Source organism: Cyprinodon tularosa, unplaced genomic scaffold, assembly GCF_016077235.1.
Source record: "Cyprinodon tularosa strain WSP-4 unplaced genomic scaffold, ASM1607723v1 ctg71, whole genome shotgun sequence".
Taxonomy (NCBI): domain Eukaryota; kingdom Metazoa; phylum Chordata; class Actinopteri; order Cyprinodontiformes; family Cyprinodontidae; genus Cyprinodon; species Cyprinodon tularosa.
Window position 1 is genome coordinate 1 of NW_024039463.1, and position 497500 is coordinate 497500.

Sequence of the window (497500 nt, forward strand, 5' to 3'; positions counted from 1 at the left end):
GAATTTCCCCATTAAAATGCGTTCAAAGTGGCATCAGAATCGTTAATATACTTAATAAGAAACTTTCGAAATACAATAGGCCTTCGCAGCGCTTTGCTGCTCGGGCCTAATAACAAACGATACAGGAACAATAGGCTCTCGCAGCGGTGAGCTGCTCGGGCCTAATAAGAAACTTTCGAAATACAATAGGCCTTCGCAGCGCTTTGCTGCTCGGGCCTAATAATAATAATAATAAGAAACTTTCGAAATACAATAGGCCTTCGCAGCGCTATGCTGCTCGGGCCTAATAATAATAAGAAACTTTCGAAATACAATAGGCCTTCGCAGCGCTATGCTCGGGCCTAATTAGAATACTTATTTCTAGGACCCAGCCAGGAGCAGCCTGAAGAAGTGAGGCAAGGCCATCCCCCAGTGAATACTTAAACTGGTTCTGGGGACATGGAATGTCGCCTCACTAGCAGGGATGAAGCCTGAGCTTGTGCAGGAGCTAGAGCGGTACCGGCTAAAAATAGTCGAGCTCACCTCAACATATAGCCGGGGGTCTGGAACCAAGCTCGTTGAGGGAGGCTTAACTCTCTTCTACTTTAAAGTGGCATGCGGGTAGAGACGTAGGGCAGGAGTGGATCTGCTTGTCTTCCCCACTGATCTCTATTTATTCACTAGATTGCTCATTGCCCGTTGGTAGTACGGGGTTAAAGTGAAGCCTATGGCCGCCATATTGGTACTCCCTAGTTATGTGCGATTCTAACAGCAATGATGTTTTCATTTTCAGGGGGACTTAAGACCTTTAAAATAAAGATAAATTAATCACTTGGACACACACTTGCTGTTTCATTGCATAAGTAAATTGCTTTAACTTATAATACAAAAAAATAGGCACTTCACATTATGAAGTCAAGGAAAGTTTCTAAATCATCTAATATAACATATTATACAAACCCATCACTAGAAAATGAATGTGTTAATGAAGCATAATAATACAGATGTGCCAAAAGTGTTGTTAATTGGTAATTACATCTGATAATATGAAAAAACTACATGCATTTTACCCATATATATTTATATATCTGTCAAATGTTTGAGTTGTTTTTTTTCTCCTCCAAATAACATCCAATATATTTATTTTTCAGCACATACATTTTTCAAATGAGAAATAAAACAAACACTACAGGAACAATGGCATCATCTACTTAATGTGGATGAGTATGTTGACATTTCATGTGAATTACTTTCTATTTTCTAACATTAGACACAATGTCAATGGATAACTCAGTCAATGTCTTTGAGTCAGTCCGAAATAATCAGACTAATGTTACACTACATACTATACTATAGGATACATCGGCATATATGTGGATTTTCTATGTTAGAACATTCGCTGACAGTAAAATTACCTGTCAAATGACTTCCCACAGGCAGTAAACTGCTTGTTTTTGCAGCTAAATGATATACACATAGGCATACACACTGCTACACACTGCGCGTCTCCATGGGAGTGGGGAGTATCAGCATGGCGGACGGTGGCTTTACTTTTTTCAGGCAATCAGCAATCCATAAATAGAGATCAGTGGTCTTCCACCAGCTTAGCCATCCTGTGTTGGAGTTTATCTAGGTAAACAAGAGGGACGCATCCCTTCATCTTCAGTTAGGGGGCGGATGTCTCTGACTGTTGTTTCGACCTATGGGCTAAACTACAATATCGATTACAAGGCCTACTTAGCGTCCCTGGGTGGGGGCTGTTGGATAGAGCCCCTCCCAAAGATGTCATCATTCTGCTTGGGGACTTCAACGCCCATGTGGGAAACGATAGTGACAATTCCAGGTACATGATTGGAAGGAACGGACACCCACCACTGAAACCCAGCGTTTCATAATTGCTCTGTAAGCTAAAGGCATGCTTATACCCCATTTAACGATTTAACGATTACTGAATTAGTTGATGATTATTTCAGAAATCGATTAATCACGATTAATCCAATTAATCGTTTCAGCCCTATAGTTCCTACCCTCGCCTATCATCATGAATTCTTGATCATGACTGAAAGAACGAGATCCTGGGTACAAGTGGCAGAAATTAGCTTTCTCCACAGGGTGGCAGGACACTCCCTTACAGATAGGGTGCAGAGAACAGTCACTTATGAGAGGCGTGGAGTAGAGACATTTCTCCTCCACATCAAGTGGAGTCAGCTGAGGTGGCTTGGATATCTTTTTCAGATGCCCCCTGGACGCCTTCTTCAGGAAATATTCCTGACATGTTAAACTGGTAGGAAGACCACGGGACTACCCCCCACGTTGGAGGGACTGTGTCTCTGACCTGGGAGGGCCTCAGGCTTTCCACAGAAGAGCTGCAGGAGGTGTCTGCAGAGAGGGAAGTCTGGGAGTCTCTGCTGAGACTGTGGAAGATGACGAGTATGAGCATTTCTAATGGCTCACTAGCATTAAAGAATTACTAAGTGCAGTTTCCCCATTTGATGTAATTTATTCTATATCTTAGTTTAAGCATATTTGATTTTGTCTACTTTTATTGTCAAACAATTTCACTCTAATTCTGAAAGATAGAAAGGACACAAACTTTAATATCCCCCTCTTGTGCAGTGTCACTTGGGATCTTTAGATTGTATTGATTTCTTCCTTCACTTCCCCTTGGGACATCTGTTACACATAATCACTGTAGATCTCCTTTCAAAGAGGACCGGAGACCAACAAAGCAAGGCCTCCGCTAGTTCCCAAACAAAAACAACATCCCTGCTGTCTAATAATATGGCAGAGTGACCCATAACTGTTGGGTAGTGTTTCTGTAGATCTTAGACACATGCATGAAAAGACAAAGAACATAAACAGACAAAAACAACACACACAGCTTGTTTAAATCTAGTGATGCTGAGTGAATGTGTGTGATAACACCTACCTCAACAAAAGCCAAACTATAGCATATTTTAATCAAATCATTTTATCAAATTTGTATTATATTATGCAGTAGGACATCATGTGTGATGCAAATAAGTTTATTTTTAGTTTTTGTCTTATGTGCCTGTACATTTCTAAAAATATGGTATAAAGCATAAATTTAAAGATAATGTAGATGGTTAAAATAAATTTAATATTTTTATTTATTTATTTTTTTTGCTTGTTAATACTTGCTGTCTTCTGTTTAAGATGTTTATTAATGTAAATAATTATTTTCTTGAGGACTCTAAAGCCCAAAGATAAAAGGGCTCCACAGCTGCAAATAATTTCCTCTTTTTCTTACCTCTTAGATGCCGGGACGTATCGTGAGCATGAGTGCCCATCCCATGCACAATAGGGGTCTCGTGCAAGACAGCATTCAGCACAAGCCTGGCCATACAGGTGACATCTGCTGAGGGAAACTTGAGCAAGCCCTTCTCTGGAGCCCACATAAAGTTGTTGCTGAAATCAAAAGCATTATTTTAATTTGTGTCAAGAACAACACACTGAACTTATGGTCACTTATCTTAAAACGTAAGATTAATTTGAGGTTTCCATTTTTTTTTTATTGTTGTCTTTCAGGTTTTATGACAACAGAAACTGTTATACATACTAATATTTAAAGATCTTAGATCTTAGCATAGATCTTTTCACATTTGATAGATTTCAGAGCTATAGCTAGACAGACAGACGGACAGACAGACAGACGGACAGACAGACAGAATATAATTATTTTCTGTACATGTAAAGCATTTTGTAATGTTTGATGGAGTTGATTTGGGAGCTGGGAATCACTCTAATGTCTGCAGAGGTAAACTCAGCTTACTTTTAACAAGGATACTGGTATTTAGTATTTTCCAGTTTATGATTTTATGATTTATGACTTTTTTTTTTGTTTTTTGTTCTGGGTTGTTACAAAACAGTGAAACTAATCAGTTTTTTTCTGATGACAGAAAATTTAGTCAGATGACAATTGTAGATATTTGGACTCTTCATTAAAATAACAGCCTACAAGACCTATTCAAACTCGTTTTGTTACACAAAACATACAAATATGCAGCGTCTAAAATAAATCTTAACCCTGTCATAAAAAAAAAAAAAATCACTACCAGCTGGGAATTTTAATGTATTCATACAGAAATGTGATAAAAAAGAAATGGCAAAGGGGTACGTATGACATGCAAATGTATGAATGTAAAGCAAGTTCAAAAAGTCATGCAAAACACAAAAATGAGAATGGAAAACACAAAAGTTAGACTAGCACATGCAAATGATTAACACTGTAATCCCAGAAATTAGTGAGCAGGAAAGTGGACAGACCTTGAAAATACAAAACCCGCTGCAAATACATAAAGGATGCTAATACAAATCCACAAAAGACATGGAAATGGAAAATCCTGCAAGTTGCAAAAACAACTGTGAGTTAAAGGTATAGAGGAGCATGTTCTTTTCCGGCTGTGTCGTCAAATAAGTGGTCCTTCTAATAGTCAATCATTCGGTGATATGTTTACGTAAGACCGTTCGACATGCTCATCCACAGTTTCACTTAACGGTGGTGAGTCTGACATAGTGGAACAATCACAAATCTTCTTTTGGAAAGTAAGCATGTATGAGCAATGCAAATAGCAACTTTTTAACTGAGCCTGCACAAAGAGAAATTGGCTTGTGCATGCTATCGCACACGTTATTTACGAAAATCCAAACAACATCTCTGCATAATGTAAGTGCTCCAGGCAACTAGAGGGAGACAATCCTCAAGACATATGAGACCAGACCATAGACATCACTAGGAATTACTTATAGAGCGGAAAATACCCAAATACAAACAGGAGGTCATTCAAAGGAAATTTGGAGGAGCAAAAGAAAAAGAATCCCTTTATTTTTATTTTTTTAACACAATCTGGCTGAGATTTCATTTATGCCGTTTTTTAGGGTCTGGCCCTCATAGCACAAGGGAGAGAAAAGCTTGTTTTCAGCTTTTATTAACACTCAGTTGTTTTTGCTACTAGCATAATTTTTCCTTTGCATGCGTTCTGTGTGTTAGTATAATTATGAAGTGTTTGTAGCGTTTTTTTCAATTTCCATCTCTATATTTTCTGTTACAACAGCATTTCTCCATCGCAGTGGTTTTCCTCTGTATATATTTCATGTGGAAATCTAATATTTTAGATTTTAAGTCTAATTTTTGTTTTTACAGGCCTTTTTTCAATTGTATGTGAATTCATGCATTTAAAAAGCATTTGGGCAGCTGCCCAACAGTAAAAAGTAAAGCACTGTCAAATAGCAATTTATGTGTTTGTTAGTGATAAGAAATCCTATTTATTCAAAGCTTTTAATTTTAATAAATAAAAAGAAGTGGTCTGAGTTGTGCGACAACACTAAAATGTAGGCAAGCTGTGCAAAGAGATCAAACAGTGCTCACGATTAATAAAGATTGTGATTGGGGTTGAAGTGTCTGCTGACACTTCTGACCCCAAAGTAATGAGACGGAAGAGTGAAAGGGCTGCAGAAGGAGAACTGTCTAACACAGGGAGTCAACCTGAATGCATGTATAAACAAAGGGCAAATAAAAATACGTCTTGTGACATATCAGGCATGCATCATGAGACATACTGAAAGCATGAGGTGTGAATTAAACCAGAGAACATAGACGTTTTGTGGACATGTAATGTAAGACTCTAAGAGCAAACTGGAAAAGAGACCTTTTTAGACGAAAGCTCCAATGTTAAGATAGGAGATGACGCCTGTAGAAACAAAAAAGATAAATAAATCAAATTTTTACATTAATATAACACTGGCAGGTTTGACATTAATACAAATAATATATGATGTTGTTGGTAAACAGATTAATAAATCTGCCAGCTTGCAAAATTTCAATTACAAGGCCATGCCAACCCTTTTGTGGTTTTATGAGCTTCACTATTAACAGAGACAGGAATATAGAGGTCTGCAGCAATGGATACTGCAATGTATTGTTTCAATAATTAAGCTGTCAGACGTACTTGAAAGACCTGAAGCTCCTCAAGAATTACTTCCTCTGTCAACCAGTTCTCTTGGGTAATGCTCACAACCTTCAGTACTGAACCAGCATCTATAGAAGCAAAGTGAAAAAGGATAAATTCAACCAAATCATCAAACCAAAAAAATTTTCCGTATCTATTATGTAAAACAGACTTGTTATGTGAAGGATCTTTTTTATACTCAGTAAAAATAGTTGATAGTTTAACATCAATGAATCTCAAACTACAACATATGTTTTCTGTCAGTAACATACATGTGCAATTGTGCAATTCAGTAGTTGTTGCTGCACCGAAATCTGTGGTAGAGAATTACTCTGCCCTCTGGTGTTTCTAAAAAGAAAAGTGTCTTACCTGTTCCCAAGAACATGACCTCATATTGCCCATCATCTGCCAAAACCCTGTCCACCACAATGTTAGTTAAGGAGTAATCCACTCGGACACGTGTGAAGACCGGCCGCCCAGTCAAAGGGTAAACTGAGCGGTGCATCAGAGGATGGAGTCGAATGAAACTGATCACCTCATCTGGAAAGTCTTTGGTGGTCTTGATTCTCGGATCATATGTTTTGCTGGGACACTAAAAGAAAAAAAAGAAAGCTGTAATGTTCTTTTGTTCATAAATAGAGGTCAAATTTTGCTGTATAGTTTTTAAACTATTAACAATTTCTCAACTGTGAGTTTAACAACATAAATCTTATCCTAACTCTCTCAGTATTTCTTAATGTGGGTCTCCATCTAGTGGTGAAAATTCTAACTGCATGACAGAGCATAAATGTGAAACATCTGTGCCTCTCCATCCCCAGCCCCCTCCCTTGCTTCATTATGTGCATTATTTTAGACTGAGCCCTCACTCAGTATTGCATCTGAGTTTTATAAAGCACAGAATCCCCCATGCATCCTGTTCATTGCCTTGATTAGAATTCTTAAACAAATTAAGCGAGTTCCTGATTAACATGTCATGTCACCTCATGAAAGCCAAGGCTGGGTCACTTATAATAAGGCTGGGTGAGCAGATGCTGCTGCATACCCTGCAGGGTCTTCTGTATTATTCCTGAATGTGTAGATTAGATCATGTTTATTATTTTGTGATTTAAAAGAAAGCTGGGGATTCTTTTTTACAAACATGTCCAAATAAAATCTGGAGCTTAAAAGGACCAAATTTTTCTCTATATATTCATCCATGTGTTGGACAGCATACCATTCCAGGACGGGGATATGGTATTCTCCCCTCGTATTCCACCCATCTGTGGTCTGGCCCTTCTTTGTGGGAGTATGGTCCATTGAACACCGCCCTTATGTCTGCCATGCTGTATACACATACAGCTGAGCCCCGGAAAATGGAACTTAAAGAAAACATAAAACACAGAGCGATGTAAGCAAAGGGTGAAAGATCATGTTTTTAAAAATTGCAGTAAAAAAAAAAGATCAAAGAAAGCTGTCTCACCTGGAAGTCGAAAAGACTGCATACACTATGGGGTTTTTGTCATCTCTGGTATGGAGTAGAAAGATGTCCTCTTCAATAAAGTAAAGAAACACAACGGTTATTTTGAAAGATGCTGTACAGTCCTCATCACCAGACTATAATATTAACACTTTAACCACAGCACCTATGATTATCCAGTTATTACTTCACTTAACTCCTCACAGATGGACTCTTTTAGAAGATAAATGCTGTTCTATTGTCATGATCACTTTTAAATCAGATAGTCACTTACGGAGCTCATCAAAATGTGTGTCCACACCATCTGGTCCTGGAATAGAACACACAAGCCTGGCTTTGAGGAAGGTGGTCCACTTACTGGTTAGACTCCTCAGCCCACCGACATCATTCTGAGTAAATAAGTAGATGCATAATTTCATATTATTGTCTAGATTTGAAAAACACATACTTGGTATTTATATTCAATTAAATGTCATTATGGTAACAGTTATATGCTAAATAATCAAAACAGAAAATTATTGCAGAAAATAATAACATTTTTGTAAGGTCACAAATATATAATTAAGTTATAGTTGCTGTATAGCAGAACATCATTTGTTATGATCATCAGATAGACTCTAACTTCTGATGTGTTTACCTGTACAGCATATCGATCACAGAACAAACAAAGAATTAGCTCCACCTTTTCACTATAGTACTATTACATCTATTTAACATGGGTGGTCAGTGATGATCTGAAACTGATAAGCACTGAAGGTTAATCAATATTTGTCTCTAAATAACTAGGCAAGATTTGTTTCATGGCACAAAGTGAAGCAAGAACCATGAGATTATTAATACAAAGATGATGAATCATATAGTGGATAGAAAATGGACAATTGTAAAAATATATTGTAAACAGTTATCATTATCAATCAATCCTATGCTTTATTAACTATTTTGCAGTTTGAGACTATTTTAAACACAAATATTTTTCTCTAAGTCCAGAACTTGAGTGCTACAATCCTTCCCTCTCATTCACACAGACTTCTTTGTCTGTGCATCCTTCATTCCATCATATATAGAAACCTTCTTAGTGACATAATTCCTTCCTACTCTGTTCCATTGCAGCATGACGAACAGCTCCTTTAAATTGGGCATCAGATTTACCGAAAAAGTATATTTACACTTGATGATGAAGCGACATGATACAATTTCTAACAAGCAGATGAGCCGGATGGGAAGTCAGAAATGGGTGGAGTAAAGCAGATCTGGTCATTTCAAGGTAAGGCAGATGGATCCTGAATGTGTTGAGTGATGAGTGCCACATGGCAACAAGTTGCAGTGGATGATGGAGAATACATGAAATGCATCCCTTCACCAACACCCCTGAATTAAAGGGATATCCTTTGTCAGCATGTCATGCAGCCTTACAGAGGCCTAGAAGGCAGCCGTTCATTTGAATGGACTGAACACACCTGCTGTAAAAACATATGATCAAATTATTTGATAATGAATGGATAAAAGACCTTAGATATAGAAATGCTAGTTTATGCTGTTTTAAGAGATTATTTATTAATTTAAAAAGCCAATTCAAATTCTAGACTGCTGAATGTTGTATAAATGGGGTTTAAAGAAAAAAAACACGGAGTGATTGGAATCTGTAGATCATATACATTGTTTTATGTTTAAATTTGATCACTGCTGCTTATACACTATATTGCCAAAAGTATTTGCTCACCTGCCTTGACTCACATATGAGCTTAAGTGACATCCCGTTCCTAATCCATAGGGTTCAATATGACGTCGGTCCACCCTTTGCAGCTAGAACAGCTTCAACTCTTCTGGGAAGGCTGTCCACAAGGTTTAGGAGTGTGTTTATGGGAATTTTTGACCATTCTTCCAGAAGCGCATTTGTGAGGTCGCACACTGATGTTGGACGAGAAGGCCTGGCTCTCAGTCTCCGCTCTAATTCATCCCAAAGGTGTTCTATCGGGTTGAGGTCAGGACTCTGTGCAGGCCAGTCAAGTTCATCCACACCAGACTCTGTCATCCATGTCTTTATGGACCTTGCTTTGTGCACTGGTGCACAGTCATGTTGGAAGAGGAAGGGGCCAGCTCCAAACTGTTCCCACAAAGTTGGGAGCATGGAATTGTCCAAAATGTCTTGGTATGCTGAAGCATTCAGAGTTCCTTTCACTGGAACTAAGGGGCCAAGCCCAGCTCCTGAAAAACAACCCCACACCATAATCCCCCCTCCACCAAACTTTACACTTGGCACAATGCAGTCAGACAAGTACCGTTCTCCTGGCAACCGCCAAACCCAGACCCGTCCATCAGATTGCCAGATGGAGAAGCGCGATTCGTCACTCCAGAGAACGCGTCTCCACTGCTCTAGAGTCCAGTGGCGGCGTGCTTTACACCACCGCATCCGACGCTTTGCATTGCACTTGGTGATGTATGGCTTGGATGCAGCTGCTCAACCATGGAAACCCATTCCATGAAGCTCTCTGCGCACTGTTCTTGAGCTAATCTGAAGGCCACATGAAGTTTGGAGGTCTGTAGTGATTGACTCTGCAGAAAGTTGGCGACCTCTTCGCACTATGCGCGTCAGCATCCGCTGACCCCGCTCCGTCAGTTTACGTGGCCTACCACTTCGTGGCTGAGTTGCTGTCGTTCCCAAACACTTCCATTTTCTTATAATACAGCTGACAGTTGACTGTGGAATATTTAGGAGCGAGGAAATTTCACGACTGGATTTGTTGCACAGGTGGCATCCTATCACAGTTCCACGCTGGAATTCACTGAGCTCCTGAGAGCGACCCATTCTTTCACAAATGTTTGTAAAAACAGTCTGCATGCCTAGGTGCTTGAATTTATACACCTGTGGCCATGGAAGTGATTGGAACACCTGATTCCAATAATTTGGATGGGTGAGCAAATACTTTTGGCAATATAGTGTATGTTATCACTGCTGCACTTTAAAAATCGAAATGTCTTGAGAGCTGTACTGAACAAAATTTCTTTTTATATACACTGTGTGTACAAAATGACAATAAAGTCTGTCTATGTCATATAATACAACTACTATATTCATAATTCAAGAAATATTGTCTGGTGAAATATCTTGCTGCATGTACAAATGATTCACTTATTTTAAGTACCTTTGCCTGACGTTTTGTGTTTTTATCTGTGTTTTTCACATACACTTATTTTAGCAGTTTTGCATTTTTTCAATAACATTGATTTATTAGATTTTGGGCCTTACTAGAACCACTACATAGTTAGCAGAAACCCTACCTGTTTTATATAGAAGCAATAAAGAACAAATTTAGGGTAAGAGACACAAAATGTTGTTCTTTAAGGATGGTTCTAAAATTAAGAGGTATTTCTGAAAACAATTCATGTTTCCTCTTAGTATATAAATGACTCTTTAAATTGCAACCTTTGCTACTTTAAAAAGCACTCATAAGTAGCTCATGGTAAAGCACTGAGAGGTAAGTTGACAAGGTACACAAAATGCTAAGAGTTTCGTACATTTAAAAACCAGACAAAGTTTGAGTGCCTCAGTCCAAAAATGCAAACACGTAATGAAGATGTTCCACATAGAGACTCATCAGAAAGAAGTAATCTTAAAAGCCCTCAGCCATATCCTTTCACAAGGAAGGAGAGTCATCCACCAACAGGGAAGGTATAGTTAAAAAAAAGAACTCAATCAGGGCAAAACATGGTAGAGGAAGAAAAACAGGGTTGTAATTCAAATGACTCTCCTTCAAGCCTACCTTATAGATTTTGGCCAAGAGATTAGCATGCTAAAAGGGTTTCCTCTAAAGTCTAAGCAATAGATCTTTAATTGCTGATTGCAAACTGCTATGTCAGTTAATTACAATTGCTGTGGCAAATTAAAATCTAAGCACTTTTACTAAAGTGTGAGGATATGTTTAATTTCTTTTGACAGTTAACCTTTAATTAAAAAGGAAACATGTTAAAACTGTCCTTGCATAACATTATTTTGATCTTCCCCTTTCTTAGTTATAAGCCTGAACCATTAATTGCATTGGTTGTAAAATGTTTTCTCTTAAGGTACAATCTCTGGCATGCATGAGCATAAAAAAAAGTTTGTAGTTTTTTTAAGGAGCTAAGTGGCAAGAAACAAGTGTTTATCATAATATCATAGGAGACTGCATTAAGCTTTTCCTATAGAAGCCATGTAATGAATATGTTCAGATATGATATAAAGTTGACAGCAATAACATTATAAGCGGCATTCTGCCATGTGCTAGCTTTAAGCAAAGCAGATAAAGACAAATGTATTTATAATGCCTTTTTTTTCTCCAGGATACATAAAACACTTCCTTTAAAACAAGCTCAAAGATCTCTATCTGTTTGTGATATTGAGTGAATATGGCTCCTTCATGCAAAATAGAGGACATTTACTCCTCTTACTGTCTGTTTTAAAATACATTTAATCTTACAACCTGATTGTCACTAAATAACAGAATGACATATTATACCCCTAGTTAGTACGACACACATTTGTCTTGCTAAAGCATTTTAAATGCTGTCAAGTTACAGCTGGAAAATCCATTGTATTTTATTTTTTGCAAAAACCAATCTGAGGCATGGGCATATAGAGTTTGTATGGGAAGTGTTACATTGGGTGTGTGTGCAGTGACTGTCTATTTATGTGCATGTGATGGTGGGAACGTGATTGTTACTGTGTGGTTGTTTATCTATTAGGCTGGGTTTTGGCCTGTCCTTCAACTAGATCATCCTTTGTACCCCACCAAACGTGGGGCCTATCTTCTCCCCCATCGCACTCCCTGTAGGTGACAAGTACCATTGCCTCGACACCGGTTCATCAGGTTCACATCTGCGGCCCTGAATTAAACACTCTATTGGAGAAACCTAATAAACAAAAGAGCACTTACACATATACCCACATGTGATGGGATTCAAGTGCGCACTTATACACAAAGCCTAAAGATATACTCTAAAAAAGCTTAAGTTGCCACTAAATATGTCTTGTATGTAGTTACTGATACATTGCTATTTTTTGCTTTTTGTTTCTCTCTCTCTGCTGGTGTAGAAACAGACTTCTTGTGTGTTATTCTGTATTCTCTTTAGCCTTCATTCTCATCCTCTATTGTTTCTATTTTGTTAACCTTTTACCCCATCTTTCTCCATTACTTTCTTGCCTTTTCTCATGTATTTAGATCTCTGTGTCCCCTGAATTTGAATAAACCCTAAGGCAAATTCTAATTCAATTTTTAATATCTTTATAAAGCAGAGCAACAAAGTGAAAGCTGTAAAGCTGCACTTGATTTTGAAAGCAAATCTATATAGCTTCTCCTTGGCTGCCAGACAACAGTTCTGAAGACTATACTACTGGACAGAAAACGAAAAAAAAAAAGAAACAAAAAAATATACAAATCTGAAAAGTATGGTATTTGTATTCATTTTAAAATATTTGAAAGTCATTCATGATTTTATCTCAATTAACAATTACAAGTCAATGACGTACATTGAAATCTAAGGTTTAAAAGAGCACAATAATAAAAAAATTCACAAGCTATAAATTCTTATGAAAGGCACTGTACCGCTTCTTCAAAGAACTTCCCACTGTCCTCACTTTCCTTGAGTAATAGCTCACCTTGCACACACGAGCCACACGGGAGAGGATGCTCTTGTCGTTGCCCTCCCATGACGCTTCACGAAAGAAAAAATATATCTTGTCATCATCAGGATTGTATGTGTCAGCGATGGAGTGAGCAGAGATAAATCTGGCCTCTGCAGAAACAGAAGAAAGAAAAAAGGAAGAGAGAAGATAAGACTCAGATAATGGTTTCTCCATTAAGTTCAATCTCAAGGTGGCTTTAAAACCACAGTATGCCCAATGGTAGCTGTTAACTACTGCTTCTTTTACCTTAAGTTTGCTGTGCTGTCTACTCGCTTTTAAACTGAGTAATTTCTCTGAGTGAGCAAATAACTTTATTTGAAGAATGTGTTGATTTTAAAGTATTTGACTTTATATCAAATGAAAGATAATGATGACATTTTATATTTTGCTTATTGGCAGAGAACACAATTATTGATATGAAAGGAGATGTTTGAAATTTCCTGCTGCCCTGCAACTCACTGATCTGTCCCTGCTTTGCTGTCTCTTGTCTTTTCTGAGCCCTTGGATCTTGCCAGCTGGTCTCTCAATGCAACTGATATATATTTTTTTTCTACTGGAAGACAGTGAAAAGGGGATCCTTCCAGTCCTGCCGGGACATACTTTGTGGCATACACAATGGACTCATTGAAGGCTTGGAGGATGGTGTGTTTTACAATGTTGTCAGTGGAGGATATCGAAGATGTATGCATTTTCAGAAATCGGACACTGAGATTTCTCCTGTTTGGATTCGGAGGATACCTGATGTATCTACAATTACAGAGGATGTCTGCCCTAATTTTGGCATTGGTCAGGCTGCTGGCAGCGGTTCACGCGCTTGAGATGGGATAATATCTTGGATGTACGCGCTCACTTCAAGGCAGAAAAGCCCAACAAATTTGGAATATTGGATTTGCCATGTGGAGCCAGCAAGAAAAGACTCAGGGCTGACAGAACATTCCTGTGCAGCCTGCTCTCAAAACAATGTAGAATGTGTTATTTTGGATTTGGCCTTCTCCTCCTCTGCTGAGATTTTTGTCTCGTGTTTATATAAATTTTCTTGTGTCAAGGATAAAGTGTGAAATATGCTTTTTTTTCTCCCCCCACTTCCTCCCCAATGTGGAGTTAACATGAAGTAAATAGTGGAGTAAATGTGGAGTAAATAGTGGAGTAAATAGTGGAGTAAATAGTTCCCCCTTCCATTCCCAACCCACTTTAGTGGGATCCCTTTAAGCTGACAGCCATCCAACTCGTGTTCTCTCCTCTCGTAGCATTGTCAACACAAAATGGTGACAAAAAACTATTTTTACATGTATATAGGTGTTGCACTTAAGTAGTTGCATTTTTACATGAAAAGCCAGTCCATAGGGCTCATTATGCTCGACACACGTACAATCTGCGACAAGCCACTCATCACAGTGTTTGCAGTATTTATAATCTGTGCAGCTTTTCCTCCATTCTGGCCAGCTTCGGAGGGGCATGTCTAGCACAAAAGGCAAGCTGAAAACACCTTGCTTTATGAGGAAGTAGAAAACACAGTTGTTTACAACTTTTTAAAAGTGTCTCCATGTCGTCCAAAACAGTAATTTTTTTTCCAGGAGTTTTTCACAATCTGTTGATAGTGGTGATGTTTATGGGGGTACATCACAGAATGTCTCCAGATTTTTTCATTTTTAAACCCTCGCTAGTAGACGCTGCAGCTCGCTTGCAATGTTTTTTACACGGATCTGTGCATAGATGCAAATTTTCCTAGGTGTGCAGTGCAGAAATATTGTCTGCATGGATGCCACAAGAAGGGCATGGAAGCCCAAAATTACATAATTTGACAGTGTAGACCTCGCAGACCTCAAAAACGTCAAGCTTAAACCAAGCTTTAGAATATAGATTTTTTGTTTTCCTAATGAAAAGGAAAAGCACTTCATCAGCTCATTAATCCTAAAAACATTTTTTCTTTATGTTGTGGAAAGAGGTCAATAATTTATACAGATTTTAACCTAAAATTTCTGGTGAAACATATTTTACTTTTATATTCTGACACTTGCAGGTTTTACCATCTACCTCATAAATGCTTTATTTACTAAAACCAAATATCAGGTAGCGGAAAATCCCAGAACCCCTTGCAAGGTTTGAAGGCTCTCTTTTGGGAATCTCACTGCTACTAAAAAAGGATTGAAGTTCTACACACTGCAAAAATGATCTAGAAATAAGTGAATTTACTCTTAATTTAAAGCAGGAAAATAAGATCGTTTGCCAATGTAATTAGTATTCTTTACTCTTAGAATAAGTTAATTAGATAATATGCACTTGAAATAAGACCTTGCAGTTCTTTTTTATTATTTTAAGTGTAAATTGTCTCGTTTCAATGTCTCATCCCCTCAATGGAAGAAAAAAAATGCACTTATTTTAAGAAAAAAATTACTTAATTAGATTTACCTTTTTGCAGTGCATAAACCACCCCTCAACAATTTGTAAAGTAAAAGGGAATTTACTGTGGTAAATGTGTATATTATATCCAGGCAGTTAAAAATAGGCTAGAGTTTAGGAATGATGAAAAAACGAGTTTTGTTGATGCATACCTGCCTTCACACGTGAAAATCATAAAAGCATACTATTAGTTACTGAAAGGCATTAATTTTATTGACTGTGTAAGAATATTACATGTAAAAAAAAGACTAGAACCTTCTCTTGCAGATTATTTATAAAGGTGCTGTGAGCTCCAATTTATTGAAGAGAAAGAGAAAAATGTAATTTGAGTTTGTATTTCTTAGATTTTCCTGTCTAACAAATCATTTAATTACTTCAACATATTTTGTATTTTACTAACTACTTTCACAAAGCCATATGTAAGTAATAGAAAAATATTATGGTTTCCACCCATTTTTAAACATTGATCAATAAAGGTAATAAAGCCTTCAAAAAATCAGAGAGAAGAGAAATGAACCAGAGACATATTTCCGTAAATATCCAGATTCAGAGGGACCCATGACGAAAAGTTAAAAAGTTTCAATGACAGTTAATCAACATTAGCTCAGCTTCTCTTAGCCAAGCCAAACACCAGAGGGTGATTCTCCAACTGGGACAGCTTGATAAACTGTTGCTAACACGCTCGACAGAAGGTCATTTTACTTATGCCTCATTGGGAAAAAGATGTTGCACAGGCTTGCAGGAATATGGGGTGCTGTCTGGCTGCCCCTCCACCAGCACATGCTGTTTACACACACCAAGAGACTACGAGCCTGAGACAGACAAAATTAGTCCAAACATCCCTGACCATGTGGTTGTGAAATGTTGAGACCATGTGCAAAGATTTAGTTTCTGGAGACAACTGTTGATACATGACAGCCTGTCAGTGGTTTGAAAACACTTAAGACTGAGGATGTGCACGCAGAGAGGTCGCCCTGCTCCATGATGACTCTGCATGGTTTTGAGTGTGTGTCTGTGCATTCGACTTAGACTGTGAACTTAGTGACACACTGTAAATTCCCCTGTAGGTGTGGCCCCTGTTCAGCTGTGGCATTCATATAAAAGTTCCAGTGCAATGAATAAGTAGACTGTTTCCTTCTCTCTGGAATGCCAATAACCATCCTAATGGTACAGGCAGGCTCTTTGTGACCACAGAAAGGCTAAAACTATTGTAAAAACCCAAAGCAAGTTTTGGGTGTTTTCGTTATGTTATAACGCATAGATGTGCAATTATGTGTACCATTGATCCAGTGGTCTTCAGAGATGTCTGTGCGTATGTAGTGCTGGTCAGGCAGAGGACCCAAGGAGCGTGTGAATGTAGCGTCTTTCCCAAGGAAGTCGGATGATGTCCCCACATACAGGTACTGATCTGGAGAGAGATTTCATTTGTTTAGTTACAATAATAAGGATAATAAAGACAATGATTGTACATATCAGTACAGATGCAGTGTCATGCAAAATAAAATCATAAACCTTAAAGTAAATTTTTTTATGTAGTTCTTAAAACCTTCAATTTCACAATACTTTTTTTTTATTTAATGGAGTGGACTGAAACAAAGAGCGCAGTGCTTTTTTTTAAAGTAGAAGTAAATGTTTTTTCTTTTTTTTTAATACACCAGAATTGTATGTTTTGTAACTAATTGCTTTCAGAAATTACCCAGTCTGTAAATAAGGTAAACAAAAAAAGAGAGAAAATACAGTTTATTAATAAAAGCCTCAGAAATGTAATTAAGAGTGAATGTGTATGGCTGTTAAGAGGTCCTGCTGTTTGAAAGTTGTGGGTTTACTTACAGCTTCCTCCTGCCACACAATAATGAGCCACTGGGCAAGGCACTTAATACAAGGTTGCCTAATTATCTATGTTTTGGTCTATTAATGTGTGCACATTTGGGAGTGTGATTGGGTGATTGGACTATAGCTAAAATATCTTTTAATGCAAAGCAGCATTATATAAAATCAGTCACTTTACCATTTACAAAAATAACACATGCAACCAAATAACACAATGAAGAAACACAAATATATCCAATTAGAATAATAATGTAGTGTTTAAAGCAGTGATATAGTGAAGTTATAAAACAATATTGCAAAATTATAACATTTCGTGGTGCACTGTTGAGTACATCATATAAAACTGAAAAGAGTATAACACAGACCATCAAGATGTTGCTGTTACCCATACAGGCAGGTCAGAGACCATTAATCTCAGAACCAAACTAATTGGAAATAGGAGGAGCTGCATAAATCAATGGTGAAGATAACAGAATCCCTTCACAGCACATTTTATCATTTTTTAACTATAGCACATTTCACAGACATAGGACTCAAAGTGAAAAACAAAATAAAAAATGTAAAAACAAAGAAAGGTCCTGCCTTAAAAAATCTGTAGATGATTCTTAAAATAGTCTGTTGAATCTGCAGCACTGAGATGGTGGGAGAGCATTCCAAAGCCTCTGGGCCACAACCTGAAAAGCTAAGTCTTCATGGGCTTTGAAACAGGTATTTGGTACCACTGCATTTGATTTGACAAATTCAAAATCTTGAGGGGAATAAAGGCTCAAAAAGGTCCAATATGTATTTGAGAGCTTGGTCATGAAGTGTCCTGAAAGTTAAGATCAATTTCTTTTTATTTATTTATTTATGTTTTATTATTTCTCAATTACAGGGGGAGCCGGGGCAGGCTGAATATGGTCTATGTTATGTGTATAAAACATTTCTAAACCCATTACAGTAGTCTTTCCTTTGACAATTAAAAACTGTTTGCATTATTTATATTTGAATATCATACATTCATTCTAGGCAAGTATTCATGATAAAAAGTGGAAAAAATCAAGGTATAAAAATACATTTCATTAGATATTCTAGTGATCTCTCCATGTCCACATTTTTTTACCTGCTTTTCAATACAAGAACACAACCTAGAGGATTATGTACGATTTATATTAACTTGCCTTACTTAATCTCGTTTCTGAACTAATGTGAACCAAAAAATGCCAAAAAGCAAGGTTTCTGTCAGCATGAACAATAAATGACAGAGAGGATGCCGAACATGATTATAATTGTTTATGACTTTAGTCAATATTACTTTCTTATTCCTTGAGAAACGACAACCTGTCTACTTCTAACACAGAGGCATTGTAGGACGAAAGCTTAGAAAACAAATAAAAGAATTAAAATTTGAATCTGCAATGACATGGCTGTCCTGAAATACAAAAGGCTCACTGTTTGAATATGTGAACCGAACATTATTTTACCTGAAAGGACTGAGGCGAATGGCTGCAAAGGATCAAAAGGACACTTCAACCTGCCAGACTCTACTGTATTAGGCAACAGCTGGAAAACACCATCCTGTAGGTGAAAACAGGATAATATTCCTAGACTATTTAATATGATCCACAAAATGCTGCCAAAGAATGTTCATTTGATATTTACTTATTTGCATTTCACCTCTTCGTCCCCAGTGATTTCAATGAAAGCACAGGTTGGGTGGAAGGCGCCTGTCCCACAGGCATAGACATGTGTCCGGTTGTAATTGTGGAGGACTCTGACAAAGTTAGCACATTCCAACTAGAACAAGTAGGGACAGACATAACAGAGGAAAGATGAGCTACAGTATGACAGTACGTGGAATGAAAAGCATTTTAATCTTACAAAACAGCTTGTGGATTGACCAAGTAAAGTAGATTATGTTGAAAGGGTGATATTTTTGAATAAAAATACTCACATTTGCCCTTTTACCAGCAAGTTTGCAGGTTTCCTCTCTGTCCCTTAGAGCAGGCCAGTGGATCTGATGATAGATACATATATGATGGTTTTTAAGCTATTCCATTGTAGCCACAGTATGAAGCTTTAGATGCATTTTATACATGTTTCAACATTCTAATCTACATAAGTCTACATGTCTTCAAAAGATTTAGCACAGTACAAAAAATAGGCAATGGAATCAATGACTCACAACGATGGTGGGCATCATAATTAAAAGTAAAATGCAAACTTTGTAAAGTCAAATATAACATTTTATAGACATTGTTAAAAAGAAGAACCGAGAGCAACCATGACCCCTTAACCCAAGGGCCAGATTTAGCGCAACCCAAGAGTCTTCTGAAGTTGTTTTAGAGGCTTTTTTAGGGCTTAAAACAAGAGCAGCTTGAACTCTAGGATCAGATGGGTTAAAACAGTTTCCTAAAATATATTTAAAAAGTGGTGCTTATAGTAACTTTTGAGATTATGGTACTTATTCAGCTCAGAAGATCAAACAAATTATATTGTGACCTATTATTCAACATTTTAAGTGCTAGAAAGAAAGAGAGCATTTTTATAGTGGTCTTTTAATGTGCTGCACCTTGTTCATACATGTGTTATAACAAGCTTATCTGCTTAGTGTTACCTCCTCTAACCCTGCTAAGGAGGGCTATCGCCAAACTGATTCATAGCTAAGGAATTTGCACAGAAAACACAGTGTTACAATGTAATTTGTACTTGTGTCAAGGCTTAACTGAAGAGTTAAAATGTGCAGCTTATCCCACATCTGGTTTTGCCCCTGCATCCTGACAAGCATAGAAACAGTAGTAAAACCTTCACATCAAATGAGAGATAATGTGAACCTCAGGATAGAGACTGAGAATTAAAGTGTGCTTTGATTCTGTTCTACCTAATTCAAGGTAAGTTTCACAACCTGAGCTGATAATATAAATCTCAGTCTTAAGCTTTTAGTACATATCTCCCTCAGCATCAGCATCAATGGCCCAAGAGGCAACCAGCAAAGCAACACTTTGAGAGCAACACTATCAGTTAGAACAACTTGATAAAGATCAAATAAACAGTCCTCCCACTGATGGATCAACCTCAGCTGCATAAACACACGCTCATATCCACAAACTCTAGCATATGGCACCCATCTGAATGCATGTGTTTGTGTAAACGCATAATAGGAAGTGTGCATATTCTACAATTGTTTATGTATGCAGTTGTCGGGTAGTGTGAGTGTGCATGTGCCCTCGAACATGACAGCCCTGACCTCAGCAGACAGACAGATGCAGACTGTTGCTGACTGAAAGGTGAGCGCTTCTCTAAAACAAAACATGCCTGAGTGCTTTCTAGCCAAATTGAAATGGAAAAAAGTGCCTTACGTCAGCTCACTTAATGGTAGGAGAGGTTTAAGTGTCATGGGATGAGGCTAAATGACTACATGTTCCACTTTTCTGCTCTCAGCAAATAACCAAGGTCAGGGCGTTTTAAATGTCCCACAGCATGGATCTAAACTGAGTAATTTAGTTACTGTTTATGGAGAAACCATATTTGAGTAAATTTTCTAGAAGTATTACTCCATCAAAGGGTGCTTAAAGCCTCTGTAAATACTTATAAAGTCTTCCTAAACAACGTCTGAAGAGCAGGAAATGAATATCTGTTTTTCAGCTTAGATTTGAGTCCTTCCACCATCATCTTTGTTTATTTTCTTCTTTTGAGCTCCATACCTTTCTTGGGGCTTTGGCCAGATTCTCTGGGTCCAGCAGGTAGATGTGATCCTTTGCTCCAAGAAAAAGACGACCCCTCTCCTCATCCAGCAGAATGGAGTGGGAGTGCAGGCCATCAGCGGGACCCAAAAACAAATACGTACTTCCAGCCTGAAGCGATTCTGATCCAAAACAAGAGATACACAAACAGGGATTTTAAAATTCTTTGCAAGCACATAGTTTACATTTAAAAAATACACCACCTTGGGTCAAATTTCAGCACTCATTTCGGTGGAAGCAACTTTTATAAACGTAGTTTTTCGTGACAAGTGCAAAGATGTCTGGTCAGGAGAAAAACAGTATTTGCTTGACTTGGCTTAGTTTAACTTAATCCATTGTGGTTCAACTCCAAAGCTAAACTTGTTAACTTTGAAAATACATTTTAGCACTGGTGATAGGTCACCTATCACATGCTTTTAAAGCCACTTTCTTAACCATAATTTTCTTCTTTCTTACAAAATTTTAGAAAGAAGCACCTAATAATTCAAAGGGATTCCCACTAAGGTTCCCTCCACTTACCCACTGGACACCATCCCTAGATGGTTGAGCATTAGCATCAATATCAACTCTGGCTACAAAGTTGAAGGCACGAGAAACATTTCTTGCTCAGCAACTATATCATAATAGGAGTCAATATTTCCAAATAATATATTTTTCTCATGATTAAATGTATTTTACAAAGTTAATTAACCCAAAATATAACCCCCATGCAATTGATGAAGACATTTCTGTAGTTCACAGCTCACATTGTGTCCCAAGCCTTTCCAGTCTTATCCAAATATATAAAAATGCCAGATTACTTCTGCAAACTGTATTCTGAGTTTTAATTATTTACTGATGTAATGACTTCTTCCTCTCCAAGTGGCATTCAGCGACAGTAAAGGATTCGAATCCTTCCTCCGTTTTAAGCCTGTTTTGTGGTTTAAGCATCATCAATCAAGTAATCACTAAAAATCTACATACAATTGTACTATTGTGACACTCAGCAAAAAGAAATAATTTTCAAAATACTAACTGCACTACTTTCAAAAAATAACTAATGTCTGCCAGTAAAAAAGATAAAATATAAGCACATATCATGGTTCAATCATTTATAGTATGGGTTATTTGGTCTTGGGCTCCCCCTGTCTCAGACTAATCTTAGTGGAGGTTTTCTTGGAGGTGAACAGACCTACAATGGACTCGGCACTGAGTCCTTGATCTCCTTGATCTGAGGAAATCTTTTCCATCACCAGGCTCTTTTCAGTGCACTATTATAGCAACATGCCTTGAGTAAACACTGGGTCAGAGCAAGGGAGTCCTGTGGGAGTCACTCTGAAAGGATTGACATCGTGATTACCCTTATGGTGTGAAGGATTGGAGAGGTTAGGAACCTTCAATATTTGAACTTCTGGGAACCCTCCACACCACACAGTTCTGCCTAATACCTCTTCCTATATAAAGGCTCTTACATACAGAGCCCCCCACATGGTCATATCTCTCACTCCTACACACCTCATGCCCCCAGAAGACTAAACCTCAAAGAGAGATTAGACCCTCCAGCCTTTGGCTAACAATAATCTGTTCTGTAAACACACAGCACTATGAGTCCACTGAAATAGTCTGTGTGGCATTTGCTCCTCAATGTTGTACTCCACAACTAGCCTTCAGCAAGCTGATTAACGTGTTGGGCTCCACACAACTGGTGTTTATGGAGGATGTGAAATGCATTAGATCTTGAATGGCCAAAGGCTAACCTGGAACATTATTTATATTGCTATTGTTTTCTTTTTCCAATAAGTTCTCTATAAACACAGAGATTAATGCCTACTGATAATCACAACCACAGTTTCACTGCAGCCACATTGACAAAACTGATTCTACTTCATCCCTGCACTTATTTGACAGTTTTTTTTTGTTTGTTTAATTAATTCATTAATTAATTAATTTTTTTTTTTGCATAACAATCAGATGATAAGTTTGATTATGACTAATTAGCCTGAGGCTAATTTCCTAACAAGGCTATTAGTTTATCAACACAAATCTTAGAATTTGGTGTTATTTAATCAGCTGCATGAAAGTGCTTCATTAGCGAGACAAATATAAATCCCTCTTGTGTGCAAAGTAGAAAGGTAAATTAAAGCATAATTTGGATTTATAATAGGAGGCTTTCCCTTGCCTAAGATGCATAATTGTTAAATGGGACAAGGTGCTATAGTTTCTTGCCTTATTTTATTAATATAGACTGAGCTATCTGATGCAACATGTTGAAAAAAGAACCTCATCTAACTAATTAAACTATGAAGCACTGGGAAAATGAAAAGAGTATGTTTTTGCCTAAAACGTTTGCTCACACTGTCAAATACCAAATGGAAAGCTTCTGTCCACAAAAAGATTCAGATTTAGATTCAGATGACTATTATTGTTCTTTGAATGTTAAAGTGATTTTCACAGCAGTAAATGCATTAAATTCTAGCAAAAACAGCTATACATTAGAAGTTGATACATTAACAGCAGAGGAGTCAAAAGTATTTATGTTTATTACTTAAGTAGAAGTATAAATCCTGCTGTTTAAAAACACTATTGTAGATGTTAGAGTAACAACTTAAGATTTTTACTCAAGTAAAAGTGTAAAAGTACCATTTTTAAGACTATGTAAAGTATAAAGGTAAAAGTTATGCTAAAATTCTGGATCATAACTTTCTTATACTATGTTTCTTTGTTTTTTAAGTAATGGTAACAGCATCAAATTTGACTTTGCATCTTCTTGAAAAACTATTTATTTTGGTATGTGGTTAACAACAAGTTGGTGCAGTACCGAGTCCAACCAAAAGAAATTAATTGTCTGGATGAAGTAAATTATTTTGATGTTCTTTGTTGTTTTTCTCATATACCAACAGGCCGTCATAAAAAAATTAAATCACACAATACTAACTTTTTATTATTATTTAAGGATTAGAAAGTAGAGATAAATAGAAGACATAAACCAAAATGTAAGTAGAAGTAGAATTAAATAGTTGTCTGAAAAACTATTACTCCAATAAAGTACAGATAGCCAAGATTCTACTTAAGTATGGTAATTTAGTATTTGTACTTTGTTACTTGACACATCTGAATAACACTTATAGAAAATGTATTTAAACCCTTAAATTGTTTTAAACAATGTTTTATAGAAAATTGGAGCTTTGCAAACTAATCGCAGTGATTAAACACAAAAAGTAGGATAATTTCTATCTTTTAACATCTTCACGAAGGAAGAGGAATAGATTCTTTAAAAAGACAATACGGATCAGAAAGTGTCCAGAATGCTTCCTGAAAATAATTCCCTAAAAATTATTTATTGTCATCGAATGTAGCTGTATTTTAGCTACTTTACCAACAACATTAAAATAAAATAAAAAATGGGCTAGGGTTAACATTCTGATACTTGACTCTTTAGTCATTGTTCATGTGTTCGCCAATAACCATAAAAGTCATTAATCTCTACAACTGATTTGTCAATTATGGTTTCTTATGTACCTTGGTTTTTTTCATCACTGCATTAAAATAAGTGACCACTGTACCTTTTGAAAAAATCCATTACAACTGATCTATTGCTCTGTTCCCCATTCTCCCGCAGACTGGTGAACCAGTGGATGACAATTTCGATGAAGACTCAACATTGTTTGGTCTCACCCTCTTAGGTCAATTAACTATACTGATATAAAGATGCATTTCTATTAGAAAAGTTAAAAATTACTTTTTAAAATAACATCTGGGGGGAAGGGGGTAAACATTTAAGGAAAGGCCATCTTAATATATAGCAAGTAAAACCATTAAAGCAATTAAAATACATTAGATGATTTCTCTATTGATAAGCAGAGAGCAATGCAGCCTTAAATGTGCTCTAGATCAAACTGATCTATCAGCACGGGATTTCTAGGGCAAACCTTAAGCAGTTGAAGGCACTTGTTTTGAAGGTGTTCACTCAAACAGGGATGATTTGCCTTTGATCATTTCATCCTTCACTCATAGAGGCTTTGCTTTCACAGGGGGAAGTGAGGAATGATGTGCTGTTTGATGAGTGATCACTGCGGGTCGGTTTTGCTTTTTAACAGTCTGCACTGATGAGATGATGATGATCCGTGCATGCTATGAGTGCTGGGTTAAGTACTCTCTTTTGATGGATTTCTTTAAGCCCTGCTTCTGCTGGCAAAGAGAGCCAAACATGGACATATTCATCCCCAATTATGCCCATGGAAAAGTAGCTGACTTTATAATCAGATGACCAGTAGCATGAAGTCAATCATATTCAAAAAGCTGAGAAGAAAAACATGACACAAACAAGAAAGGTAATGCAATCTATCTGTAATCATACACAGACTAGTCTGGATGAAATATAAATTGAGACAAAGTGCAGACTTAAATCTTTGCCTCAAGTACTGACTAAACACTTGCCATTATTATTCCTGAGTGTATTTATGTTGGATTGTAAAAATGCATGTGTATGTCTCTTCCAGCCTCATTGAGGCTTGGAAGCGTTAACTTAAAGAAAGGCTTCTAAAGGTTGGAGTCAGGGTGAGTTTACTTTTAGGTCACTGTGGGATTAAGTTTTATGGAGCAAGACTGAAGTTCATCTGTGAGTTTTTGTTTTTTGTTTTGCTTTTTTTAAAGCCCATTTGGAGCTACAGTATGTTTGCACTGGGCTTTTAAAAGTGCATTTTTTTTTTCACGAGTGACAAAGCAACCGGTCTAAAATATATGAACACAATTAGATGGCTGTTTCTTTCTCAACAGGACCAACTTGAAATGTAGCAGCTACCTGTAATATAAAAAATAATGTAAAAAATGTTGTTGTTTTTTTTCCTTTATAATACCAGTTATTTTCTTTTGAATGAAAGTAATATATCTCTTTTGGAGTGGCCCACCCAGTGGGTGATGAAAAGATAAGGAGGCATCCAACCTCAAAGATTAATTTAGTATTTTGCTTTCAATATTTTTTAGTACATTTTTTGAGGTAACTATCTCATCTGTTGTCATATCTTCTTTGGGTAATTTAGTTAGTTTTTCTCTGTTCATGTTTCACAATAAGGGAACATTAATTATTTTTTGTGGTCAGTTATGAGATGTGGTTAGAGTTGTGTGGCGTATTTTAGAAGAGCACTGCCAAAATAACTCATTTTTGAAAATGTTCAATAAAAACTTCAATAAAAGCAAAGTATTAATTTTCAGCTGATTCAGTGTCAATAACCCTAGTTTTATTTTGCATTGTGTGACTTGTCTGACAGAGATTTATGTAAAACATTAAGAAATATGCAATAACAATCAAATTAGCATGCCTATAAACAAATTCTGATTCTTACCTCTGTAGCTGAGTTTGACTCTTGGGACACTCTGTTTGATCCCTGCTCCAAAAGGGATCCTGGCCAACAACATCAGTCCCACAAATGGGACCACTGGATGGAATAAAACTGAGGTCCTTGCTCTTTTTCTACCATAATTATACCCAGGCAAACAGAAAGGAACCCAAGTTTTATTCTGACTCTTATTTCCAGAGTCTCCTGTCGTCATGGTGAGAGCAGTAGCCTTGTTCTGTTTCCACTCTTCCCAAATCTGAAGAGAAGAGAACAGAGAAACGAGTCAACAGGGTGGAGCAATCAGAAACTAGTGTGCATGAGGATGTGGGCATTGTCATATGAGTTCACAAAGGATGTATTAGACCATTCAGCTGTTTCACCAAGGAGCCCAGCAGGCATCTCCTCTTCCTTTGCTCACCCTACATCAGCTGTTGTATGTCAACAGCTTTGCTTTTGTGTCCTTTTAAATTTGTTTGCTAAAAACAAAGGTCACACCAAGAAAGCAGTAACATTCTAGTATTTTGCCACAGGCTATTACTCTTTCAGCTTTCATCTCTTCTTCATTTCCTTTCCAAATAGATGTTTTAACTCTTTGCTTCTCGAATTCATGGTAAATACATCCACCATGACCCCAATGACCCTGTCACCTCTTCTTTTACATCAAGTAGAAGATAAGATATGTCGTTGCAGAGGACTTTACAGCAAATTAAAGATGCCAGAGAGGAAAAAAACAAAAATAACTTGTTACCACAAAGTGAAGTCATCTGTGGTGAGTGCACCATCATGAGACATTAACATCTTTGCTTGAAAATTTACCAAGAAAACTTCAGATTTCTGTAATAACTGTGTCTGAATAGCAACAGAACACATTTCTTCTTATGAACAACTGAAAATATAAGGGTTAAAACTGTCCATGTCTTATTTATCTGTTTCTTAAATCAAAACTATAAAAAAATGCAAAAAAAATTTTATTTTCATTCTCAATTTAATACATCTAAAAAAGGAAAATGGAAAGCAGTTCCTTTTTTACCAACTGAATTAAATATGGGGGATATATAACAAATACATGATGTATAGTATGGTAGTTTCTGAGCAATTAATATCTTCTTTATTTGACAGCAATTTTAAGTTGAGTGTCAGTGACGTGACTTTTAATGAAAAAACATGGGCATCATATAAATCCGTCTCAATAAGACCTTTGGAAAAATTTGAAACACCTAATTGCACCAACATACCTGATATTTTAGCAGATCTTTTACCGTTTTTAAATAATCCTATGGCTAAGTCTGCAAAAATTATTAAGCTTACGTTGATTGTTCTTTACTGGAGCGCTTGATGTCATGCTCCTCAGACTTCTCTCATAGAATTACTTCCTGGTTACCCCAGAGCCAAAACCAAAACTTGAAAATGAAATTATGAAATTATATGCTTATAGGTTTTCTCCATAATAAATTAAGTAGGAAATGGGAAACAAAAAAGGAACTGCTTTCCTTTTTTAATATTATTTAAAGAAACAACTTTGAAAAAGAAATCCCAAACTGTTGTTTCTCATTTTTAAAATTGTTTGTTTTGTTTAAAAAAAATAAATAAATAAATTAACAAATCATTTCAAACACTCCTTAAAAGGCACAACTGGTTTAATTGATTTTGCTATTTCCTTTTCAGTCCTATGATAATTATCACAGCATTTATCTAAACTCAATTGTTTGTCAGCAAATGTCTCATTAAACATCATACAGTAAAGTTGCTCTTTTTAGTTCTTTAAACTGATTTTAATGCAAACATTTAGTGAAGACTGTTATGTGCTTCGGGCACATTATGATTTTTGTCTATTTCTTTTCTTTGTTTTCTTACAGACTTTAGTTGAAGGATCTTTTGTTAATATATTTTTGGATTCTTTTAGCGAGTTAATTACGTTAATTTGTGGTGCTGTCGTCCGCCTATAAATAGGCTGGCTTTCAGCATGTTGGGGCGTTCCTTTCCAACTTCGTTTGGACGCCGCTTTCCACCTGCTTCCATTTGTTCCATCGTGCGCGGTGCGCACTTGTCTTGTTGCTGCGGCCTGCAGAGGACGTTTCAGCCTGCCATGCGGTATTTTTGTTAGCCGTTTCTTACTTTTTTCTTGTGGTTTTTGGCCTGGCGGGACCGGTTGTCCTGTTTTCAATTTTTCTTTTGCTTAGGTTATTTTTGGCCTTTAGTCCGGTACCAGTAGGGGCTTCGACGGCCCTGTATAGGGTTGGCCCCCTGCTGTACCATTTTATTCTGTTTGATCGGCCTGCCAGGTCCAACTTTCTGTTGTTACTTTGGGTTTCTATTTTTACTTTTTGGGGCATGGGATTTGAGGGCCTTTAACCTTTTTCTCTTCGCAGAAAATCTGAAGAAGCCGAACCAAGAAAAACTAAATCGGAGAGAATTGATAAATAAAATATCTTTTTTGAACCCTCATCTTTTGTCTCGTGTCCTCAAATATGTTGTGCCCTTGGTGGACGTAACATATTTAAAGCACATAACACCCCCACCCAAAGCTGTTTACCCAAAAGAACTATGAACCATGGGCGTAGGTTTGCATAGGGACCATAGGGACATGTCCCTACCAAAATTTTGAACCGACCTAATTGTCCCTACCAATAATTGGATGTGAGCAACATGTTTATAATTTACAGCAGTAGTTGTTGCAGCAGTGGCTTCTTTTCCTCTCGCAGCTCCTCTGCCTTAGCCTGGGTGCCAGTCCGAAATTAGTCCCGCCCACTAGGTTTGAGTTCGGGGAAGTTCGGTCTGGCTCTGCTCCATAGTAGCGCGAGTATTAAAGCCCACTGTCAGGCGATCCAATCAAATTGTCAGGGCGGGCTTTATACGATGATGGACAGATGATCAAGAGTAACGTTATCAACCACGTGACCAAAGCGCGCTTGGGTGACAACAATAATGGCTGCCGCTGGAGAGTTTGGGTGAGTAGATTCTGCTATTAGGTCTGTTCTAGAAGATATCGACAGCAAATTAATTTTAAAAGAGGAACAGAGAAACGCGATCAAGTCTCATCTTCTTATTCTAGGCGTGAAACTGCACGCTTTGATTTTTGTGGACAACAACTATGCCTCGCTTAAGATACGTCACGCACTCCGTTGCTCTTATTGGTTGTAGGTCTATCCAATTGAGTGCAGAGGCATTTTTTTCCTGGTTCGTTCAAAACACGCCCCATAATCACAGCTCTATGGAGCAGTATCAGACTCATATTCTGACTAGAATTGAGTCGGACTACGTCAGGCTACCTCTGCCTGGTCTCTCCTGTTCCTTTCACGCAGCAGCGCATGGAGCTGTGCTGCGCTGTTTAACTCCACTCTCATTGGTTGTTCTGCCTTAGGTTCCGCCTTCTCTCTCTCTGATTGGCTGTTTTCTAGTCCTGGCGTGCTTGGAGCACAAAATTGAAAATGTATTCACACTAGAATGCTGCTGTTACTACAATAAATATTAGGCTACAAAACTAGTCCCAATTTAAAAAAAAAATGAATATCATGTACACTAAAAAACAAAAACCTTTTTTTTTTTCTTTTATAAAGCGAAATATTCTGAGTCAGCCAGATGTTCTGAAGACACAAAATGGGCAAATAAAGGCTGTAAGCATCAACATTTCTGATTCTTATCCACAGCCAACTAAAAAAGAAAAAGTGAGTGTTTCCTTTTTACCGATATTTAGTTGCTATTACTGTTTTCACTTTTTTATGACTCTTTGAGAAAGTCCAGGTATAATTATTAGCAGGTGTTATTTCTCTTATAGAGTACAACAACAAGAAATGGGGCCTAAACATCTGCTGTTTTTCATTTAAAAAGCATAATTAGGGTTCCACATAATAATAGTTCTATTTTATTGACTATTTATACTTCTAGAAATAGGATAAAGACAAGAACAAACAAAGGAAGAATATAAACATTGATTTTATCTTACATAGATTTCCACACAGTCTATAAGTAAATTAGTACAAACATTAATGTCTGGTAAAAATGCTTGAATCTGGCTGTTTATTTTGGATAATGTTAAATTACAGATAAGATAGTGTTATATTGTCTTTTATAATTGTTAAAAATTATTTTATATTTGAATACACTTAGGCTCATTCTTAGTGTTGTGTTTGTAGATGATTCCACTAAAAAAGAAAATAGACATACAGTAAGGAGCTATTTAAACAGTCAGACAGTAAGCAATATAGGATGGTGATAAAAGGTTGTGTTACATTTAATGCTTTACTATTAAAATTGCACTTATACATTATATGATTATAGGAAACACAGATATCCAGTAATAATGATGCAGGGCAGCTTGTAGGTAAAGCAGCTGCCCTTCAGTGCTTCAGGTGATGTCTAAATAAACCAGGTGAAACTAAAATATTTCCACATGAGGAGTACTGGATGGAGAATATTGACAGACAAAACATTTTTTTTTATCTTATATATTATATATATATATGTATATATATGTATATATATATATATATATATATATATATATATATATATATATATATATATATATATATATATATATATATATATATATATATATATATATATATATTGTATTTTTACAATTTTGGTATAATTATTGATCTAAGTGGGTTGCTCTGTAGGGGAAAGGGACATTTTACATTTATATTATGTTTTATAGACTCCATTCTCCAGTTAATGATTAATCACATACTAAATTAGTTGACGATTATTGAAATAATCAATTAATACGATTCATTTTTTCAGCCCTAGATAAAATACATGAAATGGGCTATACAGAGTAACTACAGCCCAGATGTTCAACTTTTATAGTGAAGTTAATATTTTAATGAATGTGTTATTTTGCTTGATACAGAGAGAGCATAGTAGGTAAAATATAAGATTGGGGTTTAACTCTACACAATTGTATATCTTCAAAAGAAAATACTGTATTTACCTTCTCTATTAGTCATGCAAATGAAACCATGTTCAAAGTGGAAAACAGTCCTAATTCCACATTCATCAGAGCCGGTGATACTTCAAACATTGATAAACAGCATCTAATGAGTGTAGAGCTTATAAGATTTTTATTAATGTAGCAAAATTATGCTTTTCTCTTTTAACAATGAATTGCTCTTATCAGCACAGATGCTCACATCGAGCATAAAAAAGGGCACGCATATTGCAGCACCAATGACACCCGATCAATAGTGTCCACACCAAAGTTCAAATCAAACCTACGTCCTTGCTATGAACTAACTTAATTATTGCCCCAATTATTAACAACTATTATTAATGATAGTAGGTTATTCCCTTCAACTCATTCTTAAGACAAATGTTTGGTTAGAAAATCTTAACCCCTAAATTTTGTCAGATCCATATCCCCACCTTGCCCGCTCAGTTTCTGTCAAGAGGCTAACAATAAAGCAGAAAATTGATGAGGATAATTATCAATGTATCACAAAAAAGCCTCTTCCTTTGAGCTTCTAGCAGACATCATTACCTACCACCCACACCTAACACAGATTGCACACATCACCATGTCACACAAGGGCATAAACAATGTCAAGCTAAATTGATAGATCAGATGTGTAGGAAGTTTACCAAGTTTATTCCAGATAGACAGGGTGCAAAATGAACTAACAAAAAACACTCTCAATTGCTTTCAAAGAAAACACTTTTTTATTTCTATTTTTGTATCTTTTAAATGATGTTGTGTATTATATAAATACAAACACTTAATTACATAAATGATCATGAAAAAGGCAGACATAAGGTAGGAAATTAGATTATTTTAATTATTTTAAGTTCCTTTAAATTTTACTTTGTTTTTTTGTTTTCAATGTTCTTTAAAGTTTAAGTTTAGTGGAGAACAACTATGATCATAAAAGAAGTGCATTGATGCAAGTTTCCTGTTGCTTTGAAAAATAGTATTTCAGGCCTTTATAAAAACAATAGTTTATTCAAGCTGCTAAATTGAGACAATTTTACACCTATCTAATTAGAAATACCGATACAGAGCTAACCATGCTGGATGGAAATGGTGCAGAGGACATAATTTATCCCCTTTTAGGTATTTTGGGGAAAATAGTAAGATTATTTCAAAAGAGTTGAGTGATGGTTCTCTTTTTGAAGGTTCACTGCCAACATCCCACAGCAATACAGACTTATGTATTTGCAAGGAAAAATTTTGACATTATGTCAGGGGCTTTTAAAAACAATACATCCATTAGGAAAGGATTCAGAATTACCAAAACCAGCAGATATTCAAAATATGATTTCAAAAAGAGGAGGAAGGGAGAGGTGAGAACAAGCAGAAATAGACAGCTAAAACCATGTGGGTTAAGCTAACACCACTGTTTCCTGGCAACTTCAGGCCCTGTTGTCTTTGGCAGCATGGCCGACAGGCGGTGCATGGGGTGATGGGACACAATCTTAATGGAGATGTTGACAGATTTGATCCTGGCAGCCAAGTACTCACACAAAACTGTAGTCACCTTAAGAGTAACCACCTGAAATATGTGTATATAAGTTTACAGTTCACAAATCAAACACTCACTCTTTATATCTTATCTTTAATGACCTAATTACAATGATTGAACACTAAGACATAATCTTCTTGCTTGCCTACGAAAAAATTAGGAAAAGTGATCATGTACTAAAAATAGCTGAGTCAAGGATACAATTTTGAGGGCAGACGTTGCTGAGAGTCACGAGAAAGCAGCAGATGGTTCTAGCCACAGGCATTTTTCACACAAAGACCCCCCCTAATGAGGCATTCAGCAACACCCAGGTGCCCTGCTTAATACGTTATTATCAAGACCCTCCATCTCCACAAGACAGAATGCATTAGCTGAGCTATTTGTCTTTACTCCATGACCACAGGCACTGACCTGACAGAACAACATAAGTAACTGTTTCTAACTCTTGAGAAATAAGTTATTTTTCTTGGCAACAGTCAATCATCTTTTTTTAACCTTGCATTTAAGCAAGCATGTAACTCCCCTGTGAGTCTGTGTAAGTTCATGTCTGACCAGAAAAATGTAAGACGGCCATAAGCCACAGCCTTTATGGATATGTACAACTGGCATTAAAAATAATAATTGGGTAATACTGCACAATATGATATTCCACATTCTACCGGAACTTAGTGGTTGCATTCCAGTTTATAGAGGTTAAACTTCACACCGTACCAGATTTTTTCTGGCTCTTACAGGGTACCTTCCTTTAGGTTCTATCTGGGTAGCTGGTTCGGATGTGATCAACCATTAAATAGTTATTAGCAGTTATCAGTCCCATAGAATGGCTTCAGACTGTGCCTCGTCTACCTTCCAGTAGGTTTCTTATCTCTGATAATATGCAACTTATCGTTAATAATAGCCACTTCAGCCACATCTAAAACTCTTTTGAAACTTTTATTTACAGTTGACCTTCCAAAAATAAATGCATTTTAAAGCTTTACTTCGAGTGAATTCCATATAATTCTGTCACACTGATAAAATGTGGTGTTTAAGAACAACTCAGTTGACTGGATATGAGAATTTTTTTGGAGGGGTTGTTCGATATGTGCGAGATGTCGATCAACTTTTTTTTACAGCAGATGTAGAACTACTAACATTATGTTCAGATTACACATAAATAGAATAATTAGTTCTGCAGTTAAAACAGAATCACTTTAGGTGCAGATAATAACTTTATCTGCAGCTATTCTATGTGACTGATAAAAGGTAATATCAACCATTTAATGGGATAATAACATCCAAAGTGGTTGATTTTCGTAACTTACCAGTTTTGCCTCTTTTCCTGCATCTCCATTTGGCCTAGCTCTGCTCCACCCCACCAATTTATGAACATTTACAGTACTGCTTTTTCAGTGCTGGTATAGGTTTTTTGTGGCACTACTCATCTCAGACTGTTACATCTCCTAAATAGGGAAGAAAAAAAATCAAAGACCAATACTGAAAAAACAGTAATGAGAAGGTTCTAGAATTAGTAGGGTGGATAAGAGCCTGGTAAGGTGGAGCCGGAGGAAAAGAGATATTGGTTTTCAAAAGGACAGAGATCATATTTAAAAAACTACAGGTCCTTTCCTGGTGCTTTCATGGAACTTACTGGTTAATTTCCTAAAACTTAGATACCCCTTTAGGGAAGTTGCCAGGTATTTTCTGAAATTTACCAGATACTGTCTCACTTATACATACTCATAACCAACAAGTGACTTTCCCTAAGAAATTTACTGAGTACCTCCTGCACTTCTCTGGACATTTTTATGCAGGTTATTGAAAGCAGGTATGTAAAACTATTTTAGACCAAATATCTTTTGGTTTGTTTAAGAATATACTATATACCTTGTTTGTACTTTGCAAAAATTATCAGAAACTTCTAGAACTTCTAAGTTACTTTCCAGAAACATGTGTATGACTTGCTGGTTATTGCCCCAAAATTACTTTGCACAGTCTTGGATGCTAACATATACTTTGCTGTGAATTGCTGTTCACATTTTTACGGACTTTTTTTGGAACTTGATCTAATTCAAAAATGATCATGTACTTTCTCAACTAAGAGGTTGTTTTTGGAACTTGGCAACTATTTTCTACCTCATGGGTTGTACAAATTAATTTATGTCAAGTTATCTGTTAGTGCTGGAAAATAACCTTTAATCCAGTGAAAGCAGCCTGTAAGTTCAAACAGAGTACAGACTAATAACATATGGTGCCCTAAAACTTTAACTAATTACTTCCACTCACATTACAGAATGCAGTAAAAGTCATTGTTCATACAGATAAGCTATGACTCCTTATTTTGTTATACTTTAAACAAATAGTTTTTTTATCAGACACATTTTTATTAATTTTACTTTCAATAACAAGCTGAAATACAGGAATTTACAAAAATGTGGGGTTTGTTACTATGGTTTGCTCATAATATTTATCTCAAGGGTCCAGAGTTTACAGAAGTTATGTCAAATAAGTGCTAAAAAACACACTATTTGTGTAAAAGTGACCATGTTTAAGTGTGGCCTGATAATTAATTGTCTACAGAAAATAAGACATGGAACATGTGATTTTTGTGGCAAAGTATGACTATTCTCAAAAGAAAGGCACCCACTGACATTGATTATAATAAAACCTTTTAAAAGCTTTTTGATTTGTGATTTACTAGCACCTTTCTATAAACGGTCTAAAGAAGACATAATCTAAGTCCTTAAGGTCACAAACAATGTCATGTCACTGTTTTAACTGAACTCTTTGCTCCACCTAATCTGAGAGAAACAAAGAACTGCCAGCAGAGTGTTTATCTCTTGGGACATTTTGTTTTGGCTCACAAAAAAAAGGCACAATATTTATTTACATATAAACATTAATCACCTAGACATGCAAATTATGATGAAGTCAAGCTTTGAAGTTGAAAATATTGCATCAGATTAAACAAAACACTTTTGAACATGCAAATGCATGAACAGTACCTCTCCAAGGACAACCAGAAATATTCAATTGATTTGCTTCACAAAAAGGAAGCACTTACTAGAGCAATTTGTCTGCATCTTATATGTCTTAAAATATACAATAAATGTGAATCAATTCATACAAAGCTGTACACCAGGATTCTTCAATTACTATCCTAAAGTTCCAATGTCCTGGACCTATTAGATGAGTCTTTATTTTCACACACTCAAATTGAAATGGCTAAAGTACAATCAAGCTCTTGAGAATCCTGAAAATTACCTGACTATTTGACTCAGGCGTTTTAAATCAGAGACGAATCAAAAAGGTGCAGGACCCCTGCCTTAAGAACTAGAATTGAAGGCAAGGCATGTTTATTTGAATTCAGTACAAGGATCATTCAAAATGCTACATGAATCAAGCAATAAAATAGAAGACAAAAATAAAAGCTGAATATAAGCAAATGAAGATAAAGCATGACAAAAGCAAGCAGTAAAAAAAACAAAAACAGTAGGACCAAAACCTTAAACTTATAATACCTCAGTTAACAGTTTACGTTCAATAGTCAAAGGCAGGTATAAATACGTTTTTTTAAGTTTAAATAAAAAAAAAAAAACTCTGGCTTTTAGCACTTTTAGAGTCTTCTGGGAGTTTGTTCCAGATAAGTGGAGCATAGGAACTAATTACTGCTTCTCCATGTTTGGTTCTAGTTTTGGGCGTACAGAGCAGACTTGAACTAGAAGACCTGAGTGGTCTGTGAGGTTGATGCACTGGCAACAAATCTGTTACGTATTGAGGTACTGATCCATTCAGTGATATATAGACTAACAGAATGATTTTCTATTCTCTGAGCTACAAGGAGCCAGTGGAAGGACTTCAGAACCTGGATGTGTCCTACTTTCTTAGTTCTAGTGAAAACCCGGCAGCAGTGTTTTGGCTCAGCTACAGCTGCCTGATGGACTGGTGGAAGACATTGTTGTAGTAATCAATTCTACTAAAGATAATTGCATGAGTTTTTATAGGTGTGTGGACATTAATCCTTTAATCCTGGAAATGTTGTTCAAGTCATAAAATGCTGACTTAGTAACTGCCTTTATGTACCTCTGAAGGTTCAGGTCTGAATACATCATGACACCAAGATTTCGGCCCTAATCAGTGGTCTTAGCTGTTGAAGCTGAAGTTGTGTGTTAACTCTCGATCTCTCCTGCTTTGGACAGAAGATTATTAACTCTTTTTTTTTTATTCAGTTTGAGAAAATCATTGTGCATCCCCTTATTCTGTTGTCTGTATCTATACCTGTTGTCCAAAAGGTGCCGGGCACCCAACTTCAGTGACTAGAACTAAGGAATTCTATTTTATAATGTTGACTCAGAAAATTGTGAGCTCTCACTTTATTTTTGAAAAGCAATACTAGATTTCTAGCATGCAGACACATTTATTGAATTATATGGGAATAAGCAACCATAAAATACTAATTGCATATGTGTCCTTGAAAATCTGTGAACACTAATCCTATACCACAAACGTATTCCAGCTGAAATCCCTTCTTCTCCTCAGAGTTATGGGGATTTCTCAGAAGAAGCACGACCGTATATAAAAAATTCCAATACTCTGGTTTTGTTTCTTAAATGTTTTGGTCGTGTCTAAATATGTTATCTCAAAACATATCTTACATAATGTCACGTGAAACCGCTCCAAATCAACAGTGATGTGTATGCACCCTTTATGTGAGACTCTTTTCAGATGTAGTCCTCCAGTCATTGCTAAATGTGAATGGGCCACAGACAGCTCACGTGTGTTGTTGCACAAAGGGGTTAATGAAATTGTGGGGTGGCGGTGTTTGGGGGTAGGGAGTGATACTTGATCTGTGAGTCAACTCTACAATAGGGAAAATGTAAACAAAAGAAAAACCCTACAAAGTGGAAGAAAGTCAAGGGCTAATCAAAACATAGATGGAACTGTGTAACTGAGCTGACGACATATAGATTAACATGATGGTAGGCTAAGTGACAACACATCAAGTAGATCTGCACAGCCTGACCTAAGCATGCAGGTCTAAATGTGTAGTGACTGTGTGTTTTGACATTTGCTTGCATGTAAGTTAATACCATCCTAAGGCAGGCAGATGGGAGTAATAGGGCACAACAACAGTGACTGACAGGTAGGAGTGCACTTACTTGTCCCCCGATTGCCTGGGGATACAGGCAAACACCCATGCTTGCAATGCAGCGACTAATCTCAAGAGCGCTACTTTCATCTACCACCTTCAGATTCAGCTCTTTGTTATTTCCAAAGCCAAGTAGTGCGGATTATGCTTATCCGAGCTTCTAGAATATTAATCTATAGAAAGAGAATGCAGACACACGTAAGATTTTTTGGAGCAGGCAAACTGTGTGTCTGCAGGTCATACTGTAGACTCATTAGATGAGTCATAGACACTAGATCAGAGATAGTTTCAGTTGTTGTATTTGTCAGCACTGAGGGTAATAGCAGAAAGAGTAGGTCGGGCAAACACACACTGTTAGAAAAAGAAGGCAGTCTTTTTTTTTTCTGTTTTCATCACAGCCCAAAAAATAGCCCATGGTGTATGAAAATACTGAATAAAATATTAAAAACACATCTAAAATGGGATTTTGGGTCTGTCTACATGTGCTGTACAAACCAAAAGTTAGTTCAGGGTTGTAGTTAAGGAAATGGGATTTTCCTCACACAATTTCATCTTTATGTATACTGGTGTATCAGTGCTGAAATCTCTTGTCTTAAACTTGACTTTTTTCCAGCATTAACAGCAGTCTGCGTAATGTACACCTGGCTTCGCCCCACTGACAAAACATTTGGATAGAGAGAACACAAAGGATTACTATAAAACAAGGAGTTGTCTTCCTGTGGTCTGAAGCAGAATTTGCTCACTCTCTCTGTCATGCTGACAAAAAAACCTGAAGCTCAGCCAGTGAAATCAATATTGACTCAGCAGTAAACTATTCCTTTTGCTGCCTCTTTTCATCAGTTCCTTTTCCCAGTGTTCAAAACACTTCCTTTAATAAAAAGCTCCTTCTGTGGAGTTAGATGGAATTTAGAAGCACATTAGAAGCATACACTTTGAGTGACTCACTGAACCCATCAAATACAGATTCCTCTATTTTATGAGCAAACTAGGTATATACATTTCTGCATTTTAATGTAGGCATATCTCAAGCAGCTTGAAAAAAAGGAATGAGTAGGGGGGAGCAGTTAATTGTGCCAATAACAGATATATGTGGACATATATCTCTTAGTAGATAGAAATTATGCTCAAATCTGTTTTGAGTATTTAGGTATACCGTAGTTTAGATCAAAGTTTAGAACAGATCTACAGTTTACATGCCATATTAAAAGATAAAAATTTACTGTACATCTGATTGCACATAAAATAATCACAATAAATTGCCTTAAGCCCCATCCGCCCACACTGGACGAGTGGTCTCAAATGCTGAAGGAGGTAAATTGCATAGAACAAATAACGGCAACCCTTCGACTTCAGACAGACTTAGATCTTGGAAAATAGTCACCTGGAAAATAAGAATACTGTCTCTTTTCAAATGGTCTAGATGTATTTTTAATTCTATTTTTTTTTTAGCTTTCTTTTTATTATTAGACTAAAAATAACTAATTAGGTTTACAAAGAATATTCCTCTCCCTAATTTTCTTAGTATTTAGCATTTTGTCAGTTTTATATATATATATATATATACAGTATATATATATATATGGTGAATCAGTCTGGAGAGGAGCGGGTAGAGGTGGGACCAGGGCAGGACAACAGTTGAAACAGGTTAGAACCAGTCAGATAACTACAGGTATGATGCAAAAATGTTCTTTTGTTTTTTGTTTTTCAAAGAAAGGCTCTTACAGCAGCCTTTTGTCATATTCTGTGGGAAATATATCCAGCTATTTCTGGACATAACAAAGGGTGAATAAGATATCACTCAGCTGTGGTCATAAACTGGAATTTATAGTTACAGAAAAGATAAAATAATTCTATGGTAAGCTTTAATTCCTGTCTCATGTGCAGTAGTTCTAGAAATTTTTCATAGGAATGGGGAGGGAAGGACCATGCACATTGTGGGCTGGCTGAAAACTGATAGGTGCTAAAACCAGTTCAGGGTAAATCTATAATCATTGATTCAAAATGAGGGCAGACCAGTTTTTCATTAGGCCCAAACTGATAAGCTATGCAAATGTTAAACATTGATACAGTTGAAAAAGAATGTATGGTTCTACAAAAGATATACATTAAATGGATTGAGCCATTGTTCTTTATCTTCATTTACATGGAAGACTAGATGACTACAGAGATTAACTGTACCCCATAAAACATAAAAAATAAATCTTAGTCCCCTTAAATTGTAATATATTGTAGTGAATAATTAATTGGTGTATTTTTGTAGTGAGTTATTGGTCACATACTAACTTTTAAATTTCAGAGCAGGACCTTCCATATGATGAGGGTGAGGGATTGCCTTTGAGTCAATGAGTTGATAAGATCAACTGGTTTTCCTTAAATAGAAAACTTTGAATCAATTTGACTGTATGATCTGGTGAACTGTAAAATGCTTTGAAATGACATGTGTTGTGAACTGGCACTATAGAAATAAACTGAATTGAATGATGATATCACTGCTGTCATCCTCTGGTTTAGAAGATAATTGCTTGTTCTCAGGTGGTGAATAACATTACTGCAACATCAACATCAAATCCCCTTATAGTGTTTGCTATAGGGGTGGCCAATTACAGGTGGCTATGGCCCCCCCTGTCCCCAATTCTAGATGTGCCCCTGCTCCTGTGCCTTGATTTGTTCGGTCAGATTTAAACTGGACTGTCAACGCCTACCCAGACTGATGAGCTGTGTTTTGAATATGCATGGCCTAAGTCAGTCTAGCTGGCCAACTACAGTCGTAAAACAGTTAGACCATAACCAAACTCACACATGCACACTCCCTCAACAAAGCCCTTAACTGAGATAAAAAAGTAATCAAAAGCTAGAACTAAATAATAGAATAAAAATAAAGAAGCAACAATTACAACTGCGTTTTAGAGTTCCTAAAAAAATAATTAAATTCAATTCAGTTTATTTAAATAGCGCCAATTCACAACACATGTCTTCTTAAAGCACTTTACAGTTCACCAGATCATACAGTTAAATTGATTCAAAGTTTCTAAGGAAAACCAAATGATTGCATCGACTAATTGACTCGAATGCAATCCCTCACACTAAGCATGCTTGTAGCGACAGTAGAGAGGAAAAACTCCCTTTTAACAGGAAGAAACCTCCAGCAGAACCAGGCTCAGTGTGAGCGGCCATCTGCCGAGGCCGACTGGGGTTCAAGGAGACAGAAGCAGAAATACAAAAAGCAACTGTAGAAGGCGGCCCCATCCAGGAAACACACAGCCAGGCAGACGAGCACCGAGCCAACTCCCATGTCAGAGGATGAAGAGATCACATTCAGCCAGTCACAGTCAGAGAAACAAGACTACACTGGAAAACAGGCCAGTCTTCAAAATCTATAAACAAGGGTGTTGATGGCAGCAGCACAGTCGAAATCCTTTATTTGTTGCTGCAGTTTAGCTTGTACATAGCTTTAAAGTACCCTATTGTTTTCTAAAAATACAGAATAAAATTTGCGTGAAACACATTTACTTTGTACTTCCGTTCTTCTTTTCAGTGTTTATGATCCACTTTATTATATACATATATATATATATATATACATATATATATATATATATATATATATATATATATATATATATATATATATATATATATATATATATATATACATATATATATATATATATATATATATATATATATATATATATATATATATATATATATATATATATATATATATATATACATATATATATATATATATATATATATATATATATATATATATATATATATATATATATATATATATATATATATATATATATATATATAAACCGTAAACAGTTTACAATTGATAAGAAAAACCGCAATAAATATTAAACTTGGCTTTTCATGCGAACCCCAATTTATATTTTAGTGATCAATAAGTCTTTGATAAAATTTATTTATTCGGAAAATAAATATTATCTTTTAAACTTCCTTATAGAAACGTCCAATACAACGCCTTCTAAGCTTTTTATCTGAGTTAAATATATACACACTGTCTTAATACATTTAAATATTAAACATTAACATACAAAGCAGCCCGAAATACGCGCACACTTAGGAATTGATTTAACACTGTAAAGTAGGCTATATCTGAAATGAATAAATATCCTAATATCAGCACATTATATTTAAAATAGCTCTCAGTTTGTTATATACTATAGATTATTATTATGCTGAGGCGGGTTTCTTCTCACCTGCTGTTTCACCAAACTTATGATGCGCAACAAAAGCCCGCAGAAGCGCGTCTCCTCTCTCCAAGTTGGCCAGAGCGCATGAAAATAAAGCACCACCGAAAATATGACACTTTCAAAAGTTTTCTATGAAAGGAGAGGAAAATACTGAGCACTTCCCCGAGACATTTCCACTCCCAGTACTGTTTGTTCAAGCGCTCTTGAACTCCTGATCCACTGTGTGTTTTAGGTGGATGGGTTATTAGATTATAACGCGGCTCGCCCCGGGAAAGAGCGCAGCCTCCCAGTTATGTTGCCGCTGGAGGGGAGGAGCCCTCGGCATCTGTAGCCTACTGTTGCCAGCAAGCTCAGATTGCTGGTATATTTAATTAAACTTAAAATAAAGGGAAATGCATGTAATTCCTTTTGTTTAATAAAAAAAAATATTCTGGATTCCTTTATTTCATAACACTGTAAACGTTATTAAAGTCTTGATTTCTTACCCTGGACAACCCATTTCAATTTATTTAACTTTATAATAAAGCCCAAAAGTCATACAAGAAGAGCTACACAATGCTGTAATTCAATAATAAACACTCAGTGATGTGTAGATATCAGTTAATTAAATCCTAACAAACTATATTCAGGTTTTTATTGCTGTGTATTTTTGTTTAATAGCTACCACAAATTGAGAAAACATAACAAATGGGAAAGGCAGGCATTGAGCTACTATGAGATTTATGAACTGAATACCTAAAGAGAACAAGCAGCAGTATAGATATAGAACATGGTGTGAGTTCATAACTAGTGAGTAGCCTACAAATCAAGCCTACATGTCCTGCTCTCTATCCAAATTTGGGTATCCATGCTGGTGTCACATTTGGTGGCAACAACTGCTACCGAGACAGCAGTCTAACACTGACTGGACAGGGAAGCTATCTTAGCTTCATCAGCTTCCTTTTAAATTCAGAGTAGAATTTAAAATCCTCCTTCTCAGGTATAAAGCCTTAGATAACCAAGGCCATCATATGTCAAAGATCTGATTGTTCCATATATTCCTAACAGAGCACTTCATTATCAATCTGCAGGTTTACTAGTAGTCCCTCGTACTACTAAAAATAGAATTAAATTAAATCTAAACTCAAGAATACTTTATTAATCCTGAAGAGAAATTAAATGTGGCAGTAACTCGTGTTATTTTTTAAACAGGTGTTGTGAGTGTTGATAGGTGCAGGCAGAAAGGATCTTATGTAGCGGCCTGTCTTGCACCTGATCTAAAGATATTAAGACTATATAACAGCCTGAAGTGGAACGTGAGTTGGGAAAAGCTGAGATTGTCTGTTGTGATGTGAAGCGCTGTAATGGTCTACTGAAGACAGCATGTGAATTTGACCTGTCAAAATAAACGCCCTTCCTCCGTCCTGTGGGCAAATGAGATAATCGGCTAAAGGCGTCTTGATTTTTGAGATTCTACCATTTGAACCTCCAACACCTCTTACTGAAGTCATTCTGTTGTTGTTTAAAAATATTCTAAAGTGGATGCTCACAGTTGTGCATAATTTTCTTCAATTTATGAAGAATTCGTCTTTTTGAAATAATCTCCAGATGAGCTTCTAGAACAGAGCTGGCTTTCTTCATTAGCTCATTGAGCTTTTTAAAGCTACAGTGTGTAATTTTCAGCGACATCTAACGTCCAGACTGCAGACCGCAGCAACATGAACATCTCCCCCCCACCGCTTCTCCCCCCCAACAGTATGGCGAGCGTTACGGGACAAAATGTCTTCCACAACGTCCGCATCACCTACCTTCTCAAGTGATGAGGTTTGTTTACATAGATAATTTTAATACTGCCATCTATTGTTCAGTACCGTCTCAGTTCATCTCTCTCAACTTGCCGTAGTTACTTTCGAGCATAATGGGCGATCTCGCAATCGCTAGTTTGTTGGCTCTGCGCTGCCGTAGCGCAAAGATGTCTGCCTCCATGGCTGCGAGACCCGCTCCTATCTAATTATAAATAACGAATTCTAAGGCAACGCAAATATTAAGGTTAAGATGATGATAAATAACATAGTTATGTATAATATATTACATTTCTGACTGTATATCCCTGTAATTATTACACACTGTAGCTTTAAGTCATTAGCTCTAATACTGTTCCCCCAGCAGAGTTTGGAAGAAGAGATCACACTCTCCACAACAGACTTATAGAACATATGCAGCATCTTGCTACCAACTCTGAAGGACCTAAGCTTCCTTAGAAAGTACCATTTGCTCTGTCCCTTCTTGTAGATAGCTTCAGAGTTGTGTCTCCAGTCTAGTTTGTTGTCCATGTGAATACCAAGGTATTTATACTTCTCAACCGGCTCCACTTTTTCTCCCATGATGTTAATCGGTTTCAGCTTGTCCCTGTTTCTTCTGAAATCTACAATCATATCCTTTGTTTTGCTGACATTCAGTTTCAGATGATTGTTTTCACTCAGCTACTTGTTCATCTTTGATTCACCCAATGACTGCAGAGTCATCCCAGTATTTCTGCAGATGAAAGGACTCTGTCTGGTAGTGAAAGTCAGAGGTGTACAGAGTAAAAAGGAATGGAGAGAGTACAATCCCCTGCGGTGCTCCTGTGCTGCTAACTACTTGGTTAGACAGCTGACCCTTCATTCTAACAAACTGTGGTCTATTTGTCAGGTAGTGTATTAAACTAATATAACACCAAATCATAACATGTCAAGGCACTTTACAGAGACAATAGTCAGATTGGTTAAAAGTTTCTCTCAAGAAAGACCATTTGATTGCATCCAGTCATTAACTTGCAAGACATGCTCCTTTAGGATGACGGTTTTCACTTGTATTTTGCCATTGGATGTTTATTATCCTTCAAACCAAGCATGTATGAAGCGACAGTGGAGAGGGAAAACTTCCATTTAATGTGAAGAAACCTCTATCTGAACCAGGCTTAGTGTGAGATGCCTTCTGCTGAGGCCAAACGCCTCTATCTCCTAGAACCTCTGGGGTTCAAGGAGATAAAAGCAGACATTCAGAAAGAAGCAGAGATACAAAAGGTAACTGTTAACCAGCTCGACAGGCAGCCCTGTGCAGGAAGACAGCGGCCAAAAGAGCTCCAAGCCAATTCTGCTAGTCTAAGTAAAAGAAACAGGGCTACTCTGAAAACAGGTCAATCTTGAAACCTCTATAAACAGAGATGTTTATGGCAGCAGCACAGCTGATATTTCAATCTAGGATAGAGTCACAGCTGAAAAGGAAAATACAATTATTATGATAGAAAAAAGCAGATAGAACAATAACTAATAAGTGAAACAGATACAGCATAATGGAAGAATATGGATAAAATAAAGCATGAAGACAAATGGTCTCTATGTCATCCAGCAGCCTAAACACATAGTAGCATAAATATAGAAAATACCTCAGGATAACTGCCTATTTTGGATGAAATATAAGAAAGGTAGAGCCAAAAGAAACGTGTGACTGAAATGATATTCTCCCCTGCTGGATCAGACTGTTAACACTCTACCTCCACATACCTACTTATTGTTTCATTATACTACTGAACCATACATTGTATCCACCGTGTCTTTTATATGCTGCTGGTCGTCCTTCTCTTTCCGTCCATAAATATTCCCACTGGCTGCTGTTTTTGCACAAACTTAAACCTGGTCCCATCTTCGTAACCAACTGTTTTTATAACTAAGGGCATGCTCATGGAGAGCGCAGTCAAGATTTTTATCATCCTGCCCTCACAAGAATCAGAACTGAACTTGGTAAAGTAGCGCTTTTTTGTTAATTATGGTGCTCCGTCTGCCTGGAATGAGGTCCAAAACGATCTGGAACTGACTACATTGGTGACTATAAATTAATTTAATGTACTTTTAAAAGACAGTAGGCCATTATAACTTTCTGTAACTGTATATTGTTTGGCCCCTGATTCTTAACTCTGGTAGAATTTATTGTAAGTGTGTGATTAAAAGCACTTTTACTTATTTTTTTTCTATCCTTCCTTCCCTTAACCGGTCTCTCTTGGTAAATAAATTTCATTTCAAAAAAGCTTTACCTATACAAATAAAAAGCATGATAATAACTTCAAATATTTAAAAGTCACACCAATTGTTTGTAAATAAACCTGTATGTAACTGAATTTTGACAGTAGTTTCTTGTGGTACGCAACACCAAACCTGGCACTTTTGTATGTAGGAAGAAAAAAAAAATGAGGCAAGTAGTAATATGATATCTGGTACTTAAGTTTAGGTGGGCCACAAATTAAATCATTCTTAGGGCCTTATCTAACCTGGCGCCAGGATAAAGTTGTATTTCTATAAAACAAATTTCTAGTGCCAAGGATAAATCTTTACTTACTAAATCATAACTTTAAGTTGTGACATCACCCTAAGACAGAGGTATTAACATGATGGGCTACCCGATTTTAATGTGTGCTTGGCTGTTTCCTATGCCTCCACAGACAAACAAGAACAAGTCCATTCTTTCAAACATCAAGCGGTGGTGAGAGCCAAGTATACACAGGGATCCTTTGTCAGGAAATCAAACCTCTAATGTTTAACCAAGAAAAGAGAGTTAACGCATCCAGCTCACATTAAGTCAGACATACTTCTCACTTACCTCTATGACACTCTGATGATCCAACTTTGCGTGTGTTTTTTGGCAGATGTAAATGTATCCAAGTTACTCGAGAGGATTATAGGTTATAGATTATTAAAACACTATCCTCCCACTCAATTGGGAGGATAGTGTCAGGGTGTGCACTTCCTCAGGATAATCCGTGCACAATAGAAAAAAGATTAGTGATGTGTAGCACTGATGACATATTGTAAAGAGGAGTTAAGTTCTAATTCGTCTTAGCCTAATCAACTGGGAGTTACATTTAAAGCTGGTGGACTAGCTGTGGACTTATTGTCATCTTTTAGCAAAGGGCTGCATAACATTTTGTAGCTCTACCCATTATTGTGGAACAATGTAGGATTTAAATTACATTGATAATCTAAAAGATTGACTTATAGATTCTGAATTTAACTGACGTTGCTGGCTTTAGACAAACATATAATGGTACAAAAAGTGCAAAAGATGTGGAAGATAGAGCTACTTACCCAATGTGTTGTAAATAATTTGTTACATGTTTAAAATTTTACTCCAACTTTTCCTGCAGAAATATTGACTTTAGATTGAAAAAACTGGATGTCTCTCTCACCATAAAGCAGCTATTTAAATGTCAGGGTAGCGATAGAAGTATCCCTAGTCCCACTCGTTGAGTTTAAAAGAGGAAGTTAAGAATTTTAGATTTTGAAAAATGTTGACAGTTTAAAAGTTTTTTATAAAAATAAATAGATATAGAGTGAAATAATGAAACTTGTATGTAAACTAGTTTATTTTTCAAAATTGTATTTAATTATATAATGACCATTTTCCCATCTATTCCTTCCTTCCATTTTAAAACTTGAATGTGAGCTCAGATTGTTTTCTATATTGCACCAAAGTACCCACTCAGGCTGCACATCTGTTACACAAGGCCATCCCTGGAGCTTATCTTACTGATGCCTGAGAAGCTGTTTACAGTGCAAGATGTTTTGGAAAGAGAGCCAGACCTCTTTAGGTTTGAGATTATTTAACATCCCTCTCTCTCTTTCAAACTGTCTGTACCCTGTTTCGTTTAAGTTGCATGTAGATCCCTCCCAGCTGTTTCTTTGAGTGTTATGTCGTTACTGAAATTCGTTGTCTGACCAGAACATACAAAACATTGGCAAAGACTGTGTCTATTCTCCCTTGCAAGTATCAAGAAGTGAAAACTGATCTTGTTTTTGTAGGAAATGGGTAGATTTTTTTTTTCAGACACCAATTTCATTATTTATGTAAGGTAAAATTATTTATATAATTAATGTAATTATTTAATGGAAAAAAAATATTTTATGTGTCATAATTTAATGATAAACATAGTTTTCTAATAATTTATCAAATACATAAATGGCACATTCAGTTATTTAAAGGCACACCTTGTAACTTTTGGCCACTAGGGGCTCTAGACCTATAATTGCCCATATTTTGCTTCTTCTAAATAGCGAAAATAACCACAAAGATATATGATTGTATACTAGGAGAAAAGTGCTAACTGACTAGTCTAATAATAAAGATGAGAAAAGAGAATTGGTATTACACCCGGCTTCTTCTTTAGACAGCGCCAACGAATAAACTTCTTTCCAAGATTGACTCTTGTTTTTCCTCACACTCGCATGATCCGTTTGCTATTTTTAGTCTCATCAGAAGGTTCAAACTTTTTCCTTGCCTCAGCCATGACCAGAAGTAGATTAGACGGAAAAATAGTAGAGCAAAAGCCTTAGCTCCATGCCTATATAACAGCCTGTGGCCATGAAGCGATATGTCCTTCCAGGTCACATGACCTGGCCAACAACGGTGCGTCTTCTCCCATCTTACATAGGTGCTATTTCAAGAGGGGAGCCTCACTTGTAGCATTGAAAGTGTCGAGCGCTGTATGTTGGCCTGAGAAAAAACTCACACAGTATGCATCAACTCTTTAGGTCACAAAGTCTTCTGTGTGCCTTTAATGGAGCATTTATTCATATAATTTCATATTTAATTATTTCATTGTAAATTTAATGATACATTTCATTATTTAATAATGTATTAAATCAATAAATAGCACATCTAAGTATGTAATAGTACCGTTAATAGTACATTTGTTGCGTTTTTGCATTTCACCATTTCTTCGTAAATTTCTTTTATTCCATAATACAATTACCCCTATTTAATTTCATATTATTTTTTATATATATTAAACCTTGTCCCCTTTAACCCACTTTTTATGGAAAAGGTGCAAGTTTTTAAAAGTGGGCTGTGCATTCAGTCCCCTTAGTCAATACTTTCTTAAACAAAATATTTTTAGGTTAATACAAAATAGCACAATAGCTATTAGTGTCAGCCTGAATGAAACCTTGTTGTGATTAAATGGTTTCAAAAAGTACAGTACTTCCCCTGTCCTTTTCTAACTAAATGCAATAGATTCATTTTAGGGGTTAATAGAATACAGAGTAAATATAATAGACAATCTGAAAACGTAATACCCTATCTTTTTTAATTTCAAATTTATGTTTGGCCTTGTGTCAGTCTATCGGATGGAATATCATAAAATACATTCTTTGAGGTTGTAATGTAAAAAAAAAGTATAATCTGCATATTAAGCAGATGTAATCGCTATTTATTCACAAACATAAACCTTTAATATTTATAATCTGTCTGTTAAGAATCTTAAATTGCAATATTTTACCATTTGGTTGGAGCTGTAAACCTTAAACATGATTAAGCAAAAGGATTATTGTATAAATCAAGTAAGGTCAGGTGAAACCTTGATAATTCCATTAAGTTTTCATGATGTTTAAATTGCATAACAGCACCAGAAAATTGTAACAGTAAGTTAGAGTAGTTTTTTGCAACTCCTTGGATCTTTTGATTTCAAGAGGTCATTTTAGTGTGATATACTTTAAATGATGATTTTGATGAAATGATAAAAAAAGAGAAGCAAAGTGTTTCAGGTTTTGGTATTGGCTTTTAAAGAAGTGCTTATTAAGCCACCAAATTCCTAGAGATTAGTTCAGACAGAATAGTGCTAACTTCATAACAACGCCATACTGAAAACATTAAACTTTTGTAACGTTTAACCTTTAAATGGTTTCTACTTGTATAAACTTTTGCTCATGCAGAGGTTTTATCTTTTTCACATTATAGAAAATGTGGATTAACAAAGTAAATCTTTTCATATTGTATAACTCTTGAGATCAAAATTAATCCAATGTGTTGAGTGCTGCAATTCCCACTAAACATTACTACAATGCAACATTTTAAGCATAAAAATATTGTCCTTTTCACAACTTGTTTATTGTGACTTAAAGCTAAATCCGGATTAGGTTGGAAGATGCATGAGTTCATGAGATTATAGATGTCCAGGGAGTAAAATTTTCTCTCCAATGACACTCGTTTTAAGAAAAATCTAACAAACTTTCACTGTTAAGTGTTTGCTCTTGGATAAGTAAGAGCTAGAATAGTGTGCAGTTTATATCATCTACAGTAGTCAACCAGTAAAACACTAAGATTTAATCTCTATTCTTGAGTGGGCTAGAGGGCCTTCTAAAATGAGATGAGTACATGGATTTACATATCATTCGGCATTTAATGGTAATGTTATAATAGCTTTTAGTTCAAAGAAAATATATTTTATTGCATTCTGGTGGTAATAAATCAGCTACATTATGTGCCATTGATTGAAGAGATGGCCTGCCCATGAGTGAGATGACTTTTTTCCATAGGCACACATGCAGTGTATGTTATGGTGCAGAATGCACAACAATCTGCGAGTAATTTCCACACTTAATGGCTCAAGATCTCTGACAAAAGGGCAGTCCACTAGACTTGGTCACCCAGAGTGCTCACTCAACTTAACACTCACATTCAGACATGTGGTACTACACTGCAACTGGAGCAGAGCTAATTGCCAATGATTATTTCTTATCAGTTATTAGGGATAAGGATCATTTGTTACCCCACAAGTAAATATGTCAACAGGCAATGAATGTATGGGCATATGTCCAGAAAATTAAAATACAAAAATGAAGTGCACATACACAGGAATAGATGTCAGAAAATAATGTATATGATTATTTGAAGCTGTTATCATTAATGTAAACGAGCTTCAGGATGGCAGTTTTGTAATTTATTCAATCATTATAAAATACTTTATTTAATGCTTATTATTTATCTGTCCATAAATATATTCAATTGATAGGGTATATATTTCTTTGATCAAAGATCAAAGACCCTGTTTTAAAGGATAAAAAAAAAAAAAAATTAACTAAGAACAGTCCAGTGTTGAATAAAACCAAAAAAAACAAAAGGGGCACGTAGACTGACAAGAGCAACACAACTGTTACTTCACTTTTCTAACTAGGAGGCACACTATCAAAGCTCTGAACATCACATACTTCTATGGGCAATAAACCTGCAGTCTAATTACATGCATTAAACACGCACACTTCAAAAGAAACATTTCAAATACACCAGGCTTTGCTGCCAAAAGTAAACATTAAACTTACTTGCTCATTATCTAAAACTGCCATAAAACATTAACTGGGAAAGTCGGGGAAAAAAAAAAAAAGAAATTTAGTTTGTCTTTGATGTTTTTATTTTAGGAATTTGTAAGTGAGAGATAAGTGTTTGGGCATGATGCTATTTATTTGTCTGCATGCAGGCTAATACGTTGCACAGTGACATTCTTAATAGTTAAGCTGAAAAGATCTTTAGTATAAGCAAGTAGGATATGGGGGCCAGTTAAAGATAATCACAGCCAGATAGTAAATGTCTGCATATAGGTCTGTTACTCCAAATATGACAATTTATTAGTATCTTGTCTGTCTAAGTGTGATTGTTTTGTTTATTGCAGCAAGAAATGGATATGAAAGGCGGGATCACAATAAAAGTCTGAACCAGATAAGATTCTGAAAGACACTGGATAGTATTTTATGAGACAGACATTATTCTTATGAGAAATAATATACCAGTTTAATATTGTGATTCTTCATCTAATTATAGCTTTATTTTTCAGATAGTTTTTAAAAGTGCTGGGGAAAAGTATTAAACATGCTATATTGGATATATTTACAAAGCCTTCCAAAGTCTGCAATAGATTTACATATGGTGAAATATTATCCTTGTCACTATGGAACTTAAATTTGTAATGAAATAGTTGTTTTTTCTTCAACCAAAAGTAGAGCTAAGAAGACTCGCCTTTATTGTTTCACCACCTCTCTCTGTTTTGTTTCTGCCCATTTCATGATATCAGTGCACCATAGGGCCTGATAACACAATGCATACTCATATCTGAATATGTGCTACTATGAAGAAACAACAGGAATGACAACAGGTGGAGCCATGAATGAACGGGACAGAATGAGCCATGGAGCTACAGCAGGAGGGGCAGGAGACAAGCTGTGTAATGGCAATTTGACTTTAAGATGCCAGGCTTTTGAGAAAGAGCTGTTTCAGCTGTGTGGGAGTATTTTTCAAATAAACATCTAGATTTTGGTCTGTAAGCAAAGCTTCACTGTTTTGAAAACTTTGAAAACACTACTCAAAGCAGGGTTGTTCTTGATAACAAAGGACTGCATGTTATGTATAGAAAAGTCGTCAAAAGATTATAAAAATGAATCAAAATTATACAAGATTAGTAGTAAAGTTCCATTGGTGATTGCTTTGCATATCAGAACATATTTTCAAAACTGCTCACAATGATTGAATTTCATCTAGATTTCTATATTACAGTGAATACCAGAATATCAGTACTTGACTTTTGTTTGGGTTGGCAAAATCTGGTAGTGGTGTGTGTTCCTTTTTCAGTATGGTATTACAGCACGTCTGGCAATAAGGGTCTAATTCAGGAATACTGAATAAAGTCAGAGACCTCTCACAGTCAAAAACAGATTCATGACATTTTCAACACCAAAAAAGACTAGTTGCTGTCACTATGCAGATTAAGTGCTAAAAGAGCCACTTCATCTCAACATTCAGCACAAGTGGTCGTTCACTGCTTAACATCTCTGCAAAGTGGGTGTGTTGCTTGCTGTCAATGGCTGCACAGTCAAGGTAGGTACTTTCTGGTACTGACAACTCTATGAAGATCTGTCTTGGCCACTAGATTTTTCAAGGACAGGCAGGGCCTGCTGCTCAGAGAGCAGAATTTGCAAGGATTGCTCAAATACATATGAATTAGGCAAAATACAACTTTGGGTAGAATTCTGATGAAGGAATAGCATGGCAATATAGTTAATAACTCAGAAATGTTCATTTTACATGAAAAAGGCCCTTTCAGCTCCATGCAGATTCCATTGTCAGACATTTTATGCTTTTCAAAGCGTTAAATCAAATTCATATTAGACAAAGACATCCTAAGCATAAAGGAAATGCAGTTTGCAAAATATGATTGCAGTTTTTGAAGTTTAAACAGTCCATAAAACCTGACCCTATTTAAAAAACTAATTGTCCCCAAAACATAATTATCTGGTTGAACCATCCTTGCCAGAAACAATTAATCCAAAGTGGAATATTTTCAAGCATGAACAACCTGTTCAAGGTCACACCACAGCATCTCACTTGGATTTCAGTCCTGACATTGATTATGGCCCTGCAACGGTATACCGTACTTTGTGTTTTTTAGCAATTTGAAAGGAAACTGACTTCAGATTATAGTATAAATAAAAAAAGCAACCACCCCCCAAGCCAGGAAAGTATTTAATACTTTTAATAGCTTTATGTTTGCTCTCAAATTTCCTTTTATTAATAATCCAAACACCTAACACGATCTAAGAAGTAGCTTTTCCACCATTTGAGATATAACAGAGATACCCACAAACTAAATATTTAGGCTATCATTAGACTATTAATAAAGTACAACAAGAAAGAGGAAGAAAGCTTGTTGATTTACATGTCCCACATCCTCTGGTGTTGCCTTTTACAAACATTTCAAATAGTCTGTTCTTAGACACTTAAATATAAGAAAGCATGCAAAATAATTAGAGATCTTAAAGAGGCTAAATAACTTTTAACACCAATTTATCTCTCTGGCTATCTCCACTTTCTAATCATTACTCTCCTAAATAGAAACTCAAGGTTTATCCCTTTGACATTTTACAGCTTGCCTTTCATATTTAGAGTTCATATCAATCTCCAAAAAATTACACTACTTATTGTATCACAAATGATTATATGGTGGGAAATCTTTAGAACGTGGGTCATAAACCAGAGAGCTGCTTCAGGGGCATAGAGAAGATAGAGACATAGAAAAGGGCTACTTAAAAAATGTTGCCATTTGTTTGTTTGATTATATAGCTGCAGCTTACCTTCAATCAAAATTAAAATAAATCTAAAAATGACTGTGAATGGGTTCAGCATTTATTCTTGTAAGAGAGAGATATTTCAAAAAGTAATATTACTAATTTTGCTTCTTATTCTTTGAAACATTTAAAAGGCATTTAACATTAAATCTCTTTTCTGCAACTTCAATTGCATATGTCATTCAAAACTGCACTTAGTAAATGTTTGTACAAATGATTATTTTAGTACCATTCATTAAAAAATACTGAAAATTTTCTAAACTCCCTTTTAAAACAAATTTTGATGGCTGTTTGGTGTATATTGTCACTATTTTTCCATAGCCTATAACCCTAGCATATCAGTGGCCCTTTTTTTAGACTCACTTCCAGACATGGTCCATCCCCTTCACTGGTGAAGTGATTATTTCCTGTGTATTATTATCATTGTCATCCACTTTTAATAATCAGAGGTAAAAGAGCTCAATTCAGTATCACAGAACACAGGCATCTGCATCCAAATTAAAAAGCAGTTAATGCTCCACAAGTTAGTCCACCCAAAGATTGTCAAGACTGCCAAGCCTAGCCACCCAGACTGATAGTGGTAAAGAGCTGGTAAATCAATTTTGAAGGCGGGACTAACAGGGTTTGTGCATCATGTTAGAACCAATCAGATAACTATGACTGCGATGCAAAAACCCAACCGACGTGCTCTGTTTTTGTAATTTTGTAGTCCTTGAAACATGTGTAGCAGTCAAAGAAACTCTCCAGTGCACGATGTCTGCCAGTTTTGCCCAAAAAATCTGAGGATATAACGTGGCAAAAGCCAGATTGATGCCATGTAGAATTCAAAATAAACTGCATGCGTTGCGCTCGGCAGATTGTTATGCTACCAAAAAAGCGGTTCTGCATTATTGGTCATTGTAGTGCTGAGAGTCACATGTCGTAAAATCTTGCTGTGACTGGTCTGGCCAGATTTGGCCGAAGTCAACGGCGGTTAACCAACTAGCTGGCCAGGCTAACTGCAGCCAGCTTGACTGTGTGCTACAAATACATCATATTATAATTATTATTGACACTTTGTATGTTTATTTATTTGAAGTCATTCTGGTCACATTATATTCTATTTGTCAACAGTTAAGTGTAGGAATAAAATAAAATAAAATAAATATATAGAGCAAGAATTAGGGGGCTTCGGAACATTTAAAGAAGGCTCAAAGCCCAATAAAACAGGTATAAAACATACTGAAAATGTTTTTGTCCTGTTTGCAGACATGACTAATTCTAAAAAATATCCTCATAAAAAGACAGCTAAAGGCATTATGTTTAAGTATAATAATGGTAAGTGGGTCTTGGAGATTAATGCATAGATACCTTTAACATATCAGAACATCAGTTTTAGACACACTGTAAAAAAAAAAATTGCATTTGGGTTAAATATCTCTGACATCTGTCTAAAATGTTGAAAGGTCTTCACATTCCTTCTTTCAGAGATAAACATCTGGGGATCTCATCTGGTTTTCCAACAGTTGCTTCCTAGAAGAAAGAGAAGACAGAGAGAAAGACAAAGAAGGATAGAGTGTGAATTAGCCCCATAGGGGGAGGAGGCAGACATGCAACCTCAGTTTGTCGGCAAGTCTTTCAACAAAACAGATCTAACAACATTCTCCCCTGTGTCATCTGTGTGTGGAGCCTGTGTGTATCTGTGTGATATGGTGCAGCTGTGTTTTGTATTAAAGACCTCCTTCCTCCATTATCAGTTTGGACCACATAAATCTAGGGTCTTTAGTAATGATTTAAAAACATTATGTTTTTACATTTGATATTATCATCAGTTTTCATTAAAACAGAACTATGCGGCAAGAAAGAACAATCACAAACATAATAATGGAAGCTTATATGAAATCTGTTTGCAGACATTTCACAACATAACTTTAGCCTCTCCTAGGTTGAGTTTGAAAACAATCACATATAAAAATATGTTTGTAAATGATCTCAGCGTAATTAAAGAAACATTTGTATAAATACACACTATTTTTACAACTCTCCTTTTTGTTTATACTGAAGAGTATTTGAACTTCTTGTTGCAAACATGCGACCAACTGATATACAAGCATACACATAGACATTTTAGTTTTTTGATGTGATTTTATTGCCAATACTATGCCAGCTGTTTTTCATCAAGTATGTTAAGCATAGCAATTACTGTTTTATAACATCTGGAAATTGTGTTGCAGTATTAAGGTTGCCTAAATGCAGCTATCAGCGTTTCACTACTACTTTCACGCAGCAGGTCTTATTGCTTGTTCGGACTAGTACTTAAATGCAGCCACCATGGGACACACTCAGTGAAGTCGGATGAAATGAGACATAGGCGTTCAGACTACAGATGCTTTAAAAAACTAGCAGGTATGTATCCAATTTAGTACCATATATGGATGTGGAACAAATCAGATTTTTTGGTAGGTGAAATTATTGGAATTTTGCCATTAAAAAGTCATGAGTCTTGTATAGACAATGAGATCAAATTCGGGGGGCATTTGCATTAAGCGTGAACATAGACTGACTTAACACTACTATGGTGTCTATAGAGCCTCGGAAATCTAATAAAAGCTCTAACCTTTCTTTAAATACAAATACCCCAAAGGATGATCTGGAACAAATTACCTTTTATTACAGAAATTACATAGATGAGAATAAGTATTTTGTCATAAAAGACAATCAACAGTATATTTGTATTTGATCAGGAGCCAGATGCAAGGCAGGCAGACAAAGTACAATGCCTACTGACACTTATGTTGAATGTTTTGTTTTTTTGTGTTGATTTTTCATTCACCTTCCAGCCCTACCATCACTTGAGGTCCATAGCTATCTTTCACAATAATGACAAAATTGCAGATAGTTTATAACAATGTTCTTATAGCTTATCAAACATCTAAGTTCACTGAGCGAGCGACTTGTCCCCTGAGGTGGGCTCACGTTGATAAAACACTGAGACCAGTTTCTCTTGCAAAAACAGAGCTGAAGTTAGTTATACTGGAGTAAACATCTGTTGACCTTTTTTCAGAAGTAAATAGTGTGTGTGGAAACATTTTGGAATTTGAGAAAACTAAATTTGATTGTTCTTAATTACCATTTGGACACACACTCGTTGCTTGTCAGTACATTTTTAAGTCTTCTCAAATACAGCAGCTTTTGATCATAAACAGACACACAGCTGAAGAAAAAGTAAACAAAGGGAGAAAAAAAGCATGGAACATACATGTAATGAAAACAATGAATTCTTAATTGTTGTATTTCCAATGTTTAGGTTATGGAACAATCTAACTTGCCAATGAGCCTTCTCTGTATATTGAAGAATGACCCTTAATTTTTTTTTTTATTGATGCTTTCGCAAAAAAGAAATGCCTTAAACTATTTTCTTTTAGTTGAATCAAACAACAGCTGCTATTTATTCCAAGCTTCTAACCCCTTACACCAAGTTTCAGGAGGCATGCCAACACCAGCATCAAAGTTGGACTGTGATCAACTTACTGATATAAGCTAGCATTAACTCTGCTGTTACTTTTAATCCTCTTTAACGTTCCACTGATCCCCTACCACTTATTGTGTTTATACTGGGCTAGTATTTCTGCACCTATTCATTTCAACAATAGGATCCATTTACATGACCTTCCTAAAGGTCTCAGAGGAAAATACAGATGATAATGTGCATGTTCACTGAAGCATGATTCCCATATCCCCAAAGTCGGCCTCAGGTGTGTTTCTTATATGCATGCTTCACTTCGGGACGCTCAGTGTAGATGAAAGGGCAGCCTGGCTTGCTGTTAGCAATAAATCATTCTATTAAACTTTTTTTTTAACAATTGGGAACAATTAAGAGTAGTTAAATACCCAATTACCAATGCATTATTATTACTTTGGAACCCCTTCTCTGTAATAGAACATTCTAGTGCTAATATGGTCACAATTCAGGCTTTGGTGACGCTATAAGTTTTTTTAATTCCTCTATAAACTGATAATTTTGCTGGGCAATTTAAGGAAATTGGAAACAATTGACAGCAGTTAGAAGCATTAATAAAAGCAAAGTATTTTATTCAGTAGTTAAGTAGGGGTTCAAGACGTGGACACATGTTGGTTTAAGGGGGTGTGCGGGTGCATGTGTCTGGTTTGGTAAATAGTTGTGTTAAATGTAATAGACGTTTGTTATACAGCTCTTACAGAAATCTGTAGATGGCAAATGACCAGCTCAACAGGCCAGACGTGGCCATTAAAACACCTTTACGTCCATTAGGCAATAATGAGTGCTGTGTTAAGCTGCTGTCTGGTACACTCTGACTGCCACCACACAGCTAAACCCTTTACTATGGAGGAAATTAAGAATGATTGGTACAATGACTCACTGTGAAGTGAAAGAAGCAATTGGGCGAGCTGAAATAATTCAACATGAGTGTTTGCAGGGTTTCCCTCTGCTGTGGCATTCATTAACCTAAAGGGTGTTGGTGCCGAAACAGGAAACGCCTCGAAATGGGAGCATCTCTGGTCTTTGGCTCCAAATGTAGTTTCACTCTTTGTGGCAAAAACCTTCAATAAGCTCCATGTTAGCAAACCTCTGTATTGCACTCTGTCACAGGCCAGTAACAGTAAATTTAGTAATGGAACAACAATCTTGAACAGTTCATTGAATAAATACAGCAGCATTGCTGTGTGGAAAAGGAAGTGAGGAGTGAGCTCTGTAAAAGGCAATGACCTGCAGCAATCAACTGGGTTCCTTATGACAGAAAACCTTTTACCAATCTCTGCGTATAATGCTCTTTGAGATGACTTGTGTTGTAAATCAATGCTTTATAAATAAACTGAAACGTTTAACCAATGTGTTTCGGTAAATTTAACTGCTAAACGCATGCAACTGCCAAGATGCAGCACATGTAATAAAGAAAAATCTTAAAATTTGTACTCTTAAAAGGTTTCAGGTTTATTGCATTATTGTGTGTATTGTACCTGAGGTAGCATAAGTGAGAATACATTTTTAAATGGTAGGTTTAGCTTAGTATGCAGCAGAGATATTTGCAAGATAATTTTCTTACCATTAAGAAGTGCTAGAGGATCGTATTCATCAATGGCTTGACAGGAAGAACGAGGAAAGATAGGAGGAAGACATGAAATAAATGGCTTGGTTCAAAAAATGAATGTGAGAAATCTGTTTTGCAGACTATATAGAATATATGAGGCATAAATGACTATAATGGTATTTTTTTAACCCATTAAGAAAAACAGTAGAGGCCAATTGAGGTAGAAAAAAATAGCTTAAAGGTTTCGTTTGTGTAACGAAAGATACTGAAATCATAAAATATAGAATTCATAAAGTTAAGGGAAAAATCTATTTAAATTATCTTTGTCCCTAAACAAGTAGCTTATGAAGAACACATTAGTAGGCATGAAAGGTGATATAAATTATTAAATTGTTCTCTAGTTCACCTGAGAACAGCCAGTTTTTGTTTTTCCTTTTTTATTTCTTGCAAATCCTCCATACAATCTGATTTTTACACTTTTAACATGAGTACAATTAAAAGTTGGCCCACTTCTGAACTGAGGAAAAGGAAAAGAAGTTATAATTCTTGTAAAATGACACCCTTTATCTGCTTTTCGTCTGCAGTAATGGTCATTAGGTGAGCTGGTGCTCGTTCGTGCTTAATTTTTAACCTTTCAAATCACAGGGTCAATTTCAAGATTCAGTTAAGAAGTGGTTATAAATCTAGAAGGTTTTATATTTTCCTTCCTCAAGGGATAGCTCATTAGATTGGAGCTGTGCCACCAAAACCAATACCACATGGCTCTTAAAAGAAGAAACTCAATTAGCAAGCTAAAAGGGTTATTTGAGGCCGCTAATTTCCAACAGTGACAAATATAAAATAGCAATAAAGAGGTTACACAGTGTAATGTGAAACTGTGTGCTGCATGTGCTGCTAGCTTTGTTATATCAGCACAACCCAGTGTTATGGCATATAGCAACACAATATGAGCATTTGACTGTTTAAAGTACACAGTTTACGAGGATTCCCATTCATGAGGATTCCCAACTCACTCCCCCCCTTTTTATCCCTGAGAAAAGATCCTTTTGCAGCTCTATTAAACAAGTAAATGGTAGGATGCACCTTAAAAAGCTAACCAGTATAACAGGGGCTAAACACAAACAATCAGACTTTTTATTGTTGATCAATAAGGTAATTAATCCATTTTTAATTACCCTTACATATATAATTTGTGATTCAAGAAGACAAACTTAAATACCTAAGAAAAAGATCTAGACTTTTATTGCCAAAACACGGAAACCTAATTAAAACGAAAGACTGCAGAGCCTGAATTAAAACTAAAAACCTATATATTTTTGCAAGTCAATTGTTGTCTTGTCCATTTTAAAACTGCAACAGTTTACTCCTTTCATTTAATTCAAACTCAGTTTATACCTGCTAGCTTCAGGGAGAGCTTTCTGCAATCTACATACCAAAAGCACGAGCTGTGCAGGTGGTTACTTTATGATAAGAGTCCTATGAAGCATATCATAATCTGCCAGACCTCTGGGAGCCAAGAATATGTTTCAGATCATCTGTCTGCTTGAAAGAAAATAAGATTCCAATTCAAAGAATCTATATTTTTTAAATGATAATCAATGGATCAAGACAAAAGGTCTGTTTAGTCAATACCAAATGAAATTTCAGAAATGTGCTTTTGGATCCCATCAATCAGATAAAATCATAGATTACTGACAAACTTTCCAAAGACAGTGCTGATGTACAAGCATAAGCATGCACATAAAGCAACACTTAGAATGAATGCTAGAAAAGAGGGAACAGTAAACCCTTCCCACTGTCATCCTATATTTATTTTCCTCTACGAATACCAAGCCAACTGAAAAACTGTGTCTAGTCTCTTCCACCAGTTGCTGGAAGACCCCTGCATAAATCATGAAGTCACCCTGGTGAGTTAATTACTTTAAAAAAGGCAATGGTCCTTACAGGAAGCTAGAGTTAAAAACCAGGAAATTCAGAGAAAGGGATAGCCTGAGGCCAGTAATCAATCATGAGGTGTCTACCATGGGGTCACCTTAATGCTGAATGCCAGTGACTGTGAGCAAGTTATTCATTGTGTCAAGCTAGCTTGAATCAAGATTCTTTATTTTCCTTTGATTTTGTTTCATATCTGGATCATAAGGAGACCTGCACAGTAATAACGTTTATGCTGCCTCTATAGCCACTGGCTCCAAGATTTGTAAATTCTGATAGACCATTGTTATGAATTTTGAATTAATAATTTAAAAATGCGTTTTTGTCTTTATCTATTTCTATCACTGTTCTCATTAATTAAAGTGTGATGTTACATTTTTTTCTAATTTTATTTACTATGCAATATAATTTGACCTATTATGTCCAAGATTACGACATGTTATTGGCATTCCTCTGAGTGAGAATTTAACATTAGGTGAGATGCTTGGCTCTTGACATCTAGACCCTTTGACCCTCGTGTGATTACCTCTGTGTCCATAGTATTTTTGTTTTTTGTTTGGATAATCTTTTGTTGAATACATCCTCAATTTTGAATGTTTTGCATTAGGTTATTCATTTTGTATTGCAAATATATATATTTTTTTACGTTTATGGTTAGTTTTAAACAGTATTTTGTGAGACAAGATTTGAGCAGTGAATGTTATGTAAAACAGCAGACTTCCTCTGTCCTATAATTACTTAGGGTAAAGCAGGGGACCACAAATAGTAAGCAGTGAGGGAATATCCTAATGCCTGTAACATGTGTCATTAGTTAGAACTGAAGTAGATTAATTCTCTCTGCCGACAGTCTGCAAGATCAGATTTTAGTCATCACAGCAGTAATATATCACGTTAATATGGAATGTTTTTCAGCTGATTAGCTTCCTGTCTCCATGTGCATGCATGCAAACCACACAGATGCATGTTTCCATACACACCAAAAAAATAAAGTACAAGATTCATGTTTTTCTCAGGGAAGAGAGCTATCAAGTGAAATCATATGCAGGTTGATATATCACACCTGCTTAACTGACACATGGCTTGAATGAAAGAAGAAGACAGGTCATTAAATGCACAATCTCCTGCTGTTTATCACAATCTGACTGAAGTTCACCAACAGCCTTGCTTGCAATTCTTTTTTCTCTCCAGACCCTCAAAAGGGACATAGTTGGCAGCAACAGTATATGTACCGTATCATTGATAATGACAGGTCCACCTTTCATTTTACTGTTCTACTCTGCAGCAAATATGTTGACATTATTTTCTTATGGAGGAGATTGTTTTCATAATGCTGTCATTACTGTCAGTTTTCATCCAGGTCTGAGGAAATACGCTGTCATTTTAACAGTCTGGGTTGTAAACAGCATTTCACCAGTGCCTAGTATGTTCATATACTGCTTCCTGACACAACATACCTATAAGGTATGTAGATCATAATCCAGGGGTGTCATGGAACGGTGTATTCTGAAAATAATTTATAAAGTTATTCACCCTCCCAACCCGCACCCCCTTCAATTAAATTCTTTGAAGGCTTTTGGTTTCCTCTTGTTTTATTGGCACGATTAAAAATCTTTATTGTGACACTGAAAGTATGTTGAAGGTCAATGGTGGTTTAAGTGCTCCTTTTAATGTAAAGAGAGGTATTCAACAAAATTGTGCAATGTCAGAAATATTGTGCTCTTTAAGTATTGAACCTTTATAATGTCAAATTAGAAAATGATTACAAAGCGCTAAATTAAATGGAATTTCTTATCTTTTTTAAGTTCCTGCATATGCTGATGGTGTTGTTGTGGCAATTAAAGAAAGTGAGATTTTCTTACTTAATTATTTTTTCTGATGTTTTTTGACTCTAGTATTGCATTCTGTGTCACTGGAAGTATTTTTGCCAATATTTACTGTCGCTTTTTGGACCCTTTTTATGATGTGTAACCATAGCAACAAAGGATGTAGAGCAGCAGCAAGAAGAAGAGAAAGGATTAGTCTCTTCCATCAGTCAATGACGGAAGAGAAGATGTGAGATCTTTGGGTAACAAGTTAGAAGAACTCCTAGCATATATATTGGCAAAGCAGTATTATGTTTTACTGAAACATGGCTGCAGGATCCGGTCCTGCACTTAAGCGTCTCTTTGCCAGGCTTTCTGACTATACAGACAGAGATTGAAAAAAGACTGAATAACTTAAGGAAGGTAGGTTAACAGTATTTGTGGACAACAGATGGCGAGACCCAGGACACTGTGAAGCTTTGTCACTGCAGCCCCAACAGATACTGGAGTGTTGGTGGTTTTGAGCCATATTATTTGCCCAGAAAGTTTATGCAATTCACTTCAAAAATATTTCATTAATCCCAAAGGAAAATTAAATATTATAGCAACTCATCAGCTTTTTTACTCTGAGTTGCAATGCATGTTAATAGCTGATGTTGGGAAGGATTTTGTGTAACAGTCTGTCTTGCATCTGATCAGGAAAAACCATTGACTGTTGGAGTTTAACAGACTTCTGAAGGGGATGTTTACTTTTGTCTGCAATGTTCTTAATTTTATAGAGAAATATTCTTTGGGAAATCATTTCCAGTGGTTTTAGAGGACTTTCTATAACAGCTCTAGTCCTCTTTATCAGCTCATTAAGCTTCTTTAAATCAATTGCTCTGATACTTTTACCCAAGCAGATGATGGCAGAAGAGGTCACACTCTCCACAACAGACCAACGAATCACATGTGGCGCTCCTTTTGACACACACAAACAACACACACCCTCTTACCCTCACCCACACATACTGCTACTGTTAACATAGTGAGACTAACACATTTAAAACTTTCTTGATAATGTCTCAATTAAGCCTACCACATGGAGGCCACTGACTGTGAAATTGAAAACAGTGACATGGACACCTTTGCTATGTGAGCTCTGTAATTTTATGACAGTAGTTCAGCTTTGGTTAAGATCCTAATTATGTGGAAAGTAGGTCCTAAAATAAGATTAGAGTTTTTCCCCTTTTCAAAACAGATCCACACAGATATGTTATAGAGAAATTTCCATTGTATTACACCAGATATGTTGGAGTACACATGATCTAGCTTTAAGTTTAACAGATGCATAGATAAATACTTGATATGTAATTACAGAGAAAACCTTACAAACAAACCTGCTTAAATTAAAATGTTAGCCATAAACAGTGAGAAACAACTGCTGTCACACTAAAACTGAGGTACTAAATTCCACAGTTTGACATAAAATGAGGATAGTTTCTGTCAGGAAACGTTCAGTAAGACACTGTGGTTCACCGTTCATGAGGAAGGTACTTTATTTTGTCTGGGACAGTTTGTTTCTCTTTAAACAAAAAAACAATATATTGTTTTACTCAATTATCATTTAGCAAATTTTCATTTATCAAAAGATGTTTTTGTCTGTTTTGTGTTATTTAATTTACTATTGTGAATTTATTATTTTGTTTAATGGAAGGGTATGTCAACTTTCAAGCACAACTGTAGGTCAGAAAAAATATTTGTAAGTTTAAAATGTGGGTTAAAAAAATAAAATCCCAGGATTTGGACATCTCATGGATATTGTTCAAACCACCATAGAAAGTTAAAGAATGTGACACCTTAAAACATACTAAAATATGGGTTTCCTCCCAAATCTAGCCTATCAGGCAAGATGGTCACTAATTAGAGAAGTCCATAAAAGGCCCACAATTAACCCTGAAGAAGAAGTTATAGAAATACACTACTCAGATCTGATTACCGTCAAATATTAGCAATTTTTTTTTAGGGGCAAAGGTGGTTCATTGGGCAGAGCAGGTGCTTGTCACATGTTGATGTAGCCATGGCCAAGACATTTTCCTTGCATCTACAAATTGATAATTGAATGTGTGAGCGTTACACTAATGTCTGTGACAGGGAATTTGATTGGTAAGACTAGAGTTCTAGAGACTAAACCAGAGTGCTAGATAAACGCAGTTGATTTGCAATTTGTTGAATCCTCAGCACTATTTTTTATGGCCAGAAGCGGGACGTCATTGGAAAAAAGAAGTCTGCTATGGTTAAATGAAATTAGTCACCATACAACATTGCCATACGATGCTAAATGCTTTGTGTCAAAAACTGTCCTTTTGTGCATCCAAAACTTCATGTGTCGTTTAAAAGTGATCACAAACTGACAAAATATTTTAAACTCAATATTTTTTTATAGTTAAATAATATGCACAAGCACTTAACCTATGACACATAGGTGACCTGATCATATCTGATCAAGCTCTTTTATTTGTTATGTTTTGCTTCTCTATCATTTTACAACTCCAGACTCTTGGTTATTTATGTTACAAATCCCTGCAGCCTCAAAGCTCTAAAAACAGAGTAGCAAAAAATGATAATCCTCTTTGCTCTTGACTTACCATTGAAACATGGTGCCCCCGTTAGTCGAAAGGAAGGGTTCAGTTTATCCCTTCTGAATTGGTCTTTAAAGAATACCTCAGAGAACCACAATTTTTATCTTCGTGTTTTGACCCTTCATCCCCTCGTTTTTCACAGAGCCTCACTGATGACAGCAGTCTTGTTGCACTGCTCTCGTTTCAGCATTTATATACCTCACATAAAGTTTACATTTCGCCACTGCTTCCTTGATGCTGTGTTAATGTCTGAGCTGGGTCGTTACTGAGTCTCTCAGGTGTCAAACCTGTTATCTCTTTAGTAATATAGCATGTAGAATTAAACTGAAGGGAGGGACTGGGAGAGACAGGGCTGTCTGCAGGGATTCATAAGAACTCAGAGACCCTGAAACACTGATCTGTCATCCCTCTGTTTTGTTCTGCTCTTTCTTCTCTGCCGGGGTTATGACTCCCCCTCATGTGCATTTAATGTCTTATGCCTTGTCAACATACAGTTAGGGTGAGGTTTTCCATGCCTTTTGATTTGAGAATAGTGGATTGGTGCATGTACATTCCTTAGGCTTTGTGTCTGTCTGCTTGTTTGTCTCCCGCATCCATCCTGTTTCTTCATTCCATCACCCCTCATCTCCTGGGGTTTACTTCGCCTCAACCCCGCTTTTGTCATTGCATGCCTGTCATTTCTCAGGCTGCATTTCCTGAGATACAAGAGCAAAGAAGAGAAAGTATGTGTGTGACCAGTGTCATCTCATTACATCGTAATCAGAACACTAGCACCCAACAGTGAGGAGCAAATCACATTAAGATAATTGGGAAACACTTCATGCCGGAAAACTGGGGCCTGTGTTGAATTGATTAAATAAATGTGATGTCACAGAAAATTACAGCTTCCCTAGACCTGCATGTGTGCGAATATGCTCCTAGGTACATGTGGATACACACAACAGAGAAAGACTGTTTTTTAAAGAAAGGTTATAGGCTTTAAACTTAAACAGATAAATATCAATTAAAACATAACAAAAGGGAAATTTCATGAGCATCCTTTGGGGAGTTTAGTAACAGGTGAACAAGTAGTGATTATTTTTCTCTGCTTAACCTTCAATACTAAAAATGGCCGCTAGATGTCCCTGTTAACTCTGTATATTTTACACCTTATGACAAAGTCTGTGCTTAAAAAATTCCAAGTAGCATCAAAAGTGTAATTCAAACACAGTTAGATGTCAATCTGGAATAAAATAAACCTGCTAAAAAAATCTAAATTTAACTAGTTTAAGAAATCATCCGTAAATTAGAAATAGATCTGTTTTTAGAATGTTGATGAAGTAAGGTAAAACAAAGATGTATAACAGGCAAAGGCTCCCCATGAGTCACCCTATTTCTGTTGAACAAAGGACTTATGGGCTTACACCAAAATTATGCAAATCAGAGCTAAGTAATCAAAGTTCAAGCTAAATTGTTTAAGAGTTCACTGAACTGGAATAAAAAGATGTGGAAGAAATTACTTGAGTTTGTCATCACTGTGGCAAATTAAGCAAGGAGCTAATAAATGGATCACAAGGAACGGGCTTATTATGTAGTTGTGTGTTGGTGAGCAGCATGCTAGTGAGTGCATTTTTGTACATAATTCTCTTTTATTATACAAGTGTGTGATAATGTATCCCTTTCCACATACAGTATGTTTCTGCTTCTGCACAGAAATGAGAGACTTAGATGCACAACATTGCTTCCATCTTTTTAATAGCGTACATTCTACTCCTCCCTGTGTTGTCATGGTGATGTGTCCCTTCCCAACCTTTTTTTAGATAGGTATGTGGGGGGGTTTTCTGCTTCACAATATGACACACATGCAGCAGAATACCATAAAGATATAACTTCAAACAAGCTGAAATAGTGTGAGATCAGGATGGAGAGCTTGGTCAACTACATTAGGTTTCTTTTAATCAGGGTTTTTTAAACTTGCAAACTTTGGCCACTTTATTAGAAACATCTAAATTGTTGAAGCTCAAGCACTTAACATAAAAGTGAATAAAGAAATCATATGGCAGAATCTTTAGGTATTCATATACATATGGTAAGGATGACTTACTGGAGATCAACCAGAGGATCAGCATCAAAAGGCAATCGACAGTATTGGATTTGTAGAACCAAAACCACTTAAAATCAAAACCACCACAAAAATAAAGTAAGTGGCAACTGTGTGAACCAGAATATCTTGTTAATGCAAGAGGTCCCTGATCATAAGAGTTGAAGATAATGAAATACAACAGTAGTGCAAATAATAATGAAGGTATCAGGTAAACCCTATGTCTAATGCATTACAGCTTAAACAATACATTAGTTTGGCTACACTTGCTGATGCCAATATTGCCAACTAAAACCATATACAAGGGCCAGGGCTGGATGATATGGCCAAAACTTATATCATGACATATTTCTTGATTTCAAATGATATTCTACAAGTTTGATATCAATGTAGACAAAATAAAAGCCCCAGAAAGACTGTCATAAATGCTTTGCAAACCTGGTGCATGACTTATGATTCTTCTCTTTAAATTACATGGAAATATTCAGGCTAATTTCTACATTGTATTTTTCTACTTAAACTGACTTCAATTACAAATCCAAATAGGCCAAAATCTACATTGCCACTTAACAGAACAAAAAATATGCGTTGATAATCAATCAGGAGATTGAGGGCTTGTTAACTGCGAGGGCTTTAAACAGCCGGCTGATCTTATTTAGATTTAGTCAAGGAGAAGAGACAAGCTAAAGCAGAAGTGTGGACAGACAAGCTTGGCTGTCTTATCTTGAGCCTGTGGTCACATCGGCTTTTCACACCTCTTGTTCCACCTTGTGCTCACACAAATGTCTGCACATCACACGCACACAACTCGGGACATTGTAAAATAGATGCTGAATGATTAATTATCAAGTGCGTCGACAATAATTCCACTGAATTAATACATGTGCTGGTTGTTCAGGGTCCTTTGCACAAAACTGATGCAGACAATAACAAATTTATTTTGCATGTAAAAAAAATTAAACACACCTGTAACAACTCTATTATCTCCATCTGTAGCCTGTTTCCTGTTTTCAATTCCCTGTTGTGTCTTGTTGCTGAATAAAGGCTTTGTTCCATACAAATACACACAGCCACATTGAGCAAAAAAACCTTTTACACATTGTCTGAATGAGTGGTTTCCAATTACATTTCAACAGGAAGCAAATTAGAGAGAGGAGTCTGCTGCTGATGAGAAGAGTGTGTCTGTATACCAGGTGCAGTTGAGAGCTTGTTTTGCATATCAGAGAAGTGTGATTATCAGTAGAGCCATGCATACTCTGCATTAGTAGACATAATGACCAAATGAGGAATGACTAAATGAGAGGTTAGCACGGAAAGATACTGTAATACACACTTAAAAATAATAGTTGAACTAAATGAACTCACCCCAAAAAAACCTTTACTGTATACTTTGAGTGCAGGGTCATCAGAAATGGAGAAGATCATGTAAGTGAATGTGACAGCAATGGACCTCCATCTCCATAAAACCTGTTCTACCTTTGCAACCACGATGCATATTCAGAATGGCTGACTGAAGTCTTGCCATGTCGTTAGCAAATGAAAAGTAGTTTAGCATGAGAATGAGTCCAGGGGTCAGAGGATGAGAGACTGGAGAGAGAGAAACTGATTCCACTCCAGCCTGTAATTGGAACACAAGAAGAAAGACAGAAGGCAAGGGACGATAAGAGAGACGAAGAACAACATACTTAAATTAAGCATTGCATTTTGCAGTTTATCCAGTAACTTGATCTATTTTTGTAAAGAATACCTGTTTGCATATTAAAGGCATTGTTAATGGGCCCGAGAAATCAGACTTGGATTTGGGAGGCCGGATTTACAGTAACATTCAGATTTGGTAAGATATTTGCAGCTGTGGGTTATAAGTTGTAATTCTACACAATTTCTAACCACATTTTATGATATATAATGTTATTTATTTCTTAATTTATTTATCAGATTTATTAATAAATTTGATTGTGCTTATTTAAGTTAAAACACAGTTGGTTAAAAGATGGTAACTGAGAAAAAACTATACTGTTTCTCATTAATAAACATACATCTCTGATGAGGTTGGTATGTCAATTTAAGTGAAGGAAGTGCAATTTGACTATTTAAGTCATCAATATTGACATTGATAATCATAATTAATACTGAGGTTTTAACTACAAACCGACACTTAATTTAGGGCTGGGACTTTAGCATGTTAATTTCAATTTATTAATTACAGGCCCTTTAATTAACTCAATAAAAAAAAATTTAATCAAGCCCCACCACTAACTTGAATATATGGTTGACTGGTAAACATCATAAAGTTTAGCATGGCGTAACTGAAAACTATCTCATTATTGTTTGGAATTACATTACTTTAGTTTTTATCAAACACATAAGAATTAATTTTATTTCAGACTATAATTTTCCAAGGAATTTACATCAGGATATTATCATTGTTTACTTTTTAGAAGGATATAGACAATGGGTTTGTGTACATACCAAAATACTGTATGCTATAGCATGCAAATGTTGCTTGAAACACTTTGTTGTATTAAATTCATTAACGTATTTATGAATTGAATATGACTATATGACTTTTTATGATGTCATGTCTGCTGTGTATTTAGAGTATATTCTCTGAAGCAATCCTTCGGATATGCATCTGCAATAGGTACATGTCAATCACAGAGTTGACAGAATCTGTTAATGTCATACTTTCTTTGCCACATTCCCATCAGGCCAGTTACTTCTGGCATCATTCTGTTTAAAAAAAAACTTAAACTATCACCTTCACAAGAGCTGTTGAATAATTTGTAATCCAAATTAAGCAACATGCACAAAGGTTCATGAACACACAGTAAACATGGAGGTTGATATTAAAGAATAATAAAATATGCAAGCTGAATAAAGTTTCAACAGCTGAGCTTTGACTGAGATGACCCCTCAGAGAGGCTTTAGGCATTGGGAAAAACAGCAGCAGCGCAAATGACATTGTTCTGCTCACTCATTATAACAAGGCTCTAAACTTACACTGTGTGCACTACAATAGCACTTTTGAATTGTGTTGAAAGTGTGCATCAATGACATTGTCGTCTCTTATTTATTCCTCTATTTTATCTTTACTTAAGCCCAATTGAGAAAATAATCAAAAAATAAACCCTGAATCATAAACATTGTAGAAGAAAAAAAAAAACTTTTATTCATTTTATTCATCATATATTCACAACTTTAAAAGTTGTGGCACCTCAATGTGCTGCACAGAAAAATAGAAAACATGACCTGAGGAAAGAAACTGTTTTTGATGATGGCGGTTTTGAATCTGTTGTTTCAAAACCTTCTGCCAGAGGCCAGCAGACTGAACAATGAATGGCATGGGTGAGTTGGATTCATGGTAAACCTCTGGGTCCAGGGCTTTATAATAGAATATACTAGTCAGAGGAAAGAGAGGTCCCTATGAATTTTTTAGCTTTCCTCACCAGTCGTTGGAGAGCCTTCCACTCTGCAACACTGCAGCAGAAGAACACATATGAATGTAGTTGGTCAGGCACTATCAATACTTTCTTGGTAGAATGTGGAAAGAAGAGGAAGGAGGGATGAGCCCTTCTTAGTAGGCACATAAGATGCAGGTACTGCTGTCTTCTCTTTATCCGAACAGATATGCTCTCAGACTAGGTAAGCATTCAAAAGAACAAAGTTTTGGTAACTATCTTTGCTGCAATTTTAAAATAAATAAAATCTTGATATGAATGTCTAACTGTGCTTATACTGTAGCTGAAGCTGGATGCTCAGAGGTAATAAACCAAAAAAGGAGAAACTCTGTGTAATTTGAAAAGAGACTTTGTGGTCATAGTTCTTTGGGAACTCTAATCCGTTCTGCTAAACATCATTTTTGAATACGTGTACAGATGTGTAAGTTTGAATATGAGCCAGGATAAACACAACCTCTTTTGTTCAGCAAAGCAGATTCACACCTCTGTTACGGTGTACAGTATGAATCAATCCAAGGAGAATTCAAGTGGGAAAATTCACACCTTCAGTTGGCTTGGTTCGCTATTAACAAGATTTTTTTTTTTAGGCAAGAAAATGCCAAGCAGTTGCAAAGAACTGTTTCAGGGCAGTATTGGTCTAGCATTTTATCCATTAAGAAAAATAAATAAGAGCTTAGATGAATGTCTGTCTCATGGTGGTTTATTGAAACTTTAGTATTCACATCCAGTTGAGCTCCAGCACCTCTTCAATCCCTCATGTAGACCCACAAGACATTTCTTGTCATTGGATTAAAGCTCTTTGTTTTTCCTCTTCTTTTACTCGGATAAGCTGCTTTAAAGTTACATCCTTTCCTCCTGCTTTTGATGCAGTGACCCAGCAGGGATTCACACTGAGAGCAAACTGCCTCCCTGACCAGATCAACTGACAATGCAGTTGTAACCGTGCCATGAAAGGGTTCTAGGGTCTGTATCAGGATCCTGGATTTGCTGGTATGATCCACACCAAAAGCTAGACTGTGTTCCAAATGTTTAGTGTGAAAGCAATGTAAGTTTGTGTCAACAGAGTGATTTGTTTTTAACAAAAATCCTGTTTTAAATCGTTGTAGTTCTAACTGTTGTTTGAGCCAAAGCGCAATGTTAGAAATACTTAATTCCAGTTACTTCCTTAAAGGGCTGCAATCGTTTATGTAACAGATTGACCACATGACCTAAGATTATCAGTATCTGTTAGGGTGTACAAATTATTCTGCAGTATGCAAAATAAGTCAGCTTTGCAGGCACAAAAAAAAGTTAAAGAAAAAATTTTATCCAGCAAAGGATCAATTAGCAGTCACAAAAAGAAATAAGTCCTAATTTGCTTTATCCACTTCAGAAATATATCCATTGCACAGTTTAATATGTTTTAGTTATCTGTCTGAAAAGTGGATCACATCTTCAAGTTACTCAGAATCTTTCTTGACATCACCTGCCTTATATGGTCATCTCTACAGCAATTGGCTGTAAATATTGATCATGCTAAGAAGCTTAACAAAACATTGAAAGAAAAAGTTTAACAAGTTTCATCAGATTTATTCAGGTCAAAACAAAAAGAGAATCAAAAACAATCGCCTTCATAGTTCAGGTTGGAAGACTTGTTGGACAGAACAGTTGCAAGAACAATCAGTAATCAAGATCAACACCATTCTGAACCAATTTACACAGCCTTTGTAGACCTGCCATGCTCTGCTGCTCACCTCTCTCCCTTTCTACCCACATTGCTGTTTTGTCTTTTTTCTGTCCTTCTTTCTCTCTCTGCCTTTTTTATATGTAATCTCCCTTGCCTGGGTTCTCATAAAGCAAAAAGTCATTAAGTGAGAGGCGACTTTTCAGTGATGGTTCAGCCTCAGAGAACACCGTCTCACCAAGGCTGCACATGGATTAGCTTATTACAGGTCAAACACTTTCCCTCTCAGCAAAGCTGAGAAAAATCCAAAGGACAGTCGGTTAAAATTCTCAACAAGACAAACAATGTATGTATAACATTATATTAAATAGAAAACTTTATTCAAACCCAAAACCTTCACAAAACGTCCCGGACAAGGCTTATTAAGCATAGCTCAATAAGAGATTACAAGAGATGACTTTACTCCCACTGAACATTCAGCAATAACAGTTGGAATCTTGACATGTGAAGTTATTATGTAGTGTATGTGCTTGTCTCCGTGTATAGAGAGTGGCTTAGGTTTACAATGGGGAGAGGGTCACCTTCCTGATTACTCATAGTTTTCCTTATTTCAATTCCAAAATTTCAAATTCCATCAAACAAAGAACTACAGCACACATCCAGTTGTTGCATGTTGTTATATTTTTTACTCATCATCCCTATGAATTTTCATTCTAGAAATCCAAAATTTGGGGAACTACAGATGGGCAACCTTTTTTAATCAAATTTTTCAATATATCAGAACATATTCCTTAGCCATATATAATGAAGCACTTCCCCTGTGTGATTATCTATCCACTGAAGACATTTTGGATTCTTGGACCGGTGGTTCTGCAGGTATTGCTTTTGTAGTTTGCCTTTATTATGGGTCAGAGCACCTGCAAAACTCTTAAATTTTTGTTGTGTGGTTTTGCAATAGAAAATCGATTCCCAGGACCAGCGTAGCCCAAGTGGAGGTGTTAGTGAATTAATTAGTGAATAGTTAGTGAATTAGTGTATGAATTTTGTCCATACACTAATTCATTAAGACAACATCATCCTACATGGACAATCAAGTCTGATCTCAGGTAATTTGGCACAAACACTTGCTCTTTTTAACCCTTCCTGATTTCCAGGCCTAATTATCTTCTTGTCAGTCAGAAGTTTAAATTCACTAATCGAAGCAAATATATTACATTATTTATTTGAACTGTTTGAAACTTCCTTTTGACTTCAAAGGGGGGAAAAAATCAGGTAATTATGGGCCTAAGCTAGACCAAAATGCAAAGCTCTTGATTTGTCAGTCTACCACTGTCAGGGTTGCAAATAGCCCAAGGCTATTTGCAGTTTAAAATAAAATAAATTGTTGAAGAATAATTTTAATCAGACCTTCCTCCAAATGGAGCTGATAAAGACTTTTGAAAATTTAGTAATTTTTATGTTTTTATCATGACAGCTTTTTAATGTTTTTTATTTTGTTTTTGTATAATAATGATTTTTTATTTGTGAGTTTTAAAAGGTTCAAAAAGAAGGCTATGGAAATAATTTAAGAACAATTTTCTACAACTGAAATAAATAAAAAAAAACATCTAACCCAACAGGTTTGGAGACTACATATTTCCTTTAATAAAAAAAGAAAAAAAAGAAAAACAAATAAAATATTAATAAATTAGTTCTTAAAGAAATTATTTTGGGGTAAAATAAAAAATGTATGGCCCTTGAGCCATTTCAATGTGGTAATTTTAATACACAGCGCAAAAACTCTGGAGACCTCGGACTAAAGGAATAAGATCCCAAATACACCAGACCAAAATGTGCTTGTCCTTTAGGGTGTGTTGGTTCAGCCTTACAGAGAGGGTGAGGGGACCTATAATATAGAAGTTTATAAAGTCAAGGGCTGCACAAATAAAAAAAAAAGTCATTTGAGATGGCTTTAGCCCGCTATCAGGATGCATCCTGTGTACCTTTGGCACGTTTGAATGCCTCCGTCCGGAAGGAAGGAAGGAAGGAAGGAAGGAAGGAAGGAAGGAAGGAAGGAAGGAAGGAAGGAAGGAAGGAAGGAAGGAAGGAAGGAAGGAAGGAAGGAAGGAAGGAAGGAAGGAAGGAAGGAAGGAAGGAAGGAAGGAAGGAAGGAAGGAAGGAAGGATTTTTGCTCATTTATGAACTATACTTAAAAGCCTGATTTGTTGATGAAAACCAACAAATCTAAAAGCGAATTTCCATTTCTAAAAATAACAATTTCTAGACATGGAAAACACATTGAAACAATGATAGTATTATATTAAGGTAGTTAGAAAATAAACTGTAGTACTGAAACATTACAACCCATAGGGACTGCAAATTGAATTAAATGCAATAAAGTTTACCACACAGTCATCCACAAATTCTTCAAACATGTTTCGAAATAAAGAGTTTAGCAACTTTTAAAGAAATGTTAGTCTTCTGCACAGGCAAATTTCTGACTGAGAAAATCTGTCTCACATCTTCTGGGGTTATCAGGAATGACGTGAATATTTATGAGTTGAGAAGAATGAGACACAGTGATATCTAAAATATGAATTTCCTAATCAGAGCTAATAAATATTTGACTTATGCAGGCTTTTCTTGTAGATTAATAGATATTCTGGAATAAATTCTTAATGTGAAACAGCCTTTACAGGACAGTTCCCCTTTTGGGCTCAAGTCATCTTTGTCACTTACTCATGACAATGCCATTTCTGAGTTTTGCTATTTCTATCCATTAAAAAAAAACACAAAATCCACAAACGGAAACTTTCTGACTAAGATGCTAAGGATGTTATCTATGGAATATATTTTTTCAAATGCTAATCAGTATAATGGTCAAACCTAAATGTGTTCATTAAAATGTCCCTCTCCATTGACCATGTCTATCCCTTTATGTATTCATCTTCCTCTGATTTGTGATGTTTGGTATCTGCTTTTGCTTGACTGTCTGATACATTGTTTCTTCAGATTTGTCAGAAATGTAAAATTTTACTGCCCTATAAGTCAAAAGAAAAGAAACAGAAATAATAGATTAACCATTCTTTGCCTAAATGTACTAGTTTTATCTCAAAGGCTTTGGAAGACTGATAAAATAGCAATGGATGAATGTTTCAAGACATAGGATGAGTTTGATTTATTAATTAATATTTTTTTTTTTTTATGAGTAAGCAGAACCACAAGCTTTCAATTAATTCAATTTATTTATATGGTGCCAAATCAAGCCACAAATCATCTTACTTTATTCACAAAGGCAATTAGATCAAATTATAAAGACAGCTGGGTTGAAAGTTTTCCATCCAAGTCCAGGTGATGGTATTGAGTCACTGACTTTGCATAATTCGCTTCTCTTGGATAGCAACAGCAGTGATTTACATGCTTTGTGTCGTTAGCTCTACAGCAGGGGCACAGATAGCATTTTTGAATTGGGTGGAATAGATAGGTCAACCAATCATTTCTAAATGCGACTCATATCCCTCTTTTTCATTGCAATATGAACGGCTCGAATCTGATCTTTTTTTATCTGTCTTTTACGTCACTCTCCAGGCCCAACACAGCAGTAGCAGAAGCCCTCCATAAAAGACTGTTGTGAACAGCTGTGCTGCTTTCTTCTTACCTTATTTTGTCTCACTATGATGTTGTCTTAATATTATTGGCTACAATTGTTTAACAGCTTTCTAATAAAGACAAGGAAAAGCCAGTATCAGTGTTTTTTTTCCCTTAATGTTTTCAAAGGTCTTATTTCAAACCAAACTACAGAAAACTTCTAGAAACAATCACAGTCACCATTACTTCCATAAACAGTCCACTAGTATGTGAGATCTCCCGTTATTTGTGCATGCAGTCACATTTAAGAGCAGAGATGGCAAAAGTACTCACTTTCCGTATTGAGTAAAAGTACAGATACTTGTGTTAAAAAATACTCTGGTAAAAGTGGAAGTACTGATTAAACTTCTTTACTCAAGTAAAAGTAACAAAGTACAGGCTTGTAAATTTACTTAATATAAAAGTATAAAAGTAAAAGTAGAAACCACTTTATTCATGCCGTTGCCTACATTTTAAATGGATGTCTGCCAATAGGACTAGATCTCCGTTGTGGTTATTTTCAATCATCTCGTCGTCCATACTACTATGCTATCGCCACCGCCACCAAGCTGCAATGATTTGCCGCAAATTAATATCGCCGAATCTGTCGATTCATCTTGTAGAGGTGCGTCAAATGCAATGTAGATTCCCATGCAATTAGATTGTATTTGGTATTGATGACGTGAAAAATAATAACGGTAACTCCATTGAAATGATTCAAAACTAAAGTAACCAGCCAATTTTTTAAAATGTAAGGAGTAGAAAGTACAGATATTTGTGTAAAAATGTAAGGAGTAGAAGTAAAAAGTCGCCATAAAAATAAGTAGTAAAGTAAAGTAAAAATATCAGAAAAATCTACTTGAGTACAGTGACGAAGTATTTGTACTTCCCATCTCTGTTTAAGAGTAATACGAAGGGCCACGTAAAAATAGAGAAAATCCGAACAGTTTCTTTTGTCATAGCCTACAGACAAATAGTTTTAAAAAAAAAATTAAAAATCCTGCTGGATCCAATTGGTGCTCAGTATCAGCGACAGTGAATGTCCAACCAAAACATCATGCCCTATTCAAAATACAAACATACAAAGATATTAACAATAAAAATAGGTATGAATACAATAAATTATGCCTTTTAATGACATGTACAATAATCTTCAGAATAACCTATGTAGTGTAGTCTATAAAGTAAATGTACTTTTTATTAGTAGAATAAACGAAGGACCCAAAAACATGTCTCCTGTCACTGACATTAACATACTGGTAAACAATTTCTTGTTTGTCAGGTCTGTCAAAGTGAATATGGCAATGCAATGGCATTGAGTTTTTTTTAAGGTATGGTTGATCGCAACTAAGTTTTCGGTCTGCATTGCCCACTAAAACGACGCTCTTCCATGGCAGAGGATATAGGCACCACCAGCAAGAATCTGAAAAAGAGAAAAAGAGAGCCAGTACCAGCTTCAATAAACACAACAGGCCACAGAAAACAGGCAACAAAGCTTCATAATATGGAAATGGGACTGAAACCACTAAACAAAAGAAAGGCAATAATAATGAGCAAAAGTAATACCATTTAGTGAGCAAACATACAACATGCCAAGTAATCAAAACAGCCCAAAGTCTGAACAGGAAGTAACATCAGTTTTTATTATTATTTTTTTTATAAATATGTGAATAAAATCACACAAAAAAAGGCACTCCTTAAAACAGCAGATTCTTTTAAAATTCATTTTAAATATTTGACAAATCCTAATTTGAAACCATCTGTTGTTCAGGAATGTTCTATGTTTTAGTTGTTTATGGAGTAGATTAACATAATTTAAATTAAATGTAAGCATTACATTCTTATTTTTACCTCTACTATAAAGTAAAAAAAAAAATTGAAATCTTTTCATGAGCAGAAAGTTTGGTAGTTTGGTGAGAAACTCAGAAAAGGTAGTCAGTAGCGTGAAGGGGGAAAAGAAAGAAACTCAATCTTTTTTAGGTCTAACAATAGAAACCTGGAGTCAGAGCCAGAATTGAGTCAATTTGAATCCCCTCACAGGCTGCCTATAAACAGGACCACATGCTGCTAGTGATAAACTGGTTGTATTTATTCATGCACCTCATCCTATCCACTGTAGCTGTCCATATGTCATCATCCAGGCAATTTAAGGAATAAAAAAAAAAGCACTCAGAGAGACAGATAAAGTTGCTCTATTAGTATGTATAAGCAGCTTTCTTTAATGGTGTGTGTGATTATGTGTCAGCGTGTGGGTATGTGCTCATTTTTGACTACCTTCTGGTAAAACCTGAACACAAAAACACCCAGCTAAAAATAGTGCTTATCTAATTTGTTCACGCTAACTTTATTCACATGGATGGTTTCGCTGTTGGGAGGAAGATGCTCTGACTGTAAGGTGTATAAACCAGTTCACTACAGGTCAGAAAAAACACAAAATAAGGAAAGATGGGAAATTACTTAACCCCTTTGCTCTCATTATCATTACAGACATGTAACTATAGTGGCTGTACTTTTATGGTGAGATCGGACTCCTTGCTGCTAAACGTAAATGAAATTTACTGCTGAGGTTGGGATATGTCTCTTGCATTGCAATCAGTCGCAAAAGTTAAGCTGATCAAGGTGAGGTTAGTCCACTGTGAATAACATGAGGTTCAAGTTTAAATAAAAAGTTTGACAGCTGTACAAAGGAGGAAACAGAATGTGAGGTAAAATTAGATGAAGAAAAGGCTGGTGTGACACCTTAAGCTTTGACACAGTAGAGTGACGTAAGCCTTCAGTCATGAATAAAGACTATGCAAAAGAATCCTTCCAGTGCATAAAGGTGGATGGGATTGTGACCGCATGGGAGTAAATCAGTTTAAATGAAAATACACTCATCAGAGAGGATTTTCTATTTGGTAGTTAGAATAATATACCTCATATGAAATATTTGCAGAAAAGACATTGTATTGGTATTATTCATTTTGTGCTTATTAGAAAGAGTTTAGAATTACATTTAAATAGAGACCCTTTAATTCTGATACTCGTGAATGAAATAGTGTAACCACTTGCTTTCAGAAGGAACCTAATTTAAAAACCCAGCAGACCTAGGTGTAAAAGCATTATAATAAACAATATTTTAATCATAATACAAAGTTGGTGAAAACACTATAGCTTGGGGATGCTTTTCCCGTCATTATCTTGGCACTGATGACTGGCGTAATTGCTGACTCCATTCACCTGTTAACTTTGCCTGGTTATTCCTCACTGCTCATCTACTGTAATCCACCTGCTGCTGCTTTATGTATACGGCTCAGTCCAGGCCATTGTGGCCAGATTGATGCTCTTGTTCTAGTGCTCGTTCTCAGGGGCTAGTGGAGAGAGCAGATTTTTCCATAGTGTTTCTGACTTACTGATCCTGATCTGCCTCTTATCAACTGAGTGAGCCCTGTTCCTGTCTTGGCTCAGTGGAGAGAGTTTTTTTTTTTTTTTTTTTTTTTTTTTTTTTTTAGCATTCTGTAGTGTTCCTGATACCCTGACCTGTTCTGCTTCTCAACCGCTGAGCCTGCCTGTTCCTGTTTGAACATTCTGCCTGAACTCTCTGTGGATTCCTGAAACCCTCAACCAGCCTGTCCCTCTTCTCATTGCTATGCCTGACTGGGCCCCTTCTGTTCTGATCTGTTTCCATGATCTGGCTTGGACTCCTTCTTGTTCTCCAGGTCTGCAACATCTGGGAAACTCTGGGGGGCACCCGCTGCATCTTCTTGGCAGCCCACTTGCTGGATCCTACCTTGTTCTATGGAGATGGACTGAACTGTTAAACCAGGTTAGTGGCTCATATGGATAATCATCCTTCATCAGATTATCTTGGTCACTAATCTGTGTTTTTCTCCAACCAGAGTTTCCAGTAAAAGGCTGTACCCCAACCTAACTGCTGATACCGCGGATCTGTATTTTTATAAATGCTTTGAATAATCCCACTGTCTGTCTCGCCTTGAATACTGGGTCCTTCTGTGCTGCTTTTTGACATTTTTTTCACAGAAAGAGGTTGATGGGGATATGTACAAAGCTAAATGCATGTTATCCTGAATAAAAATCTGTTAGCAGTTGCATAAAACTTTAAACCAGGGATTTAGTTTACCTTTTAACAGGATAAAAACAATTAAAATGTTACTCAAGCTACAATAAAGCTACAATAACTGTTAATTGATCAAGGCATGTCCATGTGCCAGAATGAGCCAGTCAAAGCCCTAAGCTAAAAAAAAACTTTGACAAGACAGAAAAAGGAAGAAGACATCATTAGCCAATATGATACAATGATTTGCAACTGTCATTGAGACATTGTGCTATAACCATGCAATGGTAAGAAGAACATTTAATATCACCCTTCAACAGAGGCTTTTGCATCAAACTGTAAAACTACAGATAATAAATTTCACTTATATTCAGACACATCTTCAATATTCAACAAAAGTTCTGCGAATATCATGAAGAAAGTTAACCCTCGGTTAAATTTTTGTTAAATCAAATGTGTGAGACAGTGCAGAAGGGTTACTTAAGTTCAATGCTGTCTCTCAATTCAAGTCTCTGTTTGTCTCCCACTTTCTGTCTGCTTCATCTGACAACACATCCATCCTGCAAAATGCAACCCCTGGCTTGCTGCTTAGTGTGCTTCAATCACACATCACCTACTTCTGTACCATATACACAGGAATACATTATATATAACCGCTGCAAGACACACACAAAAGCCTTAAAGAAATTGACTGACTCGTCTAAAAGGAGCATACATATAGAAATACATATTTCTGTGAGACAGAAAACTTGTTGGTTATCTAACAGCATGTCAAATTGTGTGGGTGGTTAGGTTTTCAGAAAAAAAGATTGTAACAGTTGGAAATAACGAGGTTTGGTCAAATAGTGAGGTCATAGTGCTGAATTCAAAGGAAAACAGATTTGTTTGAACAAGGAAAATTCAAGGGCAAATGTGGGCTTTGATTTATTCTGCTTTTCAGAAAACTAAATAGCTGAAAAATACACATGCCCATTCAGTGGGGAAAAATTTTAAATTATAGAACTACACTCTTCAAGCATGGTCTCTTTCTATTTTGTTTTCCAAGTTGTTAAATATGTTATTTTCTCATTTTCATTCTGCCACCTTAGAACAAAGTACAATTAAAACACCAGTGCAATAAAAGAAGGTAGATATTAGTGAGAAGTGAGGTAAGGACATGTGTTCCATATGACTCATCTTGACAGCAGTTTGAGAGATTTATGAAGGCAAAGCTGCCACTGTCTAGCTCAAAATTGTAAGCCACTCCTGTAGGTTTACTTAGCACAGCTAAACAGAGCCGAGGTACCAGCTTTTATCTTCTACTAGAATCTAATGTAGACACACATGTGGGCGTCTACACAATCACACACAAAAAGCCAGATTCCCTCAAGCAAAGCAAGGTATGCTATCCTGATTCCCTATACTTTTCTAAGATCAAGCTGCTATTCTCTCAAAGAGGAGACAGTTCTCCCTATCCTGCTCGCAACTCAGCAAGGAGGAGAGAGAATGTGGGAGTAAGGGAAGCTGATGTAGAGGCAAAAGAATTGAAAGTAAGGCACAGAAACAAATCACAAATGGAAAAGTAAAAAGACTCTAAAGACTGCATAAAAATATAAAGAAAAGCAAAGTTAACACACAATCAAATCAAAGCAAAGCCAGGCCAATGTTAGTAATACTACATATTGTGTATGTGGTCTTAGTGTTTCCTGAACAAGCCCTGGCTCTTATTCACTGAGCCAGCCCTGTTCCTTTTCTTGCTCATTGGAGGGAGCTAGTTTAAAGTTCCCTAGTTTTCCTGATATCACTTCTTGTTCTGCCTCTCAGCTACTGAGCCTACCTCTTGCCATTTGAACGTTTCTGCCTGAACTCCCTTTTGGACTCATGGAACCCCCAATGTTTGGTGGATTCCTGGAACCCTGGATCTGTCTGTTCCTGTTCTGATCAGAACCCCTGGCTGGGTTACGGACTCCTGGATCACAGAACCGTCTTGTTCTGATTTGATTCCCTGACCTGGCTCGGACTCCTGCCTGTTCACTGGGGCTGCAGCATCTGGTTTACTCTGGGTGGGTCCTGCCGCATCTCATCTGGCAGTCCATCGGCTGGATCTACTGTAGCCTTGCTCTGAGAAGTGTGGACTGAACTGTTAAACCAGGTAATTTACCCGCATGCATATTAATCTTCCGTCAGATTATCATGGTCACTTACCTGTGTTGCTCCCTAACCCAGAGTGGAAGTAATGGACGGTGCCTAGCAGATCCGCAGTTCCACGTATCTCTGTTTCTGTTAATAAACATTTTGAACTTTCCCACTGTGTCTCTCACCTGGGTCCTACATTCTGAGCATCATTATATTAAGAATTAGGTTCATAGTGGCTCAGGTGATAGGGATTTGTCCTGTAACTTGCCTATTGCTGGTATGAAACCCAGCTCCATCTGTCTCTGTTTGTTGTGGCTTTGGACTGATTACCTCACTTGCTTGCTGTTAATAATAGAAATACACAGATCAGCTTACATCTAACAATGCACTCATAACATTTCTTACGTCCCTCTTTAACATACTTATTTCTATCCTCAAATCATCAAAGAAAGCTAAACTTCATGTTACAAATGGATTAAATGTCCCCTGCACTTTTTCAAACTTCCCTTTTGGTCCCCTGTATATTTTACTGTCTGAAAACAATGTTACGCTACAATACACAGACATTTGTCGAGCATTAAGACCAAGTTGAAAACGGCAGCTCAAGCTGAGGCCCGCTTCACTGAACTTAGACCGCCCACAAGCTCCTGATTGGCCCACTGCCTGTTCTTGTGTGATTGGCTGTGTCTGCTATCACTCCTGAGAAGCTCACTTAACAAACATCTGGTGCGCCACTGAATCGGGTCTCTGATTGGAAGGTCAAACATGTTGAATAAAATACTTGCATCCCCCCTACTACTGAAATCTAAATTTCATCCAGGGATCAGGCAGTGACAAGCACAGCAGAAGAAGAGCATTTGGTAGCTCAATGGTGGATTTTGCTGCCCTGCCTATGGAACTCCTGTTTGCAGCTCCACATTTTTATGCAGCTGAGGTGCATCAAAGCAATCCAGACAAGGTAGCAAAGACAGCAATGCCATCAAAACTACGTACATGTGAGATAAATGATTTGTGAAAACCTGTTTATATGTTTTATCTTATCACTGTGCTGTAGCTGTGGTGGGATGCTATTGTTTCAGACATGACCACTAAGATGTTTGTAAGAAGCTTTTGGTGGAGTATTTTAGATAATATTAAAATTCTGAAAAGACAACTTTCACATGTGTACCAGACAAAACAACCCTTGTGGAGAGCTAACATATGCCTTTAATTTCTTTACAGTTTTAGAAATACTGTTTTTATTTAAAAATGTATTCAGAATCAAAGAAACAACCAAGGGCACTACATCACATTATAGTTATCTATCTGTATTTAAACATGAGAAGGATGCACAATCCTCTCATCTCCTTCCTCAGCTTTTTGACCTGCTTCTCTAAAGCAGACTACTGTAACACAGATGTCGTCATTCTTCAGTTTGTCTAAAAGAAAAAACAGATTTTTAGTGTTAAGTATTTTTTTATGATGACCCATCTAATCATTTGAACTGTAAACACCTCCTCTCTTATCACTTCTTAACTTGGAAAGGTGCTCTCCACATTTCAAACAACTTCCTCCTCCGAGGAGTGAGCCCTTGATGGTCCACTGTCTTCTGAAAAAGAGAATAAGAATGTTTTGGTTTTAGCAATGAGACATACAATTTACAGGTATATAGAAAAATACAATTGTCTAAACAAATGGCAAGAGCTTGACGCTTCCTATCAGAAGTTGATTCGAAAAATTGTTGCTCCTCTTTTCTAAGACTACAGTATGCCCTAAAACAGGAGAAGTAGTAAGGTATGTAATACGAAACTAATATAAGTGAGTCACATAAAAAAAAAAAAAAATTCTTCAAGCTGATTGGGCACATGCCCTCATGCTTACAGCAGCAGTTGAGATGTATCACCTTTTTGATTTTTTCACAACTAACAGTTAACTGATAAATAAAAATCTTACCAAATCAAGTTGGCAAAAATCACATCCCTTTGCTTTTTTTTTTTCAAAAAGAAATAGAAGATATTCCAGCTACAACTGGCACAGCCATCTTTGTTCATCTTTGTTCTTTAGCCTTCCCCATCTGGTTGACGCATTGACATCATACAATTCACTGTATTTCACTGATCCAAAAAATTTTTGTATCAAGGCTAATGCATCACATTGGCTTTTAGCCAGATACATTTTGGGAATTCACCAATCTTGCGAAAATTCATCTTACTTGTAAGGTAAGGTGTACCTTATCTGATCAAATGGAAGCTACAGTCACACACCAGTTTTGGCTTTTTATTTTAAAAACGTACATCTGCTTGTAAAAACCACGAAGAAAGCTTAATAAAAGCTAAACATTAGATTGAACACCATTCTAGTCTGAACTATCAATGTACAAATAACAGATGGTAATACAATGATTACAAGGTACCCTTACCTCTCTTCAGCTTCTTCAGGCTTATGTTGATATAATCCTTGATCTGATTAAATTGAATTTTGTTCCGCTGGTTGAGGAGACCTTTACAGTTTGCTTTGGTCTCCTTTTTTTCCCTCTTTGTCCCATACACATGACACACCACTGAAGATTCACTGATTTGCTCTGAAAAACCATCTGTTCTGCGGAGCCCGATGCAAACCAACTTTCCTGCTCCGGAACCTGATTTTTTTGGTTGAAAAATGGCGCAACTTGTCTGACAACATTTTCAGGAACGGTCTCCAAGCCACGTCGGGGGGAAAAGACATTACAGAAGACCAGAGCTGACTAGAGGCTGCGGAAAGGATCAGATGGGGCTTGAGGATCAGATGTGTTTTGAAGCTCCACTAACTGGCAGATGTGACATGAAGCTACAGCATGTAGTTGGAATCAATTAGTCTAAAACAAAATGATAACAAAAACAACTAAACATGACACTAACAAGACTCTGTACAAATTCCTTGAATGCGAGGGAGGTAATTTAGCCATTTGATTAAGGCATATTGGAGCAGGGACTCAACTAAAGGTTGCAGTTAAAGAACAATTACAGAGATGTAATGACTGCGTCTTTGTTGTCTTTTCTTGACACATTCAGCCATTCATTAAAAGAAAAGAGACAGGTATTAGAAGACTTCTGTGCAGCAATATAGTCAATGAATCAAAATCCTTCTAAAAAGCTTTCATGCAAATTGGAATGCAAATCAATATACATACAGCAATCAAAATAATATTTTATAATCCTTTAAAGAAAGTGTCTACAATAGATCTTCATAGGCAATAGTTAGTTCAGGTCAAACATCAATGGTGGCCTCTAATTCAGTTGTAGTAGTGTTGGGAGCTGGAGAAGTACCACCTTCCTCCAGCAGAGTCCGCCGTGGATCCTCCTGAGTCGAGCCTCCTGCACAGCTGGAGCTCATTCCATCATCAGAGGATCCACAGTATTTAAGCTGTCTTCAGACCTTGCCTCAACGCCGCAGTGTTGATCCAGTTGGTTAGCACCTAAGCCTAGTATCTCTGAGAACCTTTGTTGACTTTTGAATCCAGACTGGATTCTAACTTTTGTCTCTGTCTTCCAGGAAACCAGCTTTTCTCCTGTGAAGCTCTGGAAGAGCTTAACCTGCCGAGCCTGCCCTCTGAGCCAAACCTGAATCCTCTCTCTGAACTTCCATGCAGCTCTGGACCAAGAGCTGGAAACTCAAAGTCAAGGTCTGCTCACTCTTAAGAAGTAAGACGCTGAAGCAGCTTACGGACTCTGCTGAACAAACCATCTCCGGACCCAACAGTTTCCCTCTCAAGGCTTTAACCAAGAACCCTCAAGGTACAAATCTGAAACTGTCAAGGATCAAACTCCTATGTGCAACGCTAACTGAACTGTCTCTCACGCAGACTCCAGTGAACCAGTTTCCCAGGCCAGAACCAGAACCAGTCATTCCCTCTGTGCTTGTGAGAATAAACTCTGTTAAACCTTTTACTCCTGTTTCCGTCTCAGTGGTGTTCTGCATAATTGGGTCACACCAGTGAACCCATCATGACAAGTAGGTCTACTGCTCAATCTAAATATGTGTTGGCGAAGGTGTTTAAAGCAAAATATAGTCCAGAAGCAAACAAAATATTTCCTGACAGTTAATCTGTGCAACATTGAAATCTTGCATGGATCAAGTGTATAGAAATATTTTGTTTGCTAAGGAGCTCATCTAAAAGGTCAGAAAAAATCTAAACCCTCACAGATTGATACACAGATAAATAAAAGAAGAAAACAAAATAAATAAACATTTATATTTCTATGAAGACTGCATATTTTTTTCATACTTGCACAGCTAAGAGCTTTTTGTATGTTTTTCCTTCAAGAAGATTAGCTTTAAAAGATGAAAACCTCCTCAGATTAAAGCACATTCAGTTGTGCTTATGCAACATTTATTACATTCTTAGCTGCCTTACATTTTCTGTCATTCCTCCAACGTTTAACAATATCCCTTACGGATAGGTTCTTTTCTTTTGATTATTGAAAATACTTGACTCACAAATGAGAACAGCTTTTAAGCAACATATGAAACATAATATGCAGAATAGCATTTTTCACTGTTCACTCTAAATGATCCTGTAGTATCACTAGGATCACAGTATATGTTTTGTCCCCTTGTGAAAATTATGAAAATTGTGAATCATCCCTAAGCAAAATTTCTGTTTGCTCAGTACAGTAGAAGTAAGATTTTGATCAGTTTCAATTACATCTGACCTAGGTTTTAAACTGACATATAGGTTAGAGAGAATGACTTTTTTTTTTTTTATTAAACTAGTCTTTTTATATTATTTCATTTTAGGTGTTTATTTGAGCTAAAAATAGGAAATTTTCAATTGCTAATAAACTATATTGTTGATTTAATGGTCAGCAATTAAATATGAGTATGTTATAATATGATGCAGTTTTAACATTATCAACCCCACTTACCATGAAATAATGAGCGCAAAAACATCAGAACATTAAGCAACATCAGAAATTACTGCCATTAATTTCATAATGACAATCTTATAGTTTCAATTCTATAATTATTCTACACCTGTGATGCCTGTCAGTTCTTTTTTGTTCCTACTAGCATTGGTGACTTAATTTCTTAGTATCATCAATAGTTTATGACTCACTATGTTGTTTATGTAAATGCTTATATGAGTATCTGTCACTGTCACAATACGGTATGATTAATGTATGCCATCCCACATTCAGCCAAAACATCTTCATGACTTTCTGACAGACGTTGTTAGGGGACTGACAGGCAGATTTGCAAAAATAAGCATGATGGGTTTTTTTTTAATTAGGTTTTATTTTTTTCGCATGGGGATCTTAGTTTTATGTAAACCGCATGGGAAAGGGCCGTGAAGCAGCCAGCAGTAAATCGCATGAGGTGAGCCCAGTAACTGCTGTGCTCTCACTTCACGCTATTACAAAGAACTAAGGTGTTGTCAAACAGCGGCACCACATGGAGAGAGAGTAGAGAGAATGGAACGGTGACTGCTGAAGTTGAAAAATCTGAACTTTTGCATGAAATGCCCCTTTAACACTTCTGGGGCTTTACCAAAAATTGATGCTCCAAGCCGATTCCATCATTCTGTAATGTTAGGTTTTACCTATGCTCCAATCTGGAGTAGTGCATTTGTTGAGGCAGGAAGTCAGTTGCTAAAAATCATAATGGTTCCAGTGAAGCTTAAAGTTAAGCATTGCATGTGCAGACTCTGGATCACATTTTGTTGTGAAACATCATAACAAAATTACCTGTATGTCCAGCACAGACCCACCAGAGAATTTCATTTTATAGGACTAAATCTAGAACGAAATTTTTATTTTGGAGGTGGAGAAACACACCATTTTATATGATACGACTCATCCAATTTATAAAGATAACAGCAGAAAGGAAGAGTCATAGGCTAAATATGCCTTAAATTTTAGTGTTGAATGTGGGTTACATTGTTTACGTCACATACTGAAGCATGCCTGCACTGGCCAAATGACAACTTAATTGTTATATTTAAAGCCTACATGTATACTACTATTATGTGATAATATCTTCACATGATATCATTCAGTCCAACTGCTCGGAGGTGCTTGATTCTAAAACACTCCCTTTGGAATATGGTACTTGGCAGAAAGATGAGTGCTTGCCCATTCCGTGTGACCTTCTGGTCAACAGAAATGTTCCAGACTTGCAGCACATTCTCGATCAAGTTTAAGTCTTGACTTGACTTTTTCTGGGTCATTGTAACTTATCATGTTTTGATTTAAACCCTTCCATTGAAACTGTCATTGCACATTTCAGGCTGCTGTCTTGTGAAAATTCCATGCCTTCCATGCCTTAAACCCAATGAAGTATCTAACAGTTTTTGCCCTGTATTAAACTTCTGTCTTACAATTCACTGCAAATAACCATGCAAATAACAAGTGTTATTTTTCACGTATTCATAGCATGTCCCGTTGTTGGTACAAACTTTGCATTTTAGTGTCTTCTAAGAGGAGTACCTTCTAAAACATACTTGCAGTCTCGTGTATGATTTGTGGTAGATTTCAAACAAATGTTATTACTGCATTTTAGTAATGACTTTAATGCCCTTTAACTTTTATTTTGATAAATTTTTCCATTTGAGATGTGGATCTTTGCAGCTGCTCTAGAATTACATCTGATTATTGCACTCCTTGCTCTCCCTGACATGTTTTATGTGCTTCTTTGTCATTTTGGGACTTTTTTTCCCCCACTGGTTCTTTTTAACACAACGCTGATGCTTTTTAAAAACCAGGTGATCAAAAACTCAAAGGATATTACATGCAGGTGACTCTATTAGGTAAATAGTCATTATAAAGGCAGTAGGTTGTGGTTTTAATTAGACTAAAGTGAAAGCGTGGAACATATCTATTTACATACATATGTATACATTTATATATATATAGAGAGAGAGAGAGAGAGAGAGAGAGAGAGAGAGAGAGAGAGAGAGAGAGAGAGAGAGAGAGAGAGAGAGAGAGAGAGAGAGAGAAATAATAATTTTGATTAATTAAAAAAATTCAGGGGTTCTAGAAAATCTAAGCTAAAATGTTTCAATAATCTTGTCTAGGTGGGGGTGGAGGTTTGACAGGACCCAAATGAAGACACAAAAGCTTGAGGTGGTTACTTGACAGTTTAATAGCAAAGGTTGAACAGAAGCAAAAATCCAAGAACATAAATCCACAAAAATCCAAAAATGCTGAAACCAGAAATACTCACAACAAGAAGGGGACGAAGTCATAATGAAAAACCAAAGAGTGACTGAACAGGAGGAGAATAAGTAGGAGAGAGAAACAAAGATCAGGCTAATTAGCAGATTGGGAGCAGGTGTGAACAGAGGCAAGAAGGGAACTAAGGAAAAGGAGGCTGACAAAAGAGGGCAAAGAATAAATATCTAAGAACAAAAATAAAATCAAAAATAACTAGAACGCAAGAATGGAAATAAGACCAATGAAAACTCAGAGATAAAACTTGAAAACAGAACCAAAACCATGACAAATCTAAGTAAAATAGTTTGATAATAAAAAAAATATATACATATATATATATATATATATATATATATATATATATATATATATATATATATATATATATATATATATATATATATATACAGTGGTGTCAAAAGTACACACATTTGGTACTTACTTTACATTTGGCCCTTGATTTGACGTTATTACATGATGTTCTACTCACCCATATGAGTTTTGTGTCATTTGGAGCAGTTCTGAAGATATACCGTTATATCCAAGTAACGACTTCCTATGGGCAAACGACTTGAAGGTAAAAACTAAACTGTTCATAATTTATAATTTATGGTACACCAGCAGTTATATTATTTATATTTATATCTTTTAAAAACAAAGCGGCGTGTGTATGACATCATCCACGTCATCCGTGATACAAATATATATAAATATATACACTATATTGCCAAAAGTATTTGCTCACCTGCCTTGACTCACATATGAGCTTAAGTGACATCCCGTTCCTAATCCATAGGGTTCAATATGACGTCGGTCCACCCTTTGCAGCTAGAACAGCTTCAACTCTTCTGGGAAGGCTGTCCACAAGGTTTAGGAGTGTGTTTATGGGAATTTTTGACCATTCTTCCAGAAGCGCATTTGTGAGGTTGCACACTGATGTTGGACGAGAAGGCCTGGCTCTCAGTCTCCGCTCTAATTCATCCCAAAGGTGTTCTATCGGGTTGAGGTCAGGACTCTGTGCAGGCCAGTCAAGTTCATCCACACCAGACTCTGTCATCCATGTCTTTATGGACCTTGCTTTGTGCACTGGTGCACAGTCATGTTGGAAGAGGAAGGGGCCAGCTCCAAACTGTTCCCACAAAGTTGGGAGCATGGAATTGTCCAAAATGTCTTGGGATGCTGAAGCATTCAGAGTTCCTTTCACTGGAACTAAGGGGCCAAGCCCAGCTCCTGAAAAACAACCCCACACCATAATCCCCCCTCCACCAAACTTTACACTTGGCACAATGCAGTCAGACAAGTACCGTTCTCCTGGCAACCGCCAAACCCAGACCCGTCCATCAGATTGCCAGATGGAGAAGCGCGATTCGTCACTCCAGAGAACGCGTCTCCACTGCTCTAGAGTCCAGTGGCGGCGTGCTTTACACCACCGCATCCGACGCTTTGCATTGCACTTGGTGATGTATGGCTTGGATGCAGCTGCTCGACCATGGAAACCCATTCCATGAAGCTCTCTGCGCACTGTTCTTGAGCTAATCTGAAGGCCACATGAAGTTTGGAGGTCTGTAGTGATTGACTCTGCAGAAAGTTGGCGACCTCTTCGCACTATGCGCGTCAGCATCCGCTGACCCCGCTCCGTCAGTTTACGTGGCCTACCACTTCGTGGCTGAGTTGCTGTCGTTCCCAAACACTTCCATTTTCTTATAATACAGCTGACAGTTGACTGTGGAATATTTAGGAGCGAGGAAATTTCACGACTGGATTTGTTGCACAGGTGGCATCCTATCACAGTTCCACGCTGGAATTCACTGAGCTCCTGAGAGCGACCCATTCTTTCACAAATGTTTGTAAAAACAGTCTGCATGCCTAGGTGCTTGAATTTATACACCTGTGGCCATGGAAGTGATTGGAACACCTGATTCCAATAATTTGGATGGGTGAGCAAATACTTTTGGCAATATAGTGTATATATATATATATATATATATATATATATATATATATATATATATATATATATATATATATATATATATATATACATACATACATATATATACATATATATTACATAGTGTGTGGGGGGTGTGGGTATGTGTATATGTTTGTGCAGAGAGCTTGCAATTTGAAATAACCTGTGTGTGTGTTTGGCCGGTGGCAGTGTCATCATGACGGTTAGAGGATATTAGCCCCAGCAGGAACAGAAGATATCTCAGCATCGCCATGGGGCTGTCTAATAGTGCAGAAAATAAAGGCTGGGAAACTCATTAAGGCTAATTTACAATGTGTTGCTACTAAGTGATCAAATTTAGACATGAGACTGACTTTGGATCTTATACTTTAGATGTCCGCAGGCATGTCACAGCCATGAACCATGTATTTTTCTCTTTTACTGTCGTGAAAATATTTAACAGTCCTCCATCCAACTAATTCTTTAAGTTCAATAGTAAATACAAAACAAAAAACAACACTCCTTGAATAACACAATTTACACAATCATTCTCTAAAATCAAGGTTTTGTAATGTTGAAAAAATTAAACCAATATTTTGAGTTTATATGTGAATCATACATTTTAGTCATTCTATGAAAACAGATAGCCCCAGTTATAGTAAATTTAGTTCACCTGAAAAACTTAAGCTGTTCTAATATGTTTTTCAGAACATTGCACATTTCAGCTGTAGTTTCTCTTAATAACATCTAAGTTATTCTTTTCAGTTGTTATGTATATTTTTTGTTTTCAGTTTGAATTTCAGGACTCTATTTTCATATTTTTAACATTTGACCTTAAAATGTTTGTATTGCAATATCAGATTCATTATATTATTCATTTATATTGGCGTAGCAGGTGCACTGGAAATTCAGGCCTTCTTAATACAGCAGGTTGACAAGCCTCCTTGGGGCAATGGTTTAAAATTGTGCCTCCAAGATTTAATGCCACAGTTCACACACATCCTGCAGATTTACATGCACACAAAGTAATCAGTCATCACAAATGAAAATAAAAGTCTGTTACTGGGTGAATGCATACTTTCATGAAAAAAAAATACATTATAAGATATGAATAGTATGTCATCTCTGAGAGTAGCAACTTATGTATTACTGATTATTACTAGGAAACTTGTAGAAGCAATCTCTGTATATGCAGGCTACAAATGATTGCAGTGATTTATTTATATGTATGTAGGGGGATTTTTGTTAGCAATTTCTTTTTCCCAATACTGCTTTAAAAAGTTAAGGTAACACTTAAATAACACTACCTAGAATGAGTGAAATATTATCAGTGAATACTTTGTTCTGTGCAAAGTTAAATGTTGCAGAAGGTGTGTGGGGAGTGGTAAGTCTGGGAATTTCAAATGCTGACCCCACAACCCGGTCCCGGGAAAGAGGAAGATGACAAGTATGATTATGAGTACAAGTACACATAAAGACAGGCAGACAGAGAGACAGACAGATATTCGAATCTGTTTGAAAGGGAACATTGTGTACTACAGCTTTCCTCCCCTTTCCTGTAAAGCTTAACCTTCGAGTTTAAGTTTGAGTATTGTTGAACTTTAAATGTGCTTTTGTGTCTGCACATGTGTTTTGTGTTATTTCACTGAGAATTTGAATGTTATCCATAACACTGCAGGGCAATTTGAGTCCTTCGAGGGCATTCTACTTTGTAAAAGAGTGAAAATGCTTTGTGTGCCAAGCTCTCACCTGGACAGCTTTTCAAAGCTATCCTCTCAGAACAGAAATCCTGGAGCGACTGGCATGGGCAGAAATAGCAGCTTGATGACCAGACATGTGCAGCCAGCTCCAACCAAGGCATCCACTAAAAAGAATAGAGGTAAGGGAGGTATGCTAATTGAAGAGATTCAATGTCACTATTTGCTTAGGACTTAAAATTGGTCGATTCAAAAATCTATTTAAAGATTAAAGTTTCTGTACAGCACTAGTCATAGCTTTTTTAATGTTTTTCTTACTGCCGGTCTATGTGACCTCACTGTAAAGCTACAATATAGTAGAAGTTTCCTCCATAATCCAACAATGGGAAAATAAGGTTTACCAGCGGCAAAGCTAAAATCACTTAATCAGTTCAATATGCTTCATTCAACCATGCACCCCCAAGGCTCACTGAGCAGCCCATGAAAACATGAAGCGAGGACTGCAATGTCTTGCTCCAAAGAAGAAAACAGAAAAGTAAAACTTCCTGTTTATTGTTCTTTTTCTAACTTTTCAAAGACCCAGTAGAAAAAAGTTTTTTTTTATTTGATTGTGTTTTGATGATTTAAGTACTGAGGATAAAAGAAACTTAGATATCCATTATTGGATATCATCCAGGTCATGGTCAAGCTAGAAAAAGTTCAATCTAAGTTACTGGACATGAAGTTTTCTAGAAGATGTTTCGCCTCTCATCCAAGAGGCTTCTTCAGTTCTAACTAGTGGTGGGGAGCACTGAGATGAATAAACTGTAGGTCTAACAAAGAATTAGGACAAAACGTGGCTTTGATCTCTCCCACTGGATTGGCTAAGGAGATCAATGGGGGTGTAAAGTGCCGTTAGGGGGTTCAAGTGGTTGTAACTCCCTTGTCAGAGTGGTTTTGGTCACATATAGCTGATTAAAATGTAAGTCAGGTGAGGGTGGGTAAGAGATTACTCCTCTGGATATTGTTCCTAAAAGTGCTTTGTAAGTGGGTAAAGGTTATGTCTAAGACCACCTCCTCAGTTAAGAGATATTTTTTTCAGGTTAACAAAGATGGCGTCCCCTTGCTTAAACCATCTTTTTTTCTTTGCAAGAATATGGATGTGGTTGTCCTCAAACAAGTGTCCTTCAGCCTTCATGTGGGTAAAGAGCTGAGTCCTGTCCTGGCAAACCTTCTTCTAGAAAACGTCATGTCCAGTTGCCTAGACGGAACTTTTTCAAGCTTTTTTTATTTAGGCTTTTCTTTATGTCTCTTGCACTGGGCATCATGACCTACTGGCTTTTAAAATGTACTAAAGGTACACAGCAAAAATGGAAATCTAAATAAGTCTTTTTTGCTCAAATTAAGTGCCTTTTTTCTTGAACTGAGGAGGTAAGTGAGACACATTGCCAATGGAACATGACAATTTACATTTAAAAAAAGAAAAAAACAATTGCTTTGTCTTATTTCAAGTGTATATTATCTAATTATCCTATTTTAGGAGTAAATATACTCATTCCATTGGCAGATCATCTTATTTACCTGCTCAAATTAAGGTTAAATACACAATTTTTAAGACATTTTTACTTATTTCTAGATGTTTTTTGCAGTGTAGCTTAAGCATTAAAGATATAAAATATTTATTTCTTAATTTTCCGAAAGCTCAAAGTACATCATTTTTTTTATCTGAATGATAGTCAAATAGTTTACATGAACTATCTTAGAAAGCGGTCCTAAAGCTATTGAGTAACATGCAGTCAAAAATATCTTTTTTATTGCCTTTTCTGGTTTCCCACATACCTGTTGGTCTGACTTAATCAAGCTGTTGGGAGAAGGCCGGTAAACATGTGACACAAATAGAAATCTGTTTGGATTAAGCCTGATCTAGCCGTCATACAAACCTCAACCATTTCTTTGTTGTACTCAAAGCGAACAGTGAGTCAGAGGAGATTCCGAAGGTTTCCAGCCAATCAATTTGGATGTGTCTCTAGCACCTTATTGTACCATTTTAGCATGTGATATCACTGACTTTGACAAAGCAGATATTCAGGTTTCAGTCAGTACTTATTAACAGAAAACTACTTTTTTAATATAGCAAATACTTTGATCAGGGTAAAATATCAAAGAATCTGTTCCTCTTGGAAGAGATTGTGCTATTCAAAAAATGATATTCCAGCAAATTCACAGCCACAGAGCAGTGAATGATTTTCTGTTTTTGTAAACATCCCAAAAAAAAAAAAAAAATTATTAACAAAGTCTAATTTTGACTCTTTGAAGAGCATTAACCAGGTTTAGCATAATTTTGTCTAAAGTTAACATTATGCAAAGCATAGAGGTAGCTCACTAGCATCAACCACACATCTGAGAAAAATAAAGATGTAACTGTTAAGACAAGTCACATAGCATTAGTGATGTTTCATGCTGTGGAGACATGGAGAAAGATAACCAATTCTAATGCTAAATAGAGGTAGTTGTTTCAAATTTAGCCATTTTCAACAACTTCAAAATTGTTCATGGAAATAAGGCCACAATCAATCATTGGCTTTTTTTGTAGATTGATGTGGCCTTTTCATTCTCAAGTAAAAATAAACAAATTGCAATTTCCCAGTACTGATATAAAGAAAATACATACTCACAGCTTATATTTTGCTTTTCACTTATATATGCTGGTGATGGTCTTTACATTGTTCTTGGAGCTTTGCTCCTGAAAAGCTGATGTACTGTTTAATAAGGTTTCACCTTTCTACGCAATTATCTGGTCTTTCTTCTCATTTTGATGTTTGAGTTCCCTGCCACAATTTAAAACCTTTTATGCCTCACTATAAAACATTGTTAAAAATAGTTACTGGCAAGTCCTGCTGTCCCCTACAAAGGAAATTGAATAAAACGTTCATTTTGACAGGCTAAGTGTTATTGTACACTTCTGAAATTTTACCAACTTAAATTATAGACTGTTAAATAAAACAGGAAACATTATTAGTAGCATCACCTCTGTGTACCCTGGCTGGCCGCGCTTATTTGTCTAGTCCTTTATTCTCCATCCCTTGATGCTCCCCCTCATCTGCTTATCACACAACTGCACCTTAGGGAGTAGAGCATCATTGGGTTGGATTTTCCAATGCTGATGGTGGTCTCTGCCCCAGTTATGATAAACAACTTAGTCATTATCATTGTCATGCCTGGTAGTAACTGTGCTGTTTGATGACATGGTGTGTGCACAACTCAAGTAGGACCAGAGGAAGTGAAGGAAAGATTTGTTACAGGAGATTAGTAAAAAAGGATTGACAAACGTGTTAAAGGTAAAGACCATCCCCAACCAGCTTAATGCTTCCATGTTTCCACAAGTTTTTTCATATAGCACAATTCAGTACAAAGACAATTCAACATGGGGCCATGAAGGGGAGTGGCCGCCGTTTCTTCCAACCTAAAAAGCAGTCTTACAGTAAATATCTTTTCATATCATTTCTTGTACCCCTTTCCATTCAAACAAATGTTGTATTTTATATTTATTATTGTTCTGGTCTTTCCTCTGCTCTGTGCTTTGGCTTATCTTTTGGGCCTTCCTTTAACCCCTGTTGCATTTCATGTTCTGGGCAGACCAGAACACCAGGAGATGTGAAGGTGGCTGTATGAGGGCAACAATCCAGGAGCAGGAGGACTATCTTTGTGCAAGGAGGAACAGGAGGGGCACTGCCAGTGCCATGCAAAATGACCTAAAGCAGACCACAAATAAGCATCGGTCTGCACAAGTGGTTAGAAACAGACTCCATGAAGATAGTAGGAGGGCCTGATGTCCACAGCTGGGGGTTGTGCTCACAGCATTTCAGCACAGAATCTAATCTCGGTAATCTCATCTCGATAACCAGATCTTATCTCGGTAAGAGACCTCAGCTATATCTTCACTCTTCTGAAGATATATGACCGCACCACATGATCATCAGTGCCAAATTCCATCCCACCATAAAGGACATCTCAAACTTCTATAAAGAAATCTATATCTTCCTCTTGATTTCGCCATCAAGTATTTTATACTTCCAGAGATGGCAAAAGTACTCACTTTCCGTACTTGAGTAAAAGTACAGATACTTGTGTTAAAAAATACTCTGGTAAAAGTGGAAGTACTGATTAAACTTCTTTACTCAAGTAAAAGTAACAAAGTACAGGCTTGTAAATTTACTTAAAGTATAAAAGTAAAAGTAGAAACCACTTTTTTCATGCCGTTGCCTACATTTTAAATGGATGTCTGCCAATAGGACTAGATCTCCGTTGTGTTCATTTTCAATCATCTCGTCGTCCATGCTACTATGCTAACGCCACCGCCACCAAGCTGCAATGATTTGCCGCCAATGAATACCGCAGAATCTGTCGATTCATCTTGTAGTGGTGCGTCAAATGCAACGTAGATTCCCATCCAATTAGATTGAATTTGGTATTGATGACGTGAAAAATAATAACGGTAACTCCATTGAAATGATTCAAAACTAAAGTAACGAGACAATTTTTTAAAATGTAAGGAGTAGAAAGTACAGATATTTGTGTAAAAATGTAAGGAGTAGAAGTAAAAAGTCGCCATAAAAATAAGTAGTAAAGTAAAGTAAAAATATCAGAAAAATCTACTTGAGTACAGTAACGAAGTATTTGTACTTTGTTACTTCCCATCTCTGTATACTTCTAGAACTTGCAGACTGCAAGTGTCTGCACTATGAAAGCTACTGTACAGTCCAGGTGAACTCACAAATGTGCTCTTTTAACTTTGATGATCAAATGCCTTTATCCCGTCTGGTCTCTTTTGTTTCTTTTAATTGAAAGCCAAATTCTTTTTTTAACCCTAACCCTTTTTTTTTTTTTTTGTATGAGATCTGCATCTACAGGTGAAGATCAAAGGAAGTTACATTTTCATATGACTGAAAAAAAAACTAGTCTCAAACTAGCTTCAACTTGATTTTCTCTAAAAACAGCAAAATAACACATTTTAGAACCAAGCCCAAAACAAGGAAAAAGCTGTGTTGAGAAAGTTATCTGACCCTAAAGTCCTAGCCGGTAACAGAGAATGGCAAAATCCTTAAGTTTAAAAGGGCACAATTTGGTTCCTTCTTTTCATTTTGCACAGAAACTGGTAGATAGCTGGCAAGGTGCCCAATAATTGCACTTGTAGCTTTTCATTTGCACAAGACATTTAGCACTTTCTCATGTATCATTACTTTCACAAGAGCAGCAAAGAATTCCTTCAAATTTATAATGAAATTAGGTATTAATGTTCATGCATACTGTCCAATGTTTACATTTTTTTATGCTAAAATTAAAACACCCTAGAGTTTGTTTTGACAAAATTGCACAGAATGTGACAAAAAGACTAAGAGCAAACTTTAAAGTCACATGAGATATAAGTTTCAACAAAAATGAAATGTATTTTGACTGACTGACTGACTGACTGACTGACTGACTGACTGACTGACTGACTGACTGACTGACTGACTGACTGACTGACTGACAGTATCACTGCAAGAAAAGTGTTAAGGCCTCCCATTCAGCTCATCAATGCACTCTCATTGTCAGAATGTTTCTGCAGATCGCCTCATATCATTAATCAATTATTCACCAGTAGGCTGTTAATGTTTAATGAGTGAGGCTGCTGCGGTCAATTACTAATGAATTGTGGGCGTGGTGAGAAATCTGAGATAAGGGGCCCTAAAACATAACACACAGAATGGGCACATGTCCACTTATCTGAAAAAGGTCAAAACAAGCTTGTTAACACACATGGTTGATTCGTGCACTTTTTGAGCTACACAGAAATGCTTCAATTTAAACCGAATTTACTGTTTGTAAAAAAATAACACTTGCACATATGACTCTTGTATGATAAAAATATGTTTATTTTTAGGAGACAGATGAAAATAAATCAAGTTTAACTTCTAGAACTTTGTCAAACTTTTTGGTGTAGTCGTAGTAAAAAAATAAATCTCAGTGCTGTGCCCTCATCTAAGGCAGTATTATTTTGTGATATTTTTAAAGAAATTAATCTATGTCTTAAATTAGAATAAGAACATCAAAAATGTCAGTGATTAGCGGCAAAGAAACTTCAATTGTAAAGCACCAGGCTAGAGGGTTTCAACATGACTCATTTACAAACTACTTAATTTTTGTGTTGGTGTGTGTATGTGTAAGTTACATACACAACTAGGGGGGGCTGTTGAACAGATGAACAGTAGACAGGTCAGTGCTTGTCCTGTGAAGTGTGTGTGGCCTGCAGTCTGTTGGACATGCCTCTGTAACCAAGATAATTAGAGACCAGCCCAGTTTTGGGAGACATAAACTGTTTAAACACAATGCACCATTTCAGGCACGAATTTATCTCTTTGACACCTAAACTGCATTAGCGACATTTTTAATTACAAATTGTATTAATATATATTACTTTCAGCTCAAAGCAGAACAATGACAGAGTTTTTCCCAAACTATGGAGGTTATATTTTTTAGTTTAATGTTATCATGTTTTAAATACATACAGTTGTGCTTTAAAGTTTATAGTGCATTCCTCCCCATTAAAAAATAAATAAATTCACACTAGTAATTCAAATAGCATAAAACTGAAAAAAAAACAATCATAAATAAAAAATTACTAGATGATAAGATAGTAAAATAAAATACTGATATTGAATTTTTATTCAAAAAATCAATTCTTAAAAAACAAGCTGTCACAGACAAATTACACATTAACTGTGAACCAACCTACATGTCAGCAGGTTATTCTTTATTTTGTCAATTTCAATTTATTTTACTGGCAGCTGATATTGTTCTGTTTTAATAGAAGGGTATGTCAACTTTTAAGCACAATTGTATGTGAAGACTCAGAAAGAATACACAGATTGGGTAAGTCTATTTGTAAGTCACTGGTACATCGCAAAATAAAAAAAAAAAAAAAATTTTATGTCTAAAGATGATTAGTAGTGGCACACAATATTTTTCAATACAAAATTAATGACTAATCTGAAAACAGTGGTATGGAACAACTGAAAAACTAAAAAAAAAAAAAACTCCTCTCTGGGATTTGCCCATAGGGAGTTCTGCAGTAAGTTTTATAACTGCAGGTGTTTTTTCTTACTTAAAATGTAAATTGTCTTACACCATTTTCAAACTGTCTCACTAACCTGCTCAATTAAAGAAACAAGTTGACTTAATTTAAGAAAAATTGACTTTCTTAGATTTACATTTTTTACAGTGTAAATTTAACAATCATGGAACACGTGAGACACTAAGAACGAAACACTAAGAAAGAAATTTACTATAGAATTAACTAAATTAATTCTCATATGTCATTTGGAATGGAAGTACCATTCCCTATAAAAAAAATCAACAATGCCTTATTTAAGTTTTTTTTTCTTATTAAGCCTAAAGGTATGATGCAGAACTACTTTAGTGCAGTGTGTAGGCCATCTTTACTGCTTGGTTCCGTAGGAAGTTACTGCCTGGTTCCGTAGCAAGTCTGGGTTTCCAAGACAGACTGCATTAATTGATATTTTATGTTGGTAAAAGAGCAGCAGCCTACAACCACTACATAATGTTTCACCTTTTTTGCTTTTAAATTGATCATATGTTTTCATTTTGTTCAGTGAAGTTTAATGTTAACTGTTACTTGGGATATTATGCTTTGCTGTGGATTTTTTCTTTTTTTCCACAGTACGGTAGTTAAAAACTCAAAGGGTTTTCTGTTTATCTCCCACCTAGCTGCTGCTGAGGGATGCCTACAGCTGCTCTGAGTGAGGAGATGGGGCAGAGGATTTTCTCCCAAACTATTTTCCGAAATGCGAGAAACAGAAAAGGGAATAACATTTAAACTGTAACACATACTGTACAAGGTCCAAAATATAAGAAAGCATGTGCTTTAAAGAGGCATAATTAGGAAATGAGGCTCATGAGTGACATGACTTGCACTTTGGGTAACTGCAGGCACCAGACAAGCGGGCAGGGGGGGTGCACAGAAAAGTTTAAAGAACGGGCCAAATTCACAGCACTGCACTGGTGATGCTGTAACAACATGTTTAGTACTGTACTGTACTCTACTGTGGTTTACTACAAGACCACAGTACATATTTTATGACAACAAGCACCATGTCAAGCAGTATAGTAAGTATATAATGTTTATTTTAGTCTTACTTTCATGTAAGCTTCCATCTATGTTTTTATGCAAAACAACCTCAACAAAGCACAAAACCTAATGTTACTACACAAACAAAAACTTCAGGATATAGCTACAGCAAGCTGCTCATGTAATATCCCCACTGACAGGTTGGGCTTATAAGTCTAGCAACCCCTGTATACAAATTTTAAAACCACGTATCATAAAGTAACACAAAATGTCCAATTTTGTTTTGGTCTACCACAGATAAGGTCAAAAAGACTACAGTTCACAGTTGTAACATGACAAAATGTGGGGTGAAAAAAATCTAGCAGTGTAATTACTTTTATAAGGCACTGTACTGTTTTGCTTAGTCTCTGACATAATTATTATCTCATATGCCAGTGAGGAAGTGAGGCAGAGGAATGCCTTAAATATTGTTTTTCAGCAAATTTACCCAGAAATCCTCTTGCCAGGTTTTCTGACACTTGATAGAGCCATGGAACAGATAAAAAGAAAGCCATTTAACTTTGAAACTATCCAGATAACATTCTACCGGTAGTCATTTTTGAGAGAGGACATTGGATTTAAGCGACAGCCCAGAGTCCTGCACTGGGTCGGGCACCTGCAGGTATCTGGTGGGTACCCGTATAAAAAGTACATCTACGGGTAGAGGTATAAATAAACAAAATATGGATAAAATGAAACATTTAAATTTTCTTACTTATTAACTCTACATATTACAAATAAACTGATTCAAGAATATCCAAATAGCAGGATTGTAACAACGCCGACACAGAGTTAAGTGAAATTAGGTTTTTATTCCCAAAAACATGGGCTGCTATTTTCAGAGGCTGCAACTGCTGCCTCTCATAGGGTCTGCAAAATACATTCCTTAAGTTTCCTGCCTCTAACTCCCAGAACCCCTCACTGTCGGTCCTGCACTGCCAGTCTCCCACCAATGTGATCGAGACTAGCACAAATGAGTGGAAGTCAGCAGAGACATATAGAAACAGACTAACCAAACTAATATTTATGGGTCTGTGCCATCCCAGTTGGGTTTTAAATGGGGATAATTGCGGGTAATGGGTCGGGTCTCTGTGCTGAACTCTATGGGTCAGGGCAGATACAGTTTTGAAAAATCAGACCCGTGCAGGACCCTGCTACAGCCTCAGAGTTCACTTTAAGTCTGTTATGATTCTGCCCTTTCTAGACTTTTTGGATCTGTTTAAGATTTCTTTTTGGAATCTCATTTATGCTTTATTTTATGTTATTATGTGTTTGTCAAGATTTATATGATTTTTTTTTATGTCCTTTAGCTTTATTTAAATTCTTTCCAAGTTACAGTTAGATCATGTTCTCCTTTGTTGCCCCCTAGTGTCCCTTTTTTCCCTAAGCTCCTTTTTAGCTGCTACTATCCACACCTGCTCCCTATCAACCAATTAGCCAATCCATTGTTTGTTTCTCCCATATATTCACCTCCTTTGCAGTTCCTCTTTGCTGGATTCTCTTCATTGCTATGTATGTTCCTTCTCAGTGTCTCCTTGTTTTGGTTTCTAAGTTCCCTCCCTATTCAGTCTGCATTTATGCTTCTGTTGCCACTAACCTCATTAAATCTACAATAAACCATCTCTACTTGTGTCTCTGCATTTGGGTCCTCTACAAACATCCACCAAACATGACGTCAACTTTCACAAAACAAGAGGTTTCTCTTTATAAATAACAATGTTGCAGATGTAACATGAAGGAACGCATTTATTTGCTTTATTTTGTACCTTTTTTTCTTTTGTTTGTAAATTTGAGGTGAATCCCTTTTGCAACAAGCTATTAATGAAATTTAACAGCCTTGAGAAGCTAACTTTTTAAAATTACGTAGAGGAGCTTTGCCACCCATTGGAACCAAGCACCTTCTATCAAAATTTTCTCTTGCTTGGCTCAACATGAAATGTTAGGCTGGCTCTTGTATACAGAGATACTGTAGATAAATTAAACATGTTGGGCCTCTGGCCAAAGCTTCTAATTTGAAAAAGGATCAAGTATCTTTAAAATGACATTGTTTGTATTTTCGTAAAATTAGCCTTATAGTTCAAATTGTCGGCTATAGTTGCCCACTCTTTGCATGACAGAACAATAGGCACAGCCTACCTTACATAGTTGAACAAATATATTGCATGACATGTACTCTGTGTGACACATGCAAATATCCTCATTTTCACTTGTTATAAGTTCAGTAACAGAGAACTTTATTCATTAGTTATATTTGCATAACTATTGTTTTGTAGTTCTGTTCCAGAAGGCTGTAATCCCAATTTGATGAGTATTATTTATTTTTGAATGTAAAACGCTGTCTGTGAGACTGAAGGCTGTCTGGACTCAGCACAGCAGTCCTAAGCTCCTTTCCTACCCTGGGTAGAGTTCTTACTGTTTACCCCACAAAAGATAAACAGACAAACTAGAACGGGAGGTAAGAGCTAAAATTTAAAGGGATAGTTCGGGATTTTTGACATGAATCTGTATGGCATCCCCATCACCAGTGTCATGCAATCACACTGACTTACCCCTGGCAGCGTCCTGTGAGCAGAGTTCTCGTCCAGTTTTGGTCAAGCCGAAAGTAGTCCGGCAGGTTTGCTAGACCCAGCGAAATGAAATGTTTCTCTTCCCAAAACATTATGTGTTCAAAAGAGTGATATTTTTGCATCCCAAAAACATTGTAGTGGAAAAAGTCACACGTCGTTATCACTTGGTCCTATTTTCTCTCTGTTCGTATCAGTGCACGCCGTCATTCAGACAGCTAGGGCCTACTAACCTGACAACAGCCAGATGCATGTCTCCCTCCGCCCAGCTAGGAGCTAGGCGCAATTATCCCCATTTAAAACCCAGCTAGGAGCTAGGCGGAGGGAGACATGCATCTGGCTGTTGTCAGGTTAGTAGGCCCTAGCTGTCTGAATGACGGCGCGCACTGATACGAACAGAGAGAAAATAGGACCAAGTGATAACGACGTGTGACTTTTTCCACTACAATGTTTTTGGGATGCAAAAATATCACTCTTTTGAACACATAATGTTTTGGGAAGAGAAACGTTTTATTTCGCTGGGTCTAGCAAACCTGTCGGACTACTTTCGGCTTGACCAAAACTGGACGAGAACTCTGCTCACAGGACGCTGCCAGGGGTAAGTCAGTGTGATTGCATGACACTGGTGATGGGGATGCCATACAGATTCATGTCAAAAATCCCGAACTATCCCTTTAACAAGTTCAGATCCAGCCAATGTCTTCATAGTGTCACGTAATGGCACTATGAACAAACTTTGACTCTATGAACAACCTTTTTTTCTTTAAGGGTTTAAGCAGGTATAATCTGTTTTGGTGCATTTCAACTGTTTATGTACTGTACTGCCGACTGTGATTTTAAAAAAATACTGTTCCAATGTCAGCGTCAAAAATAACAACTACAGCGCTTGTTCAGGCTCGCACACTATCAGGGGAGTTCTGCTGAATATCCTTTGGTGCTTTTCTAAGACTGCTCCTGTGGAAATGAATACTTCCTCTTTAATATAGAAAATAAAAAATAATAATTTATTCTGTTATAGAGAATATGTATTGTCTATGCAATGCAGAAGTAGGTTCTTGATTTTTGATTACATTTTGTTCAAGCTTTGGCACAAAATTTGGATTAAAACTGAAATAAATATTTAATTCAATTCAAATTGAGGACATTTCCATGTCTTTGCTCACAAGAGCCCTGCCAAAATACATGTCACGAAGTGTCAGAGCCCTTCATTTTCAGCTGCTTATCTGTGTTCCTTGCTTAACATGTAACCTCACCAACACCGTAAAGGCTTGTTATTAAAACCATTGTCTGACCAGTTCTCAGCACACGTCTGAGCATGCTCACTCACTCTGTTGCAAGGCTTCATCTGTCATGAGGCCAAGACAGGACAGAGGACCATGTTAAATGAAGCATCACTAATTCTATTAACATCAGGACACAAACAATCTGTGGGGAATCAAAGACAGAGAAAAGAAAATCCCAAAGGACATTCTTCCTGCTGCTTGGGCTGGAGTGGTTCACGATGATGAGGCAAAACGTTACATTTCTTTAGATGAACCAAAATACACAGTCTCATCAGTACAGTTGGATTCATATCATAGGGATGTCACTGAGTAGCAATATCAAACTTATTTTCATCCACTTCCTTCTTTCTTTCTTTTATCTTTCTTTCTATCTTCATCTTTTTTGTGGGGCAAAGCACAGAGCTTGCTAGCTGAGCGACCCTTATGGGACAAAGCTGGCTTTCTGGGCTTTTTGCATATACAGGTGCTGGTCATAAAATTAGAATATCATGAAAAAGTAGATTGATTTCAGTAATTCCATTTAAAAAGTGAAACTTGTATATTATATTCATACATTACATACAAACTCATATATTTCAGATGTTTATTTTGTTTAATTTTGATGATTACAAATGACAACAAATGAAAATCTCAAATTCATCATATCAGAAAATTAGAATATTGTGAAAAGGTTCAAAATTGATGGCCCCTGGTGCCACACTCTAATCAGCTAATTAACTCAAACCACCTGCAAAAGCCTTTAAATGGTCTTTCAGTCTAGTTCTATAGGCTACACAATCATGGGGAAGACTGCTGACTTGACAGTTGTCCAAAAGACGACCATCGACACCTTGCACAAGGAGGGCAAGACACAAAAGGTCATCGCTAAAGAGGCTGGCTGTTCACAGAGCTCAGTGTCCAAGCACATTAATAGAGAGGCGAAGGGAAGGAAAAGATGTGGTCGAAAAAAGTGTACAAGCAAGAGAGATAACCGCACCCTGGAGAGGATTGTGAAACAAAACCCCTTCAAAAATGTGGGGGAGATTCACAAAGAGTGGACTGCAGCTGGAGTGAGTGCTTCAAGAACCACCACACACAGACGTATGAAAGACATGGGTTTCTGCTGTCGCATTCCTTGTGTCAAGCCACTCTTGAACCACAGACAGCGTCAGAAGCGTCTTGCCTGGGCTAAAGAGAAACAGGACTGGACTGCTGGTGAGTGGTCCAAAGTCATGTTCTCTGATGAAAGTAAATTTTGCATTTCCTTTGGAAATCAAGGTCCCAGAGTCTGGAGGAAAAGAAGAGAGGCACTTCATCCACGTTGCTTGAAGTCCAGTGTAAAGTTTCCACAGTCAGTGATGGTTTGGGGTGCCATGTCATCTGCTGGTGTTGGTCCATTGTGTTTTCTGAGGTCCAGGGTCAACGCAGCCACATACCAGGAAGTTTTAGAGCACTTCATGCTTCCTGCAGCTGACCAACTTTTTGGAGATGCAGATTTCATTTTCCAACAGGACTTGGCACCTGCACACAGTGCCAAAGCTACCAGTACCTGGTTCAAGGACCATGGTATCCCTGTTCTTAATTGGCCAGCAAACTCTCCTGACCTTAACCCCATAGAAAATCTATGGGGTATTGTGAAGAAGAAGATGCAATACACCAGACCCAACAATTCAGAAGAGCTAAAAGCCACTATTAGAGCAACCTGGGCTATCATAACACCTGAGCAGTGCCACAGACTGATCGACTCCATGCCACGCCGCATTGCTGCAGTAATACAGGCCAAAGGAGGCCCAACTAAATACTGAGTGCTGTACATGCTCATACTTTTCATGTTCATACTTTTCAGTTGGCCAACATTTCTATAAATCCTTTGTTTTTATTGGTCTTCAGTAATATTCTAATTTTCTGATATGATGAATTTGAGATTTTCATTTGTTGTCATTTGTAATCATCAAAATTAAACAAAATAAACATCTGAAATATATGAGTTTGTATGTAATGTATGAATATAATATACAAGTTTCACTTTTTAAATGGAATTACTGAAATCAATCTACTTTTTCATGATATTCTAATTTTATGACCAGCACCTGTATGCATGCCAAGCAGACAATGAGGCCTTTATTAGAGTGGCCAGCATCCCAGGGATGAGGTCCTAGAAAGCAATGATTGACAGTGGGAACAGTGGGAAGTGTGCATGTTTGATTTCCATATCTATTTTCTCATATGTGTACAAAAAAGTGTGTCACGAAGCTGTGAGGTGGAAGCTCTTACTCCTCTACTCCTTTAGGGAAGTAATAAATATCTTTCCAGTGGTTTTCCATATGGTCCTGCAAGAAATTTGTGAAAAACATTTGAGCCAAAACTTCCTGCCATAAGCTATCTGCATACATAGCAGAGAAAGCAACATGCCAGGTTCTTTTGATGCTATCAAAAAGAGATTCTGTGCAAGTACTCATGTGGTGTACATCTACGAATTTGACTAACCTTTGCAATACATAGGTCATGCTTCTAGTCTTAGTGTGTCAGTCTATGTCTAGAGTGTGTGTGTCTGTGTGATTGTGATTTGCAATGTTGTAGAGCAGAGAGAGAGTGGGAGAGAGGGCGCACTCTTCACGCAGTGATGCGTGAAGAGGATTTTCTGTTCAATAGGAGCTGAAAACTTGCATACTTGCATCCTAATGAATCTGTTTGCATGATCATAAAAACAAGTAGACATTCAAATTTAAATTTACAGACATTTAAATTTGCTTTTAATTTAGCACATACAAAGATCAATTGAGAGTCTTGTTTTGGTCCTGATGGTAGCCAAAAAGTGGATGTGGAGGAGTAGTGAGCCTCTGACCTGTGATGATGCCTTGGACAATTAATCAAATAATCCCCTGAGCCTTTCCACTTTATGAGATCTCATAACCACAGATATGGCTATTTGAAGAAAAATAAAAAATTCTATGTGGTTTCCAACATTAAGAAAGTGAAGCATGTTTAGATACACTGACATTAAATACTGCAAGGTTAAATCATTTCAAGTGGTCACCTAGTTAGGCTATTACTCGCAACATAAAAGCTGCAGAGGTTCATAGCTCAGATGGTCAAATCTGTTGTCAAAAAATAATTTGTCATAAAGTTAAAAAATCTGGCTCTTTAAGAGGGTGGCAGAAGGAAAGGTATTATTAAATGACACTGACAAGAAATCCTGTTTTTAGTTTAACACTCAACAGGTAGACTGCATGAAAGATGTGTAGAAGAACGTGATCTAGTTAGATGAAATAAATATAAACTCATTTTGCTATTTGCATTAAACTACAGCGGAAAATGAACATTGAAAATCGACCTGAATCATGCCAACAAAATATGGTAGTGGAAGCATCATTCATTAGAGACACTTTTCTTGAGTAGGAACAGTAATCAGGGAAGAAAAAAAAGGAAAGAACACATCCTAAGGGGGGAAGAAAACTACTTGTTAAAAGAGAAAACATGTAACTTATTTGTCTTTTAATTAGCAAAAATCAAGTGTTGCTTTTATAAATACATGTTCTTCCAAAGTCTAATAACATCCCAATTTAATATTTGTTCATGTGTTTCATCATTTAACTCATTAGCCAAGGGTAATGACGTTGATGTTTTCCCTTTTTTTCTTAGCTCATTGTGAGCTTGTAACCCATGACATGGCTCCATATTTGGGAGGCTGACATGCAATTATTGTGTACTCCAAGTACAGGTTCTGGTTCTGGTTAACAATCCGGTAACTATAACTGCAGCTAGAGGCTAACAGGCTTAATCGCAGACTCCAATGTAAACAGTAATGACTTCTGTCCGATCAGAACCTACTGAACAAGCTATATCCGTGAGAAGAGAGGGAGGTGTGGCCATTTTTAGTGGTAACCGCTGATGTAGCTAAGAACACAGTACGGTTACAAAAAGATTTTACTCAAAGTACAATGAGCTTCTACCTGTGTTGTGCGGCTGCACATCGCACCAAATGGAGGACATATTTGTAAATTATTGCCATCAATAACAACAACACTCTGTACCTCATGTCACTATGGGACACTTAAACTTGTGCAGGAGGTCGACATCCTCACATTTATGACACTCCAAGGCTTCAGTTGTAGGCATCACAATGAGACCACTAGATGGTGTGCAGTGTAAAAAATCTTACAATCTTCTCTAAGGAATCCAAAAGACATAAAGTGTATTTGGTCTAAAAGGTTTATATGAAAACTGTTTCATACTCAGACTGGCCCAGTGAAAGCTCTGACCTAAGTACAGTGGAGAATCTGTACCAAGATTTAAAAATGTAATTGGTCTGACCCTTATCCTAACCATTACCTACACATACCTAACCCTAAACCTGACTTAAACTCAATTCATGACTTTGTCCTAAATCTAACAAAGGGGACCAGTCATTGCTTCCCACAGGTACGTATAAGTCCCAAAAATGTGGGCAATTTAAGGGAAATTGTCCCCACAGGATAACATAAATACATAGCCAAACAATATAAAAACATAAAATAAGACATGTTGGGCTCTTTAACTGAAATATGTTCTCTTATTTATGTGCTTAACCCTTATATTATGTTAAGGGTCAATTTGACCCATTTCACTTTTTGTGTTGATCAAAGTACTAGTTATCTTTTTTTTTTCTTCATGAAATTTGGTGACTTTTCCTCATCTGGGCTCATGAACATGTATGTAAAATCTGGTCACTCTGATGTGTAGTGGAGTGTCTGTGCAGAGTATGTATACAAATATGATGTTGTGGGTCATTTTGACCCGGACACTTTAATGTTGGTAAGTAGCCATTCAGGTAAATAAAAATGCTTTTTTGATGTACTTCAATCTTTTCATTTGCCTCTGAGAGCCAGACCAAGGTGTGGTAAGGGAGGGAACTTTCTTACACTAGTTCTTGTCACTGCACTCACGTCTTCTATATGAAAAAACTCACCAAAAAATGAACTCCTGAAGGAAAACAGCTGAGTAGTCTTTATCACAAATTTTGAACTGGGATAGTGATGCAGAGGAAGTGGTTTCTGAGACAGAGGATCTTTCAGAATCAGAAGACAAAGTTATTGTTGATCCAGATGATCAATTTTCCTACGATGAGAAGGATTTAGAGGAAGAGTCTGCCATTGTCCCCCCAACAGATGAAAAGCCAGGAATGAGGCAATCATCTTCCAAAAGAGTGACATAGAAATCTAAAGATTGTAATATAAAATATTCAAAATCACCACACCAGAGTTGATGCAGGCTGTCATCAGCTAATTTGATAAAACTCCTTGTCCTACCATATTTTCAATCACATGAATTGAGGAGATTCAGTCAGCATTGCTCAGAATGCCCATATCATAATATGGGCAGCCTGAGGAGCAAAATCCAGCTATGCATGGAATATGCAAGTATATACTGGAAAACTACATGGAGGAAAAGCTTAGAAGAATCAGGGGGTGTGTGTTGCGCTGGAGATGAATGAAGGGCTGCAAGTCATAACATCACTTGTGGCGACCTCTTTATGTTCTACCTCATTGGAGAAGAACTTCAGAAAAGAAAGCTGACCATGTTGGGAACAGAAGGTTCTTATCATGAATATAATGCAAGCTGATATATCTCTGAGCACAAAAGAGGACTTGAAGGCAAAAATGATCCTGGATTATAACTCAACCAGAGGAGGAGTTGACAATCTGGACAAAGTCACAGCAACATACAGCTGCCAGGGCAAGACTGCCCGCTACCCAACCAACATAAAGTGGAGACAGGTGAAGAGGAAAAGATCCCAGCTCTGTCCCTCCAAAGAGGACAGTAAAACAACTTGTGTGAAATGTATGAATTCCATCTGCAGAAAGCACTTACATTCTTCCCATCATGTGGAGAACTTTGAAATTGTTAAATGTTCAAAATATTAGTACCTAATTAATTTTATAGGTAAAGTAAAAAAAAAAACTGTAAAGAGGTAACATTTTAAACCTAAATAAAGTGTGTGAATTAAAACTGTATTGTTTGTGACTTGACTAAATTTTTAAGTAATCTAAAATAAATAATTTATTGGTTTAACCTGTTTTCTTGACTATTTTGCATGCATTTACACAGTGCGGGTCAAAATGACCCACAACATAATGAACGTCATTTTTTTTCAACATAATATAAGGGTTATATGTTGTTCAATACACCCTTGACTATAAGAGAGGGAGCTAAACATGAAATGTACTTTTTATTTCATTGTTTTTTTATTAATACAAAAAAAACTTTTAAAAACAATACATTGCCCCTTTCTTTAAAACGTATTTTATTCGGCTTGGAAATCTATGGATGTGATTGTATGATTATTTTATTTTGATGTGTGGATATTCACCACCATTGAGGCACACAAAAACCTCTGCATTCTCGAAATGTGGCTGATCAAGTTGGAGCATGGACAGCATGCTTAGTGCGGTTCTCTCACTTATTTTCCTACTGACCTCAAAGAGTGTATAATGTGTTAAAACATTAATGGAGCTTGCTGCAAGCAAAAGGAAAAAAAAAATACGAATTTGAATTCCTGTTCTGCAAGATGTGCTTTGAGTCAGGTTGCAAGGACGCAGAGATGCAGTTGGTTTCTGCGCCTCACACACGCGTGTAAGATATTCACCTGCGGGAGCATCTGTCTCCATCCCCCGCTCCCCCTCTTTTCTTTCGCACTACATAACTCTTCGACCTTACTCACTAAGGTTTCAGTTGTTGTTCTGAGGAGTAAACATGTGCTATGGGAGGTGAATGGCTAAGTTATCTTTTTATCCAATAAAATGTCTCCTCATCCGATCGATTGTTGTTGCTAGGAGACTGAAGCATCCTTTGGCAAGGGTCTACATCTCTCCACGTCTGTTGTTTCCCTCCCATCTCTCTCACTTGCTCCCTATCTCTCTCTCTCTCGCCCTCTCACTCACTTTCTCTATGTCCCTTGTGCATGCGAACACGCGCACGTCCATGGAGCTGGCGCGCTTAGCAGTGGCGCCCATCCTATCCCTCAGTGCGACTCCTCCGAGGGATCAGGAGTAGACTAAGTCAAACTTCCAACGGCTTAAATTTTGTGCGCAACCTTTAAAAGGGATTCAAGTCTCTGAGGTAGGTCAAATTATTTTACACACTTCTCGCGAGCGGGTTGGGGAGCAATCTAAGATTACAGTTTTGGGGCGACAGAGTGCAGAGGAAAACATTGACAGTCCAAAAGCGTTCAAGTGCGCGTCAGTCAGCAGTTTGGTGGGGAGGAATTGCTTTGAACTTTGCGCAGGATCTGAACACCCAGTTGTACTGCATGCACGTACTTCTTATGCTTTCCCTTTAATCAGATAAAGATAGAGATCTGGGGGTGTGATAGAAGGGTGGGGAAAAAACCCTCGAAGCTTATCCGCAGGAGATGAACGATAAAGAAAAAAAAATGGTGCAGAACAAAGAATATCTGCAGTTGCGTATTTTAGTTCCACCTAGAAGTTTATTTGGGTTCAGAGAGACCTTTGAGGCAAGTCCCTCGGCTTTCGGCGTCCCATAGGGAAACAGGGGGGTGGGGGGGTACAGGTGGATCAGAGGAGTGGATCTGCTGTTTATAAGCAAGCAGTTAGTTCCACACCTTATGCTGGAGGACAGGAGCCTGGCCCCCAGCTGGAAAATTAAGCTGTTCAGATGGGATTTTACTGTCTTTTGACCCCAAAATTTAATGTCCTTCATGCACTAACAATTTCATAATTTTGATTTGCTAAATTATTAATTTTGTAACAAAACAAACACAAAAATAACTTAGAAGACACGTTTAGTGCAAAGTGGTTCTTCCTAATCTAATAGTGTAACTATAAATGAAAAATAAATTTTGTCTGCAATGAATGTTATGTACAATTAGACTAATGATTGCCCAAAGAATGCAACTGTTTTGATGATCCCATTTGTTTGCGTTGCATAATTATCTTGATATTACCTTGTTCCGCTCCTTAAGACGTTGTTTCATTTAATTTTGCAATAAGACTTGCGGTGATCAGGGGAATTGGCACACGCGTTACAGCAAAATTAAGCTTGTCTTTTTTCTCCTTCTCTACCATGCATGTCAATTCTAGAGCAAAGAGTGGAAAAAAACAAAACATTTATAGGTGGCATAGGACGTATACATTAGTGAAGATCATTAGTGTTTTGTTACATCATAAATTATCATTTTCTTTTTTTCTTTTTTTTTGTTAAGGGGGGATTAAGAAAGTGCATGTGTTACATGAACATTTATTTATCATGTTTTAATAAATTTAATCTTGACAAAAATATGAGAGTATTGTGTCTCTAGATTTTTTGTGTTTTTTTTTTTATATCTGTCGAAGTTTGCTTGAAGATGTTAAGTTATTGTGCTCTCCTTGTTGTGTAAGTTCTTAAATAATACATAAGTATTCTTTGTTTTTGTATCTGTATAGGCTATGTTTTAATGCCTTCACTGGATGGTCAAGCACAGTGCAGAGGGAATTTAGAACTTGGTGGAATTGTCAAAACCTGATATCTTGTGGGGCTCATTGATACATATTCTAGTGTGTATGTGTGTGAGGAGGGGGTGGAGTAGCTTGTGTCTATTTGACAGTATGTATCTGTCCATATGTCAATATGCTAAAACAAAAATCTGCTAAATTGATCTTGATTTGGGCTTCAGCATTTTCTACCTATGGGTAAATGGCTTTGTGATTGTTCATCTCTGCGCATCTGTGAACAAGTAAGCCTGAACGGCCTTGAATCATTAAATGGCATACAGTACAGTATGGCCCCCAGCCATGTTTTTGTTATACTGTCGCTTTTACATCAATAGCTACTTTCTCCAATATATGTTCAAACAATATTATTAGGAAAAGTTAGATGCCTTTACGTAAAAGCCGTTCTTCAACCATAACTGGAAATAAAGTATATTAGCAATGTCTCTTATCTATTAAGTAGAATTTAATTACCATCTAAGTAACATGTTAAAAACAACAGACTTCCATCTGAAGTCACTGTAAATAAGATCGGATGAGCATTGCTGTGAATTTATTAATTTTATTTTGTTAGTCACAAATTATTATTATTATTTTCATTTATTTATTATGGCAGCCCAAATTGATACATATATACTCTTACTTTAAAAACAGAAGAAGAAAAAAAATCAGCTGCCGGTAAATTAAACTGAAAATGACAAAAGTAATAGTAGATAAAAATTATAAAAATATGAATATGAATATGTACATATACAGTAATATGTATATATTCATAAATAAAACAAGTAAACAGCCTGATTGAGCTCCTGAACTAAAATTGTATTGAGCAATACTTTGAGGCAATCACTGAAATCAGGTGTTTTCTTTAATGTTCAGGAAATTTTAATTAAGAAAAGACAACACACCTGAAAGTACAAATATTCATTCTGCAGCTGTGCTATCACATGTATTGTTAGGAATAATCCAAGTTAAAAGTTTACTGCCAATGAGAAGAGCTGAAGCTCTACAGGTGTAACAGTTAAGGATTTTTATGCCTCTGTCCATGGTACTGAATTCATAAAAGTTGATTTGCTCAAATATACGCAAATCCATACACTGTCTATAAATGTTGGTTGACAATTATACTCTTTTAATGTATTTTTGTTTGTATTTCTTGTTTTATTCCTTCTAAGACTGAAGCATGAAATCTCACATCAGCTTAGCCAGAAGGAGTCAAAGACAGTAAAAAGACAGGTAGGTTATTATGCTTCCCTTTGTTTATACAAATGTGAACCTACAATAAATTACCAAGGATTTTATGTTTTCTTAAGAACTCCAAATATATTTGTTAAAGCCCTTAAAGTTAACATTTGAGGTGTAGATTTTAATACAAATGTGTCTTTTGTAGTTCTGTTACTGACATCACTGTGGCTCTTGGTTTTCCAAGTTTTATTAAAACTGTTGCTGCACTCTACATGTTCCTTACACTGTTCTTCTCCAATGAGGAAACAAGAAGGTGTCTGGAAACGACTGCTGTTTCACGCAGCCAGCCTCTCATCATCCACTACAGTCACAACATACACTGAGCTGCACAAGCAAACCCACACAAAACATTCACACATTCTTGCCTGCACACACACACAAACACAGGATACACATCACAATGTCTGTTTGCTGACACCCTCCCGTTCCCTATGAGTAGAGACACTCACACATGCATACGTCCGCTCAGGGGATGAGGCAGGGAAAGGGCAGTGAGATGTACAGCTGTGATGGTGTGCATCTACGACAGATCAGCCTCTTTAATAAATGATGATCTTAAGGAGAAAAAAAAGTGTGAGTGTGTGTAAGAGCTTGTGTGATGGTGAGATGGATTGTGAAAGGTACTTTTGGGGTCATTGTATGTTCTTTATCAACATTCTAATTTCCACTTAATAATGTTAATAATTGTGAGGCAAGGATCCTACACTTGGCCACAGTTTGGAATTTTAAGATATAACCAGTACCTATAATTTACCTTTATGGATTGTATTTGTTTTGCCGTTTCATGATAGTTTGTAGCTGCTAAGAGTTTATATTAACTTAAAATGCAGTGACGCATTCCATCTTTCATTGATTCACTCATTGACTAAGTTGGTTTATCTATGTCATAGCTGATGTAATGAACTTTAACACGTTGTTACAGCCCCCCCCCCCCCCCCCCCCCCCTGTTTTTTTTATTTTGTTGGAAAGGGAAACAAACTACTAAGGCATACAACACAAGATGAATGTAGTTTGATTTTATTTATTCATATGGCACTAATTCACAACACATCTTCTCAAATCACTTTAAGGAGACAACTCAACAAATCAAAAATCAAACCGACTGATTGCTTAAACATTCTCTAAGAAAACAAAACTGATTGAATCAAGTAAATGAATTTATTTATATCCAATGTTTATAATCAACAAGGAATGGTAGACTTCATTTTCAGTTGTTCTGAATCTTATTTCACCCATTCAACTTTTCCACCATACAGCTTTTCCCTCCACAAACAGCCTCTCGGTAGATCAGACAGCAATTGCCCTTTTGGTCTCCCTCCCCTGTTACAGCTGCTAGTGACCTGAATATTCACTACTAATGAACAAGTGGACCACATCTCCATCAGACCACTCAGCTTTTTCTTGCTCACTGCTGTGTGAGCATCTGCTGCCGACTCAAGAACAGCAAGTGTGCTGAGAATGTCCCTGGGAACTAATCAATGGGGTTTACGGCATTTAGTAAAATGTTTAACACTAACTCTAACTTTTATAGGGGATGTAAATATAGTTTTATAAGCAATATGAAATTATGCTTGTAACATTTATGACCCCTTTATATTTTATAAATAGAAAACAATTATAGTGCAATTTTACACACAAGTATGCTTTTGCAGTGCTCAAACCTTCAAATTAGGTATTCAGCATAAACTATGATTAATAATTAATTTCATTTATTGAAAGAAAAGTTACACCCTTTCTGTCCCTATGTGAAAAAGTATTTCTACCAAGATTGCACAATATTGCAAATATATTGTCATCACATTATTAGTATGAGAAATATTCATATAACAACTGTTTGGAGTGTTGACTAATTTATTCAAAGCATTGTGAACATGCTTTTAAATGCTAATGTCATATTTAGCAATTCAAACATTGTCTCACAGAGACAGATGCTCACACAGACAAACTTAAATTGTCCAAAATGCTAAAGTTGTGTTGGAAACGCTATTGACAAAGAAAGGATAGAAGAAAATAGAAATGTGTCACACCTGATATCATTAATGCATATTTTCTAATATCGTTCAGCTCTAATTTCTAATCTTATTAAATCATTAGTTAACTGTGAAAAACCAATATTTCTTTGAAACTTCAGCTCAGTTTCACTTGCCTCACACAGTTTAAAATACTTCCAAACTCGAATATCAAGAAAAGACTTGAACAGAACCAGTACTCCAGTATGAAGTACACTAAAACCTAAGACGTCATGGCCCAGTCTACAGAAATGAACCGATTAGAAATAAAGTCACTGAAAAGGTTTTTTGAAAGCGAAAGCTAACACTTGAATATCAGTGAACCACTTAGAGAGCCACTATTCACAAAGGCAGAGAACATGAAACATTGGAGAAACTTCCCTGGAGTTGCAAAAGACTCCAAAAGTGCAAATTTGACTCAGAAGGTGAAAAAATTAACCAAAACAAAATCTAAAGCCTTCTTTGCTTCTTGTTCATTGTGTTGGATTTCTTGATAGAACTCACAAAACACGACTGTACCTAAAAAAAAACTTTAGTAGGAGAAGATTTTACTAGAAAGAATAGAATAACTAACTCTGATAGTTTGTGAGCAGGAGTTTCCAATGCTATTTTTTGTCTGCTTTTTAACCAATAAAAAAGTCTGTATTTAATTTTATGAAGTGGATATTTTTTTATCAAATAATATTCTAAGCTGTAAGAGAAGCCATATGGATGTTTTCCTGTCTCAGGATTTTATCTAAAGTAAATAAAAATTCATTGTTACCGGCTGTTGCACTCTTTCAGCTTGAAGGTGATTGGTCACAATGTTACTATCAAGAGTCAATATGATGTTGTTTTGGTTTCTTGATATATTCCCTGCCCTATGCTCTGTTCTCTGTAGGTGGTGTTCCTAACACCACCTTATTTTTTTTTCATTTACAACCCCTACCAAAAAAAGGTTAATTCAGTCATTTAAAGCTTTTTCATAGAAAATAAATACTAAAATTTGGAGAATTCAGAGGGTCCAGCGCTTTGTTAGATATGCATTTGTATTTCATTACAAATAATTGAAATAAGTTGTAAAATACTGTGTTGATCAATAAAAAAATGGCATTAAGGGGGTGTGTTGCAGGTGATCCACAAAATTTCATGTAAAAGGATTAAAAATGCAAACTGGTTTGGTCTGCATCATTTTAATAAGGAAATTACATGTGCTGGTAGTTCAAGAGTGGCTGTAGAAGAAAGATAACATTTTTAAGCCATTAAGTTGGGCATACTAATGATCATAAATGTAGCAAAAAAATAACATAGATATATTGTATTTATATTGCTTTGAAACAAAATGTCACTAAATTAATATTAATAACTCTTTTAGAGAAATTAAATGGTTTGTATTCAAACTCCAAACTAAAGGCCATTGTCTTACAAATTAATAACAATATGAAAAAGATAAATAGAAGAATAATTCAGAGAGCAAATCTGAAAACACATTATTCAAATTCAAAGAATTTGTGAGCAATGACAGCAGTAATTGGTTTTTACACATCACTACCTAAACTGAATCACCCCAAAACAGCTACCATAATTTCTGTCTAAGACGCTTTTGTGTCCACACAAGCTGATTTTATATATATATATATATATATATATATATATGTGTGTGTGTGTGTGTGTGTGTGTGTGTGCGTATGTATTTTTGAATGACTGTCTCAGTTGTTTCACCGTTCTCTGTTTTACGTTCCTTTACAAGTGTTCGTCCCAGTATATCAGCTTAGAGATGACAGACCAGCATGTGTGTGAACATGAAATACATAGCATGCATTGAGACCTGTATAATAGCAAGGCTGAGTGATGTGTCTTGATAACTCCCAGGGTCATTACACGATAGTTAAGTTGATGATTTCCATCCACAGAGGGGTAATTCTCCATCTGACAGGCTTGCCGTCTTTTATGATGATGAAATGTGGACCTGATAAACGCCTCCACACATTTCACCACTACTGGTCTGTTTTTAGGCTCAACAGATATTTCTATCCAAGTCGTGTCAAATGGGTTGTGGATCATCAAAAACCTAGGGAATACACAGTGTGAGGAAAATGCAGACAGAAATTGTTCCTATTTAGAGATTGTGGCAAACTGTCATCAACACTGCTCCTCATGCCACTGTGGTTACACTGTAGTTCTTCCTATGGGGGGTAAGGGTGCAAATTGATCCATTTAAGATTAAGAAGTTTCCAAAGGTTTTTTGTTTTTTTTTAACAACAGACAAATGAAAATGCACTCTATTTGCATGAAAAGATGTTATGATTAGCATGTTGCCATTGAATTTTGGTTCAGTATTGCTGTACTCTAAGAACAACTACTTGGGAGTGAAGCCCATGGTTTGTTTCCTTATATCATCTCTTCTAATTTCAGATCACTTGCATTATCAGTCGTTATACTGTCTGTTCCCAAATGTTTTGTTTACACTTAGCTGCTTGCTTTTTGTGTTTTGCTGACCAGCTAAGTGCTCAACTTGAGTATTTCACAAGTAGATGTTACACTGTTCCAATTTTCCACATAAAATGTTTTTGCAAAGCAGATGTCCCACTATTGAGGCCCATTTAGATAAATTTCTAATATTCTAGAACTGTGCATTAAAAAAAAACTGATATTACATTTATGTATGCTTGTTACTAAGTATAAACAGGACAAGTAAATTGTTTTAAAATAACTGCAATTTTGTGTCAAATTATTGTTCTATTTTATATACTATGAAAACTATCTGAGCCATCCACACAGCCATAACAACAGCATTTAAGATCAGGGGCCTTCAACCTGTTGGATTCAGGGAGCCCCTTTTGCCTGTGCTGCTACCAAATAAATAGATTTATACATAAGTATTGAAAGGCTAGGAAATGAAACTAAAATCTAGAAGAATGATAATTTGACCACACCAGATTTTGTAAAATGAGGCAAGCTGAGTGATCCATCACAAACATAAAGGATACAGAATAATAGCTAAGTCACAAAAAAAGCATTAAGCTACAGAAGCGTTTCGCATTCACCAAAGGAAAAAAACAATCTGACAGCTTATTGCATAATTACAAGCTCAGTATTTTGTAATTATGAGATACGATCTCATAATTACTAGATATGATATCATAATTATGAGATAATATGTCATATTTAGGAGATCAGGAAGGACAGTCATTGTATTGCTGAGCTACGCTACATAAAACGTGAACAATGAGTGGGTTATCGGATTTAGAATGCTTTTACTTCCTTTTAGGTATGCAACACTGGGAAATACTGAGTTTCCTCAATGTGGATGTAATTAGTTTTAGTTTGTCAGCATTGCGCAATAAGTCCTTAGAATTGTTTAGGCGAAAAAGCCCACTCTGCCTTGCTGGAAATCGCACTGTTCCTGCAGGAGCAATTAAACCAGCACAGGGTGCTTTATGGTTATAAAAGAATGCATCTGAAAAGGATTCCAGCTGGTTTGGTGGCGTCCCAATGATATGTCCTGCGACACCTTCTCAAAATCCTCAAACAGTGAAACTGAGGCTTCAGAATCATTTAGAACGAACAGGTCCCAACTTCATGCGGCATGTCGATGCATATGAAAAACTAAAACCATACGGACTCTGTATTAATGGAGCTGTTGACGTTTTCTGCATATGGACATATGGCTGCATGCTTACTCCACAAGTAGTAATTCCAGTGTTATAGCTGGGTACTTTACTGATGAAGTGAAAAACGGAAGCGGAACTCCAACGCATATCAGGTCAGACCTGGGTAGAGAGAACTGTTCATTCGAACAGATGCAGATATTTTCAAGAAGAAATCCTAAAGACCAGTTTTCTGAGAGATTCTTCATTACTGGCTCAAGTAATCATGACCAAATATATAGAAAAGATCTCGTAATTATGAGATATTTTCTCATAATTACGGGATAAGATCTCGTAATTACCAGATACTGATTTCGTAACTATGAGATAAACTGTCTAATTTCTTTTTTCCTTTGGTGAACGCAATACGTTTCCGTACTTAGCACATAGTTAATGCTAAAAAATATTTAATCACTTTTAAAAGATTTACAACTGATGCCCTGCTTTTTTATATTAAATGCAGATATTCCATGAAAACATAAAACCAACCATCGCAACAGAAGTTATAATTATTATTTGTGAATAATTCAAACCCAGTTAATCCACAAATAGAGTATGTTTTGGTGGGATAATTTAATTTGACCAAAACCAATTTTCCACCAATTTTCTTCTTAAAAATGAGTAAACAAGATAAAACATAAAAACTTTTGAAACTTCTTTGAAAGAGACAGAAGATCTACAAAATATTGTTCCCTTAAAGAACCATAAATCCCATCTCAAGTGGAAAGCAAACTTCTGCAGAGCACTGATTTTTAACGAAGCATTATAACTTTTTATTGTAGTGTGTTAGGACATACTAGTTCTGCATTTTAACAGATACCGTCTTTTTGAGGAGATAAGCCTTGACCCAGGTCCTGCTTCTTTGCCGCATTGAGTCATGAACTGATTTTGTTGTTGGGAAATAAATTAGTAGCAGTTTGATGTTGAAGGCAGAACATGTACATAACTGAAAACAGCTCTTTAAAAATCTGTGATAAAGGAAATCACAATTTAATATTTTTAAGAAGTGCAATTTCAAATTTAATTAATCAATCTTTTTGGGTTACAAACCAACTTTCATTTGTCCTTTTTGGTGAAAAATCCTAAAAAATAGTTAACTTCACTTTTATTTCTCAAAAGTCCTTCCAGTGGAGAACACTTCAGGGGCAAAAAACTATTCATGATAGCCCACTTTAGCCTATGTGACCACCACTTGTGGGTTTGATTATAACTCTATTTTTTAATTCCTTCTTTATCTGTCTGTCTGTCCCCTCACAGGGATTGTACTCTATAGTGTGAAAATTACGGCCATGTGAAGAAAAAACAGAATTTGTTTATAAATTTCAGTGGTGTGCAAAATGAAAGAGTCAATCTTTATGTTTTTAACATGGCATGACTTTTAACCTTTGGACATAATTCTGCACACGGAGCAGACTGATTAATCAATACAGGAAGGCTGACCTCAGAGTGATTATTGACTTTGATTAGAAAAATGAAAAGGGCTCAATCCGAAGTAAGCCAAGTGCAAAACCCCCACCACACTTACACACGTACATGTTTTTACTGCTATATGTAGTGAGGATCATGTGCTGACTCCATGTGTTGACTTCCATTCATTTTCAGTTATTTTTAACTCTTGCTATGCCCTTACCCTAAAACTAAGACTAAACCTAACCATTACCAATGCATAGCACACCCTGACCCTAACACATTTGACACCTTAGCCCGAAACTTAACCAATAGCAAAAGACCTTGTGATGACCAGCAAAATGTCCTCACTTTACAATAACTAGTGATTACTGTAGAAAAATTGTCCTCAATTTATACAAGTGCAAACACACATACCTAAACACACAAATCATCTTGTAAAAGCAAATAGCTTTTTTTTTCTTACTTGTGTGTGTTGACAAAAACAAAAAAATGGTGCGCATGATTTTTTAATAACTGTTGATACCTGTTTAGTTTTGTAGTTTGTTTTATGTTTATATAATTTTGATAGATTTTCGACACGATGTTATTGTTGTGATAGTTATCACAATGATAACAAAACATAACTTTCTGAATGTTACAGGCACTGCCATGTTGGGTTGCTGGTTTACCTCTATAGAGCAGTAGTACCATAGGTCTCAATTAGGAGGCGAGGAACTATGCTAGTGTGGCAGTGGTGTCAAAAGTACACACATTTGTTAGTGTATCAATTTGACCTGTTTACTCAAGTAAAAGTGAAAAAGTATGTGCTACGAAAACTACTTAAAGTGTAAAAGTATAAAGTAACCTTTAAAAAAAAAGCCAGATGCCACTATATGAATTGAAAGCACAATTTTTCGACTATTTCGAAAAATTATTTGAGATAGGGTCAAGGATGAGGGAGGTCTTGTCCATCTCCCGATACGCTCTCGCCTGTGTCCGACCTTTCAGACATTCCAACATCTTTTTCTGAATCCGACATTGTGGCATGGTATAGACAATTCACGTTTGAAGTTTGGAGAACACCTGCTTGCTTCTGATGATTTCCTTTGGCATCAGCACAAATTTGATGAATAGCTAACCAATGAGTGTTTGCATTATATGAGTCATTCAATTACACTAGTTTTCACTAGATTTGGATAGCGCCAATGAGCTGCATTGGATGGCGCACATGACGTGAAATAGATATTTATAAACAATAAACCGAAGCCATGAGTAACGAGTAACGTTTGTTTTATAAATGTAACGAATAGAAAGTACAGCTACTTGTGTAAAAATGTAATGAGTAGAAGTCAGAAGTAGGAAGTAGGAAGAAAAATAAGTAATGGAGTAAAGTATAAAAAGTGTACTTAAGTACAGTAAGTATTTGTACATCGTTACTTGACACCTCTGTATTGTGGTGTGTAAATGGTCGTAAGGAGCCAAGCTTGGCATGGTTAACTGATCCAAGCTCGGTCCGAACTCAGCACGGATCTGTTTCCAGAGGGTAGTGTAAATGAGGTCATTTTCACTTCTCAGGAAAAAAGTATGTCAGTCTTTAGGAAAAATTTTATCAGTTCTCAGATATTAGGAAAAATATTGTCAGTTCAAAGGTATTCAGAAAATGTCAGTTCTCACAAAAAAAGTTGCAAGTCCTCAGGAAAAATATTCTCAGGTTTCAGGTATTAGGAAAAACATAGTCAGTTCTAAGGTATTCAGAAAAAATGTGTCAGTCCTCAGGAAAAACGTCAGTTATCAGATATTAAGAAAAACATAGTCAGTTCTAAGGTATTAAGACAAACGCTTTCAGTTCTCAAGTAAAAGTTGTCAGTCTTTAGGAAAAACGTTGTCAGTTCTCAGATATTAGGAAAAACAGACATTTCTAGGCTATTCAGTACAAAGTTGTCAGTCCTCAGGAAAAACTTTAGTTTTCAGGTATTAGGAAAAAATAGACAGTTCTAAGGTATTAAGAAAAAAGTTTTTAATTCTCAAGAAAAGTTGTTAGTCCTTAGGAAAAACGTTGTCAATTCTCAGATAATAGGTAGAACGTTGTCAGTTCTAAGGAAAAAGGATGTCAGCTATTTTTTAAATTAAGTGAAAATGTTACCAACTGGGCAGATGTATGGGGTAAACAAAGTGAGATTCTCATCTAGAAACAAGTTTAATATTTTGGGTCTTATAAAGCTAACTATATAAATTTTGTTATTTACAATTTTTGCCATTGTCCTTCATTTCAGAATGAGCTGACCAATCCGGGTTGATCCGCAATGACTCATAGAAAAGGAAGGATTACGTAGGATACTAGTAGTGCTAGAACAAATGTGCCAGCAGGCTGCATCGTGGGACTAGGGGTATCCTACATGACCCTCCATTTACCACCTGCCATAGAGGTTTTTTACCAGCCAAAATGTTGTCACCCCTAATATAAAGGTGAACGACTCAGAAAACGATTTAAAATGGTTCTTTAACTTGTAAAGAATACACTTTTCTTATCGCCATTATACTGTCACAAGTACAGAGCAACGAAATTCACTTTCTGCATTTAAATCATCTCCTTGGGGAGCAGTGGGCTGCCAATGAGTGGTGCCCAGGGAGCAGTGTGGGGTTAGGGTCTTTGCTCAGGGACCCATTGTCTGTTGGAGTGGGGCTCGAACTCAGAACCTCTGGATTTTAAGCACAATGCCCTCACCAATAGGCCGCCGCTCCCTAGCCATACAAATTTAAATGGTTTTGTGTTATGGACTAACTAAACCTCATTTATGATGAGTGTTTGGAATGGAAGATGACAGAAACACAAACAGCCAATTCAACTCACATATGGTCTCATTTACTTAGTTAACATCCAGCTGTAAATCCAATTTACTGTATAACTGATTCTTTGTCACTGTTGGCATCCAGGTTCAATGTTTTGTTTTTTAAATATTTTTTTTTTTTTAATCACAATAATTTAGAAAATATTTTTTGGCATTTGTAAAAAATATTTTCAAGGCAAGCCTAATATTTTGACTGAATAATGCTTATATAAATAACAGCAATAACAACCATAACAAAGTTGACAGAATCCAAACCATATTTCCAATGGCATATCTAGGAAGTTGTAAGTGAGGGGGGACACATTTTTCAGAGTGATTTATTATGGTCTTGTATTCATGTTCACCTTTCCTGTGAAATATCTGTGAAAACCTTTTCCTAAAACCTCTGATGGGGTTTATTTAAACAATAAACTAACTAGCTAATGTAACAGAGGTAGCAACCTTATACATTTTTGTGAACTTGCTTAACATATTGATACATTGGCATGTTTGGCTTGGCTTTACCTTGGAATCCTGTCTATAATAACTTGAACAGGACTGGCTAGACAGAGAAGCCCTGTCTGATTTTCAGCCATTCCCTCCTTTAAATTTACTTTGTGAATAATTGTCAGCGTAAGAAGCAGGGAAAGTTGTTTCTGAGGGTTAAGTTTGTTTTTTTTTTACAATTAAAACTTAAAAAAACAGAAACTAAAAAAAAAAAAAGAATAAAAAACATGTATTTAAGATTTCTGTCTATCTTTTTGGAAAAACAAAACTTTGGGTACTCCCTTCTCTATCTCTTTTTCTTTTAACATACACTATATTGCCAAAAGTATTTGCTCACCCATCCAAATTATTGGAATCAGGTGTTCCAATCACTTCCATGGCCACAGGTGTATAAATTCAAGCACCTAGGCATGCAGACTGTTTTTACAAACATTTGTGAAAGAATGGGTCGCTCTCAGGAGCTCAGTGAATTCCAGCGTGGAACTGTGATAGGATGCCACCTGTGCAACAAATCCAGTCGTGAAATTTCCTCGCTCCTAAATATTCCACAGTCAACTGTCAGCTGTATTATAAGAAAATGGAAGTGTTTGGGAACGACAGCAACTCAGCCACGAAGTGGTAGGCCACGTAAACTGACGGAGCGGGGTCAGCGGATGCTGACGCGCATAGTGCGAAGAGGTCGCCAACTTTCTGCAGAGTCAATCACTACAGACCTCCAAACTTCATGTGGCCTTCAGATTAGCTCAAGAACAGTGCGCAGAGAGCTTCATGGAATGGGTTTCCATGGTCGAGCAGCTGCATCCAAGCCATACATCACCAAGTGCAATGCAAAGCGTCGGATGCGGTGGTGTAAAGCACGCCGCCACTGGACTCTAGAGCAGTGGAGACGCGTTCTCTGGAGTGACGAATCGCGCTTCTCCATCTGGCAATCTGATGGACGGGTCTGGGTTTGGCGGTTGCCAGGAGAACGGTACTTGTCTGACTGCATTGTGCCAAGTGTAAAGTTTGGTGGAGGGGGGATTATGGTGTGAGGTTGTTTTTCAGGAGCTGGGCTTGGCCCCTTAGTTCCAGTGAAAGGAACTCTGAATGCTTCAGCATACCAAGACATTTTGGACAATTCCATGCTCCCAACTTTGTGGGAACAGTTTGGAGCTGGCCCCTTCCTCTTCCAACATGACTGTGCACCAGTGCACAAAGCAAGGTCCATAAAGACATGGATGACAGAGTCTGGTGTGGATGAACTTGACTGGCCTGCACAGAGTCCTGACCTCAACCCGATAGAACACCTTTGGGATGAATTAGAGCGGAGACTGAGAGCCAGGCCTTCTCGTCCAACATCAGTGTGCGACCTCACAAATGCGCTTCTGGAAGAATGGTCAAAAATTCCCATAAACACACTCCTAAACCTTGTGGACAGCCTTCCCAGAAGAGTTGAAGCTGTTCTAGCTGCAAAGGGTGGACCGACGTCATATTGAACCCTATGGATTAGGAACGGGATGTCACTTAAGCTCATATGTGAGTCAAGGCAGGTGAGCAAATACTTTTGGCAATATAGTGTACATTCTGCACGTCACATATCCTAAACCTGTTACTGTGAGTCATGTTACCATTGCAACTATGAGTTTTGGTAGATGCACAGTAGGTCAATAAACAGACACGCTCATGTGCAGGCAGACCCCCACAAACACAGAGTGGGAAAAGACCACAAAAGCATGAATTTAGGGGCTATCTCTCCTCTCACTACCCTGGTCCATCGACCTTTATAGCTGCTCTCAGCTGGATACATGTCATCCACAACAGTCATGCCTGTTAGGGGAGAGTGAGGGCTGTGGAAGCTGCAAGGGAGGTGGAAATAAATAGAATGAGGAAAAAAGAGAGGAATGAAGAAAGAGCAGGATAGAGTGCAAAGAATGTGCCTTTGTGGAAACAAATGTAAGAACCCAAAGAATGCCATGGTCTGCATGAAGGATGACTTACTGGAAGTACATTTATTTAATTTTTTTCCTGGCCAATGTTGCTCTGGATAATAGTAAATGGCCTGTACTTCTATATTGCTTTTTTTTTTTACTCAGGAGACTTGACCAAAGTGCTTTACACTCAATTCATCCATTCACCCATTGACGCACTCATACACTGATGATGGCAAACTACATTCTAGCCACAGCTGCACTGGGGCTCACTGACAGAAGCGAGGCTGCCGTACACTGGCACCACCAGGCCCTCTGACCACCATCAGTAGACAATGCAGGTGAAGTGTCCTGCCTAATGAAACAATGACACTGAAAGCCAGAGCACAATCTTGATCAGTCAACCCCTTTGATTTCAGGGCAAACTCCTACATCCGACGCCACCGTCGCCCATGTAATAACTCCCTGGCGTATGGATCAGTAGTACACAGTGACCTCTTCTGTTTTTTATTTGGAGTCTCGCCTGCAGATCTGGTGCTAATCAAACATGTTTGTCCTCAACTTCTCTTTAAGGGGTCAGAGGTGATGCCATGTGCCAACGGCAATCTTCTTTTAATCCTCTCAAATCAGGTAAGGCAAACAAAAATCACTCTACCAGGAATTACATATGTACATATGCAAAAGCATGCACATTGTTCCAACATATAGCCTTTTGTTTAAATACAAAACAAGAACAAAACTTATTGAAGCATTTTCTAAATTACTACCAATCTCCAGCTTTCTTTGACATCTTCCTGCAAAAATTTTTTTCTTTTCTCAAAACTACTACAGCTGTGAATCAAATAGAAAAGAGAAAACATCCATCATTCATCAGATAATATGTTCTGAACCTTTTATTTTTCAATCACTCAAATGGTATATCAAGAAATGTTCAAGAAATCAGTTACTGAAAAGAAGATAAATGATATGACAAGATTAAATTTATGCTTAGATTTTTTCATAAGACATTTATGTTATTAAATGGTATGTGTTTATAAAAATCTGGTTGGCCACTCCTGGTCTAGTACAATAGAGCAACAAAAGAGCAGAAATTACTTCAGGGTGAGCTCTTGCCAAAAAACAAAAAGAAAGGAACTGTAAAAGTAAATAAACCTATTACTTTAATTGCATAAACATAAAAAAAACAAATAATCAGCAGCCCTCTTTGCTTTGAACAGGAGAAAACTATTCAAACACAAAAAGGCAGCTCACCCCTACAAGTTGTGTTAGACCGACATAAGTTTAGAGAGATAAACTATAGCTACACAAAATTCAAAATTTGTAAATAGTGTATTAAAATTATAAATATGGCAAAAAATGTTAACATTATATTCTTCAATACTATATTTTACTGATTGTGTTTTTCTTTGTTGTTTTTTTTTTCAAAGTGCAGGAAAGCAGGTTGAAACTTGATATTTAGGCCCTTAGGTGGCTTCAGATGGCTTTCAGTCAGTGAACTCAATTATCCACTCCATCCATAAAAAAATAAACAAAGAATGACTTAAAAATAACACCCATTTAGTGGCTCCAGAGTAACTTAGAAAGGAGAAAGGCAGATTGGAAAATGATCCTGTGGTCTGACCAATCAGATTTTAGAGTATATTTAAAACTTAAAGATGCAACCTCTTTTGGACCAAGCACCAGAGAGACAGCAATTCAGAAAGCTAAAAACTCAGTAAATGCCATTAGCCCAGTCTGCATTAGCGTAAATGTCATGTACAAAATTTATACCCATGGAAAAAGCACAGATCTAAGAGCTATATATTTAGAGGCTGTGATTGCCTCCTTCCCTTAATACAGCTCTTATCTTATTTCAGGAAGACTTTGACAGAAAAAAAAACAATGTTTTTAAACATTTATTCTGGCTTAGTGATTTAACTTTAGGGTTTTTGCGTGTGAGCCCAAAAGAAAAGTAATAAGTATTTTCAAAGTGATTAATTCATAAGAAAGTCTACATAATATTGCTGTTTTTCTTTTTAAACAAAATTTGTCAAAGAGTATAAAAAAATTTGCTTAAAGGTATAGTGAAGGATTTTCGTGAATTTTCGAAAAAGGACCGCCCTAAAATAAAATGCACATTCACAACCCTGTAGCCAGTCCCGTGAGGGAATGCCTATTACATGTGAGCATGCACAAGCCCATTTCTCCACAAGGAGGTGCAGGGACACAATAAGCGGTCGCTCTGATGGATCTCACCACACCCATATTTATGTATAAATAGTTTCCCCGCAAATAAGACTACTGGTACATTAAAAAAAAAATATTTCCTGGTTGTATGTTTGTGTGTGCTGCAGTGGAAATTTGGACATGTTTGTGGGTTAAATAAGGATCTGGGGCCACTGTATATCTACTAACAATGCAAATTACAAAATAAATATACTTATCATCCCTGGAAAGTTTTTTCTTATCTTCTCACACACTTTGTCGTTACTTTTTCTCTTGCGATTGTCTGTCATTTTCAAAGAACCATGCTAAGAAAGGCAAGCTTCAGTGACTGGCTGAAACCGTAGCTCACCACAAATATACGCCTGAAAGTGCGCATGCCTAAAAATATAGCTAATTATGGGAACGAACACGTTGGCCAGATTATATAAATATATCACCAGAATGATTGACAATTAGAAGGACCACTTATTTTGACGATCCACCTGGAAAAAGAAAATCCTGAATAATAAACTTTGTATATATCCAAGCCACCATGATTTATACTCAGCAGTACTTACTCATTTTTGACTAAAAATTACAAAATTGTTTTCTGTTTTATACAACATGCTTTGCCTTTTCAGAGATGCACTTGTCCTTGCACCTTAAATCAATAAAGGTGATAACAAGCAAATATTCAGTTTCATTACAAACATTATGGACAATGATAAAAATAAAAGTATACATTGTCTTGCACTATGTATGTGCTGTACTATTATAGTAGCACATTAAATAAAGCAGTTCTTACAGTTACACCTTTCAAGCGATCATGGTTAAATTTTGCAATACACCTTTAATGAGCATTTGCTTATACAGAAACACACGCAGCCAAAACAAATAAACAGCGTTAAAGTTGTTACAGTGTTGTCATTTCTAAATTCATTACAAACACTTTTATCTTCTCATAATTACCTTCAATAATAAGTTTTCAACCAGCTTCCTTTTTTTAGTGGCTCCTTCTTTCTAACTTTATTGCAAAAACCCATTGATCAAGTATTCATTGCAGAGCCATGAATACTCATTCATTTCAATTCCCACTTCCAGTAAGGCAATTACAGTCTTCCCGTCAAAAATAAGCACCAGTAGTTTGAAAGGGTCCAAGCTTTGCATATTAGGTGTTTAACTCTCCTGATATATCTTTTAAAAAATCCACTGCATGCCTACAAGTACATTTGTTTGCTTTTGGCCTTTTAAATATATATCATAGGAGATATAATAATTTTGTCAAAAAGTATTATTTCTCCTATGATCAAAATCATTAAGAGACATTGTAAAATAATTTTACTTAAATTTTCATACATTATGGGGAGGGTTTTGGGATCTTCCTCTTGTGTGAGAAATGTAGCACTATTGAATATCTATGTTGGCCATGAACCTGGAGGGTTAATATGGATACAAATAAAAACTTGTGTGTGTGTGTAGGGGGTGTAGATTGTTTTATAGGTATGTTCTATTGGCAGCAACCACACTTTTATCACCCTATTCTCTAATATGGTCCTTCTCAAACTTTTTTTTTTTCCTGAGTACCACCTAAAATGTATGTAGGATCTTCAAGTACCATCATAATGTCAGACAATCAAATTCTGCAATATATTTTATTTTTGCTGCGCATTTAATGAAGCATTGGGAAAGAAACACAATTGTTTATTGTTCATAATTTGAACATTTATTGTTTAGTATGCTTTACTTCCATGGCTACACACATTTTGTTGGAACTCCATCTATAAGTTAAATGTATGCTGTGGACTGCATTTTTTTTTTTTGTTCTGTGATGCAAAAAGATGTTTTCAGCAAACACAATATAGTTACTAAAATAACATAAACTAATCAGTAATGAGGAAATCAACTGGGCTGACCAATAGAAACTACAAGAACACTAGCAGCACAATATAACCATGCTATTAGTTATGTATGAGAGCTAACTATTTTTATGCATCAGAAACTACTCATATGGGTGTGTTTGACTCTGTGAACACACTTTTTAATGTCTGGCTCAGTAGATGACAACTTCAGGTTGAGATCATCTTCTGCATCTTGCATCTCTGTTAACATTTAACCAGGGTGAGAGGCCTTTCCCATACAAGTACATTGTAAGAGGCAACAGAAAGTACACAGCTTTTGCAGAAAGGGCAGGGTACTCACTTTATCTGAAGTCCAACCGTATTTGTCTTTTGAATCCAGATGCAAGTGTTCCATCACTGGGCAGTGCGAGTAACCTTTCCTGCTCTTCACCTGTGAGGTTTTCTGGCATGTTAGATGCCAGTGTCAAAAGGACGTGTCATCCAGCTGTTCTTTGTGATTGGAGGGAAATGTTCCAACAGCTGCTGCCACATTAAATGTGCGGGAGGATTTTTTCTCTGACACCATCTGCGATAACCAGGTCATCAGCAATGGAGCTTGACAAACTTGAGAAACATGAAACCTGCATTGACATGCAGGCAAAGCTAAGTTATCGGCACAATTATTGATTTCCACTTGTTAGCAGCTGACAGTCGGTGAAGTGAGGCGGGGAAAATTGATATTTTTCTGACCGGATTAAATGATAAGACCAAGAATGAACTGATGACTTGATATTTCCCTCTCTCCCTGAAACATTTGGGGGATCTAGCCCCTAGAACTGATCTCTGTCATACAGAACGGAGAAAATAATCTTCTTTCATACCTATGGTTCACTCCAGTCAAACTCCAGTTCCTCACGCAAAGACTACTTTAGGAGGATAATCCACACCTTAACCCATGCAGCTTGGGGTAAACCAGGTTGTCTAAGGAGGAGAAACAACACAGACATACATGGAATTTATGCCTCTACTGTTGGGGTAAGGCAGACAGAGTGTCGACCTGTCCAGTAAAAGCTCAGGCTCTGTAGAGAAAGGAAGAACTCTACTAAGCTGTGCTAATATCTCAAATTCTACTTACCAGACTTTCCCTTTCAACTAGACCTGTTTCTCACCAGACCTCTCTTTTAATTGATTCCGAAAAGGACACAGAGTTCATGGATGAGGGCTTTGCCAAGAGACTGGGCCTTGGATTTCTACCAGGACCTTCCTCCCACAACGTTCTGGCTTTAGGTGGACACCCCCTAAACCAATCACATTTGGTGTCATAGGAGGTTAGCCTTACTATTGGAGGTAATCATAATGAGAACTTCTCCTTCATGGTAATCGAGTTCCCTCAAGTTCCAGTTGTCTTGGGAATTACATGGGTTAAAAATCATTAACCTCAGATTGACTTGCAGAAGGTAGAAATCATGAGTTTGGCTCCAACATGCTCTGAGACCTGTTATCCCCAGTCTGCTCCACATCAAGTACAATTAGGGTTGAAGAGGAGATTTACCCAAATCTGTCTAAAGTTCCAACCGGTGTTCATCGTCCTTTTGACTCTCCCCAAGATCTTCTTCCTGGCACCACACCTCCTAGGGGAACGCTGTACTTCATCTCATTACCAGAAGCTCAGGCCATGAAGGTCTATATTGAGGATTCACTCAAGGCTGGTATAATTCATCCTTCTTCTTCTCCTGCTGGAGCTGGGTTCCTCTTTGTTGTCAAGAGGAACGGATCTCTTCACCCCTGTATCGATTACAGAGGACTAAATGAGATAACAATAAAAACCCATTGCCCCTTATTAACTCAGCCTTTGATTAGATCCAGGGAAGATCTTCAGTAAACTTGATCTCTACAATCCATGCCATTTAGTTTGCATCAGAGAAGGAGACGAGTGGACAACTGCTTTCATCACACCTACTGGACATTTCAAGTATCTGGTCATGCCATTCCTGTTTTCCAAAGCTGGTCAATTATGTTTTAAGAAACATGGCAGGGCAATATGTTTTTTTGTATTTTGTATGCATAGCTAAATATTGGAGGGATTTCTGCTCTTAACTGGTGATCTCTGTCAGCCTGTCCTCTGGATTTGATCCCCAAACTGTTGGCCAGACTGAGAGGACTAAACCAAACTCTGCACCATTTATGATTCAGATTCCACCAACTGGTCGCATTGTCTACCCTGGGTTGAACATGCTACTAACTCTCTGCCATCCAGAGTTACCGGTCTCTCCTCTTTTTATGTGGTCTTTGGATTTCAGACCAAATTTCCATCAGCCCAAATGACTGCAGTGATGTCCCAGAGTACGCCGAGGTGGTCGCAGAGGTATACCGCCCGTGTTATCCCGCAGGTATCCCACAGCAGACTAGTAAATTTACATAGTAATAACAGAAACGCATTTAAGATTTTTTGGGAAAACCACCACCAGTGAAGAAGGACACTAGTACTGCAACCACGACAACAGAGAGCAGCCAGAGTGAGGAGACTGTCAGAGCGCCTCAGATGGCAGTTGCACCAGCAGGCAGAGTCCCAGCACCTGCAGCCTAACCTAGAATGATTGGATTAGACAAGCCCTTCCAGCCAACGTCCAGTTTCAAATTTTAATTACTTTGCCCATGCCCCCTTAGAACAGGAAGTCTCATTTTTCACTGCTGTGGGTCCTGCCTTTACATTGTCACTCATAAAAGTTTTAATTTGTGTCTGAATGCAGGAAATAAGGTAATGATGGATCTGTCTGAGAAATGACTGCTGGCTCAACATTGCAGGGATGACAGAATGTAAAATGTGTACCTTTCCATTTGCATACATTTGCCTCCAAATCATATGTGCAAGATATGATTTAGTTCAAAATTGGAAAGAAATTATCTTTGGTATTACAAAGAACCCTGTTTGATTACATTGTATTTTGACTCAATTGTCCCTCCTAGAATATGTAAACAGCCATATCCCACTAATGAATCACGACATCTGTTCCAAATTGCGTGTTTCCACATGGATCATTGTTAAACAAGTTGGCATGAAAATTTGATGACATCACATTAGTCCCAACCCCTTCAAACAGGAATTCTAATATTTTACTGGTGGAGGTCCTCCCTTTACACGCTCACTCATGCAAGTTACAATCTGAGTCTAATGGCAGAGAACAAGGTGATGATAAATCCTGGTCTGAAAAATCAGTGCTCACTAAACTTTGTGGACTTGGCACAGTTTTGAATTTCCATCTCTCACCATTTACAAATGTTTGGATCTAAATTACATACGTATTATTGTATTTGCTTCAAAGTGGATATACGTAAATGAGCTGTTGGATTATATTTTTTGACTTGATTGTGCTCAGTAAAGTATGTAAATAACTATATATCCCAGATACTTTATCATATCTGCTCCAAAATGTGTGCGCCTACAAATTAAACACTGTTCAACAAATGCTTGTACAATTATTTTGTGATATTAGTTTCCTTGACTAACAACAGAAAGTGACATGCAGACTCAGCGATCCACAACCACTATAGGCCAAGTGACGCTGAGTTGCTAGGGCCCCCAAGCGCATCTTGCGGCTTCATTTTTATTGGAGTTTTGTTATTCTATTTTTTACTACTGGTCTTGCCTCCCTCTTACAAAATGGTGCCTTGAGCAGTAATCCATATTTTCCATATCAAAAACTATGGATGGCTTTCTACAAAAGTTTTCTTGAAGACCTCCTTTGCTGTAAAAAAATGTCCATATAACCTCTTTATTTCCATAGAGAGCCTTTTTCTGAATTGTTTTATAATGTTTTGAATTTAATAATGTTGTTTTACAATTGTATTGATTTAAATATACTGGAATAAATATGGTAAAATGTTCCCAACCTCAACCTGGATGTAAACTGTTGGTACAAATTTAACCTACTGTGTTCCTTAAAAAAACTTTACCTGTTAGAAATTGTCGCTATAGAAATTATTTAAAATAACAACTTACGGTAGCTTCAAAGAACATCAAATAACATTTGATTAGTGGTCTCCATGAAATGATTAAATTATAGTAGATCTGTGTAACTGGATCTTTACATTTAGGGCCGGATTTATCAAGATCCAATTTTGCGTGCAGTAATTTGCGCTGGCAAACTGAAATATTGCACGAGTGGCTAAACCATGGTTTGCGGGTGATTTAACAAGAGCGAATGTGTAACTGGTGGCAGGTGCAAAACTGTTGGAGACACCCTATTTAAATGATGGTTTTGCGCGTTTTGTGGTTTGTGGCAAAGTAGTTTGTAGTTTTTACAAACTAGTGCATTAAGAAATTTAAATCTTACAGTGACACCCCCACCCCCTCCAAAAAAAAAAAAAAAAATAATAAAATTAAAGTAAAAAAAAAAAAAAAAAAAAAAAAAAATATATATATATATATATATATATATATATACATACATAAAAAAAAAAAACTTTGGCAACCTTTATTCCCTAAGGTGGTATGTGGCTGAATTTCTACTTCACTGCAGTAAAAAAAAAACAGGTGTTTTGTATTGGCCTAGAGAAAAATGCACATACCAAATGGCTTACAGGAAGTGACTGTGGATGAGATTACTGCGCGTACGCATCCCCGCAGCATTGGCATGTTGCTCCACAGGCGCAGGGGGGATGTCGGGGTCTCCGGTAGGGCGTCAGGGCGACATGGCATTTAGAACGTCGGACAGCACTTCTGAAAAACGAGATTGGGAGATCCCAGCTCTCGCTGCAACCGTACGCTGGAATGACCCAGATGCAAAAAAGTGCAATGTTGCAAGGAGTTTTGTGATATCTGGTATTGCGTGGGTCCTCGGAGTTCCCCCAACAACTCCAAAATGGCAATGCTGGATAAACGATATGTTTTGATGATCGTTTCCTCGTTCATTCCAAAAATATTCACGCGGAGTGAAAAAATGCGTTCTCTGCGTCTCCTTGCTTCATTTCGATGTCTCCTTCTTGCGACAATAAACGCTGCCATGTGTGCGCAACTACGCATACAGACCATTTGCACCTTCTTTTGAAACATGTTAAATATAGAGTCAGATACCGTTAGCAAAATTGCTTTCAGGTTTAATAAATCACTTTGCGAGTGCTAAATTAATATATTTACATGTTCTCCTCCCACAAGACGCACTTTTGGTGTAAACGCCCCATATTTCATATTCATTGCAGAAAAAGTACTAAATGGATAAGAGGCGCTATTTAGCACGTTTTAAAGACCAAATCCTTTTAGCACGCTGTTGATAGATCAGTTTGTACATTTTTTAGCGTGCGCAGTGAAATAGCTCACGTTTTTATACACGCAAACCTTTGATAGATCCGGCCCTTAGTGTATCATAACTTTAGAGTAACCGAGTATAAAAAAAATAGGAAGATGGGTATCAGAACTGTTGAACTCAGCTTTAATTAAGCAAGAGCTGTCCTCAGCATCTTATTCTGTTGGCCTTATTGTTGTCAGACAGCATATTTCATGGTAAAATCCATTCAGTCCTCACACTCTAATTATGAAGGGGCACGGTGGGAGTAATGAATGTCACACGCAAACACCTACACAAGCACAGCCAAAACATATGCACACAAACTCTAAAGCATAACTCATGGGCAAGAAAAGAAATGTTGGGCGGGAGATCAGATTAGGGAAGCGTCTCTGATCGGTGGAATGAGAAGGCTAGGCTCATGTATCAACCAGCCATCTAAGCTGGCATATCCTGGCATAGCCAGAGCAACACTGAATGAAACACACACTTAAATACACCCATCTACTGGGCAGAAAGTTTTCTGAGTGATGTAATAGCGCATGAGGAAGGGAGAATCTCTAAACAAGTTGATATCTCTACACAGTTAAGTTTGTGCTCTGAAGACGAAATGAGTTTTAGCCATTGTTAACAATGTCCTAAAACCCCACCAAAAGTCTAATATTTAATTGTAACATCAGAAGTAGAAATGTATTGTTCAGACAGCATGTGAAATGTTATTTTTGTAACTCCTATTCCTGTTCTCCCTTTAACTTCAAGGAAAATTGATGGTGCGGCCAGATGGTTCGTCCCTCCATGTGTGGTTCATGTCAACACTTCCTGACCATTTCATGGGCTACAAGCAGACTCCAAGATCCACGGCTGCAGCTTGATTCAACCCCTCTCTGTTTTCTACCTCTTATTCTTTGCCCCTCATCCCTAACCACACCCTCCTCGCCCTTTCTCTTCTCTGCCTCGGCCTCTGTTTTAGCTCTCACCTCACATTTCAACAGTCAAAGCCCTCCCTAAGCCCAACATGGTGTCCCGCCTTCCCTTCTTAGTTTTTGTCATGATGTGCCAAGGCGCCCTGCTGGCAGACCCACCTCAATCCCGTCGTGAGATCCGCATTGAGGGGGACCTGGTGCTCGGTGGCCTTTTTCCAGTGCATGAGAAAGGCGCTGGAATTGAGGAGTGTGGACGTGTGAATGAGGACAGAGGGATCCAAAGGCTGGAGGCCATGCTATTTGCCATTGACAGAATCAACATGGACAACACCGTGCTACCAGGTGTCTCCCTGGGGGTGCATATTCTTGACACCTGCTCAAGAGATACGTATGCACTAGAACAGGTGGGTAAGCCCTAACATTTTATTGAAATCTGATTTTCTATGAATTTTGGATAATTCGTAGCATTGTTTGAATGGTGTTTTGGCCTTTATGTACTCCCTATATCTGTGGACTTTAGAGGTTTTGGCTTTATCAGAATGAAAAGAATCAAAATAATTAACCTGTATAAATGTGCAAATCTGTAGAACTGTGGTTGTGTTTGTGAATAATAGATGGTGTAACTCTAAAGACCTAGCCATAGAGAGAAACTCTGCATCAAGGACATTGAGCTGTTAGCAGTTAGCGTGAGGCCTTACTACCTGCCCCTGGAATTTACACACGTTATTGTGATAGCTTTGTATGTCCCCCCCTCTGCTAATGCGGCAACAGTCTGTAATGTCCTGCACACTACCACCAGCAGACTCCAAACACAGCACCCACAGGCTCTTTTTCTGATCTCTGGGGACTTCAACCATGTCTCCCTGTCTTCCACCCCTCCCATATTCACACAGTATGTTAACTGCCAGACCAGAGACAATAAAACACTGGAAGAGCTCTGTGCTCCTAATCAACAGGACATCAATAGTATCACAGACCTTACCTTCTTCAGCAACTGACTACTTCACACCTCCCAGCTCCAAACCATCAACCATAACCCCCCACCTGCGCCATCTTGTCGCTTTCAACAAAACAGGTGAACAATGAGCTGCACAAGATGAAGGTGCGAAAGGCTGCGGGTCCAGATGGCATCAGCTCCAGGCTTCTGAGATGTTGTGCAGGTGAACTATGTGGCATCTTGTGCTACACGTTGAACTTAATCCTTAGGCAAGGAGAAGTACCACAGCTGTGGAAGACCACTTGTGTGGTACCGATGCCAAAGATAAAACATGAAATGGACCTCAGCAGCTACAGGCTGGTAACGCTGACTTTACCTCTGAAGACCCTCAAACGGTTGGTCTAACATCATCTACGACCCCTGGTGAGGACTTCATTGAATCCACTGCAGTTTGCTTACTGTCATGGGAATGGGGCAGATGATGCCATCATCTTCCTCCTGCACCAAGCTCTGAGATACCTGGAAGCACTGTGAGGATCATGTTCTTGGATTTCTCCAGTGCTTTCAACACTATCCAGTCAGGCCTCCTGAGGGACAAGCTGGAGCTGTCAGGGGTGGACCAGCACATGTCTAAGTGGATTCTGGACTCCCTCACTGGCCGCCGACAGTGTGATTGTGAAGGCACAGGGCTGTGTCTCAGATAGGTTGGTTTGCAGTTCAGGGGTCCCACAGGGAACACCGTTCCCTCCATTCCCTCTTCACCCTTTACACTGCAGAGTTCTCCGTCAATTCCCCATGCTACCACCTCCAGAAGTTCGCTGACGATTCTGCGATAGGATGTCTGCCACAGTTGCCCTATTAAATCAAAATATGACAGGATTTGGTTGTGGTTTGAGGACCCAAATGCAGAGGCAGGGAGGCAGAGGTGAGTTTCTTGTTGATTTAATGAAATGTTAACAGACCACTGAAGAAGGAATCCAAATTCCAGAAATCAAGCATGGAAAAAGTAAAACAAACAAGAAACCATGGGACTTCAGGGAAAAAGCGATCATGACGAGGAAGACACGGTGAGACGTAGTTGGAGGAAGTTTGACGAGGAACCAGCACTGAGGAACTGCACAAGGAGTGTATTTATGGGAGAATGAACAAGGAGAGAACTAACGAGCAGATTAGGAGCAGGTGTGAACAGAGTAGACTGGAAAGGAGCTAGGGAAAAAGGAGAACACAAGAGGGCAACAGAGGTCAACAAATAAAAAGCTGAAAACTGAAAAATAACCAGAAAACACAACAAAATAAGAATTAAAACAATAAAACTATAAAACATGGAGCAAAGTAAAACATTTAAGATGCAAGTTGTACTGGAAAAATAAGCACTTTACTGATTTGTTGTTTCAATTAAAACTTATGAGTAAACTGCTATGGCACACTAATGCAAACCTTACTTGATCCAACCCAGGGGCTCTTTTCTGAAACACCCCTGGTGGAATAGGGTACCTTGCAGAAGCCGCACCACCTCCACAATCGGTGGAACCAAGGGGTAAAATTGGTTCACTCCACAAAAGGGCCCCCGTGCCTCAGTAGGACAAGCTAATGTGTAGTTTAAACCTCAAGGGAAAATTTGAATCCCCCTCCCATTCTTGCTATAAAGGTTCCGAGACCTCCACCTACTACCTATTGCCTTTATAAAGATAAAGGTGCCTTGTCAAGCATCCACAGGAAGGTAGGCAGGGATGAAAATCATTTCCTCCAACTGAGAGGTCATGGTTCTTGAAAACAGTGGCTTGCCCTCTGTAGCTTGGAGAAATGTTCCTGTCTCAAGCATACTGGGTCCGTTGCATGAATTAAGGGAATAGTGGAGTGGCAGATTGATATAAAAGTTGGTGGGGCTGCTGCCTTAAACCCTAAATACATCAAATCCGATTTTGTGTCCAATCCATCAGAAAATTATATTAATTCTTGGCAAATAATCATGTCAGCATTCCACTGAATGCATAAGCATCGCAGCTTGTGCGTGCAGTTGACTCTAACCTCTTCGACTGTTTCATGGTCCTACCTCCAGAACAACCAGCAGTTGCCTTCTCTACCTAGTCATTCTTCTACCTCCAGCAGTTAGCGTCTAGAGGCCAGCTCCAGCCTGCCTGAGGCTCTCCCTGCTTATTGTTCCTGACAGGCTTCTCATAAGTACTGCTATCCTCCTCAAAAGGAGAGGCAGTAGCCTCTCCCCCGAGTTCAGCATACTGCTTCTATAGAAATAGTATTCAATCATCCGCCACACTCTTAAATCTTTTAGAGTTAGCTTAGCTAGACTCGGTGAACTGTAGCCTCTCTCCACACTTGTGCTGCTTTCCTGACTGGCTTCTCTGATCTACCACTGCGCTCCCCCGCTCTCCTCTTGAGTTGCCTTATCCCCTCATTCTGCCGCATTGCCTGTACAGAGCCCTTCTCTGATCTACCCCTGTGGTTACTTAGCTCCAGAGGGTGGCACAACTAGCCCAGTTATCTCAGTTAAGGTGCTCTCAGTCCCAGTGTTCTTACACTGATTCCCCGTTTCTTCTGTCTCATCTCTGAATGCTGTTTTGAGGACTCTCACCAAAGCATATATGGACCAAGCAGAGGAGAAAGATACATGTGCATTAAAAAAAACAAACTCATCAACAATGTAAAGACCGGCGTTTAAAATCAGTGATCTTCATGATGAAAGAAATCAGCTGATTTCTGAGTACTGCCAATAAAAATCTACTAAAAATATAACATGCCTATGCCTTTTAAAGTGTTAAAAGTTCTAGACATACATTGATAATTGTTCAGAAGATAATAAACTGATTGCTGGATGTGACTTCCAGGCTCTGGAGTTTGTGAGAGCCTCTCTCACCAAGGTGGATGACACTGAGTTCATCTGTCCTGATGGATCATATGCTCTTCAAGATGACAGCCCACTTGCCATTGCAGGAGTCATCGGAGGATCTTATAGCAGTGTATCCATACAGGTAAAGCTCATATTTTGCACAGAGACATACTTTCAATAAACTGATTAACGTCCATGCCCCTTTGTATGCAACCTCCAGTTTTGGTCTGGTTTTTTTCTTTCATTTCCTTGTTTTGGCAGAGTATTCCTACTTAAGATGTGTTCTGGTTTCCTTGGGTCAACATTTATGTGATTTCATGTCAGTTAGTATGCACATGCATATTACTGAGAGTCAAGTTCAGTGAGCATGTACATCTGTGATTCCCTAGCTCCTGTTACTTTTGTCACAGAGCTGGTTAATTTACATAGTTTAGCATAAAACCTCTTTTTTTCTTGCTCCTCTGTGACTGCACAAAAGCTTCCTCCTATCAGTTCTTAAATCCCTAATCTGAGCAACTGTCTCTTGGTCGCCTCATCCTTTTCTTTTTCTAACTGTCTTTTCTGTTTTATGCATTGGTCTTTTCATGTACTTCAAATCTTTGGTTTCCTCTGTTTCATTCAGAGCTACAGTACCTTTTATATGCATCTGGATCCCCCCACCCCCATTATGACATCAGACCCCTTCTCCTCCCCTATCCTGGGGCACTCATTGTCAACACTTTGGCTCTGCCTCTTGTCCTTCATCACCCATTATTATCCCTTGTTTACTCTCACTTGATTCTTGTTGCCCCTTTTTTGTTTTTAACCTGTTTAAGGGTGTGACTGTGTTTCACAGGACCTTTCAGGTGCCTAGTTTCTGATCTCTATCCTTTAAAGCTTAGCTACGCCTCTCTACATGGCCAGTGACTTTCTTACTTCTTAATTAAATTATTATATTAATCTTAATTATATTATATATATAAAAATGTTTTATGTTAAGCCATGCAATTCAATACCTGAAAGGGATTTATGGTGCAGGCCTTTTTTTATTGTCATTTATTTGTGCATCTTAGTTTGTGCTGGCATTGTCGAGGTATTACCCATGCTGTATTTTCTTAGATTTATTTATAAACAGTCACATCATGTGTATTTCAAATTAGTTATAGTTATGCCTTATCACTTCTCTACTGCACTCATTTTTTTCCTTTTTAATTTTTTCTCACATTAAAAAGGCATGATAGTCTTCTAATACTGCCGCCTATGGCCAAAACACAGAACTGCAGCACTCTTCTGCTATTTGCTGTTGAGCACGCTCACACTTGACAATTATTTATTTATTTATTTTTTTACTTATTTCGCCTTCTGACTTCCTTACCAGTTTTGTTAATAACATATATAGAGCAAAATGAACTCTCAGTGTCTCCTCAGACGAGCCCTTTTGGTAGCTATGGTCAGTAGATAGTGGCACATCATTGGGTAAATTCAGTTATTCTCCTCATGGTCTCGTTTCGTGACAGCATAGTCAACATTATAATTGCTTTTAAACCATAAAACCTGTGTTGATAGCTGTAACTAGTGTGACCACAAATGTTTTCAAAGAATTTATGTTTGGATCTCCACTTGTGTGCCTTCTACTAAGCTATGTTATTAGTCTTAATAGGACTTTGACATGTTGTCAAAATAGCTCATCAAATGCACTATGAATGAGACATAAAGAACCCAGAGCCATGCACTCTGGAGGGATTAAACTGAAGAAAGCACAGAATTTCAGTTCAGTTTTTGTTGACTAGTGTGTAGTTTGATGTTATATTTACGAGTCTGTCAGCATGAATGTATGCAACATCTGTGTTTACATTGTTTGAATGTGATCATGCTCTAGGATTTATGGAGAGAACATGACTAGATTCCAATCATCATGAAAGGGAAATGTTATGCACACCATAAACCCTTAATGATGCCTGTGACTGTTTTATAGATGCAACCCTAGTCTTCGACATCTTAGATGCACTTTTAAGATATGTCCCCTCTACAAGATGCCTGAATAAAATGGCTTAGTCCCTCGAAAAGAGGTCTGATAAAGAACTCTTTATTAGATTCGGGTGTGTTGTTAAAAGAGTTCCTTTTATGTATGTTTACATACTTTGCTGCATATAAGGTGTGTTTTATATAGAGAATGAAATAACACCAAATGTAATTTTTTTATTTACAATTCAGAAGTAACTTAGGCAGCAATGTCAAATTATGGAGAAAACAGCGCACAAGCCAAGAAGCCTTGACAAATACAGTATAATATATTCTCAAAAAATTGATTCAATTTATACTTCAATCTTCATTTTCTTCTTTGTAGATGTATGTATCAAACAGATTTTTTGGGGGCAATTCTTTAAAGGAGCATTGTGCAGGTTTAAATGTTGCTGGGGGTTTTTTTCTCCCCATGCATAGCCTTAAAACTGCACCATATAAAAAAAGAATTTTCCTCTTTTGACCACAGTTGACTATACACTACATCAGTCAATTTTAGTAAGGAGTGATTTAGGTCATATTCACTGGGCATGTGTGTGGGTGTTACAACCTTACCCTAGCTTGCATTTTATGCCCGTATATATAAAAACAGGTATAAGCATCGGAAAATGAAAGGTATTTTGTAGAACAACATGTGTTATAATGTTTTTGAAATGTGTATTTCCCTTTAGAAATGCTTCCATCTGTGGCAGGATTTCATGTTGGCAAAATGGCTCACGACTCAAGTCAGCAAAGCCTGGTGGGCCGTACAAGGAGGCAAAAATAGAATTACCCATTAACAGTGCTTTTCAATTGTTTGCCAGTTCTGATTTATTATTTTGGATCTAATTATCTCTAGCAGAGATCTGAACGAAAATATTATATAACTTTGTTCGTAATGGATCAATATGTTATAGGATAAAAAAGTTGGTGTTTCTTGCGTAATAAGCCTAATTGGAAGCATGTGTTTGTGTTTGGAGGTATTTAGTGTGCTATAGTATGGCAGGGGTTGCATCTTGATGGGATAATTTAGCACTAAATTACTATATTTTCATACATATAATCATATTTAGGAATGGATGGACAATCTTACAACAAGGTTTAAGTATTTTAGAATAAGCTCAGGCTCCGACTGGTAATCTGTGATACCGGGCATTTGCCCGCCCCTCCTTAAATGATACCGGCCCCAACACTTACTCTCCAGCCGAAGCATCTACCTATGAAAGTAAATAACTCAAGGAGCTCAAGAAGTAATACAATATTAAATTCATAAATGATGCATGCAGTATAAATAGCCCTTCCTTGTCCTGCACATCCATGTGACAGTTGGCATATGGTGTCATTTTCTATTTCTTCAAACTGTAAGTGGGCCCTTGTAGACGGAAAAATGCCAGGGCCAAAAATGGTTCCCAGTCCGAAAAAGCCTACAGGTGTTAAGATAATTATTAGCTTAATAAATCCAAAAGTAGGTCCAGCCATAACTATTGTGTTCATTTTTGAAAGGTTCATTACGAAGTTAGCAAATTTTTATTAACGCAGAAAGCATCCTTATCTTGTAGTATGGAAGTAATGTTGTACTGTGCTGATACTGCGGTATTGTGACACACAACTTGCACTTATCTTTTGGAAAGCTATTTTATGGAAAGTTAATCAGAAATATAGCTTTGACTACTTTAATTTTCAGGAAGCATTCCAATTGGATATGATAAATAACAGATCTATAGTATGTATACTCTTTAAGATGACAGGCTAACGTCATATCACTATCAAGACTCAAATTAACACAGTTCAAGCAAAACAAAACTTAATATTGATTCTGTAGCTGTACTTAAAAAGCTGTATCTGAGTTTTCTTTTCTTATTGCTTTGACACCAAAAAAAAATCCTGCAAAAACTCTGTTGGTAAAATTGATTTTGCTCCATCCTCAGAGTACACAACATTAGGCACTTTGTGTAATGCACTTAAAGGACTCAGGCTCCGAAGGCTGTCACCAGAGCAGAGACACATTACAAACGAATATCGTTCAGAGCAACAAAAACAAGATATGTTGGTCCACAGCATATCATATCACATAACACGACAGGAGCTGCTACCTTTCACAGTAAAAACATCTCCAAGAAGTGGGAAGATTATGAGCATTCAATTTCTTATCTAAAGTTTCAGGTGGGTAAAGTACCCAATATTGTACTCAATTAAGACTCGCACCACTTTAATTCTTCAAGTAAAGGTAAAGAGTAGTCTGACAAGAGATAATTCAATTAAAAGCAAAGAGTATTTGATAAAAACACTATTCAAGTACTGAGTAATATTTGGATTATAACATCTAATTTGATGGTTAAAAATTATGTTGTTAGTCAGATGAATTCTGGTATTTTAAAGACTAAAATAGTAAAGTAACATACAACTTAATTACAAAGTAAAAAAAAAAACCTGAAGAAACACGTTTTAAAATCCACTGATTAAAACCAACACTTGCTTCCACTGATAACAATAATCCACTGTTTACTGCATATTCTTCTAATATCCAAATACCTCATGTTACTTGCAGTGTGTCTTATCGCTACTCCTACTTCTGTGTTAGTACTTAAGCACCAGTTAGTAGCTACCTCTGGTTTGTAATTCTCTCAGTGGATCCACTGTAAGTGAAAATAAGACAGAGCATGTGTGTTGCCTGTTCGCCATCAAATACTAGTTTAATCGTAATCCACAGCTCCAGTTTACCCATATTAAATCCATTCATCATATTACATAAAACAGAGTTAAAGAAAGACATACAATAAATATATTACCAATTGTAATTGGAATACCACTTATATAATTGAACTGAAGTTTTCAAATCAATTGAATAAACATAAGTGTGTAAAATACAGCATCAGAGGCACAGTGATAATTTAAAATTGTAAAACCATGTTACAATACATTTACAAAGCATTCTGTGAACTTCAGGATGGAACCCTTGAATATTTTTATTCCACAATCGGCCATCACTGGTATTATCTAAAATGGATTCAGAGTGACAGAAGCTCAGCCACAGAATATCATGCCATATAAAGTCCCAGCCAGGTTCAGTGAATGCTGTAGCTTATTTTGTGCAGAGGTTGCCAAATTTCTGCAGAGTCATTAGCCAAAAAACTCCACACCTGCTGTGGTCTTCTGATTATCTCAACAACAGGGAGTTGAGAGCATTTACAGAACAGGATTCCATGGCTTGGCAGTGATATCCAAGCCTAACATCAGCAAATCCATTCAAAGCAATGGATGCGGTGGTTCCTGACAATGGACCTTAAGAAGTACAGATTTGTTCTCTGGAGAGGTGAATCCTCACCTCTGCCTCACAATCCAGTGGACAAGTCTGGGTTTGGCAGTTGCCAGGACAACAGCACTTCCCTGTCTACAATGTGCCAAGTGTAGAGTTTAATGAATAGGGGATTAGAGCATGGGTTTGTTTTTAGTAGTTCAGCTCAACACCACAATCTAAGTAAAAAAAAAAAAATCTTGATGCTTCATGAACAATAAAATATTGACAGTTTTGTGCTCTGAACTTTATATGAACAGTCTGGAAAAGGCCCCTTTTTGTGTGTCCCAATTCCTCTTTGCATATAGGTGTAGTAGAAATGACAAGGTGTAGGCGGTATTAATCATAGCTCAAACCCAATACACCCTCTAGCCCAGCGGTCCCCAACCACCAGGCCGGTCCGTCGGTCATTTGGTACCGGGCCGCACAGAAAAAAGTAAATATATATATAATTTATCGACGATCAGAATCTGAGTGATGTTTTATTTTGAAAAATATAAAAAAATTGCGGTGTTCTCTCCTAATTACATCAGTCGGAGTATAAGGAGTATGAGGGTGACAATACACTCAAGGCCCGGGAGAGGGACTACGGCTGGTCTGCAGTAGGACAGCAGTAAATCGGAGAAGCCCACCAGGGAGTCAGAGCTAGAAGAGGCCCCGGAGCGGGGGAGAGAAGGCATCAGCCTGTCAGTGTCTGCGGTAGGACAAAGAAACAGTCCTTGTAAGCTAAATTAAAATGGCTTTTGTAATAGCCACCTCAAAACCTCTTAAGAGCATTGTCTACTTCATCCTTTGGCAAGAATATTTTCCCTATCTTCTGTTTTGATACTGATACTGAAAAAAAAAATGCCGTTGCAGTTCTTTCCACTCTCGCACTGATTTCCTACTGCATACCTAACCTCTGTACTCAACGCCTAAAGGCTGATTTATACTGAGAAACCAGGTCGACTGCGTGTGTGTCGCATGTGACGCAGAAATGCCCCCCGCACCTTCCTCAGACACTCTGGTGCACCTCTCCAGAATTGTAGGTGACCGCAGACAGTGTCGCAGACATCAGGCATCTGATTGGTCAAATCTGCATCCACTCTACACAATCTATATTTCCTGTTTGGTACCTTACCAGCTTGTTTTGTTTGTATGACCACCATTTTGGAAATTGACTCATGAATATGGACCAGCTAGAAGAGCAAGGTGCGCTGGGTCTGGATCCATGCTCTTTTTCGCCCCTCCATTGTCACACACACTTGCCCCTTGCGTTTTTCCACTTCCTTGGCCGTATCTAGACCCCCAGTTAGTTTGTGATTGTCCCATTTGCTTTGTGGCTTGGAATAACATAGCGCAGACCAAGCTTCAAAACTGAGCATAAATCAAAAATATCTGCGTCATACCTGCGACAAGCTCACTGCGACACACTGCTGCGGTAGTATAACCAGCCCTTAAGGCTGTGTTTGGCTTTCAAAAGCAAAAACAATAAAAATACAAAACTGTGTGTTGTCTCCTGCCCTTACCCGCCAAGTCAGCATAGAAAATTCCTTGATAAATACCCCCTATCCCTTGTTATGTCCACTACCCCTGCCTACAGTACGTGCAAAGAGGTATTAGAACACCATAACCTTCATGGAAACATGCTAAATTTATGGGGTTAAAGAGCTAAGGTTGCATTCAGACTGGGCCTAAGACAATAAAATCAAAGTTACTGTCCATTCATCTATCCATTTTCTTCCGCTTTATCTGTGGCCAGGTCGTGGAGGCAGCATTCTATGCAGTGATGCCCAGATTTCCCGATCCACACACACCTCCTCCAGCTGCTCTGGGGGCACCCCGAGGCGACACCAGCTCAGACACATAGTCCCTCCAATTTATCCTGGTGCTTCCACAAGGCCTCCTTTTAATTAAAATTAAAATTAATTTTGCTATCCTTGTTTCATGAAAAATTATTCTTTGGGAAAATCTGAACTGCTGTTGTTTGTTGTTTAGTAGAACACAACTGAAAAGATATACTGGCTTGATCATTACATCTCCCAAATATCTTTTATGTTATTAAAAATATACAAATAGTGAGAAATCATGGAAATGGATTGTGTTAAATTCTTGTAATTCACTTTCATTTACTATTTCTTTCCATGCAGGTTGCCAATCTTCTCAGGCTCTTTCAGATCCCTCAGATAAGCTATGCTTCAACGAGTGCCAAGCTCAGTGATAAGACCCGCTATGATTACTTTGCCCGCACTGTACCACCTGACTTCTACCAGGCCAAAGCCATGGCAGAGATTCTCCGGTTCTTTAACTGGACATACGTGTCCACCGTAGCATCAGAGGGTGATTATGGAGAAACTGGTATAGAGGCATTCGAACAAGAAGCACGAATGAGGAACATCTGCATTGCTACTTCTGAGAAGGTAATAAAAAAGGAGAATTTGATTATGATCAGAATCTTTCTTCATCATTGCAGCAAGAAAAAAAAAGATCATTGAGGTGCTGCATTTACAAGTCTAATATTTTTTTCTTTATGGCTTATTTCATGGTACTGAATTGGGGGTAATATTAAAGTGCTACAAGTGCTGTGGAAAAACATAAAAAGCTTATCTCTATAAATTCATTTTAAGTGCTTTCACAGTCCAATTTCCATGCCATTTTCAGAAGATTTATATGAAGGTGTGAGACAAGTACAGATTGCATGTGACACACGTTAGTGTGGGAAAACCATTTGTGTTCTTCATTCAATAATCCTACATCTTTTTCCCAGGTGGGACGCTCAAATGCTAAGAAGTCTTACGAGGCAGTGATTCGTCAGCTCCTCCAGAAGCCAAATGCTCACGTGGCCGTCCTTTTTCTGCGAAGTGATGATGCCAGAGAGCTGATTTCGGCTGCTGCCCGACTTAATGCCTCCTTCATCTGGGTGGCTAGTGATGGCTGGGGTGCACAAGAGAGCATTGTCAAGGGAAATGAGATTACTGCTGAAGGAGCTATTACACTTGAACTAGAGGCAAATCCCATACCAGAATTCAACCATTACTTCCTAAGTCTGGACCCTATCAAAAACCACCGGAATCCCTGGTTTAAGGACTTCTGGGAACAGAGGTTCCAGTGCTCTTTGGGAGCCAAAAGCTTAGGATTAGGGGGAACACCTCTTCCACCATGTGACAAGAACTTGCTGATGGATAAAAGATATTTCGAACCAGAGTCCAAGATCATGTTTGTGGTGAATGCAGTATATGCCATGGCCCGTGCCCTACACAACATGCAGCGGAGCCTGTGCCTCAACACCACCAAACTGTGTGACAGCATGAAGGCCCTGGATGGGCGCAGACTCTACAGGGATTACATTCTTAATGTCAGCTTCACAGGTAAGTGAGCAAAAGTGTGGTGAAGAGAGTGTTGGGTTCCAGATAAGGTGCTGAGAGGGGATGAAGCGCAAAGAAAAGTAAATGTTGGAGAGGACGGATACAAGATAAGAAGAAATAGACAGGAATGTGAGTGCTGCGTCTGCTTAACAGTCTCCTAATGAACACATGGCTGTTGTCCATCTTCTAAGCCACAGAACATTAAAATTACTGAAACAAATCCTCTTAATTGCTATGTATTGTCTGAGCCAGCTTGCCATTGACACCTTTTACCCATGTGTAATTCATACAACACTACAAAGTTGCTTTGAGGGGAGAGCTGCAGTTAATCTGAGCCATATTCTTTTCTCACACACTAATGAGATTGTATGTGTGTTAATATAGCTCCTATAGCATGCTGCCTGCCTTCCTGTCAGTCTCTGAAGAGTTTAGAGAAAGAAGACAGAGGATTGGCTTGACTGACAGATCACGCACAAAGGAAGTGTTATAAATAAACTGGTGCATCTCTGGGACTGACACAGGTTTAGAGGTGCTTATTCCTCCACCAACCGTGACCAGAAGCAGACTTCAAAACACCCAGGCAAACAAAATTAACACAGCAGCTTTGCCATGGGACATTGGGGAGAGTGAGCTGGAGGGATGGAAAGAGGACGAGGGAATGGCATCATCCATGAAGGTGGGGGGAGAGAGAAGGTGCTTGCAGATAAGACTGACAGGCAGTCTAAAATGAGAAGACTGAGTTTAGGGTAAAGTGAAAGGGAATAAGTGAGAAAAAATAGTATAAAGAGTAGCACGGAATGAACAAGCAAGAGCTGCAGCAGTTCCTGAGTGGGACAGCATGCGTCAGCAAAGGAAAAGGATTTAATTTGAATTCTCTTGTGTTGAAAATGGGACTAGATAAAATAAAGACTCATTAAACAGATAAAGTTCACAAAATCCTTTTAAAAAAGGGTTCATATTTTCTACTGTAAAGAGTTGTTGGTGATGTTCATTGGAAAACCCCATTCATATTGGGGCAAATTTTAATTTCCCCAATATTTATTTTCATTTCCATATTTATAAAGCACATTAAATGAAAACATGCAAACAGAGAACAAAAATAATTTATTCAGTTTAAAAAAATATGTGCTAAACAGATATTAAAATCTTTCTGAACAAAGGCTGACACTTAATAGCTCACTTAAATGATGGCACAGAGGGACAGAGAAAGTACATTTGAGACCATGGGTGCCTCCACCAGAAATGGCCTCGTCTCCACTGCCTTTAAGCTTAGTGCTTGAACAGCCAATAGAAGCTGACTGGATGACAAGGACCTGCCATGCACACAAAAACTGAAACATTCAGAAACATAAAAAGGTTTGAGGCATTTGATACATTGTAAAAATAATAGTAAATGTTTTAAAATCTATTTTAAAATGAAGGCACTGATTTCTGGATGGCCTGAAGGCAATTTAGGGTCAAGACAATAAAAAAAGCTCAACTTTAGCTAAAAAAAAAACTACTTAACATTTTCATTTATCATTATAGTGTCTTTGTCAGGTAGACAACTTCCAGACAAAAGAATATAATGATCCACTCACCTGCTTTGAGGACAACATTTACAATCTTAGCAGGGTAGCAAAATAAAATAAAATATTGCTGCAAAGTTTGAATCAGTCTATCATTTTCTTGGTTGTTTTTTGGCTATTTCTCATCTGAATAGTTGATATGCCAATAAATGTGAGCGAAGACTATATAGATTTTGAGGAAAAATAATTTTTGAAAAAAAAAATTTTACGTTTTCTAAATTAAATTTATTTCTAGAGGTGCTATTGACATGACATTTTTACCAGACGTCGGAAACAATCCATGCAATCTATACATGTAAACAAATCAAGCCATAGATGTCCAGAAATTTAGTTATGTGCCAAAGTGAAATGGCACGGGAAAGAGTATTGAATATACTTACTGAAATTTTAATTAATGGTTTGATTTTGGCCAATTATTCCTTACAAAAAGTTTTCAAATCTTGTAGGCTTTGTGGGCCTCTTATATGAACTCCAATCTTTATTTCTTTCCATTGACCTTCTATTGGATTCAAGTCAGGCGATTGACTGTTCAGTTCTAGCAGCTTTATTTTCTTTCTCTAAAACCAATTGTGAGTTTCCTTGGCTTTTTGGAGTCATTGTCTTGCTGAAATGTCCACCCACGTTTCATCTTGATCATCTTCGTAGATTGCAGCAGATTTTTATCAAGAATGTCTGTGGACATTTTTCCAATCCTCCTTCCTTCAATAATTTGAAGTTTTTCAGTACCATATGCTTACCATATGCTTTTAATATGGTGATGTGCAGTGCCATTTGACCTCCAAACATGATGTGGGTTATCCAAAGAGTTCAATTTTGGTCTCATATGACCATACTATATTCTCCCAGAATTTCACAGGCTTGTTTAAATGTTGTGCAGCAAAATATGAGCTTCAACATGCTTTTTTTTCAGCAGTGGAGAAAATCTTGGTGAGCGTGCATACAGGCCATTTCGATTCAATTCAATTTCAATTCAGTTTATTCATAAAGCGCCAATTCACAACACATGCCATCTCAAGGTACTTTACAGATAAAATTCAACCAGATCATACAATCAGATTGATTCAAAGTTTTGATCAGTTGATCGTATCCACTCATTGACTCGAAGGCAGTCCCTCACACCAAGCCTGCTTGTAGTGAGTGGAGAGGAAAAACTCCTAAAAAGAAGAAACTTCAAGCAGAACCAGGCTCAGTGTAAGCGGCCATCTGGGGTTCAAGGAGACAGTAATGCGGTTGAGTGAATTACATATATTTTTCTTTGAAAACATTTTACCTGCTAATTCTAGGTCTTTCTGAAGCTCTCCACAAGTGGTCTTTGGCTCTTGGACAACTCTTCTGATTATTCTTTTCACTCCTCTGTCGGAAATCTTGCGAAAGCAGCTGATCAGGGTCGGTTTATTGTTAGATTATGTTCTTCCCACTTCCGGATTATGGCCCCAACAGTGCTTATGGGAACATTCAGAAGGTTAGAAATCCTTCTGTAACAATGTCATCATTATGAATTGCAACAATAAGGGTTGTGAAGGTCTTGAGAAAGCTCTTCGCTTTTACCCAACATGGGATGTTTTGCACCCCCCTTTCTTCAGGTGTACAATACCTTTTTCCTGTGCCATTTTACATTACACATAACTCAACTTCTGGAGATACTGTAACTAAGGCAAAAGTTATTTCCACCTTGACAAGAAATTACAAAACATTTTTAATCTGTAATACTGTTAAAAGGGAGAAACTTTTAAAGGTATAGATTATTGTTTTTATGGAACTATAGGTAATAAATACCTAAATCACTTTAAAAATAAATATGCACACACAGGGCCATCCTCCCTGCTCTTCTGCCATTGTGTGAAAGAATCTTCCAAATACAATCTGGTATATTTTCTTTCTCCTGAGGACTTCCTCTCATAAACTCATCACTTCTTGCGACTCTCAGCCATATTTAAAGTATACAGTGGAAGCAATGGAGCTAGAATAATTGAATGAATCTGAAGCACTCTGGATACATAAACATTAGAAGTGCACAAGCACATAGGAGGAAACAAGTATGCCACAATGTCTGGCATGTCGGATAACCAATAGGTAAGATGATGACTTAAATTCAACTCTAAATTTGCAGCAAATGCATAGGGCAAGGATACTAAAAGATGCTTAATTTAGTGGGTTGGAAGATATCAAGAACAGGAAGCATGACTTTTGTTACTTTTCCACCACTTTTCTTTGACACATTCCCATTGTACAGTCTCTTTTGTTAGCTCTCTGTCATGAGATGCATAATTTCATTCAGAGAATCTGTAACAAAAAGAGCTTGATTATGATTCATGTAAAGTGAGCATGGTAGGACAGCATTTATTTTCAACTGTTGGTCGCCCCTGAATGACTCATTCTCACTGCTCTGTATAGCTGAAACAGCCAGTGAAAAAGAAGGTGAGGTCTGTTGAAGTTTAGCTGCAGCATCAACATCCGCAGTGCTCTCAGTCAGAACTGAAGAATCAGAACTCTTCAGCGCTTTATACATCTGATGCAGATATGCATGGTGATTGCACAGTTTTAAATAATACTTTAAAGTTTGTCTCCATATATGCTGAAAGATGCTTTTATTACATTTATCTTTACAGCACAACTGAAGATGTATTTCACTGTAATGAGGTTGTTTTGTTGTGTTTCACTGACAGTGTATGTGACTCACTGATGCTGCATGTTGTTTGGTTAGGAGAGTGTTTTCATTCACAGCTCTCTTCATCTAGTCTCATCGAGCTAGTTGCTATGGTAATAAAGCCGACTATTGCCAATTGTTGAGGTGATCTGGTAGATCACGGGAACCACTCCATAAGAACTAGCAGCAGACAGTGGAGCAGATTTGTGAGCTTTGTGCATTTTTTATAAGCACTTGTTACATGAGTCAAACAAAGCACATAAACATGCGCTCCAAAGACACAGACTGGAATCTGCGAAACAGTCAGCTATTTTTTTTTTTAAGGGAGGCAACTTGAAATGCTTGCTTTTTTTCTGCCAGTATGAAATTGCAGACACCCCCAACCCACACACTTCTAAGAGCCATCATTCAACTCCCACCCACCTCCGTGATCTGCAGCAAACAGATCAGTATATACACACATGCATGCGGTCTGTTCAAATACTGGTGATAGATGTGATATTCCCCTTTCTCTGCACAGTGTGTGCACGCATGTGTGCGTACATGTGTGTTGGGGGGGGTACCTCTGTGTTAGCAGAGGCGGTGTGCCTTTAGGGCCATATTGAGCACAGCTTTCTGCTACGTTCAGATGCAAGTGAACAACCTTCACTCATTCTCCGCCTTGTTTTCACTTCACACTCCGTCTCTTAACCTCCATCTTTTTGTCACTCTCTCTGGCTCTATCCTTCCTTTTCCTTCCTCTTTCGCTCTATCTTCTTTCCCATGTCTCACCCAGAAAACATCCCACTTTCTCTACATTCAGAAACAGCACATCCCACACAGACACAAGGTTGCTCTCCTTTCAGCTGTCTACCTGCACCTGTATGTTTCTCCATCGCTTCCTTTTACTGAAACCTTCCATCTTTCCCTCACCTTTTCTTCATTGATTCTGGCCTCTAAAGAATGTCCCGCTTCCACCTCTATCTCTACTACCATGACATTGGTTTTTCGTATTTCCACTGTGCTATTTTCTCTCTTTTTAACTTTTATTCACCTGCCTCTCCTGCCCTGTCACTTTCCTCCCTTTCTTGAGCTTATCTTGTCTCTCGGTCCATCCTCCATCCCAGCAGCTCTTGTTTTTGGCCAATGGTTTCTTTCTTTTGTCCCATCTATCTCACACGCCTTTGTTTCACTCAAGCCTTAGGTCTCCTCTGCTTCCGTCCCTCCTTCCCTCAGTCACTCCAGACTTCCTTTTCTCTCTCCTATCTGTCCTCTGGCATTCCCCTGTGGCTTTTTGCAGCGTGACCCAGGCAACGTCTCCATCCCTCTGGACTGAATCTGCAGGGAAAATAAAAAACTAATGTGACCTCTCTTTTGTGTTAATTTGTGACATATGAGTTAATTTCTGTGTAGTGCTTAGGGATCTGTTTGTTTTAGAAACCAACTCACCAAAACAATAGAGCAAACCTTTTTTTTTATGAATATCTATAATTCTCTCTTTAGCCTTTGAAAATGACTTATTCTTACTTATGCCTCCAAAGACCATTTGCCTTCTCTGTCTCTCTGCTTTAACACCAACACCCCCCCATTGGGCCTTACGTTAGCCCTTCACGGCTGAGGCAATAATTAATTTCTCACCTTCTAAATGAAAATCCTGTCTTTATCATGGTTCTCATTACGGCGTAGAATAATAAGCTGTTCCTAAAGTTAGCAGAATTGGTAAAGTCTCACAAATGTAGATCGTTTTATGCAGAGGTTTTTTTAAACTAACTGCATTTGCTAATGTTTGTCCTATTTTGTTTTGTTAACTTGTCATATTTAAGTTTAATAATTCACTAGTTCACTAAATGCTTGTCTATCCAATGATTCTGAAAGGCTTTGTTTGGTTGATTCATTGATGCCTTGTCCTGTTGATCTGCATTTCATTAGCTTTTCATGTTTTGTAGGATCTAACCTTTTAGTTACCCAGTTTTACCTGGTCTCTAGTTCTAATCAACACATGCCTCTCATTTGGGGATTTCCTGACTATGTCTTCTGGTTTTATTTGTGTTTGCTAGAACTTTCAGTGCTTTAACGTTAAACCACATTTTGTTTAATTTTGTTTGATTTTGTTCATTTTGTTTCCATATAATTTCTGGATCTAAATTTATTAACTAGAGTAGTGTTGACACTCACACCAACTTAATTATACTGGTGAGCAATATTTTACTGATAAAAATACTGACGAGGTAATTCAGGCATGTGACTGCTATTTAGTTACTGTAGACCAAGAAAACATATAAAAGGGACAATGGTCTGGCAAAGGTTAGTGTCGCCTACTCCTAAAGATTTTCTGTTTATGATCACCACAAGGTAAAGGAGGAAAAACTTCAACAACACCAAAAACATTACTCTCATTCTATTTACACGTGGAAATATGAATTAATGCATTTTGTCAACTGTGCAATATTATTAATTAATTAGCAGTTGCACCTGAGATTTTATAAGTTTCAAGTTATATTGGAATGTGTTCATGTTAATCACAATGTCAGTGAAAGTGTGAGAGACTGATGGAGAATGGCCATCAGGGAACAATCCTTTGTATAATAATATAGTGGGTTCGGTTATGTTTTAACATTTTTATCTGAAAAAGTGCTATACTTTGGCAAATCCTGACAGTTTCTGAAAGGAATTTTAATCATCATTTGGTACCTGCACATTTCCATTTTGCTTCTTCATTGTGCTATTTAGCATTAGTAGCCAAACTTTTTGTACCTATTTTTTTTCACTGGGTATTAGGAAATTTAATGACTTTGGCCTCCAAGTAATCATGTACAAACGGAATTTGCATGCAATTTAATTTATCAATGTATTATTTCCCTAGGACTTTATATGTAATACCATATATCCACTGATTGCGTTTCTTATCCCCAATAAGACCTATTGGCTCATTAAATATGACAGATTACTATTGCTAAATCTGCTAAGTGGGTGGAATAATAAGGAACAGGTTTTACAGGTAACATGCATTTAATCACAAATTATGAGAACATCCGCATGAACTACTAATGGAATCTAAATGTAAAAATGTTATTAGCCAAGTTAATATATTTTAATATGTTGATATGTATTAAAAACTAGAAACCGATATTTTTTTTTAAACCCTGGTAACAAACCAAAACTATGGACCATCATAGAAAAAGGAACAAATTTGTGGAACAGACTTAGGGAATTAAAGAGGACGTATGACAATTAGAGTTTATTGAGATAATGTCACTCATATGGCATTATGTTTTGAATTCTGAATACTTACATAACACTTTAAATACTATAAAATCTAAATTAGGGTAACTGAGAAAAGATAGATGTAAACAGTGTAATGGAACTGACATAAAGTTGTTTTCCTATGAATTAAGGGGTAGATATAGAAAAAAGTCTGTTCTTTCTGCTGCTTGTCATTCAAGATGCATTGATTGATGAGTGTTTGTACAGTAGAAGGTATAGGAAATCTAAAGTTATTTTTTTAACAAAATAAAAAATAATAAATAAAAAGAACTGGAAAAACAAAATGATGCATTTTTCAACCTGGTAAGCTGAAAATTATTTATTGCATTAGCCATACTCTGGCTTAACGGGTTTCTACAATTGTATTAATTAGGGCTGCAACAACGAATCGATAAAATCGCTAAAAATCGACTTTTAAAAGCGTTGGCAACGAATTTAATCGTCGATTAGTTGTGTCGCGCGATTAATGCGTAATCCGCCGCCGCCGCCGTCATCACATCCACTTGACTGAAACGGGGGAAGAAGAAAAAATGCGGCAGAGCGAGTCAGCGCTGCAGGTGCAGTGTTGCCAACTCAGCGACTTTTCAGACCCCTCCACCGACTATTTTTCAAAAAAGCGACTAGCGACAAATCTGGCGACTTTTTACGGTGTCACTGGCGGCTTTTGGAGACTCTTACGTGAAAGCATGTATCGTTCCTACTCTGCCGTGGGGCGCCTGGCCCATCCCAACCCTGTTCTCCCGCTCCCGTATGAGTCCCTCTCAGCGCTGCAGTCAGAGCTGCAGGATGTTTACCCTCAGCGTCCAGACTGCAAATGAAGCGCGCATGCGCCGGGATTGAAGGCGCAAATTGATCACAATAATTAAAATAGCCTGAGCTTTGTAAAGTGAAAAAACTCGTAACATGCAACTTTTGTCAAAACAAATTAACATGGCATGGAAGCACCATGTTTGTTTCGTTTTAAAGTGGGGAAACGTAACGTTAGTTTCTCAGGTAGCTCATCTGATGCTTTCCTTACCTTGTTAGTAGGTTACAGACAGTGATAAGGTAGGCTACTTATTTTACTTTTAATTTCATTTGAATTAGCTTAAGCAGCGTTTAGATTTTCTTTATAAATAAATTAACTTGCAAATTATGAGGGCAAGGCTTTTAAAGTTTTAATCTTCTGGCAAAGATAAAGTAAAGAAGATCCTGCAATTTATCGAAGTAAAGCAGAATAAAATCCAGCAAGATCAGTAATATGTCAATTAATTATATGCCACATTCCCATGTAAATATCTGTCTTTGGAGGATGTGTTTTTAGCACCCCTAGTTCTCTCATTTTTATTCCAAATACAATTTATAATTTGAATCACAGGGCTATTTTTATCTCTATGGTTAAGTATTTTCTCAAGCAACTTTAACTGCTATACTTTCCTGTCTTAAAAGGCAGAACTCTTCTAGTCTAAAAAAACCCTCATTTGTTGGAATGGGGGGGCCTATTGTTTGAACCCCTTAGGGGCTTTTAAAAACAAAAATGTCTTTTTTTGCACTTTATGAAACAAAGTACCCTATATTTTGTGGATGTACAGCTACATTTCTTATGTAAGTTTGCGTAGTTTTAACACAAACATTTATTTTTCATATTGCACCAGTACAGTTAATGAGCAACCTGTACTTGTGTGCTTGTTTGTTCTGTCTAAAATGTTTATTTTGGAATAAAGAGGTTAATATTAAAAATATTTTTTGTCCGATTCATCGATTAATCTAAATAATAATCGGCCGATTCATTGATTTTTAAAATAATCGTAACTTGCAGCCCTAGTATTAATTATGCTTCTTTTCATTGAAAGTAATATTTGTGGTAGTGACCAAACCAGATTCCTGACTCCTATAGCAATACACCATTAAAGACTTTAAGAAGAGCTCATCATCAAAGACAAGTCATCAGTCAACACTTTAAAATGCTGGTGAATAATTATAAAAAGCATCTGATTTCTGCTAAGTTAATACCAACTTTCGAGCGTATTCGAGTATGAAAATGTGGCATTTCCATTAAAATGCAAAATATGATGCATGATGAGAAAAGTAGTTTGTATTCTTAATTATACTTGGTGAATTTATTCTGATATTAGTGGGTGTCTGTTTATGCATCTTAGTCAAAGTATTTATTTTAGGTATAGATAAATGATGCAACAAATAATACTTTTCACTAGTACTTGTTTATATATGTCAGTGAAGTTGTTTGTAGAACTGTTAACAGGTGAAATGAATGTGATAAAAACCATAGATCACTACGTTCATGCTGGGGTGAATATGTGCAAAATTCTTGCCATACTCCACTCGTAAAAATTATCATTGGATTAACTCAATTTAATTGATGGCATTTTTTTTCACCCTATACATTTTTGCTAGCTGAAATTAATCCACATTTATCTGTATGGTGTAAGTTTATTGAGTATGTTCATGCATTTAAAAAAAATATACTTTTAAAGAGTAATGAATTCATTCACCAAATTTGAATATTTTTGTTTGGCTTAACTTAATAAAATCTAATTCTTTTGACCAGTATTTGTCCCTGCATTGAATTAAGTTAAGTTCAACTAACTCATAACGTTTAAATAACCCAATGACATATGAATCGGTTTATCAACTCAATTTTATTTACTTTGTAAACAAAAATGCATGCATTTCACATGGCTAAAATAACCTCGACAAAGACAGAGCTGCATGTAATCATGGATCTGGGCCTCAAGATAACTTATGGTTTCACCAGTGTGGACTTTTAGAACAAGAATTTTATGTTACTTTGCATCATACTTAAAATGTCCATACACATTGTGTTACATCAATGATACTAAACAATTCTGGAACCAATTACTTTGGGTATGTTGAATGGTAACAAAGTGTCTTACCTCAACAGGGGGCTTTAGTAATTATTTGAGTGTGTCATCAAATACTCATGTTATGTTTACAGAAACAAAAAGTATGTTGTCTTTATCCTATGGTGACTGGGTTGAGATTCATAGAGAAAACTTCCATCATACGTCTCATATCTCTGCTGTCTCCCCTCAGAAGAGTTTTAAAGAATTTTATGGCTCAAACTTGCACTTGCAGACACTTTCTTGATAAGACGTTCTGTCAGCTCAGCATATTCACGTCTATTCAATATACAAAGTCAGGGATGGTGATAATCTATTTACTCTCTGAACTTGATTTTGAGGTATATTAAGGACAACACAGAAAAAGTACCATCAGAGGCATCTTCAATCTTTTAGGCTGCTATCTCTTCATTACATGTAATTATCACATGCAGCTCATAAGGCTTCAGTACAATCCACCGTCTTGGCAACACACATTTTGGATAATTGGCTAATGGTAAAGTATTTTCAGGGATATATTTGTGTTTCTTACTGGCTCGTAGTCTGGCTACCTTTTACCCAGTGTATTTTTAAGACTTTTTATTTATATGGCAGCTGTTTGATAATGAATTATCTCTCTTTTTCATCTTTTGATAGCATCATCACATTGTTATTGCAATAATTAAGCCATCATCTAAGCATTTAGCCCCAAAATTCAAATAAAGCTTGATGCTTTGAATTTCCTGTGACAGAGGGGAGAAGGGAGGAAGATAAAGGGTTTTGCTGTCTCTATGATTTATGGATTTCATAAACGCTAACACCCTCTGCTGCCATTTGACACACCATTCTTCTCCGCACACACTGAGCTTGCACAACAAAAGGATGGCTTTAGTGGTTGTTAGTGCCACTCGCATGTACATGCCCGTGAACATGCATGCACGTGCAAACTAACAGCAGGGTCAAGGCTTTGGTTCTGTCAGCATAGCCTCCCACCGAGCTCAAAGCAATACCTTAGCCACCACACTGGGAAGTACAACCTAATGGGGTTCCCACATGCATTTGTGTGCAAATCCAGGCAATTCGACAGATTACTTCTATTCTGTGTTGTGATTTGTCCTGCTATATTGTTATCTATGTATAAAAATCCAATCTGACCTGCAAGTTCTTCATTTAACCCAAGCATCATATTAAACCAGGAGGGCATCACGGTATTATCAGTGCATATTTCCATTGGGTGGCTAAAAGTCTTGTTATATGTTAAGAGATCACAAACCATCACTTGACAGGCAGCACTGTATAACACAGAGGTCTATGTGTCAGCAACTGTGATTTGATTGCTCTGCTATAGGGACAGATGTGGCTTTGTTGTAGATATGCACTTCGTCTGAGTCAAAAGGACCAAGTGTCAGCACTATCAGGTCGGATGCTGCCAACGACACGTCAGGTTACCGTTTTCTCAGTCCACAGTCATTTTCTCCTTCTTTTTATGGCTTCAGCAACATGCCAATTTTACAATCTCCTTTCTTCCCACATCCTTGGGGTAGATGGTAATCCTTTTATAACAACATGTATACAAACCAATTTGGCACTTTCAGCAGTGTGCCTCCCTCGCAGAGGAGACACATAGGCTAATTCCATCAATGAGTGGGTACTTATTACATTGCCCAGGGTTTTTATTCCTATGCTTTTATGACTATATGCTTTTATAGGCAGAATCCTAACGATGCCTTCGGTGATACACAGGATCAGATAAGAAATTAGGCCAGCGATTCTATCCCTATGGTACCTCTGAGAGGAATTTTAAGCCACTTAAGCCATCGCCAGGCATTGCAGCCACTTGCAGCCACTTGCAGCCTATTTGTTAATACATGTAAAACTGTCTTGGTCTCAACAGTAAGCAGATAATTTTGATTGCTTTCATTTTAATCTGAGCTCAGAGAGTGAGATAACCATTGTTTTTTCATATTGTCCCACAGCTGTTTTTCAAAAACTTTGGCACAAGGTTTGTGTTCATTTGTGACTTCTTATCATTTATCTCCTTTTCCCCACTACAGCCCCATTTGCCCCTCCAGGCAGTGAGACAGTTGTGAAGTTTGATTCTCAGGGGGACGGCATGGGCAGATACAACATCTTTAGCTATCAACGTTCTGGGGAACGTTATGGCTATGTGCCAGTAGGAGAGTGGGCAGAGAGTCTGAGTCTAAACAACGATCTGATACGCTGGCCTAAAGAGGCAGTGCCAACCTCTCAGTGCAGCGACCCCTGTGAGCGCAATGAGATGAAGAAAATGCAGGCAGGTAGGAGAGGGAAGTGTGACTTTCTTTTTCAAAGCAAAGCTTCCTTTATGTTTAAAGATGTTCCCACATGTTGCACATGTTACTGATCCCTAGGCGAGTACTGCTGCTGGATCTGTACAGCGTGTGAGCCTCATGAATACCTCGCTGATGAGTTCACCTGCTCGCCATGCGCTCCTGGTCGGTGGCCAACAGAGGACCTCACATCCTGTTATGACCTTCCTGAGGACTACATTATGTGGGAAGATGCTTGGGCCATTGGTCCCATTACCATTGCATGTGTAGGGTGAGTAAAGTACAGGATTTTTTAATCAAGAAAGAGATTAGAAAGCTTTTTAGATAAATGAAAACCTGCCAGCAGTGACAGATATATATATGAATTTTCAATAACTTAAACATCATATCTTATTTGAATCTGACTAATACAAGCGAGAAATTGACTACAGGCTGAAACTGACGGCTGAAAATGCAGAAACAGTTCTCTCATCCGAAAGATATATTGGAATAAACCCATAAAGTATTTAAATGAGGAGGAAAATTACTATATATAAAATACAAGTAAACACTAAGTGAAACGTGACAAACTCTAGACCCATGGGCCAAACCCGGTCTGTCACAGTAATTTTTCCAGTTCTCAGAAGCCAAAAAAGGCATATCAGGTCATAGAGGCATATGTTCTTTTAAAGTGTGGAGCATGACTAAAGCGGATAAAGAAAACTGAGTAATAATAGTAATAATAATAGTACTAGAGCAGCAAGACTTTGTAAATATACTATAAAATATAATGTTCAATTTATAAAGCTGCAACTGACCCTTAAAAACTTGATCATGCCAAACCGGACCAAAATAAGTGTTTGACTTATCTATAGATGGACCTTAAAGATATATTGAGGCACTTTTAAAGCAATGTTTTAAGCCTTTTAGTCTTGTCTTGAACCATTGTTTAGTTCGTCATCTGAAAATTTTAAAGTATGATACAACAGCAGCCCTGACTGTCCAAAAGAAGAAGTTGCCAAGACACATGCTAACTCTGTGGCAGAAAGCTACCTGCTGCGCTGGTGCAGGAACAATAATTAGTCTTCAGAGAGTAAGGAAGTGAGCAAGCTATCTTTAAAACAATGAAATCCTAAATCCAGTTTGCTATCATGCCACAAGCCATATCAGAGCAAACATGAAGGAAATGCCCTGTTTAGATTAGAATTAAATAAAATTTTTGTCCAATGTAGAGAATACTGTGTGGCCATACACACTAGTCAATCTCAAACACCATGCTCAGAGTACAAGGTGATGGTGGCAACAGTGTGCTATTGATTCCCTTCTGGTAACAAGGAATCAAGAAAGCTGTTCAGAGTTAATGTCAAGATATGTAGAGAAAAATTCAGAGAAATCTCTAAAGAAAGGAGTTAGCGGCTGCAATGGACATGATATCAAGCTGAAGATTCAACTTCAAAAAGGACAATGACCAAAATTATACAGCTAAAACTAAAATGCAACGGCATAGATCAAAGCATACTCATTTTTAGTATGGTCCTGTTGAGGTCCAGACCTATATTCAATTGAAAATTATCAGCACATTTTTAAAAGACATGTATGTTATTTTATGCGTCATATGTAATATAACATCAGGTGCTTTATTTTGGATGAATAAAATGTAGTGTTACTTAAGACATACCTGAAATCTCTGAGAATGCAGCATAAATCAGGTCTAAAAATTGCACAGTGGTGGCAAAATCTTTTTCAAGTATTTTAGAAATCTTGTATACATATCTGTCAACTTCACAATTTATCTCAACGCTGCATTGGTCCATCTATAACACCAAATTAAAATAAAGGCTTACCGGTATGTTGTGGCAAAATGTGGAACAGGATATTTTTAAGGCAATGTAGACACTTTTAGTTCCCATAAACATAAGGGGCAATGCACATTCCTTCTCTAAATGTTGCAGACAGAATTTTGTGTTAGGGTTAGGGTTAGGTCTAAACAGACATACATGACATAAACTTTATTCCCAACCATTAATTGTGTTGTGCATGCTCCCTATCTGCAGGTTTGTGTGCACCGGTCTGGTAGCCTGGGTGTTCATCAGACATAACAACACACCATTGGTGAAAGCCTCAGGAAGAGAGCTCTGCTACATTCTTCTCGCTGGAGTCTTTATGTCCTATGCGATGACTTTCCTTTTTTTGGCCAAACCCTCTCCTGCCATATGTGCCCTGCGGCGCCTCGGACTGGGCACTTCATTTGCTGTGTGCTATTCAGCCCTGCTTACCAAAACCAACAGAATCTCCAGAATTTTCAACGGCGTGAAAGATGGGGCGGGCGCAGTGAGGCCGCGCTTCATTAGCCCATTCTCTCAAGTGAGTGAATGCAGCAGTCTGTCCATCAATCTAAATCAGCCAGATGAATGGATGGATAAACTGACACAGAGAAACCCAATGACTTTAATTCTCCTATTCTTCGTTTTTGTCAGGTATTTATCTGTCTGAGTCTGATCTCCGTCCAACTAGTAATGGTCTCAGTGTGGCTACTTCTGGAGGTTCCAGGGACACGGCGGTTTACGTTACCAGAACGACGCCAGACAGTCATCCTCAAGTGTAATGTGCGAGACTCCAGCATGCTACTGTCTCTGGGATATGATGTACTCTTGGTCATCTTGTGTACTGTGTAAGTTTATGTTGTGCTAGTCTCTTAAAAAACAGCTATTACATTTTCTTTTCTTTTTTTTTGTTAGTCTTACCGGTATCTGTGTGTCATACATTACGTCCTGTGTGCTTATGTCTTTTAATAGGTATGCCTTCAAGACCAGGAAATGCCCTGAGAACTTTAATGAGGCCAAGTTTATCGGATTCACCATGTATACCACCTGTATAATTTGGCTGGCCTTTCTTCCCATCTTCTATGTCACATCCAGTGACTACAGGGTATTTTCTTACTTGTGGATTTGCATTCAGATATGTTTTATATAATAATGAAGGAAATTAGGAAGCAACAACACATTTTCATATTCAAAGTAGCCAGCTGCAATGTTTTGTTCACAAAAGGAAAAGATTTACTTTTGAAAAAGTATAATAAATGACAAACATATTGTTCACCTACTCTTTCACCAATTGCAGAATTTTCTCCTTACCTTGTATGTGGTATTCAGCTTTTGACATTTGTATTTGAAAGCTTTAAAGCATTACTCCCAGAGGCTTATTAAAATTTATATTTTTCAGTGTTAAATTGTGGCAAGCCTGGCTTTGCACAAATTGATCCTAAAATACTTAATACTAGGTATACACTGTGCGATCATTGGGGGGGTTTGTTGGAATATCATTTAGGAATCATTGGTGGTGGCTCTCAATCTGCAGTGTTACATCACACTGCAAAGCCAGGCAGTTTTTTTTAGCATGTTGTGACCAAAGATAACCTGCAATGATTACCTGTCTGATATTTAGAATGCAGGTCTCACAGTATGACAGGTGCTACAACCTACAAGTACTGATAAGTAAATAGCAACCCAACTGTAGAAGATCCGATCAGGGAAAAATCAGGGATTTTTTATGAACCTCTCAGATGAAGAATGTGCAAAAACCAGCAGCTACCACGTTACAATACATTTGCATATAAAATTACTCACCTATTTATCCACTATAAGAATCATCTACAACATGGAAACACAATAACTTATATAAGGGAAAGAGTTTTGGCAAGAAGAAGAGAGACTTCGCAGACAGGGACTGTGGTCCCTATTAAAATATTTTAAAAAGTAGGCCTTATAAGTTTTGGATTTCTTAATCAATTTCTGTCATGAAGAGTCTGTTCTAATTGCAACATAGAGCATCACGCACAGAAGAAAATAGCTCCTTCTTTCTATTACACACGAACAGGTGAGCGCTCTGACTATAGCCGATAACTGGTGAGTAATTAGAGCAAGAAAGAAATATTTTCCCTCATGTTGGATTATTTCAGCGCAAGTCAACAGCAAGATTTTTGCTTTTAGAACCTTTAGAATTTTGGGATTGTGCAATTTTTCATTGGGTTACAGTTGTGTAAAGCCTCCATGAGAAAACATGTCGCAGACTACAAGTTTAGGTATTCTCTCTGTGAACTAGCCTCTTTTTTTTTTCTTTTTTTTTTGTCATGTTCAGCATTATGGCAACAGGATTGGAATCTTAGTGCCATGTTCTGCCCAACTTTTCGCTTTGCCAAGGGAGGCTTGTCAGGAACTAGCATCCTAAGTTGGTCATTTTTTATTTACCTCGATTGCGTCCAAATTCTCCTTTTTCAGATTTCATTTTTAAGTCGTAACAGCACAGATGGCTGTCATATATGTCTAATAAAGTTTCTTAGCATTACTGATCGAGTTTAACACTTAGGTAAATTTAGAAATATATTTCCAGATTTGGCATTTCCATACCAATAACTCACCAGCAAAAATTGTTTCTAAAAAAACAACACCTCACTGTAATCACAGCAAGGTGAACTGTGAACAGCAATGATATACAAAAAACTAAAGTAACAGAACAATTACTTATTCCATTCCATGTTGCAGTCCCTTAAAAAAAAGCGCACATAAATTACCTTGTTCATACAACAATGTTCTTTTGCATATTGTAGCCGTAATTTTGTTGATACTGCTAAAATATTATTCAGGCTTGATATTAATCAATAAATGACTAATAGAATGACCAATAACTTCAATATTTCACACTGTAGTGCCACCAAACTCACAGTTCAAACAAACTATTTATTCTTGATCATACAACAACTCTTACATTGGGAAAGTATAAAACAAAATACATTTTGGTGGAATTTAAGATAATAAATAAGGACCAATAAATACTTCATTACACATTGTGGTGCCACAGAAATTCATAGAGAGAAGAGAGAGGAAGAGAAAGACAGCAAGGAGAAGAGAGAGGAGCAGGAAATTGAAACTTTCTCTTCCATCAATCATTATGGGCAATGTGAGATTCAGCAAACAACTTACACAAACTCCAAGTCCTAGCTAGGACACAGCCAGAATATTGGCAATGTAGCATTATGTGTTTCACTGAAACTCCACCTTAGTCTTCAGGGGTTTCTGACAGAGTGAGTCAGGCTGAATCGTCCTAACTGTTCTGGAGAAATCAAACAACTGGATTCTTATGGTGCTGTCTACCTTGCTTAAATGACAGTAGGTTTGTTGAAGCAGGTGTGTGATGGCATCTTCAGCTCCAACTTCACAATTATAAGCAAATTGCAAAGAGTCCTCATAGCTACTTGTTTGTTTGCTCAGGTGAATTGTATTTTCATCAAGAGGGGATGATTTATCTGTACTGTGATCTTTTAATTTTTTTAGGCAATTTGTAATAAAGTAGTTATTCGCCATTTTATTGGTTGTTTATTGCCTAAATTCCACCAAAATTGAATTTTGACTTATTTACCCAACTTAGGAGTTGTACAGTAGTTTGATCAAGAGTATATATTGTTTTTGTACCGTGAGTTTGGTGGCACCACTGTCTGAAATAGTTAAGTTGTTGGTCATTTTATTAGATGTTTGATGTTATGATTAAGATTCCCCCTTAATCGCATTTTAACATATTTTCCCAAATTAGAAGACTTGGTATGAACAAGGTAGTATATGTGTGCTTTAATTTTGAAGGGACTGCAAAATGAAATGGAATAAGTAATCATTCTGTTACTTTTTTGCTAAAATCTTTAGATTATTCAAAAGAATTACCTTTCAATTCAAAAATTACAATCTGAAAACCATTAGATCGCATAGATTATGTCCTTGGTGTAGCCATTACATTTATTTTGGTGTTGCATGTTGCAGACGGTCCCTGCACCGTCAAGAAGAAGAAGCACACTCTGCAAAGAGCAAAATGCAATTCCTCTATCGCTAAGGATGGCCCTCTTTGAGAAAAATACGATTGTAGCTCACAGTTCACCTTACTGTGATTGCAGTGAGGTGTTGGTTTTGCAGAACCGATGATCCGTTGGTGAGTTATTGGATATGAATATCTTTCAAATCTTACCTATGTAATCTCAATGTTGTGCCAAAAACAGATAATTCCATGTCATATACTATATCATGCAATAGTCTTATAATATTGAAAAAATTGCACTATGTAGAAAGAGCATTAGGCAAGCAAATGGTATCTATCTAAACTGATAATTTTTTCCAACATTTAAATGAGGTGTTATGAAAAAGTCTGTATCCTTGTGCTGCTGAGCCATAGCTACATATAAAGATCTGTCACCTTAAGGAAAAAAGATCATAAGTGAACTTAAATGCTAAATTAAGACGCTCTCAATATTTAAATGTTTCTTACCCTTACAGTTTTTCCCCGATGATTAACAGTGGGAGTCATATCACAGATCAGTGTGTAAATGTGAAAGGTGTTGGGCATTAATACTGAATGCTGTAAACATTTTTGATTTGAAATAAACACAGCTGGTAACCATTCTGGAGTTCCTGGCAACAAGTTCTTACCAGTACAACTTCCTCTATGCCTGTTTTATTCTGTTTTTATTATTATTATTATTATTCTTTTGGCATCCAGTGTGGACAGCAAAGTAAGAATTTAATTGTACAAGGAAACTTTTTTATTGTGCATATAACAGTAAAGGATAATTATTTGATTTAATATTAGGCATAATCAATAATTAATAAATATTTGTCCAAATATTAACATTTTAAAGTGTTGCTATACATAATATTTCCTTTTATTTATCACCCCATAGCTGTGTAACAAACACATTTATCCAACTCTCCATTTCACTCACCAACACATCTATTTCTGCCTTGGTTAAATGATAGTAAGCATTAAATAACATTGATCAGCTTACTTATTATTTTTGTTTCAACAATTCTTAGTTAACAATACTTTAAAAAGTACATTTTTTCTAGCTTTTCCCTCAACATAACTGATAAAAACAGTCAGGTAACATAGGAAATAAATGGCTGGTAACTTTAATCTACAGCTAATCCCATCGGCAGATGCTCCAGTTCTGCAGTTCTGAAGTGACAAACAGGTTCTGTTAAACTGCTGCCACATGTCCACACTTACCATCAAAGGTGGATGAATGCACTCCTAAGCCTCAAAAATCCCATGTACACCTACACACTTTAAGCAGACATGTTCACAAGCACAAACTGTTTCAAAGGGCGTGAGAGAGAGACGTGCCGCCCGAATTGCCCATTTGATCCTTAAGCAAAAAAACCTGAATTAATGTTTTCATTTACATTTTTTTTTTTGCTGAAATGTCTCTTTAAATTTGTCTCTGTCATCTGAAAAAGAAAATATTATAACAATTCTTACTTAAAGATTACTCTTGTGCAGATATAACATCCTCCCACATTTATAAATATTTATATAAACAGTGGAGATGTTGGATTGTTGATTACTGACGAATGTGCTCAGCTGTGGTGTGATTTTACTTTCTGTTAACACTTAAGAGTGGTGATTAGGGGAACCTGAAATGAGCAAGCAACAGACACTGCTGCAGAACTGTGTTTAAGAGAGTGGGAAAGCACTTAGCATTGATTTATACAATGAACCACAAAGAACAAACTTAAATTGAACAGGGAGAGACTATTAAGTTTGGCTTCGGAGTTCTCTGTTGATTGAGTCTTTATTGATTGATTCAGTAATTGTTATTCTCCGGACTAAAGTGAAGTAAGAAGATATTGAAATAAGAGTTGTACTCCTGCTATATGTGTCGTATTGGCTATATGCATTATTAGAAGTCAGATCTCTCTTAAACAGTACTTTAATTATTTGTTTTAAAGATTAGAAGCTCTACTGATGCAATAATGTATCTCTAGTAGGTTACAGTGCCATAACAAATTATTCAGTCCTCTACTTTTTTCCACTTTAATACTAGAATCTTCATTGTAGGTCTAAAACAATTAATCATATTGATCATGATTAATTGATTATTGAAATAATCATCAACTAATTTAGTAATCGATTAATCATTCAATTGGAGTGTAGAGAGTCTATAACGTGCCTTAGCTGACAGAGCCACCTGCTTAGGCAGCAATTCTACCAAATTGTAGAAAAAAATATGTACATATTTTCCTCTTAAGATAAAAAATATTTTTCGTCTTCTAATACACTCTTTTCAAAAGTCCTCAAGTGGAAAAGTTGTAGTTTCACCTGGTTAAATTTGGCCAGGTGAAAAGTCTTTTTTGAGGAACCTTTTGCTATCTGATTAATCGATTAATCAAAAAATGAATCAACAGCTTCATTGATTTGTAGAATAATGGTTAGTTGCAGCCCAATATCCTTGTATTTTCTGAATTGGTTTTTTTAATTTGTATGTCCACTGATATGTTGTGTTTAGGGTTTATATTTAGTCCTTGGAATAAAAAAATGCATGTCCATCTACCAAACAATTATGTACTAGTTTTTTCAGTGTTTTGCATAAAGACACAAAAGTTTGAGATGATAATGTGATGAAATATTGAAAATTTAAAGGTACTTATACTTACTTTTACAAAGCACTGTGCAGTCAATGTATACATTAAAATTATCTGCTGAATTGTAAATGGATGATTAATTAAAGTAAAAAAAAAAATAAACTCAAAATTTCTCTTTCTTTTTTTTCAGGTTCAGACCACTACCATGTGTATCTCTGTCAGTCTAAGTGGCTTTGTGGTCCTGGGCTGTATGTTTGCTCCCAAGGTCCATATCATCATGTTTCAGCCCCAGAAGAATGTGACCAGCCACCGACTTAACCTCAACCGCTTCAGTGTCAGCGGGGCTGCCACTACATACGCATCTCATGGTAGGTTGTTTTTATTGAAACAGCAGGTTTTCTCTTTCAGAGAGGCTCATTTTGGATTCAGTGCTCACAAGCATTTGTTGTGCTGAATCCCAAAAGCGTTTATATCCGATGCTCTTGTTTAACAAGCTGAAAACTAATGTTAGATATAACTAAACACCATTTTTTATTATCCTGATCTTAGATTTCATTCAATATGGTACAAAATGAAAATATTACAAGAAGATTTAATATAATTGCAAAGTTTTGTTGGTAAAGCTTTTATTGTCAAAGGATAAGGATTGAGATATTTGTCTCACTGACTAGATATCTTAGGAGTAATCAAGGGAAGTAATATTCGAAGATATAAAAAAAAAAAGCCAACAGTGACCCCCGAGAGTGGTCCTGACCTTGAACTTTTGAATATTTGTGAATCATGTTTCACACACAGACATCAATTTCTAACAGATGGTATTGGTATGGATGGTATCGGCCAATACTGAATAGCCAGGTATCGGATATCAGTACCGGGGCCAAAAAATTACATTGGCGCAACACATTAAAATGAAAGCTAACATTTCTGATGAGTAAGGTGAGAAATTATCTTTTTATTTTTTATTTTATTATACTTTAATAATCCCAGAGGGAAATTAATTCTCTGCATTTAACCCATCCCCTTGAGGAGCAGTGGGCTGCCATTAGGCAGCGCCCGGGGAGCAGTGTGGGGTTAAGGGTCTTGCTCAGGGACCCAGAGTGGCAGTCTTTGGGAGTGGGGGATCAAACTCACAACCACATGATTCAAATCCCTATGCCCTAACCACTAGGCTGCAACTTCCCTTAAAAAAAATTTAAAAAATCCTGCCAGAGACTCAATTTTGGCTTTTTAAAATATTTGGCATCTCTCTAACTTGCTAAGTTACATGTATCCAAGTATCAGCCTAAATAGTTATCACATTCATGAAAGGAGAATTGGATTTAGTTTTTTTACAGCTTAGAGCTAATGTAATTTAAATTGATGGTTAGAATAAAAAAAAGTCAACAATATGACAACTTGTATACCATTTGTTTGAAAAATGTTTATTATAGTATAATAGTGTATTCTGACCACACACAGTGGCTATGGCTTACTCCACACAGCGAGAGCATTCACTGCTCCTCCCTCAACTCCTGTAACTAGATAGAGCTGAGGTGTTGGCAAACAGCAGCACCGCATGGAGAGAGCGGAAACAAGCTGAACTTTTCTATGAAATCGCGACACGGCAGCCAATCAGAGACTGGTTGTAAGTGAAGCTTTTTTCTCTTAAAATGGAAAACAGAGAAAATAATTTTAAAAACGGAAGAAAGAAGGAATGCTATCAAGAGGTCTTTAGGTAGCTTTAAAAAAGCTATTTTAATTTAGTCCTAAAAGGACTGCTAATCGTCCTCAATCACCTTAAGCACAGAGCCCAGTCTGTCACTGCACACTGACCCCAGCATCAGTGCTTCCTGTGGATGGATTTACAATGAAGTCCCGCCTATTCTTCAAATCAGGGCTCTTTTTTTCAGAGCTTTTCGGGCTTATCCAAAAATGTGTTGGTCTCCCCAAGGTGATTCAGAAGTTTTTCATAAGAAACAATTTAGCAGTAGTCTGTGATGTTAAGTTTTACCTGTCTTTTTATTGTGAAATGCCGACAGACAAAGAGTCCATGACAGGAAATGACCTGGGAGTGCTGTCGATTTACTAAATATCAAATAATCATTCCAGCCACTAAATAAGGTAAACATGCCCACTGGTATATTCAATACCAGCACAGGAATTATGTTTTGCAATAACTTTACAGGTGCTGGTCATAAAATTAGAATATCATGAAAAAGTAGATTGATTTCAGTAATTCCATTTAAAAAGTGAAACTTGTATATTATATTCATACATTACATACAAACTCATATATTTCAGATGTTTATTTTGTTTAATTTTGATGATTACAAATGACAACAAATGAAAATCTCAAATTCATCATATCAGAAAATTAGAATATTGTGAAAAGGTTCAAAATTGATGGCCCCTGGTGCCACACTCTAATCAGCTAATTAACTCAAACCACCTGCAAAAGCCTTTAAATGGTCTTTCAGTCTAGTTCTATAGGCTACACAATCATGGGGAAGACTGCTGACTTGACAGTTGTCCAAAAGACGACCATCGACACCTTGCACAAGGAGGGCAAGACACAAAAGGTCATCGCTAAAGAGGCTGGCTGTTCACAGAGCTCAGTGTCCAAGCACATTAATAGAGAGGCGAAGGGAAGGAAAAGATGTGGTCGAAAAAAGTGTACAAGCAAGAGAGATAACCGCACCCTGGAGAGGATTGTGAAACAAAACCCATTCAAAAATGTGGGGGAGATTCACAAAGAGTGGACTGCAGCTGGAGTGAGTGCTTCAAGAACCACCACACACAGACGTATGAAAGACATGGGTTTCTGCTGTCGCATTCCTTGTGTCAAGCCACTCTTGAACCACAGACAGCGTCAGAAGCGTCTTGCCTGGGCTAAAGAGAAACAGGACTGGACTGCTGGTGAGTGGTCCAAAGTCATGTTCTCTGATGAAAGTAAATTTTGCATTTCCTTTGGAAATCAAGGTCCCAGAGTCTGGAGGAAAAGAAGAGAGGCACTTCATCCACGTTGCTTGAAGTCCAGTGTAAAGTTTCCACAGTCAGTGATGGTTTGGGGTGCCATGTCATCTGCTGGTGTTGGTCCATTGTGTTTTCTGAGGTCCAGGGTCAACGCAGCCACATACCAGGAAGTTTTAGAGCACTTCATGCTTCCTGCAGCTGACCAACTTTTTGGAGATGCAGATTTCATTTTCCAACAGGACTTGGCACCTGCACACAGTGCCAAAGCTACCAGTACCTGGTTGAAGGACCATGGTATCCCTGTTCTTAATTGGCCAGCAAACTCTCCTGACCTTAACCCCATAGAAAATCTATGGGGTATTGTGAAGAAGAAGATGCAATACACCAGACCCAACAATTCAGAAGAGCTAAAAGCCACTATTAGAGCAACCTGGGCTATCATAACACCTGAGCAGTGCCACAGACTGATCGACTCCATGCCACGCTGCATTGCTGCAGTAATACAGGCCAAAGGAGGCCCAACTAAATACTGAGTGCTGTACATGCTCATACTTTTCATGTTCATACTTTTCAGTTGGCCAACATTTCTATAAATCCTTTGTTTTTATTGGTCTTCAGTAATATTCTAATTTTCGGATATGATGAATTTGAGATTTTCATTTGTTGTCATTAGTAATCATCAAAATTAAACAAAATAAACATCTGAAATATATGAGTTTGTATGTAATGTATGAATATAATATACAAGTTTCACTTTTTAAATGGAATTACTGAAATCAATCTACTTTTTCATGATATTCTAATTTTATGACCAGCACCTGTATATCAGGAAACAAGCTCAGCAATAGCGTCTGCTGGGATGGCGACGTCATCGGCCGTAAATAAAAATTGTGAAGGATTTGTCCTTTAACTCTTGTTCATATAATGTGGTCTAACATGAAACATTAAGTATTTATTTCCAAATGTATGTTTTTCATTATCAATGCCAATTTTTTGTCTCCAATGACTGTGTGATCTTTTAAAAAAGAATTTGCTGATATTTATACATTTTTACTTACTCCTTCATTGTTACAATAGCTTAAAATGCACTTATTTATATTTCTCTTTGCCTGTCTGACACGATTTTTATTCATTTATGAAACACTTGACATACTGACTTAAAAATGAGATTCTTCCATTTTGGAAATTTATTTGATCAGTATTTAAAAAACTATTACTTTTTCAAGCCTTTAAAAGACAATTAAAAGTTTTTACTTTTAATTTTCATGAAAAAAGAAGAAGAAAGATTGAAGCTGCAGTTTTCCCATGTAAACACGGTGAATAAACTGTGCTAATTACCATGTAGTCAGAGAAGAGATAGTACTGTTTTCTGACCTGCTGTACCTGAGGACAGAATTAGAGCTTAAATTGATTGGCTCTGGTCTCAGAAGCAGCTAACTTTTTTCCTAATGGTGTAAGTCCTAGTGTCTTTGTCAGTCACACACTGCAGAGAAAGTGCACAGCGGGAAGTACAGCTGATCAAACAGAGAGGGATAAAACAACATGGCCCATTGTGAGAATGGGGCCAAATACCGGAAGAATAAAAAAAAAGGAATTTGAAGGAGACACATCCTCTGTCTAAAACAACCAGACTGATTAAAGTCACAAATAAATCCAGAGATAATTAGTTGCCACATACATCTTTTAAATTTACATTAAACTATACATTTCTATGCATATTAGAATGAAAAACTATACAATAATAATACAGGTTTACTTCATGTCAACTCAGTGTGACTATTTAATCCCTTTATACAGACAGTTGTTGCTTTTGTTTGCAATTGATAGTTGCAAGTGTTTTTAGTTCCTTACACTGTCTTATTACAGTACCGGTCTTTCTGTAAGAACATTGGACGTTTAACTTTAATTTGTTAAATTAAATTTCTAGGAGCAGTTTATTTTTTTAATACCAAAATTTGAAACAATTATCATTATCAGCTAAATAATTCTGCTCCATCGATGAAGAGTTCAATGTATTTTAGAGTACACTGTATACACAAATCATTACAACTTTTAATTGAAAGTGTAAAACAAAGTAATTATATCAATTTCTGTGTCTAAACTTGAGAAATATCTTTAAAGAAAAGGAAAAATAAAAAAACAAGTAGGGGGAAGTAAAAAGCACAGCAAAAACCTGCTAATAAGTAATTAAATTCCGTTTATTTAAATTGGACCAATTCATAACATTTCATCTTAAGACCTTTTACAGAGACATTTCATTCAGATCATAAATTCAGATTGGTTAAAAGTTTTCTATTTAAGGAAACCTGGCTGACCTTGCAGGACAATCTCCTCCTGGAGGAGCATGTTGTCTTTAACTCAACAGCAATCCCTCACACTAAGCATGCATGCAGTGACAGTGAGAAGAAAAATGCCCTTTTAACTGGAAGAAACCTCCAGCAGAACCAGGCTAAGTGTGAGCAGCATTCTGCCGAGTGTGATGGGTGTTCAAAAAGATAAAAGCAAAAAAAAGAAAGGAACATAAAAGCACTGATCCATAAATGCTTTCTATGCCAGGATAGGTAACAGTAAACTACCTCCATAGATGGCTCTGTCTAGGAAAGAAACAGTTATGCTGATGAGCTCTGAGCCAGTTTTCATATCAAAGGGAGGAAAGAGAGCACATAGAGTCTGAGTAAAGAGGAGCCCATAACTATATCTAGGACAGAAGCAGGGTTAAGCACATAATGAGTGATAACCAGAGGTGTCAAGTAACGAAGTACAAATACTTTGTTACTGTACGTAAGTACGCTTTTTAGGTATCTATACTTTACTCCATTACTTATTTTTCTTCCTACTTCTGACTTCTACTCATTACATTTTCACACAAGTATCTGTACTGTCTATTCCGTACATTTTTAAAACAAACATTAATCGTTACTCTTGGCTTCGGTTTAATGTTTATAAATATTTATTTCACTACATGTGCGCCATCCAATGCAGATCATTGGTGCCATCCACATCTAGTGAAAACTAGTGTAATTGGATAAGTCATATAACGCAAACACACATTGGATAGCTAAAGGAAATCATCAGAAGCAAGCAGGTGTTCTTCAAACTCCAAACGTGAATTGTCTATGCCATGCTACAATGTCGGATTCAGAAAAAGATGTTGAAATGTCGGAAACAGGCGAGAGCTGGAGACGGAGACCAACAAGACCTCCCTCATCCTTGGCCCTATCTCAAAGAATTATACAATCGAAATAGTCAAAGAATTTAGCTTTGAATTCATATAGTGGCATCTGGATGTTTTTTTTAAGGGTACTTTATGCTTTTATACTTTAAGTAGTTTTTGAGCACATTCTTTTTCGCTTTTACTTGAGTAAACTGCAGTATCTATACTTCTACTTAAGTAACAAATGTGTGTACTTTTGACACCACTGGTGATGACATTACAAAAAATATGGATTGTTTCCACTCAAAATCGCAATAGCTAAGTTTCCTGCTATAATGTGAATTATCAAAGAGAAAATCCATGTCCTTCTTTATTCAGTAAGGACGGATAATTCAAGAAAAATGTTGAACAAAAGCATAAAGCTTTAAAACAAACCAGCACTCTGGCTTATTATCCAGAAAATTCTAAGATAAATAAAACACAAACAATGAGAAGCCTTCTTTTAATTTGATGGGGGACATATGTGAGTATGTTTAAATGAAACCAAGTAATTGTGGTTCATTCTTTTGAATGAATCAGAATTGTATAAAAATGCTCCAAATATTTATTTTTTTTTTTTGCAAAACACAGATAATAAATCAACATAATCAAAAAAAGAAAGACTTAAGTAAGGGCTAAGGGGGAAAAATGTTTTATTTATCCAGTAAAATATTTTATTTAGTGGTTTATAATCGATCGTCATATTTTAATATGTTGTTCTGTTTTTTTCCTAGCTTCTGTCAGTGCCCACTTCGTCCCAACAGTGTGCAACGGGAGGGAAATAGTTGACTCGACCACTTCCTCTCTGTGACATCATCCAGTTCGCTCGCTAAACCTGCCCCAGCGACTGTTAGCCAAGTGACGAACATTTTTCATCCCAGCGTTGTTTTTATTCCCCCTTTTAAACACACAAACACTCTCTTACATACACACACAAACACACTCACACAAACTGAATACAAGCAAACGCCTTCCTTGTGGACTAGAACTGTATTGTTTTACAAATGTAGAAAGTGTGTAACTATAATTAAATTATTTTCTAGGGATGTATATACATTGAATCAACATTGTTGTACGTAGAGAAATGAAATAACAAAAAAAAATGTTTTTAGGAGGAATTTTTTGGAAACTTTGTTTTTGATAGCCTTGTTCAATGTAAAAAGACATAAGCTTAAATATGGTAGGGGGACTGAGTCCTTCCATCTGGATGCACATTTGTGGCTCTGCTTGCCTCACTGCAATACCCACAGACTTTTGATTCTCATGCTTTTTGTAGTACCTCATTGTAATAACTAACTGTATGCATTTCTAATGTGGATCTGTACATTTGTATATTATACTACTGATGGTTCAAAGAGCACAATGTTAAAGGTCTTGTGACATCAGAATGAATGTGGACAAAAAGATAACTGGACAAACTAGAACAGCCAGATAAGAAACTAAAAATGGAAACAAACGCAAACAGAAAGAAAGAGACAGAGAGAGATCCATCATATTTGGTGATATATTTCTGTTTGAGAATATATCGTATTTCATCTTAATAGATGGTAATTGTTTCCTGGATCTTTGTCAAAACGGTCTTTGGCTGTTTTGGCAGAAAAACATGTTTTACTTTTGATACAAATGATATTATTTTCTAATTATGGTATCCCTTTATCTAAATGGCCATCATTCCAGAGATGTGTTCAGCAAAGCATCACTTTTTCCCTGCCACTCTTAAGCTGATGTGTTTTAAAGACTGCTGAGATGCATTGCTAATAAGGAATAGCTGGCTGAAAACACTTTATTAAATCCCCTAAAGAACAAACAAAAAAAAAATTCAGTTACCCAGTTTTTAAAGTGTTTTGCAAAAGGATTCAGACCATTTGATCTTTTTTACATGTTGTCATCTAACACCCTCAGTTTATTATAGTGGATTATTATTGGATAAAGCAACAAAATTGTTGCATAATTGTAAAGTAAGAGAAAACCATGATACCATGTTTTAACATTCTGTACAACTAAAATATTATAAAAGAGTCTCTTTCTAAAATTACATTAAGCTGCATTCAACTTCAAGTTCTTTGGAGTTTCTCTCTACCAGCTTATCATCTGGAAACTGAAATTATTGCCCATCATTCAAAATGAATATCGTTTGTGAACTGCAATAGTCAAGTTTTAATTCTCCATTTTAAGCTTGGACTTTAAATGGAAAAAATAATTGTACTGATTTAATCTAGGCAATCCCAATGTATTTATGTATTTTTAGTGTCGTTATCTGTTTGAATGTGAAGTTTAAACTCAAAGTACAGCCGTTTGCAGCCTTTGAGAGGCTTTTCTTCAAGATGAGCCCATCTTCCCATGGACCTTATGAGCTTCCCTATCCCTGCTTAAGAACGGCCTTCCCACAACATAATGCATCCATCACCCTGTTTCACATTTTCCACAACAGATTAAATTTCAGAAATTGGCTTTAAGTTTAATGTTGGTCTTATTTCACCAGTAGACCCTCTTTATCTTTTTTCTTTTATTATTTCCCATACATGTTTTTTGGTAGTAATTCTGAATTTTTGTGTTACTTCCTTTAAAGAGTGACTCTCTCCTTGCTACTCTTCCATTATGGTTGGGTTAGAGAAGTGCATGAGTAACAAATATATCTTTAGTAGTTTTTTTTATAAAACCACACATCTGTTTCTTTGCACTACCCAGTTATGTAATTATGAATTTCCACAATATAAAATATGAATAAAGTATATTGATGTTCCAATGTCCCAAGAATACTTTTGCAAAGCACTATATGAACTTTGGGTTCCTAAACTGAGAAAGTATGTCGCTAAAGAAAAAGGGGATGTTTTGCTGAACACACGTTGACTTTTTCCACCTTTAGGGGAGTAGTAGCTTCTAATTCATGCCCCATAGATACCGTCTGGTTTGATATTTTCAATATGGCTATGTGCCTTAATCTGTGTTTGATAGATAATTGTTGTTAGAGATCAGATTTACACTACCAGCTCAAAGTCTTTGTTTGGTTGATGTAAAAAAGTGGCCTCAGTATGAAGACAATGCGTCTATGGCAGCAGGTTTATTTTATGTGAAGTAAAGGTCCAGGAATTCTAACAAATCACACGTTTTAAGTGGGTTCCTTGAGTCTGAAAAACAAAGAATATTTAGAAAAAATATATTTAGGTCTGTGTTTTGTCCTCCTGCTATCACCTCAGTAGCTGCAGGTAAAAGAGGGAAGAGAAGGGGAAACAGGCTACATCATTAGGAGGAATTCAGAGGGTATTTGACTTGTTGAAGTGTGCAGTTTACAAGCTTGTGTTAAAATGTGTTTATGTTGGGAAGCACAGTGGAGCAGCTGGCTTTGGCAGTCCCACAGAGGCTCAGGAGACGAAGGACAGCACATTTTGTCAGCTGCTGGCTGATCCACGCCAGCAATAGATGTTAGAGTAGAACAGATATGCACAGCCCCCAGAAAAAGGGGATTTTCTCATTCATACAGATGTAAATGTTTGGATGTGATTCTTAAAATTACTGAATAAATTTAATATAAAAAAGTGACTTAGATGGAAACTTTAACAGCTAAAGATAGCAGAGTAATTTATCACATTTAATTTAATTGTCCTGCAGTTTTTGTTAGGAATATTTTTCACAAAACTGATCTCAATGTTTACATATTATATGCTGTCTAAAATAAAGTATGACTGTTACATTTGATGTTTTAACCAAAAAAATGATCAGAATAACTTTTTTCAAAGCAGTGTTTTTGTCAAATACAAAGTAGATGTTTGCAGAACTTTTAGATTCCATCTTCTGAGTGGTCAGCATGTTTGCACAGCCTCCTGTGTTCACTGAACTAAATGATAGAAGGGATTTCAAAGGTTGTGTCAAGAGGAGGCGACCTACATTGGGGTGTGTTTATTAGGTGCAGAGAGCAGCAAGAGACAGCGATGTGGCAGAGATGCTGCTGTTCCTGCTGGATTATGTAAAGCACTCACAGACCCCAGAAGTCGGCAGCGCCTCTGTGGAAGCTCAAAGCATCCCACAGATTCACAGTGTTTGTTAGAAGAAGGTTTAGCCATTCACTCTGTGGTCCTGCTCCCTCCAGATACACACCACATGACAGGTTGCTATGGACAACCACAACTAACACATCCAACACTGGAATGTCTTAGTTGGCAGCATGAAGAGAAAAACTGGGAGAAGGGATGAGGAGTGCTTGAGTAAAGAGAGACAGAAAGAGAGAGAGAAAAACTGGGTTCAAGGTTCTGATCCAAGTTGGCAGACACCAATGAGATTGGGCTCTTTAGGGCCCTGTACTCACGGCTTTTTAATAGGCACACAAACAGAGCACTTAACCCTGATTCTCCAGTCATTTAGTCCAGGGACCAGTCCAAGACAACAGTCTCACACTCTTCCCTGACCCTCTCTCTCACAGTCCGCCTCACCCTTCAACCTTTCCCTTACCACCTTTTGTGCACCCCATCTCCACTCTGTGTGTGAAACTTGTGACTGATTCGGTCTCAGCCAAGACCACCAAAGCCAGAGCAACAGACTGGTGGCTTAAACTTGAACTGAAGCGGTCTTCTAAAGCACATGACATGGAAGCTGCTGTGACAAGGTTAGAAAAGAAATGGAGGGATGTCAAACAAATGATTTGGAAAATGAATGGTGGAGGAATTGAATTGAAAACTCAGATGTAAAGGAACACATTGCTGCTTTAATTCTCATTACTTTCACGGAAATGATCATCTCATCTCCTCCATAAATTAATTGGGAAACTTCTTTAATTGGTTTTCCTCATGAATATCCTTTACAAATGGCAATCTATTAAGGACACTGTTCCTCTTTTCAGGCTTTGCCAACTGTCATTTCTTTTTACAAAGGTCTACCCGCCACCCCCTCTATATAGCAGAATGTGTCCCTGGCCTCTGGGCTTTGAAACAAGAAGAGAACTCAAGAGACAAAGCGAAACGGATATCAATCTGAACTCTTGGAACTGGCTGGTCACAAAAAGCAATAGCTCCTGCATTTATGAAATGTGCAATAAAGAGGCTGTGATGACATCATAATAAAGACCATGAAGTAAACATCAGCTGTTGTTTCCTCCTCCCTCTCTTTGCCATGTGTGCCATGTAGGATTCACAGCATTTGTTGGCTCTAACACCTTGCCTGATCTGTTCCCTTAAATAAAAACACTCCAATTAAACCATCTACTGGAGAGTTTCCTGCACTAGGACAATGCATACCAGTGAAGAATATCAGCCTGGTAAAGAGAGAAAAAATGAAAGAGGGAAAAAGGGGTAAAAATACAATATAAAGGAACATTTAAAATTTTGTTTTTGCAAAATCTTACTTTATACTACAAAACTGACTTTCAGAAAACAAATGTTGTTTAACATCATAGCATCATTTGTTTAATTTGATGTTGGTTTAATAAAAGGCTTTTCTAATCTTTTAGGGCTGCATCATCATTTTAAAGTTTACATAAACCGAGCAGGGTGAGGAGTGAGGCCTTTTACCTTTGGAAAGATCGCCCTCTGGTGGTTAACTTTGGTCACTACTTCAGGTTAGTTGCTTTACATGTCAGGCTGCATTATAAAAGGAAAGGCCCTGGAGCAAAATCCTAACTATGAAGTACAAGGACGGCAGCGTCATGTTGTAGGAATATATTAAAGCAGGAGGGTCAGGGTTTATTTACTCAAAACAGATGGAATCATGAGAAAAATAAAAAAAATATTTGCATATATTCAAACAGCTTAAGCCTTCCAGCTAAAAGTTAAAACGTCATCATGAAAACGCCTTACAAGCAATGATTTCAATCACATAAATTAATAAACTCAATATATACATGTGGCCATGACAAAGCTGCGGCCTTATTCATAATTTGTGGGCAGAGATAAAAATTTGTGTGTGCAAGTTAGTTTCACAAACATGATTCAGCTGCACGAAATTTAAAAAAAGAATGGACATAATTCTAGTAAATTACTGTGAGAAGCTGGTGAGAAGATAACCAAAAGATTTCATTGTTTGAAAGGCAATTATACAAAAATAAAATAAGGGAAATGTTTCATTTTTGATTTGAAAGTTTTAATGATTCTCATTCAGTAAACAGATTTTGATATCTGAACTAAAACAGACTTAATATTAGTAAGAAAAATATGGCTATATATGCTTTAATGCCATGTGGTAATTAGCTGAATGTGATTGTATCTAAGGCCCTGCCCAAAGTATTTTCTCTATCTGTACTTCTTATTTCCCATTTCAAAATCTTTTTAAACAAAGTAAGCATTCTTTACTCTGTGGAGCAGACACCAAGCATCAGATCATTTAACATTGCTTTCCACATACAGTAAGTTCCATAATGAAATATTTTATTTTTACTCTAAAGTAAGATCTTCCATGTTCTAAATACAGTATACTATTGATTGTTTCCTTTGGTATGAATTTCTCACCAACATGACTTATGAGTAAAAACACAAATACAGTCATGTAAAGCCATCATAGTGAGAGATTTCTTAAAGCAACTTTGAAACATGACAATTTAATCAAAGCCTGTGGAGCTGGTTGACAGTTAACTTTTGTATCTCTGCTTCTATCTCCTTGAACCCCAGTCGGCCTCGGCAGGCGCTGTTCACACTGAGCCTGGTTCTGCTGGAGGTTTCTTCCTGTTAAAAAGGAGTTTTTACTCTCCACTGTTGCTACAAGCATGCTTATTATGAGGGATTGCCTTCGAGTCAATGCAATCAACTGGCTTTCCTTAGATAGAAAACTTTGAATCAATCTGACTCGATGATCTGGTTAAATTGTAAGTGCCTTGAAATGACGTGTTGGGAATTGGCGCTATAGAAATAAACTGAATTGAATTGAAACTGAATTGAATCACACAGAGTCGATTTTACATAAATATGTCATTTATTTGGAGCACAATATTAACAGCTTAATACAGCAGGTTCATTTTTAGTCCTACTTATCTTCCCACCAAAATGACTTCAATGAAACAAAAGAGTCAAACACACACACATATGAGAAAACAAAGCCAGTCAGAGTGCATCTACAGGATATGGAAACACACACAGTTTTTGTGTGTCTTGACATCTGGATCTCCACAATCAAAGGAAATAAAACATGACACAGAATTAAATAAATATACATCGAACTGAACAAGAACTCATATAGGTCCTTGTATTACCCTGAGCTTTCTAAAAACATTTTCCAGCAAAAAGATAAGCCAAAAAATGTGTGTCATACACACCTGTGTCACAGTACTATGGCTCTACGGTACCAAGCTATAAGGCCACCATCTTATTGTGACTTCTTTTAATCTGGCTTTTTATGCAGAGTGTATTTTTTTATGTACACACAGGTGGTATTCCAGGTACCAAAGCTCATAAGAGGGACACTCTAAGGTGGATCACCCAGAGCGAAGTTTTTTTTCGTCCTTGCAGCTCCTGTTTGCAGGGCTTTAACTCCACACCAACGCCTTTGATGAGAACGAGTTCAGCTGCACATTTTCATAACGCTGCCCATTTCCCTGAAAGCAGAAGAAACAGTGTTTATAGTGCAGCTGTCTTAGAACTTTAGCACAGTGAGACATTACTTTCTGTGATAATGCAACAGCTCTCACCTTAGATGCTATTGCTTTCAGTTTGCCAAGCAGTGAAGGTTTGGTGTACACAACTTCATCCTCCATGTCTCCCTCATTCTCTCCCTCCATCACAGCACAGCTGTCAGCCACTGGCATTTCACACTCCTTATTGGCAGACATAACCAGCCGGGAGTACTTGTATTCCAACCTTACAAAGAGAAAAGCAAGAGAATCAATACCAGAAAAGGATGTGGGTCCAGTTTTAAAACGAACAACTGATGTGACAAGAGGGGAAAGTGAAGAACAAAATGTCATCCAAAAAAGAAAAAGGAGAAGACAATTTATATCAAAAAGGAGCAACATAAGAAAACAGAAAGAAAAAAAACAAATAAAATAAAAAGAAATATGGCAAGAGAGAAGAAATAAAAAAAATTAAATAAAGGCAGGAAAATAGGAAAACAGAGAGACCTAAACATGGGACATTAAAAGGTGGAAGACAGTTTTATCCTGCAGTTATAAAAAACATGAAACCTTGATGCTCCTTTAAACCTTGATACTGGCATGACAAGGTGTAGTCGGAAAACAACACAAGGAGATCCATCTAACCTGGCAGTAGCCAGATTGATCTGTGTAGATCTGAGTTGAGTTCTACAGTACGTTATCAATCTGGGATGGCTGCCGTTTAGTTTGTCCATGAAAAGCAGGGACGTTTAGTACAATACTTCGAGCTGACTAGGTGAAGTGCCAGCTAGTACCTGCCTTCCATAATGCGCTTTCAGCCGATCGTAGCCGCAAATTGTGACGTTAAGTGTTTTCACAACTAGTGGAGAAAGCTGATAAATCAAACTTTTTCCAAATCCTGTCAGAAGAAAGGCACAGACATCTTTCCCATCTACAAATGCACAAAGTTTTTCTCTTTGCTCCTTTTATAAACGAGAAATTGTGGCTATTTTAGCTAAAACCTATCGACAGGCTAGTCCTCCAGCGTAGCCATGTTTGTAATGCCCTGACAAGCCCTTCTGACTGTCATCATTCCTACATGTCCCGCCCCCAAAAACACTGCTGACATGTCATTGGTCCGACCCGCTGGTTGTTACAAGACGGATGTACTAATGTAATTCAATTCAAGTTTACTTCTATAGCGCCAATTCACGACACATGTCATCTCAAGGCACTTTACAGTTCACCAGATCATACAGTCAAATTGATACAAAGTTTTCTATCTAAGGAAAACCAGTTGATTGCATTGACTCATTGACTCAAAGGCAATCCTGCACGAATCCCTATTAGAGTCTTTCAAGATGGATTTGTTGTGAGACTGAAAACTTAGATCTTGCAACAATCCAGCTTGCAGCATAAGGTTAAGCTCCATCATGATCTGGGGGCTCTTTCCTTCAATGGAACTTCAAGTTGTGTAGAGCCATCAAATGGCAGCTTGCTCTGTGGGGATATTGCAGGGGGCATCCCTAATTATCTGTGAGGTAAGAACTTGTTTTTTATTTGAGGTTGGATGGCCGGGGAAGTGGACAGAACTACACTACAATAGATGCCCTTTGTGCAGATTTCTCTAGCAGACAGATCAACATTCACTCTAGTCTCCAGAAAACACTCGCATCAAGCCTGGTGCAAATCAATTTTCAAGTGATTACCAAGAATGCACAGATACTCATTACTGAGTCCTTCTTTGAATGTGTTTCTATTTCAGAGGGTTTGTTTTGTTTTTGTTTTTTTATGTGGTTTTAAATGTTTAATGTATTTCAGTTTAATTGTTGTTTTCAATAAATTGCTTACTCTACTTTTTTTTTTGTTTCACTCCCTCCCTTGCTTTTGTATTTCTTCCAAAAAATTCATTAAAATCCAACAGTGCAAGATGTGAATTCTTACTAGTTTTCAACTGGTCTTAATTTTTTATTCAGGTGTGTAATAGGAAAGATTTTTTTTTTCAAAAAGGGTAAAAAAAAAACAAACAGAAATTTAATGTCAAAAGAGCAGCTAAAATTGAAAAATAAAGGAGAGAATCCAAGGAAGTGAAGTCAGTATAGAAAATCCATTCATGATGGAACCATAATGAAAAAAACGCTGAATAATAAAACGCTTTAGGAAGAAGGAATCAGAGAAATATTGGTAAAAATATTGGAGTGAAAAGGTGTTTCTGCTAAAGCCAGAGGGAGAAAACTCTGGAGAAAAGTACCGTTTATTCTTCTTCCAAAAGTAGCAGGTGAGAGAGATGAGCAGCACGGCAGTGAAAATCCCCGTCCCTGCACCAAGCCGAACCCAGAACTCCATACCCTCGCAAGGCACGGTTTTCTTTTCAGGCAAGCTGGCGCCCCCTATACACAGCTTGGGTTCAGTCCACACATACAGCATGTCCTGAGAAAAAACACATATTCATAGAATTAAAGAAAAATAATGAACATAAAAGGGACTAACCAGGATCTAAAATGGGTGTTTCACTTTTCTAATTCAAATTCACATTTATTTAAAGCTTAATTTGTTAGACTAAACAGCCAAAAGAAATGCTCTCCTATAATTAACACCATGGAAACACAAAAACACACCTGCTGTCCTCCTTTGCAGACTCCCTCTATCAGATGGTAGTCTCTAGCGGTGCATGTCGGACAAGCTCCTGAGCTCTCCCAAAAGAAATGGAAGGTGCAGCCGTCACATGTTCCTTCAGGGCACTGACTGGAATGGCCGAAAGCAGACCTCATTACTTCAACATTAAAAACAGCACTAATGTTTGCAACCTTAATAACCACGATTAAGGTCAAACTTATTTTTAGCTGCAGTGAAGGCATTAAATGCGGAAAAAGTGGAAAGTAATACCTGGGAACCGACAGTGTTCCTTGAGTGCTCATATCGGGATTACAGCGGAGGGTCACCACTGCACTTCGACCTGATTCGCAGGACGAAGTTCCTTCAAGTGATCTTAGGAAAAGAAGTCATGGCAATGCGAGTTTATTCATATAGCACAATTCAGTATAAAGACAAGCACTTTTAATTAATTAAAAAATATAAATGAAGGGAAATAAAAGAGTAGAAATCAAGTAAAGACAGAAAAGTAAACATTTTCCTTCTTTGATATTTTATTTGCCAAAAAATATCTGATATGAGAAAAATACCTGTAGAAGAAGTTAACATCAGGCACTTTCTTAGACTTCCGGGGAAACAAGTCTGGCATGGCTTTTATTCCCTCAAGATTATCATCCACAGTTGCACCTAAAAGAAAAAAAAAACACAAAATTAATAATAAGATATAAGCAGGACTACAAAATGGAACATCGGTTAGTACTACTGTCCTGCAAAAAGAGGGTCTGCTGTTTTAGGGTCTTTATTAAATTGTGTCCCTATACAGGATTGGATTCTCTCTGGCTGGCAATTTAAAACATCACTGTTAGGTTAATATATCCCCAAACATTCCCCTTCATTATGGGTGCATGGGAGTGTGGTTGTTTGTCCTGTGTATCTCTGTTTCCAGTGATCCATGCAGGATCTTTAATTGATAAGCAGGTATACGATTAAAAAACTGACATTATACACATTCGGTAACTTCAGTTTTTAATGCATTTCTGTAGATTTTCAAAGCAAAAACAGGGTTGGAGCAAAGAAAGAACAGCAAATGGAGTTATTCTGATTATTCTCGGTAAGTGATCCAATGTTCACTTACCGAGAAAAGTGTCAGCCAGGTTAATGGACTGAGAAGACAGCGCAGAGGAGAATCCTTGTCTGCTTGCTGGGATTATTGTTGATTGACAGATGAAGGTCTTCACAGCACTGGATCCCTCCGCTTTCTCGCTCTGGGAGCTGGAGATTGACACGTCTGAAACGTTGTCTCTGCATACCGCCATGCGATCCTTAAATGGAGAGAAGAAGGCAGAGGAATTCCATCTGTGAATAAAAGCCTTTAACTGTAGAGTTCTTCGCTGTTCTGTGTAGGTGTTGTTTTCTATGCACACCTGTCCTCCACATAGACTGATGTTGAACATGTGGAAATATTTGGTCCCCTTTGAGGTGAACTTTGGACCATTCATCAAGGATCCGGCTAAACCGAGCAGACTGAAGTCAAAAGTTAACGTGACATTGCCCTCTGTATGGGTGAAGTGACAATCACTGTAACACAGTCTGTGGTCCTGAAAAGCACAGACATAGTTTTATGGTGAGTTTTCCTTTCAGGCATCCGGAAAATGAGAGCAGATTATAACAGCTTGATTCACAAACCTTGTCGCTCCTGCTAGCTGGACCACATGCTTTGCACGAATCCGAGCCCACTTTTCCGTGAGCTTCGAGGTAACTGTTGCGTGGACACTCTAAGCACTTGCTGCTGACTGAGTCAATGTAATGTCCAGGTGGGCAGGGTACGCATGCCGAGCTGGAGGGCTGGGTGCTTAGGGCACAAGCCCGGCAGCTGGAGGACACGCCATCAATGGCGTTGGTAACAGTGATGGAGTAGATGCGCGCCACGTCATTGACATATTGACGTACCTAGAGGATTAAAACAGCATTAAACCCCTTTTAGTGAACCTAACCTTAGAGAGAAACATGCTTTATGATAATGATCATGGTTATATGAAACTTTATTTTGGAAGAAAACTCCCTTAATCTTTTTCTAACCAAACCAACCCAGATCTATTTTAAAGGAAATGTTTGCCTTGTTTTAAATTCTGAATATTTTTTCTTTGGTCAGCTTCACTAGCCACACACCTATAGAAACGTGAACCATCTTAAAAAGAACTTGAGATGAAAAGGGCTGAAGGATCCAAAAAGCAATATATTGTGACCAGATCAACAGATCTTAGAAACAGATGAGAAAGAAGGTTCCAGTCGCTTAGAAACAATTAATTACAATAGGTCCCCAATGACTCTATTCACACGATAAGAACTTCTTACATTGTCATCTCAGACTGCAGGCATTAAATCTAAAGAAACCCTAGAAGATGAGCTAAACAACAGCGAAGATTGCTCTCTCTTTATGCTCCATCCTTCTAAAATGTTTTAGGGAAATATAGTTTTTATAGTGAGATTATGTGACTGCAATAAGAAATTACTTTATACAAGAATTTGGTAACATCTTTTATTTAGAGATTCTGATGCATTTCTCTCCATGTAGCTATAAGTTTATTGTTTACAATGTTCCCATGTCATACCAGATCATGTGCATGCCCAAAGGTAAAGCAGCACATTTGTTGTTTCAATAGTGTGTGTCAGATATTGTAGATAAATATCACGTCACAGACTCTGAATCACACTGATAACACCAAACCAAAACACTGTCTAATTGCACCATATATACTTAATGCTCTGAACTTTCATAACAATATGGGGGGTTTTTTGCACCATTTTTTCTTTCTCCCACACTGTTTACATTTGATTACTGCTGCACTTTAAGAAATGCAAATAGCATGAAAAGTGTACTAAAGGAAATTTTGTTTTGCATAAACTCTGTGCATACAAAATGGCATTAAAAGTTTTCTAAATCTAAGTCTAAAAACAAAAGTCTTAAAGCAGGGAGCGTTCTACAAACCAACTGTGGAGCGGTTTTACAAGTTGCACGGAAGGTATTATATTACAAACAGCTTCATATTGAGTATAAAGGTTCTCTAAATTTAGGGATCGAAAATAATCCTTACTGGTTTTGAGTGAATATTGGGACTTGGGAATGTTTTTATTCTGGAATTGTCTTTCTGACCCAGAGTACTGTGTTTAAACTTTAAATGAAGAATTATCCGGGAATATTTTTTATATATATGTACACAATATATATGTATACAATATCTATTTGCAACACCAGCCAAACCACAATATTAACACCATTGTGTTTAAAAGATTTAATAGGATTATGGATGAAGTCTAATGCGTTTTGAAAAAACAACGCTCTCATTTATATCATAAAGTTCAAATCTGCTTATAAAACAATTGAGAATTGTTTTATGTTCTACTTTATGAGTATTTACTGACATTGATGAGTAAAGTGAGAAGTTGTTTATCCAAAAAAAAAAAAAAAAATGTCCTAAAAAGTACACCGCCTGTTTTACCTACTTTTATTTGGCCTTGTTGTATTTGAAAAATAAAAAAGCTTTCTCATTCAAAACAATTTCAATGTCTTGAGCCACCTGAAGCCCTCCTTTAGCTTTTTTTTCCATGACCATTCCTGAAATAGGCTCTGCGAGGATCAGATTTGAACTAATCAATGGAAATATGACAGCAACTCTGGCTGGAAAACACTTATTTTATTTGAATTTAATGCAACACAGAGAGTTTTATGATCCCCAAGATTCTATTGCCTCTTTTATAATCTGCTTTGAGGGTTTTTAAGAAACTAATTGATTTAAGTAATTCCTTTAGAAACAGGAATGTGCTTAACCTTAAAAAAGCAGCTTATAATTAAAAAAAACAGCCCTTTATTTTGACTAAAAGGAGTCCTGAAAATATCAGCATGAAACAGAACTGGCATGTAAGTAAAGCAGTTGTATATTGTTTTCTAAACAGCCCTTAGGTGACCATGTCTAAAGGCGTTTACATATACAGTACTTACGTCTGAGGGTTGGTTTGTCCTCTGGAAAGCCCATGTGTAGGAAACGGGGGCATTTTTTGTCATGATATGGGTGTAGGTCTGCCTTTTTTGTGATTTCTCCCATGACTGCACAACTGTAGTACTCTTTCTATTAATATCCTAAAAAATACATTTGAAATTACTCTACCAGCATTTTTGTTTTTATGTGCAGAGCAGCAATGCTGTGTCAGAAGTTGTTCTCACCATCATGAAGTAGAACTCACAGTCAGCAGTGCACAAAGTCTCAAACTCAAATGTGATTCGACCAAATTCTGCCGCTGACTGGCTCGACACTGACGTAGGCAGCCTGATGGTGAAAGGAAACAGAAGAAGGCGTCATCACAACTGAGAGAAAAGATGAGCTAAGAGGCTACGGGAGTCATGGTGTGACTTTACTCACTTGAAGCCAGGAACGTGGATGTTAAGGATGAGATAATCATTATCAGAGCTGCCTGCTCCACTGTGGATATGATCTCTTGCTGCTTCCCAGCCTAAAAATAGGAAACCAGATATAGTTTTATTAATTTGTTTTAAATCTAATTCAGTAATAACACTTTATTCATCCCAAATGAAATTCCATATTTGCTTTAAAAAAAATTTTCAGCTTATTTTTCGCTGTTGCTATAAGAAGGTATATTTTTTTATTTTCAAACACTGTCTAATGGAAAACTTGGCTGTCTTGACCTTTGTTTGATGTTTTTCTTTATTCTTTTTTTTTTATTCAGACGCTGTCAAAGCTTATTAATATACTAGAGAGGTCTGGCTTGGAGCAGCTGAGGGCACCAAAAAAAAAACACAAAAAAAATTCAAAAGGTGGATCCCTGTTTAAGGGTTCTGTTTTCCAATATCTGTGCATGAATTATCAAAATTTCAAATTTATTTAAAACAAATAGATACACAGAAATTATCACGTGTAATTTAGCTTTTATTTAATTTAGACATGTTCATATACTATTAAAGCTGCCAATGATAAGGAAATAAAAAACAATATTTCAGTTGTTTTTTTCATGGGGAGAAAATGTATTTTTTTTTTTATTTTTACCTTGATATATATAGTTGTCACCTGTGTCACTTTCACAAATTCCAGGTAAGGTCATTGAGGATGTTTTATATCATTGCAGTATTGTAATTCAATTCAATTTAGATAAGTATTTTTTTTTTCTGACAGAAAATTCTAAATTTTAAGTTTTACTATTTTACTTTGGCTATGCATTTATTTTGTTCTAGACATTTTATTCCCTTTTATTAAGATAGACTATATTTATATTATAGGCTTGATTAATGATGTTATGACATTTGATATTAGGATCTTTCTATTTTATTTCAGTGTCAAGTGGACAGTTTATCAATGTTATTTACATTAGATGCATTATTTACATTAGATTTACACTGAAATGTAAATAGATTTACACCAACACAATAAGGCACCTGAGTAAGAACGTCCCTTTAGTGGAGACCAACTTCAGTAGTGTTTTAGATCCATTTATCAATACAATTCCAGATATTCTGACCAGATTTACAGTTAGACACTAGATTTTTCTAAACATTTTACTGTGTGGTTCCTATGAGTTTCAAATTTGGCTTTTAAAAAGATAAAACTTTTGTATGTGGGTTTAGATTAATCAAGATTCCTAGAAAATCTGGACCATTGGAAGCCAACTGTGCAGATAAATACCTGATCATTTGAAAAACATTTTAGCTTCTAATAAAACAATAATCTAACACCCTTAAAAAAAGATCAATATAAAGTAAAACGAGTGATAAATCAGTATAATCAGATAGAAAAGAACATTGTTTAATGCGTTGATAAAGTATAATCATATAGAAAAAGAAGAAACAAAATTGAAAAAAAAAATAATAATCTTTCACATTACTAAAAGTAAAGATTCAAATACATTATGAGACTCAGCAGAATCAATCAGACCAAAAACAAAGTCACACTTGAACAGAATACAACATTCGGGTAAAACAATTAAGACCTATTAATAAAGATAATAGGGACACTTAAAGCCAAGCTTCAATTCTTTAAAGGCTATACATAAAACTAATATTAAAAATATTAAAACATCCTTAAAAACGGACTTTTAGTCTAATAAAGGTTCTAAGGAATCCAATATTAAAATCCCATCTTTAAAATAACCAGTCATTTTTTGTCACTTTCAGAGTATGTTTATCAGAATCTGTCCAGCTGAACGCAGCGGTATGAAGTCATGGAAACCAACCAGATCTACTTTATAATTTAGAGCCAAACCCCTGCAGGACTTCAAAGTAAGCAGTACGACTTTAATTCAATGCAAAAAGATTAAGTAAGCAGAGGGTGAGAAAGTAAAATGCATAAGAAAAGCTAAAATGAAGAAATATGTCTGATTACTTACCAGTCATACTATCACATTTCGAGTTGCCCACATTGAAACAGGAAGTCTTCATATTTGATGGAAGAACATTCCACCATTTGTACTCATAACCCAGAACGGGCTCAGTCCCTGCTGGACACTGCTGACATGCTGGAAAATTAAAACAAGTTTAAAAACCACAGATGGGTATTCTGAAAAATACAAAACAGGATGATGGTGAGAAAGAAGACATAATCACAAGTTATTACGTTTTAACCCATCAGAGTACGTCCCAGTCGGACAAGGGGAGCAGGTGGCCGTGTCATTGTTATAGAAACCAGGGTTACAGGGGGGACATTCCTCCTGTTCACCACCTTCAGGCAGCGACTCGGCTCCAGAGACTCCCTCCAGACAGATCTTTGGTTCGATCCACTTATATATGACCTGGGTCTGAAATTACACAAGGACAATTAAAACAAACTGCGATCATATGACATGTCTACTCTGCATGTTTGAAAGGTGGACTCTTCGTCCTCACCTTGCCTTCATGGTCACATGGTGTGTGGATCTGGAAAAAGTCCTTTTTGGAACAAGGCGGTCTGTTCTTACATTCGGACGATCCTTCCTCTGTTTGGCAAGATGGTATCCAAGGCAAAAAAATAAATTAGCACCAGTGAAGAACAGTTTGCTATAAAGTCCAGTTAAAGAACGATAATCTTACATTGTGCATTACAATAACTCTATTAAATGCAGCTCTTTTTGGTAGATTAGTGAAAAAGTAAAACACCAATCAATGAGAATCTTTTGACAAAAAATGTGGCTGCATGTAATAATTTTAACTTAATTTCCTTCTTTATTATTTATAGCATCTGCTGTCTGTAAAGTGGAAAGGAACAATTCAGTGACACACAGACTTTTTTTTTTGGAGCTCACATTTTAAAAATCCATAAACAACTGACATGGCTGCCTGCATTTTTTATGACATGAGGATTGGACACTGGAGAAATGGAAGCAACTGCCCACAAAAGCATCGAAGAAAGCTTTAAACTTTCTTCTAAAAAAAAAAAAAAAAAGCTTGATGTTTCACCATATTGCAACTTCTAACATTTACTTAATATGGTCTAAATAAAATAAAAAAATAAAAACTATTTGAAAGCTTTAAGGCAGATTTCCAACAAGGAGCCTTTTATTTGGGGTTGGGGTATTTTTCTCCTCTCTGTGTTCACACTGCCAACTTGGAGTTTCTGTTTACAGTAACTGAAAGATATTTTTAATGATCAGTGTCTTTTGAGTGCCAGCTGGAGAAAATCCTTCACTTATAATCTTATCTTAGGGTTTTAGATGCTTAACAGTAAAAAAAAAAAAAAAAAAAAAAAACCAAGGCCTCCTAGCTCATTAACAGATGAGGTGATGCTCCTTGATATCACACAGCAGTTTGATACAATCTGTTAAGTGTTTCTGTTTAAGTTTGTTTATAACATATTTGTAAATACTTAAACTTTATTTTATTTTAAAGCAGTTATCACAGTTTAAGATATAAAGGCTCTGAAAATAATGCATGTTTAGAACGCCTCTTTCTCCCTAGACCAGCTGCTCAGCAGGGACTTCGTTGCATCGCCATATATAGCAATAGTAGTAATAAAGTGTAACCGCTGTGACCTGATCTATGGCGAGAAAAGAAGCGGTTAAAAAACAAGTCCCTGGAAAAATGTTCCAGGTTCCGTAGTCAAATTATGCCTTCAGTTGTTTTTTGCGCTTCAGAGCGAGCAAACACAGAAAGTTGTCAACATTGCACATTGGAATATAGTGAACTTGGCAGCATTTTTCTTTATTATTCATAAAACTGGGCCATACCTGCATACTGAATGGTTGTGTTACATGGAGTGCATGAACTGGCTCCATGGCCAGAGTAGGAGTTCCGAGGGCAGGATTCACACGTGGAGGAGCCTGGGGTGCGACTGAATGTTCCTGGTTTACAGGGGAAACACTCTGATGTGTAGGCTACACCTTTGAGGGGAAAGGCGAGATGAAAAAAGAGGTAAATATCAGGTACAAGTCTCATTTAATATTTTCCCAACATTATAGAACCAACACAAGAGATTCACTGGTCTCTAACCTTCAATCTGAATGTTTTTCAGCAGTACAGGCTTCACCACATTGGACCCCATCACAACTCCTCCTGTCCGCCAGTATAAGATGTTGGTGCCTGATTTCAAATTCACCTAAAACAAAGGACCCGCATCATCAGCTTCCATTAACAAAGAAACTTTAAAGAAACTGGTTACCTTTGGCATCTTGAACAACCTGGAGAAATTTACTCAACTATTCCAGCAGAGCATTTCATAACAAATGTGCTTATATTTGGATAAGATTGAAAAGTTATCATTTGATTCAAAAGGTTCATAGGCCATTGATTTATTTACAATTTATTGCTATTAGTTTTTATCATTATAGTTTTCATCCACTAAAAACGCTATATTCTGTTTATTCCGAATTACAATAGTGCATAACTCAGATAAATCAATGCATTTAACAAAAAATGTAAAAGGTATGCCCATGCATTTACACTAACCACTTGCAGGGCTCCTGTGGCATGAATTACTGTATCAATGGGATGTGTCATGATGTGATCATCATCTTTGGCTGTGTTCAGTAAGCTCAGTGTGCTTAGATTACAGTCTCTAGGTTGTGTGCATGGTGGGATCTCTGGTGTCTCTCATGTTCCTCAGGAAAATACCTCATAGATGTTCTGCAAGGTTCATGCCGCGCTAGAATTGTGGCAGTGTTGTAGGCATAATTCAAAAGTTGTCATCAGAGGGGGCCTGAAGTACCTTAATGAGGCCTAGTAATTTAATATGACAGACACTTTCCAATTAAATTGTCAAACCCTGTTGACTTAGTTTTTTTCTGTGTTCACATTTTGCTTTAGCTCCCTTGGTAAACAAAGACCTTGGTGTATATTCACCAGAACCAAACCATATATGTAGCAGTGGTATGATAAACAGAGCCAAATGTCATGCCTACGGGAGAAACAATGAGGCTAAGTGAGTCGGCAAAGCCGGACGAAGATGTGAAAAGAAAGAGGAAATGTCCAAGTGTCATGTGTGGGAAAGCTTATAAAGATACTGGATGCCAACAGGGGGGGAAAACATGAACAATGGTGTTCACAGAAATGGGAGCTGGATGTGAAAACATTCAGATTTCACTGACAAGTTAATGGATGTGTGAGTACTTTCCTTACTAATAATGATATAAAGAATAACAGTATTCTTAGGGCTCCTTATAGTGCCAAAAAAGTTTATATAAAATGTGGAGAGTATTTCCTATAATTCAAGTTTCCGTTTTGGTATAAGCTGCTGGAAGATGGTGGACAACAATGATTATGGCTGCTTTATTTCCAAGTAGTGTTTTTACATGTACAGTACAAGGAAATTGTTTTGGTGATGAGGCACCACACATAGATAAGCAATCATACAGCATATATTGGCTCTGTCTGCAGAGCCAATATATGCTGCAGTCTGCTCTTGTCCCTTGGGGAGTAAGCAGATGATGCCTGAGGATGAGAAGATGGACTCAAAGATGGAAAACTAGAAGTGCAGATGTCCATGAACATCTCTGCTGTCTACAGAGTGCTGAGCTCCAGACTGCTCTGGCTCATCACATCATCCACAAACTTTAGGAGCATGACAGAGTGGCGACTGGACGTTTCAGTGTTGGTGTACAGGGAGAAGAGCAGAGAGGGAACAATGAGGAGACAATCTGTGCTGGTTCTTGTGTGTAGAGTTGGACACGTCAAGCTGGCAGAGCTTATCCTGCAGAAGGGTTGGGATGGTGTTGTTGAAAGCAGAGCTTAAATCCCCAAACATGATCCTGGTGTATGTTCCTGGAGGGTCCATGTGCTGCAGGATGTGGTGGAGAGCCATGATTACTGCATCACCCACAGACCTGTTGGCTCTGCAGGGGAACTGGAATGGATCCAATAGTGGGTCATTGATGAATTTCAGGTGGGTCACGACAAGGCACTCAAAGGACTTCACTACCACAGAGATCGGTGGTCATCCAGCCCTGTGGTCCTTGGTTTTTTTGGGGGGGGGACATGGAAAATGGTGAAGGCTATGTAGCAGGCTGGCATCTCCAGTGAGGTTTTAAAATGTCTGAACACCAGTGGGCGGGAAACGTGGCCCGTCCAGCTGTTTCTTCATAATTCTGCCTCAGCTAATTAACATCTCTTTCTAAAATGGAGAACAGGTTGTGTGGAGTCGGTGGACCTGGCCGACTCACAGGACAGGGGAAGAAATGGAGGACTGGAGAGGGATGGAGGGGTCTGACTGATCGATGGAGTGGGGGTCTTTAGTTTTAAACCCTGGTCTGTCTAAATCCCCTTCAGAGAGATTTGATGTTGTTTGCAAAGAATTTGTCTTTTGGTCTCACATCTCAGACTTACTTAGTAAACCTTTATAACGACCTGAACAAGTCTCTGCCTCTCCTGCAGCACAAGCAGCATAAGCAGCAGCGAGTGAGCCCTTATCATTCAACACCAGCAGATGAAAAGACTCTGAGGAAACTTCACTATACCTCGACCAACTTGGACTCTTGGACCCTGATACCTTGATTTCCAGATCAAAAGAAATCATTAACATCTAAAAAAAAAGAAGTCGTTGCACTGCAGAAGTTGAGTCCTTTGTATCAGGGGTAGTTGTTGAATTCTGCTACACTCTTCACCTTTTTTAATCTCCCATAAACTTTTAAAATAGATAGTACTTTGGGGACTAAAATTGTTACTGCTGCATTTGTTTTAGCCTAACATTTTTTATTCTTCTTAAAACAGGATATAGCTTTTTTTTATGTGCTTTGAGGTTTAAGTCTCCATGCTGGAGTGTTTATGGCTGAGTATTACATTTAAGATATCTGTGCTAAAGAAAAATCCTCAAGAAATCTAAAATGTGTCATATTAAGGAACAAAAACTGGGATTTTAAGATGGGTCATTGTGTTTAATATGTCCATGGGTTTCCCTTTCTGGATGAACTGATTGAAAAACTGGGTTTCTGATGTGATGGCTGTGGCATACTGAAAGTACAGGGATCAAAGCTCTACAATGAGTAACACAAGCAAACAAAACTTTATTTAAGTGGCATTAATGCATAAAACATGCAAACAGCATGCTTAGCATCTCCAGAATGCTATGAAATACGAAGATTTATTCAAATTTAATTTGCTAAAGAAGCAAATAGTTAATAGGTTTGGCTCAAACTGGTTTAAAATATTTAGGCTCACATTCAAAATAAAGTACACAAAAAAAGCCTTGAATTTTTTATGAACTTTCTCATGAACACATGATCAAAGCAACTTATTATCTGGTTTGGTAATATGTCTGGAAATATACTGCAAACAGCCTTTTGTTACTTTAGTGTGCTCCTGTGTATCAACTGGCTTCCTGCTCACATCCACCCACTGTTTGACACTCAAAGCCTTTATTTTAGGAGATTAGGGCAAACTGCCAAAAATCTTTCCTTTGTTTGTGCTCCTCATAAGTGAACATTTAAAACCTACCGTGTGGGTTGCCCACTCCCCATGATTAGTGAGCTGAAGCCACTTTGTATCAGCGGACTGATCCATCTCCTGACACTGGTCATTCTGGATCTAAACAAAAAAAAATAATAATGTAATAATCTGTTCCACTTGCCATTTGCAAAAATAAACACATAATGCAACATAGATAAGGAACTGGTGGTAATAAATGAGGGGTTACTCACAAAGAATTCAAACATCAGGTTTTTATCAGGATACTGATACTCAAAGGTGACCGAGCCCTGCTTCTTCAAGTGAACAGCATAAATGAGAGAGACCGTACACTCGTCCCTGTTGGACTCCAGGTAGTTTCCTTGAGGTATCCAGGAAGAACTGCAGGAGGAAGAATGAAGCCAATAAAAAAAAAATTCTTACAGATGCAATTCAGTTTCCTCTTTCCAGTTCATTAACCTGTTGCAGGATAGTCTGGCATCTCTATGTGGATCATTCCCCAGAGAAGTTGCCAGGCTACTGAATCCAACAGGCATGGTATCCCATTGGTCAAAGCGGATGCCGCTGCCGAGGGAGTAGCTCCCTGCAGCACATTGGGTGCACTCCTGAGCCGACATCTCCAGGAACTCCCCAGCTCTGCAGGAGAAGGCTAGGGGACAAAAAAAGGAGGGCACAAAATGATACAGACAAAGAATTGTACAAGAAAAATGTCATTCAAAACGTTTTTTCTCATCAGATTCCATTAGATTCAGACATCCTGAAACTGACAAACAGCAGAGCAAATCACTGCCGCAGTACCCCAACCATGGAGGAGCTTAATCCTTACATCCTGTTACACACTTTTTCTCTCTACATCTTTTTTTCCCAGACCCAACAAGTTGCTGTGCTTGGTTTTGTTTCACGCGACAGCTTTTCCTCATACCTGAACTGGCTTACTGGCAAAGTTGAGGAAGCACAAAAAGATTTCAAGAAATGTCAGCAAAAAATTTATCTTACAGCAATATTAAATGAAAGAGGCAATGTTTGAATTTAAAGATGCTAAACGGATGAAAAATGGGTGAAAGTTTTACCAGCCAATATGAACTAAATATATATAAATATTTTTTGATACACAAGAAACAAAAGCAAAATAAATAAAAAAGACAATGAGAGACTTTCTACCCTGTAGCAACGCTTGACTTTTTCCACATCTATGCACCATGGAAAATAGAAACAGATTCAGCACAGAGGCAGCTCTTAAAACTTATATTAGCTTCCATTGGGTGCATCCTAAAAAGTCAGAGGTGCATAAGAGAGGAACCTAAAAATGTCTCTTTGTCTAGTTCCTGCTGATGCAACGTTACTGAAGATTAAACCTGCAATAATTATTTTGAAGATAAAGAGATGATGTAACAACATAATGTTAGGGTGTGATTTGTTTTACCATATGGACACACAACCATTTTTTGTGGGGGTTTTTTAAAACTCACCAACAGGATAAACAGGTTGTGAATGAATCCAAAACAAAACAAAAATACCTGCCTTACCACCTTGCACAAGATCCACATTCATTACATATTTAAACTCCATCTTCCCTTCCTGGATCCATTGTCTAAAATGTTTTGTGTGCAACTTCTCAAAAAATGATTATGATTTTATTTATTTTTAAACCTCCAGCAAAGATGTTTCTGACTCTTCTATTATTAACATGAATCTCTGCACAACATCATTTCAAAAATCAACAAATGAGCATTTATATGCTTTGTAAAGCAAAACAAAAATCTGAAAGTCATACAGTTAATCAGAAATGTGCACATCTTTGCCGTGCATTACAAATTCAATAATACTTTATTCATAGTAAACAGATACTTTGAAATTTTTGTTCTTTTATTCATAAAATATAATGATATAACACCAAGCCAAAAAGCATCTGACAGTGGAGCAGATAAAACTATTCATGAATGCCAGAAGGCAGAAAATAACTGTAAAAATGTTGGGCAAAATGCTAGATGAGCAAACTTAGTCAATCCATCCTGTTTTATGGGAGGTGGTTAAAAATAATTCCACTGATGAAGGAAATCAATAAGTAGTCCCATTTACAGTTTACTAGGAGAAATGTAACAGAGACAGAAAACTTAAAAGGAACCCTATTAAATAAAGACCAAAACAGAACATGTTAGCCACAAATGAAATGATATAAGTGGCAGAAAACTAAGACTGCAAATCACAGTGAAGACACCGTCCTTAATATTGACAGCTTAATGCTAGAAAAAAGTTTTTTCCAAGAGATTCTTTCTGAATAGTATGGACACACTCTCAGCGGTATCAGCACTGTACACAAATGAATGTCACACTTTACAGATTTGAACTTGCAAGGAATTTTAACAACCAAGCCTCATTTTTCTCTACCTTATATTCATGCATTGGTCTGTCACATAAGATCCCAATGAAAACATTTTACAAGTTTGTGGTTTTAATATAAAAAAATGTGAAAAAATGGTATGAATGCATTTGGACTGAACTGTGATAAAAATCAGATTAGCATAAGGTGTAACTGCTAAAAAAAAAAAAGACACTAGCATTACGTAAAGTTACTTTGACACATAATCTGCCTGATAGATTAACATGACTGATCAGAAAGATTGACAAGATTGATAAGCTTACTTGCAAATCAGAAAATGCTAGAATAAATACTATAGATAGTAAATAAAGAAAAATATTTATTTCCTTCCTAATAATTAGCAGTGAGGTGTTAACGATCAGTTTAGATCAGAGGGTGTGAGCACAGTATGTTATGATTTGATGCAACAGAGTTAATATGTTAGACTCACTGTGCAAAAATTATTAGGGATGAGACCCTTACATGTTAAACGTATGAATGGTGCAACCAGCAAATTATATAACCTCATATCACTCAACAGAACATATCCTTGATACTGTCACTGCCGGTCTCATTAGTACATTCTCTAAAGATTCCAACTTACTGCACTCTGTGCCCTTTACTGGCTGTGGTAATCCGCTGCAGGACCCAGGACTTTGTGGGATGGCCACTCTCCACCGGGATCCTGTGCTGTCACACTCCGTGTACTCATAGTAGTAGTCCGTCTGTAAAAAGCATGCAGAGCATCTGCATGAAAGATCAGATACAGCAACAGGCTTGGCAGCAAACATAGAACCAATAAGGGCCCAAGGCAGGTCAGTAAAAACATCACTGTTAGGGGGTCTCCACCCATAACAGAGCGCTGAGTCATCTCAGTTTGAATATCCGGCCAATTCAAAGCAGCCAACGTTAAAGCAGCAAATGGAGCTGCAGCAAACACAGATATCACCTTTCATATCCACTTGACTTAAAGAAAGGCAAACAATCGTGCATGTGTGTTCTGGTTGTTATCTCTCAAGCTCTGACCTCTCCTCAGGCCTGGATACATAACATACTATCTCCATGGAGAGTGAGGGGGGAGCAGGAGCACGGGAGGTTATTTTACTAGGAACTGAGTTTTTCTCATTCTATGCATACAGAGAAAGCAGGCCTTACATTGGGCTCACTATTATTTACAGCAGTGGATGCAGCCTGCTGTCTGTAAATGGAGGCAGCACACATCTCAGTCACTTTCTCTTTCCCAATCATCTCTTTTTACTGCCACAAAAAAGTGTGAAGAATCACATATAAAGCATATAGTGCATTTTCTACAGCTAATAGCCCAACTAAGAAGAAGCTGGTCTCCTAAGAAGTTACGTGTTATAGTGAGTGTTTGGTTTTAATAAATCAAGACAGAATATGCCCTCCAAGTAACAGGCTTCCAAACCTACATAGGCATCTTGTGACATCACATGATATAGCTAATCAGAGTACTTTCAATCTGTCCATTTTCTTTTATGTTTCTCCATTTTTCCATTTATAATCAAAGGGCTCCTATAAAGTTTGCTTTTTAATGGCTCCTGGAAGAATTTCAAAAAAAAATTGAACACATGGATGCATTTTTTGTATCTTTTTTCTTTTTAATTTGAGTCGGGGAGATGAAAGATCTAATGTAGGGCTGCAACTAACGATTATTTTGCAAATTGATTTATCTGTTAATTTTATATTTTTTTTTGTTGTCAATCAATCCATCGGATAGCCACAGATTCTTTAAAGAAGATCTTTTATTAAATTAAACCAGGTGAAACTTTTCCATTTGAGTGTTCTGGAGTTCTGGATAGAGCATATTGACAGAAGACCTCTTTATTTTTATCTTAAATGCAAACTGTTTGTATATTTTTTTTTTTACAATCTTGGTATAATTACTGCTCTAAGTGTGTTGCTCTGTCAGGTAGGCTAAAGACATGTTTTAGAGTCTCTATACTCCAGTTAACGATGAATTGATTACTGAATTAGTTAACGATTATCTCAATGATCAAATAATCACAATTAATACAATTAATTGTTTCAGCCCTAATCTAATCTAATCATTTCAAGCTGGATTTTTGGTCAGGTTGATGCATGATAGTATATTGAGTCCCATTGATGATTCATCCCAAACTGCTGCAAAGCTGCTGTATGCAACATTTGCTGAAAGTGTTCAACAAACAGACCAACACAGAACCAAACAGGGATCCTAAATGTAATAATCTGGCCAAAAACCCATAAAGTAGATCCCACTGGATCTTAACACCCTTAAGAATCTGGCAGAACCAGCCAAACTCTCATCCTGCATAGTCCTTAATCATTTCAGCTAATTAGCTCAATTCATGTAGCTCCAAACACTCTTTAGAACATTTGGATATTGCAAATTGCTGTAGATGAGACCCATACTTTGCAGTCCAGTTGAGTTTTTTTTTTTACTGTCACATAAACATTGACATTGCATAGTCAGACCTTATCCATTTTACTTTAAAAATGCATTTGGACTGGACTGTATGCCACACATCATCATCCTTTGAAAAAAAAAATATATATATATATTGCTCCAAAGAAATAATTGTCATAGAAGAAAGGTTGCCATCATCTCCTGCATTTAGTATGAGAGTAAGAATGTAGGAATGTTGCCCCTATCTGCTGTATATGTCTGACTGTTTAGCCAGCCTCTTCTGAGGAGGTGTTGAGGGAAACCAGAGCCACAGGGAAGGAAGGACCAGTCCATGCAGGAAACTGATAACAGCTCTGAGTGGTGAAGTTCAACACAGCCCAGACCTCTTCACAGATTTACACTATACAGAGCAAAATTAATTAGAATTAAAAATCCTGGCTTCCTCACATACTGTAAAATAATAAGGGCCTCAATTAAAACATTTTACCATAAACCAACCCGGAAATGTGTCATCAATTTTAATCGTATACATGTTAAACGTTGGATTTTAACCATTTTGTAGCCAGCACCATCAGTCAGTGCGTGTTTATCCCTTAATGTCAGGTTTGACATCAATATAAACAGCAGAGATCTGCTGTTTGCCTCACCTCAGTGCACTGCCGCTCTGCTTCCACTCCGTCAGTCAAGCAGAGGGGGTAGATGATGAGAGCGCATCGGACGACGAACCGAGCCAAGGACCGCATTGTGGATCATCGAGAAAAAACGTTCAATTCAGATCTGAAAATTAAAACACAGATTTGGATCCAGTGGAATCATCTATATCATAGGAACGGACGTCTGGCCGGCCTCCTCTCTGCACCAGCTTCCCGAGCCTCAGATCCAAACAGCCTCTCCACCTGCGATTATCCTCAGATTGTGCGCTGCGCTCCTGGGCTGCTGGCGCTCAGCTGATCATAGCTGGGCCCAGCTGAACGCCACTTCCGCTTGAATGTCAGAATAAAAGCCCCATGAGTGCGTAGAATAATGATAATTTTTTCATTTCAAACTAAAACCACACTGGCTGCTCTTTAAATCAATACTGTTTATAAATAAATTGATTTCGGAGTTCTCTCCTAAATCTTTCTTGACTAAAAAAGTGTCCAGTTGGTATATTGTGAAGGGCAAATAATGAAGGGAGGCGTGTGTATGTTAACTTGATGCCGCTCGAAGCGCTTGTATTTCTGCTTAATGTAAGAGTCTGTAACGCTCTCCTGCCCTGAAAGGATGGCCTTTGAAACTTAATCGATTTAAGCTAGTTATTTAAGCTATTAAATAAAACTCCTTCGAATATATTCTTTTATTATTATTTGTTTTTATTTACATGAGCGTCGGAAGTCCACAGTATCACGTTCATATGGGCTGTAATTTATCCTAATAACCTCCAGGGGGAGACAAAACTCCATGATACCAATTCAATCAGGACTATCTAATCAGGACTGAACAAGTTACTTTTATCTGCCCTATTAAAAAAAAAAAAAAAATTCTTTAAACATAACGTCAAAATCAATATTTTATTTTATTAGATAATAATTTTGCTTTTTTTTTTTTTTTTACTATTTATTCATTCAGTTTTGTGTTTTTTGGCCTACGAGTGTGAATTTATAATTTTCTTTCATGAAAATGTATGTAAACTTTCAATTACAACTGTATCTATCTGTCTGTCTGTCTCAATTTAATTAAATTTAATTCCATTTATTTATATAGTTCCTTTTCACAACACATATAATCTTAAGGCCCTTTACAGGGAGAATTTAATTGGCTCATATAGTTAAATTTGTTTAAAGTTTTCAAAGGAAACCCAGCCGATTTAATTGAATCACTGACTTTTCAAAATTTGCCCATCTGGATAAGCGTGTACAGACAGTAAATATTGACTAGGTCCATCATTCTAGTTCCATCAGAGGCACTTGTGAGTGTAAATAATCTGTGTTTACATCCCAAGACAAAAACAGTCTCATGTATGTTTTATACAAACACTGTGGTTCAGTTTGTTGAGGTGCTCTACATTTACAACATCAAGTTACACGAAGAGGAGGAGGCCGGCACCATTTTGTACATTTTAATAATTTGTGATCTAGCTGGTAAAATTAAGAAGGGACAGGGAACACACTTTGTAAAAAACACTTAAAATAGGATTAGGGAAATATAACTTTGAAGGAAAAATGGGAGTAACAGAACTTCCTAATAGAAACAAGTTCAGTTGTCCAACCTCTTTAACAAACTTAGTGAAAATGATCGATCTTCATGCCCTTTGGATCTTTTCTGTGGTAAGGGAAGCTTTATAAGCAGATATTTGCAGATGCAAAAATGTGATATATATATATATATATATATATATATATATATATATATATATATATATATATATATATATATATATATATATATATATATATATATATATATATATATTCAGCCCTTCTGAGTCCCTACTTTGCAGAACCACTTCATATCGGGGTATGAAATGGTTCTTTTTAAGAGAGAACTTCCAGGTACAACTTGTCCTTACTTAATAGCAAATACCTCAAGCTCATTCAAACTCTGTGAGTCCCAAATCTCTGTCGAATTTAAATCTAGATTTGAGGTAATACAAACCCTTCTGCTATTGAACTGGTTGTATCTTTGGTGCTTTTCCTGTCTGTCCCTTCTGGGCAAAAAAAAAAATGCAGAATATCAAAGCAACGCTTCACAGCAGAGAAGCAATGTTCAGTGCAATTTGCAATATTAGTTTTTGTCACACATAAGATTTTGGAGGCTGCCAACAAAACTTAATTTTGGTCTCCTTTAAACAAAGCACATTCTTCCACATGTATTATGCAAATTTGGCTTTGACTGTCTTTGCAACTTCTCCATAAAGACGAGATTATCAAAGCATTTGACTATTAGTTGTCCTGTTGACAGATTCTTCTGTGTGTTTTATGGATCTCTATCAAAATGCTTTTCTAACAATGTCCTCTTTAGCCTTGGTATTAGGTCAGGTGGTTGTTTCAGTAGGTGATGAAGGATTGAATATTCTGCTGTGAGATGTTCAAACCTTTCAATATGAGGGGAGAGGCAGCCTAGTGGTTTGGGCATAGAGCTTAGAATCCTGAGGTTCTGAGTTCGAGCCTCACTCCCACAGACTACCGCTCTGGCTCTCCGAGCAAGACCCTTAACCCCACAATGCTCCCTAGGCGCCCCACAATGGCAGCCCACTGCTCCCCAAGGGGATGGATTAAATGCAGGGGTACATTTCTCCAATGTGAGATCAATATAGTTTAATTATTGTTATTATCTTGTTTCTTTAAATGAACCTCTAAATCTCTACACCTTTACTGCTGACCTGACTGCTGCTTTCCTCCTTCATGCACTGCAAAAAATGATAGAAAAATAAGTAAAAATTTTTAAATTAAGTGTATCTACCCTTAATTTGTGTAGATTTGAGAATTTTTACTCTTAAACATAAGATAATTAGATAATATGCTACCTGTCCGAGATGTACCCTGCCTCTCGCTCAATAACAGCTGGAGGTAGACACCAGCTCCCCTCGCGACCCCAGCATGATAGAAATTGGACGGATAGATAATATCCACTTGAAATAAAACCATGCAATTGTTTTTCTTATTTTAAAGGTAAATTATCTTGTTCCATTGGCAACGTGTCTAAGTTACCGCCTCAATTCAAGAACAAATGCACTTATTTTAAGAAAATGATGACTTACTTAGATTTGAATTTGTTTGCAACGTGGTGCCTCTTGGTCACCAGGGTTCTCTCTAGCAAATGTCTGAGGTATGTACACAACAGATAGACTATTCATACAGTTTGTGACATACAGTTGAAAAATCCTTCCTAAGAAGATGAATTCAGGCTAGCTGGTTATATTTGATTTTATTTAGGAAGTACTACAGTAATTAGGGGATAAGAAAAATAGATGCTATACTTCTAACTTTATCATTCCTAGATGTACGCATTTATATTATAACTTGATAAACTGTGAAAAACTTAAATGCATAAATACTTTTCCATAGGGTGGTTAACATATTACAAGTAAGATTATCTGTTTTTGGCCATCATTATATTTAGGCATGCTTCTTGTGAAAAATAGATATATATTGGTGGACCAGGCTTGATAAACAATTGATGTAGAGAATTTGTATGAATATTTAAGTAGCATTCATCTAATGGCAGACAAGGTTTCTCCTCTCACACACTTTCTGTCAGTTGCCCTATCTACCCTTGTCTCTCTACCTTATTCCTCCATGCTCTTTTTCATCATAGGCCTATCACTTACAGCATTTGCCTGTAATTTGAGCTCTCATATTCAACCATCTGTAACTGTCCCATAACCTCTACCGCTCAGGCCACAGCTCTGCGATCAGATGTGCTCATTATTTAATGCTGGCGAAGTGTAGGGAAAGTGTATTAGTAACTGACTCCGAGTCAGCTGGTAACTAGAGTCTCAGCCTGGACTGTGTGGGCCATCCCCAGCCTCCAAGCTCAAAGCAACACAGGGGCTACCAAACAAGGTAACTAGACACCAAGCTGCTAACACATAAAAAAAACCTTAGGAAATCCAAATGTAGGTTGCTGGGCATTGGGGATGTAGATGAGCAGAGCGGGATTCTTGGCTCAAGGATAAGACTGGAATATGGCTGTACCTGGAGAAGAGGATACTGGGTTTGTTAAAATATTAAGGATGCTGATTAACCTTAATTTGGATATTTATTTTGCATTTTAAATTTGGATTATCCTTATGATTTTACAATGTATTCTGCAGTCCAGCTTTTTTAGTGGACACAGGCTTGACTAACTAACCCTGGCTCTCCATCCAGTGTTTCTTGTTACCACCTAATGTCAGTGAAGATAAGATTTACTTTTTTGTCTCTTGTGGTAATTTGTCAATCTGCAAGCATGCATGGGCTTCCTTGCTCATCCCTAGGGCACTGTTTTGGTAACTCTTCTGATGTTAACACTGATTCTGCACATTCTGCTGAGTCAAACGGGTCCAATAACAATAGAAACAATAACGGACTCTCAGCAGCCGACCCGGTTACATCCCAACCTGTTGAAACCACACCAAGCAGCAGGCAGGAAGAGCAGCCTTTTCAGCTTCAGAGGACTTTCTCCTGTATGTCCTCCAACTCCAGAAGAAGCAGGAACATCAATGCAACAAGGTTAAACTCTGGCTGCTATGTACAGGAAGAAGGTGCAGAAGCATATTTAGAGGCTCCTCCGCTTCTCAGTAACTTTTCTGAGAGATCAGACCATGAGAAGGAGCTGGAGCGTTGTCCAGAACGTGAACAGAGATACCCTCAAATCCCCAGACCCTCCATAATTATAAGACAGCCAAAGGTAAGAAAGTTGTATATTTTATCTGACTTTGCAAAGAATAACAACTTAGGTTACTGAGCATGCATTAAATGAATCCCATTAGAATGTATTATACTTTCTACAGAAATGTTTTCAACTTTTATTGGTTAAATGCTTTGTCTTCTTTCTTACTGTGATACCATTTATAACCACAAGATGGCGTTTAGATCCCACATAAAGTTGAAGACCTGCTGCTTTTTAGGGAAATCCACCTGTGCCCGAATGAAAGTCAGCCATTTTTCCAGAATGAAATGTAAAATCCTTTTATGAATGAACTGTAAAACTTTGAGTATCCATTCCACAGTTGTAAAGTTCAATTACTGCAGATAGGATGTCAGTAAAATGTGTCCTGAGTCAACGATCAATATGAATCAAGAATCGTGATCTCTCCAGACATCTGTGTCTTTATATATTTGTGTTTGTTTATGGTTGATAATGATATTTTGCCAGCAATTTACAGTCCACACAATAGGCGTAATATTCTTTCCACAACATGACTAATTATTGCAGATTAAAATAACAAGCATAAATCTGAACCCTATGACAAAACAACAAAACTCAAACATTTAATCCAATTCTTTTCAAAAATATTTTATGGAAAATAAAAAAAACATGATTTAAATAATACAACCAAGCAGATAAAATGCAAAGAACTACGAAAAAAGACAGATGTACATTGATTTTTGTGTGAACAAATCTCTTCAGCTGCAGAACCTGGTTTGGGTTGTTTCAATGCCTTTAAACCTTTTCCTTTCGAATAAATAAAATGAAAATTAAACTTGTTAAATTAAATAATTGTTAACAAATTCTGCAATCAATTTACTGTTAAGAGATTCTACACCATCCAACTTTATAAAATAACAACCAACTCAGACTGGAAATTAAGCCACTTGCTTTCAGGGATGCTAAACCTGGAAGTTAAAGGTCAAGCATCCCCTGGTGGGCAAAAGTTGCACAGTGCTGCTTTAGTAGGGTTTTCAACTTTTTTTCATACCACCTTTCCATAATAGCCAAATGTACTAAATACAAGAATAACATTTTTGTCTTTTGATTAGTTTCTCCCTTCGCTCAAGCATAGTCTGTCTGCATCTCCTTCAGACTTACTTTGGCAAAACACTTGTTTCTGTAATGAGATAAATTTACACAAAGGTTTATTTTACTAAAGATAACCTCTCAGTGTGTTTGGTTTTACTGAATTTCATTAAGGGGTGTCATAAATAAAGGCAGTGAAAACAAATCCTCATTAATCTTAACTAATCTTAATATTAAACTAACATCTATGATATTAGTTTAATACTAACATCTAAGATGTTAGTTTAAAAGTGTTGGATCCCTTTTTTCAACTTTACTTTTAGCATCTACCGTTATATGTTTTTCTTTCAGATAATAGCCCCGTAAGTGCGGTTTTGTTGACAAAATGTGAAAATCATAAAAGGGACATAAATACTTTTGCAAGGTGTTAAATCTTAAAAAGAAAAACCACAGACACATAAATAGCACTGCAAAAACTATATAAAAAACTATATAAAAAAAAACTAACAAAGAAGAATTACATTTAGAGAAGAACAGCAGAGAAGATCATCAGGGCTCCTCTCCCCTCCATAAAAGACATTTCTTCCCAGTGCTGCTTGTCCCGAGCCTGTAACATTATCAAAGACCCCTTACTCCCCCACCATGGACTGTTCTCCCTGCTGCCCTCTGGGAAGAGGCTTTGAAGGATTCAATGCAGGTCCAGCAAAGTCTGCAATGGCTTCTTCCCCACTGCTATCAGACTGTTGAACTGTTAAAAAACTTAAGATGTCTCACACACTGCATTAAACTGAGAACTCCAAATGAAAAACACTTCATAATTGCACCATATATATTTAATGCTTTGAACTTTCATATCAATGTGGGGGGGTTTTGCACAATGTTTTTTCTCGCACAATGTTTACATTTGATCACTGCTGCACTTCAACAATTGGAAATGTCATGAGAGCTGTAACAATGAAATTTTGTTTTGTATACACTCTGTCTATACAAAACAATAGTAAAAGTTGTCAAAGACTGGAAAATGCAGGACATTGGAAAAAAAGGCCTTTCTAAACTATACAATGAAAAAAAAAACAGAGTGAACGTACTATTCTATTTTCTATTTCTCCTTTGCAAAGTTTAATTTCCTAGCTTTATTCATTAGTATCGGTAACCATGTAATTTTAAGGTTTTAATTTTTTTTAATGATTACATATTATTTTTCTTGATGACCTCTGCATTTAAGATTGTTAAATAATGAATAACAAAACCATATTTGCTACGAGTCACAAAGGACCAACTAGTCTATTTGAACAACAGTTTCTTCATTAATCGACAGGTTCCCTAACATTTCAACCAGTGCTCCTAAAAGTAACAATGCAAAGTAACAGGCCACCACCTAAAAATAGATACAATTATTTCCACCTTAAAAATGTAATTATGAGATGCAGTTACTTAATTAAGTGTATTTTTAATCATTTATTGAAACATTTAATTATCTAATGTGCATTTTACAGTTTCATGATTTGTAAATGTAAGCATCTGCCCATTTGTAAATTTTCTCCTGTCAGGATCGCAGTAGGGCCGGTGTCTATGGGTGAGAGGCAGCGTTACATCTATTTACTGTATTTCATGGTACATTTATTTGTTTCAACATTTATGTATTTCATGACCCCCCTGGGTGTTCTCGAAACCCACTTTAGGAACCCATACTTTAATCCAAGAGAAGGGGGAGACACACAGTCCATACTGCGTCCTCAGGCTGTGATCAATAATGCTGATCAGCTACTGATCCTCCAGATAAATGAGGTGTAGGAGGAGGGAAACGTCTCATCAGGTGTTGGGCTGGTCGTCTCTTTGAGTTATTATTTCATCTTGATTATCTCAACATTTAACAGAGGCAATCAGAAACTTGATAAAATATTTTGTTTTTTATTTAAAAAGCCTGAACTAAACTGTTTTTTATGAAAAGCAGCTTCTTCATTGCTCTGTTTAGCAATGATTCTGCTGAATCACAATAAGTTACAGAGATGTTATTTTAGCAGTTTTGTCACTTTCTGTTGAAACAGGAAAAAAATAGCTTTGCAGTTGTTGCTTAACTAAGCAAACATTAATCGTGTGCAACACCCACACTGGCTTCCTCTTGATCTTGATGGCAGTTTTAAAGAATGCAGATTAGCTGACTGTAATGCAAACATGATCAAACTAGAAGTAGCCTTCTGAATAAGCTGACAGTCCAAAGCCTTAAGCCTTACTAACTCTAACCTGGGGCCAAAAATTCATGTCCAATCTGTTGCAATGCTTGAAGGGCTAAATGTGAGAATATTGACATGCATAGCAGACTATATAAGAAACCATAGAAAAAGCAGGCATATTTTGAGTAATGTAGGTAAATACCAAATATTTGCATAGTTTCGGATTTAATCACTGGAATTTCTTGTTTAGGCTTCCAGTTTATTATATGTAGCTTTGATCTTCTGGAAACTTTATTGCTTTTTTGTGTCTTTATATCAGTGAATCATAGCATGATTATACCTTCACCCTGCCTTTGCACCCGGACAGCTTTTATGGGACACTTCCTCAATCGGAATCCTGCTCCCACATGATAAGTCTGATTATTACAGACACACAGTAACAATGGTTTTATTGTTCCTGAAAATTAAATGTTCCTCATTTTAACAGTCAAATAAGCGTTCAATGCTACCAGCACAATGCTTTGTGGATGTGACTCTTTTATGAAGGGAACAGAATTGTTCTGTTTTTTTTTCCCACAATAATAATGCAGAGTACATTTAATTAAGTTACGCAAACATATGGAAAAGCAGAAAATGAAGGGAGCACTGCTTTTGCAAGAAGATATTGATAAACTTAAATGATAAATGTTAAAGGAAATTTCCTGGTTCAAACACTAATTTTAAACCAAAGGTTATCAAGTGATATGGAAAGAGGTAGTACTATACATTTTGTACAAAGTCATCACCATGTTCTGCTGTAGCATTTTACAGCAGTGAAAATGCTGACATTGTTGCAGATAACAGAGACATCAATCCATCCATTTTCTTTCACTCTTATCTCTGCTGGGGTCGTGAGGGGAGCTGGTGCCTATCTCCAGTTGTCAAAGGGCGAGAGGCGGGGTACAACCTGGCCAGGTCGCCGGTCTATCACAGGGCAACACAGAGTCAACAATTCGTATACACAATAAAGGAAAATTTAGAGAAGCAAATTAACCAAACAGTCATGTTTTTGGACTGTGGGAGGAAGCCAGAGTACCTGGAGAAAGCCCATGCATGCACAGGCAGAACATGCAAACTCCATGCAGAAAGACCGCGGGCTGGAATCTAACCTGGAACCATCTTGCTGCAAGGCAGCAGTGTGACACTTTGCAGCCCTAACAGAGACAATAGTAGACAATTTGTGTTCATTTCCAATGATTAAAAACTAAAACAGATTATATAGATGTTTTAATATCGGTGGTAGTCAAAACATCTGTTAATGCATCAGTCATTGCATCCTCTTTAAAATGATCTATTGATAAGACTGAGACGGTGAGAGTGATAATTTATTGCCATAACAGGTATGAAGTAGGTTGATAAGGAATCTTACCCTTACTTGCAGGAGTTATCATAACTTTACAGAATATTTTGTTGGTAAAACTAACCATTATTACACTATTTAACTATTAATTATATATTACCTGTTTGTAGTAGTTTAAAATTCCCTCCTAAAGTTTTACAGCTCTAAATAAGTTAGTTAGTAAAAATGAGAATAGATTTTTATTTCCCTTATTTTATTATTTCTCTATTTTCTCTTTTGGAATCTAGAACATTTTCGAAATCAGGTTTAACAGAGATGAAATGATGGTAACAAAGTGCACTAATTATGTGTTAAATAATCTTTATTTAGCTATAATAATCAGTTTCTGAGTTCTATATTTTGAAAATACGGTGACCTCAGTTAGTAGTTCGCCAGCTGCCAGTCCTCTAACATGAGTCAGTAAGTGTGAACACATCACCCAAACTCTGGCCTCCCACTAATAACTTCCTATTATCCACATTCAGAGTTTATTATTATATTATTATTCTTTTATATTTATTTAAAGGTTGCATGGTCTATCCTGATTCCTTTGAGTTGCTTCACCCAAACTCTCAGGTCAGCTGATCAGCTGTTCTAGAAGATGTTGGCATCAAATACTGTAGGAACAGAGCTTTTAGTGCTGCTGCACACACTTTGTGGAGTAACTTTCCTATTCCTTTCAGTCATGCCCCCTTACTCTCCCCTTTTATAATAATAATAGAAAAAAAAATTCTTCTCCTTGGCTTTTGGCAAAACTTTGGAAAAAAAATTTTTTTTTCAGTTTTCACTCTTTTGCTGAGCTGATTCACTCTTTTTGTTGTTTCTTCCTCGTCCTTTGTTAGCATGTTCTTTTTTACATGTGCAGATGCGGTTGTTTAAAAGTGCTCCATAAATAATAAAAACAGTAGCAGTTTAGATTTTTACCATATTTCTCAAATTTCAAGCCAATTTGGAGACATTGCTCTTTTTCATGATTTATAAAACATGCAGTTTAAAAGGATCAGGCTTTACTGCAATTTAAACCACATTGGGGTCTAATCATTTTTACCATAATATCATAGTAGTTTTTTTTTTTTTTTACTTCTGTAAAAACACTTAATCTGGAAAAAAATAGAGAATCTCTAAATGAAAGGTGTGTAGGGCCCTGACTTCATTCAAACAGTTAAAGTCAAGGACTCTCTGAGGTGTCATGTCCATTAGATTAATGTGTTTGTTATTCAGTTATGACCTTAGAGTGACTGACAGTATCCCTTTTTGCTCCCTTCCCACACATTCTGTCCAGGATTTAGAATTCCAGAGAACAGAGTCTGACCGACCGGATAACAGGGAGACAGAGGATGGAGGGTTATCAGGTATGGAAAACAATACAAGCTTCTTCCTTTTTACTTTCCACTCTCTTATCCAACTCTGCAGCTTTCACGCAGGAGCTGTGGGTTGCAAATCTGAAAATGGAAAAAGTTCTTCCTTTCTGCTGATGGAAGGCCTACTTAGTTTTTTTTTATGTGAAGGGAGAATGATGGGGGGAATGCACAGCTATGCTCCCAGTCACCCAACATATTATTATGGAAGATTCTTTTCATGAAGGATTTTGCGTGTGTTTAGCTTTGTGTGTTTCTCTCTGGGTTTGCATGTGCATTCTTCCACCTAGCCTGGATGTCTGGAAGGAGCTGAGCGCTGACTGTTACCCTGGGAATGAGTCAGGCCAGAGCAGTGGGAGGAATGGAGAACTATAAATGGGTAAAAAGATGGAGCTGAGTGGCTGATTAATAATCTAATTGAGCGTGTACAATGTGTGTCTGTGTAGGTCTTCACATTATTAGTGTAAATTTGAGGCTGCGTACAAAGACTCCCAGCATGTAACAAAAGCTTTGTTGGCCTTCATATTAAACCATTTCACAAACATCAAAATCAGTTAATTTTAAGCTTGAATTGGGGAAATGTAGAAATCCATGCAAATGTTTGTAAACCATTACAAAATGTTCAAGTCTGGAAAGAATTTCCTCTATCTGATTAGAAATTTAAAGCATTTAAAATGCTCTAATCTGATTTTTGTTTTATATTTCTTTTCTAGTTTCAAATTAAGCATTTAAATAGGTATTAAAAATATATAGCAGTGGCTTTACTTCAGGCAAATCTTCTGAACCTATCTGTAAGGGACGCCCAGCCAACCTGTATTTCAGCTGCTTGTAACCAGTATCTCCCTTTTCCCATCTTGACCCAAATTAAAGGAAACTCAAAAAAATATAGTGATGATAAGATATTTCTCAAGAGTTAATTTGTTTCTGTGCAGTGGTCAGAGGTTAAGAGGTGTCTGCATCTTGGAGATAAAAGAAGCTAAAACATACACACAGGGAAAAGGTCTTTGGCTAAAGAGAGGAGGCAGAAATTATGTAATGAACACGGTTTTTGAATATATAGCTGAAACAACATTTTCTTGAGCTGTGAAGCGCTTACTTGCTTCTTTATGTCCTTCCTCGGGATGGTAGGTATGAGTAAATAATGACAAAGCATGGGTTGCTTGATTTTCCTTCAAACACTAGGACAGTATTTAGTGTGCAATATTCAAATGAATGGTCCTCATGTGTACAATGCTAATTTACATTATTCCATCTTTTTCATACATTTACATAAATCAATACAAAGACATTCACTGGGGGGGAAATCCTTCTCTTTGAAGAACACGGTTATTCAACACAGTTTGCATGTGTTGAATAACCGTGAACTAATGTTATCATAATATGTTTTAGTTTATTTTTTTGTTTATTTTTTTTAGATTTTTACCAAGAAGGTCCCTAGTTTCTGTCACTTACTGGGTGTTTTTATTAGTGTTTCCTCTTGTTGATCTGTTAGTGTTTCCTCTTATAGTCCGGAACAACACATGTTCACTAAAATTGATTTTCCTTGTTGGATTTTTGTTGCCGGTATAAAATACATGATTGCTTGTTTTTACCTTTGCTCTGTTAAGAACTGTCCAGGGTGTACCCCTAATTCTCCACCCTCTCAGTCCCCTCCAGTTCTAAGCAGGATAGAATAGTTTGTTTATTTTTATTTTTTTGTTTGCTTTTAACGAACACTTATGGAACATTTTATGTGAGCAGCTGATAGAATAACATTTTTTCTGCCTGAAGGAGGCTGCCTGAAGGAAAACAGCCCAAAATAGAGCTTTATAACTGAAACACACAGAGATTATTGCCTTACTAACCTAGAACCGTGTTTTAGATGCTTTTAAAGGATTAACATCTTTAACTGTTCCTCTGTGGTGGGGGGCACACATGCACAAGGGTGGGCACAGATTGACAAAGATAAAGCTGTAGAACATCTGTTACATCTGGCTTTGTAAGTGTGTTACAGTGACACAATGAACCCTGGAAGACTGATGATAAGCCCCCCCTTTATTCCAGTGAGACAATTTTAAACAGTATAAGCAGCATTTCTGCCTCTTGACAACCTTCTGAGGATAAAGTGGGGGAGATTATGATGCACCGGGGGGGAGCACAGGCACAAAACCTCCTCTGTGTCGATCCACGTCCCTTCCTCTCTGACGCACACACACACAGGATTGTCACACTGACCTCGATTTCCTGCAGCTATGGTTTGTCCATTTTGTTAGAAGGGTCTTCCTGCTCCCTGTGTTGGAAATCCTGCTTTTCTAGCTTATTCACACAAACACACAGAGCTCAGTGGACAAGCACAGGAAGATAAATCATGTTTTGAGTCTTCGAATGAACCTGACTATTATCTCCTCCAGAAAAGGATCAACTGAACTATTTGCAGTTTCCTTTCAGTTCATTCATAACTTATGAGGTAAGAGGGCAATCCAGGGAACTTGTTTGCTCAATTCAGGCTATGAAAAAAGATGTCATTCAAGGACTAATATCAGAAACACACCTAAAGTAGTTCTGTTTGACCAGGGGGTGAAATAAGAGATATAAGCATTAGGAAAAGAAAAGCAGCAATAATTTCTCCTTGTAAATGTACCATATATGTAAATCAACAGGTCCCTCTGCTTCTTTTTCTGAAGGCTGTCATTAAGCTCAGTGGAACATCCCCTCGCAACACAGTGCAATAAATGTGGGGGACTTGATCTGTAACATTTAGAGACTGTTAAATTGACTGTATCCCGATGTTTGCATATTACCACTTACATGACATCCTATGCAAACACTGGCAGACAGGCAAACATGTAAATGGGGGAAGTGGTATTTGCTCATCCGTGACTGAAACTGCTTTTGCATGACTGAATTGAAAATATGTTCTTTCTTGTGTGACATATAAAATTTGACAAAAAGAAAAGGCAATGTTTTTGTGGCAGACCTTGGTGAAAACATACAATTGCACAAGGAACATTTCAAATTCTTTATTCTTAAAAAAATTAAAACAGAATAAGGTAACCTGGAAATAGGGTGAGAACCTGGTTACATGTTAACTTTATTAGAACAATTTATCAGTTGAACTGAAAAAAATGGGATTTATTAGGCGTTTCTTTCAATACTTGTGAACACATTGAAAAATAGCTGTGATTATGGCCCCGTCCACACGAAGACGAACCCTGGCCTAAACGCACAAATTTTTCACCAAACCAGCCTCTCATCCACACGAAGCCGGCGTTTCGGGGGTCTGTAAACGATCATTTTTTTATTCAGCCTTCAGAGTGGGAAGATTCTGAAACGCCGTTTTCGCGTTTCCATCTTTACGCCCTAACCGCATTTTTTTTTTTTACACGCATGCGTCATAGCGTCGCCTCTACACACGCATGCGCGACCAGTATCACAACAACAATGGCGCCGTTGCTAATGCTACTCACCCTGCTGTCGGGCTTACAACAGAATCTTCTTCTTCTGGAATATCTCCAAGAAGAACAGAGCAATATCGACGACATAGTTCAGCACCTGAATTTCACTTAACCACGAAAATGGACCCGCAGGGCAACCATGTATAAATATTAGTGCACATGCCCAACATTTCGTCGCTTATTTTTGCTTTGGCACCACAGCGCCACTTACAGGCCTGGCATACATTTTGCAGCGTTTTCATGCATTCGTGTGGACGCTCACATTTATTTAACGTCTCCGTCTTTACGGCAAACGTTTTGGAAAATATCAGCGTTTTGTGTTCGTTTTGACTTCGTGTGGACGGGGCCTATGTTGAACGATAATGTGAAGTATACAGTACAAAGAATGTAAAATAATTTATCGTGAATAAATAGCTAGCATTTGGTTGGAAGTTTGAATTGTGGCTCTTCCATTCCTCAAGCATTCCTTAAGGTGAGAAAAACAAATAAGCAGAAAGGAAGTTTAGCCAGTAAAACAGAAATCCAGCTCCATAGGGAGCACGGTTGGTGGGTTTGATTTACCTCGGAACTCAAATCTTGGGGGTTGGAGTGACGTAATATCTGAAAGTGGTAGAATTTCATTATCCCTATTCTGGATGTTAATAGTTTCTATTGTTCCTAAATGGCCACTGAAGTCCATGACAAAAAAAAACTATAGTATTAATGCAATATTGTGCTCATATAAACATCATTGAAATATCTCCTCTTATAAACACTTAACATAGAACTGACTTAATTTTAAACACTCAAAATTAACAGCTAGTACTGTTGATGAAAGTAGCATCTACGGCAGGGGTCACAGCATGGCGCCTGCAGGAACCAAGGGGCCCTAAAGGACCACGTGGTGTGCCCTCAGAGTCTTCTTAAAACAGAACAACTCACTAGTATTTTGAAATTTTATTGTATTCTGTTGCTCTTCTATTTTAAATTATTTCTAGAGAATTTCATCATATAATCTTGTATTTAAGCATATATAGAGATTTCACAATTAAAATCTGTAAAGGTGAATAGAAATTAAAAGAAACAATAAAAATATGCTTATAATGTGCGATAATTAGGCGAACGCTGACCCTTGCAGCTCATAGGTCAATATCGGTAGCCCTTCCTATACTTCAGTACCCTTGAAGTAGCCCTGATTCATAAAAATGCTGGCGACCCCTGATCTACGGTATACTGAATGTGGAAGTTGGGTATTTTTTATGTTGCTCCGATTTTCAGACTCAGAACTACAACTTTGCAGTTTAAATATTCCACTAGGGGGTTGGAATTCCAAGAATAAATGGAATACAGAATAAGTTGTAAGGGACACAGACATGTGATGTAAGCAATCATGGGGTCAAAATAGAACAATCAGGAAAGTCCAGATCATGGACTGCAAAAACATGTTTAAATGTGAGGATTGTTTGAAAGGCTCTCTTGGTCAAATTAAGTTCCCCCCTAGCAACAGTTTTGAATGACTTCTGTGTTTATGTTGATCGTTTCAGCCAATCCTTTTTTCTTTATGAAAAAGAAAACCTAAAACACTAAAAGTTGTTCAGCCACATGCAAGGACCTCTTTGCATTCGGCATCCTGACTTGATGAAGGCAACTTACTTAATTCCAAGGTGAGCATCAATATGGGATTTACAAATGAGGATTTATTAAGTGGCTTTGAAAAGGGCATGATTGTTTTTACCACACTTTATCACCCAACATTTTTCATCATTATTCAAAATATCTTTATTCAGGGCAAAATGGAAGTCAAATGTATAATTTGGAGGAAAAACACAAATTCTGTCTCTGGGCTCAAAAAAAACAGAAGCAGCAGAGGACCACTGTCAACTAGGAATATAAAGCTGTTGCTGCGTTTTTTTGGTAGTTGCATCATGGTTGGACATTAAGAAATCGTAAAAAATGTTGCTTGATCTGATAATTCTTTATTCCATTGTCCGAAACATCCAATGAATGTCTCTGAGCCATTTTCTAGGGAGAAAAAAGGGTCCAACTCTGTACTGGCAAGGTGTATTTAAACATTGGAGATCTTTTCTCCTAACCATCCCAATAAAGTCAACAGATTGTTTTGTTTGTGTCAAGGAGCACAGAATGGAAGGGGAATATACATAAGTAAGAATGCACAATGACAAAGCATGTATGCATATCACTTTATAAAAGAGAAGTAGAAGGGAAGTGGCTAATGAATTTGAAGGAGAAATTATTTCACAAGTGGACTGGGAGGCTGATGCAGCACTGACCTCACAAACCACTTGGAGCGAGCCATCTTGGGTGTGTAGGTTTCTATGTGTGTGTGTGTGTGTGTGTGTGTGTGTGTGTGTGTGTGTGTGTGTGTGTGTGTGTGTGTGTGTGTGTGTGTGTGTGTAACTCTGTTCCTGTTCCTTTGAGTATCGGTGGGGAAAAGGGACGTTTGTGTGAGTCATCCAGCAGTGATTGAATTAACTGAACTTTGGCTGAACACTCACAGGCAAAAGAGGGAAAGGCAGGAACAGCTGAATGCATTACCTCAAGCATTGGACAGCTCTAAGATAGACAGACTAAGAATTGTAGGGTTATCCAGTTTTATTGAATAAACAACCTTATTAAACATCATCTAAAGCTTGAACACCGGACACTTGCAAATTTGCTCAAAAAAGGCTTAAGGTCAACTCCAAGGAAATAACTGGAAATTTCTAGTAAACCATTTGGAGTATTACTTAAGTTCACATTTTCTTGTGATTTCCTATTCAGCTGTTTTTCCGCTAGATGTGAGGAAGGAGAGGGTGGAAAAAATGGATTACATCAGGTTAGGAGAGCAAAAAACTAGACATGTGACGGCTTCTTTTAATAAAGACCATCTCTGACTCAGCTGAGAACTTAGGCTGCCTTTACACGTGGTGAGTGCTTGGCTGCTATAAAGACCCTGTCATTCATAAGTAGGTCAAACATGCTGCTGGTTACACTCGCCACATCCACACGCAAATATTTACAACATCTCCTTTACACTATCAGCATCAACCACCTATAAAAAGTGTTCAGACATCATTCTCATTTTTGAATATTTTATATTTATTTAGACCAGTTTTACAGAGGAAAACAATATAGGGTAGAACTGGTTTGAAGACCTGCTCTATTTACATAACGTCGCCATGGTTATTAGATAACGACAATACCTGGTTTGAAGTCATAAAAAACCAGATGAAAGGAAAATAAGGGCACTTGCACACATACTGCAGAGACAAGGATTTGCACACACCATGGGAAAACCTGAAACAATGACAGAATATTGGTCGAAGTCAACAGTCAGAAGATTTCAGCACTGTTAGATGGATGGAAGCAGTAAGAGCTCGCACTAGTTTTATTTTGCACAAGTTATTTTTTCTAAATCTTTAAAAATTATTTTTTCCAACTTATGGCACCAAACATCTAGTAGGAGTTAGAGTGCAAAGCACCAGTCAGGTTTCAAGTACAAGTTGTTTACTGTAAACAATATTCACAAATAGAGGTTAAGTTGCGAGAAAAACAAATTATGTAAAAAAAAAAAAAAAAAATTTTTTTTTTCAACTCAAATCAGTCTTTGGGTGTTTTACACCCATGCGGCTGTGGTTGAGAAAAACTTCCCTGAATTTTTAAAGAAACCTGCATGAAACCACTTGCGGGAACAAACGGAAACTGACAAACGCAACGTCTCCGCTGTTCAACCTGTTTCACTTCGCCTCATTTCAAAAAGTTTTGTTGCCATAGCAATGTGGAATGGGTTTGTGCCACCTGTGGCAATACTTCTGCTGAGTGCAATGTGTTCTGGTATAGATAAAAAAAAAGAAAAAAAAGAAAGAAACTTGGGGGAGTTTGTGTTAACTGTTCAGAATGAAAGCTCATATTTACATATAAGAAAGTGTTCAGGATTTTGGGACATAGAGTGCTTTGCAAAAGTATTCATAACCCTTAGATTTTTAAATATTTCCCAGTAAAAAGATAAATGCTGAATGTTATGTCAACATTAAAGTAGTACATACTTCAGTGCATTATATTACAAATTTTAATGTGCATTATGCAACCCCGTTTTTGTTTGATGCCCCTGTTTAAAAGAAATAAATAAAATTCCTTGAAAAGTCCAAAAGCAGATTCACGAGTGTGATATGATTTCAATATAAGCGCACCCCTTCTGTGCAGGCTACAAAGGTTTATTAGATATCATTACTGAATAAAAAAGCATCATGAATACCAAGCAACTCACGAAGCAAGGTGTGGAAAAGCTTTTATTAAAGTTAGGAGATACAATCCTGTAAAGAAAATTAAGGCTTGAGGCTATAATGTGACATTCCCCTGAGATGTGAATACTTTTTAGGAGGGATAGTTTCCGAAACATACAGCTACTCTCTTAAGTACTGTTTGCCAAGTAAGCCTAAACTGTGGTTCAAGCTTTTAAAGAACTTTACTGAAGGTTTCCAGTTTTCCTACTGCTGTGGAGCTGCTGCTTTGTAGTCCAAAAATGAAGCCATTCTTGATCAGCTCTTTCCAAAACAATAAAATCTGTTATTTTCTTCAGCTACATTCTCAAAACATGGTGTCATGATGATGCACGTCTCCACTCCCATACTCATTGTGGCTATACACAATTTTTCAGACATTACACAATTAGAATAGAATACATTGGAAAAGGATTGAGGCCTGGCATGCATACATTTTCTTGAAATTAAAACTGTCTTTAGACAATTTTAGTCTCAGGGACACGACCATCAGCATGCATCCACACTAACACATTTTTTGAACATCTGTTTCCTGCTCCAGAGGAGTTGTGAGTATGGTGGTCACTGTAGGGAGTATCCTCTCTGTCCATGATGACCCATGACTCATCCTATTGTTCAGCACAACTCTCTTAGTCAGCCCTCTCCTAAATTATGAGAAAGTACGTAGGGATGTCTTACGTTTGTGTTGTCCCCTTTTCCCCCTTAGTGTAAACTCCAAATGGAGGCTTCGGGTGTTTTATGCTACTTTTTCTCTGTGATTTCCTGTAAACCTGTTACTCATGTTGAGCAGAAACTTCCTCCTCCAGAGACTGAATCAAAAATAAATACCTTTTAGGGGGATTTGCTGGTCGATTGTCCTCAAAATAAGCCAAGCAGTCCGAGGTGATGCTCAGGTTGAAAATAGGGGTTTTAGTGAGTCAGTTTAACAGAAGGGGGCTGGATAAGTAGATGCACAGACCCCTGTGTGATAAGAAGATTATTCTTTATCAGACAGAATACTCTGGATATTTACTGTGTGGCAGCAGCATGCAGAATTCTGATCTGTTGTGATCAAAGGAAAGAATGCAGAAATATGGTATATTATATTTAACAGATTATGTAAAAATATTGGGGTCATGGGAGGTTTGTTTCTATCTCTAGATAGATAGATAGATAGATAGATAGATAGATAGATAGATAGATAGATAGATAGATAGATAGATAGATAGATAGATAGATAGATAGATAGATAGATAGATAGATAGATAGATAGATAGATAGATAGATAGATAGATAGATAGATAGATAGATAGATAGATAGATAGATAGATAGATAGATAGATAGATAGATAGATAGATAGATAGATAGATAGATAGATAGATAGATAGATAGATAGATAGATAGATAGATAGATAGATAGATAGATAGATAGATAGATAGATAGATAGATAGATGGATGGACGGACGGATCTGCAGTCGGCCTCGGCAGATGGTCACTCACATTGAGCCTGGTTCTGTTGGAGGTTTCTTCCTGTTAAAAGGGAGTTTTTCCTCTCCACTGTTGCTACAAGCATGTGAGGGATTCCCGAAGAGTCAGTGAGTTGATGCAATCAACTGGTTTTCCTAAGATAGAAAACTTTAAATCAATTTGACTGTATGATCTGGTGAACTGTAAAGTGCCTTTAGATGATATGTGCTGTGAATTGGCCCTATATAAATAAACTGAATTGAATTGGATGGATGGATGGATGGATGGATGGATGGATGGATGGATGGATGGATGGATGGATGGATGGATGGATGGATGGATTTGCATTTTTTGTCACACGTTTTTGTAAACTTGGTGGAATGAAGCTTTACTTCATCATTTTTATGGTTTTATATTACCAGTCAAACCCTTCGTAAAAACCTTATTTCTTACTTCTTTATTCTCTTTAATAAGTGACTTTTCAAAGGAAATGCGGTTTTTTTAATAGAGCTGCAGGCGCGCTCTCTCCGCCCCGCCCTCAGCTCGTGGGGTCCCCCCTCTCATCCAAACCCACGAGCAGATGAAAGAAAAGAAGCGGTTAAAGGAGGAGGGGTCTGCAGATTGCGTCACAGTAAACCCTCCCTCCTACTTTAAATTTACAATTTCTATGGGCGCTCGCTGTGTGTGTGTGTGTGTGTGTGTGTGGTGCGCGCTCAGGCTATTAAACAGTTTCTACCCAAGGAGACACACCTCGGACCGAAGAAGTGATCCGGACCGGGAAACGCACTAATGGTGCTCGAAGCACTTTGTCATTTTAAATAATAGAAGAAGGGGGGAAAAAGTCGCGTCGGGTTCTACTTTGAGGTAGGTGTATGTGTGTGTCTTTGGTTTTTATTTATTTTTTTCTCCTCCTCTGCTCTATCGTAAGGGGGTTGTTTCACAAGCGCACTAACAAAAGCAGCACGTTTCAGCTGTCTGTCCCACCGAGCAGAGCCTGGTGGTTAAGGTTGGTTGGTTTACTTTAAAAACCAAAAAGTAACGAGTTTGGATGGAGGTAGAATGAGCTGGCAAAAACACAAACTCTTGCTTCATTGTCTGCTATTGTTGCGGCACGGGACTGTGGCCCCGGGACAGCGCAGAACAAACACGTTGGTGTTGTTATTGTTCAGCGCGCACAGACAGTCCGATCCACCTCAGGACAGAATGGCAGTCTAATATTTAAAGGGGGGATGAATAGATTTGTTTGCAATCTTTTTTTGTTTGTTTTTTAAAGCGGATGCATGGAGATTACGCGTTTGAGCATAACGCACAGAATCACTAACTCAGTCTTCACGCTGTTTTGTTTACTTGGAGTTATGTTACAAAACAAACTTTAGCCAGGAAAAATTTAAAAAAATAAAAGATATAAACAATTTGATTCATCTGAATGAGATCAGCAATGACTGTCTGTGTCAAAGAGCTGCCAACCATGTGCTGTCATGCAGGCGGTGTGACCAACTGTCAAGTGTTTCTGCATCTTCTTGAAGCTGTGGCATTTTCTGTTGGTCAAACTTTAACGCTGAGCAAACAACAGGGTGGAAGAAAAGGAACCCAGCTGGAGCCAGATTCTGTGTATTTGCTGGGTGGAGGCCTTAGGACATTCCTGCAAACAGTGTGGAGGTAAACTTACCTTTAGGTAAAGTAGTTGAAATAGGATAGTCATAAGGATAGAAGTGCTGAGCTGGGTGATTGCATTTTGTATGTGGGGGTGTTCTCACATGTGTTAGTCATTTAGAGAGGAGTTACATCTGTTTTCTGATCTTTGAACTCCCTCCTTCCTTTGCCTTTCTCTTGTTTCTCTCTTGCCTATCCTCTGTTTCCAGTAAAGTCAGATGCAGTCACTGTGTGGTGGGTGGGTTGATGCGTTTTTAACTCAACTGCTTGTCTGCTCCATTCTTATTACTACACTCAAAGGAATTTGAATATTTGAATGAAACTAAATAGTTTCCTAGCTGAAAATGGAAAGTGTTCATTTTGTGGTTCTGGTAAATGTGTTTGCATAGAATTTGGGTTCTATGTTAGGAAGTCTGACCTCCAAAAGGAGATCTTTTTAGGTAGGGAATAGGTGTGTGAGTATTAGAGGGGTATAACTAGCAGCCACGTGTGTTGATGCTATCCGCCATAGCCTGGCTGATCTTTGTGGGCACAAAATCTCCACCACCCACGTATCCAAAGCTCTACTGAGTAAATGTTTCAAGAGTGAAGTTATCATTTGAGTTTTTGGTGTCACTTGAGCAGCCAGCGGTGGCAACAAAATGTTTTCTTTATTTAATTTTTAGACCTTTTAGTGAGCGTGTAAATGTGGCTTTGGTTTGCCCCACACATCTTCTGCCTGTCTAATTTCAGTTTGAACAGACCTACTTTGTGAGCGGACGACCCCCCCTTCAGCTAGTGGTACTGTTTATTTTTTTTTATAACCATAACTCTTATGCCACCGATGGCAAACTGCTTTTATGTTTTTTGTCACGATAAGAATTTAAACCATCCGTCTGATCAACTCCTTGGTTCTCATTTGCAGAAACAAGTGTGATGAAACCATAACATTGTTTCCAAAATAAGACATTCTGCTGAAACTTTCTTCAACAAATCTTAATCCTTGGTCCTTCTACTCAACTCCTGATAGGTTTACTTAGAAATTGACGTCCTTTCTGTCTATCACACAAAGTGTCCAATATTGTGTGCTCTAGAGCATAAAGATACGTTTTGGTTTCTTCTGCTTTTCAGCCCATTTAGAAATATAGCACATTTGTGTTATATCTGTAAATGGGCTAAATTTAGCTAAATGTTGCCAACCATGATATCCATTTTATTTGACATCTTATCTGCCCATTTAATCGTTTTCCTTTGAGAACTGTACAGAAACAGGTAAATGGTCACTCCCACTTTCTTTAATAGAGGAATCTGCTTTGAATCAAACTTTAAAGAATTACAAGACTGTCCACTTTTATGAATCACATCATATGTCTCTTAACTTTACTCTTAGATTGACAGAACTAACAAAAGAGCAACCAAGTATATACTGTTGTTTCATGCATTTGCAGACCAACAATGCTGGGAGTTTGTGATGCTTTAATGGTGTATCTCAACACCATATGCTGGCTGACTAAGAGGCAATAAACCAAACAGGAGTGATGCAATTATTAAATCCTCTAACAGGCCACAGAATCTGTTTACTTTACTTCAGTTTTGTTGCTAGGTTGCTGCATGATCACAACCCAGGAACCTAGGAACTGATTGATGGACAGCTGATTACAGGCTTCTCTTTGTGTGTTAGTTTCGATAGCTATGCGGGGGGATGAAACAATCCTCGTAAAAGCCAGGCATGCTGGGCCTTGCTCAGTTGATACTCGGGATGCATAAGAAATATTGAGACCCAGGCATGGATGTGTGCACCTAAAGAGAATGATCTATCCAAAAGAACTGCATTGATTTTTCCTGCTCTAATGTCAGAGCCTCAATCACAATTAAGGGCCATTACTGCACTCGCTGGTTTTTTGCATCATCTCAGAGAATGGATGGCACGTGTACCCACACATGAACTTTAAATCCCTCTTTGTGGCTTGTTAGGGTGAAATAAAGGGAGATTTGGAATGAATGTTTTTTATGGTATAAGAATCAAAAAGATTCACTTCAAACACAAGCAGGAACTAAGTGCAACAAAATAAGAAAAGAAACTAAATAAGAAAAAGGATATAAAAAGTTTCAGATATTTATGTTGATGGCAAGAAACATTTTGATATGGTTTAGAAAAAAACAAGTGTAGACTTACTTTCTCTTTCAGCTACCAGTATACATGTGGATGTGCTGTACTTTGTATCTTGTGAGGCATCAAACCGGAGCAAACAAAGAGTCTTGATTTTTGGCTTCTTTGTTATTCCCCAGTCTGGGTGTATGTGTGCACATGCCCACTACTTGCGCCCCTGTGCGTGTGTCTGCCGGGCTCGTCTGGTAGCTCAAGGTAACAGTTGTTATTGGGGTTTTCTCTGCTGGCATGTAAACAAAGGAGAACCTCCCCAGCTCTCCCTGGTGTGTCCTGCAGCCAATAGGATTTGAGGTCCCAGCTGAGTCCAGCCAGTAGACAGACAGGAGGGGCGGGACTCTGCTGTATGAGGAGAAAAACAGCAGTTAAGCACAAAGCTTTGAATCTGTAACTAGAAGAGACAGCGCAGCCATAACAAAGACTCTCCTCTCATAACTAAACAGCACCTTTCACTGCTCCACCACACATAACACCTCTGGTTAAGGCTTAAAATAAGTTCACTGCCTAATATAAGCATCCAAACCCTATACACGTTTAGTTTTCCCACATAACAAAATTGTGATTTAATAAAATGTTGAAAGTTAAAGGGAAAAATTCTGTATGTATGTATATATATTTATATATATATATATATATATATATATATATATACACACACACACACACACACACACAAGGAGTTTGCTCTCAACCCTCTAAACGCCAATATACCCCTAAGATAAAAATCTAGTGCTGCATGTGAATAAAATTTTTCTGATAAAACCAAACTAAAATCTTATATTTTAACCCACTTTGTTAAAATAATAAAGTATATTTGTAGCTGAAAGCTAAAACTGCCAATAACCGAGCTGTCAAACAACACGCTGTTGTATCCTAAAATTATGATGACAATATATTCCTCCCATTATAACATCATCCCGTCTCCCGTCCATGGTGGGTGCAGGATCATGCTGTGGGGAAGTCTTTCTTCAGAGGGACAGAAGGGTGTGTCTGAGTGGATGGGTGGAGCTAACAGGACAATCCTGGGGGAAAACCTGTAGCATGCTATAAGTGATTCGACACCATAAACCCAGTCAGCTACAACGAAATAGTTTAGATCATTCAATCCCAAATTTGGAGTTGTGTCCTCACTTGGACTATGGACTCTTTGTTTGTTAACTCCACTAATAGTTGCTGTCGTGGGTTGACTCTGGTACCATTTTGTTGATCAGAAGCTAACAAGTTTGGGAACCTTTGGTTTAGACCACAGTATATTTATGTTTTTTATTAACCCAGTTTAAGCTCTGACCTAAATCGAACTTGGAACCTGTGGCAAGACTTGAAAATTGACGTTGACAGATATTCTGTATCCAGTCTGATTGAGTTTGAGCTCATTTGTATAGAAAACATGGCATAATGTTCAGTTTCTTTATTCATTTGCAAAGCTGGTAGAGACATAGCTCAAGACTAACAACTGTAACTGCTACCAAAGGTGAGTCTAAAATTGAGCAGAGGGAGGGGCTTAATACAATTGCAAAAAACACCATTTACTTTCCTTCTAATGAACAAGTATGTGCTACTTAAAGTAAAGCCTTAAAATGGTATACTAAAGTATGGGGCTTTAATGTAACAAAACTTAAAAAGTTCAAGGGTCATAACAACTTTCCTATAGCAGTGTATTAGAGACTGCAATTAGAAGCCTGACATATGATATAAGGTACATGTTCACATCAAAAACCATCTGTTTTGTCAGTATGGTCCTTGTGTGTTGCCAATGTCTAAACTCCAAGCAGTTGTTATGCTCATCTGTCCTCTGCTACATCCACCTGTTCCCTATAGATCTAACTATGTGTACATTCAGGAGCATATGTGAGGGCCAGCTGTGAATTGGTACAGACCAGCCTTTTGTATTTAACTACAAGTTGTGAGCCCCCCCTGCACAAAAAAAAAAAATCTGTGACCCTTCAGCAGTAATCCAGGTTAGACATTTAAGCCAGTAGTTTGATTTCAGGTTTATGTGGATGCCCCTGTTTCTGTCTATGCTCACTGTTGTGTGCCCAAAGCAATAATCATCGTGCCTGTTCATCACATTCCTACTGCATGAGTAAAAGTCATGTCTGTGCCTTTTGAATCCATCCTATTCTCTCCCTAATCTCTCTTGCCCTGGGGCTTGTGCAGTCTTTGCGCAAGCCATTGCATGAAATGTCTTTGGTCGGCACTGAACGAAAACTGTCAAACCATTTCCAGTTCAATTCTAGACAAGCTTGGATCAACAGCCCTTCTTCTAGACCAGCTGGGATCAACATCAGCTTGTCTGAAAAAGATTCTGGACCAGATCAACAGGAGCTAAACCCTGGGTTGTGATTACACATGGACAAAAACGTCTGATAGATTTACTTATCTGGCAATCAACTCTTAAAAGCTATTTGTGCTTGCGGTAAAGCTAATCAGGTTAGTCAAACTCTTCTAGAAGGCTAGCACCACAATTAAAAGACAAAGTGAGATAGGTAGAGAAAGGCTATTTAAGACTTGGAACAAACAATATAAAAAAACAAAATGGAATACTAATTTTAGGTTATTATCATCAGGTTTTGCCAATTCCTCAACAGATGCAGTGGTTATATTCCTCTATTAGCTGTAACATTATTATATTAATTAGCATCATTGGGTATAAATCTTCAATAAACTTAGGGGTGGTTGCGGTTAGGGTATTGCGCTTGGGTTCCAGAGGTTCTGAGTTCAAGCCCTACTCCCACGGACTGTCAATCGGGGTCTCTGCGGAAGACCCTTAACCCCGCACTGCTCCCCGGGTGCCGCACAATGGCAGTACACTGCTCCCCAACGAGATGCGCTTAAATGCAGACGTGAATTTCACCAGTGTGAGATCAATAAAGTTTAATTACTATCATTATTATTAACCTGCCCCTACAAGACCAAGAAACAGTTCGCAAAACCGACTGCTTTGCGAACCCATAAACTGTAGGTTTAGTCATAAGTAGAGGGCAGATAAACCTTGAATAAACTGTGGAAATTGTCAAACATGGTTCCATATCAAGTTTGAAAAGCTGATTCAATGGGGAGCATTTTTTATTATTTTTTTATGCAATGGTTAAATAAATCAAATTAAAGTTTCCTCTGTCGCAAAGGTTACAGATTGGGATGAAAAACAGTAGAGCTTTTATCTCTTACTACCTCTCACAGAGTTTTTAAAGTTCTCTGACCTATTTAAATTTTGTGCTTGATGTCAGAATGAAGATATTTTAAGACTGTTTTCTTCGGAAAAAAAAAACAGTATGCTGTTTCTAATAGTGTTAAATGCTTGACATTTACTGTTTCTAAATCTCAAAACACTCAACATTGTCCTGTTTTGTAACTTTTTATTATCATCTGCACTATTAAAGACTTGGACAAAAAAGCAACAAAACAAAAAGAAGCAACGTGCATGTAGGTTTTAAAAAGGCCAGCATGCAACAATTGCTATTTTGAACAAAATGGGGTCATAAAACAGCATCATGGTTGACCTTAAAAGAAAAGCTGTTGGCATTAAAACACAAAGGGAAGAGAAGAGCTATACTGAAGTTCCTCCAGCTACTGTTGAATTCCTCTTTATTTTCAATGACCCTTTGTGCTCATGATCCTTGCATGAGGTTTACCTTAATGTTTGTTGTATGGGACCTAAACTTTTATCTCTCATGACAGCACTAAAATGATAAAAATTACATAAAAGCTGCGCTTTTGAGATAAGCAAAGTAAAAATGTTTTAATTCCTTATAGTGGATTTCTTCTGATTTCTTCTTATTAAAATTTAAATCGAAAGATAATATGTATAATTAAGCAGATTTTGACCCACACAGGGTTTAAAGGTTTCAAATTTTCAAAGCGGATTTGGGTAGAGATGTTAACGTCAGATTGATTTTAATTTTATTTGATTGTTTCAAAGTATTTCATCCCAAGTTAAACCTTAAATATCCATTGAGTTAAATATAAATGTTAATGTCAGATTCATGCTATCTAGTCAGCCTAAAAGACAGATATGCAGTATGTAATGAATTTAAATCATTCTTAAATCTAGTTTGGCACAATAGCTATTTTGCAGAACAAATAACTTTAAATCAAAAGACATTTCATGTTGGGGTTCGAACTGGCAGCCTTCCAGTTACAGGACGAACTTCTTTATCCTACACCGTCACCGCACTAAAAATTGAAGTTCAGATCCACTATGCTGGTGAAAATTCCCAGTCATCCAGGTCACAGTCATCCCAAAAAAGTTAAAAACAATCCACTGGACTTTGTTTCCAAGTTTGAAGACGTTTCGCTTCCTGGATGGGAAGCAAAACATCTTCAAACTTGGAAACAAAGTCCATTGGCTTATTTTTTTACTTTTCAGATCCAGTATAAATTTTAAAACTAACATTGGATGTAACATCTGAAACAGTAACTTTTGCGAGGCCTGGGATGCGGGGATCAAACTTAACCAGCAGGCTGTAATGTGACTTGGTTCCATAACTGTGCATAGATCCCCCTGGTTGTCCGGTAATACATAAGCACATAACAACACACTGCATAGCTGAAAGCTGACTTGTCACATGACGCAATAAATTGTCTCCTTCCCATGTTGCTGTGTGTTAGCTGCTCTGTGTTCTGTGAACCCTAAAACATGGGATTGTAAATTTCCCACACCCCCTTCATCTCCCTGGTGACGCTGTTGCATCGTGAGATCAGAGGTGACTGTATGGTAAGAGATTCATACGTGATGAGGCCCACAGAATTCCCTTGCTCTTCCTCTCCCTTGGTGCATACCCCCAACTCTAAGGCAGGAAATTCAAAACAGATTTCAACCCCCAAACTCCCAAGAATGCTTATGAAGAGACATATTTTCCTCAGTTATCCCTTAGGTCTGCTATTCTAAAAGCCAAAAAGTAAAATAAATGTATCACTACAAATTATTTGCATGGCATTTTTGTCAGATCACTGAGATATTTTAAAGAGCCTTCCAAAGGTTAAAAGAATCTGTGCTTGAGCAGTGCTTTTATCCTAACAGTAGCATAGGTGTGTTACACTAGGCAGGGCTGTAAACAAGTGTGTCAGTGTGTGTGTGTGTGTATGTGTGTGTACACCAAGAGATTTCTTGGAAATGATCTCATTGTTCCAGCTCTGCCTTCAAATCTCTTTTTGCAACATTCTAACGCAAACGCACTGTTTCGCTGTGTCCCTCCTGAACTGTCAATTAAAAGGTCATCTGTCTGTGCGTTTTAACCAGGGCCTCTTATTTATGGCTCACTGGCCGCTTCATTAGCAGAGAGGCTGGGAGATGCATAGCCGGATCTGTCCTGCTTGTAGAGTGCAGCAAGGGAGGGCAGTTGGCACTTCAGGGAGAGGGAGAGGGAGAGGGAGAGGGAGAGGGAGAGGGAGAGAGGGAGAGGGAGAGAGAGAGAGAGAGAGAGAGAGAGAGAGAGAGAGAGAGAGAGAGAGAGAGAGAGAGAGAGAGAGAGAGAGAGAGAGAGAGAGAGAGAGAGAGAGAGAGAGAGAGAGAGAGAGAGAGAGAGAGAGAGAGAGAGAAAAAATAGGGGTTTGAGTTGCTTTGGTGGGGAGGTGGGGGGTTAATGACGCATTTTTCCCTGAGGGGTGGACCTCCCATCTGTGAGTGGGTAGAGGGAAGGATCTGGCCAAGAAGGGGAAGGGATAAGAGCCAGAGACTAAGAGTATAAATAATATAAAACACATGTAAAACAAGTTGCACCCTGTTTTGTTTACCACAAAGGGTTTTTTTGGACAGTTTGTCCTTCTCATGAGGTGTCTGTAAATATATGCGTTGGTTGTTAAAATCCCTGTGGTTGATGAAGTGAGTGGGTGTGGTCTCCCATGTGTTCACAACCAGTGACAGCTGACTGCCCAACCCCACCCTGTGCCGTTCTGTTTGTCCCTGTATCCTTGAGGACAACTGTGGGCTCAGATGGGGAAGGAGGGCACAAAGCATTGTCGTTCACTTCATCCTATCTGTTCTAGAAAGAAGAGGGGGCATTTGTGACTTAAAAACCCCACAAAAGGTCAAGATAGAGTTATCCTTTTTTTTCCAAGCTGCTTATCTTGGCACCAATCCTAACATAAATCTGTCAAATGATTTGCTTCCTCTCTTTCTTAACCGTTTGTCTGGGCATGCGTATTAAGTGTGCTTATTTTGCCGGTTTAGATTCTGATCAACAACACTTTTCATTAGCCTTCCCAGCCATCTTTCAGAATTGCCATAAAATGCAAAAAACCTTTATGAAAACATAACCCATCTCTGCTTCCCTCATTATAGAGTTTTGTCTTACTGTTCAGTAACTTTAAAAATTATTTAAAGTTGTATAACCAAGTTATATCAGTCAGCGCTACACAGTTTATGAAATTGTTATTGTAATTTATCGAGGTGTAATGTTGAATAAGCCATACTAGTTATTAGAATGGTTCTTTACAGTAATGTATTTTGCCTGTTGGGTGGACTTCCATTGCCAAATTTCCCCGACACAGATTATTGTGACCCTATAGTTTAAAAAACATGAAAAGTAGTGAATGAAACATGTGTTAAGTAGTATCATTACACTATGTAACAGCATAACTTTGTTGTGCAACTTTTTCTTTTAGCTGAGTTTCCTGAGTGAGACTGATAAGGATTTCTGGTTGTCTTTTTTATTTTTATTTTTTTCCATTTCCTTAAAACGACAGCACAAAAAAGACAAACATCTACTGCATTTGCCTCGATATAGATAGCAGTTTTAAATGCAAGTGCAAAAAAAAATAAAATAAATAAAGAAGTTTTTGGTTGATGTTAAAATAAGCTGAACATTGAGTTTTTAGTAAACAGAGAGAGAATAAACCAGTATTAATCAAACAGACCAAAGTAAAATTAACTAATTCCAATCTCTGGGCATCTTGTTGGTGCGTCTGTATTTTTTTGCTGCGTTAGGTTTTTGTAAAGGGAACATGGAGGGACTTTGTCAGTGGACGAGGAACCCATGAGAATCCAGTAGAAATACAAAATGAAAATGGTCAGCCACTTTACAGTTATTTTTATTGGTTTTAAGTCAGACATGATTTACAGAGGAAAAAAAAGGGAAGAGAATCAGCTGTACAAACAAAACAGGATGTCAAAAGAACAAAGTTTTTTTTTTATTGTTTATGAAACGCAATCAGTAATTTATTTCCTCCTCAGCAGCATGAAGTTAAGTTTACCTTTGTTGCGGCCCTGTCTCTGTGCACTGGTTAGAAAGATTTCTTAACACATATTTCACAACTATGCCACGATCTTATCTCTTTGCAGAATATTTTCCCCGCTGTTGAAATTAACCTTTTGGAGAATGTGGCATGTGAACCAATGATGGCTTTTTGATCAACTTCATAAACCTAATAGCCCCCAGCTAAAAGATCATATCTGTGCATTTTGCATTGAAGTTTCATCTGCTCAGATAAATGAAGTCCACCAAAGTGTCCCCTACAGTCCTCACTGGAATGTTGATCAGACAGCAGTCTCCTAAGGAGTCAAACTGAAGCTGTGTGCATTGAAAATCAGTTCATATGGCATAAATTTATAAGCACCATGAAGAGAAAGAAGAAATAATTTATTATTGATCAAAACCACTTTAATTTCTAATGGGTTCAGATGGTAAACTGTGTCCTCCCATCTGATTGAATCAGGCATCAGTAGTTGAAATTCTTCAATAACTTTTATCTCAAATCTTTTTTTGGAGTCTAACTGAAAAATTTAAGAAAGCCATAATAATGCCCTTTTTGTCAAGAAATATATTTGAATTAAAAAGACTAAAATACATTAATTGTGTCAGATTGAACACCATTATTAATGCTTTTTTAGAGCTGTGTTATGAATAAAACTGTTAAGAATTTCTCTGCTGCTTCTGTAAGAGAAACAGACATTGATCGTGTGATAAATGTGTGTGGGTAAGCTAACCCAGAATGATGCAGTCAGTTGGCAGGGCTCAGGCCGTCTGCCCCTGTAAGAGCGGTCCCTTCTATTGCCTCTAATGCAGCCTGTAATCATCGGGTACACTTTCACACGCGACCGCAACTGCAAACATGACTGTTGATTTACTTCTCTTTTTGTATCTCTTTTTTTATGCTGGAAGAAAAGCGGCATTATGTCGTTTAATCTGTGTCCTAGTTTAACTTTTCCATAAACGTGAGTTATCCTCCTTGTTGTTCTTTCTACAAGTTTGGATGTTTTCAATCATTAAACTTTAAAGTTTCCAACATCCGAAGGACTGATATGAGGGGTTGAAATTAACTGAGGTTAAAACTTTCCTTTCTGGTCTCTGTGCTGACCCACTTTGTTTCCTTTAGTTCCTGTTTAGTTTTGTGTTTCACCTCATTTCATCCCCTGAGAGCTATAAAACAGCGTATTATGTCAATTTTTAAAGGCCTCTTCATGGATGTCTTGCAGAATTTTCCTTTCTGAAGCTCGTTATCTGTGTCTGTGGTCTCTGTAGTGAGGGTGTGTCTCCAAAACCAATAAACAATCTGTTTTAATGGGATTCCTGAAACTAATGTTTGGCTCATAATTCTTATTATTGATGTCCTTAATACCGTAGCTTTTTCATAAGCATAGATTTTGTTTCTGTGAATTTGGTGATCTCAAATACATACTTTTCCTCCTGTATTTTAAAGTTCCTAACGTCTCACTTTATAAACTGTCTGTCTTAAGAAGTCTCTAGGCAAATGTCTGCATGGGCTTTGCTGCTCTTGGCTGTTAAGGAGAACCAAAAGGGAGATCTAATAAAAACATGCTAAACATCTAATTAGAAGTCCTGCTTTAAGCATCGCTCCAATTTTAGAGTGCAGGTTCTTTTTGAACTCCCCATGTTACTTCCTCTCCTTCCCCGGGGCAGAGAGGAAGTAGGAGCAGATGTGTTACGGTAACGGACACAGGGACAACACGGCTGGTCTTTAGTTCCCTCTGCTTTAACACAAACCACCTAGGATGTGCTATACATCTTAATGAACTGCTGACACGCCATCTCAGAACCAGCCAAGTTTTTTCTCCGAACAATCACAAGAAAGGTGTGTGTGTGTGTGTGTGTATATATATATATATATATATATATATATATATATATATATATATATATATATATATATATATATATATATATATATATATATATATATATATATATATATACAAGAGTAATCAAATGATGTTGCATGTTTAGAACTAGTATTAAAAGTGCAGTTTCATGCATTAACAAATTATTTCAAGTACAGCCTTGGTAACAAACATGTTTTCCAGGTAACATGGCAAGAAAGTCCCCCTGAACTCAGAATACTGAACACTGAAGTTCGGGTTTCTCACTAATCTCTAACCTTAAAATCCATCCATCCATCATTCCATCCATTTTCTGTCATTCTTATCTCTACTGGGGTCTCTCTACTGGAACATGCTGCATTGGGTTTAACAGCACAATATGCAGGAATAAACATCAGTTTGATTTGGTACTGATGTTAATCAATTAAATTAAATTAATCTTTCTTTCTTATTTTTTTATTTTGTTTTTAATCTAAAACCAGATCTAAGCTCTATTTTCAGGAACGCAACATGAGTAACTTTTGTAATCATTCACTGTAGTACATTTTGGGAGTTATAGCATTTTTATTTCCATGCCTCTATGCATTTATTATTTTTGAAGGTGATGTTGGTTTGTGTTTAGCTAGACTTTAATTAAAACTCATATTTGTTGCTTGAAAATAATTCTTACTAGAGGTCCCTTTGATTACAAGGAAAGGCAGCTAAGGATTTACGGCTGCTATTTGCAACAGTTTAAAAATAATGGATAAGTTTATTGAAAATGCATCAATAAATCTCTGACAAAGACTTTTAAAACATTACCCACAAATTACAAAAGATCCATAACCAACTGAAAAATGTTGGTTTATCTTTTATTTTTTCCCATTTGTTCAGAGTACTGTTCTCTCCAATTAATATGGCTTTCTTTGTTATGTAACCAACATAGTTTAGTCTCCATGAAGCAATAACAGCGACCTCTAGTGGTGTCTTTTCATCATTACACCAGTCTTCTAAATCTAGGCCATGTTTTGAATTTGTGAGTTCATTCCCCCCTCAGGCTTGTTATCAGCACCTGCAGTAAAAGGCTTTCTTGCTTGAAACTAGCTGTGATTGGCCAAGTCACTGGTTAGTTTCAGTCAGTACTAAACTGACCTATCAGGAGCCCAGTGATCAGTGAACACATTGAGAGCGCATACTAACAGCAGGATTGCTGAGGGTTTTGTTTCCTCGGTCAGTCAGAGAACAGAAATGTACGAGGTTTTGTCAGCTACTGAAAAAAGTGGATCAAGCTGATCAGTAAATGTTCTGTTAGACTTCATAACTGTTCCTGTAAATAAGTGTTTTTATCAAAATACCTGCAGTATTGTGCTGGAAAATAGATCTTCGTTATTTAAATCAGCGTCTTTGTCCAGAAATAGTTTCCCTATTGATGGAGAACTGGTTGTAATTGATGTTAGAGATGTCTCTTGTAATTGAAAGGGACTGAACAAATTAGGGAGGGAGCGGGGAAGATGTGTGAGAGAGAGAGAGAGAGGGAGGGAGAGAGAGAGGGAGATGCTATAAAACTGACTCTGGACTCCAATCAGTTCAGTCAGAAACAGCTGTGCAGGAAGATCATTGCCTCTGCAAAAGACAAACACGACAAGCGTTCATTTATTTTCCTGGAAAGCAGATTTTTAAATCAGATTATCCAGGATGACGACTATGTTCCGATATTCTGTCTTTCCTCATCTGCAGGGTGAGTTGTTTCTCTCAGTGCTACTGTACAGTTTGTACACTTTGTTTTAGTTGTCTTTATTAGAGGATTTCTTCAATCTTGTAATCTTATAATATTTGTTTTATGGGAGGAAACATTACTTTTGGCTCCAATTATATTTCTTCAAGTATATTTAAGCTGTCTGTCTGGATTTATTTGGATGGACTTGTAAACAGAAGCTACAATAAAAAGTTAGATTTTGTGACGTTAAACAAACTCTGATAAGGTTAACAATCTACCTCGCAGTAAATGTTTAACCCTGCTCTGTTATATCATGTCTTATGATAGCTGGACAATAGGTGTTTTCCCAAAAGCTTAACTGTGTAGGTTATTTTTAAATTTGCATATCTAACTCTCACCTGAAGGAGAAAAAACATTTGTCTCCCTTTAGAAAACTGTTAATTGGCCAAACAACATGTGGCATTGGTGTCCATGAGGAAAATGTGTAGCTTTTGTTTTGTTTAGCCTCTGGGCCAAAAGTCAATAAGCAGTGTTTTGAATTAAAGCTTGCATTCAAATATAAGCATCTGGTTTTGTGTTGTCTGGGTTAATCTATTGCATTGCAGATGTTTCTTTTACCACATATCAGAAAAATAAAATGTTCCACTCTGTTTGGAACAATTATGTAACATCAGTTCGGAGTCTCCTGATGATATTCAGAAACTTATGTCAGAGTTTTAGGGAGATTCTTCCATTAGGATTTGAAGAGTGTGTTTACATAAAGGTGTTTTATTTTATGGACTCATATTTCTGTATCCATTGTCTAGAGGTAATGGCTGTTTTTGATGAGGGGATGTAGGCGGCTGGTTTTAGAGAGTAGCACTGTGGATTGCTCATATATCAATTTGCATAAATCAGAGTTTTGTTGCACTGAATACAAATTTTTTAAGAGTGAGACTAAAGATTGATGTTGAGCTTTAAAAATGCCTGGTTGTTTTGCCAAAACTACCTAATAATTATTTACCAGATTGACTTATTTCCATCTTTTTCTGCAGATCCGTGTAATTCTAGGAGGAGTGTCATGGCAGAACCGGACTACCTGGACGGAGACTGTGAGGAGCTCATCAAGCCCAAAAAGCTGATCAATCCAGTAAAAAGCTCCCGGAACCATCAGGACCTACACAGAGAGCTTATTATGAACCAGAAAAGGTCAGAAGATGTGGGGAAAAAAACAAAACACTTTCAGTCCCTCCAACTTATAAATGCAGAGTGCTTAAAGAGAGTGATTTGTTTTTATTTCTGGAGCAGCAGGACTTTCTAGATAATTGTTGGTGATTCTGTAACAATCACAATCTAGTAAGAAAAAAGGAAAATCAACATTATACTGCCCAGATCCACACTAACCCGGTTTCATCTTTACTAACAGGACGGGTAGACCCAGTTATCATCCCTGCTGGTGTCCTGATTGTCTGTACAGACTGTACTGATGCTTCTGCTGCGCGTCACTTAGGCTGACATCACTGATTTATCCTCCAGCAGTATCATCACTTAGCTTAATGTATGAAACATTTTAAAATGAAATGTTGCATTAAAATGTGGAGTGTCAAAAAAATTATGCGGAAATCCCACGCAAATGTAAATGTGACTCATTATCTGGTGTTCTTAAAAAAATAAATAAAAATCTTGCAGCTTTAAGAGAGAATGAGTCCATCTGTGGGAACATGAAGGCACATGTTCTAGCGTCTGTGATCATCCTTTCAGGACTGAATGTTTGTGTTTTCTCTCACCGTGCAGCAGTGGCCACTTTGTGTCTGAGCTATAAATAGCACTGTAAATACTCAGGATGTTGACAGCTGTTCCATGACAGCATCCATCCTCCGTCTTTAAACGGGTTAAAGACCTGCATCCCTTATAAAAATGAAATTAGAGAGAGATTAAAGAAAAGGAAATTAAGATTGTATATCCTGCAGAGTGTTATCTCTAGGTGGATTTTGGAGATGAATTAGATTTGTTTTCTTATGCTTATTAATGTGAATACATTTTGCTTGCACAGAGGCTTAGTCATAGTGGTGATGGTGCGGAGGAGATGCTAGAAGGGAGGGAGGGGGGGGTAGATGGAGACATGGATGAGTAGATGGATTAAAAAAAAGAAAAAAAAACATGTTATGTAATCAAGATTACAAAACAGTCTTCAGCTGAGAGCCTTTCTCTGCCTCTGCTACCTTGGCGACAGTGACCCTTCCCACACACTGATGTGGAAGAATTTCAGAAATTCAAACTCATCCCTTTTTTTTTTTTTTTTTTTTTTTTTTTTTTTTTTTTTAAAGATGTGCACTTTGTAGGGGAGGCGTTTCATAGGGCCACAGATTATGTAAACACAGAACACCATCCAGTTTATGGGGGGGGGGGTTTACAGCCTCATCTCCCTTTATGTACTGGATACCTTAATGCTGCACAGTATGTTGCAGTCTTCTCTAATTCAGTGTTGCTAAGTGCTTTCATAAGGCATTAAAAAAAGTGACGCCTTGTATAAGAAACTCCCGCTGCATCTTGGAACATTCTGAGCTTGATTATGCAATCTGCAGGATTTAATCGTGCATTTAATTAAGATGCTGCTGCCGCTGAACTGTGGGCAGGTAGAAACACTGTCATGCTGATCATTTTAGGAGGGAGCAAGCAGCCAATAAGACATTGGATAATTTGAATCTGAAGTGGATAGCTTATTATTGTTTTTAACAGTCGTGACTCTCCTCCTCTGCCTTTTCATTTAATTTGGAGGAGGTTTGTAGATTACATAACTTTCCTCCTCACATTCTACTAGCATGACTCCCTCTTTCTTAACCGTGCGCCAACCACTCTGCTTTCCTTAGACTCATATGGGAGAAATGTGTCCCAGGATAGTTTAAAATATTCAAGCAGCCAACAGCAGTACTTTGCAGTTCTATTTATATCCATTAAATTTCTAAATATTTTGTTAGGTTGCAGCCTAGAAGTGTTGTGTCCAACTTATGGTGCAAAGTTTTGATGTGGAAAATAAATTATGCATATTTATTTTTTTTTTGCAAAATAGGAATATTAAAAATTGTGTGCATGAGTTTCCTTGTCCCTGCTAAGGTGGAGAATATCTCTGCATAGATCTTTCTGCATGTAGAATAGTAATGTTCATTTTTGGCAAATACTTCATCCACTTTGTAAATTTGCAGTGCTGATGGAGAATCACCTTTGAGGTTTTAGAATAGAAGAATCAACTTTTCAATGCAATTTTAAGTCTTTATTCAGAGGAGTACATGTCAGACTGTTTTTTTTTTTTTTTTTTTTTTTTTTTTTAGAAAACTATGCATACCTTCCCTTTCACAATTCACTTCTAGTTTGTTTTCTCTTTTTTTTTTCTCCTACAAATAATCTCTGTAAAACATTGTCAATTTGGGAAGAAGTTCAAGGGGTGTGAATACATTTTACAGTCTGAAATACTGTCTTAGTCCATATTTCAGTAGGATTTTAACATTGGCACCATCTCCAATTGGCTTAAAATCAAAACTTTTTTTTATTTTACATGATTGACATGTAATCCTGTTCATGTAACACCGACTTTACCAACTCGAATGAGGTCATGGTGCTCATCTGTTCTGAATAAATCCTAGGAAATCGTCCACTAAATGCACTCCGGAAATCCCATGAGCTTTTAGTAGCAAAGATTTGTTCAAGCTTGGTTCTAGTGACGTGTTTTCTCATCGTTTTTCTTTTTTCTTCCTCTCTGCTGTAAAGGGGTCTTGCTCCTCAGAACAAACCAGAGCTCCAGAAAGTTCTAGAAAACAGAAAGAGGGAGCAAGTTATCAAGGCCCAGAAGGAGGAGCAGGAGGCTCATAAGAAACTAAGTGACCTGGAAATAGAGCTTATGAAAAGACAACAGAAGCTGGAGCAGGTAACCCTTTGATCTTTTTTTTTTTTATTCAGTGCTTACTTTAATAATTAAAATGAACTATGCATTTAATCTGTTGCATGTTGTCCAGCTTGAACTGGAGCAGCAGAAAATGCAAGAGGAACAGGAAAACACCCCCGAGTTTGTGAAGATGAAGGGTAACCTGCGCCGGACCAAGCAGGAAGCGGATGGGGAGGGGCGAGCCACCTAAAATCCAGCCGGGGGGGTCTGGGTCTGGCTCACTGAGATGCCAAGGAGTGTGTGTTTTCTGTGGTACCACGATGGTAACCTGACCAGGATGAGCCTGTTGGCATTCCCTTTCCCCAAGTTTTCCTTCCTGCAGCGAGGAGAGAGACTCTAGAGACAAAAGATTTCCCCCCCATTCTTTCTCCCTGCTGTGGACCGCCAGCACTCGCACACCACCATCACCCCAAACCCGCCCAACACAGGAGGCACCTAACAGACATGTTACACGCTTTTCATGGGCCAGCAAGCTTCCATTGAGCTCTAGCGGAGGAAATAAACCAAACCCAGTCTGTTTTTCACTCTTTTTCTCCTCTTTGCGAGCTGTCGGTTTGAATTACTGTTATCAGTGTTGTCATTGTTGCTTTTGTTTTCATATTCACAATCATTGAAAAATCAAAAAAGTGGACACTGGATGGACTCTTAAAGCTGTGTAAAATAAAAGCCAAACAAATGTGCTTTTTGTTATTTATGTTGGTAGCTTTTTAGCCCAGGTGTAGGGGAAGACCCTTCTAGTCATTCTGTTTTACTTTGTTTTACAGCATAGCATATACGGCCAGAGAAGGACAAAAGGAGTGGGTGGTTGTGTGAAAATATGCTTTTTCATTTTTATTCTGTAAATGACATTTCCTCAGCTAATGCAATTTTAAGCAATAGTAAAACTCCCAGGCATGAGAGTAATTTTTCTTTATATATTCTATTGTTTTGTATGGAAAAGAATGTGTTAATAAATAATTTACATTTTATTTTGTTTGTCCTGAAGTGAATGATCATGTTTTGATCATTAGGGCACTCATTAGTTTGTACTGTCAAAATCTGGCATGATTTATGATGAAGGGGGGGTTGTACAGGTAAAAAAAAAAAATATATATATATATATATATACTTTTTTACAGAAAAATTGTACAGGTTCTGATTTATTTTGCTCATGAGTTGTAAGCAGGTTTAATAAGAGCCATTTGCTCATAAGCAGACCTTTGAACTGATGTAGGAACTACGTATAGATCTTTGATTAACCCTCTAAGTTAACTACCATATATGGGAGACTGCATTTCAGGTAAGTAGTCGTTTTTAAGTTCTAGGTCGGGTTTTTTTTACTGTGAGATGCTACAAGTCTTCATGCACTTCATGCTTCACGTAGGAAAACTCAGGCATACAAACAAGCACTCCTACAGTCCGCTAACATGTATGTTCATGAAAAACCATGCTGATATTGAGGGAACCTGCAAACCCAGCACAAAAAGGCTTGCAAAGAAAATGTTTGATCCAGAGGCCATGTGCCTTCAAAAAACAGATGGCCATAGAGGGGGAAATCTCAACTTTATAAAATTGTCCAGTAAGTGCAGGTTTTGCTTTATATTTTACATCAGTTTGTTTGTGGGATTAGATTTTTTTTATATATATTTCAAACATACAATATTTAAGATTTAAAGCATATTTGGACTGTTGGACCATTTAAAAGAAAAAAAAAACATGCAAAAGAGCAACCCAATTTCTACCTCATAAAGTAATGGTAAGGTTTTGTTACATTTTACCATAAAATTACCCTATATTTTATTAGAAATAAATGAATATAATGAAAAATTTAAATGTTTCCTTTTAAACATTTCAAATCTCATTTGTAACTAGAAAAGCAGTCAGAGAGCAGTGCCTCTTCATTCACTCTGTGCTGTGTGTGATCAGCAAATTTGAGACTTTGAGTGAGTCATGGCTCACCCTTCCTGTGTTTTTGTCTTCAGTATAATACTTTGGGACTTTTCTGAGTCCAGAAAAGGGGGGGGCTGCTTGTTCCTCCAAATTATGGAACAGAATATTTCAAAGCTTGAAAAAGTTTGGTCTAGGCAACTGGATGTGAAGTTTTTTTGGAAGATGTCGGATATGCATGACCTGGATGACTGAGAATCTTCACAGATAAAATACTTTAAAAATTCCTCCATCCAGATAAGGATGTAGAACATCACAAACATTTTATGGAATATTCATTGCACTAGGGTGCACCTTTGGTACAGATTTCATTACAACCTGTTCATAACTTTTCAAGTTATCGTGCGCACAGATGCCCAGAAAGACAAAAACACGCACAGACTTGACTAACATAACCTCATTGGCAGAAGTAACAACGAAAAGTGAATAACAGGTTCTTCTGTAATCACAGGGACCCATAAAGTTCAAGGCTAGCTCAAGTGGTGAGTCATGACTCCTGCAAACAGGAGGCCTTGGTTCGTATCCCACCTTGGTTCGTATCCCACCTGAGGGGAAGGAGTTGCCAGTGTGGGTCCTTAGACGAGACCCTTCATGCACATGCCTGCTTTTGTGAGTGGCGGCCTATTGGTTGGGGCATTGTGCTTGAAATCCTGAGGTTCTGAGTTCAAGCCCCACTTCCACTCTGGGTCCCTGAGCAGAGACCCTTAACCCCCATATTGCTCCCTGGGCGCCGCAGAATGGCAGCCCACTGCTTCCCAAGGGGATGGGTTAAATGCAGATAGCTCATTTAATTTCTCTGTACTTGTGGCAGTGTAATGACAAAAAAAGGTTTAAAATGCTCCCTTAGTGATGCAACATGGTATGAGCGTGCAGGTGGTGAAGCGTTTAGTGCGCACAACCCATGTACGGACCAACCAGGGTTCGAATCCGACCTGTGGTCCTTTGCAGCATGTCTCTGCTCCTCTCTCATACTCCCTTTCCTGTCAGTCTACTTTCGAGAAAACTCAAAAAATAATAAAAATAAATTTAAAAAAACGCAGTACTATTCTAGAATAATGTCAACAAAAACATTGATTTCCGTTTATTTACATTTTTTAATCAGTGGCTTCTTATTAAAAAGTAAAATACGACCAAATACTTGGAAAAGCTCGTGCTTTGCAGTCTTAAATAAGATTGCAAATACCTCCAAAACTATTAAAAAAATATAGCCATAAGATGGCAGCACAGTGCGCGTGTCACTTCTAAAACCACCGAAGAAGAAGTGAAGATTCTCGCCCTTTAGTTAGCGGCAGAGATGGCCGCTTGTGGCTTGTTCCGCTCATTTTCTTCAAACTTTTCCACATTTCGGTCTTTACTGACCCGCTCAGCGCTGCTCTCTCCTCAGAGACCGGCACTTCGGCCTCACTATGGAAGGACAATAGCTTCTTCAAGCCGATTATCAGAAGGTATTTGGCCCTGAATGTGTTTAGAGCAGCATGTTAGCCTATTTTCCCAGGAGCAGGAGGAGAAAAGCGACATGATAGAATGTCAGCTCTGCTGCGTGTTTATCACATCATCCATGGACTACAGAGTTTATTTTATCTTACAGCTCTTAAGTTCACAGACAAGCACGAATGGGTTCGAGTAGACGATAGCGGGACGGGTACAGTCGGAATCAGCAACTTTGCACAAGTAAGTTTCCAGAATGTGACCATTATGCACTGAAGTTGAAGGATTTTAGGCTGAACTTTGACCTTGTTTTCGATCGATTGCAGGAGGCTCTGGGAGATGTAGTTTACTGTGGACTGCCAGAGGTGGGAACACAGCTAGCTCAGCAGGGTATGCCCCTTTTTTTTTTCTTTTTTTTTTTTTTTTTTCTTCAAAGTTATGTCATCATCTGTAAACGCTTGTTTGATTGATATTGGTTGTTATTTTGAAACATGGCGTTTCTGCTTTGTATGCTAAAAGCAATTTGTGGGAAGACTTTGCTGGTTAACAGTTTTTAAACACAAACTATCCAGTTATCACCCATCTCTTGTGGGTTCAACTGCTGTGGGAAATCAAACACTCCATAGACTACTGCACATATTAATAATGACAATATATTAATCCTTTATAGGGCACTCAGTGAAATACTTTGAAAATCAAAGTTTCAAGCCAGAGTGTTACTGGAATCCAGAAAAATACCTTATCACCTTTCTAATTTTCAAAATTTTTTAATTTTTTTAATGGGAAAAATGTATGTCAATGTATTAACAAGAAACGCCAACTTGCCCGAATATATTAAGAAAAATAACAGAAGTGCATCTATAAGAAAGTCATTAAAAAACCACCATCTCGCATCAGTTTGGGGGTCCTTGGCCTGGAAAACGTAGAAGAGCCCTGCCTTAGAGGCATTAATGCTGATACTACTAGTAAACAAATATAATTGTTTACTAGCTTTATTAACTTTTTAAAATTTCAAATGGATTTTTACATTTTTTTTTTCTGGACTTGTTAACTTTTTTTTTTCAACTGAATTTACAGTAGGTAATATATCATTCAAGGGCTCATCTAATTGCTCAAATGCCACAATAAGATGCACATCCATGTAGCAGCATCTTTGCTGAATGGCTGGATATAGATCTTGTGCTTCTAGACCTCCCTAAGGGACATGGGGGGCGCTGGACTCCATTTGTAAGGGGTATGCAAGTGAGCAAAAATGCTATTTTCCCCTATAAAGGGTTAATATTTTAATTATATCTGGTATTGACATTACTAAAAATATGTCAAATGACCTTTCATTGTATTTGGTATAATGGCAATAAAGCTTATTCAATCAATGTTGCTCACTAATTTGAGTTAAGCAAAGTGTCAGTTATCTAATATGTTATTGTTTCTGAAAGTTTTCATAGAAAAACACATATTGTATATTTGTCATAAGTGAATAAGTTACATCTTTAAACTATATTTTAAATAAAATGCCACATCTTTTCTTTAGATTGTTAATGCTCTATATAAGAAAAAATAGATTTATATTGAAATTGTTGACAGATAATTTTTGTTTTATGTTTAGTTTTATTTCTATTATTAGTTGAATTTATTACTCAAATTAATCTGTTTGGGCTGGGCCAAATGGCCAAAATCACAATACATTTCCTTAATTTTGTTTGATATAAGATATGATTTTGATGTTGTTTAAACAACATAGAAGGTTTAGAAACACTGCCAAGGATACCCAAAACAAAAGCCCGCAGAAACTTATATTAAAAAGGTTATTTAAACATAGTTAAACTAACATTTTAGAGATATATTTACTATTGAAAACACATAAAAACCACATTAAAAGAAGAACATTAGTCAGTTACAAACACTGTAATCATACACACATACGTTGGGCAATATATTGAACTATTGTGCAGCTCTAGTTGGATTCTGGCATTTTGACTCTAGATGCTGTAAAGTCTGATCAACCTGTCACAGCTTCTTTTACTAGTCTGGCTTGCATTAATGGCCCTTTATGACAGCTTACATAGGTCTTTGCATCTTATCTATCTTGACCAATTATATGCATGATTGTATTCAGCTTTAATATTTTTATCAAAGTATGTTTATATGATGCCGATTTTGTAGGTTTTCCAACTTACAAAAAAACAGTAATTTTCATCAATGGTGATAGCAATTGTGAGAGCTTAATCTAGAAAATAAAAAAACATTTAAAATGAAACAAAACTGTCATTCAACTCCGTTTTGAATATTTGTTATATTTGCATTTTCTTTTATAGCTAAAGATGCAAACGATGGTTTAGATGAAAATGTATTCCAACTGATAATTAGAGCTGGGCGATATGGCGATATATATCGTGAGGACGAGAGAAACATGTCTATCGTGACCTTTCTCCTCTATTTTTTTTCTATCGTGATAAACTTTTTTATTATTATTATTACTGCTAATATACACTTTAATATAATTTGTTAATATAACATTTTGCGTTTTTGCTATGCAAACTCTAAGTGTATATAACAAAAAAAAAAGAGAATAAAAAAGATAATGTGTAGAGAACGTGGTTTTGCGACACTACACCGCTTTACGTCACGCGGCTTTGCACCATACGTTTGCGACATTACTGACGGAGAGAGCCCGCGAAATTTCTTTCTGGCTTGAAAAAAAATGAATGATGGACACCCAAGAAGATGTTACCACAGCAGCGGTTACAGAGTCCGAAACGGTTGCCAGGTCACAGACACAACAAACACCACTTTTGCCCAAAAGGGGAGGCAGCTCGGTTGTTTGGTTATATTTCGGATTTCAGCCATCTGATAAAGAACAAACGCAGCCGATATGTAAACTGTGCAGCAAAGCCGTTCCAGCGGCTGATGCAAATACTTCCGGCCTCTTTTACCACCTGAAGAAAAATCATGAACAAGAACACGGGAAACTACAACCACTCCGATCAAAACAAACAAGGGATGAAAATACAGGAAGCACTGGAAAGAAATTCTCACAGCCGAAGCTTAAGGAAGCATTCGCCCAAGGATCACAATATGAGAAGACATCTCAGCGACACAAGCAGATCACAGGTGCTATTTCACGCTATATCTGTAAAGGCATGGCCCCCGTTTACATAGTCGAGAAAGACAGCTTTCGGGACCTCGTCCGTACTAGGGCTGCAACAACGAATCGATAAAATCGATAAAAATCGACTTTTAAAAGCGTTGGCAACGAATTTCATCATCGATTAGTTGTGTCGCGCGATTATTGCGTCATCCGCCGCGCCGTCATCACTGCCTCTTGACTGAAAGAGGAAGAAAAAAAAATACGGCAGAGCGAGTCAGCGCCGCAGGTGCAGTGTTGCCAACTCCGCGACTTTTCAGACCCCTCCAGCGACTATTTTTCAAAAAAGCGACTAGCGACAAATCTGGCGACTTTTTTCGGTGTCACTGGCGGCTTTTGGAGACTCTTACGTGAAAGCATGTATCGTTCCTACTCTGCCGTGGGGCGCCTCCCCCACACCAACCGCTTTTTCCCGCAGTAGTCCCTCTCAGTCAGAGCCTCAGCGTCCAGACTGCAAATGAAGCGCGCATGCACCGGGATTGACGGCGCAAATTGATCACAATAATTAAAATAGCCTGTGCTTTGTAAAGCGAAAAAAGTGATAACATGCAACTCTTTTCAAAAGAAATTAACATGGCACGGAACCACCATGTTTGTTTGGTTTTAAAGTGGGGGAAACGTTACGTTAGTTTCTCAGGTAGCTCATCTGATGCTTTCCTTACCGTGTTAGTAGGTTACAGACAGTGATAAGGTTGGCTACTTATTTTACTTTTAATTTCATTTGAATTAGCTTAAGCAGCGTTTATATTTACTTTATAAATAAATTAACTTGCAAATTATGAGGGCAAGACTTTTAAAGTTTAAATCTTCTGGCAAAGATAAAGTAAAGAAGATCCTGCAATTTATAGAAGTAAAGCAGAATAAAATCCAGCAAGATCAGTAATATGTCAATTAATTATCTGCCACATTCCCATGTAAATATCTGTCTTTGGAGGATGTGTTTTTTAGCACCCCTAGTTCTCTCATTTTTATTCCAAATACAATTTATAATTTGAATCACAGGGCTATTTTTATCTCTATGGTTCAGTATTTTCTCAAGTAGCAACTTTAACTGCTGTACTTTCCTGTCTTAAAAGGCAGCCCTCTTCTAGTCTAAAAAAACTCATTTGTTGAAATGGGGGGACCTATTGTTTGAACCCCTTAGAGGCTTTTAAAAACAAAAATGTCTTTTTATGCGCTTTATGAAACAAAGTACCCTATATTTTGTGGATGTACAGCTACATTTCTCATGTAAGTTTGCGTAGTTTTAACACAAACATTTATTTTTCATATTGCACCAGTACAGTTAATGAGCAACCTGTACTTGTGTGCTTGTTTGTTCTGTCTATAATGTTTATTTTGGAATAAAGAGGTTAATATAAAAAATATATTTTGTCCGATTCATCGATTAATCGAAAAAATAATCGTCCGATTCATCGATTTTTAAAATAATCGTTAGTTGCAGCCCTAGTCCTTACACTCGATCCCAGATATGTGATGCCTTGTCGAAAACATTTCAGTAAAGTGGAGCTGCCTGGCTTATATGCTAGTTGTCGGGCTGAAGTGGAGAGAGAGGTACGCAGTGGTGCGACGCATTATGCGTTGACTACGGACATGTGGATGAGTAGAGCAACACAGCCTTATATGAGTAAGTGAAAGACAAGAGAAAAACCTGGCCTTGGAATTTTATAAAATGTCAATAACAAACTAATATTAAATGATTAATTACTGCAGCACAATAGCCAAGATTCTATACTGTTCACTGTCATGGCCGCAAATTGCATAACTGGTGTTCTTGGTTTGGAGTTGGGATTCTCATATTAGGAAACAAGATGATGGGTAAAAAATAGGCGATGAAAGATTTTTTTCAACCCTGTCCATCTGACGGACTATGAAAACATAAAATGCAACATCAGTTGTGGTATATCGTGATATATATCGTTATCGTGATATAAAATAATCCATATCAAGATATAGTTTTTTTTCCATATCGCCCAGCCCTACTGATAATAGAGAAGACTTCTTTCAGTATTACAGTGCAGTCTTCTTCCAGAAGAGGGCGCTGCTGTTTATCCCTAAGTGAAGCCTATACTGATTGTGAGAGAAATAATCATGGCAGAGAACAGAAACATGAAACGATCAGAACAGAGTGAGGTTTAGGATTATTTTAATGGCTACAAAAAAACAGAATCCACTATGTGGAGTTCTGTTTTTAAATATAAGTACTCAACAAACCTGTTATCTCCTAATTAGCAACCATTAATTAATGCTGCATGGGTAGTTAATTATAGTGTCAACTTCTCAACCTAAAAATACCAGCATGCTGGTAAAGCGAGGATGTGATGACAGAGAAAGGATAAGAATTTCATTTGTAAGGTGATTAAAAAAATGTGTACTAATAGGAGCAGTTGATAGAATTAATGCTCCTCATGGAGCCAACTTTTAACATCCAATTATTTTAAAGCAACCATAACCACCCACTTAGAGGCACAGCCAATAGCACAAAGTGTCTCGCCATATGGACATAAATTGGCATGTACAGTCTCACAATATGTCAGAGTGACATGTCCTTAAATGATAGTTTGACATCATCCTTCATAGGGGATCATTAAGAGCATGCAGTTAGGGCCCTGTTTACTTATATTTTATAATAATATCTAGTTAATGTATGAGGAAACCACAATTGTTAATACAGTCTGTTCAATTTTTGAAATATGATTTTGTTTTATTTTTTAAAATTGGTATATGTTTAAAGAGAGAGGGAAAAAAAGAGTCTTAAACACCCTCTCAATAAAGGACAATTTGTAGTTTCTAAGAAAATGGGTGCTTATTTATAAGCCTATTTATTTGTCAGTAAACCAATAAGATTTATCAACTTTAAATTACGTCATGAATCGATAACTTGCATCCTTAGTCATTATCTAAGTTGGGTATTTGTGCTTTACATAGATGTTTGTGTTCTATTTCAGTGATTTGAAGGCAAAATATAACTGATATATGGAGGTTACATTTCTTTAAAGATTAACCATTGATGTATGTGCTTTGTTTCTCACAGATGAGTTTGGAGCTCTGGAAAGTGTCAAGGCAGCGAGTGAACTTTATTCGCCTCTGACTGGAGAAGTTGTAGAGGTCAATACACTACTGGCGGACAACCCTGGTTTGGTCAACAAATCCTGCTACAAAGATGGTGAGCACACTCAAAAGCTCTTACTGCTCTACAGTCCGGTTTGCTTCTTCAGCTTTATGAAAAAAGACAAACAAAATTTTAGAAAACGTTCTTCCTTTTAGCGGAAAAATAGAGCGGATGCTCAGTTATTCAGTTTAAATGTATTACAATTTCTTGAAATTATTCATAAACCTCATAAACCCCTCTTACTGAGAAATAAACTATTCCAAACACTGAGTTATTTGGTCAAATATAATATTGGCTATATTAAAGATAAAATAAGTATTGTTTTTATAATTTTCTACAGGAATCTTTTTTGGTTAGACACCAGAGGGCAGTATTGTACAAGCATATCATTTTGACTACAAAAAGATAAATGTCCTAAAAATGACATTTTTGTATCCAGGAGCCTATATCAAGTAGGTTTCACAGTACAGCCATATTGTAGTTTGCTGGGATGTAAGACCTGAAAAATAATTTATGGAAATGGAACAACTAAGCAATATTTATGACCTTACTGGGAAATGCAGAACAAAAACATATTCTGTCTTTTAAACAAGCAGATCTCTCTTCCCTCTAAACCAAACCTGGAAGGCTCCAAGGTCTAAATGGTGCCACTTCCATGTGTCCAGAAAGGAGTTTAATGAGTTCTCAAGCTCTTTAGAATTGTATTTTAAGTCGGCTTTGTGCTGCATAAACAACTTATATTGCTGCTCAATGTTTTGCATGATGATCAAACCTTGGAATAAGTTATGTCTAAAAACCCCGTTTCCTGTAGGTTGGCTGATGAAGATGACGATTGCTAACCCTGCTGAGCTCGACGCTCTGATGGACGAGGCGGCATACGAGAAATACATCCGCTCCATCGAGGACTAACCTTAGATTATTCCATGAATACTATCCTTTTTTTTAAGTGCTACTTTGCAGGGAGATGCATTTGACATGCCTCTCGGTTCCATCACAATGAATCCAGCAGCAAAGCTTAACTACAGCTCTGTACTGCTGATCTGACTGGGTCGTAGAAATGTGAACTTTAGAAAGTCTTTACCTATTGAGTACAACTGTCTGCACTGAATAAACAGCCTGCCTTTTTATAACTCTGAAACATTTAAACGCAAGAAATGAAACCAAGGCAGTAGAAAGTCCACTAAGCATTTCAATCAAACCTAAAATTCTGCTTTAGTATTCATAGACTTAAACGCACTTTGGTCTTTATGGTGTTATTAATCTGGTTTATCTACACTGTGGATATGGGGCCTGTGTAATAGAAAAATAAACAATTCCTCACATATTTGTGTGAATTTTTTCCCTAACTTAATAAAAAAAATTAAAGAAATCAGAGATCAATTTACAGTTTGCATGTCATTGTGGCAGGCTGTGCAGTGGATAGCGCTGTTGCCTTGCAGCAGGAGGGTTCTGGGTTTGATTCCTGGCCCGGGGTCTTCCTGCACAGAGTTTGCCCGTTCTCCCTTTGCATGCGTGGGTTATCTTCGGGTGCTCCGGCTTCCTCCCACAGTCCAAAAACATGACTGTTAGGATAATTGGCTTCTTAGGTGTGAGTTTGTGTGCGAATGATTGGTTGTCTCTGAATGGTTGTTTGGCAGGGTACACCCTGGACAGGACTGGCGACCTGTCCAGGGTGTACCCTGCCTCTCGCCCATTAACAGCTGGAGATGTGACCTTTGCAACCCCAGCAGGGATATACCTGACAAAAAATGGATGGAAGGATTTTATTGTTGCTGCACCAAGTACTGCAAAGGAAAAGTAACAACCATAACTGCAAACTCCAAGAAAAACTAAGTGCTGAAACCCTTGTTAGAAACTTGTTAGGATTTAATTTAGATGATGATCTAACTTTTTTAGATAAAGTTTGTGGTCCAATTTTCATTTTAGCCGTCACGGCTAATTTATTCTGAATTTTAGTTCATTTTCATTCTCTTTAAAAAACAGATTTTTATCATTCAATGACTTTAATACCTATTCAAAGTAGGCTAGAGTGAGGACAGTACTGTAGCAACTTGCTGATTTAACCAAAAAATATTTAGCTAGACAGATGAGAAACCTGCAGCAAATTCATTTAGACTCTCCTTTCTGGAAGAAATGAGCTACAACCCCATCATTCCCTCAGACATTGGAAATCAAGGCTGAGTTTCTTCCTATCACAGTTTATCTATGAAAAGTTATATCCCTTGAATCAGCAATTTCTCAGCTTTTAGCAGTCAGAGGCATCAGGGGCCCTAACTAACATTAAAAGGTTAACAGCTAGTTTAAAGATGATGGTTACATTGGTTTGCATTGTAAAGCAGTAGAACATCTAATTTATTATGTAAGGATTCTATTAATTTAACACCAAACTGATCTTTAAAGGCTTAAACCAAGTTGCAGGATGTCAATCCTTTTTAACGGACATAGGGGTGTTTATATCAATGTTTTGGTATTAAATCTTTTTCAGTCATCAACAAAAATTCTGGTCTCCTGTTCTTCATATATTGGTTCATTTCTCTCCATCTCAGGTTTATCTCCATGACAGGTTTACAAACTAATGGATTCTCAATCTTCTAAAATACCTTTCTTAGATTATGTAATTGTTCATGTGATGGTATGTATTGGCAGTTTACTTATGCAACAGATGTTACTCAGTTGCAGAGTTGAATGAGCTCATCTGAAATAAGGAAATGTGAGATGAAAATGAGTTTCATTTGTATTATAATAACCTAAATTTGCAACATGTTCCCCATATTTGAAAAACATTTGACGAGCTTATCAAAACAGGTTGGATCAAGCTTCTAAATAAGGCAATTGTGTGGGTGTGTAGGGGACAGATGTGAGTTTAATATGTAGAAATTTCACTCTAATAAAAATAGCCTGAGAAATTAAGGGAAAAGTTAAAAACTTAGAATTTCCTTTATCTCCCTGTGGTCGGAAAATTTAGATTTCTCTTGTTTCATGGTATTTAATCTCTATAAAACGTTTCACTTGGTCTGTATCACCTGCAAGGCCACACAATGCCTTAGTGAGGGGTGTTTGTAGACAAGATATACTTCTTCCCATAACAAACCAGAATCTTTCTCAAGGTTTATTCATAACATGTTACTCTTAACCAAAACCTCTGTCATTTGTTTTGACTACATTCCATCATTGTAAGTTAAATCCATCGATCTCCGTTTATTTAACTGGAATAAATAGTTGAATACTTTTTTTCCCACTACACTCCATAATTATATATATAAACTTCCATTGGATAGAGAATGTTTCATCAAAAATGTGACAAGAGTAGAAATGAACCAGCTCCAATTTGACGGAAGGTAACCACCTTACCAAGACTGCAGATGAGAGGTAGATGAAACCAAAGCTTTACTGATGCAATAGGAAAAGAAAAAGATAACTGTGCTTTAATGCACAGCAGGGAAAAAGTATCTGCAGTTTAACAGGATACTTTAACATTATTTTTTTGATAATACCCTAGTTGATCTTTGATAAATAAAGATGATCCACTGCAGGTTTTTCACTATTGCATGAAAAAACCAAACATCTTAAATGTTCTCTCATAACTGCATCTTTAACATGAACAGACTTTCTAATATCTTGATCAGTATATCTATTTTTTTTAGCAAATAGCTGTTTTAATAGCTATTAAGACCACCAACACGAAGATATAAGATTTTATATGAAAGACCAACTAAAAGTAGCTGAAAGTTATAAGATGGAAGGCATATTAGCCACATTTTGTTATGAATAAAAGTTCCAATAGTCTGTTAAGTTGGTGCTCAATCTTTTTTTGTTCTAACACCCTTACTATGTTTTTAAATTCTGCTTATTTATTTATCTCACATTGTTAACATTTAATGTCAAGTTACCTTACAGAGACAACTCAACCCAGCCCTGCTGAATACATCGAGTCACTTTGCAGGGTTTGCTCCTGCTGGTTGAGCATGTAGCGACAGCAGATATTCAGTGCAACAGGTTTCCTTTAACAGTCCAGCTGTGGGTAAACAGATTCCACTAGGGTATAAATTTAATCTTAATGGCAAATGTTTGTAAAAGTCCCAGAGGTTTGTTAGAAAACAGCAAGATGACCAAGAAACAAATCAGCCTATAGTTGAAGATAAGGTTTAAAACCTTTAAGATATGACCATCCACCTGGAGTGACTGGCCAGGGAGGGATGACAGCAAAGGGACCTATGCTGACTTTGTAGGAGCATTAGCAATCCTTAACTCGGGTGGGAAACAATTAAAAAATATGGCCTTTATAGACAAATTGTGAACAGAAAACAGAAGGAAGTAGAATCAATGGTTGGAAGAACTTTATGCAACCAAAACTAAACTTCCTGGATAATAGGCCCAAGTTTAGAGCCTGTTTGAAAACTGATACTAAATATACAGTTATCAGAATGAAAAATAAGGGGGAAGTAACTGATCCAAACATAAGCCAGTCCTACAGGAAAACAGTTTTGAGTTAGATGGATAATAAAATTGCCAATATTTCAAATATTTATTCCTGGAGAAATTTCTAATGCATAATTTCCACCTCATCATTGTCGTGTACTTCTTTGTTCTGATGCTTCTCAGAAACTCCCAATAAAGTACACTGAACTTTGTGATTAAAACAGAAAAAAACACAAAAATAGTTTAAGGAATACTTTTTAAAAGGCACTTTCATTTCAAAATCTTGTAGCAGCATAAAAAGACATACTGTAAGTTCAACCAGCATGTTAGTGTTAGTGACAGTACTGTAAGGTACACTTTTGAGAGAAAAAAAATATCAGAAAACCAAATCAAACTTTAACTTAAATAATATAAAAATGTTACAATCCTGCTGATTTCTCATTCAGTTCTTTGAAACAATGGCACCACCAGGCACCACGGAGAATCTGTCCTTGGCTGTTGGAGTCCTTCTGGCCTTTCCTCTGGCTGAAGGGGGCGGAGGGAGACCCTCCAATCTACGATGATCCCTCTCTAGCCTCTCCCGTCTCTGAGCTCCCTCGTACATCACACTGGCCGTAAAGTCTCTCTCATTAAGGAAAGCGATGGTCTCGTCTCTCTTGCGGCTCACGTATCCTTTTAGGACTGCATTGTAGGGGTTTGATGCTGCGTCTGCGTCCGGGTCTTCCAGCTGGTGTTTGAACTCCATGCGGGTGATGACAGGCAGTAGGAATTGTTTCCCTTCTGTGACCACAGCACCGTCCCGGTGGGACAAACCCAGAGCCTCAGACACTAGACGTTTGGGCAAAGGCACCAGATCACAGCCCGAGCGCTTGTCGACATATTGCTGAAACTGCTTGCGTACCAGAGCTACATCTTGTAGGGATTTGGTCCTTCGCTCCTCCAGATCGATTACTATCCGTTCAGGATACGTCTGGCCAAACACCACACCTTAACAAGCAACAGATATAAAATGAGTTTAGTTAGGTCTATGATTAAGAAGTTATCAAACCTGAGAGTTTTGAGAAATTCCTCACCGGCTCGTCGCAGCATGGATGCAGGGCATTTCCAGGGTTTGTGAATCAGCTCATCTGGTAAATCTGCAAGCTCGGGACACCATTTCCTGACATAGCTGCCGTATGGGTCACAGGTCATCGCTGCATCAACCGGATGCATGACAAAGTTCCAGTGATCCAGGCCGCACATACCGCCATTCTGCCACATCATGGCATCTATAGCAACATCCGCATCGACCAATGTGTCCTAAACGGGAATAAATAAATATTTGACTTTCTGCAGCTGTAAGCATGTGCAATTTTTTGCATCACTAGAGAGTTTCTACTTCATCAAAAAAGGGAATAAAATACATGCACCAATTCAATGAAAGAAATTTATGTTTTAGCTTTCACCTATAACCCCAATTAAACCCAAACTATTTTAAAGAATGAGCTAAGTGGCATCTGTAGTAAAGGAGAAATAAATCGAGGTTCAACTAGAAGTATGGTTTTCACACTTTCTAGTCAAAAGTGATCTGGAGAAATAAAAATGTAGCTATTAAAAACTAATAGAATAGCCCTCTAGGTCCTATCTTTGAAGCTACAAATTGGACACCAACTTTCGTCTTGTACATTCTAGAATCTTACCTGGAACCAACGATAGCCCTCTTGCCAAGGCAAATGGAGATATGCAATGAGAAAAGATGCCACAACATGTCGCATGTAGTTGTTCATCCAGCCTGTCAGCCAAAGCTGCCTCATGGCTGCATCAACCAGCGGGTAGCCGGTTTTACCTTTCTGCCAAGCCTTCAGGTGGCTGCGATCAGTGTTCCAGCGCAAAGCCTGCCAATAATAGCAGATTAATAATTCCTGCTGCTCAATACAAATCAGCTATGCTAATGCAAATCACTGAATAATAAATCGATGTGTGTCTAAATTTATCTTAACCTTGTATGGAGGTCTGAGGGATTCCCAGGGCAGGTCAGGAAACAGTGTCAGTTGCCAATAAGCCAAATCCCTCCATGCCAGCTTGCGTTGGAACTTGGGAGGTCGACACCGCGCTCCCTTGGCGTCCCACAGAAGCCAGCGTGGGCTGAGCTGACCGAAGTGCAGATAGGGAGACAGGGAGCTGGTATTCGGAGCATCTGCTCTGCCTGACTCTTTTTCATACCGATAAACCCCTGGATATTGAAGAGAAAAATAGCAGCTGTTTAATGCCTTTAAAAGTAAAGCCGTACTAGAGTTAATGTGCGCTTAAGGTGTCTCACCATCATGAAGAAAAGCTTCCAGTCGGGCGTGTGCTCCATCTTCACTGAAGTCCCAGGACTTCCGAATGTTTGCTGCCCAGTCAACCTTAATGTAACAATAATAAAAAAAACAATCGAAACATTTCTGAATTTCTCCACATTATTTCATTTTACAATCTCAATGCATTTCATGGGGAATTAGGTGATAAAGTATCACAGAGTAAAACGTATACCTGAGACAGTACTAAAAGGCTTTCTGATTTCTTTAAAAATAAACTTATTAAATCTAAAAACTGAGGTGTGCATTTCTATTCAGTGCTTTTATTTATACCGCTAAATAAAACTAGCCTCCCGAAGTCACTGAGTAAATAGAATCCTTTAAAATGCATTTTCATCTCAGCACAAATCCAGCTGTTCTGTAAAGGTTGCAGGTGTTTGTTAGAGACCCTTAGTGAGCACACAGCATAGTGAGGACCAGGAGAACTCTAAAAGATGGTAGGATTATAAAACTCAACAAGGCTGAGCCAGAAAAACATCAATCAGAGAAGCAGCCGAGGCTAATGGTAACTCTGGGGCAGCCGGAAACCACTACAACAGTAGTGGTTACCAGGACAACTATGAGTTGTAAATTTCACACACTTGGCCTTTATGGAAGACCGACAGGAAGAACGCCATCTTTTAAAGAAAGATGTACAAAGACCTATTTGCAGTTCGCCAGAGGCCATGGCAAATGTATACAAGATGCTCTGGTTGGATGAAATAAAACATCATCCTGATGCCATTTAACAACATGGTGGTAGCAGAATTATAATGTGGAGAACTGGTTAGAGATCAGGAAAAAACAGATTAAGCTTTTGAGGACAGTAATGCTGATTAGAAAAAAAAACTTAAATGTTACAAAAGACTGATTGGAAGGCAATGTTTGGAATGGTTCAGTTAAAGTTTAATATTTAACTTAAGGGGACTGAATGCACATACAAACCATATTGTAGCGGCTGGACGAAGAGGTGCATTATGGGGCACTGTTTTGGTTTGTTTGCTTGTTTATTTCCTTGTTATTCTGTTTAAATGTTGCTCATGTTGTTTATTGTTCGTATTTGCCTCAGTTCATGCTGTTTTGGGGGTATGTGTTGAGGGCATGTGAGTTTCAACCTGAGTGATAAGGCTGTTGCGTTTATTAAGGTGTGTGCTGCATCCCTAGCGTAGTGGTTGAAGAATAAATAAACACCGCTGACAATCAGTCAACTAAGCAACTAAGCCTGATTATTTGTAACACTCACCGGTGTTACAATATTTTTCATCTCTGCATTACATTTAAGTAAAATAAAGGAAGCCATATTGAACGGTTGCCACATAGAGCAGCCTGGGCTTCAGGTTTGACATAACATTTGTCTTCAAGTGGGTAAACCAATGAACTGTCCAGACTAATATTGCAGGTTGTTGGTGCGCTTAATGAGGTCCATGTTCAAGAAGGTTTTATGTGTTAATCTTCATACAGGGCAATGTTTTTAAAATCCACATCCACAGGATAAACTTCAACTGTTTAGCTCTAAATCCAGGTCAGTTTGCACTCAAACAAAAGACTCCATCCACTACCTGTCCACTGAAGGAATGGCCAACATCTGGCCACATCCATACTCATCACACAATGTGATTAAATAAACAGGAATGCATCTAAAATCATAAGTTTAAATGATAAATCTGATGGTTAATTTTTCACTTTTAATTTTAAATGTGAAATTGTAAGGAGAACACAATCAAAGGCCTTAACACCGTAACAGTCTTGCCATAATCTAAACCTCAGTAAAAAAAACTCTCGTCTTTATATTAGTAACATGTAAATATTTGAAAATATACAAATATAAATGCCTTAAATTATCTAATTTAGTGGCTAACAGGTTTTAGTTAGCCTTGGGGGACTTTTCTCTCATGCCTACTCACGATTGTGCCATCCTTCCTGCGTGGCATGCGTGCCAGGCCCAGAGCATCCAAAGGGACTCCTTGTGGCCAATGGGCAGGTGAGGGAAGAGACACCGGTGGGTCCAGAGGAACGCCTACAGCAGCCCCTGGGTTCTGTCTGCAGCAGCTCATAAAATGAGAAACTGATCCTATTCCTACATCACAAAGAAAGAGAGAAAAAACTGGCTAAAGAAAATGTTCACATTTCAATTTAATATAAAAACCAAAATGGTAAAGACAAACCTCTGAGTCCGACGCCCTCTGTGCTGACAGAAAATGGATCTCTGAGGCAGTACGAGTGGAACAACTTAAATTCAACGCCCTCTTTCTGCAGGGCTGACGAGACTGCATCATCCCTCTCTTTCAGCCACGGTTCGTATAAAGCATTAGCCATCACACTTTGTGCTCCGGTCTCCTTTACTAATGTTTTTAGGGTATTCAGAGAAGATCCGACCTCATTTACATCATTACTGGCCTTAAAGAAGACGAGGTGACTGCCGATCTGCTCCAAAGATGCTATGAAGCAAGACAGAGCCTGATGAAGCCAATATTTACCTGATTCACAAAGAATAATCAATTAGTAAAAGTGTTAGATATTATAATTCTTTTAACATATCAACACATAAAAGAATTTAAAAGACAGCTTTTTTGAGTCTAATGGAAACTTACAAGCCCCGCCCATAGCTACAGTGACCCCTGGACCCTCCTCCTCTTCAGGACTCCAAATAAAGATAGGGATGACAGGTGCACCCACCTCCAGAGAGCTGATGAGAGCAGGGTTGTCACAGAGTCTAAGATCTCTCCTGAACCAGAGTAAAACAGGTGGTGGTGCTGATGGAGAACGGGTCAAACCTACAACCTGCTGGGCAGCTGCTTTTCGCCGCTGGCGCCTATTTTTAGGGCGCTTTGGTTTCTCTGATACATTCCCATCTCCCCTTATCATTTGGTCACTTTTGGATGCTGTGGTTGGAATGGTAAATGAGGCAGAGGATCCTGGAATATATGGAGGCTGACTTGACCCTAGTGATTGGTTATCACCACTTTTAAAACTCAGACTTTTATCATTTTCATTGTCAAGGAAGGTTTCCTTAGTCTTTGATCTTGACTGCTCTGTAAATTCACTTTTTTCTCTGCCAGGTACATCTTCTTGTTTGGAAAAGCTTTTTTCCTGAGACGTTGGTTTTGAACTCAGAGGTAAACTGCTTTGATCGTTTCCAGCCTGAAGAACCAGTTGGTTAGGAGCGGACATTTGGTTTTCTTTCATTTCCAGAAGAGACAGAGCCAAAGCAATTTCCAGCTCATCATCCTCAGTCTAAAAAAAAAACAAAAAGACAAAAATATACATGCTAAGATACCAAATTCCCAGTTTTGACAAAAACTATATTTAGCTTTATTGCAAACATAATATTCATAGTTTTATTTGCATTTAAAAAGTTTAAACAAATCCCACAATAGTTGCTCAAACACTATAAAAAAGAACAAAACAAAAGAATAACGATCATAATGTCAAAATTTTGGTAAAGACAAAAACAAAGCCAGGCATGTGAAATTGTTAGGCATTTATATATAGCAAAAAAAGAAATGGGCGTTAAATATTCGGTCCGACTATTTTACTCTTTAAAACTTTTGACAGCCATGCAGGCTCATTTTTACTCTATTGGGTCGATTCCCCGCCAGTCTCTGAGAGGTCCTCTTAATCTTGACACTAAAATGAGTAAAATTTACTCTGAAAAGTTGACACTTCAGTCAGTCAGTCAGTCAGTCAGTCAGTCAGGAAGGAAGGAAGGAATCCATCCATCCATCCATCCATCCATCCATCCATCCATCCTTTTCCTTCCTCAAGAATCTTCCTTCCTTCCTTCCTTCCTTCCTTCCTTCCTTCCTTCCTTCCTTCCTTCCTTCCTTCCTTCCTTCCTTCCTTCCTTCCTTCCTTCCTTCCTCACTGACTGACTGAATATATATACCAAACTATTTAGATTTACATTTGTAAAAACAAAACAAAGGGAAAGATGGAAGCTTAAAATAATGACGATTATAACTTGATTATACTTTTACTATTATTATTATTGTTATTATTATTCCCTTATTGGTACTGAAGTACAGTTTAAGTATAAATTGAAGTTTCTAGTTGTAACATGAGGAAATGTTAACGTTTTGCTTTAACAGATGTTCTTAACGAGCCTCGATCACTTTTCATTGCAAGGAGAAATCCTTTACTTTTAATTTACTTTTATCAGTAAAAGTGACAATATTCACTTAACCAGAACAGAAAACAAATAGAAAGGCACTTTTAAATATAGCCTCTTTTTTCACTGACCTTAGTGAAATAGTCCTGATAGAGGGATCTGAGGACTGAGTGCAGCCGGATATTAGCTGTGGACAGCGGCTTGATGACGGACAGGAATTCTGAGCGGGTCTCTTGGTTTCCCAGGACGGACAGACACATCGCGAAGAAACACTCCGGATCTTCTCGACCCACTAGCACCTCCCTCAACATCTGCCTGACCACAGCTTGATCACCGGCCACTGTAGGAGGCATCCTGGCTGTAAAATGTGATGCTGATTTATTATTTAAAGTAAACTAAAATAAGCAGAGGAAGCAAACATTACGTTCCCAGGCACCACAGCCGGTTACCAAACGCCAGCTGACAGTAGTTACAAAAGACATGTGTTGCCTGTTTTATAACAACTGTAATGATTCAACCTCACCAGTAGGGGGGGCAAAAGCTTAACGAAAAGCAAAGGAAAATAGACGAGTGAAACTGCTTGAACCATGTGAGTAACAGATGGGACTTCTTGTTTACATTTCATTAATTAGATAGATGGTATCCCCTTAGATTGATTCGTGCTTTAGAAATATCAATGCCTGCAGCATATCTGAGGCTTCCTTTGTGCTTCAACGCTTTACCTAAAGTATAATAATTTCAATACAAATTAGGCTGCACGTTAATCTGCAGGCTTGAGATACCAAAACAAAATCAAACACAGAGCTGATGAAGACTAAGGTGCTGTGAGGTCAACTGATTTTTCTTTTATAGTTTTACAAAGCTTTCATCTTGACACAAATCTGTTCCTTTTTCAATATGCACCCACTGAGCAAGTAAAAAAAAAATAAAAAATACAAAGCTAGGAGACTGTGTACCCAGCAGTGAATTTTTAATCATGGTCTGCATTCCCTGCTGTTTAAGGGTCGCTAAGTAATTGATTTTTCTAATGAGACAACGTGCAAATTTGGAACATACGCAGCAGGGGATGCTGCTTTGTGACTCTGATGGACCAAATTACAAACAAAAAAAAAACTGCACAGATAAGACAAACAATATCCAAAACGTTACTCAGACTTCAACACCGGGGGCTTACAGTATTACTTTGTAACTACTACATGAAGAGCAGTGACAAGTGCTTTGGTATGTGAGGAAGGCAATCCAGAAAGAGAGGAAGAAGGGGAAGAGATTGAGAGAGAGGGGGAATCAATAGTGTTTAGACAGAGAAGTGGAGTCTAAGTGTGTGATCAATAGAGAGCAGAGAGGAGAGATTAGCTGCTTTTCTCCCTCAAACTAACACTGACAAATTGGTGAATTGGTGTATCGGCCCTTGGGCTAAACGGATTGACCTGCTGTTTCCATGTTCCACTATGTACTGTCAATAAAGATCTGTGTTCGTTGCGACTCTCAATGAAAAGAGTGAATGAAACACCAGAGAAGAAGAAAAGGCAAACGGGCGGAAGGAGACTAAATGTAAGAAGTGCAACCCCAGGTAAGGCTGGATACACGCGGAATGGCCTCACCTCTGTCTCATTAACAAATGCCCGCATTCACAAGTGCATCCTCCTGCACACCGTTATAAAACCATAATAACATCTCCAGGAAAATTAATGGAAAGACAGATTAAAAAACTAAGTGAGGAGAAACGGGGCAGTGGTGTAGCTATTTGCAACTCATAAATCATCCTGACACACCCACGCGCATGTCGACACACACGTATACACACACACACTCTCACACACGTACTGTAATTAACCACAGGCTATTTACTCTCTCCTGCTGTAAATTAGACATGCAGACACAGTTATTACATTAGGGGAATCTGCCATGCAGAATGCTAACAGGAAGAGGAGGGTTGGGGGACACACTTGATCACAACACAAGCAGCTCATATAATATAAACACACACACACGCACACAGTTACATGTACACAAGAAAGAAGCTATGGAAGAATCATAGACTGACAGGAGTGAAAATGAAGCTGCAGCACAGAGAATAGGGGCCCCCAGCTCTTTGTTCCCTGCTGCATTTCATTATCTGAAACGCCAGCCAACACACACACGCGCACACAGAGACAGGGAAAACGCACTTCCCCCTCCCCTAAAGCTGTCTGCCTTCCACTCCTTGCACACCGCATACACATAAAAAAGAAGAGGAAAATAGAGATACTGCGTCAGTGCCATTCGCTGGCATCTGGAGTCGGTCATGACAAGCGTGTCTGCATGGTCATCTTTAAATCAGCAAGCACAGAAACTGCTCTTGAGTGCCCCTCAGCTGCTCTGTATAGGAAACACTGTCCGATAACTTCCCTTTTTAAATACAACAAAAGGATATGTGGGCTTGATTGAAGCAAGTATTGATATTCTATCTGGGGGAGCTTTTAGCTGTTTTTTTTTTTCAATTCTTGTTGTCTCTCTGTTGGTCCTCTTGTTTCTCCCACCTCGCTCACCCCTCTCTGTCCCTCTGTTTTCCCACGGTGATCGATAGCTCATTACAATCATTGACTGCAGCTCATCAGCACCTGTTAGAACTGCAGAGACAGAAAAAGGTGCAAGTGGTACTTTAAGATTATCAATAAGTTGTCAGATCTTTATAGAAATCGGCTTATCGTTTTGGATTTGTTCTTTTTTACATGGGCATTCATTGCTGCAGGTGTCTAGTGTGTCTCTGTTTTCTGGTCCTCATTCTTGGGGAACATCTTATTATGCAACTCACGTGAGTACCATGGTTTGTTGCTATGGTGATTGCCAAGGGAGCTCGAGTATTATAGGTGTTTATCCTAGACAGGAGAAGGCTACTCTCTATCTATCAGGACGTGCCACACAGTTTGGACCACACAGTAAGATCAACACAGTCACATAAGGGCAAATGGAAGACATATTCAAGAGCAAATGTTAACTGCAACACAATTTAGATGCTTTTATTTTAAATATAAATTAACCAGGTAACAAACAACATTGTTCAAATACAAAGTTGTTGGTTTAAAGCATCACCAAGATTTGTGTTTGCAGAGTATGGATTGTTAGATAAGAGAGCAAAAAGGGATGAATGGGTTGAACCAGAGGCACTATTAGAAACACCACACCCTGGTTAAAAGCACTAAGAACTGGTTTTAAAAAATAATAAAACTTCTAGAAATCCCCCACAAAATGTCTCTGATGATTTGATCCCAACTAAGAGGAAAATTGTCATAAAAGTTTACATTTTTAAGAAAATAGTGGATATAAATGGAGGAAAACAATGGCAGCTGGAATAAAGCAGAAGTGTCTCCCTTCATGCATAAATTACACACATCATTTACATATTCATCATGTTTTGTGTTATAATGAGAGTATTTGCTTAATAGCTTCACCACCACTGGCAGCTTTTGTTTGACACAACAGAATTTAGAGAGTGGGGGGAAAAAAAGAGGAAAAACAAAGGACTGTAGGTCATCTTGGTAAAGTGGGTGAGGTCAATGGTACACAATCAATTTTACTGATAATCGCATCAATCATAATGCTGTACAGTGGAAACAAAAACAACCTACTCAGAGCTCTTAGAGCAGTGAAATGAAGCACAGAGGGGGAGGTGGTAAAAGTTAATTAAAACAACACAGCTTTCTCCAAACTCATGGCTCTGGTTGTCCTTCTCTTGTCTCAGTGGAATAAGTAACCGCAGCTGTAATCACCTGCAGGGTTGCCACCAAGATCATTCCTTCAGGTGGTAAAATAGTCCTTCAGATGGCAATTAAGACTGGCGGTTTGTGTAGGTTCTATGAAGAAACAAAAGTTATGAATGTTTGAGTAAAGTGATGTTAGCTATGTACGTTAAGATGCATAATGATAAACTGAGAGTTAACGATTTAAAAAGTGAAGAAAGGAAATTAGCGGAATAAAGTGGGATGGAAATGTAGAGACAGGGGGAAGGGCAACGGAAGAATGAGCTACAAATGAGAGCGATGGCAGTGGCAGGTTGGCACGGTGCCATCCAGTCAGGACTAAAGCAGGGCGGGCATGGGCATGGGTGCAGGGGCGAGGAGGATGATAGCGAACGACGAAGAGAAACAGATCTCCACACTGCTTCGGTGATGCCACCTTGGCACAGTGAGAGTCGGGCATTATAAACGGAAAACCGGGCAGAGAAAAGGAAGATACGGAAAAGATGCGGGCAAAGCGCAGCATTGAAGTAAGTGAGATACCATCTTGCAGACGATGACTCAGATGTGAATGAATGACGAAGGCATAAAAGGATGCTGAAGATGTAAATGGATGATTCTTTAAAAGTGACCATCTGCTTCGAGATGTGCAATGGATTCTGAAAATGCAATGATCATTTTTACTTTTTGCCCCCTTTTTGTACCAGACGAAGTGTGCCAGCCAGGAGGCAGTGTGCCAGTTTGTCCTCATGGCATACTCGAAGCCCTTAAACAGATGGCGGAGAATTGTTACACTCAAAGACAAAGGGACTCCCCTTAGAGGATTTATCTCTGATCGTTGTTTGTTTACTCGGAGGAAGCCTAGAAGGATTGCCCGGGCAATGATTGCCAGTGGTTTCAATGGCAAATTGGCAGCGGGGTACAGGAAGAAAGGTGGCATGCTGCCAAGGAAACACAGTTGTAAACAAACATCTGCATCTTTAGCGGATTTTTTTTTAAATGCCTTGGACATTTTTAGTTTAGACATCCCCTCAAGGGATAGACTAAAAACAGAGATGGCATAATGCCAAACAAAAACCGCTAGGCACTTAAAGATGCCATCAAAGCTATACAGGCAGGTGGAGAATGGCAGCTCATTGATACATGATAGTATAAAGAGACTCACAAATGCAGCTTTTGCAAGTCTATGGATCAACAAGCCCATTGGCTAATGCTGTCCCAACCTTGTTCACTTCACTTCACGGAAGATGCTGGACAGTGAAAGGAATGAAGAAGAGTGAGTGTAACATATTTCCTTAGAGAGGATGAAAAATAATGAGCAAAAGAAATAAGGAATGTGGAAAAAATTTTGCTTAACGAAGAACAGTGGGAGTGGGTCGACAGAGATGATGAAGAGCCTTTTTGCTGCACTTGCACACCTGGGATGTTCTTAAAGGGAAATCCCCTCAGAGTGCTATATGTGTTAAAGAGAAGGATGTGTTGGCATCATCTCCAGGGTGTCAAGCTGTGCTTCTTCACTGCCATCCAGGGAGGATGCTGCTGGAGTCGTCAGGGGCGGGCAACAGTCTGGGCATCTCATCTGCAGCTAATTAACAGCCACACACCAATTCTAACAGCCGATCATAATTAGCGATTTAATCGCTCGTCAACGACTAGCCCCCCTCCCCCTTGAAGTCTACCTCCTCTCTGGACACGTGCGGATAAGCCAAGGAACGCTTGATCCCAGCCCCCACCTCCCTCCACTCTTCCTCGATACGTCTTTTCTTCATCCTTGGCTCCAGACTCCAGTGGGATCTTAATTAAGCCCGGGCTTCATTATGCAAATGGAGTACAATAAGCGACAGCAGAGGTGGAGTTGAATACAGACTCGAATGCAAAGATGGAAGTAGAATGCTGGAAATAGGAAATGAGATGGGGACGACTACCAAAATGTATTTTTATTTTTTATTTATTTTTTATAGTTTTTTTTATAAATTTTGTATTGTTCTAACATGGATGTCGTCTGTGCTTGTGGTACTACTGCTGTGGTTTGAGAGCAAACACAATCATGTTACTACACTCTATAGCCTCGGCCACAGGGAAAACTTCCTTGAAATAACTGGATATTCAGAATGTCATCTCTCACAAAGAAAATTCTCGAGGGATAATGACAATGAACCCCTTAAAATCACCAGTATGCTGGATGCAAAGAGAGATGGTAGAGATTGGGGGAAAGAAAAGGAGGCAGACAGAAACACTGACAGTGGCAGCAGCATGGCAGCTAATGTCATCTGAGTTTAATCATCGCATAGGATCATGGGGTTCATGAAAATTCATTTGCATATCATTAAATGGAGAGAGGTTATTTGGTACGGGCCAGCAAAATGGGATTGGAAGAAGGAAGGGGGTGAAAAAAAAAGGAAAATGGAGGGGCTCGTTATTAAACTGCAATGTTTTATAGTCTGCCAGCCGATTCATTTAATTTGGGCATAATTAAAATGTGTCAGGCTCAATCAATCATGCCAACAGAGATACTATCAATGCATCAGTCTGAAAAAGGACTAATCAGAGGATATGCACTTGGACACTTTCCAATAACAGTCAATGAGAATGTGGTATAATCCTCTAGAAGCTTGACCAGTTTTCTACTTCCTTCCAATATGCAAAAGTGCAAACGTGTATCTTTCAAATGCTGTAACAGAGGGTGACATTGCACTGTTTCTTTCAGACCATAGATAAGATTTTCAAGTTCGATTTGTTGGTGCATGTCAGTGTGCGTTCCTTATTTGCATAAGTGATGTAATTAGACTGCCCTTTTTGTATGGTGATCAGTTTGGCGACACAAAAATCACTCACACACATACAGTCCTGGGCACACGTAAACAGACTCTGACTGCCAAGACCACCCCCACACCCCTTTCCCAATATATGGAGGGTCTGTTGTCTGTGAGCAGAGAGTGTAAAGATTAACATAATCCAGCTAATAAGTGTGAGTAATATTCACACAGAGGCGCGTGGCATAGTCACTCTCCTGCTGATGCGTATTTGTATCTCATTATAGATGTAAAGTTCTGTGGCTGCCTGCCCGTGTGGTTTTTTTTTGGGGGGGTGGTGGGGGGGGGGGGGGTTGTATTAAGAGGCAGCTTGGTGGGGGTGACAGCAAAGGGTCACAAAGTGTGGCAAGTAGATAGGGCAAGTAATCCTCCACCACTTTTGAAGGGGAACCAAATATTAAAACAGGAGTAGAAATAAAGAAAAAAAAAATTTTTTCTTCAAAGGTGCAGTGTCAGTTTTTAGGCAGAATACAGGAATTATAAATAGTATATTTGCACTTGCAGTCTAGCTCTACAGCATGATTGATTAGGATGGTGTGATGACCATTAAAAAGTCATTTAAAAGATGGATAGGGACCACATTTCCAAATAAAAACCACTTTATACCTGATGAAGTGCTGAACAAACTCTTCTGCAAAGACGTTTACTGATTACTATTGGGGTATGAGTGAGCGTAATGTGAAAAGCTATGTATCAGCTGTGGGACACAACAGGGCAATAGTCTGCGACGCAGTCAGGCAGCGGGTGGTGGCGCTGACTATTATTAGAGCTAGAATTTGAATTTTTTTGTTAAAAGCACATATGTACAAGAAACCCTGTACCAAAAAAAAATGCCACAAACAGCCTTACAGCTGCATGCTTATTAAAATCTGTATGATAGCAGAGTGTAGCTTCAAATAAAAGCTTATCCTCAGAAGCAGAAGGTGTGTCTGAATGAGCGGCTGCATTTGAGCTCTGTCTCTTTAAGTCGGGGCTCCACCACCGCAGCATGCTTTGGGATTCATGCATAAACATGAGCTGGCCTTTCAAGCTCTCTCCTCACATAACCAATCTAAATCTAAATGAGCCCCCTCTACAGATACACCAGCAGGCAATGACATTACCCCCCCTTCCCTCAGCCCCATCCCCAACCCCCTACTCTACTACCCCCAGCGACACATATACACCAGCAGGCAATAATTTCACGCCATCCCTCAAAGCCCCCCCCTCCACCTACGCTCCATGCGCACACATGCACTTGTACCCCCTTTTTGCCGCAACCGCACCGGCTGCACAGTGCTCATTTGATTAAGAGGGGAGGACAGAGAGAAGGAGAAATGGTGGGGGATCACTTTATCACGATGACTTTCGAAGATGGCTATCACCAGATACAAAGCTATCTCAAAGGCCTCTTGTGTGTTTACTTTGTTTTTGCTCTCCCCATGTATCTGCTTTTTCTTTGCTTCCTATAACCAGAAAATAGTTTCTCTAGATATTTTCCTCTGTTGATATTCTGTGTAGTGGCTAAATGAACAGCCCTCCAGCAAGAAAATAACAGACAGTTGCTAGTTTTGGAAAGACTTGTATGTGAAAAACTGCATTCCAGTGCTGTTGCTTCAACCCAATGAAAGATTGTTTTTTTTTTTGTGAGAAAGAGCAAAAATAATAAACTTGTATTCACAGAACTATGCTGTGCTCTTTGTAATGTTTCACATGAATATCAGTTTGTCCTAAAGGTGCTGCAGTATGCAATTTTCCTCCCCTCTCTCCCAGAGTCGTAAAACACATTATCATCATCAGCAGCAGGAGCAGCAATGTAATTCATCCGAGGTCGTTAATATTCATCATATCATTTAGTCACAAAGGAAACTCATCTGGCTGAATGTCAGAGATGTAATTAATGAAGTGACCCTAGAGGTCAAGGCTCCATTCACCAAAAGCCTTCCACACTCATCACAGACACACAACTGCACACCAAATGCTTTCCAGCCAGATGCACCCCCAATACCGAACACACAGCATGTAACACCCTTAAGAGAGCTGATGCCCTGAAATAGAACATTCACAGAGTGACTTTTCTTAGTTAGACCAAAGGGATCACACCAGAGCATGCACCAAAGCAGACTTTATTTAGCTCAGTGGAGTAAGGGGGGAAGGAAAGAGGGAGAAACGCACAACAACAGGGAAAATCTGGGATGAGGATAGAATTGACACACTAAACCACTGGAGCAAGACATAAGGACAGGTGCACATCACAGGTTTCTTTTTGGTCATCACTATGGCAACAACATATCCAGAAAAAAAATTAGGAACTGTTTTACCTACAGTAAGGTCAACAGAGTCTTCTTGTCATTAAAGGACTCTGATATGTACATCTTACAGTCACTACGATCAAGAGAATACAGGAAAAATTAAAATTTTAAATTAGCCATATACAACAAAAGACTGCCTATGTGGTATTTGGAATGCACATTTCTGTACAGAAGAAAGCTCATTGGTATTGTCGTAAACATTGGTTAGTTTGGAAAAAAAAAATGAAAAAAATGTTTTTCAGTCCATATCCTTTGGAAAGCTTGGCTGTGATGTCAGTTGGGAGTCAGAAAAGTGTTTGAGCTGGGCTCACTGACCAAAGACATTGCAACACAGAAAGACACCATACAAGTATTATGTTTGGGGCCTAACTCATTCAAACATCTATGCAAAATCTTCATATGCACTGAAAAGTTAATGCCCTAAAAAGGTTGATCTTAAACTGGAGGCATGACAAAAAAAAAAAAATTCTCAATAGCATGAAATCCATTTTTGTCTTGTAAGTTATAGTATACTGATCAAGAAACCTGATAGAATTGAGCCCCACACATCTACAATTGAAACCATATGTTTGCAGACATTGTATAAAAATATGCATGGCATTTTTATTACGCACTGACATGTAATCAGACTGAATGTGTGCTGAATTGCCAAAGTATTTTGTATTCACAAAATACCACATACACTTTTACGGAAGATATTTTAACTAGGCGCACACCAGCAAACGTAGAATAAAACAACTCAATACTGCTTAGGCTGAATTAATGAAAAAAAGCTGAGAAGAGAAGAAAAATATATAAGGAAGAGAAGTGTTGACCTCCACAATTATGGTGGATCCAAGGGTAACATTTCCAAATACCTTCGGGTGCTGTGGTCATCGGGCATTAACAGGAAAGCCTAAGAATACAATTCTTTTTGTGAGGTGCAGTTTTGGAAACAAAATGTTATCCGGGTGTTTTTCTGCAAAGAGTATTGCTGCACTTTGCATAAGGAGCACATAATCATATGAGTAATAAATATTATGTGAAAATATTAAGGCAACATCTGAAGACATCAGCCAGGAAGTTAAAGCTTGGACACAAATAGGTCTTCTAAATGGACAAAGACTGTACTATGGATAGGTTAGATAGAAATGGGTTTATGATAAATTCATGGTTTACGGCAGACACCAACAAGCTCTGATTTCAGTCAGAGAAATTGTGGACAGAGCTAAAAAGATGAATAAGCAAAAATATATTTTTACCATATATATATTCATATATACAGTGCATGTGAACATATGGTTTCAATTGCTACCTTTGAACAGAATGACAGGAGCATTTTATAAACAGCATCACAGTTATCATTACAGTTTGTAGTCATTAAAGCCTAGTGGTAAAGCGATCAGAGCATGCATCTTTCTACAATATCATTAGAAACTACAGTACATTAGCAGCAAACTGGACATCCTTAAGGGCTGAAGTTCATCACTATGGTATAAAAGAAAAATAAATGTAACATTTCTTAAGAGAAGTAAAACTCTTCAACCACTATATTACAGACTGCCATGGCTCTAGTTTGGGGTTTTGGTTACAGTCTCCAGTGTGCTTATGAGAGGCAGAAAACAGTAGCTTAGATACAGGGACTCCTTCCTTCTCTAAAAACAGCAGTACATCATCAAGTAAACAGTAGCGCTTATTTTTGTAGTTCATATGGTTAAAGTATTATCACATCTTTGGATTTTTGTCTTAAAGCATTAATTATTGTTTAGCTATTATTGTTATATTTTATTATAACAGGTAGAATAAGGACTGGTAGTAAATTAACTGAGAAAAAAAAATTAAGTGTGAAGGGAGAAGGAGGAAAATAAATTAAGAATACAAAAATAACATCAATAACATCCAAAGTTTTTTATCCCCTCAACTTTGCAGGAAAGCTCGGTACATGTGGAAAAGAGAGCTACATGTCAAACATCCAATTAAGTCTTGAGTCAACCATACAAAAGCTAAACACTGTACATTTACCCCTCACACTATTAAACACTTTAGTCTTAATACCTTTTTTTTTAACAATCATCTCATTCAGAGGTGAAAAGCTCAGATCTTTGAAATGCAGAATTGCTTTTGTAGTTTTCCTGAAATGCTTAGTCCAAGTTAAAACTATAGGCCTTTTTTTTTTTTTTTTGGAAACAGGTTTATATGGTTTGAAGATTACGTCTGAAGAGGAGCCATGTTTATCTGAGCATAGAAAGCTTTACATTTATCACATAACATTGTTAAGCCATTGGTATATTTAACTAAAATGGAAAGGCAGTAATTTACCTTACCTAAAAATATGAAAGCTTGTCTTAATCTTTTTATTATCATGACACAATGAAGCAAGAAAGTTTGTGTCATTCCATAAGATTTTTCATTAAGAAATTATTACTAAACACACACAATGTAAATTCGAGTTTGGTTAGAGTTTCCATATACAGTATAATGGTTGAGTGCTATAAAAAATAGTTTACCCCCTTTGGGACAAACTGGACTTTACATACTGTGCTATTTGGGTGGTTATCCACTTGAGGAACATACAAGGAGTCACATGTACAACAGAAGACTTATCATTGGTTATTTGTGGGGGTGGAGTGGTATTCTAGCACCACATCAGTCTGTTGGTTTTCAGTTTACCTATATGAAAGCTGCAGATCACACCCCCTCACCATACAGACGTCCGCTCTGCAGTTTGTTACTGAAAACAAACACATTTAAACTAAACAACAGACATATAAAATTTTGGTTATGAGCTTTGGAATCTGAGACAGTCTTTACAAAAGCTCTATGTAAATACCCATAGGTATTTCAAGGATATTATTCAGTTTGTTCTTGTTTCATTTCCACTGCTTTGTTCTCTTCAAGTTTATTTCTATTCATTTTTTTTGGAGTTCTCTATTTACACTAAAATCTCTTTGACAGTTTATTTTCCAACCTTGACTAGACTGGAACTACATGCTACACAGCTAGTTATCTAGCAATGTCTGGTGTAGGGCCCACTGAGAGTCTGTCATGCAGACTGAGAGGTAGACTGCAGGTCTAGTTGGGCAGTGAGGTCACATACTTGAAGAATGCTCTTTGGCCTCTGTGGCATGGTGTTTTTATGTAAAGATGGAGTTTGGTGTAGCAGGGATTCCAGAGGAATTGGGGTAGAAGAGCTTGCGTCAACAAGAAAGGACAGACCAAGAAATATTTAAGGAGCAATATGAAAAGAGGAAAGCTCTGGTAAAGAGGACTTGGTTTGGGCTCTCCCTAACTAGTTAAGAGAGTTTCTCTTTGGGCCACTGTGGCTCTGGATCTTTGGGGTGTTCATGTTATTGGTTTGGCAGCAGGTAGACAGGGTATCTGTGGTCAAACATAAGTTGAATTAGTGAGTCTGGTGGTAACAGGTCTAAAAGAAGCAGACTGCCTTTTTAAGCTCTGTCTCTCTCTCCTGTCCTAGATGAAAGCTCAGCTGGTTCTCTCTCAGCAGTGTCAGAGGTCAGGCTCCTGGCTCTCTTCTCTTTAGCTCTGGCATTCTGGAACCACACCTGTAAAAAATAATTTTCATTACAATGTATCACATACTACCCTTCAAAAGCTTGGTTTTTCATCTTTAATACTGTTGATTGCTTTTTACTTACTTGGACCACACGTGGAGGCAACCCCAGCTCCCGCCCCAAAGTCTCACACTCAAGGCGGTTTGGTGTGCGGTGGTTCCTGTAGAAGGTTTTAAGCTGAAGTACCTGGAAGTGGCTCATCTGTGTCCTTTGGCGCTGCTGCTGATGGTAATGGTGGTACTGCTGACTTTGTGTCTCACTCATATCTGAACTTTGATCCCCTGCTATTTCAGGACTTAGAGAATCTTGGTCAGCCATACTAGAACTCTCCTCACAAGGGTAGTCATCATCATCATCATCCTCATATTCCTCATCCTCTTCTGGGTTTTTCAGGTTGGTGGATGAACAGTAAGAAGACCCTGGTGGCTTGGGGCTAAACTCTTTGTTGCTCCTGTCATTTTCGGGATTGTGGATAGGAGCAGAGGGGATAGATGGACCTGGTCTGTCTGTGGCAGATGTCAATCCTATCCCACTCTGTCCATTGGATCCATTGCTTATTGACAGATTATAACCTGCTCTTTCAGCCTCTGCCCAGTGACGTGATCTCATATGGGCATCAAGAGCACTCCTAACTTTGAAAAGAGCCCTGCAAAATGGGCAGCGCAGGTGGTTCAGGCCCAAGGTGAAGCTTGATCCTGGTCCCATTGACCGAAACTGTCCTTTTCTTTCTCTTGCCCGTGTATTCTGAAACCAGACCTGTAAAAAAAAAATAAGATTTCTTTAAATTTATCAACACACTGACAAGCATGAGTCAAAACAATTTATTTTGCTCATCAATAAAATTATACCTGAACTACACGTCTTGTGAGACCAACATCTCGTGCAATACTCTCAAGGACTCCTCTGGTGGGGTTAGAGTCCAAACTGTATCGTTGATACAACACTTCAAGCTGTTCTGGAGTGATGGTGGTTCTCTGACGTTTATCCCTCCTGTGCTCCTCATCAACCTCCCTATTGCCTCTTTGACCTTCAAAACTAGTGTCTGATACATGTTTTGTACTCTGCTTTGTTAGGTTCAGGGAATTGTTAGGAGTGTTACTAGAGTGATCAGAGAAAGTGTTCTTAATTTGGATGTTGTTCAAGTGTGAAATCATTGGATGTGTGGGATTGGGATGTATCTGGGACATGGCCCCTGAAAGCATTTGACTTGCCATTAAAGATGGGTTAGGATGAAGCATCATGTAAGGCATGGGTCGGTCCGTGAATCCAGAGTGTAGAAGTTGTACCTGGGACTGAGCAGTAAGAAGATGTCTAGTTTGATGCTCTTGCCATAGTTGGAAGGATGGCAAAGTCAATGGGCAGAGACTACACTGAAATTGAGTGACGGCTTGTGGCTGGGTTTCGGTTGATAGGCACGTTGTTGCATCAGGTGTCCATGATGGAATTTTTTCTGATTTTAGAGCAGAGGAGGAGCTTGATGATGGGTCAACCTCTTTTTCAGAGGGTTGGACTCTTAAAGGACTGCAAGCTTTTCCATGGTCAGATTTAGCCTTAGACAAGATTGGTATAGAACTAGTTTGTGAAGAGGATGCAGCACAATTCTGGGCCATTTCTGTTGGGCTTTGAGGTGGTGTTTCAGATGCTGTTTTCAATGACTGAAAGACCTCTTTCTGTTGCATATCTTCAGCTAAACTACTATTTTGAGTGTTCCCAGAAGCTGGTCCCATGTTAGCTTGAGTAGAAGTTATTTTTACTTCTTGTTTCTTTGTAGCAGATGTTTGTTCACCATCGGATGTTTGATGGTCACTTTCTGAGCAGTGAATGGAAGAATTAAGGGAAGGGGAATCAGGGTGGGTGTAATACTCATAGGTCAAATCCATGGAATTTTCGTTATGATGGTCACCTTGTTCTTCATCCTCAAAGCTATTATCCTGATGATCATCATCAGTCACTTGACAACCATATATTTGTCTGTTGATGTTTTCAAGATTGCTTTTCTCCTCTAATCCATCATCTGTTCCACGGTCTTGATTTTTGCGAGCTCTTTGTCGTGCATTTTGGAACCACACAACAATAACTCTGTTTGGAAGGGACAAGAGAGCAGATAATCTGTCATATTCTTCCTCTCTGGGGTAAGGGGTGGCCTCAAATACTCCCTGCAGGGTCTCCAGCTGTTGCTCTGTAAAACGAGTTCGGGAAGAGCGTCTGCCTCTTTGAGGTTCCTCTGTCATCTGGGGTTGAGGGGAAGAGTTTGCTGAGAGGTCTGGAGAAAGTGAACACGGAGAAAGGGTCAAACTCTGCTTCATTGTTATGTCTTCTCTAAAATCATCCAGGGCTGTGGTAGGGGGATTATTAAAATTGTAAGGAGAATCTTTGTCTCGCTGGCGTTCTTTAAATAACGTGTTGCGAAACCAGTGTTTAATTACTTTGTGAGGCAAACCCGACAAAGAAGACATTTTGTTGATCTCTTCATCACTGGGAAGACTATTAATATCAAAGTGTTTCCTTAAAACAGACAGCTGCTCTTCAGAGATTCTTGTCCTTGTTCTCTTAGCCTGCTGTTGTTCCAATGTACTTGGGCTACCTTGACTTTGCTGTCCATGTTGATTCTGTTGTGAGTGTTGACCAAGCAGAGCTTTGTTAAGCTGTGGGGAATGACCTAACAAAGCTGGGTTGGGTTGGGCTTGCTGGCCAAGTAAAGATGGACTAAGCTGTGGCTGTTGCCCAAGAAGGGTTTGGTTAAGCTGTGGCTGGTAAAATTTTGCCAGTTCAGGGTTTATGCTTGAATCTAACCATGGCTGACTCTGGAGGGCCATAGACTGCATCACAACTGGTGGTAGGAGTGGTAGCTCCATAGGAAAAGGAATTGGTGGTAGTGGAAGCTTCGGTATGGACAATGGTGGTATGGAAAGCTGAGACAAGGAAAGAGGAAGCATGGGTATGTTAGACAATGGAAGAGTTGTTGGGCTTGTAGTATGAGATGTAGCCGTACTAGAGGATTCAGGGAATGGCACTTTCTCCTGTTTAAGCTCAGGGGGCTGAGAAGGAGAAGATTGAGATGATGCAGCAGATGCAGTTATTTTCTGTTCTTTTGTTGTGGTATTTGTTTTATTTATTGGTTCTGAAACAGACTGAATTGGTGAAGATTCCAGTTTTTTCTCTTGATGCTTAACAGAGTCTGTTGGGGTTTCGGGTTCTTTGCATGGGCCTGACGTAGAAGCTGTAGCTTCGGTGGAAACAGCTGAATTCTCTCCTGGCTTTTGCTCGACCAGTGGGTACATCTGGTCATATTGTAGTCTATATTCTTTGGAAAATTTATCTAAAGCATCAGTGGGAAATAACATTCTGTGAAGATACTCTTGGTGGCTTTTTAATATCAGGGCATTAGAAAACAGCTTGCCACAGTCTCTACACTTTTGTCCAGTTTCACAGCATTTTTTCCTTTTGTTTGCAAATCCATTATCTCTAGTCTGTTCTTTTAAATACATGTCTTTGTTGCCTTCTTCTTCTTTACAAATTTTAATCCCCACTTCTATTTTTTCTTTCTGTAAAGGACTAAGTTCATCTTTTTCCTGCTCTGAATACTCCTCCGCTTTACTTTTGTCAGTGTGTTGTACACTCTGCAGTTGGTGTCTGTGTCTGCTTTGTAAATACTGCAGGGCCAGCTCATAGCCGTAACTCTGTAGCAAAGCTTTCAGAGGCTCCCCATTTGCAGCAGCATAGGGCACTCTTGGAGGGGGACATTCTGATCCAAGATGAGTAAAAGAGGAACAAGCAACTTGATGCTTCTGACTTTCATTTACAGCACCTTTCTCCTCTGTTTCTTGTATTACTAAGGAATTTGTTTGTTCTGTTTCTGTTTTATCTTGCTTTTTGGAGGACCCACTGCAGACTACATCAGCCTTGGCATCATTTTGTGAATGGTCATTTGGCTGCCTAACAGTTGAATTTGAATTTTGCTTCTTGGTGTGTTTCTCCTCCGGCTGGGATCTCATTTTGGAATCTGTCTTTACCTGTTCTTCTGGAATTAATTTGGAAGATGCTTCAAAGCCAAGATCTTGGTTCTTTACATTTAATTCCGGGTTAAGCTTTACCTCACCTGACAAGTAAAATGGCAGGAGTAGTTGCTGTTGAAGGGAAAGCAGGTTATCTGGTGCCAGTGAGAAGTGCTGTTTGAAGAGATTTTCTGTCCCTAGGGGGAGGTGGTGGATTGCTTGGGACTGAAGCAGTGCTGTTTGTTGTTGTAGTTGAGCCTGGACCTGTGCTTGAGCTAAATGCTGCTGCTGTAGTAACATCATTTGATTTCTTGATGCAAGGAGCTCTGCCACCCTCTTCTTTTCTTGCTGGGACTCTGTAGGGTCACAGAGGGTTGGTTGATTCTCACCTAATAAGCCTGAGCTCACTGAGGATGAGGTTGAACCGCTTGTCCCATTTGGATTGTTGTCAAAGGGAAAACTTTTGGAGGTTTCGTCTCTGGTGGTAGCAACCTGGGCATTGGTAGAGGGAACTGAACCTGGAAGGGTTAAAGTTGACTCTGGGGTATGCTGAGCTGAGTTCTGAGCAGCACGAGCTCGAGTCTGATGAAGCACAGAACGAAGATGTATGTCCAGTGTGGAACTCTGACTATACCCAACTCCACATAATCTGCAGCGATAAGGTCTAGGATCTGGGCCACGTGGGGACTCATGGGCCATTGAATTTGTGCCAGAGTCTTGCAGGGCTCTTCGAGCCCGATGGAGATGGGATACAGAATTATAATGGACCAGAAGAATTGTTTTTTGAGTAAAAGACTCTGAGCATATGGTGCATTTATAAGGCCTGGATGGATCTAGATAACGATCCATTGTGGGGTTTGAGCTCTTTTTGACAAGAAGGCTAGAAGTAGGTTCTGATACAACCTCCTCTGTCGGGCCTTTCTCAAACTCTGTTGAATTCTTCTCAACACCATTACATTCGTGGAAAACCTCCTTCTCTTTAGGTTTATCTACTTTTTTTTCCTCGCTCACCTCCATGCCCAGTGTTTCTTCATCTATCTTGTCATCATCACCCTCTCCTGCTTCTTGACCAACTTGAGGTGATAAACTAAATTCTTGCTGAACTGAATCCTTATTATGCTCCAGGTATGGTGCAGTGTGTGGTGCTAAGAGAGGATTTTGTCCCTGGGTGCTGTCCTGCTGTGAGTGCGTGTTTTGCATGTGTCTCTGCAGGGCCTCCTGGCTGCGGCATTGTCTTGAACAAAGGGGGCACTCTGTCGCCGCCCTCATGGCATGGTATTGCCAGTGCAGCTGGAGCTTCTCCTGAGTTGGAAATGCCAAGCTGCACCTGCTGCAACGAAACCGGTAACCATGACGATCCGAAAGGGGAGAGGGGTCGCCGGGAGGGGAGATGGGTGGAGAGGAAGGGGGTGTCTGAGTTGGGGACTGAGGAGCCAATGTGTCATTGGAGGGGTGAGTGGTGTTGTCCTCCAGGGGTGGGGTGAGTAGTGCTGTGACATCTTTGGGTGCGGCAACGTTCCCCTCAGTGTTCTCCGTTGAGATGCCTGTGAAATGCACCAGAGTTCGGACCCATGAAAATGTAGTACAGGAGAAATTTTTTGACCAAACAGAAAAACATACTTATTTTTTCAAATTTAATATATTTATAAATACTGTTCAGTTCTATACATATTTTTTTTACAAACCTTTATTTTTTGGTGGATTAACAATAGACTCTGCTGTATGGGAGCAGTTTCCATCATTGCTCTTCATAGGTTTAGAGTTCAGATCATTTTTAGCAATCAGATTCTGTGGTTCTGACTCCAGCGGAGACTCAAGGTGTTCAATGGAAGGTGTCACCTAAAAAGAATATAAAGAAAATATAAAATTCCTACTGCTGTGCCCTTTATAGCCAGTAATACAAAAAACTCATCCAAATTGTGGAGTAAAATAGCAAGCAAATACCAAGTTTTACAAAGATTACATATGCAAATGATTACTTTAACAATGTCATAAATCATCCACATATATCATATGTTTTTCGTTTTGCCTTTATAGCTGTGCAAACGTAAGGCACATCAGTTTGTTAATAAGAATTCTCTTGGTTGAGATAAGCATCCCTGCCCTTCAGTCCCTACATCACATGCCCCAAGGGTTTAATAAAACTTTGCTGAGGTGAATAATTAATTTATTTAAAAATAATTCTTCATATAGGAAACCTCCATCCCCACTGCTTCCAGCAGCAAGGGTAAATAATATATCTATGCAAACAGCTAGCCACCCTGAGAAAGGACAGAAAGCCAAAGATGAGATTTACATGACAAGAGTCTTCACTGTGTAACAGCTTCATAGCTGCAAAAGAGAAGAACAACCACACATACACACTGTAGAGAAAAACTGAAGGTCAGACTTAATCTAGAGAGCGTAATTGGAAAGCAAGGTACATAATGGCCATCATCACCTCAGTCTGAATTAATGAACCTCAATTACTATCAGAGAGAGTGAGGGCGGGGAAGGAGTGGAGGGACAGAGGATGGGGGGGGAAGTACTAAAGGGTCTAGAATATGAAAAAGAGATAGAGCAAAGAGGGAGGAAGTTAGGAAGCAAAGAACACAAAAAAACTGCTGTGGACAGACAGTGAGCTAGAGAGGGGGTAAAGCATACAAAATTGAGAGAGGGCTTGGGTGAGACATCAAGAAAGGGGCAGGACAAAAATAAAAGAGTGATTTGAGAAGCTGGGGAGGATGGGGGGCAGCAGAGGGGAGAAAGGGTGAAAAAAGCAGTCATGAAGAGGAGGGAAAAGAGCAAGAGACAAAGGCCACTTAGCATACAGGCCAGGGAGATGGAGGATGGTGATGTGGATAGATGACTGGTCATTGTTAGTTGGAGAGACACAGTAAAAAGCACAGGGGCCCCTTTTTAGCTTGACTGCACTTCTGGTAATAGAGGGCTACTTAAACATGCATTATAGAAAGACTGGCTTTTCCTACACTCACTCACTCAAACCTACTCTCTTTCCACTATACAAGATGCTCACATACACATCCAAAGAGAACGCGCGGCTGCATCAAAGATGATAGCGAGGAGCTACTTAAACATGCATTAAAAAAAAGCGGCTGCCTTTCTCTCCGGTGCCTTCTTAATGGAATTGTCTCCCTACATTTCAACCATCCCCACCATCCCCCATTGCTTCAGCTTCTCATTTTATTTAACTTCCTGATAAATGCAAGGGCAACAAATACACAGTTACACATGCTTACCGCACTTATGAGCTTATCTACACAGTCTTGCGCCACACTGTGCACTTGTGTTAGATGCAGTCGAAGGTTTGAACATGGGAGTCTAACTTGGCACAATGGGCATTGGACAGTCTGAAATTGAAAAATTTGAATTAGTAAAAAAGAAATCATCCATGAAGTGTTATAATTTAATAATGCATTTATTGCTATATATATATATATATATATATATATATATATATACATATATATATATACATATATATATGGTGTTATATTTTGTCAAGTATTTCAAATGCCTACCTGCTGGTTCTCATTTTGCTGGTGTGTTCTGGGGCGTTTGGTTGGGGTTTCCTTTTCCTCATGTAAAGAAAGCGGCCGCTTTCCCAAAGGCATTGAATCTCTTCTCTCTTGTTCTTTTGTTTTTCCTTCAAGTAAAATTATGAACATTAGGTTAGCTATTTAATATAGAACTAATATTTTATTTGAGGTACTTGCATATATATGTTTAATGATTTGCATGAGCAGCAATACCCGTTTCCTCGGCTGTTTTCCCTCCTAAATAACTCTTGTCTTTGGTTGTATCCAAGGGATCAGTGCTGGTCTCACTGGAAGTCTCCATGTCCTCAGTAAGCTCTCCTAGTAAAGGACAAGACAACATTTATGGTATGCAAACGCAGAGGCTTATGTAATGCAGTCTAACAAACATGCCTATTGCCATTTATATAATTCTTCAGGCAGCCTCTTGCAAGAAGACCATGTATTTTAGCAACACTTCATTCTTCTTGATTGCCTGCAAACCCTATCGATCACACATTGATTCTGCATTAGATTCTCTCAGAGGTGGAGTAGACCTAAAATGGACTGGCAACACACAAGCTCATTTCAATGAGTCTTCATTTGGAGCGAATTAAATCAAAGGATAGATTAATTTCACAAATGAAGCGTTGAACTACTTATTTCAGGGGTTACACAGTCCACACACTCCAGACAATATAAATACAGCTTTTATCTTGAGCAGCCTGTAGAATAATGACTAATCTCCGCCTCCTACAGTCTTTTTCCAGTTGATCTGTTTTAGTCCATTGATTAGCAGATGCTAGTTAGCTGTTGTCAGGGGTGATTGGGGATATAACAAGGATGTGTATTGACTAATCGCTTTGTTTGATCAATATCCCAGCAACAGCCATTGCTCATTTTCTCACAGTTTTCATCTCAATTCTCTGTCTACTCTCTGGCGTCAACAATCCCTCGCAACATGAAATCAAATCCACCCACACATAGGCATAGGCAGTTAACTGCTATCAAGATAAATAAAGGTTTAAAATGTTTTACCAAATTTTAAATAAAACAGTTTGCATGGCTAAAAGGATATTAACGGGAATCCAGAGAATGAATTGGAACAACTGGGGTTTTCTTTTGGTTGCATTGAGCGTATAGCAACGTAGTGCTGTCTGCCCCCCATCTCCTGCGCTTCTTTCAGCCAGCTGACAATGCTGGTCAGGTGGTTGATAAAAGCTACTGCTTTTTTTTCCGTCTTTGCTTAGATAATATATATATATATATATATATATATATATATATATATATATATATATATATATATATATCCATCCATCCATCCATTATCTTACACGCTTGTCCCAATTGGGGTCGCGAGGGGTGCTGGTGCCTATCTCCAGCAGTCAATGGGCGAGAGGCAGGGTACACCCTGGACAGGTTGCCAGTCCATCGCAGGATATATATATATATATATATATATATATATATATATATATATATATATATATATATATATATATATATATATATATATATATATATATATATATATATATTGTGAAAAATACAGCCAGTCATGGCATGGTAATTAAAAATGAATACCCAACAAGCCCATTAGGGTAACACTGATTTAAAGCTATAGTTGAAAAACTATTTTTTCTTTTTTTTTTACATCTATGAAAGAAATAGAAAAATGACAATAAATGCATGTAATACTGTGATACCTACTGTCATCATTATTTTTGCCTCAGTATATAGATTTATTGCTTTTCTGTTTTATGATAGATACAATCACATTTTGCTATACTTTGCATTATTTTGTCTGTTGCTCTTAAAGGGTGGTAAAACTATGGAATTTTGACAGTAAAATGCATTCTAGGAAATGTGAGAAATATGGGAACTGATCAGAGCTTTTGGAACTATGCAAGTTTAAACATGGAATTTAAAGTATTGCAAATTGATCTTTACCTGGAATTTGTACAGTGTTGGGAAAAATATTTTTTAAATAATTAGATTATTATTTCATCCAAGTGCTCGTCACAATGTCTATGCTATTCCTCCAATCTTCACTCCCCATCATATGAACGGATAATTTCTAGTACACTATGTCAATGAGGCCACGCAGTTCAGTCAGTTTGAATGTTTCCATACATTGTCACCTTAAGAGTCATTGAGTCGATGCAATCAGCTTGAATAACTGCAGGATCTGGTGGAATTGTGACTGTTAAGTGCCTCAAGATGATATATGTTGTGAGTTGGCGCTATATACATAAACTGAGTAGAACTGAATCTAATTGAACAGGGAACCAGGGTGTTTTGATTAAATGTTACATTTAGATTCTAGCATGACTACCCTACACTTCATATTCTCACCTGGTATGCCACTTTGGGATTTTCTGATGGTAAAAATGGCTGCCAGCTCTTCTCCGCCCATTGGCTGCAGCTGCAGTAGCCCTTCTCTTTGTTGATGGGCTGATGTTTGACTGTGTTTTAGTACTTGCAGTTTAGAAGAAGAGGAGTGGTTGCATAGAAGACAATGGAACAACCATGAACCTCCATCAACCTCACCATCATACTGCTGCAGGAACTGAAATTAAAGTAGAGAGGGAACAAATATGCAACTTTACTTATAGTATTATAAAACAGCTTTCTACATAGATATCTTCTAATTGGTGAGAGGTATGCAATCATAATTTTTAGCCAGAATAGGATAAAATGTGGTTCTTAGCCTTACCTTGTATACCCGAAAGCTCAGCCCATGGTTTGAAGTGAGGGAATGCCCCTGTAGCTTCTCCAGACTGCTTGTTACAAAGTCACACAGGTTACACCGCAGCTGGACAGGGTTTCCCTTAGTTATGAGGGAAGCGCCTTCCTGACCCCTGTCTCCACCTTCCTGGAGGTGAGCAGCAAGCTGGTAACGGGTGCGGTGTCTGTCAGTCTGGCAATGTAAGGAGAAGTTGGCCCTCAAAGGGGTGGTGTAGCCACACAGTTTACAGTGGCAACCACCTGCTACAAGGGAGCACCACTCAGACTGAGGCAAGGAGCGGGGCGCATTAAGGTGTTTCTCTACAGACTCTAAGCTGTCGGAAGAAAAGCACAAGCAAACAAGGCATTGGAACACACCCTGGGAAAGGGGTGTAGTTGGAGACATAGAGGGAGCTGGAGGAGGAGATGGGGAGGGGGAGGGCGATGGAGTAAGCGTAGACCCAAGGGTGACTGGTTGTTCTGTCACCTGCTGACCAGTCAGTCTCATGTTCAAGGTAAGCTCACCACCTACAATTGAGCATAAAAATTAATACTACTTTACTAATTCTTAATTATTTTTTAATAAGTGATATTAGGATAAATTGAACAACAAATTCCTCACCTGGGTTTTGCAGGTGTTTAAGATGTGGGGCCAGACCCCTACAGTGAGACAGGTAGTAGCCTCTCTGAAGCCGGAGCATGTTGTGTGTATGTTTCTCGCTTGTGGTGTGTATGCGGAGGTTGCGGGCAATGCTGGTTTCATAGTCGCATACGTCACATCGCCACCGCTTGCCATGAGAGTGAGGTTGGGCAGGTGATGTAATTTTAGCAGGCTGGGCAGTGGGTGTTGGAATAGTGAGGGGTAACTTGCTGTATGGCTGCTCATCCACTGGGTGACCACCAGAAGACTTGTTGCTGTTGTTATTGAGAGTGCTTTGCATGTGACCATTTGCATGTCCCCCATTTTGAACATTGTTGAGATGTTTATCAGATTGCATGTGTATGCTGAGGTTGCCCTTTGATGAAGTAGCATAGTCACAGACCTCACAGCGGTAGGGCTTGTAGCCACAGGCGTAGGTTTCACCTCGTGCCAAACGAGGATGAGGTTTCCCCGAAGTGCAGTACCCACACACACCTTGCGGTCCGCCACCACAGACGCACTTTCCCCCGGAGGTGCCACACACACACTGCCCACCCGTCTCTGGATGTTTGTCCTTCATGTGAACTTGTAGAGTATGTTGAGATTTGTAATGCCAGTTACACTTTGGGCATTTGAGAGTCTTGCAAGAATTGCGTGAGTGCATTATTGTCATGTGGCTGGTCAGTGAGTTATTAGAAAGCTCTTGGTTGAGGTTTTTAGGAACACCTTCTCTTTGTTCTTCTTCTTTGTTTTTCTCGTCTTCGATTCCTGTGTCTAACTGACTTTCATTTGGTTCTGGAGCTTTGGCACCATTTCCGTTGGAAATGGAAGTGTGAGGAACCCCTGCCAGCACATCATCTTCTGGTGCACCAGCAGGCTCTATACCTGCCAGCGGAAAAGCCATAGAAGACTGCTGGGATCTAAAGCTCTGTGGAAACCCAGAAATCCAGCCCTGATCTCCCTTAATGTCCTTTACCTCTGTCTCGCTCAGCAGGGAGGAAGAGGATGATGGACAACTGAAGTGCTTTGGAGAGACTGAAGAAATAGGGAAGGGCTTTGGACAAGAGGAGGGAGTGTGGGAGGGCTTTGGAGAGGCGGCTGTTTTGCTGTCGAGTGTGCCACTGGCCATTGCAGTGCTGGAAGAAGAGCTGTACTGGCTCTGTTGAGGTAATAAAGAACATTTGGATTTGGTTTGACTTTGGTTTGAAATGGCCTCCTCCTCTTCCTTACCCTCCTCTTTGCCTCTGCTGCTGAGGGCCGCTGGGAGGCCCCCTGTATGTGAGGCCTCTACCACATCTTCATGTACCTTACGTTCATCTCTCCTTTGCCCTGACAGACATCCCTCCGCAAAGTCTTCTTTAAACCCACACCTTTGTTGCACTTCATTCTCCAGCGGATGTCGGCCACCTTCTTTCTCATCTCCTCCCTCGCCAGCCTTGGACCCCTCTGCGCCCCTCTTCCCCTGCTGAGGCGGGGTCAAGGATTCTTTGGCAGGGGCAATGGCTGAGGTATGAGAGGACGACGACCCCTGCTCAGGAATGACCGCCAGGGTCAGGAGAGGAAGAGATAAAGCCTGAGGACTGAGGTCAGCATCTCTCTCCTCTCCTCCCCCTCCATCCCCTCCTCCTCCCTCACCGGTGTCCATACCAGAGGCTACAGCTGTCGCACATTACAAGACCACCTGTTTTTTTTTTTTTGGACAGACAGAAGATAGAGAGAAAAAGTAGAAAAAATCCATGAGTAATCTTAATACCATTGCATAACAGTGGAGTCATTGATCAGATTCCTTGGAAAACATCTGTTTTATACAACATTCACAGTGCACAATCCAAAGGCTGGTTACCCCGGGGTTAGCGTTAGCCCCTAATGGGAAAATCAATAGCATGAGTGCTAAACTGGGTAGAGGAATGTGGGTAAAGGCTTCACTGGAGGTCTGTAATATTCCTCAGGGAATAGGATTAAATAGAGAACAGTATGCTTTAGAGCTAGAGGGCTTCCATGAAAATGCCGCACAGAAGATACACGAACACTTACTATAACCAGTATATTAGTCTTTGCAGCTTTCACTTTGCATCTGGGAAGACTAATTGTAAGACAACAGGATATCTTGGTATTACATGCTAAACTCCTTCTTGCCAATTTGTAGGATTTATGCTTAATTTTACCAAGGTTTTCACCAGCCCTGAATAAAATTTGAAATACCTATTCAAAACTATTATCTTTTATTTGATATTGTTAAACTTGTTTGAGAAATTGAGTTTTTTTTTTCCAATAAAATATGGACTTATGGACATTAAATCTATGCCCTAGTTTTTTAACACTATTTGCATGTCTTTGGTTCATAATAGTTCATATAATAGGTTAAAGGTTTTTTGTAGTTAATTTTCAAGTAAAAAAAAAAGTCAGCATAATTAAAAGAGGTTTTCTTCTGATCCATAACTAGATCATGGCTGACATATTTAAAATACAATTTGCTTTTATAGCATGAACAAAACAATTATTTACTTTGCAGATGCACTAAAAAATAGATGTAGAAGTTCCTCACTGACATCTGTTAGTCCATGTGTGTTTCACAATCTCATTACTGACCTTTTTTTAATCAAGGTGAGACCTTCATCTACCCTTTCACCTTCCTTTTCAAGAAACCCTCCCCCCTCTTCCTCCTTCTTAAGCACCCCCATCTCTCGTCTGTGTCCAGCCCCCACCCCCTCATCTCTCTCTGCAGCTTCAAGATATATGGCTCATATCGGCACCCTGATAGTGCTTTAATGCACTGTGTTTATGTCACAGGCCACAGACCCTTGCCCACTGCAGCTGTCCACTGTCCTGCCCAGCGATCACTGAGGGGGCCGAGCCTGGCCTGCCAGCAGCTGAGAACAGCCTCTAATCTGATAAAGATTTTCATTTACACTGCAATCAATAACCTGGGGTCTATCGGCAATGTAACTATTTATACAAGCATTCCTGGCTCTGTATTGATCACAAGTGCGGGAAACCATCATTTAACGATGGGTGTGTGTGTGTCTGTCCATTTGTGTGTGTTAATGAGTGCTCATCCTTTTGTGCTTCACATTTTGATTATGTCAATTAAGAACACTCACCTGAGATTAAACATGCATGAGCTTATTACAGGCCCATTAAGGCTGTTTTATAGCAGTGTTTAAATATTAATACATATTACATGCTGGTTATTGGTTAATAACACAACAATGATTTAAAAAATGTAACAAAAAAATAATACATGTAAGCATAGATTCCCTAGTTGGGGTGTGTGTGTGTGTGTGTGTGTGTGTGTGTGTGTGTGTGTGTGTGTGTGTGTGTGTGTGTGTGTGTGTGTGTGTGTGTGTGTGTGTGTGTGTGTGTGTGTGTGTGTGTGAATAGGTGTGTGTGGGTGTATGAGTGTGCAGCACAGAAAGGAAAGGCAGGGATATGAAAGGGGATGAGAGCCAGCAGAGAAGAGTTGTGTGCTTTATACTTTTTTTGTTTTTTGTTTTGTTTTTAGTATAGGACATGGACTTAAAGCTGGATAATGTTATTTGTGAAGAATATGTAGATGGAAGTTGATCTCCAAAAACCCAGAAGGTAAATTACTAATATATATATATATATATATATATATATATATATATATATATATATATATATATATATATATATATATATATATATATATATATATATATATATATATATATATATATATAATATTATTATTTATTTTTTTTCGGAACCATCGTAGCAAAGGGAGGGTTTGTCTAAAAAGAAAAACAGACATCAGCTTGAATAGTTCACCGATCGACTATCCGAGTCTTCCACTTCTGCCTTTGTTTACACTGCGCCCTACTCCAGATTTGCACTTTCTGATTCAACTGAAACCACACTAAAGTTACGTGACAGGTTATTTGATTGGCAAACGTAACAACAAAAATTGGATCCGTAAGAAATACAGGCTGTACTGGCCAAACGCTCTCCCCTCCCTCCCTCTCTTCCCCGGCTCGCTTCCCTCGGCTTCCCCGGATCATCGTAAACAAACGGCGCACTTACATTTCTGCAGCTCCTCCGGTTCAAAGCTCCGCACGCAGAATCTCGAGTCGTCCTGAAAGCAATCGTAAGGAGTATCCGCTCATTCCTTATGTATGATCCTTTGCTATGTTTTAACGGAGCCAAGAAGAGGAAGAAAAAAAATGGGGAAAAGGAGAGAGGGGGGGTTGGAGAGAGGGAGCAGCGGGGTCCAAGTTGTTTCAAAACAACAGTGTAATTAAAGCTACATAGAGTGGCTGTAGTAAACAGAAGAGATGGGGACGGAGGGGTTTGTGCGAGCTCCAGAGGTAGAATGAGTTCTGATCACTGAGGGGAGGAAAAAACACTTGGCTCTTTATTCCTGCTAATTAGTTTCCTTCAAAAAATGGCTGAGATTATGCGCAGTGCGCATGTGCGTAATTGCGCAGACACCGCTAATTAGCCCGTTTGGATCAATAGGATTCCGCGAGAGAGAGCAGAGAGAGAGGGAGAGGAGAGGGAGGGAGGAATGGGAGGCGGAGAGCTCACATCGGAGGCTGGTTTTAGAAAGAGGAAAAATATAGAAAAAGTGTATTTTACAGGTAAAATCGCGACTTTTGGTGAAAATATATAGATGGAAATTCTCTTTTAGATTTATTTAATAAAATCCCATAAGACAAAAATATATAGCTTGAAGCTTTTTTTTCAAGCAAAAACAGAAACAAAAATTTTGAAAACGACGCTTTTTACAATGGAAAGTCTTGAAAAAATAGACAAAATTTTACTCCTATAAACAAAAAATGCGACCTGCACCAAAATGTCTCTTTCTTTTCATTCTCACAAACCCGCTCACCCTCCCAGGCCCCGCAGGACGTTTTTTAATATCTCATATTTACATTTTTAGCCTAGAAAAGATGCAATATCCAATCATAGGTCCATTCTTAGACATAAAACGCACCTCATTACTTTCCAGAAAATAACTGAATATCTGAACTTGAAGGATCTGTTTTATGAAAGTTGAGGATTTAACATCTTAAAACAATTTTACAAAAGTAATATTCCTTTTAAAATATCTCAAATTATTTAACGCAAAAATAAAAGAATAACTGCGTAAAGAGGACGCGCTGTTGATTTTACTTCAGCTGTTTGGGCAGAGTGTATCTCTGATTTAATTTCCATCTTCCTGAAAAATAATAATAATTAAAAAAAAAGAACCTTAATCAAAAAATGACGTGTCCATTTCAATGTTTGTCCTTAGACAAGACCTTTAGGGCGTTATTTTTCATCCGCCTTCTCCGATCGTCCGACCTTACAACTCAGTTCCATTGTTATGATAATGCTATTGTGGATTTCACGCTGGATGTGCAATCTGTCGATCCCCCATATATTTAAATAGTCAACATTGCATTTATTTTAAGTTCAAAATGTATGCTCTTTAAAAATATTCAAATAATGAGAGATAATGTGTAATAGGCCTATATCCACATAAGGTTGAAAATACTAACGGCTATCCAAGACCTTATTTGAATATATGATAGAAATTAAGATATTGTCTTATTTTACAATAAAAGAAAATTTATTTTCCTGCTATAAATGTGTAAAAACTTAAATCATTGTCCCCCTCTCTCCCCAATTAATTTAGCGCCAAAATGATTTGTCTCGTGCGTCTGTGAAACATAAATATTTTACGATTGGACCACATTTGAAGTTATGATCTTGCAGAGGCCTGTATCAAAGACTGCAGGTTATCAAAACCATAAATCACTGTCTGCTCTGTTGTCTTTAGGCAAACATGGATTTTTCTCTTGTTATGGCTGCCGTTAAATCGGAGACAATTTGTCATTTTTCGTAACGGAAGACAACGACAATGAATGGCAGCATGAGTTCCAGCGTTATGGTCCAGACTGCGGGGTGCGTCAGTTGGTGGTGAGATAAGCTATTTTGCAAAAAAAAAAAAAAAAATGTATTCTTTTTTCTAAAAAAGAGTAAGAAAAAATGTATCAGATACAATTCGACCATTATGTTTTGGATCTTTTTTGTTAGTGTTTTTTCTGGCTGACTAAGGGCTGTGATATTTGTTCTTGCAAAATATTTGGCTTTAATAATTCAGTTTATCAGCATTTCATTACAATATATTGTCCTTCTGTGCAGGAATACTCAAATGATGGTGTATGTACCCCCATTTTTTACACTATAGAGACATGGAGGGTATAGCACTAACAGCCTAAATAACTAAACATTCCTCAATTTTATATTTTATTGAATCCTCCACTTGGTTAGTATTTGTCCTTGTGTTTTTGCCACACGTATGATGCCTTTTTCTATACATTTATTGTTATATTATTTTAACTAAATTAGGGCAGGAATATTTATATCATTTGAACTCTTTCCCATATTGCCATAAATTTCACTTAATTCTAGTATTTAAAAAAAAAACAAATTAATGAGGCAAAAGATAAATATGCATTTTCTTTTTTAAATTTGCATCTCATTTTCCTCATTTAAATTATGGTGGTGGCAGTATCATCCTATGGGGTTCAATCTGTATTGATAAATGTTCTCCTATAGGTCTCCTGAGCTTGATTTGAGCTTGATTGAACACAGATGCAATCCATGTTTTTTCTAATTATTATTAGTAAATCTGTTTTATTTCCATAGATCACTTATCTACCACTTTACGATAATGCACCAGTCTATGATGGTCGATTTTAGAAAATCTAAAGAAATACAATTCAAATTTGAGGCTGTTGCGACAAAAGGTGAAACAGTTTTGGCTTTATTAATACTACAACATGCTGTGTTTGTTTACATAATTTTCACACAAACATGGATAGGATGTGCAGTAACTCGAGCTGTGCTGCCATGTCCTCGGCTGTATGCCAGGCGTTTTTGTTGTTTTCACTGAAATATATAGTTAGCCCTTCCACCAATTTACCCTGTCAGTGCTAATGGGGCAATTAACCACTGTGATACCCCCCAGGCAGAGAAGGAGAGCCGACAAGCTTCCCAACTCCAAACTTGTCTTTATGACATTTATATGACAAAAAGTGGGGGAAACTGGGGACCAATCTGACACCTTGGAGGGTCCTTAATGTCACTCCCTCCCTTGCTCACAACCCTTACTGCCCCGGGGTATGGCACCAACCTGAAAGTGTAATACATCATATACAGTAAGAGGCACTGGCCGTGTCTAGCAGGGAGAAACTTCTTTACTACTGGAGAGTTTGATGCTGTGTCTTGGTTTGGATAACTCTAATTATTAACACCCAAACTCACTGTTAACATCCTCCAGCCTGACCTCTTCATTCATTTAACGCCTCCTCAGTGTCTGTAAGTCCTTTTGTCTGAGCTCACATTCCACCTGTCCTTCTTGCTTCCCCAAGGAGGCAATATCCTCACTAGCAAGAGCTTCCCCTCGAGCCGTTGTCATAGTAACTTGTGGGCTGGTCGACATGACAACCCCACCATGGTCCAGAGATAGATGATAGGGCAGAAATGGGGAGGGAGCATACACATGGGGGATTTGTACCCCCTTTAATTTGGTTTGCCTGTTTCTGATTTAAGATGTTTTTTCTCTCTCCTGCTATCCCTCTTCAAAGGCAATGTACTGCCTCCATCAACCTGTGCTACATTCACACAGGTATTTATAGGCCACAAAACGTATCCCTTCTAAGCTTTATGGCTCCTTGATGGCCGCTGCATGCAGAGAAATAATTGTACAATTTCTAAGGTATCACAGAAAGTCCAAACAAAGTGCGCTCTTATTTCTTAAATATGCATGAATAAACTTCATATTTTCTTCCATAACATACAGTATCTTGCATTTTTTCAGTACACTTTGTAATAGTTTGTCCGATTTTAAATGCACACTGATTTAATGTGACAAAGTAACAAACAACAGTAGGTTTGTAGGTTCTCTATGAGAACAAATTGTTACTGCAGTTACAGCTGCAAGTCTTGCAGGGTGTGTCTCTACCAGTTTTTCCAATCCAGCGATGCTCTTTCTTCTGTACTAAATGGCTCATGTTCAGTCAGTTTGCTTGAGATTCTGTGTGGTTTCAATAGCAAAAATATTAAAACACAATTTCACTCCCTTTTTAACCTAATCAGTTGCATGCAACACTTTTCTGTTTTTTATGTATTAAAGAAATATAAAAATCCCTCTGTCCTTTTTCTTCCACGTCCCCGTAACCTTGAAAACATGATATATAAACTGTGTTTGTTGTTGTAATGTAACAATACTTGTAATAAAGCTGTAGGCATTTCATAATGCATTGTTAATGTTCTCCATTTTGGGGAGTCCGTTCTTGAACTCTTTTCAGATCATTGCAGAAGAGGAGCTTGCAGCTGCATAAAGGGGCAAGAGCAGAAAGGCTTCATTTGTTAAACCTCAGTGTCAGCACCTGCTGATGTGCTGACTTTGTCATAGCATGTTTAAAACAGCTACGGCGTTATGGAGGTTCATTCGATCACTATGTCAAGCTTGCTGCTAGTGAATGAAAAATCATTTTGATATCTGAAAAATAAATCCAGAAGTGTCAGTTTAAATATTTATTGAATGTCTTCTGTATTGAGAAATCGTCAGAAGGTTTGATGGAAATTCAGCAACCTGCCTCTTTTCTTGTCTATTGTTTTTCGTAATAAAGTTTTTTACTGGCCAGATTTGTTATCAGCAACTGATTTCTCATCGGAAAAGGGACAAAGAGGAATCTCTTAATAACAACCTTAGTGAAATTATACTAACAGACCAATATTACCTGGTTCTATAATAATATGTGAAAGTTGAATGTGTGCAATAAAGTTAGAGAATCTATGATTTTGAAAAAAAAAAAGCATTTAATTTGATAGTAAAAACTCTAAATTTTATATGTTATGTTATATGTTATTCAAATATCTCATCAAGATGTGGCTTGTTCTTGCTCACAAGAACAATTATCCCTCTTTTTACTTTGTTTCTGATTTAATTTTCTTCCTGATCAGACAGTGCCTGTTTGTGTGATCATTTATCTTTCATTGTTATTATGATTCATTTGTTTATTTTTGAATGCGTTTGATGTTTTATTCATTTTATTTTTGTTGCCTCTGCCTTTGACGGATGAAATTCCCCTTGGGGATCAATAAGGAATATCATCTTATTTCATTTCATCTCATCTCATATCTTCTCATCTCCACGGCTGTGGCCTGCTGCAGTAGGGCATTAATAATAATGTTGGATGCACAGGGAAGTGCCTACAGCTAACATTAAACCTCAGGATAGATAGATAGATAGATAGATAGATAGATAGATAGATAGATAGATAGATAGATAGATAGATAGATAGATAGATAGATAGATAGATAGATAGATAGATAGATAGATAGATAGATAGATAGATAGATAGATAGATAGATAGATAGATAGATAGATAGATAGATAGATAGATAGATAGACAGACAGATAGATAGACAGACAGACAGACAGACAGACAGACAGACAGACAGACAGACAGACAGACAGACAGACGTTTACAAAATATGTCTGTGGGAGTCAAGCAGGACAACAATTTCATACATATAGACTTAATTACAACAAATGGTTTAGATGAAATATTCACATATTCTCCAGCCCTAATGTCCATACTTAACTCCTCATGAGAATATGTAGTAACCCTTGAAAATCAATCTATACAGATGGTCTCCATTTAATCTGATTGAATTTGGAATATTTTGTGAAAAAAGAAGGTGAGATTTTGAATTTCAGCCATACCTTATTGTAAAATATATTTACTCAGAGGGTGTGTGCCTCATTCTACTTTGTTTTCCTATTTTCCATTAAAACTGTAAATTAAAAAAAGTTCATGTTGGTTGCATACATGTCTCAAAATCATACTAATGCACATTATTGTTGACTTTAACTCGATAAAATGTCAAAAAAAAAAAGGTTCAAGTAATTAGAATAGGAAATGTACAAAACCACGGTTTATTATTTTCATCATTTTACCTTTATGGAAGAAAAAAAACAAAAAAAAAACGAAACAACAGTGACCTCTAGTGGATTAAGATGTCACTGGAGTTCCTCGCCTACAAAAACAGTCTCCTCTCGGCCACCGTACTTATCACAATACAATCCTACAATTCATGATAGCTTGTGATCTGTAATCTTATATCTTTGCTCTACTTCAAGTGTTTGAAGATGGACGATGAATGGGAAGAAGAGGTATTAATCACAGTAACTGATCGCATTTTGTTTAGATAGTAGTCACGTTGTTAACCTAACGCAGCTAATAGCCAAAGAAATTGGATAATGTTTTTAATAGTTTATTGTATTGTTTGTTGCATTTTGTTCACGTTATATAAACGAATGTAATTTGAACATAACTCCAGCAGTGTTTGACCGTTTGTTATCATTACACAGTGAATGTTTATGATATGTTTTTACATTTGGATGCTAAAGTTGCTATCCGATTCGTAGCTTCCTAATTAGTGAACGTGACGTCACTTAATCTGCGCGAAGTTTAAAATGCATTTAATGTTTTAAACCAGAATTGGATATTTAGAGACGCATTGGACACTCTGCAAAACGCAGTTCATCCTCTGAAAATCAATTTAGCCTTTTTATGGGTGAAACCAGATTTTTTAATAAAAATTTTGCCCAGTTTTTCAAATTACAAAAGCATTTTCTTAAATAATCTCCATGGTATTAATAATGTGAATAAAGGTTTTATAACGAGATCAAACCTGTTCAATTATGCCAATTTTTGCAGACCTTTTATTGTAGATTTTCAACATAATCCTATGTTAAGCTGGTGAAAAGCCAAAGGCGCTTTTAAAACGCTTAATTTGTTTTATCAAATTAAGAAAATGCAACGAGTTTGATAGAAATCATCCATCTTTGAACTGTAGGTAAAGCAAATCAAAGGTTATCCAGAGTTATTGAATGCTGTGAAATAACCCTTTAATGGAGCTCCAAATCTGCAGCTATGATTCATGCTCTAACTTAAGTGTCAATTTAGCCAGACTTGATTACAAAACTGCATGATCTCTTGGGTTTATTTTGTATGCATGTATTACAAAAAGTTGTTTTTACTGTAAACTAAAGTTCCTTATTCCAGCATATTAATTTGCTCTGTTGTGTGTAGGAGCAGCTTGTTGTGGTGGAACTCTCTGGAATAATCAACAATGACTTTCTGTCCAAGTGTCAAAGCACTTGTAAGATACTGGTGAGCTTTTGGTTATTAAATGATTTATGATCATTTCAGTTTTGGATTTAAGTAAATTTTGGATAACTCTATAAACTTCGGAATTTCAATTTTATTTTTCCTGCATATCCTATATAGGATGTAGACAGTGAAAGGCCCATGATGCAAGTTGGACAGTATGTATTTGCAGGGGAATATGAAGGTAAGAGCAAACATAGAATATATATGTATATGTGTGTGTGTGTATGTATGTATGTATGTGTGTGTGTATGTATGTATGTATTTGTAAAATCCTCACCACTCCCAGGTAATTTTTTTAAGATTTCTTTTTAGTGATTATAGTGGTAATTTAGCCCACTTTGTTAGATTTCTTTTTTCTTTTCTTTTTTTCCAGAAGGGTCAGTCTGAGCTAAAATGTTAGGGTCAATATTTAAAAAGAAAATGGGCGTAGAAGGGAAGTCAGAATTCTGAGATGAAAGCTGATTTTATTATTTTGTTTAATTGCCTTGATCTTTATTTGTAGACTTTAAAAATTGTATTTATCAAAGTGTTAGAAAAATAGATTATGTAAAAAAAAACATCTTCAGAGTATTATCAAACATTTATCTTTTAAAAGCATACTGTAAAGTGAAATATTCTTAACATCTTATCCTCTCTTCAGACACTTTGGGAACTTGTGTACTTTTTGAAGAGGAACCAAAAAAAGGTGAAAATCTGCTCAAGTGATTTAAATGCCCATCATTTATTTTGTAAATGAGTAATGCTCAAAGGAGTGTGGAATTGTGTTTTTTTTTTTTTCCTGCAGGAAAAGCAACCAGCAGTCCTGGCCTCAAATACATGTGCAACACAGTTAAGAAGCTGCGGATGCAGCGAATCTTCCTCACTGAGAAAAAGGAGGGTAACGTGGTTACAGGTCAGGCAGATTATCTGGTTTTTGGTTACTAAAAAAATCTTTGATTTCTCTCTTAAAGAAATGCTTATGCTAATCTGTTGCAAAATTTAGTTTATATTGAGTGTTTATTTCATCAGCTGTTTAAACCAATTTGTTTTTCTATCAGCAATAAATCACAGTAATGCCTGTAGTAATATAAGTAATATATAATATTGCTAAAAAGTCAAGATTGCCTTTTTGTTCCCTAGCAGAAGGTCATGATGACAAAACACAAGACTCAACCTGTTTGTCTAATCAAGCTGAGGAAGACGACACACATAACAAGATAGAAGAAAGTCGGAACAACACAGATTTGGAGGACTCTGCAATGGGCTGAGATGGACATTTTATATTGTGCCTCCCTTAGAGAGGATAAGGAATCTGCTTCGGACGCACATTTAAGGACTTGGTTTATATGTTTATACACTTGTACAGCAAAACAGAAGTTGTTTTTCTTTTAAATTGAAAATCTGTTACAAATTTTTGAGGAAGATACTTTTATGCCTCCTCTACTTTGAGCCTTCTTTTTTTCACTTAACGCATAACAGAAAAACTTTAAAGATCTCTAAAAGGAAATCAGCTGCAGAAGACATTGAACTACAGTTTTTGCTGAATATCTAAAAGAGAAATTCTCAAATACACCGGCTAAATCCTGAATTTGTTTCATTTAAATTTATATGTACTGGTATATATTTACATTTTGCTGTTTTGATCAAGTTTCAGTGCTTTTGATGCCCACATCTAATGCAGGCTTCCGAAACGCCAAGTATCTTTTGCACCATAATTAATTGACTCATTGTACAATATAAAATAGGATATCTATTTCAATACAAGTCTACCATTAACTCCATGTGATATAATACGTTAAATTGATGCTCCCATATTGTTTGGCTATTTGCTTTTACCTATGAAAGCATAGTATATATATTAAGGTTACTTCAGGGTAGATGATTGTGTCCAAAAATGCATTTTTAGTGTCAGTTATAATCAATGTTTCCTAAGAATGAGTTGTATATTTTGTCATTTGTTTTTTTTTTCACCATCAATTGACCAATGAAAGAAAAACATCAAAAGAAGAATGCTACTTCAGTACATTGATTTAAACAATGCAAAATTACAGCTTTCAGCTTCTTGGTCGATTACTTCCTCAGAAATTATTTCAATGTGAATACTTTTTTATATTCTATAACTTTATTTTGGATTAATACCAATTTACCATAACCTTTACACAAGAGGACTCCAAAATGCTTATTTGGAAGGTTTACTTATTGAACTGACAAATTTGTATATAGCATATGGCCATAAAACAAAATAATCTTTTTCTATTATTTAATTATCAAGGAATAGTTTTCTCTATTCAAATAAGCTTCTAAATAGTTTCACTTTATGAATGAACTACATGTTATTGACTTTGAGGACGTGGCGGTTCTCGGCCAATCCAATCAACAGTGCTCCCCTGAAGTGGACCAATCAGACGGCGACATCACACTCGCCTTCTCGAAGCCTGATTGGTCGAGCTCTCGCTTGTCCACAGGAAGTGCATGGGAGTGTTTCCTAGGGGCGGGCCTTAACCGTTAACGACGAACTCCCAGACAGGAAACCGGTGAGTTTTCCTACTAAATTATGGAATAAGATGAAATAAATTACTTTGAGTTAAATTGTGGAGTAACAATTTTGGAAAAAATGCTATGATTTATAATACAGATATTAATTGTTACGGGTTTAAGGATGGAAATAGCAAGACTGAGGGTAAAACAGGAGATGTTCTGTGTTAGCCAGACTGGATAAACACGCATTTGGTTGTAATTGTTGCTTGGATTGAAAATAACGGTCTGTTGTAATCCGCTATATTTTTAATAACAGAAGAAACTACCCATTGTGTGCGAATAAGGACGTTTTAAACATTGTGGTAACATTAATCTATGACTTTATAGCCGACCCAATGAAGAGAGTTCTAGGGGGGGAAAACGTTTTATTTTACGTTGTGATTTTGTTTTTCAGTACGTATTATTGCTTGTAAAAAAATACCTTAATAAACTTAAAACTTTAACTGTTGGCATAAGTTTTTGGAAATTCTAAGTGCCATTATTTAGCTGCATGAGGGTAGTTGTCTGAAGTGAAAAGTGGATGAATAGTAAATAAAATATTTGTTCCTCTAAATATTTTGTCCTTATTAGTCACAATACTGTTGTATGTTAGATAAATAGCTAAATTGGAAACACCAGAGCCAGTGGAAGAATTTAGTAATCTATCTTTCTTTCTTTATTTATTTATTTCTTTGTTTAATAATTTTTAGGTAGGTTTGATTTTTATAAACCATAAATGTGTTTCACATCAGTTCAGTTCTTCCTTTTCTTGAAGCAGATTCTGGCTGAGCTTTAAATTTGTTCTCAGTGAAAGTGGTCAGACATGGTAGCAGTCAGACCAACAGCACCTGTTTATTTAAATCACAATGTATTTTGTTTTTGTTTTTGTCTTGTTTCTACAGTACTGAGCCTGATTTGAATTAAGGTTTCCATCAAGTTATTTAACCACCAATAACACTCTCTTAACTTGTATTAATATATCTCAAAGAAATAACTAAATGAAGCCAAATTGTAAGAAGAATTTTTATTTTAGATTACAGATTTGTCTTTTTTATGTAAATAGAATTACAACAATTTCCCAATTTTAAATGCTGTACCTTAATATTGGCCTTGACTGTTTTTATGAACTTGGATTACAAACGTGGCAGATTCTTATATTTCTTTATTTAAAGTTTTAGGTTCTGCAATTGCAACAATTAAAATACAGAGCATTATAGAAGGTCCTTTTCTGGTTTTGTTGATACTCTGTCAAATTGTTAGATTTTACTGTAGAAACATTGAATACAAGCAAAAAGACTTGCGAAATAATTCTCAAGAAAGATTCCAGACAGTTTCTATCAGCATTGTAATGTTTACTTTATTTCAGAACAGAGAACAGAGATATTTATCCTACAAATAAGTTATTTTTCTTTTTTAAAATTGTGAACCATCACTTTCCATCATTCATAGACTATTTGATTTTAGAACTAGTTTTCCGGCGATTTATTAATGATTTTGCATATATGGACAGATTTGCAGAACCTAATTAGCTTTACCTTTGTTTTTGGTTTTACTTTGCACTTTTCTGTTTCCAGTGGCAATATTGTTTCCAAATGCTAATCTAACCCCCCTTCTGTGTTTATTTCGCTTAACTTTAACTTTTTTTTTTTTTCATTTTAATGCAAAGCCAGATCAGACCCTTCTCAACGATCTATATTTTCTTGATATAAAATATTATTTCCAATAATCTTTAAAGCTGCTTGCCTGACTTTTTTTAAGAAATCAATCATGCTCATTAGTTTGTCACCTCAACTCGATCAGTTGGCATAAGACAATTTTTCATTTGAGTTGCATATCTAATATTGCCTGCTATATCCTAGCACTAAACGTAGAAGATATGAGGACTGTATAAACTTAAAAAGATAAACAATATCTTTGGTATTTGGGTACAGTCTTGGTTATACTCTTGTCCTCTGAAGCGTTGGGTTAAAAGCAGAGATAAGTGCAGCGAGATTGTGTGCTATCTTCCAAAAGTACAATTTAAACCAAAATAAGAGTGATGCGCTGATGCTTTTATCAGACTGAACAATGACTGCAGCCTTTTTTTTCCTGTGACTTCTGCTTTATTATCTGTTGCAGAGAGCGTTTGAACAAACTCAGAATGGAGCTGCGACCGCTTCTGATGTGCTTCGCTCTCTGCGTTGTTTACGCCACCAGTAAACCCACAGAAAAAAAGGACCGTATCCACCACGATGACCCTCTGAGCAACAAAGAGCACGATGATGCCGAGAACTTTGACTATGACCACGAAGCCTTTTTGGGACAAGATGAGGCAAAGACCTTCGACCAGCTCACACCAGAAGAAAGCAAAGAGAGGCTTGGGTAAGAATCTTAGAACTATTTTATATACATTCAGTAAGTTTTAACAGTCATAAGTAACTATAGCAATTAAAGAAAATGCTTTTACGTATTTCCTTTAATGTTATGTTTGCTCTTTTCTTTGACTTCTTAAACTCTTCAAAGTATAATTGTGTTGTTAAAAACTTTTCTGCAGCATGTTGGTAGAACGCATAGATGAGGATAAAGATGGCTTTGTGACAGTGGAGGAGATGAAGAGGTGGATTAAGCATGCGCAGAAGAGGTGGATCTATGACGATGTGGATAGACAGTGGAAGAGCCACGACCTCAACGGGGATGGAATGGTGTCCTGGGAAGAGTACAAGAATGCCACATATGGATACGTTCTTGGTAATTAATGTCACAGTGTTTAAACATTTCCGATATTTTCTATGGAAACTGTTTTAGTGAAGCATTCCCTTTCCTAAACTTGGACAGTAGTTTAAAATAAAAAAAAATAAATGAAAATATGGGTCTTTCAAATTACAGATGATTCCGATCCTGAAGACGGCTTCAGCTACAGGCAGATGATGGCTCGTGATGAAAGGAGGTTCAAGATGGCCGACCTTGATAAAGACATGAAAGCCAACAAGGAGGAGTTCACAGCTTTTCTTCACCCTGAAGAATATGATCACATGAAAGACATTGTGGTGTTGGTGAGTCTCACTCTCATACAGGTTTAAACTGATGACATTTCTCCATGCTTACATCTCCTATTTTTTTCTGTAGGAAACAATGGAAGACATTGATAAGAATGGTGATGGTTTGATTGATTTGGATGAATACATAGGTGAGTTCTTAAAGCCTGTTTACACTTTGCCTCAGAAACATTTTTACAGATGACGGTTTATCCGGCTAGATAGTTTTGCCTCATTAAAAGCAGTAGGTAGGACTAGAGAAACAGAGGTGTCAACAGTATTTATGTTTTTCAACCAAAACAAAAGTGTTTATTTCAGCTTTTTACTTAAGTAAAAGTGTTAAATTACTAGTTTCTGAACTGCTTTAAAATAAAAGTTGAATTGATGTGTAGAAGAAGAGAATTCAATCAAGGACAGAAGGGAACAAATTAAATCTAGGCTATAATAATTACTGTTTTATATTAAGATGTTAAAAAAATTGGGACTCAAAATCCTACGTGTTTCACTCACATTTATGCTTATTAAAAATTTGAAATAATTAGCCCAGTTAAGTATAGATAGTCAAAACTTTTACTTAAGTAAGGTAAAAAAAAAAAAAAAAGTATTAGTACTTTTTTATGCATTAAATCTTTGTAGTATTTTGATTAACTGAGGGTTAAACAATTTGCACATCACAGTTCTGGGACTTTTATTTTGTAAAATGTTTTGGAAAACTTTTTTTTAATGAATTTTCCTTTCATATCATAATTATGCACAACTTTGCCTTGGTTAATGACATTATTCACAATGAAATATGTTGGAAGTTTAAATACTGTATTTGCCTTACTATCACCTCTAATATCCTTTGGTTTGTTGTCTCCTGTTCCAGGCGACATGTACAACCAGGATGGAGACAACACAGAGCCTGAGTGGGTGAAGACTGAGAAGGAGCAGTTCACTGAATTCAGAGACAAAAACAAAGATGGGAAGATGGACAAGGAGGAGACCAGAGACTGGATCCTACCCAGTGACTATGACCATGCCGAGGCCGAAGCGAAGCATCTCGTGTACGAGTCCGATGCAGATAAAGTATGTAACGCATAAGCTGGTCACAGTATAGAAATTAGTCAACTTTTTATTACGGTGGGAGCTAACTTTGACTCTTACCTCCTCCACAGGATGGCCGTCTGACAAAGGAAGAAATCGTCGACAAGTACGACCTGTTTGTTGGCAGCCAGGCCACCGACTTTGGGGAGGCTCTGACTCGACACGACGAGTTCTAACACCCAGCTCCCTCCACAGACAGACTGTGTGCTCATCTTGTGTTTTTTCACCACACTGATGACTCCTTCCACAGAGTGTAGAACAAGATGAGCTCACCTAATCCTGCGCCACGGACAATAATTTATTTAATTTCTCGAATGTGTCTCATCATCCATATAACAACATCCTACATCTGTAAGCTTTATCAATATGTTGATCTTCCTATTTGACTCTATTTGATTTTTCTCCCACACTTTGCCGTTTCTTTATAGCCTGTGCAAGAAATGGATCTTTTATTTTTGTTAGATTTGCAGTTTTTTTTGTTTTTGTTTCAAATGCACTGGGTTGTGTAATTTGGCCAAAACAGAGAACACTACTATCTATCTACTTGGATGTCTTTCAGTACATCAAGTTAAAAAAAAACATGTTTTCATAAGTGATATGGTTGCTTAGAACCAGAACAACATATTAGATTCTAATAATCACATGGACCATTTGGCTTCAGTGCAATAAAACGTTTTAGTGACACTTTGCAACTTTTTCTTTCTGCTCCATAATGTCACAAACTCTATGTTCTAAACATAGATTTGAGGCTTTTGCAAAAGATGAAGGATTCAAACTAAGTTTGAGGCACAGTTGGTTCTAGATTGGATCACCTCTGCCATCTTACCTCAGAACCTAAAGAACAACAGGATGTCCACCTGGCTGATCCAATCTAATGCTAGCCTTAAGAGACACTTGGTTGAATCATAAAAGCTGCTTCCCCTCTGTTCTTTTTTTCATAATCATTTATTGTGCGTGCATGTGATTGTGTGTACATATGTTACTTCTGTTCTGAAGACTGATTTTACTGTATTTTTTATGTTAGAGTATTATTTGGTTTAGCTCATATACTAACTCACTTGCGTGCCAAGCAAAATTCATTAAGCAGCTCTTAAAAATGACTGCTCCCTTAAAGTTTTCTCCTCTCACACATTTGTTATGTATCGTCACTATCAACATTTATAACCACTGGTGATAACTTCTAAGTCTGCCTAAGTTCTGTGATGTTCAGGTATTTGTTTTGTTTTTTACTGGCTCACTGCAGCAATGGGCCGTTGACTTGTGAATGAAGTCAGTGTCCTGCAAGCGGAGCACTCTAACAATCAGGTCAAGTTTTTTCGACTGAGAACAAAGTCTCAATAAAAAATATAAAATTAAGTTCACTGGTGTTTTATATGTCTTAAAAAAATTACTTTTTTTTTTCTTTTTTTAACCATGCCTGTTGAAAAAATAAAAATCTAGAAATAAATTGACTGTTCTATAGTATTCTGTAAAAAGCTTTTTCATGTTAGAAGATAATAGATTCAGATAACCCTTTTAATTCATATTAAACATTGAGTGTAATATTTTACCAATTAGTCTTACCGATTTACTGACATTACCAACTTTCATTATAACGAGTGAATATAAAAAAAACTTCAACCAAAAAAGGTTGAAAAAAGTCATAACACTATTATGTTCTACTTACTGTATGCAAATTGTCATTAACTGGTTTACCTTGAGCTAAAACATTCATAGCTTTGTTTTATTTATACCAAATGCAAGGAAAGTTTCACTGAATAAACATCGCTCTGAAATAGTAAGGCTTGTACATATATACAGTAGGTATAATCTGCTCAAACAGGGTTGGCCCCCATCCTGCCCCTCCCACAAAAAAATTTGGTTGCAGAACTCTTCATTGCATTGATTTAGAAATATTTTGCAAACATTCATTTAGAGTTTTTGTTCATATTGAGATCTTAGCTGCACAGCCATGATGCAAATCTGTTTCCACCACATCTCAAAGTTGTTCTGTTTAAAAGACTGTCTGGCTGGGGAGGTTATTGTGCAGGGAGCTCATTATCATCTTTTACAAACCCCTCTCTATTAGAAGAGGCCATTACTAGATGGATTAATGTGGCTATGATATGAAACGTTAACTGACTTCAGGATGGCTCAACTCAAATGCATATTTTTAAACCAAATTCTTACCCTGTTCTTAGACAAAGTAGCATTTTTCAAATCTGTTGTCAGACCATAGAGCCTGTTGGAAAATCTCAGACTCCTCGTCTTAGTTAACAGGAGTGGCGTCCTGCTGCTGTAGGCCATCTGGTGTCAAATAGAACGCACTGTGTGTTCAGAGCTGGTATTCTGTTCAGGTCTGGTTACTGTTGCCTTATGATCTCAAACCAGCCGGCTTAGTGTCCTCTAACCTTTGTCACCACCCGGGCAACCCCAACAGAGGACTGGCAACTGAATGGATCATAAACTTTTAAAATACTCAGGCCAACCCATCTGTTGATGCCATCAATCAGGCCAGATTTAGTCACTTAAATCCTCCTCCTTCCTCCCTTGAACCTCAGCCAGCCAGTTTTACCTCATCTAGAAGCCATATTATTGGCTGTTTTACAGTGTATCTTAACAAATTAACAATATGGGCTGTTATTCCGTTATACACATCTGGACACAATTGTTGGTTCCACTAATAACTTGACTCTGACAAAAGTAATAATAAATGAAAACAATCTATGAACATTAACACTTAAAAGATAGACATTGCTTTGTAGTCATGCCTTTACAGAATGATAAAAAAAAATAAAAAATTAACTAACAAAACAGGCCTGGACAGAAATGATGGTAACCAAGGAAAGGACTGAAAATAATGGGACCAAGGCTACAAATTAAATCAGGGTGGGTTAACTAATCGCAACACTAATTGTACATGTAAAGCTTCTCATAACTTCTCCATATTAAATATGTAAACATGACCTAAAGAAACAGCCAACATGGAGACAGATTATTAAATGACAACAAAAAACAAATTGTGTGTCTGTTTAGATAGCTGCTGTGAAAATGCATTAGAATTTCATTGGTTTTTGTAAAACATCTGTAGTATGTAGCGTCAGCATTGTGCGTACTCTCAGGTTCATTGTGTGTTGTTTAAAGTCTTTTCTTAGTGTACTGTGGCCTTGCATGTATGGATCCTTCACCATGCTTCAGCTGTACCAGTCCAGTGTTTTCAATCTTGCTTGATGTATTTTCAGGTCTTAGCCATCCAGATTCCTTTTACTTGCTCCATCTTCACTCTCGGCCTCTGTGATAAGATAAATGTAAGTCTTAATGAATGAGAATATCAAAGGGATATAACGTTAAGCAGTCGCTCTAATTGGCTTCTCACCTTCACTGTTTTTGTCCACGTCATCATCACCAAGAAAACCCTCCTCATCATCCTCTTCATGACTGTTAAGGGTATTTCCTGAGTTTGTTGAGGGTCTCCTCTCTGGCGATGGGCTTTCAGAGTTTACTACGACTCCTTCTGACTCTGATGCTTCAACATGACATGGGGAGGTGGACGGTTGGTCTACCTCAATATCCAGGGCTTGCTCTGTTCCCACTGGGGACTCAGGAGGAGTGTTAGTAGGGGAAGTATCTATATGCACCAAAGTAGCTTTTAAAGGATCATGCTCTAGAGTGAGAGGAGGTGTTCCTGTTTTTCTGAGGAGCAGAAGGGATGGTGATGGTAACTGTGAGGCTGTCTCCGCATTGGTTTCTGGTAATGGCTTGTTCGTTTCTGTGGAAGCCGTTTCGCTCCTAGATGGAGAAGATGGGCTTGGGACTGATTCTGCAAAGTTGTCGGAGGAGGTTGTTTGCAAATCTTGTTCATTTAAAGGAGGGGGCTTGATGTCGTCATTGGTAACTGGTTCCAAATCTGTGTGAGACTTCTCTTCAGAAGGGTCCGAGGTAACATCACATGGTAGGCTGGCATTTTCCTTAGCTTGCCTGTCAGCATCTACCTCATGCTTAGGGCTGAGGTTCTTCATCTCTGGGGGACATTCAGGTGAGCAGCAGGAAATTTTGCTTGGTGAAGTAAGACTATTGTTTAGTATCACTGGGCTTTGCACACTTTCGGTGGGAAGAGGGATGATGGTCTCTGTAAGAGAAGCTGGTCTGGGTGAAGAGGGCCCTGTGCTGACAGCAATGTCCTTAGTGGTGTTAATGACTGGTGTGTCTGGAAGGCTAAAGGAAGGATTGCAGGTTCCATATTCCTCATTTTGAAAGGAAAGTTCCTCCATGTTAGGCATAGCAGTATGATGATTTACCTAAGGATGAATTGCAAGAAGGAATGTCAGTTTCTGTTTAATTCCTTTCTGTCAGTGGGACTATTCATACCTGCTTCAGCTACCGATTGATTCATTTTCTGTTTTCTGATCAGAGTCTGCCATTAGAAAATGTTGTTTTCTGAGTCCAATAATCAATATCTATCAGCAAGAGTTGTTTCTTAAGCTCATAATCTCTTAAATTTCATAAAACTGTAAAGGTCCAAATGTAGACATGAAGAAAACACATGAGATGCAGGTTAAATAATCATGTTTCATGAAATACAATCAGTGAAACTTATTTATACACAATGTTTAAGGATTTTTTTGACTATTTATAGCCAAAATTCTCGAAAAATATTTAGAATATTAAGAGTAAAAAGTTGTTATTCAATGGTGTAAGAACAAAAAGGATGCAAGTGAAAGGTTTGACTGATGACTAGAAAGTAAAGTAAAGCAAAGCAAAGGAAAGGAAAGGAAAGGAAAGGATTTGCTTCAATACGAAACTTACCAGTTGGAACCAATGTAAACTCTGTGGGAGAACAGTACAACATATATTCAGGATGTATCGACACAGAAAAGCTGGCATTAACATAGCTGTCAACATAATGAAAATGGGGGCTTTCAGTTCTTAGAAAATCTGATGATTTTCTTATTGTTTAGACAATTTTCTTCTCTCTGATTATCAAGGTGCAATAACCTGCCCAGGTTTGCACTTTAAAAATTAAAATGTCTTGAGAGCTATACTGAAGAAAATGTATTTTTGTCTACACTCTGTATGTCCAAAATGACAATAACGTCTGTCTAAGTAAGAAAGTCTAAGTCTAAGGTTCTACTGGCTACATGTACACCTTCCACAGTGTTTCTTGGTCTACTTCAGTTCTTGTCTATTGCTTTTTCATAACAGTGAAGGCCTACAACACTCTATGGAAATCAGATTGAATGTCCCTTTTAATAAGCAGAGCATTTCTGTTCTACTGGAAGCTTACTTAGACTTAGACCACTTTATTAATCCTACCAGGGGCATTTCATTTGAGGAGTACACAAAATAAACATGTAATAACATAAAAAATAAGATAATTAAAAAATTTAATCAGAGATCAGTTTTGAGAGATCAGCCTTTTACAGGATGCTGCTGCTTCAGTCTGAAATATAGATGCCTTAAGGATTTTAGCCTCCAATGCATGTTAACTTAGATTCAGAAGCAAGTAAATCTTACATTACCTTCATTAAAATAAAGTATTCCTTATTCCTACAGCTATTCTGTTACAGAGTCAGTTCAATTTAATAAAATAAACTGTACTTATCTCAAGGTGGAATTGAATGTAATAACTCCAGCAAAAGAAAAATAAAATCATCTCACCACATTGGGGTGTTTGCACTGGGCCACACAGCCTCTCTCCAGTGGGTCTTTCATTCCTTTATATTTCCTCTTCAGCCACTTCAACAAAGACAAGATACATCCCAGGGCTCCCATGAACAGCATGCTGAGGAAAAGTGCTTTGCCCACAGTGCAGCCTGTCAGGCGTTCATTTCTCGGAGGACTGTGAGGGACTACAGTGTAAAAAGAGAAAAAGCTGTACTTTTTTTTTTTTATCTCATGCCACTCAAGAGTGGTGTTAGTGTTGCTTCATTGTAGGAGCTTACTTGATTGTCCTTCAGGTAACACTTCCACCGTGACAGTAGCATAAGCAGCATCGCCAGATTCCTGGTCTACAGCTGTAATCTACAACAGTGTTTTAAATTTGTAAAACATGAATGTTGTCTTTGTGTTGGTGAGATTTAAACTGAGCTGAACAAAACAACAGACGGAAATTATATTTAAGTCCTACCTCCAGGATGTGCTTCTGCTTTTGCTTGAGATGACTGGTCCTTGCTATTATGAGTCCTCCACGTGTGACTTGATAGATGTCGGTGTGGTTGGATGTTGCAGCAAACATAAAGTGGATCATTGGATTAAAAGCCTGTGAGGAGAAAAGCCCATCAGTCATCAAAATAAGAGAACAAAACTTTAATAGAGCATTTTAAATAAAGTTCACACAGTTTATAGAGTTTTGCAAAAATATTAACAACTCTAATCATTTTCATTCTCTAATCATTTTGTGGTTAACCATAGAATAGTAAAGTGAAGTAATTATCATCTATTAATCAAGGTTCTAAAAGGCTTTTATACTTTATGAGTTCAGCCTGATTTCATATTTTGCAGATTTAGCTTTTGTGGTATTCTCAAACAGATTTGCAATTCTAGACATGAATCTTCTTAACCAATTCTGCTTTTGAAAACATTTAAATCAAGGCTGTTCTAATGTGTAATTGTTTTTGATTTGGCTCTTTTTCCTGCCTGAAGGCGAACCTTTTCTCCAGACTCAAGTCTTTTGCAGCTTTAATTTGCATAAATTCTAGCTTCCTTAAACCTGTAGAAAAAAGGCATCCCCACCTCATGATGCTGCCGTCATCATTTTTTCACTGGAATTAGTTTTCACATGTTTTGATTAAACAAGAACATGTATTTTTTTTTCTTATTTGTTTGTTTACTTTTTCCCCTAAATGACTGATCAGCCATCCACTAATAATCAGTCTGACTATTGGTTGCTGGCTAATGATCCTTTCATTGGGTTCTGTTACATTAGCTGAAGTTCGTTGCAGCATCTCCAACATCTTTAGGGGGCCTGTCACTGTTTCTCTGATCAATGATGTCCTTGTTTGACTTTACAGATTTTTAAAGTTTTTGATATTGTTTTAGAATTGATCTCTCCTTGAAACCTTTGAAGAAGTTTATCCCTGTCCTGTGTGCTGTGTTCTCGGTGCTTTATATTACAGTTTTTATATTATATTCTAGTTTTCTTTTCTTTAATCGTTGGCCCGTATTTATGCTAAGATCTAATCAGACATAATTATATTGTATTTAAAAACTTTTGAAGACAGTTTTGGTTGCTCTGGAGTTTATATAAAGATAAAAGAGTTAAAGGGTTGTATTTGTATGAAGGATATGAACTGATTTAGAACTATCAGTCATTTAAATCCTCCTGCTTTGGTCTATCAAAAAGTATTCTGATGAGGTAGAAAGAGTCTTTTTATTGTAACAAATGGTTCAAGGGAAATGAGTACTTCCTATGCATTCTGTGCATACTTAAAATCCTTACATGATCAAAATCTGGATCCAGGACTTTTAAAATCAGAGCTCTGCTTCCGTATGTATTGACCAGAGAGGCTGCATTCTTTCCAGCTGTTACGAAGCCGTGATATTCAGGCAGCTCAAACTCTGGATGAAACCAGTTCTCTGCCAGAACCCGGACCAACACTGTCGCAACTGAGTACTTCCTGGGGTCGTCGTTCTGGTATGCCTGGACACAAATGGAAAGCCATGGTAGAGTGATGTAGCATCGGGAGATTCTTTAAAAAACTGCCCAGTCTTACCATGACCTGAAGTCGCAGCACTGGAGTTACGAGTCTGTCTTTCACACCCTTGGTCAGTCTTAACTCACCATTCTCTCTGTTGATACTGAAATGCCCCTCTTCATCTTCTAACATGAGCCCAAACAGAGTTACTTTTATGCAACAATTACAGTACATGTCTCATGATGTGATATTTTGTGTGCTGTACCTGAGATAATGGCATAGCTGATGGAAGAACTGAGGGCTCTGTCTCCATCCACTGCATGAATTGGACCCGGAGAAAAGTCCAGCAGAATGTCCTGTAAATGTTACACATGTGTTGCTGATAGAATCAGATATATCTGACATCTATCACTTGGTGAGAAAGGGACAGAGTTAAGTGGTCACATGTTTAAACGTGTGAGAGAAAAAATTACAAAAGGCGTGATATATTTTAAGGTGGGTAAAGAAGCAAACCTCCTCTCCCTCAGTGACATTGACCATGTAGACGGGGCTGGTACAAATTCGACTGTTCTCGTCATGGAACAGCAGGACACAGGGTTGAAACTGTGGGTACTGGTCATCTCCATCTTGGACCGTAATGCTGACGTTAGTGCTAATGTTGTAGTGCTCAGCAGTGTTCATTTCCTGACATGTGAACAAGCAAAGTGAACAAGCAAAGGCCTTCACTGTTATGAAAAAGCAATAGACAAGAACTGAAGTAGACCAAGAAACACTGTGGAAGGTGTACATGTAGCCAGTAGAACCTTAGACTTAGACTTTCTTACTTAGACAGACGTTATTGTCATTTTGGACATACAGAGTGTAGACAAAAATACATTTTCTTCAGTATAGCTCTCAAGACATTTTAATTTTTAAAGTGCAACAGCAGGACACAGGGTTGAAACTGTGGGTACTGGTCATCTCCATCTTGGACCGTAATGCTGACGTTAGTGCTGATGTTGTAGTGCTCAGCAGTGTTCATTTCCTGACATGTGAACAAGCAAAGTGTCACCAGCAAAGTCATGCATTATTTGATGTCATGACTCTGCATTTTTTGGTTCTGTTTAAGTTTTCTTATTTAAGTTTTCAGTTATATATTGATTCATGTATTTCGGTGTTTTCTATTTTATTCTTTCATTTCCATTTTGTGTTATTCTAGTCATTTTGATTGTTTTTGAGTTCTTAGGTATTGCCTTCTCTTGCCCTCTTGTGTCAGTCTCTTTTTCCCTAACTCCCTTCTAGACTCCTTTGTCCACACCTGCTCCCAATCTGCTGATTAGCCTGGTCTTTGTTCAGTCTCTCATTTATTCACCTCATGTTCAGTCACTGTTTGCTGGTTCCTTGTTGTTGTTAGTGGCTTTATCGTCTCTGGCTCCCCACATGAGTTTTCCCTGATGTTTTCTGGTTTTTGGTTCTTTGTATTTTTGGATGTCTGCCTCAGTTTTTCATTAAACCAACAAGAACTTATCTCTGCTTCACTCATCTCTGCATTGGGGTCCTCAAGCAACCTCACCCCCCTAGTTGACATTTGAAAGTTACATGATACTAAGGTAAAGTACATTTAATCAAAAACTTACATTTATCATGAATTTTCTAAAATCCACACAAGCTGTACATGAAAACAAACAATACAGACACACATAAAGTTGGTTTAAAAAATAAAGAGATTTATGCTTAGTTGATTTTTTTGTTTTTCAGCTTTTGTGTAGCAACCCTTTGCAACATCCCTATACTATTGAAAAGCCCGATTAATTGACCCTTAAATGGGGCCACATCAATTAGAAAAATACTTTAGTGGGTTTAGCAGTTAATTATAACAAACTTGCAATATCCTTTCTGCCAATGCCAAACAGCTTTTGGTAGAGGGAGTGTGATCTGTTTTCCTTTTGGTTTTTTTGGCACCTCCCTCACAAGAAGAAAAACAAATTTTCTTATCTCTGTAGACAATCTCAGTGCAGAGACATGCCTAGATAAGATTTTGCAAGCAGTTCTGATACCATATCTCCACTATTAGAGACAGAACTCTGTCCTATAGGATGCCACTGCTTGCTAACAAAGAGCAGGGTTTATCAGAGATGGATTATTTGCATGAACACTTTGTAGGATTATAAAAAAAAAAAAAAAAAAAAAAGGTAATAGCCTTGTTACGAACAGATGCATGGATAGTGACGGTGAGTTGAGATTGGGTCTCATAGTCCAAAGGTTTGGAAAGGATCACTTCACCGCTGTTTGGCAGATCAATCCTGAAGTACTTGGCGTCAGGCTGCGACACAGAAACATGATCAACCAATGACTGCTTTCTCATTTATATACTAATTTCAGGAGTTTAAATGTCAAACTTACAGATGTCTGGTCAATTGAATAAATGATTTTATCATTATCAGCGTCCAAAGCTTGGACGGTAAAAGCCACAGTATTCACTGGAGTCAGCTGAATAAAACATAGAGATATTCAGAAAAAGATTCATAAACTTAGAGGTACACTTGAATATGAGGTTGAATTTGTACCAGTGCATTTGTTAAAATGTCTTACCTCACTCAAAGTAATTGACCGGGCACTTTCTTCTGAAAACATGGGTAAATTATCATTCTCATTGAGAATCTCCACCGTGATTTTGTAAAAAGTCTGCAACAAAACAAAACAAGTGCATTTTTATGATTTCCTCTGGATTGACGTAAAGAGAAACAAAGGATGGGAAAGAAGTTTGAAATGTACCTGAGACATGTCTCGCTCGTAACATGATAGCTCTGCCATTAAGATTGGACCAAGTTTCTGGAGGAGAGGATAAACATATAAACGTTTATAAAGGAGTTTGAAATCCTTGTGTATAATGAAATTTAACATAAACCACTCTCTAACAAAGAGTCAAATATCCCTCCTGCAAGTTACAAGTTGTAAGACCTCCCACTAGGACATATTTGAACAACTTTTTGGAACTGATTGGGTAAATATTGCCAAAACTGAGGGCATTATTTCTAATTCCTTACCAAAAGACTGATTTCAGGTGTTGAATCAAACAATGCTTCAGCACACCTATTGCTTGAATTTGTGCATGCTTACCAAACCCTGCTTTTCTACCTTCTATTACCTCTTCTACAAAATTATTTGTTCCATTTAAGGTTGTACAGAATTTACTTCAAATTGATTGCAGAAAAATGACCTTAACATTAAGGCGTAGGACTTTTAAAATTTGCTGCACACCATTTTCACATTTGAAAACTGTGTATTTTAGGCCTAAAAAATGTCAGCTTTCTTTTACCATGAAGGATCTTGTGCAAAGCAGTTTAACATATAAACATGCTTTTTTACAACATACCACATCTACCATTCTGCTTCAAATATATATTGCTTGAAAACTTTCCCTTATTAACAAACTGTGTTAAGCTGACCAACATGCAAGGGTAGAAGGGTAGAAGTCATAATAAAAAAATTGAAAAGAGAAGGGGACCTTATTATTGCATTTTATTTTGACTTTATTGCCCAACTTTTTATCTGCTTTTGTTGACGATCTGTATTCACATTTTAAAGAGACTAAACCCAGCAGTTCATGTCTATTTCTAATGAAAAGGTCATTCTGTACTTGCTTTCAGCGTTGCTCTTGAAAACAGTTCAGCAACTCAAATCAGCCTCTTTTTAAAGGACAAACCTTCTTATTCAGCTGTTTGGTTCAATATAATTCTTTATAAGTTTTGCAAGTTTGAGATCCATTTTTAATTTTGATAAATGTCTTTTAAATATATTTACAATCGGGATACTTTACATTTGCTGTAAATCCAGCTTTCAGTAAGATGCTTTAAGATGTAGAGAGACATTTCTACATTGCATCTGAACAACTAAACATAAAAGAAAGCAAAATGTCTCTAGTGTAGATGGTGACCATGCAAACCTTGTAGGCTCACACTGATAGTTTGTGGGCCACAACTTTTATTTATCCTGTATTTTTTCAATAAAGTGAGAGACGCAGAGGCTGAGGCTCCGAGAGAGAGACAGCTAATCTGGTCGACCTTCAGCTTTGACCACTTGAAGGCAGCTGGCTGGGAACAAACTGACAAGATGAAGTGTGAGATCTGAGGACAGGGTTGGAGGTTTTTTTTTTCTTTATCAGTTTAATAGAGTTGATAAAACTCCTTCACTGTGATGCCAGACTATCACTAAGGTCACTTTTTAGATTGTAGTAATGAGACATGTTTTTTCTTTCACTGTGTATTGCTAAAGGAAACACATCCTCATTACCTCTCGGTCAAGGATCTTTTCCTCTGACGTGTTCAGCCGGATGTTTCTTCCGTCTAAGTAGAACCAGTGAGCATCCTTCCCAGACAGACTCCACCAAACTCCTTCCATGCCGGTTTCCATCACAAATGCAGCGACAATATCTCCAGAGGGACTGTTTTCTTTAATTTTTACAAATACATTCCGACCCTCTAAACATTCAGACCAGCCAGACATGCCTGAGAAAAAAAGATACAGAAGCATGATGTCAGGAGAGGCAATCTCTTGACACCTTTGAGGAAATCTTTGCAAGTTGCAAAGTGGATTTATACCTGCAACTGCGCGCAGACATAAAAGGACCAGCAATGCTTTCAACAGAGTTGAATGAATGGTCACTGAGAGGGCCATTCCTCAGAAACCAGTTCTTGTTCAGTAAAAGGAAAGGAAACTGCAAACACAAATGTTATCTTTTGTCAGAAGACTTTTCTTAATGCACTCCTGCACATATATTTTTAAGAATCATCTCCAGATTGTGAGACGAAAAGAACATAAATAAAGACATCTTTGTTGTATAATACTCAAATCCATCAAAGTGGGCTTTGCTATTTATTTCATTTTGACCTTTCAGCTTTTCTTATCTCCATTTTCATTCATACGCACTAATCACAATATCTGCTGAAAATTATTGAAGATTCTAAGGTTTGCATTTAATCATTTTTTAATACTAAAATCTTAATGCTTCTCCCAGGTTCCCAGTGTCTTTTGTAAATGTACCTCTTTGATTCCATTTTATTTGAGTAAACTGTATCTAAATAATCTGCAATAACATCCAGATCAAAACACACCATTAAGCAGAGTGAGACGGATGTCAAGGTACTTGCCATTACATGCCCAACTTATTGGATACCCTCCATCTACACTGTTAAAGGGACTCAAGCTGACTGACCTGCTCTTGTCAAATCCCTTGCAGCTCTCCTGTCAGCCTCCATCTTCTTCTAATTTGCGATGAACACAACATCTTTGATTCCTGAAATGCCAGATATCCGGTAAATACCAAAAATAGAGATAAAAAGATGCTTTCGGGAATAAACTATGGTCCGTCGTAGATCAGACCGCCTGTCTCAAACACACAAGCTAAGCCCCCACTCCCCTCCCTGTTACAAATGAAAGAGCAGACAACAGCTTATGCTGTGTGTCCTGGGATAAACGCCAGCTCAGAGGCTGAAAACTGAAGGTGGGGCTTTATCTGGTCAAGACTCCGATCAGATTAGAGGTGGCAAGAACCTAACTGTAGGTTCAAAGACCAAGTCAGGGGTTCCTTTAGGAGATCTGACCGTCACTTGACCTCCTAGAGGAAAGAAACACATCCAGCACTAACGTGCCATTGTTTCATTTGGTTTCGTTGAGCAGCATTCCCCATACCATTAATGCATATTTCAGAGTACTGTTCAAGTCACAGCTTGTTATAAGGGTCCAAGCAAGTACTTTACACAGCATTTGCCTGCTGGATTTATTCAATTAGCACTGTGTGACAAACTAATGGAGCCTGACATGGGATTAGCTATCAAATGGCGGCTGTTTACCTTGTGAAGATCAACCTGCACCCGTTAACACTCTTGTCACAGCATGCAGAGGCATGAAAAACACAAAGACACAGAGGCTGCAGTTAATCTACTTTTTTTCTATAGGGTTATATTTTGCTTGATGCATGTCTAAGTAATCCTTATGAATTTTCTTGTGTGAGCAGCAGCTGCTCCCTGTCTGGGAAATACAAGTGACCATCAGTGTTTTATGTAGAACAGTGATTACCAATCTAATCCTGGAGGAGACACACTCACTTTCTACGATCTGCGAGCTGTTTTGGAAGCTAAAAGTTGAGAATAAGTGTTTCTTTTACACTATATTGCCAAAAGTATTTGCTCACCTGCCTTGACTCACATATGAGCTTAAGTGACATCCCGTTCCTAATCCATAGGGTTCAATATGACGTCGGTCCACCCTTTGCAGCTAGAACACCTTCAACTCTTCTGGGAAGGCTGTCCACAAGGTTTAGGAGTGTGTTTATGGGAATTTTTGACCATTCTTCCAGAAGCGCATTTGTGAGGTCGCACACTGATGTTGGACGAGAAGGCCTGGCTCTCAGTCTCCGCTCTAATTCATCCCAAAGGTGTTCTATCGGGTTGAGGTCAGGACTCTGTGCAGGCCAGTCAAGTTCATCCACACCAGACTCTGTCATCCATGTCTTTATGGACCTTGCTTTGTGCACTGGTGCACAGTCATGTTGGAAGAGGAAGGGGCCAGCTCCAAACTGTTCCCACAAAGTTGGGAGCATGGAATTGTCCAAAATGTCTTGGTATGCTGAAGCATTCAGAGTTCCTTTCACTGGAACTAAGGGGCCAAGCCCAGCTCCTGAAAAACAACCCCACACCATAATCCCCCCTCCACCAAACTTTACACTTGGCACAATGCAGTCAGACAAGTACCGTTCTCCTGGCAACCGCCAAACCCAGACCCGTCCATCAGATTGCCAGATGGAGAAGCGCGATTCGTCACTCCAGAGAACGCGTCTCCACTGCTCTAGAGTCCAGTGGCGGCGTGCTTTACACCACCGCATCCGACGCTTTGCATTGCACTTGGTGATGTATGGCTTGGATGCAGCTGCTCGACCATGGAAACCCATTCCATGAAGCTCTCTGCGCACTGTTCTTGAGCTAATCTGAAGGCCACATGAAGTTTGGAGGTCTGTAGTGATTGACTCTGCAGAAAGTTGGCGACCTCTTCGCACTATGCGCGTCAGCATCCGCTGACCCCGCTCCGTCAGTTTACGTGGCCTACCACTTCGTGGCTGAGTTGCTGTCGTTCCCAAACACTTCCATTTTCTTATAATACAGCTGACAGTTGACTGTGGAATATTTAGGAGCGAGGAAATTTCACGACTGGATTTGTTGCACAGGTGGCATCCTATCACAGTTCCACGCTGGAATTCACTGAGCTCCTGAGAGCGACCCATTCTTTCACAAATGTTTGTAAAAACAGTCTGCATGCCTAGGTGCTTGAATTTATACACCTGTGGCCATGGAAGTGATTGGAACACCTGATTCCAATAATTTGGATGGGTGAGCAAATACTTTTGGCAATATAGTGTATAAGCAAATCTGGACATTGACAGTATATTCTTCTTCTTCTTTTTTTTTTTTTTTTTTGGAAATATTTAAATATTTTTTGGGCTGTAAGAGATCTCAGATTTTATTCAGCCTTACTAAAAATGAGCCTTATAAGCAAGAAGTGATAAGAAAAAGCACCAAAGGAGAGCTCCTGTTTAATATTAAATTAATAACTCTTAGGGGCAATGTCAATTGTTATTTTTGAAAGTAAAAATAGCATGATATAGAACCTTTAAAATTACCAAAGAGGAGGAAATGTTGAACACTGACCTGTTTGTGTTGTTGTTTTGATACTGGGTATCTAAAGTGGTTGGTTGTTTCATCATATGACTGAAAAGAAATGTTAATATACTATAGCTGGACGTGACCACTGGATGTCAGCAGAGTTGTTGCCAGAAGATAAGACAAATGATTGACCCCTTGAACCTATTCCCATTCTGCCACATTAAAACACAAATCTAACTCATCTAATTTGACAAACATTAAAGTGATTAGCAATACTGGAATACTATATATATATATGTTTGTGTGTGCTTATCAAACGTATTTACAAATCCAGCTGTTCTGTGAAGATGTCAGAGGACTGCTGGAAAATGTCAATGAAAAAGACGACAACATGATGACCAAGAACGCGCCTGACCAAAAGAAAAATATTATTGGAAGAGAGCCAGAAGTTCCATTTACAAGTTGCCACAAGGCATTTGGGGGAAACCACAAACGTGTAAAGGATGTGACCTTCTGACTTGAGGTTTTAGTGTAAAATGCTATTTTATGTGTAAAACTCAAAGTTATTCTACTTCTGTGTGAAAAACCAGCGACTTCAATTTCATCATTATTTTTTATAGGAATGAAAATGGGAGAATAGTTACTGGTATTCGCGTTTAACCCCATTTTATTTTCATCCTAATTAAAAACCATTGCCATCTGTTTGGTTTTTAGTCACCCATATCAGTGCCAAGCATTAGGAGCATGTTTTACAGTCTACAGTCACCTCGCTTGCTGCAATGTCTCTTGTGCTCTCCTCTTAATCTAAGTTCTTAATCAGCCCCCATGGCCTGAAAGCATTAAGATCTTCAAAGGATGTATGAGTAAAAACATAGATCATCTAGAGCCTTTGGGGGATGGGGGTTAAATTGTGTTATTACAGACAAAGAGGCATGAGTCAGAGTCACAGGTGAGGTTTTGTTTGGTATGTGGAATGAGAGTGAGAAGACCTTAGATCGCATTTAATCACCCTGCATGGATCTCCTGCAGTGGATGATGTGGGACAAGAGTCTGACAACAGAACGATGACAGAACCTTCAGGCTGATGAATCCTAAAGTATAGACATCTGGATGTTTTTTTAAGTACTATCCTCACACAATGCTAAATCAAGAAATGTGGGTAGATAATAAACATTTTTGGTGCTGAAAGTCTTAGATTTATCTGTTATGATCCTCGAATTTTAACTTAACTGACTTTTTGGAGATCTGTGGGAATTCTTGTGGAGACAGAAGAGAGTGGTTTTATGGCACAGTGAGATGAACTCAGGGACTTTTTCCAAAAGTAACCAAGGCTGTATTTATCCCCGCCCTCTGTCTTTTCTCTCCATGTGTACATATTAGCCAAAGCTTCAGCATAACTCCCCCTCCAGGGTCCACACCAGGTTTTAGCTGACTTCCAGAACAAGAGCATAGTGAAGACTGGAGTTGTTTGGGTTTTTTTGTTTGTTTGATTTTTTTCTAGCAAAAATAAAAAAGGGGGAAACAAAGAAAAAAAAAAGAGGAGAAAATAAATGTAGCCTGCAAATATATATGTTCGTTTCAGAAAAGGCACAGAGAGAAAAGCATTTGGTGACCTCCCACAGACTGAGCACCTGAACTTTTAACCTGATGCCTGCATTCCCATCCTCTTCCTAGGTTGCATTTGAACATACCGGTATGCACAAAAAAAGTTGTTAATGTGTTTCAGTTTACTGCAAATAGTAAAGCAGAGGCCCCTTGGGGGGATTAAGAAAGAGAGTGAGACTTCAGAGCAGTGACGTCCTGCCTGTATCCAGATGTTTCATGTTTTCGCCTCTCGCGCTCTCTGGAGAGATCACTGAGAAGCGCTGGGAAGGGCTTATATGACCCTAATGCATCAGATCGGATAAAAAGGACAATGAGCAACAGAACCGTCGCATAAAGTGTTCGGATTGTGCTCCATGTTGTTGTGAAAAATGGAAAGCAGCAAACCGAGGACGGTGCTGCTGCTGCTGCTCCACTTCCTGTGGTTTTCTGCGATGTCTTTGCACGGACAGTCTGCGCCCAGTCTGGAGAATGGTGAGAAATGGTGAACCACCGCCAAATCTATGCCAATGTACACTTTAAAGATGCTTCAAACGTTGACATTTAAATAATTTAAAAGCAGTAAAAGCGAAACTAAAATTATTTCTGCAAAGATATAGGAAGTTTTAATTATATAGTGCATATTAATGTACAACGTAATTATGAAAAGTTAAGATTGGTCATGGTTTGGGTTCTGTTCAAGTTTTATCTCTGAGTTTTCATTGGTCTTATTTCAATTCTTGTGTTCTTGTTATTATTTTTGATTGTATTTTAGTTCTTAGATATTTCTTTTTTGCCGTTTTGTGTCAGTCTCCTTTTCCCTAGCTCCCTTCTCGCCTCCTCTGTTCACACCTGCCCCCAATCTGCTAATTAGCCTGGTCTTTGTTTCTCTCTACCGTTTATTCTCCTCCTGTTCAGTCACTCTTTGCTGGTTTGTCGTCATTTCTTTGCCCCCTTGTTGTGAGTATTCCTGGGCTTCAGTTTTTTAGTGGATTTATGTTTTTGGATTTTTGCTTCTGTTACCCTTTTTTGGTATTAAACCTTCCAGTAACCACCTCAAGCTTTTGTGTCTGCATTATGGTCCTGTCAAACCTCCAAACCCAACTTGACAAAGATAAACTATATGCATGCTTTAAAATAAATCTTAAGAAAATAAGAGATTATATGCGATGTATTTTTTTTCAAAAAAAATTATTATTACCAAAAGTTGTTCAGGTATGGGGTGCAGAATGTAAACACATTTCTGTAATTTAACACACTGTCTTCACATTTAGTGCTTTTTTTCCTAACATTTAGTGGCAAATTAAAAATCCTCAATTTTCAATGTGCTGTATTTGTATTTAAATTGTACAACTAAGTCTTAAATCTAAATTGAAAGTTAAATCTAAAATATATCTTAAATATGTAAATATTCAAATTGTTATATTTGTTCTTGTTTAAATATATGTTCAAATTGACTGTTAAATCCTAATGTGATTACATATCTACATCTATATTTATATCTTACATATCTAAATCAAAGTCATACAACTAAGTCTTAAATTCAAAAACGAAAGATAAAGCTAAAATATATCTTAAATAAATAAATCTTCAATGTAAATGTGATTTGATTGGACATATTTTACTTATATATATATATATATATATATCCCTCCAATGTGCTGGATGCCTGGTTATTTAGCATGTCTTCCCAAAATGTCAGTCTTAGATTTAAGATAAATATTTGGATTGAAGATTTAGATATGATTTAAGATTGAGATTTACTGCATTTTTGCACCACATATATTTGTTTTTTGCACTGCTCTGAACTTCCACATCAATGCTTTTTTGCACCATGTTTTTCTCCCACGCTTATATTTGATCACTGCTGTACTTTATGAATGGAAATGTTCCTCTTTACTGATAAGCTGTTACTCATTCACTGTCTAAAATCTGCATAAACAAAATTTCGTTTTGTGTAGCTAGACTCTGTTTATACAAAATCACAAAGTTTATGTAAGTCTAAGAGATATAGATTTAATATTTACATATAGAATAACATTTAGAAATTAGATTTAGGTTGTAGAGTTAGATTTATCATATTAAAATGTAATATTTAGATTTACCCAACATTTTAGAATAATGTCCACTTCTACAGGTGCACTGTTACGCACTTTGGCAGTGCAGCTTTAATGGCTGCTCGAAGCATGCCTCCCCTGCTGTTTTACATGAATAAACACTTCTAGCTGATATAGCATTACCCAGGGGCGGATCTAGGAAATTTTGGGCTCTAGGCAAAGACAGGCCGGGGACCCTCTGAACCGAGAAGACAACACATAAAACAAAACGCTTTTTTTTAAATAAAAGTACTGGGGGGGTCTGAAGAGTCACTAAATATAGGGACAAGTGTTAAGTTGGCAATACTGCTCTTTGCATCATTTGTTTTCAAATGGTTTGCTGCTGATGGCATTTTAGCTAAAGGATTTTAGCTAAAGCTAAAGGATTAACATAATTAATCTGCACAAATAAGGAATAGTTCTATTAACCATACATGAATGAATAAAGAGTTTTATGGGGCCCCCAGGAACTTTGGGCCCTGGGCAACTGCCTAGTATTGCCTGATGGTAAATCCCCACCTGGAATTACCAATATATTCTCACATGTACTCTAAACTACTGTTGTAAATGTCATTGAAATAAAAAACGGAGGGGATGTGTTTTAAACTTTAAGGAATAGGTCGGATGATCGAACATGTCTCATAGTAATGCTTACAGTATGTGTTCTTAGTTTGTCGTGTGTAGTTCATAAAAAAGAAAAAGAAAATATAGGGATGCACGATATAATCGGCCCCCTATCGGTATCGGCCTTAAAACTGAATATCGGACATCGGCCACCCCACCGATATTTAACCCGATATTTGATCAGCTTCTGAGTTTCTAAAGTCTAAAAAAAAAAAAAATACTACTACTTCTTCCTCAAAAACTTCTTTTTTACGGACTTAAAAACTTCTAAAGATGAGGGAAAAAATATTGATACATTAAAATATCACAATATCTTCATATGCTGATATATCGCCATTTAAAAACACCATATCAATCTCTTTTACTAATGAAATATTGCTATATGTCATCGAAATTTTGCCATATTTTTATATGTTGATATATTGACGCGGTTTCGATCTATTTTACTAACAAAATCTCACAATAATTTGCAAAATATCACGAGAGTTTGTAACAGAACGATGAAATTTCACGAGATTTTGAAAGTAAAATAGATCGATACCGCGTTTTTAAAAAAATCTATTTGATATCAGCATATGAAAATATATTTGAGTATATTATTTTTCAAAGTTTCAGAAATGGATAACAAAACTGTTATTTTCAATGACTACTTATTTTTGTCCAGCTTTAACATCGGTATCGGTTATCGGCTACATAAATATCGGCATATCGGATATCAGCCAAAATCCCAATATCGTGCATCCCTAATAAAATAAGGTGGTTAAAATCACAGAAAACAATAATGCAACCGTTTTTGGCATTTACTTACTCATATTGAGTTACTTTAACACCAGTGTCTCATGTTAGCAGGGTAGGACATAAAAAAATTGTGTTAAAGTAACTCAATATGGTTAAGTAAATGCCAAAAGCGGTTGCATTATTTTTTTCGGGCACCTTAGAGTCAGCCATAAACATAGCATCCCCGGTATATTAGAGGATTCACAAACATCTATCATTGAAAACTTTCTGCATGACTACAGATGTATTCCTAGTCGCTGGTATGAGTTACATAAAAATAAGCAATATTTGGTGTGAAAACAGAGGAGATGCAGATCTTGGTGGTCTTATGAACCTCAGCCTTGCCAAAAAATGCATACCCTCTTGGCTTAGAGCAGGCATCCCCAAACTTGGTCCTCGAGGGCCGCTGTCCTGCAGGTTTTAGATGCTTCTCTGCTCCAGCACAGCTGATTTTAATTGATAGTTGATTAACAGGCTTTTGTTCTACTGCAATCATCATAATCAGCTGTGCTAAAGCAGGGAAACCTCTAAAACCTGCAGGACAGCGGCCCTCGAGGACCGAGTTTGGGGATGCCTGGCTTAGAGGAATAGACACTGATGGATAATATGGATTTTCAGCATTATCACAGATGTACCCAAATCTCAGCAGCTCCACATTTTGCACCCCAAAACAATGACCCCCTTTTCATTGATATGTGTATGTGTGTATATATATATATATATATATATATATATATATATATATATATATATATATATATACGGTATATATGCTCTTTTTTTGTCACTTATATATGCAGAGTTGACAGCTGTCATGATTCTTTAAAGGCCAAAACCTTTTAAGCTGCTTCCAACAAAAAGTCTTATCTCTTGTTTATTAGATAGGAACAGTTTTTGATAGTAGAACTGATTTAGCAAATTATTTTTGCTGTTGTGCTCCAGGCATACAGATTAGACTGATAGCATCATCATTGGCACCTCATTCTATGAGGAAATGACTGCCATAACCACTTACTAACATCCTGATCCAGGATCTGGGTCATTATTCTGCCCTGATGAAGCATAGATTCAGGCTTTCTTCTCTTTTTTCTCTTTTTGCAGCAATTGACCTTCTAGGAGCTCTAAACTTATCTCAGCATAGAGGTGGTGTTTCCAGACTGCAGAGTCAAAGCGGCCCGATGTATAAGATCCGTTCAAAAGCAGCCCCCCTGATCCTTCCTGAGGAATACTCCAGCTTCCTGCACTCCAACTTTCAAGGCAGCATCGCTGTGCATTTGGTTTTACGTCAGGCATCAGGATCCAGTGCTACCCTCTTTTCTCTCTCCACAGCATCGTTTCCCATCCTCCAAATCATCTCCTCCACCATCAATAACTCTCTGCATTTGGACTACTACTCTGCTGGAGTGTTACTTTCCAGCTTTCCTTTTCCGAGGACAAGTCCTGCCTCTGGGGGTAAATGGGTAAAGCTGGCTGTGAGCCTGGAACCGGACAGATTGGTGTTTTATGCCAATTGTCAAGAAGCTGTTGTTATAGGAATGAAAAGTGGAGACAGGGTCAGGTTGGATGTTCCACATGATGTTGTAATTGCTGTTGGGAGCACACCAGGAAAACAAGATGGCAAATTTAATGTAAGTTTCATGTACATGGAGTAAAGGGCATTTAGAAATATCCCTCCCAAACTGCAATTTTATTTGACAGACCAACAGAAAGTAGATGATCTATCTTGGATTTATGTCTGGAGTTTGGCTGAGTCATTCTAAGACAGTTATGTTTGTTAAAAAAATAGTTATCTTGTACAATTGGCTTTGTGTTTAGTGTTATTGTCCCGCTGCTAGATGAACGTCCTCCATGGTCCTAAGCCTTTAGCAAGTCTGACAGTTTATGTATCCAGAAATGTCCTATATTTCACTCCTTGCTTCTCCAAGCAATTTGACCACTTATATATGTACCTTTTAAGAAAAAATGATTCCCACCACATAATACTGCTGCCGTCATGGTCCAGCATATGTCACTTAGGTATGTTAGGTATGTTTAGGGTATTGTGCAGTGTCTGTCTGTTTTTCAGAATGTAATTTATAAAGCATTTTTTGTTTAAATCGATTGGATTTATGACATTCCAGGACTCATAATATTAACGGATCAAAGACATATAAAACGTAAACATCAAAGAGATTGGAAAAGGAAAAAAAAAACAAAAAAAAACAGCAGTGGTTGTAAAATACAACTTTATCATTTTTTATTTCTATGTAGGGATATCTGAAAATAGCCGAATTATCACTGAAACCGTATGTGAGCCGTCCGTGGAGCTGTGACAACATTACAGGTATAACATTTTAATAACTCCTGAATAAAAATCTGTTTTCTAACAGGACTTGATGCATAGGTTTCCTCTGGCTACCGCCGGATCCAATTATTATATATTTTTTTATTATTTCTTCTTTCTTTTTTTTCTTTTTTTCCTGCTTGATTTTATATCAGGATCATTACAAGACATTTCCCTGTTTTTTAGTTTTCCCCAGCGTGGGTCTTCCTTTTGTGATCTTTAGGATAAATCTTTACAACACAGTTTTCCTACAGCTTATCTAGAAAAAAAAAGACTTAGAAATGTTTTGCTTCCCTTTACTACGACAAACTATTTGTGTTTTCTTCCAGATGACCTGCCTCAGTCTCATAACAAAGACACACATGGTCCAAATTTCCCTGCTGAAACCAACCATATGTTCCACCATGATACCTCACCCAGTAAACATGAAACAGACCACAGGCCACAGGAGCAAACAGACTATAATACCAGGGACATCCAGGGAGATCAGCAGCACAGGCCTGCAGTGCTGGGGCCTCCAGCCTCTCCTCATGGAGCCTACCAGGAACTGACAGTTGACAGGCTGGAGAGGCTGGTGAGCACAGTGGAAGAGATGGCTCGTATGCTGGACATGGTCAAAGCTCAGGTGATAATTATAGCCAAAATGCTCCGCATTTTAAAATATGCCAAAGCTAATATAGATTTCTTCTCCTGGTCTGTAAAAGAATGTGGATCTACTATCCCGCGTGACATACCTGGAAGTATGTGAGTGTGTGAAGCATCGATGCGTATGGGAGGGACATGAAATGGAAGAGGGACAACGATGGCAGAGTGACCCCACGACTATGTGTTTGTGTTCATCTGGAAAGGTCACTTGCAAAACCGAGAACAAAAATACAGGTGATAAAAATGTGTTCATCTTAAGGTTGATTTTTTGATTTCCTGCCAAAGTTACATATTCTTTTTATTCTATATAAATGTTGTTCTCAGTATCGGTACAATTTAAGGTTGCTTTTGGTTTCTATTTTGGACACGATTGTTTTCTGTTATTAGACCTAAATTGATAGTCAATATATTATAATAGGAAATAGTTATTGCATAGGGTATTAAATAGGTAACTACATCTCCTTTAGAATAAAAGCACATCTTTGGTTTTGACATTTTGATGCCAAACCATGTTTCATTGCTCTTATTACACCAGTCCTAGAATGCTCAAACCCAGAAACCTGACATTTCCATCCTATTCCTCAGGAACAGTGTTTTAAATACACTTCGGTAGATAACTTTAATAAAACTGATATGTTCTGAGACCAGCTTGTATTTAACAATCATTTTCAGACCGGATAGTAGCTTATCTGGTTTACGACTTAAATCTTATTATTCTACTCATCAAACAATTACATTGAGTAAAACATGCACCATTTATTTCCCTGTGGTGGTCTGTTACAAAGTTTAACCTTCCTTTGTGTTTAGAACTACTTTACAGACTTTTTTTTTTTATCTTCTGCATACATGCAGAGCAAGTGCAACAAAAGCTTTAATATCGTAATGAGCTATCCCTTATTTTTTTCACATGGGGATCTGGATCTTGGTGAGAAATGACCACGGTTCTATGGAGTTGAATAGCTCCTATGTCATTATCTGTCATCTTTCATCTTTTACCTAATTTTCCTGTGCGGGCAGGCATCAAACTAAAAGAGAACACACAATCACCTCTCCTTTGATCTCCTTTGCATGTGTGTTGGCTACTTGCACAGTAGGCAGCCCTACCAGTCCATGTCTCCCTCCTTGATTATTGTGCACTCGCATACACAAACACATTGTTTCTGTCCTCTGGAGGTCTGTCATTAAAGTAATTAACTGCTGAGATATCTAGGCTAAGTGAAAATGACATTTCCTTTAGGCTCTGATGTGCAACAATGTTTTCTATCACATATAGATACTTTTAGCTCCCTTATTAGAAATAGTTTTATGATTTTATAGACAATCCTCTGGAAATTTCTCATTTGGTCTCCTTCACCCCTGGAAATCTACCATGTTTGATTCCTAACAGTGCTATAAATATGTGTGTCATCTTTAGGGTGTCATCCAGATTGTAGAGTTCACAACGTATCCTATAACATTCTTGATGGCTGCCAGACATGCTCGTGTAAGGTGGGAAGTTGACTCTGGACACTCACTAAAAAAGAAATGCTCTGATCTATGAAGTTCATTTTATTTATTTGTTCATTGTCTTGTTTTGTGTTTATTTTCTGGTACCAGGGTGGTAACAGGGACTGTTCACCTCAGCCATGCCCCCCAGATGACTGCACAGTGTCACCAACTGCAGACTGCAAACAAGGTTCTGTATTTTATTGTATTATCCTTATTCAATCTTAATGTTTTGGTTCTGTTGAAATATATCGACAGTATTAAAGAAATATAGTAGCAGGGTTATTTTACCTAATGATAATATACAAACTGAACTACTGGTTCTGTTTTCCTGCGCCCGTTTACAGGTTTATAGGAAAATTGACATCACAAAAGCCATTTATTAAACCTTGTTGGTTTTGATAAAGGGAAAGCATCCAAGTATTTGTAAAAGGGAATGAAAACCAAATAAAAATGTTCTATAAAAAATATTGTTCTATTTGGTTAAGCACAGCAGTTAAGTTTTAAGTTTCCACATGAGGAACTGTGAAAAACTTCAAATATGTGATAAAAAATAACATGCTATTATACAGCTATGTACACAATGTCTAGTAAAACTACAACTGAAATGTTTGTTTTTATAATAGTTTTCCTTTTTCTTTAATTAGTCTTATTAATGCTAATGTTTGGAAGAAGAATATAAATAAACGAAAGTGTGTTTTGGCAGGTTGTACCCATTTTGGTGTCAGGTATGACAATGGAGCTGAGTGGAGGTCAGCAGAGAATGCCTGTGAAGTGTGCACTTGCTTGGTGAGATAAAAAAAAAAAAAAAAAAACAGTCTGAAGCGTGCATTTTCCAGCCTTTGACTTTATCTTCAGTGACTCTGTTTCTTTCTGGGATCAGGATGGTCAGGTTAGCTGTGCGATGCAGCAGTGCCATATCCCTTGTGAAAATCCTGCACCTCCTCCCCCTGATAGCTGCTGTCCAGTTTGTCACGGTGGGTTTCTCTCTTTACTTGTGGAGTTAAACCAATAAAGGAGGGTCCATATGTGTCTGTGTCTGTTTGTATCATGTAGACTGCAATGTAAATGGACATTACTACCCTAATGGAGCTGTGATTCCCAGAGACCCCTGTCAGGAATGTAGATGTGCGGTACGTAGATAACTATTAATAAACTGTGTTTATTTTTTTCTTATATTGAATTTAGGGGTTGATTTTAACGTATATATGTGTTTTTATAACTCCTAGGATGGAAATATGGTGTGTTCAATGATTCAATGCCCTCATTTGACTTGTCACAACCCTGTACATCATGCCGGTGACTGTTGCCCTCGGTAAAGAGCATTCAAAAACTAATGCACAATACTTACATCTGATTATTAGTATTAGTCAGATTATGGATTTGTTACAATCACTCTCATGTTTTTTTGTTTTTCTGCCTAAGCTTAACTGTTCTGTAATTTGTAGATGTGACACGTGTGAATATGAGTCAGTGGTCTATGTGAAAGGCCAGACGTTCGCCTCCTCGGTTGACCCCTGCCTTCACTGCCGCTGCTCTGTGAGTTCCTTAAAATTTGAGATCTAGAGCAGTGATTTTCCTATCTTACAGCTTCTGATATACAAAAAGAGCAATGGTAGAAACAAAACGCTGTCACTGTTGAAAATTTGCAAACAAGCTAATTAAAATAGGATATGATTTATAGAGCCTTTAAAATAATAGTCTTATTCTGTTCTGTCATTCAGATTACAGATACTGTATACCTAGCATTAGACTGTCCCAAATACCATCTAAAATCTATCTCCTAGGACGGTGAGGTGTCCTGTGAACGAAGGGGGGGCTCTTGTCCTGCACCAGACTGCAGTCATCCAGCAAAGAGGACTGGACAATGTTGTTCTGAGTGCAAAGGTCAGCAGGGAATATTTTTATCATGTGTCCTTTTTTTATATGTAAGCATTCTTTTTTTGTTTTTTGTTTTTTAAACCTAAGCAAAAACTAAATGCCTTTTTTCCTTTTTGCTGAAGATTGTGAGTTTGATGGGAACGTGTATGCTAATGGAGAAGAGTTTTCCCCCGCTGGGAGAGGACCCTGCCTGCAGTGCAGGTGTAAGGTAAGTCTGTGCAGAATGCATTATGTGGGGGATTTTATTCTTTGTTACCTTTAACAAGTTTTAACCCTAGATTTTTACTTTGTGTGGATTGAAGTGAATTCCCAATTGCAGAATCCATTTTTCGTATTTAGAAAATCTGCTATACATAAAATCATTACTGTTTTATGTGTAGCAGAACCCAGATCAGGTCAGAAAAAAGATAAGAATCAGATTTATTGCCAAGTAGGTTTGCACTTAAAAGGAATTTGATGCAATGGTGCAAATTAGATATATGTAAAGAATTCACAATCTATAGCTATATACAATATAAAACATACATTATACTATATACACTATATAGTTTATAACCATATACTATATACAGAATAGACTGTGTGTTAATGTAGCGTAGGAGGTCTGGAGCTGCTACGTTGGTGTAGCTTCTAGCTCCTGAATAGGGAGGGAGAGAGGCAGGGACAGTGTCATGGGGGTCTCTGGATAAGATAAGATGAGCTTAAACTAAATAGTCTATGAAAATATTCTGCCTTTACTGACTCCTAAGGGCATTAATGTGAGTGTGGGTTTCTCCCTGGGGAGTTCATTTGTCCAGGAAGTAACAGAATCATACTGTACATTTCTCATCATAAGATCTTATCAAATTTCGTGGGAGAACCAAAGCAGTAAGATAACCAATGGTGTGGCTCCCTCCACCCAGAACAGATTAGGCAAGGAGGAAACCAAACTAGGTTTCTAGGCACGAACAAATGCTCCTTTGAGATTTGCGTGCAAATCTTTTTCCAAGTCTACGTGTATATTTGAACAAAACAACCAACGGGTTTCTTCTCAACAGCCTCCCATGAATTTCTAAGTAAGTCAAACTTCTACTGTAGTGTAATAGAGAATTTTTTCAACTTTTTTTTGTGGCTCTTATGCATGTATTATTTGCCATTCATGTTATATTATCACTTGTAATATTCATACAGGATGAATCCTCCAGTTTGCCCCTAAACCATCATGAATTGAATCCGACCTTGGTACTCTTAATTATTTTGAACCAGAATGAGACATAAACACAACCTGTTTATTACTCATTCATCAAGCCATCGAACCAAAGTTTATATAACTCCGTTGGTATCAGCATTCAGTTAATTCAGTGGTTCCCAAAGTGTGGGGCGCGCCCCCTAGGGGGGGCGCAATGCCATTGCAGGGGGGGCGCGGGAAGCGGTATGAGTGAAGAAAAAAAAAAAAAAAAAAACTGCGCTTGCTTGACTGAGCATAATGGACAGTTGTGACACCGCAACCCAGATTTGAGAAGATCTACAGCAAAAAGCAGGCTCACTACAGCCACTGAAAAGATGGGAGGATTAAAGTACAAAGAAAAAACTCTCAGGGAGCTGTTCAATGTTTTCACTCCATTTTGCACAGAGGCTTTTTTAATGTATAGATTATAGCAAAGTTAAATATTGTTACAAATAAAAAAAAAGAAATATGTTTAAAATAACACAGACAACAAAGAATCCTCTTCTAATCTACAGTATAGAACTATGAAAAAAATACAGTTACACAAAAGTGTTCCACTGTAAAGATGGTGTAGTTTGTTTTGTTGCAACCTGAAGTGTGAAATAAACTTCAGTGGAGTTTGAAAACAAAATATGTGTATAGATTCAAGTCATATGTCAAGTCAAGTCATATGCGAAACAAAAATAAAACATCTGGTTAATTTTCTAAATAATTTTTTGTGGTTACTTGCCCTTACTTCAAGGTCACCATGGTCCTTAAAAAGTCTCAAAATTCCCCATTTCTATCTACAACTGCTGTAATTACATTCTGGAGTAAATTTGCATATTTATATTGTTTAATATTCATCAAAATAACATTTGTGTTATAACCTTTCAAATGGTCACAAAATAGAAAAATCAGGTATTAAAAAAAAGCAGAATTGAAGAACACAAGAGTAACATAATATCGTATCTGTATAGAATATGTGTAAATGAGGGCCTACAGTAATTGTGATGTGCATAAATTGTGATTAATAGTATATGTAGGAATGTAGAGTTGGACCACCTATGTTGAATGAATTTAACCTAAATATATGATAAATTACGCTATATATGTATATGATATAGTTTCAGAGTGTTATTGTATAACTGATATTATATAACTTTGATATAAAGGTAGACATATCAAACATAATCAGGAAGAAAGTCCTAGTTAAGGTTTTTTATCTAGATTAACCCAGGTCTTACTGCTAATGTTCCCAATTTACCAAAAATCTCCATCAGACTTTTCTTAAGACCAGTCGGTTTTTACCACATTCTCTTTCATCTCTTTTCTTGGTTTGTTCAGCTTAGCTAAAGCAGATTTAAAACACAGGTAGGAGTGATATGAAAACTTTTCCTATTGACAGACTCTTTTTATGTTTTCACTAAAACCCAATCTAAAGCTTGTTTGTTCTAACCTTGTATCTTGTCCTTGGTCATGTAATGCCATAAACCCTTCAGCTGTAACATTTACCATTCTTTGTTGATTATGTTTAACATTGTTCATCCATTTAACATTTTGTCAATGGCAGGCCAAGGGACTATAGACACAAAACCTACTCCAATCTCATATCTGGTTTTAAATTAATCCAAAGTGCCTCTTTGTTGCCTGTTAAAATTAATAAACACCGTCATTTAGTCCATAATCCTCTTTCAGTTGTTTTCTGTCTGTTTTCCTCTTGCTGTTTCTATTCTAATCAGATCTTTTACACCTTTATACATTACAGTTATTGGCACTACCATTATATTACTAATGCACAGAGTCTGATCCACCTTATGGGTAAATGTTGTACCATGTGGCCTACATGGATTTCTGCACAGTTTTTGAAAAATTTGCTTGTAATGTATTACCGGTAATAATCTGAATTGTAATCTATCACATAGTTCATTAGTGGGGAATTTTTTGTGTAGTTCTCAGGAAAAATCTAACATACAATAATTCTAGTTTATGGCCTTTCAAATTTTCAAAATATTGATGGCAGACCAGTGATCCATACTACAGTTTATTAGCTTACTAATAACTGCACATTTGTAGCTCAAAAAGAACACCACTTTCCTCTTGGAATAATCTCTTCTTTCCTACAACTTTTTTGTTGTGCTTCTATATTTCTTTAGGTGCATTATTCTGACATGACAATAGTAGCTACCCTAGGAGCAACAGAACAAATCAAACACAATTTTCCATCAATTCTTTGGTAGATTACCATTCCTAACTATACCATGTACTGTGAATAGCCTTTGCCATACCCTCTTGGTCACATCAGATGCTATTTGTCATCTTGTAATTTGTTTACGGCTCTTGGAGAGATGGCATTATCCAGGGCCATAACCAGGATTTTTTAAATACGGAAGTCAAATATTGCGATAAATCTTACTTGACAAAATAACATCCTAATATGGTGACTTTTAAAAATATATTTAAATCATAAGCCCATGAAGGAGGTGAATATGAACATGTGTATTATAACAATTCCAAAACTCACAAACTTAGAGTATTTCATTGAGTATGAGTGAGTGAGTATGAGTGTGAGAATGAATGTGAGTGAGTGGTATTATTATTATTATCATCATCATCATTATACTATATAATTATTGTTGTTGTTATTAATATTGAATTATTATTACTACTTTTATTATTGTCACCATCATCACCATGCATGTGTATGGCCCACTAAATGAATCAAATGGCTTGCAATTGTTTGTGGATATATAATAGTAATAATAATAATAAATAAAACAAACAGGAAAATACTGAGGACATGACCTCGGTGTTCTCAATGCTGGTTACGGGGCTGCCGTTAGCAGGATGTTTTGGCATAGAATTCATCTTGGTCACCATAGCAGTCATAAGAGCCTTCTCTTTTATTCTGTTACTGTTCTTTTTAATAATTTGTAGAGCATTTCAAAATGACAATGTCTAAAATAAAATTTGAAATTAAAAGATACAATAAAAATATGTTTATAATGACTGACATTTAGGTGAACGCTAATCCTTGCAATTCATGGGTCAGTATTGGTAGCCCTTCCTTTGACGCAGTAACCTTGAAGTGGCCCTCACCCTTAGAAAGGTTGGTGACCCCTGGTCTAACCCTTTTCGGGAAAATTATAATGTGCTGTGTTGTAGTGGGGGTGGGTATAGCAAGTATCTTGGTTTGTGATATTTTCCACCTTTTATGCCATTGAAGCAACAGTTTTTGTCAAAACATTCTGTTTTATTTCAATATTAAAAAGCAAGGATGTTTGCATGTTGTTTTTACTTTAAGGTTCCGGTGCATTTTAAATGTGCCTATTGTTGTAATTTATTGCATGCATGTTATTTGCCTTATGCCTATTACTGTTGTTCACACAAGGATCCCCTGATAAATAAATCCATAATTTACAGCCCAAAATCCAAGTGACATTCATGCCAATGACCCCTGTTTCTAAACCTCTGAGAGGAACTGTATAAATATTTCTTTGATTTTTCACATTATGGTTCAAGAAACAGTTTTATTCAAAGTATCTAATGCATGTCTATAAAATGCTGTAAATATATATGCAACGTAAACCTGTAATATGTATTTTGTGTTTTTGAGCTAGGAGGGGAATGTGGCTTGCTCTGATGTAAGATGCCCCCCTATCCGATGTACCAATCCCATCAGAAATCCTCGTCAATGTTGTCCAGTCTGCAAAAGTAATGATGCAAAAGAACACAATCTCTCACACACAACAACAACAACTCATCAGAGCCAGAGTTACAACCCTCCCTCCTCGTTTCAGCATGTGTGCATGAGGGGATAGAATATGAAGAAGGCTCCAGTTGGCAAGTAGACAGTACTTGTTCCAGCTGCACCTGTGTAAATGGGGAGAGCTTATGTACAAACACCCGATGTCAACCGGAATGTGAGCAACCCAGCAACAATAAAGGTAAGAAATGGACCCATGTTTTCTTATGATGCATGCCTGTACATTCTGGGCTGAGTTTAAAACCTTCCAACCTTTTACTGTCTCAGGTTCCTGTTGTGGAAATTGTGATAGCTGTACTTACAACCATCAAGTTTACAGCAACGGGCAGAGATTTACGCCCCCCGACCAGCCTTGCAACACATGCACCTGTTTGGTTAGTGTTTAACCAATTAACAGAAGAATTTCTACCTTTACCCTGGCTGACGCCTTTCCACCATCTCCTCAGCATGGCAGTGTTCACTGTGAGAGACAACCCTGTCCTCTACTAAACTGCATCAATCCCTACACCCCTCCTGGAGAATGCTGTCCTAAATGTCCAGGTATTTCTTCTTTGATGTTGGTTAAAGATAAGGGGACTTAGTCATGTAATATGTCTTAAAAATAAACAAAAAAAAACATATATGCATAGTCTCATAAAACATATGCCAAGTGTAATGAAGAATTTCTTTGCACCATAAAATCAGCAAAAATAAACATGATGGTGCAGCAAGCAAAATCTTTATATCTTGCTAGCTTTTGCTACCACTCCAGTGAACAACAATGATCATATTGTATTCCAAGCACTACTGATACATGGCTTAGCAGTAAATATTTTTTGTGCTTTTTTGTTTTCACACGCCCAAAGGAAGTTTCTAGCTTGCTTGGTTCTATCATTTCCTTTGTTACTCATTGTGCACATATGCAGCATTACACCTCTGGTCATATGGGTTTTCTTACAGTAAATATTCACCAAACACTTTGTAACTGAAAAATAGAGCAATGTGATACAGCGTACATTCTTTCTATGTGATGAGGTAGGTCTCTTTAAAAAAAACCTGATCTGTTTCTTAGTGTTTTAAAAACAAATGTTTTTTTGACAGACTGCTTTGTTGAAAACCGCATCTATGTGAATGGGGAGTCTTTTCCTAACCCCGCGAATGAGTGTGAGGAGTGTACATGTGTTAATGGAAGGAGTGCTTGTCATCAAACACGCTGCCACGAACCTCGATGTAATAACCCTGTGCCTGGACCGTGCTGTCGGAATAACTGCAATGGTAAGATAAAGTTGTAACAGGTTTTTTTTTTTTTATTAAGCATGATTTCATCAAGTTCTCTTCTATTACCTAGGCTGCAGCTATTCTGGAGAAGAGTATCCCAATGGACACAACTTTCCTCATCCAACAGACAAATGCAGGACATGCACATGCACAGTAAAAATAAACATTCACAAATATACATATACAAAGATGTTTTTTCTGTTTTTACACAGAGTTTACATGGAATTGTATTCCATTTCTGTAGATTTTTATGGTCAAACTTTACCCTGCCATAAACTTAACCATTTCATCTAAATGAGCTTCACAGCTTAATCCTAAATCTAACCTCTAAACCAAAAACGGCTAATTTATTGAGTTCAGTCTTCTAGGCCCCTGATGGTGTAAAGATGGACCTTACACTGTATGCTAGAGCAAGCAAACTTTGGAGCCAAGTTTGTATTTTTTGTTTCAGAATGGGAATGTCCAATGTCTAATGAGGAGATGTCCACCACTGCAATGCTCTGCTCCTTCTATGGTCCGTGGAGAATGCTGCCCCCAGTGTCCAGGTAAGGATGTGAAACAAACAGACTTCAGAAGCTTTAGGCTCAGGACTTACAATGTGACTTATAAATTATATAAAGATGGAACATCGGTGGCATAGTTTTTAGCCCTGCTGCATTGCCACAAGAGGGATCTGGGTTTGATTCCTCGCTCAGGGTCTTTCTGCATGGGGTTTGCATGCTGCATCCGTGCATGTGTGGGTTTTCTTCAGGTACAGGAATTTTCCTCACCTGCATAGACGATGCAAGTGGGGACAAATTATGCAGTTGGACAGCAAATCATCTTTATACAATTAAACAAAACAAAAAATTACTAAACTTCATCAATTATTTTTTATTTTTGCTTGTAGCACTTTCCGATAGGCTACCTATTTCAGGGGCACTCTATTTTATTATTTGGTATTATTATTATTATTATTTTGTCAATAATTATCAATATGACAACTAATTTCATGGTTTCTCTCAAACTGCTATTAAAAGATGTGACCTGTTCATATGAATATGTCAGAACCAAACCAGTTTGCAGATCTTAACATAGCATAGCATTTTTTATAGATCATATGCAAATTATACATGCCCAACTTTTGCATGTGCAAAGAAATTATTGCACAGGCAATTTAACACCTATTATTTTATCTTTTAAAACCAGATCCATGGCTTTGTATTCACAGAATAGAACTGTGGATCTGGAAGATCATCCTCTGGAGGCACAACACTTAACCCTGCTAGTTGGTATTGGTGTTAACGGTCTCTTAATGTAGCTGTGATCTTATCTCTTAGGTCAGGGTTCATCAACCAGCTGCTCCAGAGTTGCATGCAGCTCTTTAGCGCCCCAATTGTGGCTCCCTGGGGTTTTTCAAAAATGTATTTTTTGTTTGTTTTAGCATGGTTTGCAGCAGGTCAAACAAACATTCATTGTTTTTTTCAAATGCTGTAAACATTTCTATAATGAGTCAATAATAATGTAAACACAAATAAATGCAAACATTTCTATCAACAAAGATTTGCGTCATAGCCTGCAACACACGTTTCACTGCTGTTGTAAACAAAGCGGCGGTTGGTCTCGGGCCATTGATCCCAAAGGGAAAAAACAGAAGATAGCGGATGAGAATAGAGGATTCAAAGAACAATGCACCAAATCATTGGCTTTCATTACAAATGCGGAAGGATTGCCTTCATGTTTGCTTTGTAATGAGAAGTTGCCATTCCATTTTTTTCCCCAAATCCTCAAAATAAAAATAATACCAAGGAATTCTGGGGACTGATGATGTGGGATTTGGGGGTTAGAGAGCACTGCTTTGATGGATGTCAGTTCCTGTTGGTTCCTCCTGACTCAATCAACTCCTCCCAACAGAGCATGTCCACCATAGGAAGATTACTTTATCGTGTTTCTATAATTTCATCAATGCAACAAAACCTAATACATACAAAACGCGTGGTGAAGCAGCAAGCGGTAGACTCCACGCGGTGAGAGAGTTCACTGCTCCTCCGTCACCTTGTCCAACTATGGGATTTAAACTTAAAGCACCAAATATCGTACAGCAGAGTACTCCAGGTTAAACGTTTAATAATGAATGCTTATTATATAATTAAGCCCATGTAGTCCTTTTTTATAGTGGGCTAATACACTGAGAGCCCTTGTTGCCATACAAGGCTTATATATATATATATATATATATATTGTTTTTTGTTGTTGTTTTTGTTGTTTTTTGTTTTTTTTTACTTATACATTTTTGCAGCTCCAGACAGATTTGTTTTTTGGTCCAATATGGCTCTTTGACAAGTTTGGGTTGCCAACCCTGTCTTAATTCAATCACTCCTGCATTCTTTTTTTTTTACCCGTATTTTCACGACTATAAGGCGCACTTAAACGTCTTTTTTTCCCCTCAAAATGTGCGGTGCGCCCTATGGTGCGGTGCGCCCTATGTGTGTTGTAACTGCGACTTTTGAGACCACCTCATTGAGGAGATGATGAAAGAGTGGCTGAATGTAAGGAGACCAGGTGTTTTTTTTTTTTCCACCCCTCACCATCGCTGTTAATATGTAACTCCATGCGTGCCCATCTCACAGCTGATGTGAAAAACATGGGGAAACAAATGAATGCTGTGCTCGCTGTTCAACCGCTCAACATCGGTGTGAACCGGACCCAGCAGGTGCAGCAGAAGCAGCGAGTTTACATGCAAAGTCAATGGTTGACGCGCGTATAGGTGCAGCAAAAGGTCCTGCAGCGCGTTTTGGTGCAGCAGGTCGGGAGCGTTTAAGCATCTGAAGCGCCGCCAACGCGCTGCTGTTGCTCAAGATGGAAAAATTGAAGTTTTGCTGCTGGACGCGCCGCATCAACCAATCAGAGAAGCAGATCTGGGAGCTGACAGCGAGACAGACAGCGCTCTGATGACATATGATATTAGATGAAAAAGGCTGGGTGGATGCGTGGCTGAGGCAGGTGTATCTGAGAAGACTAGGTGGTTTTTTCCACGCATCACCATCGCTGCGTGCCCATCTCACAGCCGATGTGAAAAAAAGGTGAATCAAATGAACGCTGTGCTCGCCGTTATCCCGGGGGTCTGACAAAGGAACTTCCACCGCTCGACATCGGTTTGAAGCGGCCGTTCAAAGTAAGGCTGCGAGCGGCGTGGGAGCGATGGATGACAGACGGAGACCACAGTTTCAGGATAATGGGAAGGCAGCGCCGGGCAAGTTACGCCACCGTTTGCGGATGGATTGTAGATGCTTGGACTACTACGTGTCTGCTGGCTCTGTTGTTCAAGCTTTTGCAAAAGCCGTCATTATTTCTGAGGAGCTGCGCTGCACGGAAAGTGACTCTGACAGCGCAGATGGGGAAACTGGCATGTCTGATTTAGTGCAGCTGTTTAATTCAGAAACAGAGGATGATGTCTTTGATGGGTTTGATTAATACTTTGTAATAAATACATGAATAAAGCACAATCATACTCAGTTTTGCTCCCGCTCTATTTTTCTACCTGAAAGCTTAATTCAACAGCTGCCTCTGGGCGCGTCTCCTCCTCTTCAGCGCGGTGGCTGGCAGGTGTTTTTTCATCTAAATAATCTAAATCTTGCAGCTATATTTGCTGTGATCAGTGGGAATAAAGTAGTTTTAATATGTTTTTAAGTGAGAAAGTCCACCTGAAAACTTAATAATTGCAGTCAGTTCATCCAGATTATCTATTTCTGTCGGAGGCGCTCAGACCCCCACATACCAGCGGTGCACCGACAGTAAATCCATTCAATAGCAGCCGCACCGCGGCTGCTGGCAGGTGTTTTTCATCTAAATAATTTTAACTGCAGGCACCAGGATACCGGCAATAAAAGCGAACATATTCCGTCGGCAGGTTTCAGGATTTTAGGTTAATTTAAGAGTGATCACAGCGCTGTGTCATCTGCGATGTGTCTGTCTCACGGCCAGCTGCCAGGTTTGATTAATACTTTGTAATAAATACATGAATAAAGCACAGTCATACTCAGTTTTGCCCCCGCTGTATTTTTAAATACGCAGTAGAGGTATTTAAAGGTAGTAGAGGACATGTACCTGTATATAAAAAACGCGCCCTATAGTCCGGTGCGCCTTATGTGTGTGTTAAATACAGAAATGGGACACATAACTGAGAGTGCGCCTTTTAGTCCGGTGCGCCTTATGGTCGTGAAAATACGGTATATCATTGGTGCTCTGTACCCAATCTCTGGGGGGTCGGTGTTAACTCCCACATCTGCCCTTGTGTCTTGGTATCCTGTTACTGTATGTAGCTTTATAGGTAAAACCTATGAAAAGCTGAAACCTAAAGGTTTGAAGGCTGGTAAAAGCTAGACTATCCCAATTTCTGCTGATCACTTCCAGCCTTCATTTCTTTTGGAGTCTTCAAAGGACCAGGTCGATGCTGACTGGGTGCTTTGAAGGGTAGATCCCCTGAGTTGGGACATACCCAGAGATAGTTGGTTTAAGTCTAAGTCTAAAGATGTAAAGGAAATGCCTTAGGGGAGCAGCTGAGATTATGAAGAGAAAGAAAAAAGGGAAGAAGGAAATAAGGAAGGAAAGAAGGAAAGTTGTATGAAATATAAACAGCACAGGAGTGTTAATATGATATTATTAATAAGAAACTATTTCATAGTATGAGGTTGTTTCTAGCATGATAAATGTAATCAAAATAAAGGTTAAGTGTTTGTATTTATTATTATTTTTTTGTATTTTATATACTCTAATAATCCCAGAGGGAAATTACTTCTCTGCATTTAACCTATCTCCTTTGGGAGCAGTGGGCTGCCATTATGAGGCGCCTGCTCAGGGACCCAGAGTAGCAGTCTGTGGGTGTGGGGGATCGAACTCACAACCTCAGGATTCAAAGCCCTAACCACTAGACTGCCACTCCCCAAGTGAATTTATTTTAAGCAGTAGTTAATATTAGTAGAAGACTGAACTGAATAGTAAAGACCATGTTAAAACATGACAAGGAAGGCTGTTGCTTTGGAAGGGCAACATTTGCTTTCAGTAAGGTTACATTTTTAATATGTGATCCTTATGGTTCTTTTGGGTCTTCATAGCATTTTATATTAAATTCAGAATAATCCCAGGAGTTAATAATAATTGAACAATATTAAAATATATTTTTTGTGAACTTTGCTTTAGATTCTCCATCAGACTGCGTGTTCGAGCGAAGGTCTTACAAACACACAGAGAGTTTCTCCCACCCGACAGACAGCTGCCAAACATGCAACTGCAACAATGGGACCGTTCGATGTCAGCACAGGCCCTGTCCTTTTGAGCCATGCTCTCACCCCATCACACGTGACTGCTGCCGGACTTGTGAACGTATGCATCCGCATCTTTTGGGATCTCAACATGAAATCAAAACACTGTTTCTGTCAACCGCATTCAATTGCAGCTTCTTTCCTGCAGGCTGCTTGTACCAGGATCGAGAAAGAGCCAATGGAGAGACATGGAACGATCCCTCAGACCCATGTACGGTCTGTGTTTGTCAACGTGGTTCTGTGCGTTGTGAGAGGAAACGCTGTCCAGATTCTAACTGCAACCATCCAGTTAGGGAGGACTGCTGCATGTCCTGTCATGGTGAAACAATAAACACCCTAAGAAAAAAAAAGAAGTATCAGAGGGAAACTCTTTAAGATAAATGTCATTTTTTTCATCTGTGCAGGATGTACACATAATGGTAGAGAATATCCTGATGGCTCAGAGTTTCCAAATGACAGTGACCCATGTAGTGTGTGTCACTGTCATGGAGGAGATATCACCTGCGCAAAGTTAATTTGTAATGAAGATTGCAGCCACCCTTACAAATCAGCTGGACAATGCTGTGGAGAATGTGACCGTAGGTTTTTTTTTAAATTCAAATTCCCTAGTTTTTTTGTTTGGAAGTTTGTTTTCTTGGTCATAATGAATGTATTTTACTGTTTTTATTGCTTAGGGTGCCTCTATAATGGTGCAGTCCTTCTAAATGGACAGTCCATTCCTGACCCAGGAAACGCTTGTTCTCGATGCACATGTCAGGTACCAGCAATTCTTACAGAAAATCCTGTTCACTTTTATTCTTATTATTTAGCTTTTTTAACCTACAGAGTGGTTCATTGAGATGTTTGAGAAGCCTGTGTCTAGAAGCTCATTGTTCTCATCCTGTCACCGAACTTTGCTGATGCCCTGTCTGTGAAAATAACCATATTTCAAGACAAACATTGATCACGTTATGTAGTACTGCTTAGTGACTGATACATTACTATGTGTGTGGAAGTTGTTATTTCCAGGGTGTCACTTACTCTGACCAGCAGACCTTCTTAAGTTTAAAAAATGGTTGTGAGGACTGCATGTGCTCAGGGGAAATAGCGTTTGATAGACTTACTGCAAAAACAATTTGGGCTATTTTAACGTGTTTTTGGTTTGGTAGAGAGGTGACGTGTCGTGCACGGCCATACAATGCCGTTCTCCACCATGTGCGCACCCAGCTCTGGATGCCTGTGGATGTGGAGTCTGTGATGGATGTAACTACAGAGGGCAGAGCTATTACAGTGGAGAGCAATTCACACATCCTGAAGACCGCTGTCAGAGCTGCTCCTGTCAGGTACCGTCTATGTGTACTTTGAGTTGTACTTACACCTTGGGTCTGATTCCTCAAGTAATTCATTCAAACGCTATTATCGTCTTAGCTATGCTTCAATCACTTTCACAGGGTTTATTAACTAATATAAAGACTTACAGAACACATTTTCACAATACTTAGTGTCACCATCTCTAATTCCTTAATTATTTTTCATTTAGGATGTAGAAGCAATTAGTAAAGTATAAATAAATGCATCTTATAAACAAGTCAAAGTAGCAATGGGTGTGACCATATTAGTAATTTATTTACAGCTTCTCATTTTTATCTCTTTTATCTTTCAGCAAAGTGCATGTTAGATAGGTCTCTGTTTGATGCACTTCCACTACAACTTAAAAGTAAAATAATTTCCTGTCTCTATCAGGAGGTCTATAAAAATGAATCTCTACATTTTAGGGTGACTGTTTACTCAAATATTCAGTGCTCTCTATGTTAACCCTCAAACATTCAGAGGTTGTTAGCAAAGGTAGAGCCATAGTTAAAGATTCTCTGAAATCTGTATGTAAGGATTTGTCTCATCTACAATAAAAGCAGGTTGGTTTGGGCCATGCTGATATCTAGAGCTGGGCTGGGCAGTGTTTTTTCAGAAGTATCACTTAAGTACACTTTACTCCATTACTTATTTTTATTCCTACTTCTGACTTCAACTAGTTACATTTTTACACAAGTATCTGTACTTTCTAGTCCTTACATTTTTAAAACAAAGGTTACTCGTTACTCTTGGCTTCAGAATAATGTTTATAGATATTTTATTTGTGCCATCCAATGCAACATCTAGTGAAAACTAGTGTAATTGGATGAGTCATATAACGCAAACACTCATTGGTTAGCTAAAGGAAATCATCAGCAGCAAGCAGGTGTTCTTCAAACTGCAAGCGTGAATTGTCTATGCCATGCTACAATGTCAGATTTAGAAAAAGATGTTGAAATGTCTGAAAGGTCGGAAGCAGGCGAGAGCGTATCGGGAGACGGAGACCAACAAGACCTCCCTCATCCTTGGCCCTATCACAAAGAATTTTTCGAAATAGTAAAAAAATTTAGCTTTCAATTCATATAGTGGCATCTGGCTGTTTTTTTTAAAGGTTACTTTATACTTTTATACTTTAAGTAGTTTTTGGAGCACATTCTTTTTCACTTTTACTTGAGTAAAGAGGTCAAGTTGATACTTCAACTTTTACCAGTGTTTTTAAACTGCAGTATCTATACTTCTACTTAAGTAACAAATGTGTGTACTTTTGACACCACTGAAGATGAGGTTGTTTTGATTGGGTATTTGCCCCTCTGTTGAGTTGTGGGATGACTGGGCTGATGTACCACTTTGCCTGTTGGTTGTGAAAATCTATGCTAGTAAAATATTTGATTCTAATTAATTCTCATCTTCAAATATATCCATGTTTATCCCAAGCGGGGTCACGAGGGGTGCTGGTGCCTATCTCCTGCTGTCTACGGGCGAGAGGCATGGTACACCCCGGACAAGTCGCCAGTCCATCGCAGGGCAACGCAGACAGAAAAAACAACCATTCACACCCACACTCACACTCACACCTAAGGAGAATTTAGTGAAGCCAAATAACCAAACAGTCATGTTTTTTGGAGAACCCACCCATGCTCAGGGAGAACATGCAAACCCTGGGCTGGGAATCGAACCTTCTTGCTGCAAGGCAGCAGTGCTACCCACTGATCCACTAAGCAGCAAATCTTTAGTCATTGTCAAATAGATAAATAGATTGCATGCTAAAATTACCCCAGTTTGGTTTCTTTCTGCTTTAAACTGATGTTTTTCCTGTAAGCATTCCACAACATTTTTGTAGATTGTGTCTGGCTGATAAGAAAAAAAAAGAAGCCTTTCAATTTCAAGCACTATTTCTTGATTATATTACATTAAAGGTATAGAGAAGGATTTTCGCGAATTTTTGAATTCCACTTAAAAAATGAATAAATGCACATGCACGTATCTGCGAGAGGGAACGCCTATTGCATATGAAAGCATATGAGAACATGCAGAAGCCCATTTCTCTTTGCGCATGCTCTATTTAAAAGTTGCTGTTTGCATCGCTCATACAAGCTTACTTTCAAAAAGCCATTTTCCCACTATGTCAGACTCACCACTGGTAAGTGAAAATGGGGACGTGTATGTAGGACAGCCATACGCAAACATATCAGGAGAATGATTGACAATTAGGAAGACCACTTATTTTGATTATCTACCCGGAAAAAAAGAACATCCTTCACTATACCTTTAAATGTCTTTTTTTATTCATTTTACAGAACGGTGATGTAGTGTGTGACAAAGCCCTGTGTGGACCCGTTAATTGCCAGTACCCAGTGACTCCTCCAGGGGAGTGCTGTCCTGTCTGCCCTGAGACGTGTTTCTATGAAGGTGAAGAGTATCAGTCAGGCTCTACCTTTACACCACCCTCTGATCCCTGCTCTACATGTTACTGTCTGGTAAGTCTCAGTGTTGCTGCAGAAAAAAAGAAGCCATCTTGTTTATTTCATAGATCCCTCTTTCTGCCTTCCTCCCTCTTCTTCATCAGAATGAGATGGTGACCTGTGAGAGGAGGTCTTGTCGAGTTCAGTGTTTGCATCCTGTTCCATCTGGTACTTGTTGTCCTGAATGTGATTCCTGCCTCTATGAAGGTGTCGTGCACTCTAATGGTCAAACATTCACATCCTTATCCAATCCCTGTGAGCGCTGCACTTGTTTTAGAGGAACAGTTTCCTGTGGTCCTCTCAACTGTCCATTGACGCAATGTGAACGCCCTGTTCTAGAGCCAGGAGAGTGCTGTCCCAATTGCACAGGTAATTTTGAGTGAAACAAAAAAAATACTCTGACATGTTTTGATCAGTTCACTTTAATTGGGTTCATTTATATAGCGCCTATTCACAACACATGTTATCTCAAGGCACTTTACAGTTCACCAGATCATACAGTATATTGATTAAAAGTTTGCTATCTAAGGAAAACCAGCTGATTGCATCGACTCATTGACTCAAATGCAATCCCTCACACTAAGCATGCTTGTAGCGACAGTGGAAAGGAAAAACTCCCTTTTAACAGGAAGAAACCTCCAGCAGAAGCAGGCTCCCTATGAGCGGCCATCTTCTGAGGCCGACTGGGGTTCAAGGAGACAGAAGCAGAGAGAAAAAAGGGCAACTGTAAAAGGTAGCCCCATCCAGGAAACACACAGCCAGGCATCTGAGATCCGAGCCAACTCCTATGTCAGAGGATGAAGAGAGCACATCCAGCCAGTCACAGTCAGAGAAACAGGACCACACTGAAAAAAGGCAGCTCTCAAACACCTGTAAACAAAGGTGTTGATGGCAGCAGCACAGCTGATATTTCCCTCCAGGATGGATTCACAGCCAAACAGGAACAGACGAGTCGAAGGTAGTATGAGAAAAAGCAGAGAGAACATAACGTTAAAGATTGAACTAATAGGTTCTACAGAATGGGAAAATAGAATCTGGCAATACAATAGCATGTGTGACATCAGGACAGAATATTTCAGTTTGACAAGTTTCACCACAAACATTTATATATTTAATATAATAGATGAACACAAAGTTTTCTTTTTTTCCACTGTCTGACATCGCACTAAATGTTCCTTATTTTAGATCAGTTAGCGGAGTGCAATATCTTCTCTTAAAATATATTGTGACACATTGCATTTGCCAATGCTGTTTTGCAGTCCTTATTTGGGACCTTTGAAGATCTGACCTAATTTCTTCTCTTCATCTGTGGTCTCAGAGTGTGTGGTGAATGGATTCACCTATTATGAAGGACAATCATGGACCTTGGGTTCAGATCCCTGCTCAACTTGTACCTGCCAGGTTTCTATTTATAGTTTTGCTTCTAATTCTTCATCTTCCTTGTAGCTCTTGATATCCTTTTATTTGAATTCTACTCTATTTTAATTTTCCAGAAAGGTAAGGTGGATTGTGTACCTCAGGAGTGTCCCAGCTTGTACTGCCCTCATAGGGTGACTGATCCAGGTTCCTGCTGTCCCCGCTGTAGAGGTAATCAAACTAGCATAAATAATAAATACTGTGGAGGTTGTAAGCAAGAAGTAGTCTTTAGTAAGACTACAAAATAGAGTCTGGATTTCCCTTGATGGCTTACTCCTATCAAATAGTTTTCTGATCATAAGCAGATATTTTTAAGAGGTTCAGAGTATGAGGGTAGTCTCTGGAACTAACCAGAGTTACCTTTTATTTTCTAGTACCTTGAGATTACCTTCTGGAACTTGACCTGTATTTTCAACAATGTACTAGATATTTAAACTTAAAGCTTTCTAGAATTGACCAGGTCCTATTATTTTTTGAAAGATTAGTTTTCGTAACTTCTCAGGCACTTAGTATATGAATGTCTCTGATTAATTTAACTGCTCTGAAATGACTTTATATTTTTCCGAACTAACTTATGCTCCTGGAATTTACTACATCACTCAAATGGTACACTCCTGAACTTACAGGGGTGCTTTTGTGATTATAAGAGATTTCTTTCCAAAAAATTGAATCTGTTATATATATGGAACACTTTTCAGGAAAATTCAGACACAAAATGTGCTTGTTAAACTTTCAAGATTCATCTCTGTTCTGTGAAAGTATAGTACATATTCTGTATAATTACCAAGGTTTTTATTTTTCAGGTTGCGTGTATGAAGGACAGGATCATGAAGACAGCAGCAACTGGTTAGCAAATTCTACCCCCTGTACAACTTGTATGTGTGTAAATGGAGTGACCACCTGCTCTGAAGTAAGCTGCGTATCTCCTTGTGCCAACTTAATCACAATGCCTGGGGAGTGCTGCCCAGTGTGCGCCGGTGAGCAAATTTTTTCTTCACTTTATTTTAATTCAGCACTCATTTGGGGTAATGCTTTGATGTTATATGTCTGTGTGAAGATTGCGTATTTGAGGGCAGAGAGTATGCTCCAGGGGAGAGTTTCCATCCTGCCAATGATCCCTGTCAGGTCTGCTCATGTGAGGTAAGAAAAATTGTTTTCTTTTTGCAACTGTCAAACCCATCCATCCATCCATCCATCAATCCATCCATCCATCCATCCATCTTTCAATCAATCAATCTGTACTTTAGGTGATGCCAGATGGAGAGCACCATCTGAAGTGTTATAGAGAGCAATGCCCCTGTTTGGTGGACTGTCCCAAAGGTCACATCTTACATCCTGGACCAGATTCCTGTTGTCCTGTCTGTGCACGTCAGTGCTTACCCCGTGTAACAAAAATTATTTCCACACTCTTGATCAGTGCCTCTTACATGTTGTATTTTGTTTCTAGAACCACTCACTAACTGTACAAGCACAGAGATTGGCAACGAGCTGTTGGCAGCAAATGACCCCTGCTTCACCTGTCAATGCAAGGTAAACTGTGGCATCATTTGATTTTTTCTATTAGGAAAATGTTTGTTTTAGGTGGTAAATGTTTGTTTGCATTACCTCCACCCATTTGGTTATAAGAATAGGTTGCACATGCTGTCTGCTGGATTGCAAGTGACTATCATTTTGCACCTTCAGCCCTGTGTTTACAAACTAGTTTGCACCTGCTTTAAGACAGAAACCAAGCTCAAATGTTACAATGTCGTAATATTTGAGCTGCAGAAGCAGAAGGTTTACATGCAATGTCTATAGTAGGTGCACATCAAGGCGTATCAAAAGGTGTCTCAAGCAGCAGAAAACAGTGCATCTTGATGCATCTGAGCAGCTGAAGCAGCACCTCATGAGCTTCTGAGTATCTGAGGCACATAATGCGCTTCACAAGCAGCAGATGGTGGAGATGGAACAATTGAAGTTTAAGGTTGTAATGTGGCACAATAGGGAAAAGTCCCAAAGGTAGGAATACTTTAAGTTGTGTGAAGATATGCTAAAATATAATAATACAATTCTCTAGTGAACTTATATAAAGGATTTCCATTTCCCTTTAGATATGCCTGTTCAATATTGGCCACAGTTGAAAATATTGAGCTAACTCTGGTTCTGTGTAGGAACTGACTTGGACCTGCCTGCATCAGACCTGTCCAGTGCTCAACTGCCCTTATGATGATCGCTTCACTCCCCCAGATTCCTGCTGTCCTGTGTGCAAAGGTGAGAGGTCATATTATAAACTGATGACACCAATGGAAGTTAAAAGTATAGTGGAGGATGTTCTTTTTCCCGGGTGGATCATCAAAACAAGTGTTCCTCCTAATTGTCAATCACTCTAGTGATATGTTTATGTAAGGCCGTCCTACATGCTCGTCCCCATTTTCACTTACCAGTGGTGAGTCTGACGTAGTGGAAAAATTACAAATCTTCTTTTGGAAAGTAAGCTTGAGTAAGCGATACAAACAGCACCTTTTAAACGGAGCGTGCACAAGGAGAAATGGGCTCATGCATGCTCTTGCACTTAATAGGCATTCCCTCTTGGGAGCAGTTGCAGGGTTGTGCATGTGCAATTTTCTTTTTTTAAAGTGGAGAGGGTCTTATCAAAAATTTTTAAAAACCCCCCGAAATACCTTTAAGCTTCAAGGAAAATGCTGCAGTGAATGCCAGGGTCTCCATGGAAGCAAACAAAATAAGCACCTGCTGCTGCGAAGCAAACTGAATGTCCGATTGTTTTTATTTTTTTTGTCTGTGTCTTTGCATTAAAATAATACTTTTTCTTCATGTGGACCAAATCTACAGATTCAAGGGAGTCTTGTTTGTACCAAGGAACTATGTATAAATCCGATGAACAATGGGAGGTGGATGAATGTACCAGCTGTACATGTGTGTCGGGAGACGTCCACTGTCGGAGTCAACGCTGCCCTGCTTTCAGCTGTGCACCAGTGAGTTGACAGTTTTATTTAGTCAGTCTGTATGCGGTTGCATTGCTGGCCTAAATGATGCCATGATGCCTCTTCAAACTAAACAGACAGGGATTTTTAATATGCAAGATTCTTATGTTTTTACTTGAAAAGCTGAAACATTTAATTATGTGCTCATAATTGCTTGAAGCTGCTGCTAAATTTGTCTCATTGTTATTTTCTTCTAAGCAGCAATTTTGCACTTATTCATCGTAATTAATAAACAGAAATAGCATTTTACTCAAGTTTTCTTTTAGGTAAATTTCTAAACTTTCCTGTTTTGTTCACATGAACTGTAGACACCAAAGGTAATACAATTTAGATAATATTTTATTAATCAAATGAATGACGGTTAACCAAAGAAAGTAACCTTGAACATACTTTAAAAGTAATTTTCAACAGGTCAAAGATAAGGATACTGAGTGTAGACTTGTTTAGCTTTCTTTGATCTAAAGTGTAATCACTTTAATCTCTCTTTGTTTGTTGACAGGATGAGATGCCAGCAGTCGTTCCAGGTTCATGCTGTCCACGTTGCCTTTCTCGTCCAGCAACCTGCATAGCTTTCGGTGACCCTCACTACCGCACCTTTGATGGACGAATGTTTCATTTCCAGGGGACGTGCACGTATATCTTAGCAAAAGACTGTAAAAGTGAAGACTTTAGGTGAGAGGATCACATTTTTCTAGATCTTTAAACCATTTCCTCATCCAGAGATTCTCAAACTTTCCTTGCTGGGCCCCTTTTTGGCTTACAAAACATTATCCTGACCATCCAAATCATATTAAAAATGCAACCACAGCGATTTTAAATATTCTTCTATCATTATTCCACCCGACTCTGATTGACTGATATAGTCATTCAGTAGAAAGATTGGGAGAAACATCTTTGTGAAATAAAAGCTGACATTTTAAAAGTTACATAAAAAAAAAAACACACCTGCTGGAATTAAATATAAACTCATCAAGAATAATTTCTATTATTGTGATACATTTTATTTTAATTAATTATTTTTAACATTCACAGTAATGAACTGAAATTTTACTTGCATTCAGTTATTTTATCATTTTTTTCACATTATATGATTTAATTATGCAGTTTAGTTGAAAACTAGCTTTACCCCTCCCCCTGCAACACACCATCTTCACCATTAAACATGTAGTGTTATGCTGTAGGGATCCTATTTTTCAGTGGAGACAGGGAAGCTGGTCAGAACTCATTACAAGATGGATCAAAGCAATATAGTCTGAGGCTTAAAAAGACCTACAGATGGGGTGGATATTCACCTTGGAGCAGCACAATACTGAGCATAGAGCTAGATGTGATGTTATGTGATGCTTTAGATCAAAGCAGACATTACCCAGGCCATAGCAGACATAAATCACATTAATATGCTGTGGCAAGATTTAAAAAGCAATGATCAAAACAATATAGCTCAACTTGAGATATGTTGCTAATAAAACAATTACAGTAATGTCTGGGTCTAGATGTTCAATGCCTGTTATGTAGGCTATAAATATGCAATCCACTCTTTAAAGATAATACTTTAAAAAAAGTATTTGCACAAACTTAAAAGCTTTTGTCATTTTGCAGTCGTTGTAATGTATTGTAATAGAGGCCTAAAATAAGTTTTAGGGTATGTGCAGTTATATTTTTGCTAGCCACTGTTTATGCTCCCTGATGATTGTTTTGGTAGACTGTTGACAGTGATCAGATAGGAAATGTGCAGATAGATAAGGCAGACAGGTTTACGGTATAGGTCTCCTGGTTGGGAATTGAACATAAGAAAGCTGCATGAAGAAATAATATCCTCCATAAGGGATGCTTGCTCTGCCACTACGCAGGCACAGCCTCTTTATTTTATTTATTTTACACCGTTTTGGTTAAGAGAAATATTATGGGTTTCAGCCTTTCTCCTTATTTTTGAGCTAAATAATTTATTTTTGATTTATGGGCACTGCAATAAAAAAAGATTTTAAATGTGTTTCTTTGTGCAGTGTTCTTGTTACAAATGATGATCGTGGGCGTAAAGGAGTGTCCTGGACCAAGGAGGTGACGGTCTTTATAAGCCATGTCACTGTACAGCTGCTCCAGGAATTTGTTGTGAAGGTTTGTGTTTGATGACTGGAAATAAAATAATCCGTTTTGTTGCTTTGAAAGAACATTTAAAAAATCAGGAAACTGTAATTAGTTACAGCTAATTTTATTGGTTTTCCTCAAGCTGTAACTTTTTATTTGATTTCAGCTGATCTTTTCCATTAAAATAATTTTTTTTTATTATTATTTTCTGAACCATGAATATAAATTGACAAAAAATGCACATATTGTATTGCATATATTTCAAACACTAAATACATAATTCATTTGCATGATTCGATATTTCAGTTTGATCCGACGTATATATTGACAACATTGACAGGATTCAGTTATGTGGTTTTTACAACTGTAGCATTAAGCAGGAGCGACTTTATGCCATTATTGATCTTTAACACGATTAAAAACCTGAAATACCTCAGAGTTTTAAAAATGTCCTCCATTTCATATCTCAGACATTTCACTAAGACATCCCCGTTGCATACGTGTTATAGACATTCCTATTCTGAAACACTGTGCAGACCGCATTAGCTGTAATGACCATCTTGCCCATTGTTTTGTAGCACAGGCCACACTCATTTTGAAATGCACAGTTCATGAAAGCAAATTCAAGTTACAGCATGTGGTGATTTGATACTATTACATTAGACCTGAAGTAGATATTTACATGGCAACTAATTGTTTGTGTTAATTTTTTTTACATCATAAGGGATTTTGTATTCTAGGTAAAGTGTAATAACTGGTTTCAAATCATTAATACAATTGTTAAGTTGTAAAATTAGCTTTATTTTGTCCAAATGACATGGGAATTTAACTTCTTTCAATGTGCAATATGTCCACTCAGCTGTGTTTTTTTTTTTTTTTTGTTCGTTAGGTGAATGAGGAGGTGGTGTCATTGCCTTTTCTTATGGAGCCATATCTCTATATAGAGCAGCAAGCCAACACTGTCCTACTCAACACTAATATTGGATTAAAGGTACAGAACTGTCGCAAATCTAATGTAAAATTCATTAAAATGACATGCTCAAATATCTTTTGGTTTGCCTTCAGGTGCAGTGGAGTCCCCGTTCACACCTTGAAGTCAGCGTGCCAGGCTCCTATGAGGGTCACACCTGTGGTCTTTGTGGAAACTTCAACAAGTATCCGCAGGATGACTTTAAAATGTCCACCGGCCAAATCTCCACATCAGAGTCGGAGTTTGGCAACAGCTGGAGGGTATGTTTAACAGACTGAATGAAGAGAAAACTAACAAAGTGCACACACCACTAAGGTATCAATCATCACGCTTCTAAAAACCTCTCATTTAAGATGACAAGTGGAAACCTTTCAGTCTCCTTGTGTCGTCCCGGAGAAGACATTAATCCCTGCAAAAGTGCAGGATTCCAGGCCAGGAAAGGAGCCAACACCCGCTGTAAGGTTCTCAAGTCTGCACTCTTCAAGCCCTGTCACAGTGTTGTTCCACCTGAACCATGGTACGGAGCCTGCGTCTATGACCAATGTGCTTGCGGGGCAAACACAGATGAGTGTCTGTGTGACACACTGGAGGCCTACGCCAGCCAGTGCAGAGAAGCAGGAGTCATCCTGCAGTGGAGGAGCGCATCACTGTGTGGTGAGTAAAACCTATTCTTTCTATTACTTTAGATATTTCTTTTTACCCCTTTAATGAATAAAAATATCTTTTTAAAGGTTCATATTTTTATTTATGTTAATTATGTATCATTATTAATTTTGATTATCTGAAAGAAAATATGTGTAATAGAAAAACAAGGCAGAAGAATTCTTTATGTGTTCTGTTTATCTGACTACATTTGAAGACATGTTACTCAAAACTACTTTAAAAGGATACAGGACATTAGATATAAGTTGTTTATTGCATGTTTTCTGTGCACCTGGATTCCATAAGGGTGCACATAAAAAAAATAGCCTTTTCCTCTTTATACAACAGAACAGAAAATCCTGCTCATCCTTTTACATCACTGTTTCTAAATATTTGTCTTTTTATCTCCCCCTACCAGCTGTGGGCTGTCCTGTAGAGAGGGGCTTTGTGTTTGATGAGTGTGGCCCTCCGTGTCCTGTAACGTGCTTTAATGTGGACGTACCACTGGGGGTGATGGAGAGCCACTGTTTCAAGCCCTGCATCCCCGGCTGCCAGTGTCCTGCTGGTCTGGTTCTCCACAACAACTACTGCATTCAGCCAGAGAAGTGTCCCAAGATCATTCATGGCAGCCCCTAGTGATGCTCCAACCGCTCAGCTACTGATGAGCGCCTGATGATTTGCACAAAGGCACGCTCAGCTGCTTCTCTGTTCAACCTCAGAATATACACAAAAGATAAGGGTGCTTTATTCAACAGATGTTAACATAATGACTAAAGAAAAATATGTTTTTACAACAAGCACTGAGTATTTAAACCACACATACCTTTCAAATGTATTGTTACACATTTATAAGATATTTTCTATAAATATGCAAAAGTATATTTAGTTAAAAATGTGCAATGTCTGACTGTATGTAGAATAATCTCAGGTTCATTTCATTTTATAATTCTGAAATAAACTAAAAATCACGACAAATGTTTTAGTTTTCCTGTTGATTTATGCGTATATTGCTTTCCAGGGATCAATGCATTCCTGATATTCTGCTTCCTAAATGTTATTGAGAAAAGATCCCATTCAGACACTAGGAAGGAAATTTGACTTATTATCTTTAAGATGTGTAGTTGGATTAATAAAGCCATTGAAATCAATTTGATTGAAAATGTATTTAGTTATGTCTGTTTGTTTTCATCTGAGAAGAAAAACAGAAACATGTAGCTTGTTTCATCTTGATATTTTAGGTATAAACCACATAGATAAAAGGTGGTTTTGCTTTAAAACAATAAGAACATATCTCAAGCAGGATTTGACATATTAAACTGAAATAGAAATGTGTTTCTCCTTTCAATGGTGGGGGATAATGTTCATTTTAAAGATTTCTCTAAGAATTCATTTGAATCTGGCATGGATGTTGCAGAAGAAGCAGCAAACTCTTTCAGTAACATAAGAAATTAACAGCCTTCCCTTTAAATTCTGTTTTACATTTCACTTCCCTATGTCTCCATCTGCTGTTAACTCAAACACCTTTTGTTTCTTGGTAAACTGATCTGGCTGCTGTAACCTTAGTAATGTTCTTTATAATTCATCAGCCCAGAGTGGGGAAAATATGGAGGAGGTAAGATGTTTTAACAACCCTTCTGGTTCTAAGTTTTGTTTTGTTTTTTCCTACAAAGCTCGAGGCTTAGATCGATGTGCTCTTGCAGGATTTTATTACCGCACTTTACCAGTGTCTGGGTATATCAACCGGAGCTGAGCTTTCTGCTGAAGACCTGAGTGTCCTTTTTTGCAAAGTGTTTCATGTGTCGTCCAACAGAGGTGAAGCTGAAACAGCCATGAAAAAGGTAACCGTTCTTACATTTAGTCATGAACATCAAGAAGAAACAATTTATTCGTCCATTTTTCTCAAAAAATGAACCCTGGGCAGAGTAAAATCCTCACTGTGGAGAAAATCACTCAAGCCTTTAATTTTGCAGCAAAATGGAATAATGAAGAAGACGATATACAATTATCAATGAGAAACAGCTTCAGGGATAAACACATTCATGCATGAACTGTGATGGCTTACTCAATGTGCTTTCCTAAAATGTTTCAAATCTTTAGCCGTGAACATTTTCCATTCAGTTGAAAAATGTGTTTGGATGTAAAAATACAGTTTAGATGTGACAGACAAGAGCGGAAACAGTTGATCTGAATAATGGTGATACATTGATTGTGGAAATAATTATTACCAGTAAACAATTGAAATTTGCTGAGACATCAACAAAATATGTATAGAATTTGCACTTAAGATTAATGACCTTCCTTGTAATCAAGTTTTAACTTCATCAGCAGGTTAATAGAAACTAAAAATGTGGTATAAATAGTTTTGCACTCAAATTGTTGCGAATAAAGGTACATTGTTATTAAGATGGTTCAGTAAAAAAAAACAAAAAACTTTATCCTGACTTTGATTTGTGATTTGTCTACAGGCTATTATTTTAGGACTCTTTAATCATCTAGTGATCTGTATATTCATATCCACAGAGATTCTATAAAAAAACAGTCTTACAACAGTTAGAAACCTATAAATGAGCCTTTAATGTACTTAAACATACATAAAACAGGTGAATCTGTCATTACAATAAAGAAACACAAAAAAAAGGCAGGCTGTGCTTTGGGTTGTAAATCTTCAGCTTCATCATCAACTTTAGCTGCTTTAGTCCCTGATCTCAGCCACTATTACAGCTATCTCCATATATATATATATATATATATATATATATATATATATATATATATATATATATATATATATATATATGCCATCTGTAGCTCTTTCTGAAATATACTACATTCTCATAAAATAACAATACATTTAATGCAGAAAAAAATATTTTATTATTCTTCAGAAACAGACATGAATTTTGAGGTATTAATTGAAGAGAAAGTGGTAGTATTGCTAAAGTTATATAAATCTAGTCATTGATTTCAGGATTTGCAGGATAAAATCTGTGCTTAAGCATTTTCAACATTTAATTTTATCCTCATTTTGAAACATTAACTGTATGAGGTTCATATTATAGCAGGACCTAAAAAACAATTTCCTGCAGTATTTCACAAACTACTGCAGCTGTTTGATGGATAGCAAAATAGATCATGTTAAACAAATAATTTTACCTGAAAAGGCCTTTCAAATCTTAAAGAGTAGGAAACATAATAAAACCCACTTTAACAAGAAATTTAATGCAAAGTATATAAAACAACATATATACTCACCCAGTGTTTGTCTAATTGAAACATAAAAAAATGTAATTACAGAAATAAAGTAATTTGTCTTAAAAGTATGAAACTTACATCCAGATAGATCTAATAAACAGAAAACACATGGAGAGTAGTATACATATACATAACACAATTTTTTCTTGAAGAAATCCTAAGCGAATATATGGTGACACAGAGAAAAAAAACACATATTGAATGGAAATTGGTTGAAAACACTTTGGCATTCAGCATTTCCCTTCATAATACACATAACAACATGCTTTTTTGCTGCTTTAAATAGTTTAATTGCTATTGTTTTGTGATTTATTTTTTTAGCATATAATACTCAAAATAACCTAGTTAACATGAAGCAATAACAGTGGTAGTTTTTTGTCAGAACTGTTTGTGTTTCAGGTTGCAGGAGGGGATGAAAGCTGGTCCTGTGTCGGTGCAAATGTTTTGGATGTGCTCTTGGAAATGGAAAGGGAGAAGGAAAGGAAGAAAAATGTATAAGAATTACACCTTTTTTCATGTCAATTTGTTGCTTATTACTTTGAATTTATTGCTGAGAATATGTGCTATTTTCCCAGCTTTACTGGGACGGCCAGCTTCTAAATATTGGGAATCTTCGTGAAATGTTGCAAAATGTACTCAGAAGAAAAGCATACAGCTCTACATCAGAACTATTACAGATACAAACAGCTAAAACATATATTTCCCAGGTAAGTCGTTGGATGTAACCAGAGTTTTTTTTTTCTTTTTACTGTTCCACTGTTTTCAGGTTTTATATTTTTGACACAGGATGTAAAACAGTTCTGCAAAACAACAGCAAACATGAAGAGGCTCCAAAAAGCAGCCAAAAAGCGCTGGGCGAGGTGAGCAAGTTTTAGCATGCTTTACAATGATTCCCTTAGGCAATTAGTGTACAAGCATAACATAGTGTAGGTATCCCAAATGGAATCTTGAGAATCCATTCTAAAGTTTGCTGTATATTCTACTTTGATTAACAAGGTTTAAGAGACAGAAAACTTCTTCTTCCTCCTCAGACTGGCATCAGAGGGTGTTCACACTATTTTGCCCTCCATGTGGTGCAGCCGAAGGCTGGGCCTCAGGGGTCAGACATGGGGCTCGATCTCCATGTCAGATATCCTCTTTCTAGTGGAGTGGAAATATGATGTTGTGACTCACTTTCTTTATACAGAAATGCTTCAGGAACACCACAGTAAGGGCATGCCATTCTGACCTGTGCTCAAAACATCTCATGTCATTTTAACCTTCAAGTGCTGACGATAGCTTATTTAGCAGGGTGCTCCAGATGTGTTCCTGTTTCATGAGTGTTTCTGCTGATTTCCTCAGCCCAAAGTGTTTGGGAGATGCTGCTTCCCTGGCAACAAATAAAGGAAGTGGAGTCACTGGGAACTATGGCAGAGGAAGCTTTGCAGTCTGATGACATGCTGGGCTTGGTTTTCCTGCCTGGAGCTTTCAGGATTTACAAGTAAAAGACACATGCCAAGTCTGCAAATATATCTTTCCCCTCTTTTGAATAACAACAGACTCGTAGCTTAACACACCTCTCTGCAGCTTCTCTGCTGTTACCCACTCATTACTCCATCCAGACAGTGTATTGCCCGTGACCAAAATCAAATAAATTAGACAAGAATCCCAAAGCAGTAAATCATCAAATAAAAAATAACTCGAATTGAGGAAAAAGTTAAAATGATTGAATGTGTTTTATTTCACATAATATCTCATTCTTCAAAAATTCTATAAGTTAATGATTTGATTTGTGATAATCCATCCACCAGGTCCATACTCTGAATTTCTAGATGAGTTTTAAGAGTTCCCCTCTGATTTGGTGTTGAATACTGAAAGGGTCATCATAGTAAGGGATTTTAACATCCATGCTGACATTGAAGGGAATAGCTTGAGTGCAGCCTTGAATGCTATCTTAGATGCTATTGGCTTTGTTCAAAATGTGAATAGTCCCACACATTCTCATTTTCACACTTTGGACCTTGTGCTGACATATGGCATTGAATGTGAAGAAATAGCAGTATTAACTCACAACCTTGTCCTCACTGACTACTGATTACTACCCCAAAAGAAAGGTTTGACTCTAGCATATCATTATCAGATAGTGCAGTTATAAATTTTAAAGAATCTGTTTTCCTTTCTCTCTCCTCTGTGTCGCTGAGAGGTGCTGCAGGGGGCACCAGTTTAGTTTATTCCCCTTCGCAATTCGATGATTTTGTTGATTGGGTTGCTATTTCTCTGCATACTGCCTTAGACAATGTAGACCCTTTGAAAAAGAAATATATATATATATAAATTTTGTATTTGGTGTATTCCTCTGTGTTAGTGCATGTAAAATGACAGAATCCTTCATTAATGTGGCCAATTTGAATTGATGGTATGGAATGTTTTAAACACATTTCTATTTGACTTTATAAGTTTCAAAGGTTTGGTATGTTTATAATAATTTTACTTTAAAAAAGCAAACTTTGCACAAAAAAAAGGGGGGAAAATAATAGGTATAATCTGCTTAGGAATTTAAAGCATGTTTCACCTCATTTTAGTAATGAAACAAACCTGATACAGACAATAAGAAGATATGAAACTTTAATTGTAATGGTGTTTTACATATGTTCCATACAAACCTCATCTGTTCCATTGTTTAAAAAAAAATCACGATTATATTTTGTCTCTAAGCATGTTTTGCATCATCTTCTATAAATTTCATTAAAGCTAAATAGAAAACAGTAAAAATTCAAGTAAAAAAGAAAAAAGTTTGATATGTTTTTTATCCAGTAATGTTGGTACTGTATTTCCTGTGTTTGCCCCGCTGCAGAACAAGGTGTTCAAAGCTGGACCAGTCCTGGTCAGCTGTTGCTCTCCTGAAGGAGTTACACACTTTGTGTCAACAAGAACAAAATGAGCTGATGGTTCTGGGTCAAAGGTAAATAATGACTTTATTTCATGTCTCTATTTTGAGAAGAACTTCCTAGATAATTTGCTGAATTTTCTCTTATTACAACCACTAAGGAAACGCAAGGTTGTAAATGATTTAAAAACAGGAACAATTAGGACATATGGTTAAATATATATTTTTAATCTAACACTAAAAAGGAGACACTGTAATTGCATTAATACCCCCAGAGAACTAACTTTGCAATGTTACTCCTGTTATTTTGAACTATGCCTCTATTGTTGTTGTAAATCTAGAAAAATAGACTGTTTTCTACATTTAGGTTTGGGCTTTGACCGTGGGTCCTTCTGACACCTGAATTTGGTTTAATCTCAGCTATTCTCTGCTCAATTCTGATTGATCTTCCTATCAACTCTCACCAGGCATATGTGCACTGCTTAAAAAAAGTTCAGGGTTATGTACAGTTTCCAACCTTATATGCAGACATTGTTTTTAAGTTTTGGTATCATTTGTCCAGAGATCTTCTGCACATTTACTTTATTTCTGAATGGTAACCTATGATTTTCCGTCAATGGTGGCTTCTTCCCTCACCTTTTTATACAAGTATGAGTTCATGAATGCAGTTGATATTTGGACAAATTATCCCACCCAAGCTATGGGTCTCTGGGTCACATTCACAGAGGTATATTGAACCCTTTAGTTTCTTCTCAGATAAAGATAATCTTGTCCTCATGTCAGCTTGGGTGGATGATAATGTTTTTGGTAGGATTGCTGTTCAGCCATACCCTTTAGATTTTCAGATGATTGGTTTAACTCTTGTCCTGCTTAAAGCTTAAGATATATAAAACTGCTTAAAACAACATCTTAATCCCAGACTTTGCTGTTTTCACTCTTATGTTCTCTTACAAACCTCTTTCTTTATATAAGGGTTTTAGATTAGAGGGGCAAAAAGCATGTCACACGTTACTGATTTTTATTTGTGGAAACAAAAGGTCAAAAAAATGCATTTGAATTTACCTCCACTTCACCGATAATGAAAAATTATACAATGCATCAAGTATTAATCGTGGACAGGAGTTAATCAATGGATCTTCTTTCCTTCCAGATTGTGTGATGAAAGTCTGCAATTGTTGTGTCTTCACATCATTCTGGCGATTTATAGAGCTCAGAGGGAGAAAATTTCCTACAGCGCTCTGCTAGCATCTCGTCAATCCTGGGACTCATGGTGAATTTCCAAAACTATTTAAACAGGAACAGGTGTGTAGTAGGACAAAACGAGTCAAAACCAGAAAAAAATGGGGTTTTCCTCTGGCAACTTGTTTCATCTCTTTCTGTTTCTTTTTTTTTTTTTTTTTTGCTTGATGAAGATCAGTGTAACTGCAGTTCCTGTTTACAAAACTAACAGCTAAAAAGATATTTGAATTCTCAACATTGTTTCTCACATTTACTCATATAACCTAAACTTGTTTTTAGGCCACAAGTTTTCAGGCCTTGCAGAACAGAACAAATTACTCTGTGGCTACAAAGTGTAGATGGAGGAGAGGAAGCGGAGGAGCACTTCGAGACACTAGAGCAGGTACCTGCTCCAGAGCAGCCAAGGAATGGGTGTATTTTCTGTACATTAAGAGACTTTTCTTTTATTCTTATTTTCTAAAGTATCTTCCCTTTTTTAGGGTAGATTAAAGTAATTGTAAAATAGTAGGCTACTGCAGAATCTTTTCTTATTACTGACCAAATTATAACTTTGTCAGAGCACAGAGCTGCAGCTGCTTGTATTGACTCAAGAAAAGGAGAGGAAGCACCTGCTGAAGTTGGTGTACGGGATCTCTATGGCAGATTTACAGGAGTCAGATAGGATGACACCCACAAAAGAAAGTAAGAATTGTTCTATCCATAACTCATTTTCATTCTGATACCCCACCATTGATCAAATCAGAGGATTGTATGTTTCTTATAATTCTTATAAAGAAAAATATGTTTGCTTTCTTGTTTTTTGTTTTTGGAAAAGGATTTTAAAAGATTCCAAACAAAGGATGTTAAATTGGACACTGAAAAATGTTTTTGCGTTTACAGTAAGTGGGCGTGTTTTGGCTGATCTACCAAAAGTCTGGTTTCCCCCTTTAAATGAGCATATTAATTGGGATGCTTGTAGTTTAAGAGTGATAATAAAAGAGAGATGAGGATAATAGTGATGTTGTTGGAGGTAATAACGATAGTAATTATTTAAAGCATATCAATGATAATCCTAAATACAATTTATAGTGCACTTCACATAAGTAGCCTATCTCAATGTGCTACAAAAAAAGTAAAAAATAAAGTTATGAAAATAACTAAAGTTAAATATTAAAAAATATATATATATATATAAAGTTATAATAAAAAAAACATTAAACATGACAAATCCCATTTGTTTTGATAATGGACCTCTTCCCCCGTCACTCCTCGACAAAAAAAAAGGAGTCGCACAATTTACAGCAGAAAGGCTATAAACAGCTGGATTTACCTTTACCAACTCCTCTCAAGAGCCACTCACTCACTAAAACATTGCAAAACAAGGTAGGCTCATTAAAGAAAAAAACAAAACAAACATACCATACACATTTTTTTTTTAGATTTTTTGATTGTCTGATGTCCTGCTGTCATTACTATTATTCTACTATTGTCATTTCTGACTCTTAAAATGAGTGTACATGTGTGCATTGTCTGTCATCGTATCAATGCCTCATCTGTGGCCAAAATGGCCGGATGAATGATGTGTGAGTTTCGACCTGACGTGCGAAAAGAGGTGTAAAAAACGGGGCTGCACTTAGTTTCAGATTTGAAAATTGCCTAGCATGTGGTAAATATTAACATTTGCATATCCTCCTCCAGCAATAAACCTTCACAGTTGTGTCATTACAATATGATCCCCATATTGATTAAGACAAGAAATGCAGAAAAGTGAGTGCATATGCCGCCTGATGAATCTTCTTTGAAGACCATCCCTACAAACACGTCTGAACTAGTTTTAAGACGTGAAAACCTTTTGAAAATCAGTCTGTTAGACTATTTATGACGTCTAAATGTCCTTAAATATTTTGTTGATTATCTCTAACACACATAGAATACATATAGACTTAATTATACCATACTAATAAGGAAATTGCCTTCTTTTACTCTATACAATGAAACCCTACAGTTTTAAAGTCATCATCAAGCCCCTGGGATAAATCTGGGCTGTTTCTCTCATCCTTCTATAAAGTTAGAACTCATTTCAGTGGACAGGTTTTCTTATTTGCGCCTTGATTTTAGGCATAGACCACTAATTATTAATTGGGTCGAGGTTGATGATCTACACTTCAACCATCTGTTAAAAATAAAACCTTTCCTAGATGGCATTCAGTGTCTTCTTGTAATTGCAGCACCTTTTGCTTTTTTCTTTTACTTAGTATTTAGTTTAAGCATTTATAGATCCTGGGTTGCTCCTGCACATCCTCACTATTGTTCCTTTTACATTTGATCCTCACAGATATTTGAAACCTGTGTGTTTTACAGGATATTATCCAAAACAAACATTATCATTAATTTTGGAAAGGTCTTGCATAGACAGACTTAGAGACGTAGACAGATTTATTTTGTCATTTTGTATGCACGAGTGTATACAAAAAGAAATTTAGTTTAAAACAGCTCTAGACGATTTCATTTTTTAAAGTGCAGCCTTGAAAACAGTAATAAATACATAAAGAAATTGTAATATAAACATATGACTGTATATTTACAGTTCTAACATTTTGCCTTTTGAATGCATGAACCTCTGCATGACATCTCTTCACCTAATTCTTGTTTTAAGTAATTAGTGAATTTGGTTAAATTATTCCACACTGGAATAATCTTTTATTAGAAAGCAGAAATTACATTTGCTTTCATGTCTTTGACAGTATACAGACTTCTGAACAGAACATCTTGTTGGTTCTATTGTTTCTAGATGGTGCTGATGATGCTGAGCAAACCTCCTTGAGGGCTGGCTGTATAAAAAGGCTAAAACAAATCCATGCCCAGCTCCAGAGACAAAATGGACATGAGAACAACTCAGATGAAACCAGCAGTCAGATCAAAATGCAGAATGAGGGGTCAGAGCCTCAGCTGGCAGACTGCACCCCACTACTCCTGAGACATCTGCTGGAACTTCAGGAGGTCCAAGATTTAGGGCTACTGGAAGTGCTCCTGCACCGGGTGAGAAAACCTTCTATTTAATGCAGGTTTGAATATTAATTCTCATCAATGTAGAGATAATATTAAATTAATAATAATAAAATTTATTTTTTTCAGGATTCAAAGGCTGCTCAAGCTTTTAGAGAACAGTATGAAGCTGAAATCAAAACAAAACGCTTCACCAACCTGCACAATCTCTTAATCTCAGATGACCCTCTAACACTTGGCTCCATGGGAGGTGAAAATTACAAACACTTTGGACCTCAAACATCTTGCACAGCTGAAGTTGAAAACATCTGTGCAGGATCAGTTCCAGCTACAATGTCTGACTCAATCATTAGAGCCAGCAAGGAATGTGTCGAAGTCCCAACAACTGATGGTTCTGTTGAACAGGAAGTCTGCTCAGGTACCCGTATTACAAGCACAAACAAAAACAGAAAGTTCACAGACCTGGCTGAGACTATAACCTGCTTTGCGATCTCTTAGGTTGTGGGGCGGTTATAGAGGAGCTGCCATACCTGGAGATCTTATGTGTGCCAGATGCACAGGTCAGGGCTCATGTTCCAGAGGCTGGAGTGTGTAGCGAGGAAGATGACAGTGAAACAAACAGCCATCAGAGCTTTGAGAAACAGGGATCCTTGATCCCCCTTGCTTGGAGCAAACAAACGCAGGATGAAACAGACTGTATGGTAGTGGTTGGAGATGAGGAAGCAGCACAGAGTCAGGACACCTTGGGCAGCATAGGAATCCGAGCCCAGTCCAATCCACTTGAAGAGAAGGCTCAGGAGAAAGATGGCGATGAGGCTTCAGCTCAGCACAATGTAAGTTTGCACATCTGCAGCGGAAGAAAGAAGAACTCCATAACTAGCACCCCGTATAGCATCCTCACTCATTTATTTGATTTTTTTCCTCCTTTGTTTTAAATGGTTGGACAAGAATCCAATCATAGACCAACCAGATGAAGTAGAAGCTGTAGCTGAAAAAGATCCTGAAACCATGCTGGATATCTGCCCACATGTTTCAAATGATTCCTTTGAGTACAGTGATGAAGGAGCATCCGACCTCACCGCCAGCGGCAGCAGAGAGATAACAGAGTCTGAGCTCTGGGATTTCAGCCGAACAAAACTCCCCAACCATGAGGTTCGTGCATCCCTACAATCAACAATAAATATATATATATTTTATGTATCAACAGCGTATCACTTTTAGTCAATTCTGCACTTGTGGTGAGATGCTTCAATACCTTCACCATTGCTAAGAATCACATATTAATTTGAGGATGTAAAGGTTTAATTACAAAAGTGTTACTTTTCAGTATTGAAAGTTTTGAAATATAACTATTTAATCATGTGCACCTGATTTGCAAACTGAGTTATACAGACCAGCTTTAAAATCATTCAATCAAAACATGTTGTGGCACAGGTTAACTGATTTTAGATACAGTTTCAATACATGCATTAACTCCACTAATATTTGGTCAAATGTCTCTTGGCATGTTGCCGGTAAACCAACACATTCAGACCCATGCATTAAATTAGAATACTACTGAGAAGTTTGTATTTAATCCATGCGAAACACATATTTAAATCCTGACATACTGATGGGTTTAAGCCTTCATTTTTGTTCATTACAATCTCTGATTACAGCTCACAAAAACATTGCAGATTAAAATGTGACACCAGACTAATAAAATACTATTTTATTGCTGAAATCTTGGCTTTATGGAAAAATGTTTATACCAGTTTGAAGGTTCTTTCCAATAGGTATTCCAAATCTGATAATAAAGTCTTAGCTTAGGACTAATTTTAATTCATTAAATAACTGCTCACTGTAAAAATTCACAAGCTTCTTGCCAAATGGTTAAAGGCTTTTCTTGATTGGTTTGTTTCCTTTCATCTCTTATTGTATTTAAAAAGCCCAAACATTTTAATAGGGTCAAGGTTCATTTTTGATAATTTCAGGTCAATTTTTACTTGCTTTGTTCAGTCCAGAAACTCCAGAAACAGTTATGTTTTACAGTTAAAATACCCAATTTTGTCCAAGCCTACCTGTCGCTTTGTAAAGATAAAGTATCTCACTAACTGGTCCCTCAGCATGTTACTACCACCGCTATGCTCTTTGAAGCCTCAATTCATTCCACCAAATATGGGTCTTGTCACTTTGGGTAAATAGCTCAACCTTTGTCTCATCAATTTATAAAACTTTGCTCTTGACGGCATTCAAACTGTCTAGCAAAAAGCTCCCCTCATACTTCGATGTGCGTGTTCTGGAGTCATTGATTCCTTTTTGTTGGAAACCCTCTCAGTCCATTGAGAACTTTCTTCACAGTGAACATCTATAAGATTCTAGTTTGTGTCTCAGCTGTGGTAGTTCTTGAAATGTTGAAATGATTTTATTTTGCATATCAAACACAACTGAGGTTGGAGCGGATAAAGCAAACATGAGGATTTTTGTATGACCAGGTTATCTAAAGGTTTAAACTTAGTCATATTTGAAATTCAGGATTTATAAAACAACAAATTTAAATGGAATCTACCAGCTGCACCAACAAAGGGGCCATATATCTTTCTAGATTTATGCCACCTTGTTGATATCCACTAAATTATTGGTTTCCCTTCAACCTGCTAAGAGACAATCCAGCAAAGTAAGCGTAGGTGTTTCGTGCACTCTGTTGATTTGTTTTTGGACCAGGAAAATGACATGCTAAAATGTGTCATAAGACCCAAAATTAGCCTGAAAGCTCAACCCATGAAAAGTGTGATTATTGCTCTAACCGGCAAATTATTCCTTATATATAGTTTCTCGTTCATCTATTCGTGCAGGAGATAGAATCCAGGGAGAAAAAAGAAGAAATAAGACACCAAGCAGTGGAAAGAGAGAAAACAATGCGCAACCTGGTGGACATGCAAAGAAAGTTTGAACAGAGGCATCAAAGAGACAAAGAGAGACAAATGTTTAGGGTGAGAATGGTGAAAATAAGGACAAAGTACTCTCAGAGAAATATTTTCACTAATAGCATCTGTTATTCCAGGTTCAGGAGCGTCTCTCCATCATCCAGAACAGAAAGGCGGAGGAGGATCTACTTGGCCTCAAACACACAGAAAGGCTAAAGCATCTGACACAAGACCTACCTCTGGTAACAATGTAAATTAATTGCTAACCATAACTTTGTGTTCGGGGTAATTACAATGTGACATGTAATTATGTTAAAGGAGGACAAGATCCAGCAGAAGACTGTTGTTAGAGAGCGATTAGAGCAGCTCAGAAGGGAGCGCTCCTACATCATGCAGTCAAAAAGAGACAGGTAAATGGGAACACTTTGGGGAAAAATTAAAGCAAAAATGACTTTTTAAATTGCTGTGCTTGTGTTTATCTTCAGGAATACGGCCGGATTTAAGGAACTTCTAGCTCCTGTGGTCCTGCACACCAAAGAGACAGAAGATGGAGCAAACTGAGATACAAACAGTTTAAGTAGTTTGATCCCACTGTTGATAAAATCCTTTCTGTAGAACATGGAAATTGCTTAGTTCTGTGAGAAACAAAATTCTTCAGCTTTTTTTTTTTTATTATTAACTTGCATATCAATGAGTTGAATGCAAAATGTAGTTTTCTTAAGTGTTTCTACAGGAAAACCTAATCAGAACCCACGTGGCCCTACATGTTAAAGTTCCTCTTGACTTAAAAGATGCCTTTGCCATTAGTCTGTTATATAGAAATGTTGGCCCTCTCCACCTTGTAGAGATGTTTTCACCCACATAAAGTGTTGGAGTATGCTTTAAGGCTACGTCTTTAACTGTCTTTGTTGAACAATTCAGAGGTGAGCTTGCAGGTGTGCTTTGGATCATTGCTCTGCTGCATCGTTAGGGCCAGTAAGTGATGGGGAAAATTGAGGCCTTTTAATTTTATTTTTTTGGTAAATGTGAAAGGAGCCTGTGTCCTTGTAGGTCTGCAGTGGATTTCACCTTGTATTTTCCCTATAAATGAAATTATTTCTTATTAAATATTTAAACCCAATAATCATGTAAATGACATTACAAAGAACCAACGCACTACATATTTGACATAATCGTAGCTTAGTTCCTTTGTGGAACATTTTAAGGCAATGGTTATGACTGAATAGACTGAGATTCACATATGCAGTAGTTTAATATACATTTTAATAACTTTGACAACCATAAGCATCAACAATAATGAAATTCACTAGAACTCCCTTTCACTGTGCACATTAACCCTAGTAGCCAGTTACATACACAATGAGTCACAGAGGTGCATTTAAACATCCAAGAGTGGCTCCAGATAAATTTTGTGTGAACATTTACATTTAATTGTTGAACATTGATTGTGTCAGAAAATTAACTCAAGACTAACACCCCTGTAAATTTTAAATGCGCGCAATGACTGGTACTGTTTTTATTTACAGATATGAAAATGTAACATGTGATGGAGGGATGGTTTGGCTAATAACCATACAATAGGAAGATGTATATATACAGAAGGTTGAGTGTGTGCAAAGCAGTTTCCCTACAATACAGTTCAAGTAAGAGGAGGGAAATAAGTATATCAGATTCTATACGAACATTTAGGCTTTTCATCCTCATCTCACTTTATTTGGTATCCAATGTCCTTGCTGTTTAGCACAAAGCAGTAACACAAACCAGCACACTAAGGTAGAACATTCTAGAACAGTTCCCACACACTGGGCCACTGCATTTCAAACAAAGTGTGTCATCAACACTAATAAAATCTGCAAGGCTTGTGGTTTCAAACACACGTATACACACCAACAAGATAAAGTTTACATTCCAGAAAAATGGGAAAAAATAAAATTCAAATGCGCCAGGTGCTTTAAAAATTGTTTTGAAACTACTAGAAACTGAAAAGAAAAAAAACAAGCAAATTACAGAATGTCATAGCACAACCAGAGGTTGAACTACTGTATCATAAATTAGAGGCTGGTTAAATATTTTTGGATGGTTTTCTAATCTGATTAGCTGACTCAAATGTCTTAAAAACTATACAGGTTTCAGTCTAGTCGCCATGGCCACTAGAAGAAAACAGTACAAGCTTCTTTTGGATGAATTATGCCAATTTTAAATATTTGCCAGAATTTGAAGTTTCAGACCAAACTGTTTTACAGAGGGGTTAATCCTAGGATGAAAAAAGCCTACCTTGCATTCAGGACTTTACAAACTTAATCTAAAGGCTTTCTTTACCCAACCAGGAACTCTGAGGAGGCATTGGGACCATGGAACTGACAAGGGAGACTAGTGTACTTTGTTTTTTTTTTTTCATTAGGATTTTATGCATTACCTTGTCACTGGAGGCATGAAAGAGAAAGGTGTGTGTGCATCAGGTATCGAGTAGTGCTAATAATGGAACTTGAAGGTTTCTTTTTTTGAAAGTCTATGTATGAGTCTTTCTACTGGTGCGCACACTGCACCCCCGGGCCATGATGGCCCCCTTCATCATCAGAGCTATCATTATACGCCTCTCTCCTGCCTCCACAGCCAGAACCTTGACTTCTGTCAAATTCTGCGAGATCGACTTCTTCAGCATCTGCAGCGATGTCAGGATTGTCAGCACGGGCTGGAAGAAGGTTCTCCAAGTCCTTAAAGAGATACAGAGAGTTAAAACTAAAAAATTGACTTAATTATTTTAAGAAGTTCTTAAATGGAAGCTCACATTCAGTTTGTCAGGACTGATCCAGTTGCTTTCTGGGAACTGAACATCAAACTTGATGTAAAGATCTCCTTTTTCAAATGGATTTCTGTACTGAGGCATTCCTTCTCCTTTCACGACTCGAACACAACCTGTCACCAAGACAATAAAGTCAATCAGAGAGCAAAAAAAAAGATTTACAATTTATATCTGTACACATTACTAATCTAACAGCAGTACTGCAAATGCAGAGCTATAGGGTGAGATTTAATCTAAGGTTGGAAAATTCATTTAATTTGGGGATTTTTTTTTCTTTCTACAAATTCACTCCTTGGGCTTCCAGCTCAGCAGAACATCAATGCATCGCTTTATTTCCCCCCTCTTAGGTGTCATTTCATAACAAACTGCTCTGCTAATCTTCCATTAACCCTGAGAAGCTTCCCCCTTCCTTGCCAAGCATGATTCAGCCCCCACCATGTTTGACTCTAGACACAGTGTGTACAGGGTTATATGCTGTGTATATGAATAACAGAAGCATAACAAAACGTTTACCTGGCTCAATGACCTTGCCAGGTGGATATTTGACCAGCAGCTGGCGTCCATCCAAGTGTGTGATGGTGATCTGGAAGCCACACAGTGCCTCAACAAGGCCAATGCGTTGCACCATGTGAAGGTCATTGCCATCACGTCGAAATTCCTGTTTAAATAAAAATCACGAGGTTTTAAACTCATTACAAAAAAAAAATAAATGCAAAAAAACAAGAGTCAGCTGTAATTTACAGTAGATTACCTCATGGTCTTTCTCCTGAAGAACAAGGACTATATCTCCAGGTTCCACACCTGGTGCCTGGTCAGCTTCCCCAGAGAAGGTGATCTTCTGTCCGTGCTTCATACCTTTGTCCACATGAACCTCTAGTAGTTTTGTCTCCTTGCAAACCTTCTGTCCCTCACACTTTTTGCAGCGGTCTTTCTCATTTATCACCTCCCCTAGAAAAAGAAACAATACTGTTCAGAAAAAAGTCCTTCTGGGTTCTTACTGGGCATTGTTTGTCTTTCTGAGTCCTGGGCTGTTAGCTTGTATGAAAAGTGTTACCCTCTCCGTTGCAGTCGGTGCAGACGGACTGCATTTGCTGTACCATCCCTGGTGCCAGCTGTCTGATCATGATTTTCATTCCTCTTCCTCTGCATGTCACACATTTCTGTACCGCTCCTGCCTTACCCCCTTGACTACAAGTCAATAGGTACAAATAAGCAGTTTCATTAAATGTGCTCCAGATATTACAAGCTGTTCAAAATAAATCAACTGAAAGAGAAGTGAAATTATATCTTAAACTAAATTAAAATCTTAATCGATATCCGCTTATTGTAGTTCTACACCTACAATACCAAGGGACCCGTCTGTGTAGCCAAATGCAGGCTAACGACCCGAGCGCCAGGCCCAACTAATAAACCAGTTCATATCAGCTTATCAAGCATGTTTTACCCAATGAGGAGAATGGCAAAAATGTTGACTACTCTGCCCAGAAGTATTAACAAAATACAAATAAATTAAAATAAATAAATAAAAAAACAGAACCCCTTTGAGAGATTAGAGAGGTTCAAATCTTAATCCAATTTATAAACAGAGTATAAAACTGGACTCACCCGTTACAGGCGCTACACAATACATTCTTACTAAGCTGCAGTTTTGTAGTTTTTCCGTTGTACAGGTCCTCAAGGGAAACTCTGGGATGAGAAAAGAGTTTTTAGAAAATAACAGGTTAAAATTGAAAAACCTCCTAGATCAGTTAAATTACTTGGAAAATGTAAAATACGCACTTCAGAGGGTGCACCATATCCTCCCCTCTCCTCTTGCCCCCATTGCTTCGACTGCCACGTCCACCCATGAAACCAAAGAGACCTCCACCAAAAATGTGAGAGAAGATATCGTCCATGCCGGGGCCCCCTCCGCCTCCCTCCCGAAGTCCCTGCTCTCCATAGCGATCATAAAGCTCCTTCTTCTCTGGGTTTGTCAGCACCTCATATGCAAAACTTATTTCTTTAAACTGCAAAAATTAAAACAAAAATAATTACAAAATAAGATACATAGAAAAATAAAAATGCATGCAGTAAAAGCGATCCAAATGCAGAGGTTTTTGAAACACTGGGTGTTTATTTTAGAAAACTATATCAAAGATGGGAATAAGAAATTGGAATCCCTTCATGGTGACGTGAACCCAGTGTTACTGTTGAAGATCCGATGTAATTGTGAATCTTTCAGTTTTTTTGCCACTGCCATTGTTGTGGCTACACCTAGATTTGACAAGTTTTATGGAAGCTCGTACCTTGTCACCAGCATCAGGATTCTTGTCAGGATGGTACTCTTTGGCCAATTTGCGATACGCCTGAAACAAAGAAAAAATTAAGAACTTCTGTAATTAGTTTTCTAAAAAATTTTTTATAGTTTTTAAAGCAAATCACTGCAATGCATTAACAGTTCATATGCCTAATCTTCTGTCACATAAAGCAGACAAAAGCCTGGTTATAAACACATGCTTAATTTTTTTTTTAAAGAAAATTCAAGACATTTCTAATTGCAATATGCATAGACTGAAATATAGTTTCAAAATATGATGGCCTGAAAGTGTACAAGTGAATTACAATTAAAATGTAACTTTGAAGCTTTCTGCTTCTATAGTTATAATGGTGTTTACAGATACCAATTTTCAGTTACTTTATGAAAACTTTGGTTTGATTCAACAAATTAATTTAACAAACTGTGGCCATGAATAAAAAATACCCTACATGTTCATTTACATAGTTTTTGTTCCCCATGCACCAATGGCCCGAAACTCAATAAAAACAAATTAGCACCTAAATTTGTAAGTGGGAAAAAACAAAACAAAAAAAACAACATATTCATTTAAGAAAAGAAACATTCGATTAGCAAGTTAACATCCTATCGGCTCTAAAGTATCCCCTGTACGTACATATAAGACTCAACATGTCTGTATTCGTCATACGAAACAGGTACCAAGACCTTAGTAGAGAATTTTCTAGACTATAGAGCGCACCTCACTATAAGTCCTGCCCATTAAGTTTTTTGAAAAAACTGGTAATATACATATATATAGCCTCTGGAGTAGGGACAAAGAATGCTAGCTCCCGTTAGCTTGTTGGCTCGCAGTAGTACGAGCTTCTACTGAAAGATGGGGCTTTATCGGCTCGTTATTTCAGCTCTGCAGGTGTTCAGCCCAGCAGTTTTTAATTGGTTCGGCAGCTTTAATGCAGCAAATAAATGTCCAAATGAGAGAATTCGGGACATTTTGTTCTCTGTCATGTTTGCTGCTAAAATGTTCTTGTGCAAAGTGAAAATTATCCCCTTATTCTTTCAATTCCAACTTTGACTTACCCTCTAGTGATTAGAAAAAATCCACAGAAAAGCTGCACCTTCTTATAAGGCGCATGGTTCAAAGCATGGGAAAAAAGTAGCGGCTTATAGTCTGGCAAATACGCTATATTATTTTGGTATTTTATTAAAAAATTTAAATGACAATATAATGTATTCCAACTGTCCTGGTCAAAATTTATTTTAATTTACTTATCTGATAAACAACTGTTCTGTTCAGAACCGTCAATTGTTAGAGAATTAACTAAATCCAGATCGTCAGCAAAAAATACCTCACCTGGAGGGTCTGTAAACACTATCAAATCTAAGGTTATCGTAAAGTTATTACAAAGTAAACCAATAAAAAAAAAATAAAAGAATGAAACTTAAATTATTATTAGCTAACTATATATGGCAGTAACACCTCAAATTTGCTGTTTAACACTGCAAAAAGAATTTTGGAATTAAGATGTTCTTATAACCTCTTAACTCACACCCTTTTTAAGTAATTGCCAATTTAGCATACCCAAATGAAAAGCAAATAACTAGGGAACCGTATGGCCAAATTACTTCTGAGAGTAGTCATTTAAAAGCTTACATGTTTCTAGTTTCTGTAAATACAAATGAGAAGTGTGACAAAAACACAACCTAAATAAACAGCATCAGTTCAAACAAAACTCCTAGTTATATAGCAGTAGATGGCAGTAACAAAGAAAAGCTTGGTAGCAGGCATGTGTCATATTATATACACTTCCAAAATCTGCATCTCTTCATTCATGCCTGCAACAAGAAGTTTCTTTGATGTTGTGAGATGTGCTCTTGGAAGTTGTTGTGACTGAATTTGATGAAACTTTTAAGCCTCTCTCTCTAAATATTTCACTTGCGATGACAAATCCGCATCCTGGTAAGCTAAAATATCAATAGTTTGCATCCAATACTTAATTTTGGGGTATATATATATATAAGAGTTATGTTCTATTTGTTGTTACTGAGCAGTTGCTACCCTATTTTACTTTGACAAACGGATCTTCTCGATGTTTGTTTTCCTATTTGGTGCGATTGCAATTACAGATTTTGACCTGGCCGGTTTCCATCAGACTGTAGTCGAGAAGAGAGAGTTTGGCTCCATATTTTTACGGCGATGGACGGAAAAGAATGACATGGACGGTGACGTTCGGAGGAGTAGCGGCGGATGTGGAACAGTTCTCATTTATTAACATGACTGCACAAGTGCTCCACAGGATGTACGCGAACGGGTCAGAGGGTGATGGAGGATGTGGAATTTTGGGGGTTAGTGGATAATTTGATTTAATTGAAGTTATATTGTATAGTGTATGTCTTCCCTTTATACTTTTGTGCAGTTTATTTACCTTTTTCACAAGCTCACATATATTACAGATCTCTACTACAGGTATGGAAACTGTTTCTAATTAAATAACTAAGTGAGTGATTCTTCAAACTGTTTTTGTGAAGACCTGGGAATTATAAAAAAAAAAAAAAATAGTCAAAATTTAAATACTCTTTCCAATAGTTGCATCTGTAAAGAATTTTGACTCGTTTTTTTTTTTGTGTGTGTCGACCAATTATTAGTCATACCATACACAAAAAGCATAATACTGTAAAGTAAAAGTAAATGCACCATCAAAATTATAATTAGTTCATTCACATTTGTGTGGATATACTATGGCCCTAAATAAGAATATGTTTTAATAGACTACAAAACCTGTGCCCCCGACCCTGACTCTAACTTATTCAGGGTTAAAAACTGGGAGTTATGGACAAAAGGGTGAAAATCAATTCAGCCAAAGTAGTCGATTGTACTCAAAACAAGAGTCGTGACATTTTGTGACGCATTCAAGGACTGGGAAAAGTGGAAGTTTTTGACTCTAATGCGTGTGAATGACTCTTGTCAAAACGAATAACAAATAGTTTAGTAAATAATCTGCCGACGACCAGCCAGATTTGATCTATGGAAAACTGATACTGCGCCACTGTACAAGGATCATTTAAAAGTCCCACCTTTTAATATATATATATGTTTTGATTTCTATTATCCATGTGTGAGACCAAGTCGTAGCTAAACCAAATAAAGTGGAAATGAGAAGTACACAGTGTATGTTTTGGTTGCTACAGTTACACGAGGTTTTCTAGAAGGCCGAGAAGTATCTACAGCTGAACAACCAGAAACGTTTATAAAACCAGTATTAGTCACTAAATAAGTTTTCCTATTGCATTTTCCAGGATGATCTGTCAGTTAAATCAATGACATAAAGATCTATACATAAATTCATACTTTCACCAACCAAACGTCACTTGGTTAACTGGTTTAACCGGCAGCCACTAGCATTCCATGGTGTTTCATTACTGTTTAAAATGAGGACATTTAACCTTAAATTATCGGTTGAAGTAATAAAATAAACTTTTAAATCGTTGTTTTTCAGTATAGTTGCAATACTTCATATATAAAAATGCGATACGGGTGAGTATTTTAGCTGGCTAGCATGCTTCGAGACTAGCTAGAAACCAGTAAACTAACTAGCTAGCTAACCCCCCCATACTGGGTTTTGTTCTGTTTAGGCCAAAACTACACTTTCAACGAACCAACCTCACAATTCCTTCTTAGTCCAAGTTATTTCTTTGTTTTCAGAAGATACATACCTTTTTTAGTTCGCTTTCAGGGGCAGTAGGTGAAACTCCGAGGATATCGTACAGCCTGGTGTCCGCAACGTTGGCCATGGTGCTAACCGGCTAGCAGAGAGAGAGAGCTTCTGCGGAGAATCAGATGAGCTTCCCAACCTTCACCGGCTGGGGCTGTCCTCCCACTCTAACACACACACTCTATTCCTGCAGTTTTATCTGGAGTTGGAAGCCATTTTAACCCCTTCATTTATAAATTAAGCAAACTTCGACAGGACTTCTAAATGTTTCTATTTATCTTTTGGCTTGATTTTAAATACAGTCACTTATAAACGTAAGTTTAAATGGTTTCAAACATTCTAAGATGTGTTTTGACTTAAATATTTAGCTAAAAACATACAACAGCCATATAAGGTCTAACCCCCCCAAAAAAGACAGTTTTGTACGAATTTCTGTCTAATTATTAAGTTATGTAACATAGAGATAAACCATTAAATTGTTTTTTTTTTTTTTTTGCTTTGTAAATGCTACGTATAGTCATTCAAATTCAACAAAACAATCTGAAACCCTTTAATTGGGGGGAAAATAAAATCGAGGAAATGACAGATAAAGAATGTTGTTGCATGGGTGACTGTGCACAGCGTTAACAACCACAATCATGTTAAATTGAAGTCAGTTCATATATGTCTCTGTTTAACTTCAAATACAGTTCAGATTTTCTGGAGTATATTTCTGAAAGTTCCTTGTTTGCATCCAAGTTAAAGCCATTGTTGGCAGAGAGCTTTACTGTATAAACTCAACTCATCATTGTGGACATATTGTAGACATTTGACCAGTTGTATGGGTTGGCAAGATGGAAGCCAATAAAAAATATTCATGCTAAAAAAATAAATAAATAAAACTCCCAAGAGGCATGGCTTGTACATTTATTTATTTATTTTTTATTTTTTTTGTCATCTAATGAGGCCAAACTTGCAGGTTTTAACCATATTTCCCCACTTTACAATACCTACAGTAAAGCATGGTGGTGGCAGCATCATCCTTTGGGAGACTTTTTCCTCAGCTGGAACAGCAGGTTTAGTAATTGTGGTGGGCAATATAACCAGTCTCATGCACTGCTCGTATGCAGTAAACCTCAGGATGGCATTTTTGTATGACTTCTGTTTAAAGATAGGTTTTGTAACACAGTGATAAACCGTTAAATACGTTTTTTTTGTTTGTTTGTTTGTTTTTGTTTTTTTTTTCTGGCTTTGTAAATGTGACCTATAGACATTCAAATTCAACAAAACAATCTGAAACCCTTTAATTGGGGAACAAAAATAAAGTCGAGAAAAATAAAAGATAAAGAATGTTGTTGTATGGGTGACTGTGCACAGAGTTAACAACCACAATCATGTTAAACTGTACCTACAGTAAAGCATGGTGGTGGCAGCATCTTCCTTTGGGGGACTTTTTCCTCAGCTGGAACAGCGGGTTTAGTAATTGTGGTCGGCAATATAACTAGTCTCATGCACTGCTCGTTGTATGCAGTAAGCCTCAGGCTTCTCCTGGAAAGTCGATGATATAAATTAACTTCCTCTTTCAGCACCAACCTAAAAGTGTGTATTCAAATCATCAAAAGAAGGTATTGGGTTGATAACAAAAGAGAAACGATTGCAGATCTAAACCTTTTATGTGCACTGATTAGGGCTGTACGCGGGAGAAGAAATAAAGAAGACAGACAATATTGTCAAGTCAGGATGAATAATCTGATACAATTCTACCTAGAAAGATTATACCCCAGTGAAATCTAAAAGCTGTGTCCTGTTATTCTCACTGAAGTTTTACATTGACTTCCATTCATTTCCATGCCTTAACCCAGTCTCTTAACATAACCCTAATCATTATCATTGCATACCTAAAGCTAACTTAAATTCAGTTCACACCTTAGTCCTATTAAAATAATATCCTATTAAAATAATTCATGAAATAATCCCAATTCCCAGCAACAGTTTTACAGCCAGTATTTTGCAGCCCTTATTACCTTAAAGAGGGACACTGGAGAAATAGGTTACCTCAATCTTATTCTTACATTAGTGGAAGCATACTTTTGAACAAGTATGAACACTCTGCAATAATTGCAGTTATGTGGCCACATATTCAAAGATTTTCTATTAGACAGTCACAAGTAATGTCACTAGCATAATATTTATTTGATTTATTTTGTCAGCCACTCTGTATGCAGATCTTTATATCATAATCTACACTTCAATCCTAACAAAATAAAAAAAGAATATAGATAAATAGCACAGCCTATTATTCACACATCTGAACTATTTTACAAAAAATGGTTCATGTTATTGTCTTGTTGAAACGTTTATCTTTAATAATATAAATAAATTATAATTTATTGGTATTAGATGCCATTCCATGGAGGGCCTGTCAATGTTATTTCTGAGATCTGCTTTTGTGACTAACAATCATCAGTTTGAACAATTTGTTTTGATGGTACAAGCTTTGGCCAGTAGATGGAGCTGAATGTATTAACAAACTCAGGCCCAATGAAATGACTACAATATTATATCTACTGCAGTATGTCTGCTATTTGACCTTTAATAATCCACAGCATTTAAAAATACAACTATGTGTAGCTTTCACTGTAAGGACTGCTATGTATTGAAAATTAAACAAATAGAAGAGGATGTTAATAAAGATGTCAGTCTAACTCAAGTTGGCGCACTTTACAGTTAGTTATTAAGATTGATAGATAATGTTTTGTATGAACATAATATACACTCACCGGCCACTTTATTAGGTACACCTGTCCAACTGCTCGTTAACACTTAATTTCTAAGCAGCCAATCACATGGCGGCAACTCAGTGCATTTAGGCATGTAGACATGGTCAAGACAATCTCCTGCAGTTCAAAGCAAGCATCAGTATGGGGAAGAAAGGTGATTTGAGTGACTTTGAACGTGGCATGATTGTTGGTGCCAGAAGGGCTGGTCTGAGTATTTCAGAAACTGCTGATCTACTGGGATTTTCATGCACAACCATCTCTAGGGTTTACAGAGAATGGTCCGAAAAAGAAAAAACATCCAGTGAGCGGCAGTTCTGTGGGCGGAAATGCCTTGTTGATGCCAGAGGTTAGAGGAGAATGGCCAGACTGGTTCGAGCTGATAGAAGGACAACAGTGACTCAAATAACCACCCGTTACAACCAAGGTGGGCAGGAGAGCATCTCTGAACGCACAGTACGTCGACCTTTGAGGCAGATGGGCTACAGCAGCAGAAGACCACACCGGGTGCCACTCCTTTCAGCTAAAAACAGGAAACTGAGGCTACAATTTGCACAAGCTCATCGAAATTGGACAATAGAAGATTGGAAAAACGTTGCCTGGTCTGATGAGTCTCGATTTCTGCTGCGACATTCGGATGGTAGGGTCAGAATTTGGCGTCTACAACATGAAAGCATGGATCCATCCTGCCTTGTATCAACGGTTCAGGCTGGTGGTGGTGGTGTCATGGTGTGGGGAATATTTTCTTGGAACTCTTTGGGCCCCTTGGTACCAATTGAGCATCGTTGCAACGCCACATTCATACCTGAGTATTGTTGCTGACCATGTCCATCCCTTTATGACCACAATGTACCCAACTTCTGATGGCTACTGTCAGCAGGATAATGTGCCATGTCATAAAGCTGGAATCATCTCAGACTGGTTTCTTGAACATGACAATGAGTTCACTGTACTCAAATGGCCTCCACAGTCACCAGATCTCAATCCAATAGAGCATCTTTGGGATGTGGTGGAATGGGAGATTCGCATCATGGATGTGCAGCCGACAAATCTGCGGCAACTGTGTGATGCCATCATGTCAATATGGACCAAACTCCCTGAGGAATGCTTCCAGCACCTTGTTGAATCTATGCCACCAAGAATTGAGGCAGTTCTGAAGGCAAAAGTGGGTCCAACCCGTTACTAGCATGAGGTACCTAATAAAGTGGCCGGTGAGTGTATAATATTACCTCATATGAACAATTGACATGAAGTATTTTCAAAATACATACTAACGTTTGCAGCTGTTTTACACATACATAGAGAAAACTGAATATAAATGAATAACCAGATAGATAGAGGGTGAGTAAATTGTAATGCAAATTCAATACACCAGTGGCGATAAGAGATGAATTCAGCACATTTTAAAATGGGAGTGCAGCAAATTAAAATAAAGAAAAAAATTCTGTAATGTATAGAAGTCAGACAAAAAAAAGAAATAGGTGCAGATGGCTAGAAAAAATTGACATCTCAACTTCTAAATAAAATTGGAATGCTTTCCTTAAAACACAATCTTTTAACCAAGCACGTGAGAGATTAAGCAGCTCAAGTCAATAAAATCTTACTCTGTCAACTAAATTATTAGATTATTTCAGCACGAGTGAAGTTGGTATCAAGTGAAGATCCACCAGACTGAATGCTAAAAAGAAACTGCAGATATTAAAGTCATAAACTTGCTGTGTTACCTTTATTTAGCACTAAGAAACATGAAACCATTACTAATTTTTGTTAGAAGTGCCTCATGTTTGAGCAGTTTACTGCAAAAATGTTGCACTTGCTGATCAAGGCAAACATAGTTTATTTATATCGTCCATTTCATTTGATGATTTAAAGTGCTGTGCATGAAAACACATGGATACATTTACATGACAGAATGATGAATGGAACATTTTACTTTGTACTTGCAGTGAGGAGTTAATTCAGACTAGATTATACCACTGGTGCAGAGCATGCTCAGGGTCACCGATAATAAGGATAAATCGTTTTAGGGCTTTTTCTTTTCTTGCAATGAAGAAGCAATCTCTTTTTAAAAAACAAGAGTGAGAGAGACTAAAAATTAACAGAAAAAAAAACAGGGAGGTAGAAACTAAATCAGCTGATGATGAGGCAACAATCACCTCCATTCAAGTTTAGGTCAAAAGGAGTTTACTGTATATACCCACCCTCCTTCCTTATCACTCCAACAAAATGTATAAAACATTGAAGTAATACAATAAAAAGAAATACTGTACCTGCTTACTTTATTGTAAGTAGGTAAATTAGGCCATTACCTGATACTTAACCATATTAACTTAAAAGTCAGATTACTGTTTCAAGATTTTCGTTTTCTTTATAAACTGAGGGGTCTTTTTAGTTCCTCATTTTTACTGTTTAATATTTTCTAAAGAAAAAATATAGCTCCCAAGTTTTTCCAGTATTTTATGATTACCTTTGTTTTCATAATTTTCAAGCTGTTCAAGCCTTTCCAGAGATCATTTAACCAGAAAGTGGAGAATAAGCCAAATTCAGGCTTATTCAAGCTGAATTAATTGAAACATGATGAAGATAGTTTAGAGCAGAAAACTCCAACGGTTTTCTCACATAAACATTTAGCTTTATATTTCAAAGTATAAAATGGCTACATTTCCAATAAAATGTTGATGAGGAGCCCAGCAACGACAGCTTTTAGAATAGTTTAATCTTTGATAAAGATTAAACTAGCAGTGGCCAGATCCACCGCTGGACAAGTCTAAGTCTAAATTTTATTTGTATTGGTGGTAGCTGTTCTTGAAATACATATGTCTCTCATATTTTTGTGGGAAATAACAGAACAGCTTCTGTTTCTTACGAATAAATGAGCCGATTAAGTTTTCATTTCATAATTCTTATTATAATGTTAAGGGTCTTAACTGTCGATCTTAATAATATATATATATATAATAATATGATAATTAATAAATAAATAGAAATAACTAAGTAAATTAAAATGTAATAAATAATTGATAACAATAACGGTTTTAGTCTGTTAACTCATCTTTTCAATTGAACTTCAATGTTTAGTTTTCTCATATGAGTATCTGAGAAACTTTGTTTTAGCTTGAATGTTTTCTTTGGAACTGATAGAATGAACCCAGTCCTTTATCTTAGATTAAGGACTGGGGTGCCCCACCCCCCTGCGGGCCAGGCTCCGCGGAGCAGCCGCCAGGAATAAGCCAGTACCCGCTTGGGCATCCACCCCCAAACACCGAGCACCACCAGTGCACCGGTAGGCCCCAAGTGTCAGCCAGCTGAGGGAGGGCGGATGGCGGGAATGGGCTCTGCACCTAGTGGAGACTTGGGATGTTCTTGTGAGAGGGAGCAGTTCAGACCCCAAAATGACAAATACATCAACACAAACAATAAAATTTTAAAAATACACGCCTTCCCACCCTGATGCCCCCACTCGGAACACACAGTCTCTGTGAAGAGGAACAACAACAAAAAAATGCGGACACACGTTCACATATAACACTCACAACCAATAATCCTAGGACTGAGGACCAGGCGGTGCTGGTGGCCAGTCCCGGGATTACTGGATGACCCAATAGGTGAACCTAAAATCCGGATGGGAGGAAGGGGAGCGGTGTCACCACCATACTAACCCATTTGGTTCCTGCTTCGGGCCTGCCCCCCTACCCGGACCAGAGGACTCCCAGTAAAAGCCCACCCGGGGACGGGCCCACATGTCCTGCACAGGCCACCCAGCCAGAGCTCCCTAAAAAATTCACCTAGCCACTTCCTCCCCCTCAATACCCCATTCGTCCCTCCCTCCACCCCCCTTTGGGGAGAGCAGAAATAACAACCCTGGCACTGCAACAGCCCTCCGCCAAGAGCCTATAACCATAAGCTTACTTTCCAAAAGAAGATTTGCAACTTTTCCACTTTGTCAGACTCACCATCGGTAAGTGAAAATGTACATATCACTAGAATGATTGACAATTAGCGGGACCACTTAATTTTAAGATCCACCCGGAAAAAGAACATCCTCCTCTATACGTTTAACAAAACAAGAAAGACCTTTACAGGTGGCACCAGTTGTAACTGGTGCCACCTGTTACAACTGAATTCTGAATAGAAAAAAGACTGAATAGAAAAAGACTCATCTTTGTGGAGAGTTATATCATACAAGGAAAACTGATAAATATTCACTTTTTTTCTTCTATTCTATTGGAAATAAAAGAGGTTGCACTACTAGCAATGTCTCTGGACTCAAGAAAAAAAAAAAAAAAAAAAAAAAAACAATAACAAACATGTTTGCACGTTTGTTTCACAGCCAAACATTCAATAACAATTTAGGCAGTCACCATTTTTAAATTTCAATTTTTTCGTTTTCTTTCTGAGTGCCGCGTGTCCACACACCACCCGGGCCGCTCAGCCGCCGTCCAGCGGCAGTGGAGGTGACATTGCAGCCAGGAAAGAGGTAGTATGTTTGGCTAACATCGCAGTCACAGAGAGGCTGCTGCCATGGGCCTGCGGCTGACCCGACAGACCAAGTCACCCATTATTGTTCAGCCTGCATGCAGCCAACAGTGAGAGGATGTAACAAAGGTAAGAACTGCTTTATTTTTTTTTTAAACAAACACATTCCGCTATATGAAAGGCTAACCGAACAGGCTTTGCTGCGTTAACTTGGCGGCGGAAGACACTGAAGCTAGGTCTGAATGAGGAGGACACGGTCTGACAGCTTAATGTAGCCCACAGCTGCGATAAATAGCGTCTCTATCTTAGCTGTGGCTCTAAATGCATCGTTTCTCCATCGTGTTAAATTAGTCTGTAACGTCAGCAGCGCGAGCGCGGCTGTGCTAACGGCTCCTTTTATTATATGCAGGTAAGTGAAAGGCACCTCAGCTTAAGCGCGTGCATCACAGTGATTAAAAACCCCAAGTTGTTTGATAAGCTGATGGAGATTTTAGCGTGTTATTATTGATATTCTTATATAAACATTAATCGCTAACTGATGCGCTCGGGATGCTTGAAAGGCCTTTTAAAGCTGGCCGTTGGTTGGGCTGTTGTTGTTTTTTAGCTGTATATAAAACCTTCTGGGAACATTTCTGCATTTCTATTGCAGAATAACATGAACTACACGGCTGACCTGTTTATAAAAATAACCAGACTCACTTCAGCTGTTTTGAACAACATGGTGTGGTCAATTTGTCGTGTTTGTTTTGGTTATTTTTGTTTTTTTTAAATGCTGTTTAATTAATCCAAAAACTGCACACCGGAAACAACGTGAATGTACGTCTAGTGACGTCACATTTTTTTGCTGCATGTGCAATTTTTTGTTTAAAATAAAAAGTAATTGAGCACATTCTTTGAGTTTTTAATACAGATATGATGTTAAAATCAAATTAAAAAGGAAGCAAAACTTTTGATTGGAAGTCTAATATGGCTGTGCTCCTTTTGAGGAGGTCTTATGTTCACAGCTTGCAAGGATTTAACTGAGGGGAGGTTATGTGGTGCATCATGCTGGAATCGGTCTTGGATTAAACAAGATCCTGTGCTTGCCCGGTAAATCATCCAGATAAGGTCGATCTTTAGCTTGGACACCATCCTTCTGTCCCGCTTCGCCATACCCAGACTGTCACAGGCTTTGTGGATCAGTTTATAGACTGTATAAGTCCAAACAGGATTACACTACAGACACAAAACACTCTGACCCTCACCAAGCCAGTGCTGGATGACCTCAGCCCAGTGGTACTCATTATAATACCTCTTTGGTGATCATTTTCAAACACATCAAACAAGTTGCCGTAGTGACTGCATTCCATAAGGATGATCTTCACTTTGCTACAAAAAGACTGCACTGTCACCCTTTCAACTAGAACTTGTTAACATGTCAGAGTTAAAAATGAGCCCAAACAAAATAAGTCACCCCACCGTGGCTGTTCCTACTCCCAGTACCATCACTGCTGCAATCAACTGGAGGAAGTAAGGAAATAAAAATACATAGAGTGCTACAGTTATGTGTAGTAATGAGTAACATTTACTCAAGTGATTTAAAAAAAAAAAAAAAAAAAAACTGTAACGCCAAGAGATGGTTCAATATTATTTTGATTACTTTATACTTTTTGCTTTACTTGGGTAATATTACTTGTAAGTAACTTTTTTCCTGTGTGAGTATAATTCTCTCTTCTCCTGCAGCTGTACTGGCAAATCACATTACAAATGAAACATGGTGTGGCTAAAATTACACAGAAACTGATCAGATGAGGACAAATGCAGTTTAGAATATGAACCTATTAGTCCAAGTTTAAGGTTAAAAGCTGATTGTTATTGTCAGCTGTTTATTTCATTGTTTTCATTAAAAACAATGGCTATGGGGTTGAAATGTATAGAGATGAAGCCTTGTGTTATGGCAGTCAGCTTCAGAATCCCTGTCAGAATTTTGTTAAAAGATCCTCTTCTTTCATGCTCTTTATTAAGGCCAGCTGGTTGTCTTCATTCCTGTTGCATTTTTCTGATTTCATCAAGTCAATGTTAAGGCAACATGGTTTGTTTTTTGTTTCCTTTTGTGTGCCTTTTAATTTTTATGTTTTTCTTTCAGTGTAAATCCACACTTCTTTACCTAGTTCTGTTTTTAATGTTACTGAAAAGCAAGTACACCTTTGGATAGTAGATGTAAGCCTCTGTTTATTCAAGAGATGTGTACAAGGTCTATGTTGTCAGAAATCTATCACAGTTAACCATTACATGTAAACATGTTGGGTATTTAATAGGTATTTGTGCTCCAGATAAGTTGTTGTGCATGCTATTATCTTGTCAGTGCTGTTGAGATCAACCCCGCATTGTGAAGAAATCAGTAGCCTTTAACACTCTTCCTCATTCTATTTATAACTGAGATCTACAAGTTTGCACTTTGTAATAGCAAAGTCCCCAGCTTGTAGGAGCTCCCCTCGACCCATCCGTACCAGTGTAAAGCCCAGTTAGTGTTTGCTGATGTACCTACAGCTCTGTGAAACCACAAAGCATGATGGGCGCTATCAATACACAAATAGGCTCTAGTAATTCAGTTACAGACTCATTACTTCCTGCTCCTCCCTCCAAAGAAAATGTTCAGCCTTAGATTCAGCTTTTGCCTGAAGCCACATAGAAAATCTTTGTTACTCTGTCTTTTTAAAGCTTCATCTTTTATTCCCCAGGTTACAGGCAGTCTCCTGAGGTTGTCTTTTTGCTGTAGATTGGATTGACCTGAACGTCTTAATCTGCAGATGCTGATTGATGTCCGGACTCTGATAATAAGGGAGATGGATGTTTAGCGAGAGCACCTCCTCGTTCTCCTGTAAGACATTTATATTTAATGATTACTTGGTTTTAAAAGTGCAGCATTTTGTGCTTCATATCTCATTCCTCTCTGACCAACAGCCAAGTGTTAGATCTGCTGACATCAACAATGTTTTGGAAGTTTGACTTGCACCCATCCTCTCACCTGGAGGCCTTGCTAGACAAGGAGGATGTCACCCTCACTGAGCTCATGGATGAGGAAGATGTGCTTCAGGAGTGCAAGGCCCAAAACAGGAGGTGCATTTGTTGTTGATGTCTCTGCATTAGCACTTTGAATTTACTTTTAAAGGGATCAGGTTTTGCATTCTGCTGGCTTGACTTTATTATTCTTTAATGGGTTTACAGACTCCTCCAGTTCCTCTGCCAGGACCAGTGCATGCAAGAGCTAGTTGGTTTGATCACGACAGAGCCCCCTACTGGCGCAGAAGAGACCAAGCGCTTCAAGTAAGTTAGGTGGAGCAGTGAACTACATTTAATAATCAGATAATCAGATTATTAAAGCTGGTATGTTCCACATTTACACACTAGGGAAACCAATATGCTAAATGGGCAAGTTCATTTCTTACTGGTGGATTTTTCCTCAAACATTTTTTTCTTTCAGGTATTCAAACATAGCATGTGAGCTGCTGACTTGTGATGTTGGGGTGATCAACGATAAACTTGGTAATGAGGAGCCTCTGCTGGAGAGTCTGTATGCCTTCCTGGAGCAACCATCCCCACTGAACCCTCTGCTGGCCTCCTTCTTCAGCAAGACAATTGGGAATTTAATAGCACGGAAGACTGAGCAGGTAAAACACTCCTACTGCAACAACAGGGCAGGCTTTAATAGCAGAGGGCTACATTTATGTGTTTTTGGGATTGAATTAAGACAGGATTTAAAGGATAATCCCCACATAGAGATTAACCTTTACCTGGAATGGCTTTTAGTTTTTTCTTTTGTTGAAATGGGAGCATTATAATGGGGCAGGCCACAAATTGCTGTTAATGATTTTGTAAAAGTCCTATTGCAGTTAATAAGGTGTTTAAGCTTACATGGTTTACCAAAGATGGAGAGCGGCATTCATATGTATTCATCCTCACTGATTTAGTACCTAGAAGAGCCCCTTTTTGCTGGTGGTCATTTTATTGTGTCTGTAGCAGCTTTACCTGGTTTGTAGAGCAGCTTTATGCCGACTATCAAGTTTGAACATGTTTATACACATACAAGCCTTTTTATCTCTTTATAGCTTTTTATCACTTCAAATCTTCCAGAGCAACTCTTGGCTGCTTCTTTGGGGGCAAGATTTATGGAGCTGTGTCTCTGAAGGTTACATGTTGTGCCATTCTCTTCCAGGTTCACATGACTTGAAGTTATAGTGGACATCCCTGTGAGATGTTCAAAGATTGGATTACAAGGCTTTGTAACCCATTAACCATCTCAAAAACTGTCATTCCTGTTGTGTTCTTTATGCTATTTGTCCACAAATGTTCTGCGAGGCCATCAGAGCACAGCTGGATATATACTTGTGGAAACAAACACACACACAGGGGGTTATTTTGATTGTTTTGTGATTCTTATGGGTGGTTATTTCGATTTCTAGGACTAGATTGGTTAATACGAGTTCTATTAATTGCAAATATTACTTGTGGTATTGGAAAAGGGAACTTGAAGCAAATGCTTAGCACAGTCGGTCACACTTGTCTTGCTCATTTTGTAAAGTTTTTTTCCGAAATTTTATATCAACAGTTTCATTATGGTTTGTTGTTTGAAATCATTGTAGCTAACAGGGTTTAGATTTCTGTGAAACGGTCCTGCTTTAATGCAGCCTGGATTTATGTGTTCAAAGCAACTTTTGCACATCTCTGTCTTATATTATCTATAACATGTTCTCATACATTCATCTTTTTTAACTGTGCTGCACAGGTGATTAGTTTCCTGCGAAAAAAGGAGGGATTCCTTTCATTGGTCCTGAAGCACATAGATACGTCTGCCATGATGGATGTGCTGCTACGCCTCATCAGCTGTGTGGAGCCACCTCCACTTCGACTAGAGACTCTCACTGTACGCAACACATTCCAATCTCTCAAATATTTCTTAATGACAATGTCGTGTGTGTTGTTTATTGTAATATCTGTTCCTGTTAGTGGCTGAATGAACAGAAACTGGCCCAGAGACTCATCGAGCTCATTCACCCTGAGAGAGATGAAGAGGTAGATGAGAAAAGTTCTTTATATGGATAAAGACATTGATAGAAAAAAGTCTTAAAAGGTTAACTTCTTTCCTTACCTCTTTTTTTTTTTTTTTAAGAGACAGACAAATGCTTCTCAGACTTTGTGCGATATCATTCGTCTCAGCAGAGATCAGGCCAGTCAACTGCAAGAGATTGCGCAGCCAGACCCTCTGCTGACAGTTCTGGAATCGTAAGTCACAGACTTTAACCTGGATGCAGGTTCAGTATCGCTAACCTGCTTGTAGAGACAATGATGTGCTTTGGTTACTTTTTTTGTTTTACAGCCAGGAGTGTGTGGAGCAGCTGCTACAGAATATGTTTTCAGGAGAAAAGACGGAAAGCTGCATCGTCAGTGGCATTCAAGTTCTTCTGACTCTGTTGGAAATCCGTCGGCCAGTGTGAGTGAGAGGCTCTGAATAAAACTTGAGCAAAGTAGAAAGATTTTCAAAAAATATTTTCAAATTATAATTTCTTTTCTGACCAATGACAAAGCAGCTGACTGTTTTATTTTGTCATAGCACCCATAAGATTTACTTATAGAGCTATAAACTTTTTTTTTGATGACAGGGTGGATGGTATAATGGACGCTCAGGGGTTTGAAAGAAGTTACACTGTTAACAGCAGTATTTTGTTGGCTATTCAACCACATCTGATACACTTCCACCAGCTGCTCTTGAAGCCACCTAAGGTACAGAAATAATAATTCAGACCCAGTACAATAAACTAAAATAAAAAATATTTTAAATATAAGATCTTTAATTTTCTTCTGTTTATCTGTGTATAATATAGCAAGATCCCATGCTGACTACTCTTGGTGTGCTGGAGGAACCACTGGGGAACACACGTCTGCATGTGGCCAGACTCGTGGCCTCTCTGCTTTACACCAGCTCTGCCGGCCATGCAGTCGTGGCACAGGAGCTCTGCAGGCTTAATACTATGGACCTTCTATTGGTGAGACACATATTTGTTGCATTTTTACAATTTCCCTTTTTCTAGAGATTACCCATGAGATATCAAATGAATTCATTAGTATTTCATAAAATGTTTAATATGATGATCTTTTATAGCTCTGACTGAGATAGACCCCCAGGTATGTTTTACTTGGTTGTAAAGTAAAATGCATCCACTTTGGGGGGGAATGCAAAATAATCAGTAGGTTTGCCCTGTCTGGAATCACACAGAGGTCAGAAGGGGAAGACTTGGATATAGGCGACAAAATCAATAGGACAATATTACCTTACCCATAGTAGTAGTTCAAAAGGACAGAAAACGTATAAATAAAATGGTGATCCTCTTTAAACCTCCAAAAAACAAAACAACGAGGGTCAGAAGGCTACAGGAAAGCCCAGCTTGTCACTCTCTTCTTTTATAAAAAAAAATAAACTTCCACAAACTTCACAGGCTGCTTGATAAAATCAAATGTATAAATACTTCCACAACCTCTGTTACTCAGTTTTCCTTTAATTCCCATTACATTTTGTATACATAAAAATTCTATCTCCCCCCACTTCACAGGTTTTGCTTTACTTCTCTTTTACATTTTTTTCAAACTTTTAATTATCTGACCCAGTCTAATGACGGACATTATTGTTTAAATTTTATGAAGCAGAACAAAAATCTGCACAGATCTGGATCTGCTCACCCTGCATAGAAGGAGCCTCTCTATAAACTCTATAGTCGGGGTACATGGAATATAATGGCAGCAGAGATTAAAAAGTCAGACTCAACCGGTGTGACCTTGGCTTCAAACTGAAGCAATACTGTATGTAGAAACCACATCATTCCAGTCCAGTTATGTAGTCACATGTACATGCATTGTAATTTGATTCTGATTTTAACAGCACAGTTAAAGACAAGTGTTTTTATGATGAATAAAATGTCCTCCTTTTTCAGGACTTGTTCTTTAAGTACACCTGGAACAACTTCCTGCACCTCCAAGTGGAGCTTTGTGTTGCTGCTATCGTCCGGCCATGTGCTCATGAAATGAGACCGCAGCCTGGATTTGGCTCCCAGGATAAATCCAAGCCCTCTCAAGACACACCCCAAGAGCAGGATACAAGCGAGGCCCCAAACTCTGACCCTTTAGTCACCTCTGAAAACTCTGCCCACAACTTAATGGTGACTCATGTAAGCTTATTTTTAGCTTTCAGACATCATTACGTCGACTCAAATGACCTGACCTTTTGATTTGCATTAATTAAATGATTCTTTCTCTTTAAAGTTGTTCCAACACTGCCACCTTGTCCAGAGGATTCTGGAGGCTTGGGAAGAGAATGATAAAATACAGTAAGGACCTCTGGGATCATAAGGTAATGTTTTGTGTCATGAGCATCAGGCCAGATTTTAAAGGTGTTATGTGTTTGTCAGGTCGGAGGGTGGCATGAGAAGAGGGTACATGGGACATTTGACCAGGATTGCCAACACTGTGGTGCACAACCTGGATAAAGGCCCAGTTCACACTCAGATCGGTAACCTCATCTTAGGTACGTTTGAGAGAAAAGCAAGGAGACAATACAGAAAAGTTATGATAGCTGACTCAGAAATGTAAAAATGATTTGCTCTTTTGGTTGCAGAGCTGCCAGGTGACTACAGGGGGCGCTGGGAAACCTTTGTTGAACAGACACTATCAGATACCAATAGGAAAAACACCATAGACCTGGTAATCCCGGACACACTGACCGTTTCTCAATGTTGTGGGTTCTCATATGCTCGTGTACTCATGAAACATCATCCACCTCAGCCCTAATACTCTTTCAATTCACAAGAACACAAGCCCGAGGACGGACAAAGCCCCCGAATGTTGTTCCCACCCTGCCCTCTTTACCGAGCATGTATCGGAGCAGACTCGTCCATTATTGAGATTGACAGCTGTCCCAGCATGCACCGCAGCAGCAGCAGCTTCCAATGGAGCGCTAACAGCGCTCAAAGTATTAAGTTAAAATTTCTCTTTTATGTTGCCGTTGTTCTATAAAAGTACATTTTAAGATCATTTGAGGCGAGAACATGCTTTTAAGTGTCACTATATAGCCCATTTATCATTTACCATTTAGCCCGTCTGCAGCAGCCCTCTCTTGGCATAGCCGTTTGTGAATTTTTTTAATTTGGCAAAATGTTCATTTGATTTGTGTTTATCTGACTGTGTTAATTATTATTCCCCTAATAATGAAAAAAATTGTAATTTATTATCTAGAGACTAATAATAACAGGAAATGAAATGCAGCTCTAGTGAGCCAAGCATGTGGTGACATCCCGAGTACGCTTCTGTTCCAATTGACCCATATTTATGCTGTGTGCTCCCGTGCTCCCCGAGTCCATACTTTCCTGTGTTCTTCTCAAGAACATACTTTGCAAAAACACGAGTCCGTACTTGCGTTCTTGTGAATTGAGAAACAGCCAGTGACTACATGTATGGCATTTCATTTTTATTGAAACACAAATCTAAATGCAGGTGGTAAATTCGGTAATATTGATTTCTTTAGGTTGGAAGTGGAAACCCTCGATCTTCTTCAGAGGATGACATGGAGAGCCCCTTCCCTAAAGAGCTGACAATGCAGCAGGTATGAACAAATAAGCTGGCCAAATATGGTAAGTTTTTTTCATCTGCCATTGTTTTCTAACTGTTGCGCTTATGTGTTTAAGGCTTTTTCGGACTATCAGATCCAGCAGATGACAGCTAACTTTGTTGATCAGTTTGGCTTTAATGATGACGAGTTTACGGACCATGATGACAGCATTGGGTAAATTAACAGACTTTCATTTGTTCGGATTGGATCACCATTTTCTGTGCTGAGTGCGGAATGCTTGTTCTCTTACAGTGCAACATTTGACCGGATTGCAGAGATCAACATCAACATTGATGCTGGCCATGACACTGTGAGTTTATCAATGTGCCTATTTTTAGGGCTGTTTTTCTTCTTCTTTCAAAACGACAACTCATTTTGTATGCGTGAGTTTTTTAAAATCTTGATATAAAAGGATACTAACTAAACCAAGACTATAATTAAAATGATCCTCCTTATACGCAGGCTGACACAGCTGTTTTTGAGGCCTGTTCTAAGGAAAGGATTCAGCCCTTTGATGATGATGAAGAAGACATATGGGAGGAAAATGAAATCAACTATGCAACTCAAACAAAGTCCAGAAACAGGTTGACAAAATCCTCTAATAAGTAAAGTTTTTTGCTTAATATATACATGGTCCTTTGTTAGAAGGGTAAATTCTCTTAATGTTTGTGCCCTTTTTGCCATGTTACAGTTACAAATGTCTATTCTGTAATAGATGAGCAAGTAATGTATAATTGTTGACCGGAATAAGAAAAGTTTCAAAGTTTTTTTTATAAAAGAAAATGCAAAATGCAATCATCAACTTTGATTCTTGGATATCTAAAAAAACATTTCTAGGAGCCATTTAGATTCAGATGTCCCCTAATTAGTAGCTAGGGTTGACAGATCTCCGTAAATCCGGCTGTTCTGGGAAGCCATCAAAAGTCTGTTAGGAAACAGCTGGGAGCAGGCTGCATATGTAGACTAGGAAACAGATGAGGTCGGTTAGAAAGAGATTTCCAAAACCAACAGAGCAATGTTCAACCCACTCTCCAATATTTGTGCTAGCAGTGTTTCCCATTAATGAATGAGACCGCCACAGTCTCATTTGGGCCGCCACGGTCTTATATAGACACACACAGAGAGAAAACAACAACAACAAAAAGATCTGTCAGTTTATCAGACCATTCCACATAGGGCTGGGCGATAATTCAATAACGATATATATTGATCGATAGACGTGTGGCGCAATAAAAAAAAGCGGGTCGATAAAAAAAACGCAGTTTTCCTTCCTTCTCATTGTAGCCTATCATGTAGGTTTATGCGTCGATTTATTTATTTGTTATATTTATTTTGGTCACTTTTCTGGTCACTTTAGTTTATTCTTTGTCAGTATTTAATAACATAACTCAGGTCTTTTAAGTTATTTTTCTTTAAAACAATTCTGTTATGGTTAAAAAAGTTGATTAAATAAATATTTAATTGGAAGTCTTTGTTAATAATTAAATCATTTAGCAATATCATAAAATGTCCAGGCAGAGCTGCACATAAAATATGGTTTCAAATCTTTTCAATAATTATCGATATCGATCAATATGCATTTTTTTTTATCGATAAGCTTTTTTTCTATATCGCCCAGCCCTAATTCCACAGCTGTACTTTCATACCACCCGTAAGCCAGCTCCATAGAGACTCAAATTGTTTATGGCCGTAACCAAGCGACCGGAAGACTGCGCACCACGCTCATAGATGGTCAGTGGCGGTTGTACTCCCCGGGCGAGACCCACTCCAAGAGGCAGTTATATTTTTTTCCAAGCACGCATCCTGCCCTCCTTTATAAAAATGCCACCCGGGCTTCCCGTCACGCAGTGTTGCCAACTCAGCAACTTTGTCGCTAATTTTAGCGACTTTTCAGACCCCTCCAGCGACTCTTTTTCAGAGAAATGACTAGAGACAAATCTAGCGACTTTTCTGGTGTCACTGGCGGCTTTTGGAGACACTTAGGTGAAAGCATGTATCGTTCCTACTCATGTCCTCCAGCAGCAGGTGATGCCATGGGGTGCCTCCCCGTCCCAAACCCGTTCTCCCGCTTCGGGAGTGTAATAGTAAAATATTATTTGGTCTAAAATAAATAACTGAAATGTTTTATCTTAAAATAACGCATTTGATTCACACACCATTGTGTTTTCCTCTCTGAGATAATGATTTGTAGGCTCTTTAGTGAACCACAAGGGAAGAAAGAAAAAGTAAAGAAAAAAAAGTGGCCTCAAAATGCACTTAAAGGGGAGCGCCGTTTTTTTTTTTTGTTTTTTTTTTTTACATTGGGCCCTTGATTTTACGTTATTACATCATGTTCTACTCACCCATATGAGTTTTGTGTCATTTGGAGCTGTTCTGAAGATATTCCGTTCGGTTATATCCAAGTAACGTCTTCCTATGGGCAACAACTTGAAGGCACAAACTAAACAGTTCATAATGTATTCTTTATGGTATGCCAGCATTCATAACATGTAGGCGAATCACTGTCCCCCAGACATCCGCGGTTATAAATTTTATATTTATATTTTAGAATGAATGGTAGCCGGCGCGCGCAGATGACGTCATACACACTCCACTTTGTTTAAAAAAAATATAAATTTCCTTTGCCGCATGTCTCTCCCATGTAAAAATACATTAAATGCATGTTTTTTTTGTTGTTTTTTTATGAGGTTCGGCGGCTCAACTTCCTCCCAAAGCCAAGTAACCAGTCAGACATGTGAGAAAAGGACAGCTTCCAGCACTGAGGTTCCTGACGGACCTGCAGACTGTGATTCTGAGGAGGAAGATAATAAAGATGACTTTGATCCGTTTTCAAGTCAGGGGCAGACAGACGCACCTCCGAGTAAGACAAGGGTGCATGTTTTAACATGTGTATGTTAAGCATTTATTCTAGGATATGTGTCCTAGTTTTACTCAGGATTTGTTTGATGTTCTTGTCCTAAGCTTCTAGCTGGGTTGCAGACTTTGGAGAGGTGAACTCAACAGCTCCTGCGGCCGGAGCAGCATTTTCTCCCTGGGACACTCCGGTCTCCCAGCCAGCTGCGTCAGAGGCAGAGGAGAAAGGGTGGGCCAAGTTCACAGATTTTCAGCCTTTCTGTTGGTGAGTTTGGGCTCCCATGAAATATAGTTTAAGTATTTAAAAAAGGATTTGTTTTTGCTTTTGGGATATCGTAAATCATTTTGTTAAAGTAGTGGTTAGCTGTTTTGGACTTTTAGTTGATAATTAATGTACTGTCAGAAATGCCACAAAAACATGTTGAAATAGGGCAGTTTTTTTAGGAGTTTGTACACTGCTAAAAATCAAAGTGACGTATACAAAAAAAGCACTACAATGGCGTTGTAAGGGAAGCATATTTATTCTTTATTTTAGTAATCATATATATAAGTTAGGTTTTCATATTTCATATGATGTCCTGCAGTTCTGAAACGGGCCCCAGATGCAGCTCTCCTGTGGATTCAGAGCTCAGTGGATCCGACGGCACCAAACAAAACCCAAACCGTAAGTTTATTATTATGTTTGCCCTGAAAAATACCTGGCATGTGCAGCACTTTTTTTTACAACTCTGCATGTGGTAATGAACATACTGGTTCCAACATTACAGCCAACTGTAGATGTAGAAGAGCTAGCAACACAAGCAGCCAGCTTCATCAATGCCCAAATGTTACCCCTAAGAAACTTAATCAACCCTTTACTGATTGTTGCATCCTCAAACAACCTTTTGTAGCTCTACAGTTGGAGACAGGAGCAGCATCCTAGCAACATTATTCTAGAGACCATAATCCTAAATTTAGAACCTCAAAAGAGGTTCACCTGCAAGGATATTGCAGCCTGTAGAATTAACTTAAAAGTCATAGGGAAATCATATTTAAATGTCAAATCATTCTGGCTTAAACATGTATATAAATGTACTCTTTATCAGACCATATTGTCCCAAAATTTAGAAAATTTCTATAAAAAAAAAATGCTGTCTTAAAATATGTTTTTTTTGTTTGTTTTTTTTGTTTTGTTATCTTATTCAGGCCAGTTTCTTATACGTCAGCCTGTACACCTAAGTTCGGCCCATCATATATCAATGGTCATCTGTTAATCACATTTCTTCTGTCATAGCATCTTGATTCATATGCAGCTAATATACGCAACAGTTGAAATAAGAAATAAGAATCATTTACTTTCCCATTAAGTTATGTCCCAGTGTTCACGGGGATGGACGTCCGTGTCTTCAGCAGGCGTAGAGCTAACAGAACTGGCAGCGTTGCGAGGCAAGGGCTCAGACATTTACGGCTGTAAGCCTTCTACACCAAACAAAGCTTCTGCTGCCCTGGCGACCTCTTCGAAACATCTTCATCCCCACTTTCCTCTAAATAAAAACTGTATGACGAAGGAGACTCATCCATGACCTCCGACACATAACTCTCCTCTTTCATGTTTCTGCTGTCCATAGCGTTCCTTGACAGTGTCATTTTTTTAAGTCACCAATTAAGTGCTACTTGGTCCAAATGTAATATCCCATTGGAAACCTACTAGCACTAAGTTGCTAACTGGTTAGAAAGAAAATATATCTTTTAACTTTGGAGAAAGTTAGGGTAGCTGATATTGCTTTATTGTTTATTTGAAGGGCTTTTTTGTTTGAAATTATCTTTGTTGAAGACCTTTTTTAATTTTATTTTACCTTATCTTTCCTTCCAAGCTTGTGTTTGGAGCGCTTGTGTGGCAAGAAAAGCTCCACTTGTGGCATCGGATAGTTCCTCCTCCAACAGCTCAGACAGTGATGAAGAAGAAGGAAAGACAGAGTCCACTTCCAGTGAGACCGTCACAACAGAGACCATTACCACAGGTTCAGGGAAGGAGACTATCCGGCTGACTGTAGATGCCAAAAATGAGAGGGCAGTCTTCACAAGGTACTCATTCTAGTTCACTAAGAAGAAGCAGCTGTCCGTTTGTGTGTCCACCTTGTCTTACTGCCCATCCTTTTAGGGCCCTTCTGTCCTTTTCTAAAACTTATTTCTTCACTATTCTGCCTCTTCATCCTCTATCCTAACCCTATAATCATGCCCCAACCTTGTGTTTCCTCCTTTTCCTGTGTCCCCTTCATTCCAGAATTTTCCGACCTGCGTACAAACGGTATGTCGTACTCTAGGTTGCCTGTGCGACTTGAGGAATGTCGTCCTGATCGATTTTAACTGCTCTTGTTTGCTCGTTTCATTTCACAGGATGTGGAATAATATTTCCATTTTGCCATTATTCTTTCTAATTTCAGTTCAGATGAAGAAACTAACCTACCACTTGCTACTCAGGACTTTTATTATTTGGGGATTTCATTGGGATATGACAGAAGCTTACTGCGATTGGAGATCATATAATTTGATAGTTGTGTTATTATATAGCTCTGCAAACTACTAACAGTCTGTCAGGTAGCATGCTAATCTAATATTTCCTCCATTTTAGTTGATTAACATTCTAACAGACTGGTTCATTAGGAAATGACTAATAGTGCATTGAACAGCATGCTACAGTTCATTAGATGCTACTTTGAATTGAAGAAACAAACCATATTAAGTAATCCCTATAACTTTCATTAATTTCTTTTTCTGTTTGAAACAACAATAAAAATACAAGGAACAAATTTTTTTTCTAACTTAATTTCCTAAAATAATGTAGAAAAGACTGAAAGCAGTTCAGTTTCTTACCTACTAAATTAAAAATGAATAAAAATGTACACTGTGCATATGAAATTATATGAAAAGAGGACCATTACAATAAAACGGTAAAAAAAAAAAATTAGGTGTTGGCTTACATCACATCATATGTCAGTCTAGACATTCTAATGGTAGCCATTATAGTGGCAAGCTGCTAATAAATAAGTAGCCTGATAAATGTAATGTTATCATATTGGCTGTCTTTAATGGTTTATAATCATGGTTTATAATCATTCTAAATAATGAACAAAGCAACAAAACTTAACAACTCTTCATAGGCTTAGGATGATGCTGTGCCTGCACTATAAAAAGGAAAGTAATTTTCTGAATCAAAAGTTAACCTTTCCTGTCTGAGCCAATCAGAGCAGAGCTGTCTGATCAGAGTGAGGAAAGAAAAGGATTTGAAAGGAGCTTCGAGCTGCTCTGTGATCAGGTGCGTCTTAGGCTGCTTGAATGTTGGATGTGTGGCAGGGGCGTCACAAACCGCTGTGAGTTTCATTGTTATACTTTGAAGTCTATACTACAAAGACTGAAAAATAATTTGAGCTTCCACATTGTCTTCTTTATGCCCCATATTCTATGATGAGAGGAAAGAAGACTCTTTACTGAACTTCTTTTTGAAAGGACACTGACATTTGATTAACATAATAATCTAATAACAACTCTTGAATGAACGATAACTTAATTATTCATTTGATTTTATAGGGATTGAAGAGTAGATTGTGCAGCAGATCAGCTGATTTTGTTTTATATTAAATAAAACCGACTTGCAGCTGCTAAGTTATTTTTAATAGCGCTCATACAAATAAGATGCTATGACTCTAGGTGACACTCAGCTGATCTTTGTGAGCCTGTTTGTTTCTGCTGAAATAACTGAGATGTGTTGGTTTCAGCGGTTGTGTCCTCCTAGGACGCAGTCTACCTTGACTGGGTCCTTCGAGGTCTGTGAAAATAAGGAGCCCAGAAGAGTTTGGCTATGGATTCAAACAGGTCCTGCCTTCTTTGTCTTTCACCGCACGTACGATCTGTTGCATTGCAACCATTACAGTTGACACACAAAGCAGGCAAAAAATGGATACCAAACTTCTCGCTACTGTTCAGGATGCTAATAACATTTTCGAGTAGTTTCAGCAGCAGTACCGTCGTCACAAATATATTTACAGTCTCTACACTGCACAGGTGTTGAAATCTGTGCTTAAATGTCAACCAAACCCATTTGCACAGGCATGGAGCAGCTGGCTTGCTTGGACTTGCAATGGAATATGGGATATATATGGCTAGATAGGATACACTGGACAAGTCCTTTAACACGGGCAAAAACAAGGATGTGTCCGTCTGCTGCATAACGAGGTGTCTTCAAATCTGAACAGGCTTCGGCGCCGCGCTATGATGTAATCAGCCGACTAATCTGGCCTTCCCAAGACGCAGCCGCTGTATTCGAACTCAGCAAAAATTTTGTCAGGTTACAACCACAAACTTTGATATATTCCATGTGATAAACCCACACTAAGTAAGAATTTTGACGTAGAACTTACTTTCCATTTGTAGTCCTTTTTATTTACAGACACCCCTAAATAAAATCTGATATACCAACCCCAGAATAATTCTGCTCTGATGTTGTTTATATGTGAGCAAACAGCATTAGAGAAGACCAGGGAACACTTCAGAAAGATGCTGACACAGAGATGGAGCTTTAGTAGAAGGATTTGGATCAAAGCATATTGATGTAAGAACAGTCCAGTTCAGGGGTGGAAAATGTGGGGCTCTTGGACCGAAGGCAGCTCTTCTCTCAGTTTTGTTTTGTGTGGCTCACTCAACAGGATTAATATGTCAAGGTTTTCATTTTAATCAGTTTATGGTGTACTTTATGTTGAAAAATCTTTTACTCTCCTCCGCTTTGCTTCTTTCAAGCAAAGACAGCAGTTTATTCCGCTTTTTTGCAGTTATTTCAACTGAATTACTACTAACATAGATAAATCAGAATGTCTTATCACTTCATGACACGAGTCCTGTTTGCTTATTGAAAGGAAAAAGGAAACAAAATTTATAACCTGAGCTTCTTGTCTGCAGATAATCTACATATCCATTTAAAAAGATTGTGAGGTTAAGACACCATTAAGTTTAAGTGAAGTTGGAGTTTCTAAAGCATAAAAACCTTGAACCAAGAAATGTAGTAACAGAGTTCACTCTTTACTGCACTTTCACATGGATTTCACAAGCATCTTCACCATGAGGCTTGCTTAGATACAATCTGGATCTTTTAATATATATAATATTGTTCATCATTTATAATGAAGTAATTAGAGGTGAACAGCCAGAAATTGTATTCCTAAACAGTGTTACCAAAGTATTATCTAATTTGAATAAAGTAAAAATTACAATGCAGTAAAAATATAATAGAAATATATACCCTAACTTATTGACTCTGGTGGTCAATAAGTCAGGGAAGGTAAAGCTACAAGAAGATATGAAATGCAGCACAGAAAATTTTAATCTGAATGGATTATCTGTTGCAGCTTGGTCCGAAGACGACAACGGGGCTCTGCCCTCTGTGAGGATGCTGACAGGCTTAGGCTGTTTTTTTATGTTAAAAAATCAGTTAAGAAAGGAGATGAACTCATTTGAAAATATAAAAATGTTTATATTTGTGTCTTAAGACATTAAAGTTAGTAAAAATGTGCTCCTGGTGCTGAACTGGTTGGCCACCCTGGTTTAGTCAAGGTGTCAACCCAAACCAAGTTAGGAATTTTTGCAAGATTTAAAAATGTATTTTCTTAATCCATTCTTGTTAAACTTGAGCATCATTTGGGTCTCTGCATGTAAAGCTGGTCTGGCCCCAGCCTGAAAGTCTCCCTATTGGAACTGCTTGGAAAGCTCCTTCTACAAAGTATTGATTCAAGACTGCTAAATACAAATGCACATAACTATTTTAGATATTTACTGAAAAAAAACATTTGTATAAATTTTCTTCCATGAAGCAACTCTGTTCTGCTTTTTTTGTGTCTATTAGTCATATCTCAATAACATGTGGTTTTCAATTATGAAACAAAATTTCAGTAGGTATGAATACTGAAGTTACAAGACAAAGTGAGAAGTAGTGTCTGGTTTCTACGTATCTACAACAGTGCTCCAATCTTTATCTGATTTATTTAACTTATACAGTGATAATTTTGTGGTTAATTTTCAGCGAAGCAGATAAGGTACCCATAGATGGACTCTCAATCAAGGCAAAGGAGAAAGATGGAGAAAAAGAAAATGAGAAGAAACATGGAAACGGTTCCAGCACAGTCGGGGCAGGTCCAACCAACCAGACAGCTGCTGTCCCACAGTGAGTATTTGCCGTTTAAATGCTGTTGTGGTCTGCGGATTGTAGATGGAAAAGGATAAGACTAACTATCTGTATGTAGTACAGTCTTATCTTGATGTGAAGGAATTTTAGTCAGCATGAGGTAATCAGGTAATCTAATTTCTTAACTTAATGTCCTAGACAGAACTTCAGAATAGTAGAAATCAAAGAAGTTGACTTGGTAATAATGAAAAAAGGATCTATTGAAAAGAATCTAGATCTATTTATAGTCCTAATCTCTTTGTTCTAAGCTAAGTGAGCTGCTGGAATAAAGATAGTCTACATGCTTAATGAACTTTCTTTGGAAGCGAGTCTTCCTGTATAAACAGCATCTGGGCTTAGAGTCTGTGGCAGTGGTCCCCAAACTTTTTTGGGTCAAGGTACCCCTACAGATTTTTCCACCCAGCCGTGGTACCCCTAAACTGATAATGATTATTTCACATTATTTGATAATAATTATTTTTCTGTCATTTTTTCAAAGTACCGTATTTTCACGACTATAAGGCGCACTTAAACGTCTTTTTTTCCCCTCAAAATGTGCGGTGCGCCCTATGGTGCGGTGCGCCCTATGTGTGTTGTAACTGCGACTTTTGAGACCACCTCATTGAGGAGATGATGAAAGAGTGGCTGAATGTAAGGAGACCAGGTGTTTTTTTTCCACTCATCACCATTAATCTGTGACTCCATGCGTGCCCATCTCACAGCTGATGTGAAAAACATGGGGAAACAAATTAACCCTGTGCTCGCTGTTCAACCGCTCAACATCGGTGTGAACCGGACCCAGCAGGTGCAGCAGAAGCAGCGAGTTTACATGCAAAGTCAATGGTTGACGCGCGTATAGGTGCAGCAAAAGGTCCTGCAGCGCGTTTTGAGCCGCAGGTGCAGCACGTCGGGATCGTTTAAGCATCTGACGCACCGCCAACGCGCTGCTGCTGCTCGAGATGGAAAAATTGAAGTTTTGCTGCTGGACTCACCACATCAACCAATCAGAGAAGCTGATCTGGGAGCTGATAGCGAGACAGACACAGCGCTCTGATGACATATGATATTAAATGAAAAAGGCTGGATAGATGAGGAGATGATGAAAGCGTGGCTGAGGGAGGTGTAGCCTATGTGAGGAGACCAGGTGTTTTTTTTCCACGCATCACCATCGCTGCGTGCCCATCTCACAGCCGATGTGAAAAGAAATGTGAATCAATGAACGCTGTGCTCGCCGTTATCCCGGGGGTCTGACAAAGGAACTTCAACCGCCCAACATCGGTGTGAAGCGCCTGTTCAAAGTAAGGCTGCGAGCGGCGTGGGAGCGATGGATGGCCGACAGAGACCACAGTTTCAGGATAAGTGGAAGGCAGCGCCGGGCAAGTCACGCCACCGTTTGCGGATGGATTGTAGATGGACTAACGTGTCTGCTGGCTCTGTTGTTCAAGCTTTTGCAAAAGCCGGCATTATTTCTGAGGAGCTGCGCTGCACGGAAAGTGACTCTGACAGCGCAGAAGGGGAAATTGGCATGTCTGATTTAGCGCAGCTGTTTAATTCAGAAACAGAGGATGATGACTTTGATGGGTTTGATTAATACTTTGTAATAAATAGCCTACATGAATAAAGCACAATCATACTCAGTTTTGCTCCCGCTCTATTTTTCTACCTGAAAACTTAATTCAACAGCAGCCTCTGGGCGCGTCTCCTCCTCTTCACCGCGGTGGCTGGCAGGTGTTTTTTCATCTAAATAATCTTAATCTTGCAGCTATATTTGCTGTGATCAGTGGGAATAAAGTAGTTTTAATATGTTTTTAAGTGAGAAAGTCCACCTGAAAACTTAATAATTGCAGTCAGTTCATCCAGATTATCTATTTCTGTCGGAGGCGCTCAGACCCCCACATACCAGCGGTGCACCGACAGCAGAAATCCCTTCAACAGCAGCCTCACCGCGGCTGCTGGCAGGTGTTTTTCATCTAAATAATTTAAACTGCAGGCACCAGGATGCCGGTAATAAAAGCGAACATATTCTGTCGGCAGGTTTCAGGATTTTAAGTTAATTTAGGAGTGACCACAGCGCTGTGTCATCTGCGATGTGTCTGTCTCACGGCCAGCTGCCAGGTTTGATTAATACTTTGTAATAAATACATGAATAAAGCACAGTCATACTCAGTTTTGCCACCGCTGTATTTTTAAATACGCAGTAGAGGTATTTAAAGGTAGTAGAGGACCTGTATATAAAAAACGCGCCCTATAGTCCGGTGCGCCTTATGTGTGTGTTAAATACAGAAATGGGACACATAACTGAGAGTGCGCCTTTTAGTACGGTGCGCCTTATGGTCGTGAAAATACGGTAGTAAAGAAAACATAAAATGAAGCCCCTCGTCTTAGAATATATTTGCTTACATCAAAATTAATGTACAAAATTGTTAAAATGTAAAAAAGTACATTCAATATAAAACTCTCATCAATCTATGAAAAAATCCTGCAGCACCCCTGTAGTGACCCCGTGGTACCCCTAGGTGCCGCGGCACCCACTTTGAAAACCCCTGGTCTGTGGACATGTTAGCTGCTGTCCGCTCTGTTTTAACCAGATTCTGTCATGTTGTGAAACCAGACAAGCGTCTGTCTGCTCTAACCTCTTTGAGCTCAGTGATTCAGAAGCAGCAGTGAAGCATATTTCCAGAATCTGTAGTTGTTTTTCTCAATGGATGGATGATTGCCAGTTATTTAATCACTTCAGTCTGGCCACATTTCTTACTTGCATTTTGTCCAAAGGTAAAAGGTGAACTTGGGATGTTATCATTATGCAAGGTATATTTTAAAAATGTTTCATTTGGAAATCTTATTAACATCGATGTTTTAAAGGGTATGATGTAAATTTATGATTTAAATGTATTTAAGTTTCCATGGAAACGATCTACTCTTCTGAACTAAATAAAACTGAATAACTGTTATTATTTCTATGCAGCACATCATTTGTGTTTACAAAATAACATTATTCCAAAACTTTCCAGAAAACATTTATTTGTAGTATTATTATTTTTATTATTATTATTTTTTTATTTTAGCTTATTTTTTCGTATTGAATTTGTGAAATTAACTTTAAACCCTTTGGTGTCTATTTGGTGACAGATTTCTGCCATTATCCCCCTTAGACGATTGTCCCTGCCTCTGAAACAGACATTAACTCGTTGATTCATCCCAGCTGAGGTTAGGGTTAGGTGAGCTCTTTGATAAAATATTAAAAAGAGCACACTATTGATTCTTTTTTTGTAAAAAAAAAAAAAAAAAAAAATGCTTATAGAGCAGATTCCTAATTATTGTGTAAAGCAGTTTAATGTCCATTGTTGCTGTAGTCATTGACTTCCCTCGCCTGTTGGTGTCTTTTTAAAGACTGATGGTGATGATGTTGTCATCAGAAGCTTGGCTTCTCAGTGTCCATTCAGATTAAGGACCTCAGTCGCTAAATCCCAGATCATTGGTGGGTGTGTATTTAGGCCTCCTGCTTGTATCCCAGTGTTGGATGCTTAGCTTGCTTCTCTGACTTATTTAAAATACATTTTTTAAAAACAGAATTTAGCTTCAATTTTCAATAAAAGAAAATCCTCCATAGATAAAGATCATTGCCGTGTTTATTATTATTTTTTTTTTAATTTGATGCTAATTTCCATTTTATTTAAATATTTTCGTTTTTAATCATTTAGATCCCCTTTACTCCATTTGGTTGATAACAAGTGGTATCAGTAAATCATTAAAACAGACTTAAATTCCTGTTGGTTTGTTTTTCTTCTTTTGTGTTACAGAGAGATGCAGTCTCCTGCTAACGGACCTGCCTAACATGGCGGCTAAGTCCATCTTTCCACCTTTTTGTTCAACTTGCAGCCATACCCCCCCCCCCCCCCCCCTTCTTTGCTTCCAGTTAGCAGCACCCCAATGCCCGTTTGTTGTGTCTGAAGACATGTAAGTGAATAAAGATCCTCTGTTCTGGGGTCGAGCAGCTTTAATGCTGGAAAGCAGGTATCCACACGAATAGAAATCAACGTCTCTTCCGCGCCTCCATGACATGATTACAACTGAGGTGCGCCAAGGCGAAAATGGTTTTGTAGAGCATTTCATTGTGCCAGACAGCCCAATTTAACTTGTTTTAATTTCAGGATCTCAGATTAATTGGGTCTGTCTATTTTTTTTTTTAATCTAGCACAGGATGTGACTGTTTACACTTTAGTAATGAGAGCTGCATTGTAATATTCAGCCAGGATGCTTGGCTAGTTGCCATTTTCATCACCACTGACGTTAGCCAACCATGCGCAGACATTTTATTCTAAGAAATGTAAGCGATAATAATTTGTTTTTGCTGCTTTAATTATTCTCAGTCTGTTTTCATTTGCTGTAATCACTGGGAAAGAAATGTTTGCACTTAGACTATTTGATTTTGAGAGAACCGTGTTTCACTTCTGAAAGTTAATATGTAGAAATGTGTGTCTGTGTGTGTGGCTGTGCGTGTGCGCGCTTCACATACATGTGTTTGTAGACATGTGTTTCTGTGTGTCGAGCTCTGTCTGCGTTGCAGAGTGTTATTCTCAGGTTTAAGGAGAGGTATGAAGATACAAAGAAAGCACACCTGTGTGACACACACTTACACACAGTTCCATACACACATGTATAAAACCACCATATCCACAAACACATGCACAAAAAAAATATTAAATGGAAAGCAAAACAGGAAAAGAACACATGGTGATGATGTGCACATACCCGTTCATACCGCCCCTCAGAGGTGTTTCCGTGTAATATTGTGAATTTTTGAACCTGTATTAGGTTGTGGCTATTCTTGGTAATATGTAAACGTAACATCAATGTAAACATTATATATAAACATTATTATATCTATTTTTGGAATAAATCCGATTTGTTGAAATGAGCTCGTTTTGCAGGATGCGGTGTGCGCGAGTGTATTTATGTATGCGTGTTCTGTTGAAAGGCAATAATAGCGTCTGTTTATTCCATTAACGGGCCAGCATCAGTTCCTGTTTCTTTGCTACTTGCTTCCTATATGGAAGTATAGGACGGAGCATGATGTGAATGCATGTCAGTAGACTGGAGGATGTCTTCCGCAAATAAGAGTCTCTTATATAAGATGATTCTGGTTCACTGCAACTCAAGCTGTTTTACCTTAAAAGATGAATTCTGATTGCAAGCAGGGAGTTATACAGTACTGCCTGACCAACTGTCAGACTCTGTTTAGCCATTTTATACCAAATTTGTTTTGAAATATTGCCTTCTGTGGCTAGACAGTTGCTACCTATAGGGAAAGGTTTCATTCCAGCTTAATTTATTGAGGATTGAAATATTTTTTCTGTATTATATTCATGGTTTAAGGTGAAAGAAGGATGAATATGATATCCTTTCTAATTTTGTTTTATTTTGCTTCACGGTTTTGTCACCTTCTACCTTATTTAACAATAAATTTGAATATAAAGTGTTCAAAAATTTTACAGTTAAATGGAACTATTGGGCATTTTTGGAATACTTATCTTCATATTTCTTCTAAAAAAAATGGCAAAAACAGAAAATGTGTTGAACTTTTTTGGTATAATACATAATCTGTTTGCAGGGATGGAAAAAATGTTTGCCAAGTAAAATGGGGATTGGAAATTAACCAAAATGAAACATAAAGATATCCTGCAAAACTGATAAAGAATGCCATCAATTTCCCAACCTAAATGTTTTATTGCAGATAGAATATTTAGGTTGGGTCTTCTGAGATGAGCTAGAGCTAAATGTTAGAGTTAAATGATGCTCCCAAGGCTTAAACTTTTCTGCAGTTTCTGTGGACATAATCTAACAGAAATCAGATATTCATGGATACAAATGTCCAAAGGCTCCATGTTTGGTTCTTTTGCACAGATTTACTGCACAGATTTTATTTTGGAAGGAAAAAGGTCCAGTTTTTTTCAGATATAATGCAGAGTCCAGTTAGTCAGACAGATTTATGATTTATTGCACTATGGAGGACATAAAATATCAGCATTTTCCTCAAGGCTGCTCTGGGAGGTCAGGGCATTCTTTGTGTACTTCAGTAGTTAATCCTAACCAGTATGGATCATAACAAGAACTAAAAAACTTTGGATGCGAGTTGTTTTAAACCAGAATAATCTGTTAGACTGGCCATCTTCAGTTTCCTCTAATTTTTACTCTTTCTCAGGGCAAGGGTTGACTTAAATTACATAAATGTCTCCTGAGTGATGCACAGATTGTTGTATTTATTAAAAGAAAGAATTTAGAAAAAAGGATTGTGTCCTATTTTTTATTTTTTTTTTGTGCCACCTCGTCGCTCTCTACTCAAAGAGGCAGGGAAAGTTGGACTAGAAAAAGTTAATCATGTAGATACTGTAGTTTTTCTTCAGTGCTTTCTGCCAAAGTGTGTCTTCCCTCCAGTGTTACAGCTGGGCCTCATATCTGTGAAGTTGCCTGCTTTTTTGCAATGGTCTTTAACATCTAGATGTATGAAACGCAGCATCTTTTTGATTCTCCCCTTCTGTTTTAGGTTTTTAACGCCTTTATCCTATCTAAGAGCAGTAAAAGAAGACAGACTGGGTCAGAAAGATGGGAAGAAATGGCTTTGATTACACTTTTGGCTTTTATCTGTCCAGGATGTTTGAGTTTGAAGTTTGAAGTCAGGGTTAAATAGAAATAAAAGTGTACAGGGTCAGAATATTTTGATTCTTTAATCAGACTTCTACACCACCCAAAGTGTTTGTGTCTCTGTTAGAGTATAACGGGTATGTTGCAGTGTTCTGCATAAAGGCATGTGGTGACGATATGGTTAACTTTTAAGTGCCATTAGGTTTGCTCATCAGGGTTTTGTTTCTTTAAACCATCTAATGTCCAGTATTAACTGTGCCTTGCAAAGTTTTCATACACATTGATCTTTTTCACTTACCTTGATGCATTTCATTGGTATTTTGTGAAAGATCAACACAACGTGTTAAATTCTTCTAAAGCAGGACGAATATTGTACATTTACTATTTTTAGTTCATGACAAAACAAATCTGAAATGTTAATTTATATTTGCCCCATCCTAAGGTTGCTGCATCGCAGAAACTCCCTCCTGCTGCCATTACAGAAGCAGCCGCTCTTTTAGAGTGGGCCTCTTGCTTTTCCACATCTACATTGAATTTCTTCCATTTGTTGCTTAGTCAATTTTCAAGTTCAGCCAAAGATTATCCATTGGATTATGGATTCTAGAGTTCTTATTCAACTAGAGGCTGAACAACCCCCTTAAATCTAGAAACTTCTGCTCTCACAAAAAGCTGTTTTTGCAGTTAGATCCATTCATCTTATTTACTCTCATCAGCTTCCCTCTCCCCACTGATTACAAGCATCACCACAGCATGACACTGCCACCACCATAGTTTAAGATGGTGAGGTATTTCAGTGTTAGCTTTCTGTCGCACTTTCAGTTTGGCCTGAGCAGAGCATTTCCTGTATGGCCTTTTTTTTTGTTTTAGTGGTGGCTTTCTTTAGGCCACTGTGTATTGCATAAAGAGTTTTCATGTCAACAAACGTCTCGTTGTTTGCACTTTGGAAAAGATGGTGAAGGCAGCAAAATAAAAAAAATGTGCGACGGTCTGTAGACTGTTTTGCTTCGCATATTTTATACCATGCAATATTTTCCCCGCCTTTCACCATTTTGAAACACTTTGTGTTGATCGATTGCAGGTAAACAAAATAAACCACCTGGAGATTTGTGGACCTAACATCATAAAAGTTCAAGCTATGTGAACACTTTTGCAAGGCATTAAAGTTTTTTTGCACTCGAGCTTATTTTTGCAGCGCGTTTGTGTGTAAATGTATGCGTGTGTGGAGGGAGGTGTTTAAGTGAACTGATGCTGGTGGGATTTTTTTTTTCCTTTGAGAGTAATGTGTATGTTACCTGTCGTCTCTTTAGCCTGTACATTCAGATATGAACCTAATAAACATGTCAAAAAAAAAAGGAAGAAACCTGAGTGTCTGTTTGTCCCACACTAACCACTCTGGGCCTGAGACTCATTCACAGAGCAAACAAAGCAGGTAGATGGAGAACAGGACTCCTCATATTCTTGTTTACCTGTGGGGCAGGTGGATTGGGTTGCCTTTCATCCACATTTGTGTTACACCCTCACATCACCTTCAGAAAGAAGCTGCCTCTCATTTTTCTACGCTATGCTTTAGATCAGGAGTTCAAGACTCCTTTTCTGTGCTCCTGCACATCTCCTATTTGCTATTTTCATCTTGTAATCTTATCTAGATATCACCCGTGGGTGTGCGTCTCCATTCCACTGCTTATATGTGTGTCATGGCATTCCTACATAACTAGCAAACACACTGAACACACCTTCAGCTGCTCACAGCTTCTTTTTTATCTCTACTTCAGCAGTTTTCCAAAGTTTGCAAACTTTTGCACCTTTAGTCTGTCATCTGTACCTTCCTCCTCTTTCTGCACAGTGAAGAGAGTGAGTGAGTGGGTGGGAAGGAAGGAGAGGAAGGCGGAGTTTTTTTTAAGCTTTTATGGGTTGTAGAGAAACCTGCCTGTCTGCTTCCAACAGAGAGAGAGAAGAGGAGAAGGAGGAGCCTGTTGGGTGTGGGACTCCAGACAAAGGAGACATAAACACACTGACACTGGATCAGTGGAGAGAAAAAAAGAGACAACTGGAAAGCTTTTTTTTTTCTTAACTTTTAGCTATAATTTTTGAAACCTTGTAAGAAAAGTGGATTTGTAGAAGTTTGTGTGTGAGCTGTACTGTATGAGCCTGTTTGCTAACTACTGAGGTATGTTTGTGTTGGAGCTGGGTTTCCCGTATGCTGCCCACAGTGAGCAGAAGTCTGTGGGTTAGTGTGTTTGGGATGGAAAAGTGTGGCTGGCTCAGCAAACAGCTCTGCTCTTAGCTCCACACCATGGGGGGCTGCCACAGTTACCCCTCAGCTACCAAGGTAGACAGCAAGACTCCTCAGCCGTCTGACATCCACAATGACAAACAGTAAGCTCATTTTCTTTACTACCTTTTTGTCCACAATCTGATCTTTGTTTTATTTCTACTGTTGTCCTGATCTACTCTAACAAACTGAAGAAAACTGAAACTACTATTAATAGTGAAGAAACCAGGCTGCACATGCTTCAGAGGAATGTCCTCCAGATAAAGCCTAAAAGTGTGTGTGTTTGTGTGTGTGTGTGTTACATATTTGTGTGATGCCATCAGTGATTGTGGGTTCCTCTTACACCAGTAACACATTATTCAGAAAACCTCTTATTTTCCAGCCTGCTGTCTGTGCTGATGAATACAGGTCATTTCAGCCCCACATCTGAGGTAATGCTGGACAAAAAAGCAAGGGGGGGGGTTTGTTTACACACAAACATAACATTATGAATGGCCTCCGGGTTCATTGTGTTTGTGTGCACTGACGACCGGTAGCCAGGACGCAGTTAATCGAGTTAACACGGTGAAGCCGCAGATGAGCAGGATGTTAGTAGAAGTTCCTGTGGACATTGGGGGAAGTTTGGCATGGATTTGCGCTACTGTACCGTGCACTGCAAATGTTTACATTCTTCACTGTCACTATTCATCCCCTGTGTGTGTCTTCACTGAGCTCTACCTTTAGACAAAGACCTCCTGTTTTAACCATTAAACAAATTTTCCCTCCACAGCCAGCACTCACACACACATATTTACAACCCGTGTGTGCGGGTTGGGAGTTGATACAGAGAACAGTGTTATCCTTATCAGAATAGGCAAGGTCAGTATGAGTAAACCTTCAGCTGCTGCGTGTTTGTCCGTGGATGTTTAAAAACTACATGGCAGCAGCAATATCAACTGTTTTTTCAAAAAACTGTCCTACATGAATACCTAAAATGGAACCTTTTCACACTTTGTCACTTTAAAAACTACAAACATTGCATTTCTTTTGGGTTTATGTGAGACCAAACAAAATAGATAATTAATATAAAGTGGAAGGAATCTGATAGAGGGCTTCTAATTCTTTTTTTTAAACAAAATAAGTAAAGTGTAGCTTGTCCTTATTTAGCCACCATTACACTAATACTCCCCTGAAGTAGTCACTAAATTGTTTCTATAAAGAGTCCAGTAAAGTCCAGCGGTATGTAACTCGGGGTTCCTATATAATACAGGAAACAAAATGCTAATTTTTGTATCTTTCAGGTGTGGATAGGTATGGGGAAAGTATAAGATAAGTAGGAATAAAATATTTTTTTCCAAACATTGTCTGAATTTTCTTTCCTCGTTCCTTGTATCCTTCCTCATTCTTCCTTTCATGTTTCCTTCCTTCCTTATGTCCTTCTTAAGTACCTTCCTTGTTTCCCGCTATTACTAACAGTGTCTTCCTTCTTTAGTACCTACTTTATAGCATAGTTTCTTTCATTCTTAATGTCCTTTCTTCCTGTTTATTCTAATATCCGTCAGTTTTCCTCCTAACCTTCTGTCCTCCCTCCTTTCATTTCTCTCCTTAGTTTTGTTCTTGGTCCTTTCTCCTGCTCCTGGATTTTCTTTCCTTCCTAATCATATTTTTTTTTTCAAGTTTCCTACAACCTTCTCTTGCTACCCTTCTTTCGTTCCTTCCTTTCAGATCATGGATTATTGCAATACTTTAACACCTGCCCAAAGCAGAAATATCTCTTTAAAAATAGGGTTTTTCAGAAATGCTGATTAGAAAAAGTATGGAATAGTTATAAGAAAACATGTAGGATCCTCTGTAATATAAACAGAATACAATTCAGTGTAATTACTGAGAATATTTCTAATAAAACATTTGTAAAAAAAATAAATAAATAAATTGCCTTAAAAAGGAAGTCGGAGATTAAGTTTTTTACCAGTTTAAGCCAGGATTAGATTAAAAATATCAGAATTTTGAGAACTCAATGATGAGACTCTGATCAAGCATAATCTACAAAACTATTTAAAAAAAAGAAACAAACAGCGAAACAGTTCTGGTGCTGATCTGTTTTAAAGTTTTCTACAATTCATGCATTGCAAAAAAATTTGCCTGCATGGATGAATGGGAAGAAATATTACAGGGTGCTGCACATATAAAGGTGCTTCAAGGGTTCAATATGTATCTGGGGAAACACTGTACAATGGAACAGTAGCACAGCACATCCCCCTGAACACACCAAGCCCAAATTAGTGACATTATTAACCTTATCAGAGCAGGAAGATTGATGTTGCTAAATACAGAGCAATCCTGGAAGCAAACCTGTTAGAAGCTTTAAAAAAAAAACAAAAAAAAAAAACTTGACACTTTGACAGAGTTGTACCTTCCATCAGGATAACAACCAGAGTAAGAGCAACAGTGGAATGCTCTCATCAAAGTTTATTGAATGTGAAAATGTCCCAGTCAAAGTCCAAACCCGAATCCCGCTCTGAATCTGTGGCAAACTTCTAAAATTGTCATCTGTTGACCATCTGTACCAGTCCAAATATTTTTTTTAAAACTATCTAACATCACAAAATGTAGAGTTTTAAAAAGAAATGCACGTCTTTTAAACAAAGTAGTGACCTTTCTAAACAGAGAAGTCAGACCTACTTTAAATAGTCAAATTACGCTGCCAAGCTAGACTCTCCAGGATATGTTGGCATTTGCATGAAGCATTATCTACAGACACTCTTACTAGAAAATGTTCCCAACACATTATGTAGTTCTACCTTAGGACTGGGAAATGATGCATGGTGTAAAGCTTTACCCCTCCCTGTTATTTGCTCTGCAGCAATGACCTTTGCAGCAGTCAGCATCATTAACAATAATTACCTTAGCACTGAACCGACTGGCTTTATTGCATTAACTGCTGAAGTAGTGCTGTTATTGCACTATTTTTTTTATGTTTTTCCCTGATGTATGAGCCTGCCGGAAAAGGGGCAAGACAGACGAGCATATTATCTCCAAACTGCAGTACGAATAATTAATCCACTTTTTAATACAGCACTGGTTGTATATTCCCCAATTCTGCAACCTTTCTCTTTTTGTTCCTTCGCTCCATTAACTTTATGCCATCTTCCCAAGCGGAATCAACAACAATAACCAGGAGGAACGTCCGTATTTGCAGCAGCAAAACGCCTGCCAGAGAATCACAAGCGCTAACATGTTTGCGCTCACGTCACTGCCGCCTGGTATGGACAGAGCGGAGTGGCTGGCCTCCAACAGTAAGTATCAGCTGATGTTTGTTCTCCACTATGGACACCTGGAAAAAAAATAGCCACTGGTATTCATGTCTGATCTGTTTCAGCTGTGGCTTTTTTCAAGCACGTAAACCTGTTCTCCAGCGCCCTGTCAGAGTTCTGCACTCCCAGCACCTGTCCAACCGCCTGTGGACCAGGCAATGTGTGAGTTACTGAGCATTACACTGCAACCAAGTGGAGGTTGGTGGCCTTGCCTAAAATTATACTCAATTAAGAGAAGCATTTCTTCCATATGTCAATGCTAAAGTAGAAGTAAAAGATAGTCCTCCAAAATATGGTAGTATATGATAAAAGTGCAAGTACTAATTACATCATAACTATCTGATGTAATTTGTCAAAATGATTAAGACTGATAAGAATATGAAGTAATATACCAAATCATGGGATTTTAAAAAATACAAGAACTAAGTCAAATAAATGGCATGATAAATTAACTAAATGAAGCAGGATAAGCTCTTAACTTAATAACTTAAAGCAGTTAAAAACAAGTAACTGTAGTTGGTTGCATACAATATGCAAGGGACGTTTAATAAGAAATGTCCCTGTCCCACTTCCAGGTGTTTGATCGACCTGAAATTTTGCATGTGAAGTTATTTAAATCTCTATTGATTAAATAGCAAATTTCAGCTCTAAACTAATGTTGGTTTCTGATTTACAGGTGTTCAAACTGAGTCAAATCTGTGTTTTTGCATTTGAAAGGACGCACCCAATGGGAGACTTTTGATCAAATGAAAGTAACTTATAGTGATAATCTCCCATAATATAACCTTGTTAAACATTTTGCAAGGTCATATAATGGGCATCATCACTATAAGTTACTTTAATTTCTTCAAAAGTCTGCTAGACACTCAACAGGCTCCATTTCAGACTTTAATCAGTTCAAACACCTGTAAGTTAGAAACCACAAATTGTTCAGAGCTGTAATTTGCTACTTAATCTATAGAGATGTAAATAACCTCACGTGCAAAATTTCAGCTGGATCAAACATCTGGAAGTGGGTCAGGGGCATTACTTATTGAATGCCCCTCATATATGTTAAAAAGTGCTTCAGTTTAAAAGGTATACTTTATATTTTAAATATACCTGACACTGAAACTTTGCAGCAGTGCTGCAGATTATTTGACATAAGTAATTTCATGTTGAATCAAACTGTTAATGTGTGCTTGAAACTTTTTTTGGTTAAAACATTATTGCTCTTTTTTTCTTTTTCCTGAAAAACGTAAGTAAATGTTGCTGAGTAAACGTAACTAGTTTCTACCCAGGTACAGCAACCAAGAGATTTTAACCCATCATACTCTCAAATTGCTTTAATTCAAAGTATTATTTACAAGGAATAGCCCCAAAATAAACTATTGTGGGTGAAATAAGATGTTAAACAACCCCTGTATAATAAGAATGAACTTTTTTTTTTCTCAACGTCTGACATTAAATCAGGTTAAAGATTTTATGTCCGATAAGTTTTTTTCTTTTCTTTTTTTTTTAATATATATATGTTGGATACATTCACACATAATTAGAGAGTCCATTCAGAAACATCAATCATCTAGGTTGATGCCAATAGACAGTGAACCTCAGTATAGGACCTAATTTGTAAAGTGGTTTCAAAGAAAACAAAAATAATGTTTTGGGACAAAACCTCAATGTGTCAGAAAATGTGTGAGCAGAGATGAAAACGTTTGTGCAATTAAAATAACTTTTATCATGAGGCAAGGGCCAGTAAAAAGCAAAATAAGGATAAAGTTTGTTGAAGAATGCAAAAAAATAAAATAAATGATTCAAGTCATACAGTTTAAAAGGTGATTCTACTAAAGATATAGAAAATATATTTAACAAAAAAGGGGTAGAACTTTTCAGCTCTCTAGAACTTTATTTTTACTTCCCCGCTGCTTTTGGACACTTTTTTCATTTCTTGTATATAGTATATAGATTTTTATGCAAAAGTACACTAACATGTTTTGTGTACTTTTAAATCGCTATACAAAACCACACCCTGATATGTAAATATGCCAGTTTTACTAACTGTGCTTTATTATCATTATGTTGTGGATCTTCTCCTACTGTACGGTCCCTTATATTGTCTCCCTTTGTTTGTGTGTCTGCATGCTTTCATTCCCTTTCACTTGGCTCCCACTGATGCACCTGAATGCACCTTCCTTTCTATTGTTTTTAGCATTTAGCTTAAAGGAATGTTTTTATGTGACCTTAAATAATGTTTAAAAATATATGATCTGGTTTAGGCTGAATGTATATGAATCAAAATGTCCATCTTGTTATTTGATAGAAGTTATAAAAACAAAGGATTTGAATAGAGGCTTTTCCGAACAAGTTCTGTAAGCTCTTATAGAGCGCTAAAAGCTTTAATCACAAAGAAACTACTTTCTCTTTGTGATCCAACTTTAGGTTATATAAAAAACATGATGAAATACAGAACAAACCCATTCTAAAGAAGCTGGGTTATTGCTTGAAGGGGTTGAGCTTGGTGGATGTGGTGATTGCTGATCATCAGTCTGAGAAATCTGGTACATTTTATGTCTTCTTTTCTTCCATCACATAGTCCAATAAGGGTTGACATTTGTTCAACTAACTCCACCCAGACCCTGCTCCCATTTAAAGGTTTATATAATACTTGGCATCCCTAAAAAAAACAGCATGAATCATTGCACTATAAGTGCAGTTTTACAGATCGGATTTTATGCTTGCAAAAATTAGTTCTTTGAATGTTAAACTCTTTATCAAACTGATTGGAGATCTGTCATTTTAGATTAAACATGCAGAGTCTAACAAGCTGCTACAGTAAACCACACTATCAGCACCTTAACCCTTATGTTTCCTTTTAAGCGCTCTATTAAATGTAGTGTTTCTTTTTAGTTTTTAGGAAAATGTTTCTAGAACTACAAGAAAAGTGGTTTGCCACTGGTGCAGAAAGACTGCTTATTTCCCACATTTCGCATTTTTGTGCTTAAAGTCCTTTTTATATATGGCTTCATTGGCTTTTGGTAATTAAGAATACATAACATAAAGACAACATGCAACTGTCCCAGTGAGCCATAGGATCTTGCTTATTTTAAATCTTTGTCAGTGCATGAAGAAAAATAATGTCATTGCTTTGAGTAGCTAAATGCTAAAATAGCCATTCAAATAATAGATTAATAGAATAAAAACACTTTTTTTAGTACTTTAGTACTTTACTGCAGTAAATCTTAGCAGTTAATCACAGAGTCAACATTTTCTCACTTAGACGGCCGTTTTCCTGTTTCCAGGGTCTACTTTTGGACTGACGACCATGGCAGGAAGCTGAAATGCTCCGCTCCACTTTACTTTGACTACGCCATGTCGTACATTCAGGAGCTTCTCACTGACGAAGATGTGTTCCCCACAAAAGCAGGTAGATTTTCTCTGATAGATTGTGGTTGTTCTGCCACACATTCTTCTCCATTTATATATATCAAAATGTTCATATTTTCTCCTCACCTCAGGTGCAGCATTTCCAAATGGATTTATCTTCCTGGTCCAGAAGGTGTTCTTGCTGTTGTTCAGGACTCTGGCTCACATTTACTGGTCTCACTACAGTGAGGTCCTAGTTCTAGGTTTGCACCCACACCTAAACACACTCTTCTGCCACCTGATGCTCTTCTGCCAGCAACACTCGCTGCTGGAGCCTGAAGACACAAAGCCTCTGCAGGACCTCATCACGGCTCTGGAGCAGCACAAATGAAACGCTCCTATTTCCCTAATCTTGCTTATTTATTGGTATAGTCTATAATATCTGACTGTTCTTGGCATAAGTACAGTGTATATCGCAGCTTAGATATTTTTCTGATGCGAGATTTAAGAAGATCTGGAAGCATTCACTCAGAATTGTAAGCTCAGTTATTCAGTTATTTTCATTTTTATCATAACGCCTTTATTGCATGTTTGTTTTTAGTATAATTGTGCCTTATTTTATTGTAAAGGTCCTGCAATATTATTGTGTGAATGCAGTTACTGTACGAGTTCATAGGTGTATGAAGATTTGTGACAAACAGTCATTACATGTTGAAAGACTGAATGTTTTTTATTTAATTTCATTTCTATGTGGAATTCTGGACTTCTAACTAAAGCCCGGTGCAGCCTTTAAAGTGAACAACTGCAGAAGCTGCTGCCATTAGTAAAGTCTGGAAATCGCATTCTCCTTTGTTCACTTTCTGTATTTTTGTTTTTATTTCCATTGTTGAATTTTTGCATTAAAACTATGCAAAATAGTAGCTGTGCAGCGGCCACTTCATCCTAACGTTATTGAGACATTTCAATCAAACTAAAGGTAGCTCATATGTTTTGTCCACTGGTGAGATATTTATTCCTTGCATGATTTGACAACAAATATCATTGCTTTGAAAGCAAACAAAACATTTGAGGAACTGCAGTTATCAAAGTTACGATGGTTAAAAAAGAAGAAAATGTCCAGTTGATGCTGAGTTTGATTAATATAAAGAGAGATGGAAACTGAGACTATGTTCCTAAGTTCACCTAAATTGGACATGAATGTCTGGAATAAAACCAATGCCTGATCCAATGAGAATCAGTTTAGAAATATCAGAATATGACTTAGGGGGAAAAAAAGGCTCTGTAAAAAGTAAAGACATGTAAACCAACTTTTTACCATGATTCTATTATCTTGTAAAATAGTTTTAATTTCTGTAACTGTAAAAAAGTTTTTCACAGTCTTCCATCTTTTCTTCTCCTTAGTTTGTTAAAGTATGACACAGTGGGATCTGTTTTTATTATGTTTATTTTTTACATTTGATCATTTTTAACCAGGTGAAACTTAAAGTTTCTTACTGCTATGTTTTTACAGCTTCCTTCTATGCTTTTCACACATAATATTTCATATATATATTTATTTTAAACATATTTACAATTTAATTAGGGAATCAAGCAAACTGTAAGATGGTTGTAAGTCCCCAAAATAAAAAAAACACACATTGCAGCAGCCAATGATCTTTAGGGACTCTTCAAGGAATATTCCCTTAATTGAAATCCTTAGAGGGTTTTCCCTGAATATTCCTTTGTTGTGATGTCAGTTCTTGGTACTGGATCCACTTTATCTCATGGCTGATTAAACATACTAAATGCACACGTGAAAATATATTCCAAGAGTTATCAGTAACATACCACAACTCATCCTTGCATCAGTCGTCGTTTGATCCGTCTGTTCACACAGGCTCACCTGGACCCTGACTGATTAAAAAAATTCACTTGACCTCCAGACTTTTTATATAATGTAGCTAGTGTATTTTAAATGAAGGGCCAAAGTACTTAATAAGTAATTAAATATAAAAATAGTCATATATGAGAAAATCAAAAATAAATGAAATCATTCTTTAGTAGTAAAATGCAAAATAAATAGAAAACCAAATTATTTAATTCATGCTTCCTATTTGCAAAAATGAATTTAAGTTATTACTTTGACTCATTTATTCAATTTAATTTAAAATATGTTGCAGCAGCTGTATTTTTTCCTTTTTAAATAAAAAATTATGACTTATAGCAAGCAGTTTCATTGACTGATAGTCATCTTAAGAGTTGTATAGTTTAAAAGAACACTATCTAAAGCTCCAGGGGGGAATTTAAATATTAATGGTATTAATTTATCTAGCAAAGCCAAAATCTAACCAAATCTAATGCATTTAAATTTTAGCACTGAATTTACGATTATGTTGCGCAATAATCTATTTTATTCATCTTTTTAACGGCTGTAATTTTAAATGAATAAAATTTGATCTGTTTTCCTCAGATATTAACACACGTTTTTCAATAAAACACAGTTGTGAGGCTAGGTTTACCCCACAGATAATGTGTTGCTGCAATAGTAATTATTCACAATATAGACATTTATATAAGTATGACTGTGCCTGTAGGAATAGAAGACTGCATCACCCTGCAATTCATTATATCACCACAGGAGGGAGACAAAACCCCTGCAGCTGTGACCCCCAGCCAACCTTAATCATTGAAACATCAGATCGATCAGTTCTGATGCTGAAACTTGCTTTCTGAGAACCTGACGCATCATTTTGCTTTCACTGGGAATTTGTTTCTTTTTGTTCTGGTTATTTCGGCTGCACTTTGCACTCGTTGTTCAACATTTCTCGCTTGTATCCAGTATCTTTGACAGACAGGACATAATTGTTGCTCTACTCTGGAGTTTATATCACAGTCTGATATTAACAAGGTTATATGCTTTATGCTTATGGTCTATTTCTTGGCCTCCATGGTAAAATTCATCCTAAGAGGCTTAGGATGAATTTAGGTTTTTATTATAGCAGTCCAACCTTTTAATGATGTGTCACTTTTTTTTTACTTTTATATTTTAACTGTTGGAACTTTAAATCAGTTTCCCTGCAATATAAGTATAAGGTGGCACAGAGGCCCATTTCTTTTAGCTGTGAAAAGCCAGAACTTCTGATAATAGATGCATTATTGTCTCCATAACAACATAACATGCAGTAATGCCAGAAAAAAAAAAAAAAACTTTTTATGTTCTAGCATCATAAATGTAATGCTGTAGAGCTCCTTAGCCACAGCAGGAACTTTATATGGAGCTTTGTTGTTTGCTCAGATGAGGGATCCATTTGATTCTGCAGTTAAACACAGGTTGGTTATATGGAAAAGCACCTCATGCCCGCTGTAAAATAAGATTAATGACATGTGATGCTGTTGTAATGCATACATAATAGCTCTATGTTAAATACAAGTATTGTGTAATCAATATCAGCCTGTTCTGTTTACATGTCAATCAGCCTTGTGTTCTGATCGGCAAATCCAGGTCAATTATTTACCTTCTCAGTGAATAGTTCCTATCAGACCCTGAAAAATATAATTTTTCAGTACTACAGTGTATTATCATGCAGATAAATAAGAAGGAACAAATCTGTTAATGGTAAGAAGGGGAGTCACAATTACTGATAGAATGAAAGTGTATAAATATAAATAGTATTTTTTTTTTTTAAACAAAGTGAACATAAATAGAACTGGTAACTCAGGCTTACAACAAAAAGTCTAACATTGAAGCATAAATGTTTAAATACATTTTACAGTGTTATCATTTAAAGTATGTTATTTTGAAGTTATCAGATTCTCAGATGCCTAAAAAAGCACCATGCCTCTTCCTATTGCCATGCTGTAAGTAGAAGAAACAAAAATGTTTCCATCCCAGCTGCCATTAGCCTTCTCTTATACTTTTTTCAGCAGGAGCTACTAGCTACTTCATGCTGTGGAGGGGCAACGACATCCTGCAGGAATACAGCACATAAAAAAAATTTCAGGAATTTGAAGGAACAGATAGAAAATAGGTTGTTGGATTTAACATTTTTTTTAACAGGATGATGCCAGCCAAATTGGCCAGTGGTTAGAGAACTGGGTGGTTGTGTAACAGAGAGGCTGCAAAGGTTTTTGCTTCAAACCCATAAACCCCTGATTCCTTCCTATGTTCCTTTGTACTGTGCCAGCTTACTACTCTCTAAGGATCATTTAACTGCAAAGAACAAATTTAAAGGTGTAGTGGAGGATCTTTGCAAAATTTTAAAAAGACCCTCCCTCTCCACTTAAAAAAAAAAATGCACATGCACAACCCTGTACCTGCTCCCGAGAGGGAATGCCTGTTAGATGGCTGTGTGAATCTGACTATTAAACCTGTGTGAGAGCATGCACAAGTCTATTTCTCCTCATTTAAAAGTTGCTGTTTGCATCGCTCATACAAGCTTACTTTCCCAAACAAGATTTGCAATTTTTCCATTATGTCAGGCTCACCACCGGTATGTGAAAATGTCAACGAGCATGTAGGAAAGCCTTACGTAAACATATCACCAGAATGACTGACAATTAGAAGGACGAATATTTTAATGATCCACCTGGCAAAAGAAATCTTCCTCTATACCTTTAAATTTCAAAATATTTCTAGACCTTGCCATCAATTTTAACCCTTTATAGGACCCTCAGTGAAATAATTTGAAAATCAAAATTTTAAGCCAATGTCAATTTCAATTAATAACAACAAACATCAACTTGCTTGAACATATTAAGAAAAATAACAAAGTGTTTCTATAAGAAATTCATGAAAAACACTCATGAAACGTCAAAGAAACAATTTTGTTTGGTACAACATAACCTTAGAGGCATTAATGCTGATACTGGCACTTACATTTTTTAGTTTATAAACCTAAATATAATTGTTAACTAGGCTTATTAAATTTTACCCTTACTTTTCAATTAGCTTTTTACCTTTTTTTTCTTGACTTTTTTACTTTTTTAAGCTTAATTTACAGGAGGTAATATATTTCTCATCTAATTGGTCAAATGCCAAAATAAGATATACAGCCATGTAGCAGTATCCTTGCTGAATGGCTGGATATAGATCTTGTGCTTCTGGACCTCACTGAGGGACAGGGGGGACTCAATTTGTAAGGAGTATGCACCCCATTTGTAACGGGTATGCAAGTGATCAAAAACAGTACCTTGCCCTATAAAGGGTTAAAGAAACTGCCTCTGGTTGTAATGTAAAGTAATGGTGGATGCATATACAGCATAGACCACAGATGGCATCAGAAGTGTCACGTAGATTTGTTTAAGAAACTATATATTCTATCATGCATTTTGCAGTTTTTAAGACCTATTTAGGCTATGTTTAACAGTTGAATTACAACTATATTTTTGTATAATTCATATAGTTGACAGTAACTTAAAAAAGTCAGGTAGAGTTTCCAGTATTTTTTAATTTACCAATAAAAAAACATATCACTTATTGTTCTCATATTTAAGTTTAAGGATATTTATTGGATATGGATGAAAATGAATTGGCTGCAATATTACCAGTGACTTCATCATTATACAATACTATTTGTCTTATTTTTTTGTTTTTCACATCTTTACCGGATGATCCAATAAATGTTGCCGGCACTATTTTTCACGAGAGAGTAAAATACAAAAAAACTAAAGTGAGAATGTCAATGTAAAAAATGGAGAGAGAGAAAAGACATCTTAACAATTGTTCTCTGATTTCAGTCTGAGGTGTCCAGCAGACACAAATACTGAAACAGAGACCTTGCACCATGTTTCACCTTCAAAGGATTTAAAAGTGGAGCTAGGAAAAGCATGCATAGTCTGGAAATGAATACCTACAATCACACACACTTCAAGGTTTGTTCTCTTGACGGGTTAAAGATGTGTTAACACACTTGCTGGACTCGAGGCTTCAGGTAGGGCAAACTGAGCTTGAACTTTAATACCACAAACTGCTGAGTCACAAACGAGAGCACACTCATCACACAATCATTTAATTAAGAACTGAAGCCACCTCCAAGGACAGAAAGGTCCTTTAATTAGACTCTGACTTTGAGCTTCTCATCCGTGTTCTCCTTTACAGAAAAGAAAAGTTCTTTCATTGTGATAAAAACCGAGAACAGAATCACTTCAGTGGATGACTGGCCCTCTGCAGAACATCCATGTATCATTTACTTTCATTCTTCTCAGACTCATGCTAAAGCTAAGATCTCCGTTATTGTGGTGAATATAAGCACAGGCTATTTTCTTTCCTTCTGAGACCGATCCATGTGAGTGCTCAGATTAGCTGCATGTGAGTAACACACAGATCATCTTAAATCATCATCAGCTGAGTGCTGGTCTTACCAAACTAAATCCTAATGCTGCTGCTGAACCTCACTTCTCTTAAGCTGTTGCTTAAAAGAAGGGATGTACAAAGCAGAAAAAAGCATTGATCATGTTTTAGGTGAGGCACTGCAAAATTAATGAATGGTTTTGAAACTAAATTTTTATGAATGCAAAAAGACAGAGGAAGATGAATAAATGTCAGTCACTGCAGCTGACCTTATAATAAGTCTGTGGCTCTGAGGTAAAACATCGTAAAAAGGCATCTAAACTAATAACTATCTTACTTTTATTGTGTAACGTGATTTAACATGTTTAAACATGTTTCAACATGTATACACAGAGTGTACACAAAACGAAAATTCGTTTAGTACAGTTTTCATGACATTTCCATTCCTTAAAGTTAAGCAGTGATCAAATGTAAACAGAGTTGGAGGGAAAAAAAACATGGTGCAAAAAAACGCATTGATATGTGGAGGTTTTTAGAAGACCCAAATGCAAAGACAGAAGTTGAGGTGGTTTCTTGCAGATTTAATAAAAAAACATTAAAATACAAAGTCCAGAACTGATTGACAAGGAGACCTCAAGAACCAAAAGAGCTAGGACACACGAGGGAGGAATAAACCAAAAGAATGATGAGAATCCAGCAAAAATAACTGAAAAGGGAGGAGTATATATGGGAGACAGAAACAATGGGAGGACTAATTAGCTGATAGGGAGCAGGTGTAGACAGAAGTAACTAGAAGGAGCTAAGAGAAGGAAGACTGGCGCAAGGGGGCAACAGAAAGTAACTTAAAAATTAAAACATGGCTTAATATAACACAAAATGGAAAAGACACCAATGATCAAGAAAACACAAAATAACATAAATCAAAGTGTAACTTAGAACTAAAAAAAAACTTAAACAGAAGATCACAAAGGGCACAATCATGACACTGCTGTATTTTATTCAATAATTTAGTTTTGGGGGGAATTTGTTGGATTTTTAAAAAAAAGGTTTTTGGTTATTTTTTTTAGTTCATTTCTCTTGTTTTTTGTTTACAATTTACAAATTCTAATCTAGAAAAACAAAGCAAATATGTTTTAAACTATAAGGGTGTTGGCTGACTCATAGCTGGGCTATCTGAGAAACTGTTAAACAGAAATACATGAAAAAATAGTGCAATTAAGAAATGAAGGTAGCATGATGTTTAGAAGGATTAATACGCATAGAGTCAAATAATCAGCAAAGTTTAAAATGTTTTAGAGTTTAATATGATAAACCAACAATAGATCATGCCTGTGACAAATTTGTACAGTATGCACCATGCTAGCCGTGCCTATGTATGTAAAATATGCAGTTAATGGGGAGCTGGTTTTATTACATTTCTTTGTTAATGATAGATGCACCATTTCCTTTAACCAAAGGATTTGCTATTCTTTTTAAAAGCAAAACATTTACAGTCATGGCCAGAAGTTTTGAGAATGATTCAAATGTTAATATTTACAAAGTCTACTACTTTTGCATATACAAAAATAATTTGCATATACTCCAGAATTTTATAAAGAGTGATCAGCGTAACAGCAGTTAATTGCAAAGTCAATATTTGCCTAGAAAATGAACTCTATCCCCCAAAACACATTTCAACATCAATGCAGCCCTGCCTTAAAAGGGACGAGCTAACATTGTTTCAGTGATTGCGCCATTAACACAGGTGTGGGTGCTGATGAGGACAGGGCTGGAGATCAATCTGTGATGATTAAGTAAGAATGACACCACTGGACACTTTAAAAAGAGGCTGGTACTTGGCACCAATGTTTCTCTTCTCTGAACCATAGTTATCTCTAAAGAAACATGTACAGTCATCATTGCACTGCGCATAAATGGCCAGGAAAGAGCATCACAGCTAGAAAGATTTCACCTCAGTCAACAATCTATTGCATCATCAAGAACTTCAAGGAGAGAGGCGCCCAAGAAAGACCAGCAAGCGCCAGGACCGTCTCTTAAAAGTATTTCAGCTGCGGGATCGGGCTACCAGCAGTGCAGAGCTTGCTCAGGAATGGCAGCAGGCAGGTGTGAGTGCATCTGCATGCACTGTGAGGCGGAGACTCTTAGAGCAAGGCTGGTCTCAAGGAGGTCAGCAAAGAAGCCACTTCTCTCCAGGAAAAACATCAGGGACAGACTGATATTCTGCAAAAGGTACAGGGGGTGGACTGCTGAGGACTGGGGTAAAGTCATTTTCTCTGATGAATCCCCTTTCCGATTGTTTGGGACATCTGGAAAACAGCTTGGTCGGAGAAGACGAGGAGAGCACTACCACCAGATTTGTCTCATGCCAACTGTAAAGCATCCTGAAACCATTCATGTGTGGAGTTGCTTCTCAGCCAAGGGAGTCGGCTCTCTCACAGTCTTACCTAAAAACACAGCCATGAATAAAGAATGGTACCAGAATGTCCTCCGAGAGCAACTTCTCCCAAACGTCTAAGAACAATGCCTTTTCCGGCATTATGGAGCACTTTGCCATAAAGCAAAGGTGATATCTAACTGGCTCAGGGAACAAAAAATAGAGATTTTGGGTCCATGGCCTGGAAACTCCCCTGATCTTAATCCCATTGAGAACTTGTGGTCAATCATCAAGAGACCGTTGGACAAACGAAAACCTAGGAATGCAAGCAGAGATTTTGCAAGAATGGACTGCTATCAGTCAGGATTTGGTCCAGAAGTTGATTGAGAGCCTGCCAGGGAGAATTGCAGAGGTCCTGAAGAAGAGGGGTCAACACTGCAAATATTGACTTGCTGCATGAACTAATTCTAACTGTCATTAAAAGCTTTTGTTACTCAGAATATGACTGCAATTGTATTTCTGTATGTGATGCAACATCTGACATACACACATGAAAACCAGAGGGCAACAATTCATGTGAAAATATAATATCTGTGTCTTTCTCAATACTTCTGGCCATGACTAATGGGAAAAAATAAATGGAAAAACCTTTAGAGGTTCTATTGTTCATATCTATGCAATTATAACCTACACACATACACACACTCACACACAATGCCATAAACCAAAAATAGTTTTCTGCTCCAACCAATATCAGACAGGAAGACTGGAGCTTCCAGAGAAGTTTAATTAGGTTATAGGTTTTTGGTTGTTAAGGGGGAAAGAAAATAAGCCTCCCTCCCCCCCCTCCTCCCCCTCTGGCTTCTCTAGAGTGGGTTTATAAATGAGAAACCCTCCAGTTGTTTCATAAGAGCACTCCAATGAAGTACCAAGTTCTCAAGTCAGATAACAGGTCAGTGTTCGGAGGATGCAGCAGACACGCCGGATGACCCTGGCCTTTATTAAAACCAATCTGGGACTCTTCATCAGGACTTCTAAGCTGCAGTTTTGCTTTTAGGCAGCCATTCCTCAAGCCGTTTTCGCTGTTACTTTAAATTGCAATCAGATATAGTTTTGCCAGTATTTGGCTCTACTGAGAACCACCTCCTCCAGGAAGGTTTGTCTACTCCCTGCTGCCATGAGGGGCCTTCCTCTGGTCTGGCTGTGCCTGTTGCTCAGCCTTCAGCCTGTGGAGATCCAGTCCTGGGATCTGAGGGCTCACAGACACAGGTAACCCTATGCTTTCTGAGAACAAAGGCTCTTAAGAAAAGTTGATAGGGATGAATCACTATCTTTTTTTGCTGAAGTATTTTAGTGCTGTATAACATTGAGCTGATTATGATAGAATTGGACTGAAGAGATCTGACTGTGCACTTTTAACATGCGAAAACAGCAATAAAACATCTTCCAAATAGTTGCTGCTCAAACCTAACAACAATGATAAAACATTATAATTATTATTTATTGATTATTTGCTCATTCATTTTATTTTTTATTTATTGGACTAATAATAGGGTGAATCACCAAGCTTTTTTTAGCTACAGTAAGGACTCAGGATTGTAGTTTAGAGCAGCATGGTGAGAAATTAGCTCTATTTGTGCTTTGTGGCAGTCATTGATGTGGGAAAAAGGTCCACCAGTAGAACAAGGTGATTCATCTCTGCAGCAGGAGGTTGAGATGGTGGTGCTGGTGATTTAGAGGGATTTGGGACAGGAACACATTTAAATACCAAGGGGCCAAGCTTTATCCTGGCAGCAACAATGAGGGAAATTACAGCAATATAAGCACTAACCAAAGACACTGTGGAGGGCAGACATGAGAATTCAAAGGAAATCAAAGGAAAATCTTGGATATAGAAGGACAGTCTAACAGCTATTCAAACTAAGACTGATGTTGCATCACACTGCCTCTTTTCCATCATGCCAACAGAGAACAGGAAGCCAGTAATGAGAGAAAGAGAAGAGGAGGTCCTTGTTATGAAACAGCAGGATTCTGATGGAGGGTCAAAGTTTTGCCTGTGAAAATAGATTTGAGGAGTTGGGAAGGAAGGTGGGAAGTATTTTGCCTTCTTCTGATGTGAGACAGCGGTTCACATTAATCAACAAAGAGATAAGGTTTTATTTGATAATAATAGGTGGTTCAGTTTATTTTAAGACATACATTTAATATGCATGTATTCATTCTTAGTAATATTTTAAACCCTTAAACTCTGTGAATGGTTAGTATAATATTCCATGGTTTTCTATCAGTAGTGTGACAAATACTTTTATTTTACACCACTATAAATGCAGATCCCAGTTGATTCATTGTCTTTAAAACTTTATTTAATGGATTTTCACTAATGCAACATCTTAAAGGACAGAAATATTTAACTTCCACCTGAGGATCATGTATTTTGGACCTAAAGATGTGCATCAGAAGGTCTCAGATTGGATTCTATCATAATCAAATGTAAGGAGAAGATAATAGCTCAATGCCTGCAAACTGCTTGGTTTACACTCTAGGTGAGTCCTAGTGAAATTATATTTAACAAAGAGGAGGAATATATATATATATATTTTTACAACCTTTAAAAGCATTTTTTTGTGTGATTCTTGCTGTTGTCAATAACTGTAGTATTAAACCTGCTAACAGCCTTGTGAAGTATAAAATATTTTCCATATGTCTTTACGCTTCTCTTACAATACCCAAGGTCTGACCAGAGAGTAAATGTGGTTTATATAAACAGCAACTGTTTATATCGATTCTGGTTTTCCTATGACTAATGTTTATCATGTCTTTCAAAGATCTTTGTTCTTGTTCAGTCACAGGAAGCAAAGTTAATCTTTTTCTCCCACTACCTTTGGTTTTTCATTTTTTAAACTGGATTTGTTGTATTTATGAAATACAACAATATCATATTTCACAAAGTGCTGAACACATAACATAAAACAGTTCAACATAAAGATCAAATATCAAAGACAATTTAGATGTTAAGAAAAAAAAAGATGTTTAGAAATTCAATATGGAACACCACAATGAGGGTAAAATTGTATTGATATCCGTATCTCATTTGAGTGCATAAAGTGAAATAATATAGTGTTTAGTCTTGCATAAGTCAGAAGAGTTGTAGTCCAAGTTGTCTTAGAGTAGCTTGGAGATATAGCAAATCAACCCCCACTGGTGGGATGTGAGGCTGTTCTTTTATGAACCCAGTCTGTAACCGAAGTTGCACCAGTAGTGAATGGCTGCTAATATGACAATAATGTATCTTAAAGTTTACAGTTATAGCAGCATAGAGATAGACTTTTCTGCTTTGTTTCTAATCAGTTACTCTGGTGTGCTTATGCATATATCAGCACTCTCCTTTTAATTGTATATTTCATATTGGCGGGCCATATGTTAAATGTGCAGGTATCACTTCTCTCCATATAATTGGTGAACATATTACTTGTGAGGGCAAAACTGCACAGCATTAATATTGGTTATGAAATTTTGCTGATAACTCACTGCTCTGGCTAATCTGTGTTAGCCATGCTAAGTATTTCACTTTTTCTCTCAAATTTCATCTGTACATCAATTTGTCACAAAAGTGGCAACTTAATCATTTTTCAGTGTTTACCATAAGTGGCCAAATTTATAATGTATTACAACAGGTCTGAATTACTTACCATCGATGTCATCATCCAAACATGTTGTATTCACACCGAATGCGATTCGAGCAGCAGGAACAGACAGTTTACATGCAAAGTCTATGTTAATGTGCAACAAGGTGCATCAAAAGGTCCTGCAGCTCGCCTCGAGCAGCAGGAGCAGCGCATCTTGATGCATCCAAGCAGCGCCTCGTGAGCTTCTATGCATCTAAGGCGCATGAAGCCCTTCACAAGCAGCAGATTCTGGAGCTGGAACAATTGAAATTTTGCACATCAACCAACCAGAGAAGCTAATCTGGGAGCTGGCAGGGAGATGGAAACTGGACTGCTCATGCAGAGCGCTATAATTACGCCACCAAAACAGTTTATTAATTCTAAAATTAACTTGTAAAATTAACTTGCAGTTTGTACCGCATACCTGAAAAATGCTAACATATACTTCCACCTTCAAGAGGTGACCGGGCCTGAGGCAGCTGGTGCTGGGGATTCCCAGTGACAATACACCATCTGTATGTTGGCTTCTATGCGGCTCCGACAGCAAAATAATATTTTAAGGCAGGATCGTAATAGTGAGGAACTAACTGAACAGACAATGTTTTGAGGTGGGATTTTTCACTTCAAAACATAAAAATACTTTTTACCCACTTATCATAGCAAATATAGTTAACATCTTCCTTTAAACACAGGAGCAGCAGAAGCATTAGAAACATCTGTACACACTTTAATTGACACTCCTGAGGAGCATCAAGGAAGCTCTTGAGGCACATCTGTGTAGAACCAAAAAAAAATGAAGCAGCAGATGTTTCTTTGCTGCTTGAATAGCATTCTGTGTAAACGTAGCATTAAGCATTTAAGGTGTGTCATGAGCTTCACAAGCAGGTGGCAGCTGGGGTTTGAAATTCTGAAATTTGCTGCTTGGCTCACTGCTATAACCAATCAGAGTGAGGCCCACCCAAAATCTGACACTGGTTAGTAACCACGATCATCTGACGGGAGTTGATTATCTGTGTGAGTCACTAACCTTGTTAAAGAGTTCAGTCCATCCTCTCCGAGGAAGTCAGGATCCAGCCGATGGACTGCCAAATGAGCTGCAGCGCAGAGCCGCCCAGGATGTCCCCGATGCAGCAACCTCAGTGACCAGGCAGGGATCCGATCCAGGTCAGGGAAACTGATCACACAGGCTCAGTTCTGGAATCCAGGAGTCCGCCGTCCAGTCAGGGGTTCCGATCCACACAGGAACAGACAGATCCAGGGTTCCAGGAATCCACAGAGCATGGAGGCAGAGTTCCATGCCTCGAGCAACAAGCAGATGCAGACAGGCAGATTCCAGCAGGAGTTAGTGAATTAGTGTCTCTAATTAACTAATCTGTGGACTCCTGCTGGATTCTGCCTGTCTGCATCTGCTTTTTGCTCGGAGCATGGAACTCTGAACCTGTTCTGTGGATTCCTGGAACACACAGTGCCCTTGTGCTCTGAGAAGGTTGCAAATACCCAATACAGTCCCCACAGCCTGCACTCCGGGTTCCTAAGCAAGACCCTTAACTCCACACTACTCTCCGGCTGCCACACAATGGCAGCCCACTGCTCCCCAAGGGGATGGGTTAAATGCAGGGAGTGAAATTCCCCATTCTGGGACAATAAAGACATTTCAATTATAGGAGGTGTACTATATAGATAGGATACACACACAACAAAATGTAGACTAAAGCTAGACATACGCATCTGAAATGACATAATCCAAAAGACTAACTTGAAAGGCTGCCAAAAAACAATGGCTAAATTGCATCAGGGCATTCAGGACAGAAACCTCCACACTGCAGAAGTGGCTCCAATGGATAACTGCTGAGACATCAAACATCAATCCAGAAGGCTACTGGGAGCAGCTAAGAACACTCAAAAATGATCTATGATCTATCTATGATTATTGATTGATTTATTGATATAAATGCTAAAATTCTGTACCATTTTGCACTTCTAGGAAACTACCAGACATGGGCAATGTGGAGTCAACAAGTCATCTCCATGTCATGTATTTGTTCTACCCAGCCAATTAACCAGGTGAGTCCAATCTGCACAGGTTAATTCACGGTGAAGATTGGACTCACCTCCTTCAGTGGCTGGGTAGAACAAATACATGACAGGGAGATGACTTGTTGACTCCACATTGCCCATGTCTGACCTACAAACTGACAAGACTGTTTTTGTATAGTTCTAAGAAAATTCTGTCCCAAAATAAGACTAAGCAGAGATTATTTTTAATACGAAGGATCAAAAGCAGATGCTCAATAATCTCAATGAGCTCAAACCTGTCTTTCATGTCTTCTGATTAATAAATCCAGCTTTATTTGATAAACTAATTTTCATAACTTACAAGTAACCCAGTATTATCATAAATTCCAACCAGCTTTATTTAGTTTAGCTTACATAACTCCTGCAAAACAAATATACCGCCTTCAATCCACAGACACACTTTTTAACCTCACTGCAGCTTTTCATAAGTTCATTTAATAATGTGTGGATGAAAGTTTATTTAGGGAGGAAAACAAGTATATATTTCTTTGTTATGAATCTGTGAAACCTTAAAATTATTTTGTATGTTTATAACTTGAAGACAGTTATTACTTTCATATGCCATGTAGTAATATAACCATTATGAAGAAATAATAACATATTAGGTAATGCCATTGTTTGAGTTTTATCCATTAAGTATACATTGAAAATACCTAAAACATTTGATGCTTTAGCCACCAGTGAAACATGCATTTGTGTTGGCAGTGAGGGCGCCCTATGCCCAGCTGGGGGAGTGATCAAAATACCATTCAGGATTAGACTCAGGATAAAGAATGTCATTTATTATGGCCCACTTTTCTTAACAAACCTTAAGTTGATTATTATTTCACATCTTCCTGTTTAAAAATAACTGTGTAAACAAGTGTTTTCTCTATAAATACTTATTATTTTTACAAAATAAAAATAGTTTTTTAGCAATGGATTTTACCATAGAACTAAACATTGGTGTTTAATATATTCACCTTATATATTCTTTAATATATGCATACTCTAAGAATTGCTGTGAACCACATAAAATATATATTTGTTTTACATTTTTCTTAATTTTTTTAGGATATTAGAATTATAACATACAATTATCTGTTAAAATTTAAAGTTTAACAGAGGAAAACCTATGATCATTAATACATTTTATTTCACTCTGTTCTGAGGATGAATAAAACAAATAGACGCAGTTGTGCCTTTGTTGCTACAGTTTCAACTGCTGTTTTTTTTAAGTTGCAAATCACAGAAGAACTTTCAAGAGTTTTCAGACCCACATTTCCTCTTTACCTCCCAGGTTGAAGAGGTATATGTGTATATGACATTTCATTTGTTTTTTTAAACCAATTAAAAATTTCCTCTCGGTTTCATTGTTTTATTTTTACTTCCTGAATTGCTCCTCAGCTATTATCATTACCATCTTGGCATCGGCACACTAAAAAAAACAGTTCGAATTACTCTATTGAAGTTAAAACTTTTAAACAACTTTTTGTTGTTGTTGGAGATGGTTAAAGGCAAAGTAGCACATATTCTGTTCTGGTTTTGTATTTAAGCTGCCTGGTTCCCAGCCATCGGTGCCAGATTATTCTTCAGCCTTTTGGTGTTGAGAGTTCTCTAGCGTTACTATAGTGTTCTGCTAGTCTGATCCTAGTCTGATCCTGATCTATTTCTGTGTTTGGACCTTTGAGCCTGCCTGCCTCTCTGCTATTTCATGTGAATAGTCACTTTAAATTCTAATGAAAAATATGTGTTAACACGGAAAAATGTAAAAAGGGTCAAGGGGTTTAAATACTTTTGCATGGCCATGAATTCTACATGAATTTCACTTTCCTGAGTCAAACCCAATGTATTTCATAACAACGGTAAACAGCACAGAGGTAACCTTGCCATGTCATTATTATGAGTTGCGTCCTTGTTTTTTCCCCATCATGTATACTAAGTGTTGCATAATCTCTGAAGGGTCATATGACCCTCTGTATTTGAACTCTTGAACGTCTAAAGAAGGGGGGGGGGGACTTACAAAGGTGTATTGTGATGTCTGCAGACAAAAACTCTGCAAGTCAGCAGGGAGGTTAGAATAAGAGTGCTTGAAACACACTCATGAGGAACAACCAGAATCGTCTCAGCAATATTCAGAGTGTCCATTCATGGCCGTAACTTCCCTGTTCTCTCCCTCTCTGCTCCCCTGAGATATATCAGTGCACACAGCGTTGTTGATTAACTCCAATTGATATTTTGTTTAAGCTGTGGTAGAGCCAGAGCAAACCCAAGCGTCAGCTGCTTCTCAGCCCTGTCGGTTTGAACCACTCCAGTCTGGCTGGGAAAGAAGAGCAAACCACAGGGCTTTAGGGTCTATATTAGGGACTCTAGGAAATGTCAATTATTAACCGAGAAGCTGTAAATGAAACAAACCATCACTTTGTGGCTGTGTGTGAGCACTGAAAATGGTTTCAATGGACAAAGCCACAGACATCACAAACAGATTACCCTGTTGGCAAGTCTAAAACACTTCAATGATTCTTTTTATTTTATTTCTTTACATATCCTCTGTTCAACTATTTCTGTCAGAGAAGATTTGGATTTATCAGAATCAGGTTTTAATCCTTTTCTCACTGCTTGAAGAAAACAATAAAATCCAGTCTTGCAATATTAGCATTCATACTTTCACCACTAATATGTAGAGTTTTTGCTTCATTAGCAAAAATGGCAGAATACAATAGAATAGAATGGGATAGAAAAAAAAAGAAACAGCAGCCTGTTCATAGAAAAATGTCTGCAATATTTTTTTATTGTTTTAAAGGTATAGTAGTGGATTTTCACAATTGTTTAAAAAGACCCGCCCTCTCCACTATATAAAAAATGTGCAGGCGAGAGGGAACGTCTATTAAATGCATGCGAGAGCATGCATGAGCCCATTTCTCCTCGTGCACACTCTGTTTAAAAGTTACTGTTTGCATCTCTCATACAAGCTTACTTTCCCAAAGAAGATTTGGAAAGTTTTTCTGCTATGTCAGATTTACCACCGGTAAGTGAAAATGGGGACGAGCACTTAGGACAGCCTTACGTAAATATATCACCGGAAAGATTGACAGTTAGGAGGACATCTTATTTTGATGATCCACTCGGAAAAAGAACATCCTCCACTATACCTTTAAACTTTTGTGTTGTTTTTATACATGTTAAACTTTCCTTGGTATGTACAGCACTTTGTGGCGGCTGTGATTGTTTTAAAGGGCTCTTTAAATAAGGTTGAGTTTAATCTGATCTCTTCATCCATTTCTTTCACAAATCTTACTGTAACTACTCAGTAAGAGTAACTACAAAAATGCAGAATATAAAAACATTTCAATAGCACGTTCACAAAGTTAATGTCTCTGACTACACAGATTTCAAAGAAAATTGGTCAAAACTAGATTAAACCGGAGATGGATCCTACATGCTAAAATATCAACATGAAACATTCAAATAATCAAAACAAACCATGTGTGCCCTTCAACCAGAACAGATTAGTCTTTTCCTCTTGAGTGGATCAGTAATGCTTCTGCAATGCTGGCATGTTTCTCTGCAGCCATATTGGATTACCTGTAATTCAGTTCAAATCCACTAACTGAACAAGTCATGTAACCTTTATTCACATACAACTAAAAAACAGTAAATGAACTTTACAAAATCAATTAAAATAAATATTCATAAATTATAGAACTGTCCTAACCATAAACAGAGTTTTTAACTCTTAACTATCCCCTGGACAGTTACACTTACCTTTCCAGAGAATGCTGGTGAAGATTCTCAGTCATCCAGGTCATAGTAAGTTTAAAAAGTCCCGCTATTATCTCAACCCCCATCCCCATACAGGCGATCAAAACATCTTGCCTGGTCAGCCAGGCCAACAATGCCCCCTTTCAGAGGCATAGACCAGCATTTGGTATTTCAGGCTAACAAAGAACCCAAACGACTCTCCTATACTGAGGGGCGGACCCGTTCTTCTGATTCGATTTGCATGTTTTCTAAGCCAAAACAAGTTTTTGGGCTACTCTATAAAGCTTCGAACTCAACGCTATTTCTGACATTTTGAATTGAAAAAGCTTCCTGGATGGGAAGCGAAACGTCTTCAAACTTGGAAACAAAGTCCAGTGAATTGTTTTTTAACTTTGTTGGACTTTGCAGAGAATCTTTATCATTACTAGTGTAACAATCCTTATCATATATGTAGTTGCAATAAGTTCTAAGTAAAAGGGCTATGTGGTTTATGTAGCATATATTCTCAACCAATACATTTTTGTAAAGAAAATAATACATTTTCCCCCTGTTTTTAAAAACTCATGTTCCAGATATGGTGGTGCCCTTTTTTGTGATGGACAGTTTCATAGACTGAGATTATGTTAGAAATGTTTGATTATAAATCATTTATGTTGGTGCTGTCATTATGTATATGTTTCCTTTAGCACTAGAATAATATAGTCATTTCAGTTTTTCATAAATCAATGGGAAAAGCAATGACTACACTTTGTTATTAATTAGTAAAATAACTACACATCCTAACCTTCTTTTCTGTTTTATTTTCTCCAGTGTATCCAAAATCAATAAAGAGTCACCTTCCCACTTCTCCCCACCTACACGGACCGATCTCTCTGCTGCCCTCAGTAACCAAATCCCTCAGAAAGACACAAGAAATGTCTGGAAGATCCCATCACAAGGAGATCCAACATCCCAGCTGTCTGACATGTCAGTTCATGGAATCAGAAATGCATTGCAGGTTGTGCCGGTGTGGCAGCGAAGGTCACGGGGTCGTCGTCATGCCAGCAGTGGCGGTGCAAGAAGTCATGGCCACCTGATGAGGGTAGGGTGCTACCTTGGTACCTGTCAGGTGCAGAATCTCAGCCACCGTCTCTACCAGCTTATTGGACAGAACGGGAGGGAGGACTCCTCACCGATTGACCCCCGCAGCCCCCACAGCTACGGCTAATATTGTACTGGAACATTCAGCATCTTCATATCTTTCAATTCAATTGGACCAGAGATAAAAAAAATAAAAAAAAAAACAGTAGTGATGTTAGATTGGAGATAAACTAATATGTTAACCCTATATGTCTGGTGTTTTTTTTTGTCGTTGTTTTTTTATAGTTAAGGAGGTAATTTTTATGTATTTTTAATAGCACTGCAATTGCTGAATTTTTTCTGAATTTTTAAATGTTGCAGCATTTGTAAAAAGAAAAAACAAAAAAACAAAAGGCGGTTGACAAATAATTTAATGTCAAAACATAAAAAAGGCAAATATGGCCTAAGAACTAAATCTGCAACGTTTGCAGCATCAAAAAGTCAAAAGCCTCATGTACAGTGGCACAGGGCTGCAAATACCATGCAAATGCATGACACAAAATTTGACTAACAAACAAAAACACAGACAAAGGACATTGATGCAAAGAAAATATGCTGTAATCACAGAAAATAGAGGGATCAAAGTGAAAACATGCAGCAAACACACGATGCTGATGCAGGAAACACATGCTAAGGAAAAATAATGTCATTTATACCAATCTGCATATGACTTTTTTTGTTTGTGTGACAAGTTTCAAGTTATCTCCATACCAACAACTTTGATTATGAAAGCTGTGGGCTTTTCGTGCATGAGGCCCCTGAAAAGGAAATGATCACACAGCCCACTGAAAATGAGTTTTAATGGCAGAACTCCTAGGATTTACAATAAATACATTAAACAAGAAAAATCTGATGGTTAACAAAGCTTTTAGAAGCACTTTATAAAAAATTGTAATACTATTTTCCCTGTTAATGCCCTTTTGGCTATTCAGTCTCGTAAAAGCATAAAGCTGTTAATCAGCTACGGTTTCAACATACAACCAGTTAAGGGCTTTATTAGTCTGTATTTGGTGTGCTGAAGATGCCAGTAATGTTTTGTTGCAGAAATATGGCTCTCATCAACACCAGAAGCACCGATGTTGTGAATGATAGAATGCAAACAAAAATGCGCTGTTATATTTTAAAATTGCTGCCCGTGGCTTACTGGGAAGAAAGCTGACATAAAGCCAACAAATACAGGCATCACCAGGTGTATGAAATATTCCTTGCTTAGTCCCAGTTGTGCTTTGCCAAACACAATCACACTTTGTTTTGGTCTATGTATTGAACCTACTTTAGATTACTGAGGCAATAGCTGCCAATAGAAAGAGGAAAAAGAGCAAAGGCATGCAGCCAGAGATTTGATGAACTCCTTCTTATATGGTATCCACCCTACTACAACACATTCAACCTATTTTAATGTGTGTAAAACAATTTAAACAAAGGATGTATTCCAAAATCAAATATCTTTTTTCCTGTTTTACAAAAAGTAAAAAAAATACATCTTTATATATTTGTTTTTATTTTATGTTGTTAATGTATTTCATTGGTTTAAAGATGTGATTTTACTGCTTGAAATGCGTTTGTGACAATGCCATGTTAGTTTAACTCTAACAGACTGAGCTAACATATTTTACAAGTTATTCACATTTATAAACTATATTCAGAGCCAGTAGCACCATGAGCACTACAGTGTAATCAGTTAACATCAACACTTTGTGAACAATGTTTTCTTTTTCTATATAAATAATAGAATAGTGCAACAAAGCAAAAATCCTACAAGTCTTTGGATAAAGCATGCATTTTGACTGTTGATTGTATTCGTTAAAGTTGGCTAACTAATGTCTCCTTTCAGCATCAGTGTTGTTGCTGCTGTCTGAACTTAACTGATGCCCCTAATCTCCAAAAAGCACATACATTTCTACGAGTAAATAAGTTGCTTTCAATGGTGAAGCTACAGAGAACAGAGGACAAGCACAGCTAACAGCTCAATCCGCCAAAATAAGTCTTAATGCTACTGCATGGTCTGTCTGCACACTTCTTAACTGAGATTAAAGCGTTTCTTACATTTCAGCTGAGAATTATGGATTTGGAAACTGTAACAGTGTGCAGATTTGTCTTTTTTTTTTACATGCAATAGTTTAAAGGTTTTATAGAGTTTTCTTTTCAAAATCAGCCTAAATGAGGCTGCTTATTATTTGTATTATTAATTACTCATTAATATGAATTCATTCACTTTAGTATTAGATCAGATTTGTACTAAAATGTGAGAGAGACGCATTAATGCACTTTGTAAGGTTTGTTCTGATTGTTTTCTTAATAAACCAATGGACTTTTTTTTTCTGCAAAGATGTCCCTTTCCAATTTTACATTTTGCAAAGCTCCCTAATTAAATCTTATAATTTGTATCTTTATCAACCAACAAATAAGCATGTTATGTTTTAATATATCACCTCATCATTTTAAAATTCAAAGATGGTGAAGGAAGAACCGACCTTGAGCTCCTGTAGACTCCACCTTTAGATAATGGAAAGGAAACATTGGCATTCAAAAACTTCTCAACAACTAAAAATGTCCGCATAAGAAACAATCAGCATGAGAGTTTAGAGTGAAGACTTTTAAAGCGAGGTGTTTTTTTTTTTTTATCACCTTTTTGACAAAGTCTACTAAAATCCTATTAGTTCACTTATTACCCAAAGCTATGAAGCAAAGTCAGAACTTTTGATCTACATAAACAATGTTTAATGTCACATAAAAATAAACAGTTTTTCCCCACAATGAATGAATGCCTCATTCTGTGGAGATGCCCAGCGGGACAGAGAGGCAGGTCAGGTTTGATAAGATGATAGATGGAAAAAAAACACAGAAAAATCCTGCAAGAAAAACTATTAGAAGTTGCAAAGACTTTAGATTGGGACAGAAATTCTCCCTTCAGGACAACAACTGAAACACACATCCAGGGAATGAATGAAGCAATTTAGATAAAAAAAAAAGTACATTCATGTGTTAAAATGGCAGAATTAACGTTCAGACTGAGATGGTTTTTAAATAGTTTATGAAATTATCTGACTAGATTTCCTCAAATGCCTAAAAGTCCCACAGCTTAAAGGAAGAAACACCTTTTAATTAAAGGAAGTTCTCCTGATTATGTACTTCATTCTTACCAGTTGTTTGATGGGTGTTAACTCATTAGTAGTGTCTTAAAACTTGATGAGGATTTTTTTTTTTCTAACTGGAAAATAATTATGTTATTACTTTTAAGGTTTTTTTAGTTTTTTTTTTACAAGACAAGAAACATAGCTTTGCTGGTTTGTTTGTGTGAATCAGACGAATCTGAATCAGAAAACGTTTTATTGCTAAGAAGTACTTTTCACTTAAGCTGAGTTTGCTAGGTTGATAAAGTGCTACATATAAACAAACAGCTGACATAAAATAAACCCTAAATCTAAATATAACATGAATTCAATTCAAGCTGAATGAAAATAATAAAAGAATAGGAAAAATGTGTAAATGCATAGGTTTAAAAGAAATGACCATTAAATGAAGACCATTATGGAAAACCAACCTTTTTAGAAGACTTTTAAGTTGGATTCACGATAATTGTGCTAATTTCTACAGATTGGGTGGCGTTGCTCAGTAGAACCCTCTGCTATTATTAAACAGTAATAGCAAAAGGTTGCGATACGTTTTAAAAGTTTAATGGTGTTTGTAGCTCGTCATGTGCAACCCAACATTGTCTTGGGCCAATTTCCTGTGGTATGTGGCGTCCACTAAGTCAAGCGCCTTTAAATACGATGCTGGAGATTAAAATTCTGAACTTTTGCAGCTCAAAAGCTGCAGTGCAGTTTAAAATCAGAGTAGCTGATCTGGGAGTTGTCTGGAAGAGGCTGCATCCAAGCTACTTCTTTCCTCCATAAAACAATAAAAATGAGCATGAATGTATATAAAGGGGTTACACTCCTACATGAAAAGCCAGAAGAATGTTTTTTTTTTCTTATTCACATTCAAAGAAAGGTGAGTGTGCTCTGATTGATCCGCTATAATATTTTCAGGCTACTAGCCACATATTTAGCAACGGTTTCCCATGTTGTTGCAGACTTTAATGAAAATAAGTGATAGTACCTATCTCTCTGGGTTCCCTGTGTTCTCCAAAGCAGGGAGATGCAGTAGCTCCAGGCAGTGAGAGAGAAAAAAGTGATTCCTCTATTTTCTCAATGTTAATGAGTCACATCTGTGCAAAGCTTCCACTTATTCCCTCCTGAATTAAAAGTTGGATGTGAATATTAAATCTAGAGTATTTTCCATATGAACCAGCCTCTAAACAACAGTGCTTTTAGTCAGAGGCTTCTCCAGATCCGGTGCAAGACAGACTGCTACAGCTATCCACTTCTACAACAACTCATTAAAAAAAAAAAAACATGAGTTACTCCATGTAACATGTTCCCTTGGGGATCAATACATTTTTAAATTATTTTGTTTTTGTTGAATTTGAATTCCTTTTCCTCTAGAGCATTGATGTTTGTACTTTCACCCTGTGCTGAACTTGTGACCTGGCGTTGTGTACCCTGCCCTCCTCAGGAACAGCCTCCAGTCCACCATGACACACAAAATGATACCAAACTACAAATATTTGTTAATTCTATTTACATACCTGATTTGAATCCTAAGAGAGAAGTAAACAACTGTAAGGTATATAAGATCATATCCATATCATTCCTTTTATTCACTAAGTACTTTATGCCTGTTTAAGCATTATTTTAAAAGTGTTGAGGAGACACCTGCTGACCAACGTGGACTGGAGCCAAACAGGATGTTTAGGGGCCTTAACTGTGAGGAACAAACACTATAGTTCATTGACTTAAACCTATTTGAACTCTTTGGTCCATTTTATCTGTGTGCATATTGCTTTTAAAACAGCTGACCACCATAACTTGGACATCTGATACAGAGAAATGTCGTCAGGGGCCGCTGTGTGCGTAATTGGATCAATACCCCGAAATTAAACTTAGCAAAGTGACTTTTTTTGAGTGACTTTGTTTGCTATTTGATTGCAGACACAACAGATCCTGGAAAACAGGCTCAATATAAATTAATTATTAAACAGAAAAACTATTCAATAAGCAGAAATATGTACTGTATATTTTACCAATTATCATCAAAACAAAATAAGATGTGCAGCCAAAAATTGCTGATTCATTCTACATGTGTCCAAACATGTTCTCTGCTGATTCCTGAAAAAGTCTTCCTGTAATGGACGCCGTGTCGAACAGACAAACAAGGCCAACGTTCAATGCACAGGGTACCCCGTTAGGTAAGGGTTGGTTAAATTGTGACCGGACATGAGTGTAGACTTCATGTGGATTTGGAAAAAAAAAAAATAGGTCAGACACTTTTGAGTTGGATCCAGGAGGATATATATGAGCAGGAGGGCAGGTAGTCATCACAAGAAGACCAACACACCAGAAGACACCTGCTGAGATTACTGTTCAGCCATCAACCATGAGGGTTATCAACATAGTAAGTGTTACTTTTATGTTTTTATGCATCCTTTCTGAAATAATTATGGGCTAAATGTGCCTGTTTTGTTATTAAATGCAGGGACCAGATCCATCCCTGGCATATCGGCCAAATCTGGACCCCTCTAAGGAGAAAGAAGATTACAGGAACTTTGTGGTAGGTTCAAGTATCTCTTCAGCCTTAATATTTTTTAATGCTGCAATAGTGAAAACTTATATTTAACGATTGTAATTATATATTCTTCTATATCATTAGCTATGCAGAGGAAGAACATATTTTTCCAGCACAGAATTATTTCACTAACTCCGGTTAAACATTTTTCTTTCAAGACTGAAATACCTCTTAATGGATCAAAATAATATTGTCATTCTTTTTCTGGGTTGAAAAATATCTTATTTGTCATATAAATGAGCAGTTTAAGATTTCTGCTAGAATTGCGGATTTTTGCTGTTGAAGCAGGTGTTTCCATTTGCATGAGAAAACAGTGTTATATTAATTTATAAAAAAGATGATTGCGTCAAAAAGGAAATTTCTTTAATCCTCGTTGCTACAATAGGTGGTGTTACCAAATATACTGAGGAGCTGGTTCTTGTGTTGTAGGATGGAAGTCTCATCAACAGAGTCTTTAAAACGTACAGCCTGATGCACACCAACCAGACGGTGGACTTTGTGAAGCAAAAGGTGAGAAAATAAGCAACAATAATTTTGTTGCTTTGTTTCAGCAGCTCTTCCTGCAAAATACAAATCCTCTTTAGCCTAAATCAATTTTACAAATTTGCATAGTCATTATTTTATCATTATTTTTTGTTAATAAACATCTTCTGAAAATAATTAAGACACTATTTTTTATGTTTTTGTAAAGGTTTAGGAGCGTTTGGACATGAAAGGAAAAGCCTTTTCTGTAATCACACTGCACCTTCTTTGCAGCACGCTCAATGGACCCAATGCAACCATTTTAAGATGGGAATGATGGACGCCATCATGTCTCTGGACCAACTGGTGGACGAGTCCGATCCCGACGTAGACTTTCCCAACTCCTTCCACGCCTTTCAGACTGCTGAGGGCATCCGCAAAGAACATCCGGACAAAGGTTTGCCTCTGATGTGAGACACTGACTGAAAATAACTTTGGCATCTTAAAAACAAGATAATTAAATCAACCGTATCTCCTCAGACTGGTTCCAGCTAGTGGGGCTGATCCATGATGTTGGGAAAATGATGGCCTTGTGGGATGAGCCACAGGTATGATACAGATCCTTTTGGCTTTTTTCTCACTTCAAGACCTCTTTAGTCATTTTATTTAATTAGCTAAAAGTGTTTTAATATGAATTTACATAAAAGGTACATGATGCATAAAAGTCAACATTTTCAAAGAGAATAATTACAGTGCAGCAAGGTCGAACATTTTCCTTTTTGAGGCTTTTTTTGTGGCAGTTATCTGTGTGTGTTTCACAGTGGGCTGTAGTGGGAGACACGTTTCCTGTGGGCTGCAAATTTCAAAGTTCCATAGTGTTCAGAGACAGCACCTTCCAGGACAACCCTGATGAGAAAAACCCAGAATACAAGTAAGCATTCGCAGCTTAAATACTCACTGCTTTATGAGGGAAGTTTTACCGTTTGGATACAAATCAGACTCAGATTAAAATTCTGCTCATATAAAAAAAAATGTTTTTCTATTTTATCATTTTATAGATTGAATATATCTAATAAAAAGAATAATTTGACATATTTAGTACCATTTTTTTAAAACAACTTTGTTCAATTCAAATTCAAAAATACTTTAGTAATCCAAAAGGTAAATAATTTAAATAATTATCTCAATGGTGCAACTTTCAAAACTTGGTGGTTATTGAGAATGACAATGATTAGGTTATAATAAAGCAGTCAAACATTTTAGTATTTAAAACTAGAAATGATCGATAACAACCAGATTTCATTCAATTAGTAAAACAGCATCAGAAACAAAAAAAAAATTTAAAAAATCAAATATTACTGTATTTCCTTGCTCGTAGTTTGCTTTCCCTATTGATCGGTCAACAGGAAGCAAAAACTATAGATAAGCATTTTCTAAAATGCTTGTGGCGCCCTGGGTGGTCAGCCTCAACTCCCATATGAAGAACAAACCAAAAGAATCAGCAGTAAAAGTCCATTTCAGTAAACGAGGTGACAGGCATTAAAACAATCTACTTTTATCTGTAGAAACCCAGAATCCCTTTCAAAAACTCTGCTAAATAATATATTTTTAAAGAGCTAGAAAGCTCTTCTACTTCACACTGATGCAGCTGAGACAGCACCCCTCAGAAACACAACTAGAATGAAGACTAAGAATGAGGGACAGTGGAGAAATTAGGATTCAATGTGAAACTATTTGAATTTCTGTCCTTTTCTCAGGACTGACTTTGGGATCTATGAACCCAACTGTGGTCTGGACAATGTGCTGATGTCCTGGGGACACGACGGTAAGCAAAATGCTCACATTTAGACCAGTATCCTGCAGGTTCTGCTCAATTTGGGCGGCATGATATATTTAGAGTCATGGAGAAAGTTATTAGAGCACACTTTGCTTTTTGTTCAGTGTTCTTTAGGCGATATACTTTTAGAATAAGATTTAAAAGAAATTGTTGGTAAGACAGGGATCTAACCTTTTTATTTTCCCATGAATGTGTATTGCGATTAAAATGCTGCATAAATGTTACAAAGAGCTTCTTTGACTGCAATACATTATGAACTTATAAGAGTAGCTTTTATCCTAGTTATATTTGGTAATGCTTGCTGTTCCATTTTCAATAAAATCCCAATGATGGAAATATTAAATTTTATTTCCCTCTCCACATCTGGACAGATCAACTCATTTTATGCGGTCAAGCTTTCTAAATGAGAAATCTGGTTTCTGTATTTACATTGTGCTTTAATCCTTCAGAGTATCTCTACAGAGTCATGAAGTTCAACAACTGCCTCATCCCAGAGGAGGTGCGTAAATATGTTTTAATATAATTTAATATAAAAATTATTTTCCACCTAATTAGATATGTGCAGCCAACCATTCTCCTGTATTTACTTATCAGCAGTTTTTTAAATTCTTGTTGTTCAAGGAAGTGTGGTTTTGCATTTCTCCTCAGGGTCTGTACATGATTCGCTTCCATTCCTTCTACCCCTGGCACTCTCATGGAGATTACACCCACCTGTGCAACAGCAAAGACCTGCAGATGCTGCCGTGGGTCAACGAGTTCAAGTGAGTACCTTACTCTTTCCTATCCACTGTTAAAACACAGGTGCACAAGGCTTTCAGCAGGGATCTAACCACCTTCTCCGTTTCTACAGCAAATTCGACCTGTACACAAAAACCACAGATTTGCCCAACGTGGACGAGCTGCGACCTTATTATCAGTCCCTGATCGACAAATACTGTCCTGGAGTGCTGAACTGGTGAACCAGAAGCAGCAGGACGGACATCTGAAATCAGAAGCATGCTTACAAAGTGTAAATATGAGTTACTTCATGCTTTATCAACACTTAAGCTGGACTTAGTGCTTTAGCAAGTTATCGCTTTCTGCTTCAAGGAACTTTTAATCTCTGCAGCATACAGGAAACTGCTGAAATATCACAAAGCTTACAGTAGACAGATGCATGTGCAAAACTTTTTATTTTAATGTATTTTAACAAGTAAAAAAAAATCTATATAAAACTACGTCTCTTGTGGTCTTTTTGTTCTGATACTTAAATATATACAGAAAAAACCATTGATATAGCTCGGCACAGTGATGGAGGTGAAAGCGCAAAAACACAGAAAACAGTGAAAATTTTTAATTCCTCAGTAAAATGACCTGAACTCCAAACTTTGGATTCCATATTCTGGTTAAATGATTTTCAGTCTCAACATATGAGGATGTACAGAGGATGCAGAGTGGAGGCAGCAGACATGGTGGCTGATGAAGAAAGAAATGTTCTTTGGCTTTGGTTTTAAGGCAGGCGGAGATTAGAGTCTGAAACCTCCTCAAAAACTTTCCTCTAGAACCTCATCTTTCTTCATCTCCTCCTCCTCCTTCTCTTCATCCTCATCAGTCTCGCTGGCTGCCTCTTTTCCCTCCTCCTTCTTTTCATCTCCAGTGTTCTTTTCATCCTCTTCTTCCTCTTCCCCCCACTGTCTTTGTTTTTCCTCTGGATGCCCTGACAAGCTTTCATCGGTCTCCTTAGTATGTTTGCTCCCTTTTTCGGCCATTTTAAGGGGCTCTACACTGTGTCCTGCTTGTTTTTTCCTGCTGTGCAACCCCTGGAGTAAACAGAAGGTGGTGCTGCAGGCAATGAGAGTCCAGATCAGTGTGTGGGCAGGAACACCTCTGACCTGAGATCGCACCCACCTCACGGCCTGGGCAACAGTGTTGTTAGAAACCCGACGTGGGGCTGATTTGTCCTGCAGAAAAAAAAAAAAAAAAAAAAAAAAAAAAGAGGAAAAAAATGTAACCCTTTTTAATGAAATGCCTGGATGTTTAAATTGGAGGGTAGGATAAACCTAAAATAATAAGCTTCCTCTGTTTATTACATCTTACCAAAACATTATTCACTTTAAGATATAGTGGCGCTAGCGGACTTTAACAGGAGGAGGAGGAACATGGAGGAAAGTTCTTAGTCTCAGGATCAAAACCCAGAAAAGCTGTCGAGGACTAGGTTGTCAATTGCACTGCTGCGCCACCACCATACCCAGGCTTTTAGTTAGCAATGCGTTAAAGTAGATAAAATAGGTCAGCCCCTCAGGAATGGGCAGTCGTTTGGGTTCTCTGTAAGCCTGCAAGAACCCAAATGACTGCCCATTCATAAGGGGCCGGCCGGTTCAATTTGCATGTTTTCTAAGCAAAAACAAGGTTTTGTTTTTGGTCTACTTTATAAAGTCTCTGACTCAATGCCATTTCTGACATTTTGAATTGAAAAAACTTCCTGGATGGGAAGCGAAACATATTCAAAATTATAAACAAAGTCCAGTGGAATGTTTTTTTTTTTACTTTTTGGAATGTTTATGACCTGGAAGACTGAGTGAGAATCTTCACCATCTAAAGCTATTAATGACAAAGTGAGGGAATTTATAGCGCCTGACAACCAGCCCTTTTCTGTCGAACCCGAGTTTATGTAATTTGATAGAACTTTTTGGAGCCACGTTACACCTTATAAAAGCCATCGCTTCTTCTCCGACATGTCTCTGCCTGTCCTTATTGAGGTAGTCGCAACACACATCCATAACTTAATAAATATGAACGGACTGCATGTAGGTTTTACCACAGACATGTGGACACCAGATGTTAGTCCAGTTAGCATGTTAAGCTTAACAGCTCAGTGGTCGGCTCAAGAGTTAAACATGCAAAAAGCAAAGCTGCACGCACAAGGCCTACAAGGACTCAGGCATTCAGGCAACCTTTTGTTGATTATTCACCTCATTTCTAGGGATACGCTTTCATAAAATTTTTGTTGTTACAGAGGCTGACATAAGTGTGTTGGTACATCTAATTACATGTTTGAAAATATTTGACTTTGCTCAACAAATACCTTTGCCTTTGATTAAATTTTGTCTTTGATTTTTGCTGTGGCTATTTTTGAGGATGCACTCTTTTTGATTACATTTTCTGTTACTAAGTGACTGTTAGTGCATATAAACTTATATTTGCAAAAAATACCAGACTTCACAAATAACTCTGCAGTTTAGCCATAGATCGGTTCAATAATTTATTTTCAAGGGATGCTCTTTGTTTCTGGATTGAATCGTCTTTTGCTGCTGTTAATAGAGCCAGAGCTACTAAATAACTTGTTTTTTATAGCTTTATCCAACGCAAGCCCCAGATTCTGCAAAGACTATATTCAATATGATCTTATCGATATCAGAATTGGTCATGAAAAGCAGAAAAGGAATCAGTTATCGGCATCAGTTAAAATTGTTAATATTGTGCATCACTAATAACAAAACTTCATTTTACGCACTGATCAAAACAAATACAGCAAAGCCACTTTCTGCCATCGAATACAGGAGCAGTACAAGCATTAGAGGCATCTATACACACTTTACACAAGCATCAAAAATGAAGCAGCAGTTGCTTTTTTTCTGCTCAAATCGAGGTGTGAAAATAGAATTACACTTTCTGATTGTTTGAATTAACCTGACAAATGAGTGATACTTGGTTAAAAGTGGAGTTTCGAAAATGTAACATTTTAGGAGTTTGATGTACTTGGCATAACAATTTTTGTCTTTTTATAACAATATCAGAATATTTCATCGACTGTAATTAAGTATATATCATAATACTTTAGAAGGAAATTTGGGTTTATTATAACTTTATTAATACCAATTTTATCTCACAGAGAGAAAGAAATGTACCTTAAGGCCAAACTGGCTGAGCATGCCCTCCAGGAAAGCGTTGCCCAAGTGCACCCTGGGATAGAACTCTTCATCATAGACCCTCCTCCACCAACGCTCTGGATAAGACCTGCAAGGATCCAAACAAGAAAATGTTAGAGATGTGAGGCATGGATCAACATTTATCTATGGCATAGTTTGTTTGTTTGTGATGAAAAAAAAAGGAAAAATTGGTAAATAAACTATTTTCTGAGTGAAAATCTACAAACTTTAAATAACAATTGAAGTTTTCCCCAAAGATGATGTGGAGATACAATATATCTGATGAAAATTAAGCTTTTTATTTCCACAACTCTGTTATGAAAGAAGTGAAATAAAAGGCAAATGTTTCAGCACTGGTGGAGAGAGGAAGGAACGCAGAGTACTGACCCGTCAGACTTTGGTTCAGTGAACCAGTATCTGTAACGGTGAGCTCGGAGGTAGGCGGGCGGCTCCTCGTGAAACGGATACTTGGAGACATCCGTCTGAATCAGTTCAATCACTGCAAGAACAGAAGGCAAACTTGAAGAGAACCATTTGTCCCTTGCTAAATAAAAAAAAAGTTTATAGATTTCTTTTACCTAGCTCTATCTAAAGCCTCTGTCACACCTTGTGATTTAGACCAGCGTATGCCTCACGTACGAAAAATCTGGCAAAAACCCTGGCATATGTTGGACAAGTTAAGGGTACATTATGTTTTGTAGGCCAGTTTCCTATAAGTTATGAGCGTACATCGACATGCTCATAAGTTACAGGTAAGTTATTTAATTGTTGATATTTGTTATGTGTAATTACTCATAAGTCGTGGCGTTTAGCTTATCCAAAACCTATTAATAACTTCTGCATAACTTATCAACAACTTATCTCCAACACATATCAACGAATATGACGTGTTCTAGACGACCGCTGACTGTATTTCTAAGTTAGAGCTACTGTCTAATAGCGTACTGGCAGTGTTAAGTGTAAAAGAGGTTCACAGGAGGAAACCGTCTGTATTTCGCCAGACTTCATCCCCATCATGGGGTGAGTGTGGAGGAGAGTGTGAAGGATCCTTCCTGCGTTTACGCCCAGGACCAACAGACTTCCGAGCAGACATGACGCTGAATCTGCTGCAACTGCAAACCTTCTTTCTTTCTTTGTATTTTTTTTGGGTGGGCAGTAAACAGCAGCTAGGTTAATATCGTGATCAAAGATATGTTTTTATGCAGGCAGGGCGCATCGCTGCCCCCCTCAGGACACTGGCCTGATGATATTTCATGGGCTTTATGGTGCCATACATTATGTACAAGTTGGGCTGTTGTTGGACATAAGTTCTGGACTCGTTATGAATACTCTATGAAAAAATTGAAAAAATATTGGCATATGCCAGCGTTTTAGAACATTCTGGGAAGTCAGGCATATGCTAGCTAAATTGTCAAGGTGCGACAGTGGCTTAAAGAGCAGAAAAAAAACTTGCAATGTTTGGCACCTTCTTTTTTGCCCTGCAGGAGTCGGTACATCAGACTGGTAAACCACGGACTCTGGTTCTGAGGGCCCAGAGCTGCAAACCACATCTGCCAGTCCAGCCGAGGCTGATGCGGCGTCACCACAGGAGGAGATGCGCTCATGTTCCCCGGCTTGTACATGAATTCAATTTCCTGCAAAGACAAAACCGAAACTTTAAAGACAAACAGCTCAGCTGCACAAACAGATCCTGCTTAAACCATCATCTCACCGTCCAGGTGTTCCCATCCATGCTTCCTTCGATGACCACCTCCGGCCTCCCGCCTACTCCCGTCATCCTTCTGAACAGGCCGTAGGAGTTGACCAGCTGGTAGCGGTCCACCAGACTGTACGCCTCACGCACCCCGGGCCACAGCCTGGCGTGAGAGTCATACTCTATATAACTATATGGCACCTGAAAGGATTCAAATAAAAAAATACTGAAAACTGCAAAGAGGTGCTGCAGATCTTTAAAAGACTGATCATACATCTGGTTTACCCAGCACCCACCAGACTGACTGCAAACATGGCCACAGCAGCAGTGGCTAACAGCGTCCACTGGATCATCCTCAGAAACCTCTTCAGGAAGCCAGAGACGCAGGAACACCTGCACATGAGTTCACATTATAGGAGGAACAACAAACACGCCTGCGAGACAAAGAACGGCTCAATACCTGAACATGGATGTGACCAACTCCCAGGTGAGCGAGACCACACCGATCCAGATAGAGGGGATGGTGACGGTCTTCAGAAACTGGTTAAACTGGTGGAATGTGAATGCTGCCAAGGTAAAAACAAAGCAGTGAGGTGGAGATCTTTGTTGATGTTTATTGGAGGAACTGGAGCAGAGTAACCTACCTGTTCGAGAGGAGATGGCGTACTTCACAGAATCCACCTGCAGATCGAAGCAGAGGATCGTTCCAAAGATCAGGAGAGCCCAGACCAGCAGCTCCAGGAAGTAACCAAGCCACAGCAGCCACTTGGACTCTAAAACAAAAAAATATGTCTAAATGTTTTCTGCAAACAAAATCCTCTTTAAGGCTCTGATCAACAGAGAAAAAAAAAAATAGATGTGCTGTTTTTTACTAGAGCACTTGGTTTAGGACTGTGGAAGCAAAATTATTGAAAAGTTTTTATATAAACCTTTTTTCAAAAAAAAAAGATTTTCCAGATTTCTTTCTAGTTTTGTTAAAAAAAAAAACTAAAAAAAAAACTCAACATTTGAGTAGAGACAGAGTACAGACTTGGCTGTTAGAAAAGCATCAATCACTGAATCATGAGACAAAAAAGAAAATCTGCAATCATAAATATGATGAGTGAAATGTTAGCATTAGGTTGTTAAAATAACAGATCAGTGTAGCATTACCATACCATACCAACTTTATTTATGAAGCACTTTATACACCGAACAGGACCAAAGTGCTGTACACAATCATAAAATACAATAAAATTATAAAATAGAGAAAAAACGAGTGTAAAATACATATTAGTATACAAAAAGAATAAAACAAAGTAAAACCTCTCAAATTGTGCCAAAAGCCAAGGAAAAAAGATGAGTCTTAAGAAGGGACTTAAAAACAGCAAGAGAAGAGGCCTGTCTTATGCTCAGAGGCAGATCATTCCACAGCTTAGGAGCTGCCACAGAAAAAGCACGGTCTCCTCTGAGCTTGCATTTTGTCTTTGGGACCCCCAGAAGCAACTGATCAGCTGACCTGAGGGAACGGGAGGGTGTATAAGAATGTAACAGCTCAGACAGATAAGAAGGAGCAAGGCCATTAAGAGTTTTAAAAACAAATAAAAGAATTTTAAAATTAATCCTAAAATGTACTGGCAGCCAGTGTAAGGAAGCTAAAACAGGGGAAATGTGGTCGCATTTTCGTGTACCTGTTAAAAGACGTGCAGCAGCATTTTGAACCCTCTGAAGATGAGAAATATACAAGTCGCTGACCCCCCCAGATGAAAGTGCGCATTCAGCGTCTGCTCTTCCAATAATGCAAGCGTAGAAGAAGAAATGTGCTGTTTACCTGTGCAAAGAAAGAAACAACGAAAGAAAAATATCTGAGGACTTCAGTGTTGAGGAAGAGCATGAGTTCTTTGCCGAGCTGAATGCGCTGGTTTGGTCTGCCGGCTTCCGTAGCGTCGTGAGCGCGCGTGTGCGCGCTTTCAGGAAATCCTATACACTACTGTTTATGCTCTAAAAACATTCTAAATGACTTCGTTTCGAGTAAATTCTGGATGCTACCCACTCAGGACACTTGGAATACATTGGACGAGCAGTATGGAGGAATATTGACACGTTTTTTGTGGACTTTTATGGACCTTTCTGTCTCGGCCACCATAGACCTCCATTATTTGAATGTCAGCAGACAGCAAGAAGCCTCCCAGATCTCCAGATGCATTTGAGATATCAAAAAAGTACTCCAGAGTGTTGTTCAGCATGGGGGTGAGTAGAAAATGAAGGCTAATCATGTTTTGGGTGTACTATTCCTTTAAGTGGAAAAAGCTGGACTTTATAACGGCTCTGATGTGCGCTTCCATTTAAGACCAGCATCCATCTTAACCCCTAAATTTGTAATAACCGGCTTAACGTACTGAGCCAAGGAGCCAAGACTGGTCACGGAATCAGCAGTGGATCTGCCAAAGATCATTACGTCCGTCTTGTCCTCATTGAGTTTAAAAAAATTTAGGGCCACCCAGGCCTTCACATCTTCAAGACATAAAAACAGAGACCGAAGAGAGGTGGAGTTTACATTCTTTAGCGGTAAGTATATCTGTGTGTCATCTGCATAGCAGTGAAAGGCAATCCCATGTTTTCTGAAAATAGAGCCGAGCGGAAGAAGGTAAAGTGAGAAAAGGAGCGGGCCTAGAACTGAGCCCTGTGGGACACCACATGACAGTGGAGCAGAGGGGGACCTATGGCCATCAAGACAGACACAAAAAGTACATTCAGCCAAATATGATCTAAACCAATCTAGAGCTATGTGACCGACGCCCACCCACTGTTCCAGACGGGAAAGTAAAATGACATGATCAACTGTGTCAAAAGCAGATGATAAATCCAACAGCACCAAAACAACAACGTCACCTGAATCAGTTGCTAAAAGTATATAATTAAAAACTTTTAAAAGGGCTGACTCTGTGCTATGAAATGGTTTAAAACCGGACTGAAAAACCTCTAATATATTATGTTCATTAAGATAGGCCATTAGCTGATTACAGACTACCTTCTCAAGAATTTTTGAAATAAAAGGCAATTTAGAGATAGGTCGATAATTTGCCAGAACAGTAGGATCCAAAGCTGGTTTCTTAAGTAGAGGCTGCAGAACTGCATGCTTCAGAGCTTTAGGAACAATGCCCGAGGACAAGCTACTATTTACAAGAGCAAGGACAGAAGGACCTATAGCAGAGAAAGCTTCTTTAAATAATTGGGGCGAAATAACATCATCTGGAGAACCAGTTGGCCTTAAGTGATTAACCACCTCCTGCAATAATTGCAAGTTCACACATTCAAAGCTGTGGAAAACACCAGAACAAGGCACCACCACTGAAGGATCATAAGAAGAGGGGATAATCTGGGCCCTAATAGAAGCAACTTTCTCATCAAAAAAGTGTAAGAAGTTTTCACATGCAGCAGGTGAGGTCTCCATAAAGCCACTATGTGAATCATTTAGAACAGAGTTAATAATTTTAAATATGATAGCAGGATTCTGACTATTTGATGCAATCAAACCCGACAGGTATTTTCTTTGGCTGCCTTTTGCAATCCTTTGATAACAGCGCCAACATTCCTTTAATGTTTGGAGAGACACCTGTAATTTGTCCTTTCTCCATTTGCGTTCTGCTCTGCGGCAGTCTCTCCTGGCAGCCCGAGTGACCTCATTTAACCAGGGTTCATGCTTGGATTTTGGAAATCTAATTTTTAGAGGGGCCACCAAATCCAAGGCTGCTTTACTGGTAGAATAAAACCAGTTGCTGAGTTCCTCAGTGTTATTTCCCACATCCTCTGGAATAGTACAGTTCTGATTAAAAACAGAAGAAAACTGACCAGCAGTAGTAGGGTTAAAAACACGACAGAGCCGAGCTGCAGCTCGAGTTTTAGCTTTTCCACGGGACAGCGTTGTCTCAAATAAAACAGGCATATGGTCAGAAAAGAATGAGTCACCAATTTCTAAGTTAAAGACTGGTAGACCATAAGATAAAACCAAATCAAGAGTGTGACCATGTTCATGAGTAGCACCAGTCACAGACTGCACAAAATTAAAAGAATCAATAACATTGAGAAATGACTGAGCCATAGGTGAAGTCGGACAGCAAACATGAATATTAAAATCACCAACAATGAGAACTCGTCATATTTTGGCATGATATCGGCCAAGAAATCAGAAAAGTCATTTATAAAATTTTTGTTATACTTTGGTGGCTGATAGACTGCAGCACACAACACAGTGTGAGAGCTGCCAAGTTCAAATAGGCTCAGCTCAAAGCTACTAAACGAGGGTACGGGCAACTGCTTGCAAGTAAAACTACTTTTAAAAACAGTCACTATTCCTCCACCAGAGCCCGACATCCTTGGAGAATTAAAATAGCTGCAGTTCCCTGGGACAAGTTCATTAAAAATGCTGGAGTCACCCAAGCCACGTGTCCATGATTCTGTTATAAATAAAAAATCTAATCCTTGAGAGGAAAAGAAATCCCTAATTACGAAAGTTTTATTTGCCAGCGACCTGGCATTTACCAAACCGATCCTGACAGAAATCGGCAGATCCACGTCATCAGCTGCCGTCCGGGACTCCCGGCAGAGAGGGCGCAGGTTGCTAGGATTCACCCTGCGTCTACAGGGCCGAGAAGCGCAGGGACCACGGGACTGGAACGCTCCATCCCGGCCTCCACCGACAGGAACCAGACAGGAATCCACAGGATCCAACACACGCAATGGACAGGAAAGGCGAGGCACCAGACCACACATCGCGGAGGCAGAGAAACCGCGCCGCAGGGCAGCCTTCAATCGCACCAGCCGACCGCTGCGCCTTCCACGGCGGCGCGCCCGCTCCCAACAGAAAGGCAAAATCCAGAAACGACACAGGTGAGCTGGAATGCCCAACGGCCGGGTCGAAGTTTTTTCTGCATTATACGTCCTCAGTAACGTGTTTCCAGCTGAGGCACCAATGTCCAGCAATGTTTGGCGATCATACACAATCAGAGAGTTTACACTTGTAATAAAATTAAAACCTGACAGGAGACAGAAACAAAACAGGAGGAGAGTCAGACGGCAAGCCTCAAACACTGGCGCCATCTTACCATTAACTGCATTTATTCTCCAACCTTTAGAAAAACTGAAAAACAAACCCTTTTTCTCTCTGATCTTAATGTATTTGTTCATCCTAATCCAGAGCAGGCAAGGCTTTCATTGATTATCAGCTCTAAAGTGACTTCAGTTAAAAAGCATCTTAATTAAAATTCATCATGTTTTTTTAGTTACTCTAAAAGATGCAACAATCCCTCCACAGTAAAAGCTTTGCTGGATCGTACCGTTTTTCTCGTCTACGGACTTTTCTGCTCTGCGGAGCCAAAAGTTGACATGGCGGTCGTCCAGCAGGGACACACAGAGAGCCAGCGTCAGCAAGTTGAAAAAGTTGTAGTTTCCTGATAAAATGATGAGCACCTGAAGAAGCACCTATAAAGAAATCAAAATAAATAAATAAATAATCAGATTTACAAAGGTTGTTTCTCATAAAGGTGCATCTTATTTTCAGCTGGAGCAATCTGTCCGGTAAGCTGGAAACCAAAATGTAATTTTTTTGTTAGGAAAATGTATATATAGAAAATTTATATTATTAATTATATTTTGTTTAATTTGTCTTTGAAAGAAGAAATCTGTCAAAAGGCTTTAGTCGGTGTCTGCTTAAGGGAGGTTTGGTCAAAAAGAAGAACAAACTATTTGAAATTACTGCAGAAAACCTACTTTTATGCTTTTCAAAGGTGGTGTTGGATGGAAAAATCGCTGTATCATTCAGGGAAAGTTAATTTCTTAGATATTCACAGAAAACCTGCAAATTATACTCCAACCAGATCTCAGCATAGTGCAGCTTTACTTTTTTAAGTTTAGCCTAATAGCAAAATAATACATGCGCACAAATTTCTTTTAAAGCATCCATACGTTAAACCTTAAATTTGGTTTGGGGTGAATGGAGTCCTTTTAGTTTTCTAAAGGATCTTTTCCAGGTATTTTGAAACATTACTGCTCTATCGAGCTCAGCTCACATCATTTCATAAAAATGCTTTTTTTGTTTGTAAAGCCGCTGATCTATAACTCTAAGCACTTTGATACTTGAACCCAAATGTCTTTGGTCTAGCATGTATAAAACATGAAAAAGATCACAATTTAAAGGTTAAAATGGTTTTTATACCGACAAAGTTATTTGAAAATAGCATCTCTAAAAAATGAGTGTAAGGAGGAGAATCAGCTGAAGGATGATGTATCGCTGTGGTCCTGTATCTGCTACTGAGAGGGTAAAAATGTAACTTTTATCTGCTAAACATTTATTTCCAAACATGTTTTGATGATTTCACCTATTTTCCAAGCAAATAATGTAGAGATATTAAGTCATGGACAACAACAAAGACTGAAAAACAATAAAAAAATTAGATAATCTGAAAAAACATGAATGCAAAGTATTCAAGAAGTGTTTTCTCCAAACTTCTGTAGAATACCTACAATCGTTTGGCTTTTCTCATAAAGCAAATAGTACACTTTTGAATTTATTCTCACCTGCATATAAAAGGCCCCGAGCCGCAGCCGTCGGAGGGGACTGAAGAAGAGCAAAGGGACGGGGATCTCTATAACCAGTGCACCCACTACGCTGAGCTTCTGCCACCAAACTGGCAGCTGGTGGGCAAACCAGGCCAGCGGAGTCGGGATGCACTGAGTTTCATAATGATACGTCAGAGCTGCTCGACAGACACGGACAGAAAAGAGGCAATCAGTCAGAGAGAGCTTCCAATGAAACCCACAAACATCCCCCAGCTTTTTAACGGAACCACTTGTACCTGTGAGGCCCCACCATGTGGGACAGCGTGAGGTGAGCTTCACCACGCCAGAAGCAAACATCAGCCTGAAGAGCAGCCAGCGGATCAGCCAGAAGGTCACACGGTCGTGCTCTCTGCCCGCTCGAGATCCCCGGATTAAAGTCAGGGGGGCGACGAGGATACAGAGGAAGCCCGTCTCAAGCAGCAAGTTGTCCCTGTAGGGCAGGAAAATAAAAATGAGTTACACATACAGATAAGCAAAACATTGCTATGATGACAAAGCAGCATTTAATTACTTGTGGAAACTATTGCTCCTAGAACTGGAACAAAGTTTAACGCATTACAACCACAAGCTTCAATGCATTTTAGCAGGAACTTGAATAAAATCGACTTGAGACTTAGGCTATGTTCACATAGCCTAAGTCTCATATGTTTGCCCATATGCGACCTGGATCTGATCTTTTCATGGCAGTCTGAACAACACAGATCCAATTTTTTCCAATGCGACCCAGGCCGCTTGGCTATGTGGTCCTGAATACGAATCTGATCTTTTCAAATGCGACCTGAGTCTGAACAGCCAGGTCGCATTCATTCGACCTGAATGTCATTAATACCCGACAAAGCTCACTCTTCTGGTTCTTGCTATGCAGAAGGGGCAAGAAAAACAACAACAATGGTGGACGATAACGCAGAGTAGTATTTTTTTTTAACCATCTTGGAAAGATTGAGTTTTTAAGGTTGGGAAAGATCACTAGATGTTCTCCAGCAACTACCATCCATGTTTACTTCCGTAAACACAGAGCATGCTTGCTTGTGACGTCATTGCGTCCTCTACTGCACATGCAGGACACTTAGGTTGTATGAATACAGTTCACACAGGAAATCACATACAATTTGCATATACAGGTGCTGGTCATAAAATTAGAATATCATGAAAAAGTAGATTGATTTCAGTAATTCCATTTAAAAAGTGAAACTTGTATATTATATTCATACATTACATACAAACTCATATATTTCAGATGTTTATTTTGTTTAATTTTTATGATTACAAATGACAACAAATGAAAATCTCAAATTCATCATATCAGAAAATTAGAATATTACTGAAGACCAATAAAAACAAAGGATTTATAGAAATGTTGGCCAACTGAAAAGTATGAACATGAAAAGTATGAGCATGTACAGCACTCAGTATTTAGTTGGGCCTCCTTTGGCCTGTATTACTGCAGCAATGCGGCGTGGCATGGAGTCGATCAGTCTGTGGCACTGCTCAGGTGTTATGATAGCCCAGGTTGCTCTAATAGTGGCTTTTAGCTCTTCTGAATTGTTGGGTCTGGTGTATTGCATCTTCTTCTTCACAATACCCCATAGATTTTCTATGGGGTTAAGGTCAGGAGAGTTTGCTGGCCAATTAAGAACAGGGATACCATGGTCCTTCAACCAGGTACTGGTAGCTTTGGCACTGTGTGCAGGTGCCAAGTCCTGTTGGAAAATGAAATCTGCATCTCCAAAAAGTTGGTCAGCTGCAGGAAGCATGAAGTGCTCTAAAACTTCCTGGTATGTGGCTGCGTTGACCCTGGACCTCAGAAAACACAATGGACCAACACCAGCAGATGACATGGCACCCCAAACCATCACTGACTGTGGAAACTTTACACTGGACTTCAAGCAACGTGGATGAAGTGCCTCTCTTCTTTTCCTCCAGACTCTGGGACCTTGATTTCCAAAGGAAATGCAAAATTTTTACTTTCATCAGAGAACATGACTTTGGACCACTCACCAGCAGTCCAGTCCTGTTTCTCTTTAGCCCAGGCAAGACGCTTCTGACGCTGTCTGTGGTTCAAGAGTGGCTTGACACAAGGAATGCGACAGCAGAAACCCATGTCTTTCATACGTCTGTGTGTGGTGGTTCTTGAAGCACTCACTCCAGCTTGCAGTCCACTCTTTGTGAATCTCCCCCACATTTTTGAATGGGTTTTGTTTCACAATCCTCTCCAGGGTGCGGTTATCTCTCTTGCTTGTACACTTTTTTCGACCACATCTTTTCCTTCCCTTCGCCTCTCTATTAATGTGCTTGGACACTGAGCTCTGTGAACAGCCAGCCTCTTTAGCGATGACCTTTTGTGTCTTGCCCTCCTTGTGCAAGGTGTCGATGGTCGTCTTTTGGACAACTGTCAAGTCAGCAGTCTTCCCCATGATTGTGTAGCCTATAGAACTAGACTGAAAGACCATTTAAAGGCTTTTGCAGGTGGTTTGAGTTAATTAGCTGATTAGAGTGTGGCACCAGGGGCCATCAATTTTGAACCTTTTCACAATATTCTAATTTTCTGATATGATGAATTTGAGATTTTCATTTGTTGTCATTTGTAATCATCAAAATTAAACAAAATAAACATCTGAAATATATGAGTTTGTATGTAATGTATGAATATAATATACAAGTTTCACTTTTTAAATGGAATTACTGAAATCAATCTACTTTTTCATGATATTCTAATTTTATGACCAGCACCTGTATTAGGAAATGTCAACGGCAACACAAAAAATAAAATAAAAAATTCGGATTTCACAAAAACAAAAATCGGAATTGAGCATCAAGGCCTGCAGTGTGAACGTAGCCTTAGACACATTCCCGTCAACGCACATCTGATCAACATATATTCAGAGATGTAGAGTAACGAAGTACAAATACTTAAGTACACTTTTTAGGTATCTATACTTTACTCCATTACTTATTTTTATTCCTACTTACTTCTACTTGTTATATTTTAATACAAGTATCTGCACTTTCTATTCCTTACATTTTAAAAACAAACGTTACTCGTTACTCTTGGCTTCAGATTAATGTTTATAAATATTTATTTTATTTGCTCCATCCAATGCAAATCATTGGCGCCACCCACATCTAGTGAAAATTAATGTAATAGGATGAGTCATATAATGCAAACACTCATTGGTTAGCTAAAGGAAATCATCAGGAACAAGCAGGTGTTCTCCAAACTGCAAGCGTGAATTGTCCATGCCATGCTACAATGTAGGATTCAGAAAAAGATGTCGAAATGTCTGAAAGGTCAAAAACAGGCGTGAGCGTATCGGGAGATGCAGACCAACAAAACCTCCATCATCCTTGGCCCTAATTTTTTGAAATAGTCGAAAAATTGAGCTTTCAATTCATATAGTTGCATCTGGCTGTTTTATTTTATTTATTTATTTTTTTTTTACTTTATACTTTTATACTTTAAGTCGTTTTTGGAGCTCATACCTTTTCAGTTTTACTTGAGTAAATAGGTCAAGTTGATACTTCAGCGTTTACCAGTGTTTTTAAACTGCAGTATCTATACTTCTACTTAACAGATGTGTTACCTAGATCAAATAAAGAATCTGTCCAGACTTGAAAAATTAGACACTCCTCAGCTTGAGAATCCATTAATCTGTTTCAACCTCACGATGATGCAGTAATTTGTGCTGATCTGTTGCTTGAACCGCACTTTAATGTGGGGCTGTAACGTCAACGTCTTGCAGTCACACTTACCACTGGAAGTAGAGGAACACCTGGCCCACCTGTAATAGGAAAACAGATGAATGAAAATAAAAGCAAAAAAAAAAAAAAAAAAACTGGTTTAGGAGATCATAAACTCACTTGGTACATGGACAAGTACAAAGCCCAGAGGCAGAAGAAGACCAGGCTGTCTCTGAGAGCCTCCACCAGAGTGGCTGCCAGGCTGAGGGCGGCCCCGGTGAGACACAGCAGCTCCATGGCAGTCTGAGTGTCCAGGCCCAGGTGGGGCCCCAGCCACAACAGGGTGGGAGAGGACAGCAGCTGTTCCAGCAGAGGCTTCCCAGTGTAGCGGAGCTGCCAGCGGGCAGGGAGCAGCCCATTGTTCCCATAGAGACCTGCACATGAAGAATGACAGGAATGTTTCTGAGATTGGGATCGACTCTTTTTTTTTTCTCCCCTCCATTTTTCTAGACTTAGACAGATTTATTTTGTCATTTTGCATACACAAGTGTAAACAAAAAGAAATTTAGTTAAGAACAGCTCTCTAGACAATTTCATTTTTTTTAAAGTGCAGCCTTGAAAACAGTAAAAAAAATAAATGAAAACAGAAATATAAACATTTCAGTATTTTATATAATAAAATATAATACAATAACCCCTTTTACATAACATTCAGCAGTCTAATGGCACTTCTGTTGCAAACAAATGTTTGCAGCTTTATCAAATATGGGTCAATATTTACTTTTAAAACTCATAGAAATAGGGACACGGGTTTGGAATTGAGCCGAAATGCATTGTGGGGGAAACAAATGACCCAGAGTGATGGAAATAAAACCTTTTTATGTGCTTAAAGAATAAATAGCATATCATATAAATTATTATGTGACTATTTTCTACAACAGGTTGTGTTTCTTATAAACTTAGCTCAGTGCGCAGATAAAAAGAAGTTTCCAGTCGGTTGCTCACCACGTAAACACTGTTACAAGTTTGCAGCTAGCAGAGCTAACACTGACCGCCGAGCAGAGAGAAAAGAGTCTCACCTGGTGCCTGAACGTAGAGGGAAACAAAAGCTACCATGTAAATGAGCGCCATGCACCAGAGGAAAAGGCGCCGAGGCAGGATGATGTCCCCCATGTTGGATTTGCCTCTCCCAAACTCGGCTGGTCCAGAAGAAAGGAAGGAAGCTGCAACAGGACAAGCGGAATAGAGAGAAGCGGGAGACACGTATTAATCGGAACGTTTGCAGTACCACAGATGTGCCGCCAGATGTCGCTGCTGGTATATTCAAACGCGTGCAACATTTAAGGACCACTGGGAAATTTTGGTTACTGATAAGGTTCTCTGAACCATTTATTTTTATTTCACTAAAGTTCTGCTTCAGTTATGATTTTTAATAATAAAAAATAAAGTGATAGCTTCAGTCGTATTGGTATGGGATTACAGCTTTCATCTGCTAAATGTTGTTTTGAACCAAAATAATAATTTGTTTCAGTTTTTCTCATGCTGATTTTATTAAATCTAGTCATTTCCCTGTAAAATAAGTTAAAACGTGTAATAATGTGTAATTCAATATTTTATTGAATCATAAATTTGCCTAATATGCAAGGGAATACTTTTATTTTACCCTTTGGTAAATATATAGTGTGCAATTAATTATTTCAGTTGTTTGTTTTTTGTGTTGTAAAATATATTTTTAATTTTAGTTTAATACATTTAAAATGTTCTAACATTAAATCAAAATGTTCAGTTTGACCAGCATCAAACTTAAATGAAATGGAAATTTCACTTCATCCAATGCAGAGTTTCAAGTGGCTCTTTGGTTCTGCAGCTCTTTTACTGTAATATTTAAATGAAAAACTGTTTCCCTGTTTTTGGTTTCACGCTTTTCTGTGCAACCATGAAAACATGCTGGCTCCATCCATGACCCCTTGTAAACTAGGTCTAGAACTGCCCTTACTATTCAAATACAAAGATCACATGGGACAATGTTTTCTACAATATTCATTTAAAAACAAAGTCCTCTATTGCAGCTGACCTCCATCCCTGGGACGGTTGCAACCTGTCATAAATCCAGTAAGTTTCACAAATTTTTCTTCCTCAATGAGAGCATTTTTCTGGGAATCTGTATAGTTTATAAAGCGTAAATTGCAATTAAAGTATGAAGACATCCATTGAATGAGCTGGTGAGAAGGGCCGCTGCTGTCCTGGGCTGCACTCTGGACTCAATGAAGGAAGTGGCTGAGAGGAGGGTGCTGTCCAAGCTTCCATCCATTATGGACAACACCTTCCATCCTCTGCAAAGGAGTTGAGCAGCATCTTTAGTGAAATACTTTTACACCCTGTTTGTAAAAGGAGCAATACCACAGGTCATTCATCCCTGCTGCCATCAGATTTTACAATGCGGAATGCAATTACTATTTCATACCCTATGCAATAATCCTGTTAAATAAGAGACTTCAGCTGTTATAGTTATCTCACTACCTCACTGTTGTTCTATACCTGGTGCTACTTATGTACATCGCCAAATTCGTATGTGCATAAATCACCGTAAATGTATATAAGTCACTGTAAATCTCTGCCTTATTTCCTATTTTTTTATTCTTGATCCACTGTATATACCACATGCAATTTTTTTCCTCCTTTTGACCATTGAGCCGATGTGACAAGTCAATTTTTCCACTGTGAGATCAATAGTCCATCTTATCTTGTTCCTGACAATCTACCCATTACCATTTATAGCATTTTAGACCCCATAACATCAAGATTTTATCTAAATAAAAATGTCCTTGTTTCAATTTGAAAAGTTTAAGCATAACAATTATTGGGTTGGTTAACGTAATGCACCTGGGGCGTTTTGTATATAAATGTCTAATTAACCTGGCTGCGCTTGTTTTGCACAGAAGAATCAGAGCTATTCTGTCTGATGTTTAAATCTTACAGAAAAATGCATCAAAGGCAGCTGAGAAAAGGGGTTCTATGACACCTTGAGACTGAAGGCACCAAGCTGTGCCAATCAACTGACAACTGTTACAATCCTCCACCTTTCACTTCAAATTTAGTCTGTTATACAAAACACAAATGTGATTTTTTGCTGTAATGGGACAGAGTATAGAGAAGATAAATGGCCACAAGGACTTAAGCGGAGCAGACACATTTGGTTTGACATGAGTTTATTGTGCAACTCACCTGGCAAGCATAGAGATTCATGGAAATAAAAATATGCTCTGCATGCTGCAAGTGCAAGAGGAAAAGCATCCATATAGATTTATATACATTCAAGTTTTAGCCACAAACAAAAATAATAAACTACTGATCACACAGATTAGAGTACCAATAAATCTCTTGACTTCAGGAATGCCCTGTGGAGGCATCAGATTTTATTCTTAAACGTTAGAAAAATTACAAAAAAAAACAACAAAAAAAGAACAACCCAGATCTGACTCCAAACAACATTTACAGTGTATATTTTTACGTAGCACCAACCCTAGAAGATGCTTTTTTCAGATGTTGGGCAGGTCGGTAGTGAGACTTTTAAAACAAGTGCCAAAGCAGCTGCGATGAAGCTTGGCAACATGAAATCTGACATAGGTGCTACATGAAGAAAAAATGAATGAAAAAAAGGATACTAGTAAATCCCAACTTCCAATTTTACATTAAGTTACTTTTAGTAAAAATCCACATATCACCATGGAAGTAAATCTGGAAGTAGATAAATATATTTGCCATGCTACTTTAATTTGAAATTTTAATTAGAAAAAACTATTAAATCAAATAGTCACAATAGATCTTCTACAAATAACTTCTTAATCTAATAAAACATTTGCATATTACACCTTTGATCTACTTTTTTTTTTATTCAAGGAAAGTAACTAGAACCCCTCTCAGGACTAATAGAACTAGTTTTTGATGTCATCTTTTGACACTAAGGAAATAAAAAATGTGAAAAATACTGTGGCAGTAATCATCAATACCAGTAAATTTAAACATTAATACCGGAGAATGTTCCAATAAAAACAAACAAACAAAAACAAGTCACATGTTTACACAGCATGTTTTGAAATCTTGGCTCCAAAAGCCTTTTCTTGGCTGGATTGTATTTTTTCGTACAGGCACCACTATTGAAATGGGAAAAAAAAAACAGCGTAACACTGGAAGAACCTAACTGCATATAAATGGTTGCTTGAAGAAATATGTGCATCCCTTTTAACATGGCTCCTGAAATTCAGTGATTTAAAGATGGACAAAATAATATTAGCTGCCACATGTGTGCAAAACGAGAGGAGATTGCTGATACAGTGTAGCCTGGGTCGTGGCCCAGTGCGGACGGCTAGAGTAAAAAATAAAAGAAAAACTTCAAATTTAGAGAGCCCCTTCAGCTATTTTCAACTATATCCATTTTTCTTTAATCATAAAGCAACTGCTTCCACTTAATACACCGTTTTGAGCACATGAGCAATTGTGTCTTTTATTATTTTTATTATAATATGTCCAGACCTTTGGATCTTTGAGAATTTAAGGCAAATATTGATTCCCACAAATTTGGATGGCTAGACTTTAGGAGAGTGCGTTCACTCAGACAGTGCCCCCTGCTGGCGGAACCAAACATCTTCAGAGTCATGAGGTTCCATCAGCTGCACAAGTCTGTCCACTATTCACCATCTGGGCCATGGGTTCAGGGTCCGTTTCCCTGACGCAGACAACTGCATCCCCGCTGACGTTAATGAGGCACTGAGCCTAAAAGGGAATCAAACATATCAGTTCATTAACATTACAACATTAAATGTGATCAAAAAGGTATTTCATTTAAGCAAATCATTTAAAAAATGTACAAAAGGTTATTTAAGATATAATCATTACACAAAGAGGGATCTATTGTTGTTTATTTCTGCTTATCACCAAAAGGTCCTATGTTTCTGTTATATAAGAAGTTCTAAGAAACCAGATTGTTTTTCTTCATACCATCCTGAAAAAAATGGATGGATGAAACTACCCCCTGAAAACATATTCATGTGCTTTATATGGCTAAGTATTTGGTCAGGACCCTTCATGGATTATTGACTGCAGCAATATACCGATCAGCTCTTGATCTGCTGAGGTGTTTAATGGTAGCCTGGTCATGCAGGCTGGTTTACTTCATGGACACAGGATATTAGTCTGCAAAAAGGAGCGGGTAGAACTTGACTTTAAAGGCTGGACTAACAGAGTCAGTGGAAACAGTTTAGAACCAGTAAGAAAACTACAGATGTGATGCAAAATATCTTTTTTTTTTTTACTTTTAGCTTTTTTTTGTAATTCTTTACTATCAGGAAGTCCATAAACTGTAGTTAAAAGCCTTATGCTGACCTAAAATGCTGCAGCCAGAGTTCTGACGAAAATTAAAAAGAGAAATCATATCTCTCCTATCTATAGGTATGCTGCTATAAGCTTAGACCACTGGAGGACATGGGAACCCCTATTCTCCTTCATTCTATCTCTATTCTCCCACTCTGCAGAATCTTTCAGTTCAATCTCTAACATTATGCTCTCTCTGCTTTTTCCTCATAGTAGCTCCGCCTCGTCTGTTCCTGTCTGGCTGTGACTCCATCCTGGAGAGAAATATCTAGCTGTGCTATTGCCATCAACAACTTTGTTTATAGATGTTGGAGATTGGCCTGTTTTGCAGTGTAGTCCTGTTTCCTTGACTGTGACTGCCTGGATGTGCTCTCTTCATCCTCTGACGTGGGAGTTGGCTCGGAGCTCGTCTGCTTGGCTGTGTGTTTCCTGGACAGGGCCACCCATTACAGTTGCCTTTTGTATCCCTGCTTCTGTCTCCTTTAACCCCAGTCGGCCTCGGCATATGGCCGCTCACATTGAGCCTGGTTCTGATGGAGGTTTCTTCCTGTTAAAATGGAGTTTTTCCTCTCCACTATTGCTACAAGCATGCTTAGTGTGAGGGATTGCCTTCAAGTCATGAGTCAATGCAATCAACTGGTTTTCCTTAGATAGAAAACTTTGAATCAATTTGACTGTATGATCTTGTGAACTGCAAAGTGCCTTAAGATGACATGTGTTGTTAATTGATAGTGTGATTGATAGATTGATAGATAAACTGAATTGAATTAAATTAAAGAAAAGCTCTTATAGCATCCAGTTTTTTAAGTTTTAGCTTTTTTGAGATTTAATAAAGGGCATCATTGAAACATTGCTGCATTGCAGCTGCAGTCTTGACTTTTATGGTTACAGAAAAGCGCTGCTGCATTATGGGCCCGCCTCTCACGCTGAATCATGCAGTCGGTTTTAAACCACACTGACTTACGCCCTGATTAAGTCAGTCAATTGGTACTTATAGCAGGATGACTAGAATCCAAGCCCTGCTGGCAAATACCATCCCCAACTCCTTAAAGATTGGAAGCAGGAGGAAGCATTTGAAACTGAAAGATTTTCTGCTAAATCATTACTGACTGGGACATCTTCATATTGTATCCTCAAGAAACTTGGGATTCTTTTCCTCTCTAGACTCAGACCTTTATCTCCAGATGAGGTTTAAAATATCCTTTTTTTTCAGTCCTTAGATAATCCTAAGATCAGGCAGGATGCTTATGATGTCTCTGGATCAGGAGGGTCATAGCAGCTATTACTCAGGTCCTTCTGTTTGTTTCACTGAGGTTGCTAATGAAACGCTGAATCCAGTCAGAGTAAACACTCAGTGAAGCCTCCCAAACTGTCAACGATGTATTTATCCTCTATACCTTACACCTTTTTTCCACCAAACCTTCTACTAATTAGCTTGATCAGTTTCTTTATAAATCACAGATTCACTGAGGTGTGCCTGTAAAAACGAAGGTTTCCAGCATATGAGAAAAACCTTTATGTGTGGCTACCTGATTCTTGTTGGGATTTTCCATTAAAACGCAGTCCTTCATGCTGTAGGACACCACAGCATTGCCACCCAGAGCTGCTACATGGGCTCGAACAATCGCAAACACCTCTGCAATGAACGAATGCAAGAAGCCGCTAACCCCACCTTCCTGAAGAGAACAAACACATTTCATGTGAAAAAAAACAACAACAAAAAGGCAGCACAATGAGTTGCTCCTGCAGCCTTTAACTGCACCTCTCTTAACGATGTTGTCTCTCTGATGAAGAACATGTTGATGATGCCAAGGTATTTAATGATGCGCGTCCCAGGGAGGAAAGAGAGCGGTGTCATCTTCACCATGGTGACCGAACTGCCTCCGAAGGAACGGCTTGAGCGCAGTGAACGAGAGCGTCCCTCTGTCAGCGGGCTGCAGTGCTCCAAAGACGAGACTGAAGGTCCAGAGAGAGAGAAAGAGGCCAAGCAGAGGAGCGAGAGAAGGATGTGAAGGGATAACAAGAAGAGGAGACAGCAGGGCAAAAAAAAAAAAAAAGGAGACAAGGGAACTGAGACACCAGCAACCACTTAAAAAACTGGAAAAATATAAAAGCAGATATGAGCTTTGAAGCACTAATTAGAGATATCATGCAAAAATGCAATCCACTTAGTACTGGAACAGCAAGGCTTGGACACTGATAGAAAGTAGAGCATAAAACAGATTCAAACCCATGGAAAATTATGATTTATATCACAACTTTATATCCTCCATCGAGTCTTGCAGGCTAAAAATGATAAATATAGATAGAAGTTTGGGTTTGAAATAACGATAAGAGGAATATTAGGAAATATTGTTTGTTCCCTAGAAAGAACACCCTTAAATTAAATTGAGATGTTTTCACCCTTTTAGCTTCATGTTGTCCTTCCTCATTTCTTTAATTGGTCATTTCTATAATTTTGTTGGATTCAAATGTGAAAGAAAAGATGTTCTGTGATTTCAATATATAATATCTATCAGCAAGAGGTTTGCGTTGTTTTTTTTTTATCCGACATATTTTATTAATCAAGTGGCCCAAAATAATGGGAAACAGGATTTAATTTATGTTTTTAGATCAATATCAAACGATTATATTCAACAGGTGATTTTAGATTGTTTGTGAAAACATCTCCATAAATTATTCAAGTAGATTACAAAAGTTTTTTATATCAGTATAAAAAATATGTTGCTTAAAAAAAATACAAAAAAGGTTTAAAAAAAACAGCTTCATCTTAACTGATTGGAGCCTTTTCTGATACAATTCCAGCCTTTTCAGATTTTCTGAAGCTGACATATTCCCTTTATTATGGTGAATCTGATTAACCTAAATCCAGAAAATTCCGCTGTCCTCAATTCTGCTGACTTTAGTTGCAGGAAATTTGGGCAAACATTGACCTTACACTAGCTAAATGTTTCTCCAAAAGTAAAGAAAGAGAAGACAAAGTAGTCAGAGAGGCTGTGGGAGCAGGAAGGTAACAGATTCCAACCAAAGAAGTTCAAATGGTGACGGTGGATAAAAATGTTCTTCAACTACCACTAGCACTAACATAGCATAAGGCTATACACACATTGTCCGTTTATCTGGTTTCTTTTTCAGGTGAATCATTTAGGATATGTCTGGTTTTAAAGGTTCATAGAAAAAATATATATATTTTACAACCTCCCCAAAAGTAGTACTAGGTTTAAAGTATTTTTAAACATGTAAAAATAATAACTTTGGCACATGCTTATGATTTGACAAAGGAATTAATTATTTCAAAACACAATCTAGTTTGTATCCAATGCAGTCAATAATTTTGTTTAATTTCTAAATCTAAAAAAGGTCTAGTTTCTTTCTGATAGAAAGTTTCATCTTAAAGATCTGTGAAGCATAACAGCCAAAAACTTTGCTGTTTATTTGGGATCTTTGATTTAAAAAATGGCCGTAAAGGTAAAAATATTTTAGATTTATCTCGATGGCAATTATAAAAAAGAGCTACAGTGGGATTCTGTAGAAAAGTCTCAGGCATTTTCAATGCGCCAACCATAGTATGATCTGAAACATACAATAGGAGGGATTAATATTTGTAGTAATAAATTAGAATCCACTGGTCTAGAAAGATCAAACACAACTTTACATGGGTATGAATCATTTTGAGCTCACTTATATTGTTAGAGTGACATGACTTTAAATGTAGTTTTGTGTGTGGTCGGTGCACGGTGTCAAGACGATCACTTGGAAAGTGTGCGCTGCCAAGCATGTCATGCAACGGAGGTAAAAAAACAGACGGAAAACGTCTGCAGACAGACAGACCTGGGCACAGCTGTTTACAGGTGTGAATACAGTGTTTACAGTGGAATACATGAGAGAAGATTTCCGATTCTTTGGCATTTGTGAATGAGGCTTGAGACATGGAAACGGACAGAGACAGCTATGAGCCGAGCTGGGCACATGTACACAAACCAGAGAGTGAAAGGTGCTTCACTTTACAGCGCAGATTTACCTGATGCTGTTTCCATCCGTCAAACCAGGAACCTTCAGAGCCAAACATTACACATACTGTGCACAGGACTGAAAATCAAACTAGGAACTGCACCCCCACCCATCCTGCCCTGATGATTTGTTTATAGTGATCATTCAGACGTCTTTACCCGTAAAACCATCTCCATGAATTACAATATCATCAAAAGTTTCTTCAATTTCAGTAAAAATCTTATTACAGATACATTACATACTGAAAAATATTTATGTCAAGCATATATTTCTGTTTATTTTGATGATTTTGGCTTGCAGCTGCAAAAATCCAAAGGGTTTCTCTGACAATCAGAATGTTACATAAGACCAAAAAAAAGATTAGTAAAAAAATGTAATGTTAGGGTCACAGTCCTAAAAATCAGTTATCCAGTATATAAGGACATCCTTCCCCAGGTTAATAAGTCACAAAAGGTGACTGCTTAAGAAGATGGCTCTTCAGAGTGTTGCATCAATAGGAAGTTAAGTGGAATAAAAAAAGCAAAGTAGATAAAAAACAAGTGAAAAAGCAACATAAATTATTATTATTAGCAGCTTCCAACATTTAAGAGCTTGAAAAAGAAATAGAATCCAAGGAGTGAACAAAAGCCGAAATCAACTCTTCAAAGGCCACCACAAACAAATACTTTTTTCTCTCACTTAATTTTCCCATATTATTGGATACAGCATTCTGTGAACCACCATCTTCTTTATTAACGGGCTTAGTTGGGGAGGATGAAAGAGGTGTCAATTAATCCGTAGGTCTCCTTATAATATTGAAGGACACAGCATGGGCGTCAGTTTTGTATCTAAAATAACTTTTTTTTGGTCTTATATAATATATTTAAATTTTCAGAAAAAATAAATTGGTTTTCTTCAGCTATAACCATCAAAATTAGCAAAAAGAAATACTTGATTTTTTTAAATTCTGTACGTTTTCCAGATTTCTAACCAGTTTACTTAAATAAATTTGGTTTTGATGATATCATAATTTATAGAGGTGCACCTGTATCTTATAAAGCATGTAATGTTTTCTGCATTTTAGAGTTATTTGTGCAAATACGAAGTGAAATCAAGGAAATTTCATGCAGATTTTACACGAGTGCAAAGAGGGGGTAAAAGCTGCATACTCTGTGCAAAAAGAGAACGGCCCTCAGATTCATAAAAGGTTCAAAAGGCTACAGGCATCTTCCATCCTAACTGATGATTGCGATCCCTCCAAAGGGCTAGGTATGATTTTAGAAAAATCTATTCTAAATAGCCAGTGCTTTAAAAAAAATTCAAAACAACAAAACTGCTACGTCACCCCCACCGGCATGCATCGAGGGGTGTGTGAGAAAGTGAGTCGGCATGTGAAAGACTGCTCATGAAACTGTGTTCTGTATTTGTGGGTATGATCACCAGAGTGTGCTAGAGACTGTGTCCTCCTACTTGTTTTAACTGATCCTCGTCTTATGGTGTGCGCTTTCAGCCTAAGCAGCTCTAGCCAGGTGCTGCATCTGTCTGCAAAGGAACCGTAATCAACGGAGGCAGCTGGAGAAAACACACACACACACACACAACACACACACGCGCGCAACCCACACCCGAAGATACACAACAACAAGAAAAGAGGACAAAAAAAAACATACGACACACACAAGAAAAAAAACAGAAACAAAAGTAAAGAAAAGAACAAAACTGAATGAGTTCTTTGAAAGCGGTTCAAGATAACTGTCCGAGACAAGAGGATGAAAAGTCAAAACATGACAGTGTAGGAGTTTCGGTAGCAAGGAGTTGGGGAAGGGGGGAGAGATGAAACATCGTAGGGGCTTACCTCTGGATGAGACAAGTGCGTTTTCTTGGACACCTATTACACACGCACATACACACACACACACACACAAAAACAGAAACCAGAGCTTGGTAGATAGTAATCACAGTTCTGTAATTATCATCTTCTTACCCACAACTCAAGTTCAGAAAAAAATCTACATCTACAGCTTAGTCTTGCTTCTGGGATCGTTTTGGGTAAATAAAAACCACAAACTTTTACAGCTCTAACAAGTTTTTTTCTTATTTAAAAAGAAGAAAGAAATGCTGACATCTAGTTTTACTGAAAAACCAAACACAGTGGACAAGCTACTGATCCTTTACCTGTTGAATGAACCACAACCAGCTGATTTTGGCAGAGTTTTGCAGCTGGAGTGAATAAAGAGACTGTTCCTGGAGTGTTAATGAAGTATGGTAGAGGAGGAGCCTCCCACCCCCACAAAAAAAGAGTAAATAATACCTGATATTTTGGAAGAGTTGGTGGATGACGTGTCAGCGCACAACTCTAGTGAAAACTGCAGCTGATCTTCGGTCTCACTCCCACCTAACCAGAAGTGCAGAATATCATCAACCATGCCGTCTCCTCATGAGTCATTATTGAAATTTTTGTTACAATTGATTTGACATTAAAAAAAGAATGCAAGTCATGTATATTTGTTGGTCTGTTATGTAAAGTCCCAATTAAATACACGGAGACATGTGACTGTAGAGGCTAAAATATAGGAAGAGACAAGGGATATAGTATATTTTATTATAAGACAGACCTTTGGTAATAAATCTTTCAGCTGGCCTCTCTTGAGCCTGGTCCTTATCAAACGTCATGGCAACGGCTGTCACTGAAACCTACCACAAGAACAATAAAAGTTATTAAAATAAGAACTTTTGCTTGCAAATCGAAGAAATTGAGATCAATTCATTTTGGTAACGCAGAGAAAGTCTATGACATCCCACCTGAATAAGTTCTTCTTCTGGTACTGCTACATTAAAATTGAGATGACAAAGACAGCAGGGAATCATGGAGCGTAACTTGAAGTAGAAACTCTGAAAGAAGCCGGAGATTAGCAGAGAGTTAAGATCACTCACAACTCCAGCTGTACTGACCAGGGCTTATAGAGGTCAGCAACCTGTTGATGTGGGGATCCATGTGACCCTTTACACCAGGAGTAAACAAACTTATTAAGGCCGAGGGCTACTACATGAGTCATACTGACCTATGAACTGGAAGGATCAGCATTCAACTTAACTTCATACATAATAACATATTTTTATTGTTTCTGTTAATTCCTATTTTTATTTATGATATTGCCATTTTGAGATTTCTATAAATTCTTAAATACTCTGTATGATTAAAATGACAAAATTTTCTATTAAAAAAACAAGGACACCAGAATAAATAAATAAATTTCAATCTTAGCCCACTGGTGAGTTGTACTGTTTTCAGAAGATGCTGTGGGCACCCCATGAGGCCCCTGAGGGCCGCATGGTGCCAACGGCATCTTCTGCGAACACCACGTTGATGACCCCTGCTTTAGTACCTCAGCTGTGACTCTTAATTACAACTGAAGAATAACAAGTACTAAAGAATTAAGCAATGTGTAAAATATTAATGAAGGATGCACAAATAACATTAACACTTAGACTGACGCTAATAGTGCAAGAAATATTTTTTATGACATTCTTCAGTCAGTAGTTTGCAAGCAATGTGCCTTGGATCTCCCTTTAAATAAAATGCATAATAACTAAAAACAAAACTAAAATTGTTGTTTTTTGGTTTAAAATGTCCTAAAGCAGGTGCCATAAAAATAAGCTATTCCAAAACTGAAGGACTTTGGTTTCATTAAAGACTGCTGACCACTGATCTAAATCAATAAAAAGATTTTTTACCTTTAGAAGATTCTCACAAAGGTCAGTGAAGATCTTATTTAGGCTTTGGTTAGATAGGTTGGCATTGCTCAATCTCAGCACCCTAACCGACGTAAACATCTGTAACAATATTAAAAGAAGCACGTCAATCTTCCAAAATAAAAAGATGTGTTATTTTCAGAGTTTAACAGCTTTAAACTGCAGTTTACCTGTACTGCTGTGGTCCAGTTATAAATCCCAGGCATGGTCTCAGTGTTGCAGCTGTAGAAACCTGCAAAACAGAGCAGAGACAAACACAAGTTTGAAGTGGTAACATTTAACGGCTTAAACAAACAGGTCCACATCATTGTAAACTAATCTAACAAAAACCTGTGGGGGGAGACGCATCGGTGAGGAGAGAGTGGATGTCTTCCACGGCGTCAGTGTCATCGATCTAGGAGTAAAACGGCACAGTTACCATTTCCTACAGAGTTACATCCACACACGGGTGATGATTTATATACTTCCTCACCTCCAGAACAAAGGCATCTTTTTTGCCATGCGACAGATCCAATTCAGACACTTCATCTGAGCTTTCTGAGTGGGAGCGGAAAAGTCTGGATCTGTGCCTGGGCTCTGGGATCGGAGAGCCCACCCCTTCCTCTGTCAGCTCCTGTAAGCCAAGACAGACTGGTGGTGAGTATCAAACCAGGTTAGTTCTGAATCTACAGAGACTAAAACTACTGTTAGTGATACTTCTACATGCTTGTCCTGTGCAGTTGATAAAAACACAAACACAGACACAGACTTGGTGTAAAATATCAAATACATCACAAATCCAGAGCTACAGTGAGTGGACCAGGTGGGAGTTACTCATCATTGGGTTCACAAACCCCTAATCAGGAGTAGTTCTACAGATACAGCCAGCAGCTGCAAGTTGTGGTTAACTGTGAAATGTTGCTCATGCTTTGTTGAAAGCCAGCATGCTCAGTACCATGTTTGTGCCGCAGAACACTTCAGGGTCCAGGGCAAATAATTTCTTTGATGGTCAGAGAAAGACAAGAAATTTAACAGGATTTAAAAAATAATTTTTAAAAAAGCACACAGAGTCAAATACTTAGTGGCTCAGCAGTGACAGAAAAGGCAGAACCGCCTAATTATTTATCTGGTTTGATGTCACATCAAATACTTTTTTTTTATTGTCTTTAATGTAAATAGGTGTGGAATTTAGTGGAAGTTTCTTTTTTCGAATGAAATATTAATTTATGTTCAATATTTGCGTTTGATTTGAGTGCAGAGAAGAGGATTGAAATCAACACTTTTCAACAACTCCTAAAATATGTAGCTAACTTACGGGAGGGGTGATTTGATAGAGCTCCTTGTTCTTGGCAATGGTGTCGTTGATCCGTTTCTGGATCGTCAGAACGTGCTGTTCGTTCAACTCGCTGGGGGTCTTCCCAGCCACCTGGATGCCTCCTGGTGCAGGCAGAGCCGTCAGGTACACTCCTGTAGCAGACTGAAAAAACACAAATTTTCTTAAAACAGACCTAGCTCAACCACAATTTCATTTCTGTGTTTAAAATAATGTCTTACAGCCAGACCCAGCAGCATGTTCTCGCCAACACTGATCTGAATGTGCAGACCAAATAGAGCATTCATGCTCCGGAGCTTGAGCTTATTCATCAGCTGAGTGTGCAGCTCGTATTCCATGAAAGGCAGCAGGTTTGAAATGGCGGTTGCGTTCACTTCTCCCTGAGCTCTCTTTTTCAGGCGGCACAGCCTGGAAGATAAGAATCAAAGACTTTTAGTTTGCCCTTACAGACATCTGTTTTTTTTTTTTTTTTGCATGTTGTAAAGCAACAGTGCCAAAAATGGGGAACCTTTCCAATCTAGATCCCTAGATCAGAATGTATTATTATATAGCCCTCATTTCCCACATTTGGCTTTTTTCAGTCTGCCACTCTAGAGTTCTTATGTTCTATCTAGATGAAAGTAAAATAAATAAGGGATAAATGAGCTTTTATGACTGGGTAATAAGACATAATAAAAAGGTTTTGCAGTCTGGGCCGTTCTTGGCCTTTCTGGTACAGTTTTGTCAGTCCTTTATCTCACTGATGTTTGATAAAACATTGAATCACAACATGAACACCTTAAGAAAACCAACTAAAATGTAGTAAAATCTGATGCAGTCTTGAACATGTTTATATCTATTGGCAGGCTGCAGAAGAGGGATGTGAACCAGCTTATTAAATCAGTAGTTCAAACACCTAACTAATACGTCATGCACCTGCCTTGATATACTTTTAATTAAATGGCTATTAATCTACCTAAAGAGTTTGGGTTTTAACATACAGCTGCATGGTAGTAAATTTAAAGATTACAGACGGATTCATTTTAGTCATTAAAAAAAGGAAACCTGCAGGTAGATTCAGTAGACGCAGCAAAATATAACTACTAAATATGATGTTCAATATAATTCATGTTACAAACTACATCAGATTTATATGTATAATTGTGGTGCGTTAAATTATCATGATTTACAGCTTCAATCAAACACAGTGAAAGCAGGTTTTAGTCCTTTTGGTCAGCATATTCATAAAGCATGGCAGCAGAGGAAAAGATGAAGTGCATAATTTGAGAAAAAACTAAGTGGATAAAAAAGAAAATAGTTATTTAATTGGAAACTCTTATCATTAAAGCACCTGTGGCCATTTCAAAGTGTTGTCAGAGTTTCTGCTGTTTTACCTGGCCTGAATGAGGCAGCCTTTCCCTGTAACAGCTGCCTCTGTTGGCAAGTCGATCGTTGTGAATAACACATCAGGAACCTTAAAAAAAAAAAGTTTTTTTTATTTATTTATGTTTTCATTCTTATTTTTCATTCTTTTTCCAGGTTAAACAAAACTCAAACCCTACTATTGCTTTTTTGCTAACTCTTTTTCTACCTTTTGCCGCCTGCAGTTGTAACAGTAGGTTAGCTGGGCAGGAAATGGCATGTTGAGCTCATCATAGGGGATGTGACAGAAGCCACAGCTGGGAGGGGAAGGATCATCAAACCTGAGGAGCAAGCAGACCTTCAATCCATCAGCCCTCAGAAAAAAAAAGCACAGAATTAAAACTAAAACTTCATCTAGGAGCTAAAACTCAACCTGTGGTCAGTACTGCCCATGTCGAGGCAACCTTCACGCATATACCGCGGATTCAGGATGGCGGCTGTCCCTGATGCTGACAGAATGCAAACCTCTTCACTGTGATGAGGACAGAGAGAGGTCAGTTTAAATGAACAAAAGTGAGGGTTAAGAAAAACAGTATAGCTTTTTTTTATTATTATATACATGCATGGTGTAAAGGACATACCAGATGCTTGTATTCTCACTGTAACCTATGACAGCGTGGCAACCGAGAGCTTTGGCATGAGATTTAATTTCCTGGCGGATCTCTTCCCACCAGGCGTCACGGGTCTCCGGTTCATCTGCAAAAAAACATACAGTAGTGACTCAGTGAGCTTTAACAGAACTGGCAAAAACTTATTTAACTTTGATATCAAACTACAACTGAGATTATAGCAGAGACAGACTTTGCAGCTAATCTGAGAGCTTTAAGTTACAGAAAACATCTCTACGGTCAACAGAAATCGGATTTCTTTCTGTTGATTTATGAATTAAATGGTGAATCAAAGCAAGCGGAAACCAATAGTCATTTTATAAGACAAAGGGAAAGTGAAAAATGGTTGGTGAGAATTTGGGAGTGATGAGGGTATTGTCAATGATCTGTCAAGGGATTAAAAGGGCTTCATGTCATGTGTGTAAATAAATGTAATCAAAAACATTTTTGTGTTTTTACTTTTAAGGAGAAAGAAAACCTAAACTTCAGACGTATTGAACCTCTGCCCGAAAACAGGGTGCTTTTCTCTGTCCATTTCTTTAATTCTTCTCTATTTTGCCGTTTCTACCATCAAGAAAGACCGATTATCCAGTTAAAAGGGGACTATAGTAGGGGTGTAGAGCTTTGGTATTACCCTGAAACTTCCAGATAGAACTTTGTGGAGGAAGGATGAAAGCTGGCATAGTCCAGTTATCGGTATCATTGATATAAACATTTTTAAGAAGTTTCAGCCTTTCAAAAACTGATGTCGCATTTTTCCTGAAGCGTTAAAGCTAATTTATAGGAAGCGGGAGGAAATGATGATGACCAAAGTTTGCTTTGAGGGACATAGAGTAAAGCAGAGCTGCTCCTTCTTTATCTAACCACCAACTTCTGCTCAGCAGCTACAATTCTTCCTCGTCTACAAATGTAGCTGTTGATAGATATTTATGGTTGCAACACAGTCCTGGCATAGAAGTCAAAGTACTTTTAAAATAAATGGCTTCTTGGCAAAATTATGGCTCTATAACTACCCTTAGGAAGCAATAGCCAACTGTTTATAAGCAGCTGACTACCGAATAACTGCTTATGCAGTAAACCCACATTATTAACAATAGGGCTGGGCATTAATCGTATTGTTTATCGCGACAAGTTTCTAGTCAATCAAATTCCAGAAACAGATAACATTTTTAATTTTTCTATTTTACTTTCATTTCAAATTTGAATAATATGATGAAATGCGGTTACTACAAGATGTTTCGTCAAATAAATCATACTTATTTACATAACTGGTGTCCTGAAAACGCAGATTTAAAATTAGCATATTCTTTATGAGTATTATTTCTGATTGCTGTAATAAGCAGTCACAGCAACAGTTACCTTAAAAAAAAAGACTGAAGAATTCTTTTTTTTTATCATCACTTTATCATTCTCACAATATTGCAAGATAATCTTTATAAGATTTTAAGTGCATATTGCTCCGCCTAAATGAACAACATCAGCTTCTTATACTGAGATATTTCTTGCATTAAGTTCAAAAGCTCATTTGTGCGAGGCCTACTGATTTATTCAGATGCTCATTCAATTTTTTGCAGAAGCTCAAGTATAACATTTTTAAATTTGCAAAGTTTACTGACAAACCACAATGATAACTATTGATATTAAACTAGATAGAATAAATTATTTGTAATGGTTTAGTTTCAATTTTGTGAACCAATGGCACTTTAGTTTGCTCAAAGTAACTGTAAACACCTGACTGAGGGGCACACGACAGACAGCTCAAGCAGGTTTAAAGGTTCAGGGTAAATTTTTTTTCTTGGGAGAAACGTTTAGGGCAGGCTAAAAAAAAAAATACACCTCTAACTATATCCTATGGCAGGAAAATATACTGACAAAAATGCTATTAGTTCAGAGTACAGTTAAGGTATTAAGCTCATTTCATTCTTTCTCACTAGAAGATAAGCATAATTATATTAAGTTGTATTTCTAATAGTCTTGTCATTTCTTTCACGTCTGGTTTTTCATACTTTATGCTTAATTACAGCAAAAAGAGTCGTTTTCACACACATGTCTGCCTGACACAGAACACACGACTTTAAAGAACTGAGCTACACAACACCACTACCTGGGAGGGCAACATGCGAATGAAACTTAACTGCTTGGTGAGATGGAGGAGAGGAATGAGGGAGGGGTGATTAACTAAAACAGATGAAGAATAATGACTGATGGCCAGCCATCAGATCCTCATTGTGGGTTTGGTCAAACCAGCAGCAGCATGTCATTCAGGCACAGGCTCACCAACGTGCACGCTCATGGCCATGTGTGCACGTTCATGGCCGAAGAAGGGCCATATTCATTCACTAAAGTCCATCAAATTACATTTTTTACAGTTTTTTTTCCTTGCTTTTCTTAAACTCAGCTTTTTTCCATCAAAAGTATCGGTTCTAGTATCCATCTATCCATCCATCCATCCATCCATGAATACGGCCCGGTGACTAAGGGATGCACATGCCCAGCAGATGGCTCTATGTCAAAGTGTAAACCTCCTAAACCTCCTCTGGTCTAGACAGGTTTTAGCAAAATGCCAATTCAGGAAGCATAACAAACAGCGCCAGGCGAAACAACGGCAGGGAGCAGCTCTAATGTGCAGAACGATGAGTTGATCGGGTGTGTGCTCGCATGTAGAGTGGCCAGGCTGGATGGGGTGGGGTGACGACACAGAGCATGCTCAGCTTAGCACACACTCACACAGAATCAGGAGAGGAGGAGGGCAGCTCAGTGATTTCCATTTTTAAGCTTTCAGGGAAAGTTTTTTATTTTATGGATTGATAGCTGAGCTAGCAAAACAACTGTGATGGAATTGCAACATTCATTGATTGCTTAAAAGGACACCACAAGCCTAACTTCACTGAGCTACCATCGCTCTGGTGGGATGAGAGCAGTAAAAGGGGGGGAAATACCTGCGGTGACACTATTCCAGTCTAGCAGTTTGTATGAGCGCGTGTTACCCAAGGCTGGGCCAGAATACACCGTTAGTACAGAAGAGAGAAAGAGAGAGAAAGAGAGAGAGAACAGAAGAGACAATCTAACAAACAAGCACAGCACAACAGCAGCACTCCACAATCACTAATGCCATGACAAACTAACGACATCGGCTACTGAAACTACCCTAGGGGAGACTTATGTAGAACAGAGATGTCACAAAGCTTCAGGACCGGCTATAATAATGAAGAGACGAAGCAATACGGTACAAAACCAAGCATGCAACACAAGTCGACTCGAGTAGAGGTCAAGTTACACAGGACAGCAGCCCTTTGGAGTTGTTCTTCATAAATCTGGGGTGTACACATGTTAAAATGGTTATTAAATAGCTACCAAAAAAATCCTGTAGAAGCAATCTTATGCATTAATAGATCAGACGAGGTGGAAAGGACTTAAATGAGTTCAAACAGAACCTCTGAGAGGGAAACAAATTGGGTTCCACCCAAAGTTTTAAGAAGAACTGGGCTAAAAAACTAAAGGCAGTAAATACCTTTTATATCAGCAATTATTGATTTGTACTTTTCTACCTATTTAACACCAAGTTTAAGTTCTTACCCTAAACTTATTTAAAACATACCCTTTAAAAAGTAATCTGCAAACAACCTTACTTAATTTGGCTGTGAGAGGTTGAGAAGCTAAATCCTCTCCTTTATCCCCCAAGTTTAGAGGAAAAATAAAAAATGTAATTAGAAATTTTTTATATCGATATATATCAGGGGTCAATCTAAAATGTATAGTTTATTAATTTATTGCCCAGTTCTCCTTTTTACGGGAAATATTTGTTGGTGCCAGATGTGCTGATCTGAGTATTAAAGGGGGTTTCTTTTATGACTGTATCTACAGTTTACAGGGATAAAAAAGGAAATATGTAGGAAGTTGTAGAGATAACAATTTCTATTTGAGGTTAGAAAGCACAGGAAGGAAACATAACCAAATCTTTAAATTACTTCACAGTAATAAAACTGGGTAAAACTCTTTGTTCTGAAATGTGACTTTTTAACTCACAATATAGTGACTTTCTAAGCGAATATTTTCCAATAAACTGTTGCTGCTCTGCATTTATTTCGCTGGCAGCTCCGTTTCTCTGAAGGCGTCGGAAATAGTAGATTTTGAACAGGTGAAGAGAGGAAGAATTGGCAACCCTGATGCCTGATGGTTTATCCAAAGTGTTTATTTCAAGACCTAGCAAGGATCAGTGTGTTCGTATGCACGGGTCACTGCCATTAAATAAGCTTGCAGTAATTTACTTCAGCGACAAATATACTGAATTAATGACAAATAATACACCTAATAAACACTCAAGGCGGTACATCATATTGAAGAGATGACATGAATTCACTTTATTGCAACTTGCAGCCAGCATAAGTACACAACACAGACTCTAGAGCCATGCACCACTATGTCCACCCAGCTAAAAGTTCAGCCACTAGAGCATATGGACACAAACACACCCGACACCCAACCAAAAGGAACATAAAGGTTTGGTCATACAAAGAAATATTAGAATAGAATACGGTGAAAGTTGTCCAAATACATGTTTTCATCAAAGTATTAATCCTCATAGTATTCATCCCAAGAGGAGCAACTTTCACCTGTTTCATTTCTTTCTTACTACACATTGCTTTCTGGCACAAGGACCATACATAGGAAAACTACAAAACACAGGAGGAGTATGGGCAGCATTGACTATCAGCCAGGGAGAACGGGACCAGACGCACTGAGTACATGACACACTGGGTCAATGGAGGAGTGCACTCACATCCTATTAAGAGGGCATCAGACTGGTGTGGGTTCCTGTGAACTCACCAGGGTTGTGTATGCGATCCAGTAATTTAACAGACCGAGCACTGACCACTCCGCCAACATGAACCAGGAAAGCCGGTGGAAAAGAGGTCAAAGTGAAGAAAGGGAACTCCTGTGGAAGAGGAAATGGGTCTGTTAACAGTGTAAAGGGGAAAAAAACAGTTTTGCTATCATTAAATGAATTATAAAGTTAGCTTCAATGTTTTTAAACTTAAGGTAGCCGAATATGTACTAGACATCAACCCTTATGGTCTGAATTAAACACTACAGGGTTAAATTGATCAAAGGTTTGCTTTACAATTGTCCTTGAAACCAGTCTTCTTATGAGTGCCATGTGTTGGCTTTGGTAAAAGCCGACTTGTTTCATGTGTGAACATGCAGAGCAGAAGGAAAAACCACATGCAAATTTCCTCCCAGAGGATTCAACACCTGCTACAATAACTCATACAGCCGTGGATCGACATACATTTGGAAAGGATTGGGAAAATTAGTTATTAAAGTCAAGAAATGTGAAATTCAGAGTTAAGACGGAAGAACACAAACTGTGTTCTTTTTGGCTGAGGATCAGCACTACTGATAGCATGCTGGATTACCTTTACCAGAGCATCTGGTACCATCCAATAAGAGATTATTAGAATTCATGCACTTTCATACAAATGACGCAGGAAAATTCCCTCTTATCAAAGATAGGAAAAGTTGTGATTTCCAACCATGCAGGATTGGTATGAAATGAATGGCTTAGGTGGGCAGTTTTCAAGGTGGGGGGGATCTACCACTACTTTATTTTGTTCCTTCAAACAGATCTTTTTCCTACTCAAAGCAAAAAGATTAATATGAGGTGAATTATAGAGATGTACCGAGAAATGTGCTGGTGACTAGAATCCTGGCCCTGACTAGGAACCCAAAAACTCGAAATTCTAGATTTCTACCAACCAGTGAACCCAACCAAATGCAGTGAAACTCCTCTGTGTGGATCTTAAGCCAAGTACAGGCCAAGGTGGCTAGTTTAAAAAGGACATCAGACTAGAGCTGCAACTACCGATTCTTTTGCAAATTGATTATTCTGTCAATTATTACTTTGATTAAGAATTGTATAGCCAAAGGTCCCTTAAAGAAGATTTTTATGAAATTAAACCAGGTAAAACTAAAACATTTCCACTGGAGGAGTTCTGGATAGAGCATATTGACAGATGAAAAATATTTTTATCTTAAATGAAGAATGTTAAACATTTTTTCATAATTTTGGTATTATTGCTGCTCAAGCTGGGTCGCTCTTTCAGATACAGGTAAGTTTTCAAGTCGCTATACTCCATTTAATGATTATTTACTAAATTAGTTGACTATTATTACAATAATCAAATCATCAGATTCATTATTTCAGCCCTACATCAGACAGATAATAAGAAGTAAAGAGTTATTTAAAAGACTTTCAATGTCATGTCAAGTTCATCTATTTGGTCTCTGTCACTAAACATGGTTTCTATGGAAGAGTGGCAACCTTACGGAAATGTGAGTTAAGGTAAGGATCTAGAATTATGTGACTAAATGATCACTCATGTTTTTTTTGAGTTCAACATTCACGTGTTCACTCAATAAAAATGTTATACAAACAAAATGAAAAAGTTTAGAAGATAAAAAGTCAGGATGGCCTAACCACACCAGCTAGTTTTACCACTATGGGCTGAATTCAGTAATAATATCCTCTGCATTCAGTCACCAGAATGTTTGTCCCACTTTTCTGTGATATTTTTTTCAGTACATTGATTCATATCACTTTACAACATCTCTAAAACATAAGAGTTTGGCTTTGACTTTGTGTGGGACTTTCAATTATTTAATATTTCACAAATCTTGTGGACTTCGCATTCTATTTGGGCTCATTCTAATTTTTTAACATTTCCTTCAGGCATCCTCTGATAGATAATAGACTGCAGAGTGCAGAGGAACCAATATTAAATATTAATAAGCATTCACACCAAAAAATAAATACTTTCTATGGTGTTCCTATATCTTCATTTATATTCTCCAGGAAGAAATGGAAACAGTGTTGGCTGATCAAAGGAGCCACAGCTTTCTTCTCGGTGCATCTCTAGTTGTTAAGGTTAGTGATGTCACTGTTTTAGCTAGCAGAAAAATAAACAGGCAGATTCAGGATAATTGGAAAAGTAAAAAGATAAGATGTGTTCAACATAAATATTATAAAAGTCACTCACACACACAGTCTGACACATCCCATGAGACTTGAAGAAGAGGCAACTCTTAGCTTCTGGCCCTCTGGGCCCCGTTTCAGAAAGTGGGCTTCTATTCTTAGTAGAGCACAATTATCCTGAGTCAACTTGTTCAGCTCTATGATATGCAGGATTTTCAGTTTCAGAACAGGTGATATCTATTAGCTAACTCAACTCGAAGTTAAATCAGCTCAGATTTCATAGCACGGGTAAGCACTGTGAGAAGCCCAGTCAATGGACTAAAATCAATAATACTATCGGGTATTAAAAATGCATCTAATTGCGAACTTAATGAGTATTTGCTCACTGCTCACTGCTATCTACATTAGGATTCTTACCAGGACATTTTGGTGCAATAGGCCATTACTCTGAAAAATGTGTCAAACTCCACCGACAATAAACCATATCCTTTTTTTATGAGTTTTTTTATGGAACTGGGGCCTTCTTGCTTGTGCATTTCAATGATCTCTTTAACATATTTATCTTCTTATTTGCACATATACATGAGAAAACTTTTTAAGGACCTTGAGTCAACGGTGTGTCAAAGTGTATCACCGACCTGCCCCGCCACCTGAAGCGACTGATGGTCAGAGTGTTTTTTAGCCACTAAAACCTAGTATCATTGCTGCTCCGGTGCATTGCCCCCTCCCCTACTGAGGCTGCAGGTGGTCAAGAGCGATTTCTCACTGGTTAAGTCTGATAGTTTGCAAATTAAGGGAAATATGAACGTTGCAGCAGAGAGAAGAAATAAATTGCTTTGTCTAATGATAAGTTTAACAAATCCTACTACACACCATGGTTGGTTCAAAGAGTGACTTATAAATGAACTCAGGATAACTGTTATCAGGCTTTCTGAAACCAAAAACCCTGGATATGCAGGAATTTACTCCAGAACGTATTCTGAGTTCTCACTTATCCCTCTTCCTGAAACGGGGTCCCAACATGTTTGTGACCATTTGGGTCTTGGTGGGAGCAAAATGAACAAATACAGCAAACTGCGATTTTGCTGAACCCACATCTACCCTGAAAAATCTACAAACAGTAGAGGAGGGTCAGGTTAGGAGTTGGTTGAGAGTGATTGGTGGTGGCCGTAGCTTATTCAGCAGGTTCGAGGAAAACAAAGGGCAGAGAGTGAAGGTCACACTGATGGGACATACCCTGGCGTTTAACAATAACCCAGAGGAGGATGCTCCCTGAGATGCACAAGTAGCCAAGAGGACAGAAAAGGGAACGGTTTTAAACAGGGCACACCACTTTTATACTTTACCAGTGCAAATTAGGAATCTTTCACAGAGTGCAATGTGTTTTGTGACCCAGCACTCACATCTGAAGCAGATCAGATTGGCAACACAATTTTGAATGTTAAAGCACCAAAACGGTCATGCTAAGCATGTGGAAAAGGTCAGTACTGTAAAATACATATGAGAGGGAGCAGGAGTGTTCGGAGTCACTGTACCCTCTGTTCCAGAGCAGTCTGCGTTTGCTGTCTGAGAAGGGTCTTCAAGGGCCCAGCCTCCTTCCCTGCGCTGCCACCGCTGCCCATTCCTAATCACAGAAATTACATTAGATTCCATTTTTGCAAACAACATCTGAACACATCATAAAGAAAACCAAAATAATTTTTTGCTTCATAGCGTATAAACTTAGTTTATGGCTAAAGTAACGCTTTTTTTCTTCTTACAGAATGTTCTGGGCATGCTGGGGTATCTTTTCTTTTAATGCCACTCAAAAAGATCTCACATAGACCTGTAGCTGCTGTTGACCCATTTCTATAAGCAACTGGATGACACACAGCAGTCCTACTATACCGGAGGCTGCCAGCAGCAGGTCCTCAGTGAAGGACACGCTCTTTCTCAGCAAGGCAGAGTCTGAGTGGGTGCAGGAGGGAAGGGGCGGGGTGGTTGCTCTGAGGCCAGAGCCATGACCACAGTCCGCCGAGCCAAAACCAGGAAGGGACAATGAGTCTGCAGAGAGGACTGGGGAACTGGGGCAGAGGAAGATCCCTGGCCTGCGTCTCCCCGACTGGGGCTCCTCTATCCAGCAGAAAAAAAAAAAAAAAAAAAAAAGATGGAGGGGTGCACAGAGAAAAACAGATACAGTGAGAATGGACAGGCAGAGAAGAATGGAGTGGGAGGAAGTATAATAACAGTGTGGGAAAGCAAAAGTGAACAGAAGCAAGGAGACGGATGGAACATAAAAAGTCTGGATCCTGCAGGTTCTGAAGGGGAATACAGGACTGGTACCACAGACACTGAGCTGATTAAAAGGATCAAAAAAAAAAAAAAACAGGACTGGACTTAGCTTTATAGAATCCAATTAGTTTATTTTTCATATCAATTAATAAATGAATAATAAATTAAGATTTTAGTTTTATTTTCTGTCACATTTGATATCAAGTGTTTAGCAACGACGACCATTTACTGCAATCAGGTTAATTAAAAACAAGAGTAGTCATTTATCTGAATTGATTAATTAGGTGTTCTTAGGCTCTCAGTGTTCAGGCAGCGGTTCTTACAAAGAACAGGAAATGATGAAACTGGATGGACTATACAGGCCTTGAAAATATTTGGACATTATGGTGACAGTGATTATAGACTTTAAATTTTAGTAAAGAGTTTTAGTCAAAGAGTATTTAAAGTGAATACAATGAACAGGTGAGGAGAACAAGCTAATTATGTACCAGTAGTTCTAATTCAAGAACTAAAATCTCAATGAGGGAATATCTCTAACAGCAGATTGTTTACTATTTTCTAAAAAAAAAAAAAAGTGGTATGGTCATCTTAGTTTAGAGTTCACATAAACGTGGCGCAAGACAGAAACCTTTTAGCTGCCAAAAAATGAATATTTCAGGAAATAAAAGCATCTACATCTAATCCAGCTGCCTCTAAGGACTAAAACTAAGTATTTAAGAGAAAATGATTATTGCTGTATAGATTGATCTAAAGAACAGTGTTTGTCTTTCCACTAGGCTGAAGGTAGCCAAAAGTTGCTAATTATATAACTTTAAAAGTTGCAAACTTTGGACAGATCAGCAAATATTAAGATATATTCGGCTGCACAGCAGCGTTTGGTGAAAACCAAAGCCAGCAGCTAAGACTGAACAACTCAACCCAACTACTAGGCATGGTGGTGGGGAGAAGAGATAAGTTAGGCCTGATTTGAAGCCAAAGGATCAAAGAGCTGATCAGTACAATCCATTAAAACTGTAGAAAAAAAGGTCTACTTCCAGCTTCTCCTAATCTAAGGTGTAAACATTAACATTTTTATTCTTTTAGGGGGTTTTTGTCACCCACACTCTGCCTGAAGCATCCATAAAAAGAGTCAAAATGGGGCAGAGAAAGAAATAATCACAAAACGTCCAAAGAAAGACTTTTCAAAGCTCAACAGAGCGTGTATTTTTACTCATTTCATAATATACATAATAAAAAAGTGACTTAACACTTTTGGAAAAAGGCATAAAAAGGAAATATTTTTTTGTCCAAATACATCAGAGCCAAAAAGGAAAATGAGCAACAAAGAGGATCAGGTGAAAGAGGAAAAGGGAGAAGGAAGTAAACCAAATGATGGAAAGATGGAGGAAAAAGGAGGAATAAAGGTTAATGACTGCTGGTCCACTCCTGAAGGGTCTGGAGGCAGCTGTGCTGAGAGGGGTCTTCAGACTAAATGCTGTTCAGCATTCAGTTCATTCATTAACTCAAAGTGCAGCAGCTTCTGAGCTGAGATAACATTAAACTGCATGATTACCTACAGCTAAATATCAGCATCTTACGGGACCACCAAACTAAAAAAAATACTGTTTTAGTTTTAATTTAAAAAAGAAAATGCAACCATTATTACTATGGCTGAAAATGTATATCTTACAGCTTTTTTAATATCAGTTTTTTTAACAGAAAAAAGTAACAAGTGAACAACATCAGGTGAAGGTGTCGACAGACTGAGAATTGGGTATAACCATTTGAATCTTTTAAAATTACAGATTTTAAAACATAAGATATTTTAAAAGTCTCAAATCTACCAATAACTACATTATCACTAGTTCTAAGTAAACTAAAGTAAAGCTGCTAAGTGCTCTCTTAATTTAAGAGTTTTAAGTTGGGACGTCTTTGGTAAAATAAACAGCCCAGTACAACAACAAAATGTATTATTTTTATCAATCTATAGATAGTGATGGGTGATCCTCTAATGATACCCAAGCCAAGGCTGTCTGCAGTTTTAGTAAGTGAGGGTGGTTTTCTTAAAGGGAAGGACTAAAGTATCTGCAGTCATTTAGCAGACTGAATGAAAACACCTAGAGCCCTGTTGGTCAGTTCTCGAAATCTCAGGCAGCAATATTACCTGGACAAGTTTTACCCCCCAGTTAAAGGAAAATAAATAGATCAGTAAACAGCAGTGCCTAAAATCTGAATTAAAAAAAATAAACAGTTGATAAAAAACGATAATGATAATTAATAAATGGTATCAAGAACCGATGCCTTTCGAAATGATAACCTTTCAATTCTCCTGGAATCCTTCAAATATTGTATTTTCGATTCCTAGTCCCGATGCCCAGTCTGCTGACCGGGAAATAGAACATCCCCTGTTAACATTAAAGAAGAATCCACCGTGGTATGTGTGCAATCAACTGTTTAATGTGGCCTTCAAACATGTGTAAGGTAAGCTCCCGCATGGAGAGCAGAGCCTTTTCCATACTTCTTATTTTACGTCTTAACAGATCCCAGCCTTTATTTCATACGTGTTCTCGATAGAAAGAAACGCACTTAAACAGATCTGTCGAATTTATGAATAAATGAAAGTGTAACTTCATCAATTGCTTATTTTAGTTCATTTAGGATCTTTTTCATATAATAAAACCCGCTAACTGAACGATGGAGTATGAAATCTGATCATTCCTGTCCACAAAAGAAAAACATCACTACTCTCATGTCTAGTTGAGTGGAGCTGAGGTGCAGTAAACAACACTGAGAATCTAAGCTCAGCCAGGATGCCTTCCTCTTGTGCTGCTTTTTCCTCCAGGCTAGCACCCCACTGCAGTCAGAATCAGGTTGATAAAATAATAAAATAGTCTTGTATGAAATAAGTAGCTGAAGCATCTGACTGGATCTGTGTTAATGTGTTTTAATGAGAGTTTTAATAAGGCTCCATGTGAAAAGTAACTCTGTGAAAAGAAAATTCATTAGATCATATTAGAGTTTATAGTTTATGATACTTATATACTGGTTGAAAATAACTGATAATTTGAAGTAAAATTTACAGAAAATGACATGGCTGTTCAAGGAATTATATTTAATTAAGTAATGCAGACTATTTCATCCAGACAGAGCTCTGGTTAGCCAGCCAATTTAAAATCCTACCCTTAAGTTACAGAATTGTAATCGAGAATCAATGGGAACTGGAATCGAAACTAGGAATCAGAAATCATTAAAATTTAAATAACACAAATTCTCGTACCCTACCTTAATGATAAATGACTTCTCTCACAAGCTAGGATAACACTGAGGGACACATATCAGGAGCAGGTTTTGAAGGTAGTTTAATATTATCATTTTTGGAGTCAGTCTGAACCTGCTTCATGCACTGCAGCATAAAAGCAAAGTTAACCTCCCAATATGTTTGTTCACTTGTACTTAACCCATTACTGTTTGAGCAAACCAAAGGTGTTTCCCCAAGTCATTTAGTGAATGCACTTGATCAGAAAAACATCTAATAACTGATAATGTTGCTAAATGTAATGATGACAACATAACTTGAGCACCAGCTTAACCTCCTAGCCTTTAAACTGCTTCAAGAAGCCTCACCAAATATATGCGCAGACAGCCTGAATGCACGAAACCTAAATAATTAGCTAAAATCGCCTGCAGGTCTTTACAATACTGATATTCATATAATAATAATTCTATAATGATGCAATAAATGTTATAGCCCTAGACGGGACTGTTTTAATCACAAGGAAAATCAACTCTGATCAAATTTGATTGAATTTTACCACCAGAGACGAATGGTCATTATGCTAGTCTCCTTATATCCTGATTAGCAAACAATGTGTGCGAATACCAGGTCTGAATATTATCCATGCGACATAAATTTGCCGCACTTCTGGGACTCTGACCCCAGCTTACTTTGAAGCTAGAATCAGGCCCGTGCTTAATGGTCAATAAGAAAATTACCTTAAAGAAACAACCACCCTCTCTTGAGACACAGTGCTTCTAACACCACAAAATAAGTGGGGGGGGGGGGCTAAAAAAAAAAAAAGAGAGACCTGGTGCATCTTTTTAGAGCAGAACAAAAAGATTCACCAGGCCACTGAGGACACGAGGGAAGCAGGATATGGCTGAACAAATATTCACAACACAATTCACAACAAACTAAACCAAAAGGGTAAAAAAATAAACATGGCATTCATTATGAGTAAAGAAAATAAATACAAAAAACCCATCACCATAGCAGCACCAGAAGTTGATGTCAGGAGTACAGAGTGATGATAATGAAGGAGGGGTATGGGCAGAGTGTTCTTACCCGTCTTGGGCGTCAAACTGAGGTCTGTGTCTGATGATGAGGACTGACGGCTGCATGGCTTGCAGGGAGAGAAGGGGGGAGGAGAGGAGGAGGAGGTGGGGAGGGCTCGAAAAGGGGTAGGCGGGCCGGAGGACGAGGGCAGATCCTCACCAAATACCGGCCTGCCAGGAAAACATGACACACACACACACACACACACACGTACACTCGTCAGTCAGCGCCTCACTCTTTGGAGTGTTCTCCTGTGTGTGGTCATATGTACAATGTTGGAAGGGGGGCGTTTTTAATGTGACGTGTTTGGATTTGGGTGAGGTGTGCTATGGATGGCTGTGGAAATAAATAAAAAAGTAAAGCAAGCATAGACAGCAGGGGGGCACAAAGATTGGCACACAGACACACAACAATGAAAGCAAGGTGGCAAAACAAGAAAAAGGTCAAAAATCAACAGGATGAGAAGCTAAAGCATGTGTCCCATTGAGAGGAGCAAAGATCAGAGGAATGAACAGACACAGCAAGCCTTTCCTCTGGTATCATTAAATATCAGTAAAGGTGCTGCTGTTCATGATGAAAAATAAAAAATAAAAATAAAAAAAACACAAACATAACAATATAATATTCTAGCAGAGGAAGGCCCTACATTTTCTGCCTCTTCTGGCACTGATCTACCCTGACACAACCCCCCACCCTAACCCCTTTTAACATTTGATGAACACTTTTTTTGTTTTTTTTATTTTGTGTCGTTCCTGTGAACTGTTTTCCTTCTGCCTCTGCGTACCAGTGAAGATGAGTGTGGGAACAGAGACAGAGAAATTCTGGGACAGTCTCTGGGAGCTGCAGGCTGAATGCACGGGGCTGTTGTGAGTGGAGCGACATCCATGGGCAAGGGGAGACCTGGGCCGATCAGCACACAGACACAGAGAAAGAGAAAAAGAGAAAGGACGCAAGACCGATTTGGACATAGGTGAGAAATGTCCCAATCCAAATGAAGGCAGAGAGTGTCATACTTTTGGGGGGAAGAAAGCGCACATGTGAACAAAACACAACATTGCAGTTGAGTTAAAAAAGGAAGACGGGAAGGAAACGAAAAGCAAGAAACCAGCTCACCCCACTGACACACTTTGTGTCCTGTTAAGACAGAAAGCAACAGGTGACTCATGCAAAGCATTTATCTTTACCTCCAAGTCATACAGAGCAGGGATGCACAAACAGAAAAGGGCCAAAAACAAACCCTTCTAAAAAGGCTTTGTTTTATTCATTTATAACTAATATTAAGTCAGGTAAAGGGCAAACGTCATCTTTTCTCACAACTTGAAAATCTTATTTTTAACTGTTTTTGTTTGTTTGTCGGTTTTCCAGTACTAGCTGGGGCCAAGCCTCAAAAACAAACAGGCTAAATTTGTGTAGTCGGTTAAATTGTTCATGGTTGCTTGCTGGCAAAACAAAAAAAAAGGATTGAGTAAGCACACCCTTAGCTGGGCAGAAACTTTTGGTGATAATACTCCTGAGGACCAATGGTTGAATATTCCTCCACATTTTTCCAAAACAGAATATGTTGTAAAGTCTTCCTAACCACTAGGAACATTTGATTTAGGAACAAAAAACAAAACAATGTCGGAGGAAGCAACACAGTTCAAACCACAGAGAGAACAAAAAGCTCCAGCATTGGATATGCAGCTAGACCAGAATCTGCAACTGGTGGTTCTGAAGCAACTAAAGGTTATTTCAAACTTTAGCTCTGAATAACTTTGAAATAACAGACAACAAACTTATTTTTTAATAATAGATTATTATAAATATAATTTTTAATGGGACTATTTGCACTGAAAAGTGTCTTGTCATTAGGTTTGAAACAAATATATTACACCTTTTTTAAAAGTCTTTAAAACAGTTTTTTTTATTGTTATTTTAAAACAACAAAGAACTTCCTAAAACATATGTTAATGAAAAATGATAAGCTCTAATTTTCTCTACACAACAGCTTTTATTTTGTTGGACCTTTATTTTGTCGGAGTATTTTGGGGACAAAAATGGCTCTTTGCAAATGAATAAAAATGTTGCAGACCGAAGTGAGTCTGCTTATTTGTGCGTCAGTACAAAAAATTAAGTTTTGTCAATCGCTTGATCAAAATCATATGAATAAATTATTAACCAAATGTTCCTCATATAGTTGCTGCAGGAGACTTTTCCTCGGGACCAACAATGTTTCAACAAGCCTTAATACAATTGAAAAGAACAAAATTGATGATATGTGCCCTTTAATTTGAATACTTTTAAGGTCAGTTTCTTTTATTGTCAAGTTAATAAAAAACACCCAGGCCATCAAAGTTTTTAATAGTTTCCAGCAACGTAAAAAACAACCTGTGGCTTAGACGATCCTGGAATAACCATTTGAAGAGTTTGTTTTTACCTCTAAATGTATAAAAATGATATTTTTTTAGCATTACTTGATCACTCTTTTAGAAATCAAGGCTGATGAATCCTGTTAAAACCTTTTTAAGACCTTTTTAAGAAGAGATGCACCAATCTGGATTGAATAATAAAATTTCTAATTTTTATTTTTATTCAAGATCCGTCCGATTTTGATTTAAAAGAAAAGTACAAGGTTAGACTTATTATCCATGACTTTCAGCAGATTTTCATTATGCTTTCTCCCAAAAAAAAAAAAAAAGCCACTTTCTGGACAGAAAATGATGAAACTCTATGATTTCTACTTATTTTTGTTAAGTTTTCAGCTCACTGATTGGAGCTGATGTAATAAAAAAGGCCGATTGGGATCTCAGTCTACCTGATTGGGGCAACTCAGAAAAAAAGAAAAGAAACTTCGCCAAACATGGCAACACCTTTGTTCCCACATTAAGAAACGATAAAGCATTTTGACAGGATGTACTTTTGTTGTAAAGATTTTTAAGGATGCCTTAACAATGCTTTATGGTTAAAGCTTTGCTAATGTCTCCATTTTATGAAACAGATGTCATAGTAATCAATTATTTGACAATACCTAATACCTAACTAATAGCAGCTTTTTTTTATTTTAGATGAAAATGACGTTTTTATACTAAACAATATTCTACAAAAATCTTACCTTTCCTGTTAAGTCTGGTTCACTGACAGAGGTTAAAGAGAAAACAGACTTTGAAGTTTATTGTTTACTTTTACTTTTAACTTTAACCCAATTTATAAAAAAAAAAAAAAAACAATGATTGAGAAATTAATGTGATTGACAAAGCAGAAATGTTTAATCTGTAACTAAGAACAGACGTCTTATATTTTTCTCACCAAAAACTCTTCCCAGGTTAAAATCTGCACATTAAAACCATAGCATTAATACAAAGCAGAAGAACACATGCATTTAAATAAAGCTGAACCAGTGCTAGCTACCAGAAACCACAAATCAGCCAATTAGAATTGGCAGAGACGGACAGAGAGAGAAGGGTGCTAAAAGCTGAATCGAACATAAGCCCTAAAAACTCATCACACTATTGAGCACTGAAGCATGCAGAAGCAGAGCAGGGGGGCGAGCAGAGGCGTTTTAAAGAACAGGGGGAGGGAAGAGGGACTGTGGATGGCTTTATGTGTATTGTACATGTGTGTGTCTCAGGTTATGTTCTGTTGGATTATTTCCATGATGCACAACAAAAAAAAAAAAAAAGAGAATAAACACAATGCATACATAAAATACAAAGAGGAATCCTTAACACTGAGACACACACAGGGCTGTAAAGAGGACAGTAAAACTGAACAGCATACAGTAGATTCTGTCCACACCGTCCCTCTCTCATGCACACACAGCTTTCCATCATTCTCACACACATGATCTGAGGTAGGATCCATGCCACTGTTCTCGGCTTATACTCACTCCTTTCCGTCTTTAGATGGGGAATTGCAGGCATTAGATGGGGGCGCTGTGTTAGGGTGCGTGTGTGTGTTCGAGAAGCTTCCAGAGCTGATTTTATCCAGAGTGCAGGCGGTACCTATGGCCCGGACCACAAGGCCGGACTCTCCTTCCAAGTCAAAGCACTGCAGGTAGCCCACTACTGCATTCCCACCCATCTCCAGAACTTTAAGCCCTATTTTTCTCTGCAGCTCTCCTGAATAAAGAGAAATGCACAAAGATGTGAACAAATTCCTCCTGTCCCAGACCAAAGATCATTAGAATCGGGCTTTCATACCAGACATAAGAGAGATGAGTCTCTGACGGGCTTCGTTGGATGCCCGAGGTGTTCTGATGCGGTCTATCCACTGGTACTCTGGGTCCTCATTCACCACCAGTTCCTCTACAAACCCGTGGACCATTGCCGCTCGGTAGCCCCGTGGAATAGATGTGGCTGCAGGTGCAATTATGACAAACAGCAATCCAAGTGAAAAGGAAGTTCTGTTTCAAAAGGCAATTATTTTATCTTGATCTTACTTTGAAAAAAGAAACAACATATTTGTGAAATAAAAGACATACTGCAGAAAAACTTGACCCCACAAGAGGACTGCCTGAAACGGTTCAAGTCGTTGAAGAGCTCCACTTTTACAAGCACGTTGATCTCTCCTCTGATGCCTGGTGAAAAATAACAAGGACACTGTAATGAAAAGTAGCTTGCGTCACAACTGCGTCCATTCTAATCAAAGAAGTATTTCTACCGTGAATGGTGTCGTAGATGGGAAACCATCCTGAGATGACAGAGGCAGCCTCAGTGCACAGCAACGGATCGATGTCAATGTAAACCTTCCCTATGGCATCGTTAGCACTGTATGTATCATGGTCCAACACTGTGATCTGCAAGGGTTCGTCCTGCAAGTCCTCATCATCAACCTACACAGCAGTAGTGGGTAAAATAATAGAAGATAAACAGGCCCTGTTCAGATTAACAGAAACTATGTAAAGGTAATTAGATGCATTTATTATACAGCTAAGTCCCCTTTAATAACTAATCCATATTATACCTCAAACTTGAACCATTCTGAGTTCCACTGTGGATTAAGGGACTTGGGATAAACATCTGTTTTGAAGGTTGTGTTTCCAAACTTGACCTGTGAAATCAAAGATATACTTGATTAATCCAATATATGCATTTTTTCATTTTATTTTTTTGCCCTGAGAGGTTAGAATGCAGTAAAAATACACACAGTAGAGAGTACAAACATCTAACACTACTGGGTTAAATCACAAAGCACCAATTCTCAACAGCGTTATGTTTAGACACTTTTAAGACAGATTACTCGTAAAATAACATTAATCCAATTATACAGTCAGAATCAGATCTAATTATAGACACTAAAGTTCAATACTTTGGACAAATTCAGTTCAGATGGACATTTCTAAAAGATAACCCCTCTAAGTCTTATCATTTGCTTTGCATCTTTTCTTTATCCTAAGAAAGCATGTGGTGAGAGCTTCATTTATTTAACAAGTTTTTGCAAGATTTAACTCAAAAATTCAACAAACTACATCACCCTATTTGGGATAATCATTACTAAAATATTCCCAATTTATTATGTTATGATTGAGAAATTATATTCCATTTAAAATAAAGAGTTGTCATTATAGCACTTATTTGTTTAAGCTTTGTTACTGAAAGTATAAAGAAAGAAAGTGTGCTTTTAAGAGATAAAAATAATTCAACTGCTACTGCTGTTATTTTTTACACCTTTTTGTTACAAAAATAAATAAATACAGCCACAATGTATTATTCATGTGAGGAGAAAACACTAATATACAAATAGGTCCAGGGAACTATTTCTGGAGCACCCCAGCTCTGATATGCTAATAAGCCAGTCAAATATGAATGATAAAATTATTTATAACTGCTTTCTAACCGGAAAAAATTTGTATGCCGTTATCCTGATGGTGATTCAATAAAAACACCTGATTTATCTAATTTTAGCTGTCTCGTTTCAACAAAGCTGTCCATTTATAACAGGCTACAAAAAGTTAAAAGGAAAAATGTTGGAATAAAGTGATTAGGGAAACTATAAATCAAATCCATCCATCCCATCTTCTTCCGTTTATCCGTGGTTGGGTCGCAGAGGTAGCGGCTTTAGTAGGGAGGCCAAGACGTCCCTCTCTCCAGCCACTTGGGCCAGCTCCTCTGGGGGAACCAAAAGGCACGCTCAGGCCAGCCGAGAAACATAGTCCATCCAGCGTGTCCTGGGCCTCCTCCCAGTGGGACGTGCCTGGAACACCTCACCAGGGAGAAGTCCATGAGGCATCCTAATCATATGCCAGTGCCACCTCAACTGGCTCCTCTCGATGCGGAGGAGCAGAGGCTCTACTCTGAGTCCTCCCTGGATGACTGAGCCCCTCACCCTATCTCTAAGGGAGAGCCCAGACACACTACAGAGAAAACTCATTTCAGCAGCTTGTATCAGGGATCTCCTTCTTTCGGTCATGACCCAAAGCTCATGACCATAGATGAGGGTAGGAACGTAGATCGACCAGTACATTGAGAGCTTTTCTTTTTGGCTCAGCTCTCTCTTCACCACAACAGAGCGGTACGGTGCACGCTTCACAGCAGAAGCCGCACCAATCCGCCTATCGATCTCCCGCTCCATCTTCCACTCATTCATGAACAAAACCCCAATATACTTAAACTCCTCCACTAGTGGAAGTACATCCTCCCCAACCCGGAGAAGGCATTCTACCCTTTTCCGGCTCAAGACCATGGTCTCGGATTTGGAGGCACCGATCCTCATCCTGGCCGCTTAACACTCAGCTGCGAATCGCTCGAGTGGAAGCTGTAGATCACACCCTGATGAAGCCAATAGAACCACTTCATCTGTGAATAACAGAGAGGAAATCCTAAGATCACCAAAGCAGAACACCTCAACACCTTGGTTGCGCCTAGAAATTCTGTACATAAAAGTCATGAACAGAATCGGTGACAAAGGACAACCTTGGCGGAGTCCAACACTCACCAGAAACGAGTCCGACTTACTGCCGGCAATGCCGACCAGGCTCTGACACCGGTCGTACAGAGACCTAACAGCTACTATTAAAGGGCCTGGTACTCCATACTCCCGGAGTACCCCCCCACAGGACCCCCAGAGGGTCACGGTCGATTGCCTTCTCTAGATCCACAAAAAACATGTAGACTGGTTGGTCAAACTCCCATGCAACCTAAAAATCCTCCATGAAAATGTGTTGCATACAAAACAGACAAGGAAACAGAAAGCCTGTTATAATTTACCATAACATACCGTTCAAAAAAGTGACAACACATAAAAAAAATATATTTATACATACATATATATATATATACATATATATACATATATATACATATATATACATATATATACATATATATATATATATACATATATATACATATATATACATATATATATATATATATACATATATATACATACACTATATTGCCAAAAGTATTTGCTCACCTGCCTTGACTCACATATGAGCTTAAGTGACATCCCGTTCCTAATCCATAGGGTTCAATATGACGTCGGTCCACCCTTTGCAGCTAGAACAGCTTCAACTCTTCTGGGAAGGCTGTCCACAAGGTTTAGGAGTGTGTTTATGGGAATTTTTGACCATTCTTCCAGAAGCGCATTTGTGAGGTCGCACACTGATGTTGGACGAGAAGGCCTGGCTCTCAGTCTCCGCTCTAATTCATCCCAAAGGTGTTCTATCGGGTTGAGGTCAGGACTCTGTGCAGGCCAGTCAAGTTCATCCACACCAGACTCTGTCATCCATGTCTTTATGGACCTTGCTTTGTGCACTGGTGCACAGTCATG

At 37.7% G+C, this 497500-nt stretch overlaps 19 protein-coding genes across 39 annotated transcripts in view; 11 read left to right on the forward strand and 8 right to left on the reverse strand.

The window, feature by feature from the left end:
• Positions 1 to 3117: 3117 nt before the first annotated feature.
• Positions 3118 to 42413, reverse strand: sema3d (sema domain, immunoglobulin domain (Ig), short basic domain, secreted, (semaphorin) 3D). Its single transcript, XM_038268696.1, has 15 exons — positions 42152 to 42413; positions 26337 to 26586; positions 20977 to 21137; positions 19227 to 19289; positions 18950 to 19069; positions 18757 to 18850; positions 16743 to 16871; positions 13037 to 13173; positions 7679 to 7793; positions 7408 to 7477; positions 7162 to 7306; positions 6318 to 6540; positions 5949 to 6037; positions 5649 to 5690; positions 3118 to 3408 (listed from the first exon to the last, which is right to left on the reverse strand). The coding sequence occupies exons 2-15, from the start codon at positions 26542 to 26544 to the stop codon at positions 3247 to 3249; spliced, it is 1758 nt and encodes a 585-aa protein (XP_038124624.1). The 5' UTR covers positions 26545 to 26586; positions 42152 to 42413; the 3' UTR covers positions 3118 to 3246.
• Positions 42414 to 112146: 69733 nt separating this feature from the next.
• Positions 112147 to 180660, forward strand: grm3 (glutamate receptor, metabotropic 3). Of its 3 annotated transcripts, XM_038268904.1 has the most exons (15): positions 112147 to 112311; positions 114851 to 114911; positions 127763 to 127819; positions 133512 to 133601; positions 137253 to 137820; positions 141197 to 141340; positions 148603 to 148872; positions 149220 to 149820; positions 162170 to 162412; positions 162506 to 162695; positions 164458 to 164767; positions 164881 to 165074; positions 165199 to 165331; positions 170993 to 171170; positions 177682 to 180660. In XM_038268904.1, exons 5-15 carry the CDS (start codon positions 137509 to 137511, stop codon positions 177756 to 177758), a joined length of 2652 nt encoding a protein of 883 aa, XP_038124832.1. In that variant the 5' UTR covers positions 112147 to 112311; positions 114851 to 114911; positions 127763 to 127819; positions 133512 to 133601; positions 137253 to 137508; the 3' UTR covers positions 177759 to 180660. The 3 variants fall into 3 exon arrangements, with proteins under 3 accessions (XP_038124832.1, XP_038124831.1, XP_038124833.1); XM_038268903.1 differs by lacking the exon at positions 133512 to 133601; XM_038268905.1 differs by lacking the exons at positions 127763 to 127819; positions 133512 to 133601.
• A 3162-nt stretch (positions 180661 to 183822) lies between these two features.
• elapor2a (endosome-lysosome associated apoptosis and autophagy regulator family member 2a) lies at positions 183823 to 204657 on the reverse strand. The gene is made up of 23 exons (XM_038268915.1): positions 204544 to 204657; positions 204332 to 204461; positions 201882 to 202002; positions 199378 to 199567; positions 199152 to 199299; positions 198949 to 199038; positions 195514 to 195619; positions 195252 to 195404; positions 193936 to 194024; positions 193667 to 193847; positions 193440 to 193568; positions 191465 to 191555; positions 191269 to 191371; positions 191047 to 191184; positions 188733 to 188996; positions 188471 to 188644; positions 188182 to 188368; positions 187637 to 187733; positions 187341 to 187442; positions 187073 to 187199; positions 186706 to 186884; positions 184554 to 184722; positions 183823 to 184460 (listed from the first exon to the last, which is right to left on the reverse strand). Exons 2-23 carry the CDS (start codon positions 204425 to 204427, stop codon positions 184392 to 184394), a joined length of 3003 nt encoding a protein of 1000 aa, XP_038124843.1. The 5' UTR covers positions 204428 to 204461; positions 204544 to 204657; the 3' UTR covers positions 183823 to 184391.
• A 20193-nt stretch (positions 204658 to 224850) lies between these two features.
• fam107b (family with sequence similarity 107 member B) lies at positions 224851 to 243592 on the forward strand. 2 transcript variants are annotated; one of them, XM_038268899.1, is made up of 4 exons: positions 224851 to 225019; positions 239740 to 239893; positions 242450 to 242606; positions 242695 to 243592. In XM_038268899.1, exons 2-4 carry the CDS (start codon positions 239766 to 239768, stop codon positions 242812 to 242814), a joined length of 405 nt encoding a protein of 134 aa, XP_038124827.1. In that variant the 5' UTR covers positions 224851 to 225019; positions 239740 to 239765; the 3' UTR covers positions 242815 to 243592. The 2 variants fall into 2 exon arrangements, with proteins under 2 accessions (XP_038124827.1, XP_038124826.1); XM_038268898.1 differs by lacking the exon at positions 224851 to 225019 and adding an exon at positions 238568 to 238726.
• Positions 243593 to 245806: 2214 nt separating this feature from the next.
• Positions 245807 to 253559, forward strand: LOC119772496 (glycine cleavage system H protein, mitochondrial-like). The gene is made up of 5 exons (XM_038268942.1): positions 245807 to 245995; positions 246139 to 246221; positions 246305 to 246368; positions 252158 to 252289; positions 253047 to 253559. Exons 1-5 carry the CDS (start codon positions 245845 to 245847, stop codon positions 253142 to 253144), a joined length of 528 nt encoding a protein of 175 aa, XP_038124870.1. The 5' UTR covers positions 245807 to 245844; the 3' UTR covers positions 253145 to 253559.
• A 2991-nt stretch (positions 253560 to 256550) lies between these two features.
• si:ch1073-390k14.1 (deoxyribodipyrimidine photo-lyase) lies at positions 256551 to 263776 on the reverse strand. Its single transcript, XM_038268721.1, has 9 exons — positions 263209 to 263776; positions 261561 to 262203; positions 261135 to 261446; positions 260874 to 261046; positions 258954 to 259038; positions 258634 to 258866; positions 258334 to 258528; positions 257728 to 257953; positions 256551 to 257641 (listed from the first exon to the last, which is right to left on the reverse strand). Exons 1-9 carry the CDS (start codon positions 263428 to 263430, stop codon positions 257097 to 257099), a joined length of 2634 nt encoding a protein of 877 aa, XP_038124649.1. The 5' UTR covers positions 263431 to 263776; the 3' UTR covers positions 256551 to 257096.
• A 10266-nt stretch (positions 263777 to 274042) lies between these two features.
• LOC119772400 (zinc finger homeobox protein 4-like) lies at positions 274043 to 290745 on the reverse strand. The gene is made up of 11 exons (XM_038268803.1): positions 290373 to 290745; positions 286311 to 288009; positions 285678 to 286216; positions 285317 to 285530; positions 283196 to 283300; positions 282965 to 283089; positions 282683 to 282793; positions 281129 to 281282; positions 276297 to 280987; positions 275533 to 276204; positions 274043 to 275439 (listed from the first exon to the last, which is right to left on the reverse strand). Exons 2-11 carry the CDS (start codon positions 287971 to 287973, stop codon positions 275323 to 275325), a joined length of 8391 nt encoding a protein of 2796 aa, XP_038124731.1. The 5' UTR covers positions 287974 to 288009; positions 290373 to 290745; the 3' UTR covers positions 274043 to 275322.
• A 5625-nt stretch (positions 290746 to 296370) lies between these two features.
• Positions 296371 to 299509, forward strand: gtf3c6 (general transcription factor IIIC, polypeptide 6, alpha). Of its 3 annotated transcripts, none has more exons than XM_038268805.1 (6): positions 296371 to 296523; positions 297446 to 297526; positions 297644 to 297707; positions 298167 to 298211; positions 298311 to 298418; positions 298646 to 299509. In XM_038268805.1, the coding sequence occupies exons 1-6, from the start codon at positions 296500 to 296502 to the stop codon at positions 298771 to 298773; spliced, it is 450 nt and encodes a 149-aa protein (XP_038124733.1). In that variant the 5' UTR covers positions 296371 to 296499; the 3' UTR covers positions 298774 to 299509. The 3 variants fall into 3 exon arrangements, with proteins under 3 accessions (XP_038124733.1, XP_038124734.1, XP_038124735.1); XM_038268806.1 differs by having other exon boundaries at positions 298649 to 299509; XM_038268807.1 differs by having other exon boundaries at positions 296376 to 296523; positions 297452 to 297526.
• Positions 299510 to 299772: 263 nt separating this feature from the next.
• calub (calumenin b) lies at positions 299773 to 305478 on the forward strand. Its single transcript, XM_038268804.1, has 7 exons — positions 299773 to 300039; positions 302141 to 302383; positions 302556 to 302749; positions 302888 to 303054; positions 303128 to 303188; positions 303905 to 304104; positions 304194 to 305478. Exons 2-7 carry the CDS (start codon positions 302163 to 302165, stop codon positions 304296 to 304298), a joined length of 948 nt encoding a protein of 315 aa, XP_038124732.1. The 5' UTR covers positions 299773 to 300039; positions 302141 to 302162; the 3' UTR covers positions 304299 to 305478.
• LOC119772403 (cadherin-related family member 5) lies at positions 304779 to 317207 on the reverse strand. The gene is made up of 17 exons (XM_038268808.1): positions 316930 to 317207; positions 316316 to 316431; positions 316008 to 316222; positions 314490 to 314546; positions 314307 to 314399; positions 314118 to 314204; positions 313927 to 314037; positions 312249 to 312419; positions 312001 to 312091; positions 311814 to 311920; positions 311540 to 311740; positions 310229 to 310360; positions 310044 to 310122; positions 309760 to 309950; positions 308908 to 308928; positions 307478 to 308399; positions 304779 to 307393 (listed from the first exon to the last, which is right to left on the reverse strand). Exons 2-17 carry the CDS (start codon positions 316389 to 316391, stop codon positions 307347 to 307349), a joined length of 2601 nt encoding a protein of 866 aa, XP_038124736.1. The 5' UTR covers positions 316392 to 316431; positions 316930 to 317207; the 3' UTR covers positions 304779 to 307346.
• Positions 317208 to 321119: 3912 nt separating this feature from the next.
• On the forward strand, positions 321120 to 355153 carry LOC119772454 (kielin cysteine rich BMP regulator). Its single transcript, XM_038268885.1, has 42 exons — positions 321120 to 321448; positions 325552 to 326078; positions 326701 to 326773; positions 327103 to 327398; positions 327478 to 327652; positions 328833 to 328906; positions 329015 to 329093; positions 329610 to 329692; positions 329787 to 329880; positions 329960 to 330036; positions 330133 to 330218; positions 330352 to 330442; positions 330691 to 330790; positions 330907 to 330992; positions 335591 to 335684; positions 335771 to 335917; positions 336004 to 336110; positions 336183 to 336276; positions 336817 to 336990; positions 337064 to 337146; positions 337445 to 337538; positions 342172 to 342354; positions 342442 to 342612; positions 342698 to 342871; positions 342968 to 343050; positions 343442 to 343615; positions 345920 to 346099; positions 346189 to 346453; positions 347403 to 347485; positions 347578 to 347671; positions 348304 to 348477; positions 348558 to 348640; positions 348748 to 348868; positions 348948 to 349030; positions 349651 to 349750; positions 350330 to 350472; positions 350981 to 351153; positions 352485 to 352596; positions 353456 to 353557; positions 353632 to 353796; positions 353890 to 354190; positions 354597 to 355153. Exons 1-42 carry the CDS (start codon positions 321346 to 321348, stop codon positions 354812 to 354814), a joined length of 5919 nt encoding a protein of 1972 aa, XP_038124813.1. The 5' UTR covers positions 321120 to 321345; the 3' UTR covers positions 354815 to 355153.
• Positions 355154 to 358198: 3045 nt separating this feature from the next.
• On the forward strand, positions 358199 to 368216 carry LOC119772484. Its single transcript, XM_038268922.1, has 15 exons — positions 358199 to 358290; positions 358462 to 358637; positions 358772 to 358910; positions 360264 to 360371; positions 361447 to 361566; positions 361815 to 361917; positions 362093 to 362216; positions 364306 to 364553; positions 364650 to 364938; positions 365019 to 365353; positions 365469 to 365672; positions 367355 to 367492; positions 367564 to 367668; positions 367745 to 367836; positions 367912 to 368216. The coding sequence occupies exons 1-15, from the start codon at positions 358250 to 358252 to the stop codon at positions 367985 to 367987; spliced, it is 2298 nt and encodes a 765-aa protein (XP_038124850.1). The 5' UTR covers positions 358199 to 358249; the 3' UTR covers positions 367988 to 368216.
• Positions 368217 to 368667: 451 nt separating this feature from the next.
• On the reverse strand, positions 368668 to 376393 carry dnaja2b (DnaJ heat shock protein family (Hsp40) member A2b). Its single transcript, XM_038268852.1, has 9 exons — positions 376216 to 376393; positions 372515 to 372574; positions 372009 to 372235; positions 371835 to 371915; positions 371284 to 371417; positions 370981 to 371177; positions 370743 to 370887; positions 370215 to 370342; positions 368668 to 370140 (listed from the first exon to the last, which is right to left on the reverse strand). Exons 1-9 carry the CDS (start codon positions 376291 to 376293, stop codon positions 369952 to 369954), a joined length of 1239 nt encoding a protein of 412 aa, XP_038124780.1. The 5' UTR covers positions 376294 to 376393; the 3' UTR covers positions 368668 to 369951.
• Positions 376394 to 383361: 6968 nt separating this feature from the next.
• ppp6r2b (protein phosphatase 6, regulatory subunit 2b) lies at positions 383362 to 409118 on the forward strand. Of its 4 annotated transcripts, none has more exons than XM_038268893.1 (26): positions 383362 to 383575; positions 386167 to 386306; positions 386390 to 386545; positions 386654 to 386752; positions 386910 to 387096; positions 388212 to 388349; positions 388433 to 388498; positions 388596 to 388708; positions 388803 to 388916; positions 389086 to 389206; positions 389308 to 389469; positions 390412 to 390645; positions 390740 to 390804; positions 390886 to 391001; positions 391092 to 391177; positions 391998 to 392075; positions 392158 to 392255; positions 392334 to 392391; positions 392544 to 392665; positions 394769 to 394941; positions 395043 to 395163; positions 395519 to 395598; positions 396788 to 396998; positions 397198 to 397221; positions 400984 to 401124; positions 404925 to 409118. In XM_038268893.1, the coding sequence occupies exons 3-26, from the start codon at positions 386418 to 386420 to the stop codon at positions 404956 to 404958; spliced, it is 2769 nt and encodes a 922-aa protein (XP_038124821.1). In that variant the 5' UTR covers positions 383362 to 383575; positions 386167 to 386306; positions 386390 to 386417; the 3' UTR covers positions 404959 to 409118. The 4 variants fall into 4 exon arrangements, with proteins under 4 accessions (XP_038124821.1, XP_038124818.1, XP_038124819.1 ...); XM_038268890.1 differs by having other exon boundaries at positions 383363 to 383575; positions 395043 to 395199; XM_038268891.1 differs by having other exon boundaries at positions 383363 to 383575; positions 386236 to 386306; positions 395043 to 395199.
• Positions 409119 to 409701: 583 nt separating this feature from the next.
• On the forward strand, positions 409702 to 417593 carry LOC119772461 (MOB kinase activator 2). Its single transcript, XM_038268894.1, has 5 exons — positions 409702 to 410142; positions 413174 to 413313; positions 413397 to 413493; positions 416610 to 416734; positions 416826 to 417593. Exons 1-5 carry the CDS (start codon positions 410060 to 410062, stop codon positions 417062 to 417064), a joined length of 684 nt encoding a protein of 227 aa, XP_038124822.1. The 5' UTR covers positions 409702 to 410059; the 3' UTR covers positions 417065 to 417593.
• Positions 417594 to 426229: 8636 nt separating this feature from the next.
• adm2b (adrenomedullin 2b) lies at positions 426230 to 436073 on the forward strand. Its single transcript, XM_038268912.1, has 2 exons — positions 426230 to 426584; positions 435608 to 436073. The coding sequence occupies exons 1-2, from the start codon at positions 426493 to 426495 to the stop codon at positions 436002 to 436004; spliced, it is 489 nt and encodes a 162-aa protein (XP_038124840.1). The 5' UTR covers positions 426230 to 426492; the 3' UTR covers positions 436005 to 436073.
• Positions 436074 to 441239: 5166 nt separating this feature from the next.
• On the forward strand, positions 441240 to 445096 carry miox (myo-inositol oxygenase). The gene is made up of 10 exons (XM_038268844.1): positions 441240 to 441412; positions 441494 to 441568; positions 442013 to 442093; positions 442340 to 442502; positions 442586 to 442653; positions 442867 to 442976; positions 443803 to 443870; positions 444332 to 444381; positions 444531 to 444643; positions 444733 to 445096. Exons 1-10 carry the CDS (start codon positions 441395 to 441397, stop codon positions 444839 to 444841), a joined length of 855 nt encoding a protein of 284 aa, XP_038124772.1. The 5' UTR covers positions 441240 to 441394; the 3' UTR covers positions 444842 to 445096.
• Positions 445036 to 461036, reverse strand: lmf2a (lipase maturation factor 2a). The gene is made up of 14 exons (XM_038268843.1): positions 460838 to 461036; positions 459939 to 460192; positions 459831 to 459859; positions 456317 to 456510; positions 456039 to 456217; positions 454799 to 454943; positions 450128 to 450256; positions 449944 to 450049; positions 449780 to 449876; positions 449502 to 449684; positions 449256 to 449424; positions 448178 to 448289; positions 447770 to 447878; positions 445036 to 445822 (listed from the first exon to the last, which is right to left on the reverse strand). Exons 1-14 carry the CDS (start codon positions 460929 to 460931, stop codon positions 445406 to 445408), a joined length of 2217 nt encoding a protein of 738 aa, XP_038124771.1. The 5' UTR covers positions 460932 to 461036; the 3' UTR covers positions 445036 to 445405.
• A 1914-nt stretch (positions 461037 to 462950) lies between these two features.
• Positions 462951 to 497500, reverse strand: part of c2cd5 (C2 calcium dependent domain containing 5) — a 39121-nt gene continuing 4571 nt past the window's right edge. Inside the window, exons 3-31 of one of the 13 annotated variants that reach the window (XM_038268770.1) lie at positions 494690 to 494776; positions 494387 to 494558; positions 494208 to 494303; positions 493927 to 494082; positions 493614 to 493845; positions 489758 to 489918; positions 485053 to 485277; positions 484701 to 484789; positions 481020 to 481128; positions 479132 to 479185; positions 476166 to 476280; positions 475958 to 476056; positions 475754 to 475865; positions 475557 to 475636; positions 474405 to 474591; positions 474166 to 474327; positions 473806 to 473850; positions 473344 to 473484; positions 473202 to 473265; positions 473042 to 473103; positions 472854 to 472952; positions 471921 to 472010; positions 471734 to 471812; positions 471430 to 471513; positions 470974 to 471006; positions 470589 to 470690; positions 466891 to 467084; positions 466658 to 466804; positions 462951 to 464531 (exon numbers count right to left, since the gene is read on the reverse strand). In XM_038268770.1, the coding sequence (XP_038124698.1) occupies positions 464412 to 464531; positions 466658 to 466804; positions 466891 to 467084; positions 470589 to 470690; positions 470974 to 471006; positions 471430 to 471513; positions 471734 to 471812; positions 471921 to 472010; positions 472854 to 472952; positions 473042 to 473103; positions 473202 to 473265; positions 473344 to 473484; positions 473806 to 473850; positions 474166 to 474327; positions 474405 to 474591; positions 475557 to 475636; positions 475754 to 475865; positions 475958 to 476056; positions 476166 to 476280; positions 479132 to 479185; positions 481020 to 481128; positions 484701 to 484789; positions 485053 to 485277; positions 489758 to 489918; positions 493614 to 493845; positions 493927 to 494082; positions 494208 to 494303; positions 494387 to 494558; positions 494690 to 494776 (3396 nt within the window). In that variant the 3' untranslated portion in view covers positions 462951 to 464411. Of the gene's footprint in view, positions 464532 to 466657; positions 466805 to 466890; positions 467085 to 470558; positions 470691 to 470973; positions 471007 to 471429; positions 471514 to 471733; positions 471813 to 471920; positions 472011 to 472853; positions 472953 to 473041; positions 473104 to 473201; positions 473266 to 473343; positions 473485 to 473805; positions 473851 to 474165; positions 474328 to 474404; positions 474592 to 475556; positions 475637 to 475753; positions 475866 to 475957; positions 476057 to 476165; positions 476281 to 479131; positions 479186 to 481019; positions 481129 to 484700; positions 484790 to 485052; positions 485278 to 489757; positions 489919 to 490532; positions 490649 to 493613; positions 493846 to 493926; positions 494083 to 494207; positions 494304 to 494386; positions 494559 to 494689; positions 494777 to 497500 lie in introns of all 13 variants that reach the window. The other 12 variants (XM_038268769.1, XM_038268777.1, XM_038268774.1 and 9 more) reach the window with 12 other exon arrangements.

Bases quoted from the DNA above. Each gene is read 5' to 3' on its own strand.
- LOC119772461 (XM_038268894.1), top strand. From the start codon at position 410,060: ATGGGGGGCTGCCACAGTTACCCCTCAGCTACCAAGGTAGACAGCAAG. The intron at 410,143-413,173 runs GTAAGCTCATTT...CATCTTCCCAAG, and splicing joins GACATCCACAATGACAAACA to CGGAATCAACAACAATAACC. The intron at 416,735-416,825 runs GTAGATTTTCTC...TCCTCACCTCAG, and splicing joins TGTGTTCCCCACAAAAGCAG to GTGCAGCATTTCCAAATGGA.
- elapor2a (XM_038268915.1), bottom strand. From the start codon at position 204,427: ATGCGGTCCTTGGCTCGGTTCGTCGTCCGATGCGCTCTCATCATCTAC. The intron at 193,848-193,935 runs GTGAGGACGAAG...GTGTAATTTCAG, and splicing joins CATGTGACCATGAAGGCAAG to ACCCAGGTCATATATAAGTG. The intron at 187,200-187,340 runs GTATTACTTTCC...CGGCCATTCCAG, and splicing joins GGAACACTGTCGGTTCCCAG to TCAGTGCCCTGAAGGAACAT.
- LOC119772403 (XM_038268808.1), bottom strand. From the start codon at position 316,391: ATGGCCCTCTCAGTGACCATTCATTCAACTCTGTTGAAAGCATTGCTG. The intron at 312,092-312,248 runs GTTTGCTTCTTT...TAACATTTACAG, and splicing joins ATGTCACTGAGGGAGAGGAG to GACATTCTGCTGGACTTTTC. The intron at 308,929-309,759 runs GTGAGATGATTT...GTTCTCCCACAG, and splicing joins AGTGCAAACACCCCAATGTG to AGTTTACATTGGTTCCAACT.
- LOC119772496 (XM_038268942.1), top strand. From the start codon at position 245,845: ATGGCCGCTTGTGGCTTGTTCCGCTCATTTTCTTCAAACTTTTCCACA. The intron at 246,222-246,304 runs GTAAGTTTCCAG...GATCGATTGCAG, and splicing joins GAATCAGCAACTTTGCACAA to GAGGCTCTGGGAGATGTAGT. The intron at 246,369-252,157 runs GTATGCCCCTTT...TGTTTCTCACAG, and splicing joins AACACAGCTAGCTCAGCAGG to ATGAGTTTGGAGCTCTGGAA.
- LOC119772454 (XM_038268885.1), top strand. From the start codon at position 321,346: ATGGAAAGCAGCAAACCGAGGACGGTGCTGCTGCTGCTGCTCCACTTC. The intron at 337,147-337,444 runs GTAAAAATAAAC...TTTTTGTTTCAG, and splicing joins GCAGGACATGCACATGCACA to AATGGGAATGTCCAATGTCT. The intron at 342,355-342,441 runs GTATGCATCCGC...TCTTTCCTGCAG, and splicing joins CTGCTGCCGGACTTGTGAAC to GCTGCTTGTACCAGGATCGA.
- si:ch1073-390k14.1 (XM_038268721.1), bottom strand. From the start codon at position 263,430: ATGCCTCCTACAGTGGCCGGTGATCAAGCTGTGGTCAGGCAGATGTTG. The intron at 258,867-258,953 runs GTGAGACACCTT...TTCAATATCCAG, and splicing joins GGAAGCTTTTCTTCATGATG to GGGTTTATCGGTATGAAAAA. The intron at 258,529-258,633 runs GTTAAGATAAAT...TATTATTGGCAG, and splicing joins CCCTCAGACCTCCATACAAG to GCTTTGCGCTGGAACACTGA.
- LOC119772484 (XM_038268922.1), top strand. From the start codon at position 358,250: ATGAAGAGGCTCCAAAAAGCAGCCAAAAAGCGCTGGGCGAG. The intron at 361,918-362,092 runs GTACCTGCTCCA...TAACTTTGTCAG, and splicing joins ACTTCGAGACACTAGAGCAG to AGCACAGAGCTGCAGCTGCT. The intron at 364,554-364,649 runs GTGAGAAAACCT...TATTTTTTTCAG, and splicing joins TGGAAGTGCTCCTGCACCGG to GATTCAAAGGCTGCTCAAGC.
- fam107b (XM_038268898.1), top strand. From the start codon at position 238,684: ATGACGACTATGTTCCGATATTCTGTCTTTCCTCATCTGCAGG. The intron at 238,727-239,739 runs GTGAGTTGTTTC...CTTTTTCTGCAG, and splicing joins TGTCTTTCCTCATCTGCAGG to ATCCGTGTAATTCTAGGAGG. The intron at 239,894-242,449 runs GTCAGAAGATGT...TCTGCTGTAAAG, and splicing joins CTTATTATGAACCAGAAAAG to GGGTCTTGCTCCTCAGAACA.
- lmf2a (XM_038268843.1), bottom strand. From the start codon at position 460,931: ATGGGGGACATCATCCTGCCTCGGCGCCTTTTCCTCTGGTGCATGGCG. The intron at 449,425-449,501 runs GTGAGATGATGG...TTGTCTTTGCAG, and splicing joins TGGATGGGAACACCTGGACG to GAAATTGAATTCATGTACAA. The intron at 448,290-449,255 runs GTGCCAAACATT...CTGTTCTTGCAG, and splicing joins CCTGCAGGGCAAAAAAGAAG to TGATTGAACTGATTCAGACG.
- dnaja2b (XM_038268852.1), bottom strand. From the start codon at position 376,293: ATGGCCAACGTTGCGGACACCAGGCTGTACGATATCCTCGGAGTTTCA. The intron at 372,575-376,215 runs GTATGTATCTTC...TCTTTGTTTCAG, and splicing joins CTGAAAGCGAACTAAAAAAG to GCGTATCGCAAATTGGCCAA. The intron at 371,178-371,283 runs GTAACACTTTTC...TTCTTTTTCTAG, and splicing joins CACCGACTGCAACGGAGAGG to GGGAGGTGATAAATGAGAAA.
- ppp6r2b (XM_038268890.1), top strand. From the start codon at position 386,418: ATGTTTTGGAAGTTTGACTTGCACCCATCCTCTCACCTGGAGGCCTTG. The intron at 386,546-386,653 runs GTGCATTTGTTG...ATGGGTTTACAG, and splicing joins TGCAAGGCCCAAAACAGGAG to ACTCCTCCAGTTCCTCTGCC. The intron at 396,999-397,197 runs GTACTCATTCTA...CCTTCATTCCAG, and splicing joins GAGAGGGCAGTCTTCACAAG to AATTTTCCGACCTGCGTACA.
- LOC119772400 (XM_038268803.1), bottom strand. From the start codon at position 287,973: ATGGACACCGGTGAGGGAGGAGGAGGGGATGGAGGGGGAGGAGAGGAG. The intron at 286,217-286,310 runs GTGAGGAATTTG...GCTCAATTGTAG, and splicing joins TAAACACCTGCAAAACCCAG to GTGGTGAGCTTACCTTGAAC. The intron at 281,283-282,682 runs GTAAGCATGTGT...TATTCTTTTTAG, and splicing joins TAGATAAGCTCATAAGTGCG to GTGACACCTTCCATTGAACA.
- sema3d (XM_038268696.1), bottom strand. From the start codon at position 26,544: ATGACGACAGGAGACTCTGGAAATAAGAGTCAGAATAAAACTTGGGTT. The intron at 19,070-19,226 runs GTGAGTATTTTT...TACTTGTTCTAG, and splicing joins TTGCTGGTAAAAGGGCAAAT to TTGGAATGTGCTAACTTTGT. The intron at 18,851-18,949 runs GTGAAATGCAAA...TTTCACCTACAG, and splicing joins AAATCACTGGGGACGAAGAG to GATGGTGTTTTCCAGCTGTT.
- gtf3c6 (XM_038268805.1), top strand. From the start codon at position 296,500: ATGGACGATGAATGGGAAGAAGAG. The intron at 296,524-297,445 runs GTATTAATCACA...TGTTGTGTGTAG, and splicing joins ACGATGAATGGGAAGAAGAG to GAGCAGCTTGTTGTGGTGGA. The intron at 298,419-298,645 runs GTCAGGCAGATT...TTTGTTCCCTAG, and splicing joins GGAGGGTAACGTGGTTACAG to CAGAAGGTCATGATGACAAA.
- miox (XM_038268844.1), top strand. The intron at 441,569-442,012 runs GTAGGTTCAAGT...CTTGTGTTGTAG, and splicing joins AAGATTACAGGAACTTTGTG to GATGGAAGTCTCATCAACAG. The intron at 442,503-442,585 runs GTTTGCCTCTGA...GTATCTCCTCAG, and splicing joins CAAAGAACATCCGGACAAAG to ACTGGTTCCAGCTAGTGGGG.
- grm3 (XM_038268904.1), top strand. From the start codon at position 137,509: ATGGTGTCCCGCCTTCCCTTCTTAGTTTTTGTCATGATGTGCCAAGGC. The intron at 149,821-162,169 runs GTAAGTGAGCAA...TCCCCACTACAG, and splicing joins TCTTAATGTCAGCTTCACAG to CCCCATTTGCCCCTCCAGGC. The intron at 171,171-177,681 runs GTAGGTTGTTTT...TTTTTTTCCTAG, and splicing joins CACTACATACGCATCTCATG to CTTCTGTCAGTGCCCACTTC.
- calub (XM_038268804.1), top strand. From the start codon at position 302,163: ATGGAGCTGCGACCGCTTCTGATGTGCTTCGCTCTCTGCGTTGTTTAC. The intron at 302,750-302,887 runs GTAATTAATGTC...TTCAAATTACAG, and splicing joins CACATATGGATACGTTCTTG to ATGATTCCGATCCTGAAGAC. The intron at 304,105-304,193 runs GTATGTAACGCA...CCTCCTCCACAG, and splicing joins ACGAGTCCGATGCAGATAAA to GATGGCCGTCTGACAAAGGA.
- adm2b (XM_038268912.1), top strand. From the start codon at position 426,493: ATGAGGGGCCTTCCTCTGGTCTGGCTGTGCCTGTTGCTCAGCCTTCAG. The intron at 426,585-435,607 runs GTAACCCTATGC...TATTTTCTCCAG, and splicing joins CTGAGGGCTCACAGACACAG to TGTATCCAAAATCAATAAAG.